This window comes from Buteo buteo, chromosome 21 (assembly GCF_964188355.1).
Source record: "Buteo buteo chromosome 21, bButBut1.hap1.1, whole genome shotgun sequence".
NCBI lineage: Eukaryota > Metazoa > Chordata > Aves > Accipitriformes > Accipitridae > Buteo > Buteo buteo.
Window position 1 is genome coordinate 2,837,000 of NC_134191.1, and position 576,716 is coordinate 3,413,715.

Genomic DNA, 576,716 nt, shown 5'->3' on the forward strand with positions numbered 1-576,716 from the left:
GCCACCTGATTAACACAACGACAACCAAAAATTTTGTTATGGAAAAAGCTAAAGGAAAGATCAGGCCCTTATCTCTGATAAATCTTCTTTGCAGCTTACACCATCTGTGGATACATCAGGTCTGATGGACACATCTCAGGGTGGCCCAGGAGCAGTGCAAACCACAGTGGTTTCCAGAGCAAGTTAAGGAAGCCCTAACAGAATTTGCTTCTTTCAAGCTCTCAAATCAGCGCGGTGTAACGGGAGCTCTGCTCAACACCACTGCTGTTTTTCCCTCTGGCGCTCCTGACAGTCTCTTTAAAGCGCAGTTCCCCACAGCCACAGAAGAGAGGATCAGTTTGGAGCAGCTCAGGATCTGGCTTTAGGGCCCATCTTTAATTTACATCGGCAACTGTAAAGCTGCCTATCGACGCCGCCGATTTACAGCTCTATTTGTAAGAGCAGCAGTCACACAGGAACAGGTCTTGGCCCCTTTTCTCAGAAGGGTACACTCATCTCTAAGCTGTCTGTAAGCTCTGGATTTATGCAGAAGCAATACTCCTAAAGGCTACCTAAAGGACATGTGGTCTCTTTGACTTGCTATACCCTTCCAGCCAACGTTGCCTAAAATGGAGTTTTTCCCCACTTTCTATTCTCTTTATTGAACCAAATTTCTGTTTATAGTCACATTTGCTTTCTATCCCATGCTGGCTGTCACTTGTGTTGAATATGGGTTTTGCACACATGCCAAATAGTTTGTTACTTGGCGAGAGTTCACTGGCGAGAGAATTTGCTTCTACGCATAGTAATAGGCATGTTTGGCTAATAGGCTCTTTGTCTGAAAGCCTTTTGCATATTCAGAGCTGCTCATTTGTCACGCTAGCCTGACCTAGGCAACAAATATTAAAAAAGAGTCGTAAATATGCCCTGTTCTTACCAGAATGCCAGCTGAAGCAAGCATTAGCTGTTTCGTGATAAACTAGTCATCTGCTGCTCTTTAACTTCACAAGCATTGTCCAACCACACTTATTTCTAGAATAGTTCTCCTGTCCATCACTGATTTTTTTTGCTTTTGGAATTGCCTTACTCTGTTGTCTGTGTTCTCTTAGAGCACATTTAATATTGAAATGGACAACTCTGATGATGTAGTAGTTTGGGGATGGCAAATTTGATAACCTGCTATACGTGAAGCTGACAGCTTAGGATCTGTTCTGGTTTCACAATTAAAAGAAAGAATTTTTCCCTATTTGCTGGGTGTGTACCAGGGCCTTCTGCACTGAACGTCTGTGCTCACATGAATGCCATGCTCCGTGCATCAGCGGGCAGATAATACCTGCATTACATGACACATCTTCCTAATTTGTGCAACGAAGTTGTGACAAAGGGAGTAGTAAGTTCAACTGGTAACTTGAAAAGCCAGGCATTTCCTTGGGCATGGGGAGATGGCAAGTGTCTTTAGTACTGGGACTGCCTGGTTGTTGGTATGAAAATGGCTTCATATATTTTTTGTAACTGGCTTTTTTCATGTCTAAAGTATAGATTTGCTTTTTGTCCTGCAACTGCTTTCTTACTGTCAGTATTTAATAAATCGTCTAAAGGTTGAGAGTCACTTTTTTTTTTTAAATAGTTAGATGTACTGCTTTGTTCTGCCTAGAACAAAGTTTGGGTGTATAGCAAGCCAATTTACTGGCAGAGCAGAAATCAATGGCATACATACACAGGACTTTTCCTATTTTAATTAGACTATACAGACTACTTTATAAACAGAAATAGTCAAAAACGTCGTGTTGCAGAAACACACGAAAACCTAATTTAAAGGGATTAGGTCAGAGATCAAACTTTTCCATTGTTTGCCGTGAATCCCCTAAAAATAGAAATCCCAAAGCCAGCAGTACAGCACAGCTGACTCTCACAGAGAAACAAGATCTGCAAAAATGTGTGTTACAGCACCATCTAGTGCCTCTTATCCCAGCAATATAGCAAATTAATTTAATTTTCCACTTAATTCAAATATGTAGGTGGAGAAGAGGGAGTGCATTGGCTGCTTATACATTCTGACAACTTATTTTCTCTCAACTAGTGCTGAGATAGGAGGGAGCTGAAGGATGTAAATGAGCTTTGGCATTTTACATGGCAAAGAGTTTGTCGGTATAGCTGCTGTTAGTTCTTCTTCTTTTATCCTCTTACCAGTTACATAGTTTTTCCTCCTGAGGATAGCAGGGAAGTGGACACAGGAGTGCATAAGCTGAGGAAATGGGAGGAAAAGTACTGCAATTAAATAGCAAACTGACCAAATGGTATATTTTGGGTGGGTTGAGACATATTTTTGGTAGAGCATATATTCTGTTTTGTATGTATGAATGACTGACAAGCAGGAGATTGGTGTTTGTTTGCAAACACCTTTTGTTGAGAACTGTACCCGTAATGAAGGTACTTGTCTCAGGTAACCAGCACCCAAGCCTTTGTTTTCTTCACCCCGAGTATGACCCTCAGCAATGCTAAATGAATCTCTAACTATTGCTGTGTTTTTATATCCTTTACGTTGCTGTCCTTTTCTATTTTTTTTTTCTTCTGGAACGGTGATTAACATCCTCTGACTTCAAACTACTAAGAAGAGGTTAACCAACAGCAACTTTGCAATTAGCCACTATTCCCAACCAGCAATTGCAAGATACAAAAGAGACAACATGAATTTGGGCATTAAACCCCACAAGGTCCGGTGGCATGGTATTTAAATTTTGTTTCTAAATCAACGTTCTTACAAATAGTGCTCCTAAAATAAAATGAAAATTCATCACAGCTGGCTGTGTATATCTTTGATAAACAGCTGCTAAAAAGAAAAAAGCCCCTCATCGTATTGAAGTGCTCTGACTTCATCTAAATTACAGTAATTTGGGCTTCTCACAGACACATTGGCACTGACCAGATTAACTAACATACTTAGGGATCTATGTATACTTGCCCTCACCAAATTTAATAAAGTAACTTGGAATTTTCATAGTTGCTCTTCAGTCTACAACCTGCTGCTTTCTGGTTTTAACCCGACCTGGGGTTAACATTGCTGGAAGAATAGCAAATGGCTTCCAGTGATTCCGGTCTGAGTTTGGGAACACGCCACATGCTGGGATGGATTAAAGTGGAAGATTAATGACTCACACTCTTCAAGCTAAAGACTGCCTTTTGTGATAATAAATATAAATATTTATATGTTAGATGTATTTTCTAGCAGGCTTAGGTTAAAAACCTAAAAGTTAATCGTACCTTAGCGTATTTAATAAACATCCTGACAGTAGCATGTAACCTAATGGAAGTCACATATCTCAAGAAAAATCTTTACAGTGTCTTCACTATGCCCCTGTAGGGAAGCCTGGTGGATAGTAATGTCTGTAATTTATAGTCAGAGACTAAATTAGAGTTAATGTCCAATTTGGGATTTTGGATTTAGATTTAAGGCACAAGCTAGAGTTACACATGCTGCACACAAATACAGCTCTTAGCAATGTTAAGGTCATAAAGAGATGCAATATCATCCAAAAGAAGAACTAGGGAACTCTTGGGGTTTGGTCCCAGAGTTTCCAGTACTCATAATTTTATTATGATTATTATTCTATTTAGTGTTTCCTAAAAGAAACCCCAGCTGCTTCAGTCATGTGAATTATTCGAGAATCTCAGTAGCCATTAAAAAATAAATTCTATCCCTCAACACTGCAGAAACAAGCTTAAAAGTGTGACGCAAATGTATACCCAGCAATTAAGTAAAGAAACAACAGAAATCAAAATAGACTAGCATATCAAAAATATTTAGCATAACAGTTTTTAATGAAACCCCAGGGTTTGGAGAAGTGGCTCATATTTTTTTAATACTTCAATTTGCCAGACTGCAATCCAGCCTGACAACAAAAACATTTAATTTTTTTATTATCATATATGTAAGACACAATACCCTGGAATTATGTATATTATACTGAGATAATGCAGAAAAAGTTATGGAATTGTAACTTAATAATTTAAGCGATTAATAAATGCTTAATGTATCATCACAGGCATGTTTGTGATACAGTCCTTGTTTGGCAAATGTGATATTGATTTGTTGTTCTAAAGACATACTCAGTTTGGTATAGATAGTATTTTGAAATTTCCCACCCATGATGGTAAGGAAATTGGGCTGCTATTTATCTTTAAAATGTGTTTCTCTAAAACACTTTAATTCTGACCAAAAAAAATAATTAGTATTTTACTTGCTGGCTAATCATTGGTTTACTCTGTCACTGGTCCAGGGAGAACATTATTGCTGAACTGAAGTTGGACATATTAAAGAGAATACCAGAAAGTACAAAATTTTGCCCTGCGAAAAAGGCCTTCTTTGGGAGAAAACAAACAGGGCTGCGATACTGAGGAACTGTGAAATGCTTGGGAGCACTGTATGGGATTCAGTGATTTGTAACAGTCTCCAAAGAATGCCAAGAGCAATAAAAAGTAAGCATTTTAATACAAAGGGAGAAAACCCAGAGCCACGATCTGACAGGTTGGTTTGTTTGGGTTTTTTGTCAAGGGGAAGGTAATGACAATAGATGGCGAGACAGAGCATTTGTAAGAGTTGGGCAGCGCAGAGGCAGTCCCACTGACCCAAATTTTTGGGACCTATCAAGCGTGTTTGCAGCCTGTGAAGCGTTTCTGGTGATCGCACCAACCTCACATCAGGACGACGCTTTGCCATTTTAGCCGACAAGCCTCAACCATTTTGTTTTAGCAGCGCTACAAACCACCGTCGATCTTTTTTTGTGTGTGTGTGTGTGACTAAAAAAAACACTTTTTACTAAAATCTCAGTTCTCAAAGAGAAGAAACCACTACTTGTGCACGTACGGCGCACTTATCCACGTACGGCGCACCTGAGGTTTGGCACTATGGAAGACGTTAAGCCATGGACGCACCTCAGATACTCTGCCAACCACCCAGACGCTTTTCCGAAGCACCATTCCAGCAGCAGTACTGCTTTTGAGAAGGTTATTACGGGGAGCCTGTGCAGAGCGTTCACACAGCGGTGTTCCCGAGCTGAGGGGACGTGACGGACAGGCTGGATCTGCAGGAGAAGGCCGGGGAGGCCCGGCCATGCCAGCTGTGCACAGGTACCGAGGCCTGTCCCCAAAAACAACGCCGCTCGCTTCAACCCTCCTGCGCCCCGGCTCCTCTCCCGCTCGCCTTTCTGCCTCAGCAAGATCTGGTCTCCCTCAGGGATCCCTGCGGGGATTGCACGTCTCTAATCGTTGCCTTTACGGTTTCTGCTTCAAGCCGTTTACCCGAAGGGTGACCCGCCGTGGATTTCAGTCACATCCGTCCCCTCTCCCAGAACTGGGGGACGGGGCTCGGTCACGAAGCCCTTTCCCGAGCAGCAAAGCGGGAGCCACCCCGGCAAAGCTGCGGCGAGGTCAGCCATGGCGGAGCCCTCTCAGGAGAGGCGGCACCCGAGTGACAGCCACGGCCTCGTCCCCGCTGTGTGCGTGTCCCCCCCCGCTCCTTCTCCGAGCCCCGCCGGGAAGACCTGTCCCTCCCCGGGGGACACGGCACCGCCGCCCGCAGCGGCCGCCCTCCCCTCAGCTCGGCGCTGAGGGACAGCCCCCCTCCCGCCGGCGCTCCGCCGAAGTAAACGCCTGGGGAGCCGGGGCGGGTCGGTACGAAGCCCCCAGACCCGGCGGGCCGTAGCCGCCGGCTGTCCCCCCCCAGGTTCCCCGAGAGGCGCCGCTAGAGGCCGCGGCTCCTCCTCGTCGTCGTCGTCGTCGTCGTCGTCCTCCTCCTCCTCCTCCCGCCACCGCCTCCTCCCCCGCCTCCGCGCCGGCGGCTTCCCAGGCTCCTCTCCGGGTAAACAGCGATGGCCGCCGAGGAAGGAGGTGGCGATCCCCGTAATAACATGGGGAACCACCTACAGCTGGTGCCCGGTAATGGCTGCGGCCGGTTGGGGGCGCGGGGGAGGCGGCGGGGCTCCGGGCTGGGCCGGGGCCGGGGGGCGGGCGTGAGGCGGCGGGCCGGGGCTCCACGGGCGGGAGGCGATGTGGGGAGCGGGGCCTGAGGAGAGGGTGAGGGAAGGCGGCGTGGGGCCAGGGAGGTTGCGGGGCTGTGTTGGGAGGAAGGGGAGCGCTGGGGAGCCCGGGCGGCGGTAGCGGGGTGGCCCTTCGGGTGGGTGGGCGGCGGTGTAGGGGCAGATCGGGGCTCATGGAGCCGCAGCCGCCTCTGCGGCCACTAACGCTGGTGGTTTACGGCCCGGATTGACCCGAGTCCGGAGCTGCGCGGCGGGAGAGGCTCAGTCCGTGGGTGTTCAGGCGTTGGGCGGCTGATGGGGTGAGACGTGAAGTTTCCACCGAAGCGGGCAGAGGCAGACACTCTTCTCTGTAAATTTGGACCTCTCTAAAACCAGACAAAGTCCGCGGAGAACATTTATTGTTTGAGAGAGTCTTCCCTTGGATGTAAAGGCTCTCCGATGCCGTTAATAGGGAAGCAAGAGGTGCTGTGCACAGGACAGAGGGCAGGGTCGGGTTCCACACGCTGCCCAGACTTCTGCAGTGTTGGTGCTGGAGTTTGTGGGACAGCCTGGCTTGCCCATCCACAGACACCAGCGTGATTCCTCGTGGAGACGCCTACTGCATAATAACGTGCGTTCTTCTGATTTAGTGTATAGTGCACCCAAACCGACAGGAGGGCATAATGGTTTTGGAAGCAGCTCGTGCTAAACTGGAAAAAAACATTATTTCAGAATAAGCATGCAGAGGAGAACGTAGCAGTAAGTCCTGCCAGTAACCAGTGTAATTTCCTGTAGCAGGAAACTCTATGGGCATTTTATGCCTGTGTATTTAAAATAATATCAAAGTATTTCCTGAATGTTTTAGGAAAATAGCCTTGATATTTCCTACACTGTTCCTGTTTTTTCAAATGAGGTTCGTATTTCCTCGTTTCTGCACAAAGGTGTTGAGAGTAGATTTGGTAGTATTAGTGGGCCGGCATGAGCATCCGGGAATGCCTAACCTGGCATGAAGGAACCGTGAGCCTTGTCATGCAGGGTGCGTTTGGCACTTGCCTTTCCCTCGTTTCTGTGTACTGGAGGTCTCGCTAATCTTGAAATAAAAAAAAATCAACAACAAAAAGTATAGTTAAGGGTGTAAAAGATGCAGTTTCTTTTGCCTTCCGTCTCCTGTTCCTGTAGTGTGTTGGAGGAGGAGAGTGAAGATAGTGGTGTTTTTTCAACATTCACATGGTGCTGCTGCAGTAAAATGAGTCATCGTTCCTTTCTGCCACCACACAGCAGCTAGCGTGTGTTTTTGGCAAGAACAAGCAAAAGTTTGCAGGGCACAGTTCTTTCTAATCAACTGCTGTTAATTCCTTTTGTGTTCAGAAAAACAGTGAAACGGCCTTTTTCTAAAAGGCTATTAAAACTGGTAATGATTAATGCGACTTGATGAGAGTACCTGCAAACCAGAATATAATTTCTGATGAAGTCAGCTTCCCTCCCCCACCCCACACTGCTGTCCCAGAACCAAACAAAACCTCCCTACTCTTTCCCTCCATCAAGCTAAGCAAAATGCTGGCCGTTTTGTACATCTTAAACATTTTGCAGTCATTTATAGGTAGGGTTCCTAATGTAATATAATGGAAGAGAAATTGCCATAGAATAGAAATGGAATATTTCTTGCAGTAATTAGGAAGATGATGTCTTATTGCTTTAAGTTCTGTAATTAGGTAAAACACCAAAGAGAGTCTGTAACCTCCTTTCCTGTCGTGCTGGATCATTTCTTGTTGAGAAATACAATATATGATGGATCCATAACATTAGCGTGTCATGCCGTGCCTCCTACAGGCATAGTTCTGTAAACTGTGCAGTATTTAAAAAAAAAAAAAATTAAAATGAGGTGAAGCAGAAAGAAGACCATTGACTAAACATTTTGTAAAGAATACATTTAACAAATGTGTCTGAAGGCTGAAGAGGGAAAGAAAAGGTTCTCCAAAACCAGCTTATAATGTCTTCTTCATTGTTCTTTTGTGCACCCACTCTCAGAAATAGTAAGATCTCAGTGAAAGAGGGAGGTGGTGCTCCCATTTCTGAAGGAAGACTCCTTCCTTCTGCAGCATCTTTCTTTTGTAAGATTTGCCTACAGTACCTTTCAGATAAGATAATCACTCCACCTCTTAAATTTTCAGCTCTGGATTATTTCTTAAGAAGATACTAATTGCAAAGGCAGGCAACTAGATAGGCTATTGTAAAGATATTTTTTCTGCCTATCTTGTAATGTAATAGCTTTTGAGCTCTAAATGATGTTTTTCAGCACTATTAGGCTTATCCATTACTCAGCAGCTATTGGTATAAGAATCCTGCAGATTCGTTTGCAAAGTTTATGATAACATGTATTTTAGATATAGCATGGTGTATAAATACTGTTTGTGTTAAAAGAAATAGGATCAAGTAATATAGTTAGATATGTGTGAAAATTACATTGCTTTTGTTTTGAGTGAGTATTTGCAGGCATACATTGTATGGTAATGCACAGAACCAGCATTTTAGAGATAGGTATATTTTTTATTATCTTCACTATGTTTTTTTAATTTATTATAAAAATATCTATAGAGATTTTATACAGATAAATGCACTGTTTATGTTTCCAAAATAAAACATACTGATAATTTAGTTGTCCTCTTGCCTGAAAGTAATTTTGGGATTGACACCTGGAACTGAGAAATGGGAAGAAAGTAGTGGTTTTTTAAATACTATTTTGTACCTGAACTCCTTTGCAGCATCATATTATTTGCTTCCTTAGTAGTTGCCTTTGCTGGGTTTGTGCATGTGCTGGGGTTTGTGTGTGTGTTTGGTATGCACACAGGAGAGACTGACAGCAGTGAAATTATCTAAAATACCGCTAGAGTCTACACAAATATAGAAATTCAGATTACTTTTAACTCGCTTTATGTGTGCAGTTATATTGTTCAGGTTTGTACTACTTCAAACGCTGTATTCAGCATTCTACAAGAAATTTAAGTTATCTGGCATCCTGGTGTACAGACAGAAGACATTTAGAATTGAGACAAGGAAGCAAGGCTGTAGTGAAAATCTGAACTGACAGACATAGTTGTTCTTTAGCCTTTCAAAAATAAATTACCAGCTTTTGACCCTTTCTATAGAACGGTGATTTTGCTGTAACAGCAAGAAAATTATTTTCCACATGTTTACAAATACAAAAGTTGCTTCCCTGTGAAAGGCTGTAGCCTGGGAATGTTGAATGCATTTCTGTGATTCTCTGTTTTTTCTCAGTATCTTAGTCTTTGCTGATTGATTTCTACACATATTCTGTATGTGTTTATTAGCAGAGAGCGAGGAAGAGGAGGACAATGAAATGGAAGTTGAAGATCAAGATAGTAAAGAAGCTGAAAAGCCAAACATCATTAATTTTGATACCAGTTTGCCAACATCCCATGTGGTATGTTCTTTATATATTGTCCATTAAATAAGTCTTGAAGAGGTTTTGATTGTTTCTGTGTAATTCTATTGTAATGTCCTTAAGCCAAAGACCTGGTTTTACTTTATCCTTGTAAATCAACGAAACCTCTTCTACTACTGTCATTTCCTTACTTATTTTTTTCAGTATTTAGGTTCTGATATGGAAGAGTTTCATGGAAGAACAGTGCATGATGATGACAGCTGTCAGGTGATTCCAGTGTTGCCCCACGTGATGGTGATGTTGATACCTGGACAGACGTTACCTCTTCAGCTTTTTCGCCCTCAAGAGGTTAGCATGGTGCGGAATTTAATTCAGAAAGACAGAACATTTGCTGTTCTTGCATACAGGTAAAATACACAAGTGGGTTTACTGATGGTATGCAGCATGTATTTTTAGCACAATTTCTTTGGATACTAAATCAAAAGCAGATGGTTGCATCAGTTCTGTGGTGAATAACATAAGTTGTGGCTGGAAATTGTTTGACAAAAATTGTCTTCCAATACGTAATGAAAAGGTTTTCCTGTCACACTGGGTAGCTGCTTGACAGTATCACATGTTTGTATAGAGAAACAGTAGGTGTTGATCTGCTTTCCTTGTTTGAGCATCCTCTTGATTTCAGTAACTGTTTGAATGTACTGCTCCATCTTGCTTAAAGAATAAGCCTTGATCTGAAATGTAAAAATCAGATTCTTGTTTTGAGAACTGTATTCTTGTAAAGGTGTATTTGCTTGTCTCGTGTGTAAATTAACGAGCACAGACCAATGTTTCTCAGTAGAGTGAGAGGCAGGAAGTGATAGAAAAGCGGAAAAGATAAAGGCTAATCTGTGCCAAAAGAAGTTGGGAATGTTCCTCCCTCTTCTCCCTCCCCAATTTACTATGGTTTAAATATGTAGGAGGTGGGAACAGCTATTTTTATAAAGTCAATCTGAAGAATTTTGGTACTTTCAGTATCCGTGTTTCAAATGTGGATACGTTGGCGATCCCTGTGTTCCCAGAATTTCACCTCTAAGACCCTAAAATAAAACCAAGTCAACTGGCAAAAACCCCCAACCAACCAAAACATTAGAAGTTGCTTTTAAAATGGAAAAATAATGATTGCAATTAGTTTAATAGGCTGCCCAGGGAAGTGGTTGAGTCACCATCCCTGGAGGTATTAAAAAAGCAAGTAGATGGGGTACTTCAGGACATGGTTTAGTGGGCATGGTTGATGCTTGGACTCGATGATCTTGAAGGTCTTTTCCAACCTAAATGATTCTATGATTCTATGAAGGTATTTTACCAAGTTTACTTTTTTATAAGACTAATCATGTACAGTCAGTGCAGGTAGACTAACTTGTGAAATCTGAATGAACAGTGCAGTCTGGAGGGTAGGTAACCTTTTTAATTCTGTTACTTTTAGTAATGTTCGTGAAAGGGAAGCACATTTTGGAACAACAGCAGAAATATATGCCTACAGAGAAGAGCAGGAATATGGAATTGAAACGGTCAAAGTGAAAGCAATAGGAAGACAGAGGTTCAAGGTGCTTGAAATAAGAACCCAGTCAGACGGGTAAGAAAAATATGTATTTAGTTCTACATACTGCAAATCATGTTTCACCAAAACATTTACGTTTTACTGCAGGTGCATCTGCCCTTTCAGTCACGCAATTGACTAATTACTATAGATATTAATTGATGCTTAATCAGTAGATTCTCTTGTTATTAAGGACTTCTGACATTTCCTGTTCTAAGACTCATGTTTTAGTTGTTAATAACTTTGCTATAAAATTCTCTAAAGAATATCTACCTGTAGTTTGATTTGATGTGTGTGAGAAAACATTTGTCAGAATGACTTTGTTTCTGAAAATTAAGTCAGGAAAAATAATGCAAGCAAATCAACACCTAAGTTCTAAGGCTTTATTTAAAAATCTCTCACAACTGTTTCAGACCAGATGTGAAATGAGAGTTTACAATATCAAGTGTCTGCCTTCTGTTGTCTTGTGGAAAGCCTTCCTGATAGTGACCGAATTCTATTCCTTTGAAAAATTGTAACTTTCATTTTCTGACAGGACACCTTTCTAGAGATGGTCTGTGTTGGATGTGTTCCACTTCATAACTATGTGCAATTGCAGCTCTGAAAGGCTGCAGGCAAGGGTCTGACACTACAGCTAATAACAATATGCTTGTCTATTTTTGTTCTTTGAGTGATCTTTAACTACTGTGCCTCAACAGCATGCAGAAGGATTCAGCTGCATGATTTGGATATGGAGAGGATAGTGACTGTGCTCAGAGGGGTGGTGGTTTTCATGAGAAGCTCCCCATGAAAGGGGAGGACTAGAGTCTGGTAATAATCATGAGAAACAAGTTGCTTCTCTAGTTCATTTTTTCCTTTGTAAAACATAAATCACACTGAGATTTGTGCATAAATATTTGAATATGAAAATAGGTTCTTGATTTTTCCTAACTGGAAGCAGCCCTTCGTTTTTGGTTTCTCAAAAACTAGATCTTGTTTATTTTAACCATTGTCACATTGTCTAAACCTCCTTACCTTCAGCAAGTCTTACCTCTTCCTTTCTGACCATTCACTGATACTTCACTGATAGAAATGTGCTACTTCTGTTACTAGTTGGCAGTTCTTTCCATGTGCTTGTCAAACATGCTCAAATCATCTTTGATAGGAGTATTCTCTTTTATATTCTAGTCCTGTTCTTGTTTATATTCTGATGTGATACCTGTGATATTCAGAGGCTCCTCATCTAGCCAGTTTTATCATATTATGCAATTAATAACTTTGTCCATTTATGAAAGTGACTAAGACCCTTAATATTTAGTTAAGAGTATGCTGAGTCTCCTGTCACTTTCAAGTTCTTCTTGACACCATGCTCTGCACCATGCATTGCATCATGAGCCTCTATCAACATCACTGTCCAGAGATACAGGATCCAGACATTGATCCTGTGAGCATGTGATAATTCTTAGCACAATGGCTAGAGGTTTTTGTAATCTTTCCTGCAAGGCCTATAACATCTTACTCCAAATCTGTAAATCTAAAGCTAATCATCTGTATTCTGCTATTGTTCAGTACAGTGGCATTGCTTTAGGAAGAGGCCTGGGAACAGTCTGAGCTCAGCATTTTCGTGTGCTTTTTTGGCCTGCCGCTGAAGAAATTAAGAATAAGTGTGCTACTTGCTATTTCTCATTATCTAACATTTGGTTACAAATAACATACTCCAAATTTTACAGCTTCGAAAAACCATTGCTTGAACACAAGATGGCAGTACTTGGACAACTACAGTAACAACAGCATAGTTGCAAAGAATTCGGTATCCAGAAGCAGTTAAGATGTACAGTGATTTGTTGTGTTGTTCAAGCATTTATTATGATGATTTTGTATCTAGTGACTAGCACTTTTACACAGCACATTCACAAGTTTCATTCATAAATATGAATCTTTAAATGTATGAAATAAAAGAGGTGAGATTGATTTTTCTCATCATGACAAGCTCTAGATTTGTTGGAATGACTTAGACTATATAGAGTTACTCTACTTGTAAATATTGCACATTTTGTGGATTTGGGGAGTGATCAGTGAACTTGAACCTCCTAGTATTGTCAGTGCATTTTGGAGACATGAGCCTGAGTTCTTCAGTTCATCCTGAGGAAATGATCTTCTCTGCAGGTTATAAGATGCTCTCCAGACTCCTGTGCCAATGTGCTAACTCTTTCTATGAATGAGCCTGGTAGCGTGACAGTTTGCTGCCACTTTTGTCTGTACATCAGAGAGTCATAAGAAGGGAATTGGACAGAAGAAGAATGTAATGTTTCATCTGTACAAATAAAACATTTTCATTAAAGTCATGTTCCTATTTTTCATGTATTCAAGGCAACTAACAAAAGAAACAAACATTACCAATCTAAAATCCTTTTTGATAAAGAGGGAAAAATATTGAGCTTCTTAGCAAGAAGAAAATTTCCATAGTTCTTGATGTTTCTGATTCCTAAGTGCTTATGGCGAAACATGATTTTATAACTTATACTAAGTTAACAGAGTTCAGTGTTGTCCCTGTAAGTAAAATTGGAAATTTGTAATGATGTGCATCTCAATATTTCAGGATTTCTGTTGCATAATACTGTTAAAATATAAAGTCTTTCCTGCTAGACAGTATTCTTAGTAGCCACATAACTGTTGCTGAACTCTTTGCAGAATAGGTGACCTGGCTGATGCTAGGATGTTAAAAGATTGTCAGAGTCTATAACCTGTTTCTGCTGATTTTGAACTCTAGCTAAGCACATAAGCTTTTGTAGTTTGAAGATGCCAAACTGCATTTCAGCTAAACTTCCTTTCTGAGGGTTTGATACGTACTAGCTGACTATTAGTTTATATCAAAAGTAACTTGAGGAGACAAAAATCTAAAAATGCAATGCTAAGATAGTAGAATATTCTGCTGTGTTGCTACTGCCAATCTGTCTAATTCTGTTCACCACAATCCCAGCAGATATCTAGTGCTCTAAAATACAGAGACAGCCCATTGTATCTCATGGAGAAGGTAGCTAACTGTGAGAGGGGAGGAAAAAAAAACCATCAAAGAAACTTTTGCTGAAAAAGTTAAAGCAATGATCTTTGTACAGTTATGTATGCCAGTGCAAAAAATATTTGGAAGAGAGCTAATACTGTTTCTTAAAAGAAAAGGAAAAACAGAGATTGCTTCTATCTTCAATTTAGGTATACCAAAGTCCAGTCAGCACAGTAGCTTTAATAATTTAGCCAAGGGCATGAGATAATCTGTGTTCTAGAGTGGTATACATTTGGTTTGCTACAGATACACTGTATGTTCCCTAAGGTAATTTGATTTACAGTAGTACCACTTTAAAAATGTGATGAAATAGATTGCTGCTTAAATTCTATAGTACTGTGTAGTGATTGATTTATTACACAAGCCTGTTTTTATAAGCAGTAAAATAAATTTTTTTAAAATTCTTGTATATGTGTTTATACATATAAACTTTTTTTTTTTTTCTTATCAGAATCCAGCAGGCTAAAGTACAAATCCTTCCTGAGCGAGTGCTGCCCTCAACAATGGCAGCAGTACAGCTCCAGTCTCTCAGCCGATGCCATGTATTTCCTTCTTCAAAACCTACAGCGTGGCAGGACCGAACTATACATCAATGGTGGCAGAAATATCAAAAGGTTAGAAGCTAGTTGTGGTCTGGTTTTTGTTTTTTTGGTTTGGTGGGGGTTTTTTTCTGTTTTTGGTGGTATTTTGAAAGTTGGTATAAAATACCATCTTTAGAGGAGGTTGCACACCTGGGATGCTAGATGCCAACCTCCTGCTTTTGTTGTGTATTGTGTGATTGTTTATCAGCCATCAACAGTGGGAAAATACATGTTTCGTATTACGAGTTCTCTTTGCTTTTAATTACAGTGTTATTAGATTAATATTATTACATACTCATGTAATAATACAATTATTTTTTTACATAATGAAACACCTCGGAGAGTGCTGGTTGGTAAAGCTTGTAGATGATGAAGAGTTGGTGGGAAAGACAGTAAATGTGTAGGATTTAATTTGTAGGCAGGTCAAAGAAGCATCTGAACTTTTACTGACATTGTTTTGACAACAAAAATATTGGCAGTGTTGGCAGTGCCATTGCTCTTGCATTGTACTTGTCATAATGGTTTGTTTTTGAAAGTAAGGAGGCTTCTGTAACTTTTTCTGTGACTGTTTGATTTGGGTAGAAGAGGTTTTTAAAGAGCAGAGGTGGTTAGAGATGACTCATTTCAGTGATGAAACAAGCCTTGTGATCTCATAGTTGTTTGGAATCACGATTCCATTTGCAAATTTTGCTTTAAAACCTGCATCAGTTAAAGGATTAACTTCTATACCTGCAGTTACTTGTTTACAGAAAATGTGGGTCTGCGTTAGAATGATAGACTCAAGTTTTTTTAACTCGGTCAAATATTCCCACCCAGATGATGGTTGGCTAGCAACTAGGTTGTACTTTATAGTTTTGGCATGCTTTGTGTTGCACTTTCATCTTGTAAATTTTTGTATAACACATATCTAAAGTTCTTGCTGACTTTTGTGCTTAGTCATTATCTCTGTCAGATCACAATATTTCTATACAGTCCACTTATTCTGGCCAGTTGCGCGTGTATTTCTAAGTCTGTTTTTTGTTTTATTAGTATTTGTTCAACACATTTACCATCTGGGATAGTTAATATGTAATCCTTATTTTTTTTTTTAAACTAAACTGAATTTAGAAATTTTCTTAAACTTTATTATGCTGCTAAAAGTGACAAGATAGGAAAGGGTCATAGAAAGCTCTTAATTTTTTTCATGCACTCTACGTATGTTGATATAGTAGTTATTAGTGGAAGATGGTGCTTTTACATACCAAGTGGGTGAATTAACAGTTCCAGGGTCTTACCAATTTTATTTCCTAGAGCTTTTTAGTAAGTATGCAGACTTTACACTCCTTTAGAGAGCTTCCAGAATTTTATTTACTTGACTCTGAATAAAAAAAAAAGGAAATAAAAAAAAGTAGAATCATTATCAAGATGTTGGTATTGTCATTAGGGAACTAGGTTCTGCCTTCCTATTTTTGCTTCACTGGTGCAAATTCTGTCTTCGCTTGTTTACACTATTTTTGCATCACTGCAGCTGTGACAGTGCTTGGAATCAGGAGGGAATTCACACTGAGATCATAGGGCAGAATTTTCACGAGCCCTAAATGGCTAATGCCAGGCATAAGCTACAAACTTTCGCGTTGCTCAGGGGAACAATAAGGTGTGATTTGTGCTAGAGACAGCTGTGCTGTTTAAAAGGTGCTAAAAGATGCCTTTAAACAAGTGAATGTGCACTTTTACCAGTCAGTATACAGCATTTTCCTTTAGGAGTCTGAAATAAAATGTACTGTCGAAAGGATAATTTCACTGGAATAAATTGTTTCCCATAATAAGCACCATGCTAGCATATTGTACTAGCATAGTTATACCAGCAAAAGCCTTTCAAGTGTAAACCTAGCTCATTCTCAGGCACAGTGCAGGCTTTTCAAAGACCAACTATCATGAACAGTGGACAAATATGCACAGTAAGGTTAATGGGACAAGAGTTAGCACTGAGGTCAGTAGGAGAGGATGTGGTAAAACAGGGCAACCTGGCACTTTTGAAAAAACTAAAATTGTGGGTTATTTATTTATTATTTAACCCACCATTTTGGTCAGTGGCATATAAAAGGAAAGATACCTTGAAGTTTTCTGTATCAGTAGGGATCTTTAGAACTATCTCCAGAAATTAATACAGAATCCTAGTAACTCTCCTTATTGTCAGATGCAGTTGAAGTTTGGATTTCTTCTTTTTTCTTCAATGGTGTTGAACTCTGTACTGGCCCCCCCCCCCCCCCCAAAAAAAAACCAAACCAAAGAAAAAAGCATTAATAACAAAGAACTATTGATTCTGAGTTTTTGAACAAGTTCATCTATGAGTTAACAAACCCAGAAACACTATGCTTTGGGGGGGACGGGGGGGGTGGGGTGGAAATCCCTTTCCAAGACTGATTCTGTCAGATAATAGCTGAAATTCAGTGCACCTGCTGTAAGAAGAACATGTTTTGTGGACTGAGATGCAGATCCAGAGTAGGACCATTGTCCTGTCGACCTCAGTCACTCTATTGATGTCAGTAGAACTGTGACTGTTTCCAGTATGACAGGTTGTACCTCTGTATGTTTGCTAACATAATGAGAAACATCAGAAAAAGGAAGTTGCACTTTAAGAATGGTTTCTGCTCCATAGAAGAGCTGACCCCGTGTCAGCTGTTACAGAAAATATACTTGCTAATTGAAACAGTAACTTGAGTTTTGGTGTTCTTGAGTTCTTTCGTCAAAGTACCATTTATTTTCTGTGGATTTTAGTCTCTGTTGCCTGATTTTTCTCATTTGTAAAATAAGGATAGTTGCCCTCAAAGGGAAAATTAAAATTTAATTTGTAAGTATTTATAGTACAATTTGAGATCCTTTTTTGGAAAGCAGTGTGGTTATGTAGGATACTGCTTTTTGCATTTTATTAACCTGAACCTATAAATTGAAGTGTTCTGAAGTCACTGTGGAGAATTGGTTAACTACGCAAATAACCTTACACTGCTGGAAATTTGCAGTTAAGGAATGTGGTTATAATCTAGGGTTTCTTGTCTGCAGGATACACACAAGCTACACACAAGCTGAAGATTTTTTTAGAGGTGATATTGGTGGCCACTTGTATTTTTTTTCCTCCAAATCTGCTCTGTATTGTTGTATAGATACTTTCGTACACAATTCAAGTGAATGTGTTAGTCATGTTCAGTGAAGTATGATAACAGTAGCATGGGCCGCTCCTATTAGTAAGATTTTTATTTTCAAAGCATATCCATTAATAAAAAATAGTTGTGAGACCTTCAGGGGGGTTTTTTCCTGTTGTTTTTGTTTTCCTCTTCCACATTTGTTTCTTACTCAGTGCTCCATTTGGGTCTGAATTTTTCTTCATAGGATTTTGTTAAACGGATATTGTACAATATTTTGTCACTGTCTTTGGGTAGTTATAATAAAGCTTTTGAATAGCTTTTCAGTAGGCTGGCATAAGCATTGATGTTCAGTAAGCATTTCTGAAAATGTGATTTCCATTAAAAATAGGTACTAGAATGAGAGTGGATAGCAATATCCAATTAAACGTCAAGACTGCCCATGTTTTCTTAATGAGTAATTGTTCCGCTGTGAGAAAGCATCCTCTGGAACTCCTGACTTGTGTGTTAATATTTTTAAAATGGAAAACTAATTTGTTAAAAACATAACTAAAAATATCATCATATATCCTTTAAATTTATGTATGTCAGCTTAAAATACCTGATATGGCCCATTAATCTTCTTTGATTTTATTTACTTATGCATTTGGCTAAATTGATATGAATAGTTTAATCACCTCACATAGTGGTTTGCTGAAGTAGCAACAATTGGTAGAGACTAAGGAACGGATGCACTATCTAATAGTACTTAAATTTTTTGAACTGTCTAAATTTCAGATAGATGCTCTTTTGAAAGGCATGATTTCTTATTAGTAAACATTAGAAATACTTCTAATGCTGAGACAGGTTTTCTGGGAAAATCCATATATTGTCTGTCTTGTACAGAAGTTGTAGCTCTCAATGCATTTGAGAATGCAACTCACTTTGAAGTACTGGTCCTGATGGTGATAATTTGTTGTATCTTTAGATAACCAGGTATCTCTCCTCTGTTTTATTTGTTTGAACAAGAACTGTTCCTAAGATCTGCTAATGTTAAAGAATAAATATTTGTGGGTTTTGTTTTAGAGGAAGTTCCACTGTGCAAGTTTGACATCTTGGCCTCCCTGGCTCTACTCTCTATATGATGCTGTAAGTTCACCCTATATATTACCAAATAATCTGCAATTAGTTTTGTATGTTTTCATATCTAATTATTGGATAATGTAAAAGCTTTAATTTTTTTGGCTCATAAGTTGCGTTTTAAAGAAGTGTATAGTTTTCAGTTTACTGTTAAAAGAGCAGGAAGGGCTTCCCCCTCTGTACAGTTGTTCCCTTGTGCTAGAGCATGTGTCTGGGGTGGATAAGAGGTTCACATTCCTGCTGTGTTGTCTCAGCAAAAACTCAATCCTTTGTCCCACATGCTCCAAGTGAGTGTCCTAACCACCAGGGTGCTGGATAGTCTTAGGTCCGTCTTTCCTGTTGGAGTTGGTTTACACTTTAAAAAATATGTATTTCTTTATATACATATGTATATATGTATATTAGTACATAAAGTAATTGGTGTAAGAGAGGCAGAAGTAGGGAGGAGGCTAGCCCTCATCTCATTTGTACAGTTCTAGAATTGTAAGTTGTCTGCTTATCTCGAATGAGAGTTATAACCACCATGGGCCATTGCTTCATTTTGGCCTGTTTCCCATCCTATTTTGCAATTAGTTTAAAATACGTAGATACAAAATGAGTCTGTAATTATTGTAACTCTTAAAAGCTAATGTCCACTTAGGGAAAATAGCTTACTCTACATCTTGCTTCCTTTTTTTTTTTTTTTTCCTAAGAAAACAGAAATACCTATGTATTTAAATTAGGCTTTTCTTCTAACAAAAGGAAACCTTGATGGAAAGAGTCAAGAGGCAGCTACATGAATGGGATGAAAATCTTAAAGATGAATCTCTTCCAACAAACCCAATAGGTATGATGTTGTTTAGCTTATGAACTCAATTTTTAATTTTTTTTTTTTAGTTTCCTAAGAAAACAAAACTTAGATAATTGCCTTTTATTGGCAGTCCATCCCTCATTTCCAGTTTCCAAAAAATTTTGATGGTTGACTTTGACAAAAGGATGATAGAGCTTTTAAAGACATGAACATCCTCCAACTATGCAGAAACATGTTCATTAAAAGAAATAGAACTCCATTGCGCTCCATGGCAGGAGGATTACAATCTAAATGTTAAACAAGAGACAAAAGCATACGAGAGTTTTAAAATTATTATTATGTAAGTCTAAGTATTAGTATGTATAATCTCTTTGTTCTTACTTTGTATTACCTCTTATCCGACATGAAGGAAAACAGCACCAGTAACCTAATCACAAGAAAGTTGGGAATCAGATTTCATGCCTTAGCAGGCATTGGGGTTATGTCCCAGTGAACAAGTCTCTTCTCTGTGCAGCTCTCTAGTATCTAGTAAGATGGAAATTTCAGTTGAAGCCTTTCTAAGGGGACAAACATTCTTTCTTGTGTAGAATTTCAAATGCCTAACAAGGGGGAAAATCAAATTGCAGCCTTCAATTAAAGTCAGTTAAGCACCAAATGTAGGTCTGGGCTCAATAGTTTAGATGTACATGGAACTTTCGTTTCTGATTTGCCTAAAGTAGTGGTTGAAAGTACTTCCCATCTGCTTTGCCGTGCTGCTTAGAGGACTGTATATGGAAAGCATATGAAATAATCTGAAAACAAACAAACAAAAAATCCAGTATTTTTTTGGCACTTCTTTTCTCATGATTCACAGCACGCTGATATTTTGCTGACTTTAATTTTCAGCTTTTGAATTCTTTTACAGGCTCTGAGGTATGGGATGATTTCCAGCTTAGCAAGGTTTTTGTTAGCTAAATTAAAGAATGACTGTCATAAAGTTATTCTACCTTTTGTGGTTTTGCCTTCTAATACCTGATTGAAGTTGCTGCTTGAGAATTTACTATCATATTAATTTTTATTTATTTATTTTTTAAAAAACGAAGTCTGTCGTCTTGACTGAATATTGTTGGATCTAATTTTGGTGTGTATTCAAATGTGGAAAAAAAAAACCCCTCCAGAAGGGAGTGTGTACAGAGTATGTCTTCCTCCTTCTCACAGTATAACAGTAAAGAATACTTTCTTAGTACTAAATGAGTAGCATAACTTGGTTGTAATTTATGAAGGAGGTGTATGTTTGAGGGTTTTTTCTTTAATTTTTCCTTCTCTTATAAAAGCATGTCTTTTCTTTTTGCAAAAAAGGAGCAAGTGCAAGTATAAAGATAACCACCGGTGGTTGGAAAACTCAGTAATTCTCTGTTGAAGTGGAAGTCTGTATCAATGTTCTCCAGGGGTTTGTTCTGGTTTAAGAATACATTACCTTACCAGCATTCTTCAGTCTCCATCATTGGTGATCTTTAAGTGTAGATTAGACAAGTATCTTGGAAGAGGTTTTATGTGTATGTGATCCAGCCCTTGGGCAGAAGGATATACCAAGATGACCTCTAAAAGTCTATTGTAAACCTAAGTTTTAGCATTCTGTCTGTAACTGAGTAGAAAGAGTAGGCTTTATTTCTCTCTGTAATTCTAACAGGCCTGGTACTTTCTCATTTCTAGATTTTTCTTACAGAGTTGCTGCTTGCCTGCCAATTGATGATGCATTACGTATACAATTGCTTAAAATAGGTAGTGCTGTTCAGCGACTCCGGTGTGAATTAGATATTATGAACAGAGTGAGTATTTTTTCTTTACTTGTCATTAAATTGATCTTACAAAAAAACCCAGGAGTGACTGTTACAATCTCTAACAAAAAACTATGAAATTTCCAAATAATACATCTGGAGAGTGAATTTGGGTGTTCTTTTATTTCTTCCTTCTGCTTTAAAAGTTTTCTCAAGAAAGAAAATGCTCTCTCTCAATACTAGACTTCATGTTCAGCAGCAAGCAAGAAACATATACTAATAGTTGCTTTTGTTAGAAATATATTTCAACACCTCACAGCACTTTTTTAGCCAAGAGGTGGCGCTAGAAGTCCAGCGTTGCTCATAACCATCTTACGAACATCAAACCCCATATTGACAGTGTAATATACGGCAGTCAAGTCGCATTGTGCCGTGAAAACTTGTGGATTTTGTAACAAAAGATAAATCTTCCTAGTATTGAGCTATTGAGTATAAATCTAACTAGTGGACTGGAAGGGTTTTTGCAAAAGGCATGTATTGACTTCTTAGGCGATACCTTTTTAAGATGTTCAAAAACTGGTATTTCCTTGCCTTCTTTCCACTGCCATGGCCATGTAAAGCTCTAAACATAGGACAGTAAAGTTTTATTTTTACATACTATATATCTTCATAATGATATATACTGTCTTAATAATACTATAAGTAATATTATATAACTGATAATGCAACTAAGTATCAGTCAACGTCATGTTGAATCCTTTAGCAACAGTATTTGCAATAACATCTCCAACAGCAGTTCAGACTGCTATTCTCTTTCCAAAGAGAAAACACTGAAAAGAGCCATCGGTATAAATACAAGTTTTAACTGTAAACGTATTTATGTGTTTGATAGTGGTAGCTGGAATATTTACCGTTCAGTTCTTGAATGGAGAGAAAAATTAATATTTTGTTAATACATTCATATCACAAAGAATAGCAATATACATCCTGATTGACTCTCGCCTTGTGCTGGTTGTAAGCTTGCTGGGGATACCAAAGTACTGTCTCAAACTTTAGCGTAACATAACCCCAGTCACTGTTGTGTTTGTCTGTTGGATATAGAGCAGGGGAAATTTTGCCTGTTTGCCTAAGAAGTACTGCCTCTTTCTGGGGAAAAGAGAACCACAGTATCGTTCTAATACTGTTCCTTTTCCCAAAGTTCATGCACTAAAAATGTAAAGGGGAATATACAGAGAAAAGGAGACAGAAAACATCTCTTCCAAATTCTGAGACAAAAATGGACAGGTTTTGCGTGAGGCTCTAACCAGATTAAACTTAATTTGTCTTTCCTGAGTCAGAAACTCTGAAAATATTCTGATATTCAGGTGCTACTAAGAACTGTTCATGTTCAGAACATTGTATATTTTCTATAAATCTCAGGGACAAGAGGACTTAAGTTATCGTCATAACATATCAGGTAAAGTTGATTTTTTGCCTACACCAAAAAAGGTGTTTTCTTCATCAACATGTGACATTTTATTCTGTAAATGTGTTTAACTGTTCTATATTAGTGTGAGAATGGTAGAATGCATTATGGTTCTTTGCAATTTTTAGCAACACTTATTTTGGTCAAATCCACTCTTTTTCAGCCAGGCTTCTTTAATGAGAAGGGGTGCTCTGGCAGCATAGCATATATTTTGGTTTACTTGAGAAGGATAGACTTAACACATTTCATTGTTCAGAATGTAATTTACAGTAATATAAATGATTGTAAGACCTGATCCATTTTCTTTTGTCTTTGGTATCAGTGAATTGCATTGTACTTTTAATAGCTTTTCCTGTTACTAAAGACAGCTAACTGCTTCTGTGCTTATTTTTAAAGGAAAGTGGATCACTCACTTCTGTGAATTCTGCTTGAGAGTGCTAATTGTAGTAATTAGATAGGTTTGGAGGGATGGAATTAAGTAGCTGTCTAAATTGGATTCTGAGAGGGATATATGAGCACGGGATTATAATCTGTAAGTAAGGGTGATTTAAAAGAGTGAGCAATAGTACGTGTTAAAGGGCCCTGGTAGGAGAGAAAGGCCAAGTGAGCTTTAAGAAGGGGAGTGAAGTGGTGTATGATAAATAGTATCTGTATAGTAGAGCAATTTTCTTCCCTCAGTCTCCAAGATCAGTAGACAGTGTGTTTAAAGCGTGGGGCAGAACCTGCAAGAAAGGAGCTGGAGGAAGTTGAAATGCCGCAACAAGCCCAGAGCATCTGAATAGAGAAAAGGGGAGAGCAAAGACTGATGTATGCCTGTGTAGTATCACACGAGTGGAGTGCAGGAGTCAGAGCTCAGGGAGACTCAGCAGCACAAGCTGTGATTTACTCCAGGTTTTTAAAGGATATACGCTTACACAGGGACTTGTCCAAGCGAAGATCCTAGGTGCAGCATTTTGTTCCAAAATACAGTGGATCATTTTTGGGTAACTTCATATGCGTTACCTTTAAAAAGAGGTAGAAGTAATGCACCTCCTGAAAATTAATGGTAGTGTTCTACTAAGCTGATTTGACTGCTTATTTTGTGGGCAAAGTGATGAATTGTTTCATTCTACCTTTTAGAAATCGTAGAAGATAGATTAATCTGTTATAATCTTTAAGAGAAAGATCGATATGTCTTACATATTTTTGTGAGGATATTAAAACCATTGATCTGCAGTACTCTCAAATTTTAGAAAGACTTAATGATTGCATTTGTACTCATCTACCTTTTCTGTGTTGTATTTTAGAATAGCAAAGGTTTTTTCTAAATTAGCTTTTAGAGACCTTAGAAGATTGACTCATTTATTATCTTTGTGTAGTCAGGTCAGATCCTCTTCTGTGTGTGGATTATTTTTGTGTGTGTGTGTGTGGGGAAGTATATAAAAATTGTTTTGTCTTTTAGATAGCAATTAATGTTTACCATAAATAAGTAAAATGCATAGAAAAAAATTTCTCCTTTGATAGAGAAAACATAAGTGACAGCTGCCCACATAAACAAAAGAATTGGTACAAAGTCTGTTCTTGAGGGAAGGGGAGAGATTTTTATTATTTGCCACTGTGCTGACAAGCCTCTGGAAATGAATGGAATTACCCTTTTTGTTTTTCTTTTCAAGTGTACATCTCTCTGTTGTAAGCAATGCCAAGATACAGAAATAACTACCAAGAATGAAATATTCAGGTGAGTTTATTGCTCTTAATCTTCGGGAGATTCTTGATCAGAAACATTGGCACAGCAAAACAGATTAAGCTAGGTTATGTCTTATAACCAGTGTGTTTTCCGCAGCTCTAATAAAATCTAAGTAAATATTTATAGGGAATTTTCTCTATAAAAGAAAACAGGTTACTTGAGCTTTTTTTTTAATAAAAAGTTAGTAAATCTGAACATCACCATGTATATGTAAGTTAATGTGAAAGGCCATGTTAAGCTACCTAGTCCAGCATGTTGCCACTGAAGAATTATGCACTCTGCAGTGAGTTTTGAAATATAAATTTGTTACATAGAATTTTTTGTCCTCTTACTTCTGAATAAAGTTCATGAGTTCCCAAATTTTATTTCTCAGCACTTCATCCCAACTTATGTGTGTTAACAAGCTTCAACAGCAGATTAAAAAGCACTAACTGGGTGGTATGGGTAGGCTCCCAGGATGTTGTCATGTAAGGAAACTGCCTATTTATGTCATTAAGCATTGTAATACCCCTTTTATTTTAAGAATATAGGGCTTAATCCCAATAACTGCACTAGGCAGTATGTTCCCATTATATCTTTGACCTATACAATATCTTCCATGTTCAACGATGAGAAGACTATACATTTTCCAAATAATTGCTGCTCCTGGCACTCTTGTCACTATTTTAATCTTGAATAACTAGTATCTGTCCATCACCTATGAGAATGTGAAGGTTAAGAGATGTCTTGGTTTAACAAAGCAGGACTCCCCACAATTTTCATTTATTGGTGTGATAATAAGCTGATGTGGTAATTAAAAGCCATCTCTTATCTTCTAATCAAATAATGGATTCCAGAAACCACGATTCCTGCTGTGTCGATATGATGTACTTTAACAGAAGAATGATGAGAAGTTAGTGTAACGAATGAACATTTTTGCTTACTTTTAAAGTTAGATTTAAAAGTAGCAATATAGATGTTACTTGGTTTTATTGGAAGTTGCTATTCAAAAGCAGCAAGTAAAATGAATTCTGAGTCTGTCATGTACTTTTTTTATACTGAGCTGTAGGTTTTTGAGGGAAAGATTAATAATTGCCTTAAATGAGAGAGAGGATAGCTGACAGGATGCTATGGAAACTAAGTAACTTGTCCCTTTCATCAGACAGCTGGGCAAGGTTCATCTGAACACAGGAATATTTTAATCCTTACTCGTGATAATCTTTTTAAATACCTTTTCTGAAGTCCCTATTAATAAGTAGGTAACAGGAATAATTTATGTCAGTGAGGAATGCATCAGATTTATAATAATGGACACTTAAATTTCTGCACTTCCAAGAAAATTTTACTGATATTTTACATTAATATCTATTTTCTTTCTATGTTTAATAATATAATTAAAGGTACTTCTTCTTTCCACAGCCTAAAGTGGTTCTTTCGCTGTGGAAAATAGTTTTAAGCATGGTTGGCAGTTTTTCCTCTGTTTACATTTGACAGCCTTTGTTTTTTGTTTCTTCCTTGAACTCTGACAAAATTATTAATTGTCTGTTGTAGTTTATCCTTGTGTGGACCCATGGCAGCATATGTGAATCCTCATGGGTACATCCATGAAACCCTTACTGTATATAAAGCCTGCAACTTGAATCTCAGTGGACGACCATCGACAGAGCACAGCTGGTTTCCTGGGTAATAAAAGCTAAAAGAAATTTTATTAGTAAATGACAGAAATTTGGTTGTAAATATATTGCTGTGATGGTGGAATAGTAAATATATAACTTTTGACATATGTGTCATCATTTTGCTCATACGGAAAAGGAAAGTAAATTTTAGGGCTTTTTAATATACAGAATAAAATGGAAAATTCAGATAGAATATTTTCAGAATTTTGCTTTTAATTTTTTAAAAATGTGGAAGTCTTAAGATTTCAAAACATGGTTTAACATCTGCGAGCTATAAACAGGATACTGATTGTCTGGGAGTTTCTTTGTGTATGGTTTTGTATAAGCTACAACTAAAATCATAGTTGTTGTTTCCATGCAGCTTTCTTTGATCATAAAGTAAATAAGTGCAAATGAAAACCGGAATATATATATGCAGTTATTCTACTGAAATACTTTTTTTAGATCTAAAAACTGAATAAATGTTGTATGAATTTAAAAATTACTAACATTTGTATTAACCTGTTTTCCTTTGGGGGTTTTTGTTGTTGTTTTTGTTTTTTGTTTTTTTTTTTTTATTAGTTTGGTTCTCTGAAACAGTAGCAGAATTAACTGTCAAGATGTAAAAGTTTGCCTAATAATGATAGGTCTTGCATCAAAATGCCACCCCTCTCTGGTAGCTTAAATTTAATTTTTGTGGCTAGGTAAGCATTCTTCAGGCACTCATTCAAAAGCTTGACTATTTAACTGTTAAAAATACCTGAAATGTCAAACTGTATTTGAACTTCAGTTTCACAAAAATATTCTTTAAATATATTTTCACCAAATCATTCTTCTCTTTGGCCCTTTCTGTGCCAGTATCAAAAATCATTCTTCTGTCCCTTTGGCAATCATGTCCTCTTCCAAAGCAGCGTAAAATAATATGTTGCTGTATCTGTAGCCAGTCCAAGGTTCTTGACTAATGCATGTACACATTTACTCTTACATTTTCTCATGTTGATCATGGTGGGGGTTTTTTCTGGATTATCATGTAGCACTGAGTAATGACTTAGAGGGTGCATGGTGTATCTGTCACAAGACATGCACGCTTTAGGACTCACTGAAAAAAACCTGTGGCTTGTAATATCTGGAGTTAATTTTTCTCATCCTTATGTGTTTTCTCAGCTCTTTTCTTCTGTGAGTGTTTTGAAATATTCATGTTCTGCCTTTTAAAACTCTGTTGCTCTGGAAAGTGCAGTTCCCTGTTAATCTAGGAGCAGTGCAAAAATCACTTTTATTTCTGTTAAATAACTTACTCTCTGAGAACCATTTTTTGACTCTTCTGTAAGCGACAGCATTTCATAATACTGTTGAAATGTTGTGCTAATAAAATGCTTTAATTGCTTTCTCTATTTGAAGGCTGATTTATTTTTTATTTAAAGATCTGCAAGTTTTTTAGATGGGAGCCGGGCACCTTGATTCCCGAAGATTCTTTGAAAATCTAGCTTGAGACTAGTATTAACCTTCTTACCTGATGAGTGAGCTGTGTTCCAGTAATTTTAAAATGTCTTTTCTTTACATGTTAGCATCAACCTTTTGTTTTGTTTTTGGTAGGTATGCCTGGACTATAGCCCAGTGCAGAATCTGTGGGAACCATATGGGATGGAAGTTCACAGCTACCAAAAAGGATATGTCACCTCAAAAATTCTGGGGATTGACACGGTCTGCTCTCCTGCCTCGGATTCCAGAAACAGAGGATGACTCAGGCCATGATAGATCACCGTTACTCTGCCTGTAATCTAGTAACCTGCTCTGGAGATGAACAGGCAGTAGTCTGTCTCTGATGCATCTGCTCGGTTCTGCTTCTGATGCTTACTTAAACTTAAAAACCCCAAGAACCCACACCAACACACAAAAAACAACCAAGCAAGCAGGCTCACTACATTTGGGTTTGGTGTGCATCCACATTACTGTTGTTTCGGACACACTGAGAACTGAAGGTTGAATCTTTAAAATGACAGCTGAGGAGAGGAGGTGGCATGAGACACCAAGAAATCTATCTATCTGGTCCATCTGGACAGGCTTGAGACTGAACTCCCTTCTTCCTTGTATAATTTCAGAAAATGTTTACCGCTATCAACTTGCAGTGAAAGAAGGTCAGGGGAAACTGAAATTACAAATGAACAGTATAATTTATGCAATATATGTACAATGGTAGATACCAGTTACTTGCTGCGAGTATTTTCCATAATATACTTAAAAGTGGTTTTGCTGAGAATCCCTGTTTCTAACTGTGTGGAGTACTTCAAATTTTATGCTTGTGCTGTTTCTCAGATATTTGCTGAATAACCATCGAAGAGGTACAAGACCGGAGTACCTCTTCTGACTGATACTGAGTTGGTACCATCAGTGGCAGTGCTGTAACTGGCAAAAGTGATAGTTCCTGCTGCCTGCAGCTAGAACAATTGCTTTACAGGATGCCCTTTGAAAGGAGCCCATGTGCAGTATTCGGTCCTTACAAGTTGTCTGATCTATGTAGTCTATTTGACTTTAAAAGTCTTAAATTTTATTGGTACAAAATATACAGGTGAGTCCCAGAACATAAACTACATTGTGATTTATTGTTGAATGTGCTTGCATTTACTTCTCATAATTATTTCTGTGAAGATTAGTTTACCAGCATACGTGTCCAGGGTTCTGTGAACTACTCTCTAAAATACATAACTATGGCGATTTTTCAGTAGTATTTATTTTGACAAGGGGGAGGCAACATCTCTTTAAATTTTTTTCTTTTACACTTTCATATCATGAAGTAAAATTTCACATTATTACCCTTACCTTACAAAAAGCAAAAGTTTCTAAATAAAATAAATAAAAAGCATAAAAGGCAGTGCTGCTTTTTTTTTGTCTGAAGTGCTGTCTATGCTGCAGACATCAGGTGCCAAAATGGGACAGCTTTTGCCACTGATTTATTGTTTGTTTTTTTTCCCTCGGAATGCACTTTGGTGATGGAAACTGAAGATTTCTTCAGTATGTTTGTGTATATACACACTTGTTTTTCTTTTGAAGCTTTATCATTCACTCTTTATTTCTTCACAGTAAATCTTTGAGAACTTGTATTGTTAAATACAATGTCACAAAGCTACTTAAGATTTAAGATATCAGCCGCTACTTGCTGGTTCTCAATCACACCCCTACACCAAACATATGTAGCATGGACAGATTAGTTCAGTGAAAGGCCAAGTCAGACCTCTCTATAAGTAGCTGATTTAAATGGTAGTGTGGTACCTGCTACAGTGCAGCTGAAAAAATACCCAGATGTGAAAAGATGCTAGATGCTGAACGGCTGTTAGGGTAGTTTATCATGCTAGGTATGTAGAAACTAATGATTGTGTAACTCAGGTTTAGTTCTTTGAACCCTGCTACCTCTGTGCTTCTGTGATAACTTTTGTTCTCTCCCTAGACATCTTTAATACCGTATTTAATTCTGTGTGCAGTGCTCTGACGTGCCAGTGAACTGTGAAAAGCAATACTACTTTGAATATAATTCTGAACAAATAGAGGGTGAATGATGGCTCATTTTCTTCAAGAAAACATTCTGTATTTTGATTATGTTTCTAAAATAAGCTTCCAAAAGGCTGAAATGATAAGCACTAGTGTGAGAGTGAGACCGTGAAACCGCTGTACTTGGATAACCACTGAAATCATACTTGGCTTTCCCCTCGCACCTTGCACATGCACAGGCACAAACAATGTGCATGTGTGTGCGCACAGGCACACACACATCTTAGCTGTAGACTTGGGGTTTTTTTTCCCTCAAAGATACTTGTATCTGTTGTTCCCACTACCCTCAGTAGGGCTTGCGGGTGGCAAGAAGTTTGAGGGTGCTTTAAAGTACCTTTGCTGCCACCCGATTTAAGCATTCACTGAGGGTATGGTGGGTGAGGTTTCCAAAATTATTTTCTCAGCTGTTGCTGAACTTCATAAGGTCTTCGGGGTTCTGGCTGAGTCTTTTGGATTGCTTCAACTAAAAATGACATTATGTTGGCAATGTTTGAATACAAAATAGGCATATTTTTGGTATTGTGTATATATAGTCAAACATAAGCTAATATAAAGAGAGATAAGTCGGGAGTAAATTTAGCACTAATTTAATTTTATTGTTGATGATACTGTTCCATCTGCCTAACCTTCTGTGTAATGTTCACCATTTCAAAGTCTGTGGCACTTTCCAGGTTGAAAACAAGTCTGATCCAAATTGCCGCATAGAAGATGAAGCCTGCCATGGTGAGCCTGGCTGTTACAGTGCTACAGGTGTAAGGCTGCTCAAAATGTACAGCATGTGACTTTTAGGGTGGATGGGGAGTTGTGGATGGTTCTATATGTTGGTTAATGTTTTCTATGCTTCTTTTCTCCTTTTTGGAGAGAAAACTACTGGATTGGGATTGTGGATTACTGACAAATATGGACTTCATAAGCTTTTGAGAGCTAAGTACAAAGGAAATCACCTTTTATGATAATTTACTATATTTACTACATTCATTGATTGGCATGTAGCGTCATGCATTAATTAATTGGATTGACTTGCTGGCTGCTGCCAAAAGGGGTCATTTTTCTCTTCTCTCCCACCATAATCTGTCCTTCTGATGTGAGATTTAGGAATGGGGCAGTCGCAGGGTTGGTGTTCTGGCTGCGCAGCCACGTCTGCATCAGGTCAGACGGAGGGAGGAGGGATGAGCAGGCATCTTGTAGGGACAGGAGAGGGACTGCCCTGCGCAGCAGCAGCAGGTCTCGGATGGATTGGAGTACGTGTAGCATAGAATTGCTCATTTTCAAGCTGTCGTTGCAATAGCGTAAAGACATCATACAATCGGAGCCTGTAATATTGCAAGTTTTCATATATTTTAGTTTAGTTTTGATTAATAGGTAGAATCACGTAGGACACTTGCACACTGGGTCTAAAACATGTTCAAATACTCTACCGTTCGTTTTTTAATAATGCTATTTTTGTATGTGCTGCAATTCATTTTGTTCCTCGTTTTTTCACCTTCGTTTAATTGCTTTGTAAAAGCTGCGGAAAGGGTAGCACGTTCTCTTCCTCTGTCTGCCTTTTGAGACAACTTTTCAGGAAAATCTTGTTGCTTGCAAACATTTGCAAAAAATAAAAATCAATTTGTTTGAAAACTGATCTTTTTTTGCTGATTGTTGGGATGGGAACGAGGAAACTGCTTGGGTTTACATTGTGTTTTAAACTAGTTAGCTTCAAAAAACAATACATAAGCTGAAAGAGTTTTGGCTTCAAAGAATGTGCAGTCTTGGCTGACAAAGTACAGAGAAGGTAAGAAATAAGGTGGAGAGAGCGTAGGTTGTCATTCCAATGAATAATCAAAATGAAACATGAAGTCCTTCATTTCAAGATGTTTTCTATCTCTCATCTCTGCACTTATTTGCTTTAATCCACCTGAGTAATTCTTAGCTCCAGCTCCAAATTGTTTCCTTCTGTATTAACTTCCCAAGGTCTAAGAGCGCTGATGTTTTTTCCAGCATCCCCTTCATCTCCTGTTTCTCCTACAAAGAGAAATGAGTAGGTAGATACATGAGGGCATTAGGTAGTGAAAATACGGAGAAGATGGATCTGGAGACACTTTGAGGAAAACCAACTGGAGTCTTTGCAGACAGGGAGGGAGGAAGAAATGAGTGTCGGCAGAACAGCAGCGGGTGCTGGGGTGAGGCTGGCAGCGAGGGGATCCAGGAGGTGCTGGTGGAAAGAATTTTAAGCTGCATAAACATCTGCCAAAACAGGCTTGGAGGAAGCCTAAGTTACTTTAACTGGGAAAGAAGAAGGGAAGTTTAGACTTAAGGTTTTACTCACAGAGCTCACAGTTCTCGCAAGGCTGTCCTGTTGTGGTTCAACCGGCAGCACTAGGAATGTGTCCCAGTAATCTGGTTTATTCATCAGTTTTATTAGGAGAATGGTCTCTGGACTGGGTTATGAAAGAAACAAGAAGGTACAGTTTTAGCTTAACCAAAATCTAATTTGCTATTAGAAGGCTTAAATTCTGTGTGTCAAATTAGGCTTAATCCTGCTTTGGGGCTCACAACACACCTTCATTTTTCCTGTGTGACCGTTTTCAAAATGTCCTTCTTGCTACCTCATAGCTGAGGCTGTCACCCGTTTTGTCTGTTGCAGGGTGCTCACCGGGTGTTCAGCACCAGAGTTTAATCCTGCTCTCCCAGAGGCGTTACAGGAAGGGGTGATGGTAACACACATCTGTCCCAAACATGGCAGGTACGTGCACCGGTGTGGGAGTCCACCTGCCTGCTCTCAAGCAGTTCTTAGTTGACTTGCTGAACAATTTAATTTTTGGGTAAACTCCCCGTTTTTCTTACTCTTCTAATATTTTCAGAGCAGACACACTCGAGGTGGCTTAGCTGCCAGAGGAAACTTTGCAGGGATTTCCCGGGTGCCTGCCTTGTTCGTGGGTGCTGTTTTCCATGCAGACTGCGCTGCTGATGCAGGATTATTTCGTGGTGCAAAATTTTTTGCTCTTACTAAAGCTCTGCAGCGTGCCATGAGCTTTCCCTTTCCCCTGTGTTTTACGACCTCTGCGTCTTCTGAGAGCTTGGATGGCTGTGTGGTGATGTTCCTCGTTACAAGTGTTTGGGTAGCACGAATTCAGGATGGTTGCTACTCCATTGGAAAAGTCCTGCAGTTTTTTCTAAGCATTATAAAAATATCATGAGGACTTTGCGACAATAGCACAGAGTTTATGATGGGCATCGCCACGTTGCTGCTTTACAAAGCTGTAGGCATTTGGCTATGGGAAAGCAGTGGAGAAGGACAGCTTCCCAGCCTCCTGCTTCTTTCTGTATAGCTTTGTCTGGAGGTAGAATGCCTAAATGAAGCTATAGGATGGGTAGTTTAGGCAATATGCAGGTAGTGGAGCATGCTGAATTGAATTTCAGCCTCTTAAAGAGCTATTGTCTTACAACATTATAAAGAAATTATCTAAAATGTCAAAGCTTTAAATCCTTGTCCTCTTGCTCAGCCCGATAATGAAGGACACTGTTTTAGTCTCTCCATCACTAACACTCTGCCAAGGTAACGTAATCTTTACTGTCCTGCTGGAACTGGAAGCAGCTTTTTAAGGGAGGAAAAGGCATTATTATACTACAGCCGGTCATGCTCCACGGTGGTCTGTAGGATTTTTTGATGCATTGAGACTTGTAAGAAAGGTCACTCACCTGAACCAAAGCCTCGGTAGAACACTGGGTGCCTGAAGACGTTGTCCCTGATGGGACCGAATCCACAGAGAAATTATAACAACGGCTCTGAAATGGAAGTATGTGAGATGACTCCCTTAATCTGAGCACTCTCCTAGAGAAGGTAAATAGAACTTCTAGAGTACTTAGAGGACAAACTTCATCTGCCTCTGAGTATCGTGTCCCTGTCTCCATAGGGACACAGTTTGAGTTTGATGCTCTGTATACTTTTTTCCCCACCCACTAATGCCCCTGGTTCCTCGTGTAGAGGAGCAGAAGGGTGGTACTGCCATCAAAAACTACTTGAGCCCAAATCCCTCGAGAGTCTCCTTGAAGTTAATGAGCCGTTTATGGCTGTACCATATGGGGAAGTAAAATAAGGATAATAATCCTGCTTTCATGTTCAGCCAGATGAATTCCCCCGTACTACTCGTATTTATTGCATGAGCTGTAGATACAGGAGGCATCGCTCTCCCCAGTCTGAGCTGAGACAAGGTCTGGGAGGGCTGTGAGGCATCCACTTCCCACACTGGCACGAGTCAGAAACGCTTGGGAAGTAAAGAATAGTTCCCACGTGTGCTAGCAATGTTTCTGGATGTGAACATGCTCTGCTGTGTCGCTGTGTCTGCAGTGCCCGGCCAGCCCCAGCCACGTGTGTGGGACGGGGTTACAATCCGCTTAGAGACCCCCAGGGCAGCAGAAAGCCCTTCCTGCGGGAGCAGGGACACTGAGGCAAAAAAACAAAAAAGGAACAATATTTTGTGGCTTGCAGCCATCCATTGGGGATCGCAAGGGTGGCACGATGCTTTCCTGACTTTTTCCAGCTGCTTTTTTTTTTTTTTTTTTTTTTTTTTTTTAAGCTGTCCCGGAGCAGCCTGGCTGGGTGAAGCACACTTCATGGAGTCAAAGAGCAGGCACGGCTGCTGCTCCTGCCGGAGTGGGCTGGTGACCACGGCTTCACTGCTCACCCGGACCTGCTGGGTGAAAGAGTCCCAAAAGTGCTGCGGTTGTTCAAGTAAGTAAGTGCCACGTGAGGTAGAGTCTTCTATTTTATTTTCATTGACAAAATGACTAGCCAAAAGTAAACACAAAGGAGGGAGAAGCAGAGCAAGCAGGCCAGTCCAGGGGCGGCAGCGGCTCCTAAACTTTATATTTATAAAAATATTATATATATTAGATGTTTATTATTATAATGCATATTTTTCTGTATGTATATATACATGGATTTGTATGTGTATATAAATGTGCGTACACACACACACACACATATAAACATATAGATGTGTGTATATATATGCGTACTCTGTCTATGGCTACTAAACTTTATTTTTTTATATATAAAAATAAATAAAACTATACTGGATTATAATAATATAGTAACGTATATTATTAATATAGATGATAATAAAGAATATATATTATCTATATAAATATTATATCTAACATCTATATTTACGTATATATAAATCCATGGCTCCTAAACTTTTAATGTGCATGTGTGTATATATATATCTACTATAATAAATATGTAATATATACAAATTTATATAAATTTGTTATTTATATTTTAGTATTATTTAATATTGCTTATGTTTTTATATATAATGTTTATATATTTCATATGCATACATATGTATATTATTTATTATAGCATCTATTATGTTGTATTTATTTATTCATATGCAGTTGAGGAGCCATTGATAGATAGGTATAATCATGTATGTATGTATGTGTATAAACCCCTGCCCTGAATTGCAGGGCCCAGCAAAGGCCAGCGAGGCCAGGCAGCAGGCACAGCTCCTGTGGCTCCCTCCACGCAGCGCCAAGGTCTGGGGGCGCTTGGGGTTATTTTGTTTTCCTCTTCTTCCCTTTGCTTCAGGCCCGTGGTTTATGGGCTCTGCGGGGAGAATTAGCCGTGCCCTTTCCCCTGAAAAGGCACCCAAGCCAATCCGGCCTTTTAATCATTTTTACAGACCATTACATCTTGAGAGAATGGTAAAACCCTTCATTAATCCTCAGCAGCCATCTGCGAGGGAAAGCAGTTTGTATTATTTACCATTTTGCCCTTCACAGGCGGTTCCCTCCCGGGGCGATGATGAGGACAGGCGTGGAGGGGACGGTACCTGGCACCCCGCCGAATCCACGGGCTTTGCTCTGTAGAGGGGCTGCATTCCCCTCCTGCTGCTCCGGGCTCCAATTTGAACGAGAATTAGCTTCACCCACAGGAAAAAGAGTTTGGTTCATTATTCTTTGCAAACTTTTGGGATATGTCCCCCTCCAAGGAGAAGAGGGCGAACGGGAAGTGTTAGTCTTTTGCTCTTTTTCCAAGCAACCCGAAGAGTGATGGCCTTAACATCGATACTGGCAGCCGGTTTTGGAAAGGGCTGTCGCACTGTGGAGCCAGGAACAGCCACCAAACAGCAAAGCCATGCAGGTTTTTCTGATGTGTAACTTCTTTTATTAAAACACGTTGCCAATGTCATTTAATTAATGAAGTAATCCACTGGAGAAGAGTACTTTACTGGACCATATATGTATCAGACTGCTTCATCTCTTATCATCTCCCAATCTGATGTTTAAAGAGTTCATACTCTGTAAGTTTATTCAAACACATTTTTCCAGAACTCAACCTGGTACTGCTTGCTTAAAATATGCTATTATTTTTATTTAATGCAGTTTCGTTTTACTAGGGTTTAATTTCTTTGGAATATAGTAAAACAGAGATGCTCAATAGACCAGCTAGAAACCTCAAGCATAACATGATTTTTAAATGAGCTATTTGAACAAATGTGCTAACTACACTGAATTCAAAGCAGGACTGTTTGTTTAATTAAGATGCTTTCAGAATAATCTGTGCTGTTTTTCAGAAGTGCTGGAGACTGTAAGAGTTTCAAGCTCATGTCCTTAAAAATCCTCCCTCCAAGTGGAGTTCTCGACCCTGACAACAATTTTGGGTAACAAAAAGTGTAGTTGCTAGTATTTTACCGCCTCCACAGACATTGCCTGGAAAGATGCACTTTTGTGAAGTGTTCTTTACAAGAGTCTACTATAGTACTAAATTTTATTACTTGTCTCCCTCCCAAGATTTCAGTAGTTCAATAAACTGCGCAAGGAGGCTTCAATTTAATTATGTAATTAAATCAAACACCATCATGTTCCTAGGAGCTTTGCCTTATTAACAGAGAAAAAACAGCACTTTTTTTTCTTCCTTTGCTGTCTTCCTGAAGTTCCTAAGTACCTTCAGAATGATTTATTTCAAGTAACGGACTTCCTAGGGGGAAAAAAAAAAAGCAGCTAGGAAGTTAGCTATATGAAAGCATAAAATGCCGATTGTTTGTGGCACTGCTCTGGCATTGCTGCCATCTAGTGTTGCAAAATGATATCTGAGGAGAATGAAACCCAAACCATTTTATTAGTTACCATGGTTTTGTAGGAAAACTTAAACCCGCAATAAAATTTATATACACAAGAGATGCTCTCGGTTAGAGCCCTTCCTTTGTTGTTTGGGTTTTTTTTGCGTTTTTTTAAAGCACACCAAAAAACACCAGGGTTGTTAATACATGTTCATTAAGACCAGCCAGAACAGCACTGCTTCAAAACCCAATCTTCTACAGCAGCAATTGATGGGTACTGAACAAAGAGAATCCCCTTTACTTGTCATACTTTCCAAAATGTTATTAATTTTGAAAGGGCAAATGATTTAGAATTTCCTTTTGAACTGCATTCAGAGTGCATTTTTAATGTAGATCTGTTCAGACAGAAGAAATGTATGGATAATTAACACAGAAGCAACACAGGGAAGAACCTGGTGTGATAGCAGTAGGGATGTTGGACTTCTTCCCAAAATAATCCTACTGCTTTAAACAGAATGCTGGCAAATCAGAGAGGTGAATGCCTCTGGGTCTCACTGCTGCGAGTTTACAGGAAAAGATGTGTGGAGAGTTACTGAAGGCACTGGCAATTTCTCTAGTTTAGTGTTAGTACTCTGAAGGTGATGGAGCTACGGGACTTAGCTCAGGTTCACACTGTTTAGGCACACCAACACCATCACCTGAATTCTATTTGTACCTCCTCCCTTGGAAAAAAAAAAAAAAGGAAGGGAATCAAGAGGCAACTACCAGACATGGCTGGGGGGAAAGGCAGGGACCCTGGCTTTCCCTCCCCCTCTACTATTAACATTAATAGTATGTTTCACACAGGAAGTTGAAAACATACTGTAGAACCCCTTCACCAGTATTCCATGGATTTAGTTACTCAGTGATAAACAAGTTACTGAAAAACTACTGAAGAGACAAGAAGTTAATGATACTGACTCAGCTAAGTCATCCTTTTAATCTAAAACTGATTCTGGAATTATGGAAGATAAAAATCTTTATAGAAAAAAGACTTGTTCTACATGGTAAGGCTCTTTGGGAACTGCTAGAGTAAGTATTTCAATCTCGTACCTAGCTTTAACTACAAAAAGAGTTAGAGCTCATTATTTCTAGACACTTTGTCACTCTCCTAGGCACAGAAAACACCCATGATTTTATCTAGAAGATAAAACCACTTTTTTTTTTTTGATATAGCAAAGTCAGAATGAGAAAAATCCTGGTGTCACCTCTAATTACCCAGAGTCAAGATAAAGTAGTTAAATATTTATCATTAGAATTCAACAAAAAGAGGTAGACTGTGGAACTTGGCAAATACCATTTTACATTACTACAAAATTAAACTTCTCCTTGCAGAAATTACAAATTAGTAACAGAACTGTGCTGTCTGAAGATCTTAAATATGACAAATGCTATATTGGCTGTGACAACACTCACAGAGTACTTACTGGTATCTCAGTTACACTTAGAACAGGGCACAAACAGTTCTCTACTATTATTCAATTTTACAACTTCTTCAGGCAACTTAACAGTTCTTCTTTATCCATGTGGTATCCGCTCTTCTTCCATTCATCCCGTAGCTGCTGTAATGCTGTTCCAATGTCTTTTCCAGAAGACACACCCATTTTTCTTAAATCATGGCCACTAACAGGAAAAGAAGGAACAGTCCATTGCTGCATTTCTCTTAAAAGATGTTCTTCTCCTTGGTATTTTAGAAGCTCACAGATCTTGGCATTTGTATTAGCTTCCCTAGACTAAAAGAAAAGAAGAAAAGAGGATTCACTATGAAATAGTAGAAAACAGCTCAAACTGCGCTCAACATTGCGTTATTCCCATGACATCTTATTAGGCAACATCTGGACAACAAGTTGGAGCTCTGAAAGTGAGGATCTCTTCTGCCTCACAAGTTTTAAAACTCAGTCCTAACTTAGAGGCTCTGCGTGATCCTTGGGGACTTCTTGAATTCCAGGTAATAGCCGTAACCATTATCTTCAACCTCCACACTGGAGAGGAACTATTACCTTTCCCATGAGAGACAGGCCTCACTGCAGAGACTGCTGTCTCTCGCCTTCAGTCTCAGGTACTGCAATAAAAGTGCAGAACTTCAGCTGAAAATTACTTGAACTTTGCTGTGGAAGAACGTCACAGTTAGCCTACTTAGCAGTACGCCTCACGAAGAACACATACCGACGCTCCAGGAATTGCGCCAGCTTTCAATACGCAATTCAAGGAGCTGAATTTCACAGAAAAGAGCTGGGAGTCTCTTGAGGTCCAGATCCTGTCTCATGTTTTAATGCAGAAGGGGAGATCAGCTGGGACAGTACAGAAAACTGTCAGTCCCTAGGTATGTTCACAGGAAACTTCTGTTTCAGATGATTGAATATGACATTTTTCAGCCTGACTGAAAGGTAGGCTTTTAAATACAGTCAAAAAATTGCTATGGAACACAAGGTGCTCAGAACCGCTAAAAACACGGTGGGGTTTTTAGTTTGTTTAAAATAATGTCTTAATTTAAAGCCTCAGTATTTTGGGTGGCAAAGAAAAAAGCTTTTGAAACCAAGTAGAAATGTCTGCTATTTATCCTCTTGCAAAACTAAACTCTACTAAAAGAAAAGAATCTTTTTATAGTGAAGTTTCTACTTTATGTTGCAGAGACATGCCAGGATGTTTACAATAGCTCTTGCTAATTTCTGGTCCCCTCTCCAGAGGAAGAACAAAGGGGAAAAACAAACAAACCAACTCACCCCATCTAACTGGTATCGATAACACAGAAAGATATTATTCCAGTTACTGTGATGATATTAAACGGGGAGCAATCCAAATTTGGCTAATACTTTTTGTCAGTACATCCCATCTTTCTGATGAAAATATCATAGTCTTTAAAACCCTGTTAAAAATTTGCCTAAGATCAATAAACGAGCCTGCTGATGAAATGGCTCTTACTTGACTCTTTAAGGCCCTTTCTTTCCACTAGGCATCATCATCCCTGCTACTCTGTAAAACTGAAAATTCCATTCACTGTGAAAAACAAAGTAAAGCAATATGAAATACACTTACATCCATTATGAAGTCCTGATAGGGTCTAAGTGGTTCCGGACCAGTAGCTTTGGTTAACTCTTGCCGGTGCTTCACTAAAAAAAGGCCAAGGTTTTTTTCTTCTTTTGAGATTTTCAGCCTCAGATCGAGGTTTGTGACATCATCCTTCACCTTGAACAATGATGTCAGAACAGTCATCGGTTTTGGACACAGATTTTGAATACTTTTAGTGACTCTGTCAAATTCCTCTAAATTTCCATCAAGTGGTAGTCCTAAAGGAATACACACAAAAAACAGTGCAAGGAAGAGTGTTAACAAGAAATGTAGATGTTAACACAGGGAAAAAAATTAAAATCTGATTTCTTTCTGGATAAAAACAAGTTTTATCTCACTTTGCCATGCTGCAGTTCTGTTTGTATATGATATAGGAGTAGGAAATATATGTTCATTTCACTTTACCTATATATTGGGCAATATCCAGCTCGTACATAAGTCGAACCAAATGATTTACATGGTTTCCAAGAAGAATTTTTTTCAGTTCCACCCAAATCCTTTCTCCTGATATTCCAGCCAAACCTTTGGCATTTTCTTTAATTGCTTGCAGTGTACTAGGTTCATGACCACCAGGTTTTTCTGCGATTCTTCCATAAAACCTGCCCAAATAAAATCTCTGTATGTTAGACTGAGAACAGTTATTCCATTTATTACTGCTATTCAGATAATCAATGTCATGACAGTGTTAAATATTCTAATTTATAATACTAGAGGAAACTTAACAAGATGACAATTACAACACTTTACGTCACTGATCTCTTTCTGCATGTTTCTGAAACCTTCTACAATGCTTACTTCATTTCTTTATCTAGGAAAGGCAAAACCTAGTACCTGAAATATCTTAGGATTCGTAAATAATCTTCTTGTATTCTCTCACTTGCCTTTCCTACAAATCTAATTTTCTTGTTTTTCAAGTCTTCATATCCATTAAAAAAATCATACAGCATCCCATCCAAACCTAGAAAAGGAGAAAAAAAAAGAATATGAATTTACAAACATGATCCCTCATTTGAAAATACAGAGGACAAGCTGTGCGATTTGACCTGGTTTGTCAGATCATCTCACATACTTGTACAGACCTTTCAGCTGATAGCAGTACAAACAAACAAAATTGAAACAGACTGAGATAATTTAGTGGCTTATTTAAGAAATCAGTGTTTCATCTAAATATTTGCTTTTGAAAGAATTTACCTAAAAACATGGAATTGACAGTCAGATCCCTCCTTTCAGCATCCTTTTCCCAGTCAGTGGTGAATTCAACCTCTGCATGTCGTCCATCGGTGACAACATCTATTCTAAGAGTAGTAATTTCAAAATTCTGTTCATGGAGCTGAAAATCCCACAGACATTGTTACTTCAACACAATCATGTCTTCTTAAAGAGCAGACAATCAAGAAATACAAACACTTGAAAACAATCCTTGCATTATTCATTTTCTAGATAGCCTGCAGAAATCTTCCTGCAGAAGATGGAATAAGAGGCAGAGGAACAAGCAAGGCAGAGGAAGCAAGACTTGCGAAATCAGGAGAAAGAAACACTAGGATCAGCTTCCCCACATTATCTGAACATGTGGGTGGCCTACATTATCTTTTCTAGTGATGACACAGCAGCACAAATGGGTTATGCAGAGGCAACATGCATAAAAATATAGTAATTAATTGAATTCTACAAGCAAAAAGGAGTAAAAAAAAAAAATCACTCCATACTTTAAAGCATGGTCTCATTTAAACTCTTACTGCAATACTTGAACAAAGAAGGAGCATACTACCAGTTTTCTATTGGTTATGCCGCACATTCACAGGTACAGTTAGAAAAAATCCAAGTTAAATCATAAACTAACCCTGGCAGTAATGGTTCCATGTTTTTCTCCTTTGTTATTGATCAGACGAACACCAGCAGATGTGAACATTTCCTTCATCTCTGCTGGTGTAGCCGTAGTGGCAAAATCTATATCTTGTGGTGTCATTCCACTTAGTAAATCTCTCACAGCACCTCCTGCTATTCTCAGCTCATAGTTCTTCTTCTCAAACAATTCTAGGAAAGAAAGGAAAACCATAAAGCACTCTCTCAAATAAAAAACATAGCACACTGTCAGCCATAACCTACCTTTTCACAAATTAAGATCATAGATGTGGGAATACACACTCAAATATGCAGTAAGCAGCAAGTATGTACGTACCTCACACCTTCATGTAAAAACGCACAAATTAGGTACACAGCTGAGCACCCACATGCATTTTCCCAGTCATTTTTGATACGTTTTTCTGGGGCATTTCTGATAACCTAAACATTAACAGGTTGCTAATTGATACTGGGGGACTCCGGGCTGTGGAACATTTTCAGCAGTTAGCAGCCGATAAGGGAAAAGCACTTAGTTTACCTATAGCAGAGCACAGTGAACCGGGAATCCCAATTTCTTCAGGCACAATACCCCACAACAGCTGATAAAAACTGAGCTCTGCCACGTCCTTTGAGTCATTTTGAAGTTACACTGTGTCCTGGTTTTGGCTGGGATAGAGTTAATTTTCTTTCCAGTAGCTGGTACAGTGCTGTGTTTTGGGTTCAGTATGAGAAGAATGTTGGTAACACATGGATGTTTTCAGTTGTTGCTAAGTAGTGTTTATACCAAGTCAAGGATTTTTCAGCTTCTCATGCCCAGCCAGCAAGAAGGCTGGAGGGGCACAAGAAGTTGGGAGGGGGCACTGCCAGGACAGCTGACCCAAAGTGGCCAAAGGGATATTGCATACCATGTGGCATCACGCCCAGCATATAAACTGGGGGGAGTGGGGCTGGGGGGATCGCTGCTTGGGAACTGACTGGGCAGCAGCTGGCCAGCAATTGCATTGTATATTGCACTTGTATATTCCAATCCTTTTATTATTATTACTATTATTGTCATTTTATTATTGCTGTTATTATTAGTTTCTTCCTTTCTGTTCTGTTAAACTGTTCTTACCTCAACCCACGAGTTTTACTTCTTTTCCCAATTCTCTCCCCCATCCCACAGGGTGTGGGGGCAAGTGAGCGCGCGTCTGCGTGGTACTTAGCAGCCGGCTGGGGTTAAACCAGAGCTGAAGAGCAGCACCCACCTCCCAGAACACAACAGCTACCCAGGCCGCCCTTCAGCACCCACCACCGGCCCACAAAAGCCCCTCTCCCGTTTCCCCGCTAAGGGAAATCAGGGGCTGCGCCTACAAGCAGCGAGAGGACGCGAAGTGCAAAGCCTGCATTCCCCGCCCGGCCTCTCCAGGCCGGCATTTTGGTTCTCCTCAGGCGGGGGGACGCTGCTCAGGCCCACACACCCCCGCACGCCTTCACCCGGGGCCCGGCCGCACTCACCTGCCACGCTGCGGAGCCCCGGCGTGAAGAGAGCCTGGAACTGAGGGGACTGCAGCTTCATGGCGCCCGGCGCTCGGTGCCTCAGCCGAAGCGGCGGGAACAGCCGCAGCCCGGCCCTGCAGGGCAGAACCAACACCTCAGCCCACATCTAGGGAGAAACAACGACACGACGCGTCAACCGGGCCGGGCCTCGGCCTCCTCCCTCCCCTCACCGCACGGAGAGACCCCTCCACCTCCACCACCACCACCACCGCCCCCCCCCGTCCCCCCCGCAGGCACAGCGTCCCGCACCTACCCGCGGGGCTCCCGCCTAGGCCCCCCAGCAGCCGCCGGCTCCTGCCGCCCGGACTCGCCCCGGCGCCGCCCGATGAGCTCAGCGGCGCGACGCGGCCCGGCCCGGCCCGCCTCGGCGGGAAGCGCGGGGCGGGCGCCGCTGAGGGGAAGAGGCGGGCGGCGGTGACCGCTGAGGGGAGGAGGCGGGCGGCGGTGACCGCTGAGGGGAGGAGGCGGGCGGCGGTCCCCGCTGAGGGGAGGGAAGGTCCGGGGCGGGCTTTGGTGGGGTCGGTCAGGCGGGCAGACCTCGGCCGAAATGGGAGGGCGGGTGGTGGTTGTCCCGGCAGAAAGTGGGGCTATCTGTAACGGAGTTATGGGAAGGGTAAGAAGGCTAATGACTTACATTCATTGACAACCTGCACTGCAAGTACAGAGAAGGCTATTAAATATGCAGGTGACACCAGCTGGGAGAGGCGAGTGGTTTGGAGGCTAAGACTAGAATTAAAAAAGTTCTTGACAAACAGCTGGAAATTGGGTGCAGTTCAATATGGACAAGCTCTCAACTGCATTTAGGCATTATCAACTGTAAATTACTAGCTATAAATAAATTATCAACCGATTAGGTGTCTGTTCCGAAGAAAAGGATCTGGGGTTTTGGAGGGTCATAAACTGAAGGGAAAGAAACAATGCCAGGCACTTGTGAAAAAGGCACCCCAGGCCACCGAGAAGCGAGTGTCCTCTGCAAGACACGTGAAGTAATCCTTCCGCTCTGCACAGCGCTGATAAAGCCTCCGCTCACACACACCGCGTCCAGCTCAGATACTGCACTTCAGCAAGCCATGGAGCAGATGAAAAGAAGGCAGTACACAGCAAAGGACACTACTAGAGCCTAAAAAGTACCAGTGAGGAGACAAGTTAAAGGAAGACTTGTGCAGAAATGTAGCATGTTAAGGCTTCTACATGCTCTGCAAGTCCTTTGGGCTGGCACTACAAGATAATGACAAGTAAAATTCAGGTTAGATATCAGGGAAAGATTTCAGTGTTGGATAGGGAGGCAGTGGAGCAGGCGCCCAAGAACTGAAAGAAACTGTCACCAGGCATCTATAGACAAACATCAAGCAGGGATGACAGTCGTAATCAAATCCTGCCATCAGGCACAGAGATAAATCAGGTGACTTCCTAAGGTCTGGCCAGCCCACGTGTCTCTGAATAAACAGCTGATTACTGGGTAGAGAGTTTGGATTTGATTTTCTAGGGGAAGAACAAATTGGGGTATCAGCAGTGGTCTGTCGGTAGCTGGCTATAGGTTATTTCTTTGCAGTCAGTCATTAAACATTTCTGCTCTTGGAAAAGTTATTAGAGAATTATCAGACTATGGTATAGAATTAACCCTCAATAAATAAAGTAGAACCATTTCTGGGCTAAACTGTGTGCTTGTATGGAGCCTTCCATCCTGTGGTTAAATCTGTAGTTCCCTTTTTCAATGCATGCTTGTCTAACTTATCATCTGCCATCATTTCTGAAGTACCTATCACATTTGTACTTGAAAGACAGCAGTTATAAAAGAAACCACAGGGAGATGACCCAGAGGATGTTTGAACAAACAGAGCAGACTCTTCACAGAACTTTTGAGACTCTGCAGGTAACCTCCTGGGATATCTGTTGTGGTTTGTTTTTGTCTTGTTGTGCTTTGAAGACTGCAAAGGTCCTGCTTTTCAAATTCGGCTTTGCCTTATGCTGAAAAATGCATCTGGAATCTGCTTCTGACCAGTGGCTTGTGAGATAGTGGGACATGTCAGCTATAAGTAAGAAAATCATTACCTTTTAGAGGCTGTTTTCTATGGTTTGGATTCCTACTGTCTTTAAGAAGGAGTGTACCCTTTTTGAAGGGAATATATCCTTTACCTTCTGCTTATTACTTTTTACCATATATAACCAAAACACAAAGTCATTAAGGTTTTTATTTGTCCTGAGACCTTACTATATCCATTTTTGTGAAGAGTGTAATCCTCTTCTAGATTTCTAGTTAACATCTGTACTTGAATACACTTATTTTGATTCTCTTTTCAGTAATTTCTCACATGAAACACACAGGGTATCACAGACTGCAAAGCATTCTTTAAAGGCTGTGGTCTTAGCTACATAAATAACTCTTGCAAAAGCTGTACTTTCAATCTTAGTCTGATAGCGAGAAAAAGAAAAACAGCATTTTTAAAAACAAGGCAGGAAAAGATAAACTGAAAAGAAGCACAGGGATAATAATTGAAAACTAATCTGCATTACAGTAACATTCTATATCCAGTTTCAAATCAGTAAACTGCTGCTCAGAAAATGTTAGGTCTCTGTCTAATACCCACATGCTTTTAGACAGCAGAAGTACCTTTGAAGAGTTGATCTTTAAGATTCTTTCAAAAGCATAGGGAAAAGAATGCGCCCAGAAAGAATCAGAATCCTTACTTTTTGAGGACAAAGTAAAAAAAAAATCTATAGGTAGCCAAACCCACTTTAAGTAAGCTCAAGAGAGCCAGGTTTTTAGTTGTGCTAAGTGCCAGAGCAGTCCTGAAACCAACGTACTGACATTACTCAAGTTGGTAGATGTGAATCCTAAGCAGTTGTAAAACATGAGGCCTTTTAAGGAGTTTTTTTTTTTTTTAATAATGTACTGAAGTGATTGCCTTTTTAAAAAAAAAAATATGAGTGCTCTTAACAGTGCAACTAATGAAGCTTCTTTCCCAAAGTCTCGTAGTTGTACCTGATAAAGCTTTGACTGCAGCTGAGGAATCACAACCTGTCCCTCCATCTCTCTTCTGTGCAAGTGGAATGCCCTTTGGTGGGTTCTCATGTCTTTCTCACCGAGGTACTTGGTTCACATTACAAGAGTGTAATCTACTTGAAACTGCTTCTTAGCTGCTGGATTTGATTGTAGGTAGTTGGTGGGAGAGCTGCAATGAACGTAGTGGGTAATGTTAATAGTTAGGAATGCAGATATGTACGCATGCATAAAAGCACGTGTGCACACATCTGCGCAGTTCAGAGTGGTGTTCTTGGCAGAGTTGTGGGGTTATTGCTTGCATGAAAATGAGAAGCTAGTTTTTATTTTCAGGGACTTGAAGTTGATAAATTTTTACTTTTAAATAGAGAAGACAAGTTACCAGTATATTTAATAGTCTCATCAGGTAAATATAACAATGTTTTTTGAAGTAGGAAAGAAAGCCTGATGCCAGTAATTTGTACAAAAGCACATTGGAAACGTGTGTCATGTTCTAGCAGTTTTTTAAATTAGTTTTTATCAGATATAGCAGTATAGGTGTGGCAGAGATTAGGTGCCATTGTAAACTTGTGTTCAGTCCACATAATGCTCTCCAGAATAACATAATCTTGTGAAGCAGAGATTTGCATGGTGTTCAAGTGAGAAAATCCAAAAGAACAGACTTTTTATGAATGGTAATGCAATAGGAAATAGTCTTGGAGGCATTGTGTAGGCATAAATATACAGTGTGAATAGTAATTACCTGATTGTTTGTGATTCATATACATTTTGGAAGAACCAAAATGTCTGGCCAAAATGTCTTTCAATAACCCAACATACAGAAGAGCAAACCCTGGATCCCCAGGAATAATCCGTTAGCAAACTCCAGAGGTTAAGTTAGCCTTGTGCACATTTTGGCTAGCAGAATAGCAGATACATACAAAATATGAATATAGATAATGAGTTGACTTGGACATTAAGAAACACACTGTATTGTAGATTATGTGTCATTTTAATGAACTCAGCATTCATACACCATCTTGAAAAATAGTTACTGTATAGCAGAAGTACTCCAACTGTGATCAATTGGAGTGCTTCCAGTCCCTGTGTTATTTATTGGAGGTTCAGGGAGAACTGATGGGTTAAAGGCGCTTTCTCTGCTCATTACCATCTGAAAATATTATGTTTTCCATACAAGCAATTGCTGTAGTGCCCCAGGGAAGTAGTGCGATTGGGCTGGGAGGGCGTATTTCTCTTCGGTAAGAACATTTTGGAAAGCTGCTGTTCTGTATTTCCATGTTGTTTATATTAGGTTATACATGAATGATTACACACAGATTTTTTTCTCCCAGTACTTCATGAAACAATCTGTAGGAAGCATAAGAACATGCTGGTTTTAAGCATTAAAAATAGTCATTCATTTAAATTAGAAACAAACAAAATAGTTTCTCTTACACCCAATAATTAACACTGGAGAATTAGCCTTGAGGTGAGCACTGAGACTGCTTCTTTAGCAAGCTTTATTGAAATAGAAACTGGAAAGTAATTTCCAGTAAGTAGCCATTTTATATATAGTGACAGCTAAAAATATGGTTATTTCTGTTCTTGGAGTAAATGGGACTCCACTAAAAGCCCATATACCTGAACCTGACTCACTCCTCCCCATGGAGAGATGCTCTAATTCTGTGACTGCTGCTCTGAACATCCACACATGACACCGTTTGAAACCAGTAGCTTTTTCAAAGAGAGCTGGTAAAAGCAAAGGGGGCAAAATGAAATATTGTTGGTGGTACTTGTATTAAATTTAGCTATGACAAGATGCATTTTCCTGCAAGGAAAGGAGAAGAATCTATCCCCTGCAAGGTAGCAGTTTCATTCCTTTGATCATGTGCGTATGCCATGCTCCATGGTTTGTGTGCTTAACACTTGGGATTGTGTTCATTTTTTAGCTATCATCAGCCTCTGTAAAATGGTGACGAGGGACATATGCTGATACATGGCTGTTCTCATTTACCATCTAAAGATTATGGCCAGCATGATGATTGTTTTTCTGATCCTCCTTTGGACAACAGACTCGGTTCAGCCAAACACACCTCAAGCTGCAGGTAAGGCATTTTCCTTCTACCAGTGTGTAGCTTTAGCACCAGTGGGTGACCAAGGCCCCTTTAAGTGTTGGTCAAAGGCACTATTCTACACATGAATAAAAGAGTCCATGGTATGCCATGAGTACAGGACCACAGATGACCATGCTGTGTTAACATGCTTCCTGGGACAGTTGTAGCCTGTCTCAGATTGCTCCCAGCCAGTGCCTGAGGACTGTTTTGCTTTGAGAAGAAAGAACCATGAGGCATGTAGATGCAAGCTGTGCCATGCCACGTGTCCTCTGGGCAAGCAGTTCCTGGCCTGGTTTATTAAACAATTTAATCCAGCCGGAGCAAAGGCATTATTCCAGATAGCCATTTTAGTTCCAGGAACAAAACTGCAATTAGCTGCAGAAACACGACAACACAAAGCGTTGCTGGCATAATCCTGGTATATCAACAGCCTTAATGGTGACATTTTTTGTGGGCATTTCAACAAGGAACATTTTAAGGGAACCAGTTCAGGATGGTTTGTGTTGACGTTTTCTTAACCCTCATGAGGCAGTTTTCCTAATGCAAGGTGCATGCTTGAAAATAGAACTAGTGGCCATCAAAGGTTGAAATCACGGGAGAAGAGAAGTGGGGACTGACATCCCTCAGCTGCCTTGGAGATGGTAATTAAGGGGGAACAGGCTCTGAAGAACTCTAGAAATGGAAGGGAGTAGATTGATTATTTCATTGCCTTGCTATTTATATGCTAACATTTTCCCCCAGCATGAGATCTTCCTCATTTCCATATGAGCCCCAGGAATCCCTCTTGCCCTGTCGTTTTAAATTATCATTCCCATCCTTCTATGTTTTCTTCCATTTGTGCTTAATTCCTCTGTTCATCATTTTGTTTCTTCTCTTGCATATAACTTCTGGCTGTCAGCCTTCTCTCAGGCAGCCACCACGTTATGCTCTTCTGCAAGCTTTTGTGGGTGAGAATTGTTTGTACGGTTGATCACTTGATCAGCCCCATTTCAGTACAGATGCCCAGTGTCAATGTGGCTATGAGGATCAAGTTGAAAAACCTGAACCTAATTAGCAAGTCAAATGGAATATATCATTGTGATTTTCAAGTTGAAACTGTTGTAAAATTCATTTTTTAAGCTAAGTTTTAAGTAAACTCTTATTTGATGAAGTTTTGGTTGTTATTTAAAGGTATTTTTCAAATACTAGAAACATTTTATAAGAAGCTGTTGAGGGAATATAATATTGAGATGAAATTATTTGCTTGTATTGCTCATTGCTTGTAAACAGTTATTGCTCTAAACAATTCACTGGATTACTATGTTATGAATATTTTTGTTCTTCTCCCTTACAGTTCAGGTTTTCCCACCTGTTAACTTCACCCTTACAGTCTCTGCATTAGCACAAGTACTTTTACATTGGAAACCAAACCCTAATCAAGAACAAAAAACCTACACTATTAGATATGATGTGAAAATCCTAAGCCCTGTGCCTGAAGAGGTAAGAGAAAAGTCCAGTATTCTAAGAAGGTTAAATTCGTGTTGAGTTAAACATGTTGCACCAAACCAGGGTGCAGTAAGTGTGATATGTCTCTTGAGCGATTGGCATATTGAATCACTTATTCTCTTACATCATGAACGTATACTTTGAGCACTGGAGAGATTCCCTTTCAGCTATGCTTATGGCTACAGCTCTTCTGGGACAAGGGTTAGTCTGGGAATTGGCAATCTCTGCAGTGTTCATCTTGGGGGGAAGCTGGATACTGGTTTTAAGTGATATTGCTCCCCTTTCAAGTCAGCTCACTTAATTCACATTAATGCCAGGGTATCATTAGAGTGTCAGACCATGTTTCATCACTGCTGTGTTCTATAGACAAACTTTTTGTAAGATAAGGGTCCTGCTGTCTTAAATGAGAAACCTTGCACACTTCTTGTGTGCATTATTTGTACTGTCTAGCTTTATACACTTAATATAACCAGCTAATCTAGCTGGCTGGTTTGCCTCTTTGCAAAGACTGAAGCAGTCTTTGCAGGTCCCTTAATTCAGCTTGCTTCACACGTGATGCTTATGTGATTTTTTTTTTTTTATTTCAAGTATGATACAAAGAAGACTCACAGTATCCGAACGGCTGCACTTCACAACGGTTTCTCCGCACACATTCGGACATTACTTCTCCATAATGACCTTCTGATGACAAGTGACTGGGTGAAGGAAAAACTCCCGCCTCTGCCAGGTAAGAAGAAATGCAGGGGAGGTCTGAATTTTGTGTTCTGCCCTGGTCTGTGGACTAGACATCAAAAGGTAACGGGTTTAATTCTTGAAAAATACAGCATTTTCCCCTCTACCTGCTATGCTGATCTTACAAAACAATTTAGTCCAGGACTTTCTCTACTGCTGTGGAGCCTGGACTACAGTCTGGAGGTGCAGAACATTGATAACCCATATAAAATTTTCTAAAAATTCCTTGCTAAGGCGAAGATAACTTACTTTTATACACTCTAGGCTATTAAAAGGTCATGTGGCCTTGGCGTACATGAAATATGTAATGGTGCTGTGTGGTACAGCTTTACTTACGCTGTTTGGGAGTCTTCATCCATCCATAACTGATAGACCTGTGTGATAAGGAAGAGAATTGGATACAATAGACATAGATATAACGGACCACAGACTGTAATCAAAATGTTTTAGCAACATGAATTTGTTACAACTTTTGTAATAAGATTTTTCTTTCTGCTTTATAATTCCTTGACTCTCCAGGTGCTCCAGAGACATCTGTCACTAATTTGTCCTGTGTTACTCGTATCACCATTTCTAGTACTGTTTCTCTCCATTGCACTTGGCTTCCTGGCCAAGGGGCACCAGAAGATACCAAGTACTTTCTATTTTACAGGTTGGTGTTTTCTCCCATTTTAGTCAGCAATGGATTTCTTTAAAAGCATCATGTCTCACAAGTATTTTAATTTAGGTATGAGACATACACTGAAGAATGTCAAGATTATATCAAAGACAAGTGGAACAGGAATACTGAGTGCAGATTTTCAGTGACTCAAATTGATCCTGAAGAGGTTGACAATCTCGTTGTAATCCACATTAATGGGTCTAGCAAGTATGCTGCAATCAAACCTTTTCAGCAGTTATTTAACCAAAATGCCATTGGTGAGTAGAAATACTTTTTTTTTTTTTTTTAAATTTAAAAATGTCTAGCAGGATTGTCAAAAGATTTGTGAGAGAATATTACTGGATTGACTGTTTCTTGATTCAGGTGAAAGTATGTGCTGGTTTTGCATAGATATCTTAATGAAATCGGAAGAAAGAAAACAGAAATGGAAGGTTTTAACTAACTTTGATTTTAGTATTACAGAATGGCAAAAATAAAAAGCTAGAAAATACAATTAGTTATTCTGTTTGTTAGCCAAAGCATTATTTCCAATATTCATTTTCAGCTGATTTAGTCAATATACCTTCAGGTACAGTTTTTACTACCTTTTATTTTACACCCTTTCTTTAAAAGGACTAAGATGCATGATTTCAAGATAACCATGTCATTTTAAAGAAAGGCATTAGACTGTTGAATAAAAGGTGGTATCAGCCATGACTGTCTATCACCTTTCACCCACCCAGATAATTTCTTTTCCTTCATTAGTTCCATGCCTGTCACTTTTTTTGTAAACAGGTGACATTTCCCTTTTTTCATGGCTTCACTAAGATAAAGCAGTTGACATACTTTCTTCTTAGAAATCATCCCCATAATAGCTACTGATCCATTCTTTTGAATTTGTTCCAGTTTTCAGTAACTTTCCTGGTTACTTCTGTTTTGTTCTTTTTTTCCTGAAAAGAAGTTTTTCTAACTGTTCTATCATTATTGTCATGCTTTTGTGAAAATTAATTTGATAAATCATCTCCTCCCCCCCCAATCTAGTTTTCCAAAACTTTAAGTAGATTTTTAAAATTGTTTTACCTTAACTATTGTTTCCAATATAGTTATTCCTCCTAAATCCTTATCTTTTCTGTCCAAAATGTGAAATAGATTCAAGGATTGTAGGTCGTATTTGGAAACACTATCAGGTTATAAAGTTCTCCAATTGTTAGTATTTAAACTTTGCTCTATAAATAACTTACCAGTACAGTTTTCTTTTTGTAGAGAAGGTGAATGTTCCCAGAAATGTCACTGTATTCTTAGAGCAAAATGATCTCCTGGCCACATGGGAGAAGCCAATTTCTCCTTTCCCTAAAGAATGTTTTGAATACGAATTTTACCTCTTCAACTTGAAGTCAGGTAACAAGCAGGTAATTGCTTCTCTGATGTCCAAGTATTACATAGCATTCCTGTCTCTGAGCTGACTGTCCTAGATGATAGCTAGAATTTGCCTTAATGCAACCTGGTGAAAAAGTCTTTGTATTTGTGGATATGTTACAAATTTTAAAACATTCAAAATAAAACCTGCTATTAGTATATTTTTGAAACTATGGACTTTCAGTGAAAGTTGTCCTGTTTGTGACTAGGGTTCAGCAGAGCCAAAGTCTCATCAGTTTTCATATTTTTCCTCTTTTTCTGGATGTCATTTATGTCTGCAACAAACTATCCCCAAGAGAAGTAGGAAAGGAGAAGGATAAAAATTGGAGTTATTCAGTTTTATGCATCTGGGTTCAGAACAGTAGGAGGATGAACAATTCTGAAAATCCAGCATTAACTGTCTTAAGGAAGAATGCAAAAATAAGGCATCTTTCAAGAATTTGCCCTGAAATATTGGCATATTATGAGAGAAAATACACCTATAGAAGTAGAGATCTTACTTCAAAGACAAAGCCAGATGCTCACTGTTAATCTAGAAAAAGAGTTTTAAAAAAAAGATAAACATGATTAAAGTTTGTTTTCTGAATTGTTTAGTCTTAAGTAATCTATAACAGTACAATATTGTTTTCCTAACAGATATTGAAAATATCGTCAAATGACTTCAGATTACGGATTGATGTTACCAGCAGATATTCAATACAAATAAGAGCTAATCACCACATATGTTGTATGAGAGGATTTTGGAGTGACTGGAGTGAAGTTATTTATGTTGGTAAGAATGACATGCTTCTGTCTTCTAGTGAATATTATTACATTGCTGAAAAGCAAATGCTGCCTAATCATGAGCATGCACAACACCACGTAATTTTAACAGAAGCCAGGAAAATAGGCATTTGAAGAAATAAACTGACTTCTTAATGCCGAGGGGAGTTAAATCTGTGTTCCATAAAAAATTAAAAAAAAATCTCTCAAGCAAACTTTTGGACATATGGGGGAATGTTTAGACAGTGTTTTGTTTTTACATGCTTAAGTTTTGAGAAACTGCTTTAAACTAGCTTAAGGCCTAAGTTCTAGGTAAGGCCTTTTGGTTGCATTACTTCCTTTAGTTTTTACACGAGTTTCCCTGGCATGCATTGTGATGTTCATGCTGGAAATTAATATGAGTGATCATGTGAACTATTACTTTACTGGAGCTATCTTAACTCTTAAATGTTGGGAGGAAAAAAGAGCATGCTTTTAGCATCTTTGGAACATGATAATTTGCCCCACTTTGTTCTGTATTTCCTGCTTGCTGAACATGTTTTTCTGAAAATAACAGTTTCTTTATCACGGCACGTTATCAACTGTTTCTTCTTTGACATCCTCCTTTGCTCTTATCTTTTGAGTTTCTTAACTAACTTCCTGGTTTTCACTAAAAAAAAAAAAATAAGGTCCCTAACACTCTCCTGTTTACTACACTTTTCCCTCTTACATCTATTTGCTAGTGAATGCGATTAAATCTGCTGGTGTTTTGCTGCCTTACTCTTAATACATCCCCTTGACCTTCCCACCTGGCTCCATGGTGCTGACAAGCCCTTGGGAAGAAAAGCTCAGCAACCTGACAACTGACCCGGGGCAGGGGGGATGACCAAACTTCTCATTAATTAAGAAAACCGGGCCTGTTTATTAGCCTCATGCACCTATCCGGGAAATATTTGGATGAGGCCAACTTTAAGACGAGTAGACCTCTTCTGACCCCATACCCTGAGAGAAACACTGGCCTAGATTGTCCATCCTGTAGCAGCAATTCTCCAACTTTGTTAAAAACTGAAACACAATTCTGGTTTCTTTCCTTGGGCTGTGGTGGTGTTTAGAAGCATTACAGTCAAACAAAGCTAGATAAAAATCATCAGTGCAGCCAAGTGGGCTGGACACCCTCATTAACTACGTGTGGCAGCCTGATACAAATCAAATCTGTGAAGCTGTAGGTACATGTGAACAGCCACTGCCAGGGTGCACAGTTTAAAAGATGCACAGGTCAAGTTTTGGGCTGAGAAGTACCTCACAGCATGTTTGTGCTGTTCCGATTCTGCTTTCCCAGCAAGGCTGAAAGATTTGAGGGTCCCTGTCTGTGAGCTGGAGCACTTTTGGAGCTGTCTCTGCTGCACAGCATGACGACGACTGAGGAACCTGGAAACATCGCCCTTATGGATGCCTCTACTCATGCACTGCACATATCAAATATGAAAAATTCATTCTGATGGTAAAAAAAAAAAAGTTAGTCGTCCATAAAAATTTACTTAAATCTCAAAATATCCAAGGACAGGTCCACTTACTTCAGTTTTTCTTATGAAAAGGGTTTTTTAGAGGCTTGCTGCAGTTCACTGACCCAATCCATGTTATTGCATAAGTCGCTGGGTTTCAGTACATACTTCAGCCAGTCTCATTAGCGTTGCTGTTGCTCTGTGGCTCTGAGGAAGTTTCATCTGTTCCCTCCCTTTCATGTATTACGTGGACACCTCTCACTGGGCAGGTGCGTGTGCTTGTGCTGGTTCGCAGTGGTGTTGGTGTGCAGGGCTGGGCTGGTACTGCCGGGCACATCTCGGAGAGAAGCTGGAGGAGGATCGTGCCGGGCAGGACCCCAGAGCCACAGCACAGCCTCTCCAATGCTGCTTCTCCCACACCTTTACTCCGAGTTGCAGTGAGTCCGTGTTGCCTGATCCTGCCTTTTTGGGGCCATTGCCAACCAACGTAAGATGGAAGAGACTGAGGACTTGCCATTTTTGGTTTGGAAAATGGAGACACTTCCCAGCCTTCATGCTGGGATGCTTAAAATTGGTTTATGGGACTTAACCATTTTCCACAGTTTGCTGCCCCAGTCATCCTCAAGACTTACCTGAAGCATAACTCATTGACAGTTACATCCTAAATCTTATTTTCTTCAAAGACAAGTGGTAACCCTGAAGACAAAATAAACCATCCTAGCCCATTTGTAATTGCAAGGTTGACTGTGTACCCCTGTCGGGGTGGTATGGAGGCGCAGGACGGATCACACAGCCCAGCTCATGGCGTCATCCACACGCTGCTCTCAGGGACTGCCCTGCAACTGCAGCCGTCAGCGGAGACAGCAGGCTCAACTCCTCATTTCTTAGAAACAAATCTGGCCACAATTGAATATTGTTTTGTCTACAGCACCAATAAACCCAACACTCCTGCTGCTAGCCGATTTATGTCCTTTCAATTACCTGATAATGGCAGTGCTGGCACCTTGATGCATAGGACAGGCAGTTATCGTAAGCACACACAGACTCAGCAGCCTTTTGAAAACGCAGTTCAGTGTAAATGTCTCTGTTGTATAGCATAATGTGGCACAAAATAATGGTCGTGGTCACTGAGCACTGCCTTATCAAAACAGAAACATTGACCTTGATAGAAATACCTGTGTCTGCTCACAGGCAGAGGCAGCAGAGAAATTCTTCCTGAGGAAATGTATCAGCAACTAGTTCACAAGAAAAATGGGGGATTTCAATGTCTTTTTTACAGGCAAGTTTAGGAAGCCAGAGAAATCCAGTTCCTGGCTAGAAAGGAGTAATAGAAGCAAAGAATGGTTTAATGGAAAGCAAACATTTTGAGCCTGAGGTCAGTAAACAGTGTCTTTGCTGAGTACCAGTCGTGTGCTCGCTGCATGGCATCACCTGTGTCAGGATGGCAGCTAAAGGACCATATTGTCCTTCTGGTGGGCCTGGCTCCTCATGCTTCTTGGCCTGTTCTCTCCTTCATGTCAAAATGAAAGAAATTTATTGTTGAAATTAGAAAGTCAGTTTCATGGAAATTGTTCTTGAAACTCTGTGTTTCATTTCTAATTCTAGATACCAACTCTTCATTGTTTGCATGTTAATTTGTGATCTGAATATAATCACATAAAACAGCTGATGAAATCTTTTGGAAGAGTGTGTTTAAAATAATCTGCACTAAAATAATTTATTTAATTTCTTTTTTTCTTGAAATTCAGGGCAAAACAAACTGGAGAATCCCGTAGCCTGGATTCTCGCTGTGCTTTGTGTGTTCACGTGCTGCACATTCCTGCTTGTTGCTATAATATGCAAAATGTAAGTATCATCATCTTCTTTTTAATTCTTTTCTTTTTAAGAAAGGGCACTAAGTTTGGTATTCAAGCATAATTATACAAAGCAAAAGTACTGAAAAGTAATAATTAGCCTCAATTATCAACAATAACATTCAGCAAAATTGTTGGGGTAAGAGTGTTATTCAATGTAATTTTAAATGACAAAACCATATACTGAGTGAGGTGAATTTGTTAAAAATCTTTTTGTCCTTATCTCGTTTCATCACTTAAATGGATCTGGTTGGGTCAATGAGTCCCAAGCAGGACTCTGTCTTTAACCATGGTGAAAGCTGCGGTGAGCATCTTTCATGGCTAAAATGTACAGACTGATATTTTCTCAGTCTCGTCCAGCTCAGCCTGTAGACATACTTTCTATATTGGGCCCTGGGCATGTAGTCTGAATTTCAGCTGACATCAGAGTGTAGTACATGCTCTGAAGAGGTAAAAATTCAGTGCTTTTGTGCTTGCTGCTCCTTTTGATCTCTTGACAGCAAGTGCACTGAACTATTGTTTGCTTTGAGTTTCTGAACTATTTGTTTAGTTTATTTTTAATTACTACAGAGGCTATGGACGCCATGTAGTAAAAAACCATGACATATAGCCAAACTTCCCAAAATGTGCTGTGAAGAAACCCAGATACACTTTGGATTACACTTTGGATTTCTGTAGCTGTGACTAGTCAAATCATAAGTGATGACTTAAAGGATCAATGTAATTACAAGCTTCTCCCCTGAAACATGCATCAAGCAGCAATTATCAGTCCACAATAAACACAGCTCCCAGTAATGTAAGTGCTGTCCTTGACTCTGCTAATTTCTTATTAATTTCTTTAATGCCTTTTAATTTATTGGTCATCCTGATGTGTCCTTGGCTATTTTCCTTCCCATACCACATTTCCTTTATCAAATAAAGGTCTTGTCTACAGGAATGTTACATTAGAATAACTGTTATTTACTCTCCCTAAAGTGTCTGGTGTCTATGATAACCTGTTCTTAAGTCAATTTAATTAGCATAGCAGGTCTCAATAAGCAATCCTTTTTGGAACAAGATAGATTAACTCCCCAGAGAATTTATTCATGTTGTGCTTTGTATGCACTTGTTCCCAACTATGCAGCCTTGTTGTATTGGTGGAAATCCCCAAACCGCTTTTGCTCACATCACTGATGATTGACCTGTCTGTACAGCTGTAGGTCCTTCACTGCTCCAGCATCATCTTCATCAGCTCTCTCCTCTCTCTTTGGGAGAGCAAAACACCAATACCAGTTGGTACCAGTCATACTGCTCCATGTTTTCCTGTGGCATTCTGCGAATATTTGGATATTATGCAGTTACCCCCTGCAGAGATCCTGAAATAGATATAGAGGCAGCAACAGGTATAGGGGAAGACTTCTACTCAAGGACCAGCTTGAAGCTGCTGTGCTAATGCATTTTATGAACTTTAATACATTAGGCAAATTTAAGCTAGCTTTTCCAGGTTCAGCTGCTTGATGCTACATTGGTTGCTTCTAGGAGTCTCTCTCTGCCTGTCTAGTATAGAATTCCCTAGCACCCAAACTCTCATTACATTCCATCTTTGCCAAAGTGATTAAAATTTTATCTGCTTGCTGCGCTGAATTTCACAAAGTTGCTAGCTTTACTCCACCCTTCCCAAGCTGCTTCTTGCTTAGTGTCCTTGCCACTTCTCTAGTCCCCCAGCCTGCCCTGGGAGGTGGGAAGTGTAAGAAGATGAAATGGAGTGCTTAGCCTGCTCATTTGTTGTATCTGCAGATATTAAAAAAAGAAAAATAGAACAGGTTCCCTAGATCACAGTTTCATTAGTAGTCTCAGTTTCTACTGCTGTTGAAAATTCATGAAGTGTACCATGCAATTCAAGCGACAGAATCATTTCAAATTTCATACGATTTGAAGCCATTACAAGGAATTTCATTATAGCAAAGAGTTCTATAAATTTTTCTGTGTGCTTCCTGGTGATTGCAGGCATCAGAGATGCAGCCCACCATTTGGGAGAAATGCTACAAGGCAAAGTAGCCCTTTGGGACTGTTTGGATAGTCTTTTCCCTTCACTTACTTGCAGTAGCTGATGTGGTTACTGTCTTGATAAAAAGCACAATTGAATGTTTTCCTAGTTTGCCCTCTGTCTTTATGAATTAGCATCTTCTGTACTTCCTTGGGCTGTACCTTGGAATAACATTTTCTCCTGGAGGTGAGCCCACAGGACGATGTAGTTAATAACTTGCTGCCAGCTGCTCTCCGCTTAATTGACATGAGGACAGTCAGTAGCCCTCCATACCCTGAAATCAATGTGGTCATAACGACCTCCACCAGGTACCCCTCCCTCTTCTGCACCCCACGACCAGCAGTCACCAGCCACCCGCTACAGGGAAGCCGTTTGGAAAATGTCACAGGGAATCTTGGTGGAGGCAAGACACTAGAAAAGGTGCTCTAACATACTGTGAAAACAAATATTTCATCAATCTCATCGTAGCGGTTAGAAGAGGGAAAAGAAGAACTTGTTCTCCTAGTTACTTCTCTTTATTTATCTTTGGCCTTTTCATGTCATAGCCTGTGGGAAAAGTGGCAAATTTCAGAAAGACAGACACAGCACAATAACTGGAGAGCCTGAAACACTGAGTTAAGGCACGAGGCTCCCGTGGGGTGTTTCCAAAGCCTGAAGGTCCAGGTAGCGCTAATGGAAAGGGCTGTGCTCTAACCCATGTAGAGACAAGCAGACATAACTGGAACACTTTTTGTGACAAGATATTTAATCACATCACTCCAACTTTCCAGTGTCCTGCAAAAAAGACCAAGACCATTCTGAGGGCACCACTGCCACCACACCCACCAACGCCTCACTGCAAAGACTCTTGCACCTGAGGAGCAAGCAGCCCCTACGAACACAAGTGTGCTTCTGCCTCATTTCTGTTGGGCATTTGTGCACCCCTCCTTAAGTGCTTCTACTCCAGAAGCAACATGTAACTTATGCTTTTTGCTGACTCAATAAATAATTTTGATATGGCTCCATCAAAATCTTTTATTGACAAACAGCACAACTAGAAACACGCCAATTCCAAACAAAACCAAATCTTGTTGGTTACATTGCACAGCAATAGCATAAATCAAAGCTACACTCGGAGCTGAAATAAGATGCAGGTGAAACCATGTGGTCTCCAGGGCCTTCCTCCTGAAAGGCTTGGGAGACCCAGTGGAGCGCAGGAGCTGTGAAGACAACAGCGCTTGCAAAGCTAACATGGGTATGGTCACAAAGACCTAACCCTTGGCAGGAAAGCTGGGAAGAGTAGAGGTGATGCCAGGTGCTGGAGCGTAAATATTGGCACTCATCCCAGTCCCACTCCTGAGTTACGCTAGCAGCCATTTTACTGTCCCACTCTGCTGGTGGTGACCACACTGCCTGACCTGTCCTCTGCAGCCAGCAATGGTTGGACTGCATTCAGCATTTCAGCATAGGGGATGCAAATGTCCCCTAAAACCAACTCACTCGCACCCTGCTTTTCCTCCCCGTGTTCCCACTTCTGGCTGCACACCTCCGTCACAAACCCTCGTGCATGTGCAGCAATGGGGAGATATCCCACAGCTTGCTTGGTCAGGTCTATCGTGGAAGGAGTGGTATGGCCCTTCCCTTCGCCTAATAATTAAGCGTCAATGTCTCCTTCAAGGCAGCAGCAGCTCAGTCAGGAAGGTTTAGCTCCAAACTGATAGTCAGAAAATATTATTCCTCCTCACCTCCCTGGTGAGGAGGAATAATAGGATAAAAGAAAACTTGACAGAACTCAGAAAGCTTTTGGAAGAGGAATAGTCATAAGAACATAAGCATTGAACTAACCAGACATCAGCCAGGAGAACTGTCACAAAATAAACGAGGCAGAGGAGCAGATCCGCCCTTGGTCCCAGCATCTAGGGCTCCACACCTTGGCCACGTCTCTGCTTCACGGATGTCAGGCTTGCTCCACAGAACAGGCTCCAGACACTAATTCTGGGCTAAATCCTATAATCTTCACTCAGGCCAAGTTCCCATTAAAATCTGGCCCTATTTGGACATCGTGCTATCCAGGGGCAGAGATAGTGAATGCGTTTTGGTGATCGAAATGTGAAGTCTGTACTCTGGGAGATATCAAAGACAAGAAAAAGTTCACTCTGCAGCACTTGCTATCACAAAAATACATATGCCTGTATGCTTGAGCCAGACTAAAGAGTGTCAGGCAGGGAAGGAGTATCTCAAAGGGTGTTAGCAGGATGAGTTATTACACTGCTAAGTAGAACCGTTTGCTGTCAGTCATCTCTGGTCCCATTCCTTGCCTTCTCCTTGTTCCCTCAGCACACAATTATTTGCAGTTGCTCTCCCACCACGAGACATGGGCAGATTATGTCCCGAAACCAAAGTCTGAGCAAGAGGCAGCCTGTCTTGAATGTCCAAACAAAGTAGATGACAACGCAGCCCTTGGGAAGAATGCGAGCACGAACGGGCAGATCAGAGCAATTAATTTCTCTCCAAGACAGGCCTATTGCTGGCTGTTAAAAGCTGCAGCAATGCCCCCTTGGATGGGACCTTCCAGCCCAGCTCTCTGCAGCGGCTGCGATGGGAGAGGCTGATGGGGGAGAGGTGTCTAGAAGTGTCCTGGTGGGAATGGCATACCTGCCCCGTCCTCAGGGTGTCCGCTGGTGGACCATTATCCATTACTTTCAGCCCTTTTGAACGTGCTGCGGCCATCAGATGCCGATGACTGAGTGGGGCAGGAGGGCTGGAGGTGCAAGGAGATGTCTTCTCGCAGGGCTAAACACATGCTGCTTGTTGGATACATCATCCATCAGGAAAAGCAATTCTTTCACATCTCTCCACTACTGTTTTTTGCAGAAACCAAGTATGGAGTAAACTGTTTCCACCAATTCCAACACCCAGCAACAAATTCAGAGATCCCTTCCCAAATGACTATGAGGTAAAATAACTAACTTTTTTTTTTTTTTTTTTTTTTTTTTTTTTTTTTTTTTTGTTAGAAGGAATGCTTGTGTTTGTGTGCTGCTCTTTCCCTGTAAGGCTATGGGCATATAGCCTGTTACAGGTCAGTTAAAGCCTTTTGACCTCTTAGAATTTCTCATGTCTGTATGAAATGTGGACTACATTGTCAAATGTGTCGTGCAGAACATGCCAAATGGGAAATTTGTGGGTGCTGTTAACGTAATGATACGCACAGCCCTGACTATAACATGGGGTTAGCCATTGAATTTAGCAATTTGTGAGGCTGTTCTTGCAATCCTAACTGCTGTGGTCGGGTCTCACCTGGCTGTGTGGCCACCTCCTCTGCTGAGGACAGGGCCCAGTCTGCCATAGCTCTGGATCTGGCCTTGTTTGTAGATGAAGTGTTTTGGGGAGGGCTAAAAAAGAGCAAAAGGATTAAGTGCTACTGTCGAGTGCTTTTCTAATATGCACCGAATTTCAGGCACACAGTGTGGTACCAATGTCTCTGCCTTTTGTACAGAAATGCAGTGTAGTTGCTCCTTCCACCGAGCACAGCTAGGCAGATAGCTCTGCTTTGGCAGGGACTGGAGGTTTGCTCCTGGAGAGCTGATTTATTTTGTGAAACCTAACAATGGGAAATGTTTTGGTCCTACTGTTAAGCTGGTCTTAAGCCTTATTATGTTTGCTTGTTACTTCCTGATAAATACATTTGCCTTACAGATAAGATAAAACTCCTCATTGTCTGCTCAAGGGAAGTGCTGCTCAGTAACTTGATTTTAATTTGTCCCCTTAGAATAGGGGTTTGATTTTCTGGGTATTGTTCTTCTTCCATAGTCTGGACAAGGAAACAGGCTTAAAAGATTATCATATAATGTTTGTTTTTAATTAAAGTCAGTGGTATAAAATAACACAACTTAGAGTATCACAAATAAGAATATGACAAATAGCAAATATTAACACTGCAGCTAGAAAACGTGGGCTTACAGAGGCTGTTTCACATTCCCAAAACCAGCACTGCCTTGTATTTAGTTGTCTCTTTATTTGAAGTGAGCTCGGTGCGGGTAGGCGATACTGGCTGGAGGCTTTCTGCTGGCAGCACGGCCGCAAGGATGGTGGCACCGTCAGGGAGAGGTGAGGACATGGCCCTGGTGTCTCTGCTGAGGTCACCCAGGACAGCGAAACCCCCAGCAGCTGTTTGTTGTGGGCACCGAGTTCCTAAATTCGTAAACAGCGGGGTGAGGTGACGAAAGCCCAGCGCAGTGATGGCAGCACGGCCTGTGGGAACCGCGCTCGGCCCCGAGGAGCAACTCTGCCTCCCGCTGCCCCTGCAGGCTTCCGAGCTGCTGAACCGCTGCTTTCTGCTTCCTTCTGCAGGTCACCCTGTCCCTGCATGCTTGCTTGCGCAACTCTGCTTGGTACTGAGGGGTTGGGTTGTGGCCCCACAAGTGGGCTTTGCTGCTGGGTATTCAGAAAAATTTGCATGCCTTGTAACATGCCCTCCAGCTCCTCCTGAGGTTCTTTGTCCTTGGCTAGAGGGGTGTCTGTCTGGTGGGCCACCCTGGTCAACTGTGTTGTGCAAAACATGCCAAGTGGGAAATCTGTGGGTGCGGAGGGCTGCTCGCCCGAGGGACAGAGTGATGAGCAGCCCTGTGAGAACTTCAGTGGGAATGTGAACTTTCTGGTAAAATTCTTCTGTTGAACCCAATGCTCTTTCTCGGCTCTTGCCTCATGGAACATTTTGGGTGAATCCCTCTTTAAATGCACCAACTTGAAACACGTTGTTTTGCAAAACATGTTAAGTAAGGGCTTTGCAGCATTTGTTTCATAACGAATTTCAACACAGGCTAAAAACAGTATGTCATGACTCCTCTTTTAATTAGTGCAGCCCAATTGATAACCCATTTACCTCCCAACTCGCCAGCTAAAAGCAGTGTTTGCTTTCCAGAGAGCACGTACCTACACCAGCGAGACGGAGACCGAGTTCAGCAGCTTCGCTGAAGATCTCTACTGCAGCGCCCTTGACGACTCTGTCTTCTGAGAGGCTGCGCGGCCTCGGCATGTCACCCAGCATCACCGGAGCGGGCTTCGTGTCACCTCTGCTGCAGCAGCGTTTCCAACCAGGGGAGGAGGAAGACTTGCTTCCATGAGGCACCTTGCGTAATGATAAGCTACTAAACAAGAAGTCCCAGTTTAAGCAGGATTGAAGTATGCAGTACAAGGGCTGTGTAGGAAAAAAAAACATTTTGGAAAAGAGCTAACGGCTTTTTTTCTGGTTGACAGCTTAATCTTTTGGATTTTTGTTTTGTTTTAAATAACTGTGACAACTCAAGCTGCAAAATGCAAAGTGGGACTTGGTGCAGCCCTGTGTATGGCAGCAAAGTACCCAGCCGTGGTCCCTGGCAGTGACCAAGGTGGGTCAAATCCTAGGAAAAGAGTAAAACAAGCTGTAGAGCACCCTAGTTCTGTCATCCCTGGTGCTGCACGGCTACAGCAAATCCATCATGAGAATCAGGACCCACACCTGGCCTTCACTGATACATTTTGTAATAAAACAGTGTGAACTCAGCAAATAACCTGAATAACCTCCATGGAAATGCAATTCATTGATGAAGGGAGCGTCTGTCTGTGCTGTGTGGGAGCTGTGAGCCATGCAGCCAGACCGTTCCTGTGTGGGGACTGCTTGACAGTTCAACGGCCAGGCTGTGCCTGATGTGGCAGTGTCCATCTTGTACTGCGTAAAGGTACTTACATCTTGCAATTTAAGTAAACAAAGCGCCAATTTTGGATGTTGGGAAAAGGCTGTCTCAGGTGCAGGGCTTTATAAACCCCCAAAGCCTCTGGATTTTATAGGCTATTTAAGATGAGGTTACTTTGCTTATGCAGCTGACACACAATTAGAGTCTTACTACTTTTGTGCACAAAGCTAGCACCTTGCCTTGCTACTTTGGTACACACAGGTAGCCCGTTGCCTTGTTGTTTGTGTGCACGCAGCCGGCACCTTGCTGCCACAAGCAGAACTCCCAAAATCTCTGGGTTCGTGTGCGTGGCAGGTTCTGCAGGTGGCCTGGGGTGCTGCACGGATTGTGTGCGCTGCAGGCCTGCGAGGAGCCGCGTTTAAACCTACAGTAAATTCACCGCCTAGGAATTGAAAACTATTTGGGGAAATAGCTATGAAACACTGCAGAAAACTGACAGGAGTCAGTCGCCCGCACTCCCCTAGCCTGGACCCTGCTGCGCCAGGCACACAGCGAGAGCTGGGGAGGGGAACAGTCTCCTACTCTCAGATTTTTCCTGTGAAGTTCCGAGATATTGGCAAAAATGTCTATGCTCATGTGGTTGTGCTGCCAGGTGGACAAAGACACTCCACTAACGATACCTCGATGCCTGCTGCACGCCTCTCCTCGGGTGTCCTGACTGTCCGGCACACAGAGGAGTCCTTGCTGTTTATTCCTCTCCTGGTTTGTGGAAGTTTATTTTTTCTTCAGGTTATTTTCTTTCTTCTTGTAAGATTTGTACAGTTTGCAGAAGAAAGGAGGCATTTTTAAAATCTTGGTTTCCTTGTGGCTTAGAAGTCCCCACCTTTTGGCTGCGTGAACCGGTGGGGCTGCAATGGCCGACGCCTGTGCGGGAATCACGGCAGCCGGCCAAGACTGCAGTCTGCATGCTGTGAGACCCCGATTTCAGCATGGAACAAGAGCTTCGCCCGTGTTTCTTATGCTCCCCTCTTCTGAACGAGGGAAAGAGCATCCGGCTGCCCACCCAGGTGCTCACTGGGGGCTGCAGGATGGGGGGAGGAACGGGAGACTCGCAGTCGGCTCATTTTCAGTACAAAGCTCCTTTGCAGGCTCTTGCCTTTGACGTCGGCTGGCAGCATCTGCAAAAGGACAAGAAGGGATCGGTTGTGCTTCCTGGCACGAGAGTAAAGTTTACAGGGGGGAGAAGAAAAAAAAAAAGAAAAATGGCACAAACTGCTAGACTTCCTTAGTTGCACCTGCAAAACAAAGCACAGCCTGGGAATGCAGAGTTTTCAAGTGTACAGTAATTAAAGAAATGTGCCAAGGACTTCTTGGTGCCCTTAAGAGGCTTTCTGAGTTGTAAGGAGCTGGGCTCCTCCTTCGTGTGCAACTTCAGCTGCCGTCAGGTAATTTTGAAAATCCAAGCCCAATACTGCAACCTGTTTTTCTTTGCTATCTGTTGTTCCATCTTAAATGAACCCAGTTTGAGACGGCATCGGTTGCTGTTTGTGCTTTGTTTACTTCCATTGTGTAATCCACCAAGCGAGTTACCAAATAAACCTGCCTGAAACCACTTGAACAACTGGGGCTTTGACCTCTCTGGCTGCGGACCACGAAGGTCTCTTCTTCTTGCGGAGTTCCTTCTGCTTCCAAGAAACTTCCTGTCCGTCGAGCTGGCCAGAGGTGGGGTTAAGCACATTAACAAAGAATAAAAAGAAAGATTTGACCCAGCACATAAATTGTTTGGAAAGTGCCTAACATAATTGAGTTCCCAGGTGCTACAGACTAAAAATAATTATAATAAATGAGCCAGTTCTCATCTGGGTGAAATAGCATGGCTACATCAAAATTAATGCAGCTCATTAATATAACAATGTTTGTGGCTCAAATGTCTCTCCTGCATATGATTTTAATGGATCGGAGGTGCCCAGCTTTAACGGCCTAAAATCAGAATTTCATTAGTAAAATCCTAAAAATGAGACCAAAGAGAATTCATTTACTGTAATGTATTTTATGTCATGCCTTCAAGTGGCCCAATAAATAAGATTTCTAAATATAATTTCATTCCCATTAATAGCAAGATATTGCAGAGATTAATGCAATATATTTAAGTCTATTTTGCATTTGAGCTGTACATTTGGCCTGTGTGTGAATGCCCGGCACTTGCTCGTGAAGGCAGCCGCAGCCTCAGGCAGTCGAGGTGTTCCTGGGGCGCATGGGTAGGCAGCTGGGGGGAAAAAAACCCCACGCTTTTGATTTTCAGTGTCACTAATAAGGATGTGCATGACAGGAAAACAAGTAAATAAAACTGAGCTGGTGTAAAGCAGCAGGAGGATCTTCATTTTCCCAGCCAGGCCTTTGGTCTGGCAGCCCAGTGCTGCCTCGTGCCGGTACGCGGTGGGGAACCTCACCTGCGCTCAAGAAGATCCACCTGCGCGCGACGAGCAAAGCAATTAATGGCAGAGCTGCTGCCTCACCGGCATTACACTCGGAGCAAAGTCTTCACTTCAGGCAGCCGGAGGGAAAAGGGAGCATGTTCGGTACATCCCAGGCGATTCGCTCTCATTGCCACGTGCCGCTCGCAAGCTCTGCAGCGGGGAATGCGAAGAGGACAGGCTGCGCTCGGGGCTGCGTGTCACATTTTGCCGCTCTTCGGCCAGCCTACACAGCCAGTGAAGCTATCTGTCCCCAAACTCCTAGATCAGGGTTATGAGTTTTGAGCCCGCAGTGCAGAGAAGTATTTATTCTGACTTTTTTTTTTTTCCTTTAAACCCAGCTACAAACCCCGTGTGTTCCTCCTGCTGCAGCTTTTCCCCGCTGCCTCCGTGAGAGCAGCTTCAGGAGCGTACCCCTGGCTCCCCTCTAGAGACAGCAATTTTAAATTTGCTTTTTAAAAACTGAATTCTGTTACCGGGCCATTTTCTTTTCAAGCTTCATTGACTGCAAAGCACAATATTGGTCCTTTGAAACACAGAGCACAATCAGACGACTCCTGCGCTGCCACCCCTAAAATCAGAATGAGAAACACAGGTTTGGTGGATTTAACGATTTCAAGCAGCGCTCCCCTAAATCCTCAGAAATCCACAAGGATAACCAGCGAAGCGGTGCTGTACCCGGAGGGGGTTTGGTCTGGGCGCAGGGTCAGCAATGCTCCGCTCTCCTGCGTGGAGCTGCTGCTGCCCACCTGCTCCTGGACGGCTGCGATGGCCACGCTCAGAGAGATGGTCGTGAGGAGGGGGAATGCCAGTTTGGGTCTTTTCAGTTGGTTTTACCCTTTCTTTTTCAGTCTGAGCTTCCCCAGCTGTAGAGGCTCCGCTCCGACAGCGCCAGCCCACATGAGCTTGGAAAAGTCATGACTCCACATAAATAGACATTATCAGCCCAAATTCACGCACACAGATTTATTTTTTTGTCAGTTTTGGAAGCAGAATTAGACCAGCAATGTATAAATAGATCTTTTTTTTTTTCCTGCCTCCACAAAGTTTTGACTTAAACCAACCCTTCTTTTGTATCTTCACATCAGTGACAATCTCAGCAGGTGCTGCCTATTGCCATGGTGAAATTTGTCACTGGGTAGAATGAAACGTGGAGGAAAAATGCTCCTAGAAGACAGGTATCTTTACAAATGACAGAATATTTATTACCAATACCTTTAAAAAAAGATTACATCTGCTAGATCACTGATAAATATCATTTACACTGGGGAGAAAACTACAGAAGCTTCTTTTTTTTTGTTCCATTTTTCTTGGTTTTGTGTTTTTTTTTGTTTTTGTTTTTCTTTTTTTTTTTACATAGAAGTAACCATATCAAACTAAGAAAGGAACACAGCTTGAAATACTGACAATATTTCTCTGGTCAACACCCCTGACTTTTACACAAGTGGAATCCTGATTATGAGTTACTGAATAAATATATTTAGAAGGTCTAAAAGTTAACTGTATTATTTTGTAAGCAAAAAGACAAGTTACAGGCAAATTCAAGCTATCAGAAAAAAAAAGTAATAATAAACCACTGCAGCGCATTTAAACTTGAAAATTTTATAGAAAATTCCGTTGCCTTTTACTAGTGTTATCCCATCTGAGTGAACTTACAAAATTACCCCGTAGTAACAAACAGTCCTTCTCTGAAGAAGAATTATTTTCCTGTGGATATTGTCGTTTTCCGGCGTGACTCTATTTTGCCTTCAGGCGTCTATGAAGAGTTTCTAAAGAAGCGCAGGCTTCCTCGCAGAGAACCACCAGGAGATCCCACCTCCCCGCGGACAACCTGCCCCTCCGTGGGAGCCCCGGCTGCTCCCCGAAGCACAGCACAGCTCCTCTGATGCTCTCGGTTCGGTCCAGACTTCCTAAGCGTTTTCTATACAGCGGAGTTACAAAGGATGATGAGTTCTGTTCCAGTGCACGTGGAAAGCAAGCGCATATTCGGACAAGAAACCCAGGGCAGCTTTATGCCTCAGAGCATTCTAATTTTCTTGGAATAAAATCCCCCAAAGCGAGGTGGATTTAGCCGGGTTTACACCCGAAGGTGAGAACCGCGTTGGTCGCTCGCTCCTTCGGGTACCTGTCCCTTTTTGTCACTAGAGGCAGAGATCGCATCTTTGCAGTATCTTCATTCCTTCCCAATTTAATGCTAATTGTGATAAAGACAAAGCTGTTTCAAGACAGTAAAAATGGACCCTTGCTGCATGATGCCAGAATATTAGCTACATGTCCTGTAGTCCACAAACAACCAAAATTCCTGTATTTTTTCAAGCTTAGAGTGTTCTTACTGAGTATTTCGAGTTTGTCTTGCTTAGACCTCTGAATAAAATATAACATCTTGTGTGTTATTAGCACTTGATTTAACACAAGAATCATCGTAACTGCCATTTAAATACAGCCACATTACGAACCAGATCTGGAACAGTTCTGCCTTCCGTAGCCTTGTAAAACTGTACAGTAAAGTTGCAGCCAATTTACTAAGAACAACTTTGAACTCTCCATCATAAAGGAAAAAATTCCAAACAATATTTTCATGATAATGTCGTCCATAGCATTTTATAGCAGAGGAAAAATTAATATCTACATCATATGTTAACTTTAAAAAATTCTATAAAACACTAAATATATAATAAAAAATATGCATATAAGGACATATGTAAACTGCTTTGGTAACATCATATTACAGATGTTTTCAGTGCATTGCAGAGTTTCCAAGGAAACTTCAGACAAAGCTATATTTGCTTTGAGGAAGTACTGTATAATGCCATTCCTAAAGAAGCATAAACATTTTTCCAGTAGTAAGATGTACTCAAACCACAATATTACTTAGTACTGGGTGTCTTCAAAACAACTAGCTAAATGTTGCTTATATTATAAACAAGAAGTCCTTTATGTAATTTTTGTCATAAACTGGACCGAGCTGTGAGCGATATCATTATTGTGCTGATGGCTGAGAGTGTACAGGCGTTGGAGGTCGAAGAGCCAGATCCTCTTGCGTACGCATCTGAGAAAAGGAGAGAGGGGGACAAAATAAGCGAACGGTGAGGAGGGCAGCCTTTGTTAACCCAGACCTCTCCCTGCCCCGATTTTAATTCTCTTTCCTCCCATGAAGCACGGTGGTGGCAGAAGGCGATGTGGCTCCCGAGAAGGTCCCCTCCTCCTGCTTCAATAACCTCCTCTTTACTGGGTTTCACCTCTCTAACTGGATTTTTGGTTTAACTTGAAATCCTGCCACTGTTGCGTTGAGGCTACTTTCACAATTCTATTACTTCCTGGCCCGTTTACTTATTATTTTGTTTTATTTACATTTGTACTATAGTCAAGCTGTTACTCGTGGCACCAGCCTGGCATGATCCACACCCTGGCGGAGCTGCGTACCCGCTCTGCGGCCCGCTGCGTTCAGCCCGATCGGAACCGGCATGTGTTCCTGCTCTCTTTCGCTCTCCTGTGTCTGCTGATTAAATTCCTCTGTATGGTTTATATAGCCACAGTGTACAACCATGGTGGAGATAATTCTGATCTCACCCAGGGTTTTTTACATTGCTGTAATTTTAATGCCATATTCCTGCATTGCAGAGGCTCCTGATTTAATGCAGCTTATAAACTGGGGCATTATTAATGGAAGATGGGACATGGAGATTTTGCAAAAGCAATGTTGTGTAATAAAATACTCTCTTTTCTGCTTGTTCTTCTACACAATCTCATTTCCCTAAATAAATATTTATGCATCCAACACACAATGGAATATGGCTATACAGTAGCCTTATAAATTTAAAAGCCTCTGAACACTGCATTTGGTATTTTGTTACAGTGAATTGCAGTGGAACAATATATTCAACATATATATGAGTATGGAAGTAAGAGAGTGGGAAGTGTCTAGAAATCTTAAATACAAATATAACTACTTATGATGGCGTTTCTTATGGTTCAATCTTGACTCACGATGAAATCAGATACGTGGGCTGGAATGACTCCTGGTCCCAGGTAAGTCTGGGTTTCAGCTCCCCGCCTGGGAGACGGCCAGACCTACAGCCCGCCCCTGCTCAGCTTCAAGGCTCTGGTTCATCCCTGTTTGTAGAAGCCAACAGCAACTGGGGTGAAGCAGGTCTGTCCCGCCAGCGGGTGCGGAGAGGGGCTGGGGACGCTGGCTCCCCGCGGCTCGGCGGCCGGAGGAGCAGGCACGGACCCCAGTTCCTCCCGTCCTTACTTGATATCTTTGGAATTCGGATTTGTTCGCTGCTGCTGCCATCGCCCCCGTCGCTGAACGGCTTTATCTCTATGATGTAGTCCTCGTCGAACGGGAGGGAGAGCTCCACGGAGGTTTTATTCGTTTCTATTACGGACGTGCTGCTCTGCCTGTTCCACCTGTACAAAACCTGCAGCAAAGGGGAGAGAGAAGAGGAGGCAGAAACGGCAGAGACACCCATTGCCCTAACGGCGTCCAGATTTGCTGCTACTCTTTTCCTGCCTCTGATGCTCAGACACACGGTCTGGTCGCGGAGGGGCCATTCAAACCCCCCCAGGGGTTTGTGCTGGGGACCCACACCAGCACCGCGGTGACAGAGCCCAGGCGGGGAGTTGACACTGGGAGGGGGTGATGACGATGGGCAGCACCACATGAGGCCTCGGTACCTGGCAGAGCCCCTCAGCGAAATCTTTAGCTTGATCAAGCTAAAATAAGTCCCGAGGCTTAGGTAGAGAGGTCAAAATTTCTTACTATGTTTCTTCAGGAAACTGAGTTGGGGTATTTGATGCAGTGCCATAAACAGCTTCCCAGAATAACTGGCTTTTTCAAATTACTTTCTAAGATCTGGGAATTCTACTGATTTATATAAGATTTCCAGGAGAACAAAAAAAAAAACAGATGGGCAATGTTCTGCTGCACTTCAGGAAAGCAATCTGGCTGTGTTATCCTAACAGTAAGTTAAAAGAGGACTTTTTAGAAACCTACTAGATGGAGTTTGATTTTTCAGGGGGACGAGTCTCTCTCACCCCCTTTCAACTGACTTCTTAATTTGCATTTCAAACCTAAAACATGTAGTGAAAAGTTGGTCCAAACTGCTGAGGTTCATCTGAGGTTTTGACTAAAAACCCCGAGGAATTACTTATTTTTGATAATCCGATACAGTGCACCAAAGATACTTAAAAGTTAGTGCAGAGATTCAGGAGAGCTGGCACAGGCTCATAAAGCTGACGCTGCTGGCATTCCAGATTGTGAACAAAATACAAAGCATGTCCAGGTTCTTCATCGTTTCAAGCTTTGGTGGGAAACGTTTGCACAACTCAACCCTCAAGGCAACGGCTGGCAATTGCACACCGATGTCTTCTTTGGGCCAAATTAAACCCTTGTGTAAGGTGATAGAGCTGAATTCTTCCCAAGATTTCTCTCTAGTTAAATTATACCCTATTAAAACTGCTACTAATGAGGATTCTCTTTCTTTTCCTTTTGGCTTTGCTTTCTGAAGAAAATGGGAGCTATTAAAAAAGCATTTTATTTATCTGCAATTAAGGAGTCAGCTACAGCCTTTGGAAGGTTTCCACCAAAGGCAGGAGAGCAGTCCTGCAGGTGGGAGCTTCAGAGGGAAGGAGCAGGTGAAGGTCCGTGGGCCGAGACCCGCACGGTTGCCTGCAGGGGTGAGGGTGAGTAGCCAGCAGAACATGCTCACCCTACACAGGTATGGCCTCTGTTTCTAGAGGAATGTTCCAGTTTTAACCTGGAAAACCATGCAAGTACCATGTAAAACACCTCGTCTGGTCTTACTGTAGACCCCAACTTGACAGTGGATTCATGGAGACATTCCCTATAGCCCAACACCAGAACCCAGCAACAGCTGAAGCGTCGTGAGGTTTCACTGCAGGACCAGGGGGTGGTGAGGGAGGTGGTGCAGGGCAGTGTTGTCCAGCTGCCTGGGCTGACAAAATACTCACTTTGTAGCCTCTCACTTCTGACTCGTTGTCCAGCGCTTTCACTTGGTCCCAGTTCAGTATGATCTTGGAGTCGGATGAATTCCATATGATGTTCCCAGGGGGCTGACTTGGTGCTATACCAAAATACACACAGCATTGTGTTACTAAGGAGCACCGTCTCCCAGCTGGATCCCTCCCAGTACCAGCGAGGCTTCTACCACCATAACTGAGCGTGCCCAGAGCCCTATTACTCTGGAAAGCTAATGAGCTGTTCCACTGATCTGTGTCCTCAAGGTCACAGGAGGTGTGACACAACACAGTGCTCTAAATGAAAAAAGGATTCAGCCAGTTGCTCAACATGCCTGAGACCAGAAGAAAAAAGCCCTCTTGAACAATGAGATAAATGTTTAATTTTCCTGCACAGCTGTGATTTCAGTTTTGCATGCTCTGCTTACTTAACATGGGGAAGAGCCTCACAAAAAAGAAAAAAAAAAAAAGCTGGTAAGTCTTCTGCACAAAAAACTGGCAAAGAAAGTCTGACAGCTCCTTCAGACTCGAGAAAGCTTGAAAACGAGAGAGGGGAGCGCTGGCAAAAACCCTCCCAGGCAAGAGCCCCGCGTCCTCACAAACACTCACGTGGCTTTTTGGTTGTGACATTGACCGCGGCACTGGAGGGGCCGGTCCCAGCCGTGTTGTACGCCCTGACTGCCAAGTGATACAGCGCGTTGCCTCTCAGATTGCTGACTTTTGTAGACGTTTGATTGCCAACTGTTCGAATCCTTTTTGCGTTTTCTTCCTTTTCGTCGTGTCTCCAACATCTGACCTGAGAAGCAGAGCAGGTACGTGTCTACCTCCAGCTACTGGCTGGCAGCACCCGGTCACTTCCAGCGCTAACTCTGGCACTTCTGCCCAAAGTGCAAGTGCCACAGGGACACATCCTGCACCCTGTTACAATCCCTTCTTGTTCCTTGCTAGAAGCCAGCCTGGCTGCAGCGCTCCCTCCCCAGGACCTGAGACGCTGCTTGGCCATGGAAGCACATTGCACGCAGGTCTCCCCCAGCACGCTCTGCTCTCTATTTTCAGCCAGATCACACACAGAAAACTGTGTAATTCTTTACGGTGTGAGAGAAATCTCCACGTACTCAAGAGATGAAAGGAAGCAAATACGCTGCGGGAACCCACCCGCCCCATGGCAGGCAGGAGCAGCACCGCAATGACTGCCCTGACGTTATCTCTGCGTCTCCTCAAGGCTTAGTACTGAAAGGATGCTGCGTTGTGTTTCCATACCTCATATCCCTGTATTCTTCCTTTGTGCTGGTTCTCCCAAGGGGGAGCCCAAGAAACTTCAACATCTGAAGCAGAAAGACTTCTGGCCAAAACAGTGGTTGGGGCTCTCGTCGGCTCTGGGTAGAGGAGTTAAAAATAAAATTAAGAGTTTTCAATTTTATGTTCAATTAGTCCCAGCCTTCAAGGGATTTATTTTCTTCATTGCACGAGAAAAGAAGCATGCGACCAAAACAAACTTTCACATTTCAAAATGATGGCCTGTCTGCCTGTGCCAGAAGGCACCGCTCCTCTACCTAAGAAATAATAAAATGTCATTACTAAACTCAACCCAGGATACCATGTACTGTAATTAGGACAAGAGGGAACATTTTCTAATCAGTGGACATTAATTCATATTAAATCTCAGCGGAATTCTTTCCAGATTATATATTACTTTTCCATTAATATCAAAAGATTTCATTACGATTAATGTTATTTTAATGACTATCAAAAGAATTAATCATGGCTCGCCATTTATTAAAAATCAGAGCAAGGATTAGGTATCAAAGGATATGTCAAGGTGGATACTAAACGCTTTCAGACCCGGTCAACCCCCGCCGCGTCCAGCGGCTGGGAGGAGGGAGAGGCGGTGGGGTGGGCTCCTGGTTCTACCTTCCTCTGCCGAGTAGACGACCGTCACGGGGCTGAAGGACCCTTCCCCCTTGTTGTTGTACACCCCGACTTTAACTTCGTAGGGCGAGAAGGGTGGCAAGGTCTCGTTGCGGAAGACGTATCTGGCGGCGTCCGGGGAGGCCACGACGGTCTGCATCCAGCTGACGGTGCCAAAGGGGCGGAAAGCCACCACGTACCCGAAGCCGCCTCCGTTCTGCAGCTCCTCGGGCACTGTCTGTGGGCAGGCAGAACATGAGAAACAGCACTTTCAGCAACGGCACGCGTTTACCTCCCCGTCTGCGTGCTGGCCGTTGCCTCTTGGTCCTTCTGAAGCTACTGTCCTAAAGAGAGCGTTAGAGATGGGAGGCGGCTGGAGTCCTGCTTCGCGTCTAACCTGAATTCATCCCATCCCATCCCTGGTACAGCCTTGCTGCTCCGCGAGCTCCCTGTAGTCAGGAGGGAGCAGAACCTCCAGAAGATGCTTTGCCTAAGACTGAATTCACATTTGTAGGTGCTCACCTTCCTTCACTGACTAGATGGAACCTCCAGTAACAGTGTGAGTAATTTTTGGCGCTGCAATGACAAAGAGTCTGAGATTTGTTGGGGTGAACCAAGGACACGGTTCCTGCTTTCCCAATACACGTGCAGCTGCTCTCATGTCTTTGGAATCGCATGTGAAGCCCTGAAGAACGTATCTGGGCAGTGTCCCAGCCAGCACGGGGCTGGTGGTCCCTCGCTGGCCTGTTGCCACACGGTGACCCAGACCAGGTCAGCCCACTATCCACAACCCGTACGACATGACCTGTTAGAGACCGCGATGGCAGGGAGCAACTCGTCACAAACGTGGTGGAGAAGGGCACGTAAGTGCAAGGGAACGGCTGGAAGAAACAACCTGTCACCTCCGGGTCACTTCTGGACGCACTGACACTTCCTACTCTCAGGCTTGCAGCCCTCTAAAAGCTGCATCAAAACCATAAGCTTCAATGTATTAAAATAATCTGTAATTATGGGCCGCTCTCCCTCAGATGTCCACTGTGCTTAAGCATGTACAGGGGTTACTTTTGGTGACTGCTTCTTACTGTGTATTGTAAGGCTCAAAAAATACACCAGACCATAAAGAAAAGGCTTCTGGACATTTAAAAGAGTAAACTGACTGTTATATCAAAATACAAATTATGTTTTGTGCAAATTACAACTCAAATCAATGGCTGATGTTCTTGCTATGTGTGCTTTTGAAACATATTGCAGTATCTTTAGGAGACATGGCGTAGCTAATTAGTCCAATGGAGGAGGGAATTTAGCACATTGAGCTGTGTGGTAAGGACAAAAACCCATTTATAGTTTTTTAATAACCTTAAAAATATCTCTGGCGATTCATTCTGCCAGCTTGGTCAGAAATAGTGCTAAGTGGAAGTGTTAGCATGTCTAGTGAAGTTCATTATTAGGAAAAATATGCCAGCTGCATCGCATCATAACATGAAAATATGAGCAGACAAATGACTAAAGTTCTAACCCTGACTGCCTTAAGGAATATTAAACATTTTTTCATCTCTGTATCTCCTCTTGCTGGCTTTCATTAGCAGCAACAAAAGCCAGCATGCAATGCGTTGCGCTAACTCTTAACTATTTGCTGCCATATACCCCAGTGCAGGGATGAGGGATGAAGCTTGAGAGTCAGCCACAACAATTCTCAACCAGGTCAGGACATGCCAAGCCTGGCCTCACAGACTCTGTTTTATCCCTCAGGTAGTTTCTGCCCATCCACGTTTTGCTGTACGTGTACAGATGTGCTGAGAGTCAGGGAGAGCTGAGCTCGTGTCGAAGCAACGACGCGCAGCCTGTTCCCTGTGGTCCCTGCACAGCGCTTCTCTGCTGGCTTCCTTGCACAGGGGCCGGGGGTGGGGAAGCGGTTTAGCTCAATTTTAATAGCTGCGCTATTTTTATCACACAATGTGGGCTTTTTTACTGCAAACCGTTTAAAATCTACAGATGCTTCCCCTGGGGTCTGGGGTGAAAGGGTGCATCTAGGTCAGAAACGTATTAATGTTCCTCTCAGTTTGGACTCCGCTTACCTCCCAAGTAATGACCAGCTCAGACTTGCTCCCTCCACCTCCGCTGACGTTAGCTGGGGTCACTTCAGGAACTGCAAAAAAAGATGCATAAGATGGATGTGACAACTTTGAAATCAGAAATGTTGAAATGGAACAGACCGATGCAGCAACAGGACTGTGCTGGCCTTCCCCTGCTGGGTAACAGAAACGCTATTAGGAAATGACTAATTTGCCATGGCAAACAGCACATTAAAAGTATGTCAATAATAGTATATTAAAAGTATGTCAATTAACTTGTGTATTCAGTCACTAATTGTTTAGTTTAAATATTTATTTTTCCTAAAAAAGGGCTTTTATTTATTTTCCTATTTCATATTCTGTTCCATTACAGGCTAAAAGAGAACAGAGGAGCCACCTACCAGGGGTTTCCCATAAACGAGGCACACATCCCTGCAGCCACCACGCTGAGCCTACACCTTGCCATGACCCCTTTCTGCCAGATCAAAAGACAGGGACAGCACCAAGAAGCAGTGAAGTTCTCACCGTTAAGCTGTGCCTGCAGCAGCCTGAAGACACAGTGTGGCTCTAGGAGGCAGTGGTGTGTTTGGGAGAGGGTCGCAGAAGACAGACCTTCAGTAAGCCCATGAAATGATCCAACCCCAAAGGGCAGCCCAGGGTGGTTTCTTGAAGGCTGATGGCCCACAGGGACGAGGTCTAAATTAATCCCAAGAACCACAGAAGCCCCCAGCATCAAGGTGCTGCTGACTCTCCAGCTGTGAAGCTCAAACTCCTGCTCTCAAGGTGCTGTACCCTGTGCTCCAGAGCTTCCATCACACTGACCATGGGAAACCAGAGGGACTGCTCTCGGACTTCATCTCTCTCATCAATGGATACTGGGCAGTATTTTCCAAAAAAACCTGCCCAAATACCTTTTTTTTGAAAACCATTGCTTTCTTCAGGAAGAAGGGCTGAAGCCTTCCTATACATCCAGGACTCATGAAGTGAGCAAAAGAGCCCATCAGGAGCTCCACAACTTCTACTGCCTGTTCTGTGCACACAAGTCATGTGCCACGAGGGAGGAGAGCAATGGGCGCAGAAGGCGCTCCTCAGCTTCCTCCCGTGCATCACATCTGTTAGCACCGACGAGCATTTATTCAACGAGACTTAACTCAGTTGCCCACCACTACTTACGAGCTTCTTCCGTTCTTCTTTTCTCTGAAGGTCTGCTGGGTTCTCCAATCCCGATCAGGTTGGCAGCCACTACTCGAAATTCATACTCGACCCAAGGGTTCAGACCCACCACTGTCGCTGTGAACGTCCTGCCATCGATGATCTCGGGAACTAGGAGACAGCCACAGTTAGGAATGCAACAAAACCCACTATAAGTATTAAAGACTGATGAGGAGGTCATATCTGATACCCTTAAAAGTGAGGGATTAATGTAAATACTAAGTGAATAATGATTGATAAACCTTTTCTCATTTTTCTAACATTTTGTTAACAGCAAAGAAGTAAAAGAGGCGGCACTAAAACATTTGTGCTTTTAGTACAGAAATTCCTGCTACTAAAGAGTTTCTCCTAAATTGCCACTTTTTGAAAACAAAGTGTCAAGACAACAGGTTTAAAGGGTTTTTATTTTTCTCTTTTTAAAACACAGTCTTCCTTCTATTTAATGGTTACTGGAACAAAATTAACCTCTGACGGAATGAGCAATTACATCATGGGATTTTCCTCTCTATCAGGAAAATAATTCTACTTAAAGATAGGCCAGATGACACGGTCTGTCCCTGAGGGATGTCTTTATAAACCACAATTACTGTTGTATATCTCCAGTGCGGCAACAAAAGATAGGAATTCATTCCGTTTTCTCTTAAACATTCATGAGAAAAATGGATGAGTAATAGCACTGACTGGACCCTAAATCTTTGGGTTGCCAAACTTGGAACTAGTTAATAAGACCAGTGCTCTGCAGCCAGAGAAATTACTTTTCTCTTCAGGGTGCAGAGCTGCTCCACTCGGCCCGTGCGCGGGTCCCGATGGATGTGTTTTCCATCGGCAGAGCTCTCGGGGGGTCAGGCGATGGACCTACCTGTGCTCACCGCTTGCCATCCCACCGAGAAGGGGGTTCTTGCTTGTACGACGTACATTGTAATAGGGCTGTGGTTGTCTGCTCCTGGCCTCCAGGACAGCTGAGCGGTGGTGTCGGTGATTTCATCTATTGTCACAGCTTCTGGTGGACCTGGGGGACCTGTTAGAAGAATTACAGGAGAGGGGTGCTTGGAGCTTTGCAGTGGCTCAAGGAAGGAGCACTCTGGTCTTCTTCCCTTACTCAGGACGGAGCCCCAGCTGTGGTTTAGCAGCTCTCATTACCTAGCTGAGATCGGGAGGCATGGGGGAGAAACACAAACCCAGAGACCACCAGCTTTGCCCGCAGCCCCCAGGTGCCTCTGCGCGAGCCTCGGCATGCCTCGGCTACCCGACAGAGCAAGGCGCTCGAAGCAGCACTCGGGACCGGCTCTGCCATCCCACGTCTGCTGCTTTAGGACTGGCCGATATACAAGTACGATTTTTGGCTGCAGCGTGGATGCACCCCGAGGCTGGTGAAGAGCGAAGGACCTGCCTGTAATTAGCATCGTGTCTGAGTAGGGACCAACATTTTCTGCTTCACTGCTGGGTTCCTTTGAAGCAGTAAAGCACTGTAGGACGTACCGATCAGAGAGAGGACCCCTCTCCTGTATCATATGGCCATTACTGTCAGTCGTCGAACCTGAGGTGAAGTCTCTCCCCAAAAGCTCCATCTCAAGCAAACTCTCTTGCGATTCACTCTGTGGACTAAAATTATTCTCATATGATATTGAGAGAGCTGGATGTGTTTAAGTATCTAAAATACCCTGAAACCTTCCAATATCCTGTCGTTAAAATGGAAGTTTCAGCAGGTCTAGCCAGATTTAATTTCTCAGAAATTAAAAGTTTAAATTGTTTTGCTGGGGGGAGTAGCCAGGCAATGCAGCCTCATGGAGCAGTCAGTCCTTTGGCCCCCCCCACCGCAAGTTACACCAGAGAAATGAAATTTCACTGGATCTGTCACTAATTACTCCTACTGCTTGGCAGAGGCTGAAACAAACTGTCTTCACTTCATGTCTTGGAATAACCATGGTTATTCCCAACATTTCAGAATATACTTCTTTGCAGAGTGCAGGCTACAGTAGGGCAAGAGAAGGAAAAATTATCAGTTACCAACTTACCAAATATTTTTGGGCTGCTGACAGACACATGCTTCTTCTGTTCTGATGGTATGAGAAAATCCCATCCTGAACAAGTGGGCTGATCTGTGTGTACTGGTGCCAGGGGTTACTTCTGTATGCTCTTGTCTGATATTCCCTTACATAAATAATTGATTTTTATTCTAGTATCTAATCTCTTTATTACTTTCACATAACTCCAATATTTAAAAACTTCTAAAAAATATTCTGAAGGCTCTATTTATGCACCAGCTATTCAGCTGCCCCTCCAGTCTCACAGCCCAGGGATATTTCCCAATTTTCATGCAGCTGGTGAGACGGTACAGCACAACTCTCAGCGCAGCCGTGGGACCACTGGCCTGAAGGGAGACAGCCCCACTGATGTTTTTAGGGAGCGACAAGATCAGTATTTTTACCATCATCAAGAGTAATTTTCTTGTGAGAATTTAATGTTCCTCCTGTTTGTTTACAGAGCCAGCACTAAGGAAATTACCTAACCGAGGTGCCCATCAGCAGGCTGTTTTGAAATGTTTGTGCAAAACGAAAAAAAATTCATCTGAAATCATGCTGCAGCAAAAACCCAAGAGTCAGCGTAACGGGGAGCCCAGGCAACCTCCCGGGGAGAAGAGCAGTGGCTTCGCTGCCTCCAGGGGCCCAGCTCTTTGTGTGGCACATGGCTAAGAATGTCTGCGTTCATACTCCTATGAGGGAAACGGGGTGAAAAGCGGAACAATATTATGAGGATAAGAGAAACACCCAGCTGGAGACAAGGGCGCATTTCTGAATGAAAGTTCAGGGCTAATCTTGCACATTGTACTCTGGCACAGTTTTGATAAAGAGGGAATTTCTTACTTCTTTTTCATACTTTCCTCCTCTCACTGAGTTGCCCGAGAACTTAGGTTCCATGGAGAATGTGCAAACTATGATTTTGCTGGGGTCTACAAGAACTGAGGGTAGCAGATACAGAGCAGCACCAGTGTTTGCCTTTCTCAAAGCTAATGAGCAGGAAAATCTGCATCTTACTTATTGTAAGGATCCAGACTCAGGTTAACTAGTTGCATCTCTGTTAAAGTCATACTTACAGATCACCTGTGTATGGTAATAAATAGATCTTGAAATATCAGTGAAGTTACTAAATCATGTTTATTCTAGAAATGGAACAATATTGCTGGGCAGAAATGCAGTGAATAAGCTGGATACTGTTTCTGCTGCATAGTTCATCAAATAAATGAGCTCAGTTGGTGCAAGTTTTGTATTCAGGACACGAACAGGTACTAGGTGTGTTTATCTGTGTTGTGTGTCTGTTGTACGAGTATGTATATATGAAAGAATCTTTATATGCACTGTTTGAGAATGTACTGTGAACCCCAGCGTGTACTTAGAGCTTATTTCTTAGATTAATTACAAGATGCTAGGATCTCAATGAATGTCTCCAAGCCCAGGAATTGTCTTACCAGCAGCAGAAGATAGGAAGAAAAAAAGAAATTTTACAACAACAACAGTAACAAAATTCAAATACCTCTTACAATCAGGTCTGCAGCAGCCGATAGCTTGTCCACACTTGTTTGCACCATGCAGACGTATTTCCCAGCATGCTTCAGCTGGATGCTTCTGATCATCAAATCACCAGCTGAATCCTGCTGATAAAGTAGGGAAAAGTGGTTACAATTACTTTTTAATGAGCGCTAAACATCATTATCACATGAAGGACACTGTGACTAATGGATTTACTTTACACTGGCTGATGAAAACATTAGTAATGCAAGCCATGGCCTATTAAAATTATGTGAGTCTGCCTTGAAGATAAAAGCGGGAGCGTTTCTAAAATTATGGCTCCTACAAGGGGCAGGGGAGCCTGGTTTGGGTCCGTTAAGCACCTTCCCCATTAAAACAATGTGACAAAGCTTATGTAGGGCAGGTTCGCTCCGATTCCTCCTTTCTCTCTCCGGATATCCCATCTATAGCCTCTCTGGTATTCAGATGCCCAAGTTGTGTCTACATCTATTTCGTAAGTGAAAACCAGCCCAAATTATGAGACATCTGCAATAGTTTCACGGCTTTGTATTACGGCCAGCATTTTGATTGCCCGGCATTTTTGTGCTAAAGATCATGAGAACAGCACTCTCCGAGGAAGTCTTGCATCACCTAACAGTGGTAATTTGTTTTCCAAATGCCAAGTGCATGTCTGATTAACTGTTGAATAGAACTAATTATGTTTCTGTATGTATAGGAAGCTGAAAACTCTAAATTTTTCTCCAGACACAAAGCATTCGATACATCAGAAATCTCAGGGTAACCTTGTGGTCGTGGCTTTCTGACTGAAGAATATTAATAAAGTTTGTAATTTTAGCTTTGCAGGCCAATCAGGCACAGTTGCCAGGAAGAGCCGTTGCTGCTGATGTGCGCCCTAGGCATCAATCTTTAAGTGCATCTTTTAATGATTCTTTTTAGGGATAACAGCAAGGCTTGTAAATCATATTTCCTTTTCCTTTCAGCATTAAATTTCACTCCTGACAAATGTAAACACAGACTGCCAGTCTGCCTGAAACCCAGTGGAGCATGAGTCTCTGTAAAACCTCCCTTAGAGCAACATGCAAAACCCTTTCCAGTTTTCTACCTCTGCTGAAAATTTGTTGCATTTCTTTCCTTCTTTTTCTTGCTACCTTAACCCAATAGAAGTGGAAAAAAATTCATTAGGAAGGATAAGAAAACATTTTTAAATTGCAGATAAGTTAGAAATTAAACTCCCCAAGTCCTGCGTAATATGCAACAGGCTAAACTAGATGAAATCTGAACTGCAAAGGAAAACATTATGGTTACAAAGGAAAGCAAACTTTTCACCCATCTTTCAGACATAGCCTGTGAAATTGCTGCTCCTCTTTTAGTAAAAATTATTTGGAAATTACTTTTAGTCAGAAGAATGGCATGAGAACCTGGGGCAGGTCTGACAGACGTGCTATCTTCTCCTGTGAACCCCCTTTCTAATAGATGGTGTCCTGAGGTACCTCCTATGGCACTGACCCTCTCCGATTCCCAAAACTCATGCCACGACACCGTCAGGAAATCTAAAACTACAAGAAAAGCTGAAACAACCTGCACTTCACAACTGAAGAAAAAGCAGAGAAAATCAAGCAGGGAAGGACCATCACAGGCACCCTTACTTTGCTGCAGGCTCTCTGGTCCTAAACCTTCCTGAAGAGGCAGAAAATGGCAAATGAGCCAAGCAGATTTTCCCCTCTCCTAACGAATGAAAGTAATTCCTACCTTCACTGCCTTTTCTTCCCTGTACCTGCCACTTGATCATGGCCTTGAGCGACAGCGGTGCCCAGGGCTGTATTTAATGGGCAGTTTAACCGTCTTTTCACACCTGACTCTTCTCCTAGCTATTGGATTTCCATAAACATGATCTTTTCAACCTCCAACCAAACAATTCTCTGGACATTGCAAAAGTTTGCATTGTCAGTGGGTACCAAAACATACTGTTTATGGCTTTCCCATAAACAACCAACCAAACAACCCAAAGAGACCGATGTGACATTGCCAGGAAACGTGCACAGATAACATGGAAAAGAAATGTCACCTCTCATGGTCGGTGATGATTGTAATACTATGCAGGTTATTTTGGGTAGAGCAAAAATACTTATTCTAAGCATGTGGTCACAAGGGGAGGACACAGACAGATGAACATGCCAACAAACACTGCCTGAACAAGTTTGAGGATATCCTCTGACTTCCCGCTATTTTCTGTATAAATACAAAGTTCTACAATTGGCTACATTTACATTTCTTTCACTGTTACAGCCAGAGAAAAACTATTATGGGCTTCTTCCTTAAATGAGAAGGCAGTTTTTTGCAATGAGAAAACATATTATAGGTCTTCTGACATGCATCCCACTGCAATGTGAACACATCGTTCATGCAAGCAGATTTAAGTCACGTCATTAAGAAATCATAACAATTCTACACCATCTATAATGAAGTAGTATACTGGCAACGTTCATCTTCTCAGTCTGTAAGACACAAGATAACATCTCCTACTATTAACTTAGTCAAGTCCATTCCTTCTGTTAGTAGCCTTTTTCTATGTTACCTACTTTTATTACTGTGAGGAGATTGCTTTAGTATTAATACTTACCCCTCCAACTCTTTCAAAGTGATCCCCATCTTTTTCAAAGTCTATCAGGTGTCCATTAAACGACCAGGTAAACATGATATCTAGTGAGTGATCGTGAGATACCTGACAAGGCAAGACAATGCTTTCTCCAACAGTGACATCCATGCTGAAAGGTGACACCATAACCCGGGTTGGATCTACAAACAACAAGGAAAACAGAGTGGGGGGAAAAAAAACATTAATCCTGTCCTCCTGAGAAATGGAGAGACATGTAGAGCTGAAAAAGATCCTAAGCAGTCTAGCACAACTGCAGCATTGCCACCAGAACTTGAAAAATTTGCAGTGATCACTTAGGAAGATCCTTAATGCAACAAGTGAACTATCACATCTTTGATTTTATCCTCTGATCCCTTTCTCTTTTTGTTGGATTGAAACACTGTTAATAAATCCTCCAGAATCCTCTTCTAGCCACCATCCAGATGAACAAGGAGAAAAGAAAAGGCTGAAAAAGAGTGCAGTAGATCTGAAAGGCTTAGGTAAAATTTTTGAAAAAGCGTGGAGATCAGAAATTATTTTATTTGAATCTTCTTACTTCAAAGATTTGTTTCACAGTCATACATTGCTCAGAATGGTTATAAGAACCCCTATTTTGTTGTTCCTAAATTAAATGCTGCCTTAAGAAAACTCTCACAATGTGAAATCTCTAAAACTGAAATGAAGAAGGGTATATTAAAAACGTGAGTGATATCTGCTCGGACCTGGAAAGGGAAAGATTAGACTAACATTATTGTTGTACGTTATGTTTACTGAAAACTCAGTGCTTTTTTAGAATACTGGTCATGTTCTCTGTCTGATGGATTGTTTTATGTTTTAAACCCAGGTAGTTTTCTTTGCCTGAGGAGGGCCCACACAGAGAATAAATATAAATTATGAGTGACACCAACCAAACCTTTCATACCATGGAAACCAAAACTCTGCCCCAATAAGCCAAGTCCTGTAGTAACGTCAGACAGAAGGGTTTTGGGGTAAGATGTGGCTCTGGGTGTAGTAACTCCTCTGCCTGACGTGCGGCTGATTTGGGTTAGTCAGTAGGTCAGACTCACTTTTTAGGACCTCTGTGGTCTTACATGAGATGTCACTGACCCGTTGAATAAGAACTGAGCCAGTATTTTGGGGAAGTGAAGCAGAAGAAAGGTGAGAAAGGGCATTGTCCTAAACAGGACTTTTCTAAAGGAAAGCCCCCAAACCTGCAGGTATCTGTGATGTAGCAAGTTCTGTCTGTTAAATATGGGCAGCAGCACGGAGCAGCTCCACCTTGGGCTTGAGGACTAATCCCTTATTCACAGCTGGAGTTCACATGGAGCCTTTACCACTGGTTTAATTGTCTATTTTTCACTTTAGTCGTGCAGTACGAGCAAAATGGTGGCACAGAAAGATGAGCCATGACACATTATGCAGACTTCAGCTCCTCATCTGTGCCCGTGAATTCCCTCTGCCTCTAAAGTTAACATTTGTCTTTCATTTCTGTTGACAAAAATGCCGTAATTTTTTTCTACAGGGCCTCAGAGGAAATGAAAAGGAGAAAAAATATTGCTTAACAATGAGACCGAAAGTGTGAAAATCATATACAGATAGATATTTTTGCTTATTCCAAAAGTCTATTCTGCACAGCTGTCATGCTAAAATACTACGAGCATTATTCATTCTCTGGTATATGAAACCAAAATCTTAAGTACTTCTTCCAGAGAGTATTGGCCAACTGCTTAATTCTCTGCTAAAATAATAAGGATACAGCAACAAAGATATGCACTGGGCAGAACTACTCACTGAAATTCAGGGGATACAAAGCTGTTCCTGGGTTTTCAGAGACCTTACCAGAAGTGTACAGGAGGTGGTGAAAAAGATTGCATCGGTGATTATATAGGCTTCAGATCAAGTCCTCAGGGACGTGGCTGTATTATCTTGGACAAATTTAATTCATCTGTATTTTGGTTTCACTTCTAACAAAATAGAGTAAGTTTTAGCAGATCCACAATAGGTGTTATGATCCTTAACTAATTAATACAAGCATTTGAAATTTCTCAGGCATAAGCAGTGTTAAGTGCACATTACTAAAATAATGCTTAATTATTGCCTAGACTTATGACATTGTTTTTGTGTAACTAACTGACATATCAGGATTTTACAGTCGCTTGGGATTGCTACTACTGAAACTCAAGAAGACCCAGAGCATCCCAAGCTTGGGATGCTACAGAAATGCCTGCACCTGCAGTAGGGCTCAGGCACAGAATCACTTACTGAAATTCCTTTCAGCATCAGCAGTTCATCCTCTGCCCTGCTCAAAGCCCGTATGAAATATTTATGAAGGACTTGACTCTGAGATGAAATGGGTGTCTCCCACAAAGCCCTGAGCTCTCCTACATGAGTCCCGCAATGATCCGTGTAAGCTCTAGTCCTTAACAAGTGTCAGCACCGAGGTTTTGCTGTAGGTAACCCTCGCCTCCACGGCACTCTCTGCAAGAGATGAGAAGTCCGCACCATAAATCTGATTCTTCCCGCAGCAATGCATATAAACAGTTTATAAACGTATGAATAATGAAACATGGGTGTTTACTAAAGACCTGCTTTCCAGAGCAGCTTAGCACAGCTCTTGTGGACGCTGTAGGAACTACAAGTGCCGGGTGCCTCCAAAAATCAGACCCCCAGGTTTCAATCCAGGCATGTCAAGAAGCATTGCAATCTAATAGCTGAACACACCAGGTTATGGGAACGGCTGGTACAACTTGGTGACGAACGATGCGCAGGGAGGGCTCTGACCCACGCCATGCTCAGCTCAAGCACGAGCCCCCCGGTGCACTTTACAAATCACCCCCAGGAGAATGCTTACCCATCTCTTTTCAAGGACTGGGAAAGCTGAAAACCAAAAACATCCCTCCCCCCTTTAACAACCCTCGCAGAGCAGCAAATGGAAAATGTTATTCAGAAGCCAACTGAGGGCAGCTGAGTGTAGGCACACCTTGGCTATACACAGCCAAGCGGTAATCAAAATTATTAGATTTGCATTTTCAAAACCTGTAACATCAGGCACTTTTTAAATTACGGCGAGTGCTTTAATGACACCGAAATCATGTTGGTTAGCATCCAAGTCAAAAATTAAAAAAAAGGATTGTTTTTTTCTGAGCTAGCTACTCATTTATTTATTGTCCACTTGCAAGACAAGAGAGGCAGTCTAGGGAGACAGATACTACAGGAGAGCTGGTCTTAGTGCCCCATTACTGTCCTGTCCCCTCCACGTGCAGGTTATTTTCCTTGGATGTCAAGGACAGTTAATTTTAAAAAAAATTGTGATTTTGGTGATATTTTTGAGCTGATATTCTCCTTTGGAGCACTCTGGTGCATTTTGAGATCTTTTTAAAAATAAGGCTGAAAGATTCAGTTGCAGATAAAGGGTAAGAATTTCTATTAGTACCGTCACCCCTTACAGCTGCCTGCAGGTTTCTGAGCCCTCCACAGAGGGAAGCAGCGCCTGGCACTTCCCTTCAGAAAGAACAGACAAAAAGCAAGGAAAGTTGTTCCAGGTCAGCTCTGAAAAAGTTCATCTGGCATTACTGAGAAGTTTTTAGAGGAAAAATAAGCGAATGCTGCATGCTAACAGGAACGCTCTCAGGAGATGAAAAAAGCCCTCTGTCATCAGCAGGTAAAATAATCTGGTTTTTCATCCCAAATAGGAAACAGCGAGGGAAGAAAATAACTACACTATGCACGCAAACACATTCAGTAGGTGTCCTGTCCGTACAGCAAACGCAGCGACAGCAGACTCCACTGCCTGGGCTTGGCTTTGCTGCAGAGAAAGAGGAGACCTTTTCCTGAAGGGCAGGAGCAAAGCAGGGCTTCTGGGCTGTGCTGGGATGGAACCTCTGCCGACTGGTTGGTGCTTTGTCTGTAGGTGTCACTGAAGGCTCAGGGAAGCAGGGAAGCATCCTCCCAGCCTTCCTTTCATGCCAGCATTTTCAGGAGCACACTTGGTGTGACAGAAACGGCACTTTTTTTGCTTCACGTGTGGTTTTCCTTGCATGCCAGCCAGGCTGGCGGCTCACGGAGCGGCTCAGCTTGCACCTTGTCGACAGAGCCGAGATGGTTTGAGCAGCGTGAAAGCTCACGGGGACGGTCCTCAGCTGGAGTGGATCCATACTGCCGCATGGGACAGCTCGGGATGCCACCACCATTGGCCCCAGCCTTGCTAGTGGGGTGCACTGAGGCTGTCTGAGCTTTTCTTACCTACCTTTGTCCTGCGTTGCGTCCCTTAGTATTATTGCTGCAGCGTATTGCAGAGAATTCGGTGTAATTCTGACAGGTTTAATGTCTTTGGCTTATATTACAAGAGATTTTAACAAAGTTCTCTTGCTAGCTTTCGGTTTGTTAGAAGAAACGGAGCTCAGCAGCACTTCCCATGTGTACGAAGGCTGCAATTGTGTCGCTTTTGTCCCTCGTCCCCCGCTAAAGGGAGCCCGTCATCAGCTGTTAGCACTGCCTGCGTTTTGCATCTCATTTCGGGAAGCTGTGATGCATTTCTGAGCTGCAAAGCAGCAGGCTGCAGACATCACTGGTATGGTCTGAGCGTAACAATTATCCAATCTGAAAAGAAACCAACCCACCCTGATTTTCTATTGATTGGGTGTCCATTAGGAGGGATTACTTGTTTAGGGTAAACAGCTTTGCGTCGCTGCGTTTGCTCATTGTAGCTCATGCAGTGCTATGTTGTGTCATATTGATCTGGAGGACATGACACAGTGGGACACAATCTACAGTGGCATGACATAAGTGACATAAAACAAATCAGAGACTGACACTCAGAGATAATGCCTTTAAAAAAAAATAAAATAAAAACAATAGGTCAGTCCAGAGCATGCAAATACCTTCTGAATGATACAGGAGGACCAGGGCAAAGTGAGAAGCGATGTCATGTATATTGTGCCCATCAGCAAGATTTCAACTGACCGGAGGGTTTTTTTCCACCTAGAGACAGGCAGACCTGTCTGCATTAGATGGCTACTCAGCGTCCCGTTTCCAAATGTGCTCATTTCCAATTTGGCTCAGCTGTGGAGGCTGTGTGCTCTGCTCTGCTGGGAAGGGATTCAGTGATGCTAATAACTGCAGTGCCTTTCATTTAAGGCTATCAAAGTGCTTAGTAAACAATGAGATATGCTTTGCCAGCCCTGGCTGCTGAAGGAATATAGAGTATTTTACTACAATAAAAGATTGAACTGTAGCATGCTCAGGAGATACTGCTCCTGTTGTTGGCCTCAGATCAGTGGAATCGAGCATCTCAGAGACAGATAAAGAAAAAGGAGATAATGTCAGCATTTCCAAAGCTGGTGTCTGAAACCTGCACACCTAATACCTAAATACTTATTTAGATATCTATCCTGGCATAGAGGAGGAGGTCAAAGGAGAATGAAGAGAAGGCAATACTCAAGTTTTGACACGTTTATCCAGGGTAAAAAACTGAAGAAATCAGAACTCCTCTCCAAAACTTAACTGTGCCTTCAGACTGTTCTGCTTACAAGGAAAAATTTCTAAGATCTTGCAAAGGCTTATTCCTCCTTTCTTCTTCCAGGCTTGCCCATTTCACTTTATTCAAGATTTGTTTGCACATTTTATAAAAGATCCTCCATTGAAGGTCTGCAGTATAGGTCGCTCGCCCCTTTACTCTTTTGCCTAAATAGGAAAAATCTGTTGTAAATATTCATGGCATTGGAGGGGAAAGTATTGCAAATGGACACAAATCAGCTAGTGAAAACTGCAACAGCTGCTTACAGACAGAAGAAACATGGTCTGGTTCTTTAAGTGGAAAAAAGAAAAGTAGTGTTTGTTTTTGCTGAGGGATATGTACATTTTCGTCAAGTACATAAGAAATATTAGTATCCCACCTATTATACTCAGAGGGCATGTCCGAGTTAAAGAGCAGCAAGCAGCTCAGACGCGTAATGGCCAGAGTGGCTGCTGCAGAATGCAGAGAGGCGGACATTTATTCCAGGCTGGACAAGAGGAGACCATATAGTCCAAAGCCATTTCAGCATACGAGGCTCTGACTCTCTGCATCATGTATTGTGATAGGAGCACGCCAGGGCATCTGTTAGCTTTTTAATGAAAGCCAGTGTGGGTGACAAGGTAATTTCAGGTTCAAGCATGAATGCTCAAGTGCAAGAGTTTATGTTCAATTACCAGATGCTTCAAACAAGCAGCTAAGACAAAGGCAAGCGATGCCAAGCACACACGGCTGCATCCAATGCGAGAGAAAACGGACAGAGCGCCGCTTTTCCTCGGGCTGAATTTCCATTCATGTTGCTGATATTCATTATGTGGACCTAGGCAGATAAGCAGTAGTTTCAAGTTTGATTAACCATCTAATTACCGAAGTCTCTTAAACAGCCATTAGTGTTACAATGTTCAAGATCTAGCTACATTTTTTCCTTATTTGCATAAACCATTTCACATACAAGATTTTAAAATAGGTTTTTTCCTGTAGATAAACTATAACTTGAGCATTTGGGACTCACTTTTTCTCTTTTTGGAATACCAGCATGTTGACTGTTTTCATTGTGGTTTTTATCAGAGGCAGTTAATAAATGCATTGCAGACCAATGTCCTCTATTTGCAATGACATTTTACATTATTGTATTGATTTCAAGGCAAATCATGTCTGGAGATAATAAAAATCAATCTTGGAGGTGGAATCATCTGTTTTCTATGAGCAACCGAAGAATCAAAGTCCAATACATGAATACTCAAATGTGCTCTAATGTTTCTTTCTCTTCTATTTGTGAATGAAACATTTATCCAAGACCATAAAGTCAAAAGCATCTGAGACTTGACTAGCTAAACTTCTGGGAGCTCTTAGCGCTCCAGACACCATGAGACACTATGAGAAACGCTGAAGAGAGGAAAATATGACCCTGAACTAAAGAGATTAATAACTGATGAATAACTGAACGCACAGTATGACTTAGCATAGCAAACTACAGCTATCTTAATAAATTCTTTGAGTACTTTATGGGGTATGGCCAAAATTAAGATTAAAATGGGGAAAGGCTAAGTATTTACAGTATTTGACCTGTACAATATCACAGAGGTGAGCTGTGATGAGTCACATATATGCCTTCAGGAAGAAGCACATGGCTCTTATGCCAATATAACTTCTTTTCCGTATAATCAGCTATCATACATGTGCTCTCGCAAGACAAGTAACTGATTTATATGGCACATTTCTTAACAGAAAATTTTGCAGCACTTACAGTGTCCTCTGGTGTGTACTATGGTAGTTCAGCCTAATAAAACATAATCTTATTAAAAGCAAAAGGGACACTCTCAGTTTAGAAATGGGAATTTAGGCCTGAGAGTAAAGCCACTTCTCCAATTTTAGAAATCTATGTGGTTAGTGGTCTAGATCTTTCCATGTATTCAGGCAGCACCGATCTTTGGCAACGAAGGCAGTGATACATGGCCATGTATTTAACGGGGATTAAGGAAAGGAGGGGTGGAACGTTTGACCTTTCCTGGAAGAGTGGAGACTCTGATTCAGCAATACACATGGTTGAGCTGGGCATTTAGGACATGCTAAAATTGCTTTCCTGAAAGAGGATCCTTTTCTTGCAGTTTACTTGGCTTAAATCTTGCCATATCAGAACCACAGCGGTGTGGGGGACATGCAATTATTTTTAGACAGGTGTTTCAGCACATCGCCTGAGCCCCTTTCTCTTAGGAAGCCTGTTTTCTTTTAGTGTTGGCAAGGTTTTTTTAAGAGGAGAGTTTAGATGTTGTTCCTTGTGACTGCACTCCTAAGTAACCTGCCCATCCAGCTGCTGAAGATTCCCTTTCAAGAATGGCAGTTTCCTCCTCAGCTTCATTCACAGCTGAACTGCAGTCGAGGTACAATTTATTAACATATTTCTTAAACTGACATTGAAAAAGAGCTTCCCACAGATTGAAAACTGTCTAAACTTGATGTAAGAGTCTCCCTCCCAGGAATTAATGCCTCCCACCTCCCAGACAGGGACCAGGCAGTCAATCAAGGGATTGCATTTCTGCATAGTCAAATATGCATTCTTTGTGTGGCTGAATAATAAATGAAAGCTAATTTAAACCTGAAAACACATTAAAAATGGAATTGCATCAAAGGATACTGGGGAGGGATGTGCCATTATGGCAAATTCAAAGACAAAATATATGAAAATATATCCACTCCACTGAGAGTACAGTGTTACTTAAATAACAAGAGGGCACAATACTTCATTTTAACCTCCATTTTACCTAGTGCAATGCAATCTTATCAAATCAAGCTCTCTCCATACAATTGTGACAAAGAAAATCATATGTAATGGGGTCTGGAAATGACAATCAAATCTGTCACTCACAGAAATTTGTACTTGCTCTTTATAGCAGCATGCAACAGTGCCTGATTACACTACAAACCCAAACACCCCCTTGCTATCTCTTTGCATTTCAGACTAAAATGAAAGCCACTTCACTTCAGAGGTGCCTTAAATGAAATCGGTATATTTGACAAACGATTGAACCATTTGTGACACACTTTATAGATAACCCAGTGAATTCAAGGTGTCACCTTTTGTGGGCTATTGATTGCAACTAGCTGATATCCGTCTTTTCAAGTATGGAATAATCTACTGTCATTGCAAAAACGATGGCCATCTTACAGAGAAGGTTAATCAGATACAGGAGAAATCATATCTAATCTTTGATAAATTGCAAGTCACTCAAGGATCAATCACTGTTCTCCTTGTAACAGAAGCCACAGGTAATTGTGCAAATGTAATGCTGTGCAGTTTGCCGTGCAGCCCATGTATGCAGTGGCTAACAGCATTTTGCCCCTTTGAACAGTTTAGCCTGCTGAGATGGTTGATTTATGGCGCTTTTAAATATGTTTTGATTAGTAATGACCATAAATAAAAAATTTTCAAAAAGAAGCTGTGCAGCAGTAATATGATATGCAGGCATTCAAACTGCAAAATTATGAAGTGACTGGCACAGTCTTTGCATTTTTATGGTACAGTGTATGTTTTAGGTGTCTCCTATCTGAGTTCTACGTCTATTATCTACACCCTCCTCATCAGGACCAAGACGTTAGGAATTAGCTGAGATGCAAGAATAAATCCCAAATTAAGAGTCATTAGGAGCGGGTTCCTCTTGAGCTGTCAAACTTACAGAACAGCATGAAAATCACTAGCTGGACTTTCCAGCTTCCCAGTGAATGATCCATAGCTTAATCATCCTTACCGTCACCCAGATCAAGTCTTGCATGTGTCATCAATGTCTTGGGATAAGCTAGTCTTGGTGTACAGGTCATTTACCAAGCAGCCCAAGACACATTCATCCTCCCAAGTACCTGGTGTGAACACAGTGCATCACCATTTGTACTGGTAAGGGGAACTGGATGAGAGCACCTACTGATACTTCAGAAAACAGGAAAGGTTTTTACTATTACATTAAGAAATTGGGCAAATTTAAGATTATTCTATTTAATTTTCAATGTGTTTTAACTTGGTGAAAATAAACCTTTGCACTGAACTGCTCTATCAATGTATTTACCCAAAGTTAGTAAAACCCACATACATGCTGTAATACAGGTATCTGTATAAGTACCATTTTATACAATAATGCAATCTGCAGGAAGACACAATACATCCTGCTTCTCAAAATTAATACAATTATTTCTCAGTTATACACAGTACCTTATTATTATTGTAATCAGACTATATTTGCTCTAGAGCCATACACACATAGACGTAGAGGATGTCACAGTATCATTCTGGTACATATCTACCTATAACCTAAAGTAAATTTATTTTCATTATTATATGCATGCGTGGCTGTGTATGTTCATGGATGTCCCTAACTTAATTCAGGCACTATCTTCTTTACGTTGGGATCTTGGCTGTCACTTGCTGCAGTAAAAAATACAGACCTACAGCTGCCCTTAAGCTGCATTACAAAACCAGCCAAAGGGAAGCACCTTGTTTCACTTTAATTTGGTCAATAGTCGAGGCCTACTACAGTCACTTTTGTATTTGGTTTTAGGGATTTTTGGCCTTGCTTTTCCTGAGAATTTCAATTTGCTGCAGAGTAAGAGCAGCACTGGATCTAAAATTTTACTTTTGTGATATGAGGTTAAAGATCTTGCTGCAATTAAAAAAGGAATTTAGAACATGCAGCAATTTTTTTTCATGATTTGCCAACTTCGCTGCCTGGCCCTTGTAGGACCTGTCTTATGGACAGTGACTGGAGAGACTTTATAAAGACCAGCACTTAGAAACATAACTTAGGTATCAGAATAGTTATATTTGAAACTACGAGCCCTATGCTGCGTGTACACTGAATATTTCCACTGCTACCTGGGTTTGGCCAATGTATCCCAAGGGATTACCCTGCATGGATAGGGAAAACTCTTACATCCACAAAAGAACAAGAGAGTGTTGTCATTGCTAAATCATCTTCATCCATTTCCTCCAACTGTGACCTTCTTGGTTATGGAGGCAAAGAACTGGGACCTACTGAATAAATACTCATTATTATATGAAAACAGCACTGAGGTGTAGCGTTCGCTACATATCAAGGTGCCACGCTTAGATCACTGGTCAGCCCGGACCAGGGAAAGAGACAGATAACACACACAGTGTGAGCGCCAACTTCCGCCTTTTATTGCGCAGTTAATTCCTTTTATACTAACAAGGGGAGGTGGGGTTACAGCTACATCACAAGGCTGCGACTAACCCTCTAACTTTCCGTGCCATCGCGAGATCTTCCGAACGCCGAACCCTACACTGAGGAAAATTTCAAAGTCAAACTTCTGCCATTTAGCAGTTTTACCACTTCTCAACCCTACTTTTAAAATACAAACCCATTCCAGTTCAGCAGGTTCTCTGCTGCTTCCAGATGCTTTAACCCTTTGGTTTGGTGGGTCTGTGCTGTTGAGCTCTAATGAGCAATCAGGACTTACTCCCTTACTCTAACTTTCCTCATTTTTAATATACAATTCCTTTTTGCCCTTCCTCCCTCCACCTCTTGGCAGATAAAAAAAACAACAAACAAACAAAATTCGTGACAGAAAGCAGGCTATCAACATTCACTGATTTTAATAAGTACAAAATGTATTTGCTTATTATAGAGTTTGAATCTCCACTGGAGCACAAAGCTCTATATAAAGACCCAAGAACAATGTAGAGGGTTTCCCACTGGAACTCATGGCTATCTGTCATTAGGAAAAATGACCACCTCTATTTTCACCACGGAGTGTCCATCTCCTGCTGTTATTACAATGGCTTATCTGCTGGGCAGGTTGCTGTACCCATTCCATGAATGCCTTCAACTGAAGTATTTCTCCAAAGCAGCATCTGCTCCTACTATTTTATAATTAGAATATAATTAGTGGAAGTTCCCACATATAGCTCCCATAGAGAAATGACTCTACCACATAAAAGAAAGATCTAAAATTCCCAAGCTATTTACAATCTACACTAAAAAGAAATCTGGGCATTTCTCTAGTGCCTCAGGAAATGACATCCAGACAACAAGACATAATTAAGAACTTGTTATGCATTGGGCAGGACGAGGCATGACAATCTGCAGGCAGGTACGGCAATCAATTATGCAAATAACTTTAAAAAATTTATTTTCCGTTTCAAAAAAAAGCTTTTCAGATGTCTTCAGAAGGTCAACCTCAAATAAAAAAGCCAAACTTTTTAATAAACTAAACACTTAGAAAAAAATCATTGCTGTCACAGGTAGCATCCAATATTCTTCCACTTGAAATTATTTTAAAACAAAATTGAAGTAACTGATTAAATAAAATGTTATTTCAAATAGAAAACGGATGCCTCTAGTTAATAATTATAATGCTGAATTCTTATTTAAGTTGTACATATAAATAACAGAAAAGTTTAAGTCTATTCAGGACAACTTGTGGAAAATATAAGTTATCCAAAAGTACCTGTAAGTTTAAGTCAAAAGAAGAAAGCACAATGGGACTTACACAAACGCTGCTACAAACCTCAGGAATTTACAAGTATCCAAAGAACTGAACCAGGCAAGAGAGAGAGGAAAAGCGAGAGGGAGGGGGCAATTTTAGCTCTCTTTAGCAGTATTCACAGAGGGAGCGTATCCAGACCCGCAGGCTTGCTCGTGGCTCCTGCTAGGGACAAGCACAGCAGGGGAGCCAGCCTGTTAAACGCTAGTTTGAATATTTAGGCTTTGAATCACAACCAAATGTGAACAATTAAGTTTAACAGAATTCCACTGAAAAGAGAATTAGATAAGCAAAAGAAGGGGAAGAGCACAGAGTGAAGAGCAAGGCTGCTCTGTGGGTGAAGGCCAGCACGAGCACAGACCTCAGAGTGAGAGGGAATAAAATGAGCTCTCCTCCTTACTTTCTGTCGAGCTTGAGCAAGTCATTAAAAGTCTCTGCTGCCTTATTTGCCCAGCCTATAAAATGGAAATAAGACCTTCATTATAAACTGTTTTGTCTTCTTATACCACTGTGCACAGCGGACACTTTTATTTAAGATTTCTTCCTGAAACCCTGTTGAGACTTCCACGTTACCACAGGCGAGAGTGAAGCCCAAACACCTATTTCTGAACAGACCAAGTGACAGTAAGAACAGAACGCACAAAACAAACCTTGAAAAAAAGTTACCTGGGCCACAGAGGTCTAATTTGTTTCCTGGTGAAGGCGAGATGGTCTCTCACTGTCCTGTGCTCTCTTGCAAGGAAGTGACTTGTGTCTCCATGTTCTAATTAATTAGTGACACACTGAGAAGGCAAACCCTTCTTCCAAGGGATGTGCTACTGTTTTGCTCTCCTGTTGGTTAAGCCCTGGTACTGATGTTATGGGAAGGGGCAGGATGGAGACAGGATCACATGTGGAAGGAAAATAATAACCTGCGAGACCATCCTGTCATTATAACTTGCTCAAAATCCCCAGCTCCTACTCTACTGAATAAATATTCAACACAGAGCATCATTAAAAAGCATCCCTGACATTTCTCCTGTTACATGGCATTTTACTTCAAATTAGCCATGATTTTTTCTTATGTAAATCACTTCGAAACAAGAATCAAGCTCTAACATGCAAAGATACACAGAGAGGAAGAACAACGTCACATGTCAGCATGAGCATTTCTCCATTCACCCTGGTTTCAGTGATGGACAAGTTTGGCCCCGAGCACACAGTTTTCCTAGGGCTTCAGCCACGGTCCACAACACTTCCCCCTGACACTCCCACTCGTGGTTGTCTGCTACAGGGAATGATGTTCATCTTCAACTGTACCAAATAGTTTAGTTACCACGACTAATGGGTTCAGGCTTGGATTTTTACAGAGACTTTCTACTGTGTACTTAGACACAAAAGGAACTGGAATTTTCACTGGTGAAATACTCTTTCTAAATAAACTCTAATAAAGATTATTACTGACATATATTCACAATGTAGCTAAAAGAAAACGCAGCACTAAAACTTACAACTTTGATCACTAGTTCTTCATGATACACTTACAAACTTCCAACATACTGAAAGCAAAATTCGTATTCCAGAGGTGTGTGTGACAAAGAAAACTAACCAAAGCCATGGTGAGTCAATTCAGCGACAAAACCTCTTTGTATTTCAGAGTCAACCTGCTTTTGAGTCATCAACATTTGTATTCATGTCATATTCCCAAATGACTGGCTTGAGCACTGCGATACAGCACACCTAGAACTTAACCTATTCGGTGGTGTCTGAATAAATTCTCTCTGCCATCATGATTTTGGGATTAAGACAAGGGACTCTAGTCTCCATATTAACTTTGATGGGATTGCTCATACTCTTACTTAAGTTGCATTAGGAGAGGGAAAAATCAGGTCCCAGGAGTCCCTAATATTGCAAGCACCACCTCATCATTGTTCAGCAGTGCTTTAGTTACTCTCTGATGTGTCAAACCCCATCACTCTTAGTCTTTATCCATGCGCCACTTGGCTATTATTATCTGATAAGCAACTCTGAGTAACCTGTTTGCAATCCAGCTAGGCTCAGGGAGAAAAAGTCACAACAGCTCAAAACCTCAGAAGTTTGGTTCTGCTAAGCTGCTTCCAAAAACGCTTCTGAGAAAATACACAAAAGGACTGGTATTTCCCCAAGTACTGTCCCAGATTCTTTTCTTCAACACTCTTACACTTTTTCCTCCTACGACAGAAAATGTGCTCTCTAAACACTTCCTCTGTATCTTTGATGTTAAAAACGTAGCCTTCAGGCCAGTCTGTTCTTAGTCGTATTTTCAAGGATATAAAGTTCTTAGGATAAGAGAGTCATTATCACTTTCTGCCTTTATTCTCCCACACTGCTTCCTTCATCTTTACCCGAAATGGAGATCGGCAATCACTTTCTCAATGCATGTTATGTTTAGATCATTATCTCCCCTATCCCTAACTGCACAGTCAGACTGAATTACTTCAGTGTGGAGAGAAGTGGCTCTAGGGAGACCTGCTCCCATCTTCCACAACAAGACCGTACATCACAACGATCTGTTTTCTCTCTTGCATTGTTTCTTCTTAGTATGGCCCTATAATTTACCCGAATTTGTGGGATTCTCACGAAACTCATGTCTGGAAGATCATCCCACTGCATGCTTTGGAAAAGGACAAACTACGTGTCCTCCGTTGGGATGAAGATCAAACTCATAATGCTAGTAGACTTACAATGCAAGATCTTCTTGAGCAAAGAAGAGACAAGGGATTTACATCCCACAGCAGTACAACCGTCACATTTCATTTTCTAGAAGCCAAAATAGTTCCATGAAACTAAAAGCTTGAGGAGACAGATCTTCCACTGCCAGGAACTCCTGCTAACTCCATTACGACACACAAAGCCGCAGGAACTGAGATATGGCCCCTTATATCCAAGCCCGGCTGGACTCCTTTCTCCTTACGCAGCCCTTAAGTGTGCAGAGCCGGCAGCACAAACTGTTAAAGCACCAGACCTGCCGGCACGGGAGACGTCTGTCCGCTCAGCTACGTCCAACCCACGGACTCTCTCCAGCACTCTTCTGGCTTGCTCTGCGTGGCCGTGCTGCCTTGTGAACCGGGTTGTATCATGCTGGCTTATCCTACAGACCTCAGCTTTTCCTATTTCTCATTGTAGCTCTTCTCCAAGGGCTAAAGTAATCTTCTACAACAGCCAGGGAAATGGATGGAAAACATTAAGTTGAAAACATTACCTTTCTTATGAATTTGTAACTGTCCCCAGTCTGATAGTAATTTCCAGTTAACAAGCTCTGGCTAGTCTTCACTTATGAAATTAACCATTGGATGAAATAGTTTGTTGCTTGTGTTTTCTATACAACCACATACATAAACACACAAACATACAATCAAATGCACTATGTTTATTTTTATTAAAATATCTATCAGAAGTCCTTGATCTATGGTTTCATTTTAACTATGCTGGGTTTTCATTTGTATTCAAAAACTGAAAAATATTTTAACCTTTCTGAAATGGATCATGTTAAAATAAATTGAAGCACATTGATGAAAAGTGTTAATTAACCTGCTTTTGTCTCATTAAGAGTCTGTGTTTAACCTATAGGTCATCTCCTCTTTCAGCTGATGTATGGATTTGATCTTCAATGATGAGCTAAACAACCCAATCTCCTATTGATGCCCGAGAACTCCTGAACCTCTTGCTTTTTTGGGAGAGGACAAGAAAATTCCTAAAAAGCAAGTGCTAAGCTTTTTAAGGAATTATTCTAAACCTTCTTTTATGGCAGGACAGGTTGCAATAATGCTGACTCTGTTTGCTGGTTCTGACTGGGATAGAGTTAATTTTCTTCGCAGTAGCTGGTATAGGGCTACATTTTGGATTTGTGCTGAAAGCACTGTTGATACCAGAGGGATATTTTGGCTACTGCTGAGCAGTGCTTACCCAGAGCCAAGGGCTTTTCTGCTCCTCAGCCCACCCCACCAGCGAGGAGGCTGGGGGGGCACAAGGAGTTGGGAGAGGACACAGCCGGGACAGCTGATCCCAACTGATCCCAGGGATATTCCAGACCATAGGACGTCAGGCTCAGCAGATAAAGCTGGGGAAGAAGGAGGAAGGGGGGATGTTTGGAGCGATGGCGTTTGTCTTCCCAAGTCACCATTACTTTGCATGCTGGAGCCCTGCTGTCCTGGAGATGGCTGAACACTGCCTGCCCGTGGGAAGTGGGGAATGAATTCCTGGGTTTGCTTTCCTTGTGCGTGCGGCTTTTGCTTTCCCCATTAAACTGTCTTTATCTCAGCCCACGGGTTTTCTCACTTTTACTCCGATTCTCTCCTCCTTCCCACTATGGGGGGAGTGAGCGAGTGGCTGCGTGGGACTGAGTTGCCGGCTGGGGTTAAACCACGACACCCTGCAATACATTGCGGGTTTAAGATAAAAACACAGAACAAAAATATGAATATTTCCCCTCCCCCCCTCCAGGGTATACAGACATAATGCTTGAACTTTTCTAAAACCAGGTTTTTTTTTTTCCCACATTATGTGCTGAAGCAGGTATATTTATAAGCATCAGCCACTTGCCCTTGTCCTGACTTCCTTATCTACCTGTGCAGCTATCAGTTTTAAGACCCCTGATGTGCCTGAAGGTTGGCTGGGGATTGGAGGGACACAGAAGAGAAAGGAGAAGGTGGTACGGAGGGAAGTGGGGGCAAGAATCTGCTGCATTTACCATTATCCAGAGCAAATATTTCACACTGAATGGCACTCTCTACATCAGAATCAGATAGGCAAAGTACCTGGAGAAGCTGCTCTGTAAGAATCAATATATATGTATTTCTGCTTTTAAAAATATAACTCTAATAATGCTAGAGATAAGTCCAAAATTGGCAAGAGAGATAGGCTGAAGATCTATGCTTTTTAATATCAAGCTCTTCACCAAGACAACTTTTATCACATTAATGGCAAAATCACACTGATTGTAAAACAGCCAAAATGAGGCAATTAGTAAGGCCTGTGACAGCCACAGAAAACTAAACGCACAAGGTTTTCAGTGCATGCCAGATGGATATCTTCAATATATTTCTTATTGTCTGCTTGTGGTAATATGTTCAATTAAACTGAATCAGTACTACAGAAGACCCTTTGAATTGCCTGAAAAAAATTAATTGTCTGCTGCAAATTTAATGAAGCTTAACAGTTGTATTATGTTTACAAGTTTTATTTGTTATGATTAGTAAGTGTTTACAAGAAAAAAAACCTAACTTACTTCATTCAACTAGCCCTAAGAGCAAACCACTGGTATTTTACAGCTTATTTCATTTACATGTGTCTTTGCCATTTACTGGTTTTGTCCTTAGCAGCTGACCTAATTTTTTTATCTCCCAAATAAGAAACCAAGAGCTCTTGCTGTGCTGTTCGTTCGCGAGTTGTTGTGAGTTAAGTCTCACTCAAGAGTTTGACCACAAACTAGTGTTACGACGTGTCCCCGGAGGGGCCGATGGAAATGCCCGGCCATGGGCTGGTCCCTCTGACGCTTGCTAGGATCCTCATCAACGCGCGAGCGACGTCCCAGCCTTCCCCCGCACAATGCAGCCAACACGCCATGGCTGTCACGTTTGACAAGTTCACATCAAGGAAATCAAAAGCAAAAGGCACGTCTGAGTAGACCCAAGGAGGGATGGCTTTGGGGAAAGCTTGACAGCAGATGAGGCATCTGCTTCTCATTTTGCCACTTCTGTAATCTTGGAATAATTACCACCTTTTTGCTTCAATTAACTGTCAGAAAAATGGAAATGCTGACATGATATGCAGCTATTTCATTTTCCCTAGGGTGCTTTGGGGCTGACCTGATTTTTCTGATGACCTCAGGTTCTCACCTGAACGCAGCTGGGATAAAAACCAAAAGTTTACCAGACCGAGGTGTAACACGCGCAGAGGAGATGCACCTGCCAGCTCTCAAACACAAAGGTGAGCTCTTTACAGCTGCAGAAGGCAATTTGGACAGGCATCATATAACAACCTTGACTGTGGTTTGCAGTTGGAAATAAACATGGAAGTTGCCTGAAACTATAAAATACTTGATTAAGCTTTCTGTTTGAAGTGCCATATGGAGAAAAGCTGCAAGGACCCTGAGGTATCTACTGGATACCAGCACCATCACCAGCTTCTACCTGAAGCTTTTCTACTCAGGCTTCGTTAAGGAGATCCAGCAAAGTGCAGCCTGCAGCGCTGGGGCTACCACGGCTGAGGGGAGGGAGGAGCAGATGTGGCGGATGCACAGCTCTCTCATTTATAATTGTGTCTTTCACGCGGGTGCTTTGGGTCATAATTTTACTTAAACCTAGCAAAAGACCCTTAATTGTGTCATAGAAATAATTGGTGTCAGTGGAATATATTCCTTTGCAATTTTACGGCCAAAGATTATTGCTTTCATTGTCAATTGTTAAAATCAAGCATTTGCTACTGGTTGTGAGTTAGAAGTCAAGAAAGATTTTTCAAACTTAGAAGTAAGTTTTATTTCCTGAACATGAGAATACAGCAACATGTACTCATGAATAAATCAGTGCTTACATAACTCTACGGCGGGCTCTAATCCTTTTTTGCCTATAAACCCCTGATTTAGAGATTCTGGAGAACAACAGTTTGTACTCTAAATTGACTTTTTCTCCCTGAAATTCTTTAAAACAATGCGCTAAGCCTGACAATGAATATTCATTTATGTCTGAACTACGTATAAAAACTGTGTCCAGCAACTACTAAAAAAACCTTTAACAATAATGGAACTTTATTTAACTTCTTCAGAGTTCTGAGTCTTTGGTAAGTGTAGAAAATCTTGGCTTTGATAACAGCTGAACACACACCTTGTGTGCTATCCAGCGTAATTATAAAAAGCCCATAAAATATGGACAGCCCTAAAGTGCTGCTCTGGGATTATTACTTTAAACTCTGCCTCTCTTTTTTAAATGATATTTTGTGCTTTCAGCACCAGGTGTCATTTAACCAGGTCCTTTCTTAAGGGCTGAGGCGTAACCAACATGAATTTAAATTAGATTGAATTGAACTGTGAGGAAAGAAAAATAAAGACCTTGCATGACCTTAAACACTGCTGGATCAAGACAGACCTCAGAAAGAGTGACGGAGGGGCTATTCATATTTCAAAATTACTAACCACTAAACCCATGACATACGGACGGATGGTATGGAAAATGCCCGCAATAGCTTTCTGGGACAGCTTTCCATATGAGCAAAGAAGCAGCAATGTATCTGATGGGGGAAAAATCAGGGAGGTATATAGAGGGTTTCTGGTAATGTGGGTAGTGTTCAAATTGGTCAACAGATTTAAGTATCTGCTGCATTTTTCCCCTGGTTAATGTAAAAAAACCCAATGTCTTAATGTATGGCTTACTCTCCCTCTTGGGAAAAAAGTTAAACCCACACCCCAAGGAACCAATATCCCAGTTACTCAGAAGTAGTCATGACCTAGTTGACAATAGCTGGTAAAATTCACGGTGCTAGAGTAATTTGTATTTACTGATTAAAAAAACAAAAAAAAAGGACACTCATGAAAATACACACACTCCTTGCTGAAAGATTAGCATTTTGCACAACTGCAAAGTAAAACCATTACACCGTTCCCCTGCAGCCAGATCCATTCAGAGTACACCGTAACAAGGAGAAACACTTTGTTAATGCACCTAACACCTCTGCAGAGGTCAGCAGATGTATTTCAAAAAAGCTACATGTATTTTTGACTAAGAGAAAATCAGGTTTATTAAACACCACCTTTTTTATTGATGGAGTCAGCAATGGCACTATTTGACAACTAGCTCACCTGTAGGCAAGCCCAGCATTTGCTGATCTCAGTCGTGCAAATGGCCATAGTGTTAGATTTAAGGCTGGCACGGAAGCCACAGCAGATGCTAAAGAACTCAGTCAGCAACAGTTGCTCTGTTATGCAGAATCAGTGATAATGTCTGTGATAATGGAAATAAATTATTTGTAAGTATAAACCAAGATATAAATAGACACACACACCATCCTAATGGTGGAAATAATTTTGTAAGGAACACACAACTGTGATCTAAAGCTTGGATGCTAACACTGGATATTCACTCTGGTTTCAGTTTATCTATGAATATCCAACAAAAAAAATCTGAAGTGTGATAATGTGTAAACATTTCCAAAAGAATAAAATAAGTCTCTGAAAAGCCATGAGGGATCGATCAGTCAGACTGTATGATTTTCCATACGAGTTTGATCTCTCTATTTTGTGCATTTTGTCTTTTAGACTACTATAACATAAAAATGGGATTAATTTAAAAGTCTGCCAGGACCCTTAAGCTTATAAACAAATAATACATTCAAAAAAAAAAAAATCAAACTGAAGGCATTATACCAAGTTGTCTTCAACACAATTATGAGGGGTTATAATGAGGTCTTCAAAGGTAAAAAGAACTACAAGCGATTAAAACTCCACTCCTGCAAAACTCAACAGCCGGTGTTTCGTGAGGAGCACTGCTGGTGCACACACATCTGCGACCAGCCTCTGTGCCGTTCAGCTTCGGAAGGCTGATGGGTACAAAGGTATCAAAGTCACCTCAGCCCAACCGAAGAACATTATGCACAAATAGAAAAGGAGGCATAAGCAATTCCGTTTGATTGCATGTGTGCTCGTTAGCACATACCAGCTTACTGTATTATGTGGAAATTAAGCCACAAATGACTTGAAGAAACCCTGCACCATGCGTTATCAGCCACGTTCAAAACAAAACTTCTGAAACATGCAATAGCAGACAGATGGTCAGTCATTAGAGAACGATGTCTCTCCACTGGCGCATACCTGTGGAGCTGGAGAACTAAACTCTTTTCAGTTCTTTATGGGCAGCATAATATTCATAATCTCTGAAGATGAAAAAAATGGTTATTCCTTATCTACTAAAACAATCCATAGTAGTATAAATTTACACTAGCCCCATGGATACAAGGCAAGCACAACGCATTTTCTGAAGAATGTAGTTCAATACTGATCAAGTGATGTTGAAGCAGAGACACCCACAGATGGCAAGATGGGCCAGGAAGACCATCGCATCCCCTCGACACTGTTTTTACAGAGTGTGAATGCTGTGTCCACGCTGACCAGTACAGCGCTGCCCCTGAACTATGAGCCCAGCTACTTTTAAAGGTCTAGAGTAACACAGTAAGAACTGCAGGTTTAAAGGTAGTAACATCTGAAGTCTCTGAAAAGTTATCTGATAATGAGCCAGAATTTACAGTATTTAATCAATCGTTTCAATTTTAAGTGCAATACAGCAATTCAATGTTCACACAAAGGAATAGGCTTGGAATGGAAAATATGCAATTTTATAGAAAATAATTTGGATCACTGTGCTGGACAAAATCAAGACTATCAGTCTATTCAAGCATGAGGAAGAAATAACCTATTGACGTTATCTTTGTATTCTTTTTCTGCTAAAGTGATACGGATACCAGCTAACAAAAGTTCTCTTGCTTTTACTGCCTTGACCCCCCCCATGACAGTCCAAATGAGACAAGCTAATGGCAGTAGGAAAATGTTAAAGGTGCATCATAATGAAACAGGCAAATAAAGTCATCAGAACTTGCCCTTGTCAGAGATGCAACAATGTGACCGGAATTGCTGTACGTCCCAACAAGAACAGAAATGTACAGAATCTACCAAGCATTCGCATGCTGTTTCCGTCCATTAAACCACAGAGGTAAGGGGACTGGAAAAGCCTGGATCATCCTGGTCTACCATCAAAGGCAACCGGATAGTAAATGGTACGAAAAGCCGTTTCTGGCAAGCTGGAGTGCTTTAAAACCCAAGAGGATCTCCGGTGTCGGACAATCCCTGCCACCACCCCTCCGTGGCCAGTTCCATACTGCACAGCTCCAAGCCCAGAGGCGGCAGCAGCCCGGCTCGCATCTGCAACCGCTCATCTGCCGGAGCATGGCACGGCGCTCCTGCCTGCTTGGGAATTACAAAGGACCGCACCACGAAGCTACGGGCTGTGGAGTTGAGCTGACTGATCAGATTTATAGATAGATTTATATAGGTTTATATAAAAATATGTATTTGTACACATAGGTAGACTTGTAGCTCAGAACACAGCTGAGAGGAAAGCAGATGTTTGAGAAGCAGCCACGCGCGCCTGCGGTGGGTGCCACAAGCCATTCACCTCCAACGTCACAAAAGCAAAGCTGGCCACAGGCTCATCAAGATATTTAGTGTGTCTGCTGCGAAACAAGCTGCATGACAAGGATTTTCTCATTCTGTGAAAGGAACAGTGGCAATACACTATTGTCATCTGCATTCCTGTCATTACCTTGTTTTCGCTGCTTCTTTCACCCCTAATGCTGCCCAAGAAACTTCATTTGGGTCTTAGTCATTGCACAAGCTGGGACGTTAGCACCAGGAGCCTCTGCTTGCAATTCCTATATTCAGAGCTTTTATTGCAACATCTTGAAATTAGTTTTCTATTTCAGAGCTGCTGCTGTATTAGCCAATATACATCACTGCATTAAATACAAATAAACTCGTATTGTACAGTCTATGCCTGTTTACACTATTTGTCATTTAATCCCTGGTACTATAGTGTTTCTGGATGTTGGAAGACTGAACATTTAGCCTCAAGTACAAGAAAAAATGGGAAAAAAAAGATGGAAAATTAATATTTATATGCTACATGTAAACACACACCTTGTTTTGCGTAGCTCTGATCACTGTCTGAGGGATTCTTCTCTATCCTTACAAATTCAATCTTGCTTTTTAATTTAAAGGTCAAACGGTACATGCAAGTTTACAAGATTTCAGGTCTCAGCGGCCAGAGAGGTTCTCATGTAGCACCAACCAACAGAACAAACCCAAACTACAATCTCACTGGTTCGGAAAACCACCGAGGTTCACCAGTTCTGACAACAGCATGTTAATACACAGCCCTATGGGCACCCGTCAGAATTTCATATTTTTTAAGCTGTCTAGTCATGCATAATATGAATATTTATTCATCCCTCTCTGGTTGTTTGCCAGAGATTTATTTTAAGCTCCTTGGTTCTGGTGTAACAGATATTCTCCTCCTCCTCCCATCCTTGCCTACACTATCTTTGACACCGTCGGCGTCTCTCCCCGAGAGAGAAAGAAAATTAAAAAAAAAAAAAAAAAAAAAAAAAGAGAACCTGCAATGTTAATGGAAGAACACAGGAAGGTTGGAAAAAATATCTTTTGACCTTCACAGTTTTTTACGCAATGACGTAAGATGAGTTAGAAAAGAACATAAGTATATCTTAAGGTCAAAAAACTCATTAGCTGATAAATTAGTCTTTTTGTACACTGCAAAACTGAGTTAAAGTATTCAGTCATATTTCCGTCAAAACTTGCCGATGTTTTACTTAGGGCAGAGAAACTCAAGCATTTCAATATAAAATACAGTATTTTACACAGTTCATTTGGAGTTCAGAATAGTTTCTGCTCTTTTATACTTTTTATGGGATAGACTTTGAAATTGCATTTCTCAGTTTGCTGTTAATATCCACATCTTGGGCTTAAGAGTTTATTCTCTGCTTCATGCACATGTGTCACTCCCATTAATGCTAATGGAATCGAGTTAAAACGGAGCACTGAGGGAGAAAAAAGTACTTGCTAATCCTTTATAACCTTACTGCAAAGAAAAGTGATTTGTAAACCACGTGAACCCAAAGATCAGGTACAATAGCTGCTGACTATTGTGCCCAGAGTTACGGGCTATTCCTTGGGTACTGCGAGGAAGAAAGGATAAGCCATGAACTACAGAAGCATGACTCTTCAATAACAGAAACGAAACACACTCCTATTTTCAACGATTGGCTTTTTTACGGTGATACACGCGGTCCCTGAACTGCAGACCCCGATTCAACCCCCTCGGTGCCTTGCAGCACTCCAAAAATCAGGACGACCTCAGCTGTGCCCAGCCTGGAGATGAAAAGCCGGTGCCTCCTGCTGTGGGCAGGCACCACCCTGCTGCAGTCCCCGCGGGAGTCCAGGGATGGATGTTCGGGCTGTGTTTACCACTCGGCTCTCCAGTTTTGCTCTGGGGCAGACAGTAGCTGATCGACCCTTTTAGTAATAGCCAAGGTCTTTTATACCTTGTTTGTTTTCCCTGAGCAGTGCTTTCTTAGCTATTTGCTGTGGGTGCCTCCTTAGGACAACACAGATTAAGAAAAGGCAGAGTCAGCTCCTATACAGATCTAACGCTGATCTTGTCTCCATTTTTGTTTGCAGGGATCAACGTGGGCATGGGCAAATGCTGCACAAGCTATTCAAAACAACCCCAAACCTGAAGCACTCTTGGTGTCAATAAGCTGTAGCAGAAGATATGAAAGGATAACGCAGCCCTCCACCCTGGGGCTGCACCGTTGGCCCCTTGGTGTAAGGGAAGCAGAAGGGCCGAGCACGATGAAGCCCAACCTCAGAAACACCCCATCTAACTATAAACACCTGACTGGATAGCTAAGGTAGAGGCAAACATTTTGCTCTGAGAAAAACCTGCTGCTGTACCACCGTCACCAGCAGTTTATAACTAACACGGGCTCACCAGCTTTATCAGCACTCGCCTGATCCTGACGTTACTTGCTGAAATGTGCTCCGACTATAAAACCCACGGATTAGAACTTGCATTGAAACATTTTTAAGTATTCCCTACATACCATAAAAATAATTGATGGGGAGAGCCTCTAACCAAATACTATCCATCAATGCCAATATATGGGAGAATTAAAACTGACAGCGTTAGAGCTTTGTGATTGATTTATTGCTTTGTAATCAATCTTTCCTGATTTGTTATCCAATATAGGTCTTTCCCCAAATAAGAAGGGAATAGAGAGTGATTATAAGTGTAATAATCTATGTATTCATTGCCTATAATAATTTATCAGACATTGGACTACTCACAAGCAGACCAAAACTTAAGACATTTGTCAGTGTCTCTCATTGTTTGTCAAATTATTAAATATTTTTGTCAAGCATTATAGCTTTTGCTTTTGAAAAAAGTATATGACAGAAAAATTCTGAACACACATGAATAAACACTTTGAATTCCTGATATGCAGAAATTGAGCCCTGGGTAAGAAATAATGAAATTAAATCAGAGTTTGTTCATCTTTTCAAAAATTATGACATTGAATTGCAAGGGTGAAACTCTTGCATCATTCTGCAACAAGACAAGATGTATTAAAGAGTTCAGAAGGTTTTAAAAAAGATAACAGAAGTTTATGAATAACAAGAATAAATGAAGCTGAACTAGGTAAGACATGTTTTTAAAGGACACCACCTAACCACAGTATGCTGAGGGCAACATTTCTCCACAGGTACGCCATGGCTTTATGCAAGTCCTTTGCAAAACTGAATCTTAGGACAGAGCTGGCTGCAGTGACAGCAAATATTTCTCAAGCACGATTACTGGCCATTGCTGGAAACAAGTCATACAATGATATGGACCACAGTCCTGGCTTTGTGTTACAACTCCCATATCACTTGCAGTAAAATTTTAAACCACGTGTGAAAACAAACACATTAACTTGCTGTAAGCACCATCAGTCAGTGTGACCACAGACACGTTCTTGCTGTTAACATCACCTCCGACCCACGAGGCTCGGCAGGTTTCTGAGACGCAGGAGAGCCTGACTGCGACAGACACTTTAATCCCTCTGGGCTCCACCTGCATCAGCATCAAAGGGGAAAGGCGCAGCATGCGTGGGGCTGCTTGGGATATTCTTAGATGCTAAGATAGAGTATAAGCCATGTGCAATAAAAATTGCGATTACCTTTCACAACCAAGTTGCCTGTGCTGCTTGCTGTCCCAAAGTGGTTTGTTGCCACGCAGGTGTAACTTCCCGCGTCGGATTTGGTGACGTTGACAATCCGGAGGCTCCCATCATCCAAAACGGTGATTCTGGAAAGACAGCAGACACAAAAGTTTTATTTTTTTAAGTCAACATAAAACTCTTTCGAGTCTGCATTAATTATTGATGGTTTGAACAACAGACAGTCCGTTGCGCGTTACAGAGGGAGTTCAGCTGACAGAAATCTCTTAGGACGCAATTCATAAATACTGAATGCATAATTTACATGAGTTTTCCTTGTCTTTACTTGAGGGCAACTTTAATTTACACACCAGAAGCTTGTATAGGTTTTACATGCATCTGTACTTTGATATTCAGCACTCACCATGACAACCCTTGCAACATGTGGTACACAGGCCACATCTGAAAATCTCCACGCTAGCTGCTTAACAATGTAAAAGCTTTTTCCGAACAGATGCAATGAAGCAGGTGTTTCATTGCTGCTTTTTTCAAGAAGGCTGATGGCTTTTCAGCAAGGGTACCATGCTGCCAGGCTTCCCCCCACGCTCTCCACCTCTCTGCCTGCAGTGGGGCTTATCTGCAGTTGCACTGGCAGGTTAAAAAAAAAATATATATTCTATTTCATTCCCATCCCCTCCTCACATACACACTCCCTGTCAAAACAGGGTTGTTATCTGCAGTGGTACACCTCTGTTGGAAGGTGGGAGGCAGGCGGGGTTGGCACATTAATTCCTGGGGTGATCCCCAGCCCCTCCTCTTGCACAAGGGCTGCATTTCAGGCTTGCCTTGTTCTTACAGTTAGCTTTGCCTCCTGTTCCAGTTTCTTCTGCTCTGCTCTCAGTCAAGAACAGAAAACCTGATCCTGCCCAGTAAAGCCCACTGAAACATGAATGCCTTGTGCCCTGTGGAGGCATCATCTAAGAAGACTCCAGAAAAAACTTTCCCCCAGCCTAACATCACCTCTTTTAGCAGAATATTTGGTTGTCTGCTCAGTGTCATGTCTTGCAGCAGTCTGCTTTCTCCCCTTCAGCCACTTTCAGCCCTGCATTGAAAATCTTACATTAATGCCTGCTTTCTCCTGCTCAATTATTTCCCAATTTAACTAATTTGAAAGAAAATGAAGAAGCCTTCCTGCATCCTTAACGCCAATCAAGCTCTGTGCAACCGGATTGAGAAATTAGAATGAAAGAGACTGAGCAAACAATACTTGCAGCACTGCAGAAGTGCTCAGATGGCACTTCCCACCCGAGAAGGCTTTAAGAAACAGACAGCATGAATCGGCACGAGCCTTTTCTTGCAGCCATGGGGCAACACTGAGGCAGCTGAATAAAGCACCCGTGTGAGACAAGGCACGAACACCAGCGCAAAGGACATCTGCCCACGCCAGCTGTGGAGCTCCCCAGGCTCCTGCCAGTTGCAGCCACTGGGTTGAGCACTGTCCCCAGTGGGGCTCAGGAGACTTCGTGTCACCTAAGGGAACCGGCGTGGGGGCCTTTTGTCATGCTGTGCTCTCTTGATGGGCACACATGGGCTACTCAGTCCACATGCATAGACTTGCTTTGAAAAATGGGACAGTCTGACTGTCTTTATAATGACGGTACTGAGCGAGGAGGAGGAAGACAGTGCAAAGTGCTCCGACAGCAGCCACCAAATCTCTATCCTGGCTACCCTCTCCCTGACCTGCTCTTGCAAGCAGCACACCACCACACAGGCCAGCTGCAGAGACCAGGGACAGAGGTTATATTTCACACATCAGTAGCAGTGATATTAATAGAAGTTTCTCAACTGGCTTATAGGTCTCCAAATTGTTGCAGTCAGTAACATTCACTACTGTAATTTATTTTTGCAGGAGTCCAGTGCCATATATTTGCTTCTCTAGCAGTTGCTCCAGCTCGATAATTGGAAGAGAGTAGTATATAGCTACTTGTCTCTTATCTTCACTACTATGTTGGCACAAATCAATGCATGTATTACATTAAGTGTGCACTGGAGGACAGGACTTGCCACACTGGCCTCCAGTGCAGGAGCCTGGGCACTGGCAGCACCAGGAGCTCCCAAGGAATTATTTACTGCTGTTATCAATTTCAGGTCTTCGGAAACGATAGTGCCTTTCTGAAAGCTGAAGGTGCCCTTGGCATGCATTAAAATTCAAATCAATATAAACGACAGAACAAGCTCAGCAATATGCTCCAGCTCAAGCAGGACCACCCTGCTCCGGCAATTGCCCCTGCCAGGCTCTGCACTCACTCCCTCAGCATTTTTGCCATCCCAAGAAATCCAGAAAAAAAGTGATGTTTTAGGCTATTTCTGTACAGTTGAGATTTTATATTTATTTATTTATGTTTTATTTTTAGCCATATGGTTGAAAACTATTTACTGGATAATCTCTTCCATAGATCATTTTAATTCTATCTGTTGATGAAGCCAGCTTTAATTTCAAATTCTAATGCCTTTTCTGTCTCTGTCTTTCTCATGCTATCGGTTTCATTCTAAGTCATTTTTATTGCCAATGTAAAATTAGTTTGTAGTTAATATGGACTGGATTGCTCCAGAGACAACCTTTGGATGAGGACAGTCAATCCACCACTGGCTTTGGCACATCTTGGGGAGCTAGTGCTGTCTTTATTTCCTTCCATTTTGAAGCTGAAAGCCACGGCTGGCTGGCTGGCTTTACAATTTGAGCACGTGAGCATTCTTTAACTCTGGTAACACGCTGCGATGAGTTCAGGCGGGACTTGCACCGAGTTCTCCAAACCCAGTCCCCGGAGAGTCTCCAGGCATGTTTAATTGTCCTCTGGTAACTAATGCCCTGCACAGTCCTGTAAACGACCAGCATTAAAACTGACAAATAACTGTGCAAGTTAACTGATTTTTTTTTTTAAATAAATCAGACCATTAAAACCTTACTGTGACTCATTGATTAGGAGGCCTTATGGTTATGTGGCTCTTTTTGCTGAAGGTGCTTTTCTACACTGAATGTTTCGTCCTCTAATTTGAATCCAGTGTGTTAGAAGTTAACAAGTAATTATTTTAACACTTTGAAATTTGTTACAGTTAGTTGAGAAAGTAGGAAGGACTTTCACTGATTTTGCTAATTCACAAATTTTCTTTGCAGACATATCTGCAATAAATGAGAAGAGAGGCTCATTTCAGGCCACTGAGGGTTCTTAAACTGCTAATTGGCTTGAAAGCAAACATCCCTTCATCAACTCCTTTTAGCAGTTTGGTTGAAAAAGTTCTTTCAAGACACAAAATTCAAATTAAATGAAGCACTGTTTGGTATGCTTTCTTTCTCTTCTGAATGTTTTCTAATAAGATGCCTAGGAAGACATAAAAATAACCCACTTTTCCAATAAACATGTGTATTACTTCAGAACAAAGTGCTGGTTGCTGAGTATGCACCTCTTTAAACCACTACAAACTAAAAAAAATGAGCTATTGAATGTTTTGGGTTCCCTGATACTACTAACCACAGCGGCAGTAAAAACAGCTAAAATGTAAATCTCTTCTTCTACAGGTTAATGCAACTGCTCTACTGATAACCTGGCTCTTAGTCACTGCTACTATCACAGAATAATCAAAGAAGATAAAAATATCCATTTGGAAAAAAAGAGATGATATAAGACAGTTTAACATCCTTACATAAAGAAAGGTCACCTATTTTAAACATAGCATTTGAAAGACAGAATCTGTTGGTCTGTGTTGTCAACTGGAGATTTGAGGTCCACAGAGAGCAGAGACACATCTGAAATTAGGAGATAAAAGGACTGTTTGTTTCCTAAACCGAAGCTTGGGTCCTCCCCAGGAAGAGCTGACCTTGTCAGTGTTTTGATCAAAACTCTTCTGGGGACAAAGGACCTTTAAAAATGCTGAAAACATTCCTCCCTAGCCTTCCTTGCCCATTTTTTTTTTTTTTTTTTTGCCACTGCAGCAGCAAATGTAAAAAGTTGCAAGCTGAACACTTTCCATTGCCCTAAAGCAGCCTTTTCCAAAACCAATCGGCACATGGTTTCCATAGCAGCTTTTTGTTGATGCTGCACGCCCGACGACTGCGCGTGCCCTTTGCCAGCTCTGCAGGAATAGAAGTGTCTTAAGGCATTTGTCTATTTGGTTGGTGTGAACCTTGAAAAGTACATGAAGGAGAAAGATGCATCTTTATGGATGATAAATATCTAAGTGTATGCTACAGCTGCACAGAGCTCTGCTGCTATTCCAGGACACCCAAGCTACCTAGAAAGGACCCACCTTGGCATCACGGCCCCATCAGCACAGCCCTCTGCCTGGATCGGTATAGCAATACTAACTTGCCCCGCGTCTCCAGCAACTGCTGGAAATGGCTGGAAGAGGTCAGGCACACCTGGAGCAGTATGAGGAAAAATAGCAGTGCATAATCATCTCGGTCTGATCTATTAGCGCTTATTCTTCAGCTCGTGATACATCTGCCATACCTGTTAAGTTGCCCAGCAGCAGGTTGTGTTACCTCCAACCCCGAATCGAGCACAATAGATCTGATTCATGTAGCTCACCACAGCATTCCCCACTGCTGGGCAGGATTCCCAGGAGCAGATAAATATTTCTCAGTCGGTAACATATGTATTTAGAGATAGAACACGTCCTGTTGAGATCAGTAAAAGTTTTATCACCGACTTTGTGAAAATAAGATCAAGCCCTTATTTGGAATATAAATGATGACTGAAAACTGCAAAACTCACAGAGCACATCATATAACTGAGTATCAGTAATTAACTCCAGCCCAGCTCCAGGGAAATCTGACCTTTGGGTGTCTGACTGCATCACTCGCACCTACCAAAACATGCCTAGGACCTACTGCTCGTGTTTGACTCCATGCTTTGACAGAATGTTTGCTTAAAAATCCCGGACTTAAAATATCTGCTGTAACATCTTGCTCTGTTATTTAAAAGAAAATCTGTGCGGGTCCGGGAATCAAATCCATCAGCACTACAGAGCCAGGGGTTGTTCAACCTCCCCTGCACCTTGCAGTGATCCGGTGAAAGCCTTTGCAGGGATGAGTAGCAGGTCCAGGCGCTAACCTTTTCATTGCAAATTATTTTCTAGCTCACAAAGTACACACATCACCGACAGAAGATCTGTACCAGACAGATGATACTGCAGGTATCCCTCAATATATTCTTCTCAGCTTGCCCTCTATTTTTCTGTTCAGCAGATGGAAACACGTGGAATATGAATGGACTACAAATGCAGTGCATATGGCAGGTTGCGTGTGCGATGGTAACGGTTATCTTCCTGAGGGACGCAGCACGCAGGCGGGCAGCACGACTGTGGGACTGCAGATTACAGCTCCAATGTTTCTTTGGAGCAAAGTGCTCATAATTATAAAGTGACTTTTTTTTTCCCCTCAAATGGTTTTATTAGCACTGCTGCAATGAAATAAGGTATGTTGTTTCTTATCTGATAATTTTAGCATTTTAATTTACGAAATACAAGCGTAACTACACTTCCTTTCACCGTTGATTAAACACATGCATCCGAAATATTTCATGCTTAGCCAAGTGAATATTTTAATTATTTTTTTTTCCTCAGGAAACAATGCTTAGGATGTCCGATCCTTTTTCTATTACAGGGAGAAAAGATGTCTTAGAGTAAGCATTTAAATGAATGTCAGTTGGAAGAAACACACACTGAGTGCAATTTGAGATAAAACTACCATTGATCCCTTCATGTACAGCCTTTGTGGCAGCGGTTGACGTGGCTATTGAAAAGAGACTGTGGTGCCAGAGTTATTCTAAGAGATAATCCGTCTTCTGAGAGAGGATTTAGGTTAAATGTACCTGTGAAAAACAGTGTATTTCAGCCGACATGATGAATGGCCTATTGTCCATCCGAAGCCTTGCTTGGGCTGGGGGGGGCGGTTGGAAGCAAAGGAAGAAAGCAAAAGCACCAGACAGACCCAACTGCAATCTCAGCGGTGTATTTGCTCAGCCTTTTCCCATAATTCATAGGCAGGAATATCTAGAGCAATTTTTAGCCTAACAGCAACTTTGCTTCATGCCTCAACTCTACTGCAAATGTAAATGATTCTGGGCCATTGCATTATTTATCAAATTATTTCTATTTCTATTGCATGTCTTTGTAGCAGTTTATTACCTTTTTAATAATGCTTCCCATGCAATGAGGCAGAGACTAGGATTATTAAACTGATCTCATAAATGCAATATTGGCCATTAGGCTATTTCAGGAAAACACAGTGAAATTTAGAAATACTCACAGGTTTGGCTGAGAGGGAGGATATAGTGCTCAGAGCACAGCCCTCCCCGAAATCAGGGACACCGCTCACGAGTACTTGCTTGTCACTTGCAGAAGGGGGTGGTTCAGATTATGGTCCAGAGCTAATAATTTCTGTGGCCCTGGGATGCAGTCTTCCTGTGTAACTACAACCTTTACGTTGCATAATTAAATAACAGTAAGGTCAGAGCTTTCTGCTTCATAACATTAATCCCCATTAAAGTATACGCCGAGGTCAAAGCCAACTTCTTGGGGCTTCACTCAACACCCTTGATGGTCCCTGGTACACCGGGAGGTGAGGGCAAGGGGAGAGCCCTGATCCTAACCCCCCCCAGCACCTTGTCACACCATCTGAGACTCCCCACCCTACCTCAATACCAGCCCCAAACTCTCAGCATCCCCCTGTAAGCAGACAGGGCTTTCCAGGCTTGGGCTTTGCCCATGTCCTGTTACTCCAGATGTTTCTGAAAATGGGTGAGGAAGGGATGGTGTCCACACTGCCACCACCGTGGGACATGAATATGTCCTGAGGGCTATGGTCAGGACAGCAACATGAGCAAGGATGGGACGAGTTGGGTCCGTGTCTAACAGCTGTTAGGATAAGTCTGAGTGAAACGCAGGATGATACTGCTGTTAGATAGGCATTACAGTGGTTTCCATTTGATCATCCATCTAAACTCACAACTGATGTGGGGAGTCATACTGCGTAGGCAGTCTTCTACGCATCTGCAGCTTCTTGTCCAGGACCTGTTAGTTTTGATTTAGATAACCACCTACAGCTGCTTCGGTACTTATTTGTCTATAACTACTTGTCTTTTCATGGTTCACAGAAAAGCCTGAGCTAATTTAGAGCCTCAGTCAAAGCCCATTTAATTTAGTGCATGTCTTTCTCTTGGTGAAAGCAGGCATTAGATAAGGCCTTCCTTATCCATGACAACTGGCAGGTCTCTTAACAGCAAACTCCCTATAATTAATTTTCAGGTAAGAACTATATTTGCTCAAAATAAACCGAGGTAAAACCCTGTTGCACTGAGTTCAGGAGAACATTTTCCACAGCTTTGCTGGAGGTACATTTTAAATGGAGCTAAAGAGCCTGAGGATGAAGTGTTTGAACTCCTGAGGTTGTGTGCGGCACAACTACGTGGGGCTGCTGGGGTCTCTGTCATGGGAGTGCTTCTTGATCTGTAAAATATACATATTTTGTCCAAGGAAAAACACTGGCTGGAGAAGGCACTGAGGAACATCACCTTTGCACCATTTTTACTAGTACATCTGAGTCACAAAGGACACCAAAAGGTTTACTGCTAAATTACAGCAACTGTGAATTGGCTAGACTTCTATGGTGCACAGAATTTGGGTTCATTTGGCATTTTCTGTCGTCTGGGCTTACAATAGGAAAGCACAAAAAATTAAAATGAATCTTTTGGAAGATCTTCCTAGGTAACAGCTGCTCTTACCTTGCTGCACTGAAAAATACGGAGTACTACACTGGTTTTTTCTTACTTAATTCTCGATAATGATCTCCAAGAAAATACTAAGAACACTTCTTCCAGCAATGTGAACTGTTGAGTATAAATGTGTTCTCATTTTAGGCTTTTAATTTACAGGCTTGCTAAGTATGAAGAATTAAAGGTGAGGAAAGTATAAATTGCAATTCTTTCAGGTTATCATAAAAACCTCTAAATATTATTCTAGAGAGAGAAAAAAATAGAGCATATTTTGCTCAGATGAATATTTTTGAGAAAGTAGTAGAGGCCCCTTTGGCAACATCAAACAACATAACTCCACTGAATTCAGTATCAGCTTAAACCAGTCATGGATCTGGCATCCTAAGTTCTCCCACAATTCTCTTTTTCAACAAATTGTTTATCTGCAATGATGGAACAGTCCAAATAAATAATATTGCATCCAGCCTATAATAATATCTATAAACACAAAAGCTGTGTTTTGTCATCATCCTCCCTTTTGACTGTAAATTTTTAAGACAAGTCTGGAAGTGCCAAAACCTCATCCCAAAGCAGTGGGGCGGCGGGAGGGAAAGAAGGGAGCATTTACAGCTATTAGAGACTTCATGTAAATTGTTTAAAGATGCCTAGAGTCATAACTCAAATGTAAAAATATCCCTAGGTTACTGAAGAAGAACAGTTCTCTACAAAATATCTTTCTTAAGGGATGCTGGTAACAGGAAGAAACAAATGAAAACCAAACACAAACACTGCTAGGGACCCTGAAGGAAATGAGTAGGCTGTGGTGAATTTCAAATAATAGAAACCTTTTGCCTTCTCTCCCTTACTGCTCTTTTTTCACTACACACAAAATTAAAATAAATACAGTAAGAAAGACCATGTCATGAAAATAAATATTTGAGGAAGCAGATTTGAGTAAAGCAAAGGAAAGCTCATTTTTACAGCTTTCCATCCTGAGACATGAGGCAATGATAATTTGAGCTATATGGGAAGATTTTGCAAGTCTAGAAGCGTCCAGCGGTGAAAAGAGCCAATTTTCCATTGATTTTGGTGGGAAGTGAAGACCATCCCCCATGGGAAACTGCCCTTTTGACACAGCTCTTCAACTTCGCAGTTTATTTTTACAGACCAAGTTGGCCATTTGCCATAAACCACAAAAGCTGCAACGGCACGGTGAAGGATAGGGATGCTCCGCACCCACACCGGCAGCCCCAGGACTTCTCCCCCTGGAGTGGCTCTTACTGGTGGTGCTGGAGGGGCAAAGCACATGTGCAAACCAGCCCGGGAAAGGCTAAAACATCCCTTTACGTACAAGTACCAACCCACATACACGCTGCTCCCCCCCAAAGCATTCTCTTGCACTTGGAAGCGAGGTGAATCTTGCATATAAAGCAGCAGGTGCTGTGAAGTCACTACTCTATTCAGTATACCTAATGTTCGGTGAAATACTTGCTGTGCTCATTCTTCCAGGGCAGTGACTATAGCCAGAGGCATGGGGATTAAGTGACTTCTCCCACTCTATGAAGAGGCACAGTGGGAATCCGAAGAACCAAATTTAGAAGGGCAGCCTCCAGCCACCCTCGCCAACAACTCCTTCCCTGACGAAGACAAGCCACCACCCTGTACCTACAGTAAATGCTTTGGAGGTTTGGAGAACATGAGCATTAAAGGGAACTCCACTGAAGCTCATAAAAATTATTCTCTTATGAGAAAAAAAATCTGTGCAAGATTTTCTGTGCATCAGCTGCTGACACAAACCATTTCTGGAAGCATTCGTGAGATTAGAGCAGAAGCAGTAAATGCATTCTCACCTTATTTGTTCCAGCTGATGCCACCCGAATAGAAGCCCTAAGGCACAGTCTTTCAAATACAACACATCTTTTCCTCTAGTTTCAACAAAAAATGCCCACAGTACAAAGATAAATTACCCACTCCACTTGTAATTGGCATTAACATAGATTTGCAAGATCCAAAGACACATTTACATCACTTAAAAATGATGTTTAAATAATCATCAAAAATATCACCAAGTCTGGTAGGTTGTCTAAAAAGTTCATTAGGAATCCTTTTTCACCCGCAGACATATAATTATTTCCTTGGATTTTAAGCATGTGTTTCTTAAAGTGTGGCCCTAACTGTAAAATCATTACCTTCTTGCTCTTAATCATATAAATGGCCAAGAGAAGAAATATTTGATAATAATTTTTTTCCTTCAAAATGCTACAGACTTACTAAAATCATTATTACTATTTTCTTCAGTTGGAGGACAAGTATGAACCACACATCAATTTGAAATTGCATTTAGGAGACTAATTACAGGCATTTATTTTTTAAAGTGTTAGCTTCAGCATGTGCTCACAACAGAGAGAAACCTGCCTCGCTGCTGGGAGCCAGATCCTGCCGCCTCTGACACAACAGCACCGCGGGGAGGAACTCGCTCTTTCCTGGGGCGTCTTTACAGAGAGGGAGAAATAATTTGTAGCCGTATGCACGGTACCTAGAGATGAATTTAATAATCGTAAAGATGAGACACCTCACGCAGGAAAAGCAGCACCCGTTTAACGGCACACAGCAAGTGACAGTGTTTCTGTTAAGGATGCGTAAACACGGGGCACGTCTTACTGCGCTCTGGAGGTCTGATGCCTCTGGATGCTTCATCCTCTCCTTTTGCCTGCCTCTGCAAGCTTTAAAATGAACTTTTAAAATGAATACACAAGCACCAAGGTAAAAGCCCCTGGACTTCTCTAGATACCTTGGGTCACAGCAGCACCACGAGTTTGGTCAAACCATGGCTGGGCTGCAGTCGCAAGCTCATTCCAGCAGCAGCAGCAGCAATGATGTCCTACATGTGTATCACTGAATACTACAATAACACCACGCTGAAAATAATCTGCTGGGAAAATAGGAACAGATTGCTGATGTTACAGGAGAACGTGTCAAGGTGTGAGAGAGAGTCTCATTTCTGGAACACCAGCTGAAACGTGGCGTAGGTTGGGATTACATTCATCGGCATCTCAGGTATGCTCAACAACAGTTTGTGGCTGCTTACAGGAAATAATTTCCTAGCTCTACAGGAACAGATAAATGAACTTGAAAATTTTAGGGATCAGCCTAATTACTTTACAGATCTAAAATAAAATGGCACTCAATCTGGATTCTAGATAACTCTCTAACCCTTCTCAGATAACCTTTTGCTAGAAACATTTGCTCAAGAACAGAGAGAAAAGACAAAGCAAGAATGAACTGGAGTTGCTGACTTACTATCAATGCTGAAGAAAGGTTATGCATACAAGCATACGCCAGATATCTCAAACTACAAAAGCAACAGGATTTATTATCTTTGCCAGACACACACAAAGAAAAGAAAACAGGTCCATGTAACTATCCCTTAAGGAGCAAGGAAAAGTTAGTGACCTACTCGTAAAGAGAACTATGGCAAAACTGACTGGTTTTTCACCAATGGCTTTCAGATCACACAGATCAGCGGTTTTTACTGTTAGCACAAACTAAGCTACAAGTGTTTAGTGTTGAGCTGACAGACCCACAGCCACGACGAGCTTATGTTAAAACATACTGTCATCTTCCAGAACAACACAGAGCTAAAACTAGCTTCTGCTGGGAAACAAACAGTCCATGAACACAAGGCCGTCAAACCTAGGACAACTGCTTTCCAATACCTCTGACCATTGAATCAAGTGGTTTCCTGGTTAATTTTAGTTCTCTTTTTCCAAAAAATTGGTTAAAGTAAGTTGACACACCAGTTATTTCAGATATTCCAATGAAGTAGAGCCATCTTCTGCCATTGTCTCTGAAAACTAAGATGAATGCTCCATTGTCGATTCAAACTTCAAAAAGCTATTTGCAGAGTGTCATTTTTCATTATGCCTAGGCAGGATGTAATGAAAACCCGAGAGGTTATTGATGGTTTGGTTACCTGTCTGCCTTAAAGAAATTGCACAGGTGCTTTATTTAAAAAAAAAGACAGTCAACACAATTAATGCAAAACAATGATATGAAGCATCCTTTGAGGTTTTATTTTCTGCTGAAGTGTCACTAGACCGTGAGTCCAAAAGCCACTGCTGGCAATTCATCTCTCAAGTAATCAGTATAAAAATATTACCATGCTTTGTAGCCTGGCACCAGACTGGGAAAGATGTGCTGCCTGTCCTATTGCCATTTTCTTTCTGGCTGTTTGGAGTAATTAACCACTAATTAGGAAGTTTGAGGCAACAAATAAAAAATTGGAATTTGTACAACTTTTTAAACTCCAGACGCAGTGAAAGACTAAGAGAAAAGCCATTCTTTTCTTGCCTGATTTCACAGTTTTTTCTTCTCAAAATGACATAACGTCAAAGTGAATATGTTAAAATTCCTGTTACAAAAATAATACCCGAGGGGCCTGTAAATCAACAGCCCTTGTGAGGAGGTCCTTAGGATGTGAACTCTGGAGAAAACCATGGCTAACCTCTTCCGGAGAGAAAAGTCTTTCTGAACAGTTTTGAAGTGCAGAAGACAACAAAAAAAAACTAGGTGAGAGCTTTCTGCTTTTCCTTGGCCACAACCACTGCAGCTCCCGGGAGGACAGACTGCTGCTTTGGGCTTCACCCGGTGACTCTCGCCGACTCCGTGCCAGCCCGGGCACTGAGGACAGGACGGAGAGGCTTGGCTTCCCGCGGGCAGGACTTCATCTTCCTCTCCGCAGCAGCTGGCAGCGCCTGCATCAGGCAGTATTCTTCTTTATGAACAAATTAACATTCGCTGCCCATATTAATAAGCCTGCAGGCACAGCTGTGCATTAACATATCCAAGAGGCTTTTCAGCTACAGCTGCCTGGTGTCGTACAGCCCCGAGCATGGGGCTCCTTATCTTCCCGGCGGGCTCCGAGCAGCAGACCACGTTTCCTTCTGACAAGGCTGGGATTTTGGGGCCGCTCTGTTTGGGTTTTTGTTTGCGGATGGGTACAAAGCCCCAAGTCCTCATCGGACTCCCAGTGCTCTTTCCCGGTCTTGCAAATCCTCATCTTCTTTTCAGAAGTTACCAAGGCACCAGGACTTCTACAACTGAATTTAGCTTTCTAGATCAGCTCTGACTGTAGGCTACAGTGGAGAGCAGTAATGAAATACCTGGAAAAATCGGGACCTAAATTACTTAAACCCTGAAACACATAAACCACTTTTGAAAACAAATCGTGTTTTCTGGAAGTGCAGGTTTTCTCTCCTGAATGTGATTTGACAAGGCCCAAGTTCGCTGGGCATGCTTTACACTTCCAAATGCTGCTGTGACTGAACTCAATGGGTAAATGCCACTATATGCTGCATTTCTGTGCTTTTATTGGTTTTCAGTAGAAAAAAATAATAAAAAAACCCCTTCCTGCTTTAAGCAGTATGGCTTTATGTGTGCAAGAGTGTGCTCATATATCATGAAGCTTGTCAAGACTGCAAGATAATGGGACCAACTGGGAAAATTTCCATGAAGATAGTGAGCGTGCCTGGAGTATCTAGGTCAGATCCTGCTCTAACAAAGTGCACTATGAGGGTCCCTTTATGCAGAAACTTGTTTAATTAAGATAACAGATGTTGCTATTATACAAGTCCTAGTGAGTGGCTGTTTAATTGGACACTTTCATATTCTTTGCTACCAGCACAGAACATCATTTGTTTTTAATGAATTTCCTTCCTTACAATTAAACTGTATAAACAATGCATGCACTGTATATTCATAGAAAAGAAACAGCTCTAATGATGTACAGGCTTTACATGAACAAGAACAGGAGAAGAGCAATTTGTTTTGGGGCTTAAAAGTACAATTATTTTTCTGTCCTGGACTGAGTACATGTCTGGTAATAGGGTAAATTTCTCCTGAAGCTATTGGAAGTCACATTAGGAATGAAGACCATTGTGTACATATTTTAAACATCCACTATTTCAAGGGAATACACATTAGATTTTGACATGTGTAAGCTCTTACCAAGTGCATGAGACAGCCGAAAACACTGCCAGCCCCGCTCCCCTCCTCGCAGCGATGCCCCGCAGCACCCCAGAGCAGGGCTCTCAACTAGAGCCGGCACTAGCCCAGACCCAAATACTTCACCCTGCTGCAGTACCACAGTCTGTCCCCATGCTCTGGCTAACCAACACATCGGTGGGTGGCCGGTAACAAACCACAAGACTGGCAGAAATACAGTATTTCCCTCAGTAAACGCTGTCTTGGTTTTCCTGCACATAGTCTACGCTTGGGGAACAAGGGAGAACGAGCGCAGCAAGAAGCCGTGGCAGACAGAGAGACCGAAACATGACAACTCCCCTCATCTGCTCTTGAACCATACAAACAGTTCTGGGAAATGACAATATGTCTTTCTGACAGACTGATATCTAAAATGAAACACTCTGTCAGAAACAAATAAATGTAATTATTACTATTATGCATGTAAATTAAAGTCATTTCTGTAAGTCAAAACCAAGCACCTGAGAAAAGACCTGCAAGGAAAGCGATGCGAATTTTGCATTACAAACCAGCACCTAACAACCCCTTCCAACACTACTCCAGCAAAATTACTCCATGCCAACCACAAAATATATCCCTTTACCAATTCCATGAGAAATTTTCTTAAGATACTCTAATAAAATGGCCTTTGGTGGTAAGTTATTAAAAGAGCTCAATCTGTGCAGCCAAGTGACAAAATGCCCCAGTTTGTGGATGCAGATCACAGGACCAGTCTCAGCTCTAACGCTAAACCCCAGCACTCCCACGGCCGAGCCCTCGGACACCACGCACCTACAGATTTGTTGGGCTGCAACGTTGTTTTTCTGTGTGCTATGGAAAACCGTATGAAAATTAAGGGAGATTTAATTGGTTTAAAATGAACTGGTTTAAATTAACAGGTTTAAAATATTTCAAAAATGCTTCCTGATCTACAGTTCAAAGAGAATTACAGTTCCATTGCAGGACATTCCTCCAACGGTTTGGAGTGTGGGAGCAGCTGTGACAGAGGCTTATTTTAATTTCAGCTGGCAGCACTCTGCGTAGCTCCAGGATTTGTCTCTAATCACGCACAGCCTGATTCTCCCTCTTGCACCCAGGAAATCTGAATGAAGGAGCCGGTGACTACAGTGACTTCTGATTTCCACCACTGCGAGGATGAACCGCTTGCACTTGCAACCGAGCGCATTTCTCTGTGGGAGCTGTGCTGTAATTATGAAGGAATTGAAAGGTTTCTGTGATAAGATCACCTGAAAATAAAGGTTTTAAAGCACTAGTCTCAGTAACCAATTTATCTAACGTTGTTGCATTAGATGTAATTGAATTATTATGAGAGGATTAACAAATCCTGCAAGAACAATCTCACTGCCGTGACTTCCACTCCTACTGCCGATGAGTAATATATACAACGTAATGCCAGGAAATAATTGTCACAAGTGAGAAATACTGTGGACTGGAGGATGCTTGGCTTTAGGAGTTCAGGATTTTAAAGGAAAGTCCTCCATTAAGGATTTGCTTTCATTCACTTCAGTATTATACAGGGGCCATCATTAATGGAAGTTTTTCCAAACTTGTGAGTGACTATGGATTTCTGTTTTATGGAGGAATTGTCGATTTGGTTTCTGAGACAGCTCTGGAGCAAAGTATAGGCACAGTTTGAATCATCTGTCATTCACATGGTGTAATAATTGCAGAAGACCATGCCTCTCTATATAATGCCTGTATGATGCCTATATCCTATGTGTACAATGCCATAGATGCTACATATTTTATATCCAAAAACTCACTTTACACTGACTATGTTATTTCATAAAATCTGGGGGATGAAGACCAAAGTGCCACTGAGATTTAAATAAAAACCAAATCCCCTAAGTCATGGCTCTACAGTCTGTGCACTCATCACTCGAGGAGTTTTTGCCTGGTTTTGAATGCCAGCCCTCCTTGGGCAACTGGGCGGTAACACGCTTTATCTCGATCTCACAGGCTTAAGTCCCACATCACTTCTGCGTCACACCGATGTAGCTGGGACATGAGAAAAGAGAACCTATGTAATGGGATCCCAGCTCTCCAAAATCTCTTTTCTCCTATTGTTGAGTCAGAATAAAGAGATCAGAGGTTAAACATGTCTGGAAATATGAATATAGGAGAACCAAATGGTAAGTGAAAAACATTCTGAACTCAACTCAAATCTTTCTCTCTGAGGAACGATCTGACATGTCCCAAAGACACCTCGCAGTTTTGCAATCACCAGAAGATACCACTTCCACATTGAGCTCCTGTCCTGGTTTCAGCTGGGATAGAGTTAATTTTCTTTCCAGTCACTGGTATAGTGTTATGTTTTGGATTTAGTATGAGAATAATGTTGATAACACATGGATGTTTTCAGTTGTTGCTAAGTAGCGTTTAGACCAAGTTGAGGATTTTTCAGCTTCTCATGCCCAGCCAGCAAGAAGTCTCTCTGATGATGCAGCCTGCACAGCTTTATGGTGACCATTTCTGTCTAAAAGGTATCCCCTGTTCCTGAGCGAGGGTTTCCCAGAGGGTAGATGTATTTTAGTCGTGTCTCCCGTCCCGATGGTGTGAAATGTTGGAGATGTGGCCCTGTGAGGTTCATTTGTACAGAGTGGCATTAATAGGACTGAAGAAGACCTTTCCCACAGACTGTAACAGTCATTTTGCACTGAAACGTGAAAGGAAGATCAAGGATAGAAAATGACCTCTGTATCTTTACCCATATAGAAATAGTCTTTGTTTCCAAGAAGCATTTGCAATAGATCTGTATCTGTGCTATAGCTGTTTCTATATAAAATTTACCTTCTGGAGTCAGGCTACTAACATTATTTTGACTCAGTTAGGCCTCCAAGGCAGGATTTCCATTATTATGGAGATGAACTGCCTTTAATGACTGCAATAATATAATTGTACCCCAGGGCAGAATTTCTAATAACACAATTGCACAGTTCTCAACCACCAGTAAGAGATACCTTCAGGGCATGTTATTCATTAGGGGTGCAGTACACACTACCTCAGCCTCCAGAGAAGATGAAACCTAAAACAATAAAGCTCTTTCCTTCCATCGTAGTCTCCGCTCTCTGGGCAAACATTGAACAACACACTTAGTTTTGCCTCCTGGACAGCAGTAGCCTCCAGAGCAAGAGTTTCGGCAGCACAATCTGATGCACGCTATTTCTGTCTCCAGCACGGAGTCCCTAACATTACACTCCATCTGAAAAGTCACACAAGCCCCAGGAGAAATACTCGAGCGATTGCCATGGTAGCCGTCAGGCTGTACATCAGAATTCAAAGCAAGTGCTGACACATTAATGTTGCTTTTAACTCCATCTGGAATTGGAAGGACCATCTATATTGATTAACCTTCACACGATCAAGTTCAGTTTGGAGAAGTATCCAGATGTTCAGGTGCCTCTCTGAAACTCGAAGGACACTTTAACATCAGTTTAACCAGAGATTTCATTTAAGTTTCTTCTCCCACGCCTGTCTAAAAGTTCTGTTTTCTGCCCTAGATGAAGTGATTTCAGCAACAGCTTTTCTTGGCATCTTTCTTCCTGTATTTCAACAGATTTTTTCAACAGCCAAGCAAGTTGTTGTTTGAAGCCCACACATAAGCGTGGGTGTAGGGAGGTACTAGGAGTGGACTCCAGTCAATGCTGCTGTCCCCTGGGACGGCAGGAAGGCGATAACATTTCAGCAAGGGAAGAAACCAGAAATACAGCAACGTTAAGCAGAGGACCAGGCACTTGGCCTCTCCTGCCCATGAAGTGAGACAGTGCTGATGAACAACACTACCATCATACAAAACAATATAATTTTCTAATTGCACGTTTCACGCAGTCTCCAGGTACAGGCTGCAAGGATGGTGTGGTTAATAAAGGCGATGGTGAGGATTCAACACCCTTGTCCCCACAGGAGACACAACCAACTGCGTGTAAGAACTAAATAGGTCCAACTGCCAAGTCAATGGAGCGGTGTTCATTAAGACATTTTACCAGATAGGCCCTGCTGGATGGTCTGTCTGGCGGAAAAACCCCTGGGCTGAAGTAGCAGAAAATTTCACACCTGTTTGGGCACATTTCACGTCTGGTTTCCCATCCAGGGCTTGGTGCCCAGGTGGGAGGCTCTCGGTTCTGGCGTGGTGTGCTCGACAGGAGCAGGAGGAACACGGCAAAGAGCCTGCTGCTGCCACGAGCACCAACACCTCAGCCTTGCTCTGGTTTGCATTTGAGCTCAACACCGAGCTGCTCACAGGACTGTGCTGTTCTCACAACCCAACCTCCCAGCCACTGCCGAAAGTCTGCCTGGGCACTGGGACTGTGACCAGCAGACAGCAAGTTATATACTATTTAGCAAGTTTTTATGACTATGCCTGCCGCTTGCCTATACGCCTCAGGAGAAGGTCGGCGAGGACAACGCTGTAGGTACAGCCTTGCACTACTTACACAGATGTGTGCACCCTCCTGGGGTGCTCTGGTGCAGACTCCCTCATGTCTACCACGGCGTGACTTTAGGTGACAAGGGTTTCACTGAGGGGAAATAATAGCGTCTCCTTTTCCCAGTTGCCTATTTTCACAAAGCTTTGAAGAAACCTGCTATTTTTGAGGTCTATCTCTTCCTCTCCTAACCTTGGTGGAAACCAGCTGAAACATCTGCAGCCAGTTCAAATAACCAGTTCAAAAGTTACTTGGAATAGAATACACAGGCAACCCGAGTTACCACCCAGCCTTATGCCACCACTGCATGAGCCACATTCCCTTGGGAAATCAGGATCCAGGGGTTTCTGCTGTATTACAGCATCCAACTTTTATGTAAGTTTGCAGATGAGAGAGTAGTGCTAAAAAAAAAAAAAAAAAATCACTTTGTTTTCAGCATTGCACAGCAGTGACCAAGCAAGAAACACAGTGCTTGCATTTCCTTTCCTTTCCTAAGCCTTTGCTCAAATAAACTAATGCTTCCTCTCTCACTCCTAAATTAAAATGAGGAGAAAGAACTGTGCCATGCCTAGGAGAACAGTGTCTTTGACTTCGCACAGCTTTGTACCCTGGCTGCTGGAGGAAGCTCTGTGTAATCGATCACCCAGCTCTTTTTATCCCAAGAGGTGAAGCTGAACGGTCCATAGACAATAGCTTTGTGAGGACCAGGTAACAGGAGCTAAATAAGTCAGAAATAGGTTGTTCATTATTTTACTCATCTGGCTCTAAATGAATTATATAGCTCTTTGCATACTGATATACATCACCATAGTATATATTTCAATGTACATTACAGGCAGGCAGGTTGAATGGAGCAAGACTAGACTTTCCAAGATAAAAGAACAGCTCTAACAGGTTTAAGCTTTTAAAAATAACAATTTCCTGTAATTTCTGTCTTTTTGACCTTTATTAATAGGACAGGATTTTTCCCGTCAATGCTAGTGGCACATCATATTTTGGAGGACTGTCAAGAACAGCTCTCTGGATTCTGCTCTCAGGTGCTGTGCAAGCAGGACAGGTATCACAACCACACTTGTATACAGTCAACAACAAATCACTGCAAAACCATGTATGCATATTTAAAAGCTAGGCTCCTATTTCCTACTAATGCTCTCCTTTTGAATTACAAAAAAAGGAAAAAAAACTCCCCCCAAAAAAGACTTGGCCAGTCTGAAAAAGCCACCTCCAAGTCAGGCGTTAGGACTGCCAAATTAATTACTGACCCCAAATAATTCCTGGTTGTGGGACATTGAGTAATGTACCAGAGCAGTGTAATTTGCAGAGGAGGGTTTTATTACCTGGGAAATTTTTTCAAAAACAATGGCTATTTAAAGCAATGCAGAGGCAAAATATTTGCTTTTTAGAATGTATCTTCATCAGCTTCTTGGCAGAGATGCTTTAATAGTACACAGAGACTGGGATGAACACAATGGGAAGAGAAATCTCACTCCCAGCTCCTTGAGATTGAACACTAGCTGTTTTCACATTTATTTACAAGTCTATTTTAGGAAGCTATTAATGACAAATTTAGCTTTCACTGCTGAAAGCCCCTGGGTTGGAACAAGCTAATGAAAGAAAGGGTTACTTTAAGATATTACCTCTCATTTTCTTTTAGGATGTCTTTTCCTTTCTTCCAAGAATAAGTAGGTCTGGGGGAAGCTTTCGGCTTACACTCAATGATTACTTCACCGCCCACTTTAACAAGAGTTAACTTTTTCAAGAGTGTTTTGGAAAAGTCTGGACCGACGGCTGAAAGAAAAAAAGAAAACAAAAACCAGATCAGAATTCCCTCTGGAAAAAACAAAGTCAGGCTCTTTTGAACATTAACAATATTCCAGGACTGTTTCTCACTTGCAGTTCCTAAATGATCTGACTTTATGAACTATGTGCACGTAGGGATGGGGCAAACAGACACCTGAATGCTTCAGCTCTTTACTTGTTTAGAAATGCATGTTCAGCTACAAACCTCAGAAAATAGTAACCTTGGCAGGCAGCAGCAACCCAGTGTCACGCACATCTTATTTGCAGCAGCACCCCTAAATACTACACATGCATGAACTGTATAATGTATTTCCTTTTTTGTGTCATAACAGCACGATCATAATTTTGTCGAACATTGCTATGTGCAGAGCAACAGCATACAGGAAAATTGTCACAAACACAGAACCCATAAAATTAATCAGAATTGTTAGTATCTCCAGAAAAGTTGGCATTTTTATGCTTTATATTCATAATGTATCTTTTATTTTAATGCTATAAAGGTGGGAGGCCTTGACACAGCCAGGTCCTGAACCAAGCAAAACAAGGCAAGACTTAAGTAGGCACCAGAGTACAAGGTACTCTTGAATCATCTTTTTTAGTCCCTTCAGGGCACACTCCTGTTTTGTGAAAAACAGTCAGATATTCACTGAAGCAACCACCAGAGCCCTGCAGACAGTCTGCAGCCTGGCTGTAAGGCAGGCCAGGGAAGGAGGAGATGGTTTGGCTTCCAATTCCTGCCTCAAAGGATTTTTAATGATTTATTTGATGGGACCCGATGACAGGCAGAGCTTTGAGGCAGCTGCCCCTAGACTGACTCTGGTAGTGAACTCCCCAAAGACGACCAGAAGGTTTTATTTATACCAAGTAGGACTATTAATTTTTTCAATATAGAAAGCTCAAAGCAAACAGGTGAGGCAGCTGAAGAGTTTTAGGGTTTTATGAACAACTCTTGCTCTGCTCACTACGTCTTTGCTGACAGGAGCTTGCTTTCTGACGGATCAGTGGCAGCAAACTCTGCCCAGTCCCCTCTAATTCTCTTCACCCTCTTTGCTAGCTGCGTGCCTGCATCCTACGCCTCCTGCACCATCCCCGTATCCCCCGAGCTTGCAGCATTTTCCTCAACTTACTTTCTTGCTGCACCCTGGGAGGTGAGAGTTTAGATCACTGTGCATTGCATCTGCTTGATGCTCCATAAAATGATCTAAAGCTCACCTGAAGCAGCTAGGAGACAAAAACCTGCCATGTGATACAGAAAGCAAATTCATTAGGGCATCTTGTCTGCCTCAATTCTTTTGGATATCATTCCTGCCGCAAAAGAGTTGAATAAAACATAATCCTATGCTGATAATGGGATGGGCTTTATGATCTAATAGATCTCATCTTCCACTTTCATGAATCAGAGTTCACTAATCTCCAAGCTGTCTTGTCTTCTATGTCTAATCATAGATAGCTGACTTCATTTTAGCATAGAGGAAGACATGTATGTTAATAAAGACTATAAAAGAGCCATCTGAAAACCAACACTAGCTATGTAAAACATTTCAAAATTAAAGGAGGCATCCTGAGGACAACTTCCCACCAATGCCCTCAGAACCAGATCGACTATTATTTACATCGTACTATTATAATTAATACAACATTATCACTTTTGGAAATAGTTTCTCAGATGATTGTGCAAAATTTATGAGCAAAACAGATTTTTGAATAATCCTGTTATTTCCATCTCTGTAAAGAACAGTTTAGACTGGGTTTTTTGCAAATCATTTGCTACTTCCTTCTTGGTCCTGCATGAGGTAGAGGAGTTGCACGATACGGGTTTTATTCTGTGATGTTCAAAATATTGTCACCTGACATTTAGAAGCTCTGGGCTCAGTTCTCAGCACTATCAGAGCTTCCCTGTGCCACTTCAGGGGTAATGCATTTAATTTCTTCACACCTTGTTTGTAAAATGAGGATTTTAATGACTTTTTTTTCACTCTAGGGCCACCCTTCATTTTTAAATTTTTTCTTAAACATTTAGCCAGAAAATTCGTTAAGGCAATGACTGCATCTTACTACGCATTTCTACAATGCCCAGCACAACAGGATCCTGGTTTTAGCTGAAGACTCCAGGTAATATAATTGGCAACAATAATAGAGAAGAATCACTCTGAGAAAAGCTCTGTCTACAATTTTCCATTTCTCTCTTTCACTTAACTTTGCTGTAAATCTCACTTGCTATTAGTGGTGTTTAATCATTTCAAGTGCTTAACTTCAGGACCTTTTAAAATAACCATTTTTATACTCAGAAAGATCTGTTTAAAAGCTAAGATTTCTCAGTGAGAGCTCAGAATACTGACCTCCTTTGAAAACTCTAGTGAAAAGGAAAACACACTGTTTTTCTTTAAAAATATGCCAAATGAAATCACAGACCCATAGAAATTAATCTGCAGCACACCATTCTGGTACTTTTCACGTGACATACAGAAGCAAGACTGCATAACCCAAATGAGAAGTAAGCCAAATACAGGTTATCTGGCAGGTTTTTAAGAGCAGGCTCTGCAAGGTCTTTGCTTTTTGTGCAGATGTGAGGTTGGCCCCTGGGTGCTGCAGGGCTGCCGGGCACGGGGAGGCATTGGAGGTACCCACCAACAAGGGTTAAGCCCCTGTCTTCTCAGAAGATCTGCCTTCCTCCAAAAAGGCTCATTTTTACCAGTGTTTTGAATAGGCAGGAAAAGCATCAGTGGGTTTATTTTGATTTCTTTCATGCAGTAACACGTCCAATAAATCTTAGCACTGTGAAGTCTAATTTATTGAGCATTATTGTACTTTTCTTGAGCAGTAAGACTGACAATCTTTCAAATGAATTTTTCTTCTATGCAGCCATCTATCGCTGCTGATAAAAAATGACCGATAATTGAAAATGCCATAATCAGAAAAGACCTCGTGCTTTGTTCTTCAAGATAAAGCAGGGAATGATGCTATTGAACATTCGTTTTGAAAACAACTAACCCACTATTTTGTAATCATGAATTCTATTTAACTCTTTGAAACTACTTATCTATGTTGACATATCAGTTTCTAGGCCTGCCACTCATACAAGAGCAACGTTTGTGAATGATGTACAGACTCGCAGGACAGCCGAGGCTGGCAGGGACCTCTGGAGATGCTCCTGTCCCACCCCTGCTCAAGCAGGGGCAGCTACAGCAGGCTGCCCAGGGCCACGTCCAGTTGGATGTTGAGTATGTCCAAGGACGGAGATGCCACAACCTCTCTGGGCAACCTGTCCTAGTATTCAACCAACCTCACAGTAAAGAAGTTTTTCTTATGTTTAAATGGCATTTCCTCTGTTTCAGTCTGTGCCCATTGCCTTTTGTCCTAGCACTGGGCACCACTGGGAAGAGCCTGGCTCTGTAATCTCTACTCCCTCCCATCAAGTATGTAACCACCTGGATTCACAGGAGGTCCTCCTGATCTTAACTGAGACAAGTAGAGTAGGTGTGCACAAAACAGGTGGGGCAGAAGTTGTTTTTCTTGGCAAGGGTTTGGGACAGGAGCATTACGATTGCCATTAGAATGGTGAAAGGTCTATTCAGACAGGTGGGTTTTCAACGTTTCCTCATGAGAGTCAGTCTCTGCAGCCCACAAGCAGGCAGTTACTCTCCAGTATGCTCTGAACTGCAATCCTTGGGTCTCTCCAAATGTTTCTAACCAGCAAGAAGTTGGGTGAGCTTGCCAGCTCTCCGTGCTCAAGTCACCTGGACGAACACGGGAAGATGGGATGATGTAAAAAAACTCTGTTCTCTGTCTATCCACTTTCTCAAGTTTTCATTTCATGCCTTACTTCAAAACAACAACTTGTCAAAGATCCTCAGTAGTACTTCTGCTTCAGATGCTGAAACTTGGCAAAACCAGCTTGGGTGAAGGCTTTACTGATTTTGGAAGGTTTGCAGTGTTCAGGAAAGTAAACTTACCTATGACACTCAGTTCTGCGCTGGCAAAAATGATGCCATGTCTGTTTTCTGCTACACACTGATACATGCCGGCATCCGACAGGCTGACATTCGTTATCGTGAGCGAGCCCTGCTCTAGCTGAACTCTGCCCTGCAGGAAACAGTAAAACAAATAAAAAAGTGAGTAAGGAGATCCTTCCTTGGAACATAAAACTAGCGGTTGTTGTGCTGTATTTTATACCAAGGTGGACAAAAAAAAAGTAGCAGTAATGGGAAGAATTTGCATGCTCCAATCTATTTGTCTGCCAGCTAAATTTATGTCAGGTTAGATACTAAATGGTAAAACCAATACAGGAGTTGGTAAATGCAATTTAAATTGGAGGACTTTCCCTTGACTTCTCATTGATTTAATACCCAAACCATTTAGATTAATATCCCTTTCAAGTAGATAAACTTGAATCAAAAAATGCACTTTTGATCCATAGTGGCATATCACAGCCAACCGTATTCTTTAAAACATTTAAAACAATGGTATTATGAGTATATACAGCAATGAAGGGTAGTAAGATTGGTTGCCATCTTAGCTAGCACAGAGAGAAATACTTAAAATCCTCTGCAGTTTACTGAAAACAATATAGATATTAATTATTTAATGATCCTTTACTTCATATCAGCCACTAACGTGATTTAAGTACAAGACCATCTGCTAGTGACCAGCGTGAAGCAAGTAAAATTAGTGTGTGGAACAAAAGACCAGGGTATCATTTGTCAGCCTAAGGATATGAAGCTCATGTTATCAATTTTAATAAGTACAGCAAAGTGTTCCCTCCCTCCCCAGGAGTTTCACCATTTAAAAAACTAGTAATATAAAGAGCTATTGGCCTTCTACTTGGCCGTAGGGCAGAAATTTAATATTTGTGCAATCTTTATCAGGGTTTGATCAAATCTGGACTGCCATATTCTTTCACAATAAGCGAAGGGAAAAAAATGCCAGCTACAATGAAACCCATGCTTTGGTGACTTGTTTTAGTTTGTGGTTATAATGGGGGGGATGGTGGGACCGAGCAATGACTCTCCAGCAAGAGGCTGGGCTGACATGGTGGTGGGAGGGGGCATGTTCCCCCAGCTCCTGTGCATCACCCTTCTTTAGGCAGCCCTTCGTGTCCCTGGCAGTAGCAGACCATGCTCCTGGTCACCCACACAGGGACACAGCTTGGCAGGAGGAGCGGGAATGCCGTTAAAGACCAGCAGAAACACTAAGGTTTCATTAGCAGCTGAAGTTCACCTGAACATTATAAACAAAAAAAAAAAAAAATCCGGGGTGATCATTTTGCAGCTGCAGGCTCCATAGTCCTATTCGGCCCTTCCCTCTCCTTCACAAGGGTCTCTCCACCCATAGGTTTGTATCATGGATCCTTCATTTCAGGGAGGATCTCTGAACGCAGAGCCGTCATGCGTCCTACTTGTCACTAACAGCAGCTCTCCCGAAGCTGTACAGAGGTGCCCACCAGGCATGGTAAGGAATTGCCTACACAACGGGGGGGGATTTCAGAGCACCAGCATCCTTTCTGTTTCCATTCCAAAAAGTAATAAAACACGCAGAGATCAGAAAGCTGGTAGAGCATGAAAGCGCTTGCACAGCCTGCAACCCTCCTCCCCGGCGGAGGGCTCCAGCGGTGCCTACCTGGGGCAGCAGCGGCTCCCCGTCCTTCAGCCAGCGGTACGAGGGCTTCGGTCTCCCGCTCGCTCGGCATTCCCAGACGACGCTTTCCTCTATGGCTGCGTGTCCATCGCTGATTTTCTGAATCCAGTTGGGCTGAGCTGCAACGCAGAAGTAAAGAATAAGGCCTTGTGTTTGTAATCAACAGTGCACTCCCTAGGTGCAAGCAAACGGCCATTTCTTTCTTTATTAGCACATTTAAGAGTTGGATTTAATAACATGCTTAATAATTGATAAAGATTATTTTTTCCTTCTAAGTCCAGTTCTGCTTTCTGAAGGTGGCACGTGCAAAATCAGAACCTGTTTTCATTTTATTTTTAATAAAAACACTTAATGAAAAAGACTAGCTTCAGAAAACCTGATCATCATACAAAAACAAAGCAATGGTTTATGTGCTGCCCCAAGTGGAATAAATGACACCTTTAGACCCCCGGTCCTTCAAATACAGGCATTTTCTTCTTCAGGATCTATATGATTTAGGCTTCAAAGCTCTAAAATTTAGCATCCAACTTCAAAACTTGTAATTTAGAACTACCTCTCCATTGAAATTAAGGTTATTGTAGTAACTTAGGCCTCCATGATTATAGGCACTACTTTGGGTCCAAATTCTCAGTCTCGTCTTAGATTAGGGCCATATCTACCAGTACTGCCATAGGAAGATCTTCCATATGTATGAAAAATCTCTGGACTCAGTAATTGTATTAATGACATTGAACAAACCTAGGAAGTCTGAAAGCAGATACTGGGTTTACATTTTGGTAGAATTTGGGGAAAACTGGTACTGGCAGTTTTCAGACACTTATGAGATTATATTTTTAGCTGTGTTTCACATATTTTTATCAGAGTTTGTTGTTTGTTGGCTATTTTTAAATAGAGGTTAAGTTTAGCCAGACTCCACATGCAAATCAAATTCCACTAAAATTGCCATGTGTTTTTGCAGACCATACAAAACCTCTGACCTTCTTATGTTACCTTCATAAACCCTATCTGCCTAGATATACCTACAATACTTTTCAGAAAGTCCCATTAAAAAAGAGAGCAAGTTCAGATTTTTTTAATGGTCATTTGCCCTGTTTTGACATAAGAAAATCTGAGAGACTTAGTAGGAAGATATTACCAGCAGAGGTCTCCAAGAACCTGGTTAATACTTTTCCCCATGTAATCAGATTTTAAAAAAAAGTAAGATTATTCAAAGACAGGTAACAACTTTATATATCTCCTTTGGATAGGGACAGGGGCCAGAGAAAGGTCTGAAAGGATAAATGAAAAAATATCTTATGAAAATGGTAAGTTCAACGTACAGTTGGTATGATTATACCTAAAATACTGGTATGTCTACCATGACGTGATGCTGGATATACGCATTCAGAGAGCTGAGTGCCTTTTAAAACTGTGTTCAGGCCGTGACAGATGTGTGCTTAATGCCACACCGACCACACCACACACTTCTCTTCTCACGGTGCCTACAAAGCACAGAAGAAAGCTGAAGAATTTTGCACAGCACCTTAACTCCAAGGGACTTGCAAAAATAGCAGAAAGGTGAACTGAACGCAATGACAATGCGGAAGCAAAAGAAGTAGCTGAAAAGGAGAGGCAAGCAGTGTTTACTTCTCCGACTGCCCCTCCTGCCCCTGTAATACTTTAAGCTTGTTTATTATCTGTATCTAAGGAGATATGAAAGGGAAAGCTTTTAAATGTAGGAAGATGAAAGTCAATTCTGTCATCTGGAGTAAGAACTTGAACAATTCCATCGAGTTGAGACACGCTGCGCTACTGCAATAGGTTCAGTGGCTCAAGGACATTTGCAAATTAATCATGAATTTACATATTTACTATTCTAACAGCATCCAACTCATAATTTTGAAGGGAGTCTTACGATACCATGAAAGGAGCTCTATAAAAACCACACAGATCCATTCGTCTTTTTTGCAGTACTGGGTGTTTTACTGATTTCCCACATGAAAACAAAAAAATCCAGACAAAACAACTGAAAGTAACCTGTAAAGCAGGAAAACCCATGAAAGGTAAGGTGTGCTCTATAACATGTAAGTGTATGCTATGTAAAAAGAAAGATAACTCTTGTGTGAGAAGGAAAGAAAATTCAGAATTTATCCTTATTTCAGGCAGACTCCCCAAATAAGGAAAATTCTCACCCAACACAGCAAAAAACTTTACCTGTCAAGTCTTTCTGCTGTACTTTGCAGGTTGCACATCTGAACTCCTGCCCTAAGTAACAGCGCCGAGATTTAAACATGCGGTGCTGGAAGCGCTGGGAGCTGCCACCCCCACTATTCATTTTACTCTTTTGTGCAGCACCCGCAAGCCACAGTCTTGCACCGTGCACCACTCTTCACCTCCTCCAGTTATTTTAACCGGTTAAGCTTTCCATCCTAAAGCCATTTATGATGCAGACAACTACAGAATGAGCATAATAGGTCAAAAAATAAATCTCAGTGAAAACTGGAGGAGTCCTTTGTTTCACAGGAGCTTCATTCTCTGCTGCTCTTTGGGAGACTTTTCTAATTAGGTCAACCTCTCCTTTCAACAGCTCATTTCAGAGAATAGCAGGCACGCTCTTGACTTAATCTTGAGTAATACACAAGGGTTGGTTCATGCAGCAAATACGTTTGAGCCACCAAATGAGAGTCACCATAATATAATGAAATTTGACAGCCTCCCATTGGGGATCATACCAATACATGGTAATGTGACACAAGATTTCAAGCATGATAATTAAAATAATTCAAATAAGGATATGAAACCAGCTCCACACTACAACATTTTCTGGCATAGCGACATTATTTGAGATAATGACAAGGTTTAATTTGTGACTGGTAGTAGTGCTCTAGAAAAAGTCCTTCAGATCATTTCAGTCAAGCTGACCAAAGATGAATTCTTTCATATGATGAGTCTGGAAATATTTTGGCCCTACGTGGAGTACTTAGATATTACTGGCCTTGGAAACGTCCTGGAAGAAAAATCTGGTACTAAAGAAAAAAAATTACATGGAAGCTGATTAAGAATTCATCTGAATTGCAAGAAAAAATCATATGCTAAATCTATAAAGTGGAAGAAAAAGCTTAGAAATCTAAGCATGACTCTTACATAAGGATAGCTTTAAAGAAAAATATCCCCCTCCTTGGTGATGAGAGCTGTCTGGAATTTGTACTCAGGGGGACAGAACAAAAATGATGACAGCAGTCCGAAAAAAACCTGTTTACCTTTGATCACCTTCCAGTCTTCACCAATGCAAAGAGGGGCAATTCAAACCAGGTGAGTAGGAAAGTATGCCCAAATATACTCTTACTTCTCTAAGACCAAAAAGTCCAGAATGAGTCTGTCCTTCATTGTAGTAAATTGAAAGGCAAAAGTGGGCACTGGAAAGCTGGACCACAAATCATGTCCTAAACAGCATTTGAAAATGAAATGACACAGCTGGTGATGATGCATCACATCAGAAACAAGTAACAAAACCAAAGAATTATGGGAGCAATGTGAGACATAAACCAGAAATAGATCTGTAGAACTTTGCAATCGTCTGTGAGTTCAAAACAACCAAAAAGACTAAAGCAAATGAGGTACTAATAACATATACAGAATCCAATTCTCAGTTGGTGTATATTGATTTCAGTGTTCCTAAGCCAATTTATAGCAGCTGATGACCTAGTGCAGGCTGTGTAATTCATCATTAATGGCAGATGAAAGGCTGAATGACTTGTCCATTACTATATCTATTCGGAGAAGATTGACACTGAGCCCAGGATCAGAAAAGTCTAAAGACCAGAAAGCCAAGCATAAGAAGTAAGAAAAACAGATGAGAAAAATACATGAGTAATTAAAAACAAAGAATGCAGCCAGTGTATAAGGTTTGTGCAGACATCATCCTGGTGCACGTGTCATCCTGGTCCAAATGGGGATATAGCTTCTGTAAACGAAACCCGTATGTCTCTAATTTGTTATCCTTCCCAATGATCACAGGAACATGAAACCAGAGTTTAAGTTATCACTTTTCCTCTTCTCTTCCTTTCCTTCTCTTAATCCCTTCCTCTTGACCTCTACTGCCAATTAAGGACTATGTGAAATCTATACAACTTCAAAGCTATGCAAATCCTCCACCAAAGTCATTTGCTTGAATGTTGCACCCAAATGATCTCCATTTGCCTGTGTTTTTGGAAAGTTCACCAGATACTGCCACTCCAGCAGGATGCCTCCTTTCTGCCTCTCTAGAAGACTGACCACAATAAACCAGCCTGGGAGTTGTGCTTGGGACCAAAATATTAAATATCAGAGGAAAAGAAACAGATGAAAATGTGAAGGAGTTAACCTAGCTGATAAAAATACTTAAATTGACCCTACCTTTTATTTGCCTGCTGTTCCATATGCTATTCTGCACCATTACATGATTTTCTCCACAGTTATGCCAGGCACCAAAGGTCTGTAGGTATTACAGGCACGTTCATAAAGACCAGTCCTCAGGGATCTGGTTATTTTTTATCCCTGACGCTCTAGACTGCAGCTACCCAGGGGAGTAAGGGAGGTGTGGGGTGCTCTATGAGTAGCCTTCACACTTCATTTCTCATACCTATTTGTATTTTTGCTTCTCCTGCTGGAGAGCTATTTTTCCAAGCCAAAATGATAATAATTCGAGCACTTTTTCTGAATCTCCTAAAATTTGATTTCTCTATAAGCAGGCTTCCAGCAATCCCTTGGAAAAGTGGGGAGAAACATGCCTGTTCTCTGTGCAGAAACTTGTTCTGGATGCAAGACTTCCCTTGGGCAGCAAATTATTCAAAACTCAGACTTACTCCCTCCTGCACTGAAGTCTGAGATAATATATATTCCACTGGCAAAAGTCAAGACATCCTCCATCTGAGCAGTGATTTTCCCCAGGACGAGTGTAACCAACCGAGATTGGGCACTGCAATGACTGCTCCCAAGGCCAACCGCCCCTTTCTGGAAGGACGGATTTGGCTGTTGCCAAGCATTTAAGTGGTGATTAACCGAGAGTTAAATTGGCACAATATTCTGAAACAACATAGGATTTGAGAACTTTAAATAAAATGAACATGGAGATGCTTGAAGGTGAGAAATCAGTTGGCAATGTATCTGCGTAACAGGTAGCAAACTGGGTTTTCTCGTGAGGCATGTAAATTGTAATTAATAATAAAATATATACTTGTCCTATTTATGTGAATTTTTATCAGTCCAGAAACTCATTTTATTTCAAGTGGCTTTGAATTTTCAGCAAATTATCTGTGATCTGGGACCTAAACGGAGTACAGACATACAACTGCCTGATTTTCACTTATGCAAATTTCCTTTTTAGACTCTAGCCATAATGAAGAGCATAATATGATTTACATTTGAGGTTGTTTTTATAGAGTGGCATAAAGTAGCTTTCACACAAATAAAACACAGGGCCACTGATGAAAGGGGGACTCTTTTCACTGCAAAATTAAGGAGATGCATAAATTCCTGGTGGGACTTTGATTTGAGAAGTATTTAATCTGAAAAGTGGTCCAGCCAATTAAATGGCTTCTGCTGAATACCTTACAAAATGCTGCAAAGAACTGTAATCAGTTACAAATAAGTCTGTCTCTCTGCTAATGTGGATCTGCTTCACTGACGCTTTTAGAAACCACTTTAACTGTAATATTTTCCTCCTCACCTTGGCTTGCCAGCAAGGTGCTGGGTAGGGACTGGATGAGCTCAGGCCAGAGGGATGCTGGAGGACCCTGGAGCAACCCTGGTGACACCGAGTCAGCACCCGCATCCCAGCTGGCCAAAACCGAGCTGTTTCGATACTTGGATATTTTCCCGCTCTTCTAGGCTGCATAAGACAGTGTTGATCTGACTGGAAAGCCCAATGCCAAATTGCATGGTTTTGGTCATAATTCTGGCAGCCGTACGTTCCCAGCGGTGGTGCAGCTCCTCAGCCCCAAGCACCCCTGCCTATACTGGGGTGCCCGTTTCCAGCCCAGCAGACCTGCCTGCATGGTGGAGCAGCCTCCCCCAGTGCTGCTTTCTTAGTGCTGTCGCTACCAGCCCCATTGAACATGCTTATATTCGGATCACCTTGACCTGCAGCTATTTTTCTCTGTTTTCTGTTACTCAGACTATACATGTCATTGGGGTGGGGGATATCAAGATGTTGCATTGTCTCATCAGATAGAGTCGATGCAGGAAAGCCTAAATGCACACTGAAGTGGAGCCCAACCAGTAAGCACTGGCACAACCACCTCATTTCACACTTTGCATAAAAAGATACACTCATATTTTAAAAAAGGCCAGGAGAGCAATACAATGGTGTGGTGGTATGGAGACCTTTAACGATGGTCAGTGGGGAGAACCTGGCCAAGGCACGTCAGCAGAGCTGTAGAGGGGTAAAAGGCTCTCGTCTGTTGTGGGAAAGGCTTTGAGCACAGACATAAGCAGCCACAACAACGCCTTATGAGTTTGTTGTGCTTGTGCATCTGCCCATTGCCTCTTGTCGTATGCTCAGGACAACCTTTGGGTTGTGACTGTCTGTCTGGTGAAGGAAGATCTGACTGAAATGGCATCTAAACTTAACATGAATAAAACAACGTCCGCAGGGATAATAAATAACCATCTCCTTGATGCTGGTTTTATGAACAAAAAGGCAACTTCTTTTTAAACTAGCTGAAAAAAAAAAAATTGTTGGCATTGTTTTTTGCTCAGCACATAAATCTTAGCCTCGCGGAGGGTTATCAAATTTAAAATTTATGAGCAGCCAGATTAAAAATAGAATCAGGTCAATGGGAGTGCTTCTGAAATGCTGCGTGTCAAAACACACAGCTGACGGCACGGTGGACCCTCGCTGCTGAGTTCAATGGCAAAGCCGGCACTCAAAGCAGAGGTGTCGGGGCAGCCAGCGCCGTGGCAGTGATGTGCTCCGGCCGTGCCGATGCTGGCTCGCACCAGGGACCTCACCTGCCTCAGCCACAGGGATTTGGCTGGCACGGGGTCTGCGGGGAACAAGCTGCAAAGTCAGGGATGCAGCACGACATGCATTTATGGCTGCTAAACGAGGGTGGCAAAGAAGAGGTTTTGCGGTTTGATTTGCTAACTCTCAGGAGCTAATTTGAGGTACGTGGTATCTGGTTAGGAACGGCAGACAGAACAGGAGACTTACGGCAACAAAACAAGTGATATGTTGTTCAGAGTTATAATAGTCAAGGAAAGAGGTATAAGTCACTGTAATTGCATTAACATCAACATCTCTTCTGTCATGAAGGTCTATCTATCAAGTAGGACATACAGCACTCAGAACAAATGCTTTTGGAGGGCAATAAAACACAGCCTGTTGCAGGGGCTCAAAGCACAGAAAACGGAGGAAGAACAGATCTTACACGTTTAATTAACCTTTCCTGCTGCAACGAGAATGTCAAACAACTTCAGTGTCACTGATATGCTAACACAGGAAAAAAATAAACATTGATACAAGAATGAAATACAGCAAAAGCCAACCTTCCCTGACAACTTCCAGGAGCACTGAAAGAAGCTGACAATAGAGGCAATGCTGGGTTACCTACAGCAAGCAGGCAAATTTGAATTTAATTTTCTTTTTCTTTTTTTTTTTTTTTTTTTTATTTTATACTATGCAAAGAGGAGGATAACCGAGTTTAAAGAAGTCACACCGTTAGAGCCAGATTGTCATCTCCAGGGCACACGTTGTGACAGAGCATGTCACTGCGCATAGACGGCACATCCGACCGCCCATATTTCATCCTCCAGAGCATTCCCTGCTCTGGGCGCCAGCCCCAACGCGCCAAAAGTAACCTGAAAACCTCTGCCAACATTACAGTTGTACTTCAATAACAACATAACACTTCTCAGCTTTAAAAAGAAAAATTATTAAGGAAAATTACTTTGTTTCAACTATTCACATAAAATGTTTACAGTAAGTTACTTTCCCTAAAAAACCTTCACTGCCACATGGAACTCCAGAGCCTAGCTTACAAGGCAAGGTTTTTTTTTTTTGAGATCTCTTTTCAGTACTAAATGGCCACCAAACACAAGCTATCCTTGAAAACTGCATAAACTAGTAACTCATCATCGTCAAGACAACAAAGATGATATTTTAGTCAATTATCTTTAAAACCAGTAACCAGCAGAGGTGGCAGGCTAACACCTCTCCATAGGGAACTCCTCTGCTCACATGAAGAAAAGCGGATGTAAAGACAGTTCCCAGAATCACAAACAGAAGGAGAGGAGGACACTCCTCTTCCCATAAAATCTCGAGCTTCTTTGCTGAAATGCCATCTTGAGTGTGAAAACCAGCACTAGCCACAGTGGCAGCTTTTGTGTAGGATCTGCAGTCCTCCAGCAATGGAATCCAGACTGGTAAATTCATTATGGTAATTAGATTATAACTTAATATATGCTATGGTGGGAGTATACCAAAGGCTCAATTTACTGCTTTGCAAGAAAGGCAGGTTTGGCTGTGGGTTGAGCAAAATTGTAAAACTGATGAGTCTTTTCATTTACTACTCACATGGGAAAAATCAAGAGAAACATGCATTGTTTGATGAACAGAAAAATAAATCTTCAAGTCTTTTAATTAAAAAAAGAAAACCCAGTTTGAATCAACCCCAGGTTCTTTCCTTAACATGAAAGATTTCACTTTGTTTTTGTTATTTCACTCCTTTTTAAAAGAAGAAGCGTTCACTTGAACTGGAAGCCCCAAAAGTTCTGACTTCTAAATGAAATGTATTTTAGAAGTATTTCCAATTTTAAACCATCCTTATATATGCCTTAAAAAAAATAAAAATTACATTACTCACCAAATTCAATCCATTTTTGCCAGGAAGGTTAGTTCCTAAACTCTTTTTCTGTGGCAAATCTACTATAAATCAAAAACATTCCTCTCATCTCTGGAGTTCAACCCAATCTTCCCTGCTTAAAGAAGTTGGGCCCTCAGGAGCATTTGGGGGAGAAAAAACTGAATTTCTCTCCCTGTGTTCAATAAAAAATGACACTCTATTATGCTCCTGAAGACGGTAACAGGGCAGCAACAAAAGAAAGATTTTTATGATGGTGGGGAGATCTCCGCTCACCTACATGTGGGGCATGTAACCTGCAGCCTTCTCCCCTCCAAAAAAATATCAAACAGAAACTAAGCACCAAACCAACAGCCCATTCGTACCTCTAAAACCCCTCTCTGTGACTCTCATTCACCTCTACGTGGGTAAATCCACAGTAAATCAGAACAAGTAAAACTTTCCCCCTGCAAGCTTGGTTTATCCCCTAGAAGCATTTAATTTGTTTTGCAAGATGGGGCTGTTTCAAGCAGAAATGTGGGGATAGGCAGACACTTGTATCAGGATTAGAGGTACTAACGCATCTTCTACTTAACACAGAAGGCCTATGAACCTGAAATTTTACATTTTTATTGTGCCTGGATCAATGGCTCTGATTCCAGTGTAAGAAGAGCAGGTGTAGGAAGTCTTTGGGTGAAGAGGAGTCTGCTGGCTGTGACATGGTTAAATCCCAACTTTCCAGGCTGTGCAACCAGTGATCCGTCTTGAAAGCAGTCCTTAACTGATTATAAGCCATTAACATTTATTAACACAAGCTGGGGCAACACATAGGTAATATATCCCAAGTTGTAACCACGACAATGCTCCACCAGAATACCTGCTTTACCTTCACAGCCACAAGAAGGCAAATGAGGCGTTCACAAGTGTTTTCTGCATGTTACCATGCCAATGTCCTTCCAGCAATGCGCTTTTGCTCCAACTGCTCTGATTCTCAATTAATATGCACCATTCAGACAGGTTTTATTTCAAATTACACCCTTTTTGAGATGTGCTGTTTGTAAAAGAAAGTAATTTTAAAAATATCCCCCAAAATTACTTTCTCACAAAATATTTACTGCATATTGCACTTGATACAATAAAACTCCCTGAAAGTAGGCAGTCTGCTTACCGTAAAATATCAGTTGTCCTCGTGCCACGTTTTTCCCTCTCACATTTTCAGCTACACACTCATAGAGTCCAGCATCTTCTTGCTGAAAATTTGGGATTTCAAGAAGTCCACTTGATCTGTGTCTCCTAGCTTTTCTGGGTATCTGTTTCCCATCCGCTCTCCTCCAGCTAATCGTAGGAACTGGGCTAAATAAGAAAATTAAAGCAAAATAAGACTTGCAGAAAAAGATATGGGTCTTGTTCTGATAAGCTCTCATTTGATCAACTTAACACTGTTTCATGTTTGAGGATGATGAAGACATGGTCAGTCTGAAGACTCTGGCACAGGATCTGGAGCAGTTTTATTATGGGTGGCTTATATATAATATAAATATACACATGTATACCAATGGTGTATCACTCACACACGTCTTAAAAGCATGAGACTCTGTATTATTAAAATGCTGTTTTGACAAAGTTGAATTTGGGGTTCTGCTGTGACAATACATCCATTTTCGTACCAGTCCCACATTTTGATTTTGGAAGTGTTGCCAGTGTTTACTCTAGAAACAAGGGATGTGTTTTAAGTGTTGCATGAGACCTCAAAATAGATGCACAAACACATCTTTACAAAATAAGTTACATCTTCTCTCTTCCTTGGGAGTTTGTATTTTTGGTGAGCAAAGCCCCTGCTCCCCAAGTCCTTTGTCTGCTATGAATGCTTGCAATAAGTAACTCCTGCTGAGGAAAGTGAATGATGAGGAAATCCAGCAAACTCTGCAATACAGCACTATGAAAGTGAGAAGCTGAAGCAATAATAATAATAAAGGATCTAAACTTACTTCCCCAAGGCAAAGCACTCCAGTTTCACTGTTGTTCCTTTTGCAGATGGAACTGTTTCTGGGAACTGCACTTCTATTTTCGGCTCATACTCTCCCATCACCCCTGTGAACATAAAATAGATGCTAAGGCTTCGTTGAATTTTTGCAATAAATTCACAAGTGTTCCCGTGCTAGCACAGAGCTGTTCTATACATCATTACTTGCCCAATTAATCCATTCATTTTAAACATGGCCTGTTTCTAACGGCCGTGTAGTGTGGGCTCTTCTCCCATTTACTGCCAGAGGAAAATCTGAACCAGCGCTCCACACCATCTGCCAAAGATTAAAATTTCTTTATGGCTCTGTTGCTTTTTGCTTTTGAATATTCAGGATTTTTGCAGGTACCTTGTGAAATAAGGAAAGCAATAACAAGGGAGGTTCACCACCTTCTAGAAAATGAAATGCGGAACAAATAGCCATTAGAAAAAGTTTTAAAAGCACTGGAGCTAATCAAGGCTTCTATTAACTTCAAGGATTTAGATGCGCAGAGATCATATACTCTTTGGGTAATTTCTTTATTTTTACTGCCCCAGTAAATCATGTATCGTGGCAGCCTCTTTATGAAATTGTGTTTAAAAATTTGTGCACATAAAAAGGCCATTATATTCATGATAAATGGCTACATTTCTAGTCACTGTACTGTCTTAAAACCGGCACATATAATTTCACCAATAGTGATTATCAGCTAATTGATGATTGCAGTTTAAATTTTAACTGCACAGTGCTTCCTGGATGTTGGCCAAGCACGGGGCAGGCGAGGAACGTGCAGGCTGTGAGGCAGGAACGGTGCTGGATCAGACCAGATGAATACCACCAGGATGCACGAATACAGAAATGAGATAGCACGAGTAACACCGAAATGAGAAAGCATGAGTTTGCAGAGATATTCAGATAATTCAGGGCTGCTTATGGTGGCCCATGATGGCAGTGCTGCTTCCTCTGCCCCTGTTTTGCAAAGAGGATGCAAGAAAAGCCTTTTTTTCTTTACTTTTTCACAGTTAACAGCTTTAAATCTGAAAATGCTCATTATGAGGCTTACATCAAGCCTACCTTTACTTGCTGACCTGTATATTACCTGTTCTGGTGCAATAGCAGGTTACATCATCTTTTTTCCAACCCGTTAATTGCAAATAAGCATTGCTGCCACATTATATAAAGAGTAGCTGCTGCACAACATCAGTCATCAAAATTAAATGCATTTATTAACAATACGAATACTCCCTCCATAGTCATGTCCTGGCCAGCACATATAGCAGGAAACCCGTGAGTCTGTGTCAGCGCTCCAGCATTTACATACTATACAAACAAGAATTACGGGGCACGCTGCTCATTAGCCCTCTGCATGTTAACACTGCAGCCCTGAAGGGGTGGAAGCGTCTGTTACAGTTAACATCATGGAAGATCCCCTCTCTTCTAATGATTGTGACTTGCCAAATCCTCGCAATCTTGCCTGAATTTCTCCAGACTCCGTGCTAAACGTCTGCTGGGTGAGCTTCAGCCGAGCCAAGAACAGCTACTGCCCAGTGGTGTCCGAGGGCAAGGCTGGCTGTGAACATTTGGGAGCAGCAGCATTGTTTTGCTGGTATTAGAACTTACTCAGATCTTTTCCCAGAAGACTATTTCCACATTCTGCAACGAAGACCACAAATTTGGCAGAGGAAGTGCTTTTGAGGCTACGCATCCCACGAAAGCCTGACTGGATTCAGGCAGCTGCCTCACTTGGGAAGATGCTGGCTTTGAGATGCTGGAGAAATTATGGTCTCCATCACCCTCCTCGCGATGGCTGAAGAGCTCCTCAGTGCCTGTGCCACCAGCCACCCACCCCAGCCCAGGAAGGCAAGCAGAGGGGATGCAGCCCCCACCAAAACGACTCTGCAGGCTCCACTGGCAGCCAGCTGGAGGGTGGGAGATGACGCGGCGGCCAAATAACATGGGATAAAGGGAGCTGGCCCGAGGAGCTGCCTGCCCACCGACAGGCCAGCTACAAACCAGTAGTCCTCAAGAAGCAAAATCCATGAGAATGGTTCCTTCTTCTGCACCTCCTCCATTGCTGAGGCAGGAACTCGGTCCCCTTAGGCAAAGCAGGCTGTAAAGTATAGTGTGACACTAACGGGCTATTTAGGAAATTAAGGCAGAATGTATTATTAATACATTATTCAACTGACAGAGCAGGAGACAGGAATGGGAGGGAGGAAAAATGGCTTTTTTTGCCTTCTCTTCACTTACTCCTTTTATTGTTCCCGTTTCTTTGCCTTGGGCTGTGACTGGAGAGCCTTAATCCCAGGGGTGACAAAACCCCAGACCAGGATGGGAAGGCAACCTGTAGGCTGTAGGACATTGGCTCTGGCAACCGCTACTGCCTCTTAGAGTTTGCAGTAACACTGGTAAAACAGCTGCCCTTACAGTCCTAACCACTTAAAAATCAGGACTCGTACCTGGAAAAATCACAAGGCTCCCAATGCAATTACAACCTACCTACACAGACGCACATATATATAGGGTATGCTCTGAGTCCTGCCTTCTCAGCTTTATAGGAGAAACATCAGTGCAGTTAAGATACCTCTATCCCGAATGCAAGACCATTTCCATGCAGACAGTCCTTATTTTTCCCGCTGTTCCTGGATGATTTAACATCTGACTTAGCTGTGCAGGCGGAAAGGACAGGGGAGAAAATAAAAGAGTAAAATAGGCACGAGGTTTGTAGCTTGGAGAACGTTTCCAGTGTCATGGCACATCAGATGCTCTACATGTTTGCATTTCAGAGGCTTTCGTATTTTTCTTCCAATTTCAAGGCTTAAAAAACTTGCTTTTGGATGAAAGTCCCATGAATTCAGAAGCTAGCTAATTTGTCTGAGGAGATGATATGCATTTCCTGACAACACCTGTGAAATGTTAAAGTTTAATTGGCCCATACAGCTGCCGCTGATGGTAATTTTATTCCAGGACTATTTCAGTTCCTTCCTACTATATTACTGTTTTAATTCTGATGTAAAAATCCAAAGTGCGTTTTAAAGAGAAGAAGTAAAATACTGCAAGAGCAGTGGCTGTGAACACCTGGGTGTTTCTAACAGGCTTTGGCTGGTGTTTGCTGCAGGGTCGGGATGGCCCAGAGGGTCCCAAACATGCTGCTGTGGCGGTGGGGACGGCATCCCCGGGTATCCATGGCCCTTCCCAGGGTCACGGTGCGGAAACCGTGGCCTTAACAGGGACACAGCAGCCAGGGGCAGCCAGATGATGGACACTGGTTTATTAAATGGAGGAGACAGCGCTGCAGGTTTGTTCCCTTTCCTCCCTCTCTTCCAGTCCATATCCCACCGTGAACTGCCAGAAGGCTTGTTTGGGAAAGAGCCATTCAAATATAAACCCTTTTTCTGTCTGAGCTGCAGTAAGCGCTACAATACTAGCGGATGCCTTACTTCAGGCTTTAGGATCATTCTCAGCCTTTGGTGCCATATACATTTAGCTCTTTATTTGATTTCCTACTGTGAAAATAGCTCAGAGAGCTCTTTCTCCACAACTGGTGCCAACTGGTATGGTCAGGACTAACTCGCATTCCTGCAGAACCCCAAGCCAAAACCCAACCTCAATACCTTGGGAAGTCTAGAAAACCATAATATCTTTTATTTTTTCCTTTTATACACTAGCACTTACACGATGTGAAAGGGAGAGCTGCTTGTCATTCCTCAAGACCTGTGCTGGAATATAGGTGCACATTTCAGGAGAACAGGTCCCAAACCGTAAATGTGCCATTTCAGGGACTGCTACACTTACATGATACTGTATTTAGATCTTTCATCCACCTGCACTGTAAGCATCCTCACCGTCACAAATCCATACAGCTACATAAAAGTATTTAAACAGGGGGTGACTGCATGCATTTGTGGGAGTGAATTAAGAGGGCCAGAGGAAAAACGTCCTTTTCCCAGCACATGCTGTACTTTGTACACTGTATTTATCATCATCAGATAACCTTTGTCCATAGAAGCAGAGAATTTGAGCTCACACTGACCGTGACAGCTGCCTCGGCAAGGTCTGTTCCTACCACCATCCCGTAACCCTCTATGATATTTATCTCTCCAAGGAGGAAAAGCTGTCTGAGGATAACTAATGGCGTAAGAGGCACCTTCTGCTTCCACAGCACAGCAACAGGGAAGGAACCAGAGTTCTGTCAACAAGAGCATGTACCGGTGGTTACAAAAAGCTGCTGCAAACAACATCAGGAGATCTGTAATTCCGGAGCTTTGCAGCTGAAAACAAGCAAAAGAGAAGGACAAAAGGCACAGGTGGGGAAAGCAATCTGCCTACAGGATCTGATTTCATCCCCTACACCCATATCTTTTCCTTTTACAGATTACAGCTCAAAAGCCTGGCATTGTAAAGCAAGCAGCGCTTTAAAAAAACATGCTGAAAAGTTGTTTTTTCCAGGATGATTACATTCAAGTAAAATAACCATGACAAAGATGGCAGGTATTCAACGTAAAAAGCCTAAATGATTCACAACTGAGTCTAGAAAAATTAATGCCATAAATCAGAGAAGAAATGTGAAAAGAAACCTTGGGGTTCTCACGGGCGAGATTTCAGCCCAGCATATGCCGTCCTGCAGACCCAGCCCTGCAGCAGTGAGCTGCTCTGGGTGAATGAGGACTGTTCACCTGTTCAAGGAGCAGTCTGAGCATTGGCAGTGGTAAGAATACCCACCACATAATTCATACACTTATCTGTTAAAACAGTTGAAATTCTTGATATCGAACAGCATAGGGTCAGCCAAACTGTGAGCATCTGAACTCTGTTTTCTTCCTACAGCTCCAGAATTGGGAATTTTTAAAAGTTTTTGAGTGAGAGATTATCATCAGCATAAAAGGAAAGATTCTTCTCTTTTTCTCTCTTCAACTCAGTGTGAAATAATTAAAAAACCAAATACAGGCGCTATTCTTAGTTCTACATGACCAGTATTCCTCTTGTATAGTGTCTTCTTCCACCATTTATTTCTTTCAAAGTAACGGGGCTATGTATCAACTACAGGGACCCATAATTAATTTTGCATGACAGCAAAAATGTTTTGCATTTAAACATAACTGATGTTTGAGAAAAACAGAATTTCACAAGGAGATGGTTGTAAAGTACCTGGATTTTGGGGGGAATTCACGGAAAGTATTTCAATACGAAGCCACCCAGGCAATAGCTTAGAAACTTCTAGCAACAGACAATTTTATGAAGGGTGCATTGGAGAAGGTCAGACTGTCCCAGCTGGAACACCAGCCCTCCAGCCCAGGGCTGAGGGGCCTCAGAGCAGCATCAACTCCTCCATAACTCAGGAGCTGCCGGGGGGGCAGGGGACCCCCCAGCCCTTCTCCCGAGCTGCACCAGAGCCCCTGCAGACATGGCACCTTGCTGCCCGCCCAGGCAGCAGCCAGAGGAGCAGCTCAGTACATGTAAATCAGTTGGGAGAGGTACATTATGAATTTTTTTCCACTTAACTCACTAATTGAAATTAAATGGAACTGAAACATTAATTGTTGATGAGCTAGCCTCCAAGCCTACTAATTTAATGATAAAGTGTTGTAAGGAAAAAAAGCATGTCATATATATTAAGATACTCTGGACATGTCAGTTATGGATACAAAAGATAAGCAAGACGCATTTGCCAGTGGAAATACAATGTGCCTCACATTTTACTCTCTTCTGTTGTTCACACTTCTGAAGCAACATACATAATTTCTCTTTTCAAGTGTGATAGTGTTTTATATCAGATTTTGTAGAGATACTCTATGTGCAATGAAAAATTGAGACCTGATTTTTAAAATGAAGCTTGCCTGTAATACTAGTGCAGACTATTTTAAAATACATATTTAGCCCATGTTTGGCTTTCAGTAAAGCCATCTTTGGCTCTACAGATACAACAGCACCTTTCTAGTTTAACTCAGGAATGTATTCCCCAGCCCCTCAGAGGTTCAATTAAAGTTTCATATCTTTAATAAACAGCAGAGTGCACTTCAAAGGAATTGGAGAACATTCTTGTGAATTACCTCAGGAAGGCAATCGGTCCCTGTAAATAAAGCGGAGTGCACAGAGGAGTGATGCACTGGGGTAAAGCCCTTGGTGAGGCACTTTACAATCAGGCTGCCTAGCAATCATCCCAGCATCAGCCCCATCTCAGAACAGAAGCAGACATCGAGCTTGATTGTGATAAATGGAAGCACTTTCGGCTAGGTGAGGTTTGCATAAAAGTCCTGTTAATGTAATACTTAAAAATATTTCTTTTTCAACACTGAAAATGTTAGTATGAGACAAATTTAAATATTCCTCTTTTTCATACATTAGACGACTTAGTCTGGACTCAGAGGGACAGATTTAGTGCCACTGTGTTTATAGAAATGCAGCCTGCCCTGTAATGGAGAACAGATCTGGCACAGACCTGGAAAAGCAGCTGTCTTCACCCCTCTCAGCCTAACCACGGCGCTTTCTTGTTACCGACAATGTTTCCAAACTCCCCGTCTGCAGGAACCACGTTAATGTGAAGGGGACAGCTACGGGCAGGAGGCTGGCAGCAACAAGCCCGTATTTTACAAGCAAGGAAATTTTGTCAAATACCACTGGGTGACAACGGATCTTCTTCTAGAAGAAGTTTCTAACAATGCATTTCTATTTCTGGAACAAACAGCCTAACTGTTATCCTTTAAACAGACAAATTTTAATTAATTCTAATTGCAAATTAACATGCAAATTTATTTTTCTTATCTACTTAAAAATGACGATGATACAAATCAATTGTCTGTATAAATTTAGAAATCCTCTTTTGGTTTCTTCTCGCTTTTTTGTATTATTCCACAGACTACTAAAAATAGCACTAATTCTGCTGGGAAATACAACCCGAGCTAATAGTTATCGAAACAACAAAGTGCTTTTGTTCACTTTTGAGCTGCATAAAATGAGCAGAACTAGTATATCCAAACTCTGAAATCTATTTTATTTCCTGTCTTTGGCCAAGTATCACCAGGTTTTTCTTTTATAATTATTGCCTGATGTTCCAGTGGTGGGAAGAGTAACCTTGGCCACAGCATCATAAATCCCACCACTGTCTATGACTTTGAACCACAGCAGAGGTCTCCAGCCTCACTGAATCTCTTTGAAGGGGAAAATCGCTCCCTTTACTCTGATATAAATACTTCAGGCCATTTCTTAACTTCTGGGTGACAGCCAGTCAAGGAAAACAAAACAAACTCTCCAACCCCAGCCCCCAATTCCCCTCCTCTAAGTCCTACCGTCGTTCCTGAGGATGAGCGGGGTGGGGGGACCCAGGACCCTGCTGTTGGTCACCGTGTTCGTCACCACGCACGTGTAGTTGCCCACGTCTGAAGCTTCTACCTTTGCGATGTACAAATTCCCAGTCTCTTGAGAAACGAAGCGGCGATTGTCCTGGTGTACGAAGGTCGGGTATTCGTTGAAGATCCACGCGTAGGTGAGCTCTGGAAGCACAAGGTACCACCAGCGTTAGTGACAGGATGCACACCCTCACGGGCCACAGCGTGATGCTGGGCTCCATCCCAAGTCAGAGCTGGAGCCCCGAAAACTATTTTCTCCCTGTCCCCTTTGGTTAGGGAAATTGGATGTATCACAGCCCATGAAATGATAAAAAGGCTAACATTTTGCGAGTTCTCATCTTTATGGCTACAAATATGACTTCCCACTGTGACACTTCTGAGCCTGCACACAGATCTAATATTCTTGTGGATCCTTCAAGTTCTTCCAATCCAGAATATAATGCATTTTACAAGAATCTCACCTTTTTGTCATGAACACTTCAGCCTGACTCATGACTTTTCCTTTGTCTTTCTTATTTTTTTTTTTCCTTTAAATAGACAGTTTGCAGGAGGATCTGCCGAGCTGTGTTATCACACACTGTATGTTTTATTCCTTTGGAATTTCTGAATCAGCAAAACACTGAACACTAAATTAAGCAGCTGTAATCTTCTATATGACTAATTAGACAGTACTCCATGTTTTATAAGGCATCTTTGGAAGTTATTTGAGCAATAAAAAAATAAGTGAGAGAGATGCCGCAAGTGGTTGCAGAGTTTGTAAATGAGGTTAATGCAACATAACCCTATTATATTTGCCTAAGACTAATGCCCAAACACCCTGAAAATGTTTGAGGAATTAAAGTGAATACAAGATTGCTGTAGTTTTCTAAGGGAATACTAATTATACTAAAAAGCGTATTCTTAGTTTAATACTCTAATGAGTCATAACTGCAATTGACCTCAACTACCATTAGGTACTTTGGAAAATATATTCTGCCCTCATGTTCCACTGTTTACATATATAAGAGGCTGAATGCAGATTGTTGGCTTTTATTTATTTATTTTTAACAACAGGATTATAAAATGCCTGCTTAGACTTTTAGGAAGATATGATAATTACGTTTATGTGGGAATATCTAATCATCATATTTACACATGTGCATCTAATTATAAGTAACCTCATGCTGATGTCAAGAGGATACTCAGAGCAAACAAGGTACCACTTCTCAGCTGGCTTATTATTTTCTGCAAGTAGTTAAGTTTTTTTTTAATTTACTCTTGGTGAACAATTATCTTGTTCCTCCAGAAGCATCCAGCAATAGGTAAATAAACATCACTGCCCTGGAATACACAGAAGCATTTAAATTTGAGTGAATCTTCACGCAGCAGGGTTCCACCAAAGCTCCCCAAGCTCTGCAATACGGCAACATTTTGCATTGACTGTGGAATGGTGAATTGACCATGTTCCTCAGAAAAACACAGGACTGGGAGGGTCTTTCTGGATCAACAATCCCTGTCCCATCCTATCCTTCCCCAGGTTACGTAGTCCCATGCATAAATATACCCTAGAAGCAGCAAGGTTTTTGGCTCCCGCTTTTCTGTTGTAAGCTGGTATTACTTTAATTGCTAAGAACCCTCTAATTTCCAGGTTAAATATTTTCATTACTAGTCTATAGCTATGTGCTTCTGTACTAATGATGCCTTTAGCTTAAAGAGTTCTTGCCTCTTCACTGGTGAGAGCCATCAAGAGCCCTTCTGCCTTCATTTTCAAGACAGGCTTTCCAATCTTCTAATCGTTGTAGCAGCTTTTCCTACCCTCTGCCTTAGTTAAAAGTCTTGAATATTTGTGTCATTTGAGCTGAGTGCCAGGTTGGAAACCCTGGGTAAGCAGGTCACAGGAGAGCAGAAGGCAAATGTAAAGTTGTGTGGTAGTAAAGAGGTCTGATCAAAGACAGCACCAAATGGTGATGATCTGGGATTCCTCCACACAGAGGAACCCAACGCAGGGGGAACTAAGGGAGACCTATTTCTAGAGTGCAAAACACCAAAATCTCCCCAAAAGCCATCTTCAAACTCTATTAATTTCACTACATAAAACTGAGGAACATAATGAAGGTCTGATGTTACACCTCTGCCTTCCTTTCATTACAACAAATCATTGTCCAGAAAAATACAACTGCCTGAATTACACAGAATTAGATATATTAGATATTAGGAGCAGTCCATTATCGCTATATAATATTTAAAACAACTGGATAAGACTCTCTCTCTCTCAAATAACATGGGACTAATGGAATATAAAGCACAGGGAATAACGCAGACTGCAGCATCTGTAAGTGCATTTGCTTGTGTAGCAACATGTAAATAAATACTGTATCAAACTCACTTTGATTTCCTTAGAGATCCTAGTGCAATATTTATGTCTTTTCAAACTTGACGGATTTCTTTTGATAAGGTTTCACATACTAATTGCTCTGGAAGTGATAGACAGTTCACATCCCATAGGCAATTTGTAACAACTGTGTAAACAGACACTTAAAATACAGCCCGAGATGGCTCCTGGTGACTGCGCGTGATTGAAACATTTACCAAAGCTAGAGACACGGAGTCTTTCAGTACAAAGAACGAGCAGTAACAGGCAAGTTGTGGTTCTCTAATTACACATTAGGCTCTACATCCTCAAGGAATTCACTACAAACTTCCCCTTTCTAATTCTGGGCCCTTTTCATGTAACTTTGCCTAATTTACAACGCTTTTAATCTCCCCTTTAAAGGACATTCAAGTATTCACCTTCAGAATATTATCTGAAGATTTCTGACCCATATTTGCTGTTTTTAAAGACAAGCAGAAACTCCACTAGCTGCAATCCCACTGACAGCAGCAGAGCACCTGCCTGGTTATCCGCCGCAAAGACCTATGTCGTACTTTGATACCGTACTTTTCTTCACTGCCCTGATGGCCTGGATTTCCATGACAGACCAGAATGAGATGAAGATTTTTGGGTGGCAAATCTTCACTTCTGTAATGATTATCATCAGCAAGGACAGGAGGATGGAGAAGTCACTTGGACGTTTTTGGTACCGATGGTCTACGTACCCTGGCTCAATCCATCACCAGATGGAAGACATTCAACCCCAAAACTTTTCTTGCGCTACTGACTACATCAAGAGCCTTCTTCATCTACACAAATCTATGCCAACGGATCACACACACTTGGATACCTGGAATACCCACACTACCACCACGGGCACATGCTAGGAGGAGGAAAGTGGATTTATTTTGGCCAAGAGAATGCAGGTTTCTGTCCACGGGGTCACAAGTTGCTAGGTATTTGCTCTACTGGTCCAGAGCAAAGACAACAGAGATGGGGAAGAGTGTCCTAAATTAGTTAACATCACTCACCTACTGCAAAGGAGCCCATGGAAAATTTGGGCTTGTGAAGAGCAGTGGAAGTAACAGGCATGTTAGCAGAAGCTTGATTTGACTTTGGCCAAGATGGATGGTGGAAGCAATGGGCACAAACACGCAGAGCCGCGAATAACTCCCAGATCAGACACGTGGCAGGAAGGAAAGCCCACTGCACACCGGCAGACCATTAACCTCCTCTGCCACTGTAGTAGAGGTTTTCAGGAGAAGCTCAATCACACAGAAATAACACAGTACACTTACCATTAATATTTATGTCTCTGGGCTAGTGATCGGCAGGAGAACATGATACGCAGTACGGGGCGGGCAGGCAGGCTATACGGCTCCAACATTCATCTGTGCAACCACCACGCAGGAACAGTCTTGATTCAAAGCTCCACCGACAGCCTTTTATTCAAGTTGCTATTTCCAGAGTTGGTTTACTTAAACGTGTGTGGCAGCAACACCAAAAAAGAAGCCAGAAGCCTTTTTCTTCATTCCTTTTATCCTTTTCAGAAACTATCTCACACCAGTTGCTCATTCCATGCAGTACAGCGAACCCTGATGCTCAGGCTACCTCTGTGTTTCAGGACCAAGTGTATTAACCACAAACACACCCTGTATCCCATACAAATATCAATCAATATTTAAAAATAGAACCCAAGTCCTCTGCCACTATTGCATGGCTAAATATCATGGTTTAACAAAATTTAGAGCAGCCAGCAGTTGCCATCAACTTCAGCAATTAAAAAGGAAATAAATTATTCAAGCCACTTGAATATAGATTTAGGACGTTTAAGATACGCCTTTTCAATTTTATTATCAGACTGTAGACAAACTCTTTCCCCCCACCGCCAAGATGAAATATTCTGAGCCGCTTGCTAGGGCACCAGCAGAGAAACCCGGTAGCCCTGTGCCACACTGCAGGGGCGGAGGGGGCTGCAGTTCTGGGCTGCAGAACCCAGCGCCTTCACTCACCCTGGGGAAAATGGGAGACGCAAAGGAGTGGAAGTTGCATCACTCTGCCTTGCTGCATGGTTTTTGTCCGGTTTTTTTTTGTTTGTTTTGGGTTTTTTTGTGTTTTTTTTTTTTTTCCCCCTCGGCAAGGCACACAGCCCTCCTGGGTCCGCTTTTCCTGATCACATTCAGATCTCGTCATTTTTCTAAAGCATTCGATGATAAACTCTGTTAAAGCGTGAGTCTCTCCTGTGCTGCCCCGAGAATACTCTCTGCTCAAGACAAGAAACAAAGCTAAAGACACTGTAGATTTTAAACTTTCTCTAAATGATAGCAAGTGGTGAAAAAAGGTTACTGAAAGCTGAACAGAAATTCTGCTATGAGTAATTATTATAATTAGACAATATGGTTTACCAAAATAATGTTCTCTGGTCTTTTGTCTTGTCACACGCATACTATTTTGTCTTTGCCTTGTCTTTGCCTTTTAGTACAAGAAACTCTTTTCTTGATTCTTTTTTTTTTTTAAAGTCTCTTCCATAAAGTCAGGGCTGCCACCTAAAAAGGTCTCTGTAGCTATTATGGGAAAAGCTATTAAAACATCTAGATTATGGTAACCATAAAGCTGAATAGAAGAATGAAATTTTGAAATTAGTATTAGCCAAAAAATGGGGATCATTTATCATTTTTAATAAGAACATTGTGGTACAATACACTATTATTTTTTTATAGGCTTTACTGAAAGTTACAGAGATTAATCCAATCTTTAATGATTCCTATAATTTCTATGTTATCACCTACTATGTCACTCTCAGGTTGGACAGGCGGGAACTATTATCCAGTGTGAAACAAAAGATTTGCAGCTTTTCCTGTAAATCTTGATGCATAAAAATTAGGCTTATTATGCATGGCAAGAAACAAATGTGAAAATAAGAAAATCTTCCCTTCATAACAGTCCCAAGCAACCCAAACTATAATTGCAGTAGTACAGCATTTTGGAAGAGCAGTACATAATTTTGAGACATTTTGAAATGAAAGGTGAGGCTCACCCCGGTATGTTATAAACAACAGTTTAAACCCAGATACAGTGAATACAGTAATACAGTTCCATGAGTTAGGTTTGCACTTTCCTTGATCATGCAATTCTGTAAAATTATGATTCCTTTTTTATTTTTTCAAATGCAATTTAATCTTAAGTACAGGAAGTGCTAAAGTTTTGCTGTGCATTTTACTCCATACCTCTGCTTTCCCTGTCATAGATGGGGCTCTTCCAGATACAGCCGACAGCAATAGCAAAGTCACACAAACTCTTCCTGGAGTGAAGCTATTCCCTCAACTATTGCAGTGCAACCGATGGTAGTGAGGAAGTAAATCTAGCATTTTGCTTTTATATGATTTAGTACAGACACATGTTTCTCGGCTCTGTGTGCATTACCGTCTGTGCCTGCCGCAATCTGGGTTTCCACTGGAGAAGCTGATGCACACACGAGCCCAGCCCTTCTTCACCTTCTGGCATTTGCTGCACTCCAGGCTAGAAAGTGCCAAACGTTCACACTTGTTGTTTATGTATTCAGATACTATAACAACATTTTGCCATACAAAACCCCAACCATACCCCATATTCACACGCAACCCCCAATCTAGTTCATAAAAGCCATGCACATCGCAAAGTCACATCCAAGTCTGGCCAAGACAAATTTTCACTTATACAGATATAGGATAATGTTGCCCTGAACAGAGTGAGGGAAGAACCTGGCCATGTGTAGCTTCAGCTGCCTGCGATGAAGCCTGGTGCAAGACTTTACCCTGGCAGGACACAACTGCAGTACAAACCCTGGCACACACAGCTAACGCCCCATTAATACCACCTTTGTACAACTGTGACTGCACCTCGTGATGGACTTGAGTGGGTAACGTCTCTGTCAATAGCAATGTTGTATAAACTTCATAAAAGACTGATTTTTGGTGAATAATTTGTAGACTTCTCTTTTTTTGCTCTGATTGCTTGCATTCCTTGGTGTTAAATTTCTCTTAAGTGGTACTAATGGTGTTTTGATGGTTACAATAAGTTTGGGCAATGATAAAGCGTAACTGATTATCTGATGAGTGTCCTGTGAACTCATTCTGTATTCTTATCTTGCTTACTAAATTTTGCTGACTGCTTGTAGGTGACATTCATAATTTCAAATTTCACTGCGATTTGATTAAGCAATCAACATCTGTAGCCCCATGAATAACTTAACATGAGCTGGAAGGGAGGCTCGATGCACCACAACACGCTGTCTGAGAGTGCACTGGGGAAGAGGAAAGAGGATTATCAGGGAAAGACAAATCCCTGATGCAAGGTACCATGTATGTGGCCCTACCCAAACCCCTGAGGCTCCTCTCCACCTATACCAGTCATTTGCTGGCAACTGCACTGCAGTTTCTGGAGTTTTTGACCATTTTTCTCTTCACAGTTTTATTTTAGTAGTAAAGCTACATGAATTACGCACTGTACATATTTTTTTTGTGGGGCTACAGACCATTTTATTGCCTTGCTAGCACGTTGGATCAATTTTTTATCTTCTTTCCTTAAATAATTGTAAAATAATTTAAAGGAATCAACCTGGATGCAAACATCATTTGGTAATTCACCCCTTGACTCCGTGCTCTGCATCACACAGGGCCGCCCAGCTACATCACACCACAGCTTCTGTGTCTTGAATGCAAAGAATGATGAATAATAATAGATTAATCTAAAGTTAACAATACATTTTTGGATGAATCTTCATCTATGCTAAACCCGACAATGCAGTTAGTCAGCAGCCAGCCGGTCAACTGCTTGAACACAAAGAAACGTGCTGTCCTTGCCAGGTGGGACAGGAAGAAAGCATGTGCCTTTCATCTTCGCTAAAAGCAGTGAATTGGTTTGCAGAATTTGACTTGGAACACTGTGAAAGAGCCACAAGTCACTGTTGTCAGCGGCGGTACGGTGATGATGATGGGAATCATCATAAAGACATGAAAACGTGGAAGGCAACGAACAGACTTTGAGAGATCATCTCTCCAACCCGAGGCATGATAACTATGATATCTCTGAGGTTTTTCAAACTTTTTCTTACAAACCTCCAACGACGACAGTGTACAACTTCTGATACAGTCTAACAGGGCGCAACACACACCAGCGGGGAAATGGGACTGTACCACAGGCTGCGTTGCTGGCATCTCCTGACCATGCGCTAACAGTAATGGCAAGTGGCCCCTTTCTACTTGGGGGGACATAATTATTCTTGTAAATGTAACTGTGCCCATGCGTTTGTTAGTGCTGGTTTATGGTAACAGAAAAGCTGGATACACGTGTACATGGCATGTACATTAATGAGTCAGAAGTGTGTAAGAATGAGGAAAATGTACAAATCAGCCAAGTTCTGTGTCAGACTCATCCTCACAGCAATTTGCAATTCATGCACGGCTGTGGTTGCTTCCCAGTCCATCGACTCCACACTCGCCCAGTATGTAGAGCTTCACGTATGGGTAATTAAAAAGGTGAGAGGTCTTCATTACCTGCAGCCTAATCAATAATCACCTGTATCTGCCGCATCTCCATTTTTCTGTATCTCTAAAATAGTTAAATATTTGATGGCTGTACACAATTGACCTGGCTTATCTCTTGCAAACAGCTTCCAGCCCCAGTCGATAGCTGGCTACACTGGCTGCCATGGCACCGGGAACATTAATGACTACTGCACCATGCCATTGGGGATTTTGACGAAATTTTAACTTGTGAAGTGCCCTCAGGGAGAAAAATTAACAGCAGCCTTTATCTATGACTGAATAGAAAATGTTATGAGATGGAGTCCCATGCTGCTGTATTTACTAGAGTTAAATACACAAACCTATTTCAAAAACGTCTGATGGGCAGCAGACACCCACACTCCCACACCTCCACTGATCTAGCATGCAGGCTGGCAGGTTTTGTAAGAAACTATACATTTTTTTTGTCCGACAAACTTTGTAAACTGTCCTATAGAAATTTACAGCTCAGCCTGGTCTTGCCTGAAAAGAAAACCCACAAACCAACCCAATCTGTATTTGTCATGAGGGCTTTTAATATCTTTGGAGAACCACGTTCAGTGTTTACTGAAACTGGTGAACTTTGCCCAGGATTAGATTTGCTGCCACTTAGTTTCATGCACCTCTGGTTTAAACCTAAAATTTTTGGCGTTAGGCTCAACCCAGCAGTGACCCAGCTGCTTTTGGACCAGGATCTGTGGGAAGCGTCAGTCCCCCCAGCCATACCCCTTACCAACAGAAATGTAACCTTGAACTGCACCAACCAATGATGACGCTCCGGACACTTGAAAAGTTGTGTTACTGGGCCTGCCGAGAGAGATACTGATCCATTGAAAAAGAGAATTATGAATTGAAAGCTTATTTCTGCTAAGGAAACTTCCTGGGAAATTATCAGATGGGCAATCCTGGAATGAAACACCACCCCACCCCCCCCGGCATAAAGAAGTACCCATGGTTAGTTGTCACAGCTGATTTACGGTGAAATTAAGATGTCAGGAAAATCTTACCAAGCACGCAATGTAACATGCCACGTAACTACATCAAGCTAACCTTAAAAAAGAGCAACAATGCAGAAAGCACTCACAAGTGAGTAAATAACTATATATTTGCTGCAACCTTTACCCCTACTAATCACGCAACACCGTACTTCTGGAAGCCAGGAACCATGTGCTTGCTCTCCTGTGACACCAATTCAAGCCTAGATGATTTCACAGCGTTTCCCACTGAGCAATGTATAGGTCTGTATGATGCTGTCTCTGTTTGTAAGTTGATTTCAATGAGGGAATTCTAGTTAAAAGAACAATAGCTTGATATGGTCCACAGAGTGGCATCAACATCCTTCCAAAGAAACACTCATCTTCACCTGACAGCCAGAGATAAAGTACGTCTGTGGCAGATACTGTCAGTAGTAAATGGAAAGGAGAGAGAGGGGAGATTGGCCAGAAAAAAAGATAAAGGGGGCTGGACGGAAGCTGCTAATTACTTATGGGCAAACATCAAATGAGCATAAATACACTGTAAGCTGGGCACATGCATAAATGATGCCTATACTGACTTTTAATTCTGCACTGTATTTTTGCTGCGCAAGATTCAATCATTGCTTGTATTTTCCAGGCTTGTTCTACGTAAAGTGCTACACATACCACCTTAAAGAATGACTCACAGATTTAATCCGTCCGTTTGTTTTCTGTTTAAAGTCAGAGAGAGTTAGCGTAAAAATCTCTTTTTTTTGTGCACTTGCTTCAGTAAAGCTAAAGGTCCCTGGGCTTGTTTTAAAACATATTTCAATGTGACCTAGCTAATCCTTTAATACCAGCTTTCACTACCTTTGATCAGCCTCTTACTGTAGCTAGAAGAGATTAGATCAAACCTTTAAAAAAAGAAAGTTGGTTGCAGAGAATTTTCTTACTGCAGTGAATTAATATTATGATCAACTCCAGGGCTGAAATATCTGGCCAAGCAGTGCGGGTGGTATGTCCTTTAGGGGAGATCTCTGCACGGGCAGGCACCGCTACGTGATGCTGTGGCACTTGCCTGTAGTACACAGGGAAAAAAACTTTCTCTTCACATATTTGATAGATAAACAGCATTTTGATATCTACCAGCTGAAAACAACATCATCGTTGCACATTTAGACATTCTATATGTATCAGGTAACAGAAAATGCCAAAACCAATACCCCCATTTATTTCTCAACAACAAAATACCACCTCCATAGGAAGGAGTGCTCATGCAGCCAGCACTATTGACTTAAACGAAGCAGTATGTGCATTCGGCGATCTGGAAACCCAAATTTGATTGCAAAAGTGGAGATACATCAATGCCATGTTTGTGTCAACAACACACTTTCTGCCATGACCCTCTCAAGGCAGCTGAAAGTAGATCAGCCTCCCTGGCTGCTTCCAAGAGCTTTGTCCGAAGAGGCCAGCTAAAGCTGGGTTTGGAGGGTAAGGGTGGTTGCAACATGGTTAGCAGAGCCTGGGAGCTAGACTCAGATCTCTAATTTATTTTATAACGAGATCACAAGTTGTTACAACTTTTGATAAACGCCTATTGACTGAATTCTGTCAGATGACAGATTTCACTCATCTTTAGCCAGCCCATGCCAGCTCTACCCCCTTTCAATACCACTTCAATCTTCATTTAGTGGCAACTGCAACTGAACAGGGGAATAAACCACATAACTAGCTCACAGATGATTTCTTTTTAAAGATGTCACGAGCTGTCACTGATAAATAAAAAATCCATTAATGTCACGTTCCTTATTATTTCGGTATTTCCAAGGTCTTTACTGGAGAGTTGAGCCTCTTCCCTTCTAGTTCTCTGGGAGGGCAGCGTGTGTTTACAAACCCCAGAAGACCTACCTCACTGCCTGTCTGTGACAGCCCAACTGGGGCACGATCTTAAAATGGTAGGTGGTTGGTAGGAAGCTTGCAGCGGTGCCGACACCGAAGGCGATAAATGACGTATGCCGGTCAAAAATTTGGGTCTGAATGCCAGTGCCAAAGTCTGCTCTTGACTGCGACCCTGTTTTGCAACTCTTGTTCAGGAAACCCATCCCTGCTGAAATGAGGCAGATCACATACACCAACTCAGGTGCTTAAATTAGTGTAAAGCTAAAATGAGCTTGGAATTTGTGTCACTGGAAATATTTGTAATTTCATAAATTTCTCAATTAAAACAGCACTGCATGTTCTCTGTGCTGTCAGAAATATGAAGCCAAACCATTCCCAAATTAGGGAAGAATTTATCCTTAATCCCTTACCCTCAAATATGTTGATAAACTTGTGCACAAACTGAATCAGCAGTTTTAGAGAAAGGATTATGTCAGATTAATTTTAATCTAATCCATTTCTATCTCCTGAGAAGCTTTTTACTTCTTGCTTTTAATAATTTAAACAGTGACTGTGGCATAGTATAAAAAATAAATGATGGGAGATGCACTATAAGTGGAAGTTACAACTCTCAATCACTTCTTATTTAAATGAGAGTTTCATATGCCTGATTTTAAGTTTAATGAAACACATTTTTGCTGAACTGTAATAATCTTCAACACATGGAACCAGACGCCGAAGAATGACACCCTCCTGCAGTTCCCAGAGCTAGGGAGGAAGCCCCGTGTCTGACTCAGCTGCTCTCTAATGTGGCTACGGAAAGAGACACCTCGAGTGAATTTTGGGCTGTCAAGAAGAAATGCTGCCAGGCTGCTTAGATCCGGCCGCAGCTTTCAGGAGTGTCACTCCACTTCTCACGAGCTGGGACCTTGCCTCGGAGTTACGCTGCAAGGCACTAGGAATTGGCAGGTTTGGGGAAGTTATTTTCTGGTTCTTGGCCTGAGATAAGTCACTCAGAGGCTTTTTGAGCTCAATAACTTATGCTCTGGAAACCACTTCTAAAATGTGGACACTTCTTTGGACATGGGAATTTGACTGCTGTATGGAGATGTGTGAGTGGCACTCATTATTAAGAGGAAAAATTGGTAACAGATTCAGATATTTTTGATGTTACATTGCTCTCCTCATGGTCTTCTCCATCTCCCACATGTCTCCAATATGCACGCTGCATCCTCCTCCAGTGTGCAATACCTAGACAAATCCTGTTTGAATTTCTTTTTTTCCTTTTCCATGAAAGGCACGTCTGAGCTGCTGAGCCCCAGCTCATGGGGAACACCACCCTACTCCGGCATTTTCCTGTTTGTTTGGAAATCAAGCTTTCCCTCCACCATTTCCCACATCCTGCAAGCAGAACTCTCCACGCACAGTGTGGTTTAACTCCTGCCCTGCAAACCAGAGAGGTCTGCAACACCTCCTGGTTCTGCATGTACCACGTCTGCCAACATCGACCCCACTGCCTTTGCCACATTCAAACATGTCAAAAGCATCACTGTAGTGCTAATGCAAAATATTTCACTGACTCCTTTTTCTTTCCCAGCCCCAAGGGACAGTTTACCTGCTCATATTTTCGTTCCAACCTCTGGAGCGATCCATGAAAGGCTGCTCAGTGACCTTGCAGCATTTTGATAAATAGTTGAACCAACTTGCAACCAGCTTAGCAGATTTTTTGCTTGGTTTCCTGGAGAAATGGAACTTTCACAACCATGTTGCCCATCCATCTGTGAGATACTCCTCTCTAAATTAGCTTTTCACTAATTGGAACCAAATCTGACCAAGCAGCAAAGGCTTAAGAAGACATTAAGATAGGAGAGAAAGAGGAGAAACTATTATTGCCTCAATAAGGAGAAGTTCAGCACTTTGGCAGTCTGCTTGGCAAGAGGCAACTGCCCGGGCCTGGGCAAGAAGCACATTTTTAAAAAGTTCTAGCCATACCACACTGGAAGAAACTGCAGGAAAATAAAAGTTGAATATTAAGGTTACTGTAGTGGAGTGGGGATATAAAATGTTCCAGGTTACCTGCTATGTGAGAACTAGGAGGAGGATGCCATAACAAACACAGAAAAGTAACAGAACTTGTAGGGTTGAACTTTCCATTCCTCTGAAGATTTCTTATTAAGGGGAATGCACCACAAGAAAAAGATCTGGTACTGAGAAGCTGATTTAACACTTAGGGGAACATGTGCTTCAAGGCTTTTGCCCAAAGCAATTCTGAATTGGTCATCCAGCAGAAATGGTAGATGCATTCACGCAGTGGCATAAATGTTGCAGAGCAGGCAGAACAGGCTGATGCTGCCTGGGCAAAATGAAATAATCCCCTGCTATTAGGCAGACATTATGTGGAAACGTCCTTGGCCTCTTTGGCTATGAGCTATTTCTAGAGTAATTTCTTCCCTTTGCATTACCTCTTTCAAGGTTGACTGTTTTCCAAAGTTTTAACATAAACTTCGCTTAATGTCGACTGTAAGGACACCAATGGAGAATATTACAAACGTTTGTTCCCATTGTTACAACAACGTCTCTAAACGTGTATTAATAATGTATTAATTCTTCATAAGTGACAAATGAAAAGGCAGTGTGACAGTTTTCAAAGAAGAGAGAAAAACAACTGTAAGGTTGGCGCTATAGGATGGGGAATGAAAGGGCACAAATACTTGACAGCAACTGAAGAAAATTCTGTTCCAAAGCACTCCCTGCTGAGCAGCACTGCTTGGGGAGTGAAAGCCCCAGACGTTGATCCTCTGATGGTACGAAAATGCCTGATAATCGCCTTTTTCCTTCTGCACTGTTCTGATCAGTTTTCCCAGTTTTTCTCCCCTTCTTCCTTGTACTATGCAGCCGGGGCTGTATAAGCACCAGAGAATACGAGATGTGATTTCTGCAGTAGATTACTTATGAGACAAACCCCTCAAACCATTCATCACATAATAGAGGCCATCAGCCATACTTACAGCCAAAACATTTTCACTGTTTCCAGCCCATGAAGTGCCCATCATCACTTTAAAAAAAAAAAATAATAGAAGGAGAGAAAAACTGACCAGACGAGTAAGCACGCACTAATCATTTTTCTGCAGAGCACAGACGTGGTCTTAGCACCACTGTAATCAGTAAAGTGCTTTCTGAAAACATGTCTGGTGTCTACACTTCACTACCTACCGTACAGCATGAAAGGCTGAGATTGAGATGAAATCAGAATTGCCATCTCTTCTGTCAAATGCTAAAATTTAGTTAGTTCTACTTGATTAAGCTGTGCAACAGAACTAAAAGTTCTTCTAGCTACTGGGAAAAAAAAAGGCAGGAGAGAACAAGAAAACCTGAACACATCCATTATGTGAAAAGATGTGAGAATAATTCTCTGTCAACATTTCAGCTCACAGACACAGAGTCCACGGCTGTGTTTCCAACAGGAGTAATGGCATCAGATGGGAAAGAGTTATTTGAACAACTGAGCTTTAATGAATCCCCTCCTCTTTGGGAAGATGGACATTTACAAGCACATTGAGAACACAGGCACTGCAGAGAGACAGAAAACTTACTTTCCTTTAACTCTTGCCTTTGATCAGTCAGAGGGACACAGTTCCCAGACGCTCAAGAAGGTCGCCCAACTCCACAGCAAGGAGCAGAGGGACAAGGTGTCCAGGGAATTGAGATACAGGACTAGGAATCTTGTTGGGAAGGTTCAGTTCCTGGGTCACCAGGAAATTTGTTAGAGGCCCTAAGCAAGTGGGCAGGAGAAGACATGTCCCGTGGAATCATCAGCAGGTTTCCATCTGCATATCTAAGCACTCTGCCATCTAAAAAAACCTATCAACTGATTTACTTGTTGCATAGATTACTGAGATAAATTAGGAGGAGTGAGAATAAATATGCCACAGATGTCCTGAGTCGTGGTATGGGGTACAGACAGAGAGATCTCAGAATAAGACATACCTCTAGGGAATGCACAGGGAACACAAAATTTAAATAATCAAGTAACTGAGAGATCATTTTCACCAGTTCTCTGTGTACATTCACCATTTCTCACAGCACTTGGAAACTCCAATCTCTAACTCTACAGCATTTTCCCACAAGGGCAGGAAGGCAAATGTCATGAGAACATCATGTATATAAATCTTTCTAAAGATGAACCAAGAGAAAATCGGGGAGGGGGCGGGGGGGGGGTGAAGGAAATCTTAAAAAGACAAGTTCATTTATCTTCCCAAAGAAGGGAGGGGGAAGGATTTACAGACTCGTTTGTTCTGCATGCTTATGGGTGTGCTACCAGCCTGTCAAGAGAAACGTGCATAACCTTTCTAGGATTGTATTTTTTTAATCTCTAGACTCACAATGAAATGCCAGGGATCTCAGAAGGTATTCCAAAACTGTAGTTGTTAAAATATTAACTAAGCCTGCCCTGACTATCAAATAAATCTAGTAAAAGTGGCAGCTAAATGACTCAGTTCCCACAAACTTAAATGAAAATAACTATTTGGCACAAAGGAATATTTTGGTCTTACAATTTGGAGATAAAGTTAAAAGGACAGCGACCTCCAAATATTTCCCAGGCGTATCCCCTATGGAATGCAACTTATATTCAGAGCCTTGAGAAACAAAAGCGAGTGTTTGCTTTGGTTTGGGGGGATTTTTGGTTGTTTCAATTAAGTTTATCTTAACAAATAAATGTATCTTGCCAAATCTAATTAACAATACTGAAAAAAAGCAAACAAGAAAAGCTAACCTGTTTCCTCCTGCAAAGCTCCTCTCAAAAGGAAAACATTTTCATCAACAGCTTCAGTTGAACACTCTATTTTACATTTGTAAATGCTTCATGGTTTCTAAACATATCTAAACGTAATAAAAAGGCTTAAAAATACAATGGAGTGAAACACTTCGGACAAACCGAAGGTTGTTTTGGTTTTTTTTCTTTTGTTTTGGCTAGCAAGTCCCCCCCCCAATCGATTACTCCTACAGCTCTTCTGAAGAAAAACAGCAGATGGTATTGATCTAGCAGGGCTTTGAAAATGTAAAGCAATATAGCATTGTTTTATGGTACCCAAATTATAGAGCTCATCCTAAGACATGCTGCGATACCTTAACTAGTCTCATCAAAAAAGTCATGAAAACTTTTTGATGTTCCTCCCATTTCCAAACCTGTTATTATGATTCAGTTACTGGGGACGGCCCAATTAATGCTACGGTAGCGGCCAGTGGCTGTGATGGGGACCCTTGTGTGTTTGTTGCAACAAAACCAAAGCCAAATTTTAGCTCCATACTTACTTTCAGGACTTTTGACTGTTCTCTCTTGTCCATCTAAATACCTACAGCTGCTCACTGTGCTTTACACAGGCCCTGAATGCCACGTCCCCATAGTAATGTTTACTCTTACGTTATTTCTTCTGTAGAGCTTCACAGGTAGAATCGTTGACACACAAGCATCGTTGGGTTTTTGATTAAAAAAGCAGCGGACAGAATGATAGAAAACCGTTCACATGCAGAGTAATTATCTCAGAAAAATGCTAACAACCCAAGCAGGTTTCTACTAGTTCTTACACTGATTTAGTGCATATAAGTGAACAAATGGGGAAGGTGGGAAAACTGAAAACTCCTAACAAACAAGGCGCCATAAATACGGCAGGACTGGCTTCGGGGGCTCAGGCATCTACTGCTCCAAGAGCAGAAAATACGACAGAAGCAAATGTTTGATTTGCATTTATTCTGGTTTTCAGTCTGCCGACTTCCCGAGCTCCAGATGAACATTTATTTTCCAAATTTCCAGCACTCAGCAAGCACTTCATCATAGGAGGCAATTGCATCATTATGCTGCTTAACAAAATGTAACACCAGGATGCACTGACCTGACAAAATAGGGACTCCCTGCTGAAACCATGCTGCAAGAAATACATATTTCATTTTCATCTTGGAGGACCAGGGGGGAAGCCTAGATTCATATGCTGAATCTCCAACTCATATTAAACTAAAAATTGGGACAATACATGGCGATGCCCAAATTGTTCTGTGCAAGCTGTACGCAGCCCACTTTCTGATGCTGAAAACACTTGTTAATCATTTGGACTCATTTTCAGGGTGAATTTCTTGCAACATTTGAACAGTAGGAAGCCCTTTATTTGGCATCATTAAGAAGAAAAAAAAAAAAGAAACCCGCAACAACTAATGTATGTAGGCCAACATAATGTCACTTTTAGCTGCCAGCTCTTTAAATATGGATGTTTCCAAGTAGCAAAGTATTAGAGTGAGCTCCAGTTGAAAGGATAAAGGTCTGGATGCATATCAACAATTTTTTAGTAAAATCCACAATTTTTGAGACCAAGGCGACCAATGACACAACAGTGGGCAGGAAATAATTCCCTTCTAATTTCCTATTTTTCTTTTATCAAATCATTTCAGTTAAGGGGGCTCTAAGCTTGAGCAAACAGAGAAGACACTGGCACTGAGCCCCCCTCAGACATTTGTGAAGTCTTCCCCATCCGGAAAAAATTCTCAAGCCTGTGTCTCCAACACCCAGAAGGATATCCTAAGCTCTGTGCTCAGGAACTGGCCAGGATGGTTTTCTTCCAGGCTTCTACTATTCTAGTGAATACCCTCATCATCAAAGCAACAGCTATTCTCAGATGGAATAGTTTTGCTTTCTTTAAAATTATTTTTTTAAGATTTCATTTTCAATGCAGATCAGAAACTTAAGTAAAAAATAATAATAATATAAAAGTATATTCCCCCCCGCCCCTGACAGTCCTATGCCTCAGTGGTGGTCATTAATGTCCCCAGGCACTTTTGCAAGGATGATGAAGTTAGGCTTGCTGCCCTAATCAAATTCCAAAATAAGTAATTGCTTTTTCTCTATCTTATTGCCACTCGCACTTTTAACAAGATATTATTTTTCACTTCTAACCTGAATGTTTTTTACTGTTGCACTACGATGTTAAATACTTGCAATGTTATATCCCAGCAGCGGGATAGTGGGGTATTGGAAGGAACTGATCTCTACAGCTTTGCTTTGCAAACACTGCCTTGGACCCTGGGGATGGAAGCTGCCCATGAAACACAGTGGTTTTCTGACATACAGCTACTTCCCAGTGATACCTGATATTCTCTTATGAACCTCCATCTGCCCAGAGCTGGAATAGGAGATAGCTGTGGTAATTGTGCAGTGACTGCTAGAGACCAAATAGCTTCAATTACACTGGGAGACATGCAGTTGGCTAACGGAAATGTGATGCACACGACTGAAAAGCATTAACTTTGGAGTTGTGGCTTTTAAAACTCATCCTTATTTCTAACCTTCGGAGGAAGGAAAAAGAGGATGAAAAAGTAAAAGAAAATATTGCCACAGAGAAGATTAATTCCTGGAGAACAAGGGTCTCGGTCTGAATTAACTGGAGCTATTTTGACTTTCCATTTAATACTTTCTATGCAAACCAGAAAACAACCACCGGCATAACTCCAGCCCAGCTTAGTTACAAAATTGTAATACTACAATTTAGACTAATTGTGAATCTAGCTACAATTAAGATCATTTTCTAGCTGGAATACAGCAGGTCATAGATAGTGGTCATGTAGGAACTCATCTCTCATCCAAATGAGTGAGGCAAATAATTACCCTTCAGTTTTCTGCCTTTCTGGGCACCACAAACACGCTTCCCTCCCGGTCACCGTAAGATGCTCTTTCCCACATGCCGAACCCAAACCAGAAATAATGCCAGCACCTTTCTGGAATGTTTTTGTATCATCAGCACCTACACTCAGACCAAAACTTTCCCCTGTATCACCTGAGCAAATGCACCACAATTTCCTTCTCACTGCCTACACGAACCACCACCAGCCACCGCATCTCCACACAAGGCGTTCACGCTGCAAAGATCTCTTACGGCAAAACAGAAAACTCTTAGTAACCACAGAGTGAAGCTTTGCTAAGGAGACAAAGACAAATGTGTACGATTCCTGCCTCATCTCTGCATTGCCTGTGCAGTCCCCGTGTCCCTCTAGGAGACGGCAGCCTACTTGCCTGGGGAGAAACGGGAGGCAGCACCGCACAGCCGCTGGTGCCAGCAGGAGCAGGCTGGGCAGGTGGGGTTAGTTCTAACTGTAAAAGGGCATAAAACCTCATGCCTCAGCTCTTCAGAGCAGCGCAGCTCAGTACCCAGCCACCGCAGGCCTTCCTGGACTTGGTCCGTTGACACTATCCACGTTTGTGCAGCACAATTAGTTTGGGATAGGATGAGGGCGAGCACCGCTCTTCAGCCTCATATCCAAGGCACTCAGGTGAACAGGGTTTAAGGATCACAAGGCATTTCTGTTCCAAATTGCCCCTCCTTTCTTCACTATGGAAATGAAGCTAATAATGATACTTCACCCACAGCACTGCAGACTGCAAATGAGTTTGTGGCTGATCCACAACCCATCTTTGGTGGTTTGTAATATCTAGCTTTGGCAGCTGCCTCATCAGATGTGTCAATAAGACCCACCTGCAGGGGCTGAGAGGCAAGCTCCATCCACCCAGACCAGAGGGCACATAATTCTGGGGAATAATTAACACTATAGGAGCCACTCTCATAAAAGTTAGATGCTGTGATAACGAGTCATTTTGTGGACATGATATCACATATTCAAGAGCAACCTTCAAGTAATGAACATCAGAAATCTGAGATACTGAAACTCTCGTGATAATCTCTGAACTAAAAAGAAAACTGGCATTGAAGTCAAAAGGTGAGAGAGGCCTTAGCTGAATAAATTAAGCGAGTAGATATGTTTGGCAGCTGGTCAGATGCAAGCGAAGAAACTCCTTAAGCACTTGTCTCCTCCTATCTGAGCAATAAAAGCAGCCTAACAGCAAACAGCTCACCAGGCCATTTTCATTCAGCTGATAAGGACAGACAGATTTCAAAACAGGATCACAAATTTCTTTAAAAGGGACACAGACCCATAAAAGGTGACCGCTTCTTCACAACGTACCAACCAACCCCCTGATGAAAGAGCCAGCCGCAACGGCTGGTTGTTGAGCGCGGTGGTTACTGGTACGACACATAGCGCTTGTCAGGCACACACAGACCATGCCTGAAACGGTGTCCAAAAAGAAGAGATGCCTGATTCCCTTTCTAACACTTTTTTGGATATAAATGTAACAGTGCAATATGTGTTCAGGAAGTCAGCCAACATAGGACTGGTATATTTAAAACAAATTTGTGCTAAACTGAAAGAATTGTTTTGTATTTTCTAAACATTTATACCATCCTCCCTGAAGTAAACTGCACCAAAGTACATGCTACATTATTTATTATAATTGGCTGTTTGAAAACTCTGCTTTGGATCTGTTTTTTTCCCTCTACCAAATTTTGCCTTTACCACTGAGAAAGCCCTGTCTTTCTTAGTGCCATTAATACAAACTGCTTGTAAACCTCCTCACACACACACTGGAGTCGATGATGCTGACTCTTCTCAGAGAAGGGCCTTTGGCAAGTACCACACACTGCCAGAAGAGATCATTGCAGGGCAGATGCAGACAGCAGCTATTGTGGTCTTCCCTTTCATCTCCTCGTTAACTACTTTGTAACATGAAGAAATATACTGAGAGTCTAGAGAACACCAAACACTTTGTGTTAAAATTCAGAAGCTACGTGACTGACTGGTGTTCTCCAGATTCTCAATGTATTTATACAGTCCTTTTGCTGTACTTAAAATCCTAAGACAATCTAGAGTAGAAAGTTGTAAATATCCTTCACATCAATGAGAGCTGAACACCTTTCCCTCCCAACCCTCCCTCCCCGGGGTGGGTGCACTGTGCCATTGACTCTCCACCCCCCAGGATAACCTAGGTTTAGAAGCATCGTTACAGAAAATGCCCAGGGAACACAGACGAGCGTGACACAAACGCCTGAAGGATTCAGGACTGACCCTGCCCAGCTTGGTGAGATCTGAAACCTACACACCTTCTTGAACCCCAGGTGATGCTTGATGAGCTGGTCGGGTGTCTGCAGCCTTCTCCCCAGATCCTATCTGCTCAGGCACAGTGTGAGACCCGAGGTGCCGCCTGGGTCAGTGACCAAGGAACAGGGGCAAGGCAAATGCAAAGATATCTGCACAGCTCTGCCATGGCCAGGCATGGGGTGGGACAGATCCAGTAATTGCCATGGGTGCCAGTTTCCACAACCATATGGGACATACATGCCATCGCCCCTCCTCTAGACAGCGAGTATAATGTTGACAGGTGCGAAAATGACAGATTAGTAAGATTTTAAGAGGGGATCCATCATTTTATAATACAACTATAGCAAAACATACTCTGTAGAGTGCACTAAGACCACTCTAACACCACAGATATTTTATTTTTGCCTGTTTGCTACTACAGCTTTTCCACTTCTCCATGGAAGTCAGAAATCTGCCTCTTTCTGAGGCACTAGAGATACAAGTGACTGTCAAGAGAAGACAGGTTACGTCATTTTCTGCACAGTCTGTATTGCTGGACACTCAACAACCCCTGACTTACAGTTAGCACCTGTCTCTGTAATAATAATGGATTTAAATGTATCACCAGACAAGAACAATACTGCACACAGTGGTAAACCTTCAGGGACTTTTGGTAGCAGAGCTTCTCCATCATTCTGTCTGGACCTCCAGATTATGGTTTCCAGAAAACCAGGTGTAGGTGTAAACATCAGCAGAGAATACAGTGGTGTCTTCAGCATCCCTGTATAACTTGCTGGCATGTTATTTCCCCCTCTCTTACAACACACCCCCTTGCCTCTCCCTCCCATAAAAACAGTAGGAAGAATACGTATTGCCATTCCAGAAATAAATCACCGTATGAGACCTGAACAACTGCTTATGGATCCTGAGTACCCAGGAGACAAAAACAGTGACAGTAAATGTTTGAAAAAAAGAAATAATAATGAAAAGATGATGCATGAAAGTGGCTGTGTCAGCCATCTTCAACCTTTTTGCAGAAGGCACACCCAGGCCACACAGAGAAAGGCTTCTACATGTTGCATGAGATCTTGGCCATGTCTTCTATATATGCACATACTGCTTTAAGTTTGCATCAGTTCATCTCCTAAAAGCATAATCGTATGCAGTAAAATTAGGCTTTCTCTGCACTTACACCCAGCTGGAGGTCTCCCAGTGCATTTAGTCAATAGGACCACCCAGCGTGACCTGTTCAGTCAGGCTGGCACCGCCACAGACTTCTCCTTTAAGGTGTGCCATTTTAAACTTCCTGAAACATACCCTGAGAATGAGAACCTTGCATATGGGTGCTGAGTGCTGAAAGCAAGAGAAGGAAGCCGCTTTACCTCCAGAATGTGGCGGTGGTCCACACAGCAGCACCATGCCCTGGCCCTGGCGGACAGACACCGTGCTTCTCGTTCTGGTTTTGAAGTTCTCAAGATCTGCCAAGAGAGAAAGAACTCAATTAAAGGGAGTTTAATATTTTTTTCCTGATGAGAAGGACAGAAGATTCATTAGGACTTTGCTGTGTGACAGAGAAACAAGTGAACATCAGCTTGGAAGGTGGGTTGGTGGGATCTGGCAGTGGGAGACTGCTGTGGCAGCAACCATCAGAAGCAGCAAAAATGTCTCCACAGCTGGAAGGCTGGTAAAGGGGAAAAGGTACAGATTTACCCAGGGCAGAAGACATGCCTAGAGAAAACTCCAGCAACCTGTAATGCTGCTAGTTCATGAATTTACGGAGAATTACAACCTCAAATAATCACTACCTTCAATTATGTTATAAAGCAGTTCTGTTTCCCTTTAGGAGACTTGTTACTCATGCCTTTGCAACCCATGTGTAGAAACCCTTCATTTCCCATAAAGAAGTCTCTTGTAATACCTGTCTATTAGCCACAGTACTTTAATTAAATTAAATTCCTCCTTCCACCTCTCTCCTTTTCCTCTCCTTCAGAGGCCATGCATGCCAAAAATGCAATTCTGTCTTTTCTCTCCTTGCACACTGAATTCAAGAAACTTGCTATTAAGCGACGAGGTGACTCTCTGTGAGCCGAGCAGTGGCACCAGGTATTGATCAGCACCATCGCTGATGTGCAGGAGCACTACTACACTGAATCACTTTGGTAGCCTTTTATCTTTAACAGGCCCTTGCATTTCAATTTTTATTTTTTTGCTTTCAGTGTAGCTGAGCTGTAGTTTGGCGATTACAAACCTGTTGTCAGTACAGTTGGGAACCAGAGAAAACACACAGGTGATAAATATTTAACAGCAGGAACTAGTACGAACATCATTATAAGGTTACAAGGATGAAAAATTAAGCCTTGATTTTTGTCCCCTCTTGAAAATGTTTTCTGGAAGCACTGGCATGCATACTTAAAAAAAAAAATAAAAAAAAATCAGAAGAAGTCACTGCTTCATTTTAGAAACCTTCCTCATGGACCCTTCCTGCTAAAGCCAAATTCAGGACAAAATCCAGGCAAACGGGGAACTACAGTGGAAGTGGTAAATAACAATTTGTTACAGTACTAGTAGTCACTGTGAGATTTCCAGCACAGTTCTGCCATACCCTTATGCTGTACGCTACATCATTCCTGGGATCTTATTATTACATAATTTCATCTTTTTCATTTTCATTGTGGTGGATAAATATGGTGGGGACTTAAAAAGCCTGCTGCACTACAGCGAATTACTTGTGAAAACAAAACTAGTCCAAACCTGCCACCCTCCCATCTTTCTTCTGCCCAAGCCCATGGACAGAAGCAACGCTGACCAAACCCACGCAGTGCTGCCATTTGTGTTACATGCTAAGGCTATTGCATTATGAAGCCCTTTGGGCAAAATGGGTTCACAGAGGAGGTTCAAAACTAGACTTGAGATTAAAACCAGTCCAAACTTAATCTGGGTATCAATTTAACAGCAGGTTCACCAGCGCGAGCTGTTCGTTCAGACTCTGTGTAGGTACAGGGAGACAATAAAGCATAGAGTTTCCCAGCCTCAAGTCATAGTCTGAGTCTATAACTTTGAGCAGGGTGATTTTCTTTGTCCTCCTGTTTTTTTTGGCCTAGGAAAAAAGACAGAAGGAAAACAGAAAAAAACTCCTTATCAATGAAAATAGAGAGAGAGAGAATTTTTCTCTCCCAAGTTCTATAAAAAAGGTGGAATGGCACTTTTCAGGAACCACTATTACATTCCTCTGGCCACCTGTCAGTCTCATAGATTTAAATATATTTTGACTGCATACAGGCACAAGATTGGATCCCATCCTCATAGAGGACAGCTGCATGAGGAATAATAGCCTAAAACCAAAATGATGCCTAGAGGAATAAATGTGGTATTAGGAAACATCCTTGCATGAACATTATTTCCAATAAATGAAAAAGTAAAAGCAAAACATGTCCCAGTCATCAATGCAGATGCTTTATATACATATATACACACACACATATATATGTGCACTAGAAAGAAAATTGCAGAAGTACTGGTAAGTCTCAGACAATATTTAATAGAAGATTCTTTATATCGCAATTTAGCTATTTATATCTTTCTCTACGTTGATAGAACTAATACATTATGCCACATGCATATACATACACAAAACATTTTAAAGATTATACAGAATTCACTTTTCAGGCCTGAATACTAAAAAAGCCATATGCAGGTCTGCTTTAGAACAGGTGAAAGAAAAACTGCAACAACTCTGAGCCTACGTGTTTAAGCCTACTTATACAGTGCTCTAGGGAATTCTTCTGTTAATCACAGGGGAGGGAATGGGAAAGGTCTTTCATCACTAATCATAAGAAACAGCTACCTGCTCGGTGACCCAGCAACTCTTGATTATGGTAGCATGGAGAGAAAGTGCAGGACTCCATAGTTTAAATGCAAATCTAGTCCTCAAACTTTTTTTGCAAGGAAGAAATAATCCTATTTGTTGACAAAACAGATAGCTATATATTTATGACAAGAAAAGGATTGCTACCAGGAAAAGAAGTCTCTGCTTGGATGAACAACTAGGAAATGATGGAAGAATGGTCAAAATCAATTGGAGGCAGCAAACAAAGCACAGCATTCATCACTAACACTTGCAGTGCAAACTATCAAGCTTTGAAAGTCAATTGTCAATTCTAAAAAGCCTCATGCATGTGCCTAAAATCTGGCTCCAAGTAAACTAACAAGATTAAGATAATGATAAGAAAGGCTAATGTCGCATCAAACTGATTAGGCTGATTATGCTCGTGCATTCTGAAATCCACACTTCAAATTTATTTTTGCAATACCTAAATAGTAACTTGAATTAACAATAATATCATTAAGATGTTATTAGTAAGAAACTTCATTTAAACACCACCTTGCAATCTTTCCTGAGAAATTAGGAACAATATTAGTGTTGAATAGTTACAAAGTGTACAGATAGTGATGTGGCAAATCGAGAGGTTCTCCTCTTGCTTTCACATGCCGTGCAAAGTGGACAAAAACCTTTCCTACAAAATTCTGCTCAAATGGGTGCAGAATATTGCACTGCAATTTTGTATTGCTGAATTCCCCATACATGGAGGTAAAACCACTTGCTAAACAAAAGTTAAACACACTTGCTGAAAAACACCCTGCAGGACACTTTAATGCAGAAGTAGCACTCTAACACTTCTTTCCCCATGTTTGTTATCTTCCTGCAAGGGAAACACTGCTGTCTAGTGCCTCTCTACCCCTCCCTGGAGAGTAGGTAAGAAATTATTCTCTATACTTTTGACATTAAAAATCAATGGGACAGCAAAAGAAGAAGAAAAAAATAACCCTCGATGCTGCAGAATGACTGAATTACAGTGTAAATGGCTCAGCCGTATACATGTCCCCTGACGAGAGCATTAAGTTCCATTTGCCTTGCCCCCAAGCCCATAGATCCTGGCTAACATATGAGGATTTTTGTTCTTATTTGCCAATAAAGAAAGCCAAAACAAACCCACAAAAATGCCAGAAGACTTATTAAGCCAGCAAGCTCAATTATTTCTTGGCATACTTACTGTTCTGGAAGAAGGTTTGAGGCAGGACTGTCATACCTCCATGTCTCCCTTGGTACCAGCTCTCTTTCCACTAGAAATTGCACCTGAGCAGCATTAGGTGACCTTGGAAATCTGAAATCTCTGGCTGCTGGACCTGCCACTGTGCCTGAGCAGATGACCCCACAACATGGCACGGCTATTCAGCATGTGCTGCTCCAGGGGTGGCCTCTGCTCAGGTTTTTCTCACTGTGCCACGTTGTACCTTTTTTTTGTTGTTTCCTACTTCTTCTTGTTATATTTCATATTTGGGAGGGAGACAGTGAAGGCCTCAAACAGGTTTCTCAAACTTTCTCAAACAGAAGTGAGACGTTTCTGATTTACATGTAGAAACACCATCACGAGGAGACAAGGCCATCCCCTGAAGTGTTTGCTAACCCAGTGGAGGACATAACAAAAACCAGTGGTAGGAAGCTGAAGTCATGGAAATGCAGATGAGAAATACACTTACTATGAATGATGTTGATCAGGTGCTGGAATAAACTACAACAGAACACAGTGGGTTCAGCATCCTTGATGCCTGGAGATCAAGACCACCTTTCTAGAACATGACAAACACTAACTATGCCTTAATCACAATTAAGCAGCCAGGTTCAGTTAGGGATAAACTGGTGGAAAATATGGCTAGTGATAAACAGGAAGCCACACTACAGGGCACTGCAAACATCTAGCCTTCAGATGCATGAAATACTGGGAAGGAGGAGGAGGTCTGAAAGCCAGTGTCATAGTCTGGTTGCCTGATGCCCACTAACAGACCTGAGAATCCAAGAGTTTTGCTCCCTGGGGCCTTGCAACATAGTATGTAAGAAATCTGAAAATAATCACATTACAATTAACTATTAAGTACCCCACGGGGTACTAAAATACCTCAAAATAGAAATAAAAGACCTAGCCATTTTAGAAGTTTACAGTTAAATGTTAGACATAATGCAATGAGCATGGGTAAACAGAAGGGAGAGAACAAGACCAAGCAAAACAATGCGTGGAAGTGATAAGTTCATTAAGGTTTAGCAGGCAGGCACCTTTGTGACTTAATTAAAGTTTTTAGGGTGTGAATTGCTTCAATTACAGTGATCTATCATTGCAAGATCAAAAAAGAAAGGAGCTTCAATTTCAATAAAAATATTTATGCATGAAACGAACAAAACATGACCAGAATTGAGGACTGCTTGTACGAATAGAAACTGCTTCTTGTCAGAGCCAGGATCCCGGCATGTGCTTTTGGTGAAAGTATATCCATTCAACAACTCAGGGATCTGTGGCACCGGGCAGTATATGACCATTTCTATTCATAAGATCAAAAAGGAAACAATACAGCACAGCACACACAAGAAGGATGTAAACTTACCCTAACTAATCAAAGCAGCATATATCTGCACAAGAAATCCTAGGTCACTTGCACCAATGAATAACTCGCAGATTAGGCTTTTATTTTAAATGCGTGATTTCAAATAATCAAGATCAGATATTTGTATGACTGCAAGAATACACTTGTATGTTAGTTTTTGCCCTATTTAACTTGGATATTCTCTATTTAGAAAGCAATTGTCAAAATTCATTAAGAGAAGCCACTGAGAAAAAAAAATATTAACGCTTTCTGATTCTGGAGGTCAATGTCCTGCCAAAGCTTACTGGGAGCACACAATACTAAACTTATGACTCCAATGAAAATATAAGAATATTGTATAAGCTCCAGTAACTCCGATATGCAACATGAAGACACGATTAGTAATGTTTTCAGTGCAAAGAGGAGAATATAACAGGGAGGTGTAACAGGAATGCAGACAGGTTATTGTAACAGTTACTCAGACCTTATTTAATGAATGACTGAGGATGCCATTTAAACTTCTTCATCTCCACAGTATCAATTCTGAATCAGACTTAACAGACCCATGCGAGTATAAAGCTGTACGTATTTAACCTGTGAAAAATACATTGATCTGTACCACTGATGCCACTGTACTAGCGATTGCATGACTTTGGGAAAGTCACTTAAGTTCTCTGTGACAAAGTTTGCACATCTCTAAGGATCAGTACTTAAACTGTGTCTCTCAAAAGAGAATTAGCTAATATTTGCACAAAAACTTGACATCTGGTGCTGAAATGCACTAGAGTGCAATAAGCTATTAGCATGTGTACACTAACACCCACCCTTTAACATGAACTTGAATGTCTTTTCTTGCATTACTAGATTTTTCTGTAATCTCCATTAAAACTCTGTCTTAATACTTAGTGATACAACTTATGCAGGTACTGGTAAGTGATGCCAGTCTGATACAGATGTTCATTCCTCAAAAACACTCAAAAACCCAGAAGGTGCCAACAGCAGCTGTCAACCCCACCAGTTTTTCAGTTTGGGTAGGGTATTGCATCGAATGACCTCCTTCCAAAACCTCAAATGTGGTTTAATAAAAGCTTAAACAATCCAAAATGATACAAAGCCCCTTAAGGCTGGGTAGTTTGTCTCAGTAAATGGCATATGGAAATTTTAATCAAAACCATATGGCTTTTCACAGTTACAATTATCCAACTTTGGCTGGAGTAATGAAAAATTTCCCAGTTTTATGTAAAAAAATCAGTCTTTATAGTAAAGAAGATTCAATTATAGGCAAAACAAAAGAGCTGTAGCCTTTTATCCTTTATTAGTACCTACTTGGGTTTGTACTCTATTTATGAAATTTGTTAATTCTTTTTCTAAGCAACCACTAGATAAGTCCTGGAAATCAAAGTTTGCTCTTTAAAAGAAATACTTCACAGATGACATTGAAGTACGAGCAACCAAGACCATATCAGCTCACTTTCCTGCAAGTTCCCACTGGCAGTGGCAGTGTAATAATATTTGACCTCTGCTTTTTGTATTTATATCCCTTCTCATTTACAGCTCCACTGAATTGTTCTACTGTTAAGACCTCTACCCAAGCAGAGACGTTACAGCATTTGTACATGAGGCCCACTTGGTTCCCTGTTATTGGCTGCAACGTGGAAATAAGTCAGATGCTGAACTTGGTGTGCCCTGGAAACCAGGCTGAAACAAGGAGGCTTCCCTCAGGAGGCTGCAAGTCTCAGGTCATTGGTGATTTGACAGAGAGAACCCTATTTTTTATGCGAGCTAAGCTCTGTTTTGCCTTTCTTTGTTTGCTGGAGGAGGGTTTCCATGGTTTGCTTTTTTTTTATTTTATTTTTTTTAATGGGTAGCATATTTTTAGAAGCCAAAATCTGTAGTTATGCTGGTTCTGAAATTAAGAGAGAACTCTCTATGCAAGAGGGCTATTTTAGAACCATTAAACAAACCCCAAAATATTATAGAAAATTACATTAATAGTAAATGATTCAAATTCATGGTGACAGGTGTCTGCATGTCTTTTAGAAAGCCAGTTTATGTGACTGTATCATGTAGGAGGAAGTACTGCTGTACATTGCCTTGAAAGGCATACTGTCAAAAACTCATACGCCATTAGTGAACCCTTTGTCATTACATTTAAGGGGTTTTTTTCTAATGATTAGAAAAGCAGTGTCAATGCTGGTTTTATCTATTATTCTTGTTTAACTGATATGAAACTATTTCTTCTTCTACTATATTCTAACAAAAACATACATACATCAATCACTTCTTTATACATCACCGAATTTTAATTTCCAAAGAAAACATGACTAATATTCAGGCTTAGAGAGAAAAATGTTAGTGGCTTTTCTGCTGCTGTATTTTACTTAACGTCTATCTCCAGAGACTTTTGTAAAGCAAATTTGATAACACATCAGTGATATTGCTCTAGTGAGTCGATGTTAATAGCAAGTAGCTACCAAAGCATTATACCTGTATCTGTATGTCTATCTATATCTTCAAATGGATCATTATTCCTACAGAGTGAGCTATTCAATGAACCTGGACAGAGGATGTATGTGCTTGAATGAAAAACAAGGGATTGTAACACAGGACCCCATGAATACAACCACAAGATAATTGCAAAGGTCTTGCTGGTGCAGCCGCAGGATGGAAACAGATGCCTCCAAAGCTGTGAGCACAACCTGCAGCTCCTCCTCACCAAAGAAACACAATCCAGGACTGAGCAAAAGTGGGTTTGGCTGGAACAAAGAGAACTGTGAGCAAGAACACCACCTATATAAAACACACAGAGTAAAACTCTGACATAACAGAGATAGGAATCAATGAAGAAAAAGCAGGTAATACAGCAGTAGTAGCAACTGTATAAAAATATCTGCAGTCAGTGCCAGCCAGGGGAAAGACACCCCCCCCCCCCCCCCCCCCCCCGATCTCCTAACAAAGCCCCTCCAGGGGCAGGCAAGGGGCTGTAACTGCCGCCTCCTGGGAAGGCTGACACCACCCTGCTTATGTCCAGGAGGAGCACAGGAAGGGAAAAGGGCAGATAATACCCACACGTGCTAGACTGTGTGCATCACTGCAACTGTAAAGCTACTGGGAATTAGCAGTAACTGGGCAGTATGCACCCTAGCCTTAGTATCTCTGTAACTGTCCTAAAAATAAGTCTTTGATTAGGTTACTAATACTTCAGTTAGATTATCAACAAATCATTGGATCAGCATACAAAGGGTTCTTCTTTTAGCCCGTCTATATTGCATTGGGTGTTTGGTTTGGTATTTCACCCTTGAGGCTTGGTTGTACTTTGGATAAAAGAAACTCAAATGGTTAAAAATGAATCTGATAGTTTAAGAATTGACAAATTAGAAAGCTAAAACTTGTTCACTGGCAATTTTGGGTTTCTGTAGTGGACAAAACACCACCTTTACTATGTATATTAAATGAAGTTCAAAGCACCCATACAATAGGAAGTAAAGTAATGATATAGGTAAGGAGTAATTACCTCTTCATATATGTGAAATGCACAATCCACTTAGGCACACAGATACAGCCAAGACACCTAAGTAAATTTTCAAGCATGACTTAAAGAGATTTATGGAGCATAATGGGGTTTGCCTTCTCATACCCCTTCCATAATTTTAAGATGATCCCAGCAATCTAAAATTTAGAATGATGTTTAAGGTCATATTCAGTCCTTGAATGAAGACAACGGGATTTTTATTTTTTTTATTAAAGACCACATGACTTATCTCAAGGGGAATCTGGATAGGTTGGCAATGACATCCTGTTGAACAAAAAAACTGACCAGAAGGATTGGCCAAATCTTCCTGGTTCAGACTGAATAAAGAACCTTCTACCAAGAGATAGCCTGTATGCCCTCTTCCAAATTGTTTTCATCACATTTGCATAACTCTCCACATACAACAGAGCATGCTTTCATATCCTGGACAAAATACACAACCAGATGGAGACAGAAGTCATTTGCATTGCTGCCCATGGAATAATATGACTTCATTGGCTGTAGACTATAAACTATGCTAATTTGGCCCATAAAATAGTCTTGAAGATGAGATTCTAGTGCATCTCAGTCAATTTCAGATTTTAGAGGACATTGGTTTGAAGAAATCATAGCCCATCTATAAGAAGGCAGGCTGAAAGCACTTTAACTGATGACTAGCACCCACAAAAGCATTAAAGCTTTTTGCTCTCGAAATACTTGACAAGATTTGCCTCCTGATATTTATGGCTCTAATATCTCTAAACACTGTCTCTATAAAACCTGTGCCTGACTTTTTAAAAGCAGGGTTTTATGTCATCCCTTTCACAAATACACAAGATGAAGTTCTTCTGCCCATGTCCTTGCTGTTGTGTCAAGACTACACAGCAGGCTATGCAGTTCAGAATAAAACCCCCTTTGATATGGAGCTTAATAGAATTTTAGTTTAAGAGCTGGTGCTCTAATGACTAATTTTGAGAGTCTCTAATTTCAGAAATAGTTTACAAGTCTGGGGATGAAAGCTTTCTGATTTGACCTTTAGAACAGAAATTTCACTGGGATTTCTACTTCACTGAGAAAAAAAAAAGTTATAGAGGTAAACATCTTGCTATTTCCCTACCCTGCCTCTCCTTTGGAAAATATTTTTGCTTGGACTTTATTTATGTAGGCATTAAACAAGTCTGAGCCAGGAGCGAGCTGCAAACGGCCACGCTTGGATTAGGAAAGGAGAAAGCTGGTATGTCAGTATGCAAGCCAAGATCTTGTTTTTCTCCCAAGCCCTCCCTGCTCTCCCTGTCACTCACATCTTTGACCTATGTATCATCTTGGACTTTGACATCTCTATCTGGGTTCTCGTATTGAGACTATGTTTAAATCTTGCCAAATCTTTCTGACCACCATCTATCAAAGACAGACTGATTTGTCTACCTGCATGGCTAAAATTCCTCCTCAGGTTTCTACCTTGCATCTCAAAGACTGCAATAACTTTTCCTTGAGCATTTACCAATGCTGCTGGCCAACATGCAGCTGTGGGAGTCACGGATCCTCGCACCGTGCTCGGACCACTTTCTCCTTCATCTGTCATGCCGAGCACAAGCTGCTTGTCCTCACCAGGATGGCTCCTTCCTGGTATACTAGATACTCAGCACCTCGCTGGGATTTGATCCTTGCTTCCAAATAGGCAACAAGGCAGCCCCAGTGCTTTTTTTTTTTACCTTCCTTCATACCACTCATCTTACTGGGGAATGGGGGCTCTTAGCAGTATCTGCCAGGCACCCACTGTTCTCCTCCCAAATCGAATCACTCTTTCTATGATGTTACCAAAAAAAGAAAATCATCCTCGACTCTATGTTCCATTTCATAAAAGCTGCCTGTTTACTATCTTACAGGAAATATTTCAAAAGTTCATTTTGAAGCAACTCTGCCCTGCTTGAGACAAAATGCTGAGGACTCAGAAAATGTTATTTTATTACTTTAATCTGGAAAATCTGGACAGACATTTCCCCTTGGGTTAACTTGAACAGAGTTACTTCACTCTCAGAATTTTTTTATATTTTCCTAGCAAAACAATGCGTTATTCACACACCTTCTTCCAGCACAAGTGACCCTGCAATAGCCAGAAAGCAGTTCTTCTATGGCATCAGCAGATACTGCACAGCCCTCTCTCACTTCATAGCTGAGCATTAACATTGCAGATGCCCCATGCGTTCCCCACCAGAGCGTGCTCCGCTGCACCTTCTTACTTCATGCAGCTAAATGAATGCAAATTCAGACCCCAAATAACGTAAAATAATGTGACACAAGCTCACTGAGCTAGAAGTTTCAAAGAACAATTTCCCTTTACTTGATAGAAACACAAACAAAAAAGACGCCACAGAGATCCTGATCCTCAGAGGGTTATCTGGTGGTTCAGCTTGCCTATGGAAATGCACATTATGATGCTAGGCAGCATCTCTTACAGGACATTTTTTTCATTCTGTTTATCTCTCATGTCTAATGAATTATGAAACGGCAGTCACGTTTGTGGCAGACAGGAAAACTAACATGGGACAACTTTTGACAAACATATTTAAAGCTCTGCTGTCCTTTGCATGCCAATACCGACTCCCTGGTTTTGCTTTCCAGAAGGAAAATAGGAAACAAAAAATAAAACAATGGAAAAGCAGCCACTAGGATAAAATTGTTCTACATTGGCCTTGCATCCCATCAACAGGAACAGAAATTTTTTTACAAAGACAGAGTCTACCTCTGGCCTTTGGGTATAGTCTGTGCTTGACCATGGAGTCCTGTAACTGCTATTTTCCATACATTTAAAGACAATACTGATTTGCATTGATATAGAATCAGTAAGGATCAACTTAAGGATAATAATTATTTCTTCAAACTAGGTAAACAGCATTATTTCATTTGACAGACCAGGGGATTTAGAGCTGAAAGGGGAGGTTAAAAGAAGCATCTAGTAACTGAGAAAATAACATAGACCTCTTGATTCCTTGTCCTATTCTCTATCCAGTGGACATAAAAGACCAGAAAAAGTGATTACAATATGCCATGAAAACATATGCTTACAGCTTTTCAGATGTTTGTGCCACTCTAGGATCAGTTATTGCAAGATGTTTGGAAAGATTTCTAACAGGAAAGAACCCAGACCAAAAGAAGCTTTAATTGCAACCACAGATGTTTATGTGGTTTGAGGCTCATCATGGATTGCCTGGACAGCAAGGGTTCACAGACCTGACATACCTCTAATGTCTGTAATGGAGAGAGCGAGCAGGTGGAGAATACTTATTACAGAAATTATGCCCCAAATTCACTCCTTTATGATAAGAGTGGTGACGACAGATGCGTATGTGAAATCACGAGCAAGGATCACTGCGTGGGGACACAGCATACCTCTACCCTGGCTGCTTATGACTATACTGCAGACAAAGTCTCTACAGGATTGCTAATAAAAATTTCAAGATACTGACGTTTGAAGAAATTATCCTTATGAACTCTAATAATTATACATAAGTCAAGAAGGAAAGATTTATTTTAAATTTACGAGTTTGCAGTTGGTCATATCCCATTTTGTCTTTTCAAGAAAGTGTGGTTCAATCTCGCTGAATAACTTAGTTCCCTGAAGGGTCACTGCACTCTTGAGGATACTGCTTTACATTGGCATCTACATTTCTAGGCTATTTAATTTATTGTCAAAATAATAATTTAAATTTGCAATTTATTCTCCTCTCTTATTTATGCACCATTCTAGCTGTCACCAGAATAAGCCAACTGGACATCAGTGATTTGCAGAGGTAAGACTGTGCTCAATGAAAGTAGCTGGGCTATATTCTGAAGTTATGCCAAAATTAAACTCTAATGTATTCTACATAGCTATTCAACTGTTCCTATCCTCAGCTTTGATTTAAGAAAAAACGCTCTGAAAAATATTCTGTAAATATAGTCACAGTCAGAGGATTAATACTACTACTAAGGATACATTAATATTCGAAGTATACTACTATACCCATTCTGGCTTTTAGCCTTCAAAGAGTGGAATAGATGTCAAATGATGTGCACTGATTCTCTAATACTCTAGTGGTAAGCAGCCAAACAGGCCACCAACGGGAACTACCTTGGTGGTAATACAGGCAAGTTGCAAAGGCTTCAGGAAAGAGAGAGAGAACAGGAAATTTTTGCTGCTAAATAGTACAATGTCAGATCCTGCACAAAGCCACAGGGAAAGTAGGGAAAGAAAGACAAAGTCTTGCTCTCTCTTTAGCTTACTGTGGGAGCTTTACGCCATTTTCTTTATGATCTACAGATTGAGCATATAAAAAGAAGGGTGGTATTAACAGGTGAGATGTCAAAGTGACTGATTAAGCCTAAGGTCAGAAGATCTTCAAATGCAGAGATCTACTCCATTTCAAAGTGAAATTGTCCCAAATACCTGGGCTTAGAACCTGAATACTTACTGCTTCATTCAGAACATCAGAGAAAATGAGAAATTTCTCTTTTTATTTCCTTCAGGTCCAGTTGGAGTTTGCCACAGCACCCTCACATGATTTAGCACAAAGATAATTTTCTCAAGACTAGAGAGTTTCACATAACAGCAGAGCTTTTTTCAAAGAAAGCTTGCATCATTGGACCTTGGCATACTGGGACCAAATTAGCCCATTTAATCGTTCACTTTAAACAAACGCCTATATCTGCACTTAGTTCTTAAAGATCCAGCCCCTAGATATAAAAAATACATATATTTTGAATATATGTTCTTTTACATATTAAAGGCAAAATTAATAAATAAGGACAGAGACAGGAAAAAAGTGTCAAGCCTGTGCCTTGCTGTTCCCTAAATTTCTAAACCACAAAAGAAACCGTGGCGCTGTGACCGACCTGTGATATTAAGCTCATTGCAGTGCAATGCCCAGAGGGCTGGCTGCAGTTCTCCCGCCTGGCGCAGCAGCTCCCGGCCACAGCCCTCTGACACCTCCCTGTGCAAAGCTCCCTGCTCTCAGCAGCACTATTTCTGTGTGATATAAACTGAAATACACTTCCGAAATAACACTGCAGGCTTACAAGATTACTAGCTTTGAGAGAAGGTGCACCGATTATTTACAAATGCCCTGCCACTGCTTTAAGTAATAATGTATTCATCTTATTTATAAACCTTGGGTGGAAACAAAGCAGGTATAAATCCTATGTTTCTGTTCCAAGTTAAGGGTCCTTCTATCACAGATGAAAGTAAAGTAGGTTATACATCTATTCTCTGCTACATACTCCCTGTTGGTCCGATTCATCAAAAAAAAAAGAAAAAAAAGAAGAGCTTATGTGAGGCTTAGCCTAGTTTTCTGCTCATCAGAGACTGCGTGGCAAAGGTGCAGAGGTGGTGAGATGGTTCTCCAACACTGACAACTGCACTTTGCACAGCTGAGTTAACATTTTAGCAAAGGAAGGAAACATTGGGAAATATGTGCATAGAAAAATTCAAATAAATTTGCTTATTCCCTTGTTAAGAACACATGCTGCATCACACCACACCTGGTCCTGGGGGCCCAGCAATAGGAGCATCTGATTTTGGATAAGACCGTCAGGCCTTCTATCAATACAAATGGTATTTTTCCTTTAAAGGTCACCGGAGGAGGAATCAGGGAATCTACATGCATACAGGAAACGACACTCTTGAGCCAAATTTGTCGTAATTAGCCCCAAATCTTATCTGACGGCCTAGACAATTTCAACATTATAACTTTGCAGAAACAGGGACACCACAAATAGCTTGTGGCCTACTCTTACAAGCTGCGATCTGACAGCTTCATCTGTATCACAGTGCATGGAGGAAAACAGGGATGGCTAGCTCATCCCAGCCACTTCGGTGGGACAGGGGAAGCCTGGGGTGACAGGGCCTATGGCAGTGGACAGAAACGCACATGCAAGGTCTAAAATAATGCTTTATTTGCAGAGTTTCAGGAGCTACAAAACAATGTTCCTTTAGGAAGAGTGAAAAGTTTAGGAAATATCTCTTCCCAGAGAATCTGTACCAAAACAGATTTATCTACTGGACCCAGAATTTAAAATGTGTCCTGTATATCTGGGAAATGTTATAGTGACTTTTTTAGTCTCCCTGGAAACTGAAGTAGGAAGCCAGAGGAAGCAGAGGCAGACCCTCTGCAGCACAGTGCCATTTGTTGCTGCTGCAGAGCCACTCCTGTGACCACAATGAAACTCTCCGTCTGGCCTGGACGTGCAGAGGGTCTGAAAGGCTTCAAAGGAAAAAAAATCAGAGAGCAAAAAAGGATTTTGGGGTATGTACAGGAAAGCAGGCCACATTAAGAAAACCAATTCCTGAAGATGTAAGAAAAAACCTAAGAAAAATAAATTATTTAAGGTAGATTAATTGACCCTGGGTAAATGTAAACTCCAGTTGCTGGCTGGGAGCGTTATCTCCAAATTGCAACCATACGCATGGGAGGCAGTGCACTGACAAAAATGCCAGGAAAAAGTGAATTAACCTACGGGAAGAGCTGCAGATTTGAAGTCCAGACTCCGAAAAAGCAGAAGGGGTACGTGAGCAAGAACTAGCCAGGCGTGGTATTTCAATATTGGGGTGAAAACCAGCCTTGGAGCACAGGCACACACGTCCTGCAGTGGTGGCTGCAGGGCTGGCAGGCCTGGGAGCTTCCCCCACCTTACTGCAGGTGGGCAGCTCCCACCCAGGATGCTAAAGACTCCCAACCCCACATACCTGGCAGGGGCTTTTCAGAAGTGCTCTCACAAAGAACCAGAAAAAGGAAGGAGCCAGGAAAATGCGCTGAACTGGGTTTCTGCCCTTCGTAAGCAGCAAATCCTTGAAAAAATAAACTTTCCGAAGAGGACAAGCACAGGCGACCAATGGGCTGCTGAAGGATGAGCAGAGCCATGCACACCCATCGTCCCAGCTGCAGTCCGACTCCGGAAAAAAACAACCCAAACCCTCCGTCTCCTTAATTTCCAGGAGGTTTAAAACACATCATCTTTTCTCAACACTCAGACGTTAGTAATCACTGCGGAAATGATTTAATTTGCGTGCCGAATGCCTCATTCAGCCGAGCGGCAGTGCATTGCTTCATTGATCAATCAATGCGATTGTTGTTGCGCTTGTTTGTTTAGGCAAGGCAAGGCAGATACTTTGGCGGTTCTCTGAAAATGTTTTCATTATTAATTGTTCTTGAAAGAATTACTTCATTGATCATTTAATCTCCAAAAAGAAAATGAATGCACTTCAGGGCAATAAGAGGGTACAACAGTAAAGAATTTGAGCAGCAATTATAATTTGTTTCTTAGCAACTAATAGCAAAAATTATGGGATTTGCTCAGGTACAAGATATAACAGGAATCATTCCAGCAATGGGAATACTGAAAAAAATTCTTTTCAGTGCAATGTTGGGAGTAATTTTCTTTTTCTACCATCACAGTGAAATTATTTTGGGATGGTAGGTCAAAGCCCCAAAGTATTCTCATTACAACCACATTATTACTGTATTTTCTGCTACAGTTTGCACTGCACAGTGCCGAGTCCTAGCTGCTAATTCATGCGTAACAATTATTTTTGCAGAAGCACTTCTATAAACCAAATTCCTTTATTAAAGCATGGGGGGGGAAGCAGTTTTCAGAAACAATAGTGTGATTCCCTGCAGTTAGGAGCGTGCTCACGGTAACGGAGAAGAAGTTAGATTTTCTATAAATGAATAATCCAATGGAAAATGTACAAAAGGTGTCTGAGGCTGCTGCCCTGGTTAGCGGTGGAAAGAAGCCCACCTCCAAACCCTGCCCTCCAGGCACAGTTTAATCTTCAAACACAGTGAAACAGTTCAGGCTAAATTCCACATAGAAAATCAGCCATTTTGCCTGACCAGGGCTGTATGCAGGAGGAGGAGGAGGGGGAGGAGGAGGAGGAGGAGACCTTCCCCCTTGCATCTCATCTCATCTGCCCGCAGCTCCCAGGTGCAGCACAGGAATGCTTTGCTGCTGCTGCTGCTCCAGCATCCTCTGAGGATGCCTCCCTTCAGCCCCATCATCCCCTCTCCTGGGGCCCCATTTCTGTTCTAAAAATTGGTACCTCAGCCCCCTGGACATCAATATCACTTTCGCCAACAGCAGAAAATACCCACAGCATTAGCATGGACCTGTTAAATAACAGATTCAAAGGAAATTCCTTCATAGAAACTATGGGTTGCTACAGGTTGGAAAGGCACCGATTTCACAGAAGTGTCTCTGTACAGAGCGAGAGGAAGGACACCAACTGTCCTCCCAGCGTGGTGGTGCGATAATGTGCAAAATTCTAAAAACTCCTGAGAAGTAGATCCCATTTCTCTAACAGCTCATGTTTCACAGACATCACTTTTAGGCAGTTTTTATAACAACGGGGGGCAAAACAATGCTATGACTGAAAAACTGCACCGGTTTGGACTTAATTTTCCTCTTTGGATACTCACTTCAAAATCAATAGCATTTGACAAACATCGGTACTGATGAGAAAGGCAACAGCTACTGCATGGCTACTCACCTACTCTCCAGAGAGTTTATTTTAAAATCAGCATTACTAGAGGTAGCATTATCTTTGAGTATTTTCAAGTTAAACTGCAAATCCTGCTGAGGAGTTTAGGGCCAAATTGAGCCTAGTTATCACAGCAGGGAAAGGACATTTGATCTACCAGCACTGGGGATGGCTCCACAGGAGAAGACAGGGGTCATATCCCAGGAGAGCAGAGCAGAGCCTTGGTCCCATCCTGGGGAAGCATTAGCTGCCACAGGTGGAGGCAGCAACGGAGCAGACGCAGTCTGGAGACCCCTGGGGTGGGGGCACATGGGTGTCCAGATTGACGCCCTGCACTGCTCCTGGAGACGTGCAAAAATGTCTGGTTTCAGTTTTGGTGGTAAAAAACAAACTGCAGCCTCAGCAAGGTAAAATAAATATCGAAGTTACTCTCTAATTAGAGATATTATTCTATAGGTGCTGATCAATCAGCTGAAAGGCAAAATAGTAATTGCCATTCTCTTTGCTAGGGAGAGTCCTGTCTCACTTATTCCACTGCACCAATGTGATCACAAGAGAAAAGATCTGGACATCACTTGGCAAAGAATTATGCATAGAAGAGAAAACCTTACATAGTCCTATTTCCTCTGAGCCCACTTCCACCAGTGTTGCTCATTTTGAACAGGTTTGACAATCTGGCCCCTTTCTGCTTTACAAACCTTTGGTTAAACAAGAACAAACCCAAAGACAGCAGACAAGAGTTACAAGTTATGTGGAAGCTGGCACTCTCCATGGTCACCCACACACGGCGATAAATCAGGGGCTTCTGCAAAGACATTTCTGGTGAAAAGGTATCAGGCTCAGCTTCCCAAAGGCACAATCCTTTGGACATCTACCACACTCAATGGTCAATAGAAGGGGGAGGAATAAGTTTGAAAGCCTTTGGGTCATTACCTGCACAGGGCATGGAGTACAAGCATACTCCACACGACCAGCAGTAGCTGCTAGCAGGTAAGATTAGTACTAGCAGAGGCCATCAATGTAAGTGAAATTAAATCTTAATAAGTAGTCCTCCAAATAACACACTCCTGACAAGGGTCTGCAACTGTTGTGCAGAACAGGCTAGTGAGCTTCTCTAAGGAAGGGCATTGATGCTGCCTCGCACTGGGGACAGAGAAGCTCTTGAAGCCTTTCCCAGGACTGAACTTTGTGATTTTACATCTATGGAGATGTGGGTATAAATGAAACTTTCAGCATCTGTGTGCACTTATGTTCCATTTTGTAAATTATTTCACAGTCAGTAGAAATAATTTGGCAAGGAAGCTCATTAAAAGCACATCCTGCTCATGGCGTGCTGCTCTGTGCTGAGCTCTACCGCTCTCGTGCCCTCAGCCAAGAGCTGCTCAGCACCTTCAAGTCATGCCAAAGAGAATGGGAGCTGAGCAGGCGGAACAACTTGCAAATTCATCACTTTCTGAGTGGTATGGTCCAACTCTGGTGCCACTAAAAATCAATACAAGTTTTATCTTCAATTTAAACGGAAGCAGGATCTGGGCCATAGTAAACAGCTTTAATCATATGTCTGAATGGGTGGGTACATCTCTAAACTGCCGCATCAGAACTGTGCTTCTTTCCAGGCATAACTTCTTATTGATTTCAGTGTTATTTCCAAACAGAAACTACGGTACAGTGAATAAAATTGTCAAGCTAAGCCCCATCCCCTAAAATAAAAAGCACATAATTTAATCTAGTTCAGCTGTGTTTTTGCAGATCATTTTAGAAAAGCCATTATTAGAATCCATACTCAGACTTTAAAGCTTTTTTTTATTTTCTGAGAGCCTGTATTGCTATTAAGGACAGGGTTTAGTGCATCATTAATCCATATTCTGTTACTGTGGCACAGCAGATTCCTCATGTTCAATTTCAGAGACAACTAGCATTGGGGAAAAAAAAAGAAAAAAGAACAAATTTGAAATGTAAATGATGTAAATGACATCTCACAAAGCAAGTATTGGGGGAAAATATTAGCACTTTTATCGTAATGAGTTTGTAACCTAAATACATATTTCAAGGATTAAATTGCTGACCCTGTCTGACCTCCACAGGAGGTTGAATAGCTAGATCGCAGTTTAATCTTCAGTGAAAACGCTAGAGAAGAATAATACAGCCCTTGAAGAACAAACGAACATATATTACTGATGCCCCAAGATTCAGAATTTAACCCCTAAGAGTGAAAAAAAAAAAAAAAGCTCAAACCCCCAGACATTAGTCTCAAAAGACCCAGCAATAACTTTCCTCAGAAATAAAAATGAGAACACAAAAATTACACAACGCAGGATCAGGATGGAAAATAAGGGATTGCTCGGATGAGGGGGGAAGCTACAGACAGGTTAAGCAGTACAGTCCTGAGTCTCTAACCAAGGGGCTTTCCACAGCTAAATCATAATATGTGACATAGTGGGGCATAAGAGACCAAGCTGAAATGCTGGAGCTGGGTCAGAGACTGCATGTGTAATCTAGGTGCCAGACAAGGGTGTAAGTTCCAGGAAAGTAACTTGATAAAATGGAAAAATCCTGAGAAAGCAACTGAGAGCAAACAGGTTCAAGAGAGCTCTCCAGTGGCTAGAATGAATCCTCCACATACAGGGTTTTCGGTTATTCCACACAGAACCTACAGAAGGCCATCCAAAAATGATCACATTTGGAATAAAACCACATAAAGGCAAGTAGCTATATTAAGCAGGGCTACTGCATCCGCACATCTTGGACGTCAAGGCCAAAACCCACCCATTACTAATACAGATGCCCATTTTTACTGGTTCCTGGAGGCAGAGCTTTTGTAATAAACTTAAACCACTCTGTTTCATAATTCAGCTAATTCTGGTTGCCATCCCTTTGATTGTACAAGACAAAATGACTTCCTGTTTTGTGAAAGCACAGAGCCTACCTTGAAAATCGCTGATTTTTTTTTTTTATTTAATCCAAATGTATCTAATTGATTATGCTGTTTTAGCAATCTAAAATAAATTTTAGGAATTAAAAATATTACATTATTCAAGTTCCCCATCATTACTGTAACTGGAAAGGAACAAGCTTTGGTTTTGAGTTCAATCTTCTTACCTAAGAATCAATCAAACCAAATTCATATTTGGTCCACTAGTAAACCTGAAAGATTTTTGCCAGATGTATCATTCACTGACATAGATAAATTAAATAGAATTTAACAAACACTCTGTAACCGAAGCAAAGATAAAATGTTAAAGGTTTCTTATTTTTGTGCAGAATTCTCTGCATTTGCAAGCTCTTGACTAATAAGCACCTAACAATTTAAACAAGCAAGGAAGCTGATGTATTTCCACTCAAGTAGTCTGTGGCTACTGCACTTGCCAGCATCAGGATTCTCCCTCCAAGTCCCACATCCTGAACTTTGAAGCCCAGGACCAGTGTCTAAGGAATTGCAACCCGGTACCCAGCTTGTCCTTGAACGATTGACTTCAGCAAACAGTACAACCCCAGCCAAGGGGGAGTTGAAGTTCTTTGCTCTGAATAAGGATGCTTCCCAGGCTCACCCTGCCAGCTAGCAGAAGGCCACGATTTGTAAGACAGAGCCTGCTGTGAAACACGTGGTCATCAGAGAAGCAGACCAACACAGTACTTATGAAGTGATCACCTTGACATACTGAAATGTGGAGTGATGAGATTGGTCTTAAGGAAGCTGTTCATTACCCATCCAGAGTGAAAACGCACCCTCAGTCATGGAAAAACACACACAGGTCATAAGCAAATAGATAATATATTGTAAACAACACAGGGAGACAGAGGACTTGACTCTACTCACAGTAATATTTCTCATTACAAATCACCTCTCTATATTGCGTGAACCTGGTGTTTATTGGCATTTTTACTTTTCATTTTTGTAGCTGGAGTACATCAGGTTCTCTTACCAGTCAGTCAAAAGCATCTTTCATTAAGCACTACTGAAAGCCCAGCTCACCACTACTGATAGCTTCATGTCTGTGAACGGAATGGACTGCCTTGAACTCCTGCAAGTGCATGCAAGGATATTTCATAGCAGCTCCTGCTGTAATTACCAAGCTGCTATGTACACCCCTCCCAGGACAACAGCACAGAGAAATCACAGAGATGATGGATGAATAAGTCCATGTATCTATTCTCTGCCTTCACTTTCTCAACTACATGAGAAAAAAGATGACTTGTGGTCCTGCGTTATCATTTGCCCACTCTTACAGACTTTATCCTGTACCTCAAAATGGCTTTACATAATTTCATACAATGCTAATTCACATCAAGACCTATGTCTTTTGTTATCCTTAGCTTTCGACAAGAAGCTGCAATTCTGAATTTAACTCAAAATAAATACAAAGCAGCCTGTTTTCCCTTCGATACACAGTTCCAAAACATCACCCATACCTGAAAGTACTCGTACCTAAGAACTGAAATGTAGGACTTGTGAAAACTGTCATTGTGAATTTATTCCTTATAAAGAGCATACTCCTTCAAATATTTTGAAGCTTTAATTCTCCACTGAAAGGAAAAATCAATGGTGAGATCCTGTTTGCCAGATACTTTCCTAGGTGGCCTCTTTCTCAAGAAATGAGACATTTTACCCTGCATACTACATACAATTTTAGCTAAATAACCATAAACCAATGCATCTGTTCCTCATTCACATTTCCCCTCTAAATCCAGGTGTTTTCTCTACTGCATGAACAGCTCAGAGAATACTGCGTAATGCATTAGAAAAGGTTAGGAAAGGTGGCATTGCTCTCAGGTTTTTCTAGCATGCTGCAGGAATGGAGGTTGCCTTGTTACTCACAAGCAAACTGAAGCTTTGCTTCTCTGCTGACAATCGTTCCAAACGGGTTTGTTGCTACACACTGGTATGTTCCGGTATCTTGGGTTTTATTGGGATTATTGATCAACAGGTTGCCTTCCACCACGCTGTAGCGGTAATCCATACCGATGTCAATACTGGTTCCATTTAACTTCCAGCTATAGCACAAAATGCCAAAGTTAAATTCTGCTAATATTAATGGATGCTCTTGAGTATTTGAAAATATAACATGAAGTAAATAAAGAAAGATTTAAAACATCTTTTGACTACTCACTAAAAAAAAAAAGGCATGAAAATGCAAAATATTCCAGTATTTAACTGAAAGAGCAATATCCTTGACATATATTTCAGTCTCTGCTATGATTAATGTTTCTGTAGTTGCTAGTGCTGCTGCTCTTTGGAATTAATCATTTTGCAAGGGGAAGTCCCAGAAACAGGATCTTTAAACCATTCAAGTCCACTGAGGTTTTGGGGTTTTTTTCCACTCCCGACTTGCTAGCTGTTTGTTTTTAAATTTAAGAAAACTCACAGCAGATGTTGTCACAAACGGGGGCACTGAGAAATTCCAGCACCACATTGCCCCAGTTACAGCAACCCTCATGCCCATCAGCCCTCAATGGAGCATGCAAGGGAGCCACAGCCGCATAGCAGCTCCAGAACGTACAGAGAAACAATTTGAGTATGTTTGCACCAGTGAATCAACAGAGTTTATTGCATTAAATAGTCGGTCGTTTCAGAAGACAGCACGGTGGCTGAGGTCTGATGACTAATCGGTTTCAGAGTGGCATTTACTTTGGTGAAGAAAATGAGAAAGGTATTAAAGGAAAAAAACCAGCAGCCTAAATGATTTACAGCAGTAGCATCACTGTAGTAGTATACCATCTTTTTTCTAAGGATTGCAAAGCAGCTACTAAAGCTAAAAACAATTAAGAGCTTTGTCCATGTTTATGGAAAAGGATGGTTAATCTGGGAGCCAAGACTATTTATAATCCCTTCATAACCTTTTTGAACTCTTGTCCAAATTTTTCAATTGCACTGCAATACGTAGTAATTTCCTGATGCCTGTCTTTTTTTATCAGTATTGTGACAGACTCCAGGGGTATCACTGAGTTATACTGCATGATACACGCTCTTGGGGGATACTGCTGTAGAGGGGAGATCGTGCTAAAGAATAGTTAAACATTCAACAAACCCAATGGTTGGTCTGGGATTTCCTTTTACTTCGCAGCTCAGCTTCACTTTCTTTTCTTCCGAATCCAAGGGGAAGATCACGCTGTTGGGCTCCTGAAGGAAAACTGGCCCATGCAGTGTGTTGTCGTCTGCATTAAACAGAGGAAAAATGGGACAGATATTTGATGGAATCTCCATGTAGCCAGTGTTAAAATATAAAATAGTATCTTAGCAGCAAAAGGCCACGTATCATTCAGCCTAGAAAAGATGTGATAATGACACCTTTTTTTTTTTTTTTAATAGCAGCCAGATTTTTTTTTTCCAGAAGTCATTGAACCCAAGTGCGGTCAATGTTCGTGAAAATGTTTGTGCACTAAACAGAGCACAGACTGAAACTTTACCCAAAGTTCAAACAAATGGGAACATGCAAAGCTTACTTCAAACCAGAATGCTCAGTTTCACATTTAAAAACTTAAATATTTTCACTGTAAATTAAAAACCCACATTATTAAATACAGCTACACAGTAATGAGAGCCAGAGGTTCACCAGCATTTACAGCCCCCAGGAAGCCCCTCCATTAAAAGTGGTTCTGCCATCCCTGGATTGAAACGTTTTTGCAGTCACGGGGCGTAACTGAGCATCAGCCCCTCGGAGGGGACCCTTGGCCATGTAAACCCTTTTACATCTTCTGCCCTTTCCCAGCGGTGATGCTGCAGGGATCCCCCAGGCACCAGCCCTTGTACCTCACTGTACTCCCCGGGCACAAAGGTCCTGAGTGCTTGGTATGAACTGCGCCGGCAAGCACATTACACACCTGTGCACTTTCAAGTATTAAAACCTCACTCTAAATACAGGTAGAAGAGTGAAAATATTTTGGCAGAACAACCTTCAAAGAGTTCAGTAGTCATTTCACAGCAGTCCAGCAGTCTGAGGTTGGGGATTACTTACAGGAGCCTTCCTTGTACTGACTTTTCTTCTTTATTTTAAAAACACATTTTTATCCTCTGTGTTATTAACTCCTTCATATCTTCTTTCCTCTCTTCTCAACCACTTTAAATTTTCATCTTATCAGTTTATCTTTTTTCAAACCTGGAACTAAGGGTAAGCATTGCTAACAGGAACGGTCCTGAGGTACAGCTTTTCTCTGCCTGCCACTTTGCAGTTACAGGATTTCATGAAATATGTCAACATTGCTCAAAATGCCCACAAAAAGTTACAACGTAAATTCCCTGCTCTCCATCCTGTTTGTATTAGACAGTTTTATCTTCACGGTAGCTGTTCAGAACATAAAGGAAACCAACTTTTCTTCCCTGAAAAGATCAGCTACCTTGATTTCACCAAGACTTTTCCGCCCATCAGTGTCGATGTCTAGCTGCCTCCCTTAAGTATAGCGCAAGTAAGGACCCAGTAAAAACTGCTCCCAGTCAGAAAGCCTTTTAGCTGAATAGAAGGAGCCTTGCTTTAACATTTTTTGAACATTTTCCGATCATGTTCTGCCCTATCATCTTTACAGCAGACTTCTGTTCTTGCAGAGTACTGATGGGACAAAGGGCAACTGCATGGGCCATCAGGGTGCTGCTGGTGGTACCCACAGCTTCCTCGCTGCCGAGGGCAGGGACTCGCAGGGATGCGAGCACGGACGTCGCTTTGGCCAGGCAGCCACGCTGCTGTCTGGTCTGCTGCCAGATGTCCATCTTGGTGGACATGCAGGAAATTTGTGGGTATAGGAGGTCAGAGGAGAATGAATAAATAAAATATAGAGATGATGGGATGAACAAAAAAATTAAGAAAGAAAAAGGAATGAACAGAAGACGATGCATCTTCCCAATGGGAGGAAGGTGAGTATGAATGTGAACAGCCCTCATATCGCCCGACACTGGGAAATCACCTGGATTTATTAGGGACAGAACAATAATTCTCTACTCCAGGGAAAAAATTCTGTCACCTCCACAGAAGGATTTCAGAAAGACTATGCCAGGAAGATTATAATGGAGCAACCTCTCCCCCGTATCTCCTCCCTCAGGCACCACCACAAAAGAGAATGCACTAAGCATACAGTCATATCAGTTGTGTTTATCTTTATTTTTAATTATATGTTAACGATATCTGACTGAGACTCATTTATTATTCAAAACACATTTCACATAATCTCTAGCTTTAAATTATACCTGTGTGCAACTTACTGTTGCTGGCATAAAAAGATAATAATAACCATAAAGCATACAGGGTTAGATTATGATATCCTGACTTGTTTCTGAGACCCAGGGCTGCTTCACTCCTTAAAAAGTCTCATTCACTGTAAGAAATAATATTAGAATCTGGCCCATGAAGATTACAGCTCTGAGTACTATATTAACGGGTTTGAAAACAAGAGAATTAAAATATATTTTAATTTATCCAGTTTTCTAATTGTAAAATACAGAAGCTGGCCTGGTGCTCAGGTCCTGTGTAAGAATCGCTTCAACTCCCATAGGCAAGGAGCTTGATTGTGCCGGGACAGGCACAAGCCAGACCATCCCAGGTAATCCAGTTAGTGAACCGTGCTGACTCAGGTACGTGTTGCATCAGCTGTGTCATCTGCCTCACCCCCCACAAAGGACTGAAGTCACACTACGCTGTCATTTGCTGTTATTTCAATTACGGTGTGTCAATTTATATCATATCACATCATGCTAAAGGTCAGATTCTTGGTCCTCCTCCCATCACAAGAAAATACACTTTGCATTAAAAAGTGGATAGCTCACCTACTCGAGTCGGGAAACAGACACACAAACAAATCTAAGGGTCCAAACGTGTCCCCATATGACTAGGACATCACTTGGCTGCAGGATCAGGGCCCAGACCCTTACGGTATAGCGTCCTGGGGTGAGACACTGGTCTTCAAGGTATAATGAAACTGGTCCACATGATGCAACGGGGTGTTTGATAGGGAGTTACATTTGTGAGAAACATCACAATCTGCCTACATAATTAGTAAGCAAAGTACAATTTAGAAAACACATCGGACAAAAAGTAAAGAACTACAAAGGTAGAAATAGTCACATATAGGTGAAAAGGCTAAATAACTTAATTTGCCTAAGCTAAAATAGAAGCTCATGGAAGATCAAATGAAACCACTCTCCAAATATTATAGCTGCTGCTGACACTAACATTCAGCTTTTATATGGCAAAAAATGCTTGCCCTTCCTGTTAGCCAGCAAGAAGAAAAGCCCTGGTGCAACTACTACTTGGCTTTCAAGAGAACAGCGTTGGGTAAGGCAGGGAGAAGGTCTGAAAGCAGCTGCCAGCGTATCAGGGGTTCAGAAGAGGAGGAAAAACCTTGCAACACTGGGTAGATAAAATTATTTTGAGTGCCTTTCTTCTTTCTCTTATTGCTGCTTGTGTATAACCAAGATAAGCAAGTCCAAACTATTTAATCTTCAGCCTGTAGAGTCCTTTTGCTACAGTCTAATGCGTGATTGAAATCACTGCAGCCCAGATCCTAACATGGTGTGTGACAAAACTTGAGCCACAGTACCTTACAGAAGAGGAGGATTTGGTTCAAAGAACACTAAATAGTCACTAATAAACTGCTGTCTACATTCTTACAGACAGAAAACTAAAAGTACCTGTACCATAAATAGTCCATTTTTTACTAACTTACATTACTGGGTAGAAACAGATTTCAGATGTTTGGCGTCAGCACAGGCAAATGCATTTGCTCTGTTACAGTGTCTGGTTTTGTGGGAGCAAAGGTTTGCTATTCAGATAAATTTGAAATGTGAATTTTACACCTTTTTTTTAAATAAAAGTGGTAACTTCTTTTCTATTGCAATAATGTTCAGGGACTCACAATCACAAAGCAACAACACATTTTTAGCTTATCACTGATGAACACAACTAGCTGCTTGATCCACAGAAGCCCATCGATGCCAGAAGGCGGTTCTTTCCGGAGCTTAGCAGGCTTTTCCCTTGCCCTTATCAGATTGTGTTTATTAGGCTCTCTTTTGGTCATTTAATCAAACAGAACAATGAAGCAGTGCATATATGTATGCACACACATGAAAGCTGCTCAGTTATTTTAGCTCACTTCACTCTTTACGATATTCAGCAACTACTGCATAACCTGTGCTACTCCTTACACATTTGTTACTGTCCTGGGAAAATACAATAAGTAACCTTCCCGGACAAGCTAACTGTTGAGACACTCTCCCAGTGACAGATTTTATTGTTCTGAGTTACATTTCTTTTGCTCGAGCCCGAAATGAGTTAACCCAGAATGAACACTGAGCTGCCCTCAGCTTAAGACAAGTTGCAAACAAGATTGGTTACCAAAAAGCATTTTTTTTTTCCCCTGTCAGATGAAACAAATGTACTACTGCTCTGGGTCTGCCTCCTTTGAGGGAAGTGTATTTCTTTCAGTAAGATGCAGGGTATAAGAAATTTCAGTAGATTTCATGTTCAAAGAAACACTTTTAAACACAGTACGAGGGGTATGCCCATATGCTGTTGGACAGAATGTGATAGATAATTTAGATGAACATGCTGCTATGCTAGCTTCTGCTGAGATCCATACACTTTTTTTTTCCTAGTGAATCACAAAATCTACTTTAAAATGCCAGATTAATTTAAATACATTACAAATGAAGAGTATATTTTCTGTGTCCCTCCCGTACCCTAAACCTGAAAGTCAGCATATCCAGTAGGATGCTAAATGCTTGTCATCTTTCTGCACTTTTGAGGAATTGAAACATGAAGAACGTCAGCTGAGGTTAATTCACATGAACAGGTGAAACCATTCCTATTCTCTCTGAACATTAAGCCCAGTGACGGATATCGTTACCTAAATGGAACTGCTTTAATTTTCATTGAAAGTTATGGCCAATTTGAGAGAAGGTTTAATTGAATATTGCACACTGTAGGGAAAGATAATAACTAAACTGAAAAGAGAATTCTTGGAGTATATCCAGTATAAATGATAAAAATCCTTTCCTTGTTTGCTGCCGAGGGAATTGGTTTCTGCTATGTATGCTGGTGTGTTTTCATACAGCACTACAAGTCGGTATTTCTTCAAGACAAAACTGCACCTTGGGAAGAGCAACTCTTCAGGAAACTGGAAAGTGAAATGGATAGGACAGCTCAAGGGCATCACTGATTAACACAACAGCCTGCTCTTCAAGGTTAGTCAGCTGCATTATGTCCTCCTGAGCAGGAGAAGACTAAATTGGACGGCTTGCTCTTTATTTTTTGCCTGTCACTTCTATTAACATCAACTGCATGCACAAATGGTGCTAATGGCTTTGAAATTACAAGAAAGCAATTTTTACACCAGATAGTGCTACTACAAATAATTCTGTAGACTTCTCAATGAACAAGACCTGCTAAAGGTGCTTCCCATTCAATAGAAACAAAAAATGTATTTAAAAAGAGGGGATCTAAAAAGTCTTGTATGAAGTGTTATTTTTAAGGGAAAGGCCTTATAGCGCTACATCTTTGGAGACAGCCACCAGCCTGCCTCTGCTGTTGGGCTGCTAATTGTTCCTGCCTACCACTGCACCATGGCTGACCCACATGTTTAAGAAAAAACCAGTCAAGATTACTAAAGAGAACAAACCAACAACAACATTCAGATACTTTCATTGGGAGCAAAGCTGAAACAAATGATGAGCCTCTTTTCCTCCTTCTCATCATCATCACCCCACCACTGCATAAGATGCACTTTCTGCAGTTCCACTGCAATACTCTGAGCCGCAGGAGCAAAACACCCAGAGATCTTGTCCGAGACATCCCCTGCAGACTTGCTTCTGGGGTAAGAAGCTGGATGAGTAAGAGACCCACCACCTCTCTCCTGACCCCTTGCAGCACCAGGCTGCAAGATTGGGCTTGTTTTGTAGCACCCTACAGCTCTCCAACAGGGACCACGAGCCAGATGGCTCCTCCCGCTATCACCTCTGTTTTCTGACATACTTTTATTTCCCAGATCGCTGCTGTACCAAGTACAAGAGCAGTTAAAGTGGAAAGCCATGCTTGACAGGTGACATCTGACAGGCAAGCATCTGATACCCAAGTTCAAAAGCGGTGTCAGATATTCCTCAGAGACAGCCACGCAGCCATAAAATCCAGAGGCTCAGAAGACAGGAAGAAATAAATCTTCACTCTCGTAAATGCAGGCATGGAAGAGCTCCAGAATTTGAAATGGAGACAGTAATGGTCTGACGACTCTATTTACAAGTGACCCAAGTATCTGGAGCAGTTTGAATTAAAGGCAGGGTTAAACACATCCACCCCGATGCGAGTGTGCTCTGACTGCCGAGGGAAGCCCGGGGTCCATCAGTTAGGGGAGGTCAGGAGCCAGCCCGCCTGCTGCCTCTGCCCGGGTCCTGCGACGCTGGAGCACAGGAGCAAACGTGCAAATGCCAGCTCAGGGAGTTCATCTGTGAAGCCTCTCATTCAGTCTGACTGTCTGTACCACAGCGGTGTCATAATTTTTACCTACTTAAATGCCACATGATTAATTATAGCAAATGTCATCAAGTTAGCACTTCAAAAAAAAAATGATCTTGCTACCTGATCCATACACGCAAAAGCAAGCAAGTTTTCCCTGTGCCTCATCTACTGGGTCTAGACAGCCAGGAGGAGGCAATTCCCAATGCAGCATAATGAGTGACTTGTCCTACGACAAAAACGTTATTTAATAGAATGTAATTTGTGTTCTCTTAGTAAGTCAACAGCATGATTATCACCACAGATGTTCTCTTCAGTATACGATAAAAGCACATTTCTCCATTACTGCAGAAAATCACAATTTTCTTCACCAAGCAGCGTTCTCCCTGAGTCATCACAGCTAACACCAGGAAAATAAACACATAAACTTGCACTGCTCTGTTAAAGATGATATCAGCCCACAATAGAGCTATGAGTAATTCTAAGACAACAACACTAATAACAACAACAACAACAACAATAACAACACTAATAATAAGAGGAGGAGGAGGAGGAGTACAATAGAAAAGCATTGGGGCATCTGCAGGTCCTCTGCTGAAAGATCAGTTACAAATATTACACAGAACCAGCTGCCTGTTCATTAATGATCAGGTTATTTGTTGATCTCCAGCACTGAAATACTAGAAACAACCAAAGAGATATTTTTGAAAGATGCTTTTAAATACATAAATAATAATCAGACTTGTTCTGATGTCTTATAAGTTAAGCTCTAGCCCTGAGGAAATCATTCAGCAGAGTTATATATCCAACCCTAGAAACCAGGATTATGACAGGAAATTAAAATACTGTCCCTACCTAGCACAATACATCTATTGTTACCATTGGGCAGTAATAAAAAAAAAAAACCAACCAAAAACCACCTCACATTTTTCTTCTTGAAGTAACAAAGGCATACTCAGGTTTTGAGATGAATAATATTAATTTCACCAGGGTTCTCAAAAGCTGCTGCATAACACATCTATTCTGAATGAACATATTCTGTCACTAGGAATAAGAACACTAAACCTGCATTATCTAAAAACCTACCATAAACTGTTTGTTCCCCTAGACTTAACTATGGAATACAGACATCTTAAATTATCTTTGTTGTTGTTATGCACATGCAGCTTTCGTGGATTTGAGCTGTGACCAGAAATCCACCTGCCAGGATGACACCAGCACGTTGCTAAACTGAGCCCCGGTCAAGATCCATGACTCGGCTCTTCAGTCACTGGATGCATTTTCCTCAGTTATTTTCTTCATTCTCCCCCAAGACGATTGCTGTAACAACTCATGGTACTGTGTAATTACTTAATCAGTCAAATCTGCTGGTTACAAGAGAAAAAATAGTCACTCTCTCACATTAGCTCATGCTCCTTTTGTTTCACCAGTGTACACGGAGACAAAATGAACATGCTCTTAGAGACCAAACACTGGGACTATTACAACTCCTCCGTGAATGAAAATGAAATGACAGGTATGTTGGACACCACCTGTAAGGGCTGTGCTCATTCACATGCAACTCCCCACACTTCACCAACTGCAGTTGAACACCTTGAAAATGACACTTGCCAATGCAAACGTTATTTTGCCGCTCTGCTTTTGAATACTGTATGTTTGAGTTCAAAGCATCTCTGATGACGGGATTGTATAGAGCCTTAGATGAAATACTGGTGTTTAATCTGTTTCATGGTTTATGTATTTTTTACTTCTTTCAACTCAGGACATGACATACTTTCAACCAAGGAGGTCAGTTAATGACAGAGAAATTGTTACTTAAGTGAGACAATTGCAGCTCATGGTCTACTCCATCCATGGCACTAATCTTAACCACTGAAGAGCAGCTCTGAGACATCTTGCCTCAATCCATTATCCTCATGCATCACCTGGCATGCAGGTGGCCTGTCACAGCCACAGCAGAGGTAGCAGCCACATCCCATGCCTGATGAATTGTGGCCTCAGGTTCTCAAGAGTCTTGTGCTGTTGGCAATGGTGGCTTCCAGAGCGGTTTGTAACCTCCCAGGAAAGCACAGGTAAAGTCCAACCATGAGGACAGTTCCCAGGGTCTGTGAATGCTGACTGCACCTGTATCTTGTAGCTAGAAATTGATAGTGGGCTGATTCTTTTCCATCCCTGTTGAAAACAAGTCCTGGATGCAATGTGCAAAAACAGGTAAAGTCTATGGTTCAGGCTGAAAATGGCCTTTGCCTAATAAGAGAGCTGAATCTATAAAATTCTTTCAGAAAGCTGTTGTCAGCATCCTAGACTATCAAAAACCTTTATATTTACATCTGGTCAGTCTGACATGACCTCCACCTCTGACCTAGCCCCAGTACAGCACATTACTGTGTAAGCAAAGTTGCCTTCAATTATTCTTTAACCTCCTCCCAAAGTCCGCAGATCCCTCCACCATTGCTAGGTGTTCTCATATAGGGCTATTTGTGGATAAGGTATTATAAATGTTTCAAAGGTCTGTACTAATTAACTATTGATTTATTAGTAAAATTTAAGATGTTGATATAATTGCTGTCTTCCAAGAACACATATCATTATTCTAAGATTTTCCGTTGTCTTGAGTATGACAGGGACTATAAAGTGCATAAAAGAAAAAAACAAAACAGAAATAGTAGGTCTGTGTGCATATTTTAAAGCCACATATTTCCTTTCTGCAATACCTCCCTGAACTCAATTGATTTTAATCTTTCACGTAATAAGGAAGGTGTGTAAAAGCCAGGTTCACAAATGCTATCCTCCTCACTCCACCAGCCGACAGTAAAAAGTTATGAAAATACTCATATTGAAAAAGCCTCTTTCCTTTAAAATACTGGAGCCTTGGAAAAGAGAAGTCCCTGGGGCAATAACCTGTAATCTCTGTATCATCTATTGCTTGAAAAACAAAGACAACTTTGGCAATGTGTACAGGCTCTCAATTGATTGAGCCCCACTCTGTAGAAATCTTCAAGGTGAAAGGAACTCTCTCTGGCACATCGCTTCAAGGTGAAGCCCATTTTTTGTTTTCAGGTTTAAGTACGTTAGCCACTGTCAGAAGTAAAGCTGATTCCTGCCAACTTTTTTTATCTGGCTATTTACAGAGAGGTTTAGGCAATGGATTTCTTTCTCAAATATTTGTGAATAAGCAGATCAAATTACCAGTGCCTCATGAGCGATGCAGTACTGCTCCTGGGTAGCAGCGAGCAAAGGATAATCTAATCAGTCCGGCACACTTCAAGCGAAAGACCAGGAACTTAATTTGCACTATGTCACTGGTCAGAAAATGCACGTACAGTGGTTCAGCTTGTCAATGGGGCACTGTAAATCTGCTTGTTCTGGGTCACGGGCACACATTTTGCAATTACGGCAAGAAAACACACCACCGTATACAAGAGAATAGATCAGGGATGACTCTGACATTTAGTTGCACATCATTAAGAGAAGCAGTGCTGAGAGCTGTCGTACAAGCCCTTGCTTATGCCCAGAGCAGGCAGTGCTGCTGAGTACTGAGTAATTATGGGAATATCAGGAATGCTTTCCCAGGAGCAGACCAGCATTCAGCTAGCACGCGTGACTTACTGCCAACAGACACCCACAAAACTTTCAAAACATGAACAAAGCAGAAGGTAAAACAGCTATCTGTTAACTCAATACCCAATACCCAAATTTCTCCTTATCTGTTTGGTTTTGGCAATATTTGGCAGTATTTCCATATCCCTGAGACAACAATGTAACAGAACGCAGGTGATGAAGTTTCATCATCTCACCTGTTGTGTCCTCTCCCAGCGTTAGGCATCCGAAGGTGCTAGTCAGATGTAGTCAAGGTGTGCAGCTTTTATTTAACTGACAACTGTTTAACAGAGATGAGTGTATGAAAGCACAGCCTGTGCTAACACAGGCCGTGCGTCTGCCCATGGGTCTACCCAACACTGAATGTTTGGAAGAATAAGGCACCTGTCTCTCTTGGATGACTTCAAAAATCTCTCCTGTGGTGGTCTCTGCCTCTGGTTCCTCTACATTTGCCTGTGATTCTGCAAAAGAGCTAGTTTATTTTAATCTAAAATAGTCTAGATTGCATTAAAAGCATTCAATTTAAATGCCTTCAAGCAATAATTCTGATGTAGCAAGTCTGTTTTTAAAAAAATTGGAAGAATAAAGGTAGTGTCCATCTAAATCAAGGTAGCCGAGTTGTATATTCAATCCATTTCAATCTTTTAAAAGCATAGAAACTTTGGAAAAAAGCAGCTGCTTTTCAGAAATATTTTTTTAATACATGAGGGCTATTGGGGGGGGGGGGAGGAAAAGCTGAGTTAAACTGTAAACACATTCCTGCAAAAAAAGCTCAGGATTTGCAATTTTTCTAGCTGAATTTGAATATAAAGACATAAAAAGAATAAGAAATGAGCACACGGGACATGAGTATAGTTTCTCTCAAGATCTACACACATCCATGGCTATGAAGGACAGTACTTGTTCATTTTCAAACCCTGGGAAGGCTGCAGGGACCACCACAACTGTATTTTGGTGGTGTGCCTTTCACAACCCTGTCCAAACTCTTCCACTTGGGATACATGTAGCTCCCTACAGCATTTATGTATTACAAATTAAACATGATGTTTCACATGTGGCCCCATGAGAAAATACTTCATATTCAGTAAAGTGGGAATAAGGTGAGCATGAGTTCTGTGTCCTTTCTGTTGTAGACTACTGGCACAGACACACCTTTTAAGCATCTGCCTCATTACAAATATTACACTCTGCATTTTTTTTACGATTTCTAGCTAGTTCAGCCCTTGCATTAAGAAAACCATACAATATTTCAATGTAACAAATTACAGTGTAACTGCAAGAATGGTGAGAGAGGGAAACCTCATGTTTATAATGTTATATATTTATATTTTTGGTGCAAAATTGTCAGCATCAGCTTCTAATGGTCTCTGGCTGTCTTGAAAGCAAGCCTGATGGCATCCTGGGTATCTGGGGTTTAAACAGAACTTTTTTTCATTTAGGAAAAGAGAATAACCTCTCTTTTAAAGTTATACAGAGGTAAATCAAAGCCCTTCTTACAGTCCTTGCTGTACTGCATGCCCTCCTGAGACATGCCAGGATCACACTGCACAGTATCACAATGCCGGGCAGGTTTCTGGCCATGGCTGGGAACACCTCACTAGCTCTTCCCACTGCTGCTAAAGCAAGAAAGTGTTTAATCCTGTAAACAGGATCCAATGCTATAATCTCTAGGTGGTTATGTTACATAAATGGATTTAAGGCATTTGAAGTCTGCTGTTGGGACACCGGGCTGGCACCTCAGCTGGTGTAAATCTCCGTAACTTCATTGAAGTCAGTGGAACTGCACCAATTCAGGGCACATTCGAGGAGCTGTCCTTCAATTTTTTTTAATTTTTTTTGTAAATGTTTCTGTAATCCTCAGCAGAGCAGGGACCGAAAGCATTCCTCCTCTCCAGCAGATGATTCCCTGCACAGAGAAGCCGCGGGGTGCAGGGGAGCTGCTGTGGCTCCGGCTGCCGGGACACACCAGCCACTGGCACCGTGTCCTGCCCTGCATGGCCACCCCCAGCACAGGGACCTCCAGCACTCACGGACAGTCCCCAACTCTTTTTCTGCAAGTCACTGTTTATCCTCATTTATTCTGCTGGGTCATCCCCGCAGAGGGACCAGACTCTCCACAGACACGCAAAAACCAGATCCCACGTGAATCCGGCATTAAAATTAACATCGCTGAATGCCAAATTGAGGGCAGCTTAAATAAAGTTCCCAGAGTTCAATCAGTAAAACATCAAAAGAGCAACTGGGAGTGCAATTTATACAATCTGCCCATGGATAGCATGTATTCCTTTAATTTTTTAAAAATGTTATGAACTTTAAGTAATGCAGCAGGGAAAAGAAATCAGTAATAGCTGTCAAAAACCTGACTTTTATGGCTTCTTACACTGCAATTTAGGACCCTTAAAACCCACTCAGATTGATGGCATTTGTGAGTAAAATCTTTCTTCTATCTGCGTGTAACACTATCAGGTTAAGTTTTCAAACATTTCTTGCTCAGGTTTAAAGAGCAGCATGGTGGGGTTGCCCCAGAGACAGAGTTCATCTCAAACTGTCCATTTAAATCTCTACCACCTGGTGCAGCTTCAGGAAGAGAAGCTCCTTTTTAAGGTGTTTCTTATAACAGGAGAAAACTGCTCTTGGAAACACAGTCCTTAATGCAATATAAGGACATCAAAAAGCAACAATTACCAAACAACACAGCCTATCCCAAGGGTATAATTTCAGTTTGCTTGCGGAGACTTCTGGTTCTCCACCCAGAGGATGCTGATACTTCAAACACAAACGTTATGCAAAACGTAGCTATTTGTGAACAAGTGCTTCAGATTAGACTTTGACCTAATGCAAATCGCATTTTCTATAAATGATTTGCAAACCAGCATCGCTGTGACAGATAGTACAACGGTCCACTAAACCTTCCATGGTCTTCCCACTACTGTGGTGACCAAGGAGAAGCTGTGCGAGCAGCTGGCAGCAGCAGTGCCGCTGCTGACCAACGCACGGCAGCTTACAGGAGTCTGTGCTCTCTGCATGCCCTGCGTGGAGAACTGCCTACATCCTGTCACCCAGAGGCACTGAAGATAAATACAAACTAATTGCATCTCCAGAGATGAAATATAGCTAGTTGCCCCCCTGAGGAGGCTCTTGTTTTGCTGTTAGACAAAGGACATAAGGAAAAGCTCTGAAGAAGTGCACTGCAATAAAATGACTACAGAGATAAACAAATTCAGTATCAATGAGGACAGCAAGTCAACAGCTGACTGGAAGGAGATCACCTGTATTTCTTTAGGAGAAAGTCATCTGACCGAGGCCTATTACTTTATAATTAAAAACCAACTTACTTTCTTGTTCAACAAGAAATTACATGTTTTACTGTGTTGATATGATCCAGTGAAATAAATGTCACTACATAATGTCCACTCATGCCCAACCAGTAGGTGGCTGAAGACTTTAGAACTCCAGTGCAAACTAATAAAAGTTATTCTTTGCCATGTTTTACTACAAATAGCCCAAAATATCAGGAAGATGCCAAAATAGGAGTTGACTTGCATTACTCATCCAAATGCCATGACCACCTGCAGCACTTTGGCAATTGGGAGACAACCAGCTCCAGGATAGGGGGTTACTTTTTCTTTTGGTAAATTACAAGTCAGAAGTTAAAAGCAAGAAAATTAACAAAAATCATGTAATTTCATTCTAGTGAAGAGAAGGTTTAATGGGTAATCAAAATAATGTGCACTGCTTCAGCAATTTTTTCATTACAATTTAAAAAAATAATGGCTTTCTCTATTATGAAAATTAAGGATTATCCTGGACTGAGGATGCACTACAAAGAACCTCCTGATTGTTTTTTTAGATGCCTCAAAGACAAACAAGAATTTCTGTAAGCAGCCTTTTCTCTGGAACTGAGAGCTTTGGCTTTAATTTCAAGAAGTATACCACCGCACTCCATAATGAAGAATACACAAAGTAATTAAAGAGAGAATAACTCTTTACAGATCACTTTGGTAGCACTCTGCTGTCTCGCCAGAGCATTGTTCTGCGAGCAGCAAGAAATCAAAGCCACAGAGGAAGCTTCTCTTGACCTGTTTGCAGTTCAACCCATCGTACCTGAGAGCGCTTCAAATGAGAAGTGCCGCTGCTCTCAGCATTGCGGCTGCTGGGGAAGTTTATAAGAGCACTGCGGAGGCAGCCAAAAATAGTTCAAAGACATGAGAACGAATGCCTTTTTTAAAACTGCTGCCTTTTTAAATATGCAAAAGATGGAAATGATAATACATAATTAATACATGTGAGAATATATAACAAAAATAGTGCTACGCTGTCTGCTGATGCACATTAGCGGTAGCATTACTGTGCAATAGCATAGTATAGAAGAAAGTGCCCAGCCAGGTGGATAAACAGGACGGTTTCTTTCCCGTGGGCTTGACACAGCAGTGGTTTCGTACAACAAGCACATTTGTTACCCTCAGATCTTAAATATATACATCCTTCATTCTTCAGTCATGATCTGTCTCATACAGTAAAAAGATCTTTGTCAATGTTGGAAATACAAAACATTACTCAAACCTGGTCTTGCTTATTCTGCACCAACATAAAGTACATCCCTTCATACTATGTTGTTACGCAGTGTAGTTGTTTACAAAACTGGATACTCCACTTCCCAGAGAAGTTTGCTCATTAGTTATGAACTGAGCCTACAGCGTATTCACCACACATTGCCTGTGCAGGCGATGGCTGTGGTTCCCTGAAGAGCAGCACCTGGGGGGGCTTCCAACACTGTCCCCATCCAAGTCACCTGGAGCTGGTGAAGCCTTTGCCTAAGAACTGGCCTCAAGTACTCCATTACATTTTTTTTCCATTTCTAGTATCCATTAGGAAAATATAATGGATTTCAATTGCAATGAACTTGTTGACTGAAGGTTATGTGACTCGAATTAAGCTTTGCAATTCAAAGAATGTACATGAGCTATGCAATGAAAATTTTTAAAAAATGTATTTTCTATACAATTGCAGCCATTTACAGCCCAGTGACAACACCTTTTGCCTAGTATTGTATGAATGAAAATATACCCCTATAATTAGAACAGGAATTAACTGCAACAGTCAAGCCCTTAAAGTCATGTGTTAAATGCCGACTTTGCTTTGTTAGTATTGCTACAATTTTAACATCTTTTGTCCTTTGAACTTCTATGTAAACTTTTCCTTAACTCTTTATTCAGTATAAACGTACCCTTAGCTTCTCCCAAGTAAGCAAAAGCATGCTGGATATTGCCACAGCAGTACTACTTTGCTTACCTCTAGGAAAGAATTAAAAGCATTTTAATACTAAAGGACAAATGTATACAGTAAAAAGTACACTGTGACCGTGTTTGTATGTGTGGTAATGCAGTAAATATTTCCCTTAAATACTTCTCTAATCCCAAAGATGATTTTTCATCTTGCTGGGTTTTATTCAGTGGAAAACCCGCAAGCTCCTTCTTAAACCAATTTTTTCCTCCTGAAGGAGAGGAGGCCCACCAAAGCGAGCAGTTAAGTACACGACCCACGCCCCACGGTGTGCATGCACACCCCACACCCTGTGTGGGTACCAGCGGTTTGCTTGGGAAACTCATTTACTCCCCGCGCTCCCACCTCCTCTCCTACAGATGTTCCGCCAACTTCCAATTCACAAAAGCAAAACCTCTTTAGAACCAAAATAAATACTAATCTTAAATTCAATGTACCCTGACAGCAAATAAGTTTGCTGTGCTTACTTCAGCATGAATAAAAAGCCCGCAAGGAGACTCCTACATAAGAGTATATTTACAAGTTCCATTACCCACTGGAGAGATTGATGTAATAAACCCATAATAAAAAGCCTTGTGTTATGGATTTCTCTAATGTTTCTTATCAAACAGCCTGTATTATCTTGGCTTGTGTATTCAATTTAAAATAGGTTTTCAATAAGTGCCTTGGAGCTAGAGGTCATTTTCACTTAGTTTTCCAACACGCAGGGATGTGTACTGTCTTTTCCTGCCCTTAGAAACTAAAAGCTGTTTGTAGCTTGGTCAAGTACAGTTTACAAAGTAGGCAGACAGATAGATTAGGGAGAACAAGAGAGGGAATATATTATCTGTATACCTATTCATATCTTACAGCTATAGCCAAAGCTACCAGAGGCACAGGCCCTGTTATGCAATTTATTTTTATTACTAAGTAGAAGGATGTAGTTGTTCCTCATGAGATAAAACCAGCACACAGAAATTGTTTTGCCACCAATTGTCACCTTATTTGTAATTCATACTGTCTGGCTGCAACACAACTGAGGTGTTTCCCATGACCTGCAGGCAGACTACCTTGGATGTGCAGTAGTTACTTCACCTTTTAGGTAGAAGTAGTACAAAATGAGACAACAAATGCAGCGTTTGAAGATGCACGCGATAGCTAAGCACTTGTACCTATTTATATTTTTTTCCCCAGCACCGGATTTAGCTAATAACCAATAGCTGCTAATTAGGATCCAATGCAATTTACCTTAGGACATATTTCAAATCACTGCAACATAATTATGGTAATATTTTCCTCATTTATTAAATCATTTAAATATATTGTTGTTTTTATTTTCAGTTCTTAACCCCTTACTCAGCAATGTCCCTCACTCACTTCTAAGCAGCTTCATGGACCTACGTACACCAATTTTTAGTTCATCTCCCTTTCACTGACACTATTTCTGCTAAAGCCTCTTGAATTAACTGTTCAGTCCCAGTACAATCCATCCACTGTAATCATGGGGCATTTATTCTCTGATTTCAATGGACACAGGCCATGCAGCCCAGTTGTCTACTGATATCAAACAGAGCGAAGGAAACCGTATGGATTTTTAGGTTTTGTGTGTCAACCATCTGCAATGGCTTTTTTTCCTTGCAATCAAGTCTTCCTTTCATTAATCATCCAATAGTAGTAATAAAAGTCCACAACTCCAAGGTCTCCTTACACAGAAAGGATAAAACAGTGGTTTTTTGCTAACAGTATTCTGCAGAACAAGCTGCTCAAAACGTTGGTATCAAATAAAAGCAGAGAGATACATTTAGGCAAACATGCAATAAAGCAGTTGGGTATTAAACTGAAGCCAAGACCCTTAACTTTTATGAGAACAGCAGATACCTTTGCCACCAATCTCATTGCGACAAGGGTAAAGGGCACTCAGGGGTGAGCAGCAAGTTTGCCATTAGAAAAGGTTAAAAACAGGCAGCTAATTGTACATCAGCTGATGCACTAGACAGGTGGACAGCCATCTTCTCAAGGGATAGAAGATTCTTTCCAGTAACTACAGGAACACATTCAAAAATCTCTTCAAAACCTGAGGGACACTTTGAAATTTAAAAAAAAAAATTAAAAAAATGCACACCTGTGTATATATAAAGTTCAAGCAAAGCTTCTCATGCCGTATGGAAGACAAAGTATGTGCACCCACCTGCACTATGACAGCTTTAGCCTACTAAAGCTCATACATTTTTCACTGTGGTATTTTAACAGCAGCAGTGTGACTGCGCCCTTGCTGGTCTTGAATTCGTGGGTAATCATTGCATCGTAAGCATTTGGTGAAGACATCATGCCATGCCTGATCTCTGCACTGAAATCACCTCTGATTAAAAGATTTGAGGTCAAACCGCACTGTGAAGCTTATGCACATGTTGCATGCCACATTTACTGCATGCTTCAAGTGACATTAAATGAAGACACCATTAAACATTTAATGGTGCCTTTCTCACAGTGGCAAACAACGCTTCACCTTCTTATTTATCCACCAGACCATAATGGCATGTTTCTGACTGACATTCCTGCTCCGAGTTAACAGATTCTCTCACCCACCAAAAAGGTCCCAGGCTCCTTTACATGCCTGCACTTTCACTATACTGAAATATCACTTTAATTTCAGGTTACAAAGTATCTTGTTCTATCCTTTTATAATGACTCATCAATCCCTTTGTTTTTAACTCCATGGCTAACAGATCTCTGCTCCCAAACTCAGAATAAGCTGTAAGGGTAACTGGGAAGCAGGATTACAACCTGTATGTGTCTCACATGCTGGGAACAAACTGCCTTCAGCACATTTACATAGATACTTGGCATGCTGACTTTCAGCCCTGGTAATACCTCCTGAGCACTCTCACAGCCCAAGAGCTCTCCATTCAGCTTTGGCTGTTCTGAAACTGGAACTTTAAGTTTGAAAACATGAAGGAGTAGCAGAGCGATCGATGGAAAGCCTTTCAGCCACACGCCTGGCAGCAATGACCGACACTCTTCACATAGATTTTATAAGCAGGGATTGTGCCAAGCTATTTCCTGATTCAGAGCAAAAATGGAACTTTTCCTGGACTATGTCTGCAAACCGCCCCCCCTCTGTCTAGCTAATAAAGTTGCAGAGGTCTACAGGAAGCTGCTAAAATTATAGGCTTCTGTACCTAACAAAGTGGTGGTGTTTTCACCAGTGCCAAACACCTCCCTGTTGTGTTGAAATGTGTGGAATTTAGGGCATGTTAACACTTCTTAAACCAGGTCCCTCTTCTTGGTTTTTTGCTTGTCTTCTGCATTTCTGAATACAGATGTGAGAAGTCAAGATAGTCAAAATGATCAACAGATTTCTTTAATAAAAATGCTCCTACTTCGAGTGAAGTCTCCATGACTGACAATAAAAAAATCAGTGGAGAACAGTCAATCCTCCTCATGCTCACAAAGTCCACTAATACTCTGCAATGAAAATTATACACAGCCTTTGGACATCTACAGACCTTAAGTAGGACTCCTGGAGTCCTCAGCACAGGAAAGACATGGACCTGTTGGAGCGCATCCAGAGGAGGGCCATGAAGACAATCAGAGGGCTGAAGCACCTCTCCTATGAAGACAGGCTGAGAGCTGGGGTTGCTCAGCCTGGAGAAGAGAAGGCTTCGGGGAGACCTTACTGTGGTCTTTCAGCACTCAAACAGGGCTTACAAGAAAGATGGGGACAGACTTTTTAGGAGGGCCTGTTGCAATAGGACAAGAGGTAACGGTTTTAAACTAAAAGAGGGTAGATTTAGACTAGATGTAAGGAAGAAAGCTTCCACAATGGGGGTGGGGAAACACTGGCACAGGTTGCCCAGAGAGGTGGCAGATGCCCCATCCCTGGAAACATTCAAGGTCAGGCTGGACAGGGCTCTGAGCAACCTGATCTAGTTGAAGATGTTCCTGCTCACTGCTGGGGGACTGGACCAGATGACCTTTAAAGGTCCCTTCCAACCCAAACTATTCTATGGTTCTATGATAAGTAGGATGCTTAAAAAGCCTAAATTTGCATTTGCTTTAGTTAGCTTAAATAGACCCTTATTGTTTTTATAACAGAGGTTAATTTTCTTTTGATTGCCTTTTTCCATGTTATTTAATAGCCTTTAAAAGGAAGAGGATGCTCAGGACCAAGTTTTAATGCAACATCTTGAACAAATTATAGTCAAAGAAAATTCGAATCCTTGATAATTTAAGTGTTATTTTTTCTACTAATGTGAATCCAACCCTAACAAATTAAAACAGGAAGAATTAATTGGATATGCAAATAAGATTATTCAGTATATAAATCTAATTACATACCAATTTGCTTTAATGGCATGAAAAAGAAAAAAATGTTCTTTGTAAATTGATTGTTTTAAAAACCACCTGTAGCACAACAAAGTGGTAAGGCTGTATCTTAAAGGTACTCATTGTCAGCATTAATAAAACAAGGTACTTTGAAGATCTTGTCAAGAGTACCTTTTTAATGGGCACCCTGCTTAGTCTTCTGATTTACGATATTCCATTATTAGTTTTCAAACACATACCAAAACAGTGCTTTGACTCCTGTCCTTCCCCTCAGCAACAGACAGATGCAAACAAAACAGGCTGATCTGGAAACATTAGGTGATTCTCATCACAAACCCTGACTTTTCTGTGCTGATGCAGACTTATATTCCTGCCTGACCGCAGAAAACGAGCAACACTGAATCTGCAGGCTGGGGTGGCATCAGAGACAAAGCAGACCTTGCCAGCAGTGGTCATTCAGCAGCTGCTGGCTGCACCACACACATACTGACCCCCTTTCAGGTTTCTCTGTCACCTCTGGAAAACAAAGAGGGACAAAGGAATAATTAGCAGAACACCACACTGCAGTGAGGAAGATTTCTCCAGGGGAAAGCAGCCTGTTAATTCTGAGCCTTTTGTGTCTAAGAAACAAATTACATAGATAGTCAATTTACTACTTTGAATAACTACTTGTCAGTAAGAGTAAAAATTATAAATGAGATCACTGGAATTGATTAAGATACAGAATAGCTGACACTGTAATTAGTGCCCAGTGTGCCATCTCTGATAAAGGATCCCAATCACCCACTTTCATTGACTGTACATTGAATTTTGTCATCTAAGTCTGGTTCCTTGATTCACAAATTTGGCATCTAAAATAATCTGCAGTATTAAAGCAGCATTAAAAATCTGCTCCAAAGAATAAGAAAGGGAATATAATGTTTACATTGCTACAGCAAGCAAGTATTAAGATCACCTTATCAAAAGCAAGGTGTTATTATTACAGAAAACTAAATTTGACTATACTACAAAATACTGAGACACATTAAACAAAATTAACTTATGGCCATAAATGGTCAAGGGAGCAGGAGTTTTCATGAGGAAAAACTCCTTGGAAATGAATGTTAACTCACAAATAGACTAATTTAAAATAATAAAACTATCTGTGATCTGGGGGGATATGGGAGGTGCTACCTGCTTCACTACTGCTACTGATAAGGAAAGTTGCTGCTTCTGAGACTAAAAATTCTCACAAAACTGGTGACTAAACACCTCTGGCCATCACTGGGAGCAAAATCCCTCTTTGTGATGCCCCGCAGAGCTGCATCCGCTCCCCCAAGAGTGCCAGAATCCAGGAGAAAGCAGCCAACTTGCAAGAGTAAGCAATGTACGGATTGCTTTGCAGCAGAGCATCTTCCAATTTCTACTCTGTCTTCCTGGGCATCCTGATTTCGTTGTGTCCAATTTAACTCAGATGAGGTTCCCCAGTACATGGTTATCAGTGGGGAAGGCAGTTAATGTCATCTTGTACCTGTAGGTTTATGAAAGCAGCAGCTGTATCCAAACACACCACGATCACTTTACAGGCATCGTCTGCTCCGACTCCATAGGTAACATGTCAGGGCTCAGTGTTGGAAATTGAATAATCACCGTACACACACACCGCAGCCTTACTTCGGGTAAAAACTAACGTGATCTTTAATATGGCTGATCCTCCAGTAAAGGATGCACACCACAGAGGATTACGTTTTTTATCGCTATATCATAGCTTCTTTAGGGAAATCAGACAGCTTTCTAATTAACCAGCCCCCACACACGCACCCCTACACTCCTGTTTTGAATGCATGTGCTGAACCATAAACACCTAATTCTGAATCATATTCTCAAGCAGGTTGTGGTTATGCTTATCCTCATAAGTATTCTTCTTGTTTTCCAATACAATACAAAAAAATAATGGTTTACTGACATCTACTTTTTTATTGCTCACATTACTGAAAGAAAAGACTCTTAAAAATCCTGTAGTTTTTCTTTCATACCTCTGCATTTTAAAGGGTTTTATGGTACTTAAAAAAAAAACTTTTTTAAAAAAAATAGACTTTTAAAGAAATTTGCGAGGCCTTGTCTCTTTCTACAATTTCTCTCCTGCAAGGGAGATCCGATCTCATTTTTAATGGAAATGGTGAGATTTACAAATGAGCACAGTCTGCCACGCAGCCTGAAACCTCACACCCTTTGGCACTCTCCCTCGGGCAATTTGGTCATCTGCCCCTGTTACTGTCTTCTCATTGCGTTTTGTTCTTCGTCTGTCTGCCTTTTGGGGAAGTGCAATGAATCAAGAATTAGTGACTCTCTGGTATAAGTCCAAACAAGCAAACTTTTGTAGGTACACATTTTCATGACTGTAAGACAGTTGCAAAATAAGCAAAAATAAATTCTTCTCACAAGGAAACTACAGTCCCAGCAAACTAAGCTGTGCTCCTACCAGCGAGAACACTCTCCCGGTGCTTAGTTACAACACGCTTTGCTTTCAGAGGATTGCCCTTGCACTGCTATAGATTAGCATTGAAAATAAACGCAGAAATTTGGTGAACATGGGGGGTTTTTGTCACTTAAAGTCTCTATGTGGAATTTGTTTGCGCCATTTATTGTATATTTTAGATTGTATTAATAATGAAGGATAGCTCAAGTTAAGCATTATACAGCTACAGAGATGCTGGTAACATTCATATGGTTTAGCTAAGACATTTTTCATTTAAGTACAGACTGGATGCTAATACATTTGTATAGTGAAACTAATACATTTTTTATTACTTTAAATGCTATATGGGCAGCTGCATAGTAACTAATGAATTTACATGAGATCTTCTGAAGTCTTTAGAAACAACTTAAATAGTTTTTAAACTACTACGTTCTCCTGTTCACAGTAAACGACTGCAAGGGACAAGACATAAATCCTGCACAGTATGTCAGCAGGGCTTCCTCTGTGTCCTCGAGTACAATTAAGCAAAGTGGTGGAAAATGCTTTGCTGTTTTCTCTAAATTTTTCCACTTTTCCACTGCCTCCCCCGGCTCTGCCAGCGGCAACCAAGGGAGCTCTCGGGTGTGCACACTAGCAGTTTGGTGCACTGGAAGGTGTTTTTCTAGCTGTGAATTTGGCTCATTTCTACACTCAGAACCTCACTGCAGGCACTTGAGCTCCTCACGGTCCTCCTGCTGTCCATGCACCCCAAGTACACACCAAGAACCAGCAACGGCACAACCTGTGCCACCAGTAACAACGCCACATTCACACACAGTGCTGTGACCACAGCAAACAGTGTCAAACAACCCTCATCCTTCTCTTCGTGCTGCACCAGTTGGTCACGCAGGCAGGAGGGACTGGAGCCCAAAATACGGAGCAGCCTCCCAGGCAGCGCACCCTGAGACCAAGAGCCCCTCTGCTCTCTGCAGCACTCCCAGGTGCCACAATTCAATTTCCTTCACAGAAAAAAAAGCTTCAGAAGAATACAAAAAGAATTAAGCCTGACAACATCACAATAAACATTAATGCAAAACTTCAGCCTTTTGGACACAGCTTTCCTGCAGGAAGCTGTTTTTGCCACAATCTGTCTTGCTGATTATTAAGCACACAAAGATCTTGGCTTTTGTAATTTCACTGATTTGGACTGGCACAGTTTATCAGTTGACACATTAAAAATGCTCGCTCTTTTAGTTTTTTTAAGCAACGTTATGACATCTCTCAAATTACATAAAATCCTCACTAACTGCTGTATTTTCATGCGTCTTCTCCTAAATACTTTTAGAAGAAAGCAGTAAAATGCCAGAGAATGTCTACACTTAAAAATAAGAGGTGGTTAAGTTTTACACGTAATTGGATGTCACATTAAGGAAAGATAAATTAAAAAGTGTTAAAAGCCTCTGCCTTCATTTTAAACACAACACCTTACAAGAACTGTAAATGCTACTGCTGACTCTGACATGTAAGACCTAACAGGCTAACAACCTTTTACAAATCAATCCTGCAAAACACTGACAGGCACATTTAGCTTGTATTGCTGAGAAAAACCAACGCTATAAGCACATTCTGTACACAGCAAGCATGTTTCAAAACCAGCACAGCCACACCTGCACAGAAACACTGATAGGTGTCGGAACAAACTGAAATCTTGACTTCAAATAAATTTTTAAAAGCTTAGTTCAACATCACTCAAAAAAAAATGAGAAACACAGCAATCATACTATTACTGCCTGCAATGATGCCATTAGAACATCCTTATTCCAGGCATAACTACCAGTACCCAAAGGCTAAGGTGAAGATTTCTCTTCCCCAAATCCCACGTCAGATTCCCATCTCCTGTGCTTTTACTTGGCTTGGTTATGCATTTCCTGACCTTTTCAAACTGTCCAAGCAGTGCTGCATCATCAGGACTTCATTCCCCAGACATGCTGTACTCCACTGGCACATGCTACAGGTGTCTGCAGCTGCAGACTCACGTGAAGTTGGGCCTAAACTCTTGCAGCCCTGCCCATGGTTTCTTCATCTCCTGCCTCTGGGCTGCACTGATTTCTCAATCTGCTCAGGATTGTCTAAACACTAAACATAACAGTGTGCTGAAGACAAGGGTAACCTGCTTTCTCTCTGGGTTTGATCTGATTCCTGAGGACATTCATAGACAGAGAAAGTATATTTTGTTTGTTTTTAAAGCAGGATCTCATTGATTTTCAATGTAATTTCTACTCCAGAATGGAAATCACTATTTTTGGGCGAGAAGAAACAAAACATCGTGACCCAGCAATTCAGCACTGAGACTACACTCAATATAGACAATTCCCTGTGTCAACTCTTGCAAAGCATTTTGATGGTACAAATGAGCTCTAAATCCTTCATCAGTATAATATCAGAGTCTCCCCTTTCCTGCACCCTATACTGTTTTAATTAACGTGAGTAGTACCTGTCAAATGTTGCTATTTCATGATGAGTGAGATAATTGTATGCTTTGCCTCACACAAATTTTCTATCCTTTATATTCATTTGCATGCATGTTCATTTAAAAAAGGAGACATTAGCCATGTGCTTTAAATGTGGTCTGGATTATAAAGTAGCAGGTAAAACCGAGCACAGAATGCTTCTTTTAGTGCTTTTCAGACATGGATATAATTTTAAATAGCTGTACACATTCTTACCTAGTTTGTACTACACATGTGTAGTAGCATCAGCTGTGCCTTTTAACTCCACTTTCCTTTTAAGTAACTTTGGTTGGGTTTGCAGTGTTCCTATGCTTCATCAGCGCCGATACACAGCTTGGTCCCTTTCACTCCCTGTCCCCAGGCCACATGATGTAACCCAGGCACACTCTTACTGCTTCTCTCTTGTTGCCATTTCACAAGGCTAAAGCTCCAGTAATTCATCATTCATACGCCACTCCTGCAGCCAGAGTTGCAGAAGAGAACATGTTTGTAAACAAACATCCATCACAGTTGTTTGCACAAGTCTGTATTTTCTTGCCCTTTAACCTTTTTTTTTTTGCTCACTTCTGTTTTGATGAATACAACTGTGTTTGAGTAACCATCACCCAGTGCTGCACTGCAATTAGTACCAAAAGTGATGCTAACCAATTACGAGATTATTTAGTGATTCATAAGCTGCAGAAAATATTTAGCTAGTGGTGAAATACAGAAATCATGCAAAAGAACAGTAAGACAGAGGAAACCAGAAGCAGGATGGCAGAACATGGAAATCCTGTGTCATGAAACGAGCCAGCTGCTCAGCTGATTTAAACTGGCATTCTTTGGCAGAGGTCAATATAATGACTTGCACTATTGGAGGACTGGGGTTATATGTCAGGTCTGACAAACCTTTCCTTTCTGAAGGAGCACAGGGGATGCAGGACCCTGCAGAGAGCGATGGGGAGGGCTCTGCTGGGCCCACAAGGCTGCTTTCTGGACAAAGCAAGAGTCTTTCCACAGCAAATCTGCACAAACTCAAGCTGTTCAGCTTAACCCACTTGCATCAGTGCTGATCTGATACACAACTCTGCATAAAAATACCGTGTTGACCAAACATAGGCAAAACATCTGTTGCACACATTGGTGCTGATCCTACAGAGCAAACTCAGCATGTACCTGTATGGCTGGAGCTTTGACAAATTATAAACTCACGTTACAAAGCCACTTCCTAGTTCCGGGAGCTTGTGAGACAGGCATATTAAATGAGCAATAAAATGCAACTTAATGGGGTCGATGTTAAATTAGTTTCAATTATCAAACCCCATTTTAACAAAATGAATGCCTGGCTTACATCCAGGATTCACATAATTTACATGGGAAAGCGCTAGGTTCTCTCTCCTCCTGCTAACTGATGGCATGCCATTCCTTTGCCTTTCATTAGGGAATAACTTCTGTATTCTACCCTAAGCACATGAACATACCAACAAAACCGAGAAAAAAGAAAACATGCAAGTTTGTGCAGAAATGCAGTAGAGATCAAGAAATGTGACTGCTAAACTTGATGAAGCAAAGTCAGTATTAATAAACTGTGGAAAATTCTATGCTGATTATTTTCCAATTAGTTGTTTGAAGACTGTTATTACAAGGATATTACAACAACTAAGAAAATACACAGAAAAACTCTGCTTTTCACTAAGAAAAAAGAGGACACATGCTTTATAATATGCACTATGCTATTTAGACCTTGAAAGTAACTAAAGGAAATGCCTTGCAGCTGTACATTACATATGCTGGAAACTAGCTATCGTATTTTGAAATGAGTAGCTAACATTAGTGAGGACAGATTAATAAGGATGCAGCGCCTGTCCTCCCTCCCTGGAAAGGGCACCCACTCCGCCCAGTGTCAGTACTCACAATCACATATGAAAAAAATGAGAATCTGCACAGTTTTTTCCAATCTATAAAATGAGAGACATAGCCATTACCGATAACTGTTGTCGGCCACTTGACTTGAGAGTTGCAGCTGGGCTTCCTAACTCAGAAGAGGCATCATCTTTCTATTGCTACAGAGAGCATTTTTATTCTAGTTGAGGAATACATATTTTAGTAACAGTTTGATTATGTGCTGCACTGCCTTTCAGACTTGTTTTCTCTCCCTAAGTACTTCAAAATGTTCCTAACCCAGAGGGACTGAAGAGAGCCAACACACACATACATACACACAATGGCAAAAGCATCTTCCAGCTCCCTCTCATCTAGGTGCCCTGGTGACAGCTGGACTCCTCTGGCCATCCTTCAAGACCCTATCAATCCCTCTCCCCCAACTCTCCCTGTTTTGACATCCATAAGAAATTTTTGGGAGTCTTTTTTAATTGTTCTTTCAGAGCTGTCACGTTAGCCATCATTTCTATACTGGTAGATGTACCCTTCCTCAGCCTGCATGCTGGTCTCACATCTCTGCCTCTTTCAAAGATACTTCTTCCCTCAGGAAGAAAATGGCAAGAATGAAGCTTGTCTCTCCTTAACCCTTTCTTCCTACTTTTTTTTTTTACTTTAATTGGCAGTCAGTATCATCCCTTTCAGTTCTGTTTTCAATTTCAGAGTTGCCTGTATTTACTTTCTCTGGGTATGGTCAAAGTGTACTTGAGCATCACCCAAAGCATCGGATCTGCATTACACATTCAAGGGGATCACAAAATCGTGACAAATGTGCAAGGTAAAACAACATGATACCTCAGTTTATTGCCAAATCACCACAACCTGGACTTCAGCAGTAAAGCTCAAAAACATAACAATGCCATTATTTGTTTCATATATAATTCCTCTTTTAAGGGACATTATAAAAGACAATCTGATATAGGTTACTTGACACCAAGAATTTGGAAACAATTTTTCCATAGCCAAGAAGTGCATATTTCTCATCTTCATTACACCCGTGCATCCAGCCGCCTCAAGCCCCTTTTTATCTTGCTGTGTCTTCTGCATTACTCCCTGCTTTCATATCGCAGAAAGCCCAACCATCAACCTGCCTTCTTTCAAGTCCCTCTTTAGATGTCTTCTAGTAAAGCCCACACAGCGCGAACTCAGAAAAAATGCCATTTCACGTGGACCATATGAAAAATGGAAGGAGAGTGAATGCTACAGGAATAAAGCTTGATTTGGCTCTGAGCGAGCGTTTCATGTTGTCTGTTTACACAGACAAAAAGCTTGCAGGGGCAGAAATAAATTATTCTTGCAAGTCTCAATGAACACCCATTATATTATCTGCTTTTCACAAGTAAAAACAATGGTAATACTCTGAACTTTGTCAGGGATCTATTTGCATCCATGAAGGCTTGGAAGGTACAAATTAAAAGACGGTACAGCAGGTATTTCAGACACAAAGAGGAAGCCATCTAAATTCATGCAGTACTCAACATACACTGGACAGAGTTCAAAGAAAGCTTTCTCAGACGGACTATGTTGTTTCTTTTCAGCTATGCAATGTGGACATGGCATATTTTATAAATGACAATTTCCCTTAAAACAGATGCAATCTTCATACATTTGAACTCAGAAAAGTGGAATTAAGACACATCAATATATTAAGATAGATATATTATTCATACTTTCACTGACACCTGGAAAGTTTAATGAAGTTGAAAGTCACCAACTTCAGCTGGAGATGCTGACTGCTGGCTGGTTAATTAGTTGCCTGTCTCACTGATTAGCAACTTCTTCAGCACGCGATTATAAATGGTTGTAATGCTTGCCTTGCTTCACAGCCTAATTAATATGATATAGACTATTTAACAATTGTGTCTTAGTTTGATTTATGAAGCTAAATACGTATATTTTATTGCAAAATAAAAAAATTCAAATATATAAGGAAAAACAAATTGAAGCACTGAAGTGATAATGTGCAAGTTTCACTTTTTCATCATAATATACAGGAAAACTTTACTAAAACTTGCAATAATGAGTCAGTGCAGCCTGTCATGAGTATATCCTTAATTTCAGAGCACAGACTGTCACAGCATTTGACAAACGCTTCAATAAACCAGCATTAAACAATGTTCAGATGAATGAGCTGCACTATAGCATTCTGTGCTCTATTCATTAAAAGCAATATTTACTGTGAGCAGCCCACTTACTTGCCATAGACTGACTTTGAGCACAAACTTACAAGAATACATAAGCATCTGTTCTATGTAATGGCCCAAATCCTGTAAGACCCGGAGCACTTGCAACAACCAGTGCCTAGCTGCAGAAGGCAACATGCATTTTTATAAGAGACCCTACAAAATCATGCAGATGTAAGTGAAGAGCCTCACTTTCTGTATGGGTAACATTAGCCAGCAATGCTGTCAGCCTATTTACACATTTAGCTGTCAGTAAAGGGTAATTCTGCTATTGCCCACATTTATACTACTATAATTATCAAAGTTGAATTGACCCTTTCCCCTTTTATTCCATTTGGATGATCACCCTTGATTGCTGCTTAGCTGAAAGACCTTTATCCAAATAATAATGATTGCTGCCAACATCATTTTCGGTCAGTTAATGCTCCACTGCACGAGGTAAGGGCAGAAGGCAAAACCAAGGGATTTAACCCCACAAGTCTGAGTGGAAACTAATGGTTCCCCCAGTGGCTCCTGTTACTATTCTAAATGATGAAAATACCCATGAAAGTGTGGAGAAAAGGAAAAGAAATTTTGTACCTATGCAGGGCAGTGTCAGGGGATGAAATGTTTACACAGAGGCAGGTTTCTGACTAGTTATGCCAGACTTTCCCCAGCAACTGAAGACAAACAGCAGTAAACACAAGCTTCAAACCTGAATCTCAAGAAGTGCGAGAACAGGGTCTTGCATGCAATAAATACATGTACCATTATTTCTAAATATACACTGTAGCCCAGCACTGCAGTTCTCAGACCACACAAAAATGCAGTTGTCTAACTCAAACCCCAGAGACAGAGCCAGCAACAAGTCCCAGTGCCCAACCTGGCAGGTTTTGCATTGCACCGCATCTCTTACCTTCTCATTCTCCTCAATGACCACAGAAGCATTACAAAATGAGGTCCCTTTCCAATAATATTTAGATTTTCTAAGAATCATACAGTATTTTATCTATAAAGCAATAGACTAATCACCTCAAATTTTGCCATAAAACTTCATTTTTATTTGCAATAAAGCAGTATTTTGGGTCCGTATTCTCCCTAATTTGATAGATGCTTGGAGAAGCAGGTATTTTTGTAAGTCCCTAAATGAGATTTAATTTCAATACCTACACACTAATTCAAATGCAAAGAAGCTAAATTGAAAAGAGGCATCATATAAAACACACAGGGGATCAATACACAGCCAGATAGTTGGCACATCTGCTTATAAAGATGTCTGTATAGTCTCTGTTTTATTTAAAGTGCATCATCTTACCTCAATAACTTTTGAGAAGATGTAATTAAACTTGCCCAGATGGACTTGCGAGTTAAACAGAAAAACATAATATACCTAATCATCTGCTTGTAAAAGAGAAATGAGAAAGTTGCATCGATATGGTCTCTAACTTTATAATTTAGGAAATTATGGCCTAAATCAGAGTCAGGTCACATCTAGTGAGGGCTTCACTGCTGCCAGATGAGCAATGTAAGATGGATACAGTCCTCCTGTGAGGTGGAGTCAAATCCTCTGCAGTCACAGAAAAACTTGGCATATAATCCCTGAATAAGCACAAATTACATAATGGCATACATTGTCTTAGCTCCCCTGTACAGCTATGTACAGTTGAGTGATATTGTAGAATCCCACTTTGGCATCTAAAGTCTTCTGGTTTCAGTTTAAATGAGTTGTTTCCCACTTCGGATTTAATCGTTCTTATCCCAGTGCCCTCTTGGCTCTAACAATTCTTTCCCTCTGAAGTTTCTTCCCCTTTCACTCTTTATTTCCCTAGTTTAAACCATCATCTTTTCATCTCCAGCTTCAGTTGCTTCATGGTAGAATTACATGTCCTCTGACTTCAAACCTCTGTACTATAATACATAGCACCATATTATTATTATTGTCACCCATTACAACCATCACCACTTCAACAGCATCTTCAATTCTGTTTACACATTTATATGTATTAAGGAAGCTTTTGCCCATCCTTAGAGACAGTCTAGGCTTACCCAGGAAACACAGCAGACTGGCATTACAGAATGAAAAGAAATAGGCAAATGAAGTATCTAGCAGGGTTTCCACTGCAGCAGCAAACTTTGACAGGCTTGGAGGAAAAGACAAGGGTTGATGCACTTGGCAGTGCTGATGACCCCACTTCTTTGACTTTTCAGCCCAAACTGAAATAAGAAGAATTTTAATTGTACAAAATTTGTAGAACTGACATTAGAGTTATGCTTTCTGGCTTGAGTTCAAGACCCTTGAGCTCTAATCAGCAACAAAAAGTACAAGGAAAGGACCTTTCCTGGGAGGACTCCAACGCAAGTGCTAAGGAAGGGAAGAGACCTCTGCCAGCTCCTGCACTGCTTCCATGGCATGTCTCAGGATCCTATACTGCCAACCATTACCCACAGCAAACTAACACTGTCTTCACTTCACCACTTACAGCTGTTCTTACCTCAAAAGCCTTTACTTTTACAGCAGCACGTCCCATTACCACCACAGCTATCAGCTATAGCAAAACCATCCCCTGACACAGCAAAAGCACGTTTAATGCAGATCAGTTTAACCATATTCAACAGGCCATAATGTTGCTTGGGACACAGGTGGAGTTGACACTACACTCAAACCAATGGTTAACTATCTTAGGCAGCTGAACATCACAGTGGAATCCAGACATTGCCAGGAAATGGATAAAATCTAATTCCGTGACTGTTAAAAAATTAACAGAATTTGCCACAGCAAGGGCTGTCCCCCCTGCAGAAGTGACCTGTATCTTCGCCCAAGCGACCCGTCTCCACCCCACCATTTATTGTCCTCTCCTGCTGGCAGCAGCCAGCCCCAGCTGCGACTAAGAGCAGCCTTTTATTCCAGAAAATGCCTTTTATTCCAGCCAATGCCTGTCCAAAGCCCTCCGCAGGAGTAACTATTCAGCACTGCCTTTTATTGACAATTTAAAGCACGCTTTTAGGCAGCTTTTAAAAACTTTTCTAAAGGAAGACCAGTGCACTCATGGCAATAATCTCTGGCAGCATGCTTGCTCAGATGGTAAGGTTATATGAAGTTAAGTATTCAGTTTTCAGTGGAAAACCTGTAACTCACAGCTAGCACACCGTGTTGTTGATGTTACATCACCGCTCTCCTGGGACCTCAACACCCACCGCTATGGCGGCAGGCAGCATCTTTAGGCATCCTCGGTAGAACCGTGACACGAAGCTGTTGTTACAATCAAAACTTTACTTTAAGCTGGACCGTGCATAGAGCCGGTCGCTTCACAGAACTTGTCCCCGAGGCCCTCTGCAGATCAGGCCTTTTTAACTAACGCCTGAAACCCTCTGCAGATTGGGCCGCTTTAGCACATTACCCATAACTCGAGATCAAAGGACAGGTACAAAACTCACTCAGCCCTCGGCAGAGGCACAGACCGGAGACACGACGCACATCCCTCACACCGCCGCCATTGCGGCCGCTCCTCGCTGCTGCCCGCTTTTATCGGCAGCGCGTGCTCTCACGTGTCCCTCTCCTGACACGTGTCTCGTCCTGATTGGTCCGGACCCCTTTAAAGCAGAAGCGGGGACGTGACCGGCTCGCCCACGGCTAATGGCCGCCAGCCCACAAGATGGCGCACCCGGGGTGGGGAGAAGGGGGCCCGGCCGCAGCTCTTCCTAAAGCATTTGAAAATAGCGGGAGCTTAAAGTGAACAAAAAAACCCCCTCGAGTAATTCAGGAAAAAAAAACCCCAAAGTATGAAGGGCAAGACAGATCTCATCAGCAAAGGCCTTCTCCAGTGAGCTTCCGTGACAGCTTACTGAGTGCCACAAAGCCAAGGGCTGGGTCGTGTTTGAGAAGTAATTATATTAATAGGAGTCATTCGGTGCTTTATCTGTTCCAAGTGCTATGCAAACATTAATTAGGCAGTCGGGTACAGAAATGCAAAGTGCTGCAGAACTGACCAAAATATAAATTAATTAATTATGAAACTGCAACAGATTAATCATTTCCCAGCTACCCCTAACATCAAAGCACCAGTCGTGGGAGCTACACAGCACCAGAAAAAACGCTGAACAAATTGAATTGCTGCATCGTTTATAGAAGACCATCATTTAATATGTACAACAGTACTTCTTGGTTTAATTATTTATATTCAGACATGAAATTAGCAGAATTTCTTCTGTACGTAACCTACATCTGCTTGGATAGAAGCGTGAATTCAAATAGGCCTGTGATTATTCATCTTTGTATGAATTTTGAGTTTTAATTTTTAACAGAGCTGGATGCCTGATTTCATTGGAATGTATTGATATAAATTATGGTCATTTTTGTCTAACAGTGGAAAACACTTGACTATATATTGGGGGGTTTTCCCCATGAATTACATAGCCATGCTCTAAATATTCTGGTCTGAACCACGGCTGAGGTATTGGTTATGCTGTATCACCATGTGACAAAAGGAGAAAGAATGTCTGGACAGGCATTTATAAGAATATTTTCCTGTAAAAAGCAGTTTTGGGAAAAAAAACCAACAAGAAAACCAAACCAAAACAAAACAAAACCACCAAACTTGCCACATTGAAAATAAGCTCTACAGAATTATTTCTCTTTTTTTTCCCGACTTCTGCTATTGTGTGCATATTTCTAGATCAGAAAATGGCATTTTTTCGGCAGATAAAAGGTGAAACAATGCTTTTGTTCCACCTTAATAAAAATATGATAGAATTTGATATTGAAAAATATGATGCTGTCTCTGGATTTGAAGAATTAAGCGCAGGTGTTGCTGGGATATTATGACACCAGTAACAGGCTTCCCTGTAGTGACAGCCAGCAAAAAGCCAATCAATAAATACCATTCTAACCCGCATTCTGATGTTTAAAACAATGTATAAACTTTGCACGTGCGGTCTTCTCCATATGAATTCATCTTACCTTTTCAGATGTGACAGGCAATACAGCTAATATCTAATTCTGGATACCTGAACAATTGTGAAACTTTAGCTTTTCACGTAACAGAGTGTAGACTTGTACAGAAATTGCACAGTGACCTATATATACCACTCTGAGGGAGCAACACAGGTATTTCTGACTTTCAGGATCAACTTCCATGTTCCACTAAAAAATTGCCAGCAATCTTTGTGCAGCCCATTTAATCTGTTGCAAAACAAAGGCTTACACAGCTGGGAGGCTTCATGAAGAAGCCAAGTTAGCAGAGAGAAAGAACAGCATTTCCCTATTCATCCAAATCAGTGTGAAACAAATACTAGATTCTGTATTTTGGCTTGTGCTTTCTGGAGCTACTTCAGTCACTGCTCCAGGAGCGTTGAACATATACAGCTGCAATAGCACTTTCCCTTTGACAAAACAAACTTGTTGAAACAGAAGCATTATTATAAAGCTACAAGGCAAATTTGTTTATTCAAGCTATTGTGTTTACATGGTGCTTGCTAAGAAAAAAGGAAGGCCAGTCTTGCTGGCTGGTGTGTTTGTTGTGAGCACAGATCTTTCTTTTTAAATAGCAAGAACAAGCAGAAGGCCAGAAACTAAAGCCTCTGAGAAAAAGCTGAGACTGAGATCAGGGACAGGAGAGCAAGCCAGACTCCAGTCGCATGCATGACACAGCAGAGAATAAACACTTGCCAAAAGCTACTAGGTTCCTTTTTTGTTTTCTGTCAAAATGTGTGTGGATCTTCACGGGTTAAATTACATTATAAAATATGCATATGCACACTCAGACAGCTAACGCATCTCTGTGACTGCAGCTCATTAACATGCAAATATGACTTCAACAGTGAAACTCACTGCTACAGGAAGTTAATGAGGCAAAGAATTGCATAAGAGTCACAAAAATACAGAAAATTTCCTTTCATACTTGTCCAGCACATTACAGGCATACGAACCATGTCCCATCTTCATTAACACAAGTCGGTTTGGCTCATCCTGTGCGATGTCTTTTGTTTCCCCATCACTGTTCCCAGGCTGTACACAAATGCTTTTCAGGCTATACAACAGCTATGTGGGGCTGCCCAAGAGAGAGCGTTTGTTAACGAAGTCACGACTTGAAGAGCTGTGTGTTATTTTTCACAGCCTATTCTGCCTCTCATCTTACTCTCCAAAACTTAAAATTATCACCACCACAACTGCTATTTAAGGAATCTGACAGGCCTAACAAATCAGAGTTATTTGGCACCAAAGGAATAATTTGCAGTTACTGCTTCCCAGAACTGACACCTGAAGAAAAGACTCCTGAAAATATAATGAGAAACCCTGAATTGATATACATCAACTATCGAGTCCAAAGAAAGCATCGTTAGTTTTTATCCATGCAACCTCAGAACAACCAGCGAGAAACATAGTCTGAAAAATATGGTCCCAGGTTGGGTGATGGATTGGAAGGGGATGGTAAGCTCAGAAAGACCTTTAGCAGTGCTGGTGCCTTTTCAAGGGAGGCTGGAGAGCTCCTGAAATTATTAGTAGATTTGCACCTCCAGGTAGCTGGTTTAAGTACGTCCCAGGATTGATCTAGCTTTCTACCTGAGTGTTTTATCCTGCTGTGAAGAACTGTAATATCTGAACACCCAGTACGTAAAATCAATAGCAATATCCCGTGTGGACTGTGAACAGCTCTGGCACGTCTTTCTTCTCCTGGCACATTGGCAGTGGCGGATAACTGGTACCCTTAATGACACATTTGGATACTCAAAGTGCTTTGGGGTTGACAGCTGTTTAATGGCTTGAATGATATGAGTTTGGAAGTTTTCATGCAATTTCTAATAACAGATGTTCATTTAGGAAGCACAAAAAAAAACCCCAAAACCCAGGTAGCTGCTGGGACTGGCAGTAGCTGCAGCCCACCGACTGTCCCCAAAGGGGCACCGCGGCCACAGCTGCATGGGGGACGGTGGGGCCGCTCACCAAGACGAGGAATTTTGACAGGGCAACACACAAAAAGCTCACCCTCCACCAGCTGTGCTGCTCTCTGCGGCAGAGGCAAAGACGAGAGTGACATCTGGGCTGTGTGTCTGACACTGATTAGAAGAACTAAATACAAGTATTAAGTTTTCAGGTATAAGCTTATTTTCACAGGTAACTCAATACTTAACACAGTTTCCCAGTCATTTGAGGGTCCACAAAGCACTATGGAGGGTTGTTTGATAACTTTTCTGCATATTATTTTTACCTTTTTTTTTCTTTGTATAATTAAATTACTAATTTTTTTCTCAAGATTGGGTCAATGGTTTGATCAACATGAAAATAAAATATTACTTCCTAACTTTTTTTTAAACTTAGGATTTAAGAAGAATTTCAGAGGAGAGCAATGACTGTACTGTAGACAGAAGGAAAGTTTCCATCCCTCCTGGGTAGCCTTGAAGCAGAGCCACCGTGCAGCGCAGCGGGAGGAGCGGTGCCCTGGGGAAGTGGGCAGCCTCAGGCTCCCCTCCACTTCCCTACTGCTGGGCAGGACATGGCTTGGGAACTTCGCAGTCTCCTTTGAGCTTTTTTCTTGGGATCAACACCTGAGGTTCTCCAAGAGCAGCATAATTACCAGCAGAGGCAAACAAGCCTCATGAAACTAGGTAAAAAAAAAAGTATAACATAAAAATACAAAGATTAAGAACGGCTGAAGGTTTGCCTACAAACTTTTGTTTTACAGCTTTGTGCCTTTTGTGTGGAGCAACTACTAAAATTAACTACTTCACGGTCACCTCCTGCCTTGCAGAGTACATCAGTGCAGAACAAGATGATGCAAGTTATCCAGTACAGTTTCCTCCTTAACTTTGGAATATTTAACAGCCAGGTCTGAATGCTTTCACATAGTCCAACATTGCACACAGACACAGAAACTTCTAAATTTAAACCTTGTTAAAAGAAGTTAGCCCAAACCACGTACTTCAGCAAAATGAAACGATATCCTCACGCGCCACCTAGTATAAAACCAGTACAAAAGTTGTGGCACTCCTTTCCCCGTAACTCTATTGAATCTCCCTCAGCAAGACAGAGAAACTGATGCCGTGCCCTGAAGATATTCAGTGCACTGCAAAGATGAGAAAAAAAAAACTGTTGCAGAATAGTGTGGGGAAAGCCAGTGCTTACGAGATGCATTTTTCTAAAAAACAGATGTAAAAGATAAGAACAACGCCCTCGAACACGTTCTCCTGAAACTTCGTTTTGCTGACCCTGGACATTTTACAATAGGTATTTTAAGTATAGAAATTACAGTAAAAAAAATATTTTGCATGCTTTTGTTTTTCCACTATTTTGTTTATTTGCTTAAAATAAAGGATCATACTTCATGTATTCCCGCAGCCTAACTTCTCCAGGGTTGCAATTCCTGAAACACGTGTGGCACTGCATTGCAGAATCTCTCTGCATCCAATTTTCTGCCAGCTCAGAAACTGTCATAGCACATTTAGAAAGACTTGGAACCAAATATCAAAAATAGGTACCCATAAGTACCGGAATAAAAGTGGCTTTGTGTTCAGTAGAGTTAAGCAGAAGAAAGGAAACACTATTATAAGTAGTTTGCCGTTACCTAAAATGCTGAAAAATTATGCTGACAACGTGCACACGTAAAAGGGAAGAAAGTACAAGTTACCAAACAAAGCAGTAAAACATCCTGAGTGCCAGCAGCAGATAAATTAGAGCAGTCCAGGTGAACACCAAGGTGACATAAACATTAATTAAAATGTAACACACACACACCCCCCAGAACAAAACATATGTTAAAGAATAATAATGCCAATTGAAGGAGGAAATAATCACTGATATCTGAATGGCAAAGAGAGAGAGAGTCAAAACAGACTTTGACAGTCCCGCTGTGATGGCAGCACCCGCCGCAGAGGCATGGGTGGAGCGATGCGAGCCCTGTTCCCCCAGCTCACCGAGCAGCAGCCTACAAGCACCTCCTTGTGCATGAGAAGGTCTGCAAGGCTCCGGTGCAAGCTTTGCTGACCCTCTGCAAATCTGAGACGACTTCAAGAACTGTGTCAGTTCCAGGAAAAAGGCACACTCCTCGGAAATTTCATTTTGCCAGGAATGCTCCAAACAGGGCAACTCTCAGGGAAGAAAAAGTTGAACATGGGCAGTTACAGAAGATGGTTGTATTGCTGAAATATGTTATTCTAATTATTTGTTAAATGGAGCGAGGTCTTAGCTGTAACATAACACTGTTTTAATGGGATTTAAAGCTATATTCCACGTAGGTTTAATTGAGCATTGAAACACTTAGCACAGAACATGGGAAAACAACTTTCATCAACAGCAACTTTGAACTGGAAACAGGCAGAGCAGAGCTTTGAAACATTGCACTTTTGCTGTGGAGATACTGATCAACAGTAAAAAGAGCTTGTTAAGAGCATCAGCTTGATCTGTTCAGCAACCTTCCCTAATGCTGGTCATGAAGCAGGGACTTATTTTGCCATTTTATCACTGGCATATAAAATGCGGTGCACTTTTGCATTAGTGTGAAATACAGTGGCATTCTTAAATCAAAAGTTTTAAAATGACACTTTACCTGCAAGGCACACCATGAATGATTGCAGCACGAGCAGTTCCCATAGCAACCTCATCTTCAGCTTCCCAGGTCAGAGGAGATGAGTCCCGTAACTACAGAAGAGAACAGGGCTCCGTGGAAATTTTAGGCAACCTTTAATCTGTAAAAGAGAAAAGACAGAATACAAGGGGCTTTAGCATTGCTGCTCCTTCTATTTGTTGACAGTTTGTTTTTTCTTTCCAGGAAAGTTGCACCTGAAGACCAAGAAACCTTTTTAAACCTTTCATTTAAAATCATTCTGAGGAGTGATTTATGACCATCTAAGTACACTGGGTACCGGATGAGGATTAGGAATTGTAACCCTGTATCTGCATCTTCCACTTGGGTGTTGTGACATTTCTTCTGTCTCTCAATTTTGTCATCAGCAGATTCACTCACTGCCTCTCTGGGGTAATTTGAAGCATCATTAGGGAACTCTATAGATCACGGTTAAGAGAAAAGTTATGAGAATTACTCTCACTTTTCTCTACATACATCATCCGGTACGTGAAGGACGCTGTCTCTGCAAAGCGACACTTTCTAGGAAGTGTTCCCACCCTGGTCAGGAAGGGAGGATAATTTTCCCATTTCACCCCCGTTCTCATTGCTCTAAAATTCTTCCAAAAAAACCCATAAAACATCTCCAGGTAAAATCTAGTATTTTCCTCGCACTCTATTACAACTTGTACTTAGTTAAAATTTGTAAGCAGGAAATTTGAAATCTTTCTCGGCTTATCACTGCAATGTATCCCCCCAGTGGAACCCAAGGGGGAAAAAAATGCCTCCTTTTATGAAAAGAACCTTTTCCAGAGCAGGCATTTAAATATTAAAAATAAATAAATCAAGTCAGACACACATTCTTATAATTAATTCATATCACTGAAGGCTGGAAGTTAAGGGGCCTTTGTGCTTACAAGACAAACTGCATGACTAATACAATGTGAAGGGGTATCATGAGAGGTCTCTACTTGCTTTTGTGAGTTAAAACTGATAAAATTCTTCTAATAAAGTCAGGTTCAATGCACCGAGAAGACTAAGAATCTTTATCCTCTGATCTGAAGATGCAGCTTTGAAGGGGGTAGAGATTAATTGGATATATTCATCTATTCTCACACAGACTGATTAGGCTAGCTGGGGGTTAGCAGGAAGGACTAATCAATGAAAACTAATAACAACTTAAGTGAATGATTAGAGTATTAATTATTCATTTTTGAAGGAAAATGTCATCATAGACCTTTATATTGATTGACATAGTTAAGCAGTTACTCTTTGTGTTTATAGTGAACTCAAGAAACGTATTTTTTTTACCCTATATAGTCTTGATACAAGGACAAATACTATTTTCTCTCTAAGTATCAAAATCTGTTGGTTATAACTGCACCTACACAGGAGATTTCTACCAAAGGCAAGTCGCTCTTGGTTTTACACTAGTTTAAGTGAGATTTGAGATTAATCTTGTATTCACCAGCAGCTGCTGAAATTCTTTCGTGTTCTCGTTTTCCCACGTATTATTCCCATCAATAAGCCCATCATGTCACTTGTAAGGCTTCTCTTCATTACACTGCAATGCAATGCTTTACGATTATTCTCCTCACTCTCTGCAATAAGCTACGTGGGACTGAAACAGAACAATCACTTACAGCCTTTGATACCTAATTAAAAACAAGAGAGGTACAGCACTTACCAACTTAACCTACTGCCAGGAGCCCACCTAAAGCATCCACAGACCCCTCCGCGAGCTGCCAGCGTGCGGAAGGGCTGACCAACATCACTCCTGCTATGTGGATTAATAACAACAGCACTCAGCTTCTCAGCTGTCTGCAAGCAGCACCAGTGGCAAGAAAGTATTACATCTGCTTTTTGGTTAAAAAGAAATAGGAATATAAAATCCCAGATCTGACCAAAGTCAAGCAAAATGCCTCTATTTATTCCACAGGCTTTGAGAATGGTGCTTCTGCAGACTTGATGGAGATGAGAGACAATTCTTCCCAGAGGACCATGGAAAAGGCTGTCCTGTTTGCAGGTCCCAAGGCTGTTTGCATCACATTCCTGATACTCTCTTTAAACTGAGATCATTGTTTTGGTATTTTATTCCCTGGTTTTCCATAGATGCAAGAAAATTCTTGGATAGTCTTCAAATTTATTACTCCTCCCCACTGCAACTTCTCCTCCTACCAGAGCTTCTCCTGACTCACCACCCTTTGAGGAAAAATTCTGGCTACTTTGTGGGTTTTGTAAACTGATTTTTTTTTCTACTTAAGAAATCATGCTTCTCTAAGCATTTTAAACACTAATACAAAACATTTCAAAATTACTAATGTAAATTAGTTTTTCACTTATAAGGGCATTAAAAATAGCAGGCTTGCTCTTTCTTCCCAAGATGTTTTGACTCAATCACTGGGTCTTACTTTCAGCCAAAAAAAAAAAAGCTATGCTAAAAATATACATTTTCAGTACTCAGCACATTTAATTATTAAGTCCAGTGAAAAAGTAAAAGTCTTCCCTATTATTTAGTTATTCAAAACTTACTCCAGAGAACCAGCAGACACTAGAGCGTCACACATGTGTTTCGAAGAAAAATTTTCAGGTATCTGAATGGAAACAGTCACTTCAGGTATTAACAAACTGTCTGTACATGGCACTTAGACTCCTCTTGGCATTTCCATTGATGTTAATGGCAACTCCATGCATTTATAGGGCCAAAGTATATACCCTGTAATAATTACCTTAGAATATATACCTAGAAGAGGCTTTAGCATGTATTTTCTAACTATATGGAATAGTACCACATTCTGTCATCATGCCCAGAATTGCTATCGCTGGATTAATATTAAAGCTTCAGAAGCACCATCTTCCTGGTGCTCCGTAACAGCCCTCCAAGGAGCAGCACTGAAAATAGGCACCTGGAGACTCGGCTGCCAGCTGAGCCCTGGCCCTGCAAAACCACGTACCAACCCACACCCTGACTTTTACCGATACATCTAACACAGGCTAATATGGTACAGAAAGTTTTCCAAAGAGAAACAATGCCTGTCTTAGCATAAAAAGTAGTGGAAAGTAAATTAGATGATTACCATTAAAAATATTTTCCTAAGGTTAAAATATGGTGGTATTCAAGATACGGCTGCATTTTCATTTCTCATGATAGTTCCCTATTTCACATGTGAATGAGTCCAATCTTCAAAATGTTTTCCTGTAAACATTGCTGCTATTTGTATCAGCAGGCCCATTGTTCAGAGCTGTGTAAAAACTGTTGAAACACATTGACTTTTTATAGCAACAACTTCAGGAAAGGCAACATTTGTGCATGAGCAAAAGATATATAATTGAAAGGATCCTTCCCATTTCTAAATGTTTTCTGACTATAAAATCCCAGGGGAGTTTGCACTGCTTCTGAAGGAGAATATAAGAGACCTGAAAACTTGCAAAGTTTAATATTTTATTTCCAGAAAGAAGCACATATAGTTTCAGCACTATACAAGTTATTTTTTCAAGATGAAAATGAGATAGCTGTGCTTCAGTTTGGAAGTGCATCCCATTAGAAAACCTAGTGCCAACACAAATGTGCAGATGTCTTTTTAACTTTACTTTTGGCAATGCATTCACTGCAAATTCTTTTGAAAGGCACCTTTGTAATTGGATTCTGACGAAGAAAGTTGACTCTAAGAGCTCTGCAGTCGGGTACGAGGAAAAGAAAAAGATGCGTGCTGTAGAAATATCTGTGGAGAATTTTTCTGAGCTAGTAGGCATGGCTCTTTGTCAGTAATTCCATTTGGATTAATGATTAGCACTTCTAAAAAAATAAAATAGAAATGAAAAACATAAGGCTAAGGTATATGCACACATTCAGAACACAAAAAATACTTTTGTAGATATAATTTGCACTATATGAACTCTCAGTTTGGTGAATATTCTGAAGGAAAATTTGCAAAACATGCCTAAGACCCCTAAGAATTGCAGCAGTAACAGCAGCAGCAAGAAGCGAGCCTTAACAACCATCTCACGTTTTTCTGCTGCACATCGGTGTGCTGCACAGTGCCAATTCTGCTAAACTCCAAAATAAATCACTGTTAATGAAGCATGCTGCACATACAGACAGCAACAGGCATCTTTTAATCACCTCAGCAAAGGAAGAGCTAAGGGTAAGCACAAAACACTGAGCACTAACATGTGAGTTGTTAGATTTAAGGTGGTGCGTACCCTCCCACTGCCGCAGATCTGACCTGAGGGCAAGAGCAAGTATCTAATGTGAATTAACTACTTTTGTGAATAGCGACATTAATTCATGGTGCCAAAACCTCCAAAGAATTACCAAGTTTTTTAAACAGAAGTACAGTATTATTATGATCTTCAGGCTTGGATGCAGAAGAGAGAACCAAGCTACGGGTTACCAACTGCTGTCTGGTTATATACAACTTGGGGTTGTACAGCTTCTGAGAGCACAAAATGTTTGCGTGTCTGAGTAAAAAGGCATATGGCAAACGTATGCAAGAACACCTAACATTGTATGCATATTGCAGGTCAAGTCCAGAAAGACCAGTCCCAGCAAAACCTGAGCACAGGATTTAGCATAAACTCAAATTGATCTCCTCTACACAAAAAGGGTAGAAAATAAGCCACAGAGTTTTCTGAGATTCAAAAGAAACCCTTTTCCCTAACATGAAGATAACTTCTTCTAATATATGCATACAAAAAGATCTATCTCTATCAAAGATGCGGTTGCTAGGTGCTTCCCAAGTCTTAGGAACGCAACTAAAAGGTCTGCAAAGCTACACTAAAATGCCATTATCCATTTCCATCTCTCCAAACACGCTTTTCAAAAGTATACAGACTTCACAGACCTGACAGTGCAGGTCTAAGTCCTGTTTTTTGAAAAGACACTATAACATGTGTTCATTTAAGCTTTTAACACTTAAGAAGCAGTGTTAGCAGTGAAATATTGAAAATGAAATGGTTAGTTGTACATGAAATGATTTAACTTTAGAAGATTTTAAACCCTTTACTGGAACATCTGATTTTTAACCCCTCCATACCACATTCAATGGACAATGCAGCCATTTTTGTCAAAATAACCACAATGAAATGGACTGGCCATCAGCTCCTTTAGAGTCCCCAAATACTCTAAAGAAGGAGGCACTCTCTCTGGAAAGAAACATTCACAAAACCCAGCGTTCATTGATAGCACAGCTTACCTTGTCCTCTTTGGGGTATGCCTGCCACACTTCCCTCAAATGCTTTTAATGGAGGAGGAGTATGAAAATTTCAACTCTGGGAAAGGAATTAACATCAAAATTCATTTCTCCTTCTCACTACCTGGCAGGCAAAACTATCTGCTTATTTTTAAAAACAGATACGCATGTGGGCTGCCTGCATGCAGTCTATCTGTGAATTGAACTCAGTCTTGCAGACTTCTTTGCAGGACGGGTGTTTTTTTCTATTTTATCACTTTGGAAGTTTACAATTTAGACTTCACCAGTGGCCAATTCTATAACTTTACTGAAGGGTGGATATAGCTGACTGAAAAGCCATAGTTGGAGAGTAATTATTGAAAGTTCACTGCCAAAATGAGCCTGTCTTTGGTCTCACGTTTTCCAGTATTTATATTAATAGCAATGGTGGAAGAGAAGTTGTGCTTATTCAGTCTGCTGGTGACACTAAGAGGCTGCAGGTACCTCTGAGGATGTGAATGTAATTCAAAATCATCTTGACAAATTGGACATAAAACCAGACTAAAACAGAAGGATGGATTTGTGTAAGAGACAAGTGCTGCGTACTGCAGCAAATAGGATACTGCATTAAATAGCACAAACATATGCTGGGGAGCAACCGGCTGGGTGATAGCTCTGCACTGATCCACACGTGGCTGAACATATCAGCAATGCCCTGGGACTGTGCAAGTAGCAAAAACCATGCCTGGGATGTATAAACCAGATTTGCAGGTTCTTTTCATCTAAAAATTCCTGCTAGGTAAGCAACCCGTCACTCTCCCTGGTGCAGGGGAGCCTCAGGTGCAGTAGTACACCCAAGAGTTGGTGCTGCGTGTCAAGGAAGATTTGTCCCAAACAGAAGCATTCAAAGGAGAACACCACAAAGGATTAGAGGTCTATAAATGTCCTATAAATAAAAACCAAATGGAGTTGCTTAGCCTAAAGAATAACGAAGAGAAAATTGCTAACGGTATTAAAACATGTAAAAGACTTGAAAATAGAAGGAAATAATTTGTTCCCATATCCAAAACAGATGCAACAAGAATCAATATGCAAAAGACATTAAGGCTTAGACTTTAGGAAACACCTCTTGTAATGTTAAAGCCAGCTCAAGCACAGCTGTGGGCAGTCTGAATAGGCTGCAGAATATCCATTGCTGATGTTCCTTAGCAATTTGTAAGATAAATTTAAGTCCAGGAACAACATAGCTATTGAGGACAGAGACAGTATGTATTTTGCTTCTGGAAACACCAATATTTGGAAGGGGATGGAGAGAATTCTGAACACTGGGATTCTCCAGTCCTGTTGCTGCTGGTTGCAAGGCGAGGTCCTTCCCCATCTGATTCAGAAATCAGAATAACAATAACCTTGAGCCTCCGATAAGTGGAAGTCACTCAGACTGGTGGACTGAATGGCAGCACAGAGCCATCCTCTATAAATGAAGGTTAAAGAAACTGTTTGGCTTTAGTCAGGAGTCATGGGGCAAAAGCAATGAGGTTTCTTTTCACGTAACAAACAAACAAGGTTTTTCCTAAATTAAAGAAAACCGCTTTATCTGTGAAAGGGATTAAACAATGTTATTCCAGGGGAGCAGCATGAGGAATTAATTTATAACAAGGTTGTGGCAGATACAGAATGCTAACAGCAGTTAAGGAAAGCAGCAGGATTAGACCTCATTCAGTGGGACTGCATCAATACATCAGCCCATCAGGATGTGAGAATATCCTTCTCGCAATTTAGTGTCCCAAAGCAACATGCAGGTTGGGCACCTCTGTGAGCATGTTAGTGTGAGGGGCAGGAACCGTGTCACCTGGGTTAAACTAGTAAGAAATCAGCAGCCCTGGAAGAGGTGATTCTGAAGGGCTGTGAAGTGTTGAAGGTGCTTTTGAGCCTGTTGCTCACAAATAGCTGGTAGCCCACGCGGCTGGAGAGCATCGCTGTGATACACTCCTCCAAGAAGCATCCTGGGTGCGGGCAGCTCCGGTCTCCTGCCGGCCCCCGCTCCTGAACGCCGGCTGTGGTCCACATTCAGCAAAGCATCAGATTTCTAATCCCAGTCCGGCCTCTTGATACTCCACTGAATCCAGGCCTGTGTGTTGGGAGAGGCACGGGCTTTCTTTAGCAGATGCAATCAGTGACCCACAAAACTGAATGTCCAAAAATAGAAGGTGCCTAAAAGATGCGTCCCCAGCAGTGCAAATCTTCACAGTAATCCTTTTTTGATGTACACATTGCTGACTTTTTTCAGCACTCGAAACACAGCTTTTTTTTCTGCTGCGGTAGCTGTTGTTATGAGTCCTGAGATAAATATTGGCCTTCCTTTCTGCATAAGGGAAGAGAAAAGGGAATTTGAAAAGATGGCCTGGGGAGATGAAGGGTAGCGGGAGCTTGCTGGTGGCAACTCTCACCGAGCTCTCCTCGTTCTCACAGCACGTCTGTCAGATCCTGATCTATCTTGAGCTTCTTTGCTGAAATTATCCCTTCTGGAGTTGCACTTAGACACAATTCACACATTATGAAATATATACGGGCATATTGTGCCTGATAAAACAAATGACACATACGCAGCATGTTTCTGAGACATGCTTATGATAAATGGGAATGAAATGCTTCAAAAAATTAATTATCTAAACAAAAAAAAGACTGAGAAAAACAATGTCAGTTTTTACATTGTGTTTCCTCCTTTGGGCATTTGTTCACATTCACTAGATAGAGATTTCATTTCACTATATCAGGGAAGTTACAGCACCTCAACAAATGCACGTTCCCAACTCACTCCAGTCATTTATATTTGTCAGGCTGTGGGGTCTTTGGTGTGCACCGTGCCTGAGCCACCCCCTCGCCGTCACACACCCGCCACTGCTCGGTCCTCACCCAAGGATGCCGAGGTACACGTACACACGGGAAGCGAAGATTACGTCCATCGGATTAAAACAATAAATATAATTCTAACAATATTAGCAAAGATTGCTGAAGGAAAACTCAGTAAGTGCCCACTGCTGTGAATTATGACCCCTAGAATTTAAATACAGTTTCTTCTACATAAGTTTTTTTGGTGTAAGTGCTCTGTAACTTACACTCATACTATATATCACCCAAGAAACTGGGTGGTGGGGCCAGCTCTGTTAGTAGTGGGGCAGGCAGGTAGAGTCTTTGTCACTGAAGTAATAAAAGGTGTATAGAAATAACTACCACTGGCACCATCCCTTTCTGACTTGTTAGATTAGAAACTTCTAGAAGCAATATACCTAGTTTATGCAGAACCTAATGCCACATCTTAAAACTTGATTAGAGACCCTGGATTATACGAAAATTGTCAGCTAATAACAGGCACGCACTTTTGCAACATTTTACTGTGTTGCACTATTCCCTGCACACCTTTATCACTAGCAAAAACACCTGCATGGAAGGAGCAATCCCTCTCAAATGCTGGATATTCCCAGCTGCACAATACGTCCCTTCACCTTCTGAGCCAGTGGATCAGAGCACAATTTTCCACCAAAGAAAAAATGACAGTAATTAAAGCCTTTTAATTAGTAGCCACTAACTACCACACATCACCCTATTACAATGCTAACTCTTTGTCTCCTGCCCCCAGGAAACCATCATTACCCTGTAAAACCTGAATAATTGTGTAAGCATAAATCATCTCTAGGTAAGGAGATCTGGGTGACTAAAGGCACATCTGAATTAAGGCTACTGGTGTTAATTAGGGATCACTCTATATTGTTCTACCTTTTCCATGGAAGGGCTATATCGAAAAACACTCACCCAAACTAGCACCTATCAGATAACATCCAGCTTTTCTCAACACAGAAAAAGTCTATCACACCACAAACTTGGCAGGCGCTCTGCTCAAATCAGGAGTAACATTATCGTAATAAAAAGCTGCAAGGACTCAAACTTCATAGTCTGGCATTCTCTACAGATTAGAATTTACTCTCTTTTAGAGAGTTGTCATGGTTTAACTCCAGCCAGCAACTAAGCACCACGCAGCCGCTCACTCACTCCCCCACCTCCCAGTGGGATGGGGGAGAAAATCGGGAAAAGAAGTACAACTTGTGGGTTGAGATAAGAACGGTTTAATAGAACAGAAAGGAAAAAACTAATAATGATAACACTAATAAAGTGACAGCAGTAACGATAAAAGGATTGGAATATACAAACGACGCACAGTGCAGTTGCTCACCACCCGCCGATCGACGCCCAGTTAGTCCCCGAGCGGCGATCCCCCCGCCCCCACTCCCCCCAGTTTATATACTGGGCATGACGTCACACGGTATGGAATACCCCTTTGGCCAGTTTGGGTCAGCTGCCCTGGCTGTGTCCCCTCCCAACTTCTTGTGCCCCTCCAGCTTTCTCGCTGGCTGGGCATGGAAAGCTGAAAAATCCTTGACTTAGTCTAAACATTATTTAGCAACAACTGAAAACATCAGTGTGTTATCAACATTCTTCTCATACTGAACTCAAAACATAGCACTGTACCAGCTACTAGAAAGAAAGTTAACTCTACCCCAGCTGAAACCAGGACAAGAGTCTTTTACTGAAGATTGTCTAGAACAGCTACCTTAAAACTCACCGATTTAAAAACAATTCCCAACTTCATGCGGAGTAAAATTTTCAATACAGTATTTTGCAAGACTAACATGAATAGCTATCCCATATAGCCACGCATAAATGATAAACTCTGCATAAAATGCCAGCTTTAGAGATAGCAAAACTAACCTGAAGAGCAAAAGATATTTGAGTTGGTATTCAGTAGGTCCTGCTCTTCTCTCCTAACCATATCACTGATCCACCATCAATGGAAAAGGTCTATGAAACCCATTACAGCTTCAATTTTTTTTTCTTTTTTTCTGATAGCAAAGACTGTCAGTCAGAGACGTGACTGCAGAGCAGAGCACACGACCAAACCTGGCTGCCAGGTAGGACCCTGCAGCCACCTCCAAAGCAAACCCAGCTCATCCTGGTCTCCAAGCAGCCTCTTACCACCAGAGAATACAGACGCACTGGCAAGCTCTAGGATGCAAAAATAAACCGTCAGCCAAAGTGGAGTATTAACCTCCATCTGACTTTTGATTATAAACTTCCTAAAGAAATAAGGGTTAATTTATCGCTGTCTCAGTTTGACAGAACGTTGCACCAAAGAAACAAGGCTCAAGGGACTCTGTGTGACAATGAAGTTCCATTTATCCCTAGGTCACTGCTTCAAGATAATGAATCAAGACAGTTTCATGCTCTGAACAAAGATAGATAAGTGACATTCAAAGTTATCATTCACTTTTGAATGGGTCCATTCCCAAGATACACATTATCAGGGAGCATTATCTTGTCCAGGCGACAAAAAATTATGCGAAAATATTGAAGATATTTCCATGATATCTCTAAAAACAGCATCTTAATGACATTTTTACTTTTCAGTTCTGGAGCTTACAAAATAATCCATTTTATTTCAAAGACGAAAGGAGAGCTTTCTCCATAGGCGTTCCACAAGGGGAATCAAGCGTATTGGACACATACGCATGTTATGAAGAATACTTTGCCCAGCGTGCTGCCTTCATTCAGTGCTACAAATTGGATGTTTCTTAAGAGTACAGAACAGAGCTTAGAAAGGAAAAACAACAAGCAAGTTTGTTAACTTTGAAAAGTTGATAAGAAGCCAGTACGAAAAGTTGATAAGAAGCATTCAGCATATTCCTGGAAACGCAGGCTATCAAAACAATTCCCTCATCACCTATTACCAGCAGAAGGTTTCAAACCCAGATATAATTGAGATGCTTGGACCTAGAAATGTTTTTAACTGTTTTGTTAAATTCAAAAGCCATCTAGGGAAGGAAAAAACCACCCACCAACCATTTTGATATCTCTGTTACGTGATTATTTAGTGTTTTGTTTTCCCTTCAAATTTTATTTTAAAAGGTTGCTTGGAATTTGAGTGTTTGATGGGAACTGCTTTCACCCTCTGACTTTTCCAAATACAAGGTTAGGTGCTTAGCACTTTACTTCTGCTGGGATGCCATTAAAGTTCTAGTCCTCTCAGACAAAAAGAAATCCTTCCTGATTTTTCCAAGTAATGGCACTGAGCGAGCCATATATATATTTTCTTATTGCCAAAAATAGGCTTCCTACTGCAGCTGGAAGCAGAAGTAAAGAGGGTTGATTTCTCTCTCAGCATTTGCTGGCATATCGAGGCCTAAATTTTAGCTCTCAGGGGATCTTTTGAAAAATTAACATGGTCTGAATTAAGGGCTCAGTAAATAATAACTAAAAGTTTAATGTGTCTGAATTTCTTAAAAAGTGAAACCTATACTTCAGAAATCATATCCTGTATCAATTTTAGTGGACCGCGGGGTGGCACTGCAAAATATTTTCTGAAATATTATTTCCGGCTGACCACCCTTTGGTGTTCATTCAGTTTGAAACTGAAAGATCTACACATTCTGGGAAGAGCAATTTCCCAGAAGACTTATACATATTATCAAAACAAGTTATATATCAAACATTCAAAACAATAACAAAGCTCATCTAAGTGATCAGCTACACGCGGCAGGCGCCAGAACTGCAACTGGCTGAGTCCCACTGCCCGCCCCCCCATGACCCGCCGCTTGTCTGGGATACCGAACTTTTAATGAACCCCCTCAGTTCTTGAACTATGAAAAATTAGTTGCAGAAACCATTTCTCACAGCTTCTTGTTGCTCCTGTTGTTGTATAAAATATTAAAAATAGATTTTAAACTCAGGCTGAGAAAACTTACATAAAGTTCTAAAAAATCCACTAACCTGATTTTGTCATAAATGTACCTCATTTTCACTCTTTAAAAAAAAATATTTAAAAGATATAGTTATTTTTAATGGGTCTGTCTAGTATATGGTATGTTTAGCATTATCTGTAGAATTATTTTATTCAAGTAGCAATACAATACAAATCAACCATGTACAATTTTTTTTTTTTTTTAATTGCTGGCTGTAAGTAGACTCAAATAATGAACTTAAACTCCTGGACTTGGGTCTCAGAGGATGCAATGCCGAGGGAATAGCTGGTTATTCTTGAACTCAGGGAAGACTTTTTGCCACTCAAAGCGTTTCAGCATTTTCTTCTAGCAGAATTTAAGGTAAGAAAAACCAGCACCATGCATAGAAGAAAGAAGAAAAAAACAACCACCCGTATATACACTTTGCACATTTTATATAAAAATAAGGAAACTTTGCATAGCCGAGCTCCCAGGCTATCCTGTAGCTTGAATCTGTTTCACAGAGGTGCAAAGCTGGAGCTGGCGTTGCTCTGCACCACATTTCAAGTGGGTTAGGAGATCACGACAATCTTAACTCTGCATTACGTTAGCCCAGAAACCTTCGGTGCATCTTAGCAGCACTCTTAATTACATCGTATTTAAAGTGAACTTCTCTATGTATACTTGAAACACAACGTGGCTGCCTTACCCTTGCCTCTGGCTGTCAATTGATTTGTAAGAGACAAAAACCATCTTGGGGCGGTTTAAACACTGTACTACAAATGAGCCCTGACAAAAGTTTGATGCGAGGTGTCAGAAAGCATTCCCAGCTCTGCAGGTTGTCTTCCAAGTGAACCGTTTACTCGAGAGGAAAAGCCCAGACCGCATGGACTCCTTAACACAGGTGCCTTCACAGTCACTTCTCCAACTTGCCTGGCATCCTGCTTATACTATCAAACCCCTTTTAATTTGTATTCAAAGGCAGCACTGGGGCCCCTGCCTCCAGCCTTGTGTTTTGGCTGCTCTCAGCGCTTCTCCTGCCTGCAGCCTGTTCTGGGGGCTCCACTTCTCACCACGCTTAGTCCGGAGTTGGCGGTGGCACAGTTCATGGTGCAAAGCCAAATGGCTCAGCTGCTTGTGTGAAACTAAGGAACCCACGCAATGAGACAACACAGCAAAATATGAGAATTTACAGACTCACAACCTGCTTTTCCTCCCGCTACCAGTGGACTATTTCCAGCAGCGAGGCCGGGATCACGCACAGGATATCAAGCGAAGGCACAGCACGCCTCTTGTGCATCCTTCGGGATTTTTCTTACTGCAGAAATAGTGATGTCACTGTCTCCTTCGCAAATCTAAACTAAAGACACAGCTGAGCCAAAACCCTGTTTGTGATGTTCTGCTATCAAATAGCCTGCTTTTACACCTGCAAGTGTTAGTTTCATAAAAAACCAAGCTTCTCCCCAAGGAAATTAAAAGGGAAGCAGACAAATGGAGGTCTTGCCTTGACCGCTGACATAGAGAACAGGCTAATTCAGCCTTGAAATCAGTCAATTGGAATGGCTCAGATCTTCACTCTGGACTGGACTGAAGACAAAGTTTTCCCTCCCACTGGGAGAGTAAGTCCTCCGAAATCAAACAACCAAGCAGCCAAAGGAAGACCACCGAAGGCTGGAGGGATCTATTTGCCATGGTGGTACTGCTGCCCAATAGCAGCTCTGATGGAGAAGCAAACTCTTTAAGGCTTGGTGTATAAAAAGAAGTGCTGCTGCTCAGGCAACGATGTCCTTCGGGATTATTCTGAGTTGGAATTGAGGGAATAAATAGGCTGTAACAGAAAACTTATTGGTCTTTTAGTACACAGGAACTTCATTAGCAATGTCAACACCTTTTCAAAATTGCAGATAACTGCAGTTGAAAACAAGTGCCATGGGCACAGCAGCCTGCCTGATCCGGCTGGAGGTTACGGCCACCGAGAGCCCAGGCTGCACAGCAGAAGGCTGGGGACACCCCAGGCTGGAAGAGTCATGGTCATGCATGGCTTTGCACCGAGGAGCTCCTTGGAGATCCCTCCTGCCAGGCCAATAAATCTCTGCAGAAGATGATTTAAAAAACTGTGGCTGAACCCTAAGTAGCTTGCTACGGAATAAGGGGAGGGCAGGAGTTCCTGGCTATTTCAGGCGAGGTGACTCGGCTCAGCGATGTGAAGTGTGGATGGCAGACCAACCATACGCAGTGTGCACAGCAAAACAAAGTGACTCCTATGACACCTCCATGTAATCACTGCTATTATTTGGTACACTCCATAATGCAATCCTTTTGCTCTGATTTAATTACTAAACATAAAAGGAAATAAACTTCAGAATGAAAACAAAGAAATTGCACTGCATGTAATTTATGGGAGCTATTCTTCAGCTGAATACCATAAAACCCTGCATGTTTATGATACCCTATTAGAGGGCTGAAAACATGCTTGCATTTGCCTATATTGACTATGCAGATTATGCGATATTACTGCCTTTTGCTGCCTCTGCCATTTTTCACAGAAGTAGCGTATTTGTTTAAAGACATCCTTGCACTAAGCATTGGCTCCTGATAGGAAAAAAAAAAAAAAAGAAAAAAAAAAGACTGGCTGAGTACTCGCTCATCGCCAGAGGCTGTCAAGCTGGTAAGTGCCAAGCAGCTGGCAGAGGTACACAAAAGAAGGGGACACTGCACACAGTTTTGTTTTCAATCTGGAATATCAATTATTGGAGGAAGCAACCCCACAGCTAGACAAAACAAGAACCATCTCTGCAGTGGATAACTATGTCAAATGATCTGAGCCGCACTGGCATTTCAGGAATGGCTGGATGGTAGTATGAGGATTTATTGAGATATCACGTTAAGCCCTTGGTTTTCTTGTCATAGGAAACAGAGGAAAGGAAATAAGGTTTGCAAACTTGACTGCAGCATTGATTTATGTATAACAGCTTCAAAATGTGTGAACAGAAATGTGTTTTCCTGTTATCCCTGGCTTAGGGCTCTGCCTACCCTCCACTCCCGCAAGTGGAAGACCTGGGGACGGCGGCTGTAAGGAGCAGAGCATGGTCCCGCTGCCTCTGGGAAGCTGCTCTCCCTTCCCAGGTCACAGCCGTGGCCCAGGAGGAGCTGCCTGAAGCTCTTCTGCTCGTTACCCAGAGCGAGAACACAGCAGCACCGGGAGGGCACAGGAGAAAAGGAAAGGAGCCGGGAGGGACATGAGGGCAGGTCTCGATGCACACACTATTCTCTGACACTGAAGCTATCTTCAGGGTATAGGTTTTCAAAGGTTTCCCCCTTTTTAGCCCTTCCCTGATGAGCAGATTCTTCTCCCACCCTGCATGGGTGGGAAAGAATGAAGAAATAGGATGAGTTCACACTGAATTCAGCCTGTTCTCCAAAGAAGTAGCAGGAGTTCATCTCTTGCCAGCTTGCAGACAGGCCAAACTACCTACCGAATCACATATCAGCCATGCATCCTAGCACTGTGTCAAAACATTCCCTTTTACTGCTTATTAAACACCATTTTAATATCTCCTAGAGTGCTAATTGTCAGCTTTCCAACTTTCATCTGCATCTTATCTTTATGTGCAACTCATTTCCAGCTATAGTCAATATTTTCCACTTTTCATTTTGCATAGATGGAGCTATCAACTCAAATTTAATACATTCAATATTTGGCAAAACTTTTTAGTGATTTCTAGGCATTTCTGGGACAACTTACTTTTAAAAAAATTGTACTATCTTGAATTTAAGATAAAATAGAGTCCAAAACCAGGGAACAAAGAATATGGAATTAGAAAATTAAGACTGAGAAAAGGATGAAAAACATGTCTGAGCAAAAATATCGTCTGCTTCAGCTTCATAGGTTTGAAGTTAGGAATCTGATCATGCCAAAATTGTCATCTTTATAGTTTCCCATAATCACTCCAAAGGAAGACACAGATCCCTAACAGCTCTACTGCTGTTCGAGGCTTTTCCCGTTTAGCCTTTTCTAAATCATTATCATAAAGCCAGGACTGAAAGCAGGATAAGAAGTCAGGTTATTGAACAGCAGGTGGATCTTTTTTGGTTTCCCAGCACATGATGGAGAGCCGTCCCAATGCATGGCTTTACCTTGTCCTTGTCAGCCTGGCGTTAGACCCCTGGCAGTGCTGCACATCCCGCTGCGAGGCTCAGAGGTGAGCCGTCCCTCCGCCACCAGGAGGGGAGAAGCCACCCACCACGGTGGGGTGTTCTGGGGGCTGCCAGGGGACTTGGGGAAGGAAACTCTCCCAGGGACAAGTCTGCTGGCAGGCAGAAATAAGGACATGAGGCGGACGCGCAGTCTGGTAGGAGAGAAACCTGGGAGCAGAGAAGAAACCAGGCACCAAGATCAAAATACACAGTTTGGGGGGGGGGGGAAGAGGAGCGTGAGCAGGCGCTGAAGCCACGGCACCAGAGGCAAAGCCACCCTACAGCTGGTAGGAAACTCAAAAAGCAGGAGAGCCAGACCTGAGGGGTGGTTTGAGACTCCAGCTATGAACAAGGAGGACAGACCCAGATTATATTAGCGTTCTCCCTTGCCATATAATTAAAGTGATCTTTTGAAGAGCTAGGTAAGGATTTACTGCATGTAGTAAAACTTAAATTCTACAATTTAAGTTACAACAATAGTGTGTTAATTTATCTCCTGTTAGGACAGTTAAAACAATGACTAGTAGCCATAACCAGTGAGCTGAAATAGCCCATTTTACAGCCTGACTTACAGGTCGTTGATGCTAATAGAAGCCTATTAGCTCCAATGGGCATTGGATAAGACCATAGTGGAAACAATAGAAAAGGCACTGGATGGAATAAATACTGTAATGTGGTAAATATTTGCATCATAGAATTTATCAGTTAAATTAGTTCTACGTATAGGATACCCATTGACAAAGAACTATACACGTTATAAACCTTAGCCAACATTTAACAAGAAGTCCTTATTTATTTTTATTTAAAGCAGCAGCTACAGGCACAACCATTACATTCCCCAGTATTTTACGACTACCACGTTATCAAGGGGAACTCCATGAAATACCCAAAGTGAGCTAGAAGTTATAGATAAAACAGGAGAAAGATAACTATTTCAATCAAAGTGATACTTGTACGAGAACTGGCTCAGTGGCATTACTTGAGTCAGACGCTCAGGAGATAAACCGAGATGTGGCTTGGGCACTTCTTGGAGCTGCTATAAGCAATGCACATATGCTGATTTCAGCCTCTACAGTGGCAGGAGGAGCTCAAGGAAGCTGTGGTTTCCCTGAAAACACGAGACAGAAGGCAAAGCTGATAGTTACAAACGCAGCAGGAAAAATCCTATTTCTTCCTTTTACTTTTTTTTTTTTTAAAAAATCACTACGTACGAGAAAGAAAATCACAGTAAAGGCACAGCAGGCACTGCTATTGAGTGCTAATCACAAGACAGAATTGTTTTAAGTTTGGAGATATAAAAATGTTTAATTTTAGTCTACAAAGTTACTAGTTTTAAATATCCCTTAGTTTATCTGTCTGTTCCTTCTGTCTGCTCAGCTCTGCAGAGGTTCTCAAGCCCAGCAGCCCTCAGACTTTTAGGTTTGTAAGAATATTAAACTCTATGCAAAGATCAATTAATTCTAGAGAGCTCTGTCTGCTTTTAAACTCAGATGTGAAACTATCGCTTTTTATAATGACAAAGACATGACCATTGGTTGTTTCCACATTTTCCTTCAGAGAAATGTTCATTCAGCTAACTAGAAAGTTCAGAGAAACTATAAAAAAAACCACGCAGGGGACAATTTAAATGTACTTAAAAACTGAGGCAACTTCCATGAATCCTGACCTACTTTGAAAATTTACTGCAAAAACTTCACCAGGAAAATTTTCTTTTGCCTGGAAGCAACGCTGCAGATGTTTTGGAGTCTGTGATAAGCAGTGCTTTGGCTTAGGAGCTGGTGTGCTGACCTCTGCACGCCAGCGGTTTCAGCTCCACAGGGAGAGACAGGACTGGCCGATCTGTCCCATCTATAACGAGAGAAATGCAGATCTCCGACATAATCCATGACTTCTAATGCACAGGACTACAGTTAGCAATTCTTAATGACCTGCAGTGTTCCTCCAGGACTGTCCCGTGAGCTGATTTTGCAACGAGAGTCTGGGAGTATTGGACAGGAGTTCATAAACAGCATCTCCTGATTGCAACCACGGTCTGGAGCGGCGGTCCCTGAGCCGCCCCATCACGAAGATGCTGCTGGCGAGACCTGCGGCTGTTCCCGACGGCCACAGAGCCGCCAGCCCCCGCGGTCCACGCGGGGACCGAAGCACGGTGCGGAACCGAGGCCCGAATGCACGTTTCAGACGGACAGAGGAACTGAATTCGCGGTGATATCAGACATCCACGTACGCTTGCACAGAGGGAGAGACAGATAGCGATGCTTCCGATCAGTGCAGGGGTATTTAAATGTACTGGATGACCACAAAAACAGTAGGTGTTGTGCTCTTATAAAATAAATAAGAGAGCCAGACCCATCCCCTAAGCTCATCTTTAAGCACCATTAACATGTGCTTATTAATAACCCTAGCAAGCCAAATTCCCTGACAAAGTACGCTTTTCTTGCAGGGACAAATCACTTTCCAGCTGGGACAAGCCGGTATGAGCCATGCAAGCTATCACAACACTTCTCTCCCTGGTGTTTTCCTTTGGCCTACACTTCTGTGGAATGAACTTAAATATGATAAATGATAAGAATTTCACCCTTGACTGGGAATTCAAATTATCATATCGATTAGCTTTGCCACATACAAAGTGGAAAATATTCACAAAATTGACAGGCTTTAAAGAATAAAAGTTGTCACCTTGTACATGCAGAATAGCAACACAAGACAGAGCTAATCAATAGGAAACAACTTTCTTCTGAACCAAGAAATACACGCACCCCCGAAAAATCACATCCTCAAATTATTTCACTGTAATATTTTGAGTATCGACCCATTTCCTGCCTGAAACATGCCCTCAAACCTCATAGACAGAAAGTCAATTCTGCCGATTTCATTTTCTGAAACAGAAGCACATTTGTTAGTGACAAACTTGATTAGAAAGGCATCTCCTGGCAACCTGGGGAGTGGGAGGTGCATGTACAGGCATAGAAAATGAGGCTAAATATTTTCTAGATTTTTAAAAAACGTCCATAAAATAACTTCGCAGAACACAACTGAAAACTGGAGTCTAAACAGCTCACTGAGGCTTTGTTTCTCTTTGCAAACAGAGTCATACTCAGCACTCAACCTACGCACAGTCATTTAGAGCAGTGGTGAGGAAAGCACCAGAACCTCCCCAAACTCTATATGCTCCGCAAGCTTTTTCACAAACCCCGTTTTATCAGCCTCTCAAGTACTGCTAGAAAAGTCTTGCAGAACAAGCACGTCCTTGGAGCACAGGAGCAGAGCCTTTGAGTCGCAAGAGCGAAGCAGGTCCTGCTGACAAGGACTTGTCTCTGAGATGTCGTACTGCCAATGCTTTCAGCGGAAAACCCGGTAACGTTAGCACGAAGCCTCAGCTGACATATGCTAAATGAATTGGGAGCAAAGGAGAATTCAAACCCACTCAAAATACGGAGACTTTTAGCCGCATGAGTCTGAGTCTCTCCTCCCTCCAGCTCTGCCGCCGTCTCACCTGGCGCTCCTTCGCTCAGCGCCGGGCTCTCCACGCCACACCAAAGCGTTTTGGATGGTCAAGCCAAGAACACGGTTGTCCATTTTTAAGAATCACCCTTCTTCAAGTTCTAACATGGAAAATACCTCTGTTTGGAGAACTCTGAAAAACTACTTAATCCTTTCCCTTTTCTAGTAGGTGCTGTCATCATACGGTGACAGTGGGGAAGAAAAATGAATGTCTTTCCCAGAGCTGTGCCTTGCAGCAATCAAATATGCAAAGATGCAAAAGAAAGGCAACCCTTTTATTGGGGGCTATCAGACGTGTCCTCCTAGCAGTGCCCAGCCAGCTCACAGAAACCCCCAATTCCAAGGAGAATAAAATTCCTGCTCCAGAATGAAAGCAACATAAAACCAGAATTTTGCATTTCCACTTTTAAGCGGGGATGTGGCATTTCCACTTTCAAGCTTTCTTTCCTAACACCTCCAGTAAGTCTATACACGAACTGCAGCAAGTCTGAGGACAGAGCGACGATACAAAAGACTAGATGGTTTTTAAAAATATCAGAATTAGGAACGCAAAAGCCACAAAATGGGGGTTTACGGACTCTCCAGACACATTTCTCTCTTATTCTTGCACGTTTCTTCTAGTTGCAAAGACATCTTTCTGTAGCGTGAACTTCTGCGGACACCCCCCCCCCCGGGTACGGTGATTTGGCAGCCAGCCGTGGGACGGTGGCACCTCCAAGGTACGCTGCCGTGCTATGTCAGCCTGCTCCTGAACCACCGCACAGCAATGCCTCGCCAGCAAAATTTTTAGCTGAACGGATTAAATGCAAATGGGAAATCTACTTATTGCATCTCTCAAATTCAACCTCCAATCATTTTATTGTACTGTACAAAACTTTGGAGAAAGGAAAGAGCTAATATATAACGTTTACATGATATTGAGCTGCTGTAGTACAACGCAGCATGTTAAATTTGACATCCTGGGAAACGGAAAACCTACACTCAGGTGCGCATAACTCAACAAATTGATGAAAAACTTAATTCATTAAATTTATATCTTTAGCCATGTTGGAATGTAAGAAATTATACTTCAAACCAGAGAGGATTTTAAGACCAAATATTTTTTCTGTGTCTCCAACTAAGACAGTTGGTTTATTTACTTTTCACACTGTTGATTCATTTTTAAGAAATATGATAGGTATATTTGGAGGAAAAGGATTTTTTTGTTTCTAGTATAATAAAAAAAGATGTTTCCAGCTTTCACAGGCTTGGGACATGGGAGGCAGCAGTATAAGTGATGGATTAGTGAGCGGAGTGCAGCAGAAGTGGTCAAACTTAGGTGTTCAAGACAATTTATCAGAGAACTTCCACAGCTCTACAACACATCCCTCACGCAGCCTTCACAACCGCACTTACTTTTTCAGTGTGTTTCACTGCAGCCATCACCTCTTTTAAGAAACAAAAAGCTCCTTAAATTACTTTTTCTTTCCCGGCTTCTCTTGGTTCTTGCTCACCCAAGCCTGCCTGCAGCAGGAGACCTTCTTGCAAGCCGCTCAGATTTGAAATTGAGCGTAACGCTTTCACCCATCCCTAGGCAGGATGGATTTTTCATGCGTCTCCAAGATTGGTCATAGCTAATAAAAAACCACAGTTAAGCTGGGCCAAATTTAGTCCATAGTCATTTGGAGAATTTACCTTGATATACTTTTCAAGAGATTGATTTTTCAGAGGATGGACACGTAGCAGCCCATTGAAGGTCTATCACGATGCTCATCTATAATCACTAATCTCAGCCTAGGGACAGACCATTATAATTTGGTATGCACCGGTATGAAAGACAGGTTTTTGGTTGTAGTGCCAGAGGAAAAGCAGAGGAAAAAGCCTTCACAGACAGACACTTTCTGAAGTCCTAGCTGCTGCTCAGATAGTGATGTTACACATGTCATTTTGTAATGAAAAAGACCGTGTGATTATGCTTACACATAGCTGGGCACATGTAATGGCTAGGCAATATGTGGAAAGAAACAGCATTTAGGGGAATAATAGGCTGAAAGTAAGCTGTACTCAAATATCAAGCACAGACATCTCTCTGGAGATTTCTTGTGGGAGAATTACACTAAACCCTAGTATTGACGTAAGGTTAAAAGATATTCTAAATCAATTGGCATTTAAATGCAAAAACCTTGTTAACCCTCACGTATGGATCTTTAACTTTAAAATGCTACCTCAATTTGATACGAGGAAAAAGATATTTAGTATGATCAGGAGATTTTAGGCTACTAAGATACAGCCAGATAGTGTATTTTCATTTTAAATAGTACAGGCTAGAACACGAACTTTCATAAACCAACTGTTGATTTCTCCCCTGGGGAACAGCAGCCTATCTGTGTTTCTTGCTCTTCCAGAAGAAGCTGGAAGGACTCAAAGGAGAAATTACTTTTACAGTGTCACCCCAGTTTTCTTTATTTCTGTGGGCCCCTAGCTATTTTCCTTCCCTAGGTTGTGTTTGAGAGCTGCAGCATACCCCTACATTATCTGCTGCTTCACATGGTGTTTACCCTTTTCCAGCCTCTGAAGAGAGTTTAAATTATTTCCTGTTTCTTCAATCTGGGATGTGGTCACCCGGCTGTCTCTGATGCTTCCACTCCAGTAAATACCATTATGGTTTAATGACCCTGTATCATCTCTCTCCTGAGAGCAGATGGTGAGTACACGCACACAGAGACAGCTAAAGATACACAACTTCATCAAATCTCCTCAGCTCCATAATTTATACATGGGGAAGTTCACCAGCCATCTAACCTGATTAGGTTCTCATGCCCCACTTGCAAAAGTTACAGAGATACTTCTAGAATTATTTATAAAATCAGTGAGAGGTGAACCCAGTATCTAAGGTATAAAAGAAGTTGTATTTGAAACTGGTGCCCATTAACCGAACCTTCGGCTGCATAAAACCTCAGAGCTGTGCCTAATGCCTTTCCATGGGAGAGCTAACACGGTGTGGAGCCTTTTGCTCTGTAACACAAATTTATTAATTTTTTCTAAGTTCAGTTTTGAAAAAAATTCAAATAATCTTTATTAGAAACTGAACCTTCATTTTGAGGAAGATTGGACCAAATCTTGAACTTCACAGTTTAAGGGCTGTAACACATAAACTCAGCATCATGAAAGTGTCATGACAATTACGCAAGCCACATCTCCTCTCTTTTTAGCTAAGAATAGAAGCTTTGTGCGTAAATCAGTGCATTTGTCAAGTTAAGAAGCTAAATGAAACTGCATGTTTAAATATACACACTACACTTGCAACATGTTTTTGAAACCACTACTGCCTGAATTCCACAGTTCACAGAAATTTCGAATTTTTTTTAACATATCAAAAAATATTACTGTAGCCTAATAGAGAATGCTTTATAGTTTGACTTTTATTTGTGCCATGCTCTTCCTAAAGACAACACCTTGCGCAAATGAGAAAGCCCTGCAATATTTCCAGCATTAGTGCAGGGCAACATTGCTGATTTTGCACAACTCAGCAAATATCCTGTCGTCTTCCCTTCAATGTCATTTCCCTCCGCTGGTGAACGAACATTCCCAGACAGTTGTGGGACAACCGATAGCTTTTTATTAACTGCAGCTGCTTGGTTTTACTGGGGCAAAGAATTCAGGAAACTCTGTAGATTTTATCTAGTAGGACACCAAGTCTATCCTGTGGACAACTTACAAGATGGCAATATTGGATAGTCTTGAGTCTAAGTTCCTGATAGAAAATCTAGGCTGGTACTTTAGTTTCATCACACATTTCACACAATAATCCATAAAGATGAAAACTGCACAAAACCAAAGTAATTTTATAACATCTGTTATCACAAATGCATCATGGCATATCCACTCAAATGTATTTGTTGAGTAGTATCTCATATAGTTTCGTTACTTTTAATAACAACTTGCTTTTCCCCTTGCTTGTATGATTTTAGCTATAATATATGGTGTTTGTTTTGATTTTTTTGGTACTCTATAAGCTTGGCAGACCAGATGTTTCCTTTTGAACAAGGTTAAAACAACAACGGAGTAGGTTTCCCTACAGGGAATAGGGCAAAGAAGGTGCCTGTCCAGCATCTCTTGGGCATTGCACCTTCCCTTTGCAATAAACACATCAAAAGCCAAGACAAACAACTGAACACTTCGACACACCTGAATTTCTAGAAGAGTTGAAAGGGAATAGTTTTCTCATTACTATGGCTAATTAGTAACCTTGCTCAGTATGAACCTTGCATTCAGCAGCCAAACACGTTTTACTAACTGCCTGCAACTCTTAGACACATTACTCAGACTCTGATTCTTTCAGCTAGGAGACTAAAGCACTAAACACATTTACTCATATCTGTGTAGTTATCACCCATGCACAAAAATGTCCTCGTCTATTAGAAGGACTCTACACTTCCCTCATACTCATCAGGATAAGTTGCCGTGCTTTGATTGTGTACTTTGCTTACATAATTTCTTCTCACTTACTGACATCTACCAAGCAAACGCCTGCACAGAAAATAGCAAAGATCCTGCGTTTCAACAGCCAAATCCTAGTACACCTCTAGGGTAAATATTACCACTTACTAGAAAACTACAGGGTCTGCTTTTTATTATATATTTTAGCTTATGCAGGTTTTTTAAACACGTTTAGGCATCAGAAAGTACCTAAAGGCAATTACCTTTTAAACATCTCTTCTCACTATAAACTATTCAAGTTTCATAATCGTTTATACAGTAACTTACCAATGCATGTGACAGCTGTTCCCAAATTCCTCCCAGTGGTCTTATACTTGATATTTTTCCACGTACAACACATCCGCTCTCCTCAGCGTGAAGCTGTTTCTCTGCGTTTCATTTGACCACAGTCCTCTTGGACGTCTATTGCCTTATTTACATTTTCTTTGCAGAGCAGTTGAATTTCTATCCCCTGATATAGGGTTTCCTTCTGGAAAGTCTTAAATTTGTCTTCTTTAGTCCATTTGCCAACTGCCTAGGATAATCAGCTTCTGTAAATTCTGCCATCTCCTTTAAAATCTACACCACTGCTTTTTATATCTTGCCATAAGATATACTTTATTTCTTTGGTATCCTTCTGATGCTTTCCTCTAATGTTAAATCACTGGTTTTCCTTACTCAAAACCAAGCTGATACTGGTGCAGCCCTTTGCTTTATGAGCAAAACTACTTTATAGGTTCCTTGAGAATATGTACCTTTTAATTGTCGTAAAACAGATCTCTAACAAAGGCTTTCTGTGCAATAAATACAGGCAGGTCTTACCTGTGATTTATAGCTTGCCTCCTACCGTACAATAAAACTGTCTGGTGCACCATTGGAAATATTAACTAAGCAGTATTGAGCTGAACATTCAAAAAATCTTCTGATTCATTGGTTCAAAGCCAAATGTATGATGTTGCTGAAGTCAATACATAAAATTGCAGCTAAGGAATTAACAGCTTAAAGAAATCAAAGATCCCTGTCATCACTATACTCTGCATAACAGAGCCTGGCTAGCTGGAAGTATTACTTTGCTTTAAAATGGATGTACGTTTTTGAGACGGAAAGAATGCAGTAAAAAAGGGCAGATCTTGCATCAGTGCTTTCTCTTAATTAGGTTTGACTTGTTCAGCTAGGCTATTGATACTTTAAAACCCCAAAGCAATAGGATTTTCATTGAGCTCATAAAAAATTTAACTATTTCATGGTTCAATATACTATACCATATAAGTTTAATCAGAAATGACATTACCAAAACTAAAGCAGAGAAAATCTGAAATGGTATCTATCGCTCTCAGCACTAAAAGGACTCAAATTATGTGCAATAAAGCATTTAAAGCATATAGAAAATAGTGTTATGTTCCTCAGTAGCTTAAGAATACCAGGGATTACTTTATGCAATCTTTAAAGAAACCTTTCATCAAATAATTTTTACAGCACACTTTTGAGTGTAAAGCAGATAATTTTACATTTTATTCCACCTGCTGGGTGCTCCTATCCAAATCTCTCTCCTTTCAATTGCTGTGCCTGTAAAAGAGGAGGACTGCAGCACTGGGAACCGCACTACAGGTGCCCGGCGAGATGCACGATCGGCCGCTCGAGGACCATCTCAGAGCTTCCCGAAATAAATGCTGGAGCATTCACTGCTCTCTGAGCCTGGAAGTGCTCTTCCCAGCTTTGGGCAGGAGCCACACGCTTACCTGACACCCCGCACGTTTCCATACTTTTCCTAACTTGATATATCACTCTTCTTAAGATCAGTCGAGCCACTCCTTCGCTTGATCATACCGTGCTGATAGCGGATGCGCTACTGTGGCTCAGCAGAACAGCTCCTACCGATTTTCTCTCCAAATTCCCCCTTTTCTCTCTTGCACGCTTCTAAGCCATTGCAGACCCAACACAACCCCTTTGCTTTCGAATGCCTTGGTACATGATGCTTTGCTAGGAACTGCGTTGTTAGCCACCACACGCCCAGTATGGGGAACATTTTCTAATAATTCAACTTTTGCTTTCAATTAAGCTAGACTGTGTTTTGCAAGGGGATTGCAACCGCTTTCTTTATCAAGGTTTTCAAACATATTTCAAATTTTTCCTCCATAAATAACAGCACAAGCCTACAAGTACTCAGTATCTTTGTTCTTTAACGCAAACCAGAAATGGTGAAGATTACCCCATAGCTCATTCTAGCATCAAAATCAACTTGATTCCTCTGTTTAAAGTAAAAGCAAGGTAAGTGACAAGCATAAAAATATTATTTAGAGAATTCACTCTATGTGGTAAAGTTTTGCTTAATTGTGCTAGGAAAGTTTGGCAATGGGGTCAAGTTTCAGCAACAAGATAAACTCTTAATGTAGAAGCTTTGGTCTCGTAAAAGCAAAGCCTCAGTGTGTGTTGGTTTGTTTATTTATGCTTTTAAAGGAAAATGTATATATTTGCAAAAGTCTGACATGTTACTAAGTACACTAGGTTTTGCTAATGTGATGCATGCTGAAGCACTACCCTGTTCTTTCCTGCATCTGCTTATAATCATTCTAGAAATGCTGAAATTACAACATTCCTAAGAAAATAAATTATCATCATAATATTCACATCAGGCCCTTTCACCGGTGCTCATTGGGGATGCCTTTTATTCTGAAATGAGGGCAAGTTCTTCTTTCAATTAGGAAAAAAATGCTGAAAACAACAAACACTAAACGTACTCATTGCACATGCTTAATTCAGACTTACCATTTTCCGTGAAAGCAGAAAGCTTCATAATAAAACCCCAGTGTACCTTCGCAGGGTAGGATGCCAATTCCCTCGGGTACATACCTAATACTGCACCGATATTTCACCATCTCTGCTTGCTCTATGTTACATTTTCCTTCTTCTACCCCCTTGGTCTCCTTGGCTCCAGGAATATCTGTAGCAGGCAGGTAACCAGACACTGCTGCTCTTTTCCTCCTGTGTGGTTCTCCTCAGCCACATCTAATGAGAATTCACTCTGTCCTTACTAGCGAGACATGTCCATACTTCACAACCTGTGGTCTTCTCTGCTTTGAGACTTACTGCCCATCCAGGAGCAGACTTATCTGCTCGTTTTTATGTACCTTCTGCACTGCAGAATTTCATGCAACTTGTGCAACTGCTCTGGCCCTCAGGTAAGACCAATTCAGCGTGGCTTCAAAGCACTGCGAGGCTTTGAGCTTTAGCCAGAAGAAAACAAAGTCCAGAGACAGAGCATTTAAACCAATGCGTTGAAAAGCATATGGAACTGCAGAGGGACATTTACTAACATCATGCAACGCCCCCGAAAATCCATACACCCAGATACGTGCCGTGATCAATCTTAAATGTCACTACCACCGCTTCGAAATTGCACGGCCTTGCAAAACCCGCAGCAATACCCAAATGTAAGGTTAGTATTAGAGGTACTGACTCATGTTCTTGGCCAGACAGGGGTCAGTAGGCTGAAGTAGGCATCAGTGCACCCATCAAGCAGGTGGAGAACGGTCCAGCTCTTAGCCATCGATGGGTACCGCAAAAGTGCAATGCCAACTCTTTCTGTAAGCACAGCATTAGCTTAATGCATCTTTGTGAGTACTTTAAGCTGCTCAGAGTATACTTAAAGTTCCATGCTTTATTTTATTAAGTATAAGGTTATCTAGGCACCTAGAAGTATTTGTAAGAATAAAAGCAAATACTTAAAAGTTTCAGCCATTTATCATGCATCTCCAAAACAACCACAAACAACCCCAAAAGTTTTAAAGCCTAGCGAAAGGCATCACCCACCCGCTGCACTTCACCACCCCTCCACCCCGATGGCTCCAGTGAACAGCTGCTCTGTCAACAAGTCATTTCTATATTCTAGCGGAGCACGCAACAGCCAGGAAAATTCTACTTACGCTAAATAATTCATCCTGCTTTTGTTCCTGATATACCTGGCTGAACCATGCTTGCTCATAAAGAGTTTTATTGATGCTTGGCTCTGAGACGACGCAGTGCTATCCTACGCAACAAGATCTTTAACTTTTGCGGAAAGCGTTTGGTCCAAAGGACGGCTGATTTGCTTAAATGAATCAATTACGTACCTCTGACAGAAAAGCCAAAGGGACCGTCGAGCTCTGAGCGGATGATTCTGTCTCAGCAGCTCGATTCAGCGAAGAGCAGCAGAACAGAAAACCGAACACAGCTGGCAGAGCCGCGTCCACCAGCGGACGTGGAAGGAAAACCGGTCCTTGCAGCGCCGTGCAGCAAACCGGCCCGGTTTTGTTTTACACGTTACAGCAAACCAGACGCCGGACCACGCTCCCCCCAAGTCCCCACGGCCGTGTCCCCACTCGGGACGGGCAGGGAGCCTTCCTCCGCGCTCTGCCCTCCGCCACGAGCAGCCGCATCCCGGCGGGACCCCGGGCGGGAGCAGCATCCCGCTCTGAACCCATTCAAATTCAGGGTAAACCGCGCAAAACAAAACAGGTGCTCGCAGGTTTCAGCGCGGGCTATAATCCTATCACCGCTGAAAGATGATTATAGAAATCCCTGTAATTAAACCGGACGCCGGGTGCCCGGAGCAGGCTGACGAGCCCGAGCCAGCTCCGCGGCCCCGTTTAACCGCGCACGGGACTGCACCCCCCGAAGCATCACCTCGCTCCCCTCTGCATAAACCTGCACTTTCTTCGCAGCTTTAACCGTTGGGGAGCAGACTCTTCTTGAAGTCTCCCCCTTCAAAGACACCAATAAAAAATACCTGCATACATCATTATGTTTTTTCAGGATTTTTTTTTTTTTAATTGCAGTGAGGGCAGCTGTATAGATATACCCTTCTCCTACATATACTGCAGGTTTATTGTTTTACGCATGTTTTATTTAAGCATCAAATCCACTAGTGCATAAGGTCAACATAACAAATACTTAATTGCCACATTTATTTTTAAGTAAACAGATTCTTTCCCCACGGTCCTTTTGAATCAGTAAAGGCTGCACTTAAACCTTCTCAACACAGCCCCAGGAACAAAACGCTGTACTGCAATCATAACAACTGAATTTACACACTTGCGGATGTACATAAACACATACATCAAACAGATGGGGAGAACTAGTTAAGGAAAAGTCAGGATGCAGATTCACTAAAGGAATTATCCGGAGAACACCTGCAGTACTCTCATCCCCAATCCAGAGGATGCCCAAGGACACGGTTCCCAGACTCGGCTCCGCCACTCCCAGGTTGCCAGTGGAATCGGGGACCACCAGTGTTATAAGGAAACCGCTTCCAGGGCTTCAGCAAAAGCAGTATTTACTTTATGCAATATATACTGGACCAAACCAAAGCCATTCACTTGAGATACAGGAGAGGACTGGAACTAAGCTCGTCAAAAGTGACAGACGAATGGACCAACATCTAGCTTCCATACAATCCATACAGGATTCACAGCATGTTGCCTGGGATTATTGCATACCAAATTCTTTGAAACTGAGAGCGGAATACATGTTTCAATTTTGTTTGTGTGTCAATTATATATTTCTGCATTCACTGATTATAAAATAAAAATTATATTATTCCATTTTTTCATATAATATTCTGAAACTGCAGCTTTTTATAAGGTAACCATGCTTTTATTATAATTTTATGTAAATTGCCATAGATCCAGTGAATTCAATTAACTGAACTGAATTCCAATTTGCAGAGCAGCCTGGTCCAATAATTCAAAAACTGCATTTCTTGAACATTTTTAAATTGACCAGTGCTTACAAATCTGTCATTTCTATTTTTACTATTGTTACATAGCTGTCAGAGTACATATTTCATAGAAACTGTGAGATGCCCACAAAAACAGGTTAATTAAGGAGTTCTCGTCCATCCCAGTCATATTAACAAGCAGACCCTGTGAGCAAACAAAAAGTGAAGCAAATGAAAATATCCTGAAGTATTTATTCAGTAATAAAATGGAAATAAAGACTTTAATTGCCTTTAAGTTCTATTCAGTCTTCATTTCCTTAGCAATTATATAGATTCATTTTTTATTGTGCTTTGGGTTGGATTCACTGTGGTGCTCTGTGACTCATATTTGTTTCTAAATGGTGGTGGTAATTAGTAAACCGTCTAGTTCTGTTTATCCCTGTTGGGATGTATTCCCTTGGAGACAGACTATCAAAGACAGGAAGACTTGTAACTTTAAATTGTATGATGTCTCAATGATTTCTTTAAAGTAGGATTCATTGCAATAAAGTAAACACAACATTACTGAAAAGAAAGCACATATTCATTATTAAATCATTCAATACGTGTAAGAAAGACCAACAAAACAGGAAATGATGGATCCTATGTAAGAGAACACTATCAGAGGAGGGAAAAAAAAAAAAGAAAAAACTACATTAAGTGATTCAAAAGAAAGTGCTGAAATCTGATTAATAAACCACAGCAATCTCGCCTAACAATGTTTTAAATCCCTTATTTCATAAGACTGTATAAAGCAATGGATGTTTCCGCTGCTCGAGCTTTGTGGCGGTACTTGAGGAGATTGAACAGAAGAAAAGAGCTACTTATTTTAACGCAAGCACAACAAAAATGTGGACAAGTCTCCCAGGTGCTGCACGGGTTGCAAGCCCCTTGCCTGAGATGCTTCTTTCTCCTAGCAGCATCAGGCTGTCATCTAAGCCTGGATGTCCTCACTCCCACACCCGTTCTATAAAGCAAAGGTAATTCCTTTCCTCCCCTGAAAGAAACTTTACACCTAGCAAACGTATGCCTATTTGCTAAAACTCTCTCCTCCCATTACTGAAGTTTGTTTCATGTTTTCCAGAAGTTTTGTCTCTCTGATGAAGGATAGATTCTTCTGCTGGGAGTAAATCAGCTTTGCAGTGTCATTTTTGTCCTTGGAATTTGTGTGAAGGAGCCTATACTCTTGGACAGTTACCTGTTTTTACAGTGATAAAAATAAAACAAAAATAATTGAAGAATCCAGGTGAGGAACAAAAAAAATGACCCTGTGATTAATAAACTATAGCAAGTGTCGGGATCGGTGGTTCTGTTTCTCAGTCTCTTTTAAATGGCTTAACATCCCACACGTACCAACCTGGGCTCACAGGAAACCATTTTGCACAAAAGATCTAGGCCACTGTTTGGAGAGAAAATAACTAATTTTTGCCATGACAACCTCCTTTACCCCTTGGACGCCAGCTAAGCACCCTCACCCAAAAGGCGGGGAGAAGGCTGGAAGGGCAGACACCCCACGCACCCCACGCTGCCGGACCCGCCGGGGACACCGGGAACACACCGCACTGCCTGGCAAATCCCCCCTTCCACATACCCCCTGGAAAAAAAACCCATCCTGCCCACCATCCCCAACTTTTTACCACTTTCTAATCAGAACAAGTGCTACAGTGGGAGGGAACATCCCTGTTCTGCCACGCAGAGACCCCCCAGATCGCTCTGACCTGCGAGCGCTCGTTAACCCGGGCAGCACGGCACGCTGCCGCGGTTCAGACCCGAGATCGCTCCTTTGGGATTCACCTCGGCATGCCTACAGCATTTCGGTAGAGCATCAAGCTTTGTGCAGAAAATCCTTAGAAAAATTAAAAATAAAAGTGGGGCTTTTTTACTTATTTGCCAATATTTTTTTCATATGTCCCATGCCAGGGAATTACTGTACTGTCTGTTAGAGGTGATGGCTCACTGCATCCTGGTCCATCCTGTAAAAGATGGGAAGGTGAAGCTGTAGACCATGTCAAAAAGAGGATGAAGTGGTTACAGGAGACAGAAGAACACTCTCTTTTTACAGCAATATTAGATTTAAAATAAGGTTTAGAAAGCAAAAGGAAACAGAAGGGGTTTGGACAATACTATGATAAACTTGCTCCCTTGATGGCATACATCTACCGCATATCACTCAGCTTGGTGATGGCAAGGATGCTGAATAAAGAACACAATTCAAGTGCCAGATTCCTTTCCAGAATGTTTTTGTCATTGTTGTATATGCCATTAAGGAATTACTTGCTAGGAGCAACCTATAGAGAAAAACATTCAAAGTACAATCCTTACTCTTTTATGATTCAGCTAAGTTGTTTCCAGTAAATAAGAGAAGTCAAGAATAACTTTAATTACTCAGCTTCAGCAATTTCTCCCATAAAAGATGAGAGCTATCAACTAAACGTATATATTGTATGAGTTAAAAAAAATCATACTGGAAGATTCACAAAAAAGCACTTACATTTAGAAAAAGAAGGAAAATTACCCTATGTGTTATTTTAGACTATATAAAGATGACTGTCATGAAAGGGTAGATTTATTCTCTCTTACATCTTTGATGACTTACCAAATGGATCACAGTCATCAAAGACAGAATAGTGATGCTCGGTAAAGCTCATTCTTTTAATGCTACCCGTATTTTTCTTCCATTAAGACTTGAACAAATAACATTTCTAAGATTATCAGAAAATATTGAACTGTTAAGATAACTGGTTCATCATTCCACCAAAACAAAAATTGTATTTTTTCAATCTGCAAATGTTTCATTTCATAACAGAAAAATAATTTGTAAAAAGACAAAGCTGCATGCCAAACAAAAGCTAATGCAAGTCAGCAAGTCTCAATATGGCAACGCTAAGATGAATGGTTTGTCCCTTTTGTATTATTTATTGTGCCTTTATATCTGTGAATTCCAAACTATCTATTACCAGAGATGGTGCCCACACTCAATTTATACAATATTGTGACAGTCAGTTGTTTCCATCATTCCTAAAAGCCACTTCAACTGAAGCTGATGTTAATGCACTAATATCAAAGTTAGGATTTATGCTACCTCCCACATACGCTGTAATTGCGTATGAAAGGGAAGTCGCTATGCTATGGAATTACTTTTGCTCACTTTTTCAAGCAAACAAGACCTTGAATTGCTAATTGTTAAGACTATGCATTTTAGATAATTGCTGATTACGGTATTTGAAGTGTAAGTGATTGTTAAATGTGCTGTTTGGCTAATGCCCAGAAAGCCAACGTGATATCATGGATAATTATAGACAGTTTAATTGCTTCGGGTCTTTTAATTGGCAAAGTACACGGATGATGAGAGATGAGATGAAACTGAAAGGTCCGCTGAGCCAAGGAGGCCTCCAGAATTGCATGCCATGAGCTGACCCTCTATTTCGGGTTCATCCTTTAGGGACCAAAGCAGGGTAATAGGAGACAACATCATTTTAGAAAGAAAGACCTAACCTGTCCTCCCTCTACAGCTAGTTTTTCCTTGCGAGAAGTTCCTCTGCTTGTCTGCCAAAAGCTGCCTCCTATATTCCTTTGAGCCCTGTGTGTTACGCAGAGGTGAATTCCTGCAGAGACATTGTCACTGCATCTTGTATTACCCCGTCTGTCTTCATGTGAGCTTGCTCGTTTCACCTGGTAGGAAAGGTTCCCAACAAGTATGGCTTTGAGTCACGGCAGGGGTTAGATGTGGAAGAGCAAGAACCTGCAGACTATTTGTGCCTGCAAATTTTCCTAGATGGCAGTGAGTTTTGACTAAAAATTACAGAATTTGGCTCATGAAGGAAGTCCAGCCAGCAGATGGAGTGAAGTAGCCTTTGTGATTCGGATAACTCTGTTCCAGCACTCGTGACAATTCATGAATCTCCCATCCCCAAAAGTTATTAGAGAAATTTAAAGCTCATAAAATAAGTCAGATTGGCAGATGTGAAAATATGAGTCCTCCTTTTACCCACAGAGAGGTAACTGTGCAAAAATCCCTCTTACTGGTTTGCATCTCTCTCATTTCGGAGCTTTTCTCTCCAGAGGCTAAAGGGTGGCACTTTTAAAATACCATTCTGCTAATAAAATATATCGCTGGACTTCCTGCACAATGGCCTTTAGTCACTCAGAGCAGAAACTTGGCACCGAAGTAATTGGAAGCGCATCGGTTTCTCAGGCACGAGAGCTGAGGCATGTGTCTCCGCTCGACTGCGTGGCAATGGATCATTTTCAACATTTTATTTCTTGTGTTGTTTAAAAAAAATACCAGCTCATTATCTCAATTTATAAACATCTTCCCAGGATCCATTTCAGTTTGCCGTCGATCATGATAAAGACACATATACAAAAATAATCGTGGCGCTAATTTGCATTGTCGTACGTTGAGACTTATAACGAAGGATCACATTCAGGGTAGATGAAAACGTTACCAACTGCACCAGGGTCTTTTAGATAAGCATAACGCTGTGAAAAATGGCCGTAAAAGCAATACAGAGGATCAGGTCAACAGTCTCTTGTAGGTATGTTAATCTACTGCTCTTAATCCTCAGAAAAGCGCCTGGAGGCACTGGAGACCTCCCCGCCGCTGTAACGGGCAGGAGGCGTGCGAGGGGAGGGCAGGACTACAAACCAAAAGTCTGCAACAGGTACATAAACCGAACACAAAGTGTGTCGAAGCGATGCCTGCAAACCCAAGCACTGAGCTGCAGCAGCAACTGTACGACGGCGAGGTACGGGACGGCGAGGTACGGGACGGCGGGGTACGGGACGGCGGGCGCGGGAGATGCGCCCGGGAGGGACGGGGCTGCCCGGAGCAGCAAAGGGGACTGTTCCAGAGAGCCAGAGGTGATGGGGCCAAGGGTCTGGCCTGGAACCCAAACCAGAGAGAAGACTGCTGTAAACGCTAAAAAGGAAAACCCGGCCTCTGTTTCTGCTTCAGGTTTTGACGAAATGCGGATGGACGCTAATTAAGGCAGGCAGTCTATTGGCACAAACTCTCAGCTGCGTTTCCCACTGACATTTCAGCCACGCGAATGCTGGCAGACATCAGAAATGTTTAGTTTTTAAAACTTCAAAGTGGTATTTTTATTTAAGGAATAACTGGTTGAATTGCACGATCCCTGACAGCGTTACAAAGATGACAGTGTTGCTCAGAATGAGCTCATTTGTAAGATCTTCCGCTTGCTGCTGTCATTTCACGTTTTGCAGTATTTTTGCTATAACATCCCTGTATTCATTTCATTATAGGAGATGCTTTTCAGGAAGATAATAAAAGATGTTGCAGGTTTGGGTCCTAAAGTAATCTAATCTGTCTTTTTGAGAGGTTAGATCTCCCTGTGACTTTGTTTCTACTTTCAAAAAGCTGATTTATCCACCTTCTCAGAATACTACCAGATTTAATTCCAGCATCTGTAAATTTAAGATCTTTGAAGTATTTTGAGTCCCCTCAGAGAACTATAACTTTGTAAGTTTGTGCCAGCTAAAGCATCTACTAAAAAAAAACCCGCACTAGGATATTAGAGTAATGATCGTAGACCTGTATTACATTTAACTGGTTCAAACACTGCCAAAATGCTGCAAGAATTTTCTGCCTCCAAACTCCTTTTCATCTTTGGCAGGTGGCCTGTAAATGGCTACAAATAAGTTTGTTTTGTTTTGGTGGTTTTTTTTGTTTTGTTTATTCCTTATTTACCTGGGATTCAGCAATACCCTTCCTATGGATAGATTTCGGGAAGAGTTTCCCGCGCCGGGGCAGCGGGAGCGCAATGTCACCGCTTCCTCCGAGCTGTGAGAGGGCATCAACGCAGCGAAGCAAACGACACTTACTAAATTCACATATACACCCTGCAGTACGTGTACCCAGCAGTATGCACGCAAAAAGACAACCTAAAATAAACCCTAATTTGGGGTTTGGTGTAATTTGTAAGTCTGTGTTTTTCTCACATGAAATAGTATCCATCATTTCAGATCTCTGGCTGAAGAGTTCTGGTTTTAAAACGTTATTGTTTGGAAAACTTTACGCTACAGTTTTTGCTCAGTTTTGCACATGTTAATGGCTTGCAGAGACTGCAAACATGAGAAGAAAAAAAAAAAAGGAACAATTGTAGACAAAATAAGCTACTACCATAAACTTACGTTAATTTAAAAAATATATATGGATGTATACACATAGGTACATATATATTTATTGAAATAACTAATTCAGATCCCCCAAAATCTTCTGAAACCATCTCCTGTCCTCGCAACGACTGTGTCAGTAAGGATGCAAGAGCATCTCCCTGGAGACTTTCATTTCGTACGTGCCGCCGTGGCCGGTGTGGGCTGAGCCCGAATTCGAATGGCACCTTGGCAGTCATTTAGTTCTCCTAATGGCACCTACTTTATGCAAAACTGCAGAAATTAGAGCTGGAGAAGACACATTAGGTAAATTATACTGAATGACTGGAATGGGATAGATGGAAATAACTGGTTTAGCGTTTCTTATCATACCGCACTTCTGATGAGTCACAGGAATGTTGGAATATCGTGTTCTGTGAAGAAAACATGAAAGAAAGGGGAACGAAGAGTCGTCCTACTTATAAAAATCCTAGTAGACTTTAAAATAGAGTAAATCTATGATCATTTTTCAAATCACTGTTCCCCAAATGCCTGAATTATCTCCAGCTATGATGAATTATATCTTCTTTCCACCCTTTCACTGAAAATATCCAAGCAACGGACCTGTCACCACCTCCTTGAGATAACAGCCTACAGTTCTGTAAATCTCACTCTCTGAAAACTTTCTCCATTGTCATGTTTTCTTAATTACATTTTCACCTTTCCCTCAATTATACTCCTCTTTGTACAAGCCTAAATGGATGCTTTTCCAACTTGCAGCTTTTCTCTGATGGCTCTTGTCCTTTTGATTTTCAAAGGGGCTGCTATTGCCTGCTCAGTTTTGCCTGTGAAATCCTGGAAGATCATGGATTTTCACAGGTGTAACTAAGAGAAGAATTTGTCCTGTGGATTCTTTATTACTGATGGAAATGTAGAAGCCAGAAAGATCACAGCTTGAACTTCAGAGCTCACGTAGCGTTGGCAAAGCTAGCAGCTAGGAGAATGAAAAATACCTTTTCCCTGTAAACTGAACAGATTGAGGAACAATAAAGCATGAAATCACACACTGTACCACTTACAGACATTTCTTAGAAACACATTTTGATATAAAATACAATATAGCTATTTTTCAATTGTCCTAGTCTGGACATTTTGTTTACGGCCAATGATACATAAAAGATTTTGAGCCTTGTTCACTTTGCCTACAACTGTCTGCTGCAAAGCTGAAATTCTCTTCTTCACCTTGAAGCTGATTTCCTATGGAAGCACCAGTGCTTTAAGCCTGATGACAGAAAGCCAGGCTACATACAGATGCTAGAAACATTATTTGGAGATGAATAGAAGGTATGTTTGCATTGCAGGCTTAGGTCGACCTTAACCTGCTTGTCTGAATTGCTCTGTTCTCAGACCCAGACCTAAGCCTCTTGACTCTGGATTTGAAAACCCTTTGCTATCCCAGGATCGGCAGCTTGTCTATACAAGTAGAAAGCTTAAACATAGCATATTTCAGGTATCTCCAAGGCTGCTTTTGCTATGTATTTTCACAGCTTTATTCCAAATACACTTACCCTTAGACACCACCTACTTCCCGGCCCCACCAGGGCTCATCTTTCACTTCGCAGGTTGTCAAATGATGGCTCAGAGACTTGAAAAAACCCCCAGTCTCTGCAGAGTTTTAATATAAATGTTGGTGGGTAGCTAAGAATTAGCAACGATCCATGGTTATGCAAAAGACAATGAGAATTAACCCCTTACGGAGGCTGAGAAAGCTTCATCAAACATTGCCTCTCTACATCTTTTCCTCTCCACTGCTACTTACCTAACCACGGCTCCTATAATCCCCAAGTCTGCTAATGCAGCAATTAGTTACAAAAGCAAGCAGAACTGATGCTACGTTAACCACACTTAGCATGTACTAATACTACATTGCAAATCATTTATAATGGTTTCATTACACGTCTGAATGTCAGACAACACTGAGAAACCAGATTATTTGAGGCCAAAAGGAGAACTGCGTCTGTCACCTGCCCCACTTGGTGGTGGCCCAGGACCAAGGGTTCGGACAGACACAGCGAGCACAAACCCAGGGAGCTGCGGCTCTGCCAGCCCTTGTGCTAAGGGGGGGGCTGAATCTCACCCTCCTGCCTTCCCTTCGGGACAGCACCATTAAACCTGGCATAAACCGAGGGACCAGCGCGTCTCCCCCCGGTCCACAACCCCGCGGTGACACAGCACTCGTCAAAGGACTAAGCACGACACATCTCGTTGCTTTTTGCTGCAGTATGTAAAGAGCTTATAATTTGGTATTGTATATCTAAAATAAGAACTCAAAGATGCGGCAAAGATTTAAACTTGGTTAATGAAGACTTTTCAGGCAATGGAGCCGGTGAGCGTGAGTCTGACAATCTCAGGACAGTAATTCCAGTTCCACCATCAACTACTACTAGTTTATCTTAAAAGTAAAATAAAAAAAGAATAACCGAGTAAGAGCACTGAAGAGATTACATCATATAAATAGATTACGGCTGATTTCCTATTTATGATCCATTACATTAAGAAAATATAGCTGTTAATTTATGCCCGTAATGGAGAAAATTATATCCCTTGATAGAATTGATAGTGTCATCTGAAGGAAGGAAAGTATGATATTACCAGATTATCAAATGTAAAGCACTCTGAAATACATAAATTATGGTTTGATATAAGAGATTCCACCCAGAAAATACTAGCTATAAGATTAAAAAGTAATCTCGGAGATGAGACAGAGGGTTGATACATGCTGGGGAGTTTAAAGGACTCAAACACTACCTTCAGCAAACTGAACTCTTACACCCAACCTGCACTTCCTCTTGAATGCTGCTGGTATAAAACCTAAAGAAGAATAAGGGAACAAAAGTCTGTCTTTTTTTTCTTTCTTCATTTCTTTTTCTTAATTTCAGCAGTTCTAATGAAAGCTGTAACTTCTGCCAACAAACCGCATCTAAAATCTACACCAAGAGCTTTGCTGCCTGCTAGAGAGGCAGATTGTCCAATACTGATGAAGAACAGGACATAGCTTCATGTCTCAACTGCTAAAAATTCTTTAATAAATGGGATTGAAGGGTTTTCTTTGTCTTTTTTTGGTATGCTGAAGTACTTTGGGAATTTTAGGGCTAGTCTGAAGGTAAAGGTAATTTGATTGACTTAGAAATACAGCAGTAATACCTGAAACTACAGTATGAAAAGCCAACAATGTCAACAGGAGGAGAAAAATTGGAAACAGAGATGCAAGATGATCACAGAAAATGTGAAGCTTAGATGTCAAAAATCTCTGCAGAACCCCATGGATAAGTTTGGAGAGAGCTACAAAGGACTAATTTAAGCAGTTTTCTGTAAATGAAAATAGGCACCACTTAAAAAAAAAAGTAATTATTGAATTGTGATTCTAACATTGTAATCACTAAGGCTGATAAAAGAAAACATAAAGATGAAGCTTTAGATGTGGCAAAAATATGGCGATTATATAGTGAAGGTGACAAGACTGCAGTTAATAAAGCTGAGTGCAACATTTCTGGATATAAACAGGCTGACGAGAGGAAATAAGAAAAAGCCTACCACAGAAAAGTATATTTGCAATATAAACCCAGAGAAGCAACATGAAAACCTTGCATTAATTTTTGAAAAAGGAAGTAACATAAGAGCTGAATACAACCATTTGGGTAAGTCAAATGCAACATAATAAGCATGGTAGTTAACGCAAGTTCTATGATCTATGTGACACTTTAGCTCACTTAATTTACTTTTAGGTAAAGGAATTCTTTTTATGAGATCTATTCTATTCTTCAGACTGAGCTGAGTAGAAATAAAAACAATCAGCAAAAAAAATGGGTAGAGTAGAAAGGTGCCCATCGGTGGTAACAGGAAGATGGGAAGAAGTAAACGGAAAGCAGAAAAATACTTTTTTTTTTTTTTTCTTTAGAAAAAGGCAAGCAGACCAAAAACGCAAACTAAAACAAACTGAAAAAGTTGTTTGGTAACAGGAGTACAAACACAGAATAAAGGAACGCAGAAAGACATCGAGAGGAAGGACCCCAAAAGCAAAACCGAGGTTGCGCTTCAGCGCGCGGTGAGGCTGAAGAGCTGCACTGGGCAGAGCCACACTCGCGCCTGGCCCTGGGCGGCTGCACAGCCCCAATCAGCGCTGGGCATGACGTTCCTAATTGGGTTAGGAAGAGGAAATGCATACTGCTATGGTTTGATAGTTATGAGAAAGTACTATTAAATAACACTGGAATCAAAATACTGAGGAAATAATTGCAGGGACCGATCAGTTCTGCCTATCAGGTTTATCTGACTCTTTCCTACCACAGAAGCCACGTCAGACTAAATTTCAAAGCAGCACTGGCTTCTTGCTGGAAATTTTTCATAACTGTTGATTAGGGTTTATCTGGTTTGTTATGCTTAACATGGGGTGATGCTTTGATGATTTATCTCCCTGATGTGAAACAAAGACATGAAGGAGGTTTATTTCAGCTCCAGCTCCGTGTGACCAGGGAGACGGCTGAGCTAGTCCCGACACCTTTGCAGGACAGCAGAGCTATCGTGAAGCCACGAGTCTCCCGCAAGCTTCTTCCCACTGTCGTTAAGGCCAGTACAACTTTTGCTGTTCACAGGCAGAATACCACTTGAACAGGAGCTGATTAAGATTGAGCGAGAGTATTAAAGACAGGTGAAGGTTCAACCGTCGAACATGCTCTCGCTTATCAAGACGTCTGCAGGTCCATCTGGATTACATGATAACCGATGGTACGTAGTCCAGTTTTTTCCTAAGATGTGTTAAGTACCTCAGAGCTAGGGATAAAAAAATGCCACTGAAGGAACACCTAAGGAATAAGGAGTTTGGTTTGTCTTTGTTCTGATACAATACGGTCACTGGACCAGCAGCGGTAAAGCACAATGCTCCGTATTGGTGATGAACAAAATCCACAGAGGGGTACCCATCGTCATCTTAGCTGAGTAACTGGTGGTGAGAAATGAAGCTTTATGTTTTCATGGACATTTGAAATAGCTCAATTATTGTTTCTATTGGCACAGTATTTATGGACTGCAGTCATTAACTAGGTGTACTAGGCAAAGTGTGAACACAAAAGGGAATGACAGTCCCTCTCCTGATCAGCTGTAATTCTTACAGAGGGGACAAAACAGAATAAAGAAAAAAAAAAAAAAGACAAACATGCAGAAGAGATCCAAAGAACAGGGAAACAGATTTTGTCAGTATAACAAACAAATCATTTTTATAAACATGAACATCAAATTTACCATCGCTAACCTGCAGAACATGAAACAGATATGCTGCCTCACATTATTATATAAGTATATAGCTATAAAAAAAATCATGTGACCAATGCTTCAAAATAATAGATTTCAAACCACTCATCCAAAGTCATGCAATACTGACAGAAATGAGAATAGAAACAAGAAATGAGTACTTTGTGATGTACCAAGTATATTTAGTATTGTCTTAGTAATCGAGCACTTAAGAAAGATTATGGCTGGACGAAAAGACACGAAAACAGCCACTGTCACTTCAGTTCTCATTACTGTCAATGGCTGGTAACATGTAGGGGTTAGAGGCATGGAAAGGGTGTGCTGTATATCCAGAGGGCATACAGGCAAAAAGACCTAAGACACCCACCCATACTGAAGGCTAAAAGCAGAAGAAAACAGCCAGCATGCTATTTTTCAAGCAAATAAAAACCGATAGTTACCAACTACTTCAGATCATAACATTGTGCCTTGGATTTCCTCATCTCCTTACCCTCCAAAATCTGAATTCTTTTGCACTTAAGTTTCTGTGAAGTAATCATTTTCTATTAACATAATGAAATCAAGTTCTTATTTCAAACAACATGAATTTCAACCATCTTCAAACTCAGGCTTTCAGATGTCCATGTCTTTATTTCCCTGCTTCCACAGACACAGTAAGACTATAATTCATCTGAACAGGAGAGTGACAGATTTCAGGCTAGTTTTCCTCGCTAGAATTATCCCTGGTTCCCAAGAACATCACTGATCATCAGAATAACTTTTCCTGAGGTTTTCCTTAAATATACTTTCCCTAATGTCACATAAAGTCTCTGAATGTCAAAATGTGCTTTATTAATAGAAAAAAAATCACTGGGGACAGTTAAGTTCTTCAAGTGACGTATGCCCCCTTTGATATGCGCATGGCACACGTGCAACAATTACTGCGGAGAGATTAGCAAACCTTTTCTATGCTCCGATGGCTTCATGGAGTGTTGGTTTAGTTCATCGAAGTGCATGTAATAGATTGAATTCCCTGCTGTTTTCTGCAGACAGCCAATTACAAACTACCTGCACACTTGATGCTTTTGACCTTGCCCATAACAATATCTGAACTGATGGACTAAGTCACTTTCAAATGATAAGACTTTGCAACAAAAAGCAGACACTCCACCCTTCAAAGAGCATTAGGAAATTTACAGTAGGATTATTTTAATTAGTCTCTTAAACCTATACTGTTTACTTTAAATCCCTCTATCCCACTTACCCTGGCTCTACTAGAAATGAGGAGTGAGAAGGTATCACAAATAATTTCTTTAGATGAAAATAATAATAATAAAAAAAAAATGCAAAGCAAAATTTACTTTTTGCAAACCAAAATTTTTAGCATTTCCAAATAACCAAATTTGTGCTCAGTGCCAAATTAACCGATAGCTTCAGCCTAAACTGGACCAAAATACATTCACTTATCACCCCCAGTTAAACATCTTTCATTGTTATTAATTCTGATGCAGATTGTGCTTCTGTTCAAAAGCAGATGGGAGCTATGTGGGCTCCTAGAATTTCTTTCAGCACATTGCCTTCAGAAGTCCTTCATTAGCTTTAAGACTGAGTATTTAAAGCCAGGCATTCAGAAACAGTAGTCAAAGAAAATGTGCTATTTTTGTTTTATACAAGTCGGCGTGTTTGACTGCCATACTCGTATACAACTTCTATTCTGCTCATGTTTATGAAAATGAGTTGGAATAAGTTTCTTTGGAAACATTCTCTCCTCATTTCTCATTTCCCTCCTGTCAAAAGTCTTCTGAATGGAAGTTATTATTGGCTTTATAATTTGTAACCTCTAAAATCCCTCAAGGTGAATACAGAAAATTTATTTTCTGTTTAACATTATTGTGCCTTAGCTAACATTGCCTTTTGAGAACAGTATATCCTAAGGAAGACTGCCTAAAATAAATAAAAATAAGAAAAAAAAGTCCTTCAACAGACGATCCAATTACACACGAGATTACTACAGTAGGGTTTTATGCAAAAATAGGTTTATGATCCCTTAGTGGGTTTCTTATATCCCTTAAAATCATGCAGAGCAAGGAGGTGCCACATTTACATATCCCCATGAATTGATTTGAGGGTTAATCTTCAGAACTCTGTATGTACCTGCTACTACATTTCTTGTTAAGCAAAGGCAGGGCAGACAGTCTGGGTGCTGGCCATGCCCAGACCTCAGCAGATGGCACTGTTTCTCCCGCTCAGCCTCACCAGAGCTCTTTGAAAATTAACTTTTAACTTTTCATCTCCTTTGCCAGCAGCCCCGTAACCCTCCAGGGAAAGACTCGGACGCAGGCAGGGGCCGCATGTCCCCAGCGAGGCCACCCGAGGCACGGTGACGCTTGTTGTTGGGACATCCTAAATATATTTACCGTAACAATGAATATATCCTCATACCAGCCCATCAAAACCTGGTGCATATCCCATTTGTAGTCTATAACCGCTCTCCACACAAACAACAGGTATATAAGAAAATAGTGTATTTACAAACAAGCGCCACGGAATTCCTGATGTTTTCCATATATTGTTGAAAAAATACCGCTTGCTTTAATCCTGCTTTCTTAAAAACCACACCACGCCAGCATCAGCCTTGCTAGCAGCGGAAACCCCAAAAGCAAACTGCACCGAGGCCGGGACTCGCGGCACCCGACGCGCACACGCGCTACGTGGCCGAGCTCTGCGCCCACCCGAAGCACGAGGCCGTCGGGGCTCCCCTGTGCAAAGCCACCCCCAAAAACGTGGCCAGCGGTGGCCGGGGCCACGGGGCCAGCCCCCGGGGTCCCCCCGGTACCCCTCCGTCGCTGCACGTGCCGGCACGGAACACGGCCGAGTGGTGAGTGGTGGTGGGTGTTTATGAGACCAACTGCGTGTTATCAGACCCAAATCACCTAAAAAAAAGCAGACTAGTGCCGGCCAGGGCTGCTTTTCCAAATATTTCATCAATTCTGCCAACTCCATAGACCCAGCAAAGGAGATCTACCGCGCACACAGCCACGTTCGGAGCAACCGCGGGCTCCATCCGCTTTGGAAGGTCAGGTAAAGGCAGTGGCGAAAATGTCACAAATTATTATTATTTCTTGTTTTGCACTTGAAAATGATGGCACGGCCTTGGTGATGTGGCAAATGCGCTATTAGGGTGCCTCGGAGGAGTTGTGTATGTATGAAAATCACACCTCAAATTAATATCCAAAACCATGTAAATGTGAGTACTTTCACTATCCAAATTTTCTGCTAAAGCTACGTGGACTAATAAAGTTTGACCTATATTAATTTATTTAAGCAAACATATTCCTGAAATCTACACTGAAAGTTATCTAGCATGGGTTTTTAAACCTCCATAAATACATGAAGATGCTGAAGACGATTCCCTCCCATTAGAGTTACAAGGAAAGTGTTAATACCCCTTTTTCCTTGAATGATAATCCTGCTCCTTGTAGATTCTTTTGCTGAGATTGCATCTCACTTGCCTTAGGTATTAAGCCCATGTAATTTTCTTAACCATGGGGTATCCATTTATCAGATTTGATGCTGATACCTTTTAGTTGCTTCAGCTGGAAAAAAAAAGGCTTCTTTCAGAAAAAGGTTATTTAAATGTGACTATGAATAACCAGAAAAAAAAGCCACCTAAAGCCAGCAATAGATCTAGCGCAATAAAATTTAGTGACATCTGGAAATACATTAGGGTAAGTCAATAGCCTAAAACAAGGCATTATTAGCTGTATCTAGCAATTCGTGCTAGTCCCCATTACTTTATTTGCAATCATTTAGTAGAGCCTCTATTGGCCTTTTTTTCATTAGAGAAGTACTTTTAATTCCACAAAATAAAGTCAAGAAAGTTATTATGCTTTCTTTTATTCCTAGTCCACATAAAATAATGGCTCGTGTTTATTGATGCTGTTTTAGTGGAGAAAATTAATTTGTGGAAAATTCATTAACAAACTGCATTGATGTGCTAGCATGGTCACCACAAATGACCACCACAGACTGCTAGGTAACAGGGGAAGAAAGATAACAGCCAAATAAAATCCTTAGTTTTAATGAAACCATCACATTAAGGCCATCTATTTGACTATTAAGGGTTTTATAGATTTTTTTAAAAATTGTAAAACAAATAGCATACTGAAATAAAAGGAAAACTCTCCCTATAATGAGATGCATGCACTGTTAAGACTGTTGGCCAGCTGAGCCCCGGTGTAATTCCACTGTCCTTCTCCTGAACTTTATTTTAATAAACATATGCACTTGGCAATATATTATGTAAATCAAATCCTTGATATTAAGGGCATTGCACATTTCAGTGCATCTGCTAGCATAGGTTAATTATCTTTATACAATTTGTATGGTTAGATCATCACTTGGATAAAAAAGCTCTATCCATTCCCAGGACAACATGATTTCATCACTTGTTTTTCTTAACAGAACGCTGGGTCCTCCTCGGCTGGAGGTATTCTGTTTCCAAGGCCATAACGAAAGGTGTATGGGGACCCTCCCCTGAAGTTTACAGCTCCTGAAGGAGGTGGCTTATCTACTTTAAAGTGACTCGTTTGCCTCTGACCTTGAACAAAGGCAACACAACCGCCCGCTCCGCTCCGGTGGCGAATCCCTCCGAGCCTTGCTGGCGTTTGTGCTGTCCCTCGTCCCCACCGCACGCAGGAGGAAGGTTAAATTCCCCCGGAGAAATGAATGTTCTTCGTAACCCAATTCCTCGCACGTTTCCAGTCCAGTTAGAGAGCTGACAGAAAACTGAGCAAGACATTTCAGTGTTTGAACGGTCCTTGAATTGGGCTCAGGTTCCAGAGAAAGTGCGGTTTAATGCTATAAGTTTTCCCTGAAAAAACATAGAGGACTTGTGGGTCAGAGATGCACTTAATGAGTTCTACAGGCTCATCACGTCTGAAAGCATCTTCAGGGCTGGAGCAGTGGCAGAGTGCCGTCCCTAAGCCTGGCCGCAGGGACATCGGGGAGAAAGAGTGAATGACAGAGGATGCAGAAGGCTTTGGGCACAGAGATGGCCTTGGAATGAAAATGCGAGAGAAAGGTGAAAAAGTGTAAAAGTCAATATAAGGAAGAAATTGAATTATCCCAAGAAATGGAAATAAGAACAACAATAGAACCAGTCACAGCGTGCTATAAACCACGTCAGCAAGTTCCAGAAGCGTTAGGATTTGAAGACTCCTAGCACACAATCCTCCACAAGCTTGAACATCTGTGGACCCTAACAGAGGAAAAAATAAAACCATTTGGGGGAGTGAAATGAGCAGGCATCCCTCCTGAACCAGGCTGCCACTTCACTTTTGCTTCAGACCCGAGCAGCGGCCAGCGCTCGTGCCTCTGGCTGCAAAAGCAGGCGAGGGACCCCGAAACCCTGCACGAGCTGGGGCCACCTCCATCACCTCACCGCCTCTGTCGAGAAGGCGACGTTGAAGCACACGAGCCAGGACCTGCTCACGCTCTGGGGGAGGCTTTTGGCTTGACGAGGACGGGTCCCTGACCCCGGCTCCCTCCCCGTACAGCCCAGCGCCCGCCTGCTCAGGACGGCCAGCGTCAGCCCGACCGCGACTCTCTCGAGGGCTTGTTCAGAAGAAAATCGGCGTTCTTCATTTTCTTCCATGCGCAGAGATCTCTGGGACAGGTATAAACAACGCCTTTGTTATTGATTCAGTTATATACGTCTTGAGGGAAGCGATAGTTAACATTTGCTGCAAATATTCTTCGGAGTATTAAAATCAATTCACCTCCAGTATCTTCCTTTGCAAGTTTATTTTCTATGCATCGTGTGCAATCTATGTCTATGCATTTTCAGGTCACTGAAAACGTATTTTAAAACTACACTTTGCAGAAAGGAATTTTAAATGCATTTTCAGCATGCATTCCTGCCACAGGGTTGTTTGGGTTTTTTTGGTTTTGTTTTTTTTTAACTGGATTTGTGATTACTCAATTAGTAAAGAGAAATAATGAATGATAACCAATAGAAACTGTGCACTGCTATGAAAAATTGAATCAAGAATAAGTGATCTAGAAAGAGAGGTCACTGAGTCATTTTGAATAAGTACATTTGAGATAATTGTTATGTGCTTTGAAGATGTTCCGAGAAAAAGAGGCAAAATTAATCAGATACATTAAATTATGAATTATTAACTCAGCTCTATTAAATATCAAATAGAAAAGCTTTTTAGGATTAACCATGTTTTTAGAAATTCTACTAACTAGTAAGTAGATTTCTTTGATTTAAAAATGATTTTTATTTACATTTGAAGCGCAGGAGAGTCCCTCTGGGGCAAGTGAAGCTTTCCAGAAGTGGTGGATCACTTCCATGGTCGGGGTCTTACTCTGAAGCAACATAAAGACAGTAATCCATTTCCACTGGAACTTTTCAGACTGAAATGGGGATGGTACACAGAAAACAAAGTTTATAAGTAGGTAAAGACAGAGGTATCGGGCAGACTCACCGTTTTACAAGCACTGGAGATGTGTCTTAATTATGACTTTTACCGAGTCTGTTGATCCTTAAGTGAGTAGTGGCAGCTCCTGTACTGCTTGCATTCATCTCAAAATAAATGCAGGACTTGTGTTTCACATCTCCCACAATGCTTTGGATATTTCGGCTGGCTGATGCAAGTTTTTTTTAATAACAAATTCCTTGGCAAAGTCAGTCTTCACATGGAACGATGCCAGAACTACTCATGAAACAAGTTACTGTGGCCTTAAGTTAAATCAATAATGCTGAATGAATAATGGTTGTTGCTGGATGCTGATTTTTCCTGGCTAATAAATAGTTCCCATGTCATTTCCTGAACCACCAGTCCAGCTCCAGCCACTCGGCACGGTGAAATGCAAGACGTGTTCCTTCAGCAGAGAGGATGTGAACCCACCCGCTGAACGATCCTTAATCGTATCACGGTCTCTCGTTTCCGTGCCATCTATCAGCGAGTTTTGCGTCTGCAACTGCCAACAGATGTAATGCGGCTCATATTTAGCGATACACCCACTGTTCTTCGATATCTATAAAATGCACTTGAAACTATTGGCCTTTCTAGTTCTAAATGGTTTACAGGATTACAGCAATAACAGATTTTGACCAAAGTTAAGCACTACAGGTTTTGATAGTTCTTTAAAAGTGGTATTTCTATAAGAAGAAAGTTTCTAATAGTTAAATGCCTATTTATTTCTATTTCTCAGAGTCTGTGACACAGAAGGGCAGGCTGAGCAGCAGTATGCCGGTGTCTCAGCTGCCCCGGGGGTTCTCAGGTCCCCAGCTCCTCTCAAGCACCAGCCCTGCTCCACCAGCACTGTGCCATATGGAAACCCTTCAGCAAACGTGCCCCTAATCTTTCTCCTTCACAGCTTACAGATATTTCTTACATGCCAGACACACTTTCCTCGCCTGTTTGCTAGTTAACACTGGTATTAAGTAATTGAACTGTTGCCCTCTGAATTTTCATCTTCGTTTTCAACACTGGATACCTGCAGAGAGTTCAGAGGGGGGATAAGAGCGGCTGCACAGCACTCAAGGCACTACTGCCAAACTTGCAGCAATTTGTTATATTGTTTGACGATTCTGACGGGATTGATTTTCTTCTTGGCAAGTTAATGATATAATTACAAATTAGTGAATTATTTTATACTGGAGGATTGTTTCGTAAATTAGGTCGCTGTCATTTATCATTATAATTTCTTTAACCAACACATCTGATCCTTTGATCTGTTAACATCTCTACTCTGTGGCATTAATACACGCTCTCAGTCATCACCGTGACATGACGAATAATGAAGCTCAAAGTTTACCAAGCCATAAAAATGCACTTTCTTCATTTTCCTCATTAGCAGGCACACGTGAATAGGTAAAAGCTGCAAATCTTTCAAAATCTTCTCCTAATACAGAGCATGCACGGAGAAGCCACGCACGGAGAAACCATGGGGTTTACCTTAGGACCGAAACTCACCCTGGATAAGGCACCTCTTTCCTACTCATCAGCTAATCAGATTTTGTTATCATCCTCACTCTTCCCCTAAACGTGCTTGCAAATCATTCTGCATCTTTCCTTGCCTCATATCCTTCAAACACTTCTAGCAAGAAACTTTGTTCTGAAAGCTGTGCTCATCTAATCAAAGAAGATTTAAATGAAAGTAATCCTGGATTGAACCATACATCCAGTCAAAACTAACCATCCATCTCTTAAGTTTCTGACCTAAACAAGGATCATTCACAGGCCAAAAGCTCTTCTGTGTTTATTTAGGGAAGACTTCAGAAGTTCATTCACGGATAATTCAAAAACTGATTGAATTAGCAAGTCAGCAAAGGTTACGGGCTCAGCTCTGGAAGACAGCAAACACACAGATTTCAGTCAAATTACTGAAAACAGGGGAAGCTGCACACATGCAGATGAGGACCAAACATAGAACAATTAGAATTATTTCCATAGCTTTTCCATGCATACTATTATCTCAGAAAGCAGGAAACATGGCGAGGTGATGGAAAAACCACTCTCAATACCAGTGAGCGTAGTCAAACCAATTCCAACAAAGCGTGCACTTCACCGGCCCTTCTCACAGTGCAAACTATACATGTCAGCCCATAACTTGTAATTAAAAAAAAGTGTATTTTACACAGATATTTTGGAAAAATACTGCCAGTGTGCCAAATTTCCATTCATAGCTTATTCTGGTTAGCCTCTTGTACGCACCAGATACAGAGCAGACATCCCTGGCGCCAGCTTTACATCTCTATTGTTGGATCCTGCTTAATTGGAACTAAATTAGTCTGAGATATTATCTATAAACTTTTTGACTGAGATTTGTTTCATTACCTGTAATTGGATCAACTCTAATACCTTTCTTCCAGTACCACCACAGCTGCTTCTTCAGAAAGTTCTGCTGGAATTAATTAAAAAACCAAAACAAAACAAAACCAGATCCTGATGCATTTCTATCTATTTGTATTTTTGATGGAGAGGACGATAATAATAATAAAAAATCACTACTTCTTTCTTTTGTAATGAAAATAAACCACTATCATCTACATTCCTGCAGTGACACACACATACACCAGGCATACAGCAGGTGACCATCAAGCTGGTGAGATGTGGAGACATAGGTATCGCTGCCTCCTATTCACCTTAAAAATGGGTTTCTTTCAAGTGATTATAACTGACTCTGAGTCTTTGGTCTAACAAAAGCAGAAGAAAAAATCCTAATCTTAAAAAGCTTTTTAAAATATTTCCAAGAAAGCATTTTTCCTTCCATGGTTTAGTGTGTTATCTATAACCTGTGTTGCGAGGATAACAAGCAGTTGTGATTGCACTTATTTATTTTATGAGAAAGGCTCAGGAATTCAAGATAGTATTGTAGACAAAATACCTCATTTTGGTTTCTTTTCAGAGTTTAATGAAATTGATGAAGTTTTCTGGCATTGCCACTGAATTATATAATCCTAGAGAAGACATTAATGGCTGCTCTAAAAATCTAATTAAATTTTAGAGCACTAGTAAGGCAGCCATAAGGCCCATGTAAGCTATTACCTACATTAATAAAAATTAAAGTCAAACAGTATCTATACAGTAATAATGTACCTGGATTCAAGGTCACTTTAATTCCCTTACTCCCATATTTTTCTTTATTGTTGCTATAAATATTATTATTTAATCAAAATTTCAAATTTATGTACATTTGTTACCCTGAACTGTTCTCTTAATACACAGTATTGAGACAAGAATGAATTTAATTGTTTTTTCTTAATTGTTTATTTTCTCACCTTCTACATAATAGAACTCCTATTATTAGCATATAAAAGGGCAAGAAACTGGGACAAGCTACAGGTACTTTATTGTATATCTAAATGAAAATCTAGAATCAATGCAACACAACACGGGCACAACTTGTCTCAAATGCAACTCTTCTCCTGCATGGAAGAGAACAAAAAGAAGAAAGTGGATTCTGTGGAAAGGAACACAGAATAAAAGGAGAAAATTGAAAAAAAGCCAACAGGAGAGCTGGCACAGAGCTGCCCCTACCCTGGGAGCCAGGGCTCTGCACCGGGGACGAGAGGCATGAGCTGCCCCGAGTCTGCTCCTGGGGCAAGGGCATCACAGCCAGGGACTGGAAAAGTAGCCAGTGCTTGAAAATCAGTATTGACTAAACATTTGTGCCAGTCTTGGGTGGTTTATCTGACTGAGGAAACCCACGGTTACAATCCTTTTGAGTTCTTGGGATAATCTGAGTTGGGGGGAATTATCACTGTAGGTACCGGGCTGAGAACATCGTCCACTTTGTCTCAGCCACGAGCGGCGCCTTCTTCCTAAAGATCAACAGAAAGAGCAGTCTGCAGCAACTCCTGATGCAAAACACAAAACGAGGCCAGAGAGGCGGCTGCCCTGTCCCAGAGTTCGGCATTGACCCCTCGGCTGGAAAAAAAAGTCCACCGAACGACGGGGCAGTGAAAACAGAGACATCCCGGCAGACAGGTGAGTTCTCTACTTGCTGGGTGAAGAAATTCTTTCATTAGCATGCTAACAGCTTGGATTTTGCCTGGGATGCTACATCTGTGCCATTATATTTGGATTTTATTTCTATCTAATATGTGTTCTCTGCAGATTGAAACAAATGAATTTTATTTTCCTACTTTGAATGGCAGAGATTACTGTGCATTTAAATAACGTCTCTACCTACCAAGGAGTATTGTAAGTGACAGAACAAATTGCAAAGATAATTTTGAAGCAGTGTCTTGAAGATGGGGGATTTACTTCACTGAAACTTTGCTTTGATTTCTTTGGAAAGACTGAAAACTGTTGGAAAAGCAGAGGATCTCAAGCAGGATCATCTGCATTGCTTCTAAGCCCTTCTGCAAACCTTTTGGTTTTTTCTCTCTTGTTAATGATCAGGGGTAAGATTGTACCAGCCACGGCAATCTACAGTTAGGCTGCATTTAATGATCCCCCTGGCTGTTATCACATGGAAGTGCATTTTAAGAATCAAAATATCACCAAAAGGCCACTCCTAAGATTATGCTGCGCACTAATCTACAGCATGCCAACAGTGTTTTAAATAAAATGCCCTATTTGAAAAGGGGAGGAAGGAAAATGAAATGCTTCCATGAGCTGAAGTATCCAACTCCAAGTTCCCCGCGCAGAGCAAGGGGGGGACCGGGCAGGGGGGGTCGGGTAGGGGGTCCCCACTTTGGTCTCCCAGCAGCTGTAAGGCAGCCAGCTCTGCGGGTGCCTAAAGAGTGGAAATAGCTCCCAAATGTGAACAAAATATTCAGAAATACATGGATTTTCATTACACTTCTAATCAGTGATGCGCACAAATCGTTTACTGAGTGCATAATTAAAACCTCAAGTGTTTTCCATAAAAATATTTGTAAATTAGGTGAATAAATTATTCAGTGGTCATTACTGAAATTAAATCTTCTCCGAGTGAATTTCTTGCTACCTTGCAAGCAGAACTCCAAGCAACACAGCTAATTTTTTTCTCAAATGTAGCAGTACAATATACTGATGGTACTTCAGTGCTGGTCATGGCAAACAAACCTCGCAAATTCTGTACTACGTGTGTCGGTACATGGAGCTCCAGTCTTCGCCTCCTGAATATCTCTTAGGTATACATGATACAGATGTTAAGTCCCTAGCAAGATCGTCAGACCTTGAATTTCTTTTTCCACTGTCCAAGACCATTTGCCAGCATCTCAAGAAAAAGATCAAGGCGGCTGCTCTGGCCGTGTCACCTCTCTTAATGACCTTGAAATGCTCAGATCTTATGCCTAAAGTGATAAAAGTAAGAGACTTCAAACACATGTTAAGAAATCAGAGGGATGGGAGTGCTCGGCTTTTCAGCTCAGGCAGCATGACCCACAGTGATATTACCTGTACAGATGCTGCATCCAAGGATAACTAATTCCCGTTCATTTTTTAGGCAGGTTCACAGTCCTGGACACAGTTCAATGTCAGACACTATCCGTTCAAAGACAGGAAGGATGAATGGGGCAACTGTGGGTATAACGTATTGGGACAGCTATTTACTGGGTTCTGGTGAGAGGATGGAGAATGGTTTTACCTGGGATAAACACTGTGAGAGTTTTTCTCGTATTGTTCACTTATTTCCAATTCTAATCTTGGCTGGCACCTGGGGAAATTAAAAAAACCCCTCCCTTTTATTCACCATGAGAACCTCGCCTCGTGCAGCCGCAGCACCGAGGGTTAAAGCCCCAGGGATGGAGGGAAGAGCAAGGAAGAGAAAGAGCTAAAGGACAGCACGTTTTTTTCTGGAATAGTACACTCAATTCTAGTAAACATGCCACTTTCTAAATTGGTTTATAACTCTTTTTGGTTACGTATAAAAGTCAGTTTACACATCCAGATGATGTGCATGTATTCCCGCATATATTCTTCCTGTCTTGCTTTTCAAAAGTAACAATATGCAGGAGCTCATAAACAACCAGAAATATCAGCTCATCAGGGAAAATACATTCTCTGCTTCACTTTTCCATTCAGTTTAAAGAAAATTAGCTAGGCACACAACAGCTCTTACAGCCCAAAGACCTTCTCCACTTAAAGTGAAAAATTTTGCCAGCGTTATTTCCTTCAAGCAGTCATTTCACTGCTGGGCATGTTATAGAAGCAATTTTTTGTCATCAGTGAAAAATTATTTGGTTTTAGACACCAATTCCTAGAAAAGATGCTATGAACTTCATTTGGAAAATGTTAGAATTGGTTTCTTCATTCAAAATTTTTTGATGATTGGGCATGAGAAAATTTAATTTTTTATTTGTTTTTATTTATTTTGATTTATTATTTCACTCGAAGCAAACTCCTTGACGCACTGTTTCATTTTTAAGTACAAGAAGCACCACTTAAGCATTCTGCATTACACAGGGAAATTGTAAAATAATAATTCAGCTCTGAATTTTGTCTCCCCAAATTCCTAGCCATTTGTCCTCCCTGCTTCACAAACCTCAGTGGAGGGGAGAGGAGGACGGATGGTTGGGAGGAGCAGGGGAACACCAAGGCCGACAGAAACCGCAGGCTCCCATTACAAATTATACCATTTCTTGCACCATTTCCTCCTGTCTTCAGGATGGGCCACCGGTAGCTAGGAAGGAGCCTATAAATCAACTACAGTGAGTGGAGAGATCCCTAAATAATATTTTCTTCGTACTGTACCAGCAGGGATTGGCCATTTGTTATTTACATTTCCACTACAAACTATTTTACAGCTTAGGCAAATAAATTGCTTCAATAACTCATTGGAAGAAAATGTTTAAATAAAACCTGTATTTCACGTGGTGCCTGCACTTGTAACTCTCCTTTCAGCTTAGCTGAGGTTTAGTTTTGAATTCCTTTGCGATTTAAAGCAAACAAAAAAAACCCAAACAGAAAACACACCTGCATGTCTGTGCTGTGAACTTCAGAGATGCAGCCCTAAACATCTGGGTACCCAAAAGAGCATCCAAAATCCGTCTGTGTGTGTTAAACTGGACTGCTATGGACTCCTGTGACTCTCTAAACTTCACGAACAGCCTGGCTGGGAACAGCAGGTATTTTCAGACAAACACGTTATTACCAGCCTTCAGCAAACTGGCAAATTTCAAGATAATGATGGAAGGATGCCTTAAAATCACAACAGGTTATGCCTTTGACCCAGACTGACCTCAGACTGCTTTGCAGCTATTTCAAACTGATACACACACCGTTTCATGCCCAAACCTCTTTATTTAGCTGTTACAACGTGAATCTACGTTACAAAAGTGACCAGCGTTGAACCTTGGCTGGCAAAGACCTTGGAAGAAAGCAAAAATGCACAAATAAATCCACAGATTGATCTTGCCGGAGGCCACACCGCTCCTCCTGGGTCATCCCCGTGGGATAGGAGGGACCTCACGGGAGGGCTAGGTGGGACATCCCATAGGACCAAGACCACCATGCTCCACCAAGGGTGAGAGGGAGGGGGTCAGCACATCCACGACCTCCCTCTTCTCTCTCCAGCCACCCAAAAAGTCATACCTTAAGCCACACAACAGCACATAAGAGTTTCGATTTCTCCTGTTTTGTTTGTAGCAAAGATAGAACTGGAACATGAAAGACCATGGCACTACCCCAAACTTGTCATTCTAGTACCCTTCATAAAATGGAATTACTCTAATCCAACCTGAAAAGCAAATTCTGAATTACCTCTAGATGAGCTGTTAAAGACAGACTGATTGAAAGATCTATTTTGTGAAGCTGCAGTGTAACTTCTAAATCCTAAATCTAAATCTGAATCACTTGGAACCCACCATCAACTCCACGGTGCCCGTGTGGGCACTAAAGCTGCTGCTCTGTGACTGTAACTATAACCTGGTGATTTTATTTACTCTTGCTAAATAAATTTCCAACTTTATATCTGGTGGAATGTCTGCAATATTTTCTATTTGAAAAAGACAAAGTAATGTACAAATGGTATTTTGAGTGCTCCAGATATCAGTTATTTTCCCTTTACCAAATGTAAAGCTTTTTAAAAAAAAAAAACAGTAAGAAAAAGTCCTTCAGCTGTTTCGAGATCTGTGCCCCTCTACCTGAGCTCTAAATTGGTGAGCAGTTAACGTTGTTCCCCAGATACTATAAAAACAGAGCAAGATCTACTTCCAAGCAATCATCTTTCTTCTCTCCACCAACGCTCTTAGGCGAGTTGAGCCCAACATTGGGTCTCAAATCGGTGCTTGGAAGAAAGGGCATTTTGCAGCACCCAGAGCAATACCAGATCTGCTCCCCAAGGGGCAGGGACCGATGGTTTTAGGGTCAAACCACGCACTCTCGCAGGAAGGAGCCGAGACCTGGGGTCCCACACGGTAACTTCTGACCGGTGCATTACTGCTCCTTTTTTCTTCCAACTCTTCCACGAGCCCCGCTGACTCACTGTCACCGCGGGCTGGAAGTTAAAAGACAGACACTACAGTTCACTAGAAAAACGCTCAGGCTGACTCACTCTGCAAAACCCATGTTTCTGGGAAGACACGCTACGCTTCATCTGCCACATCCTCAGTGTTATTTGCATTTCAGTACCCCTCCTCGGCTCTTTATTAGTCAGATAAGAAATGAAACATGTAATATATCACACGCATACCCCCATCACACACATATCATTTTGGCAATTTGCTCCCTGGCTCTCCCCGAGACTCCTGAAATCCACACAAAGACAAAGAAAACACGGGAGCTTCTCTTTTTTAAAGGATTTGCTGTACATGCTCTTCAGTGCCAGGTGAGCAGATCTGCATTCTGCAAATCCCAGATCACAACAGCTGACCAAAATTTTAGAAACAAAACGTGAACACAATCCTCCTGCATCAAACATCGTTAAATATTTGAGTTAGCTTTATTGCATACTTAATCAATAAATTCATTTACTTGCTGCTAGAGACTCTTCCTATAAGCCTTCTCCCCTCTGGCACCGGGCACAGAAAGGAAAGGTTCTCCCTCTCCGCAGGCTCATTCCCATCCAACCTGTTTTCCGCAAATGAATACATGGCATTAAAAAGTGCAGTCAAGGTCTGAGACCTCTTCAGGCTGCAGCTGAACTAGGAGCCTCAGGCTGCAGAAATCAAAGATTGTAAGTAGAAGCCTCTAAGAATCAAAATATTTTAATATTTTTCTGTGCTTTATTGCCCTCTCACTTGACTTGACAGTCTCATCTACCCACTGCCATAGGCTATCTTTATCAATGATTGATCTTTGTCTCCCTTCCAACCTTATGGGGAAATTTGGAAAGTTGAACAGAATATATACTTTTATTTTATATAACAACAAGGCTTACTGTAAAAGAGGCCACCGTGTGTTGAACACTCCGTATGTGACCCAAATCATTTATTGATGTTTAATATTCTCCTCTCTCGCTCACTATAACCATTGGAGGAACGTGGAAGCACAGAGGAGCAGAATACAAAACAACTGAGCCACCGCCAATCTGAGCCCCACGGGTCTCCAGTGATGACAAAAACGCTAACGAGCTGCACCAACGCAGAAGACAAAAACCCATCCGTCGTCCCCTGGCCATCACCTGGAATTGGTGAGATTCCACTTTAAGGAAATTCCCTATTACATAACGGTTCTGAAAGATTATTTTAATTTGCAAATACCACAATGAGAGACACTAAAGTGACCACCAAAGGAGCAGCTACCATTTGTAAAGAAACGCAGTGACAAGAGCGCGGGGAATTTGTGGTACGGCTTCACTTGGGGTGATGCCCTGCGCTTGCTTCAAAAGACACAGAAATACATCAAGACGTTAAACAGAACTTCACATCGAGTGGTGGGAAAGGAATGAAGAGAAAAAGGAATATGAGAAAATAAGGAAAAGTAAAAAATCTCACATCCCTGAGCAAGTACCATCCCCTGTCTGTGGGTGAGACCCTGCTTTGAACACCTCGCTGGCTACACCAGGCGTGGGTTTTGCTCCCTGCGCGGCGGCAGAGCACAGCACCGATGCTGTCGGTCCTCGCTCTCCGGCCAACAACTCCCGAGGAGCTGCCACCATCAGACCAGCTCATGGGCTGATAACCTATCTATATCTCTCCGCCTCGCTGATTATCCGTTCCCTTCTCAAAGGTAATTTAAGATCCTGTCTCTCCTTGCTGGCTTAGTTCACTCACATTTGAATTAAAAGGACGGAAATAAAAGGCACTGTTTAAGCCAGAACCCGTGCTGGACCTAGCGCTGTATTATACTGAACACAATCAGGTAAAAGTGAATTTCTTAATACTAAACATCCCAGGGATAAGATTCTCCTTTAGATAAGGTTCTCCTTTACAAAATTGGTTCTATGCGGATCATAAAAAAAATAATCTTTTAATAACTCTCCCCCACCAAGGAGAAGAGCAGCTCATTCTCACGCCAGCAGATGAGCCTGCAGTGAGCGCTCGCTGAAACGAGCTCGCTCAGCCGGCTCCTGGTCTGCCCGATTCCAACACGAGACTTGAACCGAATCCATCACATCCCCGCCGGGAGCTCGCACCTTCGCTCCGCAGCATCAGTCATCCTCTCTCTAGTGAATAATTGGCAAAGCGGAGCTGCTCCGAGGGGAGGCAGCGAGGGGAACGCGGTCCTCGAGAGCTGGGAATTTGCCGGGGAGGTCACGGCCGCGAGCGGCTCTGTCTGATGCGACCCTGGACCACGAGCTCCCCTGGCCAGGAGGGTCCACTGCCTCCCTGCCAACCCCACTTACAGCCTTGGAAAATACCACGATAAGCACAAAAATCCCCTTTTCACGTCATAATTGAAAAGCTATAAATTTGGTCGATCATCATCAGGGATCAGATGTGTGGAAGGTCACCTGTAGGCTACTGGAAGAGACTTTATAGACTTGTTTGAAGGCATTCAATAATTATGTCTTACCATGAACCAAAGCGATACAAGGAAAGGAAAGTGCTGTTACGAGTCCCCATGTAGAAATCAAACGCAAGTGCTTTGAAGTGGGACACAATTTCTACACATTTCTACAGCAGGAACTGGATTTCCACAGTGTTACATGAGAAGGTGGCTCCAGCCCCATCGGGAAGGTCCACACTTCAGTGACTTCTGGCATGACCAGCCCCTGGGCAGCTTTCTTCTTCTTTTTCCATTAGCAATAGAAGCCTGTGACCCAAATACAATATCACGCAAAATATTTCAAAACTAAGGAAGAGCAGAACTTAAATTTTCAAGAGCTCCCTGGAAAAAAAACAACAAATCGGCTATCAGATTTCAAAATGCCACTGATATACAACATTTAAAAGAGGAGAATATCTGTGGGCAAATTGTCAAGTTTTATAACCACAAGGATCTTAGAAATATTTATTCTCACTTAAAAATTGTCAGGAATTTTCACTGACTAGATTAGTTGCTAGTTTACTCTCAAGAGAGCAGGTTAACTCACAAAAAAGCCTAAAATAATTTCTTCAAAGGAAAATGACAAAATTTATCAAATTACTAGTAATGATAACTCTGATCCTATCAGACTAAAAATACACTAGATGCTGCCAGTACGAGGTTAGGTAATTAGGATTATCATCTGAATGCTCTACTTTTATATCCCCCATCTTCCACAAATTCCAAGCCAAATCAAATTCAAAAGTTTATTGTTAAAATAAGTTGAAAAGGAAAATGGAAAAAAAAAAAAAGCTTAAAGTCTAGCACATTGCACTCTTTAGTCCCTGAAGAAGTGAAACCACCTATATTATAAGGTTTCTATCCCCAAATACACAATTCAATTGTGAAAGCTCAGCACCTTACAAGATCATAATGAAAAAAGATATGTAATAGTGACTCCTAAGCTAATAATATTAGCTTTATTGTTGCAGTAATGACCTATGGATTTATTTCTTTTTACTATGGTCACCACAAATGCAGAGCCTGAAGATCAATTTATTTGGTTCTGGACTTCACTTCAGTCCTTGGTTTAAACTAAATATTGGAAAGGTTTTATTAAAAATCAACATATTAAATATTTTTCCTCCTTCTGCAGACATGTAGTTTCTTTCACTTAGGAAATTCACACTAGATTTGTTTAGAAAAATTTATATATGGGTTTTTCTTTTTTACAGCTACAGTACAATAAGGAATGTAAACTACCACTATATATTTCACAGTATCTGTATCTTTTAGGTACTTTCCCTGAAACAGCCCATGCAGAAATGGATATTTAATGAAGCAGGACTTAAAACAAGTGTGGCAGTTTTAGACCACGTAACAGATTTCTTCTCCGTGGGATTCCTGAAAATTATTTGTTGATTATGGGTTTCCTGAAAGATCTTGTATATCTCCATCATCACACTGTGGTTTCACTTTGTATGTCTTATAGGACACATGCAGCAAACTGTGCCCTACATAGGAGGGAATGGCTCTTAAAGGAGGATGCAATTGTCTAGTTTATTATTAACTGGGTCCCCATCTGTCTGCTCCGAGCGCTCAGTGCTTCAGGGCACAAACTCTACAGATCCACAAGTCTTAGTACGAATCTGGCAATGCAACACTTCTACATTTCACGTTTTATGTCACCTACAACAGTCCTAAGCAGCAGAAGAAATCTGGTAGGATGGACTGTTCACTCAAACAAGCAAAGAGATAAAGGTTATTTCCCCAAATTGTGTAACTAAGTTCTGCATGAGGAGCCAGAGAGATGTTTGTTTTCCCAAGAGTAATACAAGGGACTATTTAAAGACTACTTTAAACTACAGAGAAGAGCATTTTTGGAACTAACTAATGAATATATATATATATATATATAGTATACTGGCAAGTTATACTCTAAAGTTTAAATGAACCTTCACAAGATGACCAAAGTGAATGTACAGATCCTTCTCTCATTGAGTAATAATTTTTCAGATATGGGAATTATTGGTTAACAGTCCTTTCAGGTTCACCCTAAAGACTATAAGATACTAGCAAAAACATAAAAGTTCACACTGTGTTTTTAAAAATTACTTCACATTCACTTTATTCAAATAAACGTCTGGGTGAACATGATCAATGTTCATTAAAAGCTCCGAAGTGACAGGTACACAACCGGCACTTGGCATTTGCACAGCTAAGCTTTCACAGCTGTAATGAATAAATGGAGCGTGTGCTTCCACACGCAGCTGACACCATCCATAACTCTGTATTTGACACTTGACTGCCCTTAGGAAGGATCTGTTTTTCAAAAATAGTTTATTTGCAGAAAAAACCAAAAAAATTACTGAAATAACCTTCTCAAGTAAGAAGGCTTTGAAACGCAGTGATAAAAAAAATGCCAGAAAGAAAAGTCTTCCAAGTGGTAATGTATATGTGAGCTTAAACTATTGCTTAGTGCACACACTGGAGTTTATTACCATACAAATTCATTTTAAATATTATACAAAATCACATTTATGTATTTCCTTAAGTAAGTATACAAAGAGGCAGGCATTGCTTTGATGGGAGAGCATCCCACGGGAAGCCCCCGCAGTCACCTGTACCAGCCGGTCCAAGGTCTCACCCACCACAGAAGGAGGTAAAATCCAAGTCCTGCTCATCCCCTGCTAAAATCCCCTCAATTCCCAGAAAGTCACAGCATTCAGGACAGAATATACTTTCTAGGACATAAATTCTCTACTTATTACAGACATACCTATGGGATAGCCCTTGTGACAGAAGGGCTAACGCAAGAATTAGGAGTGATGTTCGGAGCCAGCCAGCTGCATGTTCTGGCCTCAGAGAGAGACATCCTTTTGGAGGGATCCTCCAAAGGCATTTCAGACTATTCATTACCCTAGTTTCCTGAATGATCCCTGGCACTCCAGTCCTCTAAGAGAATACTTAAAAGTTTTGTTGTTTTTTTTTTTTTTTTTTTTTTTTTTTAATCTACCATTGAGGTAGATTCTTGGATGACAAGATTTCTCGGGTATCATTTTTCTCTTTTATAATATCAAAAGCATGAGCAAGGCCAGGTAGGAAAATCCTAGCAGTTTGCACAATGGACTAGAAGAACTAGAATGAATTTCTTTTACACTAGCTCCAAATACCACACCACCAAGTTTCATTTTAGGAAAATGGAATGAAGGAAAGTGAATCAAAACATGTACCAACAAATTTCTTCTCACTACTCCTACATGATAAACCAACTCAAACTGCCATGAAATCTGGCTACAGCTTCTAATTGCAGAAAACCAAACAAACATGCAGAAAACCACCAATGTTTTGGATTTGTGAAGAAATCTCCAAGCAGAGGAGAAACAACTGTAATTTAACAGTTCTTTTTTGCCTTGGGTATATTATGGATACCAGCAGCGTGAAGCGCATCTCTCCCCCTCTCTGTAATGAAAGCACCAAAATGGAAAATATTTGATTTGCCATTTTCAGCCCTTTTGAAGTCTATCTGTCCATTTTATTCACAAACTATCTTTTGAGGCATGCCTTTGTAAGAATTTGCGTTCCCTGCGAGCTGTGCCCTGGCAGTGGGACACCCTTTGCTCTATCCCACCTCATTACATTGATCTGCAACTAAAGATGGTAATTACTTGTGATGGGCAAACCCTGCGGGCTCAGTCGGAGCTCATACAAAGCTAGCCAAAGCCCTGCGGGTTTGAGTCTTGGGAAATTAGACTCCTTGGGGATTTCATCGTTTTGTGGAGGTTTGGCAGCCCTGGGAATGCAGCGGGACAGACATACGTCCGTCTGTCCGCAGCACCAACACACTCGGGCACACTCCCACCAAGAGAGATAGCTGGTTTGGAAGGAAAAGATGAAATCTGCCACGGACGGATGCTGAATAGCATTATGTTCAGTCCTGGGCTTTAAAAGAAATGAAATGTATTTCCTTGGTTTTCATTTTATTTCTTTGTTTTGTTCATATATTACAAATACTGGCAAAAAAAGAAATAAGAAAAAATACTTAATAATCTGTGAAATATGGTATTTCTCTTTTGCTCCTTTGAAAATCTTTGAAGACAGATATCCAATGTTTTTGATAAACTCAGAAATATTTTAAGTGGTTGATATCTGTGCAGAAACTGATTAAACTGCATAATTACTGCATGCTCAACTGTAAACTGTAATCACATGTAACAACCAAGAGGCACAAACTCTTTTGCTGACTCTCAATGATTTGTATTTCATTTTGAGCAGAACGTTAAGGGACCTTTATAAACCAACCTCAGCAGTACCAAGACGGTGAGGGAGCATGTTCTCACTCACACTAAGGGTCACAGTAGATACCCATACTCTCTAGGTATATATTCATTCTTAAGAGTCAGAGTATATACATAGATACAAGATGTACAACTTGTAAATTTAACAGAAAAGCTGCACAAGACCACCTTAAATGTTAAAGATGTCAGTTTAATTAAAGAAGGGCTAAAACCTGGTCATCACTTCACTCAACACTGGAAAGCCATGCAATGGTTGGGTTTATACGAACCAAAGTTTTTAAGTGTTAAAGGCAACTTGCAGCAAGAATCACTTGGTACATTTTGACCAAGACTAGGATAATTTGTTTAAGTATTGATTGACTCAAAGGCTAATCTTAACAATCTCATTTTCCTTTCAATTTATACACAAAAACTATGGTTTTCTCAGATTTTATAGCTATTTTCTAATGAACCTGTGATCCTATAAATGAGTGGTATGAATCACACAGAAATCTCAATTGTGCTATTTATTTTTGAGTAGATGAAGAGGTAACATGCAATTTTTCTCTCCTTTAAATAGATGTGAACAGTTGCTTTAATTACCTCTGGAAATTTGATTATTCTTAATTCAGGTTTTATTTTGGGGAATGTTTTTTAATGCTGTCTTAAAAGTCACCATGTGCCACCATGCTCTTGCCATTAACCCCACCGATGAAAAAATAATCGCTGAGAGCAAAAGTAGATGGGTTCAAAGGCACGACGTGGAGCGGGAGGACAGGGAGGCAGGAGCTGGGGCAACAGAGCTGAGCAACTGTGTCCATCACACAGGGACACCACCCAAGTCCTCGGTAAAACCAGACTTAACTCTCGGACCATTTCACCTTGGTTTGTTCGGGGTTTATTGCTACCATACTGCAATGGGGAATGGCCAGGAAACTACAAAAACTTCACACGTCTCCTCAACCTCCTCATGCATTTCTCAGTGCAGAAGGACAATGCGGATCTATGTAAAATATTATGCATATTTTCCACATGTGCAGAAAAGAACAAATTTTTCGTATCCAAACCCAGAGAGTCACAAAACAATCCACTGGTGAGCTGAGATCTTCTCCTCAGCTGGTCAATACTGTGATTTTTATACAAACACAGAAACGATCTGAACTAGACCTGATCTGAGCTAGAACCAATTCCCCAAGGTGAGTAAAGCCGATCTTCCCTACAGCACCGACGCTGCTGAGGATAAGAGGTGACCTGCCTCCTGCTGCAGCAGACTGCTATAAATACCAAAAGACAGTTACATTATTCTAAATCTTAATGCAAGAACACACTGAAATATTTCACATCACACAGTAAATGGTTTGAAGATTGCAGACAAAGTAGTCAGGCTATGAATAACTGACAAGAAAGTCTCCAGATAAGCGCAGAAAATTAATTATGCCGTACCCAGAAATAAATAAAAAACACCATTTCCAATGCTAACAAAACAGCTGGTAATAAATAACAACATGTAAACATTTTAATGCACTTATTTTGGTAAAATTAAAATCAATGTGCATGCAGCAATAGCTATTAAATAACACTTACTGGGGAAAAGTCTGAGAAGCTTGAAATCCAGTACCTTGTGTGTCAGAAACCAAACCACACAATGAGAAACAGCTGGAGCTCATCATTTATACCATTTTGAGGTCTTAAGGAAAAAGGCTGCCAAAATAATACCATGTACAGATCTTCGGGGCAAATCGATCTCATAAAGAAAAGGATTAGTGCGTGTGAGGGTAATCAAATGCTTCATGTTGGATTACAATTCCACTTAATAAATCGAGCTACTTCTACTCATGAAAAGGTTCGTTTGATTCACCAATGCTATTTTATTCTATACGTATTTGATTAGTTACACTAAAAATAAATCCCACGCAGTAGAAACAAAAAATGAATGATTGGCCTTCACAAATAAATGCCACCACGAGTCCTTGTGACAACCCGACCGCGCACGCTGCCCCGCCAGCCCCACGTCTCCCAAGAGCCTGGGAAAATTCCAGCACAACTGAGTCACTTCTCATTACGCACACTGAAGTGTAAACTTTTTATAATGGCATCCACTTCACTGGCCCAATCCTTGCTTTAACCTCCAGCGAGCACCAGCTCGGAAAGCACCTGCGTACGCAGCAGGGTAAGGGATGAGAGGAGATACAACAGAAGATAATCTGAATTTGGCTCAAGAGGATAACTGCAGAGGGTTATCGTCTTAAAACCATCAAGAAAGGATGAATTTCATATCATTTTCTACTTTCACTGCCTGATGTGGTGAGGTTGGATGAATGTGATACCACACTCTACTCATGCAATGCGATTTGAAGACTGCTGCAAGAGAGACTCAGTTTTGCATTCTGGTGAGGCTGTTGCCAACCTTGTCTGGAGAATGGATAGCTGCTGTTCAGCATGTTCCCCTCACAGTGTCAAGTCTGCTATTACTCCAATATAATTAGGGACCTCTATGTTCTCAGTGTAATTTTTCCTTACAAGAGATGTCAGCTACTCACTCTTCTTATTTTTCTCAGGACAACATCTGCGGGTGACAACACGACTTTACAGTGAAAAGGACAGGGAAAAATGGTAACCTAGTTTCTTTTCAAAAAATAAAAATGAATTTATGTTCTGACAATGGTCTGCACTCCTCTGAAAGCTGAACCCAGTCTTTGCTGTGAATCACGGTACTTCGCTATTTTATTTTGACCTTTTCATCATTATGCAGCTTGATTAGCTAGCTGAGCCGACTGCTTTCATATGAGAATGAAATCAGTTACTTAAAAAAGTAAAAGATTAAAATGATCAAAGTATTATTTCATATTCTCGGAGCAGTCATGTTTTAGAAAAGAAGTGCCACCAGCCTGACACCGCCGAGAAGTAAACACCTTTCAGTACAGCAGTGAAGGACAACCACTCCTCTCCTCCAACACCTCGGAAAAGCCTTTTTGGAGGGATAATGCATCTAAGACACAGCAAACTCTCTGCTGAATTACTTCTGAGCACCTGAGGGATGCGACAGGGCTCAGGGAGCCGAGGTCGGAGGCGGCAGCGCTGCGGGGACGTGCCAGGTCGCAGCCACGCGAGAGCTTCAGCCAATTTCAACACAAACTCCGAGGGTGGAATAGGAGGAAGGAGCTGAATTGGCAGCCTACAAAAGTGGTTGTAATCACAGATGCAACTTTCAAGAAACGAAGCAAAGATCTGCTCGCGACAGATTGGCAAGCACGCTGAGTAAGCCCTTTCTGCAGCCCTGTCCTTAGAAGCACCCACAACAGCTTCCAGACCCAGAGGAATCAAACCAGATGATTAAAATGAGTCTCTCTGGCCCCTCTACGCTCAGCTTCCATCACTGCTTCAAGTCACCAGAGCAAATGCTAGGAGAGGACCAGGACCTCTCCCAAGCTTTCCACCGTGACAGGAGCACACAAAGACAAATTCGCGGTGCTGGCAGAGACCTCCCCAAAGAACAAACCTACCAGAAACGCATCGTTTACTAAGTGCAAATTTTGGATACATACATATATCCACACACACACCTGTATATAGGTGAGCTTTGTCAATGTATTCCTCTATTCCCCCCCACAAAAGCTACCACAGATGTAGAATGCGATGTGCTATCTAAGCCTGCCAGCAGGACAACGAAAGGACATCAGCTGAGATGCAGCCACTGGGTATCACCAGAGACCGCGCACAGCAGCCTGCCTGTAAGAGACAAACAAAGCCTGCTGTAGGGCAGCCGAACGCAAGGACTTTTGTCAAAAACAAACAAAACCCAAACTAAAACAAAACCCCAAACCACACACCCCCCAAAAAAAACCAAAACAAAACCCAAACCCAAACCAAACCCAGATTTGCATTTGCTCGCATGAACCTTACTCCGAAAGTGGCACCAAAGCACGAAAGAACAAAACAGGTTCTCCAAACCCAGGTGAAAACAGCCTTGTCTGTTGAAGCTGAGTCATGATTTACGGCAAACAAATAAAATTCAGTAACGAGATACAACATCTTTAAACAATTACGGTATTTGTACTTGACTTCGGTATTTCTAAGGCAGCAAGAGCAACATTGCAGCAGGCAGCGTCCCAACACGAAAGCAGATAGCACGATGGAGTGATTCCATACAAGGCTCTGTCACTCACACTTCAACTCCAAAATAATTGCGTTATTAGGCTTGATTAGCTGGTGCTGATGATTAGAGAATATTTTGCAAGTATCACTTGAATCTGGAAGATCCAGCGACTGAAGAGGCAAAGCAGGAGGAGGAACGTGCCAGGGCAGGAGCTGGTGCTGGCCGGCACGATGCCGATGGGATACTGGGGGTACCAGGACCTGGTGCTGGTGCAGAGCAGGAGGGCAGTCCCAGTCCGGGGGAACACACACTTGCACAGAACAGAAACGGTCAAACTTCCCTGGGCAACTCTGCACAATTGGCTTTTTTTTTTTTTTTGCATTCAGATTTTATTACACCCAGCCACAGGCCCAGATACATGCACTGAAAACTCCATGCATCTATTATCTCTATTTATTACATAAACCCACAATGATGCTTTAACAGTCCCTTTCACTGCGCTTCCATTAGCAAAATATTGGCATGACTTCCTCTCCCACTCCCCCAATGACAATTATAAAACATACCCCCTAACTACTTCTGTTTTTTAAAAGTACATTTTCCTAATATTTAATTTATAAATCATTTCCCACATGTATTAGTAATAAATGTTTAAAGGCGGCAGACAGGAATACAACAGGAAAGCATAATGCTTGCTGTTTACTAGGAGGCCTCATTAAAAAGGCATCAAGAGCAAGGAAAATAAAAGCAACCTTGTGAACCTTTGTAATTGGTCTCAGGAGAAACGTAACACTGAGGACATCAATGCAGAAATGTCCCAGCCCATTCCCGTGCCAGAGATTGAAAAAGCATTTCAGTTCACTATACTGTTTGCACTCCTCAGTTCTTATGCTGTCTGATTTTTTTTTTTTAATTAAATCACACAAACTTTTTATATTTTTTCATACCTATAACAACTCTATAGATCAGGTGTTTGATGTTATGATATTCAAAATCATACTTAAATAATCATTAATCTTTCCCCACTAAATTAATTATTTTATGGACACTAACTAGAGGCCATTTTTATTTAGTTTAACTTTTCTCAAGTTCCACTGTGATGGAACTCTGCAGTATACTGCCTGGTACAGTCTGTGGTGTATTTTTTTTAGTGTCTCTCCTACCCATACTTGTGCTCTTTATTTTAATAATTATAATGGATAAGTTTGTTACTTTAACTTCCTATTTGTAGAACGTATCGGGCAAAGAATTATGTTAGACACATTTTTAGCGAAAGAAAGGGTTAATGCACCTCTGAAATGAACAGCTGATTTGACTAGCCTTCCCCCTTGCCAGCTAGCTTCCAGTTAGGCCCAGATGTCACTTGCAAAGCTTAATTTTTAAACCAAACACAGCATACCATCTATTACCGAGCAGACTTCAAAATTCATATTTAAACCCAACAGGTCCCAGAGGCTCCTTTTAGATACTTCTGGGCTTCCCAGAAGACTCATGAAAGTTGATTAAACTAAAAATTGCATTTCATTTTCCTGTTTTGTTTGCATTTAAATGGAGAAACTTGCAGCTGGATAATAGCCATATATTTTCTGCTGTACTTCCATTCCCAGCAATACATGTTTTGTCATGTTTTCCGCCACTTAAAGTATGTATTTCTTACTGTTTCTCCAAATGCAGACCAAGGCTTTCTCTGTGCAAAACTGCACTGCAGAAACTCGAGTCAGACTTTCCTAATGGGTTTAATTTGTGAGATTCAAAAGCCATCCAAGCACAATTATTTGTAATGTCTTCACTTGGAGATGTGTTTCAAGGCGTGGTAATTTGCCCTGCGAAAATTAATTCTCTTTGAGCCATCTAACCTTATGGGTCCGTGTTTGCAGGCTTCGCCACATCCAGGCAAACCCCCAGGACGTGGGCACTGCCTGCAGTCACCCACGGGGCATGGATACACGGAGGAGTCCCGCGTGGCTGCTCCGAAAACAGGGAAAGCGCGGTGCTGAGCTCCCAGCGTCAGCATCTTCTAGGGATGCTTGTTCGGAGCTCCCACTGAACATGAAGCCATATCCTAATCCCCTCTCTGAAAAACAAGAGTGCTTTAAAACGCCTAAAACATTACTCAGCCAAACAGGAGATCTGATAAAGCTAAAATGTAACATGAAATACCGCTGCCCGTTACTCGATTGCAACGCACGCTGATTAAACGAGTCTTTGCACTATTACTACAGAGCTCCTCCATTCCACCTGAAGAAAGCGGGCACTTCTCCGGACTCCACGTTCAGGGTGATACCCAAGATCTGGTGCTTGCATCATTTTTTTCCAGCGACCTGTGGCCAGCAGCTCCAAGAGACAACCAAAGCCTAGTTTCAAGGATCGGTAAAAAAGCACGTAGCACAGACGTAACCTTGGAGCTGGACCACCGACATACGGGTGGAAGGCTGTAGGTCACGTTAGCCTTTTCCACCCCCTTACGGTTCTTGAGGGGATTCGTTTTGGGACCGATAAGGCAACAGAGATGGCGGGTGGCTGCCTGGCACCCATGCATGCCCAAGCCTAGAAGAGCCACGCAATGGCAGCAGCTCCAAGCCAGGCACAGCATGGACCAGCCAGCTCTCCTCGTCTCCCTGGCGTTACAGCCCAGCAGCTGCCACGGGATGCGAGAGGTGTCTGAACAGATATCTTAAATTCACAGCTCTTTGTGGGAAAAAAAAATTGCACCCCTAAAAGCACTGATGAGAAAAAGCCATCCAAATTTGTTTTCATCCATTTAAAAGCCCATAAACTTTAGTGTTATTTATGGGCAGATCAGTCTGCTGCGAGCTGACACTTTGCAAAAGGCTTGCCGACGCACACTTTGGTGCGCTTTCACAGGGTGCTCCCACAGAGCCGCACGCAGCCCTAAGTAGGCTTCAATTGCATTTTAACAACCTTTTGGCACATTTCTGGTCGCTTTTGCCACGCTGTTTTCTTGTGCACCCTATAGCTCCTGAGATTAAGACATATATCTTTAATCTCCTCCCTATCTTTCTCCTTCCCTACCGAAGGACTTTTCCAATTTCTTGCATGAGAGACTCTAGTTCTGGCCAGTGCCCAGGCCACGGTGGTTGCCCACACGGGCCGTCCCGGGGCAGATGGAGAGCAGGAACGGGTGCTGCCCATCCGAACCGCTGCAACGCCAGCCCGCAAGCTGCCTCCGCTGCGGAGAGCGCCTTCCTCCTCTCCATCTCCCCATGCTCTCTTGTCGCATTTTGCGCAAACCTATGCTCACGCAGCCAAAAGGGACGTCGTGAAAATAGTTTGAATTCATCAGGAAAATAATTCTGAACGGTCTTGGTCACATTAGCTTGGGTAATGTGCTGCATACAAGCGCAGCTCACCTGGAAGCACCGTGTAATTAATGCACTCCCTCTCTCCACTGGCCAGAGATGAAGGAAGTGCCGTGATTACTTTCACATGTTAAACGTCATCGGAGCATGATCGCGCAGTTAATAATGAAGGAGAACCTATTTCCCATACCAAATGAAACAAGCTCTGCTGCTTCTCCTCCTCCTCTGCTTCCTCAGGTAACGTTTTACCCATGGCACAGAGATGAACAGCATCCACCCATGGCCACAAGCCAGGGGTTACCTCGGCTCCCCTCAAGCGGCACGATTCCCACTGCAATCCCGCATCCAGACCTTCCCGCAAGTTTTAAGAAATAGCTCTAAAAATTCACTAATTATCCCGAATAGGAGATGGGGATAGGAAGGCTGTAACAGATCAGCTTCCCACATGAGCCTTGTCCTCACAAATGCTTCCCTAGACCAAGTTATTAAATCTGCTGGTACGTGACTGTATTTAGCTTAATAGAAACATGCAAGAGATATGGTTGTTAATAATTTCCCACAGGAAATTTGTGTTTTGCATATACATTACACCCAAAATTCAGGTAAAATCTACAACAAAAAAGGAGTAAGAAAATTAAAGGAAGATTTCCAACTTTAATTTGCAGTATCACCTAGCAAACTCTTCACCTTCGCCATTAAAAAAGAGAACCAGGGTAGGAACTTACATACTTCATCTAAATTTTTGTAGACTAATTACTTTTCTGCAACCAGCGTTGCACGCAGTCTTTGGCGCTGATGAACTGCTCTTTACTAACCCTGCCTGGTCTCTCTGCATCAACAGATGGGAGCAAAACGGCTTCTGTAAATCAGAAACAAGTGACAGCAACTAGATTATTTCACACTCCTGTGAAACAATCTCAGGTAAAATTCACATTAGAATGCCATTAGGATTTCTCCCTGAAATATTGCTTTACATAAATTTTGTAGTGTAATGGTTATTAAAAACCTCAATACAAAGAGACCTAATCAGTTCCTTAATACTCTCTCCTAATTTGTTTATAAGTGAAATCATATTTTTAATAATAGATTATGATATGCTGCAAGAGAGACTCCTTATTTTAATAACTTATCTTTAGATATGGAGAACAGTATTGCTAAAATACTAAAAATGCTACAGTGAAATTTCAGAATTAGAAAAGTAAGTGCTGAAGTATTTCAGTTTTCCATTACATGCACTTAAATTTTGCAAGATGGGATTCAATTAATCAGCTACTGCACTCAACTTTGAAGCTGCCAAAGGCAGATTATATCTGAGAATGACAAAGTTTTGAAAAAAACCTTTAGGACTACACCAAACACAAAGTCATTTAAAACAAGGGACAAAAATACCCCTTTCTTTTGGCCAGACTAGTTAAATCAGAGGACAACATGAGGGTCCCCTAGTACCGCTATCGGAACGACTTCAAGAAAATTAACACCAGACTTACGTAGTACCGCAGTACTAAACTACAGAGCTAAATTATTTAGGAAAGAAAATTTTACTTACAATAATGGATGCCTTTGTATTTGGTAAATGCTACCTTTCATCCATTTTAGCTTAATTTCAAGCCTCCATGGATTTCTTCTTTTCTTCTAACCAATACAAGCAGCTAAAGCCTTTCCTTTTCAAGCATGCCCTTTGAGCTGCTGGTCTCCCTCGCAGTGATGCTTCACAAATGGAACAGCTTCAACATCTCCACCAGTCCGAACCCCTGAGAAATCCGTGTGTATTCATTTCTTTGAAATTATTTCAGAGGGGAAAAAAAAAAAAAAAAAAAAAAAAAGCAAGCACTTCCTTACTTTGTGTTATATTTCAGAAAGTTTAAATGGTCTAATATCCTATTCCTTTTCAACGTACCACAAAGTGCTAAATGGTAAGAATTACATTACTGCCACTGCTTAGATCCTGGCTGATAAGGTGAGCCTTTTACATTTATACTGACTTCTGAAAAAGCTGTTGCTATACTGGTCTAATAATTAATAATTCATGGAGCCAAATTACAGCTCTAGAAGGATACAGCCATTTTTACTAGTTCTTTCATATTCTTCTGATTTATGTACGACTAAGTAGGAGACTGATCAAAGGAAAAAAATTAAAACTTAACACTTCAGGTTTAAAATTAAATTGCTATTCCATACTCAGAAAGGATGGATGGAGCAGGATATAACAATGCTTCTTTTGAGACAAGCACGTGTACAAAATTTCTGAACATCCATTAATTTTATTATATAAAAGGACCTTTTGCAGCTCCTAAAATTGTAGATCTTTAAAACTGGAAATATTTATCACTAATGGGACTTTTACTGTCATGGGAGTGCAAGACAACACATTAATATTTGTAACATCTTCACAATAGTCCTTCTTTCATGTTGCCCTTGATGAATGGACTAATTTTTCTGCCCCCTGTATCTATCCTCTCGTTGTTAAAGACATATTTTTATTGATCCACGTACAGAACAAGATCCACCTAAAGACAAGGATCAGTAAAGGAATCAATTTTGTTATTTTATTGCTTCCAGAAAAAAAAAAAAAAAGATTCATAAAATGATCTCTTTCTCAGTCTACCAAGCATACCTTAGCTGACATTTCCAAAAGTGCCTAAAAGACCATGATACAAATACAACACAATACAAACAAAGAAGAGTAGTCATCTAAAGGTACAGGCATATATGGGAACTTTCAGAAGTTCTCAGTCCAATGTGGCTTCTAATTGACTTTTTGTTTTCCAACATTTCATCCTGAGACAGCAGCACGGAGGAAACACTGTCTTGGACCTTGGGAGAACAAGGAGACCTTTTTTTAGTAGATATACCAGGCTCATGTCGAAAGTACCCAACGCAGCATCTGCTTAGAATAGCTATGCTGATCTCAGTCAAAGCAGTATTTCGGCATTGCAAAACAGGAAATTTTGAAGCATTTTTTTTTTAAGCTTGTATTATTATTACCAATTAAAAGATGAATTATTGTCTTTCAATGGTTTGAGAAACTACTACCTCTACACAGCTACTACAGACTCTGCAAACACAGACAACTCAGTTAAAAAGATGGTCCTAAAGGTTAGTATCACCTCTCCTGCCCTCTGCTTCACTTTCTTATCCTCCTCAGCACACGTAGTCTCTGGTTATTTGCTGGTTTATCTCATATGCAGATACACAACACAACCACTACTCTGGTTGTTACGACACACAAGCTAACATTAAACTCTTAAAAAGCTAAAGCTGCCTTCTTCATTATGGCCAAGCTGCTGAAAGCCTGCAAGAAGCACCTGTTTTTAATGAAGAATTTAAAGCCAGATAACAGCCATTAAAGTTTCTGATCAGCACATGTTTTAGAGCTGCAAAATATGGTTGAACAATCACACATCTTCAATGGAAACAACACTTCTTGGAAGTCCCCCTGTGTGAGGGATTCAATTGAAGTCCAACACTTGGCAGTGTTATGAGGAAACTTCTAAATTCTAAAAGATGTCTCATTGCTCATATTCATGTGGGCTGCGGAATTCCTGGCTATTCGCTCAGCCTTCGGTTTGCATATCGCAAATAAAAATCTCAGAAAACCTAATTAATGCAGCTAGACTGTTTAATCTTTTTAAGAACAAAATAAAAAAAATAAATTGGTGCCAAGAAGAAAGAAACTTCTTGCTTTGGTTTTTGGGAAAATGTGTAAGGGCAAAATTTTCATAACTGTTGAAATAATTAGGTCTTAAATTGAGGTTTAGCTTCTTAAGAGCCTAAGTTACTTTGAACACTGTTAATTCCATATCATACATGATAATCTAGCAGTTTTACATTACCACTATCTATTTATATCTTACTTATTTTGAGCCCCAAGATCTAGTGATATGAAGTTATTTAAGCAGAGAACACAGAATTTTGGAGCTGCCCATGTTTGGCCATGTTGCACAGAAGTATTTACATCCACAAGTATGCTTCAATGCAAACAGCAGTAAAATAAGCTAATAGGTATTGCAACAGATTGTTCTTCTGGAAAACAAAATGATCCAGAAGTGCCCCAAAATGAATCCTTCACCAACCTTTCAGAAAACAACTATAAGTATCTACAAGAGACAATTGCTAGGTGTGTTAACTCTAACATCAGTTTACTTGATTTTACACTAAAGATGAGAGCATGTGAACATTATTGTGAGTATCTGTGCATCCTCCCCAAGGCTGGCCAATTACTGCTGCTAGACTGATGAATATTTTTACATTTGAACCTGGACAATACTTCCTTTTCCTTCCACAGTGGGTGGTAAAATAACGCAACGGGTTGTCCATAGAGGTTATGGAGTCCTTGGAGATGCTCAACATTTAAATGGAAAAGTCCCTGAGGAACTTGACCTAACCAGACCTGCTTAGAGGAGGAGGCTGGAGTAAATGACCTTCAGATTCCCTCCAGCCCACATTATTCTATGACTTTAACAGCAAAATAGACACAAAAACTCCCCAAGTGTCAGAGGCTGGAACTGGGAATGAGCAGAAGAAAAATTTGGTGTACACAGGCATGTTTCTGTATTAAAAAACCCACAAACCACTGAGACTTATTGTGAGCAGTTCATTCAAAGAACTTGAGTTGTTTATCAAATCTATTATTTTGATATAAAATAATCTGATTTGTTACTACTAAGACTAAAAGATACATTTCAAATGAAAATTGCTTGTTGACACTAACAGGAGTCAATGATGTTCAGCACATGGAAACACTCAGCACCCTGCGGCACTTTCCCAAACTTGAACCAAGCTTTTAAATTAAATCCTGACATCATATTTCGCCAATAAGTGACTGATCCGATCATGCTGGAGAGCAACTACAAAGAGGTGGTAGGTTAGTGTTAATTTACCACAATTCAGTTTTCAAATCAGTTCCCTTTACGTTAATTCCTGAGGAATCTGAAACCTTGGTTTTGTCTCCTGGAAAGGCTCAAAGTGCAATATAATTGGAGAGCCATCAAGGCTAATACAGAAAAATGGCAGGAGATACCTCAGAGAGGTATTACGTTGTTTTGTAAAGCAGAAACATCACAGAAAAACCTCTTATGAGAAATAGTGACCTTATCCTCAAAGAGACTAATTCAAGGTGAATTTAGATGCAGAATTTTATCAAAGACTGTATCTTTCCACTAACAATTTTGTTTATGCCTTGTTTTTTTCCTACAGATATAACAACATCCACTCCTCAATGTGAGCTGTATCTAGTGTGTGCAGAGGCCAGCCTCGCTTCTCAGTTCACACGTACCAGTAATTAAAAGCTTTGCAACTGTACTTAGCTCCACTTACTGTGATGAAAGATGCAGATGTCTGTTTTAAGAGCCTCTGATAAGCATTCAATTTGATCAGCCTCTACAAATACTCTGCAACTTGTAACTGTGCAAAATTTCTTAACCCACTATTCACATCAAAGTACGCAGTCCCAGCACTGAGACTTCGAAAGCTGAGATTTCTAGGCCAGACAGATCTGGGTGTACACCACAAACATTTCAATAGCTAAGACCACATTTTCCAAAGCCATTTAGGGCCCCAGCGAGCTTCCAAGAAGCACTCGAGCAGCCCAGCAGTCACTGACAGTGCCCTACATTGTGCTGAAGCACCCCTGAATATCTCTGCTATTATCCATTTATTTAAATTTATCCCAAAGTGCTAAAAGCCAGGAGTAGAAACGGGTTAGGTTCTCAGCATGTAAAAGTACATCCTAAATATACATATAAAACGTAGGTAAGTTAGTCACCTAAAATAAACTAGTTAGCTTAAAAGTATTGCCATCAATTACACTACCATTACAACTGCAGCTTAAAATGCTATTAGAAACTTCTGGCAATAGAGCTTTGTAGTATCCGGAAACTTGTCTTGTTATGACAAGTTTCTGATTATTTTAATAGGAATGATTATTTAAGCTTCCTTACATTATTGAAAATCCTACGCTAACAATAGAATTGTCTTTTGTATTGGCTAAATAAATCAGCACAGTAAACAAGGGCAATAATATTCGTTTTCAGTTAGAAGGTGAAAGCGATGGCAAAATGGAGAACACAGAAAATAGTCACAGACTTACATTTTAAAACACAGCTAGCATTCCCAAAACCAATTAAAGATGGTTTTTGTCTTTTCCCTCACTTTTAAACTGCTGCTGTAGCTTTCTAGCTATGAAACCATCATTGTACACAAAACCCTGGGAGAAGACAGAAGGAAACCCATGCGGCCCATTAACCTCTACACACACCGAGTTATACAAGTGCACAACAGGAATAAATTACCACCATCTCTGGTATCCTTATAAATACACACACGTACTCACAACACTGGGAAAGTCATTTTCCACCACAAAGGTGAAGGACTGAGTCCATGCGGGACCAGGCGAGCCGACACGGGGGTGCAGGAAATCAAGCGTGCTGTCTTGCAACTAAATAAATTTTAAATTAGTCTAACACATTCATTGTGTTGGAAATGCCAAAGGATGCTCAGAGCATGTAAGTGTTCATTCATAACTTTCTACTGATGTGCAAGTTAAATTTGACACTAAAAGAATAAATGAAGAAAATCTCAAACTCAAATAAAATTTACCTATTTTAGACTAAGGAAGCACCAGGGGCATGTCTGCTAAAGCTCTAGGGTAGGTCAGAAGTATACCTGTGCTCTTCTACCTTTTCTTCCTAAACTCAGAGATTTTTGCATGGGTAACAATTGTTTAAAATTGCTGCTAACTTCCAATTCTTTCTTTGATACAAGTTTAAGAAGTAGCCTACAGTTACATCTCCAGTATTAACTCTAAAAATCTAGGTAGAGCTGTCCATCAGCTGACCCTAATATTGCTAAGAGAGCATTAGGCAGACTGGCAAAAAGCCACATCCAGTTTGAAACATGTACTGAAAATTTCCTCTGTCAAATGAATCTTTAATGTATTTATAATCTGCAATGTTTCCTCTAAACAGCACTCCATGTCTTACCTTGTATCATTTTCCAAATAAATGCCATGCCACAGAGCTAAAACATACGTCCAAATAGAAAAGTGGATTCATTTTTTTTTTTAAACGAAATGTTTAAGAGATTGACCTTATTATAATTCAATCTACAGTCATTATTACCAGAACAACTCAAAAGCAATTCCTGTCATCTTCCATACTGCAGTGTTTTGGAAACCAGAGCCCCTGCTACAAGAAAGCAATTCTCTCCTGGTTTTTGCACATCTTTTGATTAGAAAACCAAAACACTGACAAAAACTATTATATCTTTTCTGACACTTCTTTCCGGGAGTAAGGGTCTTCAACCCACGTTCTTGTGAAATTTGTTTAGGTCATTAAAATCATCTTTTGTAAATTCTTCATACATGAAGAATTTGAACCTAAACCAGCCAGCTTCTTCCTTTCCTGAGCCGTTACAAGAGCACGCTCTGTTCTGCTCCCCAGATTTCCCCCTTCGCTGCAAGAGACAAGGGACCTGCAGTGTCAGGGAGAGAGATGTCAGGTTATATGGCAAGAATCCATCTGAGCCGAGATAAAGCTTTTTAGCAGCAGGTAGAAGAAAAAACACTGCTGTGGATGCAAATGCAAGTATTAGGGCTATTCCCACTCACATACTTTGCTAACAATTCACTAGGACAGCAGACACGCAGAAATTAGTTTTCCTTGCACACCCCTTCATCATGTCTGGCTATATAGAACAGAAGTAAATTAGCAACAAACAAGTTAGCAACTACAAAGAGCCTTTCAATAGCTATTTTACTTTTGTACTACAATCTACACAGTACTTATTTTCTTTCAGAAGCCACAGAAACTAACAAAGAAAATACGCGCTGAGGTTTCACTATGACTATTTATGACCTATTTTATGTATCTGATTATGCAGCATTCACAGTAGCCAGATTTAAGTCAAGCTTCTTACACTGCATGCTCATTCAGCAAAGAGCTATGGTTTCAGCTCTCATCGCTCTGAGCTGCACATGACGGTAACTGGCTTCTGGAGTTGAATTTTGAGGTGTTGGTAGCACTGACAACCTCACCCGAGACCGGAGACCACCCGTCCACAGCACTGCATGAGCCACAGCAGACAGTCCTTGACCAAGAGCTTTGGACACAAATGAAGAGAAATGAGAAAAAAGTCCAGCTGTGACAGAGTCCCCACAAGATGTGCACTGTATGTTAAAAAGGAGGGTCTTGTTAACAGCTGTTGATGCACTATTCAGTCATTAGATAGTTTTAATCTAAAAAAAAAAACCCAACCCAAAAAATCCATTTTTCCACATGAAAAGATGTTTTTGTTTGATGCAATCCACACGCACGCTAAACTAACGCAACCCTAATCCTGCTTTCTCTTAGTTTCAGACGAGGAGTCAGCGTGAGCAGCAAGGACACCAGCCTGACCTTCCCCAGCCTCACACCACCCACCCAAGGAGGAAAACTCCGTGGGGAAGGGCACCGCCACGCACGGGCAAAACGGAGACGGAGCACAGCCGATACGAGTGGGCCCTGCTCAGCATCCCATTAACATCCCCCGTTGTGCATTACGGCACAACCCGGTATTTATGTCCCCGATGCTCAGATAGCGAGGCACCCAGTCCATTTGGTGCCTATCAGATAGCAGGGCTATCGGGGGAAATCTTTATCTGCTTCGTGTAACACGGCTGGATAGAGTATATCTGGAATTCAAACGTTACGCTGGTACTTTTGCTATTTTAGTTACTTCAGTGACGCACCGGCCCTCTATCTGCATCTCACAGGGATGAAACGCAGAAGGAAGGCAGCAGCTCTGTAGGACGACGGCAGGGAGACGTCTCGCCATGCTGAAAACAAGCCTGGAAAAGCAGCAGTCCTGGCAACAACGCTCTATACAGCCTCACTGCAACAGGGAAAAGACTCGAGAGGGTTGGGGGTTTTTTTTTAATTTTAAATCCTTGAAATACGTATGTCTGAGGCAACACGATGCTGTATGTTTCCATTCACACCTGTGATAATTATGTCTGACTTTGATATAGTAATTATTTTTTATGATGCTGCTAAAACATTACATTTTACCCTGCATATTTAAGCAAGAACATCTTCACTTCTTTTCTCATGATTGACAAAATTACACTCTCCTAGGCAAAAAAACCTCTCTCTACACTGCTCTGGTTCACCAAGTTCCAAACCAGTCCTATGAGTCCTTCCAATCTACTGGAGTCAGATGCCAATAAGGAAGAGAGGAAAGGATACAGCCCTTAGTGTCTGTTTTACTCCAAACTTCAAGACTACCTTTTTCTTGATGTTCATAATTTTTCATCTCTGCTACTGATATGTGAATGTTTCTTTAATACCTTTCTTTTTGTAGGTCATATTCTCATTACATTTAGAGATGTTCTCTAAAAGATACTGAATGAGAGCTTATTACCATACAGTTATTCAGAGGTTTTGGGATCAATGTTGCATGACCCACGAACAGGCTGGCAGAGAAGATTGGCAATGTACTGCGAGAGGAAAATTCTGGCTACGCAGGACAAACTGCTCCTCTTCAACTGATGTTGAACTACAAGACAGAACTACAAGCTCGATGAACATCTGGAGGAAACCCAAAGTATTTAATATGTCTAAGTAACTCAGTTACCTGAAAGTTTTTTCTTCTATTTTACAATGTGTCATCTCATTTTAGGGTTTTACAGAATTCAGATAACAACATAAAATTTCTAGTTTCACATGAGGAAAACAGTGTTAAAGACTACTGGAAAGAAAAATCAAGTCAAGAGAAAGCCCTGCTGCCAAGCAGCGTAAGTTTGGATTCAGAGACAAGTCTCTCTGCTTGGAAGGGCCAGACACTGTTCTGGAGCTTCTGGTTCACTCCTCAACAGGAATGCTTTGGACTTGGCTCTTCCAAGTAAAGCTTCCAGATAACAAGATAGCCATTAAAAAGGAAGCAGTCAGTGGAACAAAACTAATTACACCCTCCCTGTCCCCTCCCCTCAATTCGATGTCTTTTAAAGACAATAAAGTTTAGGGCAGTAAGGACTGTAAGTTCTAAACTTCCCTCAGTTGTGCCAAGTTCCAGGCAGCAGGCAGAACTATTCAAATATGAAAAGAAACTAAAAGAAAAACTGATTTACTTCTCACTTTGATATTCTTATGGAGACACACAAATAGATCTCAATTTTTATAGCCTTTAAGGGCAACACATCATGAAATTTAGTCTTTCAAACTGAATTTAAATGCATCCTTAAATTATAGAAAAAAGGCTTTTGTTCCCATAAGATGGCAATCAAAAACAGATGCACTAAATAATGTTGCTGTTATGAGTCTAGGCAATTTTATTTCCAAGACAAAAGAATGCTTCTTAAGCAAAAACTTTGATTAATTATTTTGCATCAGGAAGAATGAATCTTTTTTTAATTGTAGCGAAAAAAATCATTATTGATTAAAATGTCATTTTAAGTAAGACATTATGGAACCAAAAGATCATTTCTGCTCTTTCCAAATTAAGCATACAAAACTAAAATTTAAACTGTAAGTAAAATGCCATATATTGCATTGGAAGGAATTTCCAATAATAGTAACTGCTTTATATTGGTACAAACAAACTTTGTCTTAATTAGATTGACCTTTAAAAAGCTTCTCAGGCATTTGAGAAATGTAAATACTTAAAGCATGATTCATTCACATTCCCGTTTGCTCAGACAACTCTGAAAGCTTTGAAACACAGAGCTGGGGCCGATTCCATCCTCCCCGCAACTCCGCTGGGGTGGGTCCAGCCAGGCCTGGGGCGAGTTTGGTGCCTTCCGACCGCGCGGCGACCTGCGGTGATTTGGACCTTGGATACACATCGGCACAGCTGGGAAATACAGTAGGAGCTACAACAGCTCGGGACTTGTGAGATGAGCGAACGGTTGAAGATGAAGCGGCATCGCTGTACCAGAAGAGTACATGGTTCATGTCATTTGCCCACAGATCATGAATTTGCTTAAGAAGATTCCTACTTCTTAGTGTAAGCATACAGACTACGGCATGTCTCTTCCATGCAGATAGCCCATACAGACTATTCCGCGTAGTTTGTGTATGTTGACTTGTGATACAGCCCATATGGAAGACTCGCTGGACCACACAGGTAACCTGCAGATTCTGTCTCAGAGCAATTTTCTTTTATTGATGCTGAATTTATCCTTGATAGACTGAGGAAGTGAATTTGATATAAGGGAATTTATTTTGCCAGTTTATGATGCTGTTTCACAGTATGTGGGCCTCACGCATCAGAGGATAACAGAGCTCATGTTTCAGTGCTCAGACTTGTCATCTTTCTTCCTCCACCTCTTCTTCCGAGTGACCACTGCACAAACCTTGCAACCAGCATAATAATAAATAATAGATGATCTTACTCAGCAAGTGACTGTGTACGGAAGGGATGTAGAATTTGGAATAAACCCAACAAATATGGTAAGAAACCCCAGACTTTGCCTGAAACAGAGCACAACAGAGATGGATGTATATCTTCCCAAGGTCAAGGAAAACTAGTCAGATCCTTAAAAATATTACTTGTACACACAACCACACCGTTATAAAACCAACGCAGTCCTACTCAAGCTGCCTTCAATGTGTAGGTACGTGCAACCTTCCCTTCAAAGGTAGTTCGCATCCTCAGGATTCAGCCGCGCCAGCAGAGAGAGCATTGCTGCATCAGCCCTTACGACTCGCTTTTACCTACGTCCACGGAAAGCCTGTTCCCCCTCATCACCGCACGCGCTCCTGATTGTTCGTTTGAAACTGTCAATTTAAAACATTTCTCTTATGAACTTTAGCTCTAACTAGACTACAGAGACTGTGAGTGTTCCTAGCAATAAAGGAAGATTAAGGCTGGGAAGGACAAGCAAGTATCATAAAAATAACAGTGTATAATTGGGTAGCCTACCATAGCTGGTGAAGAGAAATGAGCAGGTCAAGCAATTGAGAACCAGGAGAAATGACCTTAAAAAGTTCTGTCTGGGGACAGACTGCCGATGGTCTCATCAGCATTCAGCTCCACCACCACAGTCTGGAGGAGGAAACATAATGCAGAAAATGGAAAGGAGGGAGATAGAAGAGCAGTGGGAAGAAAAACATCTTTCTTAATTCAGCCAGGGAGGAGATGGAAACCAGCCGTCTGCAGCCTTTTTTTTTTTTTTTTTTAATGAGTCCTCTGGTCTGTGACCCACCCACTAATATATTTTCAGTATCACATATAATCTCTAAGAAAAAAGATTAGTGCCTTACAAAGAAAGCAGTTGGTAGAAAGGTGCTGTCAGATCTTTTGCGGCATATTCCTTTTGTTTCATGAGAAGTGAGAGGGTCTTTGGGTGGGATTTCCAGCAATGCTCAGCAGATTGAGGTGCTCAGTGATTTTCAGCAAGAGCCAGACACCAATCTACCTTTTATGTCTTTGAAAATCTCCTTTTACTTGTAAGCTTTTCAAGACAGATTGTGGTTTCCTAGGTGTTTATATAGCTCCTTTGGCATTTGGGTGTTAGGGCAATATAAAGTGATCTTGAGAATTGGTTATTTTCTGTCATCTAGCTTTTCCATCAGGTTTTTACAGCTTTTTATAATGAAAAAAGATTTTTTTTGGAAAAAGCACAGTTTTGTAAATGCATACATATACACAATTTTCACATGTGTTTACAGGTTATCAGTGAGAAACTGAAAACCTCCAGAATTTTTTTTTGTTGTGTTCTTCAGGAATACATTTTTCAACCATGATACTTTTGCCTGAATATTTTCAACAAAGAGCGATCTTTCTAAATTTTACTTCTAAGCTTTTCCAACAGAAAAGAAAATAAATTGTAGGTTTAACAAAACAAGAAAATCCCACTCAGCTAACAATCCCCGCACACGGGGAGGGTGGATGCTCTGCGTTTGTGGACTACACAGGAGCAGCTTTTTGGCCATGAGCCAAAGTCCTTCCAATCCCCATTCCACAAACACAGCAGCATCCATTACCCAGCAGAGACTCAGGTGTAATTATGCCTTCTAACCTGCCCAGCAGCCACAGAGATTCAGTTTCTAATTTCCATTACTTCATTGAAACAAGTTCATAATTAGACAATGATAATAATATGACTAAAGATACAAGATGAGAACTTCTTCATAACTTCCATCTCTTATTGTACAAGGGGTGAATAGCAATGGAAGCACTGGCAGTGCCGCTTGCCTTCAAACCCATTTAAATTTTTCATGGTCCGGCATGAGTTTTGATTCAAACCTTCAGATAAGGAATGGTGCAGAGCCCCTGCACGCACGTAGAGTTACTCATACATTAAGGTTTATTCCCCACACTGTTGCTTCAATGACATAAAAAAAATTATTAATTTTCAGCAGGGATAAGCACTCTGTTAGGAAAATGCCATGCCCAGATGAAATAAATATGCAAAAAGCCAGAATCAAATATTCTCACCAGGCAGGTTCCCTTCTACTCTGCTGAGGTCAAACATGAAGACAAGCTGTAGGAGGTAAACCCATATCTGCTTTGCCATATGTCACCCTATCATACTTATCCTCAGACCAGTTAGCTCTTTCAAATGTCATTAAAACTGACTATATTGAAAAATACCTTAAGATCACAGCATCTGTGGTGCTCCTGACCCATGATATTTAGGTCTATAAAAGATTTTCGCCAATATGCTATAAAAGAGCAGGCACACGCTCCATCCGTAGATACGCAAGAGTTGGTCCTGCGAGGTGATGACAGCCCTCAGCTCTCATCAGCCTTAAAGCGGTGACGATACTCAGCAGCTCCCAAGATCTGCCCTGCACTAAATAAAAAGACAGTTACACGTTTAGCTCCAGATGCTGCACAAGTCTCTCCCACACAACTTATCTAACTTCTCACTGCAGCTAACAAACGCAAGGCTGATGTTATTACTACTGTACTTTTTTCATATTAATAAACAATTAAGCGAAGCCCTCGCTCACAGCACACTGCCTATTACTGCATTTGTTTTTTCATAAGGCTTTTAAACAAGTCTATGGGCTGAAACCTGTGCAAAATCTAAAGAAAAACAGCTGGGCTATTTCTCCTATAGAAAGTTACGGGAAATCGATGCTGGACTCGCTGTGTCCTAAATCACCTGGAATTCACCTATCCCTGCTCTGTGTGACATATCTGCCATCGTGGGCACTTCAGCTCACAGGTCCCATACTTTCCAGGCCAGGAGCCTGGCATTTTCACTGCAAGGTCACCAAACCTCATTCTTCTTTTTCTCCCCCCACCCCCCCCGCACACCATTCTTCTGGAAATTTGGATGAGATTTAAGCGGTATGAGATCTCAGGGGCTTTAGAAAATGCAAGGACATCCATGTGAACATTTTTATATTGGTTCATTGATTCTTCGGTGCTCATTTTCACATAGGGATTATTTCAGAAAGGACTACCAATCACATTAACGGATTAGCTCTGGCACTTCTAAAATACACACTAGCACCTCGAGTTTTCAACAAGTCTTATTTTGCAAATGGGAACCAATAAATATCAAGAAATGCTGGTTTTGGTGAAAGAACCACTATATATTTTATATACTTAACTCATTTTAGATACTATCAACTCCGATTAATATGCATGATGCTGAAGGAGAAGCCACCAACTTGACTGCATTAGGCTGCTGCGAATCACTCACCCTACAACTTCATGGTGGTCTAAGAGCAGAGTTTACAATTAAGACCTACATCCAGCTCAGGCGGCTGAGGAAAACACTGAACGCTGGCACAAAACCCGCCGGCAGCACAATCAAAAGCAGAGACGTTGGAAAGGTTAGGGTTCATTTTAAGGGTACCATTCCCTGCTCCACATTACCAACGATGCCTCTTGTAGAAGGAAAACCATTTAGAGCGAGATGCAGGTATTAAGCTTGTGGCAGAGATTTGTTCTCAGGATTTCCAGGGATACCCACGGGCTCAGCTGGATGGCACAAGCTGGAGCCCATCTCCTTCAGCTACTGCTCTCCCCCACTGCAATGCCATCCCTACGCAACAATAGCTGCTGTCTCAGTGTTATACCAACAGATTTAGGAAATGAGTGGCTAATGAAACAAGTAACAAGATGGAGAGTTAAATTCCCAGGGGATCTGGCCATCTGCAGCGGAATTTAGGTGCAATGCATCCATTCAAAATCTAGCACAATACTGAAAATAGCTACAAGACCATCCAGGGATTGCTTCCTGTAAAATACAGAAAGCATCACAGCGCAGGTGCAGGATTTGGGTCTAGTTCCCTAGTTTAAAGTGGCTACGGTTTCAGTTCACCTATTATCAAAATGAATTTAATAATTTATAAAGCGTTTGCACCTGCCATCTCTAACCGAGGACTGGTTTTTCATTGTGTTATAGACTGCTGGATATGCTTGTACCAAATTACATGAGACTTTACCTCTGTTTAGTAACGTGCAAGAGGCCTACTGCTGACAAAAATCTCCTCAGGCTAACACGGAATAAAAAAGATTGCTCCTATGCCCAAGTTCATACAGCCTAATTTAACAGAGGTTTAGGCATACTTCTGCAACAGACCTATTACAAATCACAAAGTTCATTAATTTTCAAGTACCACCAAAAAAAAAAAAGACAATCTTTGTGCAACTTGTTACACCTTTCTCCTTAAACCCTTCTTGAACAACAACAACAACAGATTAATTCTGTAATATTAGATTTAAAAGATCTGAATGAAATTACAAAGAAGGCATGGCATACAGATGTCTTCACTTCCCCAGCAGGCTTGGTTCTCATCTACCCCATGGAAATTTGGCTAGAGGAGCTGTGATTTTCATCTATGGGAAAACAGAGTTGCACTAAAAGTCTTTTTGCTTCTCTTGCAACTTACAGAACACAATGCTGTGTGTGTCTGCTTTGTCCTATACATTAGAGATGTGTACATCTCAATTATTTGTTTGCTCAAGAGACTTTTCCAAATAGAGAGCAAAGGCTGGCTGAACATTACCTCTCTAAGGGCCGTGTAACTCATTCAAATAACACACATGGGCTTTGCAACATGAGATGAAGCCACAAGCCATCAGCTACGCAAGAAGCATGGAGCGATGTATGTCATTAACCACGTATCTTGCTAGATTATTACTGCTCCAGTAAATAATAATTCCTGCACCTATTACGTTAAAAATCCCAGATACAGAGACTTGTCCAAGGAGAATAGAGTGACCTTTGCTCTCCCACGCACCTCACATCACCTGCTCGTACTCCAACGCTTTAACTCTTCGCTTTTCCACCCTCCCGTTGTCCAAAATTACACTGCTCTTTTTCCTCAGACAGGATCTCCCCAAGGTTTCTATTAGTGCAACCACAGGGACCTGCTGCTCAGCAAAATCCAGCTGCTTCCCTCCCGTCCTCCTCCCGGCCCCTCCATAGTCCGGTCCAGCAAACACTTACACATGGGAGTTTCTTAAAGCGTACAGAGAGTACTCGAGTCACATAGGACTACTCAGATACTTCCCTGTGTTCTACAGGAAGATGTAGAATAAAATAACATTGCCCTCCTAAGTTACTCACATCATGGCCGTTGCTTTCAGTTGAGGAACATGACTACACCACTATGGAACTGGAGCTGTTTCTTATTTTCTACACCGTACCCACTAGAACATTTTTACAAGCCATGAATACATGACAAATACCTTGCTTTTAGCATTCTGGGAAATGTTTTCATCTGTACAGGTGAATGGCTTAAGTAGGTATTTCTAAGGCTTCTCCATTTGCTCCTGACGACCTCAAAACGCCCCAACATTTTTTTTGGAAGAGCCTTAAGCTCAAATGTTTAGGGAAGCAAAACACTGTTTAAATTTAAAAAATGATCAGGTTTCCAACTATGAAAAAAAATCAGTTGCTGAAGTTCAAATACAAACCCATTATGGTCTGAAAGGAGGTTTCTTATTACTAAGTTCTGCTTCAGTTGCACCAAAATATTAGTTCTGGCTGGATTTTCAGCCAGTGCAAACAAGTAGAGGAAAAAAACCCCACAAAAAACCAAACAAAGCACAAACAAGGCCAGATTCAGTTCTTCATCGCCAGGAAGTGAAGTCCACAGCTAAGATTCATACAAGCTAATTGCATGACAAGATTATTCAAAACATTTCACATCTATGTAGTGGGTTTTGTCCACAAGCTTCCTAGAGAGCTTAACAAGCAATATATGAAATACAAAACCTGCATTAATTTTAACTTTAGACTAGACTAATAAAAGTCCATACTAAGTTCATTAGCATCCTCTTATCCCCCCCAACAATACGTAGTAGACACTTGACTCCACAGTAGAAACAGTAAAACCACCACCAGTGACCTTTCTAAATTCAGACAGAAGAGACTAGATTTCATTAGTACTCCTATTATGACAATAGAGCCTCTCTGTAAATTACTGGTTATTACCAAATGAAATGGTACAGAACAGATTGCTTCTGTGTGCAGCATCAGACTCGACTCTGCTGCTCAAACTCTTGTCAAGACAGGCTGCAACGGATTGATCACGCAGTGCTGGAAATAATTAATACGTTGTGGTGTTACCGAGCTTGAAATCTCACACAGAAGTTCAAGTACATTTGCTGCTTCCAGAAGATGATGATCATCAGGATCTTCTCATCATCAGCTGTGCTACCTCCCCCTTGCATGTTGAGCAAGCAGCACACGGCTGCTGTCGTTTGTTGTTGCTAATTGTTCTAGTCATCTCCCCGTCGGAGGAGGTTGAAGAGCTCTGGAAGAAGCAAGCTGTGAGGTGAGGGGCATTGCTGCTCCCTGCTCAGGATGCTCTAACTCATCCAGGACCTGCGAAGTTACAAACCAGAAGAGGGACCGGCAGACCAGGAAGCTGTGATGAGCCCTAATCACGAAGCCAGAAAAATTAGAGGCAAGCTGGTTTATTGGACCTAGAAAGGAAGGAAGACGACCCCACCCCGAAGGTAACCGGCAAACTGCCAAGGTCAACTGAAAGTTGAGAGCTATGAGAGAGCACCAAGCCAGGGGAACGCCGTTATGGTCCTTATCTTACTCTGTACTTTATTTGGGCTCTATACCCTCCAGTTTCACTTATAGGAATCATGCCAGAATACCTTCATTATTTAATACAGTTTGTCTATGTGATACTCCCAAATCACACTGCACGGCTTTTCAGGTTCGTTAACTCTCTGCACACGGGTCACGGGTACATACAAGGACAAAGGGGAAAACCATCTCATCTTGTTAAGGTTTCCCTGGATTTTCCATTCAAATAATAATAAAAAAAATCCTGGTAAGTAAAACCTTACTTTCCACACAGCAAGTTTCAGAAGGGACCATAGATGTTCAAATATTTTTATGACAGAATTATTTCCCTGGTTGACTTTTCCCTTCAGATACATCTTTTCTTTTATCTCGTCTTAGTCCTTTATCATACAATAAAGATTAATTTTGAATTTCTGCTGATTGTATGATCTTGGACTTCATGAACAAAAAACCTCTTTTATGGGAGACATTAATATTCACAGTGACAGCCCTGAACTGCTACTTTCAGAAAGGTTTAATAATTTTCTAAAACCTCTTGATTTTCTCACAATGAGTTGTATTCAGGCTAACTTTTCTACTTGTCTTGGGCTATGTCATTTACCTTGAGCCTTGTCTGGGTAATAAGCACTAGTCAAGTCCCTTATTCATTATGTCACTAATTGCAATTTCTTTTCCTATTATTTATAACAGATAACTCCGGTGCAGAGCAGAAACTTGGGAGAAAAGCGCTATGAAAGTACCTTTCCTCTTCTCTTCAGGCACTGTCCGTGCAATTCCATGCCTTTCATCCAAAAAAATGAACTTTAAAAGTAGAAAAGGTGAATTAGGAGCCTGTCATTCCAGGCTTTTCCCAGCTTGGGATTATACCCACTCCAGAGATGGCCAGGTACTCCCCCAGGGCATCAGCAACAGGGAAGAAAACTCAACTCTGAACATAAATCAAGTAGCTGCCTTTGAAGTACGGCTCCTTTTGCCAGACCACGCAAAAACATTCAAACAGAAGCTTCTTTCCCCAGAAACCTGGGGGCAGAGATAACCCCACTTCCAGACAGGGCTCCTCACAGCAGGAACCCAAGGTTAAAAAAAATTTCAAGTAAAGGGTTTCTTCGATTAAAATGTCCCATTTAAGCAGGTCATGAGCTTCTGAAGGGAGATAAAAAGCAGGTGGGAATACATATCATTGAGATGCCTCCTCCAATGTAGTCAGAACAGGTTTTGGTTTTTTTTTATTGAGCTGAAATACTTTGTTAGTAAAGATTAGAAGAAATAATTTGGGCTTGGAGACAGAAACTGGCACATACAAGTACTGTCTTATATTTAGTAAAGTTAGCTTAAAAATATGTATTTACTTGGCTGGCCTGAACCTGCGGTGCGTGGTAGAGAATTGGGATGAGGATCTCCTGCATTCAGAGGAAGCCCGCGGTGCATCCAGCCAGGACAGACAGGGAGAGCTGGAGTGGGATGAGGGCACAGACCACCGGGATGCCATGCATCATCCAGCTGCTCTTCCCCAATTGCCCCAAAGGGTAATTCTGATGACAATATAAAGCATCACAAGAGACTAAATTCAGTTTCTTTCCAAGCCATCTTTTTTCTGGCTATCACATGCATTGAGTAGCGATAGAATTAAGCTCAGCTGCTCTCTAGATGACACACCATGCTCTGAACATCAAGTCTCTGATGATTTTGTAGCGATAAAAATGCTTTGAACCACAGTCTAAATATTTTGTTCCTTAAAATATTTAATAATCCACTCATTTATTATTCTGTACTGATCAAGAGATTTCAGAGAATCACACAGTAAATTTCTGTAACAAAGTTGTTAGCACTGGGCACAGCTAACTTTCAGCAGCGCTGTTCTAGTGGCTTTGATCTCCTTTCTGTTTCATTGCCATTAGCAATACAGGCTTTTTTACTCCACCGTCATTTTTGCCCTGGTTGAGTATTGATGAGGGTAAGAGGATTACTCACGAGCTGCATCCTACCACCTGCTCTTCTGATCCTTGGCTTTCAGGGCTTTGAATACATTGTACACATACCTTGGGCTGAGTTATTACAAACACTGATAATCTTCTACTTCCTCAAGGCTTGTTTCCATCTTATTTGAAGATAGCTGTAATTAATAATCTCCTTTTAAGGTCTAATTTCTTTTTAGTTAAAGTCAACTTTCATCTCATTACTAATCTTCCTTTTATTTCAAAGGAGACTCTAAAGTTAGAGTGAACAGTCACATCTGTAGAAAATAATTACATCTGTGAAAAATATTTAATTGCATTTTTTTATACAAAAAGTTTTAGTTTTACTTCCAAATAACTATAGATCTATTCTGATATTAGTGTTCAGCAGACCCTTCACTCCTACCCCACCATTCCTCTGTGCTTGCTAACAAAAAAGCCTCTATATCCTAGTGTCAAAGGATTTTTTCATATCTCTTTGCCATTTTATTGCACTTGGATTTTTTCTACCACTTTCCCATATACTGTTCCAGACTGATGACAAATGTTTCTTTCGATCTGCAATATCTGCGGCATTGGAACAGGATCTTTTTGGTTCTGGCTTTGGTTTGATCTACATATAGAAGACAGCATCAGGTGGCAATTAATCTTCTACCTGTGCAATAAAAACCCCAATAAAATAGCATTCCTCAAGTCCATGTCTAAATGAGATGTATGAAAATGTATTCTAGTACATTTGATTGCATTCTTTTTAAACAAAGTTCTACTTCAACAAGGCAAATCAACTCAATTTATGGCCAAATGGCATCCCTTCTGACAACGGAAAAGCTTTTCTTTTCCTCCTTTCCATCTAGTTAAATTCTCTAGAGGTGCAGTTGACATTTCCTAGCTGCTTTTTGTCCTCACGTTCTCTTTAATGTCTCAAGATTACCTAGGTCCACTTTGGTGAAACAGTTAAATACCCCATTTGCTCTCTTCTTTATATAGAACAAATAATAATCTGTAGACTACGTACAGATTAACTACATCATACAAATCGCTTATTTGTAGGTCATATAGATAATTTAATACTTCTAACTGAAGAAATGGATTGACCTCAAGAGAGAGACTTACTGTTACAGTGCATGGCAGACACTCAGTGTGTACACTGCCTAAAGACCATTTCCCATCCCCAAAATGAATCTTTAGAAGCAAGGGTATGAAATTATAGTGTGCTAAAAACAATAAGAAAACCATCTGATCTATATACAGACCAAGACAACTTGATAAACTAAATACAATATTCTATATCTATTTAATATTAAGTCCTGGACAGAAATTCAAATCCCCCTTTCCGCTGTTCCACCATCTTAGTGAAGTTGTACGGTATTTCACCAGGAAGAGACTCAGCAACCCTCCCCCCCCGCCCCCCCCCCAAATTATGCATGCAATTTCTTACATTTCAATCTTCTATAAGATTAAATGTGTCACATCAAAAATTGTCATTGACCTGAAGCTGACTGGTTATCTGCTACGAAGGTGGTATTTTAATTACCAAAGTTAATTACCATCTCCATGGAATGCAATTTCCTAACTTCATGCCGTTGTAAAATAGGAAATGGAAAGTACAAACGGTGCAGAATCCACAGAAGGTCTACACAAAGGCTTCTGTATGACTAATTGGTCTGAAATTTAATCAGTTAAATTTCTGTTTCATGTTCCTTTGATAAGATTATCTTAATTACTTTTTACAGCATCTAAGTAGGAGAAATAAAGGAAAAAACCCTATCTGCTGAAGGGGAAAAACTAATTCATAAGTCTAAAGGGAGAAAGGAAAATAAGGGGAGGGGGAATACACATCTGTTGATTAGGCTACATAAAGCTCAAATCTTATACTTCCAATGCTTCATGTTTCTAAATAGTCATGAATATACTGAACTCTTCAGAACTTTGAACTTAATCAAATGGCACAAGTTTTTTTAGCCCTTGTCTTCTCTAAAAGGCTTCACATGTGAACTGGTTATACACAAATATGCCAAAATAAGGGCAAGGATCGTATGTCCCATCAGCTCCAACACTGCCCTTGTGAAGTACTAATACTGTTCTGACATTTTATACATTTTATACGGTGGCTGTAGAGGCTTTACCGTCAAGAGAAAAAAAGCAAGCTGGCATGGCACGGCAAACAAGAGCTTCCCTCACACCTGGCCCCGGAGAGTCGCTGAGCAGGGAAATGCTCTAGGATTATGTGATTAGAAACAAAAAATCCAAGCCCACGTGAGAACAGTTTTGAGCTCCCACTTGCAAATTGTACTGTAAGCGTGTGCGTCCTGACCCCGCTGGACCAGGACTAAAGCATTCCCCGGCAGACCACCGCTGTCCTCCCGCACTGCGAGCCCTTGGACTGTGCTCTGGATGGGACCACCACGCGTGATCCCATTACGTCATTGCAGTATTATTTTAGAAGTGATTTGCGATCATTTCTCCAAACTCAACTCAGCAAACTGCAGATTTGTTATTCAGACACGGACTAAGCCACCAGGCACCGGTTCACCCGTGCTCATAGCGTGCTTTAGAAGACCTCTGCAGATTAATTTCCCTCTCCTTAAAAACCCAACTGCTTTACAAGCTTCTGATTTTGACAATATGTTTTGTTCTCTAGTCAGATATGAGCTCTTGTGTTTACATACTTAGTGGTATGTAAAAGCTGTTCATTTTTAATTTGATAGAAGAGGTTCAGTGTTTCCAAATGTAAGTTTTTGATAAATGTGATTTCTGTGAGATTAAAACAGAGCAAAATTAATGTCTGTACTTATTTTGTTTCAATTATGTCAACACTTCATTTGCATAAAATATTGTTTTCATTCCTCTTTAGTGCAACACACAATAAAGCTTTGTATTTTCAATTTATCTAGATGAACAAATATGAAGGTTCTGCCGCAGTGTGGAGAATCTTGTTTAAGAGTAATTTCAGCTGAAAATCAAGATTTTGGACTGCCAGAACTTCTCTTACAACAGAATTCTGGTTTTTTCAGATAACTCTTAACTTATTTTAAGTCTGTACTTTTTTAGGCAAATAGTCACTTGAAGTCTGTCTGTTCAATATTACTGCAGGTCTCATCCTGTTATTGTTTTCTTCTGCGGTAGAAATAATACATTGCATTATTAGCAGTGAGATAAGTTTCTATTTAAAAAGATCAGACAAAAATGAAAACCAAAAGATGCCTTATCCAAATCCTCTGAACTCAAAGGGCTGTTTTCACCCATACTCATGGATACTGAACAAGGTCCTCTCTCTCTCTCTGCAATTAAATGAAGACTCTGAACCGACTGAAGTTTAATTACACTTTCAGATGTGTCCACAAGAGCAAACTGGAAATGACAAGAGATACATTGTGATCACAAACTTTTGCTCCTTCAGTCCTAGAAATGAAGGAGAGAGGAGGCCTTTGAAATGTTACATTATAAAATTTATTCAAAAAAAAAATTGAATCCTGGAGGTGTCTGAGCCTCCTCATCCTCATGGGATTTCTGGTCCCTGTGATAATTAACAAAGAAATGCACTTAAATGGAAGCCACCTTTCTTGTTGCTGTCCACAAGCAATTTATGAATTGGATAAAATTGCTACAGCTAAATGTTTCAAATAAGCTGGCAATCCCGCTGTTTTCTAGCACTGCTCTCAGATATTTTGATTCTCCAGACACGTAAAAGACAGGAGTTATGCATTAATTATCATGCAATATTCTTAATCAACATCAACTATAAAATTCTTAGTCAAGCTCTTGATCACAAACTTAATCATGCCTAGCCCAAACTGATTCAGCCTGTTAAGTGGGATTCATTAAAAAGGCTCTGCTATCATATCATCAGACACTTTCCAGATATGATACTTTTTTAGTAACAAACAACATCCAGTTGAAGCAATCACTACAGGGGCAAAGACAGCATTTAATTAAATAGGATGGACATTTGGCTTCACATGAGCTAAACAGCTGTACAAGAAAGAGAAATCTAATGCGCCAGCTCCCTTGTTTATGTATTATGAGCTATTTCTGAAGATCCTCGTAATACCTACTGGTCTACTAAAGAGAGTAGAAAACTGATGAAGAAGAATAGTCAGGAAAAATTAAAATATATTTTTTTGCAGTTGTAAAAGGTAACAAGTCATTGTCAGGGTAAGCAGTAATTGGAAGAGTAATTACAGCTCCCTTGGGGTGTTTATGCACATCTCACTCTAGCTAGTTTAAATACTGAGCTTCGTTTGCAATGTACTCTCATCTTGTTTAACCATACAACGGCTCTCAGCAACAGTGAGGGTGGCTCGGAGCTCCCAGGGCTGCCCTTCACAACCTACGCAACTGTAATTGTGTTTTCCGCTACTGGAATAGTCCCTGGTCCCTCTATACATTAGAGCTGAACACCCTGGATCAAAATACCAGGCTACCTGTCACACAGGATCAGTGTGATGTGTGTATTCTGGAAGAATTTACTATCAAATAAATTTCTGTTTCCCCCCCGAGTTTTATGTAGGCACAGGGAAAAGGACAGGGAGGTAGCATTACTTTTGATCACTTGGTATCTGAAAGGATGAATTCCGTATTACTAACATAAGGTCAGTCAAAATGCACAGATGGATAGTCAAAATACACATTGGGGTAAGAAGAAATTCAGACATTTTTTCTTCTATCAAATGCAAGTAGATAAGTCTTCTTGATGGACAGTTTGGAAATCCAGGCTGACTGTTCTGTAAATCACCACAGTCCATAAAATAATGCTAGGATAAGGTATCCATTATGACAAGTAAGTACTTAATAAAACTTTGAATTGGTTTTTTCTATATCTCAGGAAAAGACAAAAAGGCATCAGAAAAAAAAAAATCACAGTATGTTGACAACTGAGAAATTTCCATTCATCCAACACATGATATGTTCTAAATAGAAGTGAATTCCTTGGACAATTATGAATGACTGGTTACTATCTGAGAAACAATCCTTTTAACATTCATTAAAAGATTTATGTCACTCAGAAGTTGTAGAACAAACGGAATTTGCAGTCTTTGAAAATTAAATGCAAGCTTGTACCTGATTTATTACAGAGATGTTGTAATCAATAATAGAATTGAAGCTTAAAAGCACAAGGTCTCATCTGACAGTAGAGCATCTTCTTCATCTGCCCTCCCTGCAACAGCTAACTTCTGATCCATGGCATCTTTGGTAATAAGAACCACTTTCTGCCAAAGAAGAGACATCTCTTCCTATCGATTTTTTTTTTTTTTTTGCACCAAGTACCTAGGTAGATTTAATAGTGCTCTTCCACTCTGTTTTGTATGTGCACAGAATCTAATTTCACTTTCTAAGCTGTATCTTTTATCAAAAGAAAAATGGGTTTGAACTGGCACTCAGGAAGCACTATCTCCAAAGATCATCCATCAGTTACCCTGGTTAATTAACTAATGCATAACTTTTCTTTATTGATGACAAAGCCTGGTGACTTTGATCTTTCAGGTCCCAATCAGATGGATATTTGCTATTTTTATCATTAAGGCTTCCTACTTGGTAGGGTCTCACAGGATCTTCAAGGTAAAATTCAGGTTTCTTTGTATGTGGCCATTCGATTTGCCTGGTTGTGCTTTACTTCCACACCTTCCAACACCAGCGCAGGAGTTTCCTTTCAAACACCACACGGGTACGTTTGCCTGCTACATCCCATAAACCTGTTTTCCACCTCCTGCTTTCCACCATAGCTCCATGCAGTACAGTAATGTTAACTGGGACACAGGGTCTCCCAAGCAGCAAGTCCCTGTCCCTGCGGGAAGACCCCCAGAGGAAGCAGATGACATTTTCTTATCCGATAACTAGGCAGGTGTATTGGGTTTGTGTGGCAAGGTTTGGTAGTGGGGGGGCTACAGGGGTGGCTTCTGTCAGAAGCCGCTGGAAGCTTCCCCCATGTCCGACAGAGCCAACGCCAGCCAGCTCCGAGACGGACCCGCCGCTGGCTGAGGCTGAGCCCATCAGCAACGGTGGTAGCACCTCTGGGGTAATGTATTTAAGAAGGGGGAAAAAAAAAAAAGTTGCTGGGGCACAGAAACTGCAGCCAGAGAGAGGAGTGAGAACATGTGAGAGCAACAGCCCTGCAGACCCCCAGGTCAGTGAAGGAGGGGGAGGAGATGCTCCAGGTGCCGGAGTAGAGATTCCCCTGCAGCCCCTGGGGAAGACCACGGTGAGGCAGGCTGTCCCCCTGCAGCCCAGGGAGGTCCACGGGGGAGCAGGTGGGTGCCCGAAGGAGGCTGTGACCCCGTGGGAACCCCGCGCTGGAGCAGGCTCCTGGCAGGACCTGTGGCTCTGTGGAGAGAGGAGCCCACGCTGGAGCAGGTTTTTTGGCAGCACTTGTGACCCCATGGGGGACCCACGCTGGAGCAGGCTGTGCCTGAAGGACTGCAGCCCGTGGGAAGGACCCACGCTGGAGCAGTTCATGGAGGACTGTCTCCCGTGGGAGGGACCCCACGCTGGAGCAGGGAAAGAGGGAGGAGCCCTCCCCCTGAGGAGGAAGGAGCAGCAGAGACAACGTGTGATGAACGGACCCCGGCCCAACGCCCATTGCCCGTCCCCCTGCGCCACTGGGAGGAGAAGGTGGAGAAAACCGGGAGTGGAGTTAAGCACAGGAAAAAGGGAGGGGTGGGGGAAAGGTGTTTTAAGATTTGGGTTTTATTTCTCATTATCCTACTCTGATTTGATTGGTAGTAAATTAAATTAATTTTCCCTAAGTCAAGCCTGTTTTGCCCGTGACAGCAGTTGGTTGAGTGATCTCTCCCTGTCCTTATCTCGACCCATGAGCCTTTCATTATATTTTCTCTCCCCTGCCCAGCCGAGGAGGGCAGTGATAGAGCAGCTTTTGTGGGCACCTGGCTTCCAGCCAGGGTCAACCCACCGCAGCAGGTTAAGTGTACAACATCTTCCACTTGTGGGCTGACCTTCAGCGAAGACTCGAGGGCCAGTTGCATATCACTGATCTACAACTCAGCAGGTAATATGCTTCATTAACAAAAAGGTCTGATTAACCAGAAAATGTCGCACAGAAGAGTTAACCTCTCTTTCCTGGACAATGCGACAAAAGCTGTAGCTACCTTTATATCTAGAGATCTGGACATCAAACCTCACGTTAAAAGAAGAAAAAAGATGACATTTAAAAGATGATACTTAGGGGGAAATTTTTGAAATCATGCACGGAATGCTTCTTATGGAATAAGAAAATTATTTTCAGAGTAATGAGTAAAATGAAATTACCGCTGCACTCTTCTCCTTCAAAGGAAGTTCTTTAACTGATAAGTACTGTGATTGAAATTTCATTATTTCAGAAGTTTGTATTGTTCAAATACATCTCATCCATACTGTAAGTTAAAACTTCTTGTGCCTCTATGTGCTATATATAGATACGCAGTGCACAGAACAGATATATGCAGGAATGTCACGTATCTAAACTTTCTGCACTATAACCTCACTAACAGGCAGCCCCCCTAAAAATGAACAGTGTATTAGCATGCCATGCATTAGTCTGCAGCACTAGCATATTTATGGTTATTCGAAAGTATTCAAATATATTGCATTTTAACCTTAAGCAGGAAGTTTACTTTTACTAATTACTGCAGAAATTTCAGAACTTTTTCCATATCTTTTTCTCCAAAAATAACTTTAACCTTCCTCCATATCTCCAAAACATCCCCAAATTTTTACACTGCTAGCCACAGCATTCTTGTGTTCTGCCAAGCCCCGTGCATCCATGCTGCCATGCAACAGTGGGGTTGGGGGCTGGTTCCCACAACGGGTGGCAAACTGGGCTCCCACACGACTCACCAGGAGCACGCTGGCTCCTCAGCTCCAGCCCAAGACCCACCTCAACCACAATTCCTTGGGAGCTCTGACGTTGGACTAAAAATAGGGCAAGGTTTTTTTTCTGTACAGCTTTCTCAGGTGATTGGCAGCCCATGCTGATCAACCCAACCACATTACTGCTGCTTATATTCGGCACAGTCTTTTTCTTCTAAAATGCATGTCTAATTCATAGAATCATTTAGGTTGGAAAAGACCTGTAAGATCGAGTCCAACCATCAACGTAGCACTGCCAAGTCCACCACTAACCCATGTCCCTAAGCACCACATCTACACGTCTTCTAAATACCTACAGGGATGGTGACTCCACCACGTCCCTGGGCAGCCTGTTCCAATGCTTGACAACCCTTTCAGTGAAGAAATTTTTCCTAATATCCAATGAAAACCTCCCTGGCACAACTTCAGGCCATTTTCTCTTGTCCTATCACTTGGTACTTGGGAGAAGAGACCAGCACCCACCTCACCACAACTGCTTTTCGGGTAGTTGCAGAGAGCGATAAGGTCTCCCCTCAACCTCCTTTTCTCCAGACTAAACCACCCCAGTTCCCTCAGCTGCTCCTCGTAAGACTTGTGCTCCAGACCCTTCACCAGCTTTGTTGCTCTTCTCTGGACACGCTCCAGCACCTCAAGGTCTTCCTTGTTGTGAGGGACCCAAAACCAAACACAGAACTCGAGGTGCAGCCTCACCAGTGGCCAGTACAGGGGGACGATCACTGCCCTGCTCCTGCTGGCCACACTATTTGCTCTTAAAAGCGTTCATGGCTACAGCTCCTACTGTACCTCTGCCAACACACAGTAATTAGCCTAAGTATTTTCTCTCTGTTTTTTAGGGTACCATCTCTTCCTGGCTTCAACTAAGTTCCCCCCCCCCAGAGTTATGTAAGGTATGAAATATTTAATCAAATTCAGCTCCATGCAAGAAAAATCAACTAACAAGGTAACAAAGCATACAATTAAAAATGGAGATAGGAAACTGGGTTAAATTCTCATTCCTGTAAATTTGGTTCATGCAAAAGCAGAATTTGACCTCACATAATTAAGAGCACACCAGCAAATACAGTGCTTAGAAAAGTATTTCTAAACAAATTAGAAATACGCTTTCAAGAATTTTTTTTAAAAGGTAAAACCCAGTGACATTCATACTTAACTCATTAATCTTAAAAAAATATTTAAAAGATATTGTTCATCATAGAGTAATTAAGAGACTGCCATTAGTCGCAACCTTCTTAGGGATACCTAAATTTTCTCAAAGACATCTGGAAATGCAATTAGTTACTCAAGTACACAGTGGTACTTACCAGATCCTCAGCAATGCCAGACTGGCCAAATATTGCATTCTAACAGCAGGATAAGACGTGTATTCAAGATCTCTTTCTACATAATATTTTATAAAATGTGAACATGTGAACCATTTTCTTCTATAGTTCTCAGAAACCCCTGACTGGTGTGATACCCATGCAGATCAGAAGTCTAGGACACTGGGAAGATCTGCTCTGGGAGTACAACGGTAGAAAAGAGTAGAATAAATTTCTCTCTGCTTATCTCCAGGCCAGGAGATCATTTATTCCCAGCACATTTTTGCTTACAAACATGCCAATATACTTCAAAATAGTTCTTTCTTTTATTGAAATCCAGTCTGTTAGCTTGGGTACATTTAATGTTAAAACACTGTATTATCACCTTAAATTCCAGGCAGCTTCAGAAAGTCCAGTGGTGTTAGATTAGTTCTTTAACACCTATATAAGTTTTCTATAGGAAGGAAAGATCATTTGGATATGAAAAAGTCTGTGTTTGCTTCCAGAATGCCTATTAACTTTGCCTGGTTAAGACCATCTGCACACTGGAAGCTATTGGAATACAAGAGGAAGGAGAGATCATTTAAATACATTCACTTTTCTTCAATACCTAGTTTAGTATGTTTGGGGCTTTAATCTGGCTGCCTAATACCAGCAAGGAAATGGTCACTTTATTCCTATCATTACCACAATGAATAAAAATCAACCTCAGAGACTACAAATTCCTTCTCCACTGTAAGTAAACAACAAAGCTTAACAGGCTAGAGAGATATCAGGAGATAATCACATCCTTGGGACATTTAACAGGCATGATAAGTACCACTGCCAGAATATGATTATCTTCTGATAACAAGAAACCCTGGAGTTTTCACGCTGCTACAGAAAACTCATTACTGGGATGAAAACCTGTATTTATTGTTCCTGAATACAGAGCTGGCAGCTGAGACCTATGTGCAGCGGTTGCAGCGGAGTGGTTCGTTTCATGGCACAAGCTCTTGAGGTGACTACCCAGGTGCTGAGTTGACCCCTTTGGTTATCCTGACCTAAAACTGCATAGGACACAGAGAAATGAGCTTGCACAGCATTTAACCTCCTCCCTTGAGCTCCACTGATTGACTGAGATGCAACCACTTCTAAGGAGAATGAAGTTGTATCTGACCATCAAAAAAAAAAAATTCCACAAAAAAATAATCATTATAGGAATATAGGATGGCCTTGTGGCTAAGAAAAAAAACAACCCCAAACTCCTCACAAATTCTATCACCATATTTTCCCCAGAGGCCTTTGGAAGTGTGTAATTTCTCAACCCTCTTACAATAAGGATATAAATAATAAGCCTGTATGTGGAATGGTCTTCCTTTCCTGCCAACACAGCCTCAGTTCCAAAAGGAAACCCAATTCCTGCCAAGGCACCCTCTGCTCCAAAAATAAAACCAGTCTGTTTTGGGACAACCTCCTCCTCCAGAAACTTTCTGTGACTGAATGAAGGTCATCTGTTCCAGGATAGCCATTCCCTCAGATGCTTTAAAGTACATTAATGGGGTTTTTGCTATTGATTAACTTGGCACGGAGGGTATTCCTGTGATGTCTCATCCCCCATGCCCAGTTCTGGGCTCCCCAGTACCAGAGAGACTGGAGTGAGGCAAGCAAAGGGCCATGAAGACAGCTGGGGGCTTGGAGCATCTCACACAAGAAGAGGTTGAGAGACCTGGGTCTGCTCAGCCTGGAGAAGGGAAGGCTCAGCTGAGATCGTATTTGGGGGGCAATTGTAGAGACAGAACCAAACTCGTCCCATCAGTACCTTTAAACATAAGAAAACACTTTTTTTTTCCTGTGAGGGTGACTGGAACAGGTCACCCAAAGAGGTTGTGGCTTCTCCATCCTTGGGAGATGCTCAAAACCCAACTGGACACAGCCCTGGGCAACCTGCTCTGGCTGCTCCAGCTCTGATCTGGGTCGGACTGGGTGGTCTCTGGCCATTCTTTAATACACTTCAAAGATATTTTTCCCAATGAAAACCAAAATGTATGTTTGTGGGGAAAAAAAGAGGTTTTGTTTTGATAAATTGATCTTTTCAAATTAAAAACACTGCCGAAGAATTCCCACTCACAGACATTTAAGCATAGCTTGAGGTGTTCAGACAGGGCTTCTCTTTCCCCACCTGCTACCAGCCTCACCACCTATAGACACAAACGGAAAGACGACCTAGCTCAGTGCCTTCAGTTTCTTGCCAGAATCAAAATCAGATTTAAGGACTAGATAACTTCCACACAGTCAGTACTATTTTGTCCTACCAATTCAATTTCACTCAGCAAAATGTCAAGTGTATATATCTGGACAAGAGGTTTCTGCATCATAATCTTCTCTCGTAAGTACTTGAAAGCACTTGGACTCCTACCTCTCTGGGTGACAAAGGCATGAATTTACCTGCAGAGAAATGCCCTCTCTCCTCTTCTCTTCGAGGATGTTATTCCCTTCCTAGAGCCCCAGCCTACTGAACTGGTATGACTAAAGTGGTTTTATTTTTACTTACAAGTTCTGTATTTCATTTGTATTTGGTTTTTCCAATAGTAAACCCATCAACCAAAAAGACGTCCCCCTTGCAGCTGCGGGGAAAGAGCTTTTCTTCTAAAACAAGGGAAGAAAGAAAAGCAAACCAGGCTTCGTTCACCAGCAGCGCAGAGTGCCTCTAATAAGAATCCGTCAATCCACATCCTATTTTCTCCCACATCTTTGTGTCACACCACTGCTGATTAAGGTGTCACTTCACACAATACAGAGATACTGTAAATTGGGAACATGATAATTCTGCAGGTATCTACCTGCCCTCTCACATAACAAAAACCTAGCTTGATCTTTTTTTCCACAGGTAGCAAGTAAATCTAGGTAATGCCCAAACTGCTCATAAGGACCACCGGCCAGATTATCACTGTGAACAAGATCATTCAATACTCTATTATAATAGATTACTTTTCTTACTCAAATTTAGGCTTGCACAAATTAAGTCCTAAACACCAAAACCAAAGAGATTTGGTAAACAAATCTAATAAAACTGTTGGATTTTTTTTTTTTTTACTTTTCCTAACCCAAGAGCAGTCTTTTTCTAATCCTAAAGCTTTACCCTCAGCACTTCCCCCCCCCAAAAAAAATGTAAACAGCATTATGTTTTAGAATTGGCAAGTCATTTATACTTCAGGCATGATTAGCCAAAAACATTTCTATATATTCATATATGATATACAAAATGGGCCTGATGCTGTTTATATGGAAGGTATGTTGTCTACTATAGCTTCCTTCCTAATTGACAGAAGAATGAATAAGCAGCCCAATTTTTATCATCCTACATATTTTACTCAAGGCATTACGGTAAATATTACAGTCTAGTCCATGTTGAAAACATGCCCACCATATGAGAACCTTGACAGTCCAATAAAATGCTCTTCAGAAAAAACAAATCGTGTAGAGCTCTAGTTATATGTCAAAGATTTAAGATACACCCATGCAGGACAGCAATTTCAAAAGTGGAAGTGGAAGAAGTTGGCTTGTTCCCTACTCTTGCAAAATGTTTTTCTGATTCCAAGTGAATTACTGCTAATTACTGCCATGAAGAACACAGATAGGCAGATCTCTCTGCCTGTGTTTACGGAAAGCTCACTGCACTAATCCAAATGACAAATGAAAGTTTTCCACAATATTTTAGAAAGATAATTGTGCCATCTGGGAAGCTATGTCACAGCTGTATAAGAGTGAGCAGGCCCCAAGATGTGTAACAACTCCTTCTGTGCTGAATTAATTTCAGCTAATATATTAATCTTGGATTTTTAAATTTTTCTTCTTTTTTTTTTTTTAAGAACATCCTGGGACTTGTAGCATTTTAACAGGGCTGTCTGAATATGCATCAAATGACTTCTCTCAAACAGGAATATACAAGCATGATTTATATAAGCACAAAAGTCCATGCACACATTTGCATGTACTTTTTGGTGAATTGAGAAAAGAATCAAGCAGGCAATGTGGTTGCCAAAAGAAATGCAGCAGGGAAGGATCTCCTCAACACTGTAGTCAAGCTTTCTGCAAATGTATTATTTATTTCTGCTTTTATTATACATATGATACCAGAAGTACATCTGTATCTCTTCACAAGATCATTATCAGGGAACTACAAATCAAATCTCATTTTGTCAGTACCGGTTTCTTTATTCCTGCAGCTCCATGCCATTGCTTCTGTCCTTTATAAAAAGGGGATAAGAGAAGAACTTAAGAATATACAATATCTCCCAAACTATATGGACCATTATGTAGGGACACCTGTATTATCAAATGAAATATAGAGTTTCTTATTAATACTACATTTAGATAGACCTCAATAAAAATGTACACGGAGAATATCCATGCGTTCTCTCAAGTTTATTCAAGTGTACAGTAGTTACCAGAGAGCCCAACTAGATTCTACACTGAGCTTACTTTTATTTTTTTTCTACCTTTTTTGGCAATTCCCCTACTTTAATATCTTTACCATTGACTACAACTATCACCTCGTCTCAAAATACACCTTTTAATGCTTGCAGGCCTGCTCATTCAGCCCCAACACCAGACGACAACCTGCCTCCTCTTAGAGCCATTATTAAGGTCCCAACACCTGAACATCTTTCTAACTGGAGGTCAATAGCTTCAACTACAACCAATGTTATTTTCTTTCAATTTTCAAATAGCAGTAGATATCCTCCAAACTTAAAACTAACAAAAGAAATAGGAAGAGATACTGGAAGATACTGACTTTGTATGGACTCCACTCCCTGAATCCACAAGTCAGCTCCAAAAAATATTAAAGTGATCAGAGAAAGAAAGTTTGTCGGAATGTGCTGCTTTATCAGCTGACAAACCTAGTGCCCTATTGAAAGGGTAAAGTGAGCCCAACATAACCAATGTTTTTCAGCTGGGGGGGGGGGGGGGGGGATGAAACCATTTTGATTCATATAATTCTTGAGAGATACCTTCAAAATTAGGAAGGACTCCAAGGCAGAACCAAGCGTATAGTATGCCTACAGCTATCTTTAGGATACCTTTGAGCAAATCCAGACACTTGCAACACCATCGTAAATGTTAGAGCTACCAGAACCATTACTCTCTGAAAGCTGTATGACAGACTGTAGCAGCAGATTTGTTTTTATGAAAAGAAATATACAAAGATTATTAAAGTTAATTACTTTTCCACTTACACAGACAGTTTCAGCTTATGTTGTAGAAATGAAAGTTCCTATTTGCAAGCCATATTAATCTAAAATTCTCGTAACAGATTATAAGCCACAATTTATTTCTGAAAGATTCCAGGCATTAGCACAAGATTAGGTAGTGAACATTATCCCCAGACAATGGCGAGGTATAGAAAGCCACACCAACTTCAAAAAGGCTTTTGCAAAAATCAGTGGAGCCGTAAATCGCGCTCTTGGCACAACCTGCACCTCGATTTTTCTCCCACAGAAAATACATTGAGAAGATTTCTCTATATGTGACACTGAAGCAGCTTAAATGTAACTAGACCAGCCCTAAAAATACATCTCTCTCTCTACCCGAGAGCAAAATCAGGGAATTACATCTAACCAGGCACTCTCAGCTATTCAGAATTTGGCAGGAAGTCTTAGTGAAAATGCCAAAAGGGACTTTCTCCCAAGGGCTGGGGCTCATCGTCGCTGTTTCCTATTCAAACAGAGGGAAAGCCCCATGGCTATTAACTACTTTGTGAAGAAAGTAATACTGTGTTAGAAGCCACAACGCACTAAAAGCTCCAGTGATGCGAGGATATGATCAGGAGCATTCTGTGCAGGAGCCCATAAGAAACCGGGGACACTAAGGTATAAAACCAGCATAAACTGCTATAAGGAACTTGGCATTTACATTGAGTTCTTATTAAGACAAACCCACAGCAGCTGGGATGAATCAGTACACGATGACAATTTAATACATATGAGAGTAGGAGGATTACATGTCACACTGGGACCATGAAATTTCCATATTGGGACCTTTAAACTTGCCTTTCAACAGCTGCAGCTCATATCGCAACACTCATTTTAATCCATTATTCTCCATGTGGTGCCATGTAAAGGCACACAACGAAGCACCAGAGCTACACTTCCAAGACCTTATAAATCTCAAGCCATTTGGTCCCAGCAGACCAAGCCATAGGAGCACGGTGGTCCCTGAAGCCAGCCTTGCACCATCGTCCCACAAACACCCATGGAAAAACCCTCATGGATTTTGAGTGAGACGCTTAAAGCGAACACTGGACAGGAGCAGCAGCCCTTCACATCCCCTTAGTTATACCGAGTAACTCATCAGTGTAATGAGACATCACAAGCAGCCTGCTTCAGACAGACTTTATTTGCTTCTGTACTCGTTTTTCCTCTTCATATCCAGATTTAGGGCCAAGCTGGTGCTCATGGGTTTAGTTTCACAGCAGGCTTTTTCAACACCAAACCCTAAAAGGGAATAATCAGAATTTGACGCGCGCTCATGAAATCAAAACGGAAAGGCCAGTTTCCCTGGTGCTTGAGCGCTTGTCAAAAAAAGCAGGCGTGCTTCTTGCGAGAGCTGCCTTGACCAGGAATAATATCTCTGCTCGTCAAGCCCAGGTTCCCACGCTCAGTGCGGCCGCATCGGGAGGTGAATCCCAGCAAGATCCAGCGACCCGACACGCTGCCCAACCCTTCAGCCTTTCCATTTCTTTTGATTTTAGCCAATTCCCCCCCCCCCCACAACCACCCTTTAAACCAGGTGCCAATAAAATTTATTGAAATGTGACAGCAGCAGAATAGAGAAATGCAAGGGTTTAGAGACTTTCAAGCACAGCTGGGAGAGAAAGGCTCTTGGGTGACCCTTGCAGGAACCTGCTGAAGACAACCAGAGCCTGCACAGGAGAAATATCCTAAGTGACAGGTCTATAGAAAATTTGTAATTAAAGACTGTATTAGTTTGCAGAAATATACTGCAACTGAAATGCAGTCACTTAGGCAAAATTTCTAACCTTTTTTTTTTTTTTTGGCTTTGCAAATCCTTTAAAGTTATTTTGACAGTTCTTTGTGTATGTATAAAACTTTAACGGGGGGGGGGAAAACGCTAATTCATGCAGAACAAGTAGGTAGATAATGTTCTTATCTAGTCAGTAGGAATGTTTAGTGCCTTTTTTATAAAAACATGCTCAGAACATCCTACAAAAAGGACCAATTAACCGCAGATTTGTGCATTTGTTCTGAGCAGTAGCATTGATAATTTGAAAACACAGTGGTATGCACAGAGCTGAATTCATACTGATAATTGCTTCAGTATAATTTATGTCAGTAGGTGCTACAGAAGGAGTATGGTATACTAGCAGATAATAATACAGTAAATTAAAAATAGAATTTGCATAAAATTAACGTACCATTAAACTTCTCAATATTGATAGAAGTACATTGTGAAGGTCAGCAGCAAGAACTAAAATCCCTAGATATACGCCACTTTACTAACATGTGAAGAGTCATCTGAAAACCGCAGTGTGGAAGTTTCAGAGCAAAGATGAGCAAGAGGTCACGGCGCCAGACCAGAAGTCAGACTCGGACCTGGTGTAATTCCATTAACTTCAGGGAAATTGCATCAGGCTCCACCAGAGATGCTGAATTTGGCACCAGTTCTGTGAAACGTACACTGAATAAATGCACAGAATTTTCTGCTTCCTGCTGGCTTGTTCAAGTTGCCTTGTTTTTACTAAGTTGTTACAAAAGTCAGTGTTATTTGGATTTGGAAACATTAGAAAAATGATAATACTGATTTAAGATAAAGCATGTTTATTCATTAATCTCAAATGCAACTATTTCCTACAATGTAAAACATTATATATAGTTATTCCTCTATTTTTCCATCACTGAATTTAAAAAAAAATTCAAGTGTACTGAAACACCATCTGAAAAGTGTATTTCTTTTTTAAAACCACATGGTCATGAGGGGCGATCACACTTCTCTGCTAAATCACTTTGCACTTCCTATAGAGGAACCATTTTTGGTTCACTAAGTTTTTCCTAGAAAGAGACCAAGAAATAAATATTATGCTAAGAGAGAGTCTACCCATTAATGTAGACAGAAGAGGAAAAAAGAGACAGATCAACTAATATATTCCCTACAGGGCTTCTAAATCATGATGGTTCCAGGAGAAAGAGTGAGCTTCTCACCAAGGCTGGAGCCCACATTCACAAAGTGGGTGGCTCAGGATTTTATACTGAAAAGATAGTGAATATTCTTTCATTTATAAACACTTCCATCAATATATTTTATTCTATACTTGAATACCCCTATAGAAAGTCCGATGCAATTACTAGGATAAGACTAAAAAAAATCTTTAGAAGATATCTGGAATACAGACTATTAGAGTAAGAAAAGGCTCTACCAAAAGTAACTAAGAAGGTTGCAAAACAGTATAAAAGAACAGATTTGGGTGAAGTTTTGAAGTATCTTTTAGGGAAAGGATAGTATAAGCTAGAAAACCACAGTTTAAATTCACAATTCCTTATTACAAAAGCTACAGTTAGAAATAAAGATTTCCGAGTGATTTTCAGTGTACACAATTTCCTCATAATATGTGAAATTTTCCCTTTGTTCCTCCAAAACATTGCAGAAATCAATAAGAATAACAGATAACTAAACAAACTGAATTATTACACAACTCTCTTCAAGCACGTGGTCAGACAAATAGCACTGAAAATACCACGCACCTCAGTTCCCCACATAACACAACTTCAGCTGCCTGGAAATCAGATCCAAGAGTTGGAAGAGGTGTTACACTCTACCAATTAGAAAAATAATAAAAGAAACCTTTTTTGTTTAAAGAAGCATAGCTATAATACTAAAGCCCCCACACAAGTCCATTTTGGGAACAGTTCCTAGGAAAGTGGTGTAACATTTTCTAGCTGACAGATGTTGTGCTTGGGAATACCCCAGTACTTTATGGAGTTTTCCATACCATTGTCATCGATTCGGTGTATTGCTAAATTCTAACACAAACTTCTTTCATTTTCTGTATTTTTGAGATGCAAAATGTGAACAGAGGTAACCACATCTAATACATTATATTTAATAATTACAAAGACTGAAGGGTGTTTGGTTTTTTTTTGGTTTGTTTTTTTTTGTTTGGTTGGGTTTGTTTTTTTTTTTTTTTTTTTTTTCTCCAGTAATGGAGGAGTTTATGATGACTTTACCAGCAGCTTTACATGCAACCCCTTTACCTCCATGGACAGTGACAGCCTATGCCCGGTGCTGTTTGGCCACCATTATTACTACCATAAATCAGAAATCCTCACTGCTAATCCGTGTTATGAAGTCCCCTCAGGATCACGGAACGAGGCAGCTTCTTGCCATAGAGCATTTCCTATTACTCATAAATATTGTAAGGGCTAGTTCTGAACACGAAGAATATTTCAAAGATCAATTACTGTAGTTGCATTTGAAGCTATGCATGCAGCATTCACATGGAGGAGTTTGACTTGCATTATCACAGGCAAATCAGACCAGGTAGAGAGCAGAGAGTCATTAGAAATAAGAAACTGAGTGAAAGCTTCCAAGCACTGTGGAGTGTATTTAATAGGCACAAGCAAAACATCAAAACAAATGAAAATGAAGCATTTAAAGAATGCAGTCTTCTTCCATGAGGCATGATGACAGCTCCCTAGGATAGAGAATCGTAGTGCTGGAACATCAGCTATTTTAAAGAAATTACTGGCATGCTGTGTTTGGTTTACTGTCTCCCACCTTGCATTTTACAAACTATATCAAAGCACATAGTATAATGGCTCCAATTTCTTTCACAGCAGCTACACCATGTGAGAAAAATTGACAGATTAAATAGAATGTAACTGCCAAAGCAACTGTGAACTATGGCTGCCCAAGAGAAGAAAATGATGTTCCTGAGTATCACGTTAAGAAGCGCTTTTGTGATCAAATGCAACAAGAGTCCATTTCATTATAATATTCTTGGGGGGGGGAAGCAAGCAACTCTTCCTTCACCCCCTCCATCGGCACAAAATGTTACTGCGGCTCAAGTAACCCTCCTGTCTTCTCATCTGAAGAGGCTGTTGAGTAGAAGTGCCACATACAGAAGAAACACATATATCGAATTTTTTTTGGCTATGTGGACTTTCATTTTGATGAATTCTCAAGTCTGCCCTGCTTCAAGTTGGAAGAAAAAATATCTGGTCCTAACAGAAATTGATGATGCTGTGTTAAATGAACCGCCCGCATTGCTTCACTGAAGAGACGAGCACTAATCTAGTCAAAACACTGGAAGTTCACTACTTTATCAACGCTGACATGCATATGCCTAAGCACCAGTGACATATGCATACATGCGTTATTTATCTTGCTCTACGTTCATTAAACGGACAAACTGATCTCTCAAACATTTTAAACTCATGCTGTCTTCTCAAAGTATTATGGGCTGAGCAGAACAGGCCACCACTGCTTCAAAGGCCAGATGTGTTCTTAACCTTATTGGCTAGACAAGATATGAAAAGATAAAGGCATTTTATGATATTGTTTACAAAACAGATGATACTCCACACCAGGGCACCGCCCAACAGGGTCACTTTGTCCTACATTATACTGAAAATAACAAAAAGGGGTCTTTTTAATAGCTCCTAATTTAGCCATTGGGATAAAACTTGCAATAATCCATTTCTAGGCTACATTCCTGTTAAATCTACCTATAAGTGCGACTTCTTCAGCCCTCACTTTATAAAAAGAGCAGTAAATAAAACAGTGGTCTCTTGGGAGCTCTGACAGAGGCAGGCAAGAGAAAGTTTTAATGTTCTTCAGAGATAGGTGGGATGAGCCCAGCTCCAGAGCCTGGAGACAATTCAGCAAGCCTGGCTGGGCAGCACAGCTATTCTCTGGCATGCCAGTCTCTAAATGAAGGGAAAATGGGGTATTTTAATGAACTATCTGCATTTCTACAACTTCAAATGGAGCCCAAGCATAGTCTTAGTGACTCATGGATTTCCAGGTGGGCTATGGCCCTTCATTAGCAAAGGAAAATGCCAAAGAGTCAAACCACAGCATCTTTAGGGCAAATAGATGCTCCCAATCCCTCTCTGATTTGCCATTTAGTTGGCTTTTACTAGACTGCAGTCAGGAGTGCAACCATCCAAACTTCAGCCACCCAAGCTAGCAGCCAACCTCGTCATCGGATGTTCCCCTCCCCACGCTGCCTCCTGTATCGCTCCACGAGCTCTATACCCACACGACAGGATCTGAATTGCAAACTGAAATATAAACATTAATCCAGCAATTGACTCTCAAGGTTCTCTGTTTTGCCAGGATTTTTCAGATTATTTTTAACTAATGAGATTTCTTCATTGTAAATAAGAGGCAATTGGCCAGGTTATTAAGCAAAACAACATTAAAAGGTTAACTAGCATGTTAAAAATGCACAGCAACTAGTGGAATGTTAATATACTTGAATTACACATTAAATAGAGCACACTAGTCAATACAAACCGAATACTGAAAATAATATTATGCAGCTGATTTTAGATGGGAAGAGCAGGAATATTTCAAATGAAACCAGACAACTCCTCATTAACAAAACCCTCCATATCTGTCTTCAAGCAGCTCGTAACTCCTTCAAGCTACAACAGGGTGTGTTGGGAACAGTGGGAAAGCTAGGAGAAACTCCTTGCTTTCATCAATTCCAGTCAGACTTTAATGTTGTTGTAAGGGAGGCTACTTCTTGTTTTCACTCTTAAAATTCAGTATTTTCTTCTGTCATCAGTTCTCACCACGCCACTGTTCTGCATCCCTTCAGCACAAACCCGTACTTACACCAGAAGCTGCCCACCTTGCCATGGTCACGGTACCTCCGAGTCCCTAATCCCGAGGGCAGGGAGACAATTCAGCAACTCCAGCTGTCTGGATGGTGTTTTAAGAAGTCCTTTGGAAAACAGTAACAATTATGCAACATCTTTACGGCTATCACCAGCGTAACCTGAGAGCACCTTATTTCTAGTTTGCTATCCACAACCAAAGCGACTTACAAAGAGGAATGTTAAGTGTACCTGCATATATATTAAATCAAGTCAAATCAGCTGTAAAGCATTCAAAGCATCTGTGTACTAGTCAATAATTTCTGAAAACCCTATTAAATGAATGCTGGAATCTGTGTGTGTCATTTCCTGCTGCTTTCAGCTACGGTGCTAACAAACAAACAAAATGGAAGATCAACCAGTTTGCACTGGGCCCAGCACTCACACCAACAGCAATGCTAATTAGGTTGCAGCTCAATAAATGTTCTATGGATCTAAGGACTAAAGTAACAGCTGTACACTTGTACTCATCTTGGTACAAGTTTTCTGTTTCAAAACATAAATAATTATAGACTGGGAGAGTAAGAAGGAAGATCGAATAAGAGCATGATGAATATTACAAAAAATGCCAGGAAAGCAATTATTTCTAACCAAAGTATTTTGGATTAGTCCAAAACATTTTTGATTTTAAGTATTATCAGTATCTGATGGAAGCTAAAGTCCAAGTATTTTCTGAACTCAGCTGGCCTACACAGTAGGATAACATACCATGGACTTCGTGCATGGGTATGCTGTGATCTCTGCCCTCACTAGAGAGATGGGTACGCTGCTGAATTCCTCCCCATAGCCTATCCTCCAGCAGCAGGTAGTACAGGCGAGCAGCCCATTTTATAGAAAGGAAATGATTTAGGATAACAGTGACCAACGATAGGAAACTCTGACCCAGGGATACAAAGCTACAGTCATAAAACACCATCATAGATTATCAGACTCAAAGTACTTCCATTTCAGTTGTTTTGACCCTCAAGTTGAGATTTTTTTTTTCCCCTTAAGCCCTTTACATCTTGTATTGAAAATATCATGGTGATGAATGCTGGCCTGCAGCAACATTTAGAGGACTTTACTCCTGCACAGCTTTGATGCAAGTTAGGTGGTGGGATTTCTCCTACTACACATGGGTATTTGGTTCAGAGTCAAAAAGACTCTTTAAAAATCTCCAAAGCAATCTCATTTCCAGACTAGCATATGCATACAGAAAGCAAATTTTATGCACACTAGATCTGCTTTATTTTCCCTTTCAATAAGGGTTGGAATACGTAAATGCTCTGAAGGCACGCTGCGGTTCAGCAAAGCAAGGCCAGGGAGCATTATCAATACCAGTGTCAGGAGAAAGAGAAAAGGAATGGAAAATGTTAGGCAGGTCTTGCTAGTCATTACTCTGAAAAATAAAACAATAAAAATGAGAGTATGACAAGAAAATTCAGCTGGTGTTTGGTTTCTGGGGCAATGCAGTAAGCAAGTGGTCAATGCCTGTTCTTTTTTTGAGATAAATGTCCACATAAAAGCATTTTAAATCATAGAGGGCATTACTCACAGTAATACTGAATGATGGACATTTCACGTTATGCCAGAAATGAAGGTTATTTCTTTGCTGAACTAGCCTACTGAGAAGCATAAGAGCTTAAAACAAAAATAAGCTTATCACACCTACAACACTTCCAAGAAGAAACATAAAATAAGACAAGATAAAACATATTTTAGGCTAAGAAGTTCATGTGTGCTCACCGGAAACCAAGATGACAGATGTGTCTGTCTCCAGCCAGCCTCCTCTTCACCCACAAACGTTTCAGAAATAAAGCATACATAAACATACTAGTGTTGTTTTCCTGTCATTCCTTAGCACTTACATCTTTAAAAAAATAATCCAGGTTCTTAGACCAAGTGAAATGGTCCTAAAACTGACCTGTACCTGCCATGCCTATATGGAATGGGCTGCAAAGAGCTTTGACAATATTTTTCTGCCTGGATTCTGACATCTCTCCAGGTCAGTTACAGCCCTAAAATGAAGGGGAGGGGGGAATTTCTGCCGCTTATTTCTGTAACTTTAGTCCACCACCGCTCAGGAAGGAAGCGCAATCTGCAGTCTCATTACTGTCTGTATGCAGTGCAGCTAAGGGGAAATATTATTTGATCATGCATCTTGGATCACCCCAAAGCCACACCTTCTGTCTTCACCCTTTCATATCCATGCATAAGTAACAGGAGCCTCTTGAGTATCTACTAATATGTAGGTGATTCCTGAAATTTTATCAGTTAACGCTTACACGTGTATTTCTGGCAGCTACATAGGAGGCTTTACGTTTTCTGTCTTGCCATGTAAATGCCCTAAATCAGCGGGGACCATTCCTTAGAGAAAGGTGCCAGTGTTAAGAGCTCTCGGCACTTCTAAGCGTGGTCTTTATTCGAAACTGAACTCCAAACACAAACCCTCTCAAGCAAAACTGTGCTACAGATTTCTATGCAGTATACATCAAGATAGCATATGACGTATCGTTTTATGGGTCAGATCATACAACATGCCTGGCTTCACCATCTCATTTTTCCTGATTGCTAGGGCCACCCACGCAAGATTTAAATTATGCTGTAATCTGAAGCAATAAGAAGTCATTTCCACCCCTTGTCCCATCTTCCATTACATAGCAGATAGTTTATTTCATGCAAGTTAAACTATATCCACTGTTCCCAAACAACGATGAAATAGCCTGGTGGAACCTCGGACACCTTCTTCTTCCAGGATGGGAGATGCTCACTGCCATTGATATTGCTGTGAAGTGTGCTGTTTCTTTCTGATCCATGGGTACACACGTAATAGATAAGGAAGCATTTATAAATGAATGAGGTGGTCAGTGGCTCCTCAAGTGAGGGCCCTAAGTCAATATAAACAAAAGATATGGCCTTTCACTGATTATGCACTCCAGACACAAGTGGGGGGGGGGAAGGGGAAAAAAAAAAAGAGAAAAAAAGATTTTTTTTTTCCTGAAACCTTGACTCTCTCATCCTTCTGCCTGCTTAATTGCCTACAGTTTATACTTATGAATACTTTTAAATCAACAGAGTTGTCCTTGTTTATACCAAGGGAGCTGCTGCTCCTTGTACTGCCCCATCCACTACAGGGATACCTGTTCTGCCCTGGGGTCTGGTTCATTTTTATAGCCTACCAACAGGAAGAGATTTTACACTAATAATCCCTTAAAGTGTTTTCACTCTCCACACCATGAGTTCACTTTAAACACTCAGTTTCAGCCTTATACCTTTATGAGCAGATGCTTGAAGCTAATCTGGTGCTTCAGTCATACCCTGAGCCTGACGCATCCTGCAGCTTTCATCTGTAACTAGCAGGAGCAACAGAAGTTTGCAAACCTGAACTGCTGTCACCAGAGAGCACATTTATAACATCCAGCTAAGCTTCTGCTCTCAGCTACACAGAGCTCCTCAACTTTATCAGCCTAACCCAGAGGAAGAAGGTGTTTTGCCCATGTAGCTAGTCCCAAGGAATGATCATGGAACTACGATATTAATCCAGAATTAGTTAAGTCGGTGTCTTTACCCAGAAAGATGCTCCACCAATTTTAACTTTGACTCAAGCACTGGATTAGGTACCATAAAACTGAAGTGGCTTTGTAAAATAATGAGGTCATTGGACTTCATTAACTAAGAAAAAATTAAGTGGGCCTACAAGAAAAATCACACTGTGTTAAGCCCGTTTTTTCTTTCTCATATACAAATATTGAAAAAAAAATGCACTCACATAAGGAAGTGAACATTATTACTAGCAGCCAAAAGCATGTAAAATATGTAAACAAATAGTACAAGATCGATGTTGCACAGGAGGCTTAATAAAGAATGATAAATAGGAAGGGATGAACTTTTATATAAGCATCTTCAGCAACCAAAGAGCAAACCAGAAAAAAACTTAACATAGAAAAATTTGTTTTGGTGCATTCACTGCAAATTGTTCAAGTTATGTACTTTACTCTGCAAATGAAGGGGAAAGGTCTTATCTGGAACAAACTCACCTTTTAGAATCAGATTTTCCACACACACACACATATTTTGGGGAAACCTAGTACCTGTTTTGAGATTGTGATTGCAACAACTGGAAGAATAGAAGGAAAACCTTGTGTATGCATTTTGCAAGGTGTCTGCAGAATCAGGGTGGTTACAACTTTGTCCAGCATCCTCCAACCTCTCCATCTTGTGATACTGGAAGGTATTTTGTCCCATCTCCTAAATGGCTTCCCTTCTCTTCCTGGGACTATGACTGCTGCTCAAGGCAGATAATCAAATTTCTACAGAATCAAAAAGAATAAGATATAGGTGAAGCTGTTAGAAACCAGCCATCAACAAAAAGGTCAGGGCCTCTGGCAACGAAGAAAAAAAAAATTACTCCTGTACTCTTCAAGCAGATTTATTCTTGATATAAAGCAGGACCATTTACAGCTCAGCAAAATTTTAAAACTGGTAGTAAAGCACATTACAAGCTTTCTTAATTCAATTTTGTCTGGCATTTATTGTGGTTAATAAAATACCTAAATGTCATCGGGATATATAAAAATGTATTTATAGGTTAATAAATGCATAAACTGGATTATTCACAAAAACAGCTTACAGAAAGCCTAGCATCCTAAATTGATCCAGATTTTGGTTTTGTTCCCTGTCAGAGGGGTAATTAGTGCTTATTTACAAAGATTTTACTTTACAGCACTATAAAAATGCATCTGCTTACTTCCACTATTTTCAGAGTTCATGCTCAGCTTCACAGGATCTACGTTATCTTAACTATGAACTTTTATTCACCTAGATAAAATAATAAAGGCTCCTCAAAATATCCTTTGTAACTGATTCTTTCAGGAATACAACGCTACTACTCACCAAAATAAAGATGGACCATAAATACCTAAACACAGGATGAAGATTTACCTAGTCTGGAGTGGCAATAAATAGCTGCTTATTAGAGGAAAGGGTCTTCGCTTTGAATTTAAGAAAATAACTTTAAACAAGAAAAAACACACTGAAGGGTGCTGAAACAAAAATGGAAGCGCTGATGGGAGCGACAGTAGTCTTTGCATCCACATTACCGTAAAGTATTTACAGCAAGCTACTAAGGATTTCTTGCAAAATAGGCACAAAACTTAAATTGCTTATTGGCTTGTTACAGCTGTGTCAAGCCCAATAAACTACTTTGGATAGTTCAGTGTTTAGTCTGTGTGTATATACACACACAAAAAACCCCAAACCCTAGAGGATTTCTTTTTGTCACCTCTCAAATGGAAATGAAGGCAAACACACTAGAGAACAAACATTCTGCACTATTCAGGCAAAACTGCACTGGAAGATTCTACAGATTCCAAATATACATAGAAAAAAATGACAAACCTACACAAATTGTACTCATCCCACAGAAGGATTTTGTCCTTAATGTCCCATTTTCTCACTCAGTAGACAAACCCTCCTGAAAAAGTTGTGTCAAACTTTTAGACTCAGGGTTTTTTTCCCCTTCTCTTCATTCTGAGGATTTAAAGTTCAGCCTTTTCATTTCTGTTTTCAGATATCTGTCTTCCCCCAAGTCAGAACTTCCTTGAAATAAACTTTAATGTTCTTTAATAATATCCATGCTAATGATGATGATTGGGAATGGTCTGTTTTTAACAAGTACTTGAACATTTAGCGTAACCAAAGCTTTTATATGTAATTAGTGCTCTGAGCTGAATTCTGGTACAATACCATTTATATCCAAATTATTTTTAATGAACATTTGGATGCACCAGACTAGAGGACTACAGGTTTAAAAGAAAATATATTAATATTTTATTTTAAAACCACTTAAAATGCATTTCTGTAACTAATAAAAACAAAAAAAAGCAACTGCTAAGATAATTGACTAAAGAATATTTTTCTAACTTATGAAGCACTGCACAAAGTTTCTTGTTCGTTAGTGCACAATTGTAGGAGTGATATATGAATGCAAATAGACATACTTTCAGGAAAAGAACAGAGACCAGGGATGCGTGTATACAAATAACATAAAACACACTGCTAACATATGGGTGCACACTGAGCCTTTTAAGCACTGAAAGGACAAACATTTCAAATGCAATCATCCTTTCTAAAAAGTATTTAATATAACATAGAAGCATCACGTCTCCCAGAAAGCTTTTATACACAGGTTGTCTTTTTTCTACAAATGGTTCCTGAGCCCTGACAAATACAGTAAGTTATAAAAATCCTTGGTAATGTAGTTCTTGTTCCAGAAGCTGCCATTTTTAAATTGACACTTCTGCATTATAGAAATACAGACAGTGCTTTTTTATTTTATTTTTTTAAATACATTGCATTTCCCTTGAAATGTATCGGGGAATTACAGACATTTCCAGGCATTAGTGTTAAAAGACATTAGCAAAGAAACATTTCAGTCCCTTAATGTCACAAGTTTTAGCAGACATTGAGCTCTCCAAAGCCAAAGTAAACTCAGAACAGCTAAAAATGTGCTATTTTAACATTAAAGGCAAAGCAAACAGTAAAACTAGGCCTGTCGGAAATTTTGCTTGTTTCAGCAAAGACTCTAGTCCATCAACACTGCCCAAAATTATCAGTCAAGGGAAACATTCACAGTCCTGTGGAGCCCAGCACCATTTCCCAGTAGAAAAAAACCACATCATATAAGAATTTTTTTAATGATGCAAAAAGTTGCAGTAAGGATTTTCCAATATTTAAGAAATCTTGACTATTATTCCAGGGGATTTAATAGTGTTTAATCAATATGCAATTTATTTAATTAACAAGATCTCTAGACAACTAAATAAATATTGAAAATTATTAGACCTTGGCTTTTCCATAAAACAAAGGCTTAAAGTGACTTTTGAATAGCTTTAAAAAATGATGAGTGTGTAATGACTGAAAGAAGTGATGAAAAAAAGTCATATCAAGAACTTCGAAAACAGTTCAAATCAAGACTTACCAATGGTAAAAGATATGCAAAATATACTTGTCTTCCATAACTTACACCTTTAGTGTTGTTGCATTAGAAACAACACTTCATAATTTGTCATCCTATTAAGTACCTAAACAAAGCCATATGGTACAAATTGCATGGCCTTTTCATCGACTGGGGTTTGGAACAATCCCAAAGTGACTTGTTTTCACGAATTCTAAGCAATTTTAAGCAATGCATCATTATTGGATGAAGATTTAACCAAAGAGTGCAAACATTGAACTGTCAAAAGGAAAAAAGATATCAAGTACTCAAACCTGGATTTTTACAATTAGGTATCATGTTCTGAATGCTTCTTTATCCTTGCAAAACACCTTGCAATAAACACCTAGACTTCATTAATTTTGTATCTTCTAGCATCAACTTTATTATGTGTTTTTGTTTATGTTTAGCCAATAGTCTGTCAAAGTAAGTGCCTGTACTCAACTTGTGCAATCTTTCCTGCGCAGAAAACTCATTAACAACGGGTTATTAGCACCACCCTTTGCTATCTGAGCTCAATATTTCAGGTTCTCATTCACTGATCTTTTGTACTGTGGCACAGTTCTTTAATGAATTTGTGTCAAGCTCATTAAGGTCTGCCACCATTCACAAACCAGTTACGATAAACGCAAAGCCTATTGGAAATTCTACCACTTAAATCCAGAAAATTTCAGTCTTACAGGATTGATGGCCCATTCATGGAACAAGCAGCACCTGACAGCTTAAAAATCAGAAGTTTGCTGTCCTACCGGAGTTTCATCAGGTTAAGAAAAGGTACTTTGCGATTTTCTATTCCACTTAATCTTAAAATCACGCAGCTCCATGATACAGAGTTGCTTCTCCTACGCAATTTGACGGTAAAAGTGTTTTGCAAAAATCTGTTTGTTATTACATAAACGTATTCAGGACTGCAAAAAGCTCCACTTCATTTAAAAACCTTGCAAGATATAGTACAGCCTGGCAGCACCAAGTTTTCCCTTTCTAAGCTAAGGAAGAGATTGCCCTTATGAACAATTACTACTATGACCACGCTTCCTATCACAAACGGCAGATTATTATTATTATTATGATTATAGTAATACTCTCCACCACTGTGCCAGAGATGTGTGGGCAAGAGCCCCAGAGGTCACTCCTGCCCTACACCAGACCTTAAACTTTGTTGGGGTTGTGAGCTATACAAACCCCAAAATTTTTATCTCCCCTGGTTTCCTCCATCTGTATTCCCAATCTCTGATTAGCTTTAATTATAATTTGTATCTTTCCTCTGGGTGTTCAGCCTTCCCTTAAGGAATACATTGCTTTAGCGATGACTAGCAAAACAGTAAAGATGGGTAGATTCACTCCAGAAAATTTACCGATCTGTCAAAAAAAGGTAAGGTTTATTCAAAGCCTTTTTGATACAAAAAAGTGAGACTGGAGATTTCACAAACTTTTTGCGGCTGCTTCTGGGCCTTTTAAGTGACAGCATTTTGAAAACAGTCAAGCAATAAAGAGTTCACTGCCGTCTCCCTTTCTCTGTGTTTTGCCTCCAGACTGAATGAGGAGCAACTAAGCATTCTGCAAGCTCTACTTTTTTGGAATGGCTTTCAAGAAAAGGGGTGAGTTTTTAGATTATCTAATTAACTCTATCATAACATGGCTATCTTAATTAACCCTGCATGATTCAAAGACCATTTGTATATCTGATGTGCAGTACAGCTGCATGCAAGCGAAGAATAAGTTTCTCCTAAAAAAAAAAACAACTTGGAAAACAAAGTTTCATGTCTTGATCCAAAGTCCATTTGACCCAGTGGAAAAATACCACCATTTTTGAATGAGGCTTTAAGAGCAATTTGCATTATTTTTAGGAAAGGCTATCTTAGAGCAAAGGTTCTGAAACACTCTTAAGAAGTCTGAAGTACCACTCAAGAACCAGTCACAAAAGCTTTAGGCAGACGAAATTCTCATTACAATCAGCAGGGGTTTGCTTTTATAATGAATATTTGAGTCAACTGATTGGAGTGCTCAACTTCTGAGACGGTTGGTGCACAAGATATTCTTGACTGTATGATTTCTCTGTAACATACAGCACTGATTTCTTAGAAACAAGCAATTGTGACAAGGCTGAAAGGGGTGCAAATGGGTAAAGCTATATGCAAAGCAGCTTGTTCAACTGCTCAGCGTTACTTCTCAAAGTTTAAATTGTTCATACTTAAATGATACAATTCAAAGTTCCCATCAAGTGAATGATCCAACTGTTGTAACTCTTTTAAATAGTACAGTTGGGCCAGAATTCTTACACTCTTGTGCAACTAAACTGGGAGAAAAAGAATTCAAGGAGTTCTCGTCCTCTTAAAATCTAACTTAATTCACAGGATGATAAAGATGTGAACTCTCACATACAGAGCAGCAATAAAAGGAAGTTGAATTACAGTTTGTAATAACTAAATCCCATACTGAAAGTTCTTAACAGTTCATGTCATTCTCAATGGATCATAACATCCATCTACTGATTTTAATGAACTAAGAGCAAATTGCAACTGTCCAATAAAAGCATTTCTAAAATCACAGCTGCAGACGTTCATCTTTGGCCACCTGAAATCCTCAGCATATAAACCAGTTGCACAGAATGTCATTACAATTAATTTTATTGGTTGCAATAAACAACTGAACTGGTTTAGGATGATTTTAGAAGCCTGTTATGTTTGCATACGAATGCCCACCAAAGCTTTTAGGCATGTACGCCTTACCAGTATGACTCCATGTAAGTCCATTTACTCCTGTGGAGTTAGAGTAGTATAAAGAATCAAGATCAGTCTCCAGAGGTTCTTAATATATTTTAACACAACACAGATCCCAGTCTGGACCAGTGGGGGATGCTCTGTGCGTACCATTGCCCTCCTCTGAACTGCTGCTGAAGTGTTTCTAGCCCAGACACCGTGGAATGGGCCACCTCTCAATACAAGCCCGACAGTATGCTGGAAGAACTTCTCCATGGGATATTGCAAGTGGTACAGGGGAGTTTATCAATTCGGCATGGTGGCGGAATGGGGGATTTGGCGCACAGAGGAGAGGACCCTGCTTTTTGAACCGAGCCTCTCCTGTGGGCAGTGCAGCTGTGGTACCACGCAGTCACAACTCTGCCAACGTGGAGGGTGAAAGCAGGTGAAAACTACTTACAGTAACAAAGCCAGAGATAAGATTTATAAAAAAACCCAACACATTCACAGTCCACTCAACTAGCATGGAAAACGCTCAACTGCATTAGGAACAACAAGTGTACTGAGGAGGATTATGCTACAACCCAGGTAGCCCCTCTCCCCTTCCCAGACAGCTCCCTTCTCCCCCTTAAAAGTCAGACTCCTTCCAAGTCCCCCCTTCTTTACCCAACAGCTTCACGCTAAGCCAATTTTGCCACCAAAGCCAATGTAAAATATTTCTGTCTCCTCTCCCCCATTTCATGCTTCCTCCCCATGGTCCAACTTACATCTTGTTCTCCTACAGCTGCTTGCTGGGCTGTTTCATCAACTGGATCACTGAAAACAACATTTCTGTAATTACTTCTAGTTTTGTTTTACTTGTTTAAATAGGTTGCTTCACTACAAAGGTTACGTACTCTTGTTTCTTCCTTTTTTCCCTGGAACAGAAAATATTCCTAGCATATTCTTGTATTTAAACAAGCACGGTAGATTAATTAATGTTTTTAGTCTCTGGAAAGCTTGTAAATTCTGTCTAGCAGGAAGTGGCCTTGAAACTTCTATTTTTTCCATAATTAGGCGTAACAATTAGCACAATAATGCCCTTGTTAACATTTCTAATTATATGCAACTAGTCTGTCAATACCTCCTTGAAGAAAGCTGGTTACCTTTCCCATCTCATCTGGGATGGTCTGCATCCCCATGGGCACAACAAGCCGGCATCCTGCTTGGTGAGCAAGGGCAGACTGTGGGAGCCAGTCTGACACGCAAATCAAAAAGGAAACATCTTTACTCTAAAATAGCCCTAACATAAAAAACTACTTATGTAAAAAGTCATAAAATAGCTCCCAGCCAGGCAAAAAACGTTCAATAAACCCAATGCATCGAAAGCATCACCAGGTTCCCCCAGTACTGAAGTTTTGCCACTTGCTCTTTTGGACTAGACCTACTCGTTAATCAGCTCCAGCACTGGCTGTGGGTTTTGCCTTGGGTCTGACAACATGAACTCAGGGACCACTTACATTTTTACTGCGTATTGCCATGTCACCAAGCTGTTCAGATTAGCTCTGCTGGGAGGCTGTCTCATTCCAGGAATAGAAATTAATTAATCAGTATATTTTCCGCCTCCGTGCCAGGAAAAACATCTCTGATTAAAATGGTGTACTGAAGTTTTTTTGCAATCACTGCCGACATGACTATTGATTAAATGAAAACCTTGTGAGCACTTACTTGTTTTATAGGTGTATTTATTTCATTCCTCTCAAGCTCCTTTGTTTTAATTAAAGGGTATATTCTAGACACACTATGATTATTATATATTGAAAACACCTTTGTAAATTAAGACATCTCCTTTTTGAAAGAACGGTGCACTGTATATGATAGAAGTACTTAACTCCCCAGTTTAGATTCTTAAAACTTCAGTCTAGTGAAAACCTTGCCTTGGAGGTATATACCAAAACTTAATGTTGAAGCTCCAAATAAATCTACAACATTGCTTCTGGGCAGGAAAAGTGCTTCACACATCACTATGCTGAAGAGTTGGTGCATCCATAACTAAATCCCACCGCGACAGCACATTTGGCAGTCTTCGCATCTTGCTTGGACTGAGCTCCCGCTTCTCAGAAAATTTCTGCCCGATAAAGGTCCATTTAAGTGAACAACGGTCACTATTGTCTCCCTTCAAGGATGCGGGCAGGAGAACCATACTAGCTGAGACTTTATAAAGTTGAGATGGTAACTCATCTGACGAGTTGACGACCCCGAGCCCTTCTGCTCCAAAAGGCATTACAGTCCCTATTAGCACATTACAGAGGAATGTCCAATATCAAATTATTTCATTCCTTCCTGCTGCTGTGATCCAGAGGGGCTTCAGGAAATTAGAAGTTAACTGGGCTGGATCACATACTACTGCCAGGCTACAGCACTTGCTGCCACTGCAATGCAGTCATCAGACCACTCTCCTGAGAGCTGGAAAGCTTCGGTTTCCAGTTTGGTTTCGTTAATATATTTTATCTAATATCTTCATGCACATGAACTGGTATGTAGAGCTGATAATAGATATCTAGCTCCCAGGAAGGGGCTGCCGCCCACTTTAAAGGCATCAGACCCCTCTCAAGAGTGGAAAAATGAAAATAAAAATCCAAAGGCAGCCTTTCATACCACTTAAATGGAAATAAAGGCATCCGTTGGCCCCAGTCTCCATTAACACAGTCCTCCTCGTACACATAGTAAACTGAAATTCCATGTTATCATTTCTGTACTCCAAAGCATTTCTGATTGAAACCCAGTCAAGCTGTAAGCACTTCTCGACTGATTTCTCCATACAGCCTGCTGCCAGAATGATGCCTTTCCTTCAGGACATGGTCTGGCTCTCATGAAGTATTGCAGGGGCCGTGAGAAGGCACGACCTTAGGGGACCTTAAATCTTCGTTACAAATGCCCGTAATAAAGGCATTCCTGACAGTGATTATCCACCCTGTGCTCCATCCAAAGATAGAGACCCGTATTTCAAACTCAGTTCCAATACTTTTCCTCCTGCTAAGGTTTTTTTTTTCCTCCAATTTATAACGCGAATCTATTCTGATGCAACTAAAGCCCTATCTTGCATACATTTGCTCCCACAGGGTAAAGTCCGAGGCCTCCTGCATTTCCTAATAGAGCAGAGGTCTAGAAAACACCAACTTTCTCTGCCAGACACACCAATTGGTCCATATACTTTGTTAAAATAATGGACTAAACTTGCAATATCAGAGGTTAACTTTTGATATTCACAACAGATTTGATGCATCTATGGTGCACTTCAGTTTGCAGGAAAATGGGGAAGGGTCCCATGGGAGCCCCTTGGGCACACGGTCCCTCCCACAGTCACGCTGCAGGATGCAAAATATATTTCTCTGTGTTACTTTCCTGTGCTTTTCTGGGAGAACTATTCACTTTGCCACATCTCTGCTTCTTCTGACTCATGGAAGTGTGGACTGGGGCTTCTTATCCTGGCTTGCCGCAGAACTGAGCCCCTGACCTTCCATCTCTTCTCCTGTTTCAGGATTCCAGGAGCATTGGACACTCAGCTCATTTCAGTGAGGACAAAAGGCTGCTGTGTAATTCAGGGACTGTTTCTCCAAGTATTATCATGAGGAAAAAATAAAATTAAAAAAAAATGACATCACACTTGCCCATACCTTTCCATGTCTCAGTGCTTTCCTCCATAACTTTATGGAGACAAATGTTCACTGATTCATTTTGAAAATATAAGATAAGGTATTAATCATCACACACTCTGTTATAAGGAAATCATGCTAAATTAGGCCAATAATTACAAGTTGTGAATTATCTGGTCATGTGTGATAAATGGAGAACAGCAGGAAGCTTTAAACACTCTTTATCTTACATACCTTATATATTGCCTAGTATTTTACCTATTGCACAATTGCACACGTATGCTTTGGGATGAAGATTCACAAACACATACATCCCTTAGTCATTTTGCCATTTTTTAACTTACCAAAACTGCACATCTCATCTAAAGATGCCTAGAACATTTTCAAACCTCAATGTGCATAAATCAGTGGTGTTGCATAAGGCAACCCTAATTTATGCACTTACTACGGAGCCAATTAGTTCTTCTGTAACAGAATGCCAAACAGATTTTCTTAATAAAGCAGAACATATCACATCTAATATTCCTATAAAATGCAGAGTTTTAACTCCGTCACTTTGTGTTACTGACCCCAGACTTTGAGAAGGGAATTCTGAAATTGGCTTTTTTTCCCACGAGCACTAACTGGCAGAATTTGGGACAGATGATCAGTTTGAACAGATCACCATCACTCCAGCGCAGCTAACAGAGCGACAGGGATTTACATCAGCTGAACGCGCAGTACATCTGCGTGCCACACACTAACTCGGGGAGGTCCTGCAAGCCTGGTGGGACAGGAGCGGGCAGGAGAACATGGGGGGGACTTTGCAAGCTTCCTCTCCTCCTGCATGGTGCAAACCCCTTCACCTCTGCAGGCAGGAGGTTATACCTTAGTGAGCAGCAGACAGCTGTCAGGGACTCTATATCTTGATTATACTCTTGTTAATATTTTAATCTCTTCCAGCCCAGATGGCTTAATTCCTTGGTTAAGGCTGAGACATGCCTGAGTGCTTGCAAGCTGAGGCTCTATCAAGAGAAGTCTGAAGTGACATGGTCAACCGGGAGAAAAAAACCCCAAGAGAAGTGGTGATCACATTAGCGCCTCTGATATTTCTCACTCGAGTCGGGAACCAGAAATCCTACCAGATGTCCATGTACTGCCTTGATTCTGTGTCAACACTTCTATCTGCATTTGTAACCTACTTCAGGTCTCTCCCGTGTATTTTGTCACTTGAGGTTTTGGCTGCCCCCAGCACGGAGGGCATCACATCACGGACCGCACAAGGTACCACATTGCGCTGGCCAAATCCTGGGCCAAAGTATTAGAAGTGGACTCAGGTTTGCATAGTTAAAACTAAACAAAAATATTTATGGGATTAAAAACCAGTGCTATGGAGATCACCCAGAAGATCAGTGTCAAACAGTTTTTGTCTGTGAAATGGATCACAAGCTGATCCCAGAAAAAGAAAAAAAAGAACATGTGAAATGGGGGGCTGCTTCTCCATGTCCTCTCTGAAAATGGTAATTCAAGATATTGCTACCCCACATGAAATACGCTTACAGTGGCTACAAGCAAAACCAACATGTCTGATGTACAGCGGCAGAACCAAGTGCACCAAGTCACTTCAGGTGACAAGCAAATAATGTTTCATTTTTTTGGTATTAATTTCAAGCAAATTAGTCAAAATGAGCCATTTTGATTTTTCATGGGTATGTAAATTAGCTTCATTCTTTTGCCTAACAACCTCTAGTCAAGACTCTTATTATAAACTAAAATTATTACATAAACATTTTAGAGCAGAACAACAAAAAAACTTCACATTATTTTTCATAGCGATAAGGAGAATCCACAACACCAGATGGATAACATGATCCACCTGCGATATAGTTGATCCAGCCAGTGCTCACATTTTGCATCCCACAAATACTAGGGATCGAGCCTTGCAGACAAAAAGATCCAAAATCCTGGATATAAATACACATAGTTTTTGCTCAGGCAGGTTTTGTTTTAAGTGTACAACTACGCAATGAAGTTTGGCATTCCTTAAGCAGAGGGCAGTATTACATCAGTAAATGGTTATTAAAGTTACCTATCTACAGTATGTGAAATTACATTTCTGCAACTTAAGAACGCACACTCCAGGTAACTGATTTTAGATACAGATCTGTATATCTCTCTCCCTCTAAAGTTTCAGAAACTACAATGATATTAAATTAATGCAGAAAATTATAAATAGGAAAGCATTACAGTTTCCTCCTCACCCCACACACTTTGCTAAGAAAAAAATCTTGTCAATGTATTGCATTACTTTGACCAAGTCCTTTTCCTAACTCCTTTCTCAAACTTAATCCCAGAAGGTTTACTCTTCTCTCCTCCTTGTATGTCACAATTAAAAGTTCATTAAATATAAATGTAAGGGCTACTCAGTCCAGTATTATTCTCTAAACCTGCACATTCTCCCGCTCCTCACGGACCTGGCACTGCAATCCACTAACAAGAATAACTACTCTGAGTTTCCCTTTGATTCCATGATGCTTTGGTCCTTCTGGCTCCTGTAATCCCTCAGCACTCTGCTGACGCTGCCCCTCTTAATGGAAAAGTTGGAGCTGAAAAACCTGCCAGGAGATAACATTCACCAGCAAAGTCTCAGCCCTAAAACTTTTCCTAGTGCTTTGACATTTGTGTAACATTCAGAAGCTGCTTGCTCACACAGAGACGTTATTCTCTACCAGTGAAGCACTTCAGATGGAAAGTATTATCTATTCCTAACTGACATCTTCCACTAAATGGAACATTTAATTAATTTGGTCCTAGGCCAGTCTGATCTCTTTTGCTTGCGTGAAGACGAACACGACTTGTAACTCTTTGGCACCGTTTCTTCTCCTCCTCCTCCCCCTTAAAAGGAACTTTAGTTGTTTACAGAATAGATACAAGAAAATCCAAGCTGGTACGGTGACACATCATTAGTTAAAAATACACCACGGCATAAAGAGCTTTAGTACAGAGAGAGCATTGGAATGCAGAATTACACAAAAATGGCTTAGGAAGGAAAATGAAAGTCATCTGGAAACTGATGATTTTTTCTGCTACAGGCTGTAGCAGAAGAACAAAAAGGACTGCAAGCACTTTGTGTTTTACTACAGAAAGTGAACTTGGTACAATTAACTGAGTTGAAAATACAGTATAAGAGGGTTATAAAAATACTTGAAAAGTATCTCTAAAATGCAGATGGTAGACACAGGGTACAAGGGGGAAAGAAGGTCTCAAAAGATACAAAGCAAACCCAAATCTACAAGGGCATAAAAACTGCATCTCCCTGACCAGAGCCAGGCTCGCATAACCAGCACAGACGACGTGATTTGTGACTTGCAGTAAGTTGCAGAAAGTACTAAAGACAAAGAAACGAAAATCCAGCAAAGATGACAGCAGCTCCTTGGGAGATTCACTGTGCAAAAACCAAAGTTACTTAGCACGCATGCCACATGTACAGTCTGGCAGATGTACATGATGAGTTCTGACAGTAACAAAGAGACAGCATAAAACGGGGATGCCCAGACTTAGTCCAGATCTACAGTTCTGTTTGAAAACCAAAGCAACTTCCAGATCTGAGCAACAGTCCACCGGAGAGAGAAGTAGCACATCTCCTGTCTGAAGTTATTTGTAACGCTGCATAATGACTTCGAGCTGCTGCAGACTCTCTCGGCAGCTGAGAGAGCAAGCCGAGGTCCACGGTTCTTTGAGAAAAAGACAAACATGGCCAGGGGTTTTTATAAAAAGACCACTTACACCTGCCTAGAAACACCAAGTTCACACTAATGCAATTAATTAGGAAAACCAGTGGATGAATTTTAATAAGGTACCACCCATGCGTACTCCACGTGCCACAGCCACAAGCCCTCCTGCTTTAGTGCACAGTGTCACACGTGGAGCGTGGGATCCTCTTGCCAGGAACAGCTGAGACTTCAGGGCCTGCAGATAACCACCTCCATCCCCAACTTGGGCGTAGCTTAACGAAATGACAACTGTAATTAGTGCACAACATGGAAATCTCAAACAGATGCTGAAAAAAAAAAAAGCCCCATGTATTTCTGAGTGCCAGAAAGTAAGGAGCTCGTACTTCCTCGGTGGGTCTGTCATTCCCTTCCGATATCCTTCCAGTTTAAAAAGAAGCCTAGCCAAACTAATCAATATAACCCCCAGGACAAATTCATCAGAAAGACTGTAGCTGGCTATAAAATGGTGTACAATAAAGTACAACAGAAGTCAACGATAAGGCAAAAACAGTAATAGAGAAACTAGGGTGGGTTTTCATACACTTCGGTGGAAACAAGGAACACATCGACTGATCTCGGAGCAAGGCTGTGCCCAGTTGGAACGGACGTGAGCTGGCCCCAACAGCGTGCAAGCCATTTAGGATGCTTGAATGCTAAAGATCAGAAAGTTGAAGATCTTGATGTATATAAAGGTATTATGAACAACATATTCGTGCAGCAGTGTCAAAAAGAAGAAAGTTCACATTCAAGTGGCATAACTTGATGCCCAGCCTACTGCAGCTCAGGACAGCATACCTTTTAAGAGAAGTCATCAAGAAAAAGTGAAAGGGATGCTATAGTGACATTTTGCAGGGGGAAGAGAGGTAGCTCTAATCATCAGCCTCTGAGGAGGTGTTTTAATTCTAGGATAACAGACTGTGGCAAAACCTAAACAAAAACAAAGAAAATCAGGACACATCTGTTCAGCATGAAAACAGTTTTTTCCATCTGCTTCCTGTGGAAGAAAAAAAGACTTCAAGGACTGTGCTGAAGATAACATCTCGCATATCAAAGCAGGTGATACAGTAGAATTGTGATAATTCTTGTGGAATGAGAGGAACGAAGATTAAGAGGAAAACGAGGAAATAGATCTTTGAACTAGTTTGAAGTAGGGCACCACAAAGCTGATCCGAATTCCCATTAACTTTAGTAGAGCATGAAATACAGTTTACTAGCTGTATGGCTCCATATTCAGGAAATACTAATATTGGGTAGTTAAGCTATTGAAATAAGTACATTACAGTCAGCGACAACTACCATATATTGCTGCGTACTCATAACTGGTAATGAGTCAGAAGTACAAAGGAAAATACAGACCTAATAGTAAGAGTGCTACAGGAAAGAAGTGATGGAAAGGAGTTGTTTTATGTGAAGAGGAATGAAAATAGTGGCTGTGAGACTAAAGTGATAACTTCTAAAAGATCTATAAGTGGCAAGGGAGCTGAAGTGATGAAAAAAGACCAGAAGGAATTACATACTGGAGACAAAAAGATGAGTCATATTCTGATTCCTTCTTTATGCCACATGGTGTATTGAGGACAGCTGCCACTCAATAAGTACTGAAATAACAACATTTTACTAGAAAACTTGGAGCAGGGCAGTTGCACTACATCATCTCTACAGATCCCTTCCAAACTCAACTATTCTATGGAAAAAAAAAAAAAAACTAGCAACATGTTATAGAGGAAGTTTTATCATTTAAAAAAAGACTATGAGAAATTGAAACAAAAAAGACACGTTTCCAAGTAAGGAGGCAAAGATGCTCTTCCTAAGAGCAGTTTGAATGAATTAAGCCAAACAAAAAGATCTTATTTTCCTTCTCAATAAAGACAATAAATTCAACTGTGCTCATATGTAAAAGAAACTAAGAATCAAAATTCAAAGTAGACTTCAAGATTTGCCCTAAGGAATATTTCTCATTCCTTCAGTTGGCAGATTGATCCTTTGAAGCAATGCATCAGTTTGTCAAAGTGCTTTTGCTGGGGCACGGGATGCAAACATGCACCTAAGACCAATATAGGAAAAGACAGACAGACCAGGCAAACATCTTTCAAGTCAGTCAAGCTGTAACACCTTCCTGCGGAGTCATATTTATAATATTTTGTGTTGATAACAGTAAAAGGGTGACACAATTAGGTTCTAGTAAAGATTAGACTAAATATTTTAATCTGTAAAGCAAAGATTAATTGTAACTAATTATGTATTTCCTGAAGCACCTTAATTTCTGTTTAAGTTGTTTATTTCTTGGGAATAGAATCTTTGGGGGAAAAAAAAACCAAAAAAAGACGAGAAAAAGCATCAAGTGTGTCACAAGGAACCACGAGGGGTAGACAGGCTCTAGTGTTTCACCCAGTCATTGGTTTAGTTTGGGATTTCCTAATTTCTAGCCAGAGGTAGAAGTGGTCCAGCACCATGAATCTGAGCAAAGAACTTGAGTACACTGGTGCAGTATCAACACTGGCAGCAATCATTTCATATTTCATAATTGCAGCACCAAAACACGCCTTCGTGTTTGCTGACTTTAGCATTTTTTGCCTCATGAATATTTGGGTTAAGGGGCATGTGAGATGCAAAGTTGGTACACCTCATTTACATTTCTAAAGCAAACGTTTAATATTCTAGTAGTCGGAAATTGATTTCCCAAATGTTAATTGATGCTACTGAAAATTGCTAAGGGCATATTCAAGGCATTTCAAATGATTAACACAAGATTTGATAGCCAAGGCGACATTTTAGTAATGGTCAAGACCAGTGCCTACCTCTTGTCCCACCTGTAGCAAGAAACGCAAAAACTGGTGCAATTGAATCTGACCAAAATTGATCCGTATCTCAAACCGGAGTTCATCTCCTTCACAGAGCTCCTTTTACGGGTGTTTCAGGCCTTTTCTGATTTGCACCATGGATGTCACCGATGAAACGAGCGGAGGCTATTCAAGTTCCCTTGCCACTCAGCCCCTCAAACATCACAAGTGCATCTTTAAATACTTAAAAGAAAAACCTTAAACCTCATTTGATTTGCAGCTCCCAAACCCTGCAGGTCCACAGCCTCAGCAGTGAAAAGCACCCAGGTAGGACGTCACCAGCCAGGCTTTGGGTCTCAGCCTCCCGGACACACGGCTCTCACGCTGAGCATCCCAGAAATCCCGCTGTCCTCCCTTTGTACAGCTGGGCCCTGGGAGACAGCCATCGCCAACGGTCTGCCGACAAAAAGCTTTCAACAGATACTCGCTTTTAATGAGGGCTTGTGGAAATAAACTTTTTTCTTTTAAACATTTGCTTGGAAGAAAAGTCTCTTTAGTCAGCTCACCAGCCAGCTGCACTGAAAGCTGAAGAAGTCAACTACAAAAATAAAAGCATTTAAACAATTGATGCGTCTTATTGACTCATCCTAAGTAATACCTGAGCACACCGAGACCAAGCACAGCTACCTAGAACTGCAAACTCCACAGGAGGAAGATGCTCTGCCCAGGCACACTTGTACAGCAGAGCACAACCTGCTGTTACTCCCCATCCTCCTCCTCCCCTGCCAGCAGCTTGCTGCCTCCCAGTTCTCTCCAGTCTGACCCCACAACCTGGGAAAGCTGGGTTAAAAGGAAAGAGATCAAATTTCCTTTCTACAAACCTATTTAATGCTTATTGCATAGGTTGTCGTTGTGCTACAGTTTGGGAAGGAAGGCTCGCTACAGCTGTCTTGCTAAAGCTGCGCTTTACCTTCTCAGCCTTTTGTTCCTCTGTGCTGCATACCTTCAAGCAGGCTGCCTCTAACTGCTCTCTCCCTTATTTTAGAGCCCAAGAGAATAACTTTCAATATTTATAATTACGACAGCCATTGCTTCAACCCAAGAAGGATTCTGCTTTTAACTTTGCCACGTCACACAGGGCATTTGCATAGTTGTATTCAGTGTTCTACAGCTTCCACACCTGAGAAAGCTCTTTCATGTCCATTTTGATGCTGGATTCTGATCAAGATGCTTGAGCTGAAGAAAGTCTCCCTCTGAAAAGGGCTTTGCAGATTACTAACGCTTTTTTCCCTGGCTAACTACAAAACATTGAGTACAGAGGCACAGGTCTGAAATTTACTTATCAAGTTAAGATTAGTGAATGAATTTATAGTTCTTCAATCACAAGGAGGCGGATAGACTTTTTCAAATAACTCAAACTGGCACAGGTCCTACAGGGAGCCTTTTAAACCCATGTGTTCTAGAAATGTGAGCAACTGTTCTAGCTTAAATTACTTCCTAAAAAGAAGTTTTGAAAGGGGCAAAACATTGCTTTTGATTTTAGAAGTCCACCTATGTCCACAATACTTATAAGGTACTAAACACAATAAATCTCATTGAATTTAGCTATCCTCAATATTATCTTGTTAGCAATTGATTATCTGCAAGAAAGCATATAGTGTTCCTCTTCCAGTTTGTAGGATAAACTAGGACTCTCCATTCAAATTAACAATCTGCTAAAAAGTGTCAAATACATGACAACCAAGCAGCAGTCCAAACTCAATAGGTGTGTTGGGGAAAAGGCATGTCTGAGTAAATGGAGAATCCTGTCATTCCAGCATTTCTCAGGAGCTCTACACTCACTTAAGTATCCCTTGAGGCACCAGCCACCATGAGATACGGGATGACGGATGTACTATCTCAAACAGCAAATCCTACTGTGATTTTAATTAAATTACAACAGCCGTTTTATTTTTTCCAAAGCCTCTAGACTCTGTATTGCTTGCTTGCTTCCAGTGATTCAGCAGTTTATTTCTCAATACAGTAATCCCTTCATAAGACAGTTCCTCATTCCTTCTAAGTAGTGCTTCTGACAGCAGCTACCTGTATCTGTTGTCTAAGGCTCTCCCTTTTTTATTAAATAGAAGTAGTTTATCTCGGACATACTTTTGCTTGCAGACTCTACCACCTTTACATCCATGAGAAAGCTCCATCTTCTAGCAGTTCAGGAATTGTCCTCACAATATACTGTTCCTCTATACTTTTAAGCTCACCTGACAATAGCGTTGCAGAAATTAAAAAAGGAGGCAGGAGAAAGGAAACCTGAATCCCAGAGGATAAGCAGCAGACAGTGACACCTGCCCATAAACATAAGCCAGCTGTGAAATGTTCTTCATGATATCTGTAAAATACATGTTTACTTTGCTGTTTACAGGGGACTCAATAAAACTGCCAACTGGCTTAGTTGCTAACCTAAAGGGTGCAGAAAGTTCAGTTAATAGGGGGGGAAAAAAAAAAGGCAAAATAGGCAAAAGCAATTGCCGGGACCTGCCTCTGCCAGAGCAGGCAGTAGGGAAGTGTCAGCAACTCTGTAATTCAATAACACCTTTGAATCAAGGCTGATGCATCTTGACCTAGCTATTTAAGCAATGGCTTAAAACTTACTTGGTTTAGTAAGCCTTTATTGTCGTAATGAACGGTTTAAAAATACCATAGTAATTGCTTTTGACCATAATCATCCAACAGCCATTAGCTGTTTATCTCAGAATATTAATCCTCAAAGGGTGACTCTCATGTCCAAAATATGCTCTCCGTCATGAAGAATGATTGATAAATTATTCCAAGCTAGTCCACAGAACCACTTTTAGCAGCATTTTATCATCAAAGTTACTTTCCCCTTAATCAAAGGCTAATGCAACATGAAATCCTTAAACATGGGCTGCACCATAAGATAAGTTAGCAACCTTGAAGAGGCTGGAAAATAGCAATTTGCACACATAAACACAAGATTTAAAACTACCATCATAACCTGCATCATCAATCACAAGCAACAGTGGCTTTAACAGGACTATTTTCAGAGTATATTAAACTTCATGACATCTTAACCTTCTTGTAAGGCCACAATAATCTCTTTACAATATCAAAGAAGTGCAGAAGGGCAGGTTTGCTTCACGCAGAAATATTCTTTGCATCAGATATCATAAGTAATGGCATTGCTGCCTTACCAGACATTTGTTGGTGTTATTTTCAGCCCCATATACCCACTCAGAGAACACAGACAACATGTATCTTCACACATATTCTGAGAGACAACACACTCTGAAAGTTCTGCACAACTCCAAGAGAAAGCTCTCACTGAAGCGAGGCACATCTCTTTAGGTAATAGCTCATCTTCCAAAACCTGCTTGCAAGGGAGAGATCTGGGCAGGTGCCCGTGACTTTTAACATAACTTTGTTAAAAGTTTTGTTCAAGTATCTGATTGGTGCTTTTGTATTCATCATGTTCTTGTGAAGAAAAGTCAAGTCGTGAGTATTCCATCCTAAATATTACTGCTACATAAGAAAAAGGAAAAATCTCAAGCAAAATGCTGCCCCTGCAATAATTAATCATAATCCAAGTTGTATGTATCAAAAAGTTGTCATTTCATTCTGCTGTAAAATTAGCAACTCTGAGGTGCCACTTCAAGGAGAGCGGAGACTGCTCATCTTTTAAAAGACACCACTAAATCCACCGTAAAATGGCGGTTTTGCTAATTCAGTTTTTCAAATTACTTTAGAACAATTGATTCAGTTTTAATTGCTCAGGTTTCCCACACAAAGGGGAGCACTGGTGGCATGAGAAACCCAACTCATGGGAGAGAAGGAATTGCTGAAGGAGAGAGGGCTGGCAGAGGGGCACGGAAGGTGCTGGGAGGGAGAAAGGAACCAGCAGGGAAGGAAACCAGGAGATAATAAAGGAGGAAAGGACCTAGGAGACCTTCAGAGAAGAAGTAGGAAAGGAGTAAGAGGACGTGGTGGCAGACGCATCTGGCAATAAGGAGTCTCGGGAGGAGGACAGTTATTTTCTATGGATCTTGAGAAACAGAGGGACGCCTGGAGATCACAAACAACAACAACTGTCTTTTAAAGAGTCATCTAAAAATTACATGCAGTAAGGCTATATCCAAGTAATCCTCTTGCACTCTGACCCACAGCACTTCCAACTGAGCAAGTTTCCACCTGGAATGAGCAGGAGTTCTCCAGATTCAGGTAGCCAAGAGCTACAAGACACAAACATTCACACACCCAGCAAATGGGAAGCTACCACTTTGGTGCTGGATGACAGTGGAGAAAGAAAGACCCCACAGTTTCAAACTGTGCTGTAATTAACTGCTATTCAGACTATAAAGCAGAAAGCATATTCATTATCATTTCTTTTCCTAGAGCTATTACCCAGCACATTCAGTACTTCTATGCAGGCAAGGACATTCCTCCAGCACAACTGTACACTGTGTCTGCTGGTAGTATTTCTAATTACAATTACACTGTAAGCCTGGTTGTTGAATACAATGCACAGATGCTACAAGCTTTCCAAGATGACTGTTAGCCTGTAGCTGTTTTAATTAGCTTGACAGGTAATAAAGTAGAATTTTATAATTATACTATTACAATGCACAAATGTTTCCTTTCAAATCTGTACTTACTGAGTCACTTAGGTAAACAACAGCCAGTTTTGGTTCACCAGACCAGAAGCAAAACCCCAAACTTGGCTTCCTCTGTGCCTTGCTTATAGCTGAGCAAAGACCACGTGCTGCTTAGGAGTCTGGGTTAGAAAATCCTTCCCTCCCTTAGAAATGAAATGTGTATAAAACCTGAATTTGCAGTCCCCATAAGTGTACTTTTGTCAAGCATAACACCACGTGTGATCCCTCACTTCCCTAAAAAGCGTGCTGTGCGTAGTTCTTTAAAAGCACAGAGCTGGATCTCAAGGTATGCTGCTGGTCAAGAGCCCCACCAGCAAGGGGCAGGTTTTAGACACACAAAGTTCGTACAAGTTCTCCACTCAGACATCTCAGAGGCTTAGATCAGATTGCTGCTCTGACCCCCCCACGAGAACACAGTTCTGGCTTGTGGTCCCATTATCAGACCTAAACGTGACACATCCCATCACTGAACTTTTAAGCACTCGTATTGGCTAAGTATCCACACTTAACTTTTTTAAAATACCACTTGACTACAAATGCCACACCAGTTATATCACAGAATTGAGGCATTCAATGCAAATTCCAATCACATTCTCGCTAATGAGAAGTGTTTACCAAACAGTTACGTATTTCTGTAAACAGAAAGCAATTTCCATTCTTCTGTCTACAGAGGTGTCAGCATTTGCAAGCCATTACTAGTATGGATATAGCTGTCTACTCCAGTCATTCGCACTTGCTATCAAACTGGCATTTAAGGATTTGGAATGCAGGACACAAGTCTGCAGCCTAAAAATAATATCCTGAGATTTGATCCTGCACTTCTTATTCAGGCTCAATTAATCAAGGTTGCCTAACTCTTCAGAAGTACTTTTCATCAGCAGATTGAAAACACTTTCCAAATGAAATGCCTATCAGTATCTCCTTTTTACTATGGGGAACCTGAAAACGAGATTTCACCCAAGGAAGGGCTTTGAGGCTAATTTAAGAGTACTGTCCAAAGGGATGAGGAGTCCATTATTCAAAGTTATCTTTTATATTAAGAAATAAGCTTTTCCTTTCAGACCATTAGAAAGTGATATATCACAAAATTTATCATACTGTCTTTGAAAACCTCACACAAAGATAGCTTTGCAAATTTCAGAAGGCCCAAGCTGAATAAGAATAGTTTACTTGATCTACAGCAGTAGTTCAGTTTTCACTGTAAACACCACCCAGGACTAAGGAGAAAATTCTGAATTACTCCAAGGAAAAGAAGAATTAAGAAATTAAATATTTTGATCGGAAGGCATCTGTAATCTCTCTGAACAGACAGGGCAATAATGTCTAAAACTGAGAAGGAAAACCACATTTATTTTTTAAGTATTTCATTGTACGCTCTGAAAAGGTTTTGTTCTCCTTTGGAGAAAACATAATTCATACTTAGAAGTATGTTGTTCTTTGATAGCAATTTTATCCATGGAGATTGGCTACATGGAAGCCAAGCTTGGCGGGGCAGTTTTGGGACAGGGCAAAAGCAACATAGTAGGGGTGCAGAGGAAAGCACAGCCAGAAAGGCACAGCCTTCTGTTCTTGACTGGACCAGAGCTGGGCACTCCAAAAAGCAAAATATTTCACACTTAAATCTAAGTTTCATACTTGATGTTGTTCCAGGAAAAAAAAAAAAGGCAAAACCAAAAAACAAAACACCACACCAAAAAACCCACAAGATAATTTCAGGATATATAGGGCAAAACCCACCTCTCAACTAACAATATTGATTCCTTTGGACATTCAAGCTGAGATGCCATTAAGAAAATTTGAGTTTCAGAAGAACCACAGGTTTTTTGGCTAATTCAACTGTAGAGTCAATCATTCAATGATTAATTAAACACCAATTTTGAAAATCCTTTGACAAGAAAAATAAGAGCCTAACCAGAAAGCAAAACAAAACCCACTATCAATAACAAGATATCAATATCCTTTTGTAGCAGGTTCATTCTTTAAGTTATATACATTCTTTTAAACAATGGTACATTTACAAAAATAGTTTTCTGAAGGCAAGCTGTTCTGTTTTCTGTAAGCCTCCCAAAGTAGAATTGCATAAATGCAATATATACACCCTATGAACTTAAATGCAGACTTCTGATATGTTCTTTTAAACAGGTAAACAAAACCCACTGTCAGTGTACTGAGAAACTAGGGGGCAGGTTCTTTAGTCTAAGGCACAAACAATGCAGAGAAGATTTTGACATTCAATGCAATGACGTTAAGAAAGAATAGAAATTAATATCACCAACAAATCAAAATTAGTATTAAAGAATTGTTACCTTCTCCAGTGCATGATACGTAGACTTCAGTCAAATTTCCAATACCTGAAAGCAGAAATTCATATGGAAGGTCAGTTATACTGATATTTTAAGTCATTAAATTCATTCTTATCCACATTAACTTATTTTGCAGAGAAAGAGGCTGTCTGATTATTTTGAGTTTGCCATTTTCAAAGTACCGCAAGATAAAAGCAGTAAACTGGTCAGATACTCTATAGAATTTTCCCACTGCTCGATTCACAGTTTCTCCTGACTCCGCTGAGGTCTCCCTGCCAGTGAGCCCCCAGCCGTGGCACGCGGTTCGCCAGCCCATTGCTCGCTGCAAAGCGCGCGTTACACGAGTTCAGCCATTTCATCTGGGACTACCTGAACCTTATTTTTTTCATCTCTGACTTCACCAAGGGCTGAAAGCCTTTCAGCTGCTAAAGCCTCTCGCAGTGAATCCCCATCTTCCTCCAAAATGCTCTTGGTCTCCCAAAGCTGGCATAAATCTCCAGCTTTCTCCCCCATCACTGCTAACTCAGTGCGACTCTCGGTTGATGACAAACCAACCTAAATCCCAAAGAAAGAGCTGAAGCACAGCCGTTTCCCAAGGAGTTCCAGTACGACCATTAGATCATCCAAACTACTCGCTAATCAAATTTTGAAAAGTAGAAAAACAATGGGAAACCTGTTCAATACATGGTTTTTAATCATATAGCTTCACATGTTCAGTAGCTGGCTATGGGACACACAAAACACATGTGGTAGATGCAGAAGATACATTTATGAAACTAGAACTGGGTAAGCACCATAATGCAGCAAACATACTAAGAAATATAAGCTTTGTTTGCACTATCAACGCATCCCAGATAGGAGAGGCACACAAAAGTCTGGCACTTTGGCCTAAAGATAAGCATTGGTCATCCATTTTCTAACTGAAGAGTTGTAGGTTGTATTATAACTCAAGATGAAGAAGTCACAACCAGAAGACACCCCCATGCTTCTGCTCAGGTCTGTAATACAGTTGCTACCGAACTCCCTGAGAATACAAAAGGCTTCGACACCACATGCTCTTACCAGTTCTGCTGTGGGAGATTTTGTGCGAAGGAATTACATTACTGGTGGTCTACAGGCCTACTATGGCTTCATTTAGCAAGAACGTACCATCAGCGGCTTTTAGTAAGGACTTGGTATGACGTTCCTCAGCCCGCGCTTCAGAGTTACACTCACGGAGTGAAAATTGTCACAGACTGGCTCATCTGTGGTTTTGCACAGCACTACTTGCCACCCAGATTTGCTGGAGGGAAGAGCTCCCTTCCAGTTCAGGAGACCTGATGGGCAACAGGTGGGATCCAGCACCAGTGCCGAGTATGGGCGAGCTCGTTCGGAGACGAACAGGCTTCAGGGAAGGCAGAGCCAGATGGAGCCCCACTGAAGTGAGCACAACGCTGGGTAGAGCGCATAAATATTTGACATTCGGAGCTACGCTAATTAGACATCAAGAAGAAGTGAAGGGTTTCATACCAATCAAAATATTACTCTATTTACTGTAACTGTTCAACTTATCACTTCAGTCACAGAAAGTTTAGAACAACTTGCACAACTTAAGAAATGCTCTAACACCAACATTGCTACATATTTTTAGACACCTACAAATCCATCCGTCGCTGATGAAAAAAAAAAGATGAAAAAACCTCCAGTTTTTTACTTGGAAAATTCTGATCTTCTCCATACTTGCCTATCCATCTCTAAAGTATCCCTGAACTTATGTGGGCATATAGGGCACAGAGCCAAAGCCAAAGAGAGGTTTCTTAGAAAACACCTGTCATACAACCTTCAGAACTGCATTTGGTTGGGGTTTTGGTTTCTTTTGTGTTTTTTTTTTAAATCCCTGTCATGCCTGTGTGCATAATTGAGCTGGGGTGGGTTTTTTTTGGCACTCATGTGGGAGACTGGATCAAATCTTCATTTTTCTCTTCCCCCACAATCCCAGCAAATGCACTTACTGCTAAGCCTATTACCGCTTTCTTCTGTTGGAGCTGCTCATGTTGGTTAGATATTCACTCAAGCAGGACATCTGATCTCCCATATGTCCACTGTGCGCTTTGGATATTGAATAATTTTGGGGTAGAAGGAACAGGTGACTGGTTAAAAACCCTCTGAATTATAACTTCTGTCTACTTAACAGATCAAACCAGCAGCATGTACCTACTCAAATCCTTCAGAAATTTCAGCTTCCAACAACAGAAACATTTTTGTGGACAATTTCTTAAAACACTTTGCACTGGCAGAGAGTTACTGACTTAAACCAGGGAATAGGCAAATTCAGAATGCTTTTCTTTCAGTACAGTACTTCATCCCATAGTAATCACAAAAGGCTGAACATTGCTCTTCATAGTCATGTGTTTGAGACTGTGATTAAAGTAATTAATGTGATTATCCTCACAAGCAGCACTGAACCTGGACTGTCAGGCTTGAAAACCTAAAGCATTTAAGTTACATTACCCCCAAACATTCAGCAGTGCCCAAGCAATTTTGCTAAATAATAAAAAACCTCCCATAGCCTGGAGGGTTTGGCCTTAGCTTTCCATCAATTCAAACACACACCTTCATCCCAAGTGAAGAACAGACTGGAACAGGCACTGAGGGAAACAGACGGTGCACTCTCCCCTACGTGACACTATGGAAGACAGCACACTAAAAACTGAATTTAGCAGCTTCAGTATTTTCTGCATCCCTTGTCAACAGAAGGCTTTGAAAAAACTTCAGAACACAGATATGAAGTTGTCTCCAAAGGAAAAGGCAACAACACTCTTTTAATGTGGCTCCCCAGTTGCCACTCCAGTTGTTCTCAAAAGCTATAGCTTCCAAGAAACCTAAAAAGAAATTCAGTTTTGCGCAATCCTCATTTCCTGTAAAGGAACAGCACATGCTTCAAGGAAAAAATCACTTACGGATAAAAAACAAAAATAGAGGCACCACTTCATTTCACAGAAAAACTGTATAATTGCACACACACACACAAAAATCTACGTTTCAAGTGGAGGCAGTTCTTTGGGAACTGGCAACAGGGAGCGCTGACGAGAGCCTGAGGAAGTGCTGATCTCTCTGCTGCCAGCACAAATCTGTGCATTACACTACAAGTTTGTATTGACACACTAATGCAGACTGAGCTGAAAGAAGCTATCCCACAGAAAGCTGAGGTGCATTTCCCACCTGGAAGTTTGCTAGCATAATATGCAAATACTGACATTCCTAATGCATCTTTCCTCAGAGTACTTGTGTGAGATAAGACTGCAGAGTAAGGGTGATGGTATTTCTTTATGGGAGGAAATCAAACCTGGTCGATGGCAGGAACATTACTGATGCATCAGGCTCTGAATCCCCAAACCAAAATTATCCCTTGGTCACTTCAAACATGCAGCAACTCATTTGCTGGTGATTTTTCATCTTTTTACTATCCCTAGCTCTATTATGGGCTTAGGTTTATTGAACTAGCCTACTCTGGCACTGTTTTGTATTGCCTGCCAAACCATAGACTAGTGTTGTCCTAGCTTCCAAATTTGCTGGTTTTAAGAAAGCCTAAATAAAGAAACTATGAGACTTCGCATCTCTCTGCTTCACTCCAGTCTCAAATGAGGCACTCCAGAAGCCCTCAGACTGCAGATTTGTCTTTATCTGAAACCTTCTATATACTGCTTAAGAGCTTTCCCACTTCTGTTTTCTAATACAAACTTGATATCCTCCAAACCTTTCACTTGCTGTAAACACAGTATTCTTCACTTAACAGCAAGCAAGCTATAGAAATGTGAGAACCACAAGCCTGCTAGCCTACGGGCTTATTAACACAGGTTATTAAATAATCAAGTGCATCTGAACCTGCTCTTGCTTATTTTTGTTTCCAGTAGTCCTACCAGCCTTCATGAGGAAAGACGTTCCTGCAACCGCTCCTATTGCTGTCCCTATTCCCGCTCCTGGAGGGCATTTCTCAGAGCAAAGCCCATGCCCACCCAGCTTTGCCCTAGACCTAGCTCTGCTCCCTTCCCAAAAACAAAGCCAGAGGACCCTAACTCTGAAGTATCACCCAGTTTTACGACCTACACCAAGAGATGATCAGCAAGTGGCCCAGCAAAGAGGGTATCAAGCATCAGCCACATCATTTCCTTGCTGAGACATTCGTCTTGCACAACAGGAACCCACACCTGATCCAGCATCATCTACCAGCTGCAGCTGAGACACGGTGCAGCCCTTCCTCAGTAACATTTGGATCCTTGGCTCGCCTCCTGTTCGTGAATTCAAACATTGTTATTAACACAATAGATTGATTATGGGAGCTAAATGGCAAAGACACAGTTTTCTGAATCTGAAATATAAATCCACTACGCATTTGTCACAGAAGCATTTCCTGTACATTTAAACATTGTTTAGTGAGTCAGCCAAAAGCATTTTGCAAGTGTAATCTATCTCATGGAGGAAAAAAAACCTCAAAAAGCCTAATCACCATCATAGCTCTCCCACGGCTTGATAGGTTTAACTTCAAAGTAAAATGCTGTCAAAATAGAGATCCCATGTGGTTTATTATAACAAAAAAAGTGAAAATTAAATATTTCACGGTGTTATTTTGAGGTAGAAAAATACCTTGGTCTCATCAAGTGGGGATGAGCACTACATATTTATATTGGATTTTTAGGCTTTACAATGCCATTTGTTTGATGTCATTTGCTTCACAAACGAAAAGAACATTGACCTGCATGACTGCATATTGATAATAAAATAATCTTTAGACACCAGAATTCTTTGGAGAGATTGTCAAAGAAACCTCAAAACGATTCACCAGCTGGTTCATAAATTGAACCTCTAAGCTACATAACCCTTAAAATTGTCTTCTATTACTTAAAATGGGCTTCCCGGCTCCACCAGAATAGGCTCAGAACAACTGCTTGCTGACTGTACACAGAGAAGAGGCATCTGTTTGAAAGAGATGTTCCTCCACAGCTGTTTTCCCATAGAGATACAGGTGAAGAGTCCATATATCAGTAAAACACTCAGAATAACTACAGGAGACTGCATTCAGAGAGGATGACGTGTTCATCACCTTTCTACTTTAAATGCAAAGTAATGAAATGCATTCAGTTGTTTTGCATTGTCCGTGAGTGATACTCGAGTCTCTCCAAACTGCTGATTAAGAGATCCTTTGTTCATTTGCATGTAGTGCATCAACCCAGCCACTTACCAAAGGTTATTTTAACTGAGCGTGTCAGGCTTTGATGACGCAAAGGGAAAATTCACTTCAGGTACAGTCAGGGGTTTTTGCATCTGTTTTCTCATTACCAAGATATAACTTCATCTTTGCACTCCACTACAGCTTGTTTTCCAAGCAACAGAAGGGGCTGGATTGTACCAGTTCCTCACTAAGAAAACAACCACATTTTATTCACCATCACTGTAAGCTGCAGGTTTATAACCTTCTTAATTTTTAATGAGATGTCAAGAGCCCATGTAGTAGTTCTAATGCTGTACAAGACCTGGGCTTAACTCCTCCTCCCCAAGGAACAGAGGTTGCACGAGCTCTCGAAACCATCACCAGCCCATGAGTGGCTCCGCTTGGTGGTGACGGAAAAAAAGGCCACCACAGCTTTACAGAACCAGATGGGATCTTCTAATACTTCTGCACTTTCTTTTCAAGTTTCTACTTGGCCAAAAGCCTGCCTCAGCTGAAGGACACAGCGCAAAGGATATTGTTCAATGTCACAATCTGAGTGATTCTTTGCATGAAAGAGCAAGCAGAAGTTAAGAGGCTATACCTACCAGGGAAGGGAGGGGACCATTAGTTCCCCTTCATTTCTTGTTCCTATCACTCTATTATATTAAATCTTTTCTTACTGGGATTGAAGTGCCAGAAGCGAAAATTAAGCGATCAGAAATAGCTCTAATCACTTGTAACCAATTACAAAATACCAAACAAGAAAGGTCAGTGATTAAAAAAAAAAAAGAAAAAAATCAGGCACCGAGTAATTAGTGTGTACACAACTTGTAATAATTAGCAACCTTGATGGTTAATTTCGCATGGTTTACCATCCAGTTTTTATTTGAGGTGACAATTTAGTGCTTATTTGCTAGCTAAGGTACGTATTCACATAGTGCCCTGATTGCTGTAAATGAAGGCCTGAAATATTTACTGCTAGTAAAACATTTTAAACTTTTAGCAAGATTATCTTCTAATACTCAGCAGTGTGAAATTTTTATGACCTTATGTGTTGAGGAATAATCTTCTGCAACAAGATAAAATGGATGTACGCCCACAGTCTATCCTTGCTAGAGCTACAGCTCCATCACCATTAAATTGTTTGTTTTCCTTTTTTTTAATTTGTTCCTTGTCCTTGCAAACCAGAAGACATTTCAGATTGCCTACATACTCCCTCAACACCATGTTCTCCAAAAAATGAGGTCTTTTGCTTTCTCAGTTAGTTTCTTTTAAAAATTGCTAAGTTACGTAACTAGGTCACTCAGTGCACAGATACTTGAAGTCTGCACAGGGTTTTGAAGTTAAACACGTACACACCAACCACAAAATACACACCTCCTGGTGCTCACCCCCATTCTTTTATATAAAAAGCAACAGTATGAATAAGACCTTTAACTTTACATTGCTCTATTCAACCAACATGGATCAAGGTTAGATGAACACAAGACATGACAGTGACACCACAAAAAAAAAAAAATCAAGCCTCCAACATTGGACTAGAAAGTCCATGTGGATTTTGCAGGTTGCCACCACAAACACACACTGTGGGGTGTTTGGTGTGGGAAGCACACAGCCAGGGTGGGTCTGCTCATCTCAAGGGTGCCTCAACATAACAAGTACAATTTTTTAAATTCTTTTTAACCCACTGGTCTCTCAAGCATTGGGGAACAAAGGGGTGGACTTGAAGTTTCAATAGCCCACGCACTGTTGTATTTCCATTTATTAGTGCTCTGAAAATCAGCAGAGGCATATTGACATGCTGCTGCTCTTGGAGGCTCGCTGACAGCCCAGGATGAAGGTAGGAGAGCCAGCCACTTACTTGAAGAGCAGCACTCGGTGGAAAGGCAGTGGATATCCCAAGGAAATGCCTCGACTTCTACTGCCTTGAGAAAAACCTTTTGTTTTTAAAAGTGCTGAATTGTAACTAAACAGAACTGTTGCATAATCAATCTTTAAGACAATCAATTTAGCAAGTCCTGGATGCCACTAGGGAAAGCTAGCAGCAATACCCACAAAAGCCACCTTGACCTTAACAGCCAGCTAAAAAAGATGTTTATATACAGTATTTTCAGAATAGGAAACTGATACATGACTTGCCAATAGTTTGCAGTCTTAATATTCAGCAGACAACTATAAAAAAAATATTTTTTTTTTACCTTATTCAGCCTGCTCCAAGCAGTGCACAGCAAGGAAAGCAAGTAAGTATAATAAAATTGATACTATACACAGCAACAGCAAAAGCCTCATGAAAACCTCCCAAATGCAGAAGAATGTCATTAGTGACTGGCATCCAATAAATCTCACTTCCCCAGAAAAAGCATCCAGGATTTCTTGTTCAGGGCAATTCCATCACTAATCAGAACCCCATGTAATGAAATTATGTCTCAGTCGGAGGTTTATTCCAAAGGATCATAAAATACCCGAGAATAATGAATGCACATAAATAACAAAACGCAATCTTTAGTTTTATAAGTTCCTTCTAAATTATCAGTTTATAGATGAAACTAATTGATACATCCAAAAATCTCAGTATTTACTAGCAGCAGACAGCAAATAAAGGCGAGTACAAGCTAAAAACCTAAGAGCATGAACAAAACCAGAAAGGCTGGTGGAAGTAACAGAGCAAAAACTTTGTATCTGAAATAAACCAAAGGAGCGTGTGCCATGCAAGGGGCAGAGATGAGACCGTCCCCCATCTGTGACAACTGAAAGCAGTACATGAAGACAAAGGTCCAGAAAGTCCATTTATTTAGTTTAGTGCCATCTATTTAATGCACAAGTTAGGTATCTTTTTTTTTTTAAGGTATAAAAATAGGCAAGTCCTGAACAATAAGACTAAAATACTTTGAAGCAAGAGATGTAAGGGAAGGCCACACACATGTATCACCTACAGCCTGCACACACTCTAAATACTAACTGTAAAACCAGAGGAGCTTAAGGTACAGTAGCAAACTGCTTTCCTTCAGATTTCAACTAATTTTGTAACTGATTTTCCTAAATCTAAACAGAAACAGTAACAGACCACGAGTATTTTACATCCAGCATGCAGGCTACCTCTTCCCCTTTAACTTCCCACTCCTGCAGCAACACCCTGCAAAAGAACTAAGGAATATTTTATCAATTTATTCTCTCAGAGTCACTAGGTTATGACTAGGGGGAAAAGAAAAAAAGAAAAATCTGTTGCAATGTAATCTATCCACATTCAGAAGCAGAGAAAGCTATTACTCTGCGTCCTAGTGATACCAAGCCCTTTTCATACAAACAGTAGAACAAGCTAAGCTACCCAGCCTTGACATCTGTCAAAACAGAACAGGTCTCAAGTAGTAATTTATATGGGTAGCTTTTTTTCCTCCTCTCCTTCCAGTAGTTCAATTATTGCAGCAGCATCATGAATAAGTGGTGTTATTTTCAGGGAAAATTAGAGAAAGAGAAAAGGAACTATAATAAGCATAGGATTTACCAAAATCCCCCCCCTTATTTTTTTTCTTAATGTATGTATAAATTACTCTCCCTCCCTTCACTGTCTTCTGCTGCAAACATGATCCGTTCAACAGTTTCCCCCTATTTCAGATTCATCAATTTTGCCACGATGTCCTCTCCATTATTAAGTCCTATTTGTCTTAATCACCCAATTAGTTTGACTACATTAATAGGTGTACAGGATGCAGGGGAAAAACAAACACACACAGACACACAGCTCTTAGCCTGTATCCCTACACCCTGGGTAATCTAAAAGTAGTAATGAATTTAGCTATAAAAATTAGTATGTCAGCACTAGGTAGTGTCATTGTTGACCTAGTGGAGCACAGTCATGCCTTCGGGCTATGTTTTTACATGCAGATAATTTGTGTTATAAGAAGCAGGCCAGATTTGTTTACACAGCCAGCGGTCCACGTAGCATCAGCCAAGCACATCATCACCTTCCGTGGGTATTAAAGCTGGTGCAGATGGAAAGAAGGCTGAAAAGGTCTTGGATCATTTTGGTAACAGTAGCATTTTAAACCACAGTGAATATAAAGCCCAGTATTTTTCAATTCTCAGCTGCTCAGTTCTTTTCTGTTCTTAGCAATAGGTACTCCTGCCTTGATCCTTTGGCACCTGACACTAAAACTCAAGCAAGAGCTAAGGCCACACTTCAATAAAATGAGCACATTAACGGTGACATGCTTTTCAAAGGCTAACACTCCCAGCAGCTTCGTTTTGATGGGGTGACGGTCTCCTAAGCTGATGCAGCCCACAGGGTAGAGGAAGGAGATCAAAGGAAAGGAGTAGGGCTGGAAGCCGCAGACGGACCTGCTCAAGGATCACAAATAACCCCACCAGAGCAGACAAAATCCTGTTCGTGAAGGTCAAAACTGGAGCTCGGCAACCGTGAATCCCACGAACCAGCATAAAAGACTCAGCCAGCCACACCGCATTTTCAGCCGCGTAGGCAGAACGCCTAGAAGAGCAAACCTAGTCCTGAGCATGGGAAAACATCGCTAGATCGCGTTTTGACCCCGCCGATATTCGGGGGATCTGAGCTTGCTGCAGGAGAGCTACATTACAGGGCTGTCAATAAGGGAAAAGCATCCAGGAGCTCAAAAAAGGAAGCTGTAAAAAGAAAAGGATGTTTGCTTTAAATGCAAACAACCGAATTTCAAAAATACTCATGGGTGGGTTTTGCTTGGGGGTTCTTTTTGGGGGGGAAGAGTACAAACAGGCAACGTTTTTCTGCCTAAGAACCAGGAGGAAGCTTTGCCCTCCTACAGAAGAGGGGAACCACGCTGCACGGCCGGTGCTAACAGCGAGGGCCACTTGGCCAAGACCCACAGACGGACGAGCAGAGCTCAGGAGAGACAAAACCCAGCAGCTTTTGGTCGTTGTTTTCTAAAACTGCACACTCTTCGCCCTTTCGTCGATACGTAGCTTGAATCCTGCTAGGTTACAGCAGCTCCACTTCCTTAACTGCAGCCTCCCTAGCAAAATAGCCAGTTGGTTAATTACATTGTTCCACCAAACATTTATTATTAGTAAAACAGATTTGTTGTGGCTGCCGGGCCACGATTGCGGATGTGAAAATATGTTTTGAAAGCCAAAAGGAGAGGACCAACTTTCCCATAATTTGGAAAAATCTGAAAATAAGAAAAGATGTTCATAGCATCCAATATAAAATGTTAATGTTCAAGGTATACACAAATATAAAATTAACTACGTATGCATTTCAGTAAATATCCTTCTTCATAAAAATGAGAGCTCTGTAAGATGGTATAAATATGTTTTGTACATATCACAAGAAGGTATAAATATATCGTGTGTATCTTTATATATATATCCCACATGAAACATGCTGAGAAATTTAGCTCTATCACGACAAGCACTCACACACTTGAAACTTTCAGAAATTAAAATTTTAACAAAACTGAAGTTTTGTTCCTTTGCACGTGCATTACTGTTATCTTTTATATAATGTATTGAACTAAAGCCTTGGATCGAGTGCAGCTTAGAAGTAAAGAAACAAGTAACAAAACAGTTTTGCTACATCTACATAAATCAGACTCTGGCTTTCTGTCTGAAGTCTTTATTATTACTGCAACAAAGTTGGCTAGCAAGTGTTTGAGAGAAATTAAAGCAAGGCAGCTCAAAATTTTTTTATTTTTATTTTTTACAAGTGTCTTAAGGAGTAATGACCTTTTACAGAAGTTTTGATTTTGTCAAGTATATTTGTTTTTCCTAAAAAAAAAAAGTTTGTTGTAGTTTTTTCTTTTGAAAAAATAAAAAGCTTAAGTATTCAGCAAGTAAGCCCATTTTCCTCAGTTTCTGGTTTTCTAGCCAGTTCTACTAAAAATGCACTTAATTTAAAATTCACATCAGTGTCAAAATCAATCCTATATCTTGCTTTTAATTCTACCTGAATCTACTGCTCAAAGGTGGCATGTAACATTAGGGGTCTTGCTATGATCCAGCTGGAATCAAATGCAGCTGATTCATTTCCCCTCCCCACTCCTCTTCAAGGAGTTAAGTCCAATATCTCCATCTTCAAAGTCATTATTCTATCAATATGCTGAATAATTTAGTAGGCAGCTGTTTGACTTGACATTTTTATACAGGTCATAAACTCACTAATACACTGAAACCTATGCCTTAACTAGTATTTCCATGGGGTAAGGCTGCTCAGGGACTAAGCCACATATATGCCGCTTGCAATTACACACCACAGGACTGCCCGAGTTTCACCTGACTCTGTAGCTATTTAACGCATATTTTGATGACCAAAACCAATTCCCCCCCTACAGAAGCCATACATTGCTATTTACACATTTGAATATGAACACTGATAACATGAACTTTAGGATATCTGTGCAACATTAAGGATATTACTTAATCCTCAAAGGCTAAGCAGCTTATGACTAGCATTGGGCAATCTCAAAAGTAGGAGGAAGGGCGGTCAGGGGTTTCTTTTGGGCAAGAACTCCTGGCTGTTCATCCACAGAGCTCTGCCCCGCTGATCAAGTCACAGGGGACTTGGCCAAGTACCTGGAAGTTGCTATTTAAGAGAGATTGGGGAGGTGGGGGGGGAGAAAACTGTCCAGCAGCTAATTTCCTAGATAGCTGTTCCTATTTCTTTTCAGTATTCCTTTCATACGCAAACCTAAAACACATGGAAATAGAAATATATGTAAGAGAATAGAAGGGAAGGAAGTGACAAGTAAATGCAATGGGAGGGAGAGCCTGGAACAACACAGCGCAGAAATCACCAATGCAAAAGCTCCAGTGAAAAGCATTGTAAAGCTACGTTGCATAGAGTAAATCCTCTTTGTATACTGCTACTACAGCTCAACAATGGAAAATACTCATCTCATAGCACTTTTCTATAGTTTGAGCAGCAGTTAACTACCTCTAAGGTTTTGACCAGCTTTAGACCTTAATTGACCACTATATGCTGTGTATGGCTCACAACCCCATCATGCAAATAAATTTCAAGTACATTGTTAAAGTAGACCCCAATGAGTCAGTGAGAGCCCAGCTCCTAGATGTTTCTGAATACAAATTAATCCTATTAATCCTTATTTACATCCATGAGAAAAACAGCAGATTTTAGAGACCCCTTTCCAGAAGTCAAGAGCAAGCAAAACATTTCACAGGAGTCTCATTAGTTACAAGGCTTCTCTGACTGACATAATGGTAACTACTACTACCAACACACCTGGAGACCTCTCAGCACCTTATGTTTGTTAATTCTTCTATCAGGACTTGCTTTCTTATATATAAATGAAGATGGCTTGTCTGCAGGACACTAAGCAGCAAGTCAGTAATTAACTCCAGCTACATGCTCGCATCTTCTGGAAGCTGTATTATCAACCTAGGAACGTTAGCTTTACCAAGGGAGCTGTGTAGGAGATATCAGGGTAAAGAAAATAAAATTCTGAGAAACAGAGCTCAACAGAGACACAAATAAACATAGAGCCTACCCCTGCTTTTTGAACAAAGCAATTTACCCAATCCTGTGCTTAATCCTCAGATAGACAGACACTACCTTCAAGCAAAAGTCTTATTCCACCATCATCTACAATTCCCAAAAGCCTTTTGACAGCACAAGCCTTTCCTGAGCAGGACCCACAACGCTCCCCACTCCAAGAGCCCCCTGCCAACTCACGGGGGGCCGGGTCCTGGGGACCCCCTTCTGTTCCGTGCTGCTCCTCGGTGCAGAGCCAGCACCCAACCCGCTCTCCAGAGCCTGCTGCTCTCTGCCGGCCACCTTCTCTCGTAAGCTCCTGCAGAACTCCATCTCCTCCCACCCCCCTCCAGGTGTGCTTTTACCCTCCCAACTGCACCCACCTGGGCATGGGGGGGGCAGAGCCATGGGCAAACCTGCTCTGCGGACAAGGGCTGGCTGAAAAGCTACGTGGTGCGTTATCGTTAACACCTGTAAGGCCTTCCACAGGACTTGGGTGAGAATGTTAGGATGGGAAAATGCTAAATGAGGAAGAAGACTGGAGCTGAAATGCGGCTTTGATGCCACCTACCATTCACGTAGGCAGAAGGGGAGGGGGCACCTCTCGGAGCTTTTCCGTCAGTCCCAGCAACGAGGTGATTGCTATGGCACAACGTTTCTGGACAATACGAATCTGACAGTGGCATGGCTGGGAGCTATTTTGTTAAATGCAGAAGCAGCAATGAGAAGTGAAAAGATACCCTCCCTTGAGCAGACAGAAAATCTAAACCCAGGGGTCTAACCAGCAAAGCAAAATAAAAAACCTTTCATTACCGAGGCACCCAGCAGCTCCAGCCCAATAGGAGACACGGACTATCCCACGAGATAATACCGTCCTTCGTGCCACTCAGAGCTTTTTTGTGAATCCCAAATATTCTCCCGGATCTTCAGATTAGAGAAAAGCAAATGCTAATGAACCGGCCTTGAGCAAGCAGCAGCATGGGGCATCTCCCCTCTCCATCAAACCCTTCCCAGCAGACACCTCGCAGCACGCGTAACGAAGCAAAGACTTTTCCCAGAGCTGTTATAAACCCAAGGTATCCTTTCTGCTACCCATCAGGGGGGACGAAAGCCCCTACCGGGATCTCAGAGATCCTCTGTTATGGTAACGCTCGGAAAACACTGTATTTCTTTTAAAAGGAGAAGTGCTGTAGGCCGGAGGATGGGATGGCAAGAAACGGGCTGTGACTGTAAAGTCTGGCACCGGAGTGACTCTAAGTGGGGTAATGGAGGACTGAGGGAGCGAGGACAGCAGCGAGGGGAATAAAATTACCATTACTAGTACTGGACATGAAAGCCACCATTGCCCTTGATGGCATTCATAAAGTATACCCTTAGTAGGTATTACTGTAATAGGGCAATATTTTTTGTTCGAGCTGCTACACGGAAAGCGTTCATCCATGCCAAGAACGGAGGTCACTGTCTCACCGCTTCCTCACCGCCTGCGCTGGTATTTCTACTCGAGAGACCCAGCACTCCCTCCTGTTACAAATTCTCTTTTTAAGGAGGGGCAGGTTAGTATTAGGAGACAGAGAAAATGTTTTAAAATGGAAAATGAACACAGGCCAAAAGCAAAATGCAATTCCGCATGCCTAAGCTTGAGGAAAGCTAACCTAACCTGTCCAAAGGAGACCCAACTTTGTCTAGACAACAGCAATTTTGGCCACAGAAACTGTTAGACATATTGAAAAGGAAGGAAAGTCAAAAGATCTGCTCTCAACTGCAATTATTTTAACTACATATAAATACATCACTTTCTTTACAAGGTATAAATAACTACACGCAATTACATGCTAATTACTTACAATTAAATTGCAGTGTAAATACGGCAATGCACAAAGATAATCAGATGGTTACTTGTACAATGTAAATTAATTGATAACGGGAGATTTACAATTGCAAATTAGAGCGATTACATTTTGAATACCGCGTTAGATGTTAGGTATTACACACAGTTAATCGCTGAGCTTTTTTTCCCCCAAGAGGGTAACATGATGCATTACACATGGCAGTGGGTACCCCACTCTGGGGTGACAAAGGGAGGAACTAGGTGACAATTTTCTGAGTCAGCACACACCCCCTTTGCTGTTATTTCCGACATAATTATCCTACATAATTTCCATCGCTATCTGTTATCTGAAACATTCTCCATGCCGCTGGCAGTAGGATACTTACTTCTGATTAGCTTTGGAGAGAGAAATTTCTACAACCTTATCTTTCACTTGCATTTCTGATTCCCTCTCCTCTTAGCTCCATCCAGCACTCAATTTACTATCACTTGTGTGGCCATCTACAGCTATAAACATAAATTGTCTGCAATTTTACGCCTTCAAAATCCTGGGATTTTTTCATTATTTCACCAACATGCAGAAGGCAAATCTACCATCTATTCATAAAATAACAGCAGTGGGTGGTTTTGCTGCTTACTGGAATGTGTTTGTCCTTTTCTTAAAGGTTGTGCATGCCTGTGCGTGCGTATTTATGTTATTCCAGAGCGTCTGCCTGTTGTCCCCAGTTCCTGCTAGAAAAAGGATGTCTGCGGTACCCATTTGTTGATTTTCTATTGACTTCTGTTTGAGGCTGAAGGTGTTTCTCATTACTTTCTTATAATACAGTGAGGATACCAATTTAGCTACATTGACCTTGTAATGACGTTTATTTATTCTTGTATTACTGCCTGTGTTGAGCATTCTGTGTCTGTGTTTTGCTGATTTGGGATTACGTGAAGCAGCTAGTAGGCTTGGTGTACCAGCCTGCGTGTGGTCAGTAATCTTGAATCAGCTCTTGATTTTAGCCCTGCTATAACGACTTCCAGGATTGCGAGATGCAGTTCAGTTGATGGGACAGTTTTGCTTAAATGCACCCGACCTAAAAGTCAGAAGTCTGACAGATAATTTAACAGTTAGTGTCAAATTAGGCAGTTACATGGCAACACGGTGTAGGAAGAGAACAGTAACCTGTTCTTTGGTATAAGCACTCGGAACATCATGGCCAACCTCAACTGTTTAAAGTAACTTTCAACATAAATCTGCAAGAGTTGAGGGTTTTTTGCCTTCTGGTTTATGACCCTTGCTTTTTCATTTTATATTTAAACTTTTCAAACATCATCCTGCAAATAGCGAGAAACGTATTTCAAGTGGAAGGGGAAAGTACACCATGCTGTGCCAACAGAAATAATGAATTCCTCCTAGGGTTGTTGAGGCATGTACTGATTAATACTATAACTGCACATTGCAAAAAGAGGACAGTTTGGTAGTCCAAATGGCTGAATTTTTATTATTTCCTCAATAAAGAAGAAAATGGTGCCAGAATGCTTATTAGAAACTGAGGTCTCAATTCTCTCTGAATGAGGTTTTTGTACCCCACAATGACATACTTAAGCTCCACAAATTTGACACATGAAGAGATCCAATGGGAAGTGCATAAACACCAGACAATCTGGCGGAATCTCTTGCTTAAGCAGCACTAAATGCCTGCATAAATGAGATCTTCAGGATTTTTAGGGTGTTCAGAGATAGTGAATTTCAAGTAGAATGGTAATTTTCTGACTATTTTTTCCCTGCTGGTAGTCACGAAGATGCAGAATTATTGCAGGCTCACATAACATGCCATTTTTGTTATGAGAAAAGTTGTTATTTTCAAATGATAACCGTGTAACTCTTTTTTTTTAGTAATTTATAAATTCCACCCAAGTACTCCAATAGCTTTGAAAATACTTTCTAGCACGTGGACATTTTCCCCCATGTCACAGCTTTTACACCACAGCCTCCCAAGCCAAAGCCTGGTGTATCTTGGTGCTACAGATAAGAACTGAGCTAAGATCGAACGCAGAAGCCTGCAACGCGGCGGAGGGAGGGAGAAAGGGGCTTGTGGGTCTTGTTCTCCACAGATCTCTGCAGCGAGCGAGACACCCGTCAGCACGCAGGGAGATCTTCCAGTGTCCATGACCACGGGAAAGGAGAAAGTTGAGAAGAAACCCATTGTAAGGAGGTCACCTGGAGCTTGTTTTTTTGCTTAATTTGGAAAGGAAAGGCTCACAAGCAAAGCGTGCTTCTGGTTTCATTTCCTTGAGGGGTCAGGTAGAAGACCAAGGCACGGTGGTCCAGATGACAAGCGCTTTACTTCTGCGGTTTGATTAGTAGCTAGGTAGGAGCCTGAACGTGTAAGAGGGGACAATTCAACTGGAAATCTCTATTAAATTTTTTGCTTACAAAATAAGAAATTATCAGCTCTATGATCTGTAGGTCACACAGCTAGCTAGGCCGTGTAACCTGCAGGTTAAACATGCATGATTATATATCGCTTGTTAGAAGTATGACTGAACTAATTGATGGAAAAATCCTGCTGCACCCAACTGACCTTATTATTGTTCAGATTAAGAAAAGGTCCCTGCAGAGCAATGACAGCCAGCGCTTCAAGAGTGTTTTCAAACCTAATGCGGTATTTTACCAACACGCAGAGATATTTCACACTGCAGTCACCCCTAACAGCATCCTGTATCAGATGACAGAAAGGAACTTGCCACCCATCATGGGGAGACCGCACAGTAATCCTCAGAGAGATGCTGTACTGGCAGGATCATTAAAATGCATGACATATAGTCTGGCTGCTATCAGATCAGCAGTGCATGGGAATATGATGTCTATAATAGGGAACATACTGGCTCCAACCTTCGTATTCATTTGGGATACCTTTACTACATCACAGTTGGACTGACTTATTTCGTAAAGGGGAACGGGCCATATGTACAGGTCTCCAGTTGGCAAGCGTCGCGAGGAAAGGAAACACAGAAAGCATACGAGCAGCTTTTTACAGCAAGTCCAGCTGAGAATAAGGTTATGATTTTCAGTTTGCAAATTATTAGTGTATGCATGGGTAAGAATATAAAGGTTCCCTTACAAAAGAGAGGCAGGGAAACAGAGCACATTTTACTTATTCTTCAGCTCTATTGTACTTTCTCGGTAGGAGGTGAAAACTGGCAATTACTCTTGAAGATGCACAGATAGGAAGATAGAACATAAATCAAAATAAAAAGAATATGAATGCATTCTTCAGTTATTCAATGGATATTTATTCAACCCAGGTGCTTGGGAAAGACTGTTATAGCAAGCCACACAGTACATTATGAGAAGTTTCTCCAATCTGCTTGATGTTACTTGGCAATCAGAAGAAAAGGAGATGAAGAGAAGCGACGATAGTGTATGCAGCACACAATCCAAATAAAGCCATTTGGAAAGAAAAGGTCGGTACTGGTCGGGTTGACATGAATAGTATTTCTATAAGATGCAAGTAGTTCATAATAAATACATAGATGAATTTTAGGAACACTTACAACATTTCTATTCTTGAACTCTAAGGGAATTTTAAAGGAAGAGAGGAAGACATTCACGTGGACAGTACTTAATTTTAAAGACCATACTCTTGCTCTAAAAAAAGCCTTTGTGTATTTGAAGGTCAGAATTCAGATGAACTTGCTGGAATTCATATTCATCAGGAAGAAACAAAGTAAGTCCTGGGAAGCCCATTAAAAAAATATAATGTGCTTTTTCCTCAGGAATTACTCTGAAATTGGGTGTCATGTATCTGACTTAATGCTCTAATGGTATGACTTGAACACTGGGGGAGGATTTACAGGAAATATCTGTTCCTTATCTGATTATAGAAAGAAACCAAAGTCTTGCAGCCTGACACTCCAAGGTGGCTTGCTGTCAACCTAAACCGCCAAAATTAACTATTTATCATTGGATTAAAACAGAGCTCAGATCGGCCACATTGTTCAAGCTCAAAGACTCTCGGACCCCAAAGGAATAGACCAAAAAAACCCACAAAGCCAGGCAGGAAAACACAGAGGCACAGAAAAAACGAGGTGACCCGCTGACTCCTTCAGAGCAAGAAATACCACGGTGGCCCCTCAGACCAGTCCTATAGACAACACCGCTTTCCAAGTTACAGGCTGGAAATTGTGACAAACCAAGCTTGGTGGCAGTTGTTACCAGAACAAAACACCTTGAAGAACAATTTCTGTATGAGAAATGATTCGGGAGATTGCCAGCTATCAAGAAATCATTCAGAAAAATCTTTTTGGAAAGTCTCTCCTAATGAAAAATGCAGAAGCTCATCACGAGAGCCTCACTTTTCGAAAAGAGCAGTACAGAGGTTTTGTCGAGGCTGGAGCTTTGCAGATGTGATTTTATCTTAAAAGCAGGCCCTTGAAAACAACCGGGAGCACGCCAAGGAGGCACACAGGCACTTCAGGGATCTTGAAAAGATATCGCGGCATATAGCAGAAGACAAATGATGAGAGTCGAGTTAGACACAGGGGTGCAGGACCCGTTGCAGCACCTAACAAATCCCCCATTACGGGAGCAGACGCCTGCCAGGGGCTGTGCTGGGTCTGTAGATCTCTCAGCCTCTGTGCCTCGCTCCAGACCTACTGCAGATCCCATGAGCTATTGCTGAGAGTGATCTGAAGGCTTTATAGCCCAGCTGCTATGCTTGTTTGGATTATATTAAATAAAATTAATTTTATTATTATATATTATGAATTATACTATGATTATATTCAATGAATGAAAACGGCAACCTCAACAAACTATATACCCTCAATTTACAAAATCTACTGGTAGTAATTAAAAAGAATTACATTCAAAGACCAAGGGAAATCCAGGGAAAATCACAAGACAGTGGCACTTTTGCACTAAAAACTTCAGCAGTACACTTAGGGTAGTAGTAAAACAGAAAAGGAGGCAGGCTAAAGTTTAAAGAGCTGGTTTTAATTTTAAAATATATACATATATGTATCCTGAAAGTGGCTTCTGAGGAGAACTCTGTCCTCCAAACCCACGGAGCCCCGAGCCGAAGCAGGCAGCGGTGCAGAGGCACCTGCCCAGTGCAGGTGGGAGCAGCCGCAGGCACAGGCTGGGGGACACGAACACAGGAGAGAGGCAGGGAAGAAAATAATAGCTGTTTTCAAGCACGTGTAGCTTCTCTGATGGGATATTTCTAATGCAAATGTCTGGTAGACTGGGGACAGAAGCTGGGTTTTTTAGCAACAGGATAACTAAGATGAGATAGATTATTTATGCATGAATGCAATATTACAGTGCCAAAAAAGCTAACAGTGCATTAATTCCCCTGCCTACTGATTTAAAGGACCAGGTCACAGCCTTGTCAGATGCTTTTACATGTCAGAGTGGTCCGTCGGAGCCTAGCACTGCTGCTCGCTGGGTTTTGTGTCATGCCACCACCGTAACAGACAGCTCACCGACAGGTAAAGACCAAATCTCTGCCCTGATTTCCTCTCGGACCCACTGACCCAGTCTGAAGGATGCAGATGCCCGTGTCCCATGGCCCAGGCATCCACAGCCTAAGCTTAACACTCACAGGGCAGCTGCAACCGCTGAAATCATCTGATCCTTCCTCAGCTGTATCGAACTCCTAAAATCCGGTACTCAAAGCTTATCTCTACTTTCATCAGCGCTAGACCCCAGAATGCCTTGTTATATACAACCATATCATACAATCATATGTTGTGCACCATATGCATGATACTGGCACAAGGGGGGAAGCAAAGATCACGATGCATCAGCATTTGGTAGGTTCTGTATCACTTCAAAAGGGGTCCAAGCTGCCACCCCAGAAAGTTTTTTTAAATAATCTTAATCGTTGGGCTTTTTCACCTTTATTTAAGGAGTGCAAGGCGCTCCATCTTGAATATAGAAGTAATGCGTCTTTGCCCAAAACAATATGCAGCATGAAGGAAATTCAAACTGACACTATTCCAAGACAGCAAAGGCAAACTGATTTAGCAACTCTGACAGGCATTTATAAGCAAAATAAAATGTGAATCTAATTTCAGCCTACTGTACTGAAATAATATGCAACATGTTTTGATGTCATAACATGAATATTTCATATATGAACAGCATCTTGTTTGGTAGTGAGATGCTTCCAGACACCTGCGAGAGAAGGTCCTGGGAGACAGAGAAGGCTTAATTGCTGTTTCTCAGTGAGCAACCTAACAGTACAGTAACTTTTAGATCCTTATTGACTTCTTAACTCTTTTGCCAGATGTCAATATGTAAAAGTTTAGAAGTAAAAGTCATGGCTGAACCTTTCCTTCTAATTAATGGCTGTATTGATCAGCTACGTTTTCCTCTTGCCTCATGTCACAAAAACCACTGGATTTCGGAAGGGTCCCTGCCAAACAGGTATTTGTACTTATGGCTTGCTAGTAAAAAGCAAAGACTGAAATCTCCAGCATGCTAACAGCATCGCTTTTTAAAAGTGCATTGATAATGAACAGCCCAATGAACTAGGGCAAAGTTGGGTATTTATGGTCTCAAGAGCATTTTGTTTTGATTTGCATTGAGTTTCAAGGTTCAGCAGTTTAATAGCCAGCATGGCCACATTTTGATTTCCTTCATTTCAGATTTAGAAAAAAAAAAACCATCACAAGGTTACATCTCAAACAAGAAATCAATCCCAAATTCTACCTGGCAGTTAACCAATGGATGTGGAAAATATAGTCCAGCCACTGCTGAAGTTTTGCTGAATTTTGTTACAAAACATTTGCACAGCCCTTAAAGCTGCTCAATATCTTCTAGCCTAAAAATATACGCAATGAAAAAAATGCACATAATTTAAATGACACTGAATATTCAATAATGGTAATGACTTAAATATTAGAGGGTCTTTGATGTGTATTTCTGGGGAAACTGCATTCGTCCTTGACCTTTGCTTACTCATTATTTTGTCTACACATAATTAACACATTCATAATATCATATAAATGCCACTTATTGATACTGTCCCAAGGGCAACTAGTTATCTAGGAAGAACATGGACACATTAACATTTACTAACTCATTTAGCTTCTCTTCCGCATTAAACTCAAGAAATCCATTTGTCAAATCACACAGAACTGTATATTAAACAGGCAATATTTAACAAGTTAATGTTTTAAATTTTGTCAGACAACAGTGACAGTCATTTAAAGGGACAGCCGCTAACGAGAGCGGCAGCGATCCCGTGCTGCTGTGGCACAACTGCCACTCCAGGATACAGACGACGGCACCACCTTGAGATTATACGTACAAGTTCTAAATAGATATAACTTACTTTCTGAGTTTTTACATTTTCTTCTTATTTAGCAACAGAGAGTTGCTATGTATACTGGGTAAAAGCTTCAAATTCATCTTCAGTGACCTGCGTCTACTCAGGAGGGTAACGTTGCCCCCAGGGCACCAGCTCAACAAGGTTTGAGGTCATTCAGGTCAGGTATTTAATCATATTATACAGTATCTCCTTACCTACAGATTTCACTGCTTTGCGAGATGTTGAGTATCTCCTGCAGCAAGGCCAAAACCAAGAGCCTGGCAAAGGGGTTTAAGGAAAATTAATAGTAATCTCGCATCCTCTTTTTTTCTCCAGAACACATTCTCCATTATTCATCAGCACAGCTAAATATTCAGGGTCACTTAAGATTATTGTGAGCATTTTGTTCACTGTACTTGACTTTTATCTGGGAATTATTTTGAAAGACTTTCATGACAAATATCTGGTAAAACACATGTCAGCACTTTGGCAGGGCTGGCAAATTTTTTAGTGAGCTCGAGTTAAATTTAAAATGGAAATTGGACTAATTAATTACTTGAGATGGAACAAGAGCAGGATTTCAGCATCCGACTCCAATGAAACAATGCAAGAAAAAGCAACAACTGGCGCGATTCCAGCGGGAACAAGTGCAGGCAGCGCTTCCCAACGAGCAAGAGCAGGCAGGAGCGAGCAAGAGCAGGCAGGAGCGAGCAAGAGCAGGCAGGAGCACGCTCCCTGGGCTGCAGCCTCCTGTGACCGACACAGAAATGACCTGGAGAAAGGCACGGAGGAGTAACGGGCTCTCAAGATGACACCGCGACATTTTCTCTCCTGAGGGAAGGAAAATAATAATGAGTAAGATGTCAAACCGAGAACCGATGGATACTGGCAGGCGCGTCACCAATGCTTTAGGTATGAAGAAGTCCTGGGGATCAGGACAGCGGTACCAGGGCTAAGGGCTCCCTGGTCGTGGTCCTGCACAAGTGTCCCCGTGTCACACTCGTGGGACACACACAGAGCCGGGCAAAGATGCAGAAAGCATTGCTGGAATTCCATCTGCATCCTGGATGCTTTGGTTAGACTACAAGTATGGCTCTCAATAATCTGGACTAGAAGTTTTACTGCTTCCAAGCCAGAATCTTTCCATTCAAGAAAAAAAATAAAGTGCTTGGTGAACAGACAAAGAATGTACTACATGAGGCTCCAACAGGGAAAAATAATGAATAAAGCAAGAAACTGCTACCAGGTTTTCATTTTGTACTTTTACAACAGAAGAAGGAACAGAAATGAAATACAGCCTAAGTGAGTAAGAAGCAGGTGATGTAAGGAATCAATACACAAAGTTATCAAATAAGCAAAGCTGTCTGCTAGAAGAGACCTTTCTGACAGATCCCACCGGAGGATATCCTGAGCATTTCAGCATTAAAAAATAAAAAATCATAAGCAGCCCTAGGCAAATCATGGATTTTTCCCTGCTAATGTTGATTTAAAATATGTAAATGTATTCACAAAATAGAAGGTGTGGATAATGACTGTTAAATGTGCAGAACAGTGACCATTAAAAACAATAGCAGCAAATACACAAAAGAAAACAGTTTTCAGTTTTGATTTTTCTATGTTCACCATGGAAACCTCTCTCTAAGCATTATCATCAAGTTCAGCTGAAGAAATACAACAGGCAAAGTTTTACCCTCCTTTTTATTTGTGTAGTGAAGGGCAGAATTTTCCCTTATGTGCTTTGTCAAAACAGTTTGAAATAGGAGTGTTTGTCTATCCATAGAAAGAAACCCACAAACTCCTCACAAATCGAAAATTACCCATTACAAATTCTCAGGTTCTGTTCTGGGGGAAAGTGGTGAAAAAAGACAAATCTGAAGATGAAGTACAGCAAAAATGGATTGAGCCTGTGATTTGCCCAGCCCTCTCTGCACAATATACCTCTCTTCTGGTAGGACCTGCATGGAAAATACACGTGGAAGTGTCCGGGGTCTCTGACAAGTTACTGACAGCTGATGGATGGATCAAATCCAATAACTGGAATACAAAATGATAAGGTTCAGAAATGAAGGGGATGAGTGACAGTGGCTAAGGAGATGAACGGACAGGGGAACCTTCACAGCAGAAGGCTGAATCTCCTTTTTCTTCGTGAAGAGGATAATGAATTGGTTGACAACAGCAGGAATTCATTTTCAGCTATGAATATTGGTCTTAAAAAAACTTTACAGTGCTTTTACATTCGTGTTAGCAGTGTTGCTAACATGTGGAAGGTATTTAAGACTTTATGAAACTCAACTGTGACCAATGATAATGGGTATCTGTGCCAACAACATGCCATCACGTTGGAGGGCTGGAAATGCTCTCCCAGATCAGAAGTTCAGCCCACTCATACTACTGACACACCACCACTTTACTCCCTTCCTAATGCCATCAAAGTCACCTCAAAGGCAGTTTTATGACCTCTAAACATGTTCAGATTCAGAAAAAGTTAAGAAAGTGTTCAGACACGCAATATGACCCAAAGAGTAAAAGGATTATAAAGAAGGGGGGGGGGGGGGTGGAAGCATTTTGGATCAAAGCATGTTTGCACCTACAAACCACTCTGTCCAATGTAGCTTTTAGAATTTTTAATAATTTGGTATGTTGTATCATTAGTAAAAATAAAGTGTCTTATAAATTAATTCTCAGGAGTGTCCTATTTCATTGACATTTTCCACTGGAGAAAGAAATTGCTCAAAGGCAAGTTTCCAAAAAGCAACGCTTCTCTGGACTACTGCGCATCCTTTTTTCTAATGCAGCTTCCTCCCCCTGCAGCCCAGTGTAACTCTACTATTTCTGCCACACTTCTATTTTCAGCTAATATATTTAGCCATTTGCAAAAGTGGAATATGAGGAGCCATCCAAAATGGACCCACATTTCCTGCTTGTTTTTCATCAGACTAATTCTACTTTCTCCCATATCCTGCCTGTACAACTGACATCCTTCCTACAAACCAGTCTACAAGACCACAGTACCATTTAGCAATCAAAACACGGATGCTTGTTATCTGCTTCTCTTTCTGCTATTTACTTTTTTGGCCTCCATTTGCCTTTTCTTCTCAACTTACACAATATTTGGGTCAGTAACTTTCAATACTTCTACTTTTGCATTGTTTCACACACACTGGCAGGTGTTATGGGAAATGCATCTATTCTAGTCGTGTTATTAATTTATAAACATTTACAAAAATTACACAGACATATACTCTGCAAAATCAAAATACCCTTGGGATACTTGGCCAACTTTAGTTCACAAATACTAATGACAACTTTCCTCCCTTCCCCTTTTCAGATTATATGTTTAAGAGGATTCTTTTTTTCCTACAAAAGAATCCAAAAAGCCCAAACGGGGGCGGGGGGGGGGGGGGATGATGTTTGATTAGAGAGAGGGAAAGAAGGATGAAGCTGAAGAAGTTATTTTCTTCTGGTCCCAAGTTAATCCTGTAGGAAATCAGTGCAATTCAAAGGGCTTTTTTTTTTTTTCCCAACAAAACATCTAAGTCAGCTCATGTTCATCTGAAACTCAGTTTACTTTAGAAAGGCTAAAGTAATAAAGCAGTCCATCAATTATTTAAAGTGTTTGGCCCTGATCCTGGCAGGGCTTGGGTACACGCTTAATTTCATCACAGTCTTAAAGGCAGAGTCTTCCACGGCCAGAGGCTCGGTGGGTGAAGCAGCTGAGAAAGAAAACGCATGAATTGGCTTTTTCAGTGAAAAGAGAAGAGTCGTTCTGCTCGTGGACGAAGGATGCTCTGAGCAGACAGTCGGGATGAATCCAGACCTGGTTGCTCAGGGCATGGTCCCTGCCACCCCAGTGCCCCCCCTGGGTTCAACCACCCCCATCAGCACCCATCTCACAGGGGGCTCAGCCAGACAGTGGGGTCCAGACGTAGACTAATGAGTCCTGAGGGAGGGGGGACCGTCCCGTCCCTGTTCTCCCCCAACCTCATCGCCACGGGCCAGACCCGAGGGTGGCTGAGCCTCAGCACCGGCGCGCATTCAGCCTGCATCGCCCCGGGTCCCCAGGTCCTTTTCAGCTAAGAACCCTGAAATACAGATGTAGAAATTCAGAAAACACAGGTATATAGTTAATATATATAAAAATATACCACACTGCGTAAAAATAGAAGTACAGATAATACACATAATCTTTGTCCTTACAAGAAGAGGATTGCAATGGAGAAATGCATTCTTCTCTTCCATGGAATTTAATTAGTTACTAAATTTAGATACTGTCAGTATAGTTATAGACGATTCACTGCAGCTGGATTTAAATATTGTATGATATTTTATATTTTACACAATACTAATGGATGACATTACATTAGTATAGATATTGTCAAGTATTTCTATGCGAATGCTTAGGTCTCCTCATAATGGTTTAGACAGCTAGATCATATTTGATTACATTCTCAAAAACATACTTTCAGTCCCAGGTATTGGCAGTTTTAATGCAAGTATTCAGAGAGACCCTGAACCCCATGCAGTTGGGAAAGGGTGAGCCAAAGCAAAAATAGAGGTGCAAAAATAATTAAATCTGTGTTAAGCATAGGGCAGACTTATGATGCAATCCATGGGGGATAAAGTCAAGTGTTAAAATTTCTCCTCTGCCATAAACTTATTAATTTTAATAGCTCAGTAGACTAAAATTCAAAGAATTTGGGTAGAGCTTACTAGAAACTGAAGTGCCTAAATATCTCTGTATCTCTGACCATCTTCACATGTGCACCTCAGACCTTTGCCTCCAATAAAATAGCACACAACCAGCTCAGGAGAATTCCACAAGGATAATTAAAGACCTGAAATTTTAAGTCCATTCAGAGACTGCAGTAACAAAGGTCAAATGAGTTCTCAAGTCTGATACAAACTGCTTCTACTTCAAACCACAGAACTTCACAAGGTATTTCCTCCTGGAGACGCTGGGCTTAGCTATAGTCTGGCCTAAATTTTTGGAGTCTTATTCAAAAGTCACCGAGACAGACAGTATCTGCCATTTCAGACTGGTGCAATTTGTGAAGGATTCTATAAATCCTTGAAGAGCATTCCCCCACCTTCTTTTTAAATTTTTTTTTTATTGAGCAGACTCACACAGCCCAAGCTACTTTGCAAGATCTGTGCCACGGTAATGCATGGGGCTGACATCCCAGGTCTGCCAGAGAGAGAAGCTACGTGATCCAGGACTAGAAGTGCCATTTTAAAATGTGACCCTGAAGTTTATTTTTGACAGATGGGGTTTTTCAGGTATAGAACTGTGTTATCTCCGTAATATCGGAACTGAATTTCAGTTTGATCTATAAGATTATTTTCATCGCAACCCCTTTGGACGCTTGCAACAACAATATTTCCCTTCTCCCTACACGAATCTAATTTGGTCTTGCACTGCGCCTCTGCTTAGAAAGCTGTTTAGTGGCAATGCTGCAGAAATATGAATCAAATTTTCTTGAGTGAAATAAAATTAGCTATCCAGGAAAGGATAATCCACTTTTCTAGGGGCAGAGATTCCATATTTTAGGTAATGGTTCTAAAATACAATAATAATCATCATAATAAAATGGTTCTGAGATACAGTGCGTGCTGATAGCAAGCAGGCTATCAGAGGTAGCCTTGCTGTCTCTGGATACACTGGGAATGATTGGAAGCATTGGCTGGTATATTTACACCACAAATCTCAGAACTTCCTGAGTTAAAATAAAGGAAAACGATGACAGCGTAACAGCTCAGGGTTTGGTCCCAGACCTGGTTTTGATTTAGAGACCACTCCAGTGCCAGGTTAAATGTTTTTAAAAGAGGATTTGAAGGATCTTCCTCCCAGAGCAAACCAGAAACGCCTGCGCTAGATGTCTTCTTTGGGCAGAACGGGCGACCTCGTCCCTCTGCGCCGTCTCGGCAGCCAGGAGGAATCTCCCCGGGATGGAGGAAGGGGACGGTCCAGCTAACCGCCATCAGTCCCTCCTCTTCTGAAGCAAGAGACCCTCTTTGGCAGCAGAACCACCAGAAACAGGTTTTTTTGGCAAGTCTTCCTTAGCTTGCACTGGCAGAGGAGAAGCATTCGTGTCGCAGTCTTCTATGGGACGTCATTCTTACTGCTAACTGCACGAGCCACCATGTGAATGGACCCAACGAAGCAGTAAATGACAGAAGAGTCTGAGTAGAGGAGAAAGGAAGAAACCTTGTCTTTTGAAGTTTTCTTGCCATGCATCATGCTCTTTGCCCTTTTTCAACCTCTTCTAGCTCTTTGCCCTTTTTCAACCTCTGCTAACTCCCATGCCTCTCCTCTCCCAAAGAAAAGAGGCGACAAAGCCTGCCGCTGTCCTGTCCCGGTTTCTTTAAGCAACTTCCATCTCCTTCACTCCTGCTCAGCACAGAGCGCTTGGGAGGAGGCAGAGCCTCAGAGGCACGGCCGTGCAGGCAAGTGTATACAGAGAAGCAACTCTAAAGTAATTAAATAAACAGCAATACAAACATTGCACTCCTGTCCATTTATGCTAGCTATTGCAGAATGGGCTCCTCCATATAATGTTTGCACAGGAGCTGTGATGTATCACTTAATCTACTGTAAGGACTCTACTCATACCACCCGAGGTTGGCCAACGATGTGCTATTCAGCTCCACTGCAAGCTCCCACTTACATGGGATTGAACACACCAGAAGAAGGTATTACTGAGCTATTACTGGCACCTTTTGCCACATGCTGTCAAGTTTCTAACTTCAGTGGTCCAGAAGATTGAAGCAGAAAAGCAGGTGAGACAGTACAATCACGCGGTACAGTCGGACTTTATACTTACACACTGGAAAAACACTGACTGACCTTGAAACTTGCTCTTCAAAGGGAAGAATCAAGATTGAAACCAAACCAAAAAACCCCAAACCCTACACCCCTCACCAATAAACTGACCCACCCCAAACGGAGGGTAACAGAGGAGCAGCAACCAAACCCACCTGATCCGTGTTGTTAGCACGGTCCTGTGCCATGGCGTGATCCCAGTGTACTCTGAAAATGTTGGGACACAACCATTTCAGTGCCTTAAATCAGACCGTTTCAAATGTGCATCTTCTAGAGTGCACTTTGCTTTTCAAAAGACCGTATTAGTCACGATGTTTTGTTTTCTGCAGAAGGGCATCTCCAGCTCACACCTAAACCTGTGGTGAGAGCAGGTGACCTGGTTTCTGGTGTTTTTTCCTCCCAAGGAACAAACGTGGGTGTACTGAACTGCTCAGTACACTGCAAAGGTGCTCTGGACAGCTGCCTAATGTGCCAAACAACGCAGAGTCTCCCTGAACTTCAGAAGTGCAAATTCAGAGCTCATGAAACTGCCTGACGTGGCCAAAACCATGCAGTGGCAGTATTTAGCAGCTACCCAGTTCTGCACATTTTCTGAAGCCCTCTTGGTGCAACTCAGCTGCAGTTTCAAACCGCTTCACACCGCCATCCATCCCCCTCCATCTATTTGCTTTCTCAGGCATTGCTGCATGTTTGATTTCTAAGCCCTTGAGGGTGATTGAGCCAATTACCAAATGTACAGTCAGCTCTCCACGATGAAGTGCTCAACAACTTCAGTTCACATCCAAGTTTCAGGAGCTGCTGATCATTGCAAACAGGCTGACCCTCCCCCTCCGCCTAAAAAACACACCACCAACTAAACTGTCAGTTTAGAGCATCATCTCTCCTCATCCCATATTTCTTCAGCTACGCCCTGCCTTTCAGCACGTCCAGTAATTTGGCAATTAAAAGAAGATAGGAACCTTTTCAGGAATTGGGCTTATCTCCTGGTAAGGGTGGCAGAATTGGAAAAAAGGGCTAAGAGCAAAATCAGGACCAGGAAGATGTGGGGCTGCAGCCCTCCTATGGCCAATAGTCTAAAACATGACTATTGCTGAGGACCCTGGAGAGATTTCTGCTTTAAAACAGCCTGCGTGGGATTCAGAGCAGTCTATGGACAAAGCTCTCTCTCAGCCCAGACCAGACTGGGAGAACTCATCATTTGAAGGTGATCAAATACCTCCTTGCAATGCATATACCTTTCCCGTGGCAAAAATTATCAGTGATGGTATGTGCCCTGTGAGTGTTACTGGACATACTGTGCTCATAACTTTAAGTTTTCTGTTGCAGTGTGACATGATAAAATTTAGAGTATATGAACCCTTCTCCATCAAATCCTTTTTTTCCTATGGACACCCACTAAAAAAAAATCCTGTTAAAACAATTGCATCATGCTCCCATAACAGCTAACAAGCTGTTTTGTTTTTTTTTTTTCCCCTCCGTTTCAAGTCATTCATAGTGAAGTACCTTCAAGAGTGAAAACCGCCAGTCACAGCCAGTTGGCAGGAGGGCTTACACTTTCAATATCCACTCCAGGGATGAAGGACGAGCAAACTCCTAACCCGCACACTTGTTGTGGAAAGCCCTCGGCCAGTGAGACCACACCATTCCCAGCTTCCATTTAGCTGAGCAAGCGAAGCTGGGAACCCATTAATTTACTGCGTGAGTTATGGTTCCCTGCAGCACCTTTTGTTCACTGTCAAGGTTCTGCAACAATGACGAATGCAGCTACATTCAGCCCAAAACTCTAGAATTTGATATACTAAATCATTCTAGATATTAAATGTCTCAGCGATAAGCCTAGCAAATGAATTCCTCTGGAGCCTACACTTCTTGCTGTATATGAGGCAGGAGGGACTCCTGATATAGCTCCCTACTGTTTCATGGAAAATTACAGAGTTTGGTAGCATTGTTACCCCCAGGAAAGAAACCAGAATCCCAGGAAAATTCACACAACTTCCAGTGGCTACTAAAAGCAGCTGCAAATCTGCCTGAATAACTGAGGCAGCAGAAGGCAGTCTGGGGCATTAGGAGGTGACCAGTTATTCCTATTTTATTAGCAGTAGCTATACACGCATATAAAATTTCCACTTACTCTAGTAAATAAACAGAAAAGACTGCAGCAAAATAAACAAACAGGGGAACATAGTCAGAATGCTTAAGCAGCAAGACACAGGCAGGTTTTCAGTCTTACTCTTATCAACCTCACTATTAATCTTTTTTTGTTTAAAATTATCTCCTTCCTTCAGCCACAGCATACTGAAGTCAAGAGAACTGAATACATTTCTTCGTAACGAATTTGTAAAGAATACGTAACTTTCCAAAGGAATCCTAAACCAAAACAGATTAAGGCATGAAGGGGGTGGAACAATTGCTACTTCATTTTTAATTTCTCAAAATCACCATCAGATATATCACAGTGGTTAACACCAGAAAGATTTTGCAAGCTTCATAAACAATAGAGGTATTACCCATTATCACGCAAGTACAAATTAGTTTGACCTTTCCAGCTTTCTCATACTAGGCTTCCTTTTTTCCACTTGACTAGAGAAAACATTGAGCCAGTCCACGTTCTGCGCTCTTCATTCTCAGATGTATTTGCCTAGTGTTTTTTCCCTACATCTGTGATTAGAAGAGACCCATCAAACACTGAATTCACCTGAGCAATTCTTTCACTCAAAGCAGCGCATTACCAGTGCTCCCTAGGACAGACTCAGCCTTATGCTTAGCATTGCACCCTATCTGCTTTTCCCATCTCTGCCTCCCCGGTAAAACAATGTGTGATATGTTCATTTAATATTCATTGCAGGAAGTGTTGACAAACAATATGAAAATATTGCTGTGGCAGCAGAGATCAGAGAGGGAAGGATGCTCCGTGCTTTCCATCTGTCCTGCCCGTCCTCCCTGCCCACAGACCTTACCCATCCCTGCCTGCCCAGATGCCTGCTTGATGCCCACAGAAAACGGAGCTGGCAAAGCAGATCTCTTCCGCCACGTGGATTTCTGGACTGGACGAACGCTGAGCTAGCCTTAACAGAAACACGTACGTCCCCAGAAAGCCTTCCTGCAAGTCACCGAGTAGAAGTGCGCACAGACAAACTATCCCTTGTGCCACACACCTTTCAGGACAGCTTCTCTGCGCAAACTGTGCACGGGCACTGATTTCTGCAAAGTTTAAAATCGTTCCTCCCGAATAATCGGTGCCTTCTATCAGCAAGTCTGACCCTGTTGGATCCAGCAGAGGAATCCTCTGGTTCTCTTGGTCATCTTGTGTTGAAAGCCAAGGAGCTGAGGAGGAGCAGAGAGAGGGTAATGCTGAGCAAGCCACAAAAACCCCTTACCTGTCAGCCAAAATGTAAGAGGACCTGCTGCATCAGGCTGTGTAAGTAAAATGGATAACAGCGAGTACAAAATCAGTGGGGAAAAGTGAGGGGTAAGCTGAGAAGCAGGATGGGTCAACGGAGAATCATGACACCGATGAAAGAAATGTGTCAAGGAGAAAAATGATGCATTTTTTCATGGATTCCTCAGAACTGGGAATCCTGAAGAAATCATACCGTAGAAATTGTGATTAGGGTTATAGGCGTAAAAATTCAATATCCATCTAAAAGCCTGCAAACCGGCACTGGCTCTATCCCCGGCCAGCGCAGAGGGGCACGCTCCCAAAGCTCCAGGGCTGGCTGCGGGTGCTCTGTGCTGGATGGGGTGGGATGCGGGGCGGGATGCAGGGTGGGATGCAGGGTGGGATGCAGGGTGGGATGCGCGGCGGGATGCGCGGCGGGATGCGGGGTGGGATGCGGGGTGGGATGCGGGGTGGGATGCAGGGTGGGATGCAGGGTGGGATGCGCGGCGGGATGCGCGGCGGGATGCGGGGTGGGATGCGGGGTGGGATGCGGGGCGGGATGCAGGGCGGGATGCAGGGTGGGATGCGCGCCGTTGCAAGCCGGGGGCTGATGTTGCTGGGGCGGCAGCCGGAGCCGTGCGGGTGATGCGGGTTGAGTGCTGCCACCCTGTGGGACCGGTGTCACTCGTGTCTCTGCGTGTCACCCTGCTGCGTGCCCTGCTGAGCTCCCCACGCTCAACAGCGTAGCGGGGTTTGGGAAACCGGGGTGGGGGGCTCTGATGCCCAAACAAGCTGTTTCCAGAGAAGCGTAAGGCGCTGAAATATGTTTGAAAGTTAATTCAGGAGCTGGAAATATTTATAAATATGATTTGGAACAAAAAGGTTACTGAATTCTGGCCAGAATAAGAACAAATATTACAATTCAAAATAATTTGCATGTCAAAGTTAACAATCTGATGTATTTACACAACTTATATTTCCTCACGCATATCAAGGCCTGGATTGAAATCCTGTTTTGTACATTGCTACAAGCGGATTCTGTTTGAAATTACCCTTCTGCTGTACTTCATATTTCATTCATTTCTACTTCCAGCTATACATGCACAACAGAGGGCATTATACATCTCCCTAATTGAACAATACAGATCAATTAAATATGAAAAGTCATTCTTGGACTAAAACCCTCTTAGGCAAATGTTCTGCTCTTACGCTAAGTAACTCTCTTAAAAAAGCTAGGAGTTGAGTGCTGTTCAGAAGCTTCTTTTTTTTTTTTTTTTTTTTTTTTTCCAAAAGACAGGAGACCAAGAAGATTCATCCATTCATTCATGACAAGAGGATACAGAGCTTTTGCCTCCATTTTACAAGAGCAGGGTAGTAGTGATAAAAAAATCTTATTTGATGAAAGCTATTCAGTGCTCTGTGCGGGAGGTGAAGAACCCCCCTCTGCTCAGCACCGAGCATGTCTTTCAAACAGCTCTTGTGGGTCACACCATTAACACAAAGATAAGTACAGTGTTATCAAATAATATCATGGAAAAAGAATATCACATGAAATGAATTTATGCACCATTGGTAGCCCACCAGTTACAGGTTCCTCACACATATGCTATATAAAATGGGAGGGTCCCGCTAAAGGTCCCAGGGGAGAAGATCCAGTGCATCAACCCAGCAAACAGGTCACACTTGATGGTGTCAGAAACCAAGGCTGCCATGGGTGGGCTCAGATCCCCCTGAAAGCAGCTCAGCACTATCACAGTTAGCCAGGATGTTTGGTTTGCCACCGACTCACCCATACCTGTTCTTTGCTAACACACAACCTGTCCTATAAAAGATTATTGACTTAAACCTGGTACAAGCCTACAGCCAAGTTAACAGAAGAATCTGGCTCGGATACGAGCCCAACACTACCAGCCCAAGGAAGGGAAACCTGCCTGACAGCAACCTGGGCAGTTTACAGGCTTTCTCCCACCCCAAAGGTCAGCCCTTAGCTCATAGGTAGTGAGTGGCACGGGACTTCCTAAAGGGACAGAAGAACAGACCATGGCTCAGTCAAAAGATGGGCATGGAGAAAACAGGACTAAACCCAGCAGACGGGGTTGAGCAGGATTCATTTTTTCTACTGATTGCACATTAACAGAGCCCAGGAAGAGGGAGATTGCCCAAACCATGGCTATGGATCAAACTGGAGAAAGCTCTCTGCTCAAGGTTTTATAGCTATAGCTAGAAAGATGTAAAAATGGGAGATCAGAACTATTAACATACAGCCGGGGAGCAGGGAAAGCAGCGTGCACTGAATACACTCGGCAATCCTGTGGACTTTCCCAGACAGCTGGTTGGGTTTTCACACTCCTACTACTGGAAGCACAGAGATGGAAATGTGTTTAATTGTTTGAGTATGATGTTGTTTGTAAGTCCTCCCAAATAATACCTTGTTATTTGCATAAAAAGAGTTCAATAAACCATGCACTTGCAGTTCAGTTAAAAAAACACTGGTAGGTTATTGCTATTCAGTACTATTTAGACTAAATTACCACTCGTAATACAGGTTTCTCCATTACAAACACCAAGTATGCCATTTGTTCCCTTTCTTAGTCTACTAATTGACTAAAATGACCTGCTAAACCTTATGTAGATTGGGTTTAAATACCACATCTCTTCCTTGGCTTAACATTTATATAAATAAATTATAAACACAGATTTTGTCTGAGGCCAACAAAGATCTTACACTGATAGAACTTACAGAAGGGTAAAACAACGTGGAGTTAGAAGCAGCTCAGGATTAACTTGTCTCCCAAACAGCTACCAAGTGCCAACAAACTCTTTGAAGTCCCAGCAGCTCTGACCACGTCCCCTCGGCTGGGTGCAATCCTGTGGGACTACCATGCTCCCCCCACCAGTCACCTCCGAAGTACGTTAATTTAGGAAATCCCAGGAGATGCAAGTGGTGACCAGGTCGGAAATTAAACTACTCCCGAAAGACTGCGGGAGGTGCGGGGACACTGATGGAGGAGCCCTTTGGACTGTGCTACCTGTGAACAAGGACCAGCACGGCAGAGAGTGCTGTCATATTGCCCTCCTGGATTAAAAAAACATCTGGAGAAAGCCAAGCCTAACAGTTGGTCTTTCAACCACATCTTGCTCTACAGACAAGAATGGGGAAAGCCCCTGTGAGATGGTTAATCAGGATTGTGTCCACTGAGTGTCACTGAAGCCTGGCTCAAAGCCTCTGGAAAAACAAAGAGGAGAAAAGGTGGTGAAGCACCCTCGTGGTACTTTTCTTTTAATCTTTAGTATAATGCATCTTAGGAGAGCTTGGTACTAGATACATCAGAACTTTTATTCAGTAATAAAAAGATGTTTGACTGTATCCGAGACATTTCCAGCAAACCTTCAAGTACTAGAGCATCAACTGCTGATCAGCTGGGACCTTATGGAAGACTTAATAGAAGAAACAAATGTGGTAGAACCTCATTTTTGAAACCTTGAGCTGTTTAACACAATTTTAAAAAAATTCCTTTAAAGATAATTTAAAAAAAAACAAACTTTAAAGGTAATTTTTAAAATGTAATGGTTGTAGATTATTTTCTTGAGTCCCCAAAACATTTTTTTGAAGTGGAATAATGCAGTAAGTGCATCACTTACCTTACTGAAGTCCACATGCTGATACATCTATGCTGTAATTACGTACCTGAGCAAAAATCCCAATTTACATTGCAGAGTCAAAACTTGCTCCTTATGCTCTAGCTTCCTAAATTTGAATCATGCATATGGCAAAGTCACTAGATTAATTGTTTTCAAAACACTTTGACCCTGCTGGTCCCGAGAGTTTGACTTTCAGTGATCTAACCCAGCAATTTAAAAAAACCCAACAAATCTTTCTTTTTCTTGGTGTCCTGTTGAAACAGATTTTTATCCTGCAGATTAAGATAAAAAGTGACTGCTTGTATCTAGGGAAAAGCAAAGAATGAAGTTATTTCCCAAGTACAACACACACAGTACTGGAAAGCCCTGTTTAGTGTAGGAAATACTGTTGTCTTGGTTCATAATGAAATGTGAACCTCATTTATGCCAAGATTGCAAGCAGATTTGACACAAGAGCTTTTGGTTTAATATCGCCATTTTTGGTGGATGATGGTAGGGGACAGGGAATAGTCGTGTACACGCATGAAGCAGTAAATCGGTTGGATGTCATCATTATATATTTGCTTTGCTAATAATAAAAAAAATGAATCACTACTGTCATGATATTCGTATTTATATTTGAGTAACCACTGTAGCAGATAACAGTAAAGATGTGTGCAAGTTTAAATCTTGGCAGCACGCCTAGATTAGAGCTTTGGAGCTGACATTTGTGGATTTTGTGTGATTCATGTTACTTTTCTGTGTTTGTGATTACCTTCCTGTCAGGGGCTGCACATCACTCATGCACCAAGCAGCAGACTTCCAGTTTCTGCATGTGAAGGAAAATTCCCAACTGTTGCGTCAAACTCTCTTCAAATTGAGCCCCATCCTCTGTATAACAACGGGGCTGAACAACAGGTCCCCAGCAAAATCAAGGGAGCGTGTAAACAGCTTTTACAGGGACATTATTGGGTCATTTTAGGCCACAGACGGAGGTGTGGGAAGAAACCCCAGACTTGCTCTAATCTAACATGGCTAAAAATAGACCTGTGATGATTTATGAACTTTCAAACGCAGCAGAGTATTTTTAAGCAATAGCATCTTCTCCCGCACCGCCTGCAGCCCAGGAGCTGCCTGCACGGCGCCGGGGCTGTGCCCACCCGTGCCCCCAACGGAGACCAGCCACGGGCAGCCAATACCTCCATCACGCTTCAGCAAATAAAACTCAGAAAGACCACGAGAGAAAATAAAAAGGCAACGATCTAGCTCTCCTGTGGTTAGTATCCTTCCTTCAGCTCTGCCTTGTCTTTACCTCTGATTTTTATTTTTTTTTAAATCAAGTTAACTACACAGAACTGTCAGACAAAGCCAACTCCCTAAACCAAGGGAAATAAGCCACGTGGCATCAGAACATCTATAAAATCATTCTGAAGTTTTGCATCTGTGGCAGAAATTGTACAGGAGCTTACACCTGTTTTCTTAGCTGTCCCTGATGGGGTAACACAGGAGTGTATTTTAAATCAAAGAAATGTTAATCCCGCTAAATATAAAGACCCGGCTATCGACAAGAAACACTTTCACGCATGAGGAGGTGCAAGTTTGGGAATCAAGGTGGGCTCTCTCACCAGCTGCTTGCTGTCTTGCAGCACTGCTATTTTTCCCTCTAGAATAAACGCTCCTCAGCTGACGGTTAAAACTCAGCACTCGGGTAACAAGCAGTGGAGGGATTAACACTGGAAATACAACTAAGGCCACCCCAGGGAAGGACGGCTGTGGTCTCAGAGACCACCCGTCCAAGAGGGCTTGTGCCACACCACGGCCAAAGGTGTCCCCGTGGCCCAGAGAAGAGGACACGCTGCCGCTCGCCCTCTCCCACCACCCAGACCACGCCGAAGGCACACTTGCCCCTCACCGGCCATCCGTGGTGACCTCAGGCGAGGGGCTGAGGAGCTCTGGACATCACTGGTAACGCACGTGAAGTTAGGGTTTGAAGGCGGTATCGGTTCATCATGTTTACTCTTTACGTGCTAAGGGAGAAGCGAGGCTTCTTGCAAAGGTAAGCTTTTCTTCTGCTGTCATTCACATTCAAAGCATCTACTTTGTCACCGTGTAGAACAGCACAAAGCTTAAAATTCTGGGAACACTAGGTGGGCTAGAAGAGAGCTCAGTTCCACCGCGGAAGGTAAGGACGGGAAAATCTCCAAGTCACCGGAGTTTTGCCAGGATCGCTCAACTCCAACTACCTAGAGGCACACCCTGCCTTACTCCAGTCCTCGCCAGCCCCGCGCTGCCTCCAGGCGAGCTAACGCACGGGGCAGGAGACCCTCCGGAGCCTCCAAACAGGTGGTTATTTACAAATACACACAAAACAAAGGGCTTGGCGTGGCTTCCCGCGAAGGCTTAGTTCGCTTGGAGGGATCTGATGAAACACCTCGTGAAATCAAGCAAAATCTTGTCAGATGTATTCAGCTCTGCCCAGAGTTCAGCACAGGAGGGAGAGGTTGCTGCATGCCAGCAGAAGCCATTGTCTGAAGCAGGCTGCTTTGGGAAAATTAGCAGTGCACACACCTCTAAATGAGGCTGTACAGCAAGTAAAAGAGGGATTAGCCATGTAAAGTAAGTCCTTTTGGTATTAGATTAAAGAGGGGAGGTGACTTTGAAGGATTATTCAAGAGCCATTTAAGCAGTTTCCAGGCACTTACAAACGCAGGGTAAAAATGCAAGCTCCTCAGGACCAGAAAAGAAGAAAAAAAATCAGTGTCCTGGCCCGTAAAGGAGCGGAAAAGGCTTCTGGAGGGTGCACCGCGCTGGCCCCAAGCGCAGGGCCCCGTCACCCGGCTTCCCACGCTCGGCACCGGCCACCGTGCCCCACGACAGCAGACAGCAGCGTGCGGGAGCCTGGGCTGGAGCACCGCATGCGTACCTGGGATGGAGCTGCTCGGCAGGGAGCGAGAGGAAGGAGGGAAGGGGCTCCGGCAGCCACGATGCCACTGGGACGTGCCACGGGCCGTGGCATCCCCGGCCCCACGGCGGGTGGCTACGGGCGGCCGGGCACGGCGCGCTGGGAGGGAGCGCGGCAGGCGCCGTGTCAGAAAGGATCTTACGAGTAGTGTGACCATTTGAATAGGAGGCTTACATCGGTCCCTGCTCTCCGCTAAAGGATTTATCTGCTAGGATGCAGGTCCTGAACCGAACCACGTAAACAGGAGGATGTGCGAGCACAAACACAAAACCTGACTTCTCTCTACAGCCAAATGCTCCCCTTCTTCCCTGCACCTCCGGTGCCTAATCAACATGCTGGCTCTTAATCCTTTGCCCACATTAATCCAGCAAGGGAAAATGACTACGTTGCTGCAAGACATCAGACTGTTTTACTGAACCCTCCCTGGAAAAAAAAAAAACCCAAACCCGCTTTTGCTTAGTCTAAAAAGTGACGGATGATTAGTATGTAAGATACAAACTATTTCCACTTGTTATGCAAGCAGCATCGTTTAATTTGTAGTTTAGAGAGCAAGTCACTCCTGTCTGGGATAAATAAAACAACATGCTGCATTATGTTGCTCGCAACACGGAAGCAACATCAGCCTGGGGAAAGCAAAAAAAAAAAAAAAGGCAGCAGCTAAAACTCGAGCGAGGAACGCTGCCTGGATGAAGCAAAAAGTTATGCATGCATTTCTGCCAGCCGGGGAGGGAGCATCCCTCTGCCCGCAGACACACACACACACACGCAGCCCCATCCCCGCGTTCTCCACCGCCGTTCCCTCTCCCCTGCGCCCGGGGCTCGCTTTGCCCGACCCCGGCACACGGCTCCGCTCCGCCCCGGCTGGCGGGGGGGGAGACACGGACACGAAGGAACCCAGCCCGGCACCCCACGGAGGAACCGCGGCTGCCGGATGCTCCGCGGGGACCCCCCGGCCGGCGCCAACCGCGCCCCGACCCCCCGCATCCCCTTCGGTGCCCGCATCTCCCTTCCCGGGGGGTGCGGGACCACACGGACACGACCCCCCCCCAGCGACCCAACCGCGCACCCCCGGCACCCCCCTGGGCCGCCGTTCCCCTTCCCCCCCCCCCCGCCGGCGACCCGTTTCCTTCTTTATTCCCGTTTCCCTTCCTTTCCTTTCCCCAACCCGCCCCCAAAACACCCCGCTCTTACCTGGCCGGGCCGGGGGGGGGGGGCACACCCACGGGGACACCCCCACACATGCTCGGCTCCTTCGCCCGACCTCACGCCGGCAGCCCCCGGAGGAACCGCGGCTCCCGCAGCCAAACCCGCGGCCGCAGCATCCAGCGTCAGCGGCCGGGGGGGAGCCGGGCGAACGCGGCGCAAACCCCACGCCAAAACCCCACCTCCCGCACCGGCGCCGTGCGCGGGGGGGGCGGACGGGGCCGCGGGGGGGGCGCCCGCCCTTAACCCCTTCCTGCTGCCCCGCGCTCTTTGCGCGCCCCGGGACACCCGGCTCCGCGGGGGGACAACGCTCCCGCCGGGTTTGCTCCTGCGGGGGCGGGGGGGGGGGCGGTTTTCCCCTCCCTTACTCCCCCATTATTTTTTTTAATTTTGTTTTTCAGCCCTGGGATGGTTTTTCCCGGCAGACCCAGGAGCCATCTGCACCCGCGGAGCTGCCCGCCGCCCCCCCGGGGTAGCCCCTCCGCTAGTCCCGGTGACCCCCCGCTGCCTTCTTTTCTCCCATCCTCGACCAGTCCCAGTCCCGCTATAGAGGGACCCGAGAGTCCCAAATTACATCTCAGGGCATTTTTTATGCCCCCCCCCCCCCCCTCGGCCTCCAGCATTAATCCCCGATTTGCCATAATTGTTCTCACTCTTCAAAAGCTGCCTCCCTCCTTCATCCGCCTGCTCTGTCGGTCTCTCGCTCAGCCCTTTGCACGACTGGTCCACCCTCTCCTTTCATCCCCTTTCTGACCCTCCTCGTCCAAGAAATGAGTGTCTAGTGCAAGGAGAGGAGACCAGCCGGAGAAAAGAGCACACGCAGGCACCATCCCTGCCGCTTTCCAGCCCTCCTCACCACCACCCAGCCACTGTCCTGCACTGGGACCAGCCTCAGGATCCCTCACGAGGGTCTCTACTTGCTACCGCCATGCAAATAACGAGCCACGAACTGCTTTGAAAGTCCGAGTTCAGGCTTCAGAAGCAGTGTGATCTAAAGGCACAAAGAAAAGAAAAGAAAAAATGTATTCAGAGTAAAGGTGGGACCTACCTTTCCCCCCGTTCTGGAAGCGCGTACCGGGAAATGCTCGTAAAAGGCTGTGCAAAAATGCCTTTCAGTGCAAAGAGGGTATTCAGTCTTAACTGTGCCTCCCCTGGGTTTTGAGGGATTAAGTGAAACCCTTATTATGTTTAATTATCTCTAGAGTTGCTCTCTGTGCTTGCTGCCTTGCTTTATGGTTTAATAAACTGCGCATCGATATAAACTGAATGACAATTAACATTAGTGCAGGTTGGATTCGCGTTTATTGCTGCTTACAGGTTCGCACTCGACGTGCCTTCACTCAGACGTTTCATTGCCATCTATCAGCGGCTCTTTATTAGCCCAGCTCCCGGCTCCGAAAGGCGGTTGGGAAGCACCCGGAGCAGCTCCGGAGGGCGGCTTTCCCGGCGACACGCTGACACCCCAAACTCAGCCCCCGTCCGCGGGTGCGAGGGGCTCGGGCAGAACTACGCGCAGGAGCAAAGCGGCTTCTCCGGCTTTGGTCGGCCCAATCCTGAGCAGCAGCCAAGTACCCCTGCCCACAGCGCCTTAGGAACGCTCAGCTCCCGTGTGATGGAGGATGGCCCAAAACATAGTCCGCCGCTCCCGGAGAGGGCAGGAGGGGCCGGTGCTGCTTTTCCTGAGTCCTGGAGAAGGTTTAACCTTGGACCCAACTGCGAAACAGCGTCTGGCGGAGGCAGGAGTGTTGTACTTGAGCCGTGTACGAAAGAATTCCCTCACGCTATGAATCGTTACATAAATGTTATGTATTATTTGTGTAATCTCATTCTGATTTATACAATAGTGGGAGACTGCTCGGTAATCCAAAATAAATATATTTCAAGTTTAGCGCCAAGTGTTTTCAATTTGGGAGTGCCTCTGTCTCCAAGGTCACCTCATAAATCCTGGCACTGTGGCACGGCGCTGCCAATCTGTGTGGGGTGTAATAACTCTTGAGGGAAATCAACGCTGAAAATGCTTCCGAATTTTTCAAAAGGAACATGCATAGAATACATCATCATAACCCATCTGAGCATGCAACATCCTTGCAAGCGCCAGGGAAAAACATCATCCACCCTCAACCGGGTGGCAACCAAAAGCAAATAAGATCTGAAAGGTAAACCCATGGAAGCGGTGTGTGCAGACAGATGGCTTCCCTGAAAAGCCTTTTGGTTGTGCCACCTTCTCTGCATGCGCTATAACTCACCACTGAATGAACAAGCAAACCAGGTCACCTGCTTTTTTTTTCCCAAATGAATCCACACATAAGGCCAAAGGTAGAAGAGTCAGAAATCAAAGACTCCAGTCTAAAATTCAAACATACTCTTTTTAGCAAATAGTCTAAAATACTTCATAAATCTGGCAAGAAAAACTGCCTTGCAGGTTTTTAAGATCACTTGTAATAGTAAAGCTGACACTTTGAATAAAGCCTTACAGCGCGACCTTCAGAAGCACGCTGCTGCACAACTGGGCCCATGATTGACAATCGGGATATTCATGCCAGAGCATCACTACGGTATTTAGCATGGTAATATTAATTACGTAAAAACAAACTATTTTTAATTACCGTGAAGGTTGTCACACGAGCACGCAAACAAAGCCAAGCAGAAGACAAAACCGGTGCCATCCCTAACGCACTCGCAATGTCCTGCCCCGCGATCGCGCTCCGGAGGGGTCCGAGGCCCCGGGGCCGACGTACGCGCCACGTGCTGCCCACTGCCCACACAGGGGAATAAGTAAAGTGATGCCCGGCCCTGCCGCGCTGCCACAGCACTTATAGGGATAAACCAGACATAGGGCCGGGCTGTGATTTATGGATGCTGAACTCGCAGCCCGAACTTGGCAGAGGCTTCTTTGTTTAGGCTGCAGTTTGTGTAAATCTTAGAAATGGTTTGGGCATTGTTTTACTAATACAATAAGACTTCGTTAAGCAACTCTACTTTAAATGGCTGCTACAATACATCTCCAAGGTTTACACTGTAGTTTTGTCTGACCTTTAATTAAAATACCAAGACCGTCTTTACAAGGTGATGGCTATTTGTAAAGTCCTTTGAGGAGTTGTGTAAGTCTAGGGCTGCTTCTATCTCAGTGATACAGGGAGCGATACAGCTTACAAGGATTTTTGGAGAAATTTGCCTTTTTGTCTAACCATCACCAGCCTTACCTAGTATGAGATTCGTTTTAGGACAATGCGTCAAATACATCATATTTAAGAAGATACAATGGGGAAAGAGTGATCGGCAACTGGCTGAGAATTATTTGTGATGTGATCTAAATATTCTCAAGTCCACAGATACATAACAACGCAGTAGGTGATGTGTAGGATAATAAAGCTTTCATACAAAGTTGAAGTGATTTTAGTGCTGTGGGAAGGTGGTGGATGGACAGCCTTGGAGGCTGATGTCTTGTTAGGGAGCAAGGAAGAAACTGAAGCAAAACCTCGGTGTTTTGCCAGCGTAACCCAGTGCTTGTTTCAGAAACCATTGCTTGGAGCTGCGAGGCTGTATTTGCTCCAAACCGATTCAATCTTTGGCCAGTGTGGTGATGTCCCTGCCAAAGATGTCAGCTTGTGCCAATTTCAGTGCAGTATGCTGAAAATGTGGATATTTATCACTAACAAAATTGTTGGGAACCAAAGATCTAAACCTACAAACCTAGTGTCATCAAGTAGTCCTCAGATGTTCTCTTCAACAACTTCACTGTCCAAGGATAAAATACAGCTTTCAAGGTGCGGATTTCTAAAGGAGGCTTAATTTCTTTAGCTTAATTCCAAATTCTTTAGATCCATAAAGTCTCTGGAAGACAACAGCAGTTCTGCCTGAATCAAGGAGCACAGGAATGGACCAAAAAATTATAGCTGGAAAAGAAAGTCTTTTGCAGTGTAAGAAGCTCGGCTTAAGTAGCAGCTGAGTCCTGAATCTTTGTGCATTTTTCATTGGACTTTCTGCACCCAAACTCTCCCTGAACCTTTAGAAAAACCCCTTAAGGCTCACACTTCCTAATTACATTTGATAATAAAGCACAGTTTTATGACCAAGTCATGAAATTCAGGATTTTTGAATGAAAATGATGTAATTCTCAAACGGTAAAACCATAATATATAACTCTAAATTAAGGCCTTAGGTTACAAAGCAAAGAAGTTTAACATTAAAAAAAGCAGAATGGGAAAACCTTGAAGCTTCTCAGTCTAATAATTATAAATTATTTTTGTCATGATTAAGATTCCAAGGTGACACCCACTGCTATGTTTTAGTAGTTAAAGAAACACGTTAATATAAACCTCATTATCTGCAGTGAATTTTTTTAGACTAGATTTAAAATGCAATAATCTAATAACTTTAGAAATTAAAATAAAAACTCACTGTATTTCTAACTCATTGCAAAAGGGAAGTTTCAAATGACACAACCTTAATAATACGCACATTAAAAATGTTAAAAATAAATACCTTGAAAACCACACAAAATTCAGAGTGTGTTGCCACGATAAGGTGGTGACATTTATAAATGCCATGTGATTAGCATGTGAAGAAGAGATACACATTCATTGTATGCTAAGACCTATTAATCATCCATCACCTGATAAACATACAGCATAATGCCCTCCCCATTCCCTTTCAGAGTCCTAACGAAGATGGCTGTTAGCGCTGATAACTCAAACACTTCTTCAGATCCCTTAGGACTTTTAATAACAGTAACTTTGTGCACCAGCTGTGCACAGCTGGGATTTTTGTTAAAGAATACAATGTGTGTGCACTATTGTGGGTCAAAATTAAAGACTGGATGAAAGAAGGAGCCCAAACCAATTGCCTCATCAACCATGTTGCTGTGATTCTTCTTCCAAAGGTGGCTGAGACTTACAGGCACTCTTGCACATTTTCTGTTGAAAATGTTCTACTGAAAACTTTCCTATTTGGCTTTCAGGGAATGAGTCTGCACTTTAAACTTGAAGAATGAAGCCCTCTAGCTTCAATCAGCCCCACTGATTCCAAGGTACCTCAGCATGATCCTCCGTGAGACCAACTGTGTGATCCGGGGAAAAGCGACAGCTTTCCTTCCCAGCAAAGCCTGTGGAGACAGGTTCTCCATGCCAGATAAAATTCCAAGTATCCAGAGAACAGTCAGCTCAAGGCACTTAGGAGTTAATGTCATAGGACAAGAATTATCAGACCAAACATAGTCTGTCTTATCCAACACCTTGCCTCAAATCATGGTTGTCATGAGTTATTTCAGGGAAAGGAGTGAGAAATGCCTCTTTCCTCTAGGACACAGAGCAGGTGGGCATCCTAAAACGTGATGTTCGGTACTTCTGCGTCATCGAACATCCCGCTCGTGAACCTGATTGCCCTCAGCATCGTAGTTACACCAAGGAATGGAAGAACTCCTGGGACTAACTGCCGAGAGGAAACTTTTTGCAACGTACACCTTGTATTAATACTACCAAATGCAGAAACCATAATGAATACTTTTGTACTGGCACTGCAGCTTTTGACTTCTATCTCCCACCAACACACTCAGACTTGCCTCCTTTCACCAGCAGAGCCTCCGATTTCCGAGCAGCATCATGGGTCTGATGTGGTCCTCACACGAGCTACCCGTGGAGTTTTCACTGATGTAGAGATCCAGGACTGAAGTTGCAGGTAACTAAACCCCCTTCAAAATAGGAACCACTCTTCTCAGTAATGAGAATGGGAAGGCCTTTAAGACTTTCCCTAGAATGGGAGCCACGGAGACAATTCTGAGCAAGACACAGTCTATTGTTAATGCACAGATAAGGAAGGACAAAAATAGAACTGTATTAATTTCAGCACAGAAATACTGGGAAAAATATATTTGTGCCAGGAAAAAGAAAGTAATACAAATTTTTATTTGAAAGATTTCTATAGAGGCTATTAAAAACAGCAGAGAGGGGGAAAAAAGGGTAGGGAAAATATCTCTCTGCAGCTTATGAATAACAGATAAACTTTATTCCAGTAGTGATAGGGTACAGTTTTATTTGAAGAGCAGTAGCCTGCCAATAATAAAGACAAATACTTTCATAGCTGTTAGAAGAATAAAAACAAAGCTGACTTTTTTTTTAATTGAAACAATTTAAAAAAAAAAAAAAATGCAATTTAATTGCAATTTCCTGAGGACAGTTGGGTACATTCAACAGATAAGTTATTAACCGTCACTTTTGAATTTTAGCTTTATACAGCAGTTACCAACACACTGATTCTGCATACATAATTTCCTAAAAGGGATCATATTATTATGGAAGTCATGTTAGCAGTCTATGAACACGCATATTCCCGTTTAAGTCATTATCTGAAAATAATATCCTGAATTGGATACATCCTGTGGGAGAAAACAAAAGCAAACAGCTTTGGCCCAAACGTACTTATGATATTTAAGTAAATACAGGAGAGATTGTACATATATGATGAAGCCAGCAAAAAGTCAAATCAGTGTAAACACGTTGTAGAGGGTTCAAAATGTTGTACCACCAAGACCGTGAGACACGCAATGGGTGCTGAGCTGAATTTTACTAATCCACATAGCCACATCTCCCAAACTTGCAAATACCACTGCAAATACTTTACTTGTGAGAAATTATCGTCACTTTCAGGATTACATTAGAAGGAACAGTTGTGGAGCTGCTGTATAAACCTAAATCAGAACATAGTATTAAGCATCTTCTGCTGCGGTTCCCACCACCTCTCAGGGTCTCCTCTCCTATTGACTTACCTGCTGCTCCAGGTGCCCACGCTCAGAGATGCCATCTCTTCCCCAGAAGGTGCTGAGCCCACTTGTTCCTGCTTTTCTCTGGAAGTGACAAAGAAGAACAATCCGGGCATTTTAAATGCCCTGCTTAGATCTTCACTTCGAAAAGCAGACCTGTGAAGAGAGATCCGAACCTACGCGGAGCCTCGCTCAAGCCCTGGGAGCTCAGGATCATCACACTCATGTGGGCTACGGGGGCTTCAGCCCCCAAGGTGCCAGGGCTACCATTTCTGTAGTAGGTAGTGCAAGAGTTCCCAGGAATTTTCATTTCTGGAGATGAATGCAAGTTTTCAGTGGGGTTGATTTCATCTGAGACATCTGAGTGTTTATACGGTGATGTTTTGCTACTGAAATGAAGACTTCCAGGGTGTCTTCAGGAGAAAGAAGCCCATAGAAGCAAAACCTCTTTGCAGCAGGATCAGGGAGTGCATTAGTGTTAATTGATGAACGTAAAAGGTCCCGAATTCGGCTTTTCTGTATTCTGCAAGCTTTATGGACCTTCCTGTAGTGACAGAGCAGCTGATCATTCATTACAAGGAAAAAGAAGAAAAGAATGGTTGAAATCTTTCAAAAGCTAAGTGGTTTTTTTCCTAAAGAATGGATTTAGCTCTGTCAAAGGAAGGGCGAGTGAACCATTTGAAACCCTAAGGAAATGCTTACTCCTTCCTTTGCAATGCTGGGATGTTCCACTAAGGCTTACATTATTAAGAGTCTTCCAATGGATTTATGGACAGAAGATTACATTCTTAATGCTGCTTCTCAGAAATTGAGTGAATAATTCAAGGCACACCAATATACTACGGAAAACAGAAAAGTACCTTACAGCTTGGTACCTTACAAAGAAAGTGAGCCTCAAGCTCGCTCAAGCTATATAAATGTGATATATGTAGCATAAAGACCACTGTATATGAGGCGGCAGTATGAAGTGAGGTGGTATAAAGCACTGAGTGGGAGCTACAGCATATGTAAACAATTGCTAGCAATAATGCACATGTATAAGGTAAGACTGATAGCACTACCCATGAAAAACATAGTAGTTGGACCATTAATAAGATCCTTTTGTGCTTCATATTGACAGATTTAGAGCATCTGCTCATCAGAAGTCAAAGAAATTAGAGCGATAGCCCAGGGCAATGAGTCAGCTACCAGAGGAAGTTCATCTTCATGTCAAGAGGAGAAAGGAGCAGCAGTCAGAAGCTGCCTCTTTAAATACCTGCGCTATACTCTTTTATCAATGGGTTTGTTTTGGGTTTTTTCCCTTTAAGAATGCTTGTGGCAAATAAGGATAGGTTTTCATCAGATCTACCGGGGTAGAGAGAAGCCATATTACATATCTGAGATACTAGAGCAGGGAATGGCAGCACTCTGCTAGATTCGACAATAGAGAGCTGCTGACATGGGGGTGGAATGAGGAAACTCAAAACGGGAATGGTTTGATGGATGATTATTGTACGCACCCCAAGTTTTTCTGAAGTAAACAGTAAATCAGTCATCCCTACACGTGAATCCCTGCCGAGGTGTGAGAAGAGGCCGATATCCAATGACCGGTGGAGGTAGATACCATCGTGGACCTAAGCTAAGACGTTAAAGGAGTGGAAAGCTTACGATCATCAAGCCAATGTATTGAGATATTCAGGGAAACACCTCTTCCTTTCTCTTTCCCTACCAGAAGTTGGCATCGCCGATCCTTTCCGTCCCACCTCAGAGGCTGACAGCAGACCTTCTTCTCCATGTGGAGAATGACAGCCCAACCGTGTGTCCCAGAAGCCGTGCCGGTCCCCGGCAGCGCACCGGCAGGCAAACACGAGCTGAAGGGCTGGTGTGAACAGTGCCTTTCCCGGAGGTGTGAGCACCGTTGCCTGGGAGCCGGGTCGGAGAGGAGCTGATGCAAGGATGCAATGAGCCAGGAAAAGGGATCTCTGGGGAAACGTCTCGTCAAAGGTTGGCTGTTTAATTGCAAAACGGGGGCTGGTATCGATTTGCACATCTGTCCCCCGCGAACATTTCTTCTTCCCCAAGGAGTCAGCATCCCTGAGTGCTAACCCGATGGCTTTTCCATCAGAGTCGTTATCTGCCAAAACTGTCCTCAAAACGCTTATGTGTCTGCTCAGCTGATCATTTGAGAAGTGCACAGGGGACAACAAACCCGGGGTGCCACAAGCTTTCTGTGAAGCGTTCCCCACGAGAGCTGCAGTTGCTGGGGGTGTGCCAGCGCTCGGGCTCTGCTTTCCAGGGCCAGCTCAGCCCAGCAAGGAAAAAGGACATTATCAAGGTACCGGTCATAAACTTTCTGATTGAGAAACTTGGTGCTTGTGGGACTCGGTGCTTAAACAGTCCCACTAGAAAGGTCCCTCGCCAGGTTTTACACCAGTTAGAGCCTGCCTGAGCAAAGTGGGGCACTGATACCTGTTTTCTACACCTTCAGTATAACCTTTGCAGGAAGACAAAAGATGGCATAGAAGAGCTGATCCAAGCCATCCTTATCAGAAAGGAGCTTTCCCCTTCTCAAAGAGGCACATCTTGACATCTGACTCAATACGACAGCTAAAATTGATCCCTGTGTGATATCCCGAAGGCAATAAAGGTGAAGAATGTGTGTCCTTTACCGCTTTTGGGCTACCTGCTTCCTTGTCTTTATTTTAAATTACAGATGATAAATAAAGAGAAAGAAAGAGCAGAAGAAGCCTGTAGGAACAAAGGATCATAGTCTTTTCTGTCCTGTGGAGTGATCCAGCTGATTCAACTATGTAGAAATGTTTGATGCCTACTGCAAGCTACTTTGCTGTGCGCTCTGTTTAGCTGTATGTGGTTTCTCACCCTACTGTCTTGCTTTCTGGATTATTTTTAGAACTGAAAAATGTTCAGCAATTAGCTGCTTTCTTACCGTGGTTGTTCTTTACCAGGTGTTTGCAGGCGGCCTTTCTTTCTTGCTGGAAGCATAAGTGTAGCTGCAGAATGGCTTGGCTTGCCTTGTGCCATGCAGTCAACAAGGATTCGATTACTGACCTGTTTGCCAACACTAGCCTCCTGCACGTGTTTGGGTAAGCTGAACACGCTTAATTTTGTGTTACACACAGGTCCTGTGCTGCATAGGTATCCCACAACTGCAGTAATGGTTCTCTTTAAAAATTATCATTTGCTACTCCGTGGTATTAGTGTGGATAAATTCAGTAATAATGAATTTCCTACCATCAAGTCAAAGAATCAAGTAGAGGTAAAAATTATACATGAGTCTTAATTCAGTGCTATTTGACACGGGGATAATTTTTCTTTTGTTGCACAATCCCATCCTCCTGAGCTTTCTAAAAGTCTAAAAGTACCCCATGCAGCATTCATCTGATGTGCATTACATGTAGCACATGTACATCTAAGCACATTCACAGAGGTTGCAGGCAAGGCAAGTAGCTGGATATTTGTTTAATGCTTTAGCAATATTCATGACATTCTTATATAAAGTCAACTCTCTTCTGATTTTACAGGCAGTTATGGCTCAGTTAAGGCTATCATATCAGCCTGACTTTCCTTCCACCCTCTCTCCCTTCCCTTTTTATTCCTGCATGTTAACGTGTTGGAAATCTGTGTCAAAACCTGTTTAGATTCATTGCCAACTACCACTTACACGGGCCCTTTAATAATGCACCTTTGCTGTAAGCACATCACAGAGGCTCTGTTTCATGCAGAGAGAGACAGAGACCACAAAAGATTAAAAAACACATATTACAGTCAATGGAAATAATTTATCTCCAGTCAAAAAGCCAACAAAGGACCACGTATTATTTTTGCCCTACTTTGAGCTTTAGGCTGTGAAGCTGATAAGGTGAAATGTCTCCAAGCTGACTTTTGGCAGAGAAATTTTTCATATTTTTGTTAATTTTCTTTTCCTTAGAATTAGTTGAATCATAAATACTGTTATTTCCCCTCAGAAAGGAGGCACCATGAGGATAGGTGATCGTGTCCCTTTGGACAGTATCCATGAGGACCCTGATAAAACTATTTCACATCCTTAAACATCCAAGACCACATTGTCTCATCAACAGGAATTTTACAGCAATGTAGCCTTACACAGCAATACTAAGGGCAAGTACTTGAGAATGGTAGTTTATTAGAATAATTATTTTCGTTTTAAAACACAAAGATATCTTGTTTGAGCATTAGGTCCTTACCCCATCACTGACAGGCGTACCGTGCACTACTTGCCTAATGCGTTTTATGTAGCAACTAAACAGTACCAGCTCCTCGGAGAAGAAATGCTCTATTCCTACTTGCTTATGAAAAGCTATGTACACTGCTGAAGACTTATGGGTGGTAAATAGTAGAAGGAATAAAATAAAACAGATATTTTTAAAACGGAAGCAACTTTGTTTCTGGAAGAGAAGTCAATTAGTACAGTCCCAGTCAACCATCAGCTATGCTCTAGTTAAGACAAGGCAGCTAGGTACATGTGTGCAGATGTAGGCACTCACTTTAGTCTTTTTAAGCAGCATGGATTGGCAAAACAGAGTGGGGCAGGAGGGGCTGGAGAAAAAGTAACACCACTTGCTAACAACATATTGTACATTTTCACTTCCACCCCCACATTTTGAGCCTGCAGAGATTTTACAGTCTTGGACGTGCATCTTTTTACGTGCTCGTACTTGCTGGGAGATAACTGCTGCTCCAGTGGGGCTAGGAGGGCCGTCCCAGTCTAACTGGTGTGCCGTGCCGGGACTTCACCTCCAGGTGCCCGCAGCAGATTATAATCCATTGCACTCCGGGCAAATTGAGTAGAGAGGGAGAATTTCTCGGCTGGCACAGTATTGCATTGCAAAATTAAATCTGCAGAGAAGGAGATGAAGCCCATACAGGATGGCAATCACAGAACCCATTCTCTGGAGGAACCAGTTTCTCCCAGTAAAGCAGGACAGGGCTGTGAGAGAGGAGGGTGCCCCGCCGGCTGCTGCTGCCTCCAGCTCCCTGCCACGACCGCAAAAAGTGGAAAGAGGTGGCGGCGGCAGCCAGGCTGGGATTTAGTCCTTGCATCTATGTGTCTGCAGAGCTCATGTGCCAAACGCCATTCGCTGGCTGTCTGCTAATAGAGGAGAGGTCAGCAAGGCTGATCTGGGTCATCTCCATTCATGCTTCCTCTGTGTATTCCCTAGGAGTGCGTAAGGGAAGAGTAATCCTCTGAAAAGTCTCATTTCACCCAGTCTTGAATCTCTGCTGTTGTGCCTCAACAATAACCTCCCACAAGTGAAAGTGAAGCCATCTCATCTAAAGCAAAATAAAATAAGAAAACCATGTTGCTCTCTCATATCTTCCAACTTTTATAGTCTGATATTCACAATCAGATCATAACAGCTTGGATCTTTTCTGTCATTTTGCCCAGCACACACTCTAAATAGCAGTGGAATTTAAACTACTATCTGTAATATTTTTTATTGAAAACTGTATATGAAGAAGGATATCTAGCTGAAATAAGCACCTTAGCCATTTCTTTATGTCGGGGGTTTCATTTTTGATGACACGCACTGTATATGAACCTTTGTGACATACTGGCTACGTAGTGGAAAGTGAGCAAAGTCCCATGCAGCCAAAGGTGAATTCCAACATTGCTGATATTTGTAATTGGAGTGAAGAAAGCAGATGAAGAAAACTTTTCATCTCTAACCTTCCTGACACATCAGCTGAGCCTTGGATGACCTTCGCAAATGAGTGTTTTGCACAAGCTTGTCTGAATCTATAGGCTGGCTTGCAGTATCATCAACCATATGCACGGACACCTTTCACTTTATTTTGTTAATCAAAGACTTATTTCAAGTTTAAATGAGATTTTCTGGAAACCTATGCTAATGCCTTCTCTGATGGAGGATCTCTTATCTCTGTTGATGGGAGTCTTGTTTTCCAGTTTAGGTACCAACATTAAAAGCTGTGATGAGGTGTCCTTCCAAGATGCGTCCAGAGCAATAGTCATGCAGAGATATTTTAAATATGTGGAAAAATTGAAGCCTCGGTTGTACTTTTAAAAACCTGACATCATCATATAGTCACTACTTTCTGAGCTAAGACAACTTGATTAGTGTGCAAAACATGTTCTTCATTTATCTTTTGTTTTCTGCTTGTTGTTAGTGTTTACTTTATAAATAGGCAGTATCTCTCAACATATGTTTGCTCTGCTTTGTTTTGAACACAGCATACAGGAGTAAAGGAAAAAGATATAATCTAAACAGGATGACTGTATTCCTTTGGGAATTATTTTCTGTTTATTTTATGTTTCCTAAGACACCTTTTAGGGTCCTGAACTAATACCTTTCCAACTTCTATACTTCAGCTCATTGAACCCACTTTCCACTGTCACACCATCAGCAGGAAACGAGAAATTCTGAGGGTCAGTGAACACAGCGAATTCTCTCATTACTGCAAGTGAGACTATTGAGTTTTGGATTATCTGTATCTGTGATGCAGTGTGCCAGTGCACTAAGATGCTCTAGGAACAACACTTCCAAAATGCAGTTTACCTGGATTGGCATTGGCATATGGATTCCTATGGTAAAAAAGTCACAGCTCAAAACTTGGGAGAGGATATTTTTCCTTTCAGCTGCTGCTGTTTTGCTTAACGTCTACCAGTCTTTTTGACTTTATTAAAAACCAACAGCCCATAGATACCACAAAACCAAAACTCAAAGGTCAAGTAAGCATAGCTTTCCAAGCTGGCCTTTCCATCAGTCTGTAGCTGTGTATGTATGTCCAAGCCTTGCAAAGTCCAGGTAGGCAAAAGGAGACCTATTCTACTGCTCAGCTAGCAATGCTTCTGTTTTGGCAAACCTTTCAGGATCTGGTTTCGCTCTGCACTGGAACAAAAATCCTCCTGCCTACTAAAATCAAAGAAGCCAATACATCTTTGTCGAAAGTCAAATGTGTCCAGACTACCTGTCTGGGTTGAGAACAGTTTATTATACTTATAGCATTTACAAGTTCCTCAATCTGTCTTCAAAATGTTTCCTAAAAATATGTGCAAACTTTTGGCTCTGCAAATAAAACTGCTAAAAATCAGAACAACCATAAGCACTCCATGGAGTGCAAGGAGTCTATAAAGCTGGTATATAAATCACCTGGTCAACAGAGGACACATGACATTATTTCAAGTCAGGTACTAGTCCTTGAACCTTCTTTTGGTGGTACTGTTTGTTATTTAGTTTGTGATATGGATGACCATAAAATTAAAACCTGTAGGCCTTCCAACTTTCTTGTTTGGTCTCTCAAGAATGTATTAACATGTACATTTTTTAGCATAAAATATTGATCTGGTTTTAAGGTCAAGTGACGGAAATACAGAGGCTAAAATATCAAAACGGCAGACTAAATATCTCCATAGTAATCATTTACACAACCAGATAATGCAACTGCTTGGAAACAGCAGTCAACAAATCTCTTCCTATCCATCACCTGTCTCAGAAACCCTAACTGAATAACTACATTTATACTAAATGCTTATGCAGCGCTCATATTTCTTCCAGAACTAAACATGCAGCATGAGTATATGACAGCGGGATCTTTGTTAATTGTTTCAGACGCTACATCCAAGTTTGGTGTGTTCTCCTTTTCTGTTTAAAACTACTGCAGAAAAACCTGAGCTGACGCGGGTGTTGTGCCCAGCGGAGCGTGGCCCTGCTGCACCATTTCCAGCCCCAGCACGTGGGGAGGACTTCACACCACTGTCACCACTTTTCTGGGTCTTCGTCTTGGTGTGTGTGGGGGGATCTGGTTATTACTGCTTGTCTTTCCTTGGCTCATTATATGTCTTTGGGTTTTTTGCTCTTTGTGGTTTTGCTCACCAGAAAAACGCACTTGAAGCGTAATACTGGTCTTCTATTAAAAAAAGACAGTAATAAAGGGAAACCCCAGAGTGTTACGGAGAAAGGTTACCTTGAGCTATGGGAACTGTCAACATATCAAAGACATGTAGCTAAGCTTTTGTTTTGATTCTCCCTTACATTTTATACTGAATTTTTTGCTCCTGTCTTCACCGTCTCCTTAATAAATTCTATCAAATTAGGTAATTTTACCTGATTTCTTTATAAAACCATAAATTTGATTCAGTCTAAGTAGAAACTTGATTGACATTAATTCTGTAACAATTCTCTAATGAAATTTGCCCAATTCCGATTTTAACAGAAAAACATATGCTATGAGTAATGAATAATGCTTATCATCCTCAAAAGCCTTGCCCCCCCCCCCAAACACAAGTAAAGAAAACAAATGGCTCCAGTAATTAAATTCTACATAAGTATGGTTTATTGGTGGTGATTAATAAAATAATGGCAATATGTAGCTCTTGAGGGCTGACACAACAGTTAGCTGCTGGCATCATTCTGCTGAAATTGGTTGAGTTACAGCCTGAGACTATAGTCCAAACAATGCCACTAAATTAGCTGCCATTAAAAAGTAACTGCTAGCACTTTTACTATTTCAGACTTCATTATCCTTTTTTAATTTGGATGTTCTTCTCATGTAGCCCTGAGGGCTTAAAATGTTGCATGCATTGTCATAGGCATACTGTTTCGTAGTACAGGTAGTTCAATGAAGAATGACACTTTAGGCTGGTCTTTTGAGAGAGAGCTTACTTGAAGAATATCCTTCCCATTGAGTTATAGTTTTTTTAATGTGCCTATGAATAACTAGTAAGAAAATTAGTGAGAACTTTCTGAAAAATTGAGAGACCGGTTCAAAATGTCCTGTATGGTCCAAGCCTCTATGAAGGCACCCATGGCATGTATTTTGCCTTTCTTTCATCCTACAGGGACTGATTGCAGCCTGTGTGGTAGCCCCAGGTACCAGGAAGGAAAGTAGACTATTGAATTTCCCCTGTCTCTCTTCCCCAGCTGGGTCTCTGCTTCTCCTCTCCAGGAGGACCATCAAATTCCTATTTACCTCTGTCACCAAGTTTGTAATATTCAAAATCTATCTCGCACTTGTTGGGAAACTCAGTCCCTTGGCTTCTCACTAACTTCTCCCCAGCCCCGCGTGTCTCTCCCCTCCTGTGCTTGCTCCTGAGCCCTTGGGAAAAAAGGCTCAGGGCCAAGGCTTCGACCCTGCACCTCCTGCAGCTTGGTTGGCCGCGGTAACCACGTCATGCCATGGTTTTCCTCGATGCACCCAACCCCATCTGGAAACGAGTTGGATCTCATCGTGCCTCCTCTTGCTGATTGAAAGATTGGCCCAGAACCTTATTCCTGCAATGCTTCGATGCCTGCTACTTTCCAGTCTGATTTCATTGCTGACAAATCCAGACCCATGTTTTTACACACCTGTAACACTCTGGCTTAACAACATCTCCTCTGTGGGATGTTCAGAGAAAGCAGCCATTCCCCTCCCACCTGTGTGCATCCAACATTTGTTTGGTTACCCAACCACACTTTGCTCTCTTGGGTTCCTCTTACAGGGTCCGTCGGGCAGTGCCCATCTCCCCCAAGCAGCCCTCTTCCCTCCGCACCTGCTTTGGTGGGAATTCATCCTCCCTGAAGGTGTGACCAGAACTGCAAAACTCAGGCGGGGAAAGGGCAGAACTTCAAGATAAATGGGGTGCATCTGGTAGGTCTGCTCCAAACTCCATTAATTTGCTTGACCAGGACTTACTCAGCAAATAACCGAAGGTCTGCATGACCTTGGCTGATCAGGAGAGTTTGTAACGTCACGTGGACGGACACTCGGCAATAGTTTCGTCGGAGTCCCAGCTACAGTGCCTGACAGCAGCCTGTCACCATTTCACCTGTACAACTTATTCCCTCACTCTCGAGACAGTAAAGGAAGTGTTACAATACTGTCTTGTCTTTTAACACTAGATATATGCTTTTAGAGGGCAGGTTATTCTCCCAGCACAACTCTGCTTTCTCTCAGCCTCCTACTGAAGTGTTAATTTGGCCATACGTGCGCTTTTGGGGGGGAAGGTTGTGCTCATTTGGAAAGCTCAGGTGATGGGGGAGTTCAAACAACAATCTCCTCTATTCATCTTTCATATTTCTAAAATGAATTGAAGGTGATCTTTTCACTGCCTGCCCTAATTAGACTAATAAAATAGTTCTGGGGAAAGCACTGCATAAAAAGAGAAGTGATTATTGAAAGTCTGTTCCTCAAAAGTATCCCGGCTATAAGCAGGACCTGTCATTATACTAATGTATAGTTTATAATCACTCAAATACTTCTTATATTATAAAAGGGACAGCACCAAAACCCAACACTGTACAGAACGAAGCACCTAATATTTGGGTTTGCATGGGTTTAGCCTTACAACACTGCATTCACCATACATTAATAACAGTAAGTTATGGAAACATAAAGCCTGGAAATAGCTGAAAATAATTCGGAAACTACAAATCAAAGGACATATCACTTTGTTACAGCAATCTGGAGCCGATTTCTGCGATGCGGAATGTACGCGTGCCGCGTACAGCCATCAGTCCGTGTTGGCGCTGGCAGAGGGTGAGTTACGGGGCATCAGCCCTCGGGTACCACCGCCTCAGGTGGCACGTCCAGAAGTCGGCTGAGCAATCTGGGAGGAGATCCCTTTTGCAACCTAGCCGTCTCCACTGGCATGAAAGCATCCCAGTACACCCCAACCATGAATAGACTATTTTCTTCCTATGCATACTGGCAAGGAGTAATTACGCCCGGTTTACAGATGGGGAATTGAACACAAGTAGCTTAAATAATTTGCAAAGCTTAGGCTGGCAGATGGTGGGGGAGACAGATCCTGGGTTCCCGAAGCCTCCGCTCTCTGCTGCTGTGTCAGGGAGCCCACGAGGGCTCCCTCCACCCCAGCTCCAGCTCCGGGGGCTCCGTGAGCAATAAGGGAAAGGGGGGGATGCTTGGGGGTCTACCCAGGGCGGCACACCGTCCTGCTCTGTGGAGGCGGGCAGAGAGTAGGAGAATGAATGTCATAAATTGTTCCCTCAACTGCTGTAGACGCTTGGGCATGAGTACATCTTGATTTTCACACGTTGAGCCTGGTCTTCAGGGATATCCCTACAGCTGCCGTGGCCCGGCATGTTTGCGTGTGTGTTAACACAGCGCAGTAGGAACTCCCTAGACAACTACCTTACTTTTCATTAAATATTCCCCAGTAGCTGCTTTCCCCTGAGCTGTCAGCTCGCAGTGACATGCAGCATGACATCACACAGGTGCAGTCATAGCCAGAGGATTATTTATCCCTCTTCACCCTGCTCCACGTAGGAGACACTTTATGACAACAGCAGCGATTGCATCTGCGTGATTTACTCCTTGTGCATACGCCGTGTTTACAAGAACAGATTTCATTCTTCCATATGTGATTTATATTTAACTGTAAAAGAATTCCACGGGAGATCTATCAAAAGTAATAGGAGACATAATATTTTCTAAGAAGATAACATTTTGTATTTGCACCAGCGAATGGATCTTTAACAGGTTAGCGCAAAGCGCTGCCGTACACGCAGCTGTACTCAGCGGAGCACAAAGAATTGCTCAGGTGATGAGGAAGGCTCCGCGCCCGAGTGTGCACACCGACTCCAGGTGCCCACACTTTCCCTGCTCTCTGAATCCTCTAACTCTGCTAATTTATAATTATTTATTGAACTTCATGCCTCGGGACCACTTTTGGAGGCAAATCATGCGATGAGAAACTTCGCTAGATTTCAGGGAGAAGGATGGAAAACCTTCTCTTTCTGTTTGAACTGTTCAGGCAGAAATAGAGATGTAGGGCTTGAACCCCAATTACATTTGAATATTTACATATCTTTGGACTCAATCTCCTTTAGATTTCCTTGTGGAGCAATTTACATGTTAATGAACCCTAGAAATAATTCCTGAATCAAAACACGTTTCCTATCAAAAAAACATATGGACCTTGAACAGAGCTGTGTGGCAGCTTCTTATTCAAATGCTTTAAAGTTGAAAGGGATCAACATCATTTGTCGCTTTTACTCATTTTCTCGTGGTCTATTTTGAACAAACTCGTTCTGTAAATCCGTGGGGTTAAAAAGGGGAGAAAAAAAAGGCATTTCAGATAATAACAGTAAATATTGGCATATTTTGAAATTAATGGGGCTTTGGGAGCTGTGGGTCATTAGATTGAGACCCTTATGCAGCACAGTCCAGGTGGTGTATTCACCTGTACTGTATCTCTTGTCATGGGCCGTGGTCAGACATCCTGGTGAAACACTGTTTTCTTTCACTAAGATTTGATATTTTATGGAAAATATAAAGCAACAAGGACCACCAATCTATGCAGGAAATGGATTTTGAAAAACAAAGTCCATGAGTCATTATGTCAAGGCTTTTTGTGGTTTGAGCTAAATTATATTTACTGTGAAAAAAAAAAAATTGCACATAAAAATTGTAACAAATTGAACTTAAAAATTCAGCTGCCTTAGCTACTGAAATCTTTGGGACAGGCGGGAGGGACCATGGACTCTCTGAGCACTGGAATGGTGTTTCCCTCTGCCCAGGCAGGAGCTGGTAATTTGTCGGTGGGAGTGTGGGGAGACGTGACCTTCCTCACCTTCAACCCCTCGGCTCTGCCCTCTCTACATCCACCCATCAAGTTTAAATTCAGTAGATGCAAATGAGCATCCCGACAGCAGAGACTTTGATTTTGAACGCGAGCACGGAAGGGTGAGGGAGACTATTTCCCAATGTGGTGAGCCGCTGGGAGCCATTAGACTTGGTCCTGTCGACACAAGTTAGTTACAGAATATGTAAAGGTAAGACCTTTCTTACAGGGGTAGTTAGTGTCTTACTGTATGCAATGTTACGCTCCATTATTTTGTTCTGCAGAAGGGAGAGAAATGTGTGAAACTAAATGAAAAGTAGCAGTAAGGACAGAGATGAGCCTGTGCGTGCTGCTGCAGCGTAGGTGAGCGCACCGGCAGGTCTGGGCTTCTCTGTATTCCCAGGAAAAGCCTCTCCGGGCAGATCTGGGTCTGGATTTTGCCACCTGCTCTGATTGCCACTGAATATTCAGCTAAGTCTCCAGGTGAGCATCCCCATGATTTTTGACTTCAACTTTCACAGTGAAGGATGACTATTTATCGTGATGACAGTTTGTCTCCTCGATGACAAGCATTAGAGTTTTGGAGGGTGTTTTTGCATACTGATATTTCTGTTGCGTTGGACTTAGCTTGCGAGCGGCATTGCAGAGCAGAAGTAGCCAAATGTCTCTGTATCAGCACAACTTCCATGTGGCCCCAGGACTATATGACAGCTCCTTTTCTGTCTCACACAGAAAAAACTGCACGCTTTGTGCGTGCCAGCTTTGGTTTCAGCTTCCATCGTGGCCCCGGCGAGGCCCTTCCCAGCAGCTGAGCTAGTTCCTGGTGTGTCTCTATGCAAAAGTTTGACAAATCAGGACTTGGTGATGCAAAAACATACTCCTACATGTGGGGCCAGCAGACATCTTCATTACGTCTCCTGAGTTGCCAGTGTCACCGACCGAAGCTCAACCTCTCTCCCGATGTATTCCTGCTGTTTCTTTTCTTTAACTCTTCTCATCAGGCAAACCTTGAGGAAGGTACTCAATATGAAAATGGATTTTCTTCTGGGCACATTTTGGCTGGCAAATGAACCGCTCCTCACTTTGACCCACCTGAGCCCAGAGACGTCCTCCCACCTGGAGGACTGCGGCACTGAATTTCCACTCTGACCTTCAGCCCTCTCCATCCATTGCTACGATGGCACCAGGCCTCCATGGAAACACCTGTCTCAGACAACCCCATTTTTTTCCCACCAGCAAAACTCCTTTCAGCAACTATTTCAGCAGAGTTTTATGTCCGTAGGGTGGAACATGCCCTTTGTACACAAGGCAAGCACAGTGACTACCCCGGTACCAGCACAATGACTTTCACTCTCACTCATCCCCTATGACAGTCAAGATCTCTGTGGTTTTCTTGATGTTATGGCTGTTGACTCATGAGCAGCCAGATTAAAGTCAGACTCCACGGGTAAAACCTCAGTTCGTCGCCCAGCTCCCTGCCTGCCTCTCCTTGTGGCACTCACGGAGAGGAGAGATGATCCTGGGCCAACTTCCATTCTTAGGGAGGTGGGACCATGGCTTGTTGCCCAAGTTCAGGTATGGCATTGACAAGATTAAATTCAATGGCGTGGGCTCTGCTGACACCTGAGCCCGCAAAAATAAAAATATTCAAATTCTCTGCTCAAATTCCTGCTGATGAGCAGCATATCTGTAGCAAAGATGGTGCTGTTTTGAGATAGCCACATAATGATATCATAAATAATTGCTTCATTTTTCTGTATGCACTTTCTTGACATTGGCAAGAAATTATTAGAATAAGCTTTAAATAAGATGATCTAAAATAACTGAAAAAGCTAAAATAAAATAAAATAAAATAAAATAAAATAAAAAAATCCAGAGCATTCTTTTCTTGATCTTGCTTGCTTTTTTAACATTCTGCTTTTTGGTCTAAAATCTGGATTACAATCACTGGAAAATAATGATTTTTCTTCTGTTTTTTTCCTCATTTCATTCTCTAAACTAACCTACAAGTGAAAAAAGATCAGCAGGAAAAGAATAATTTCTAAAGGACAGATGTAAGGTGACCTCTGATGTAGGATATGCAGTGCCAAGGACAGGTGAAGAGCACTCCTGCCTAAGACAGTACGCAGATGTATCATGGGGTGTGAGGAGGAAAAGAAAAGATGTTTACTCAGGCTTTCCTTACATGGATGTGAACACAGAAAGGGCAAGCACATGCAGGAAAATATAAGCCTATCCAGGGCATAATTTATCTTAGTCATGTATCCATGGAACTGGCCTTTATTTGAAAAGCAGTCTAATTACTGAAATGACTGCTGCTGAAGTCCTGCAGCACAGCAAAGGAATCTATATATTCTCTGCCGTTAGAAAGTTTCACACATTTTCATATAAGTTTCAAATAGCAATATTGATCAGGCAATTACCAGATTAAAAACAGCAGCAAAGCCCATGAAAGAAAGCGGAGTTTCTCTCTGCCCAAAAGCATCTAACACACATTTGTGTGTTTTCATGTAGTTGAATATTAAACCAAATCACATCTTGTGTTCCAGCAGGTTTATTTTTCAAATGGGGGAAGAAAAATCCTTGAAAAGAGAAAAGCTGCCCTGATGCTGTTCAAAAGGCTTGAGGCAGTTTCTACCCCATTTATTCGTTTGGATTTTTCTCAGCCCCATCTGTTTATTTTCTATCGAGCAATCATAGTAGAGCAGATAGCCAGGCTATAAAAATCTGAGAGCAGGTGGGATTGGGAGATAATTTGTGAGGCACAATGCTATGTTCTCTGAATATAGCACTGCTGATTTGATGACTTGACTGGTAACCTAATTTGTCTGCTTTTATTTATTTATTTTAAAACAGCTATACTTTGTGTCTCAGGGAAACATGTATTTGTGGTTAAATACCAAAGGGAGATCACACAGATACTATGCTGAAGAAAACAGTTTTCTGCCAACTTACCTATTTTTCAAAGGACCGGCCCTCATACTTCTGCACAGAAGCCAAAAGCAACCTTAAGACTCTGGTCCCCCACCGCAATCATGTGTTAAGCATCATTTGAGCACAGCATGGTGTTCAGCTGGATGGCAGGGCATGGGAGAGGGGTCACTTGCCCACCTTGTGGGACCTGCCGGAGGCAGCTCAGAACACCCCCCCTCTAAGGGCAGGAGTAGGTACACATGTACAGCTATATAGGTCTGCACCTAAATACACCTGCATAGATACAAATATATAGAGATAGAGATATATAAATAGGTTTAGGTAAAATAATTTGCTGCTTAAGGGTTTTTCAGTGGCACAATATCTAAAGTGAAGGACTTCTGCTCTGAAGGCTCTCCCCTCCAACGCCTGCGGGTATGGCCACACCAAGCTGTGGACATGCCCTTGGAACTAACAATTAGAAAGCACACACACTCCAGCCAGTACAAAGCAGCTTGGGTGTTGGGTGTTTCCAGGCTTTATGTGGCAGGGACTGCACCACGCACAACTGCATCGTTGCTTCTGTCATGGCCAACAGACTATATAAAGCAGCGGTGCAGCGGTGATATTTCTTTTTCAGCTCAAATAAATCAACAGAATATCCTGTTGACTCATGAATGCACCTGTGGTCGGTTATTTACTGCACCAGACATCTGACATGTACCTGGGTCCTATAAGGATCGGTCAGATGTGCTTTGGCTTCTTCTCTGCTGCTTTACTCCTGCCTGGACAACAGTTTGTTTCTGCAAGACACGCTCTTGTTTGGGAAGTCATGGGCTGTAGAGTGCAATGCCACCGACCCCAGCAGGATCAAGTCCTCCACGGCGAAAGGATGGTCATGGAGTGGCTGTTGGGAACACACGCCTGGTTTGGGCGAGGATGTCCCCTTGCTGTAACCAGCTTTGCTCTAAATTCTCACCATCCGTTGGGGAAGGAAACGCAATGACACAGTCAGGACAAGCACAGGCCACTGTGATGTCCCCATGGTACCTGCCTTCGCCAGATTCTGGTTCATATCTGTCCCTTGGCTAAATAGTGGGGGTTTTGGTCCTATTATCTTTTTTTTTTTTTTTTTAACAATTTCTTTACTACATTTTAAAATTCTATTCTATTCTAAAGTGAAAAACACTAAGCACTCCTCATCTTCATATTCTAATAAAATCGGCACCTTAATTACATTAACCTGATCAATGTACTAATAGAGCAACTATTGTCCTTCTTACTGGAGCTATTGGGCTGACGGTGTGGGATGAAAATTTAATGCTCCTGTTTCTTCTATCTTAATTATGCCTAATGAGCTACTTGCTTTAATAAACAAGCAAATTCCAATATCCTGTCTATATTTTTCCCAGCAAGACAATATAATGTTAGATGAAATTGTCTTTCTCAATAATTGAATGACTTCAAGAATAATAAGTAATACAATCTAAAGGATGCTTATGTGATATAAGCTGGTTCCCTCCATGGATACTGGTGGAGAGATTTAGATTATTCATTTATTTATTAACAAATGTTTCTCCCTTAGGCAAAGCTGGTCCCAATTAAGAGCCATATTTTCAAATGATAAAAGTAAGTATTCTAATAAAGACACTAATTGGCAAGTATGTTCTTTAAAGACAGTCATAAATTAGAATATCTCATGGCAAGTGATGCCGTTTCTATTAGCATCTCTACAATGCAAGACACAATTTCCCTATTAACCAGGTTTGCATTTTAGAATGTTGAGAATGCCTAATGCAAATACCCGCCAGGACATCAGTAAAGCAGCCATACTTATGAACTTACCAATGGGTAGTTAGAGGCAGTACCTAATTATTACTCTTTCTGAATCCACAATTAAAAGCCAACAGACAAGCAAAGTAAGCTCTCATAACCCAAAAAGTTATTGAGGGATCAAGCACAAGCTAAAAAATGCTAGAGTGGGGACTGGCAGAAAGGCTTTATACAAAATGAGTTTTAAAGATGAGTAAAGTAAAGAAGAGTAAGGATGAGACAAAAGTGCAAAATTGGGGGGGGAGGAAATGTTTAGAGCAGGAGAGAAATAACAGAGTAGAAAAAATAAAATCCAGTCACGCTCCTTCAGGAAGATATCTGACAGCCCCCCGACACCTCCATCCACGCATGGGTCCCAAACTAAGTCTTTTGGGTCTGGGCTGAACAAGTCATTGCGAGTATTTTTGGAACAGTAGTCAAATTAGTTGTGGACAACTGGATTCATTATAATCAATTATGTCATCACTTCATACGGGCATTTCCAGGCAGAGAGGCATAGAGATCACTGATGAGTGAGAGCTAAGCACAAGTTCTACAGGACAGAGGCGGCTGCACAAATTGTATTATAATATACAGAAAAGTGTGAAATTCCTTCATTCATGTGTAAACAGTTGCTCTTGCACCAGCTCTATTACAACTTCATTTTAGTTAAGCATTTGACAGTCTAATAATGATCTACATCCATGCCTCTTTATCCTTCATAGCTGCCTAACCAAGAAGGAAATCCTAGGAGACTGGCCTTCACACAATATTTTTTTGCAAAGAAAAACATTTATTGTGATATCTCTTACTCAGTCTGGCAACTTTCTGTTTTCATTGTTCACTTAAGATACAAAAGATACACAAAGATATAAATAATATTGAATTTTACTAACAAAGATGGGGAAAAGTTAGTGAACGTTGGCAGTCAGGGACTGGGATAATAAGTGTATTAGTAGTAACAGCTGCCCTCCATAAAGCAAAATTTACTTAAACCAGCAAAGCTTGATACAGTTTATTGCTCCATGGTCTGCTCTTCCTTACCCCTCTCTCTTGCAGAAAACCACCATCAGACACCTTGGCAGGTGCCTCTAACTGCCAGATACAGCTTTTTGCCGCGATCCCCTTTCCAGCCCGCCCAGCAGCACTTTCCCCCCCATCCTTCCCACGCTCCTTCTCCAAGGGAACGGTTCCCTTTATTACAACTCCTTCTAGCTTCAGTTGCTCTTTTGTTCGCATGTATGGACAGCCAAAGATATTATTTTCATAGCTATTCTTTAAGGGACAGAATTTTTTTCCTATTTTCTCCCTCAGTCCCTTAACACAAAAGAGCTGTTGTGTCACCTGAGAAGAATGAGGAGCTCCAGCACGGTGGGGTAACACCCTGCCCGTGGGAGACGGAGCTGAGCCAGCGCAGGGAAAAAAAGGGAAAAGAGGATCTTCCATTGACAAATAGCTGTAATGCTTCTGTCACAGGGAAGGAAGGCTTTTCCTTTTTATGTAAAGCATAAATGTAACCTCTAAGTGTCCTACACAATGCACCTGTGTGTAAGCAGGTTGTGCCTTAGCAGGGTGAGGATGAGGAGAGCAGGATCACAGCTTGATCCAGGGGGAAAAGAGGAAATCATGTACACTTCTGCTCTATCCATCCCTAAAGCTATTGCCTCAGGGTCTTTCTTGCCCATCAGTGACTGATTTAAGAAAATCTGCAGATAAAGAAGGAGCAAATAGGAATGAAATACAAAAAGCTGGAAACACCTTGATGTACTTCTTTAGTATGGTATAGCAGGCTTAGTAAATATTTCAGGCTTTATGGGTTGTCCACAAGTCTACTTCAGACAAGCTTTTATGGAGGTAAGTAAAATAAGAATTGTTTCAAGTCCTGATTTTTGCTGGTGATGTTGGAAGAGGAAACAGATTTGCTTCCCTGTAATAAAAAAATATGGCTTGTCATGTCAGGTGTGCTAGCGAGTGTGCTTGCACCCGGTACTTAATGGGAATACCCTGACTGATGCAATCTGGCATCTCAAGTGAAACGGAGAGCTGTGGGATGTGTAGCCGTCTTTGAAAATGGTTGAGACAGTCCATTAAGAAGTGGTCTATCAATAGACACTTGTTTAATACATCAAATTGGTGCAATCTCTCTTTGGAATTCAGAATCTTATCATGCAGTAAATAATTAGCATTTATATACTGGATGTCTTTGTAAATGAAAACACAAGTCCATGTTTATCTACTCAGCTGTCACATTTTCTACTCTCCCATCTCATTTCCATATTGTCTAAGTATATCTCTATATTAAGAGATGTATTACTTAGCTTTATTTAATACTTGCTGTTCATAAATCCCAAAGCTCTTCACAAGGCACGGTGAGCATCAAATTGCTTTGAATGTGTGCTCATCCTTTATTTAAAAAACAACCCTAGGAAGTGAACTTGCTGCATTTCCCAGGTGTTTCCCCCGCTCCATGCTGCCCAGGGCTCACAGCCCACCCATCGGCCAGCCCAGGGCTTCCTGGGCAGTCTGTCCTCGTGGGACCCGGACCTCTGCTAGCAATATGGGATGTTGTGCCACAGACCTGGAGGTTCCCCTCCAGCTGTTGCTACTCTGTGGTCACCAACAGTTGCACAGCTTTGGCTGCTGGGACATGATACCGGAGGTCTTAGGGAGAAAATGAACCAGTGCAGTGAATTGCAGATGACAAATAAAAAGTAAGTTGCCCCCTCTTCCTTTTTTTTAAAATACATTTCATTTTCTGGGGGAAAAAAAGTCCCTTTATCTTATACCTGAGCCAATATGGTACCATTTTCTCCTCTGCATATGGAAAACTAAAGAGAGAGATAGACAGATAGGCACAGAGAATTTTGTAAGCTACAGGGGGCTGTGGAATGAGGAAGAAATCTGGGGGTTTCATTCACCCCTTTATATAATTTACACATCTCCATTTACAATTCCCAAGAGAAATTGTAATCCAGAACAGAAAAAATGCAAATATGGAGAAGTAGCAGATGAGTATTAGAAAGTCACGTAATTAAAGGGAACCAAGTAACTGCAGAGAACAGTTCACAAACGAGCCATGAGTGGGCAGATTTTTACTACGACTGTTTGATGCTCATCTTCATTCCCTTCTCCCCGGTGGCAATCCACAGATTTCAGTGGATTTACTCTCCATCTTTATGAGATTGAAATCAGACTTGAACACTCAGTACATAGAAGTGCATCAGTGCTTTTGGAAGCTGCTTGAATGATGCAAGGCAACAAAATGAATTTGTTTTGGCTGTTCTCAATTTCTGGATGACTTATGGTTGTGAACAAGCTCAGAGCTTAATAGGAAGTGGAGAAGTTGCTATATGTTAAAGTTTTCAGTAGTTTTTAACTGGAAAACAAGAAAAAGAGCCAAAATGAATGCACCAGGTAACCTTGGTACTATGGGTACCAAATACACACAGATTGTAATAGAAGGATATGCAGGATTACATCAGGTAAATCAGATTAATAAAAACTATGCATATGGTAGAAACAATGTACATTTGGAATGAAATTCTATCACTCCACCTTACACCTGTGTAGTTATGTAGTTTTCATAATCAAAATAACAGCGTTACCCTTAATTACAGGAAAGAACGACAAATTAGTATCTCAGCGCATTTGGTTTTGTTATTTGGGGGGTGGCTGGGCACTGAAGCATTTTCTCTTTGTTTCACTTCTGGCCATCCTATTCTGATATCCAGATAGGGCCTGAGAGATGTTGGTAATCTACCACTGTTGATAATCTCTCCATCCTGGAAGATTTCCTATGATTCTGCTCTGGCCTTTTATTTTGAATAAATTTATCAATTTAAGGAAAAAAAAAGTTAAAAAAAGGTGCTAAACTAACTAAACCTGAAACACATAACCTTGAAGTATGGATGTAGATAGTAGTGTCGTGGGCTTTCACTTTTTGACCTGATGATGAAATACAACATTTAATCACTGCTTTGTGGCATTTCCATGGAAAAATCTCAAAAGTGTGGTTACTTGGACTGCTTACAGTTCCCTTTTTTTCCCCCCCAAAACATCAGAAACACTTTCTATACATGTATTTATAAAGCATAATATGAAAAGGGTTATATAAGTCTTATGTTTAATGGCAGATTTCATGGCTGTTGGGTCATGAAAGCTAGAGCCAAGTTACAAGACAGACCAGTGATCTTTACCGAGTAGTGGAGCAGTTAGTTTTATGTTATCACTGTCAATGAGATTTTGCAGAATTGTGTTACACTTTGGTACAGATGAATGACCTTTAGTGTTACAGAATTTGTGATGCTCTGGCTTTAATTAACCTCCTTCATGAGTGAAGCCAAACAAGAAAGAATACAGTCCTTTTTATAAAGGAATATTTTTACAGTCATTAAATACACATTAATACTCTTCATAATATATAATTTTGTGGGTGACATGGGCACTATTTCTACAGCTGTTCTTTAGAGAAAGAATAAGTTTCTCTTCATTAAAGACTAATAAGTGACATTACATTTAAGTGCTTGCATTAGATATGCTTCTTTGAATTTAATGATGGGGCAATGAGGCCTTTAATTAAATAGTCAAAAATTTCTACTGGGAGAAACAAAAACAAATTTATCTACAGGTTTTCTTAGTATAAGTATAAAACAGAACCCATCTGGTAGATAATCAATGCTTTTATCCCTAAAACTAAGACTTAGACAATTTTGTCTTTAAAAATTTGTTTCTCATTTCTGACATCCATATGAACTCAACTCATTGGTAGATGTAGAGCTATATTCATTAATGCCTGTCTCGTGTCTCTACAGAATGTTCTTGTGGGAAGAGGTGGCAGAAGTACATATCTATTTAGGTGTATTTTATACATACAAAAAGTTCTCTACCATAGATCAGTGACTTATAATAAACAGTATTCTGGCATTCTATAAATATTTTTCATCTGAATTTCATTTATCCAATCATTTAGAGCCCCAGTAGATACTATAGACTGTAAGTACTGATAGGCTTGCAAAAGAGGCTAAAAATTGGCCAAGTTAGGACATTATGGTAACCACAGTCACCTGTGACAGACTTGGTATTTGAAACAAGAATCAGGTTAGGTGAATTTCATTAATTTTTCTTGGTAAACTTTTCAGGTTTAATATAAAATTAGCAAAAGTTTCTATACTCATCATCAAGAAAAGAAAAAGTAGTACCAAATGGAAAATCTACTTGTTAGGCAACTTTAGATTTCAAAACCATTGCTAATGTAAGCTATTACTCCTCAGAAACAGTATTGCAAGAAATTGCATTGAAGATTAATCCAGAAGCTTCCCAGAATTTCTACCCAGTGACAGTTGATGAAGTCTGCAGAGGAAGTTTGTCTCCTGGACACAAATGGTGATCTGAATTGCCCCATTCCTTCATTCTACCGTATTTTTCTGTTAACCAAAATGGGATCTTACTGTTTGCTTATTTCTATCACATTAAAATGTATTTGATAGAAATGCAGCAGATGTTACTTGATTTTCTATCATGGCTCCCTTTCACAGAGTGGCAAGTCAGTTGCAATACTAATCCATTTATTAATTTCTGTATTGATTAGCAGAATAAAGCTAAGTTTTGAGTGGCAGCCAGCACGTTTTGTTAGATGACTTACCCTGTGCTGTGTCCTCTCATCCACAGACACGAGACTTTACATAAATACGTGCAGTTGTGGAAGTTCAAACAGGAATGCATGGATATTTCTCATTAACAAGAAAAGTGACGGGACATCCCTTAAGCTGGGGTCCCCTGCCTTAATTCCTCCACACGGTTAGAGGAATAATATATTTTACGCACTTTTACATACTAATTGGAAGCTTGATTTTTGCTAACTATTGAGCAGGAAAAGACATTCACTGAAATAGCCTGACATCTGAGAACCCAGTATTTCTCTGCACTTGTCCCTGAATACTGCTTTGCCTGCATCTGAGCTTGAAATTCCTGAAAAATGCCAAAGCTCTTATTTTTCCAGCCTGAGTATTGTTTAATGAGAAAATGAAGAAACAAAGCAACACCATCAGCCAGAACCAAAGTATATTATCATGTAGGAAAGCATTCACAGCTCACAGCTCCATCTGCTCTACCAGTGAACATTAAATATTTTTCAAAAATTCTAAGCAATTAGAAAAAAATTATGAACTTAGACGGTGGCTAAGGCATCATTTAATTTTTAACATCATACTTCAAATGGATTCCTATTACTATAGCACCCAGAAAGCTAAAAATAGTACATGAACAGTAAAGACAAGCTGAAAAGCAGATCTAATCTGGGAAAGAATTACATATGCACAAACATATTTGCACACAAGCAGTTGCAGTCTTATAGATTCCACCCTGAAAATGCATATAACCATATTGAATTTTAACTTCTTGGATGCTGACAATTTTAATGTATCACCTTGTGGTAATAATCTCCAGCATACATATATTTATTAGGCACACGTCTGAGGCGCTTCCTGAATTAGATTCCAAGCGATTACCTGTACCCCAAAGCTCCAAGACATGATTGCTCTGTCTGAAAACTAATTTTCTGTAATAACTGGAAAGTCACCAGTATTCTGACAACTGCTAGCCAAAACTGTGACACAAATGCATTATTATCAACAGCTACTGTCACACTATCAAAATATTGTGTAGATGTGCAGCTATTGTATATTGGTGTAGCATCATATATTGTGCAGCTATCAGTCCTAGAGGCATTCAGCCATGCAACCTGACAGTTCTGAAAAGAGAATTAGCCACACTTAAAACAAACTTTAAAATGTCACCTCTTAGAAGTAAATAGAATAAAAGCACTCAGAGACTGCGGATGTTTGGCATTGGTCCTAAAGACATGAAGAAATGTAGAGAATGTTAATAAAAGAAGGAATCACAAAATGAAGGGCTTTTTAATTGTAACACAGAGCATCGTAAGATCTGTACTTCCCTGCTTCACACCCAGCTTATATATAGGTGTGATTAATCTATGTCTGGGAACCTAATGGCTGCAGCTGCATTTGGGGATTTCTATGATTTTTAAAGGCCATGGGTTGAAATGCTAAAAAACCCCCAGAAACATAAAGCAAGTAGAATGGGTGCATTATGTAGAAAGCCTGAGAAAGAGCTCCAGGAAGTCTTAATGTGGACTACACTGCACAAAGTATTGGAAGACTAGAAATTTTATTTCTACACATAAACATAACATATATTCCCAGTATAATAGGATAATACATATATTTCCATGCTCAACATAGCTCCCCATGAGACCTGACTATGTCCTATGCGAAACACATACTTGCAGTGCTGCAGGTGCAGACGAGACACAGAACTGCTTTTATTATTTTAGGAATTTGTCTAATTCACAGCACTCGGCTTCTTATAGGTTGGGCTACTGCTTAATTGCTAGAGTTAACGTTTCTTTCTCTAACACTTCAGGGTGCTGAAAGCTACTATTGGACCTGCAGTAAGTGTTGAAATAACCCGAATCGAGAACTACTGAACAAATTGTCAAGGGCTGAAAAGCATAGTTAGGGTTTGGGGGCATGCAGAACTCTTCTGAATGAATAAGAAAATCAGGACAGTTCCTGTAAGATAGTGTTGTATCTGTTGGCTTTACAAAATCACTGACACTCTCCTGTGGAGTTTCCTTGCTAAAAAAGAATTTAATGTTTATCCAATCCAAAGCCAATGGCCTCTGCTCCGGCTGCTCTCTTTAAACATTTCAGGTAGTTCTCCTGCTTATTGCTCTTGCCAACTCATTTTCTGATTAGAAGATACTGTTACATTTACACTCTGTCGTTATCTTTTACTAGCAAACGTTGTCCAACGGGACATTCCCTGCTAAGGTAATGCTGTACTCATGGTTCATCTTGGCTATAGAAACATCCCGGACCTCTGTTTAAATCAGCGCTAACAGAAAATCTATTGTGCTTTTCACTGTAAGTTTGATCCAGTTCTTAGCTTTAGAGATGTTAGCGGCATCAGTAAGAATAAATAAGACCAGGGTGTGCATGCAAAGAAAATGATGTCTGAGCCACATAATCCATAAAACACATTGTGTATGAAAAGAGATTAAAGACATGGTATAGCAAAACATTCCAGATCCAATAGCAATAAAAAGGTTGACCTCCCCATAACTCTGCCTGCCTTCCCAATCAGGATTTCTGTATTGGCATCTAATTATCTAGCTCTTCATTCACCCCTCTAACTTTCCATCACGAAGGAGTCAATGGAGAGACTACCATTAAATGCAGAGCATGGAGCTCATTAACTTTACTGGTGCAGACACACGTGTCTCTGTGTACTTCATTCTCTGTTGATTCTTTATATACTGTATCTCTTTTTTTCTGCTCTTGTTTTCTTGGTTTATTTAAAACGTAAAATGTAAAGAGCAGCTACTCTGTCATCCTGTGTCTTTGTATGGTATCTAAATCAATGGTGCCCTGCTGGGTTACTGCCTCTATCACTGCAATACAAATAATAATAATACTGATCGTATCTTCTCAGCTCTGCCTCGTATAGAAAAGGACACTTAGAAGCCAGTTGCATAATAGCAATAAACATGAGGTATCATATAATAGATCTTCAAAGATACATCAATAATATATTTCAAATCACTGCTGCTTGTGCAGTGTTACTGCAAGGGAAACTGCTGGGGAAGAGGAATGCTCTGAAAATATCCATCATCTTTTACTGTCTGTGTAAATGTTTTGAAGATGGGCTGTAAAACTGCATTAAGTTTACAATAAATTTTGAGGCTCCTAACCTATTACAAAGTGCCAAATGCCAGCGTTCATCCACTGAGGCCCTGGGCTGCCGTTTTACTAAAGCTTTTATGCTTGCTTCCCCAAACAGCAGCACCGCATTTCACTTTATTTCACTTTATTTTGTGATTTCCAGTTGCTACCCAGTGGCAGGCTGGTTTGGGAGGAGAAGTAGGAAAGTCAGAAGAATGAAACTGCAGGAGAAGCTTCAGTGACCAAGTGGAGTGAGTGAAGTAATAAATATTTTTGGTTCTAAGTTGCATCAAAGAAAATGACCAGAAAAATATATTCTAAAATATTTTTGTGCACAGTCTGTGTGAATTTCTCCCCATGGAGACTGGGAGATGCTATATATGACAGAGCAGATAATTTGGTTTTCCTCAGTTATTTAGAAGCAGGGGAAATGCAGGTATCTACCTGATCAAGAAGTTAAGTCCTCTCTTACTGCTGATCTCTTAGCAATCTTAGTCAAGTTTTGCAAGGCTTGACCATGCTGCACTGTAGAAAGCCAAGAAATATCAAGATGATCATCTAGATAATGCTACAACAGGCTTTTTTTTGTAGGATAAGCTACAGGCTAGCTTTACGTTCACCAACCCCTGTAGCCCCCAGCTGTTTTTTAAGGAAGAGAGGGCTGCACACTCAATATTCTGGTTCCTTTAGTGTTCTTTATTATTGTCCATCATCCGCTTTGAAGCAATTTTTCCATCCCTGGGAAGGATGAACACAAGGTGTAGAACCTATTACTTCTGCTAATAAGCATATATTCCCTTGAAAGTCATATATTGAGAAAGCCCACTGAGCAGAGCCTTTCCCCACGCCCGGGTGGGCAGGCAGAGGGTCTGGGTGAGCGCGGGGACCTCACGTGCAGGAGCTGGGGCTGTGCCCTGGAAAGCTGGCTGGGGTAGAGATCCATCTTTAGTGCAAGTAATTGTGTCTTTTATTCTTTATTTTCATGCCATTTTTCAAAACCTGAGCAGACACTGTACTAGCTGCCTTTGCAAATATGGGTAAGCATACAGAGATAGCTAATTAAAAGTAAACAGCTCTATATTTAAGGAAGTTAAATCTAATAGACATTTAAATCAGTTTTCATAATGTTGTCACTTGAAGGTTGTGCCATTTAGTATAGAGCAGGTAAGTATTGAATCCTAGTTACAGTGGGGATGGGGCTTAAAAACATAACTACCAGCTTTATGGAGAATTATACCTAATGTAAGCCCAGGGAAGTATGATTCAAGTGCTTGTACATACACCAGAAGCGTGATTCACAGTCAGATAATTGACCATTCTGTACATTTTGGCATTCAGTGACCTCCTGTTTTTCTTTGTGGCTTAAACCTGTAGAGGGCAGATAACCCAAGGTTAAAAGGTGAACTTAGAAAATGCAAATTAGGCATTTGCCCACGAAAGCATTTTGCTGCCCTCTAAACTTGCATTGAAATCTCAGTTCATTTAGAAGGTCCAAGATCTCATTATCTTGGCCATGCAAGGAGGAACAAGTTGATGCAAAGCATCGGATTCTGTTGGACTGCAAAAAGGTTAGCTTATCTGGGAACACAAGTGGGTGATAAATCACTCAAAGCACCTAATAATTCTTTCTATTGCTGTACTCTGCTAATGGAGAGGACTAAACCCAGGCCCCCCCCCCCCCCCCCTCCAGTTTGGTACTAAGCAAGTGGCAGAGATTTTCCATGAGCTTTCTCTCATCTGATGCTAATAGATGAGCTCCTCTACCAGCAAAGGATAACAGAAGAACTCATCTTTTCTGCAACTCACTTTTTCCCAGCGCTTTCCTATAAATCTCTGATTTCTTAGAGACTAGATGTTTCTCGAACAATGTCTGCATGCACGCCACTGAAAAGTATGAATGATCGAGCCCAACAAGCAGCTCTCCAGTTCTTTTCCTTAAATTAGCCCAGAATACACCTGCCCAGACCATTGCATGAAAATCTTGTATCCTCCAGCAGGTTCTCCGGCAGGTGACCCCAGATCTGTGTGTTTGGGTGCAGCTACAGCCACCTCCCACCCTGCATCTCCTGGCCTTGGCAACCTGCAACCTCCAGGGCATCTTTGCCACCAGTCCTTCTCTGCTGAAAAATTCAAGACCGCTCGCCAGAACGGGTCAACAGTTTGGTCTAAGCACCGCTGTATCTTGCTGCATATATCAACCAGCACCGTCAAATCCAAAATTGTTTATAACATCTCTGTTGGCTGCTTCCAGGCGGTGGAAGAAGCTAAAAGGAGAACCACGTACCAGGTCAGTAGGACCTGTGCAAGAGCTGCTGAAATAATGTCAGCCCTGACAAGTGGCTTTTTGGAGTGGAGGCATCTGGTGACACAGAGAGCAAACCTGTGGTAACCTCCCTTCTCCAAGGGGAGGAGAACCTGAAGGCAAATAATTCCCCAATAATTTCTTCAGCTGGGCTGTATTTACTTTCATTTTTGAATTACATCTCAATTACATATATTTAAATCATTGTCTGCATAACAGTCTAAAAATAAGCAGAGATGCAGTCTCTGAAAGATAGATTTAATTTATGCTTCAGCTACTCTTTTTGATGGCATTACTGATACTAAGTGTTGCTCAAAACTCCAAAGGGTGGATTGTTATGTTTTTATCAGACTGTGGTAGTCTTCATTACTCAAGCCATCTTGACCCATATTTCACCTGATATCAATTTTGTGGTCACGAATGACCCTGTCCCAGTATTTGCAATGAATCACGAGATGTGTAACAAATGGTTATGAGTTCTTTTCAATGTTTTTAAAGAAAGGAACAGACCATTAACACTTTCTGTTTTCATAAGATAATGAAATAAATATTCAAGTGACACAATAACACCACTATTTACAATGCTCAAGGATTATTATTTTTTTAAACAAAGCAAGGAAATAGGAGGGGATGAAGGAATATTACAAGAAGTGCTAGAAATGAATGAGTTTATCTTTTTTGATCAAATGCACTCTTTCTCTAAGATTTTTTACTGTGCTTTCTTTTTTTTACTTTATTTTTTTAACCCTAAGAATTAGAAATATTTCAGACAGATACACACCCAAAGTTATTTTTGCTCAAGGTTTCTGTTTTTACCTTAATGATCACACAAACATTGCTGCTCCGTATCTCAAACGTTAAGTAATTCACCTGGATGATTGAAGGGATAATGTTTCTGTACAGAAAGGTGTTTAGGAGTTTTCAGAATAGTTGTCAGATTAAAACTGTATCAGAACTCTATAATCTAAAGCTGATGGTAGACTTGTTTTAACCTGTTTCTAGGTAGTATCAAGTCTGGTAATGATTAAATTGTATGTCTTTAATTTTGTTGTTAATTCTGTTCCTAGGATGAGGTTAGCATGAACTGATGGGTATCAGTAATGAATATCAACCTGTGTCCCACAGTGTGGTTCGGATTTCAAATCTTTCTGGAAAACCATGGAAGAAGGAAAGCCATAATTCACAGCAGAGTCCAAGATTTTAACCAGTATGCTAGATTAGTAATGAGGTTCAGCCATAAATCTAATGGAATTATGCATAAATAGCTTGGTCTATCTAATGCATTAGAAATACTTAATGATGAAAATCATGTACACTCCCATATTCACCTCTGCAAATGGCTAGATGTGTGTTGTGAAATGTATTTACTTTCTGGGTTGCATTAATGTGAAATCAGGTAAAAATAATAATAATTAAAAAAAAATAAATTCAATGGACCAGCTCATACCTACACTGAATTTATTTAGGAGATAGTTATTCACACTGTAAAGAAGCTATTCATTTGAGGAGTCCTAACAATACGAACTAGGCACATCTCAGTTGTTACAGCTGATAAAATGATAAAAGAGTCACTAAAATATCAACACCAATTAAAACTCCTCATTTGAGAGGAAGTGATGGGAAACATTTTTAAAAAGTAAAATCATAAGAACTTCACTTTCATTGGAGAGTATGAGTATGCTTTCATATTATCTTCATATTATTCATTACAACCCTTCACAAAACAGAAGATTTTGTGGTGGAAATGGTAGCTATCATAAAAATTTCAAATTAATCAAACAGCTAATTTTGTGCTGAAACACTTTTTTAAAATTGCAGTTTAAAAAAGGAAAATAAAAATTTAATGAAATGAAACAATGGAGTTATTGATCAATTATGAAACACTGGAGTTATGGATCAGTTATTGGCATTCAGATAATTTAGCTTTTATAGTCAAATTAGACATTACAACATATTTTGGGATATAAAGTTATTTAATAGGCTGCTCTGTCAATGGGCTATGTGGAAAACTTGCTGCTGCTTTATCTTCTTCTGATACTTCTGAAGTTAATGGGAGGGGATTTCTTCCTTGACAAGAGACAAATAGACCTTTCAAACTCATTTTATTCTCTCAAACTATAGCTTAGTTTAGTTTCATATTGTAACCGAAATACACCCTAAACCCCAACAACAACTAAAGAGAGAGCGTGACGAGCCTGCCTTGATTTTTGGAGGGACCTTTTCCAGCTGTCACTGCGGCTGAGCCGCGGTGTGAAGCAGGATTTGGGTTAATGGCTCTATCGAAACAGGAGCCAGACACTAACAAATGGAAGGAGAAACTGAAGAAGGCAGTATCATTAGGTTATAAAGCAGAGGAACAAAAGGTAATTAGGGGAGGAAATGTGAAAAATGAGCATGTAATCATACTACAAGCACCTAGACACTCTGCCTAAAAACCCTGCCTATCGGTGGTGAAGACAGCTAGTGTTCGGTTTGGGGATCTAGAGGGGATTTGTAGGGATGCAAGAAGCTGTGGCTGAACTCTTTCACTCTCGGTTCTTCTTACAATAAATCAGCCCAGTCTGGAGGGTTAGAAAGCCCCCTTTTTAGGACATCGCATGTTTTCCATTTTCCCTGAAGGTGAAAGTACGAAGTGGCCAGCGCTGGCCAGAGAACACCCTCTATTTTGCAGGCTGGATACAACACACTTGATCCCAAGCCCATAACAATCAGCGGGAAGATTCCTGGAAGATTTACTGGCTTTTAGACTATCCTCATTGTGAAGTGCTTGATCCTGCAAGGTGCGAATCTTGCTTTTGCGATACAAAAACTTTTTGCTTGATTCAGTGAGAAGTTTTGCACTTGGAGCTCGATCCAAAGCCTGCTGAAATTAATAAGCAGCTTTCTGTTGACCTTAACAGGCTTTGGATTATGCTTTATGTGAAAACCAGTTCACTGACTTAACCAAGGAATATTTATAAAGTAAAAGCCAAAGGAAACTTATAAAAGAAAAATCTTTTATTTCATGTAGTATCAGTTTTAGTGCCAAAAATATAATAAAAAATCCTGCAACATTCTTCTCTTTATCATCTTCTTTACAGGCTTCATGAACCTCATCTAAAAGGTGCTCTAGGTAAAAAGTATTATCATTTTGATGAATGCCAGCTCTTTGACATGAGGAAGAAGTCTTTTATTCTCTGACAATGTCCCTGCCAAGCTAAGTAGAAGTTGTAGGCAGAAAGCTTTGGGGAAACCCTGATGCTGATGAATCAGAGCTCCCTGCTGAGAAGCAGCCTGATGATACCTACCATCTAAACAGTTTAGTAGCTTTTCAGCAGGTATAAGAATCAGGTTTGCCTTTTTGTAGGATTTTTAAAGGCTAAAGGCTGAACCCGACTCTTCGCAGAAGAAATGAAATCTGTTTCCCATGTATGACTTTTTCTTCTTGTATTTTCACTCTTAAACCTTTGAGCACGTATTCTTTTGTTGCCTTGTCTAAGGGATAATGTGGCAAACTGCCATCATGCATTGCCAGTTGTGGCGGCGGGGGTAGCAAAGATGTAGGCACTGCATTCTCAGGAGATGAGGACTTACAAAGCCCATCAAGACTACATGAACCTCTGAAAGCAAGTCAGAATACTCACTTTTGATTAAGCACTTATGGTGCTTTATATTTCCAATTAACTGGAAATACTGCAAGGATGACCCCTTCCTTAATTTTGGATTACTTTTTTGCATTATATGGACATTGATGATATCCAGAAGAGTAGAGGAGAAATGACAGTAATGGAAAATATTAGTCAATATGTTAAAACAACAACAGCAGCAAAACCCCCAAACGCCGTTTGGGTTGATTTTTCACTTTGATTTTTGGTTAGTTACATTTTTTCTGTGTTCAGCTCTATCCCTATCTAAAATTAAGTGCAGCAGCTGTTTATGACAGATTATTTGTATGAATGTAGAGCCTGAAAACCTTTACATCAAACCAAGGATTCACTGTGCCAGGCACTGAATAAACTTACTTTCCTATTAGGAAAACCTTATTTGTAAATTCTAGCCAGAGAGAAAATCAGTTTCCATCCTACATGTGCATTGTCTTTACATACTGTTACCAGATAACATAAATAACAATGTATTCTTTATTCTTCCCCATGATAAGTGAGAGGCTGTCCCAGCCTGAGAGGTTTGCACTCTAAATAGATGTCAAAATGTGATATGGGAAGCAGAGATACAAGAAATTGAACTTTCCAAAATATCAAAACATCCCTGCACCATAGGACGGGTTTCCTATCAAAAATATGTGGAAAAATTACTTTTCTGTGGACTGGTAATTGGAAATAACTAAACTTCTGGTCAACTAGAAAAAACTATTTAAAAAAAGTCAGAAAAACAGATCTGTCCCTGTGTCTGGCTCCACACCCAGTACCCTTTTGTCTGGCCTGAGTGCCCGGGGCCTGGATTCCCTCTTGGTAGAGCTTGGTGTCATTTCAAGAAACGTATTTCCCTTGGCCTGCCAAGCAGAGTGCATATTAGAGTTTGTTATTAAATATCTTGGCTGCTCTATCTGTGTTTCTTGTTTTATCCCCAGTTCGGTAACATGTCGCGTATACTATATTATTACTGACTTTAAAGCACACAACAAGATCAAGCCTTGAAAGAACAGTTTCTTTTCGGAAAGTGGAAAATTGGCAGGAGAAATCACTTCTGCTTTCAGAGGCAATGGCAGAAGCAGGTGCCGAGTGCCTATTGTGCAAGGATAGCGAAGCAGAAGCAATTGGAAGAGAAACTAATATAAAGATCACACATAATCTGCAGATTTTAAGAAGCAAGATATATACACTGCCCAGCTACCGCTCAAAGCACAAACTAAAGCAGACAAGGTGAAGGAAGAAAGAGAGCAAGCTGAATACTTTAATCACTTCATGTGAAGAAAGCTTGCTATATAGGTGCCAAAACTGAGGATATTTAGAAAGTAGAAAATTGATTACGAAGAGATAAGAGTGTGCTAGCTTAAAAAAGGCAACTTGGATACAAATGAAACAGAGGAATCATTGGTATGAAATTGTTTGTCATGGTGCGGAGGAGAATTTGCACAAGGTAATGAATCAAAACTTCAAAGTCAAGGACAAAAACAAGGAAAGAAGAGACCAATTACAACCATCAAGAAAAGCTCATTAGAAGAGCTTGACTATATACATCAGAATTTTTAAATCTGAGGGTTTTGGCTTAGTGAGCGCTTGGGTGGCTGAACTTCAAAGAGTTATTAGATCTTCTGAAAGGTTGGGGCGCAGTCACTATGTCTACGCATCTGCTTTTCCTCTCATTATCAATACTACGAAGCACAAACAATTCCATCCGTGATAAAAGAGAAATATCTGACCCAATATTTGGTGTATCATTGGGATGGCTGAGAAAGAAAGGTACGTTCTTTTGCTGTATTTTAGCTAGTAGGATTCCTGCAAAGGATCGATGCTAACCTCGGCTCCTGGAGGAGACAGCAGCTCATACCAGCAATTACACCACCTCTGCAGCTTCAGCTGTGTGTTTACTACAAGGCGGTGTCTGCGATGGTATTAACTGGGTTTCTATCGCCTCAAATGCTGCGCACAACCTCACCTCTAGCAAAATAACCGCACATATCTGTTCTGAATATGGTCTTCCACTTCTTGCAGCTTCCCAGAGGGAAGCACAGAAGACTGACCATAGAACTGTCCCTCTAACCAAACCTCTTGTCCTAAACGACTGCTCAGCATCCGTGTCCGGTGGGAATTCCCAAGTTTGCCAAATGTGGAATAGATTGGAGAGCCTTGGGACAGCTTTGGGCAAAACGTTTAGATATGGGTGAAATTAGGTTATTCTACATGGGAATGTGAGCATGGCTAGGGAGGATCAGTGCGTTCATTAAGTCTCAGAGTCCGGACCTAAGGCTAGTCATATTCCAGCGCACTAAAACAAGAAGAAAAAGTGGGGGCAAAATGTTTGCCCACATTGCCCACACAGTGTTTTTTTTAAACAATGCTTTGAAGAGTTTATTTCTACATATCCCCAATCCTTAAATTCTAATTAAACGCATCACTGTTCAAATACTATAAGAGTAACAAATACAAAATGGCTCGCTATGGTAAAGTTACAGGTGTAGCAAAGCCTAATAACCTTGTAAATGCAGGAGTGAGGAAAAAGTCAGCCAAATATTGTAAAATATTTTCCTCATAGTTTGTAATAATCCTTCTAGAAGCTTGAAATCTGTTTGCTTCCCAAATATTCATTAGCTAATATTTGTACAGTGCTTTGAAAATGTAAAGCACTAAATATGTGCTAATTATAATTATAATTACTTATTATTATCATCAAACTCTTTATTCTCTTTGTTCTATGTGACTGTGTCTATGAGGAGGCACAGAGGCTGCTGCCCTGGAAGCATCTTTGCCTCTTATAGGATTGAATTAAAAGCATTTGTTTCCTGGGGAAAAAGAAAAGCAGAATAACCAGGACAGGCTTGCAGAGGGATGGGAGAGGTAGCAAAGACATAGAGCATATCAGCTTCACTGGGGCTTTTTGTTATATTTGTGTTTACAAGCCTTATCCAATGCTGTATATATATCATGCTGTCTGGAAGACAGGAGTTAGGATTAATGCCTTGTTTTCCAAGGGACAAATGATGGCCTTTTGAAAGGCTGTTAAGAGGCCGGTTTTCACCCCGGTCCCACCGGGGGAGATGCTGTGAAGTTGCTGTGGGAGGTGTGGGACCTGAGCCCCTGCGCTGCCACTGGCCCCGCCGGCCCCGCTGGGTGATCGCTGCTTCCACCAGCGATGGTTCCCGCGAGCGAACCGTCCTCCTCATCACCAACACCTTCCCTACACAAACAGCAGATTGCATTGCAGCTGTCTTTTTGATGTAGTATAGAGAGGTTAAAAAATAATAGTAATAAAAAAATCCTATTCTGCTAATGCTGGAGTCCTTTTCTTATTGCTTGGCAATAACACACATGGGCCCGTGTGCCTCTCCTCCTCCTCTCATTGCTCGCCCTATTCAATGCAGCTGTTTCTGCAGGCCTTATTTCTTCTGCAGACCCTATTTCCCCAAGTGATTCAATGTTTTGCTCCCACTATCTAAAACTAAACTTTCCCATCCCCATTGTCTGGCAGCCCCAGTCCAGGCTGCTGCCAGCAGCACACGCTCCGCCGCTCCTTCCTTCCCTTCCCAGGGCCTTAACACTTTTTGCTTTCTGTGTGCTTTTTCCTGGCATGATTTTAACGAACTAAATGCCATGTTTTGAGTTTGAACGTGCATATACGCACTTAAAGAAAGAGGCCAGATAGACAGCGCTGGAAAATGAAGCCTTCTGCAGGTTTGCAGAATGGGGAGAGGATGGAGAGCTTTTCCCACACACACCAGACAAGTCACCGAAAACCTTGGGAAGAGATTTACATTCCCGCATTTAGGTGTGGCCAGCGTCATTCCCTTTGCTGCTAGAACAGCATGATGGTTTTGGGAGGAGGAGGGGGTTTTCTGGGTTTTCCTTGTCTGTAAAGAATATCTTGTAGTTTTTAGCAGAATGTTAAACAGGTCTGCTCTGTGTGTGCATCTGTACATTGCTTGCTGTCTGTCTTGTCTAGCATGAAGTGACACAAGAGCAATACTTTCTATAAATAACTTTCGAAAGGAGCTACTGATTATTAATGCAGAGAATTCCAAAAGAGAGAGAAAACAGCGTTTCACAGCAAGAACTTTTAATGAGAATGCCATTAAGGCAATCAGTCTGCAAACCACAAAGTGAATTTGTAAGGCAACCCTTCCATTTTTTTTCCTCTCCACTGAAATCACAACTGCCTTTTTGGGTATCTCCCCAAATGATGGTCCATCACCGCCCAGGTGAACCAGAAGGATGGTGCCAGCTTCTGCCCAGCTGGCAGCATGCAAGAGGGGGTTTTTTGGATGGCACATTTGCCTCGTGCTCTGGGAGCCCAGGCAAGCGTGGGGTTAAAACTTTGACCCATGTAGAGACTTGCAGTTGAGACCGGTGGAGAACCCTAAATCTTCATTAGATGCTGTGATCAGCCAGCTTACACCTGGACCAGGGTCATGCTGGTGGCTTCGGAGTCAATGGCACCCTGGACCAAAAGCGATGCAGAACTTGAGTAAGCACCGAGTATCCAGGATGAGACCATGAAGCAAAAGTAGGTTACCCAAGCACAGGGAGTAACTCCACCACACAGAGGACCTCAACATTCCTATGTGCAATTCTAAACTGCCTTCTTGTAAACTGTAAAACTGGTCAGAAAAATTATATTACCAACAAATATATTCTGTTAGAAACCCAGTGCAAACACATTTGCTGTCTAATCAACATCTGATTTCCAGTATTTTACAGTGTTAAATATTTGTATTAAGTGCATTTTTCATTAAATATTTGTATCTTTTCAAGGAAAGCAGTGATTTATCAAGATTAGTTTTAAGCACAATCATACTTTTAAAGTCAAGTGTTAAATTATGATCCCATCACCTTTAGGGATTTAATATCCATAAGATGTGCAGAGGTAAAAATCTATTTATGACATTAACTCAAGATCAAGGAGAAAATAAAAAAGAAATTGAGGGAAAAATAAACCATATACACACAGACTAGCATTACATGAAATTAAATAATATGGGTGCATGGCATTTTGATAGTCAGTCTGGGGTGTTTTACCATAGCTTTCCAACCAAAATAGAATTTTCAAATGAGGAAATAGGAAATGGCTTTATGTCCTATATACTTCAGAGGTTTAAACACTTTATTTGCAAGACACTTGTTATTACCCCCTTTTCTTGTAGGTGGATGAATACTGAATGTTTTGCAAGACTAAAGGTCCCTGCTGGTTGCTGATTTTTGTCAGTTTTGGAGCATCCAAATTTCTTTATAATTTCTGATGTTCTTGTGAGAGCTTGCTGAGTTAAAAAAAAGCTTTAACCTCTTACAAAGTGATTTCTACTATTAATATTTCACAACTGAGGTCTGAGGATTATGAACCTTCGCTCACCGTAGTATTAAACAAATATTTTAAGCAGGATGGTGGTTTTGCCAAACAGAATATGAGGTGATGAATGACTTAATCTGACCCCAGATGGGGCAAGTTATTAAAATTGAAGTCACATTTGTTTAGAAGGCAATGATGTAACAGAGAGTAAGTGAATGGAGGAGATTTGGAAAATCCAGAGGAAAGTCTTTCCTTTTAGATAAATATAGTGCAATGGAAAGGAGAAACCCCTTGAATATTAGCCCTAAAATGTGACAGTCTTCCTTGACAATAACTGAGAAGTCCTGTTCAGAATAAACGAGGCATTAAAATATTTAGTGACATTTCAACTCTCCTATTGGTTTTTTTCCTTAAGAACTCAGATGTTTCTTTTTGATCATCTTTAGCAGCTGGATGATGTTTTACCATGTGGGCAGGTGAGTCCAGAGGAGCAAACCTGACACTGTTGTGTACAGTCCATGTGCAGTTTCTGCCATTCGTAGGACAGCTTTTTGTTGGCAATGGAGATGCCAGCCTTCTGCCAGAGGCTTCACCATGTACTTTTTGACTACTGGACCAGTAAGTGGCAATAATTAAAGGAAAAAGGTCATGGGAGGAAAACTCTTGAAAGGAGAATTAGAACAGGTAAGAGATACACAAGAAAGGAAAGTGAAAACAAAAGATTAGGCAATTTCTTCACCTCGCAACGCATAAGAGAGAAGCAGCAAAGAAATACAGCAAGTTGTTCAGGTATATTGCTAGAGGAATTGAATATAAATCAAAAAAAAGGAAGCTTTGTTACTGGTGCAGTTTTACCAAGGCTAAGTTTTGAATTGGTCATCACAGAATATCTTGTGGATAATATGTCTTTTGAAAAAGAGCAGTTTTAGCAGAGAAACAGTATGTCAGAGATGCCAGTTATGAAGGAAAGGCTAAGAAAATTAATTGCATCCTCACTGCCAATAAGAAAAAATAAGACTTCATAATAACTTAATTAAGTGGATATAAATAAATGATGAGGAAATTGTATATGATCAGTCCTCACATTCTTATCAGATTGGCACCAAAACTCCAGTGGGAAAAAATGCCTTCCCTGTATGCACCTGAAGCAGTGCAAGCAGAATACGAAAAATTCAGAGCAACTGAATTGAAAGCATCTATCTTTCAGCATGGACCTCTCTACAATTATTACAGACCTGGCCTCTGTGTTTCCTTCCAAAACTGAAAACCCATTGTAAAAGCTTTTTTTGTAGTCCCCATGGTGAGGGCTAAATTCATCTTGTACCCAAATCAGAATTATCCAGTCAAAGGGAAGTCAGAAGCCTCACATATCTTTGAAGTAAGAGCAGGTTGAAATATTAGTGATTTTTTTTTCCCCCCTGAACCTCTGTGTTATTTTGATGCAACATCATGCCAAGAAGTATACAGCTAGAACATAAATAGCTTAAGTTTAGGGGAAAAAAATCTCATGGAATGCTCTAAAAAAAGGAATACCTCAGTTTTGCAGATAGAAACCATAACCACAACCATACTGGGAAGCAGTCGCATTGTAAATGTCATCACAAGCGCATCAGACACCCGGGTCCCAAGACTGACGTTAAGTTGCGCGGTGCAGGAGAGAGGCTCCAGAAGGTCATCTGGAGCAAAAGCGTTTGGCCTCATTTCACCTCTGAGCTCCACTAACAAACACTTTTCTACATGGAAACCATGCTCTGGCTTTGTTGACGGTCAAGATCGGATAGACGTGGGTGGAGGAGGAGATCAGGAAGGCCACGGGGATGGCTGGTCCCGCGTGGTGGGTTGGAGAAAGCCACCAGCTGGGAAGTCACAAAGGTGATTCCAGGAATAAATTAGAAAAGTTATCACAGGGCATCCCACACACAAAGGATGGGAGAGAAGAAATCAAACGTGTCCCTTATCCCTGCTGGCAATGGCTCGGCGCCATGTGGGTTTCTCCATCCCGAGAAGCCATTATCCCTGCGCAGACGGCACTTTGTTCTTACAACGGAGTTCAAAGAAACCGTTGTAAAACCAGGAGACAGCTCGGAAATGTACTGTTCAGATTAGAGAATGAATATGAGGTGTGCCTGTCGTTGCAGGAATAGTTTCATCTGCACTTTAAATGAAAAGTTAAAGATACTCAGCTACCAGCTTTGGCTACTGATTGCAGCAAAAAGCAATTATTGTAACTCTGCAGCCTTCTTCTGTGGCTGCTCTCAGAACTGACCAGTACAAGTATATTGAGCCTTAGGATAAGAAATTACATGCTTCCTTTGGAAGAGATGAAATACCTCACATGCAGTTATTTTTGTGCTTTTAAAAGTGTTAGTTAACAATTAAAAGAAGCGCATATCTACTTATTTTCTCTATTTCTACAGGATTAAAAAGATAGCTTGGGGACTCCACATAAAATTCCACTCAATTGCTCCTTGGTGAAAAAAAAAAAAGGAACTCTATTAATTCATTAAATTTAATCTAAAATTCAGGCAGAAGAAAGTTGATTGTTCACTAGATGAGGTCCTATTTCCGAAGCCCAGAAGCCTCTAGCAGAAATGAGTAGCTGCAGCTCAGGTCATCTTTATTTCATTGAGCTCTGGCTGGACTGCTTTGCTGCACTACTTTTAGTTGTATGGACTAGTCCTTATCATTGTACATTCATTCTCAACAAAATTTTGATTTTGTAAAGTAAATTGTACTTTCCTGATCTGTCAGCTGACTGAGCTTTCATCCTCACCTCTAAGTACCATTTAGTTATGGGTTCGCCCTTAGGTAAAGAATCAGAAGGTCACTTGCCTTTTGATTTTAAAGTATCATCTTCAACACTGTCTCTCAGCTGAATTTTTGACAAGGGTGTATATGAGGTCACAGAAAACATGGTCTTTGCAGACTATTGAGGTGTTATACTAGTGATTATTTGGACTTTTTATTATGGCTGCCATACATGAAGTCCACAGCTGAGTTTAATTGATGGCCTTTTAAGAAAATAACAACAGAAAAAAAGATGTTGTTGTTTCCATCAACCCCTACCCTGCTTGGATAAGCCTGAATCGCATCGCACGCACAGACCTGACCGTGGCCGGTTCCTCCTGGGTCCCGCCAACAACAGGTTTGCTCTGAAGCAGCTGGGCAGGATCCCAGGGCAAGTCAATTTGTCACTTCTACCCAGATTCAGACTGGCCACTCGGTAAGGGAGGAAAAAGTTAATGGATGGTCTTAATCCTGGCCCTGGGCTGATAATGGAGCTTGTACGGCCGTGTTCATATATCTCTGTATGCATTTATCCCATCTTGTCAGTACGTAAACATCCACACTTGTAGGTCCACGTTGCCAGCAACACAGCAGTCACACGACACTGCTGCCTCTGATTCATGACTTTAGTGTGGAGAGCAAGAAATTAAAACATTAAGATGTTGTAAGACTCTTTCTAGAGTTAGCTGGTTTCTTCAGCACAAGGAGGAAAAAAACCATACACAAGATGGACTTAGAGGTAGGAAAATGAAAAGAGAAGCAGATGTGGAAGCTCTAGGCATTTTTTTCTAATTACTATTAATCAATTATTTGCTGTTGTAAGCTTAAGCAGCTCAATGACACATTTGCCTTTACTGAACCTTGCTGCTTGCACTTTATGCAGTCGTATAAATCCTGCTTCGCTTCTCAGTTGGTCATATATAAGCAAGAAGCAGTAAAATTTGAAAGGCCTTTTACAAAACAAGTACGCCTGCTGCTCTTCAGCTACTGCAGCACTTGCCTGAAATGAGCTGCTGAGGGGTCCACGTGGTGGTTTGAGATGTGGTTCACACAAGAGGCAACTCAAAAAAGCAAATGTATTTCCAGTAGGTTAAACTCTTTTTAAAAGTGGTTTATACCTCACTCAGAAAATTCTTGAGGGTTTACAAATGTTAAAAAGTTGAAAACACTGATGTTAATAACAATGACTTTACAAACTAGCCACCAGTGGCAGGACCCAAACATTTCTGCACAAAACATTATTAGAAACCTGCCTAGTTGGGGTAAGTGCATTGTTCAAGGACTTGGCTCTTTTGTCATCACCAGTGTAATTTCTCTGAAAATTTCTCTGAGAAGTCACTCACCGGCTTCCAGAAACACAAGTTTAGTGGCCTCAAAGGCAATAGGACAGTGGAAAAGGAAGGATAATTAGCCTTTCTGCAGTACTATGTATGATTTATACAGATGGTAAGAGTTCTGGAAGTGTACAATATACTTAATTTAAAAAAAAAAATATATCCTCATACCTGGATGAAAAATATAACCTTATGATAAGTGATTGAAGAAGATAGGGTCTTGTGAACATTACAGCGTATCAGCTGAATCAAGACTACCTCAGTTAAAGCCAGAGAGTCACATGGATAATAGATCTATGAAAACGATTGGGAATCTGGTTCATCCATTCAGAAACATAAGCTGTTTGGGGTTTTTTTTTGGTTTGGTTTTTTTTTTTGGGTGGGGGGGGAGGGGGGCTTGTTTGTTTGTTTAACATGACACCATTAATACAAGTCTGACTATTACTGCAATGCTCTAAACTGAGCTGACAAAACAAGAAGACAGCATCATTCGTAATTCGAAAGAAAAAGAGTGCTTGCTAACCTCCACTGCTGCTATCAAGTTGTGTTGCTATAAGCCAGCTACACCTCAGCCAACTTTTATTCCCGTGTTTGGGTCAATTTTTTTCCCATGATTACCCAGCATAAATTGAGAGCAAGTCCATTGACTTCAAAGTCTTGGGCTACCTTGGAGTGAGGATGTCCTGTAGCTAAGACCAGATGCCCATTTTCCACAGGCTACACAACCTATTTCTTCCCAAACACCCAGTCTGCTCTCATTTCAACAGTAGCTGCCGAGCTGCTCACTCTTAGTGTGGCTTTAAGGTTTCTGCCAGAAAATAGAAACAATGACAGCGAGGGCTGAGTTTGGATTAGTGTATCTTGTCTTGAGCAGAACAAAATATGTTGAGATGGTCTTTTCCTTTTGGCTGCCCAGTGGATTCCATTTATTTTGCTTTTAGAGAGATGCTCTGTAAAGACCACAAAAGTAATTTAAGGTTACTGATACTTTTCTTTGTTGTGCTGTTAGAAAGGGAATGTATTGACATGTGCAAACAAAGAAGGAATAAGCTACCTGATGCTCCCATCACAGCCCTATGCTCCTCTTTCCTGCTGGGTATTATCCTATTATCTTCATCTTCTCAGTTGTATATATATGGGTGTTCTCATGTTTAATCTCTAAATTGAGAAAATTTCAATATTGGCAAATAGTGTAAATTCCAGGGGAATTAATAATGCTTACATGACGTTTCTCTCACTACTTTCCAAGTGTTATGAGCTGACTTAAATACAACTCTTATTGTATTATAGTGCAAGGGAAAGTGTGTTATAATCCAAGTGGATCCTTGTCTCCATCTTTTTGATGAGTGACTCCTAAAACTCTTCAAATAAAATGATGATTTCATGCTGTTCCACTTCAATGACTACAGGGCAAGTACACACTTTGAGTTAAAAAGAAAAATAAAATCAAAAAAAAAGCTCAGATGTGGCACAATTTCCTTAAGTTGGTTTCTATCAACTGGCAAACAGACCTGTTATTATTATTCCTTCAATGTAAGTCCTAAATACTAGTGTAAATAGTAACATTTCTATGGTGTCTTAGTCAGAAACAAAGAGTAAACTAATTGGAAGTGGGCTACTATCAAAATATCAAAATTGCAGACCAACCCAGGAACCATAGACATAGATAGTAAGGTAATCCGCTTTCAATAAAGCTCACAAAGTTTGTTCAACCGCATGGATATAAAAATTCATCAGGTATCACCTCACCTATATTCAAAAAGATATCATCTACAGTATTTTTGAAAGGAAAACTAGTTTACTGAATTTCATATAAATATTAGAGCACAGATTATGTATACATTTTGAAGATTTTTTTCACTTAGCCATTGCTGTGATTTTTGATGTGGTAATAAAAATATAAAACGTGTAAATACCTTGCAAAAATGCTAAATTGCCAAGACCAGGAAGAATATCTTATCTATGCCATCCTATTAAGGATTTGCAATAATGATGATGTGAACTAAAAGTATGTATTTGTCCAGCAGGTTGTGACAAACAAAAAAAATTATATGTAAGTACTGCACGTGCAATTACAAGTAGCCTTTGATACACATGCCTTCCATGGATCTGACAGTTTCTTTATCTGTTTTTCCCTTGAGGTTTAACATAGGAAAATCAGTGGTTTGCTTCGGGTGACTTGCACTTATCTGAAAGGTTGTGTTAGGTAGGACTGTAGGCATAAAATGGCTTCCCAGCATATTTCCACCCCTTTGGTGGCCACACTTCAGTGATACAGGAGATTTCTAGAAAATAATAAATAATACCTTACAAATCCATGGCACTCCTGAATGGCAGACCTAAATGCTCTTTACAAATAACCACAGAAGCATTATTATCCTCATTTTACCCATTGGAAAACTCAGACCAAAAATCTCAGATCTTTATTTATGAACTAATTAGCCTGAATGAATCATTATTTACAAAAATTTATATGTATACATACACACATATATATAAATATTATAAATATTTTGGCTAAAGTGTTTCATATTGGTTTTGCACAATTCCCAATCCAGTTTGCAGTGGTATCCCTTGGAAATTCTGACTACAGTATGAGCTTTTATTTGAATTCTTATGGTCCAAAGGCAACACTGTATAGAACTAATCCATAATACTGCACATGGACAAGAGAAATCCAACCCTCGACCCTACAGCAATGGTATCAAATATTATTTACAAGATGCTTTCTCCCTTACGCTTCTTACTGTAGGAGAACTGGATTATCACAGTGATGCCTTGAATGCTTAATTTCAGGGTGCAGGTGTTTCTTTTCAGGAGCTCACTTACCAAGGTAGCCATTCTGAAGATGAAAGTGAGACATGAAACATTTTCCTTTTTTTTTGTTGCAAAGTCTTATTTCTCAAGAGATCATCCCATTTGGGAGGTGTCTGATTCACTATAAATGATAGCCCCTTGCTTGAAAAAGAAGCACTTAGGTAAGGGGAAAAAAGGATTAAGAATAAAGAAGGCATATAAAGTGTAGTTCCTTTTATTTTAATTAATTGGTATAAAAATTTATGTAGAATTTAAAGATTGAAGCAATCTAATGTGCCAGAATTAATAGATACAAATCAGATAATTACTTCATTTTAATGAATATTAGGATATCAAATATTCAGGCCTTGAAGTTCATTTTATTTCTATCATTCTCTTCTAACATTTTAATTTTTGCTGCGTGTAAACTCAGTGAAATGCACTCAAGTGCAGAAAGCCGGCAGCTAGATTTGTAATATCACCCTGGTCCTATCTGAAATCTCATGGAAAGCTTCGGTGAGAATTTAAGATTTACATGAGTTTGTACTCGTATCTGCAGAGGTGCCAGTTCCACTTTTTATGAGGGAGTAAATGTTTGCCTCTGATTCTTAACCACCAAGATATTGCAAATCCAGGCCACGACACCCAAGTCAGAGGGACACCTGGAGAAACAATATAATAAAAGCTATTGCGACTCTTCCTCCTGCTCGACTGTCCCCATACACATTTGCATAGGTCGGTTCCTCTCACTCCTGGTACACCGCAGCAAGAGCTCGCGGCTCTTCTCTTTGCCCCTATATTGAGGGAGCTCTGCACCCATCGCGTGTCCCCTTCAGCCTGTCCCCCAGGGCTCAGGAGGAGTTCAGTACGATTTTTCTGGTGATTCTTCAAAAATCTCACCCTGTGTCTTAATAAGGCTCCAATTAGTCTTCCTTGCCAGTCCAAAAACCCTTCGCATAATTGTTTTTCAACTCTCAACTCTATATACAAAAGGCCCTGTAATGATTTTACGCAGCTGAATATTGGTCTTTCTTAATAGATTTCTGGAAAGAAAAATTATCTGCAGAAAAAAAGATAACGTGTTCTCTCTGTATAACTGCACCATCATTTTCTCCTTTATGAATTTGCATTAGTAATTAACAGTGCTATGTATTCAAACTACTTACAGGGTGTATATCTATGGTTACTGACTACTGAGTAAGCAGCTTCAAGGTTTTATTAACTTATAATTATCAAATTAGTTTTACCTATTTTTTTCAGCCAATTTACCACTGAATAATTCATGAATAATAGAATAGCTAGGAATAATCTCAGGTACTCTTTGAGCTTTGCTCTGCAGCTCGGTGTCAACCATTGTGATTGCCAAGTGCAGCGGTGGCGATCGGAATAGGAACCACAGAGTCATAGAAAAATCTTGAGTTGGGACCTGTAAGGATCAGTGACTCCAACTCCCTGCTCCTTGGAGGACTACTGAAAAATAAACCCTACGAACTGCCACGTGGGTACTGTGAAAGTCAAAGGAAAGAGGAAAAAGACCTATTATGTCCATTCTAACCCGGTAATTAGAAACTACTCCTTTGATGACTCATAAATGGAAGAAGCAATGGAAAAAACGTCATGACACAACATCTCAAATGTAAGATACAGCATTTCCTACCGCAGGACTGGTCTGCGCTAGTGTATGGTGCTATTGACTTCCTTTCTATTCTGACCTGGTTAAGGTCTGAAATACAGAGATCTTGTATCTGTACCACTCCAATAAGATTCTAGATTTTCTGGGATAATTCTCCTTTTCTTGCCTTCCACCTGCCTTTTTTTCCTCCTCTTAGACTGAAGAAAGAAAGGCAAGAGGAGGCAAAGGAATAAAAAGATAGCAGAACCTGAGAAAAGAGGTAGTGGTGTCCTGGTTAAAACGAGCACAACAACAAATACCAACATATACATTTCTTGGCCTTTCATTCAGCCATATTACACTTATAAAAGTCAGACTTGTAAGTGCAAAAATATCAAGGGAATCACATTCAGAGAATTCCTCTCTGCTTTGAAGCCCATCATGCAATCTGCCATTTTAGCCACCGCTCATCACTGCTGGATGTACTACTCATCTCTGAATCTAAAAATGGCAGCAGCAGCAACGTTCTCCACATCACCTGGATTAAAAGTCTTTATTTTTTGCTTGAAAATGTTATATCTATCCTTTTCAGATAGCGAGTTGTGTGCAAGGAGACTGTAGGATTCCAGTAAAGATCAGACATTTATAAGAGTAATGAGAATGACCACTTCTTTGCTATTTAGAATAAAAAAAATTATATAAAGAATCACAGCATTTATATTGTAACTGGATGGGAAGTTGCATCTTTCTGTGGTGTCCAGGTAATGTCTGCAAGTTTTCCCCTTTTTTTCGATTACATGCTTGACCCCTGTGGGCCAAGTAAATGCAATCAATGCATCTGATCCTGCAGAATTTGCAAAGAGTCTACTATCATATCCAGAGAAATTATGATTTCCAAAACACAGGGTATTTACTATCTGGACTGTCAGCTTTTACTTTGTGAGATATTTGCCTGCAACACTTAATACATGAGATCAGTCACAGCCTTGGAGAATATCACCACAAACCACCTTTCCTTCAGCCCTTCTTCATATTTGAGTATTTCTTTCAATATTACCTGATACCATATCAGTCACACCATCCTATGAAGTGGTATAAGGCATAAGCCAAGTTAACTAGCATGAGGGAAATACTGAAGAACTGGTCATTGAGTTAATATCAGTAACCTATTTATAAAATCCCATAATCCCATATACTAACTTTGACAGATATAATGACAAACTCATTTTATTAAATTACTTAGGGGGAAAAAAAAAAAAGATATGGTGAATGTTAGTGTTTGATGAATGTTTAATTGCACATGGGTGAGATTTGGCAAGACTAGCAGTGAAATTCCTGGGACAGAAGAACAGCTTTCCCACCCACCCCCTTTTTTTTCTGGATAGAGTATTAAACATCCAGAATTATGCTGATTCTTTCTGAAAGTTATTACAACGGCTGTCTCCCATGACAGCAGGACATGATAGATCTTGAGTAACAACTATGTAGATGGAAAAAGTGTGGGGCGGGGGAGTGTATTACAGTCTTATCTGGGTGCTAAACATTTACCTCACATGGAGAGAAACCAAGACAACACTAAAACCGTAGAGCAATTTAGGTGGAAAGGGACCTGCGGAGGTCATCTGGTCCAACCCAGCCCTCAGAGAAAGACCAATACTGAAAGTGGCTCCAGTCTGGCCATGAGCAAGCGGTCTGAATTCTGCTCATCTTCAGTTACAGAGTTTCCACAACCTCCCTGGGAAACCTGTTCCAGTGTCTGACTATCCTCACTGTGAATGGGTTTTTTCCTGCCCCTGATATTTAACAAGAATTTCCCTTGCTGTGATTTTTGCGGGCTCCCCTTCAGCTGCGTGCCTCCAAGAAATAAACCTGACCTTGTCTCCTCTAGTGTCTCTCAGCAGGTAGAGCTTCTGGGCCAAACACGGGTTGCCTCCTGCAGTAAGCTCATCAGATTCCCCCTCTGCTGAGTGCGGTCAGCAGCTGCCATCGAGGGCAGGTCCCCACTCCCGATGACTCAAAAGTGACCACTGGCTGTTCTCTGCAGAGGCATTGCAATGCAACTGGCAGGTTTTCTGTTAAAAGGGATGGAAAAGAAGAACAGTCCATGAAGAAGAGCTTTCCCTAAATATTAAGTGTTTGGGAATTCAGAATACTATAAGAAAAAGAAGTAAAAGGAAAGAAAAAATAAGAAAAACCCCTTTTATGCTTTCAGAAACTTAAATAATTCTCACTGACATTTTTGATTACTATCTCAACTTTTCTTATCTGAACTTTGTACCCTTGAAAAATTTGATAAACCGAGTTTGGCAATTTTATTTCAGCAAGAGGGAACTTGTGTCATAACACAGTGTCATATAACGATTAAAACCTGGGAAAATACATGGAATCTGGAAAGAGCCCAGATTTCAGTTGCATCCTTGGAGCTTATCTATAACAAACACATAGCTGTAATAAAAATGAACTGGATGGGAATGCATGAGTAAGCTCTTTAGATGTAGCAAATGGACTTGTGAAAAGAGGAAAATACAATGGTGCTCATGAAACAGTACTTTCTTCTGATCATAACTTTAATGCTTGGTGGAGGAGATGGAAAGCTACTGACACAAATGTATTCCCAGCATTGTAATTTAAATAACACATCTGCACTGCAAGACTGTATCTACATAGACATAACCAGCACCATTGCTTTTCTGATATCAGTCATAGGGAATGAAAAGGACTGGGTGGAAAGCATCTTTTATTTTCTTTAAAAATGAAGAATGAGGGGCTATTTGTGCTGTAAGAACTATGTAAGACACGTCTCGGAAAAGAAAGTTGCCTGTGAGCAAAATTCTCATTGAAGTTGATAGCAGCTTGTTTGGATTTGAAGAACATTTGTGTTTTGGTGCTCCCTGGCTCTCTTCTGCCTGGTCCACTCTACTGGAAGAACTGGGTGATCCTGCCCCATGGGAAGCGTGTCTCCACATCAGAGCACGTGCCTTTGTCCTGCCCTCACAGCTGATCTCCTGTGCCAACATATCCTTTTGGTGACTTCTTCAGTTACTGTAAACAGGCATTGTGGTTTGCTTATTTACTGTGAAGCTTTACAGTCTTGTTTTGTTTGCTCTAGTCATATGGCGTACTGTGTTTTCAATTAATAGCTAGGAGTGCCCAGAGCATGTGACGGGTGATTCTTACACTTCTATAAATTCAAACAAATAAATACATAATTAAATGCAGAAACAATGACCTCTAGTAAACCTTTTTCATTTTCTTATGCATGTGACTGTAGAGGGAGAAGAATCAGACAGCTGTTTGCACATCTAAACAATTTAATTTAACACATTTAAAAATACTGTCACGTTCCTCTGGCTATTCTAGAAGGTGGATACTAAAGGATTGAGAGAGAAATGGGAAGAACAAGGCAGAGATTTGGAAAAAAAACCCACCACCAAAACCTCTGAAATTATGCACTGCATTATACTAGAGATAAGCTACTTCTAATGATCCTTGACGGCATAGCATCCCCTTAGTCTTGAATGTATTTATTCTTATAGTGCCCTGAGGGCAGGGAAACACTATTCCATTCCAGAGTACTAAATTTTGCTCAATTCAATTTAAGGAGGCTAATCTGAAATAGCCATCCCTGACCTCCCACTAAACTGCTGCCCATTCTGGAGCTGCCCAAACTCCGAGTGCCTTGGCAGCCTCGGGAAAGGTTTGCTTTTTGACATCTCCAGGAATACTTCGGTCTTAAGTGTCAAGTAGCCTCAGCTCACACTCACCCCTGAGTTCTGTCAAAGTACAGCTGAGCAAGGACATCTAACGGGTCTTCATGACCTCGATGCCCATGGCTTGGATCGCCACTCCGTTGGAGCCCACGCTGCGCACACAAGTTTCAGCTGCCCGTTACAGCCACAGATAATATCTACTCCCGGCAACCAAACCCCTCGCAGCTAGCTCTGTCACTCGTCCTTCAGAAGATTTGGCCCAGCTCATGGAAAGGCTCTGCAGCAGGTCTAGGACTCGCCTATGCCTCCCAAGGCCAAGTGTTAAACGTGATCTTCCCAGATACTCCAATGCATTTGTGTGGCCACACATACTTGTAGTCAGAAATTCTGCTTTCAGATTTGATCTTTTACAGAAGTTCGCTTTCAGCTTTAACCATTTAACCATTTTTGTGGGCTTCAATACCGGATCACTTGCAAGAATGTTTTTATCAGCTAATTTGGATTATGACAGCTCCAATTAGAGCAGGAGAGTGTTGTTACATTTTCCTTAATTGCTTTCGTCCAGCTTTCTCACTGCTGCAATAAGCAGGTATGAGAAACAAAGGCACTTACTGTCCCTACTGAGTACAGCCATAAAATTATCCCCAGGAAGCAAGAACACGGAGGGACACAGCCTGTAATTAAAGTGGGTAACACAAACAGGACTTGAATTCCTTTCAAAGTTTTTAGGCAAAACAAACCACTTCCTAATCCCCCCCTTCTTGTGTATATTAAGTCTAATAGATTCTTGAAGAAAGGAGAAGGAAACAAGTCTGATATGCAGTAATTTTATCTGTCACTTCCCACGTTAGCACAGTGCAGGTAACTATAAACTATAAACTCCACTATAAACTCTTGGTACTAATCAGGGGCATAAACTAGCAGCATGAGATGTTGCTTGCCAAAAAGAAGTTTCCCAGGAGAACAAGCAGAAGGTATCCTATCTTTCTGCTTGGATCGTACCGAGGCTACAGCGAGGCTGTTCAGTAAGAGTTAGTACACATCTTTGTTGAAGTTGTGTGGGCTCAGACTGCGACCCTTTGATTTCACTCTTTTAAATAAGCATGCAGATGGAGTTACTCAGATGTGTGTTCCAGTTTTCCTATCCCAATGGACATTTTTGTGAGCAAGAATCATGCTCTTTATAAGACTTCCTTTCCTTGCAGAAGTAAAAATAAGCAAACAAATGCTTGTGAGTAGCAGCCTGAAGAACACAGTATTTCTATGAACTCTTCCACTGATGAATGGAAGCCTTTGCTGACTTCTGGTGCATTTGCTTTCGTTATGCAGAAAGGGCTATTGTGTGGCTGCAAACAGATCCCATCCTGCCCTATCTTTACAACATAATCAGGTCCCCAAATCCCTTACACTTGCTTTCCGAATTCTTTGCTCTTTCTTTGAAGACATCTCCCATCTACTTCCTTTCCTCCCTCCGTTTCTTAGAGGAAAAACACTCTAGGAAAAAAAAGAAGGGTTAAATTATTCCAAGCCCTACCCTATAACATTGCCAGGGAGGGGAGAGAACGCGACGTTGCTCAACGGCATCTGAAGCGGCAGCAGGAGACCAGCCTGACCCTGATGGCAGAGGGCCAGTCACGGACCTGCATGAGCTGGTCCATCAGCGCTGGGGGAAGCTTCCAGGAGAGAAAGATGAAGGAAGACAACGACAGAGAATGTAAACGATAAGTGAAGGTTAAGTCAAAGATCAAATAAACATGTTCAGCAGGTGAAGGAAGGGAACATGGGATTGACAGTGGAGTTTCAAATTGACCCAGGCAGCTGAGCGTAGGAGATTTGGTTGAAACTGTGCAGGAGCGTGAAGTGGGGAATCAAAACTGCAGTGAAAGGAAGTCATTAACCAGACAACTACCTCCAGCATTTGTTTATCTGTCTCTATTACTGTTTGCCTTGTTTATTAGGATTATAAACTCAAGAGGCCATACCAACTCTGGAGTGACTATACTGTATTTCTCTCAACACAGCCTCAGTTCCTGATTACAATGCTCCTCTAGGGTGCTACTCTAGGCAAATAATATAATAAATAATGGAAATGGACCCAGGAGGAAACTTAGATGTTAACTGTGTAGAAACAGGAAAGCTGAGGCTTCATTGCTGTATAAATTTAATGTTGGGTTTAAAGCTCACGCTGTTTGACGGGTAGGTTTTTAGAAACCTGAGCAGGAATACGATGCCACTTTGAAAATGAAAAGCACTGAGATTTCCATTCTGTCTGCTGCTGCATTAACACCAGCTCTGTTTCTTCAAATGTTTCCTGCTGGTTCTCCTAGAGCACAGGAAGCAATGTTCTGGTGATTAAGCAGCAGTATCATTATAAAAGCCAAATGAATAATCATTGTGTTAATGAACTTTATCTTAGAAAAGATTAGGTTTTTTTTAATGTTAAGCCTCTTTCCATATGAAAGAGGAAATGCACTCTCATTTCATTTAATCAACCCTGAGATGATCATGATCTATACAATTTAATTTTCTGTCTGCATGTATTCTTCCATATCTGCATATCCAGTTGCTTAAATGATGGTGTCAAATCATTTTAATACATCAGAGACAATGCACTTTCCTGTTTGTATAGACAGTGAGCAGGCTTGGCTCTGTTTGCCAGATTACTATTGCAGAATAATCTCTCTTGAAGGGATTTCAAGAGGTCAGAGTCCCAAACCACTGGCTGACTGCTTTATGGTAAGCAGTATATTGTCTAGCTAGTAAGTAATTATGGTGAAAACCATGCAAGAATGGGATACTACACAGTACAAGGTGAAAAACACTTTACAAGTAAAGAGATAGGAAAGCTAAGGGTTGGAACCTTTGGAAAATTACGGGGGAAAATGATGACTTGGTGGGATCCTGCCTTCCAGTTTGAGAGAACCACGATCACTTCTTTCCTCTGCCTGGGAAGAGCTAAACCTCATTCCTCAGGGGAACAGCTCCCAAGACACACCACTATACATGAGTTTTGAGGTGAGGTAGTCAGCTGTTGGCTTTGATTATTTGTGCATGTCTGGAATCTTCTTTAAGAAGGAAAAGTAAGATGTGAGTGACAGAGGTATCCTGCTATGATGTTGTTGCAATAAAAAGCGATGGGCTGGCTTCAGAACCCTATCAACCACTGTTTTCAGCTCACTTCTGTGAAAGCTCCTGTTCACATCATGGCCTCAGCTCTTAGGAAAATCCTGATGCATGAGAAAGAAGAATACCACGAGAGGCCAAAAGAGGAAAGTCCTTCCAGGAGCTCATTGTGGCTGGATGCGTCTGTTTGCCTCTCCTGCTGCCTGGGAAGCCAAGCCTGTCCACCCTGTATTACTGAGAAGCACAGGGAGTGTAAAGAAAAAAAAAAACCCACACCAACCCTGCACATTTTATAGATATACACTTCCCGGACTAATTTTCTAAAAGGGAAAAGCACAAGGTCATAGAAGTGGTCTAAGGAATAGAATAATCTCTTTATTGTGATAAAACGACTATCTGAACTTCATTTGTTGTCAGGAAAAAAAACCAAACTGCTTTTACCAGAACATAAACACCTCAGATTCCAAAGTGGCTTTAATATGAGAAAGTAGCTGCAGTTGGAAATTCAATATTAAGTCAGTGGATATCAATCAAACCAACACCCATAGCCACCAGATCTGGCCTTCAGAAAACACATTGTGTCAACTGGTGTGTAGATATAAATTCTTTACTGGTCACAGGGGTACCTTTATTAGAAACATAAAGGTATAAAAGATTCATTAGGTCAAGGGAAACATTTGTGATTAATTTTGGGTTCTCAGAAAGAACCATTTCATAATCAACTCACCTAATAGCAGTGGAAAACAAGCAACACACAACGTATTTTCTTCCACACATTTAAGCGACAAACTTGCACCACCATTGCACCCACTGCCTTGTTCCCTTTCTGCTCATAACGCAAGAGCGGAAATTGTTAAGCTGTCTCTAATTAGTATATGTTCTCTGGTAATCAGTACATCACTTCATTATCTGTAAGTGTAGCATTGCCTTGCCATGGCATTTTTACCCGTGTAACTTAATGAATGACACGGTAAACAAAGACCACACCGCACACGAAAGAGTAGTCGTGCAGTCTGACTCTGCTTAAGTTATCTTTTATTGGTTTGTAATAGATTTGGGAAATGGATAGCATATGCTGTAAAGAGAGAGCCAGACACCAACACATGCTAAGAAGTCCAGAGGGAAACACTCAGATAATTACAAGCTTTTTGTGGATTAATCAGCCCACAAAAATGTTGGAGTGGCATTAAGCACCCAAACACCCATCCAACTCCCACTAAAATAAAAGGCAAGTTGTCATACCCCCAAATCACCCGTAGTGAAGCTGCTGGTTGCCTTTTCTACCAACAGAAATATGACCATATATGCCTTAACAGGAGACCAAAACCATTTCATGGCACTAACCTCCCCCGAGGGACAGCAGTAGTAGCACTGTGGTATTATTTTTGCCATACCCTTCGTGCAAGGCACTAATAAAAAAGGCAGCATATGGAGCTGCCACATTGGCACCATGGCAAATATTGATCCCTGCTGTGACAAAATGTGACAAAAAGTTTGCAAATGACAGGATGGTCTGGCATGAACCTTTTTTATGTTATTGGGACAGGAAAGTATCACAATTGCAACTGGATTTTTTTTATTATTATTATTCTGTTCATGGTAAATCCGTCAAATAGACCATTATTAGGGAAACTGAAAGTATTCAAAACAGAGTCTGGCTTAAAGAATGCCTTTAGAGCAAGAAAATAAAACAGGTTCATTTGGAAGTCTTAAATGAATTTTTTTGGAGTACTTCCAAAATGAAGTATGATGTTTGGAAGAGAGAAGAGTTTCATTTCTGTTATCAAAATGCTATATTTTATCTTTTACATTGTGAATGATATTTTCTTCTTGAAATGTTCTTTTGTTTTTTTGTTGGGGTTTTGGTTTTGTTTTTTTAAAGAAAATACTGCAGTTAAATAATTTTTTTAAGGAAAAAGGTTCTATTATAGATCAATCCGACGCCTCCACTCCCCCCACAATTTCATTGTAAGAACTTTCTTTGGATTTCACTAAACCAATTTTTTTCCTGCCAATTTTTAGTTCATGCATGAATCTCCAAATTCAATACCTTCAATTGTGATAGAGAAAAACGGACCCAGTGTCATGATTATAGGCAGAAACCAAAACTAAAATGCATACTTTCTTTTTCCCCCACCCTCCTGTTTTTTCTTCCCCTTAACTCCTCACTTGTGTTTGTAAGTCACAGTTATAACAATATAAGGAACAAAATTTGTTAAGAAAAAAAATGAATTGGGTTGAAAGGCATGAAAGTTATTCTTTAACAACTGCTTTCTCCAAGTTCTAGGAAAAGCTATATAGAAAATCTGACAAACATAAAAAGCTTTCCATGTAGGCAGATGAGGCGAGCCAAAGGTAACAAAGTCAAAATAAAGATGTGAAGAAACAGAGAGGAAAAGCAAAGAGAAATCTGCCATTTTATTTTTAAACACTCTATATTGAAATAGAAGAGCAGAGTGGGAGAAGGTATTAACCCAGAAAAGAGAACAGATTGGGAGGAAACAAGGCAAGGGTAAATGCCATCTGTATTTGTGGTATTACCTACCTAAATAACAAAACTGGATGGAAGTTTTCAAAAGGAAAAAAATATGTATTCAAGTCTTTCAAATGATTTCTAGGACTAGAACAAATTTTTTGGGGAAGAAAAACCTCCTGCCCCCCCCCCCCCCAACCAACAAAACCCCCCACCCCAAAACCCACAACCCAAAACCAACTTGCACTTCAGCAATTTCTTATTATATATTTTAGGTTTCTTAAGTAACCAACAACTTTGAGTTACTTCCTAACTGCAATACCAGACTTTCCCCTCTCTTTTGTCTTTGTCCTTAGAGATCTACCCAACAGTTTCCATCTGAGCATCTGATGTTAATGTAATTTATGGGCTGTTTGTTTCTGCCTTTCCCTATCATTAATAAAGGAGGACCACTACTTTTATAGTTACAGTTAAAATAAATCAACATGTTAACTGGGATTCAGGTGGGGACCTGCAACAAGCAGGGTGGAAAGGAAAAAAAGATTTTTCATTTTAACTGTAGCCTTTTACATCTGGAGTAGGACTTCACAGCTGGGAGAGCAAGGTCAAGAGAAGACCATTATTCTTCAGACTTGTCACATTAAAACACACCCATCTGCCTCACGTAGCTGCAATTCCCCTGCACACATGCACTATGGCTCTGCAACGCTTTTTTTTTTTTTTTTACATCTCTGCCTCATTGCGTGGCACAGTGAGCACTAAGCCCAGCCACATCTGTATTGCTACCAACCATTTTTTATCTCATTAACATGCACATGCTGTCACTGAGACCAGATGCCAACACTGTCACCATCAAGAAGCATCTCCACGGCTGTTGTAGTTCCACTTCCCTCACCACTCCCAACAGTTAACATGGAAGAGTTTTTGACTAAGTCTTTATAAACAGTATGCTTCTCTTCTGACCTTCTCATGGGTGTTACGTTATTTTTTTATAGCATGTTCTCAGAAGTCCCCAGTTGTAGATACACACTGGAATACCCACTGGGGTCTCTGAAGGATTTGGTAAGCCGACAGTTCCCAATTTACGTAGATATTTTCAGTAGCTTTTAATTGCGATGTGAACGAGCAGGCAGTGAGGTAGTATTCACTGCCAAAGTGCCCACAGGGCCACTGGAGGAAGAGGGGTTTGGAAGCAGATGCCTTATTTCTAGGTTTTGTTTTTAGAGGTGAGAGCAAAGAGAAATGGGTGTGGAGGAAAAATAGTTGCCAGATGTAGACTCTGCAGAGCTCAAGACATTCACAGTCAGTCCACGTGTACCAGTCACTTCTGTCTTTCAGGCCCCAGATGAAATATGAGGTTACTGGTCATGAACCCACTAGTGCCAGAAAATGAGAGCATGGGGTGTAGAAATCAAATTTTAACTAGCCAGTTTAGGCAGTCTTGGAGACATTTATACATCAACAAAATGTGTCTTTACATGCTTTTTAAGGTGCTAGAAAGTTCAGTTTGGCTATGCAAAAATCATCTGCTTTGGCTTCCTAAGCTGCGTCTAAATATCACATTTTCAGAAGAGGTCAGAGCCTGCATTGATGTCCCAACTTACATCACAGCCACACCACATTGGTACAAGAACGCACTCTGGAGTTAGTGGCTTTATTAGTCCTGTCGGACAGGGTTGCATAGGCAGAGGGTGGTGTAGGTACGTAAGGGATGGCTGCCCTTCATGAAACTGCTCACTCGTACCCAGTGACTTGACCGTGTGACTCATTCCCACCTTACTATTCAGTACTTCCCTCCTCCTCCCATTGGACTACTACATTCCCAAATACAGCATCACATTTCAAGTACGTTTACACAGAAAGCGTATTTGTAAAAAAAAATGTATTTGTTATATTAAATTAATTTCAACAAGCAGAAGTTAAAATGTACAGAATCTGTAGCCTCTGTCATATTAAATTAATTTCAACAAGCAGAAGTTAAAATGTACAGAATCTGTAGCCTCTGTTGGGTTATTCTATTCCAGAATTTTTTGTCCCAGAACAGAAATAAGAGAACGGATAAGCAAAAGAAACTAGATCTGGAAAAAATAGACCAAAATTTATGCCACTCAGTTCCAGTGAAGCCCATGTTTCAGTAGTGATAGAGCCAAAGCAACATTTAACCCAACAGTTCTAGAACATTTGAAACCAGTCTCTTTTCTCCAAATTTTCCTCAAGCTGATCTAAAAAGCTCCTAAACAAAACTAACAGACATCATTATTTATCATACTGGTATCATTCTTTTTCATTAAAATTTAAATTAATGCACTGAACCTAGTATACCTTTATAGATGTAAACCAGCTTTACCATTAGATTGGAACAAGCCAACAGAAAACAAAGATGCCAACTACCAAACCAGCCATTTACATTGCCCCACGCAAGCAGTACATCAAAAAAAGAGCTCGAGAGCACCGATAAAAGCTTAAAAAATTCAAAACCAAAACCAACCCCCCTACACACACTCTCTTGTACTAAAACACCAGCTGATGTGAAGGCTGGACGTGCAAGCCCCGAATCGCATAGCTAGGCACAAGCTAACAGCCAGACAGATGCACCAAAACTTTCTGCACGTGCAGAGATGAAACCCAGACAGCAGCGGCAGGCTGCACCAGAGCAACTGCTAGGAAGGTGGGAGATAAGACAACAGATTTTTTCACAGCTAATGAGAACCATTAGTTAACAACAGTCTCTCCAAAGCCTACCCTGTGAAAAGCAAGACAACCGCTAACCTCAGCTTAAAGACACTGGTCTCCAGGGCAAGCATTTAAAAAAGTGGTTCAGCTAAAAGCTGTCACACCAGATCTGCATTTGGTGTGTCCCCCCTTCCTCCCAGAAGGGATCTGCCCTTCTGGAGCCAACCTGCCCCCCGATGGGCTTCCCTCCCCGCTGGGGGCCCAGCAAGCGGAGCTTGGGGCTGGGAGACATTTACAGCACGGCCCCCACCTGCTAAACACATTTTGGAGAATCACTTGGTTCTTGGTTGCAGAAATTATTTGGATTAAGGTTCAGCCCCCCCCCCCCCCAGCCCCAAAATAAAAATATTGCCCATGGAAGTCAGGTGCCTATCACAACATTATGTGAAAAATCAATATTCCTTTGATGGGAAGGGGACACATCATTTTCGCTGAACCTTTGCTATAGATAAGCATCTCTCCACTTTGTTTCCTTGTATTGCTGAGCAACAATATAAGAGAAATTAAACTATTTCATGCAGCCTACAAGGTTATTTGCCTAAGGATTGAAAAACAGAGGCAGGAAGGTACAGTTGTTTTTTTTTTTTAGGAGATTGTCTGATTTTATTCTTGCTAGCAGACTTGCTCTACTATTTTCAGGGCAGCTTAGTGTCAGATAAAGCACACCAAAAACATATTATTTAAAACCTGTCAAAGAGAACTTGGTTATGTCTGTAGTAAGAATTTGACACACTGCTGAATCCTAAAGTTTGCTTCTGCTTCTTGAAGGGAACACAATAGACTGTGCTTCAATGACACCAGACAGCTTCCCTTTTGTACGCTGGGACAGAGTAGGCAGCAGATTAATAATTCAATGCTCATTAGAAAGTACAACATGCAGTAAGCAATCAGATATAATTAGGCAAAAATATATACATGATTACAGAGTGAACAAGATCCGTGAATCTATTTCAGGTAAAACATCATCACAATTTCAGTGGAAGGGTCAAGAATAAACAGGAATCCTATAAAACACTCATCTTAAACACTTTTTTTTTCTTTTTCCTTACCATAATCTGTTAGAATAATTCTTCAGCAGGAGCATACTGCGAGTACATTCAACATGTTCAGACTCACTCCAAGTTTCTTTTCTTGCATTAAAATCAATGAGTATGTTTCTCCTCAAGGTCCTTATATCAAATCAGTATACCTCGAGGCGAGTATATGACCACATAATTGAAGCAGTAAATTGATGACAATTAGCACATTAGCAGTGAATAGCAGCAAGTGATAGTTTTAATTGACAATGCAGTGGTTAGTAATTGATGTTAATGACTCACAAGAAGAGAATAGTGACTAATAACTGTAATTTTTAGCTGTTTTCCCTGCTGGTAAGCCTTGTACAAGATTGGGGCAGGTGGGGATGTAGGCTGGTCAGAGAGCATACGGAATTGCCGCCTTACAAACAAAAGGCTGAGGAGTTAAGCAGGCATTTTGTGCATTCCTGAGAAGCAAATACAGCTTTCTATGGCTTAATAAAATAAATTACAAATTGCTCAGATTGTTCAACTCCTTAAAGAAAGGTGGTAGTTTTTTCACCACTCCCACAAGTCATAATTCTCAAACATTTTTGGAAGAGTTGTGCCAGTTCTTTGCAAGGCTGTGAACGCAGTCCCTGCGCAGTGCACACACAGTGATTAGGGGACGTTCTCCCCTCTTCAAAATGTGTTAATGCCTGAGTTAAAAAACAAGCACAAAAAACAATGCCTATTTAAAACTTTAAAAAGCATTGGGCTATGTTTTCTGGACAGATGGTAGATTTTGAGCAGCCTGCCTTATCTGGGGGACCTCCTGTCACTATAAACAACTCATTGAAACTAAGACCTCGATGCCATTTACAGGGCTGAATTTTACTCAGGAGAATGGTAGGATTAGAAGCTTTATTTTCCTGTTACACAGGAATTTTCCTGTTTGTGAAGAAGTATTCCCTGTATAAAATACTTATTGTATTGAAGAAGAGGAGAATTAATCATACTTCACAGTTAAACATATGGATAACCATGTGGGTAGCAACAATTATCCAAAGATACCTAACATGATGACACTAAGAGATGCCTAATTATAGCCTTGGACTTCCCTTCAGTGGGTGATGTACAACTGCATATATGGAATAATCCCTTCCTTAAAGGTTGGTGCCAAGACCTAGCACTGTAGATTTTTTGACACATAAAATGTCTTCTTTACATCAAAGGCAAAAATACTTAAGAATGAACTTGTTATGAAGCTTTTTATTTTTAACATTTTAGCTCCTATACTGTTTTAAAATCAATTCTGAGAACAATTAAAAGCCAGTCTATGGCTGGCTTCTGTATGAGTGTTATAATCTTCAAGGCAATCATTTCCATTGGAGTTTGAATGATAAAGGACTCCCATAAATTTTAAAATGAACTCAGTTCTCTTTATATTCGTCCTCGAGTGCTCATTACTTTGATCCAAATTGTGGAGAGTATATCTCTACAGCCTTGACATACCTTCCCATGGCCAGCCTTTAACATACAGAGCCAGATTCTCAGCCGCAGTAAATCAAAGCAGTGAATCAAAGTCGATATATTTAGGCTGATTTACACCAGCCAAGGCTCTAGCCTGGTCCTTGGACGGCTGGTGACTCCTCAAGGGGGAAACTAACTCCAGATGTCACCCCAGGAAACGCACAGCGGGTTTCCCCAGCGTTGCCAATGCACAGTGCTTCCCCTTGGGATGAATTCAGGAGGCACAGGACTTCCACGAGCGCTACAGTGGTCGTATTTGCTTCCCACTATCATGAGAAGGGATTTTTTCTTTTTGCCCCTTTTTGCTGCAGTCACAGACGTAGAAAAAGAGAAGGAAATTCTTCCTGCTGCAGAGCTGTAGGGCTAAATATTCATGTTTTGTGGGTTTTTTTCCTTTCTCAAGAGGCGATCATCCCTGGGGGAATGACTTGAAGGACAGTCTGGTGGCAACAGGTTTTACTGCAGCATGTTTTTCTGCTTAGATTTGGAGGAAGGCAGATGAATAATCCATTAAAAAAAAAGAGAACAAGAACAGCTAAGGGGCCACTCCCAGTTGCTGAGGCATATAGAAAAGCCAAACTGTGCAAATTATTCAGGTACACTGAAAGTGAGAACTTTTTTCCTGGTCCAAGGTAGTTTTTGTAGGTAACTTGTTACCACGCAGACCCACAGATTGCTGCATTAACAAAAGAAAGTGTTTCATTCCCAAAAGATGAAAAATAACCTGATATTTTGGAAAGTATCTTAACAACCGAAAAGTCAACAACTGTTTACATACAGTTATTACTTCCTACAATACAAATATTTTAAAGAACATTTTTAACAATGCTTTGTTCATACCCTGTTATGTAGGTTTTTCAGCTTCCGTGCCTAAAGACCATAACAGCATTTGTCATCGGTAAATGCATTCATTAATTTTTTATTTTGCAAGAAAAGTCATTCATTAAGTAGTATTCAAACAAAGACTTATGTTTGTGACCTCTAGTTGTGGCATATGTTTCCAAGTGCTGGTACATTACTTTCTTAAACCTCCAAAGCATATAAATGTGATACCAATCTCTTCTCTGAAAATTACAAACTACCAAGTGAGAAAGGCTGAAAACACAAGCTAATAAGACCATTCCAGCAATTTTCAGAAAGTGGAAGGCTCCATAGCAGGTGCTGGACTTTGGCTCATTGAAGCTGAAGTGAATTCTGGGGATGCTCAGGCACAGATGTGGCTTTTCTCCCATGGAATCAATGCTCAGGTGTAGTAAGAGTTACACAAGAATATCTTCAACAGAAATCACAGGAATGGTGCTTCCAAAAGGACAGACATCTGTCACGTAGAGTGAAGAAGGGGTTGTATATCACAAAGCTATAAAACTGCTGCCTGGTGACGGAACCTCTCTTTTGTCTGGCTACTGGTACAAACACAAAGACATCTCGAGTTTCTCAAGTCTACCATGTAACGTGAGTGACTGAAGCATCTTAAAGAGGTGTCATGTCAGGCTTTAACAGAAATGATCAGAGAAACAAGAAATCTTCCGGTGCTTCTCTGATTTTATTTTGAAATTTTATTCTCAGCAGTGGATTCCTGTTGTGGAGTCGAGAACACTTTCTCATAACTGCTTTTTCCAGCCACCAGTAATTTTCTCAACCTATCTAAGGCAGAACTGTGAGAAAAGAGAGAAACTTGCTTAGCTAGGAAAAAGAAAACGCAGTCTCCATTTTTTCTTTCCAAGCATATTTTGCAGAGTAACGCACAGTGCTTCAATGCCCGCCCAATATTGTGGTGGTGGGATCGCTCCAGGTTCATGCACAGGCTGGCTCAGATGCCTTCACCCTCCTGAGGTGGGCAGGTAGGATGCCATCTCCCTGGTGTGTCAGAGAGGCAGTACGCTGTAACAACACCGGCCTGACAGCAGAGATCATCCCTTTGTTTGTTTAATACCGTTCCTGAAGCGCAGAGCCCCTGTCCAATGAATTAGAGCGTCTGGGCAAAGAGTTTGCACCAGGCGGTCCATCAGTTGCAAATCTTATGCTGAGGACAGTCACGAGTGAAGATGCCAGATTTTTAGTCGGTGTAATTTACTGTCGGTCCATTAGCCTCAAAACGACTGCGCGGGTTCAGGCCCTCTGAACGAGTCTCCTGTAAATTCTGACAACTATGTCAGACGGCTCCACCTGAAACGACAGACCCTTCCCTGCTCCGTTTTGCAGCTACGAATTGCTTTCCTCAATGCCCATGACAATTTTTTATTGATGTCAATGTGAGCCAAGGACCTGAAGCAAGTTTCCCTTCTGCTACTGATTAAAAGAAAAAGAATGAAGGGAGGAAGGAGGAAACCTAAGAGCTCAGTAAAATTTTTGAGTATTAATATTGCTATGATTTTATGAGCTGTATATTGAAAATAAACACAACATAATCGAAATATATCACAGTGATATCTCAGTGTCCAAGTCTGCCTGTTACATTTTCTTGGAATTATTCATTTCCTTTCATCACAAAAACATTTCAAGTAACTTGTAGAAAGTTAAATAAATACAAGAAATTTGAATTTGTATATTACTTAAATTTATGAGCTTTTATAAATCTATTTTGTGCAAAACTAATTATTATAATGGTCGCTGAGTAAGAAGCAACACCATACAAGACTTAATTCAAACGACACTTTTGTTATATGCTCTTGTTTTAATTTTCTAGCTTCGCTGAATAACTAGAAATCTTTGCAGCTGTAGCAAAGTGCCTCATATATAATGTATAGAACACATCCTCTTGCCATTTTTCACAGGTGCCTGGCTATTATACGATTCAGAATTCATTCATAGTGCCTATTAGAGGTCTTTATATGTAACTGACTTCCTTTCTTGAATATTTATAGCTTTTATGAGACATTTATGGGTAGGCCCAACAAGAGTTTCTAAGGAAATACTGGGAAATAGTTCTGTATAACATCATTAATATACTGTTCTTTGATGGTAATGGCCACAAATGTCATCTAATTGCTGTATTCTTACTTTGTCTAAGCTTTGTATTGATGGGGAGACTGCTGCAGAGAGCCTCTCCAGTCTAGAAAGTCTTCTGGGAAACAATTTGGCTCCCGCAGAAAGGAACATATTTCAGTCTAGAAATTAACTGTTCAAGTCAGGCTATCTGTACCAGTGATCACCGTGGGTTGAGTCGAAGGTTGCAAACACTTGAATGAAAGACAAAACATAGATTGTATGTGTAAAAATATTTGTAAACCAGATAAGATTGACTGGGCTCATGTTGTGACAAAGACAGTCCTAAGAGAACAAGCAACACTGCGAAGACTAATGACTCGCATGAAAGACAGAAAAGCTGTTTTGTAGAGTTGTACGTAATGGTGAGATTGAAATATTCGATAATATTTGCTGGCAAATTCAGAAAGGCAATGCTCCTTATCAGAGATACCTTGAGGATTTAAGATAACATCTCCTACTTCTAATAAAGTTATATTCATCAGTGTGGCCAATGAGGTTATAACAAAATGACACATTTTCCTATTCTACCCTTATTAGCCACTTAATGATAGAAAAGAGGATTGAAAAAGTGTGTATGTGTGTACCTATCTATCTATCTGTCTATCTATCCATCTATTATTTCAAGCTTTGTTCCCTGTGGGTTTATGAATTTACCTCTTGAGGTGGCTTTGGTTTAGACAACATTGTATCAAAAAGAAAAAAGTATAACGTAATTAATATTTGTATGAAAGCATAGAGTCGTATTTTTCCATCCAGAAGTACTGCAGTGAGAGTGTTTCATACAGGAGGAGCTGCTAGTCAGCATGGTGTAAAGTAGAAACCATGGCATCCACACTGTTTGAATCCCAGAGTTGGCCAAATAATAAATGGATTATGAAATAAATTTGGATTTGTGCTAAGACCTTTAATAAATTAGCAAACAGTACTTAAAGAGTTTCTATGGGTGCAAAGTAAAACATGTATGTCATAGCATATGTACCTACATTGTTTTGCTTTTACTTGCTGTCTTAAAATGACAGATACCTTTCTATGCTTTCTAGGTAGGATATTACTAAATAAGGTGTGAAATTTTGGTTAACTGCTGATATTGAGGGTAACTACATTTGCTTCTTTTAACTTCGTTATATAATTTGCAAGAAATGAGGAATTCAAAATAGTATTTGCTTATTTTTGGAGGTAAACATTAAAGGCTTTTTGCATACTCTTCCCTTTGTCCCTTAAACTGCTCAGTGTACTTTCATACCACTCCCCATTGCTGGGATAAGACTTCTCTCTGGAGTAGCTCCTGGCATCTGGAACAGCTTTTCTGCAACTTCCATGCTTCACCAGTTCCATCTATTTTTATATCTCATCTCTTCTCCCTTGACTATCTCTTTTAATTTCTCTCCATCTGCTTTTTATATTAACTTTATAACTCCATATAACATTTGTGATGCAGTTTGCATGAAAAACACCAGCTACCCAAAATAACGTTGAAGCTTACCCTGTTGAATGGATTTTCTCCTGTGGAAGCCTGGCTCCTCCTCCGGTGCACGCAGGAGCAGCTCATTGACAGCAGTCAGAGAAAAGAATCTCAGCATTTTAATATTTCAGTATTAATCCTCAAGTTGAGGAGTTGATTGCACTAGCTATTGGGCAAACATATAAAACAAGAAAGTAGAGCTTGCAGCCAAAAAAGTGTAAAAAATTTATGAGCACATTGATGGCAATGATAGAAGAAGAGGCATAGAGAAAACTTTTTTTATTTATCCAGTACATGACTGTATCTAGAACATGGCTAACTAATTGAAAGCCCAGGAAACTGCCTACGTCCAGTGCCTCAGCATTCAGCTTTTTACCTTCTCTAATTTGGTTCAGCACATGCTATAGATTTTAATAGTGCATGAGCAAACCTCTCCCTGTGCACAAAAAGGCCACATCTTTCAATTTACTGAGGGATGTCTATGGGCAATGTTTGCAAGAGGTTCCAGGTAGGTCATTCACCATTTGCAATACTGTGAGTGATTTAAGGCCATTAAAATAAACAAAGAAGAGTGGACTCAGCCGGTGGTTGTAACTGCCTAGTCAGTTATAATAATAACATAATATAGAATATAAAAGATTTAGAACTAATCTAGATTAAATTCTAGATATAGAATTAATCTAGTCAGTGTAGGCTGATTTTCACATGCGTTGGAAGCCCTTTAGTGTTTCAGTTGCTGCAAGCTGCACATACACCTACACTTTTTGGTCTCTAGTCCAATAACAATTATTTACTACAGCTAACAAATCTTCAAGGCCGTGTAACCTGTGTTTCACCTATACTGACCTCTCACACAACTTATCAGAGCAGTGTAAAAATGCCATAAGTATATTTCCTTGTGCATTGTGCAATGTCAATTTTTCTTTTTGTTGTTGCTAAAGTTCATTTTATCTAGTGCCAGTATATTAAAAATCTATTAATGTTTCACACATAAAATGAACACAAATTGAGCTAGTGTAAGATTTATATTGAAACGTACAAAGGCCCAAAAGTAACTCTAGCATTATTATGCCCCTGCCTGTGCCAAATTGAACTCCTAACACTATTGACAAAGGTTTCAAAATTCACATGTATTTCTTCCTGACGGCTCTCCCAGCCATGAGCTCAGAGCTGTTCTCACTGCAAGTCAAGTCAAAGAATTACACTTGCCAGAGCTGCTTTCTGGTCCCTTTAAGTGACCTCCTCACCTGCAGAAAGAAAATTCCCAAAGAAAATCCAGGTGTATTCAGAATTACTTCACTAAAATGGATATAAGATATCCCTTGAAAATCAAGCAACATCAGTCTTTCCATTATTATTCACTGCCTGCCTTTGGAAATACTAACATGGTGTCTAAATACCAGTTCTTTGCTCAGTCAGTCAGGTCTCTTCCCATGATTTCTTTCTCTATGTGCTCGTGGCTTTAAAACTTATTTATGCCTCTTCTTTTCAAAATACCGTGGATTACAGTTATTTTCTTTGCTTGTCGTTTTTGGTGGTACTTCAAGATGTCCAGCTTAGCCTGTTATGACATAGTTTATGAACTTAAGCCAGCAGTACAAGCAAACTACTGAAGCTGAAATCACTTAGGCTAAAGAATTAAGGAGTTTTCAATCTTTGTGGTCTGAATACAGTAAAAAATTGTGCTTGGAGAGATTCAGAAAGACCGTACAATCCTTTCCCACTCCCAGAGAGGACTGGCTTCCCCTGAACCAGCCTTGACAGATGATTCTGGACCTGTTCTTGTCCCCCATTATGGAGAGTCCACTGATTCCTTTAGTATTTTTTTTTTGCAGCGATCACCTTTCTGAACTATCATGAAGATTTTTTTTCTTAAAAGCTTAAGTATCTCTTACTGCAATCTGGATTCATTACTTCTTTGTCCAATTCACAGCAGGCATGGAAACCAGCCTAATCTCTTCCCTCGAGTGACCTTGTAGGCATTTGAATCTTGCACGTCCCTTCAGGCTATTTTGTCCTGACAAAATAGCTCATGTTCCTTCCATCTTTCCTCGTAGGTCATGTTTTTCACAAGGAGAAGAGAAAGAAGGCATAGTAATTGACGGCTGACGTATAGGCGTGCTGGTCATGGTGCTCTGGTGTTGCTCAGCTTGGAGAGCGGGTGTTGGCTGGATGGCAAGGGTGAGTGTTACCCTCACCACCACTCTCCTTCCTGCTGGCGAGGACCCAGGACTTGCTCACTGCGGGCCCCAAGCTAGACCAGGGCTCTTTTCTTTTTAAAATCTACTAACGCAGGTTATTCTTAATATCCTGTGATGTTTGGATAGCAGAGACCAAATAGAAAAACACACTCGTCCTATTAAAAAAACCCCTTTGTTATGTGCTTCCTTCCCACCCTTTGTTGCTGTTCTTCATATTGATTAAATCTTCATTTAGCATCATCATTTTTCTTAGTTTTCGTCTCACATGCTCACTACACCTGGTTTCATAATCTGTTGTCATGGAAATCAGACAGATGTCAAAAACATGGCTTTATCACTTAATTGTGTGATCCACACAAGAGAAAGAATAATGTAGAGAACCCGATGGGAAGTTTTGCAGGTTAAAGCAAAACAAGAAGACAATGGTGAGTTAAAAAAACAAAAAATTACCTTTTATATGTAACAGTGTTCTCATTATGGCTACCGGAAAAATGAAAATTTGCAGGTATTGTTTTCTGTGCTCATTTTTGTTTATTATTTTACGTGTTGAAGCTTAAAGACTCCTGACCTCTGTCCTTCATATGAATTAGTGGAACAAAACGAGCTGTGATTGTGCAGGGAGTATGCCCATGTAAGCTGCTTATACAGTTAGGGTTTTCATAGAATCATAGAATTGTTTAGGTTGGAAAAGACCTTTAAGATCGAGTCCAATCGTCAACCCAACACTACCATACCCACTAAACCGTGTCCTGAAGTGCCACATCTAAGTGTTTTTTGAACACCTTTGCAGGTGTCCATTGAGCTCAAGCCTAGCAAGTAGCATAAGAAGTTTCTTGCACATGTTAAATCACCGTTAACAGCAAAACAAGAAAACGGAAGGTCATTCTCAATGTCCAGCAGGGTGGGCAGAGGAGCCTTATTTCTATCATGAAAGAAAATGGCATTTCAGTTCTTGCTTGGGACTGCACAGCCCCACTGAACGTGTTAAGGTTCAGCATCACTAAACCGAGGGTGACGTCCCACAGGGCGTACGCAGAAGTTGTGCTTGCCCCGAAATGCTGTGTCCCATCAATATGTTTCTAAGCATAGCTGAGGGATAGGGTGAAAATCCAATCTCAAGGTAAAATGACGTCAAATCAGGCCAGTGCTAGAGCTGGAAACAGAGGCAGCTATAAGAAGCTGTGCTGCTTGTTCAGGCTACAGTCCTCTTACCAGCAAGATGTTTATCATATCAATGTCCGCACAAGCAAGTTAAAGAATTTTGTGCTTTTAATCTCAATACCTCACCACCTCTGTTAAGGATGTTGCCTTCCATGTGTGTGTTCATAGAGTAGTTTTCCAATTAGCTAGTAATGTTGTTCCCTTATACTTTTTTAATCAAGTTTCTACTAAGTACAGAATATGGTTTTTATGCTTGTTACAAAAGTAGTCCCATGATATCTGCTTATACATCTATTTTGAAATGTCAGCCAGACAAATGAATCTACCTAAAATAATGCTGGTTCTACAGCAATTTCCTATATACAGGAAATTTGCCGTGCTTCCTTGTTATGTTGCTTTTCAGGGAGGGCATGTACATTCCGAGGACAATGGGTGCAGTTTGATTCTGCTTTGTAAATTAAGCACATCAACTCTAGACTCATCATCTCTGAATGTAGCTGGAAACATAGTTTTCTTTAGGGTGTAAAAATACATCTGTGTCTTTGTTAGTCTGGATCAAACAGTGAAATGAAAGACTGAAATCAGGATGGAAGGAAGGATGGAAGGAAAGAAGGAAGGAATGAGTAACCCAGCTTGAATCTCAGATCTCAGGATGAATTTGCTGAGTCTGGCTGTTGAAGAAAAAAACCTTGAATTATAAATTGAACACATCTGTACAGGAATCACTGAGAGGCAGTGCGCATAAAACTCGGTGTCCACATTTTCACACAATTGCTTTCCAGATGAGAGCAGCATTTTCCATAGCACAGGATCTGCAAAACATGCACTGAGAGCCTTCCTTCGGGCTATCTGCACTGGTGTGCTGAGACCTGCTGTATGCCATCTACATCTGCCCCAGAAATAGCTTAGCTTCAAACTGGCATAAGCATGATGACAACTATATAGCATCTACCAGTCTTTTAATATTTTATACAACAGAATGAATTGTAGCTATTCAGTATTAATTCATATTGCAGCAACAACATTATAGTTGGAGAAGGGTAAAATTAACATGTTATTTATGCTGAAATTACATTGAATCACAAACAGTGTTCCTGGAAGGCTGAAAAACTGAATAATTTTGAATAAATTATTGATGATTTTAAAAGCCTTTCTTATTGATTACAGGTTATACTCTTAGATTAAAAGAGTGCAGCTAAGTCCTGCCGGAGTCTTTCAAAGTCAGAGTTCATCAGAATAAACAAGTACCACTGTGCTGTAATCCAGATCAGCCAAAGAGGAGTAAAATGCTAACAAGTACAATTTAAAACCCTTCTGTTTATTATAATTCTGCTTTTTAAAAATTACTCTAGAACTATAGAGTTCTAAGACCAAAATAGACGTATGGGAGGTGTGGCCTCTTCAGCGCACCCTTGACTGGATGAGTGTTGGTGTTGGGTGACACCTTGGTCAACCAAAGGAGCTGCTCCAGCGGCGAGGCACTGAGCGACGTGAACAACAGAATGGCAGACACCCTAATAATACTTAGCCCCCATATTTTTCTCCAGCCCCTTGCAGCCTGCTTACCAACTGGTTCTCTAACAGTGCTGCATTAGCTCTGCATTGTTATAAACATACTGGCAGTATTACCACAGGCTGTTCCCAATTTACTTCTGGATAATTGAAGTATCCTATTACTAACTATGTTTTGTTTCTCATTCCGTTCCTTCATACAGTGTGCTGTGGTCATGTGCATTTCACCCTAGAGGTCTTTAGCAAATTCCTGTAATTACTTCTCCAGATCTCTTGTTCATTCATTCCAACTGAAATTATCTCTGAACATTAGTTCCATTTGCTAAATCTCTTCTTGCTTTATTAACTTTAATCAAACTAATATATACTGCTAAATGAAAGGTGGTCTAGGATGCCCATACCTGGCTCAGCCCTCTTCCCAGGGGTAAACACCCTCTTGAAACAGCAACACAACTTAATTTTGCAATTATCAGAATATAATTTGGCTGCTGTTATTTCAGTTATTGTATAGTTGCCATTGACGCCACTTAAAAGCTGCATTGCTACTGCAAAATAGATCTGAAAAAAATTCTATGTACAGTCACTTGAATTTCAAAGTAAGTTCACTCTGCAATGGAGATTACATCTCCATTAATGTTTGCTTTTCGTGAAGTTTTGAGTGAAAGAAAATTCAATTGGGCAAAGTGCACTCCCTACTCATGGAGAGGTGTGATTAAAGAAAAGAAAGAGAAAGGGTTTGGCTTTCATTTGTATTTATTTTTAGAATTTGTGAGGTGTACAGATTCTATGGTATTGAGAAAACACAAAAGACTGGTTGAACACTTTATAACTCACATCGCTGTTAAGGAAAAAATTCCCAGAGAAAAAAAAACATGAGAACTATGACAGCTTTAAAAATCCTCATTAAAATCAACCTAAATAGAGCTCTAAAACCATTTTAACTTCAATTAGTCTGCTTTTCTATGTCAAATAATGGCCCAATCCTGTTCCTACAGTAGTCAGTAGAAATATTGCCCCTTGTCTGAATAGTAGTGAACAGGAGTTCAAGAGTCAAGCCAGAGATCTCTGAAGAACAGATAAAAGCTGAGCCTCAAGCTCAGGTTTTCAGCATGTGTTCAAACTAAGATGATAACTATAAAAGTTGATTTATTATATGGCAATATATAAAATACAGAGATAAATTTATCAGGGACATTGTTGCTGTTCATTGTACAGTTGAATTATTACACAGAGAAATGAAGGGAGGAGAATGTCCTTCTTTGTGCCATCGTAAGTAGCATGAGCTTACAAGTAGTTAGGCGTATTTTTGTCAGTTATAAAGGCATTGCTAAAGCACACTGATTGTACATGTATAAGGTATGGATTAGATTCTGCCCCAGCCAGTTAAAATGGAAATCTTGTACAGTGAGACATATGGGAAACTACAGAGGACAGGTCTCCTGGCAGCTAAAAATCTTGCTAATCACAGTCCCTTCACTTGAATTATGTACTACGGCATTTCTTCAGGACACATCATTGCAGAGGAGAGTGGAGGTGGCTTTCCTCCCACATGTACACACCATGGTGCGCACTTGTGCTTCAGTCTGAAAGAAGGCAAGACAGTAAGTTTGAGTAAGTACTCTAGTACTGTGCAAAAACATCACCTTGGAATTGCTGAATAATAATGGCCGTAACAGACATATAAATGAATCCTGGACAGGACAACTCTTGTGGCCAAGTAGCCTTTGATCTTGAAGGGTTATGTCAGACTTTAGGATATTTCCCAGTATTGAACAAAAATACTTACTTTGTTGCAATAAACTGAATTCCTTCTGAAACACATCTATTGTATGTGTCAAATATTGGGAGTAAATTAATTATTTGCTACCTGTAATTTGATTGGGACAAACACAATGAGATGTGAAAAAGAAAAGGTTGTCACCGTCGTGATGAAAAGCATGGCATGACACACAATTCATAAATCTTCTGTGTCAATGAAAACCAGCAGAAAGTCCAAAATAGATTCTTAATGTGCGATTTCTGAATCATGCTTTACCTAGACAGCTGGTCAGCTTTTATGTTTTAAGGCTATCCTTGGACCATGGATGAAGCTAGTTCTACTTTTTAATTGGAGAACAAAAATTGTCAAGCTCGTGCAATAGCACCTAATAGCCAACTTTGAAAATGACTGAACTTACAGTTCCTATGGAGTGATGTATTTCAATAGCAGAATATACATTATTAGTGAATTTTCCTGAAGCATTATGGGTAATAGACTGAACTCAGAAAATTCCCTGACTTCTGGGATAACAGCAGGGGATATTTATTGATATGTTTTGAAGTTATTGCAGCTTTTTGGCTTAGCCTAAGTGGAATTTGTAATCCTACAACAAATGGGGCAAGAGCTACATAACTCCAGTGCAGAGCAGGATCCCAACTGCCAAATTTGATTCTTTCTCTCTTCACAGGTACTCTGCATGCCATATATAGCTTTTGAATGGCACAAATAACTTCCTTCCCAGTGGCAATGCTGTCACAGGAGTGGGTTCTGGCAACATGCAGTTGAAGACCCATCCCAACGTGGTCTCCACTCTACTCTCACTGAGGACTGGGACAGTTCCTACAGGAGGTGCCTTCCCTCCCCTCCTTTCTGGACAGGAAAGTTTTAGAAGAACTGGGAAGAAACCAAGATTCTTTTGCACAAGAATCTGGGCTTGCCAATTAAAAATTAATAAGGAAAGGCAACAGGGAAAAAAAATAGCAAGAGCAAAATAAAGAAAAAAAATATTTCCAAAACTTCTGAGTCTTTAGCTCTTTTTCTTCAGACTCATCTATAACCCTCCCATTGTGTCCCAAAGAGAGCTTTCCTGACCTGTAAAAGTTAGCTAGCTGGCCTCTTTTGTCCTGAATTTATCTTTATAGGAGTCCCCTTGTAGGTTTTAAAATTAATAACAGCACAGTTCTTGTACCTTACCTGAGTGATTTTGGTGTGTTTTCATGCTGTTCATCTTCAAATATCCAGACTGGTAGTTTCCACTCTCCCTCGAGAGAAGATTTAAATCTCTCAGTCACATACTGGGAACCAAGTTATCATTTTTAAGGCTTTGTTGTAAGACCTAGACCCTTGCTGGTCTAATTATATGTTAGGTAAAAACACAGAAGATGTATATCTTTTACATCAGTTGTCTTGTAAAATCAGATATCTAAAATAACCCTATGAAAGCTGATAAACCAAAGCAAAAAAAAAAAAGCCCAAATAGCATATATGAATAGGACAGACCTACATTAATGTGTGTCTTTTGGAAAGGGCTAGCAAATGTCAAGAATAAGGAGACAATTTTTGACATCTCTGAACTTGTTTCCTTTAAACCAATAGTCACACTTACTATAAAGTTTGTAATGAATGAATCATTACTGAAGTTTTTAAATGTGACAAAAGTATAAATCGCCTTGAATCTACATTTCAGGCATTATATTATGTGACATTTATTATCTGAGCCTTTTACCATCTTTATGCCATCAAAACATAAGGCTGAAAATATCAAGATCTGCTAATTAACATCTTAATGTGATTGATGTGCTATTTTGATTACTTCATTTTTATAGCATTTAATTTTAAAATGTGTATGGGTCTCTCTTGTCAATAGGTGTATTATTTATACAACGAGTGAAGCCCCCTTTAGCAGCAATTTTTACTAATGGAAAAGAAATTACTATGACCCAGTAAGAAACATGCCTGTTGCTGCAACTGGTTGTTTAAACCACTTTGTTTTCAAGATTATTTTAAAATAGGAAATCCTAATGGATGTGGTAGCCAGTGTCTTTATAGAAGATGAGATTCATCTTCCTAAGAAGCAGTCTTCTTTACAATCAGAATATAATTGCCATGGGGAACAGCTAAGAAAAACTGAATTTGCTAAAAGTCAAAATATGAAGTGTTTCTAATAAAGATGATTATAAAGTTATACATAAATATTTTTTTCAAAAAATCTCTCTGTTCTTATATTGGTAAAGAATGTTTTCATGCACACAATGGTGGAACAGGCATATGTTAAATCATGCAATTCTAGTATTTAGGAGAGGGACAGAGCACACTAACGTGGCCATTCAAGTAGTACAGCAGGACAGAGGTGGTGGACTTTTGGCTAGGACACCAGAGATATTGTAAAGACCTACTAAAAATATAGGCTTGAACTTGAGTAATTTAGGTGTGCTGTGAATGGGTGCCTTTGGTGGGGTGGGCCTCTGGAGAGGCTTAAAATCAGCAAGCTGGTTTCCATGGACTGTGACTGAGAGTTGATCTTAGCCTTCGGAATATGGGAAATGAGCATGAACATCAGCTGAATGTCCAGGGGATTTGTGTCTTACTGATCATGAAATCAAATCAATTCTGGCCAGGGACAGAGTTCAGATATCTTATCTGCAGGGTTTTGCTGAAAATGTTTCCAGATAGTTGGCAATGTTAAGACATTATCTATTTTCAGGGTTGTATTTGTATCAGGATCAGAAGAAAGAAAGTGATAAAGCATGGATAAAGCATCCCTCTGTGGCCCAAACTTCTTGGAAATACAGCTGACTGCTGCAGCAGGAACACTTCTCACACCCATAGTACAGAAATATCTCCGAAGAGATTAGGCCAGGCTGTGGAAGAGGGGACACTCTTTCCTAGCTCTGTGTACCTGTTTGTCCTGAAAATAAACCCCACACATCCCAAACTGGCAGCTCACTGAATCTACAAACACCCCTCCCTTGTTCTTCCATTCACTTCTAGCCTGGCTTAAAAATAATAGGACAAAAAGAGTCATCCCGAGAAGTAGCATGGAATAAATCAAATTGATGGAGCTACTGTTAGTTGAAAACTGCAGGAGTTCCTGGGAGATGGGCTGCAAAGGCTTGAGTGCCATCCAGGGTTGTGAAAGACTTTCTTAAGACCTGATTCAACATGGAAGTGAATGGAAAGGCAGCTATTTGACTTACCTGGGTATTGATCAAGTTCCCATGAAAGGAAAGTCTCAGGGAGCATATTTTAATGCCTTGCAAAAGACTTGTATTCAAAGACATAAAGAGAGCAAGGTTTGAGTCATCTACATTACAAAAATATCCAAATGAAGATATGCAATGCAGTTTTCCTGACAGACTAAACACTTACAAAAAAAAAGCTTCAGTATGTCGGTAAATGCTATGCTCCAAACCACGTTACTGTGCTTGGAATATGGTTTTCTTTATGAATCCTTACCTACCCTCTTTAAATGGGCATAAACTTTCCGTTGACTTTCCTACAGCCCTGTTCTTACCTGCAGCCCACGACAAGCAGCTGGCACTGGGCTTTACTCAGCAGATGGCTGGCACAGGGGCTTACGCACACTTGCTCATCTCTGGCACTAGTCAGGGATGAATGATATAAAAAAATTCTTCACAGTTGTTGGATGAAAAAAATACAGCGTGGCCCATCCGAGTGGAATTGTTATTTTCAATGAGTGTGGTTTTGAACTTGGTACATTTTCAAAGGCCAGCTGAATCTCTTGGGGATCTGTGAAAAGAGATCAAGAAATTATCTGGTATCATTGTTATTAGGATTAATAACAGTGATGCCGGTCATTTTGTTGACCAATGAGGATTCCTCTGGCTCTTGCTTCAGTCAGCAGTTAAGAGAGCTGAATACATGCTTCAGGGAGATTTTCCATGACACATGTTTTCTTAGGAACACTCTATCTCCATTAATACAGAGAGATCCGTTTTTAATGCTCCTAACCAATTGTTAGGAGAAACAAGAAACAGGAGTGAAATAGCAGACTTGATTTCAGCAAGTATCTATCTAACTGGTGCTTTAGTAGACTCTGGTATTTGGATGCTAGGCTATTTAAAAAAGCAACATTTAGTGTGTGGTCTATGCACAATTTATATGTGCCCTAAATAATACAAGAAAGCAAGGAATCTATAGGAAGGAGCTCATGGAAGAGCAACCAAAACACAGGACTGTTTGTTAAGCCTTAGAAAAATGAAACGGGAGGAAAAAACTGTGGAATTTAACTGGATGTGATCTTGTGCTCTATGATATTCACAGTTTTTCAGTGCATGGCTCCTTCTGTACGTCCCTGCAGGATGGCTGAAAAAGTGGGAATGCTGTGGGAATCGTGTCCCTAGTAGGGAAAGTAAATAATAGTCTCCCCAAAGCAGAACTCAAACCAGAGTCAGGGCTGACTGCAAACTATTTCCCTAATTAAAGGGTCAGGAGAAGTTCAAAAAGTTTTTAGCCATGATGTGCTGTCCTGCAGATGTCTATGTGAAGCACACAAAAACTCTCACCTGGCAGGCTGAAAAAAAAGTCTTCCTTATATCTTCTTATTTTTGGTGTGCACTTCATCAAATGCTGTACATTTAATGAATTTTCTTTTGCCTACTCAGGATACATATCTGTTGATATCTACTCCCAGAGTCCCAAGCTTTGATAAATCCTCCATCACTAGTTAGAACTAGTCCTTTCACAAAGCAATCTTCCTTGTTCATGTACTTCTATTTCTTCTAACAATCTGTTGTTTCATCTTTACCTAAAAATAGTGAGAAAAAAATTTAGAGTTTTAGTGAAAAAATATAAACCTCCATTAATTTCCATATCTATTAGTAAGGAGTTTTTCCTTAAGGCATGGTCTACAAATATCTGTAAACCTCAAATTTTATCTTGGCTTAAAATAGATTTTGTAAGTAAAACTCTACAAATGAGCACACAAAATGTGTTCCCATCTTTACGAATTGCTTTCTTTTTACAGTTAAGCATTTTTAAAACATTGGCCTCAACTCTGCATTTCCATACAACCTATAATAAAGGCAGGGAGGAGGCAAAGTTATCTTTTTGCCTGCAAGAAGCATCTGATGAGCAGTAGTCAAACTAAGCCCACGTTGCCTATGGTGTAGACCTGGAGCGGGTACCTCATGAGAAAGGTTCGGAAAGTGCCTTAAAGCTGGGCTTTTTAGGTTCTGAGTTATGCAGACCACTGGAAGCTGTTGCTGAAGTCAGACATCTTCCATCTATACCTTCCTGCTGGCCCTCGTGGTGGTCTTCTCCATCCCTGTCCCCGAGGGACCACTTGCTCCCTGTGAGACGACGTGTCTTTCCAAGAGACAAAGACAGAGGCGATGGGTCTTTCTCTGCTGGGGGATCCCTTGGGGCTTTTAGCTTGTCACTGGCTTCATGGGTATTGGTCTGAAACCACCCAGGGATATCTGAGGGTCTTTAGGGACAGCGTGGTCAGTGCCCTGGCGCTGCTGGGGTTGTGTCTCACACCCGGACCCTGCTGGGTGGCCGTCCCCAGGGCCTGGCAGACACCAGCGCTGGAGGAGATCCAGCGCTGCAGCTTTTCCCTGTGCTTGCGGGATTTCTTCTGGCAGCACAACGATGCAAAACCTTGGGAATACAGGAGAGCCTCCACCGCCCTTAGAAACCTGGATGGCAAAACACCCTCATCCGAGCCAGGCTGGTTTTCTTTCTGGCGAGGGGTTCACCAACACAGTTCACACCTTGGACCTCAGCGTAGAGCTTCTGCGGCATGCCTAGGCTGGGCTCAAGTCTCAGGGCTGTTGGGAAGATCTGGGCTTTACCCCCGTCTGCCTGTGGCCCTGCCATGGACACCAGCTACACCGGCAGCAGGTCTCAGCCGGGCGACATGGCCAAGCAGGTTATGACCTGTATAGCTGCTAAAAGCAGAAAATTCAGCTTTCTATAATGGGAATATATGAACTGGAAATCCTGAAAAAATGGCAGAATATATAATGCCCATATCTAGCTTTTTTCCAGACACAACACATCTAGAAACCAAACACAAGTAATTGAATTAAATAGGAATAATAAATGTAGCAATATAATTGGGACACAAAGAACTACGGATCAGCAGAGCAACACAAACGCGATGGATAGAGGTCAGGGCAGCATCTGCTTTTCTCGTCTTGCATATATGGAGAGGCAGGTATAGCAGTTTGTTACCCTGGAGCCGTTCAAGCATATAGTATGCGGATTTCCAATAAACGGAGACCTTCTGCTTGAGCTTATGTTGCTTTCTTCCCGCTGCTGTTCTGGGATTTATCTGGAGTTCACAGACTGGGTAAAGTGTCCACTAATCTTGCAGCAGCACACTGAGAATATTTTCAGCAGCGCAGCTGGCGCAGGGGAAGCCGTTCATAAGCTGGCACAGGCCGTGCGGAGGAGCCAGCCCTGTGGATTTGGGAGGGTTTTTCTGTACGCACAGGTGAAAGCAGAAGATTTATTTCCACGTGAAAATTTGGGGGAACAAATGTGGGGTTCACTTCAAATGTGGCTCCTAATAGGAATCAAGCATAAACACAAACTCAAGTTTCCAACTTGCTCGTGCTGCTAATACTCCTGTCCTGTTAGGAAAAGGATTTTTGTGTGAATCAAATTCCTACATCCTTGATAGCTATGAGAAACCACACACATTGAAAAAAACCAACCCTCTGCATACGGAATAAAAATATAAGAGAAAGGCACCAAACGGATGAGAAAATACTTTCTCAGACAAACCTGGGGAAGGCAGGTTTAAATAAGAGTTGTGCCGAGCGTTACGGTGCTTCATTTAGTGCTGCTAAGGGTATCCAGTTTGTTTTGTAGGCTGCACTTCAGTAAAACAGAGGAAAACAGGCTCCTGATTAGGCATCCTGTGTGCTGTGCTGCCGATCAATTTACCTCTATGCTTTCCTCTCCTTCCAGTCAGTATCAATCTATTGTCTTGGGTGCTTATGGCTAGATACAAGCTTTTTAGGTCAAAGATGCGGGTTCCTGTAGCTGTTTTGTGCTTGCACAGCTGCCGGCGTGGCTGGCCCTTCGTCTGCCACTGCCCCTGGCAGGTGACACCGAAATAAAAGCAGTAAGGAGTAAAGGAACCTCCAGAAGCAAGGCCCGGGGGAAGGCATTGATTCCTAAGAGTGACACAAAACAGGTAGTTTTGCCCCAGACCTGGATGCTCCTCAGGAGCGCAGGAGGGGGGACAAAGCCTCCGACAGGAGTTTGCAGAGTGGGACCTGCCGAGACGCCCCTAAAGTACCCCCAGATAGTACCTCAGAGGAGCGGTCAGTACGTTTAAAACCTCAGCACGAATCCCCGACATAAACAAATTGAGAACAAAAGCTCAAAATCTTGGCCGCTGGAGGCTTACATACATCTGCAGGGAGGATGCTCTTGCCTGCAGGGGCTCGGGACTCCCCCCGAGAGCCACAAAAACCCCAAAGGACCAAATCCCGCAGCCCTGGCCCATGCGTGCAGAGAGGAACCCAGGGCAGGTTTCAGGGGAACGGGCAGAAGGGAGTTTGTTTTGTCAGCAAAACAAATGCGGCCTCTGACTATAAACGTAAGGACGACGTGTGTGCAGTCACCCAGGGTTCCTGTCTTGGCTAAATCCGTTGCCAAGAACAGCAGAAATCAGATGTGCTGAAATAATTCCCCCTTCTGCATTTCAACATCCTATAGTTCAGCATTCATTGTAGGCCAGTGTATATTTAGCTACAGTAAATTAGACATAATGTAATTAACGCAGAATATTCTTTATTTTCCTATTGTAAACAGTAATAACAGTAAATTATCGTAAATAATTATGGACTGCTTACAGAATTTCCATAGACAAGACAATGAGCTTTTATTTGATAAGATTTTATAACCATACAGACTTTATAGCTGTAAAGGTAAATTACTGTTCCCGTGGTTTCAACATAATGGGCTGTGCAGATAAAGTATTTTTGTGGAAATATGAATGCTTCCAGATGTTTCACATATTTTCCTCATTGATTTAAACTTAATCTTCACGTGATTGTGCATAGGGAGTTCATGCAAGGTATGCATAAAAGACACAAATGCACAGAGGTAGGGATTTGGAACTAGAAAATGTAGAATTTTATACCAGTTTTAAATGCAAATGATGATTTGATTGACTATATCCAGCCAGAAACGCTGTTAGGTGTGAAACTTTGTGTTATTTCTGATATCATGCCAAGAGAATTCAAATCTATAAAGCTAATAAGCTAATTGGAATTGTGCCAGTTTCGATATGTGCACTCTAAATTAAGCCTGAGGGTACTTGATGTCCAATTTTAAGATTTGCCTTGAATCGAGAATTTACTAAATAATTATTAAGATATTTTTTGGGAAACAATCCAAAATTTAATACAAACCCATGTATCAAATGATAGAGACACAGAGAGTCCCTCAAAGCACAAATATATGTATATGGTATGTGTGTGTGTGTTTGTGTTAATAGACAAATAACCTTCTATGACACAAAGTTTCTTTAGTCCATGGATATTTGAGTTTAGGAGTAGAAGAAAGCAATTAATAGGATTGTATTTCCTCCTTTTTTTATTGCTAGAAATGCCAGAGCATAATGCTTTGGAGGAAGGTATTTTATGGAAGCAACACACAAGCTGATGGCTGAATCCAGCCTGCAGAAGCACGGCGTGGAAATGCTTTTCAGACCAGACAACTGCACCTTGGCAGCTGCAAGGGGCCAACCGCAACAAAAGAAAGCTATTTCCTGATACAATTTCAGTCTGCTTACGACAAGGATATTCACAGTTTATAAGACTGATACTGTACGCAGTGTTTTATTCTGGGCGCTTTATTGTTCAATCAAACATATCGTGAAGAATAGCGTTTTTTTCTTAATTTACTTGGATCAAGGAAAAACATATTATTCTTTTGAGTTGTCCTTGCTCATGCACGTGGGCTAGTAGCTTGGTACAAGAACCCATTTAGTTACAGGCTTACCTTCAAGCACACACTTAAATCCCACTGAAATCAGAGAGCTTTAGAAGTGCGATTAAAGCTAAGTATATGTTCAATGGTTTGCTGCAAAAGGGCTGTGTGCTTGGGAAGGTATTTAATGTTACATATAATTTGAATCGGACAAACAAACTTTAGGCTGGTATCTGAAGACAATTTTGTTAAATGAACATTTCCCATCCATGTTAAATGAATTATCTGCAAAACTCTCATAAAAATCTGTAGCAAGAATAACACATATAGTTTTCAGTGAAAATTGTTAGCCAATCACTTATGATTTTAGACAGTAAAACAATTTGATCTTAATTTTCATAAAAAGTCAAAGGAATGCCATTCTGTTAAATTGGTGCTTTACCAGCTGAAAGAAAATATTGCAATGTGATTGGAAAGTTTATTATAAACTTTGCAAATAATTTGAAATGAGATGTAAATTAGCCTGTAATAGAAAAGCAGCCTTTACTGATTTTACTTGAAATATTCTGGTCTTAACTAAAGTTAAGGGGCTGTTGTGGAGCATTACACTCCTGAAACCCAGCTCCTGTTGAGGCCCAACATTGACTCCCTGAAGGCGTTTTGTTGGAATCTGGTCCCACTTCCACCAGCATCCTTGCAACAAGACTGCTAATTTCAGCAGTTTTCAGACGTAACAACAGAACCTGGCCAACTAATTTAAGAGAACCTGGAAAAAAGGGGTTTACTTCCAAATCAGTTTTTAGAAAGGTTTGAGATGATTCTTGCAATTATTTTCATGAGAATGTTTTAATAACTCCATGTGAATGTTTCTGATGAGCAGAGGACAACAGTGTGATAATTCTTCCTTAGAATAGTATGAGCTACTGTTGAAACGGCGTGGTTTGAGGGGTTCCTTGAGAACAAATAGCAGTGCAAGAGGAACACGCAGATGTGCAGAGGTTTGACTTGCTGATCTTCTAGTCATCTTTTAGCCACAAGCCAAGAGGATATTGGCAAACATTGTTAAGTACAAAATAAAGTAATAATCTTTATAAGAACGTCCATACACTTCTAAACCTGTAGGGTCTTAAAAACCACAAAGTGATTGTGAATATAGGGCTCCCAGGTTAATAGCTGGAAATCAAATGCATTAGGAAGTCCAGCCGGAAGACACTGATAAGAAATATTCTTTGTTCCTTTGGAAATAGCAATACTTAAGATAAAAGTAGAGTACATTTTAGAGTGGAGATGAATCTAACTTCCAAATAAAACATGAAGTGAATATTGAAAAGAACAGCAGGGAAAGCACTTTTGATTTTCTTCCTGAGTTCAATATCTGAACTTTAAAAATAATTTACTTTTTGTTTGTGTTGATAGCTCTGTAGTAAAATAAAACCTCAGGTTTTCCAGGGTTTTTATAGCCTGCATCGTTCTTTTGTATCTTATTTGCTGTTGTGTTTTGGTTGTGTTTTTTTTCCTTAAAGCAATGCTCTCTGTTTCTACATTGTTGACATAAGCCAAAAAATACCTGACATAAAAACTGCACAATAGTTACAGGAAAAAGAAAGGTGTAAGCTGATGCCTAATTGTTGAAAAATTAAATGTCTATTATACATTACAGCAAATGGGCTGATTTCAGTAGTAGTATTTGGGATTCACGTTCACCCAGCAGCACTTCTGGATATTGGGTATTGCTGCCTGCTGATGCTCAGCGAGTCTTAGTAATGAGATGGGTTTTTGTAAGGGAAGGAATTACACGCTGTAGCCATCCGTGATAGCAGGTGATGACGTTCAGAGGTTTGGGGTGGCCGCTGCTCTCCTAATCCCCTACGTAGACACTGCTGGGGAACTGGGACAAACCCGGGGCCCCTCGTTACTCAAGCCTACAGAGAACTTTAATTTCAGATGGAACAGCAGACGCTATGCCATATTATTCAGCAAGCAGCCGAGTCGTCTCTCTAGCGTGTGGGAGCCTACCACGGTGAGAGGGGTGTGTTAGGGTGGCCTCACGGGACACGGAGGTGAGCTGTCACGGAGCACCCGTTGGGCTCCTCTGCGGGTGCTGGTGTTGGCGTAGGAGGAATGGGGCAGGACAGCAGCCCATAGCAGCAACGACAAGGGAATCTCTTCTTCTGTCTTTCTGCTTCACAAGCAAAATTTGATTTGTGGGAAGCGCAGCAAGATACACATCTAGCACGCCCAAAATGTTGCAGAGGAACTTGAAGCCAATTCCAGAGTTCTTGATCTTTGTCAGAATACCAGGTACTCGTGGTGCTGGTCACTGGATTATTTCTTCCGTTCATTGGCCTAATTCCCAATGATTTCTTTTCCTAGCTATATTCAATCAATCATGTAACCTCTTCCTTTACATGCGCAGCCACTTTGTTTCACTTCACAAGGAGAATTGTAGGCATTGCAATATGCTCAGAATATTAAATGTGGGAGCTAACCGATCTGTCTTCTATGCATTCATCACATCGGGATATTAGTAACATTCCTGAGGTATTTAAAAGAGGCATTGAAACCTCATTTACTCACAAACCACATCAGGTTTTCAGTGCTCACTCTGCTGAATGCTGCACATCCCATTTTTCAGTGAAGGATAAGTAAATGGGTCTTTTCAACAGAAAAGTGAAGAACATGACATCTCTAATCTGGGTAAAACACATCTTCATGGGCTTTTGATAGAAGTCTTACCAAAATGTCCTTCAGAAGTTAAGCTGTAGCTAGCACAAATGTAGGGCCAAATAAGCAACTCCACCTTCCTGTTGAAAGTCCCACATATTCAGGATTTTGGAGAAACAAGAACAGCAAAAGATGGAAAGAAGAGCACTATGTAGAAATCACAGTTTCCTTTGTCATTTCCAACCCTCTCCCTCTCAGGTTTTAAAAAGAATTCCCTAAAATTCAGCAGGGAACCTCAGCCATATGAATCTATAATAGTGAGTAGTTTAGCTCCCCAGGATACTCCATAGTACTTCTATTTCTTATAATGGAAAGTCTTTTTTATGGCTTGAATTTATTATTTTATAAATGACATTTTGCTGATATTAATATTGGTAATATCAACAGTACCTCTCACTTGTCCCATGAACACATTGTGTGTTAAGACCCACGGACCCCAAAGCTTCCTTTGCCCACTCTGCTCCAGCAGGGTGAATATCAGCCCCGGCTGGACCTCAGCAAAGCCTTCAGGTTGAAGATAAGAAAAACTGATATATTAACACTGTTGAAACAAGAGTCTTAGCTTGAGATCACCTTGTCTTGTGGGTGGTCTTTTGAAGGGATCCTTATTTGTGTCTGAACCAAGTTCTCCAGCCATAAATATCAGGGATTTTGTAGAGTTCATCTTCTGATTCCAATAGAAAGACATTTCTGGAACCTGATGGTGGGATGAAACAGAATTTCATCTTCTACCTTTTGGCTCTGCAGTGAATATTTCTCTTACAAACGGAAAGTGCTAATGTTCTTGTTCACAACCAGACCTAGGTGTTACAGGGTAGGGGATAACTTCACCCAAAAGAAAATTTCCTTTTTAGTGTCAGTTTTTGGTATTGTGGATAGCCTTATGTGATAGACATGAAATGTGAGTCATCCAAGTCCTATGAAAGCCAAGAAAATATTTAAAAACAGCGTCTTGCGTATTTTGCTCTTTAAATCATCTGGCCTTTAATGGGAAAAGCTGTCAATATCTTCAATTAAAATAGAATTTTATAGTATCAGTGAAATAATTTAGAAGATGTGACTCTGACTTCTTGTCAGTGATTTATTGCGTGTCTTACCATGGTGGCACTGTGATGTTATCTGCTGCAGAAATAGGACTGAAGTGAAAAGTGACTGTTTTCTCATAGTGTAGATACTTTCTCTCTTTTTTTTTTGTTTAGCTGATTAATAATCGTTATCTCCCAAGGATGAACAAAATTATCTCTGACGAGTGGTGTAAAACTAAGGATAGGATGGAGAGAAATTGAGTGTTGCTTGTTCAAGTAAGGGTTTTTTTTTATAGCTCTCTCAACTTTATGGAAGGAGGAAAACACACCTCTTTCAAGCTTGGCTGGATTTGAAATTATCTATTGTCATGCTTCCTCTAGCTCAGCATCCTCATGGGCTGTTCTTAGTAACATCTTCATTTTAGGATTATATAGTCTATTTAATGCATATGCAGCAGACTTCTAATTGCCTTTGTTGCAGCAATCCTCGGTCATCAAATTTCTCTCTGAAAGGCTGGCACACACTCATGGAAAAATGCTTTTTCCACAGGAGGTTCACAAGTGGGGCAAACGTGAGGACCTGGAAGAGAGCACGGGAGGAGGGGGAGAAAGCTGGAACATCTCCGGTGAAGCTGGTGGATGGGAGAGCACAGTCTAATCCCTATGCTATGCATAAAAATTATCAGAAGCAAGAAAACGGGAGGCGTCTGCCAAAGCTGAAGTAGTGGTGCATTCACAGGCAGAAGTAGGTCAGATATGAGGGGATGGTTAGTTCAAGGACTTTTGACTTACAAGTGCTTTTGGAGTAAAGTTACCAAGTTGGGGAAGTTTCTTGGCTAAGATGATGTTCCTTTTTTCGCCTGATGCATCATTTCTGGTGAAATCAAAGTGGAAGTATAGGAGCCTTTTGAAAGCTCTCGTGTATGTAACGGAGGCAATTCCATCATTTGGTTTACAGTTGTTGGCCATCAAATTAAAGTGGAATTAGATAGCCTCCAACTAGTATGAAATGGTTCTCCATTCAATCTCTTTTCCTGTTTCCTTCATTCAAAGCTTGGCTGAACCGGACATGTGTATCTATCTATCTATCTGTCTCTCTCTCTATGTATCTCAATCATATGGCTTTTAGAGCTTACTTTATCCATTTTTCATATTCATTTCTCAGTAATAGTTTTTAGTCCATTAGGGTATCTATTTCTTCTTAGCTAGCAAGAGCAAACCTTACTCCCATTTACATCATACACACACTAACAGCATCATTCAGCTCACGCCATCACTTCAGCTTGGCCTAGCAAGTGCTGGAGAGGGGCGGTATAACAGTCCTTACAGTTTTATTTAACTGTAATATAAACAGTTGTGAAAAACAAGACTAATGTTCAAACACAGGAGAAGCATCTCAACCTTGTTTTCTTTCTCTAATTGGCAAAAATGAGTCACTACCATCTTTCTCTATGAAGACAGTAGGATTGTCTTATAAAAAGATATGTGGCCATCATCCCCCCCATAACCCAGCTTACTTCTGTCTGGTGACTAAGATCCATTTACTCCTAATGTGAATTTTTTGCAAAGGAAAAAGTCTTATCAAGATCAAGAAGATGTCCTGTCAGATTGGGCTATTGAGCCAAAGCCTGAAACCTGAACGTTGGGAAAAGTCTGGACAGGACACTGTGTGTAAGACTCACTTCTAGCTATATGACCGCTGCCCACTGGCCAGAAAGCAATAGGTAATTGGTAAGAGAACAACAACCACGGGGACGGTCACCAGCCGCCTCTCCAGGGCCTCCGGCTTTTGTATCACAGGCTTTTATGTGAATTGTGAGACCTAGGGAACAGTTACTTATTACCTGTGCTCCTCCCTGAAGAAGAATAATATCAACCATACACTTCAAGTGGCAGAAGGTCACAGCCGTAATGCTGAGCAGCCGTTTTTCAACGATAGCCTGAAATGTGTCTCTCCTGTTACCCTTTCTCCCCAGAGGTGCTGTTTCTAGCTTTGCCAAACCATATAAATCAATGACTACCACATTACCGTATCAGCATTTTTCAGCTTTCTTACATAGGAAGAGGCACCATCTCTAAAAATAACCTCCAGTGAGAAAGAATTCCTTTTTCTCATCAATACCAACTCCACCAAAGCCTAACTTTTTTTCCACCATCTTTTAAGACAGGGATTTAAAAAACATTTTGCGACTGAGTTTTAGAAAACCTTCCAGAATCAGATTTATGATCAGTTGAGGCTGCTGCAGTGAGGGACGTATATGCAATTGTTATCATATATATTTTGCTAATATTGTGCATATTTTTAGCTTGTGACCTATATTTAACAAATATATGCAATGTGACACATGCCATCAGAAATTAGACATGTCGTTATGAAAATATAAAGAACGTGACATGCACCATTAACACGTGTCAAAAATCATTAGAATCCTTCTCCATTAAAGCTACCCAAGCACTTCTAAAATGAGGAAGCCCAGTCTCTTTATAAACACATAGTCTAGCTGGTACACCTTTTATTATGTCTTAGAAAGGCTCCTGGCTAAATTCTGTGTCATTATTCTATATTCTTTGTTTGCTGACATTACATCCAGACTTTCCTGTAATATATGGTCAGAAAAGTGGCGGCACGGAAACATGTTTCTGGTAGCACTTGGCACATGCTGATGGGATTTATGTAGATTAAAATGCAAAACAAGTTGATAATCTAATGCAAAGTATCTTTCAGCCCTAAATCAGAAGCAGAAAATGCAGCAGTCCTGTTTTCCCTCTCACTAAGTCTTTCAAGAAGTCTTGAACTTTGCTCTTCTTCCCCATAAAAGCAGGCGATCCATTTCTCGCTTTCTCCATTCTCAGTACAAAGTAATTAATTAAAATTAAGCTCCTAGAAGTGTTAAAGGGGTTGCATCAACAACATGTGTTAATATCTCCAGTGTTATCAGAGTCATCTCCGCTTTAAAGAGGCTCTTTGTTACTAGGAAAAAGTGGATGAAAACCACTTTCAAGCCAAAATAGCTTGTTTGGAAGGGCTGTGTTAACAACTGGGTATTAAAGAAACCCACCTTTATGATCACTCAGACAAGAGTTTATCAAGGGATAATAGTGTGTGTGTGTATATATATATATATATATTGTTATTAAGGGAATAATAATGATTTGAGCGTCAGGTCGGGCACGTGCAGAGGGGACCTCTGAGCTTCTGCGCAGCCAGGCGGGGGAGATGTGCTGAGATACACACAAGCAGCAGAAAGCAGAGCTACTGCGGAATTTGGCACTTGTGCATGCTGAGGATGCGTTTTGATAGCCAGGATAATCCTTGTTCTGCCCTGTCCTCTCCCATTTTTCGTCTTTGAAAATCTTTCTTCGGACCTGGGAGAAGAAGAACGTTATTTTTGCTCTTTCCAAATTTTGGGGAGGGAAACACGAGGTTGCAAAGCTCCTTCAGGTCGTTGGCTGTAGGGATGCTGCCAAAGTCAGTCCCCCCTCAGTCAGGACTGTGGGAGGAGGGGAGTTCCCAGGTCTCCCCTGGGATGGTTTGGCACAAGGGAGCAGAGGAAGAGGATAAAGCCGGGCTGCGGATGTGGTCCTTTTTGCAAAAAGTGGCAGAACGAATAAGCATCTGTCCTGTCGAACTCCTAGTGAGTGGGTAGATAAATTTTAAAAGCTTTGTCAACGTCAATTTGCTTCCAGCCTTCCCTGACGTACAGTCCGAGACGTCTTCGGAGCCGTCCTCAAGAAGTTCCGATCCTGAGATCTCATGCTCTATTTGTCCCTGGTGACTGCCAGCCTTTGATTCATTAGCGCAGACAAACTGATTTCTTTCTGCCCCTTTCCTCCGCACCCTGAGCTGAGGATTTGGCTTTTCTGTGTGCACGAAAACATGTCCTAGGAAGTCCTAAAATGAAAAATGTTTACATCGCAGCTTGCTTGCTAGAAAAGTCTTATTCTCTCCTGACACATTGATCTTTTTCACACTGCTTTTGTTCTCTCGTTAGCATACACAGCTGCCTGCATTATGCCATGCCGAATGTAACACATGCAGAATGTGCTTGTCAGTGTGTCAGGCTTGAAAACCTATGATTAAAAATTATGTTGCTCATTAGTCATTGCAAATCAAACTGAGAACAATGCTCTCTGGCCAATTTGTAAACAAACATCCTGTTCAACCTGTTCCACGATTTCTCTTTAAGGAAGAGAATAGGAGACCAGCTCATAAATAAATAACTCCCTAATTCTGCTGGAGACACATACTCAGGGCAGCTTACTGGATGAATAAATATTCCATAATTTCATTTTCTACAAAATTGCCTCCTATGAATTTTGGCTTCAGATATCCCTAATGCCAATAATGATTCATAAATATTTTATGAAAGCGAGAACAGTGTATATGTGTGTGCGTGTGATGTATGCCTGTTCTCATGCGGACGAAGAATTATCATTAAAAGTAACAAATTAGTATCCTGAGAATACTGTCAAGAACATCACGTTGGTGAAAAAAACCCTCAATCGGAAGACAGATGCACGTTCCTCTTCTGGTTCTGAACGCCCAAAGCCTACGTGAAAAAGTGTCAATATTACAAAAAAGGAATTTCCAGTATAATTTCTGCATATTTTCTCCTCCACAAATACTACTCCATTTTTCTTGGGCACCTGGAGGTCTAGGAAGAGCTTTGAAATCCGTCACATAATTCCCTCATGTATGTAAATTAACATTCATGGCCACAGACAAGGCTGAATTCAGACACCAGTCCGTGCCGGAGAAAAGCCCATTTTCTTAGACTTCCAGCAGAGTTGAAAAGAGCCGATGATGGCACAGTACCACGGACCTTCCCGCCCTGTGCTGGCAGGAAAGTAGCTGCTTATGGGTAGAAAGAGAACACAGAGTATATATGATATTGTATATATGAAGGTATTAAATTAATTGAGCAAACGCCGTCGAGGCAAGGCTGCAGTCCCCATCCTGCCTATTACCAGCATCTGTCGTAGGTGAATTGCTTTGAGCGCTTCTGAATCTCGCCACAGCATCACTTAACTTGCAATGCAGCCATTTCCCTCCAGTCGGAAAAATGACTCCGGATTTGGTTCAGAGCACAGGAATTAGTAAGCGGCCGATGTCCCATCCTCTCTGCGAAGGAGGGCAGAACAAACTCCAGAAAAATGTGCTGCCAGGGTCTCCAGCAGACGGTTACAAGATAACACGCTCACATAGAAATACTCCTCCTTACTGTTGTTCATTAGAGGTTGTTTAATACCTGGAGGCATGAAGGTTTATACTCTTAAAATGGTCCTGTTTGTTTTAGTTGTTCCTGGACCCATTGAGAACACTGTTATAATCTTGGCTTAATGTTCTTGATTGATTTAGTGACATTTACGTATCTACAAGGGGATTGCAACATGTGAGTGCAAGCTGACATGTAGCTCTACCCTGAGGACTAAGAAAATATTTATTTTGGTTTTTTGTTTGCTGATATGTTTAGAAGAAATAAGTGCTATGTGATGTATATCTTGATTATATTTTAGTCCATCAGGTTAGCACCTATTTTGGTTTGCCTGTTAATTTTCCGAAACGGTGTTCTTTACCCAGTAGACCGCAACAAATCATCCGCATCTGCTATACTCTATTATCTTGCTCTCTTTTAGCTCCCAGATCACTGAGCCAACAGAAAAGGAAAGACCCTTCAGAGATGGCCCAGTCTGCAACGGCAGAGCCCCGGCTGTGCTCGTGCACTGGGGGCACTGGGAGCTCTGGGCTGCTCCCTACTCCCCAGTGCACTCTCCTTCATTTTCTCCGACAAAGGACGTGTGCTTCTGCAAAAGTTCATTGCCAACAGTACATAACGCTGCATATTACATTCCCCAAGACTGGGTAAGTCCCACTGCCTGCATGCCCTGATTCCTTAAAATTGAGCAGAAAAGAAAACATTTCTGTCAAATCTTGTTAGGCGGTGCACTGTGGTGTAGCACGGAAAAACATCTTTCTGGTTTCAATTCAAATGTGTATGAATTCGGCATACTAGCAGAAAATTATTTACTTTTATAGCATTAGATCACTTAATACCCCCTTTGTATTCCTTTCTGGAGGTCCCAGTTGAGCAGAGCAGCTCTGCTCTGAGCAACGTTAGGGAACTGACATATGAGAACCTGTGCAGGCATCAGGTCTGATAAGCAGAGACTTTCCAGTTTGAAAGGACAAAGGTCATGTTCTTCCAGATAAGCCAATTGACAGTGCCACTTGCATTTTATGCTCAGGAGGTTTCCACCTCCAAATAAAAGCTCAGGTACCAGATGAGACTGCATCAAAGAGGGTTAATCAGAATTTCCATACAGTCTCATTTTAAAATACTGAAATAAGCAATCTCAGTCAAGCTAGTTTTCCTATTCAGGACTTCTGCTGTTTCTAAACTTGTTAGACAAACAAATATTCATCCTTTTCCCATCAAATTCAGTTCTTTAAATTCTCTGCAAATCTGAAGCAACTAAAATAACAAAACTGAGAACTTACCTGGCTGCTTGGACAGGTTTCTTGGACTGATTTGTAATGGTTTTGCCATTTTCCATAATAAAAATGGTTAATATAAGCTGCAAAAAAAATGTTATGGAAATATATTAAATACATACAGGTCATAACAGAGTTACAGAAAATTAAGGCTGCACTACCAAGTATGAGATTAGCTATATCAAAGCCATTTCTGAACAGCATATCTTGCCCTTGAAGACCTCCCATGGGGAAGAGCCCGCAGCCTACACAGACTGTCCATCCCATTGCTTTACTACCCATTTCTTGAAAGCAGCTTTTTCCTGGTATCTAACCAGAATTTCAGGATGCAACATGACTTCCTTCTGTTACGCTCTTCAAGGACATGAAGTACATGGTATTTACCTTTTCTGCAGGCAAGTATGTACTGGAAGAATTTTATCATATCTTTCCCTAAGTTTTTGGTTTGGTTTTTGCCTTTTTTTTTTTTTTTTGGTGTTTAACATTCCCTATTTAATGAAATTTGCTGGTTGTCTTTTCCACTTGCTAGGTCATTCCTGTTGCCCTCTTTACCTGGGTCTCTAAAACTACACCTTCAAATTTTGTTAGGGCCAAACCAACACTCAATGAGTTTTCTATTCAATTGTCCAGGTCATTAATAAAAATATTGGATACTGCTCCTATAGAATCCTATTTGATGTATTTTTTGCTTTTGATAAGGAATCATGAATTCTGTAATTCTTTCAGTATGTTTGTCTAATGAGTATGCAGCCAATTCTTGTTTCATTAGATCTTTCTTTCCAAAATCTTAATACTTATCAAATTGCTAAATTATAGGAAATGTCAAGAAATGGGAAAATAATAGCAAGTAAAAGCTTGTAACATTTTCTATAGCCCTGATTCCTCAAAGACCTACTGCTTTGCTGAACTACATTCTCAAAATGATTGCTTGTGTGCTTTAAGTCAAGTCCATACTGAAATAATTTTAGGAATTAACCCATCATTAAGACTGGAGCATTTTGAGAATACTGCCTAAACTCCAAGGCAAAATACTCCATTACAATAGCATAAATAGTAATGACTGTAAACTAGTGTTTTCAATAATGCTAACAGTGATGCTAATTACACCAGCAAATCTTTCTTCATTAGCCATATTCTCCTCCCGGTCTTGAAGTAAGGAAGATTATATTTTGGGGTACATGGATAAAACTCTATTGCTTCAGTAAATAACAGTGGATGAGATATGAGCTATGTATGCTAATAAGCTCTTCGTTAAAACAAATGTATTGATGGTAGTATTGTCTATTGAGACAACATGATATATAGACAGCTGGATCATACATAATTTAAACTGTTCTCACTTTACAAACTTGACAACTGAACAAATATAATTGATTAATGTATTGCAATATTCATTCCATTAGTTAGAATATATATCCAAAATTGAAGATGTCAATCAACTAAAATGAATGCATGTTTTCATAGAGCACTGTGATTCCTTTTATTAAACCAAGAAAAAAATCAATCACTATTTCTGGATTCAGATTAAGCAAGAGTGTGACTCCTGCAAGTTATGTGGCAATAAATATACATGTTTATTTTAGTCACGCTAGAAAATTACTCTGGATACCTTTGATCTATTTAATATGTAAGAAAATAAGCTATTTATGATAGCAGTGTCTATAAACACTTTAAACAAATAGTTTCACTGACATATAGGTACAGGAGATACTCACGCCAATTTTACACTGCATTGGTTCCAGCGAAAGTTACTCTTGATTTAGACCAGTGCAAAAGAGACTGGAGAGCCCCGTATTTTAACTGCTGTCTTTCACATGCTGATCTGCGGCTCCCGAACTGCTGGATGAATAATTCTGTGGCAAATATTGCAGGTTCTGTCTGCATTTTTGTAGTAATTTACTTCTGAACCTTGGGAATAAAAACAGAAATCTGTCATAAACAAAGCACTCATTTCTTTCGTCTGGAGCTCTGTCTGCGCTCGCCGAGTGGGTCTGCTCCGCTCGGTGTGTAAAACATGCTGTAAGGCATTTTCTTTTTCAAAAGGAATGTACAAACAGCGTTTTAATAAGTTTAAATTTCCCGACGCCGGCTCTCGGCTGAGGCGCGGTACCACAGCCGCTCGCACGGCTTGGACCCGAGCAGACGTAACCCGCCGTGGGCATCGGATCAAGCCGCGGTGGCACCGACGGCAAACCCTTCTTGACAAGGGACAAGGGGAAGGAAAACGGGAACGAGGGCACTTCACCAAGAAACCGGGATCCACGGTTCGTAAGGGTCTCGCGGTGATTTGTCCCATCTCGCCTGGCCATTTGGGACCTTCTTCCTTTTTCCATTAAGCTTCTCTACAATAGCTGTGGCCTGTGCAGTACCCAAGGAAAGGATGAGCCTGTGCAGCTTTTCCCACAACAACAATTTATATTATTGTCACAGTTTGAATATTTATTTACACGGAGTATTTTAGGTTTGACCCGTCTCTGATATCTGTTGCTGCCTTAGACACACAGACACAGTGTGTTACTGTGGTCCCTCCTCACACATGGAGAGATAAAGGTGTGAAAGTCCGTATGTGTGTAGGCTATAACATTATAACTAAATTTATATTATTATCTTGAAATTAGATACAATATTATACTGTTAGCATAATATAGAAATATTATTATATTACTTTTCTATAGATATTGGTATTATTATATAGAAGATATATTATGATATTCCAATGTATACCCTCCATTTATTGAAATAAATGGAATCAAAATTCTTATTACATGTCAACAAACCTCTTCCAGCTGGAGTCAAACCACAGGTGCTCAGTGTAGTCCTCCTGAGAAGGAGAAGATTATCCCAGTCCCAGAGAGTTTACCATGGTCACCTCTGCTCCCCATCCAAATGGGATCTCGGTGACGTGGCATTGCCGCAGCGCAGGAGGATTTGGGAAGGGATGCAGACAGTGATGCTCTGCCTCCAAAGAAGGCAGCAAATAAACCCACTCAGCCGAGCATGATAAAATACATGCACAAAAGGCTGCATAATATATACCTAACCACACTGCGACTTTTAAAAATTAACACTGTTTACAATTTATTTCCTAAGCATTAACCTGTAGCAACAGGCCCTGACGTGATCTGTAGTAAATGTGCTCAGTACCACAGAGAATTTTTGCATGCCAGATTTTCTAATAGTATTACCTGGTGCTCCGGACAACCACACTAGGGATTTCTGCCAGGTTATCCTACCTTTGCTGTGATACAGCAGACCTGCATATCTCTTTGGAAAATGACTAAATATAAAATTGCACAGCGATTGATGGACAAAGAATTATCTAAATTCTTTCATTTGACTTTCTCACACTGTTACCTGTTGTACAGTGATATGGTGCGTGCACCTCTGCACGTAATAAGATCTCGATCTCCATCACCATGGCTCTGTGGTCTAACGCAACAAGCTCCACACAACTTCTTGCAAAGTATTTTGCAGTGGCTGAAGCAGCAAGACCAGGGTTGCAGCTGCCACTTGGATTAATGAAGATTTTCCTTCTTGCAGAAGGACTAACTCACTGCAGAGAGCTGAGCAGGGGGGCAAAACCCACCACCTGCAGTTCCCACCCTGGTTTGCCCACAGTTAGCCCTTCATGGTGGGTTCAGCTCATGGGCTCGGCTCTGTTCCAAACACATCCTTCCATTTTCTGCTCTCCTTTTACAGCTCTGAGCACACTCAGTGCAGCACAGAGCGGGGAGCACTTTGCGGGGTCAGTGGAGATTTTGGGGGCCAGGGATCCAGGCTGCGAGTGCCAGCTGCAGGGTCCTGGCTTCACCGTCCTTTAGGGTGAAGTAATTTGAATAGTTGTAAAACTGGCAGCATCTTTTTCACATTAAAAAAAAAAAAAAGTGTTAGGCAAGATAAGCAGTCTAGGTAGTGATCTTCTTTTCTGCCTGCAGAAACCTTATTCCTGCAGAGATACGTGGTATTTAACTATCGCTATAGACTGATACCTTACACATTTATGGAATCTTTACATTTATGTGAAGACCAGCAGCTGTGTTAGGACAGAAAGACAAAAAGCCTCTTCATTACATCAAATTAACAGAGGCATCGCTATGTTTCAATATGGGAACCCTTTATATACCCGCAGTTCAGCTCTTTCAGGAACGGGCTGTGCTATGGCCAAGTCCTGGGCAGGGAAGATGAGAAAGAAAGGAGATGCTATACAATCCTGCCCACTGCCTGAGAACATTTCTTCCTGGTCCATTTTTCAAAGCTGAAAGCCTGTCCCTTTTATGTTCTTTCAGGTATTAGCCATCTTAAAAAGAGAGAGGGGTGAGGAGCCAACAGCTCACACGACACAGCAGGCAGTATTTTCCCTCCCAGTTGCAGAGGGCTCTGACAAACGTCCATTCATCACCCCTCAGTAATTTGGTAGATGCTAGATTAGGGTTTTCTTTGCACGCGATCACACAAATTCCTTAGACAAGAGCTGGGCAGCACTGGGGTGACCAGGGCGCGGGCTCCGGGCTCGCTCATGTCACAGTGATTTGTGGAGGACACGGGAGGGGGACTCGGGGCAGCGGAAGAGATAAGGAGCGGTGGCATTTATCAGATGTTCGAGAGGGGACACAGATCCGGAGCCACTCTTGGTAAAAGCACGGGAGAGCTGTTGGGCCAGACACAGAAAACTGATTATTTTCCAAAAAGCAGCAAGGAATTCTTTAAGTGGAGAAAACCCAGGCCACCAAGCGGGATGAATCCCCCCCTGCCAGCCCACCCCATGCCAAACAGGTGATTTCTTGCAAGCCCTGCTTCACCATCCGACACGTTTCACGGCTTCTAGGTTGAACCAGTCCTACAGGGTTCATCCCGTGCCCTGGAAAAGCCATCTTCCTTCCATCACCTCTTCAGGAGCCTGCTCCCTCCTGCCAACACAGCCAGATAATCCCATTTCCCAGAGATTTTTCCCTCCATCCCACCCATTTGCTCCCAGGCCACCTTCCTTCCCCAGTTTTCCCAGCAGACGTAGCCCCCGTCCCCTGCCATAAAACGGCATCCAGGAGAGCACCAGCAAACAGCTCTCCCCTGCCTCCGCCCAGATGTATTTTTTTATGTAAACCATAAAATCTGCAGCACATATATGGTAAACTGTGAACCACGCAAACAGCGTAGCCATCCGTCACAGCACCATATGGCTGGATGTAAAAATTAGGTCCTAAAGATTATAATATAATGAACAGAAATTAGCGTCTTCACTATTATAAATAATTAAACCTTTGTATATGTATAGTTATATATAAATGTGTGTCCCCTTCATTTTTTTTGTTTATGTATATATACATGTATACAAATTCAGATCTAAATCAAACAATTGATTTGATACAAGTTTACAAAGAGGAAGGATACAGAGCACCCACAGGAATACGCTTCAGAGGGTCACAAATCAAGCAGAAAAAAACCCTGCTTTTTTGATTAGTTTAATGAGCCTATTTTTAAAAGAAAAAGCACTACGTCAAGTCACAAGTGTCAGAGTCTGCCTGAATCCACCTGGCAAAAATAGAATTTCTTAGAAAGAGAGAAGAGGGCTGCCGTTCAGCACCGCAAACACTTGGCTCTCTCCGGCTGTTGCTGTAGCTGGAAAAACAGACCTCCCCAAACGGGCGCTACCGCAGCAGCCGCTTGCTTCTCCCCAGGCAGGCTCTTCACAGTGAACGGAACTGATTTCTTTTCTTTAAACTACCTCTTTCTTAAGATTTCAGGAATCAAAGTGGTCTATAATAGTGCTGATGGCTAACCCACTCATCCTGCACTTACCTGTACCTGCTCTGTGGTGTTCCCAAACGGTTTCCAGATCTGCTCCGCTTCGACTCTGCAACACCGTGAGAACTTTACGGCAGGATGTCCATCAAATGCTAGGCAGGAAAGAAAACAAGTGGAGAACTTTACCAATTTTGATAATCTTAAATGACATTTTTAAGGAAAAACCTGATATTGCTGTGGCATAAATAGGGACGAACAGACTTGTTAAGGCACAACTGTCAGACTTCACCAAAAGCAACGAGTTCCCCACTCTGCCACAGAAATATCTGGGAGAAAGACGCAGGATGAATGCCAGGAAAAAGAAAAAGACATTTTAACAGGAAAGTCCATTAAGCAATACAATTATTTCTATTCTAAAGCTGTGGGATCTCTATCATTGGAAATTCCTAAGAACAGGTATGATGTGATTAATCCTATTTCTGGGTCAAATGAAATAAATGGCTTCTTGAGGTCTCTCTACCTGCAGTTGCTACAGTTCTGGTGACCTTGATTCAGTATCTCAACCATAAGGCTGTGAGGCTTCCTCCTCTTTGGAGGAACTATTTTTCCCTCTTATATCAGAGCACCACTTCATCCCCAATAGGGATGATAAGGTTGTTGACATCTCAGGACATGTGGGATAGGAAAAAGCCTTTTTCTTATCCATCTATATCTAGATTGCTGGGTTTTCATCTCTAAAAAGTCAGTTTTGACCAAAATGGCTTAAGTGATAAAAACAGCTAATACATTCTTTTCTTTACTTCTCCATTTTTCTATATTTCTGAAAAAAATAGGAAAGCTCTTAAAGGAATTGCTTGGGTAAGATCAGGAAAAGTTCTGGCCACACACAGCTTCTACTGCACTCACAAATGTTACTTTGCTAATTAGGAGAGAAGAAGTTTAAGTCTTGTACTGAGTTCAAACAGTAGACCTGCATTTTTTTTTTTTGGGGGGGGGGGGGGGACCAAAACAAAACCAAACCAACAAAACAACAAAACCAAAAACAGGAAAGATGAGCTCATCGCAGTTCAGCATGGCTTTTTTTTTTTTTCCCCCATCTGTAAAGAGGTAACAGTTTTCCTCTTGGCACATTTTCCATGACATCTATAGCATGTAAACCTGTTTCAGGGAGCTGCCGGCAATGGGCTAATACAGTGTAATAGAGTTGTTATCCTTTATTCTGCAGCAGGTTTACAAGTGAGTAAAAATGGTTTATGAATGATACTGAAAACTGGACGTCTTTCTGCCTTTTACACAAGGTGAAAACAGAGGGACAATCCAGGACCACAGAAAGGGTTGCATGCACAATTATGCATTTTCAGGCTAATTTGCCCATGCAATGTGCAGATACAGGAAAGCAATGAATCCAGGAGAATCATAGGAATCAAAAGTCCTGAAATGTTGTGTGAACAAAATAAGGAGAAATATTAATTGAAAATATTTTTGTATCAGCATCTTTTAAGACAGGTATCAAGAAATCACCCTTTTTTCCCTGCTGAAAAGTAAGAAATGAGCAGTCAGGTTTATCCCATAATATCAATGTTTAGTGTGGGATTTTTTCAGCTTTACCTCTGGACTAAACAGATCACTAGCTCTGAAATATCTGTGCTCCCTTTCTGAGCTAAATGCTTAGAAATGTAGCTTTTTATTCTAGTCTTTATCACAGGGATGCATTTCTTCCCACCAAACTCATGCTGAAACCTCAGCAGGAGTCCTTATTGGCATCAAAGTTATATAGACTAATAGTATATTTCATAACTACTCATAAGAAGAAATGTATTTGCCCTGGAAAAAGGAGAATATTTGGAAATATCTGGGAAACTTCTAAAACTCAGCTACCATGAAGACAGAATTGGTTACAAACAAGTAAACTGTGCATTTAACATTTACTCACAGGTAAAGCGTGCCTCTGTAAATGGGCATTTTCTACAGCCCATGGAGGCAGGAACTCGCTTCTAACCCTCGATTTTGCAAAATGAAGGCAACCCAAAAGATCAGGAGCCTGGAGAGTAATTAGCACATCAGTGTGATGGGGTTTGTTTGCACTCTTATAATTGTTTTATGAAGCTTGTATGGTAATTTGGAAAGCAGTTTTTAAATGGATGGTTTTAAGAAAATTGCTAACATATTACAGGCTGGGAAAGACTAATTTGTTTCAATTACTGTAAGCCAACATTGTGGAACTTCGGCAACAGGCGAGGGCCCTGTTTTTTCATTGACCTCCACTTCATCTAATCAGGACCTGGCATAAAGCAATCTGATGTGAGGGTGGTTTATGCTCTGGTGCTAGTGGCTGGTAAATCAGACCAGACCTGAGTTTGCGTTATTAGTGCTACTTTTGCCCCTATTACCGATGTTGCGTGTTCAGACCCCCTTTTGCCACGGGAAGCTTTAGGAGGGCTCTCCCAGGCAGGGCTGTCAATAAATGTGAAGTGGGCTCTTACTGTTCCGCAGCATTTCTGTGCTTAGAAGGTACTCGAGCTAAAAAATGCAAAAGCCCCGGCAACTATATCCTCATTATTCAAGTGCTCCTGTGCATGGGGTGTCACGGGCTTTCTCTGGAAGTTGTCTGCCATCCTCTTTCTCACAATCTGTTGATGCTTCTTCAGCAGTTCTCCACCAGCGGCACCTTCCCATGCTGTCTGCAGGTTTCCTCTGCTTTAATTTCCTCCTCCGATATCTTCTTTGGCTAGAAACTTGCTCTGTCTAATCTGCTGCTTCTCAAATTGAAGCCTAAAGTTCTTTATTTTAGAAGAAAATATGACCATTGTAAGGAAACTCAGCGACAACAGCTGGCCAATCAAATATACATAAGGAAGAATCTGCTGCCTGGTCTTTCATAGCTCCCTTTTTCCTGTAGGCATCATCCAACTCTCTTTTTCCCTGGTACAACATTATAGCGTATTACACAACTTGTCTGTCAAAGGCCTTGCCTGAAACACACACTCAGCATTAAACTGCTCCTCACTTCCAGATTGCCTTTGCTCAGGATCAGGCATTAGCTTAGATCTTTGTTAATCAATAGGTTTCAGGTGTAGAACACAAAATAAAAACATTAACCGGAGGAATCATAACAAGATTGAGGGAAAACTGAGTTTTGCTGCAAGCCAAGGAGCAGCACTCGGCTGTCTTGTCCTCAGAGTGAAGCGGGGACTGTATTTTTAGAGACTCTGCTGTTTTTCGCAAATTGGATTCTGATTATTTCTCCTAAGAAAAAGCTCTACTGGACAGGTGGGGGATAAAGCAAAATTCAGCTTACTGCTAGGCCCTTTATCCCACCTCTGTGGATGTGATTTGTGATGTAAGTACATGGTCTAGGACAAAAGCGGATACTCCACATCTTTATCCAAAAGACAATCGAGACAATGTTGAAATACTGCAAACATTCCTTAAGTCCACACACAACACTGCAATATGCATAAAAATGACTATAATGTACTATGACATAATAAAAATAATCTTGCAGAATATTTCTGTGCTAACAAAGATGAAAGAGAGACTCAAAGACATCACTCATTTCAGGTTGACTGAATTTTGCACCACTTGAATCAATTTGCATTATCCCAAATTTAATGTACTGCATTGCATTAATTTAGAAAACTGAACGCATGAGTATGATCAGCAATATAGTAACTAATTCTTTATATGGTAACCAAGTTACCTGAAAACCAGAATTATTTCATATTTCCAAGTAAAAATAATCTGCACATTTATGGCTCTTAATGACTAGATCAAGTGGAAAAACTGAATGCATATCCATCAGGGATTGTATGCATAGTTAATTAAGTATGAAATAATAGATGCCTGATTTCTACAGGATAGGGTAAACATCCAATTAAAATAAGATGCAGTGTACACTTTTCCTTCTCATTAGTCAAAGCATAAAGCATTTTAACATTTCCTAAATAATTTACTTGTATTAAAATAAAGTGAAATGCTTAAAACATTAATAGGGTACTTTACAATGCTGTAGTCAATAAGTTGCTATATGAAGGTAATGTAAATAATTCATGGCTCTATTCAGCAGAAACAGCCTGCAGTTGTCAGCGGAGCAGGGTCCCACCAAGGCAAGGGACAGGCACCTGGCCAAGTGACACTAAAATCACAATTAAACCCTCAGAGGCAGTGGCAAAACCCACTGGCGACATAAAACTCAGTGACCTGAGCCTGCGGGTGTCAAAAGTACCTGGTGGAGCTCCCGCTGTTCCAGGCTCCTTCTGAAGACCGTGCCCAGGACCAGCTTCTCGTTGGGTGCGGGTCACACCACGCCGTGCCCTCAGCTGGTGGCCAGCTCAGGGTAACGTAAAAAAATGGGGCTGGTGCTTTCTGAACATGGGGGAAGAAAGTGTCTTTTAACCCAAAGAGAGTCTAAAATGACAGAGTGGCACAGATTGGAGGTGGGGGCCGCTGAGCCGTCTTCCTAACACCAACCAAGGGCTCTCCATAGCACGTCTGCCAGTAGCAGTCCAATTAACCGCCCAAATACTTTGTTCCCAAACCCATGGGTTTATAATGCATTTGGTCGACTTCCATAAGCAGGTGGGGTGTTGACATAGCCCATGTGTGCTGGACCGTAACCCTTCCCTGGACTGAAGGCAAGGGCAGAGTTCTCATTTTTCGAGAGCCAGATGGGCACAAGAGGTTTTAGAGCTGTGAATTTGAATAATCTGGGTTACTGACATGCAAAACACAGCAGGCATTTCAGCTTCAATTTTCTGCTAAGAGTCAAGGTATAGATGTTAAAGCTGGGCTCTCTGATGAGAAAACACATGTACTGACTATCCAAGCAGATTGCTGGATCCAGTGAATTAGGACTGCAGTACATTACCAGTGAGTACATAATAGGTTTGTGCAGTGAAACTGAATTAACATATTCTTCCCATGGATCATTTTGCAATGTAGAGGAAATTTCCCTAAAATGTCTCATTATGTAGCTATGGCTATAATAAATAAGAATTAATTTCATAATAAGAAATTATTAAATACTGTCTTTTACCAAGCGATATAGGTAACATCCTACTAAAACTTAGATTTACAGCTCAGATAATATATAGAAACATGGCATTTGGCTGGGACAGCTTTTAAGATTTTTCAAATGCTAGAATCACTTTTCATTAAAACTGTGACAGAAACTGAGAAACTGGCGCAGTGCCTTTTCTTATATGTACATTAAATCATGCATTTCGTGGCAGGATTTTTACATTTTTTCTGTTTATAGAAGTCATGTACAATATCTTCCTTGAGTCACACCAAGATCCATCTGTATAAAGATACATTTGCCTTGTAAAGAGGTGAGCGTTAAAAACGTGCTGCCCCCCAAACCCTTGGTTGCGGCAGGCTCCTGCAGGTACGACTCCCCAGGGCTGGCTGCTTTGCCTAATTGAGAAATGAAATTACTGAAAGGCGATTGTGGACAATGCTGCGCCAACCTTAGCGGTGCTGGTGAGCAGGCGTGAAAATGTCTTTCTGGATAAATGGGTGCAAGAAAGCGCTTGGCACTGAGGAGAAGCCCTTTTTTTTGTAGGTCCCCTGTGCTATTAAACATTCAGTGCTGTATAAAATGGCAGGGACTCTTTTCTCTTCTCTCAGAACTTGCTGTGCTGCAGCACCTTTTCTTTACTAGATATATTTTTGTGAGAAACTGTTCTTATAAAATGCATTTTAAGGACCTTTTGTGGCATCCTTTTGTAAGTTGGGTACCATAAGCCTGGGAAAGAAATTAAAACCAGCCTTAGTCCTGAAAAGACCTTTGCCTCAGGGAACGACTCATTATTTGAAAACAGAAAAGATGATTTGCGCAAAACAAAGCGATTCAAGCTGACAAATTCTGCCTACGGTCTCCAGGGCCTCCGAAAGGTGAGGGAAGAGGAACGCAAACCTTTCCTCGGGCTGCCTGTGCAAAACTTGCTCTCCTTGGGCCACCACGCAGGCAGGGTCACTTTGCGTCCCCACCTTCGGTTTATGAGCATCACTGAAAGCTCCTGGAAGCGAACATGCTTTTTTTCTCGTGATCCTCATAGAAAAGAAATGCAGACGCCATCTTCTTCCACTTCCCAAACTATTCTGTCACTATGTAAAAGGAAAGGACCCACTCTCGCTGCCTGCAACTCGCTTCTTTCTACAGGAGTCTCATTTCTATGACAAGGTTGGTGGAAGCCTAAATTAAATTTGGGACCTAATTTTAAACGGAATCTCAACCTCCTGAGTAAACAATAGATGGAGACTGCCTATTAAATCATCATGTTTTAATTAAATTCTTTGCAGCTTGTAAGTTCTTTGAACTGAGCTAGGTGATAAATGCATTGTAATTTTAATAGGGTTATATTTTGTGCTAAACTCACATAGAGCAGTGACACAAGATATATACTGTGTTACCACAAAATACTGCATGGTATTTTGCTGATAACTGCACACTTGGTATATGACAGGGTAGCTTCACGGAAGAAACAAAAGCAATGTAAAGTGGGTTATTTTCAATTACAGACTTAAAGATTCAGAAGCACCTGGGTATTTGTGGCACTTGCAAAAAAACAAAAAACAAACCCAAACCAAAACCATATGTTCTTCATATTAATGAATCAGGCTCCACTGAAACCAGAGGGACATCCACCTATGGCTTCGAAAGGCTTTTGGATCAGGCCTTTAGTGTGCTATTGAAATAATAAAGTAAAATAAATAAGAAATTCACAAAAATGAAAGAGACAAGTATGGCTTCTCTCAATAGCACATGAAACAGTATTAGGTCTGGATGAAAGAGGCCCAAATCAAAATACCGACAAGTCTGTTTTACTTAAACAACAGAGTGAGGCTTAGGAAGTCGATTAAAAAAAAAGAAAAAGTTGTAACTTTAAAATGACCTCCAGCACCATCACTGAATATGTCTGCTTCTTTATCACAGCCTTTGTGAAGCTATCTTCCCACAATGCTACTGGCATCATAAAGTTTCCCAGTAGGAAATATGACACACTCTTAAAACATATGTCAGAGATTTCCAGAATTGCAAACATGGTATTTTAGATGGTGAGATTCCTTTCCTCATAAAAGCATCTTTAAATTGTCTGACAGAGAAAATTCATATCAGGAATAAAATCCTGGCCCCAACGGAGTCAATGAGTTTTATGCCTGATGCAAGTGGAACCAAGATTTCATCTCCGCTTTTTACAGTTATTCCTGTATGTAAGTACACGCTGATCGTGTCAGCATCTGCCTCGTCACGAGGGAGGACGAATCAAAGGGGCCACACTCTTCCTCCGAGCTCGAGCCCACCGCGCTTCCCCTCTGCCCACCCCAAGGCTGAGCTTGGCTCCCTGGCGTGCCGATGGGAGCAGCTTTGGAAACCTGAAAATAAGTAAATAAGGCACGAACCCCGTACACCGACACGTGTGACTGATGCTTAGAAACCATAATATATAATACCATAGTTGATAGGTTTCTGCTTGTAGAGACCTGATTATTCCACCTGGATAGTGGCTTAAACAAAAGAACCACCAGACAAAAGAAATATATGTGCAAAGTCCAAGAAGCAGGCTATTATTTTCAATAGAGGTGTTGTGGTTTTTTTTTTTTCCCTGGCATTAGCTGCAGTAAAATGAATCATGCAGAGCAACATTTTTCACAAACCCCAAACATCCTGCATTCACATAAAACTGATGTACACCAGGAATGTTCACTGGGCTGTAGAATGGGAACAAAGAGGGCTGCAGACATACAATTTGTCATCCTGATTTTATATAATAACAGGATATAAGCATATAAATGGATAGGTTTGGCAGGTGAAAAGGAAAATTATAGGGAGAGAGGAATACTGTACCTAACTCGACAGTAGCCATATCACCAATAGATCCTTTTGCCATTTGACAGCTGTCTTACAAAAGGGCTGAAAAATCACATTTACTCAGATCAGCCTGAACTCTCTCCCGGTTATTTAGGACTCTGCATATTCCATGAAAAAACCCAACATTTTCAGCTTCTAACTTCAGCTGAATTACCATGAAACGCACATATCTGAATATGCGCTTTCTGAACCCTCAGCAATAGGTCTGAGCGATAAGGTGCTCGGGTTAGCCCATTACCTTGCACATACGAGTCTGCGTCGCCGTGTAAGAAAAGTACCTTTCCCACACAGAAACAGGAATGAGCACAGTTTAATTTTTCCAGCCCGATACCAGTATTTCTTTTAGAGACCGGTGGGTGGTCAGTATGCAAAGGAAGCCAGCGAGCTTGAGAAAAACCTCTTCTTTCTGTTGGGGAAATAGGCAGGGAAGCCCCCGAGGGCTGCTGTCTCCACCGGGTATAACAGAGCCCAAGTCCGTGCCTCTGCGGACGGGTGCTGGGGACAGCAACGCTAAGGAAAGGCTCGGTAAATATCTGACAGATTGCTGCTGCCGCTTCTTTTCTGGAGGGCTTGTTTTGTACTGTACTGAGAAACTTGTAATACTGGACTGAGCTGAAGTGGTGACATTAAACTAGGTCCTTGTGCTTCGGGCTAGGGCTAGTGTTTCATCCAAAATCGGATCATGAATAGTGCTAACTTCGTTGTTGACAGACCTTTCATTCACTGTGAGCAGGTGCTGGGGGCAGTTTTCTGATGTTGACCTGATCATTGGCATTTGGGGTAAGGAACTCGGAGGAGAGAGCATTATTTAGTTTCACTCCAATGAGATGACATTTCTGTGAGCTATCTTCTCCTGGTGAGATAGGATTTGGGGGAATGAAGGATATTACGTAGTGCGATAGTATGTCATTCTTTGAAACTATATTTCTTTTCCTCTATATTTTCCAGAGTTTTGTTGAACAGTCCTTGTGTCGGGGGAATTTTTTTAAAGGGTGTTGACCAAACTACTGATTTTGCAATCTCGAGCGTTTGTACAGATGGGCTATGGATTTTAGACATTCACCTATCTGACAAGCAGATGCAGTCAGGTAGATTTAATGTTTATTTGAATTGAACTGTCTTTAAATGGAAGAACAAAACTAGTGGCTTAAAAACCTTTCTTCTGTATATGATTTATCCATTAGGCCAGCTGAAAGCAGAGATAGCAAGGCAGCCAAATACATACATATATACATATAGACATAAGGTCAGAGAACGAAAGAATGCGAGGTAGCTATTACAGAGGGAATAACTCATGTTTATAAAGCACCGAGGACAAGGATAATGGATGAACTCAACAAAAGCCATTAAAGCATCAACAGTAACCTCGGCAATAGTTTAGCCGGCTTATACTAATGAACTCAGAGTGGTTCACCTTGTAATAAATGGATAATGAGTATATAAAAAAATGCATACATTAATATCTTTGCAGGTTAAAAAAAATTGGTAAATGGTTCCTCCATGTCTCCGTACTCCGAAGCGGTGGGACAGAGGAGGTAGACGAGAAAGCGTACACTATACCCTTATTGATCCACACGTAACTACCAAAGGAACCTTCTTGAATTTTTGTGGTGGGGTAATTTTACAGAGTAAATTAGATATATTTGTTTGATCCAGGTCACGTCCAAGTCTGGGTAGGGATGCTACTCTATCTCGATGCAGATTTAAGTGTATTTTTGTAAGTTTGTGTGCAGCTTATTCCAGGTCTCCCTCTGTCCTCCTGGACATCCTTCTCATAACTGCTGCCAGCAGCAGGTCAACGCACTTTCACCTCTGTCCACATCCAGCAAATCCCACATCTAATGCAAGAGTAAGAAAAAGTAAGGTCTGCCAGGGGAAAACGTGTAACTGAAGAAATGTTTCTCACATGTGAAATATAATGCACAGATCAGCCGTGAGTGACATGAATCACAGCGTGGTGGAGCAGGAGGTTTCACAAACAGGCACCACAAGGGCCAGTTTTCTCCTTGTCCCTCTTTCAGACAACAGTTAGCATCGAAAAACCTTATTAAAAGGGGACATTTTCCATGCTGCAACCTGTTGCAATTCTGGAAGCATATAAAGTTCCCAAAATGTTCGTTGTGGCCAGTGAAAACTTTCATGCAATGCACTTGTTTAAGGAATATTGGAAACTGGAGCCCTTGGTTATCCTTCACATTCTCATGACAATGAATTACATGAAATTGATATTTCCCAGCCTACTAGTTCACAGGGAAAAATAAAGTTCAATATGTTTGTACAATGTAGGGAAATATGCAAGGCTACAAAGAAACCTTTTGTATCTCTTTGCAAATCCCCCCCAAATTGTGAAATTACCTCTTAATTCTCACAGAAAGACTACTTGGCCAACTGCCTCAGACACAGAAAGAAGAGAAACCAGTTTTGTGAAAGAGGTGTGACCAGTGGGAAATTGTATGAAGGCTTTTGTGAGGATTTCCCCCCCCCAGGTATTGGGTGAGTCACAGAGGCTGTGGAGAATCCAGCGGTAGCAACCTCCAAGGGTGGAACATGAGAAGCTTCAGCTTCAGACTGTGCAAAGCAGATTCCCCCATAATTTAATGCAGCTGCCAGCGAGGCTGGTGCTAGCGTACAGATCTAAGGAGTACCCCTGAGCTTTCAGTAGATTTCTGTAATATCTATGCTTTCAGTCAGACTTTTTATTTTCTGTGCAAAACTGCCAAAATATGGGTGAGATTCTAAAACACAGAATAAGAAATCTCCCAGGGAGTTATCTGAAATAAATATTACGGAAGAGTTCATTTTAACGGAGTTAATCCACCCAGAAATGGATAGCAGCAAGATATTTAATCATGGCATATCCAGTTTAATCACATTTAGAATCCTCTGGAAATTAAGCTTATACAACTTCCTTAATTTAGAGGACATATAATGCTTAAGTATTTAATCTCCTTAGGATTGATATTGGACTCGAGCCTTTTGCAAAGTTTCATGAATAGATATAACACTCTTCATGTTAGAAAACTTCAGAAGGCACTCAAATTAATAAATCATCCTTTTCTGGTCCAAACAAGGTAACATTTTTATTTTTTTTTTTACTTTTTACCCTCAAATTTATAACGATTTGGTTTTAGCCTTGAATATTAACAATTCTGGCATTAAGATCACTGTTCTTTTGTTGGGTCTTTTAGGGAATACATACTCCAGCACGATAGCTCTCTTCATGAACGTATGGCTAAATGAATGGATGTAGACCCACCCGCTGCCCTTTGTGGAACATTTACATTTTATAATTTTTAGTCTGTGCCTAGAATTCAGCTGCATTTTAAGCTACAGGTTTATCTTAGCAAGATATAGGATGGATATGACAGGCCACAAGTTATAAATCATCCATTGCTTTGATTTTGTTTAGCCTGCCCTGGATTTCCATCCTGCTGTTCATTTTATCATATAGAGCTTACAAAATTTTATGTAAAATGCCTCAATTCTGGTAATTTATTTCAGAGCAGCTTCAGAACAATATTTAGCCCTGTTCTGTCCTTGTTTCCAGGGAAGGCTCTTAAGTCAGTGTGATTGTTGTTGATGGTGCAAGTGATGGAGGAATATGGTAGTCATAAATATAGTATGATTTTTCATCCTTTCCATTTTCCTAATGAGAAATCTCACCAGCCGATGGACTAAGTATGCTTTGTACAATGGGGAGCCTGTGGATGGCACTCATCCTCAGCCTTCCCCTCCTTGCCAGGAAGGGTAATTCCTGTAACAGCACTGGTCAGTGTTGATTTGCAAAAATAGCTTCCTGAAAACAGCAGGGCTGCATAAGGCAGTTACTACTCATCAGTATGAGTAATACATTTGAATTTGGATCCTCATTAAAAATAGCCAGTGCAAAGAGAAGAAAAAAATGGATGCACTGAGAATAACACACACAGAAGCAAATTAATAGTAGTAAAAATATTCACTAGTAACTACTTATTTCCCATATCAATCTTTTAAGAAAAAAAAATCACTCCAAGTGTCTCGTATACAAGGCTCTAACACCATTCTAGCACTGAACTACATCTCATAAAACAAGATGACGCCTTGTCTCAAAATGTACTTTAATAATATAGTATTTGGGATTTTATGCCTAACAATAATTTGATTTTTCTGAATTTATTGATGAAGAAAGGGCTGTAAATTCAGTATGAGTTCTTTCACTAAAGAATACAAAGTATTTCCTACAAAAAGTGTAGGGAATAAAATTGAAATAATAAATTCAAACTCATCCAGGCAGGCAAGTTCAATGCTGAAATAAATTCATTGGCAGATTTACAATTAAGTTCCATATGGAATGGAAATAATAATAATTATAAACTCCTAGAAACGCTATCGCAGCTTGTATTGTAGATTCAGCAGGGAGAAGTAACTCATATTTAGTTCCAATAAAGGCATAATTCCCGATACCTTCAAATACCTTATAAGAGTGGCTTAATTTAGCATATTCTTTGAGAAACGGAGATCTGTTTAAAATCAAATACTGCTGTAGGCAAAAAGGAAGTATAAACTATTTCAGTTCACAGGAGGGGAAGTTCCTGCAAGCCTCACCTATGGGAGGAGAGCCGTCCTGTGGCACGATGCTGGGACCACTCTCCCAGAAGACTATTTTTGCTCTATATCAGGCAAAACAGACCCAGGAGGGGAGGTCTGATGATGACGGCCGCACGAATTAACCCGTTATCGCCCTCCCAGCAAGGCTGTGGGTCAGCTGCACTGCAGCAGTTTCTGTTCTATAAGGGGGAGTCTCCTCTGGGGATTTTCCTGCACTTTGAGCCCTCAGAACATGTTTTGAAATGTAAATAATCTGCAAGGGTTATATTTGTTTCTTAAGTTTTAGGATGTGAAGCCCCTTCCTATCATAAACTTCACCTGGATGTTCCCCAACCTGCAGGGTTTGCCGCTGGCTGAAGCGGTTTATCAGTGCACCGACATGAACAACCAATGGAAATGATGAAATTAGGCTGTTCCCCTCAGGTCTAATCATTTGGTTCAGATTGAGGTTCCTTCTCTACCACAGCATTTTATCGGGATGGTTACGAGTTACTAACCGAGCTGCATGAATCTATGCCCGTACGCTCGGGTTCACAGGAGGTGCCGAAACGCATCCCGCAAGGCACCGAAAGGCAAACCCATCCGTTGGTTGCACTGGGAGTTGGAGGTATTTCTGACCTCTTCTACAGCCCAGTAAAAACCAGTGCAGCTGCATTAATTCACAGAATTTTACATGGCTGGGCTGACAGCTTCATCACTCTTCATTTGCCTTCAGTAGGAACCCAGTACTTCAACTCGCACCCATGCAATGACCCATCCAGAGACCCAGCACTCTCACAGCAGATTAAAAATTTCAAAATTCTGGGATAAGAAAACACTCCCTACAACCATTCTTCAGAGATTTTTGTTGTTGCAATTTGTTTATAGCCAAAATATTCTTAGCGAGTTGGCTGGATATGGGCCTAAGGGAATGTTTTTCCTAATGTTTTTTTTGCTGTATTTTTACTTGGCCTGGAGAATTTGAACAGAGACTTAAAAACCTGCTTTGAAAATACAAGTTCGACAATGAAAACTGAGTGTTGTATGCATGAATATGCTTTTACTTTTATAAATGAAGAGATAAATTGCTCGTAAAGATATTGAATGCAGTTTCAACTCAGGGTCAGAAAGATGCTAAGAGGTAAAGTGTTTGCTTTTTCTGTGTCAATGAAGTTTTCACCATAGAGTAAAGAGGATACAAATTTCACCTTGTGTCTCTGAATGTCAGGTTAGCCTTAAAAGATTTCTTTTTAAACATGCATTTTAATGAAGATCTTACCATATAGACTGATCATAAAGTAATTCCTTTTTTCCAGAATTTGGGGTGAAACACTTTCATCCAACCCTATGGTTTCATGAAAGCTAAAAATTATGTAGAAACATTAATTCCAACAATTGTGTTACTTGGAAAAAAAATCTCTTTAAGGCTTTCTGGTTTCATCTGACTGGAAAAACATGAACTGGGAACCAGGTCATTTTGATTCAAAGGGGATGTTTAAATCAATGTTACCTTGCAAAAACATTAAAGAGACTATCTTTTCTTTCAAAAGTATATTTAAAAATTATTGCTTCTCCAAAGAAGTGGTCATCCTCTAGCCAACTACTTTGATTAAACTGAACTAATCTTTTCCAAATGAAAATGAAGCCTGTAATTAAACTTAATGTAGAATCACTTTGAATAGCTGATAGCTTAGCCTAAAAAAGTGTTGAAGCCATAAAAAAATCTGTTAAAAAGTCAGTTTTTAATAATTTCAGTAAATATATATTTTAATCTCTTTCCAATAAAGTGCTGGAGCTCAAAAGTTACAACAGATCTGTACCAGGACTTCATTAACCAGCTACTCATGTCTCCTGTTGATGGAGATGAATAGCTTCACTCAGTTGACATTGTAAAAGTATATGAATTCACTTGTCTATTGAAAACAGCCTGCATTCTCTCTTTCCAGTTATTCTGAGTTCATGGAGATACTCCTTATTTGCAGTAGTACTATTGGTAGTCTATTCATTCTCTTTAGTATAGAAATTGGAGGTGTTGCATATACAATCTGAAGTGGCTTTTTCTCAAATTTACTCAAGTATGTTATTGCCTGAATATTTGATCTCATTCGAATCATTCATTAGCCGAGTGCTACTCTATTCTGGACCAGCTGAATCCAATGGGACCTTTTGATTTCAAACGGCCAAAATTTCACTTGATGTCTGTAAAGGCACATGGATGAAGCTGTTGTATGCTTCTGAACCTGCAATGGAAAAGACTTGGTTGGGAAGGTCACCTTATAGTACCTGCCCATGATGAAGCAATTAACTTGATGAAAAGGATTCCCTCTGGGTGTGGGACTCCCCACTGAACTCAAATTGTAACTTGCTGTGTAAAATACTATTTAAACTGAGGAATCAAAATTTGGTCTAATGGCATGGGAGAGAACTGCCACTATTTTTTCTTTTATGTTTATGACCATTTAAACACACACAAAAAATTTGAACAAACTCATAACAATATTTTCTATCAGTGATAACATAAAACTTTAAGCTAGTTGCAGAGCTATGCTATTTTTATATTTACCCTTAATATAGTATGCATACTGTTTTAAAACCTGCATTTGTTATACAGGTGTGACAACAAGTTTTAAGGGTTTCACAACAAAATGAAGACTTTAATGCTGAAAAGACAATTGCAACATGCAGCAGTAATAAGTATTGACAGGGAATTTTCTCAAGAACAACATTTGACTGTATTCAAAATCCTACACCCTGAGTTGGACAGCAAAGACTTGAACACAAACAACTGCTACAGAGAACAAAACAATATAACTTTTTTGCAAAGAAAGAATGTCTAATTTTGATTTCACTAGCCTATTATTCCCCTGTTCTAATAAGGAAATTAATTGACTCTAGATGAGTCTTTTAGCACCTCCATGGGAGCAAACCTTTTTTATTCACATGGGTGCAAATTCATAGGAATTCCTAAATGGCAGTTCCTTACCTATGTTGAAAACAGATGAGAGTGGTCTACAAACATAGACTTGTACTGAAAGCTGAATAAGTCTTTTCTATGTAAAGCTGAATCTTCTCTACACGAGATAGAGCATGCATAGCTACGGAGATATCTGTGTGCAGATACAACGGTGTATCACTGTCCCTAGGAAATCGCCGGTAAAATTGTTCCAGTATTGCTGACACTTTTATATAAAATACACTTAAATACTGATGGTTTTCATGCTACTAAATCCTGCGCAGAGACTCACACCCAGTCTTTCTATAAAGAGGTTTTGTTCACCAAAACTTGTCCCCAAGTTTGGCAGGTCTTCCTTTTCCTTACTTGCAATTAGTCTCTGTACTCCATCATTAGATTATAGAAGAATAAGTTTTCTTTTGATTAACATTTCAGTGGGTGTATTAACATTCCCTGTCTTAGCAGCAGTGTTACAACTTCCAAAAAGTTTCTCTTGCACAGGAACACAACTGGAAAAACCTATGTGCCATGATGGTCCTGGCTAACTGCTTCCTTCCAGAAAAAGCTGCTGATGTCGGCACAGGTGAGGTAGTGACAGCAGTTGGTTAAAGGTATGGGCAGAACATAAAGCACAAGATTTCCATCATTACATTAAGTAATTATTGCCTTTGGAACATGGATGTCTGTGGGCCTACCATGCAGAACAGTTTTATATTTGGCCAAATCAGCTATCTGATGTTCTTTGAGAAAAGGGAAGTCCTTGATAGCAAAAGTTTTTCACTTGTCTTTTAGAAGCTCCCCTTTTCTCTGGCAGATGTATTAGTGGTGGAAAGAGGTTAAACTATCATGAAATTTGGGGATGTGGAATTTTAGGTGTCATTTTGAACTGTCCCATGACTACATAAATTTTATTGCAATTGCATCGATCCAGGACTACATAGCCTGCAGACTATGGCTGGAGTAATCCTTTTTAGGGGAAAGCCTGACGCTTGTTTTTTTCCTCAATTCTAATAAAAACTATGAAGTATATTCACAAGGAGAAATTTAAATCAAAGTGAAATACAGAAAAACAAAAGCTACAAATAACTTGGTTGCTCTGACAGTCTATCAAAATTGCTCTGCTTTGCCATAATATGATCATTTTTCATTGCAGTTCCTGTATAATCCCTTATCAGTGTTATCACTTCTCTTATTTTGCCCAGTCCTCTGGCAAATTCTACATTCCAGTATTTTAAATCCTCAGGTTTTTTTCTGGGTCAGCCATGTGTCTGTTATTCTAATAATATTGTACTTGTCCTTGAAAACATGTAACTGCAATCCAGCACTCTTACTGTGCTCCTAGCATTTGTTTAAAGAAAATGGAGAGAGCACGTGAGAGAACACACACATGCCAAGGACAGATTTTCTCTCCCAGTCATCTTTTGCTATATATCTTTTGGTACTTTTATTGTTAAACACTTGATGCATTACCTTGGGAAGCGACAAGTTACCTTGGACACTCAGTACTCTTGCTATCAACACAAAACAAAAAAAGGAGATTGGCCTGATAATTTTCCCTATTAGTAGCAGGTCTTTCTCTTCCTACACATGAAACATGGGAAGTTCAAGGACAAGGCAAACAACTGCAGAAATCCTGAGTCATTCAAGTACAAAATTGTAAAACAAAATGGGTCTCGAGTACAAAATTGTAAAACACAAGAGACAAAATGGGTCATCCGAGGCGAACTCTGATACTTCTACTGATGTTTAATAAAGTAATATCATCTGTCAACTTCAGTGGATGCAAATTCTTATATTCAGTGTAAGAAATAATAACCATAATCCTCTACAATTAGGACTTTAAAAGGAAAAGGACCCTTCAGGAGAGATTTCACTTTACTACAAAGCCCTGGTGCTCTTTGCTCTACTCAGCAGCAATGTTACAGCCAGACCTTACCTGACATACTGGGCACTGATTGGGGTTTCTGGTAAAGACAGAAGGAATTATTTTCACTTAATGATTGACAAAAGCTATTGTACATGCTTTCGATGATGGATGATATTGAACTGTTTCAGGTTAAGCACTTAAACATTGGAACACATCTTATACATACTACTTAAATCTCATTAGTATAGTAAAGCTTCACTTGGAAAGTGGTACTATTTTCTTTTTCCAACAATTTCAGGTCATTGCCTGAAACAAAACAAAGTTTTTTTTTTAAAAGAAGTCTCTTCAGTTCTTGTTTGGCCTAGCAAGAACAATGAAATGTATTTTAATGATGTAGGGTAAAAAATAGTTAATCCATGGGATTACAAGCAACTGCAAGAGGAAAAAAAGATTTCTCCTAGAAATTCATATGCTATGCTACAATATTATTGGAGGGGACAAAGATGTTGAGGAAAATCACAGTAGAACAAATGCACATTGAAGGAGAAAGATTCATTTCTCAAGAATAAGAAAAAGCCACAACAGAAGTTAGGACATAATTAGCATTCATATCATAAAAGCAAACAAAACCTTTTCTGCTAATGGCTTCAGGCATCCCCTGTAGGCTGAATGCCCAAAAAACTAAGACTGATACCCATTTCTACCTCAGGACTGGTAGGAGAGAATACTACTGTTTAGAGTTGATAGAAAATAAGATGAGCTAAATATTAACATTTCAAGAAAACAAAAACCACAGGAGACCACTGATGGTCTCTTTAGCCTACTGAGTATTTTAATGGAGAGGTTTACATACTCTGAATGAATCACTGTTATTTATTGCCTCAGAGCACAATAGTATGATAGGGAAGGGCTGAAGACAGTAGTTCCATTCTAGCATATCTCTTCCTTAACAGCTCTAAAAATTAATACACACTGAATCTTGGCATTAAAGACTCATCGGCAAGCTGAAGCACCTAGAAATAGGAAAGACAAATATCATGTGCATTTAAAGGTGAAGAACAGTCCATTCATGCCACTTATAAATGTAAATGTCAATGTCAGAAAAGTCAATGGCAGTTGCTTGTAAAGAATCAGTTTTTCTTAAGAGCTCATTCTTTCATCAGCACCACAATGCATTAGCCAGGCATTCAAAAGCATTAATCTAGCCATTACTTATGAAATTCTGTCCATTTGCACTGAGGCATAGAGGGGGAATTGTTGAATAAGAGGGCGATTTTTTTGTTTAATCACCTTCTTTTTGACCTCTATGGCACCTCCATTTCCTTCAAAACACTTATTACATATGCTAGTACTATATGTTTATGTGTAAAACCTATTTTGATCTTTGAATACAAGTATTTTGAAGGTTCCTTTTCCTAAACTGCAGACATATTGATAGCTATAGACAGCACAAGACCTGTTCTTCTTGGAAGACTTTGGCAGCAAAGAGTCCATCCTCTCCAAAAGTGAAGAGTGGCAGTAGCTGGTGTTGCAAACTCCCGTGGAGAGCAAAAATACCCTTGGGCAATGTGTTCACTAGTAGCTCCGGCTTTAGCATCCTATTTCTTTAGCGGTCCCACAGCCACCCAAGGGAAAGTTTGCCTCGGCTTGTCAGTGTAGGCAGCGCAGCCCACCCCACGTGCTGGCTGACCCCAGTGGGTTTACACTAGCGAGACGGTTTCAAGGAGGGTTTGCGGTACCGGTGCTGGAGCAAGAGGGTGTGGGAGGTGGAATAGTTGACCCTGCTAAAGGTTCTGGAGGTGTTTGGAGCAGGACCACCCTTGGTATTACCCCCATGGAGTGACATGAACCCCCAACGTGGGTATTGGCAGGAGAGTCCAGCACAGACCCTTTCTCCGGGGCAGTTCCTTGGCCCCCATGCCCATAAACGCACCCTCCATCCTGTTGAGCAGCACAGCTCGTTACAGAGAGCACGGTGCTAACGTGACGCTGGTCCCTTTAAATATTTTGATTGCCTATAGCTGCGCGGTTAAGATATCAGTCGAGTACACTTTAATTAGCCCAGAGGAAATCACAGTAGGGATGAAATGAGTTGGGTTGTTATTCTTCTGTTTTTACTAACAGCAAATAAAAGCATGTAATTAGCTTTTTTAAGGCGTTCTCAGGATCTTAAGGTTATCATAACTGTAAACAATAGTATATTTATCTAATCTGAGCAGCACTTGAAGTATATTTTAGTTCTGAATAAGAAACATCAAAATTACAATTGGTCTACAGGTTTTTGAAGAATTGTATTCAGGTTGAAATATGAAGCATAGCAGTGGTTGCAGAGGAGACTTTTGAAGAAGTTTTTCAAGCAAGAAATGCACAATTTCTTGATTTGGTTTAGCAATGTCAAAATATACTTTTAGCATAAAATAAAATCTTTTTATTTATTCCAATTCATTTATATTAAAATATTGGTTTGAATAATGTATTAGTATGTACAATATTATATAATTCAAAGTCTGAAATACTAAGATTTATCAAAATAATACTCAAAGTTTTAATCATTTCAAAATGATGTAATTTTGGTATAACTGAAATGGAATAATTTGCTGAATTCATTTTTTGAGGAATTTTCCCACCTATTTTCCACATCATAATCTTCTATGTAAGTTTTCAACCAGGTTATTCCACTCTGCTTCTATCTGCATTTCACATGAACCCTTCCAGCTTGATTTTCCTTTCAGTAGTACTGATGTAAATCAGGAACTCTTCAATGAAGTTACATCAGCATGGTCAAAAGAATTGGATCAAATGTACTTTACTGAAATGTCATTTATTAGTTGTAATAACTTCTTCCTACAAGCTTTATCTGAAAGGAAAAATCTCAAAGATGTCAACTTCTAAAGAGAGTCTTGTGGGTAGATTTGAAACCAGGAATTGGGGAAGTGGTTTGGAACTGGAATTAAAGAATAAAAGTGAACAGCTACAGGAAACAACTGCAAATTGGCTTTATCAAACAAATATTGTATGGGAGATATTTGTACCACTATCATCTCAACAAGAACTGACTCCAGCCTGCAGCCGAGGCAGAGGTGCTGGAGAAAGGTGCATCTTCGGGAGGATCAAATAAAACTTCACAAGAAAGTTGGTTTTCTATTTTGTAGAGAAAGCATGGTGCAAATTAAGTCTCTGAAGGAAAATTATCACCAACAGGTTCCTTAAAAAGGAATATTGTTCCTTTAATGGAAAAACCCTCAGTGCTTGAAGTATCCATATTACAGACCTAATGGGACATGGAGAATGATGCACTGGTCTCCTGCTGGGTTCACTATTGGTCTTTGTCTTTGCATTTCATCTAAATCCTGCACTGAATTACACCCGATGCCAGCCTTCTATTTGGGGCACGGCAGGAACCAGCAGCTGCACATGCCAGGGACTTTGCTTTTAAGTGTTATAAAAAATTTGGGGTATTTCAAAGTCTTACTATTAATCACCTGCTGTAAAATGAGAAGTATGCAAAACCCATTCGCTCCTTGGTAAAAGATATATCTTTCAAGACTTCTATTAGGAATCACTTTCCTGCTTGCATATGGATACCCAGACATAGAGGTTTCACATCTCACCTCAGACAGAAAAATCCTTTTTATTTATTCATGTATTTTGCAAGGTAGATAGACAGAACTAACTGACAAATGCATTCACTATCAATACTACAGATACCAGCCCAGGGGGAATTGAGTTTGTGATAGTTTCTGATCAGAAGGATTAACACCAAGTACTCTGGACAGGAATATTGCAATTCATATACAGTACATGTCTATCTTATAAGCATCAGCATCATACACCTATATTCTTCCTTAGTGACAGCACAGCTATTTTTAATGATTTTAGCCCACAGAACCAACACATCCATAGCTGAATGAAAGGTTCTTCCTTATTTTACTGATTACAGGTGAAAATTAATACGGTTTCAATTACCCAAGATTTAGGTGCTGAACTCCTGCACAGACACCTATTGTCCATTGAAATTGGTGGGAGTTAAATATCTAATAATGGCTTGGGGGGATCTAGGATCATTACTGCAGCCTAGCCAGAAATCAGTGGGTGGAGAAAGAATTACCAACATTCCAATATTTACTGTAGAGACATCCCCCCCAAAACATGCATGATTTTGGTCACCCTTAGGATGCAGACAAAAAGGGAAATAAACTCCAATAACTCAAAGTTCACTTTGCAGACCAAAAGCATTACAATGCCGTTACCTCTGATGGGAATTGCTGGCTGGGTGACCATTGGTACTAAATCCCACAAAGCCTCCTCTCCCGAGGGGTTTCCCAGAGAGGGACGACTCCTGCCACCGATGCATCACTCGGGCAAGAGCCCCTTCAGTTCTTACACGTGTCCCCAGCAGTAAATTGTACGCACTTACTGACTGGTGAACATCAAATTCTAGATGGAATAACCTGATGAACTTTTCTACATATCACTCTGACCTTTTCTAAATAAATCCAGTAGAGACTGTATTATTTTTTTTCCCTTGGATGAAAAATACTTATTCATCTTGCAGTAATTCCATGATAGAAGACAGCATAAAAACTCACAAGATTGAGCTATCTGTAATCATTTTCTTGCAAAACATCACTAAATTCCTGTCCCATCAGCATATATTGATAACACCACATCTGATAACATCTGCAACCCTGCAACCCTGTACAGAGCATATGCTGCTGTACAGCCCTGATACTACACTCATAAATTTCCTTTCTTTGCTATGTAAAAAGCTGCAAATATCAGGCTTTATTTTGGGGGTTAATGTAGAAAGGAGGAAGAGAACAGAGTACGGCTGTTATCCGAAATCATGAATGCTCCTCAGAGCTTCTGGAAACTCTCACCCCCCAGAGAGGATGAGATAAAGGCATCAGCACTGAAGGGTTCAGCAGCTGAGAGGCCGAGGGCTACACAAAGCCAAATTAGACACTAGCTCCAGTGAGCTTCCGTGTATGGCAGAGATATTGTACAATGCAAACTGATATCAATAGGAAATCTATAGGTTTTGATTTTTATCCCTGATGCAGCTTTCCAATGAAACATTCTGGTTTGTGGCATTTGCTTTATATGCCTGTTCGCAGCAATTCCAGACAAAAAACTAAATGGACATCAAATATCAATCTCTCATTGCCAGCCTGAACGTCTATTTTAAGTCAGAATAATGAGAACATTTAGCCCTTTTAAGTTCTGGTTTTACTTCAACTAAAGCAACTACACGTCAACTTAATGTCTGTCTTTATTCAGTGACACAGAGGTCACTGCTGTGAGATTTATTTGATTTCACAGTTTGGCTAATTAATTTGCTCATTCTGAGCATACACCATCAGCATCGCTTTTGGAGTAGTACTACCAAAGCAACAGATTAATTTACATGGTACAGTGCATCTGGAATAATTATTACCCCACAGAATTGTTATTGCTCAAAATCTGAGGGGAGAGGGAAGTTTCCTACTGTGATAAAAGGGCTCTGTTGTGGTTTTATCAGCTGAAAACAACTACGTGGACTAAATTACAAAAGAAGCTTCTTGCAAGTGTCAAGCAGCACATGTTCCAAAAGTCCATAAAGCTGTTACAATACCAAATTTGTTTCTCTGATTTAATTCTTATCAAATTATGTTGACAAGCTAAAAATTCTCAAGCCACTCCCATTCCTCCAGCAATATTAACAGCCACTTCACCAATCAGCACCAATTAATACAGCAGCATTTTTCTCACCGCTGAAGAGCATCACTGACCCCCTGGTTTAGAAAACAAGCCTTTGTATAAAAGATGTGCTTGAAAACTGGTGGGAGCACAGGTACAGAAAACAAGATATTTTAGGGAGACAGTAAAGTGTGATTTAAAGCACCTTGCATCAAGATAGTTAAGTAGTTTGAGTTCTGAACAATTAATTGACCAAGAAGGGAGCAGTTTTGGGTTTGGTGGTTGGCTTTTTTTTTTGCCATTGAGATTGAGCTGATCTAAATTCTCTGGTGCCAGTTCTTGGGTCTTTGATTTGCTGGAAGCCCTTTGCTTTGACCGACTTATTAGTTGTTTTCACTACACTGTGTGAAGCCATCATTCTTGACTTCTCTTTGGCCATCCAATTCTTACACATCTTTCCTGTTTCTGAAACTTGCTGCTTGTTCAGTGAAAACTAAGACAGACTGGATGATCATATGGAATATTTATTTTCCAGTATTCCTGGAAATTTATAATCTGTGGTGTATTGCAGTGACATTAGCTGTAAGTGTTTACTCTTCCTACCAGCTGAGAGGAACTCATGGGATTTTTAAAGGTCAGAACAGTATACCACTTCTAGTCACCAGCATTTTCAGTGTTACAGTAGTGATATCTACGGCACACATGGAAACTGGGCAGAGCAAAGTCCAGAGGCTGTGGAGGTAAATCCCAAAGGAGAAGAGTTTAAAGGTGAGAGATCAAGTGTTAGGCAGCTCTCACTAACACAAGAAAAGAGTGAGCACCTTTTAAAAGTCTCTGGAGTCCCCTGATGAAGATGTGAGCAGTTGACAAGTGAGATGAGGTAAAAGGTAAGAAGTCAATGATTACACTTTCCTAATTAGCCTTGGGAAGAATTTGAATAGCTGTCATCTAGTCAAGTGAGCTAAGAACAGGTTAAGACCATTAAGTTTTAACAGGTAATTGGCAGACCAGATAGCATGTAATTTGCAACCAATTTGAAACTGCTCAGATTAGCTCAATGCTCCACACTACATCTGATTTCCCTGGGCAACACAGTAACATTGTATTGACCCAATCATACCCTCTCATCCCATTCCTAGCTTCCCAGAAGCAACAGTAAGTATATTTATAGTAGAAATTAAAGTTGATGGACACTTCCAGTCCTGCAAGTCTATAAATGCAGGCAATTTACTACAAGTAGTGTTTCGAATGTAAGACATTCAAACTACTAACAACAGGGGAGTTTGTTATGTTCTTCTAGGATGTTCCTATGACAAAAGGCTCCTTCTTGTGCACTACAGGAGCTCCCTATTGCTCCATCTCACAGAAGGGACATGGCCTGGGCTGCAAAAGCCTGCAACAAGCAAGAAGAGTAACCAGACAAGCATTTCTGTATCAATGCTCCTTATCTGCAAGGATGTAAATAACAGTATTGGATGGCTTTTAGGGATTACAGTAAGTATTGATGTTTTCCTGCAACTTCCATAAAAAAGCTGCTGCTGTGTTGACCATATGTAGTTCAGACAGGTGATGTGGGTGACAAGACCCTTTGATAAAACAGGCTGAGAAACATTTTGTCTCCCTCTCTTCCTCATTTTGGGAAGGTCACCAAATAGCAGTGTAAAACAAACATGTGACATCCTGGAAAAAAGGTATCTTTCATATTAGGCTCTTTATTGAATAGGTTGACCTTCCAGTAGTAGCAGTAGAAACAGTCATTTCCTGATCTTTGGAGTTTATGCCTCTGTACCTCAGGCTTGAGGAAGAGGTTATTTGCAAGTGTAATTTGTCCTGTTTTGACCCCATTCTTAGGGTCAGAAATAACACTATACATTTACTTCAGGGGATTTTGAACTCCATCTTACTACAGCAATTTAATACTGCCACAGGGAAATCAACTAATCATTGCATATTAGAAAAAAATGCAGCATTGACCTCATTTAAAATGAACTGGTCAATTGAATTGAAATATTTGAAGATTAAGAAATTTATTAACACTACTTAGATGCTATAAAGCTGTCTGCATATAATGCAGACCCTGCAAATAGAAATAAAGCATTCACTCTGCAGGAAATATGTACTGATCCTTTCAATCAAGTCTTCTCTATAGTTTCCAGGAATCTTTAAAGCTTAAACACAACTGGAAAAATCTCCTCTTGATTGTAAACACACAAGAACTCACCTGAAGTCAATAGCTTAAAACTGTGGCCCACAGTGAAAGGGGAAATACTGTTCCATCAGGTTTTCACAACTGCAGCAGACAATAAGCAAAACACATCTCCTCCACTACTCCCTCCCTCTTCCATATTATACCTGGACCTTAAACATCTTCCTTAAGTCTTCACTCCCCAGCAAGCCTATATCTGGCACAGACTCCATCTCCCAGTCTCCAGTAATTGTAGAACATAAAACAGTCACCAAGCTCTCCACTTACCACACATGCCAAATGCTTCCCAGGTCAAACACAGCCTGCTCCTGCTTCTTTCACCCAGGGAGCCAAGAAAGCAAATGCCCTTACCTTAAATAGATACCAAGGGTTTCAGCCCACAGGATCGGTGAGATTTGGTGAAATTGAGGGGAATCAAAATCACCTGTGTAACTCTGGATTTCTACCAGTGAGATGAAAGTAAAGTGTATAATGTGGTAATTGAGAGTATAGATAATTACAGCCACATGAAGGTCAATGGCAGGCTGTTGCCTGAAGGACTGAAAATGTCTGAGATACATACACATATATTTATCTATATATCTATATACATATGTATGTATAATGTGTTGTATATCTATGCATATAAACATGTATTTGTAACAATAATACGTATACGTGCTTAAATAAGAAGATGTTTTTCTAGCAGCCTAGCTTTACAGTGGAAGTCAAATGAGCAATTGTTGTTCCTTCTGATCGTTTGATTAACTCATTGCTTACAAATACCTCCCATCCACTTTGCTAAGGGCCATCCATTAGACTTAATGCTGGTTCTAAGGCTTGTCATGTTCTTCATGGTTCTTTGCTTTCAAGTAATGTGTTAACAATAGACATTTAAAATCCCTGAATGTTAGATATAAATACCATATTGTAGCTGCATGAACCTGATTGAAAATGCATTACCTGCTAATGGTACACGGAGCCTATTTCACATCTCTCACGTTCTCAGTGTTTCGTTCGACACCGGATCAGACCAAAAGCTGTAACCATTGGACGTAGAACTAATAAACTGTGTAGAATGAGCTATGATATTGATCCACTGCCTAGAGGATGGGTCCCACTACCACAAATGGCATACATAGCACTGTTGCATACAATACCTCGAGAACATAAGCTAGGACCCGGGCTGCAATTATGGTTGGGCTGAATTACTGGGGCAGAATTGCTATAAAGCATGACATGCTGTTTTGCCAAAGTAATTTTTGTACTCAGAACTGTTGCTTCTGTTTACCCCCTATATAATTGCCTCCAAGAATTTTTCTTTTGGCCCCCAAAATGCTGTCTTTGGCTGCACGTGAGGCAATGAAGCTTATAATGCCATCACCTAAGCACCTTCATGGGTGCCAGACATGGTGCTGTTGCCAGTTCGAAGGAGTAGGTGTCTGAAAGAGCAGCTTAAATTCACTTTTAAAAAGTGTCTGCACAGGATACTGGCCTTTGAACTACGAAGGAGTGGAAAGGCCGTTAATTTGACACTTAGCTTCCTGGTCTGCAGATTATGACACTATCAAACAAGACTCTCTACTAACAATTCATGGTGTGCAGAATGTATATGACATTATAGAAGATGTATCTCTTGCTCTCTCTTGTGCAAGTTCAGTGGTTTAGTGATCTACTTTATTCCAACAGCTATTTCTGTTGCACAACAAAATTTAAATTTTCTCTCCCCAGTGACAATCATCAATATAAATATACTATGGTTATCAGACTGCTTATACACCTATCATAAAAATACATGGCAATTGAACTGTATACTGAGCACTCCATGAACTGTATACAAAGCACTATGCCATGTTTTTATTTGTTTGGCCTATTCAAAGTGTAGAAGAATATGAACTGAGTGCCTAATTAAAATGAAGTGTAACTCATAACAGTTTATTTGCACTGCGGTGCATTTGCCATAGTATTCATTACATTGCATTCAGTACCTCACCATTTAGTTATAGTACACTAGAACTGCCAGTTAAAAAGAAGTGTAACATGTTCTTTCTTTTATTTGTGTCCAGAGTCTTAACCATCTGCTTTATGGGGTTTCATCAGTTTAGACATCATGCTACTAATTGCAATGAAGCTCTAATTGAACATATGATTTAACTAATAAAAAGGATCCATGTTTTTTAGCAGCGGGAAAAAGAAAAACTTCAGTGATGTGCTTCCAATAACCTTTCTGTATGTAAAGTTGTATTAGTCTTACTTTTTAATGAGTCCAAAATCAGGAAATAAAATGGTAGTGTAAACTTTGTTCAGCCTGAAATTGGTCTTGCAGAGCTTTAGGCTGGGGTGATTTCAAATGGAGATGGAATTGCCGACTCACCGGATGTTTAAGTATATACATATCATATTTGCAGTATTCAAACCACGTCCTCAATGTAGAGTATTTGGGTTTAGCTAAGAAAAGTCCCATTCATCATGTCATACATCAATCTAGTAGCACAGAAATGGAGAAAAGTGATATCTAAGTACAGACAGAATGATTCTACATTCTAGGAGGACATATCTCCACTGGTTCATTTTGGAGGTGTGGAGTTTATACCCACAAGAAGACCCCAGGAAACAAATCTAAGATACGGTACTTATGAGGCACTTAATTTTTGTCATTATTTGAAGACAGGAGCTAATGCCTTAAGTCTGAGCCCAAATGCTCAGAGAAGTCAAGGAGCAAATGTGCATCAATAAAAGCAAAGTTACTATAAAAAGTAATGTTACCCTTGCAAAAATTCACATGTAGTTATATTTATATGTGAATTACTGATTTGATGAAAATCAGTGAGCAACGTGGCATGATCTTAACAGATAAAATTTTGCTACATTCTTAATGTTGCGGGAGGATATAAGACTGGGATAAACTTCATTTTCAGTTGTATTTCAAGGATTATGCACTTGCATAATAGAAATACGCAGTCTATGTAGTGAAATATGGGTGATGTGCTGCTCTGTAAATGAAAACTTCTACCCAGGCAAAACTACGGAACATTTTAATTGGCAATGCAGTGTGTACCTACATTTCACAGAGGATGAGCAGATAGAGTATGGGATACCATATGTCTGCTGTTTACAACATTGTGCTGGTTACACTGCAGTTCAGGGGTTAGCGTAGTCCTCCACACCAGCCCCAGCACCAATAAAGTGGCAAAGTTTTGGCATTATCTACTCCATACTGCAGTAACGTACACTTCTGTTTAAAGGTGACGTAATTACACGTTGCACGTGTGTGGCAGGTACCATCTTTGTGCCCAGGACATGGAGCAGCTATTTAATGTTCCTCTGTGGTTTTAGGAGATGATTCTGGTTTCCAGCGCTGCGCAACGTGGGCAACGGATGCGCAAGGACCAGAAATCCAAAGAGTCCCACAGGCTGCAGGAGCACCCAGCAACCACGTATGGAGAAGGGCTAGAAAGGCGTGATAGGGCAAGTGTGTAGGAAAACTCTCCTGAATTCTCTTTACACATGGGTCAAAGCAAGACTTTGCACGGGGACTGCATGCAGCTAAGGGTACGTGTCTTGCTATTTCCTCATCCCTTTGTATTAAGGGATTGCTTCATGTTATTCCTGTACCTGATAGGAGAACTTCCAGAGTTGGGGCAGGAAGAGACTTTTAAAGGAACCCAAAGGCTTAAAAACGAAACAAAAAAACCCTCCCCTCCAACAGCTTCTCATGAAATATGAGGCTGGCTAAAATAAAAAGACAACTTTCTAGACTTTACTCTGGTGCTGCTGTCCCTGTGGCATATTTTAGCTATATAAGTAACTTTCTATCTTTCCTTATGGGAGGAGCAGACCACTTAGTTCTTTTTATAAATTTCTGAAATCCCTACTACGACAAAACCTTTTGGAAGTCAATGGATGTTTTGCAAGAATAAAACCGGGTAAGGACTCAAAGGTATGGATTACTAATTACAGAAGAAATGCCTTCTATTGTACTTTTTTGTAGCTAGATTTGTGGGAAAGAAGGTTATCCGCTCCACATTCAGTTCGATCCTTGGTTGTCCTCCTGTGTGCATATGCAAAACCTTCGGTCTTGGATCACAACTTCTCTTAGGAAACAGTGTGACATTTCAGACACAGGCAGGCCCTCCCTAGTTGACAAAACCCCTTCTATCTATCTTTTTAATGATATTTCTAGTCATTCTTCAATTTGTAGTACAAACCAAAGGCAAATGACACCTGTCCTCTGCAATTAGCTACTTAAAGCCATCATCTTCACTGCTGGATAGGCACACAGACGACTAGCCTTTGTTCAGCCTTAAGGATTTATTTTGCTTCTAATTACAGCTGGTTATGACAAACTACTGAACCCAAAATTTAAACCAGAAACCAGCACACTCCTAGACTGATGTGAAAAGACAGAAAATCTGCATAGTCTTTGAAGAAGAACTGTCTCGGAGAGAAAAAAGGTACCAAGTGAATGTGCAAAGGTGTGCGCAGTGCCTACACTGGCATGGTGAAGGTCTTCTGGCAAGATTGGGGTTTACAGGGACTGTAATCAGACATTAAGTTATAAAAAGACATTGCTTACTAATGTAAATTAAAGGTGGCATTAAGAGTGTCTCTGGCAAGTAATTATATATTGAATTTTTACAGCAGCATAGAAAATAAGAGAATTTTCCTCAAGTTAAATACATCTTGTAAAGGAAATGATGTGCTACCTCATTCACTAAACATCAAACACAAGTATTTTAGTTCAACATCAGAGGTTGCATAAGCAGTATGCAAAAACTAGGTCAAAATGTTTGTTTAAAAATGTTGCATATCTAAATAGGAAGGGGAATTGTTAATCCGTGAACAGGGTAGATCACTCTGTTGCAGCTGATTACTTTTTCCTAATTGTTTTATAATTGTTTCCAATGGTGCTAAGCATAAACTTTGGGCTTAAATAATTCTAGTTGAACAGATCAGGTTAGTAAGTTCAGGATATCTATTTATTTTTTGAAAAGCCTTTTCAAAACATTTGAAAATTAGAATATTCAAAGAAGTGTAGGCAAATTTTGGATGTATGTGATTGGGCACATGTGCTTCTCTATTTGTTTAACCAAGCCCAGCCCATACACTTTGCAGCTGCTAAGGAAACCTGTTAGGGAAATTGGTACTTCTCAGGTTTTCCTATCCCAATCCAGTTTTTCACAACATTTTTTCTTCCTAAAACTCTTAAGTCTATAGAGAGAAAATGCTGTTGTAAACATGACCCAGATATCCACTTCAAGTCTGGTAGTGATCAAAATTATCATATGGTTTTTGCAATCTGGTTTCCAAAGTTCTGCTTGTAATAGCTTCCTTTGTATTTGCTTCCTTTAAATATATCTTTTTAGAATATTTATGGATACTATTCTCCTTCTGCAGAGTCCTTGCCCTTGTAAAGTAAGCAGGCAGTGTAGCTTAGGATATACCTCGGTATAAATTATTTATTGAAAGCATAAAGTATTGAAGAATATTGTCTTAAACTTTATTCTCTGACAATATAAAAAGAAAAAGAAAACATCATCTAATTAAAATGTAGGCTTATATGAAATGCAAAGAATTTGGTTTCTCTGATTTATGGTATTGCAACCTTTGACAGCATTTTTTTTTTTTTATTAAAAGAGAAGAAGTATGTTTTCTAGAAAAAAACAACAGGGATGACTTATCCCTGAAGTAAATATCCAGCCTGTGAAACATAAAAAACAAGACTAATGGAAGAGGAATATAGATAAACCAGATTAACAGAAAAGATGAAAGCATAAAAAGCATGAGTGTGCTGTGAAAACTCTCCTGGGCTAACTAGAAAAACTTGTCAGAGTGTGCACAGGGAGAAAAGAAATAAAACATTAAAGATCAAACAAAAAGATCCTGAAAATTGGGTAATGATTTCAGGTATTTATGTGTACTAACTAGGTAGCTACATATGTAAGAAGGACTGGCAGTAAAGAAAATGTTAACGATGAGTAAGGCAGAATGATCAAAACCTAGAAATAAAATGACATTTTGCATGAAGGCTTTGGTACCAGGAGCTCCTACACCTTCTTTTATCCAAGTTTTACATCATGTCTTGCTCCATTAATATTTCTATCATCTTGGGCATTGGTTGGATTTGTTGTGTGCCAGCACAGGAACCCTCCATGCAACTGGGGGAACTTAACTGGGACAGGACTGCAGGGTGATGCGTACTGGTGGGGATGGTCGGTGTGCTTCAGTGGAGAGGCATTGCAGGAAAAGATCATTTCAGGTCTCATTTGTGGGGCCAGTGGGATCCGTGTGTTTGTGGGGGAATATTACAGCAGCAGCCTCTCAGTGTTTAAGGGTGCTGGGTAGAGCAGCTATATTGTTTCCCCGGTTGGTTGCAAATCCGGTGCGTGAACACCTGGATTTGCTCTGGATCAGTTTAGGGCGGGAGATGCACAGGGATGGACGTGGACAGACAGATCTTAGGACCAGACGGTCACTGGCTGGTACTTTTACTCAATGTGGAGGAAGAGGACTAGGAGTGACGCCAACAACTCATCCAAAGTGGTTAACTGGAAAGCTAAAATGAAGGAGATATTTCTTGATATTCCAGTCTGGCTCCCACAAGGTCACTTCAGCTGGAGGGAGGAAAACATCTGTATCTACAACTCCATCCCTCCCTCTGGTGAAAGTAAGCAAAGGGCAGAGGTAAGTGGGGCAGCTCCGTAGGAGATAATTTCTAATACCAAATACCACCTGGATGCAATTGTAAACCTTTTCAACTTTTGATAGAGCAAAACAAAGCTGAACCACTTCATATGCAAATATATTTTAAATTATCTCCATTGCTGATTTCTAAGTTTCTGTGCCCGGGATGTGGCTGTGCTTTCTGTGCTGGGCTCTGCAGATAGGACTTGAACGCAGGTGGGCTCCGGACTCACAGGGGCACAGTCGTATTTTGCTGATAAAAAAAACTTAGTAAATGTCAATTCAGAATTAGACTGCACTCCAAATCTTTTGTAACACTGCATTTAAAACTACTTTATTGCAAGATTAATATCTGAGATAGATCAGACTTTTCTTCAATTATTGCAGTTCAGTAAGTCTGAAAACCTCAGAATGAGCTATTTCTGCCGCCTTGGCCAGGCGGCTGAGATCCTTTGATTCCATTATGTTTTGACTTTTTTTCTGTAGTTATGTTTTACTTTCTGTAAAACACTCTTTTTATTACAGCCCCAGTCATCCTTCTACACACAACAGAGCTTAAGTGCCTGATCCTCTTAAATAAATGAAAGTATATCCACTGTGTTTTGATCCAACCCTTAAAAGAAAAATAGCAAAGGATGACTGGGTCATATTGATTTTGTTTCAGCCTCACCCAGCAAGTCCAAACTCATTAGAACAACTCAAATTGCAGAAAGGCAAATAACTTTGGGTATGGAAATGCTAGGCCAGCTGCTTGCAGTGTGACTTCTACCACCACACGCTTCAGGGCTTCAATATGTAATGAACAGTCTCAAAAGTGGTGCTTGAAAGTGTTAGTTTTGGTAACCTTGAGACAAGCTGGATGAGTAACCTTTGAAAAAGGTCGGATTTGAGAGAGCAGAATGGCTGTCACCATCGATACCATGAAACATGGTATATAGAATACACTCAGCTTTGGTATGAGGCAGCTATCGCCCATATGCAGCTTTTAAAAACTTGCACATCAAAGATGAGTACTTTGAATTCTCCTTAACGGTCTGTAGTTTTAAAACAACCCAGCAATTACTGCTTGATCTGAAGCTATTAAGAAATGGTGGGGTTTTGTTGAGGTTTCCTTTTTTTGCTGTTGTTGTTTCTTAATTAGCTCACTGGTTACACTTGCATCTGCTGCCTCTGAGGGAGTGAGGTGGGCTATGGGCTTTTACTGTTATTAATTGCTTTAAGTTCTGCCAAAAAGCATTATAAAAAAAAAAAAAGCAAGCAATTTCAGCACTTTGAAGGATGTTAGTCGTGACTTACGCAGATTTTCTCATGGACTGCTTCTATTGCAGTTTTTGGCTAGTAAATAAATAGAGCACTGAGCCGTAGCTGCAGACCTGCCCTCCATTTGCAGCTTCACCCCGACCCAGCGGGTAACATGGAGCTGCTCCATTTCCCACTAGAGAGCTGCATCTGTGATTCCCTTTGAGATCCACTAGTGTGGATGCACTGTTAATAACAGCTAACAGCAATAATAATCATATATTTGTCATTCTTAACATGAACAGAGCCAAGCCTACCAGCTAACTCGTGCTGAAGATCCTGGTTTTCACTGAGCTGGTGCCCAAGACAGGTACTACTCAGTGTGGGTAAAGATGGGCAGAACTGCTGCTTGGCTGTTCTTGCATTGCTGCTCCTTTGACAATTACGGTGCTCTTTTTATATAAACTCACTTGTCAAAATGATGCTCAGGCTTCTGTGCTTCACCTATGGCTGGTTTGGTACACTGCTGCTTAAGCTCACAAAACTTACTCCATCAGCCTGCCCATCTGAGTAAGGACTTTCCGCAGCGACCTTTAACAACCGGCTTTTCCACAAAAGCCTTTAAGATTTATTTAAATGTCTCTTACTTATTTTTTGGGGAAAAAAAAGAAAAGTAAAAAAGAAAAAAGCCTTCATGCAGTTGTGCTGGGTTTGGCAGGGATAGAGTTGATTTTCTTCACAGTAGCTGGTATGGGGCTACATTTTGGATTTGTGCTGAAACCGTGTTGATAATTCAGAGATGTTTTAGCTACTGCTGAGCAGTGCTTACCCAGAGCCAAGGGCTTTTCTGCTCCTCAGCCCACCCCACCAGCGAGGAGGCTGGGGGGGCACAAGGAGTTGGGAGGGGACACAGCTGGGACGGCTGATCCCAACTGATCCCAGGGATATTCCAGACCATAGGATGTCATGCTCAGCAGATAAAGCTGGGGAAGAAGGAGGAAGGGGGGATGTTTGGAGCGATGGCGTTTGTCTTCCCAAGTCACCATTACTTTGCATGCTGGAGCCCTGCTGTCCTGGAGATGGCTGAACACTGCCTGCCCGTGGGAAGTGGGGAATGAATTCCTGGGTTTGCTTTGCTTGTGTGCATGGCTTTTGCTTTACCTATTCAACTGTCTTTATCTCAACCCACAAGTTTCCTCACTTTTATCCTTCTGATTCTCTCCTCCATCCCAGCTGTGGGGGGAGTGAGCGAGTGGCTGCGTGGGGCTGAGTTGCCGGCTGGGGCTAAACCACAACAGCAGTGTCGAACTTCAAATCTGGAAACATTCCTATTGCTGCAGCAATTTTAGACAGCATTTTGCTTAGCTCATGGATTTTATAGGCTAAAACACCCTTGGAAGCACCACCTCTAAATAGCAAAGCTTTCAGAGCTGGCATTTCTGCGCTGTCCGCCCTTGTTTCCAGCAAGGATTTGTCATTCCCTGCTAGCACCGGGTGTCACCCAGCAGAGCCAGGTCCTTTTGTCCTGCCACCCTCCCTGGAAAGGGTCTGCGGTGTGGTCCGCCGGCAGACGGGGACCCTTTCCAAGGGGTTGCTGCCCGGCTCTGCCCATCCTCTGTGCTGACCCGGAGCCATACGGCCAAGCGGAGCGGTACCCAAATGAATACCTGGTGGCTCTCCGCAGGGCTTGCCGCTCCACTAACCGCAGCCACATGGCTTTTGGCTGGCTCCAAGCGCAGGCACAACAAGCCTGCATCTGTCTGCAAACCGCTGCCGAGACATACCTTTGGTCTCGTGGGTCCCCTGCGGGTTAGGCAGCTGCCCCTAAAACTGGCACCGAATTCCCATGTAGTCTCTACAGCTATGCTGCTGGCAAGGGCAGAGATAAGCCTGCATGATATATGGGGTTTGAAGTAGTCCGTCTATGGAAAGAAGAAATGTAACATCCAGCAAGCACTAATCCAGACCCTATGGTTAAAGAAAATATTTTGGCATTTAATAGTTACGATAAAATGTTATCACAATATTCATAATAAATAATACAATAAGTAATATACTGACTAGTTTTTACTTTTTAATTATCCACTCATATACGTATAAATGTGTAAAGTGGGAGATGATCATATCCTCTTCTCTTGTGGGTGAGAAACATGCAAATATGCTAAATAAATGAATATAAACAGCCAAGCCTGGCTGCAGGAATGAAAAGAAATCCAGGTTTTATGCATTGGGATGTTCAACAGAGTTATTTAAAATTCATGCCTAGTTAATAATAAATACATTTCACAATTAATATTGGAGGCCAGTTGCAAAACCAAATCTGAGGACAAAATCATACTGTGTGAACTCAAATCATCACCAAGGCGTGTATCGGATGATGGAGGGAGAACCTGGCAGAAGTCAGAGCCACTGAGTTGCTGTGTGATGCTTTAGGCAAAGCAGTATAGTAAATGAAACATAGTGAGAGACACCTCTCCTTTAAAGACTGCTAAAATCCTGACTGCCCTTGAAGCCAATGGGAAAACAATATGCCTTTGGCTTGCTCAGGTTTCACCAGATAAGAATAAAAAGGGTCTGATTCTGCTGTCTCTTTGGTCTTCTGTGGGTTTATTCCTGGTGACATCAGGAGGGCTTTCTCAGATTTATATCAGTATGAAATCAGACTCCATCCTGGTCTAATCAAAGCATCCAATTAGACATTTCAATATCTTGACTTTTAATTAGTTCAAATGAAAGTGGTGTAAAAATATCCTCCACAACCTAAGAGCACTAAAAATCTCTTCAGTGTCTATAATCCCTACACCAGAGTACACCACTATTGCATGAAAATGTCAGCATAAATTATAAAACACATTAATATTACCCAATTAGATCAGACAACTCTTTTTCTAATATCTGATATTTCACAAAATATCATTATTATTTTCTCAACACCTTGAAAGATCTGGGTATTAACATGTGAATATAATCATTAAAACAGCTTGTCCAAAACTTGGAATAGACCCTCAGTTGTAATTATTGCCTCTATTAACCCTAACTGAGGAAGGGGATTTAAAGGTGCTGTAAAATATAATCCTTTTTTTAAAAGGATCTTAGAAAAACAGGGGAAAAAATAGAAAAAGAAGGGAAGAAAGCAAATACTGCCTACAACTTTTAGCTTGGAATCAAAAGAGAGTTTAAGGGCTGGTTCACAAGGTATTTGAAAGTATAGGTAATTTAAACATGGAGAAATCCCATCTATTTTATTTAACCAGTTTAGTCATTCACCAAACCACAGCCAGACAGAGCTGAAGCTGCATCCAGGTATGCTGGTCTCCACTTTGTGATCCCAGGACCCCCAATCATCCCAGAAGCATTTTGGAGCATCTCCAGGCTTGGTCCGCATTAGGAACGCCTACGTATTGCAATCATCATTGGTACAGCAATACACAATAAGGATGAAGCTTAAAGAAATGTAGTTTCTCCTCTAAGATACCCCATCTTTGTCCTTTCCCTCTGAGATTATGTGGAAAAAGAAGTTTTTATGGCTTTGATAATGCTACTATTGCCTTAGTAATTGGAAACCAAGGCCGTCGGGAAATGATACAGCTAATATAGAATAGGGTTAATGAACCAATCTGTCCTCTGTACTGGGTTTTTGGTTCACAGAGCAGGAGGACTATGAATGTTTATAGTGCATTACTCTCATCTGGTTATCAGTGACAGGTACCAGTCATTGCTATCTACTGGCCCTCCTTTCCCTCTATAGAAGAAATTACCCTCGCTCCAGTATTCAAGGGAGGACACTGCAGTGCCATGTAAACTGCAACGTATGTTTTTATTCGTTTTCAACTCGGCCTCCCAAGAGTAATATGATAAAAATGAGTCATGCAAGGGTCAAATATATATGTCAGAATGCAATTCACCTGATTTCCTGCTTTGGCTGCATTGAGTTTGGAAACCTAATGCTTTTTATTGTGTGACCTTTGGTACCAGCATATACAGGGAAAGGAACTGAGAGTGCTTGGATATACTCTAGGTTGTGCTGGGAAAGAAGCTCGCTTTTTGCTGTGTGATTGAAAAATACCCTGTTACATCTCAGACTGAAATGTTTTTCCATTGCCACAACTGCCCTGAGTCTGTTGGAAATTATATATGGCTTTTTGCATGGAGGGCAGGGGGAGGAAAACTTCATGATGACAGCAATGGCAAGACCCTGCTACCATCCCCTCTCGCCCTTGGGACACTGTGGCATTAGCTTCAGATCTTTGGGGTTGGCTGCACGGTGCTAGGAAAGGACCGTGCATCTCTCAAAGCTTTTCAGGGGTGACTTTGAATTATTTTTTTCCTTGTTTGGCTATGCTTTTTGAAAGTAGCCACTTTTTTCACTTAGGTAAAGTAGGATGCAACGGATCTTATCATCGCATGATGTATCTGGCTGGTTCCTCCTTTTCGTTCCTTGGCTTGCCATCACCAGTGTTTACACAGGGATGTATATCCATGGCATATATATTCATGTGCTACTCCTGACCCTGTAACTCAGCCTATTTCGATGGGTAATTGCTTTGTCTTCAGCAAGCGTGTATGGAGGTATATTGCAAACCTTTCTTGCAAAAAAAAGGAAAGGCAAAGAAAAAGGCACCTTGAAATGTTGTGAAAAGAGACAATTTAAGGACCTGAAAATTGTGTGAAATGAATTAGTAAGAGCCTGGGTGAGAAAGCTCATGACAAACTGTTCCCCCAGTTTCAGCTGTACTTCCTCACCATGCAGCGTGAACCTAGACAGGAGTGCCAACAATTAGAGCTCACTCTCCTTTTACCTGCTGAAAATCACTGTACCTAACACTCATTTTCTGTGCCAAACTGCCTTGGGAAAAAAAAATTATCTCAAATACAAAACTGCCACAAGGAAATGCTTTTATGTTCTGTATTTCTGCAATTGTTTTTAATCTTCCTTGATCCACTCCTGGGTAGAGGAGACATGGTTTCTCCCCTGTTGTTTAGGTGCAGAGGAGAAGCTTTCCGAAGTGAACTACCCACTTCAACTTTCTGTTCATTAGAGGAAGCCCTCTGTGGATTAGAGACACGAGAAGAAGCGGCCGTGATGCCAGCAGCCCCAGCGAGGTCGGTCCCGTCGTGTCCCCCAGCTCACTCGCCCAGGGAGGAGGTGCAGACCTCCGAGGTCTGAGCAGCGCTGGCTGAGCGTTTCCTTGGAGTCCCATCCACTCTGTGCTTTACTGAAATCATCTAGAGAGATCTTTTTTTTCTTTTCTTTCACAGATCTCAAGGGTGAGCGAGCAGAGGAGCTCTCAGTAGAACTGGAGAAGGAGCAGAGGAGGGTTCGGAGTGATGATCCCTCGGCGCCCTGAGGACCACCCGGAGCACCCGGAGCATCCTCCCTGCCCACTGTGGCCCCCCTGTCTCCGGGGACATTAGTCCTAGCAGCACCAATTGCTTTCAGCCGAATAGAGCTGAGACAACCAACTCCAAAGTTTTAATTTTTAGGGATAAGTAGGTGAGCTAAATTCCACTCCAAGAAATCCCATTTACAGTTCTGTACTTTTTATCTTAAGCGTTGTAGCAAACCACACTATTGTCCAGACATGAGGTAAATTTTAATGCCAGAATTAACGCCAAATCACTCAATACATCTTTAAAATTAACTCATTATCATAACACTGGAAAATAGAACATTGATCCACTCACACAGCAATCCAAAGGGCCCAATTTTATGGTCGTCTTCAGACAATTTACAGAAAGTTGTCACTATAAATTTATGAAACAAAACACCCCAGAATGCTTGAATGTTCAGAACAGAGGGGATAAAATGAATTACAATAACATGCAGTTTAGGCATGCAAAATATTATGAAAGGCTTCTTTTCTCAAATACAGAGTTCTACATCTTCCTTCATATTACGTTTGTACATTTATGCATTCTATAGAGAGAAATGGTTTTGACTGTAAATAAGCACCCATTAAAAATCCATATTTAATCTTTTCCCTAGTTTTGGGGGAATCAGGGTGTGCACTGCAATATACATATGCACGGTACAGATTGTGAAGCGAGTATTATTTTCTCCACCTTTTTGATCATCTTGAAGCGAGTATTATTTTCTCCATCTATTTGATCCCAAGGAGGCTGCAATATTTTCACTTGCAGTTTACTAAACATATCCATCCAGCACACAATATCAGGTATTCATAAATCATCATATTTCAGATAACTAATTGACAGAAATCAGCCCCCAGAGGAGTCTTCTTGTAGATTCAACAGCTCTTTACAATGAAGGACTCTCTAACTTGAAGCTAAAATCCGCTTGAGCTTTGAACCAAGACCTGAAGGTCAACAAATGTAAGCTTAATCAGACCAACATGGAAACAGATTTCATCGTAAAAGCTTCTTTATTGAATAATGTGCTTCTCAGCTCTGCTTGGCTGGGAAGGCATCGCACACCATGAGCGAGGGACCTAAATTACCCAAACCCAAGAAAGATCCACTGAATCATTCAAACGCAGCCAAACTGTGGAAGGAGAAGAGGGTTTGTGTGGTTTGAATGAGAGACGTAAGTCAAGGAGAGTTGAAAGGTGTGCTCCCTCCACCGTCAACAGGCAGCCGTGGGCTGCACTGGCCACAGCTCCCCGTGCTCTCAGCAGAGGTAAAGCCCTGGAGAAGCCCTGGAGAACACTCCACTGGATGTGCTAGAAACAGCTGTTTGAGCTAGATGTCTGCTGGAAGAGGCACCTGTACTGCAGATGGTAGGAAAACTGTAGAATATGTTCACTTTTATATTGATTGTTTTCTGCATCCCAAGGTGGGTTTAAAAAAAATTACATTGTTCTGTAATTACATTGAAAACAATTCCAATCCACTAACGTACATTCATAATTTTGACACACTGAATTTTTACATTTATTTTCTTTGTTTCCTTCTATACATTGAGATCGGAAATGTCTAAATTTCCAGGGATGGAGAACCTACCAGAGTCCCTTGAAAATTGTCATAAGGACCAATTGTAAATCTTAAAGTGTTTAGCTTGAACTTCCAGCTATTTTACCTACTTACACTTTGGCTAGACTGACAGTCTGTTATTTAGAAATTCCCTTCTCCATATAGATGCTCGCAGACTCTAAGTTTAGCCCTTGATCTTTGCTTTACTAAGAAAAAACCAACAGCTCAATTAGCTCTCTGTCTCTGCACTTGAGGGCATGTTTCCAATCCTTTCATCGTTCAGTGGTACATATCTGATCGCATTCCAATTTATCAGCATCCTTCTTGGGCAGTAGCCAACAGAAAGGGACATAGCACTGAAATAGTAGAATAATCTGCTAGTAATTAAAATGCCGCCTTTCGCTTTATCTGAAGAACCCAGTATCTGTTTTGGCTGCGGTATCTTCAAGAGACCGTGTGTTCAGCCGTTATCTGTTGTGATCGCAACATATTTTTTGGTGACTGCTCCCAAGACAGACTCTCCAGGTGACTTATACTGAATTTAAGTAAACTTCAACACTAATTTATGTCCTAGTTAATGAGTTAACTTAAACTGGAGGGAGAGGGAAGATGAGCCAGGGAGGAAGGAGCCCAGCACAGCCGTGAGGGTGTAAGCCTCAAAACCTGGAAGATGTGGATTCAGCTCCCTACTTCCCACACATTCACTGTGACCTTGAACAAGTCAGACTAGCTTCTTGTTTCTTACTTCTCTACCCATGTAATGCAGATGATAATATTCCTCGTAGCACTGGGGGAGTTGGGAGGATAAATAGATTAGAAAGATGAGCCAGATCATAGCTTTATTTCCATTTACAATGTATAAATGTATATGAACACACTTTCACTCTTCTGGCCAAGCATAAAATGAAACATTTAGAAGGTAAGATCCAAAGAATTTCATTAAAAATCCATCGCAAATTGCAAATGACACCTCATGTATTGGAATGTGAATTGTGAGCTGGGTGTTGCAGAAGTGTAAAATTATTCCATAAATTATCTATGACAAAGTAAAAAAATGTATCAGTCAAAAATCGTATCAGTAAAGCCATACTTTATTTTTAGTTCCTCAAACTGTGCACAGCAACATGTATAATACAGAAATAATTATTCCACTGCAACATGGTGAAATAAAACCAGAAAGGCAACATTAAAAGTAAAAAACAATGGGAATTTCATTTGTGAAATTGTGAAATTTCTGCCTGACGACATCTTGGAAAGCATATTACCAAATGTTATATTAATCAGCCTTCTTTATCATGGAGAGAGATTATGTGGTTCTATCTCATGTATTTTCACATTTTAATACTCATCTGATGATTTCTCTCGTATTTTAAGGGATAGGATAGATGCATGTATGGTGCCTCATTTATCCTTCATAAAACTTGGGACAGAGCTGATTCTACTGAATTTTACGTTCAGCTAAAGTTCAGCTTAAGAGTCTAGGAAGTAGGCTAGAGAGAAAGGCAGATGATTAGAAAGCAGAGTTGTTCTTTCCCTTTTCTCCAGTCCTTCTCTAGCTGTAGGACAAACCTCCCACAGATGTTAACTTGGGCTTCCAGCCCTGATTTGTGTTCGTTCAAGGGGTTGCTCCGCTGCATCCCTGTGCACGGTCCCTTTCTGGCCCAGGTACACCGCCACTGGCTGTCAGCGGGCATCTTTGGGTGTCACGATGCACCTGCCTTACACCTTGGTGGAAATGGGGCTTGCAACAGGCAAAGGCAACGGGGGAACAGGCAGGAGAAAACCTGGTCCTGAGGAGACAGTACTGGGTGCCTCTATGCCTGTAGATGCAGTTCCTTTGTCTTTACGTTGTTTATGATCCTCTTGTTAAGTAATTAGACAACTGAGCATGAAATCCATGGTTTGAAGTCCTTTGAAGGTACATTTAAACAGTAGTACTATGCCATTATTAGACCAATTAAATGAGACAATTAATGGGTTTAAAATACTAAGTGATTCAATGTATTAATTAATATGGACCCATGTGCATAGACTCCCTTGGAATATGAATAAGGAGTGTGATCATCCAAAACCAACTGTAGTCAAATGGGTCACTCTTATTTATTAAAAATAATCCAAGGTGTGATGACTTCATAGCAGTTCACAAAATGTTTGATGAAATTAATATCAAATATCGCCTAAACACTTACATACTTGGAAATCTCCACCAATACGTGGGAACAGTAACTGAATTAACAGCACAAGGAATAGGCTGAATGTCATCCTACATCTAAAACTTTGTGTTCTACTAGTTCTGAATCACTACACTAATGTTACTTAAAAGTATTTGTGTGTTTGCAGTTATTCATCTCCAATTTTCTTCAATCCTAAAGAATAAGAGTATGACATTTTTCTACATTAAGATAAACTGAGTATGTTAGTCAAGTACTACAATTTTTGCACTTCACTGTTTATAATATTAATAGCTGTGCTTTAAGAAGTGTACTATTGAACTGTCAAGAATGATTTGTTACCAGGTGTTAGCATAATTTGCCAGCTGTCATATTTTAATCATTTTTATTTGCCTAAAATCTGACACTTAACTTTAGTGGTAAATCAAGACATATAGCAGAACTTATTTGATGCTACAGTAGCTAAGGGGAAAAAAGTCTGTGCATCCTACAACTGATATTTGTATTTTCAGATAGAGAACAGATTCTGAAGTCCACTTTCATTCATAATTCACACTGAATTGCTTCTGTTCTCCACAAAAGCTTTTTTTATTTAAGTAGTTCAAGCAGATGCTGCAGGCTCTCATTCAAGTGTACGTTTACTCATGTGAGTAGCTCCAGCAAAATTCTTCAGCTGGCTTTGGTGAGTAAAAGATACTTATTACATGAATAAGACCACAGAGAAGACATATAAACTATTTGTGCACAGTTAACATTCTTCTTAAATGCACTGAATTCAAGACTACTCTACTGTTTAAAGCTCATATCTGAGGGACTAGTATGCTTAAGAGCCTGCAAGATTATGGGATGAAGCCGTAACTAACTTATTAGCCATATCAGAACAATGAGAAGTAAACAGATGAGAATACAGAAGCTTGTTAGATGAGCTTGATTTTTTTTTATTAGTGTTTAGATTTACTTGCACTTCAGATAAAAGATTAGTGTATGAAAGAGTGCAATAGATATATTTTGATATTAGCAAAACACTTGATTTTTTCCATGAAAAATTGTATTTTGAGCATTCACTCTAGTTGTTTTGGATAGAAATATTATCTTCTGTAGTGTGGATTAAAAGGTGATTGATTACATGCAATGATAAAAAACTATTTATTAAGTTGCAGAGAGTTTTATGAGCTTCACCAGCAACTCATTGAATCTGATTTTATTACCTAACATTTTCAACCTAAAAACCCCGAGAATCAATAATATGGAAATGCAGACGTGGTTTTGTAGCAAAAAATGGCTGTAAGATTTAGGGCTGCAAATGGAGAAATATCACAAAAATGGTAAGAAGAATTTATCTCTGGCATGATTTCATTTAGAATACAGTGGAAAAAAAAAATCTAGACTCATTAAGATACACTGATTCATGAAAAAAGGTGGAATTACCTGCAGACAGAGAAAGATAGAAAAGTGTGTGGATAGCTACAGGATAGGGAACAGAAAGGAGACATCATCATTTGAGAGTCATAACTTCAACAAAAAGGGGAAAATTATAAAGGCACATCATAATATCGGAAAACTTCCTCAGCATGAGACAGCAGTTAGCAGGACTGCATCTTTGGGGACTTTTAAACCCAATCCCATCACGTTTGGATCATGGTCTCAGTTCTTTGCATTTGTTTGCACATGGGACAACACAGTGAGCCTTTGAGTATGACTGGAATCTTTCACTGTAACTGTGTTAAAGTGATACTACAACTGGAGTAATTAATGTTGATTCATAAAGATTTAGTTCAGAAGGCTTTGGCATCTCTTATAAACATTATTATTGCACCCAACTTTCCCCTAAAATAATCCCTGTAGTTTGTATTGCTGGTCAAAAAGCAATTTCAAAAAGGCATCTGAAAGCATCAGCAGATGATGAAGGACAATCCTCCCAGTTTATCCCCCAAAAGAAAGAGCTTTCATTCTTAAAAATATTTGTCTTATTCCTTGTTTGAATATATCTGGCTTCAGCTTCCACTTCTTGGTTATTCTGATGTCTTTTCCATTAAGGGACTTTTCAGTACCCAGTACAAGTCTCCCCTCGGAGGGCTGCCTGGCAGATACGGGCTGCTCGGGCATCGTCTCTGGGAGCGGAGTTGTCCTCTGCCACAGGGAACGGGTCCTAGTGGGTTCTGCCTGAGCACCCCGTGAAGGTCCTTCAATGAGAACCCCTTTTAATGGCACCCCCTTTTAACAGGAGACAAAACAAATCAAACCCTTGATTTCCCACGGGGAGACTTTTTCCTCCTCGAGGAATTTGTGGGGTTTTTCCAAATTCTTTTCACCAGCACTGGTATATGTCATGAGAGCTCAGCATGGATTTACATCCCCTGTGTACTCCTGTACCCGGTGTCTGTCAGGAACATGCAACCCTTTTTGCTGGTGCATCCTCTCAGAGCTGTTGTTCCTTTGCCACAGAAAGCTAAATCATTTTCATTGGGATAACTTCCAAGGTACCAACCTAAATTTAGCATATATGGCCTCATTCTTGATTTCTAAACATATCTTTGAATCTGACTGTATTCAATATTCTTGTTTTGAAGGAAGAAGGTTAGCGAGGGATCCAGAATGCTCTTTAGTATTTCCCTGCTCTCATAATTATTTACCTTCACATCAATCTTCATGTCATCCGAAACTTTTACAAGCCAATCATTACTGAAAATGATGAATAGCAGTAAGCAGATACCAGCAGAATACCAGTACTGCACTTAATTATGATTTTCCTCTGATGACTATGTTTCAGATCCATTAGCTTGCCCATTTTTAATAGATTTAACCTGTGTTTTATTGCTATTGAATAATTCTCATTTTTAATCAAAATATTCCCAGGGCTGAGTCAAATACTATACAAAAGTCAGAGTATGTAAGAGCTGCACAGCAACCATGCTTGTAATGTCATCAGTGAAACAAAGTCAGGTTTGTTTGTTTGACATGACCTGTTTCATAAAATCATGTGAAATGACAATCATGTTCTCATCTTCAACTCTTTCTTCAATGGCTTTTCATGGGCAACAGTGGTGCTTGTATCCTCAGCAAACTTATTTGTAGGATCTGGCTTGCTTTGACTTAGATATACAATTACCCTGTTGGAAACCTGAATAATGAAGACGCAGGAAAAGTGCCTATAAATGAGTTAGAAGCCAGGAATTATTAACTAGAAGTTTTCAGTAGATAATGTTAAGTAGAAAATACAGTCGAGAAAACTGTCAGGTGTTGGGGCAGTTTATTCGAAGAATGAAAGACAAGATTTCAGCTGACAAATTATCTGTTGTGACTGTTTTTCCAGTTCTACTTGTAACTGGCAACAGAAAAAATTGATTCCTTTAACATTTTCTCAGGTTGTGACAATGGTTCAGTTAGATCTGTTGAAATAATTTCATGCCTTACTATTTCTACTTGTGTAATGATCTCCCACCTTAATGATCTTTCCATTTGAGAATTATTTCATTTTGAAGAAGTTGCAAAATCTGACATATCTCACCTTGAGATGAAGAGCTGAAAAACAAAGCAGTCTGCGGAGGCTGGAGGAGGCTAGAGAGAGACACAGAAACAGGCTTCGTGTCAGGGGAAGGATTGATGTCTTCTCCATGTCTACCACCAACAGCACATGGAATAATTAGCCGAAACTGAAAGGAAGATTTGGGTAAGACACAGGAAAATTTTTCTCAGTGTAAGACCAGTTAACCATGGGAGGAGCATGTGGAGCTTTTGAAACCTTGATAACTAGAGGCTCTTGGAACCAATTCTACAACAAAAGCTATCAGCAGTGGTGAGGCAGGGAAAAGCGGATAAATTAGGTGACCTCTGAAGATGAACCCAAAGTCCCTTTCAGAGCAATTTGCTGTGATTTCATGTTGCACCTTGAAAAGGTTGTTTTTCTAGACCAAAAGCTCTGGGAAACCAAACAGGGAAAATTATTTGAAAGCTCAGGGACATTTATTGCCAGCTACAAAAAATGACATGTCATAAAAAGTTAGTGAATATATTAAATATGTCATTATATTTATTATAACAATTAAAATAGCAAAAGCTTAATAACTAATGAACCTGGAGAGAACTTTGCTTTCAAATAAATTTAGTGATAAAGAATTATTTTTGACAACAGCATTTATCATGGCCTACCTAGTACTGTTGTAGCTATTTGTTGTACTTAATAAACAATGATAAATATATCTTCTTGCAGGAGAGTAGCTTAAATGTGTGTTGTGCAATCTTCTTGAGAAATTGTAGCCAAGACTAATTAAATGATTCTAATTAAAATTGTGTAGATAGGAAGGAAATTAATGGCTTCATTTGTACTATTTGTTTATTTCATTGTCAAGTGTACTGGATATAATTGCAGTGCAAAGAAGAAATCATCAAAATTATTTTTTACTCTGTTGATTCCCTGTTCCATCAATTTATTGCAGAGGCTTCATCTTCTCTATCTTTAGAGAGAAACAATGCTGGCAAAATGTAAAACCTCAACAAAGTTATTTCCTTGTTTGGAGCTGTTAGATGGAGAATACATTTATTGAACAAAATAAAGGTTAAGCTTCAATTAAGCATTCTAAATATATTTAGTGAGCTATTGAAAAGCCATAATGTCTCAGCCCACATGGTTCACCGAAAGCTATGAACAAAATAAATTATAATAGAAGCAGAAGGAGTACTCAGATGGTATGCCTCTAACATGTGACTTACAAAGGAATGCGCTATTACTCCTACCGTCTATTATGTACAGTTTGTATCAGATAAAGTAAAAAAAAAATCTTTATTAATACTCTTTTTTTTTTTTTTTTAACTGTGAACAGACTCTCATATACAAAAGCAGAAGAACACCTGATTTTTTTCCAGGGTAAGAAAGATTTACATTTCACTTGTTCAGTTGGAATTCCTCAGATGCAGGGAACAATGAATCCCATTATACATAGTCTCCAGCTCACGCTAACAGCTTCACATCTTTTGTGTGCCTGGAAAAATCTCAGCCGAGACACACGCAGGTAAGCTGTGGTTCTCCAAGCAGCCTGGAACAGTCTCGCTTCTCCTTTCTCCTTCCCTCCCCACCGCACAGGTAACACGGCGAGAGCTGCGGCCACCCAGGAGCCCTCTGGGAGCCCGCTGGTAGCTCACCATCATCATCCTGCGCTCCTCTGCGTCGGGGAGTGATGCTCTCCACAGGCTTCCTCTCAGGAGACACAGCCCTGCTCAGAAAATTGCTAATTCATTTTAATGAATTTAAAGAGAGGCAGAATTGTTTGAGAACTTCATTTCAACTAAAAGATGTGGAAAGGAAAGATTCTGAAATTCATGAGCTTAAAATATGTTTATGTTTGGCTGGAACATGCTCATGAAATTTGTTTCTTTGACATGTCAACATTTTCTACAGAAAGCAGATGTTCTTTGTGGAAATTTCTGATTAATCAAAAATACAGTTTCCTTTTTTAAATTAGTTTCAGTCGAACAATTTTGACAACCGAACCATAGCTAAATCCTTTATGCTCAAAATAAAATCTGTCCTTATGTTTTTGTCTAAATGTGCTTCCGCAATGCCATACACAAACTAACTTGTATAGCCTTGATAAGTGGAAATACGTGGGAAATGAGAGTATATTTGAAAATTCTTCCATTAGAGACATTTGTTAGAGCTAGCTAGACTAATGGCTTATTTTCTGCCTAAATCAGAGAGATTAATCTATAGCTTTAAAATCAGAAGAAAAAGAGCTCTACTGAAATGTAAGGTCTTGAGTAAAACAATTTTCTTCAAGGGTAGGAAACTAATCGTCCTTCTCAGCGAGTGCTTTTTCTTTCCCTCCACTTTTCTGCACCTCATAAACGCCAGCGCGCTCAATGAAAACCCCATCGTTCCCTCAGTGCTGATGGTGTGACAATGTGGGTGCCTTCACGAGGTCTCAATCTGTTCCTGGGGGTTGGGGTAGCCACCTCGGGCTCGAGAGCTGTTCAGAGACAAGGAAAATGAAAGAGTGAAATACTTACTAAGGTAACAGCTGCAACCCTCACTCGGGCATCACGGGCTCACTACGATGAGGTACGAGGTCATTTAATAAACGTAGCTACGGCCCTTGACCGTGCCCTGCATGTACTAATCACCTGGCAGTGCTGTTAGAGTGGTTTATCCTGGACGTCCCAGACCCTCTCCCTGCTACGTGTGGTAGGTTGGGTCCTACGTGTGGCCCACAAGGCTGCAGCTGTAGAGCAAAACATCTGGAGGTGAGAACCTTTGTGCTCACACGAGCCGTGCTCCTGGTGTGCGTCGGCACTGCCCAGCGGGATCCTTCTTGCGTGTACAGCGATGTCCGGCGTGAGCTGGGTGATGAGCAGGAATGACCAGAGGATCTGCCTTGGACACGCATTCCTGACCCCGACTGAAATGGTAATGTAGACACACGTGAAGCCCTGCATGGTCTCCGCTCGCCTCCAGCTGCAGCGTTGGTAAGCTGACTATTTAGTCATTAGTGTCATGTTGCAGTGGTGCAATCGCTGTGCTACCAGTAGTTGTAATGCTCTAAGGACATAAGTAGATCAAGTTCAGCAAAGACAGTATTTTTTATTAGATCAGCTGATACAGCTGAAAGAAAAGCAGACAAGATCTTTATTCCCCATGGGAGACTCTTTTGGGATGTGAAATAGAGGTCCTCTGTTTCCCATCAGGATATTCAATATGCTTCCAAAAGTTAGAGGTCCTGGATCTAGGTGGGTTGGCAAAAATACCTAAAAATCAAATAAAATGTGTAACAGATGACTGCGGAGGTGTGGATTAGCTCCTTCATAAAGCCAGAATTACCTTCTTTTTCCCTATGATGTGATGCTCACGTGCTAGTACCTCCCACATGTGCTGTGCAGGAAACCGCCAGGTGCAAAGTGAGCCACACACTTTGTCTGAGTAATTTGTCAAGGTGCCAAGAGACAAAAAAATCCTCTGAAAGTCTCAAGAGAAAGACCGTGGTTTGGTGTTACTAAGTCCTGATCACATGGGTAGAAAGGTGAATCTGAGTTATCAAACCTGGTAATGTTCTCCTATTAATTAAAATTATTGTGCTAAATAACTTTCTGCTGGCAAAAGAGTGTAAGTCTATACTGTACACAGCCAAGAGCTGTTTTCTACTAGCTGTGAGGAATCATTGCTCAATAAAAATGAGAAGATCTTACTCCTTGCTTGTTGGGAGTAGCTGTGATGAGCTGCAGTACTAGGAGCATACAGGTGTCGTAAAGTGTCTTGAGAAACAGTACAAAAACATGACTACAGGACCTTCCTAGTATGGCTGAAGAATCTGCAACAACTAGTTTGCTTTATAAATTTTTTTCCCTCTTAATTGCTTGAAAACTGTCCAAAAGCAAAATGGAATTTTCTTTTTTAATTTTTTTTTGGCTTGATTTATTAATCCACTTGCTACTCGCTGTTCTTCAATGAATATTTCATACAAGCCAGCTTCAGCTTGGGTATCATTTGTAACTATCCGCTGTGAGTATTCCTTTAAGCATTCATTATTCATCATTCAATATTGAAAGTGGTTGATTTGACACCTGGGTCAAATGGAGGCCTTAAAGAAGCCGCAGACCACTCTTCTCTTGATGCCAAACATGAAAAACTTCCCCAGTTCTGAGTTGTGGCTACAGGGGTCCAGCAGACGTTGTTAGGCTAGTACAGCTAAGAATACTCTGTGCTTAATATGAACCCAAAGACAGCTATTTTGGAGCAAAGAAAGGACACCATTTTCTATAGATAGATCTGCATGAGGGCATCCTATAAGAGAAAAAATCCCTGGGGTTTAGGAAACAAGTTCTGATGACAGAATTGAAGGGCCAATACACCTCACTGTGGGATCACCTTCCTTTGACCTGACTGGGAGCTTCTGCGCTATTCATTGGTGCACCAGCTTATTTTGAGAAGGGAAGAAAGTTGATTCAAAAGAAAAACTGGATTTCCTGAAGAGCCAATGTTACTTTTCCCAGCTTCTTTAAAAGCATCAGAGGTAACATTACTGGCTGCATGGCTGCAAAAAAGAACAGCGGGGATCAGATAAAAGGAGGACACTTGCTTTGAATTGTCTTTTCCCCCTCCCCCGCCCTTATTTCATAGCAATATTGCCCAGCAGAGTTTTCTTTACATGACATTTTTCTCTGATACTGGATGACAGAAAATAGCATATTATAAATACAGTAATCTTTCCATTTTCCTATTGAGCAAGAAAAAACTGGAAGGACGGCAAAATTTGCAGAATTAGCGAGCTTGCTGTTAAGACTGAAGTGCAGGTTTGTGTGCTGTTTACCGCATCCCTGGTTATGTGCCTCTGTGGGGAAGGGGCAGTGGAATAACTAGGGGATACTGCTGTGTAGAAAAGTAGGAAGCTGCCTGAGTATTAAATAAGAGGAAAATCAATGCAGTCCAAAGGTTGCCTCCAAGGAAACAAAACAACGTTTATAAATACGTCTGTCTTGCTTCTTTTCTGCCTACAAACTCTGCTAGTTTTGCTGAACCACCTGCTAGAAGATGGTGGATTTAGCCCATGCAGGCTGCTGTCTCCAGAGCCCCTCGCTGCTCATCGTTGCCCTGGCCAGAGGTCATTGCCTCTTTGTGTTCTGGCCAAAATACTTCTATCAGCTCTCCAAAATCTATTTTGACCAAGCTGAGCTGACTTGGCTCAAATGGTAGGTAGGGAATGGGTTATTGGAACCCAGCCGTGGCGGATCATCTGGAGAAGGTGGGGTGGTGGGACTGGGAAGGCAGCAGAGGGGTGGGTGGCCGTGGAGGAGAATCCGCAGCCCCACATGCAGAACATCGTCAGCCATCACACCCAACACGGGACTTAATGACAGGATGGACGGGATCGGGTTTATCGGGGATAAAGGGGTCCCCACACGCCACTCTGACTGTACCTATCATCCCTTTTCTCTTTAGACACCTCCTGTCCAGCGCTGGGGCTAACTGGGTGTTGGGAATTTATTTTAGGCTTCCTGGTTGCGAGGTCTGGGCCACAGGGATGGCTGCGAGGATCAGCCACCTGCCCAAGTTCACGGTCAGGGGGTTGGCTGAGTGCTTTCCTACAGATTTGCCAGGTGGGAATGAAATGTGATGGAGAGAAAGCAACCCAGAATCAATTTCTTTCTATCATTTTATTTTATCTGACTAGAGAACTGTCTAAATACAGACTCAAGGACTCTGAAATCTTTCTTCATGGCTTGGCCTTAGAGTGAATTTACATTTTATTACATAGATCATATTTTTTTCCTCCATGCTGACAACCATGGACAGTGAAAGTGAGAGAATAAAGAGATACTGACAAAACAAATACATAGATCATTAAAGCAGCCTCGGTCCCCCAGTTCGAAACGGGCTTCTGTTCATATGCAGCTCACAGGTTACACAAATTTTCGTAAGCATTTTTAATACAGATGACATATCACCTCATTACATAATTACATGATGCTTTGTAATGGCTCAGTGATTTGGGGGAGATAAAAACTTCTCTGGCAAGCTCTGTGCAATCATAAGCTCTAAAACTCCAGAGGGGATTGCCAGGTTCTATATATGTTTTTGTCAGTGTTTTAATTTCATATTTCCCTGAAATCATTAGAGTGTAATGGGCTATAAAGTAGGAAACACACTTTTTTCTTTTCTTTTCTTTCTTTTTTTTTTTTTTTTTGCAAATGCAGCCATTTAAAATAAGCTGCCAAAATAAAAGTTAGTTAAATTTCAAATAAAGGCCAAATTCATCTTTTAATCTTTTTCTCTGGATTAATACTTCAAGGACAGTAAAAGTGTTAGGCCAGAAGAGAAAAAAATATACTTAATGGAACAAAGTTCCTCAGAAGCAGAAATTAACAGATAATGTTACAACACGATTTGGCATTTAATCATTTTTGCTAAGGATAAGTGGAACTTAGAATGAGTTAGTTTTGTAAAGATCATGTCGTACCTTGTGGCCTTCTTGCTAAGCTATTAACTTGTGTGAATAACTGCTACAGGGACAGGGACATTGGTTGTGTAAGCCCACAAGTGCTAGCAGAAGCAAAATCTGTGTAATACAAGTGTGGCCAAGTCTCTTCTGTAACTTTTAATGGTGTAATAATGTTGCTTTTTCTATGCCACACTGCCATGTAGTACACCTTTGCAAACAGCTGCTGTTTTACAGCCCTGAAGATGCCTGAAGATGAGCTTCCTATACCCTATGAGTCTCCTGAGTAATTAACTCTTAAATGGCACAATGCCTCGAAACCAACACGTTTGCACAAATACATCTTTTTGTTGCATGACCCTACAAACGAATCAGTTCTCTTATTAACAGGAGAGCACACAGAAACAGGTTGATGAGTCTCTCTGAAAATTAAGCTTCTTGTTCTTCATAACGGGGCGGTTCACTGGAGCTCCCCGTTACCCCGGGGGGGGCTGCAGCCAGCGTTGCCCACAGTGTGCCCACTGCATTTCTTGCAATCCTACACGAGCAGTGAAATAGGTAGGTAGATGTTGAACTATCTGTGTGGAAGATAATTGTTGTCTGCTTTAACTGATAGGTTAATTAGCACTGAAATTAGTGGGTTAGTTTGGGGTGGGAGAAAAGGAGTGTTCTGATTAATGGATTAATAGTATTGAGTTATATACTTCATTAGATACTTGCCTCCATGAGACCCTGAAGTGACCCATTAAATCATGCCTGATCCTAAATGATTGAAGGTCCCCCATCCTTGTGAGAGAAGCCAAAAGCTACCTGGCTGCCATCCTGACAGGCACCGTGCAAAGTCCTCAGCCCCTTCTGTTGCCTCTGGGTTGGGAATGAAGCTGTTTACTGTGCAGGACCTCATGCAGAATTTCAGGAGTCAGCTTCCTCGCTGCTGTTAAGTGTTACCACTTAAACAGAGGTCTAGAAGAGTTCATATGGGATGTTTAACTGAAAATAGAAAAAAAAAAAGTCAATGTGTTACTGGGAAACACATTTTCAAATACATCAGTTATTCAGCCACTCCCTCCCTTAGGCTTATCCCATCACCTTGTCCTGGAATATGCCACCAGGAGAGTCAAAGGACTGTCTTCTCAGCAGATATTAAAATACTGCCATTTTCATGACAAATCAGGGAAAACCTGTTCAGTGAAGCAGACACAAGCTCATTAGTCTACAGGAGCTTAATCTGCTGATGGGTGTGCCACAGAGCCTTCACTAAACTGCACCCGTGCTTTCCCTAGTTCTGCAAGACCGATCGTGGAGCCAGTGGCTGGATTGCACAACACCCTGAGCAGGAGAACCGTTAGCATCAGAGAGACCATAACATCCAGGAGACACTTAACCTTGCCTCTGAGCCTTACCAGCACTAGGCCTTTTAGAGAAATAAAAGTGAGATATTTGGAGGAGTTAGATAATACTTTGTAACCCAGATGCTTTTCAGTATGTATCTACTGAACTCAAGGCAGCGAGTAGGCAGCAGCTACGATTATTTCTCCGGTTCCTAATATTAAAGTATTTCTGGGTTGATTAAACAGGCAGGTCTGTAAAGGTGTCTGTTAAATTGAGTTGCCTTTTGTACAGCTGCATCGTCTTCATGTCTTTTCAAGAAAAGTGAATTTTTCTGACAAGTGCATGTCACACTTCCATATCTCACATTGATTCTCCATTAATCTGCATTTCCTTTAGCACTTTAAAGGGAAGTTACGCAGAGCTACATGGTGTCCTGATTAACACCTGAGTGCAGAAGCATTTTTGGTGTGCTTGATTATTAATAGAACAAGTGTAGTTAATTGCATTGGTTGAATCGTCCCTGTCACTGATTAATGACTAAGCGCACTCCTTGTATTTTCAAGATCTTCTTCGACTGGAAAAGAAAAGCTCAGAGATTCATGTACTATCTGAAAGGAGTTTTTATGATAAAGACAACTGTTTGTAGAGAGAACATTTGATATCTTATTATAGAGTGTAAACATATACCATCTAAAATTAAACAATTTTAGTCTTGGCTTTTGTTGCAGTCATAGCAATGCGTGACTGATGCAACTCAGTGTGATACAAAGTGCTTTCTGAAAGATTTAATACAGTGCTTCTCCTATAACTGAATTTAATCAAACTACATTTAAAACAACGCCGTGCCAGTCATGAAAATAACTGTAAAATGTAGAAATGAAAGTATTCTATATGCTGCGTTTATGCTACAGGAGCATCCTTATGCGGCCTCCCTCCTCAACAGTTCAGTATATGCTAATACCATCATCTCTCTTTGAATTTTAAATCTCGGGGAAAAAAAAGGTGGGTAAGTTCCACACAGTACTGCTGTTTTTTTAAATTGTCTTCATTCACATTTTCAACAGCTGCCCTCACTGTTCAATGGTCTTTCTACAGCCCTGACAGAGTTAAGTACTTGTATTTTTAGAGGTGCAAAGAAATCAAAATAGCAGTAGCAAAAACCTGAGTAAAGAGCATATAAGCCTGTGATACAGGGCACCAGGTCTATGGAAAAAATACTGTCTGCCAAATAACTTGATACATAATGAGAAATACAGTGAATAAAGGAAAATGCAGGCCAAAGCTAACACAATTGCATTGAAGCCACAGAAACAACCAAAAAAGAAAGGTACCATTGACATAGCATACGGGATCCACATAATTCAAGAGTCAGTGTGTACTGAGAGAAGAAAATACAACCTCAGCGGTATTCTTGCTGGATTTGATGGAAACATTTCCCCAGATGGACAATGAACCTCTGCCATTCAGCAGCAAGATCCACATTTTCAGTGATTACTTATAAGTCTGCTGAGGAGCCATCGTTTGAAATGCTTTAGCATTTACCTCGCTTCATCCATTTCAAATGATAGTCTTGCGCAGCAATTATCACTGCATCACTATATATCTTGGCTGCTTGATAATGGCTAGGGTAATCATTTCATCGATCAGGTTGCCACTGCCCATGGTCTCCACGTTTGCAGGTCTCTTCCAAGAATATGCCATAGCCTCTTAGAGGCAAGCTCCACCGGGAATACACCTAATTTTCCACTGTTGAGGAACTGCTCATCCAGCGATGGATCCTCGTAGCTGCAGTTCCTTTGGGAATGCAGCATGACTTTTGGCACAGGTCTCAGCAAAAGGGTAGCGAGGAAGGTCCCATATTTAGGGCACATAGTGTGACTCACCTCCCTGATGTGGGACATGGGCTAGCAGAGGTTTCCTCTTGGTTTATACTAGCAGCAAATCATATTCTTTTTCTTCTTTCTGTACATTATGTTGCCTGGTGAGTGGGGAGAATAAATCTGTTTTTCTGGCCATCTCCTGGCTACCTCTATCTATGCACATGCTTTAAGTGAGAAACTCAGACCCAGAGGCTGTTGAAGTTCCTATATCAAAACCATCTATCAAGCCCTTTGAGTGGCCCCAAATACAAATGCACAGGTGCATCAGTGCGCAGAAATTGCTATTTTTCAGACTGAAATCTAAGCCTCCCTTCTCTCCCCAAAGGGATGCCCTTTGTGTGTTTCTGTGGTACCTTGATGACTTTGATGCCTCAGCAGCGTGTGGTATTATGGGAGCCACGTGACAGTAAAGAAACTCAAAATAAATGTCAAAAGCTCAGTGGAGAATGACTCAGAGCAGGAGAGTTGGAGGAAGTGGGTGGAGAATTACCAAGTTTCTACACATTTATCAGGCTTAGTCATAATCTAGCTGCTGAGAAGCTAAGCTATGGAAAAAACTGGAAAAAAATGTAGGCATGTGAAGTGCCACTCCAGGTGCCTCAGCAAATTGAAAAAAATCAGACCTGGTGGCACCTCTGAAGCACAGGTGCAGACAGCAGCAGAACAGAGGTTTCTGAAGGTCTCTGTTAGATTAAGAAGGTTAATCTTTTCATGGATCTACTGCGGGCTAAATGACGGGAGGAAAGCTTCACCCACTTCAGACTTCACTTGAGGACAGGGAGTGACCGATGGCTTGGCTTGGTATGACACAAGGCAATGTTTCATTTTGGTTTCGGCAGCAGCAAACTGATGAATGCTGGCATCCGCAAACATCTCAGTGGAAAATTTAATTCTTACAGAAACTGTATTTCACATTGTAGAAAATTTCTGTTCAGCCAAAAAAAGAAAACTTTTGTGACAAATTTCTCAGCTTATGGGTTGGTCCACATTACTTTTTTTATAGCCCTTGATAATTTTTTTCACTGGAATAGAAATGATCAGTTTCTGAATGTTGTTGGTTGTTGGCTGTAGAAAGTCCTTGCAGTGGAGATTCGAGGCGGATTTGTTTACATTTTCATTTATACAGCCCTCTAGCCATAGCTCAGGCCTTCCTGCATAATTTCAAGAATTTATCGCATTTTCATGTAGCCAATGACAGAATACATTACACAATGCAAAGGTTTTTTTTAAAAAATCTAAGAGCCATCAAGATGCCACAAAAAGACAGCAAGCTACATTTTGTCTTTTATTGGCCATCTGCCATCCCTGGGATGGTAGTCAATAACGATCTGTCAAACAATTAACACAGCTAATAAATAGTCACAAAGTAACCTAATTTGCTAACCACTAGTAGCCACCAGTTGGAAATTAATGTACTGTAGCTATTTGGTACCACACCTGACACCCAACCAGATGGAAAGGAAACATGATAGAAGAGATGATGACAAATGAGGAAAACGACATGCAGCGTTAACAAGTATTTAGACACGGAAACCCACTTTCTGCCAGGTACCGGGATGTGACTAGTACCTTACAAAGGAAATAATGCTGCAAGAACTGCTGAGATGCCACATAAAACCACTGCTCTCCGTATGCCTCTGCTATCCATGGTGAAGTCTGGAAATGTTCTGGGTTTTCTGCTGACACTGAAATTTCCAATTTCATCATTTCAGCAAAGAGAAGGAGGGTGCAGAATACTAATGAAGCATGTGGCATCCATGACCAGGGCTCCTCAAATCCTGCAGAATTCTCTTCTGATTGATTTTGAGGTCTGAAGGGGCTGTTTTGGTAACCTGGTCTGGTTTTGTGAGAAGCGCAAGTTGCAGAACTGCACCCAGTAATTCTTTCATCAAGCCAATAACTTCTATTTGAGCTACAGCATGATGTGACGATTTGGGAAATCAGTCCCTGTATCACTTACGAATTCCAGATTGATTTTTGAAATCTGTGCTGCAATGACCTGAATCTTTACATGTTCAACCTCATGCTGTGTATTGGAGTCCAGCTGGGGACTGGCACACGCATGCCTATCTATGAATAAGTCAGTCATTAAAGACATTGTGTGGAATAGACTTAATTTGGGGAGAACAAAAGAATAACAGAATTGTCGATATTGCCACTTTTCTCTAAGCTCTCTGTGGGGTTCTGAGAGCTGAGAGAGCGTAATTTCACCATATCCACGCAAAGAGATCAGGGATTAGTGTCATGCCTTAAATTCATGAAGCCTGCAAAATTCAGAAGAGATGCTCAGAAAGAAAGGGAAGCTTAAGCAGAACAGAAAAACAGTGGGTTCTGCTTTTATAAAGAAGACGTCTTCTTTAATGCTGGGATCAGACAAAATAAAGAAATTTTATGTAACACTACTCCTCGGAAAAGGAGTGTTTGTCTCTTTTCTGTTTATGAACCACTTAGGCTTCTCTTCAATTATCCAAATACATTAGTGAACACAGACAAAAAAATCAGTGGCAAATTCAGTCTCCATGAAACACTTTTTAATTCCTGACTCCCTCTTCCTGCATTCAAACACAGACAGCTGCGGCTCAGGGCTGAAAAGATTCAATGCTTTTGAAATTCATGGAAATTGCTGAGAAATTCATGGGAACTGCTCCCTCCTGTGGAGCAGATGCTGAGCAGAAGCAGTTCGCCCACTGCCTGGAATCGCAGCAGTGGCTGCCGCCACCACCCAGGGACCACGGGCCACTTTGGTCATCATCTCTGCGTGGTAGCCAAGGTACCATACTACCATAGGTGGGTACAAAGCTCCAGTTGTCATTCTGGGAAGGGCCATCACGTCCAGGTGGAGAGTTCGCCGCAGCAGCAGCAGCAGCTAACAGCAGGCAGGTGGTGGAGAAAGGAAAAAAGAAAATGCCTGTTAACTGTGTTGCAGCAAAATGATTAATTCCACTGCAAGAATTATGCAAAATCATTTCATTTTCCAAGCCTGGATGGGAATGGATGGGGCAGCTTACACCTCTTGGAGCCAGGGCTGATGTGGTCAGAGCAGCATGGGGCTGTGTATGCCTTGTACTGAGTTTTAAGGTTGGTTTTGCCTTGTGAAATGCTGGACATAACTTGCTGTAAAATGAATATATCAGATTCCACAGCACAGTTTCACAGCATTATTCTAGCCCTGTGGAAGACAGACAGCTGAAACTTCAGGGATGGGTGAACTGCAGTGCGTCCAAGGGCACGGTTGCACTCGTGCCCCGGTGGCAGTGCTCTCTTGCCCTCCCGTGTTGTCCAGCAAGGCCCTGCGCCATCTCTGGTTGTGTTCATAAGAACACACGGTGGTTCAGGGAGCTAACTAAAAATTCCCTGATTAAGAAAAAAAAGTTAAAGT

General features: G+C 41.1%; 4 protein-coding genes and 1 long non-coding RNA gene across 11 annotated transcripts; 3 read left to right on the forward strand and 2 right to left on the reverse strand.

The window, feature by feature from the left end:
- The first annotated feature begins 5,749 nt into the window (after positions 1-5,749).
- CRBN (cereblon) lies at positions 5,750-31,367 on the forward strand. Of its 3 annotated transcripts, none has more exons than XM_075053234.1 (11): positions 5,750-5,913; positions 9,326-9,435; positions 9,601-9,803; positions 10,856-11,005; positions 14,461-14,623; positions 18,775-18,837; positions 19,570-19,654; positions 21,311-21,426; positions 24,493-24,557; positions 26,097-26,228; positions 27,794-31,367. In XM_075053234.1, exons 1-11 carry the CDS (start codon positions 5,847-5,849, stop codon positions 27,975-27,977), a joined length of 1,338 nt encoding a protein of 445 aa, XP_074909335.1. In that variant the 5' UTR covers positions 5,750-5,846; the 3' UTR covers positions 27,978-31,367. The 3 variants fall into 3 exon arrangements, with proteins under 3 accessions (XP_074909335.1, XP_074909334.1, XP_074909336.1); XM_075053233.1 differs by having other exon boundaries at positions 5,751-5,913; positions 9,323-9,435; XM_075053235.1 differs by lacking the exon at positions 5,750-5,913 and adding an exon at positions 6,030-6,051 and having other exon boundaries at positions 9,323-9,435.
- A 579-nt stretch (positions 31,368-31,946) lies between these two features.
- On the forward strand, positions 31,947-36,122 carry LOC142042834 (uncharacterized). Its single transcript, XR_012653874.1, has 3 exons — positions 31,947-32,468; positions 34,303-34,457; positions 35,516-36,122. It is a non-coding gene; the product is annotated as an uncharacterized LOC142042834 (long non-coding RNA).
- A 1,942-nt stretch (positions 36,123-38,064) lies between these two features.
- Positions 38,065-43,690, reverse strand: TRNT1 (tRNA nucleotidyl transferase 1). Of its 2 annotated transcripts, none has more exons than XM_075053236.1 (8): positions 43,538-43,690; positions 43,243-43,390; positions 41,744-41,937; positions 41,095-41,233; positions 40,735-40,861; positions 40,309-40,502; positions 39,871-40,121; positions 38,065-38,567 (listed from the first exon to the last, which is right to left on the reverse strand). In XM_075053236.1, exons 2-8 carry the CDS (start codon positions 43,388-43,390, stop codon positions 38,319-38,321), a joined length of 1,302 nt encoding a protein of 433 aa, XP_074909337.1. In that variant the 5' UTR covers positions 43,538-43,690; the 3' UTR covers positions 38,065-38,318. The 2 variants fall into 2 exon arrangements, with proteins under 2 accessions (XP_074909337.1, XP_074909338.1); XM_075053237.1 differs by having other exon boundaries at positions 43,243-43,358; positions 43,538-43,681.
- A 1,399-nt stretch (positions 43,691-45,089) lies between these two features.
- On the forward strand, positions 45,090-64,127 carry IL5RA (interleukin 5 receptor subunit alpha). 4 transcript variants are annotated; one of them, XM_075052671.1, is made up of 12 exons: positions 45,093-45,157; positions 46,254-46,372; positions 48,214-48,369; positions 49,712-49,857; positions 50,452-50,590; positions 51,115-51,247; positions 51,323-51,513; positions 52,499-52,644; positions 53,288-53,423; positions 56,643-56,739; positions 61,627-61,708; positions 63,674-64,127. In XM_075052671.1, exons 3-12 carry the CDS (start codon positions 48,261-48,263, stop codon positions 63,764-63,766), a joined length of 1,272 nt encoding a protein of 423 aa, XP_074908772.1. In that variant the 5' UTR covers positions 45,093-45,157; positions 46,254-46,372; positions 48,214-48,260; the 3' UTR covers positions 63,767-64,127. The 4 variants fall into 4 exon arrangements, with proteins under 4 accessions (XP_074908773.1, XP_074908772.1, XP_074908775.1 ...); XM_075052672.1 differs by lacking the exon at positions 46,254-46,372 and having other exon boundaries at positions 45,090-45,157; XM_075052674.1 differs by lacking the exons at positions 61,627-61,708; positions 63,674-64,127 and adding an exon at positions 59,544-59,602.
- A 3,954-nt stretch (positions 64,128-68,081) lies between these two features.
- On the reverse strand, positions 68,082-375,231 carry LOC142042644 (contactin-4). The gene is made up of 23 exons (XM_075052777.1): positions 375,192-375,231; positions 237,106-237,244; positions 198,951-199,077; positions 197,741-197,916; positions 175,870-175,965; positions 153,747-153,950; positions 146,446-146,548; positions 145,626-145,810; positions 135,642-135,778; positions 133,979-134,108; positions 129,863-130,013; positions 110,030-110,157; positions 84,217-84,392; positions 81,601-81,721; positions 78,929-79,087; positions 78,031-78,180; positions 76,861-76,931; positions 74,789-75,023; positions 74,138-74,253; positions 73,487-73,673; positions 72,872-72,984; positions 71,151-71,319; positions 68,082-69,947 (listed from the first exon to the last, which is right to left on the reverse strand). Exons 2-23 carry the CDS (start codon positions 237,158-237,160, stop codon positions 69,847-69,849), a joined length of 3,090 nt encoding a protein of 1,029 aa, XP_074908878.1. The 5' UTR covers positions 237,161-237,244; positions 375,192-375,231; the 3' UTR covers positions 68,082-69,846.
- Between the last annotated feature and the right edge of the window lie 201,485 nt (positions 375,232-576,716).

What these genes read in the sequence shown, in the direction of transcription:
- CRBN (XM_075053233.1), top strand. Translation starts at nt 5,847, where the DNA reads ATGGCCGCCGAGGAAGGAGGTGGCGATCCCCGTAATAACATGGGGAAC. An exon ending in ATAAGAACCCAGTCAGACGG is followed by an intron (nt 11,006 to 14,460) that starts GTAAGAAAAATA and finishes TTTTCTTATCAG; the next exon opens with AATCCAGCAGGCTAAAGTAC. An exon ending in TCTTCCAACAAACCCAATAG is followed by an intron (nt 19,655 to 21,310) that starts GTATGATGTTGT and finishes TCTCATTTCTAG; the next exon opens with ATTTTTCTTACAGAGTTGCT.
- TRNT1 (XM_075053236.1), bottom strand. Translation starts at nt 43,390, where the DNA reads ATGTGGGCTGAGGTGTTGGTTCTGCCCTGCAGGGCCGGGCTGCGGCTG. An exon ending in TGTCAATTCCATGTTTTTAG is followed by an intron (nt 40,862 to 41,094) that starts GTAAATTCTTTC and finishes CTCCTTTTCTAG; the next exon opens with GTTTGGATGGGATGCTGTAT. An exon ending in ATCAGGACTTCATAATGGAT is followed by an intron (nt 38,568 to 39,870) that starts GTAAGTGTATTT and finishes CTTTTCTTTTAG; the next exon opens with TCTAGGGAAGCTAATACAAA.
- IL5RA (XM_075052672.1), top strand. Translation starts at nt 48,261, where the DNA reads ATGGCTGTTCTCATTTACCATCTAAAGATTATGGCCAGCATGATGATT. An exon ending in TGAAGTCAGGTAACAAGCAG is followed by an intron (nt 52,645 to 53,287) that starts GTAATTGCTTCT and finishes TTTTCCTAACAG; the next exon opens with ATATTGAAAATATCGTCAAA. An exon ending in CCTTCCCAAATGACTATGAG is followed by an intron (nt 61,709 to 63,673) that starts GTAAAATAACTA and finishes TTTGCTTTCCAG; the next exon opens with AGAGCACGTACCTACACCAG.
- LOC142042644 (XM_075052777.1), bottom strand. Translation starts at nt 237,160, where the DNA reads ATGAGGTTGCTATGGGAACTGCTCGTGCTGCAATCATTCATGGTGTGC. An exon ending in AGGACAACTGATATTTTACG is followed by an intron (nt 135,779 to 145,625) that starts GTAAGCAGACTG and finishes TCTGCGTTGCAG; the next exon opens with CTCAGCCCAACTGGATTCAG. An exon ending in CCGAATTCCAAAGATATCAA is followed by an intron (nt 69,948 to 71,150) that starts GTAAGGACGGGA and finishes TCCTTTTCTCAG; the next exon opens with ATGCGTACGCAAGAGGATCT.